Source organism: Mustelus asterias, chromosome 4 (genome assembly GCF_964213995.1).
Source record: "Mustelus asterias chromosome 4, sMusAst1.hap1.1, whole genome shotgun sequence".
Lineage (NCBI taxonomy): Eukaryota > Metazoa > Chordata > Chondrichthyes > Carcharhiniformes > Triakidae > Mustelus > Mustelus asterias.
Window position 1 is genome coordinate 22,432,925 of NC_135804.1, and position 527,371 is coordinate 22,960,295.

The window sequence follows — 527,371 nt, forward strand, 5'->3', positions numbered from 1 at the left end:
TAGGCCATCACCTCCCCTTTACTCTGAAGGGCCTAGTTCAATTCTCTTCCCGCATATCTCAGCCAAACTGGTGAAAGGAAAGATTTCTCTCTCTGAATATTGCCCAGTTGATCAGAGGAACAAGTTGGAGGGGATCATTCTACTCTACACCAGCCTCTTGAGCTAGCTCCATGATTCAGTAAGATCACTGCTGATCTTTGATCCCAACTTCTCTTTTCCACTGTATCCTCATAATTTCTGGAATTTCTTTGGGGGGAAATTTTCTGGTCCCGCCCGCCATGGGACCCGAAATTCCCACCAAAGTCAACAAAGCTTTAGCTGGTCTGTCAAATTCTCCATACCGCCCGCAACAATTCCAACAGCAGGTGGGACCAGAAAAATCCCTGGAGAGATTAACTTAAAATATTCATGAGATGTGCGCATCACTTCCGAGGTCGGACTTTATTGCCCATCCCTAATTGCCCTTGAGAAGGTGGCAGTGAGCCAGCTTCTTGAGCCGCTGCAGTCCACGTGGTGAAGATACTCCCACAGTATCTTTGGTGAGGGAATTCAAGGATTTTGACCCTGCAACTATGAAGGATCAGCAATATACTTCCATGAGTGGACAGTGACTGACTTGAAGGGGAACTTCAAGGCAGTGGTGGCTCCCATGTGCCTGCTGTACTTGTCCTTCTGGATGGTTGAGGTCACAAGCTTGGGAGGTGTTGTCAAAGAAAACTGGATGAAATGCTGCAGTGCATCTTGTAACTAGTACCAGTAGTAATCACAGTGCTCCCATGATGGAGGGACAAAATATTTAAGATGTTGATTGTGTGCCAATCAACTGGGATGCTTTGTTCTGTGTGGCATTAAACTTCTTGAGTGTTGTTGAAGCTGCACTCAACCAAAAGAATGGAGCCATGATGTGGAGATGCCAACATTGGACAGGGGTGGGCCCAGTAAGAAGCCTCACCAGGTTAAAGTCCAACAGGTTTATTTGGAATCACGAGTTTTCGGAGCGCTGCTCCTCCACTCACCTGATGAAGGAGCAGTGGTCGGAAAGCATGTGATTCCAAATAAACCTGTTGAACTTTAACCTGGTGTTGTGAGACTTCTTACTGAAACGAATGGAGAGTATTCTATCACACTCCTGACTTACACCTTGGTGAAAAGGCTTAGGTGACGCAGAAGGTGAGTCACTTCCCTCAGAATACTGAGCCTCAAACCCACTATTGCAGCCAATCATATTTATGTCAATGATCCCTTTTTCTGAGGTTATGACCCCTAGTTCTAGACTCTCCAGCAATGAGAAAAGGCCTCATAGTATCCTCTTATTTTATTCATTCCCTAATGGGCAGCACGATGGCACAGTGGTTAGCACTGCTGCCTCATAGCGCCAGGGACCTGGGTTCAATTCCTGGCTTGGGTCACTGTCTTTGCGGGGTCTGCACATTCTCCCCGTGACTGCGTGGGTTTCCTCCAGGTGCTCCGGTTTCCTCCCACAGTCCAAAAGACGTGTGGTTAGGTGCATTGCCCATGCTAAATTCTCCCTCAGTGTACCCAAACAGGCGACAGTATGTGGCGACTGGGGGATTTTCACAGTAACTTCATTATGGTGTTAATGTAAGCCTACTTGTGACAATAATAAATAAACTTAAACTTTAATAACCCTTTCGCAGGTGGTGGTGAGCCACCTTCTTGAAAGCTGTCAAGAACTTAAGAATTTAATATGTTAGTGAGGTCACCTTTCATTCTTCTAAAGTCCAGAGAATATCGGTTCATTATATTCAATAAAGAAACATCCATTATAAACTGACAGCTCCAACAGTGTAGCACTCCCTCTCTATTACACTTCAAATCAGCTGTGGACATTGAGCACTAAAAGCTGTCTTCAGATTAGTGGAGTGAATGCATGGGGTTACAGGGATAGGGTGGAGGGGGTGCTGAGTAAAGACGATCTTTCGGAGAATCAGTGTAGACTCTATAGGCCGAATGGCCTCATTCTGCACTGTAGGGATTATATGATTCAATGGCTGGTAGCTGAAGAGGCCAATCCCTAAGAGGCAGGATCTGCCATAAGTGCCCTACATAAGGTTATCAAGTGTCATTGTGGGTTGTCTTTTTCAGCATTAGTATCTGTTGCCAAGCTGCTGTAGCCACTGGTATTCACGGTGGTGCGTGCCAGCCCACAGAAAGTGTTGCAATTTTTCTCTCTCATCAGTTAGTGACTCCTCAGAATGACAGTGGAATTCATGTCAGGATTGTAAGCATCCTTGAGCAGATCTTTGAACGTCCTCCTTGTTCGCCAGCTCCAGCTACCTCGCCATAAAGTACTTGGGTACCCTACGATCACCCATCCTACGGGTATACCTGAGCCAACGAAGCCACCTCTGTCTGATGAGCTGCTAATTGATTTGTGTATATTTTGTGAAAGTCTCTTTTGAATTTGGCACCCAGACATGTTATTGGAGCTGTGGGGGGAGGAGCTTTACATTTCACCTGGCTCCTGGCTCACTTAAATTATGGCCCTTTGATGCTGCAGTTAGTTACAAAGTGATTGTGGTCTCCCTAACTGCAATGAGCATAACAAGAGCAAGCATTAAAAAGAAGCACTTAACTCTGAAGTGATAGAAGGTGAACCCTTGAAAGCTGAAGTATGCTGAGTACATGAGCTTGAAGCAACCTACTTTTGAAAGACACAGGAATTCTATGGGATAATATTGTCGGGGTGAACTTGATTGAAACATGTCTTGGTTCTTTCTGTACACGGGGGCTTATCACTCAGTTCAAAACAGCTTACTCAAAATTTACCTCTATAGCAAGTGGTTTCAAATATTGGAGAGCAAATCTAATTATGAATCACAAGGCTGCAATAACATCTAGTCAGACAGGACTAGCAATTCATTAACTGCATATATATTATTTAACAATTTGATGTTTGCTATTACTGTGTTAGGGATTCAGTTAAGCATTCAAGAATGAAAAAAAATGATGATTTTATCTCTTCAGGGTTGCTTCTGCACCTTGCTACACCAAGTGACAAAAAGGCTGTTGAAGAACTAATATTGTAGATACCTGAACACCTTCATGTTTATTGTTGGAGTTAGTTTGCACCAAACCAACTGATAAATTCAAAACCCTTTGGTGTGCTGCCTGGGCCATGTATTTGCTATTTAACTGAGAGTAAGCATCAACCAGACAGATGGAAAATCCTTGCGTTTGTGTGCACAATTAAATGATGAACAACTTAAAGATAAAGTGAATGTGGGGAAGACGTTTCCGTTAGTAGGGGAGACTAGGATCAGAGGGCACAGCCTCAGAGTAATGAACAGTTTCCTTTAGAACTGAGATGAGGAGGAATTTCTTCAGCCAGAGGGTGGTGAATCTGTGGAATTCATTGCCACAGAAGGTTGTGGAGGCCAGGCCATTGATTGGTAAAGGAATCAAAGGTTTCGGGGAAGAGGAAGGAGAATAGGGTTGAGAAACCTACCATCCATGATCGAATGGCGGAGCAGACTCGAAGGGCTGAATGGCCTAATTCTGCTCCTCTCTCGTATGGTCTTATGGTCTAACGTTTGCCACGATCATTGTGACAAGTTGCCTATCATCGATACTTTAATATATTTTTAGTTTGTATCATGGACAGGAAACAGTGGAGCTTGATTTTAACACTGGGCCTGTTTCCAATGAACCAGAATTCTAATTGCAGACACTGCAGCCAAAAACAGACCCAGAATATTTTAGATCTCGAGCCTCACTACATGGGTTTCCCACCGAGCTTTCGAGCCATCGGCATACCTGCCTGCTTCTGGAGCAATTTCTGGTGGGTCAGCCAGGGGCCTATCTAAAATGGGAATACATCTCTTGAAGCCAAGTTGTTTTCTTGTCTGTGATAATACACTGTGGTGGTAGTGCAACAAGGCAACAGGATGCTCAGGCAAGCTTCCAGCTTCTCTGAGAACCCCCTCGAGGTTCTGCTGGAAATGGTCAGGAAGAGGAGGGAAGCTCTCTTTCAGACAGTGCCAGTAGATTCTCAAAAATCAAGTCCACCAGGCATTAACTGCATATATTTTTTTATTAATTTGCTGCTTGTTATTACATTGCTTAAATTACCAATTCAAGGTTCATTTCCCCCAGGACTTGGATTCACTGCAGGAAGGGTTTCAATAACCCCACAAGAGTAGCAATGGTGAGTGTTACCCTTGATTTCATCAATTCCCTCTACAACACATGGAAACAGTTATTTTCCCATATCTCTCAACACTTAACTTCACACATTCTTGACCTCCTACCACAAGGCTATAAGGCTTCTCAATCTCATTACAAAAAAATACTTCCCCCTTCTCCTTGCTCCTCTCGCAGCCCCCGCCAGTCTCTTCAAGCTTCCTAGGCTTTGCACAGTCACCAACTTCTTTCATGGTTCCTTCTTCGCTCCACACTCCACCCACCTGCTCTCAATTTCACACCTTGTCAACTCAATGGTTTCTCTTCTCTTTCAGCATCCGCACTCCTAGCAACAGCCCCACAAAGATGCATTCTTCTTTGTACAACACCCTCAAACATTCTCACATTTTCTCTCTGCGGGACAAGCACATCATGTGGAGATGCCAACGTTGGACTAGGGTAAACACAGTAAGACGTCTCACAACACCAGATTAAAGTCCAACAGGTTTATTTGGTAGCAAAAGCCACTAGCTTTCGAAGCGCTACTCTTTCATCAGGTGAACAAGCACATCAACAGGGGAAAAGAGTAAGCAGGGCCCTCAGAACAAATGTTTACAGAAACACCTGACATTATCAGGCTTTTTGAGCCAAGCCATAGGATGGGATATATTGAAGCCAGAAGCTTCTGTATAAGGGAGTCTTTTTGTGTAGCTTTGAGAAATGCATTGATCACGTCAAGCTGCACAGTGATGCTTGGTAGGGGTAGCATGGTGGCACAGTGGTTAGCACTGCTGCCTCACAGCACCAGGGACCCGGGTTCGATTCCTGGCATGGGTGACTCTCTGGCCGAAATTTAACCAGCCTGCCCGCCCCAATTCTGGGGTCGGGCAAGGCTCGGAAAACAACATTCTCCCTTGGCCTTGGGCGGGATCGTACGAACCTCGGATGGACGTGCCAGTAAAATCCCGCCCTATGTGCAGAGTCTGCACATTCTCCCCATGTCTGCGTGTGTTTCCTCCGGGTGCTCCGGTTTCCTCCTACAGTCCGAAAGATATGCTGGTTAGGTGAATTGGCCATGCTAAATTCTCCCTCAGTGTACCCGAACAGGCGCCAGAGTGTGGCGACTTGGGGATCTCCACATTAACTTCATTGCCGTGTTAATGTAAGCCTATTTGTGACATTAATAAATATAATAAAAATAAACAAAGTATCTGCTGCTGTCCAGTCCCTCGGTGCCATTATGCCAGGTCCCTCATACCAGGAATCGATGCGTTATCTCTTTCTTGTAGTTATTTCTCAACCCCTGAAGAAAAAGCCTCAGGGAAGAATCTTTCTGAGAGGCAACACCACCCAGTCCATGACTCCCAAGCACCAGCATAGAGATTGACACCCAGATAATAGGGTAGAGGAGCAGCCATTACTAATGAGCAGCAGAAGGTACTGGTGGCAGAGGCAGCTCATTGTACACTCATTTTCTGTTTGAGGCCTGCTGAGCAGGATAAAGACATGGACTTCCTTTAGGATGTGGACTTCACACAAGCCATTCAATCAGATATTGGAAGACCTGCCAAGGAATGTAATCACCATGGTTGAAAGCTATATTCGCAGTTGGTGTCCTTGGAGAGGGAGCATGCAGTGTCCGAGGGCCCCATCGAGGCCTTCCGTGCTCATTGGGCACTGCAGGGTGTATTCGCGATCCCCTTAATCACATTTTGATTTAATGTTTTAAATTTCCTTTCCCCTTTGCTATTTGTTAAGGGTGGTTCCCTTTCTTTTGGGAGGCTGCCCTTCTTGCTTTGTCCCTGAGTTTGTTTAATTTAGTTCATTTGATTCACCAATAAGAAGATTGAAAGTATGGATGAATCCAGCCTGTTATTGTTGTCCTGCTTGGCATCAGTATTCTGCTGTTTACCTCGGAAAGTGTGGTCACCTCCAGGATGCTGCAGTTGGGCCCACAGAACAAGAGTCAATGGTTTTTTTTAAATTTTAAAGCTTATTTATTAGTGTCACAAGTCGGCTTGTATCAACATTGCAATGAAGTTACTGTGAAAATCCCCTAGTCGCCACACTCCGGAGCCTGTTCGAGTACACTGAGGGAGAATTTAGCATGGCCAATGTGCCTAACCAGCACAACTTTCAGACTGTGGGAGGAAACCGGAGCACCCGGAGGAAACCCACACAGACACGGGGAGAACGTGCAAACTCCACACAGACAGTCACCCAAGCCATGAATCGAACCCGGGTCCCTGGTGCTGTGAGGCAGTATTAACATGTTTTGTGGAGGTTCAAATGGTTGCCATGGAGACTCTGGGCATTCAGATTCCCCACCTTAGAAAGGCTGACATTCACCTGAGACAGACTGATAGAGCAAATACATCGATATTTTCAAGACTCACTTATCTTGTTCGGTCTACTCTCCCACATATCGGTGCTGAGTCCCAGACCTGTGGGTGCGACAGTAGCAGGAGTGCAGCAAGTGTTGGCCCCTATCCGATTGTCAGTATGACTGATCCCTCAACCAATATCATCCATAGTGCCAGGACACTAGCTGGGTCAGGCCTTTCCAGAAGCTGCTGAAGACTTGGCGCTTGCAGTCTCCAGTGGTGGTGATCACACTGCAATTCAATAATAATGGAGTGAAAACCTTTCCTGTCACTACAAGCGGTTGACTCATCTTCTGGCACCTTGATGGCTATTCGAGTGCAGCCCTGACCACAAGACAAGGCAATCCACTGCTGTAAATCTCAAATTCTCTCATTCTGGCCACTGACATCCATCAAGAGAGTATTGTACGGGCTCACTCCAGCAAGGAAAGCATTAATGACCTGTTTGACGCAACTGTGCACTGCAGACTGCAAGTTGTGGGTAATGCTCCCTATTGCAGGAGCCTGTGGCAAGAAAATTAAGAATGCTGATGACTTTGACAGCCATTGGAGAAGCCTGCCACCCCCACGCTCAACCCAGCCAGCAACATGTCCTGCTACAACGGGATTGCATAGATCAGAAACGGCCTATCTGGCAAAGTGCAGCCTCCTCATATATTGCTCCTCAGAATTAAGTAAAGTCAGTTGTGATCTATAGATGCTCTGGGCAGCATGAGGTGTGTAAGGAACAGTTTCCTCACCGGCTGTGTACCAAGGGGCTGAGCTGCTCTTCAGCCTGCTGTAGCTCACCTTTCTTCAATTGTTCCAAGGCAGTGAAGCAAAAACAGCTCCCATGATAATCATAGAATCCCTACAGTGCAGAAAGGAGGCCATTCGGCCCATCGAGCCTGCACTGACAACAATCCCACCGAAGCCTTATCCCTGTAACCCCATGTATTAACTAATCTCCCTGACACTCATGAAAGCGGGTAAGAGGAGGGAGCAAAATCAGAAAGAAGCAAACTCGAAGCTCAGAACTATTGTTTCACTCTTGACCATACCTGATATCCATTGCCCCACCATTGGCAGTGGTGCTTTCAGCTGCCTATGCCCTGAGCTCCTGAATTCCCTCCCTAAACCTCTCTGCCTCTCTTCCATCCTTTAGGATGGACTTCTTAAGACCTACCTCTTTGACCAAGCTTTTTGGTCATTGACCCAAGTATCTCCATATGTGACTCAGAGTTAAAATGTTATTTGCTAACACTCCTGTGAAGTGCATTGGGACGTTTTCCTGCGTTAATGGTGATAAATAAAGGCACACCGGCGGCACGGTGGCACAGTGGTTAGCACTGCTGCCTCACAGCGCCAGGGACCCGGGTTCAATTCCAAGCTTGGGTCACTGTCTGTGTGGAGTCTGCACGTTCTCCCCGTGTCTGCGTGGGTTTCCTTCTGGTTTCCTCCCACAGTCCAAAAGAGGTGCTGGTTACGTGCATTGGCCATGCTAAATTCTCCCTCAGTTTACCCGAACAGAATGTGGCAACTAGGGGATTTTCACAGTAACTTCATTGCAATGTTAATGTAAGCATACTTGTGACACTAATGAATAAATTTTAAACTGTTGCCGTTTTGTTGTGGAATGCAACTGGGCAGCGCAGTATGTTAGAGCATTGCCCTCCAATCCTTGGAAACTAGATTTGGGTCCAACCTAGACCGATGGGATAGATCTCATCAAAGAATGTGATAGACTGATATGGATCATGATTGGGTAGCCTCAATTCACTTCCTCATGAGAATGGAAACACAGCAATCTTTTACGCTGGTTAGCATTAAATTGACAGTCCTACTCAATGAGGCCACAGTGACAGTCGCTGAAGGGAATTTGAAATGTTGGATTGGTAATTGTCCCAGTGCTCTTGGGTGTGTTGAAAAAAAAAACAAGTCATGTTATGAGATGTCACCAGTCTTTATTTTTTCATGGAATCTGGGTGTCACTGGCAAGTTACCCATCCCTAATTGCCCTTGAACTGAAAGGCTTGCTAGGCCAATTCAGAGGACAGTTAAGAGTCAGCCACATTGCTGTTGCTCTGGAGTCACACGTAGTCCAGACCAGGTAAAGACGGCAGATTTCCTTCCCTAAAGTGAACCAGATGGGTTTTTGCAACAATCCATGATAGTTGTCACGGTCACCATCACTGAGACTAGCTCTATCATTCCAGATTTATTGATTGAATTTAAATTCCACCAGCTGCCAAGGTGGGATGTGAACGCATGTCCCCAGAGCATTAGCCTGGCCCTCTGGATTACTAGTCCAGTGACATTACCACTATGACAGCATCTCCCCATAGTCTAGCACTTACATATGGTAAAGCCTGCTGCATGGCACTTTCTATCAAAGAATCAAAGGAGCAAGTGGGGAGGGGAGTGCTGAGTTGAGGCCAGAAGGAGAATCTGAAGCAAGGGTTTTTGCCAAACGCCGAGGAGATATTTTGAACCGATGAAAGGTGGGAGGAAACAATAATTCGACCACCAGTGGGATTGATCATAAGATGATGAAAATTGTCAGCCACTAATACAGTTGCTGATGTTTTAAGTCACATATTCAATATAAGATATTGAATATTCAAGAAGGTGGTGATGTGTGACAGAGATTGCTAAGTATCAGTAATCTTCTCCAGGGAAGAACAGTTCTTATGTTCTCATTTGTAACAAAATCATTAGCATGTTTGTTATAATTCCTGAATACAGTCGCACTCCAAATAGCAGAGGAAACATTCCCCACTGTAATTTGACCCTATTTTCTTCCAATCTTCAAACTTCCAAGCTTCTATAGTGGAAGCATCCGAACATTATGAAGGAAAAGCTACATAATGGAAATAAAATATAGTCCAAAGAGAAAAAGTAAAACACAAAGAATGAAAGGGAAAAATCTTAATGTTAAATGTAAATGATTTAAGAATGACCAGAAATCTAGTTCTTCAATTTAGCCACCTGGGTTTAGTCTCAATTTCAACTAATATTTCTACGGAGGCTTTACTTTGACTGTGGCACTGGGTGGGGGGGGGGGGGGCATCACCTGCTACTGCCACACAGCTGCCACAGAAGTTAGCAGGACACCATTCAATCCATCAGGCTTGAATTGGTCAGATGAAAAATCTATCCTCTTGCTCACTCCTATCCAGGTACATCTCATCCAACAATCATCCATCACAACAATGACTACACCTCAAAGTACTTCATTGACTGGAAAATGCTTTGGGACATATTGGGCGGGATTTTCTGGCCGTGCTCGCCCCGAAACCGGAAAATCCCGTCTGAGGTCAATGGATCCTTCCATGGTCCACTCCTTGCCCGCTACAATTCCCGTGGCGGGCGGAACAAGAAAATTAACCTCCCTGAGTTTGTGACAGGTGCTATAAAAATGCAAGTCTTCTTTTTAACCTTTGTAATTGCCACTTAAGTGCCTCATCCTGTTCCTGCCACCATTTTACCTGCAGCAGGGGAGGACGATGCCATGTCGGAAGCCCAGCAGCTCTGGCTACACGGACTTTGTCAGGCAAAGGAGGGGATCTCCCACCCAGCCCCCCCCCCCAACCTTCTCACTCCCCTCATTACTGATACACCGAGTTTACCTTCAGTTGAGCCTCTTTAACCTCCTCTTCTTTGGGGACTGGCTGCAGTCCCAGCAATGGCCAGTCCGCAAACCTGGAACTGTTGGCACTATAGAGCTGCCAGCCCTCCGAATGACCAGAACATCCTCCCCGGATAATGGCAGAGATCTCACCCTTAGCTAATTAAAATAATAGCGGGACTGCTCGTATGAGCAGGGATTCACCCTAACCTGTGGTTGTGCATTTTGTATTGGAGTGCGATTGATATAATTAATCTGGGAGCAGATCATTTTCCTCTTCTATCATCCAAAATATGTGCTTGGCGCAGGCGACCTATAAAAATGGGAGAAGAACCAAGAGCTTGAAAATCAGGACAAATATTTTTATGTAACTAAAATATGGAGTGGTCAAAAGTTGGTGCTTTTGTTAAATCATCTGGACACAAGATGAATATGTGGTATAACACTGGCGCTCAGAGGTGCCAAGAATCTCAAGGTTCGTCAGACAGAGTTCCTAACCTCAGCACGAATATCTGGAGAAAAGGTTGAACATGAGGTACTTTCCTCTGGAAAAAAACCATAGAATCCCTGCAGTACAAAAGGAGGCCATTCAGGGCATCAAATCTATGCCAATTCTCCAAAAGAGTATCCTACCCAGGCCCACTCCTGCATCCTATCTCCATAATCCTGCAGGTTTACCATGGCTAATCCACTCAACCTACACATCACTGGACACTAAGGGGTAATTTAGCATGGTCAATCCACCTAACCTGCATATCGTTGGACTGTGGGAGGAAACTGGAGCATCGGAGGAAACCCACGGGGAGAACATGCAGACTCCACACAGTCACCCAAGGCTGGAATTGAACCCGAGTTCTTGGTACTGTGAGGCAGCAGTGCTAACCACTGTGCCACCATGTCACCCATGAGACACTGCTGGGGTAATTAAACTCACACAGGAAGCTGCTTCAATGTGGGAAGATGCTGAAATCAAAGCCACTGTCAGTGAGGCAATGGTGTGAACAATAAAAAGAGTAAAATATTTCTAAAAGATATCAATAAACTAACTATTCTGATTTATAATGTTACCTCATTTGTTTATTTCAATGGCTTTAATGCCCACTTCTTCCACCATCAGTGTTCCATGGTTACATACATTTTATCAACAGCAACTCATCAAAGTTTCGTTGACAGCGCCTTCCACCCCCATGGTCTCCACTATCTTAGAAGGACATGGGCAACAGGTGCATGGAAATGCCATCACAACCAAGTATTTCCCTCCAAGTTATACAATCCTGGTTTGTGCATAAATGTACCTCATCTTGTCGCTGGGTCAAAATCCTGAAACCCCTACCTTACAGCATTGTGGGAGCGCCTTTACCACATAGACTGCAGCGGCTTAAGAAGAAGGTTCACCACCCACTTTCCTAAGGGCAGCAAGGGATGACCAATAATTGCTTGCCTTGCCAGCAGCCAAGAATTATTTCTTTGAAGTCATGTTGCAACCATCCTTTGCTAGTCATATGGGTGTTTTTTTTTAATTATTGGGGGAAAAACAAATGAAAGAATTTATATTTTAATAGTACCGTGTTACATCTCAAGCCACCCCAAAGTGCTTTGCAAATACTGGAATATTACTGAAGTTCAATCATTGTTATTTGGACACTTTGGGGCACTTTGCATACTACACGGTTCAAACTACAAACTACAATAGTATTTGTGAGGGAGATATGGTGGTGAGTAAATTAAATAAATTCTCGCTCCGCTTGTAATATAATGCCATGGAAAGTTTATGTCCAGTAAGAAGTTTAACAACACCAGGTTAAGTTTATGTCCCTCAGTGCAGATATTTGAGGCATCAGGTTAATGTCTCATGCAAAAGATAACACATCTGACAATGATACACATCATCAAAACTGCACTAAGTTATTAGGCTAGATTATATGGTATTGTCACTGACTGGTAATCCAGAGACCCAAGGTAATGCGCATGCTGGTTATGTGCATTGGCCATGCTAAATTCTCCCTCAGTGAACCTGAATAGGTGCCAAAGTGTGGTGATTCGGGGATTTTCACAGTAACTTCATTGCAGTGTTAATGTAAGCCGACTTGTGATACTAATAAATAAACTTAAATTTAGGGACCAAGATTTGAATTCCACTATAGCAGATAGTAAAATTTAAATTCAATGACGATCTGGAATTAAATGTCTAATGATGACCATGAAACCACTGTCGATTGTCGTAAAAGCCCATCTGGTTCACTAATGTCCTTTAGGAAACAAAATCTGCCGTCCTTACCTGGCCTGGCCTACATGTTACTCCAGACACACAGCAATGTCGTTGACTCTTAAATGCCTTCAAGGATGGGCAATAAATGCTGGCCCAGCCAATGACACCCACATTCCACGAACAATTTTTTTTTAGAAATCTGTAGTTATGAGGTTTGAACCCATCAACTTCTCATCCAGAGGTGAGAGAGTTACCTAGTCAGTCAAGCTGATATCTGAAAATGAGGGAAGACTTAAAATTATTTAAAAATGAGAAATCTGTTCAGCCTATTCAACTTATTTTATCATCTGAACTTCACACAACCCAGGCAAAATATTTCTGACTCCTTATATTGTAGTCCATTTAAAATCAAGAGCCTGCCTCTTTCAATGCACAGTACCATGCCCAGTACCGTGGAGAACCAATGAACAATATTGTGGTCTTATGAACCACGTTTCCACCCTGTTCCCTTCGGTTTCTCTCCACACCTGCCCCCACCACTCAATTCTTCATCTCAGTCTCATCTCAATGCCAGAGGCTCCATAATAATGAGGAAAGGAACATGCGTAACTAGGGGAGGGAACACAGTGCCAGAGTTCATAAAGAATGTGACTACCACTATTGCTGGTCTAGTCGAAACGAAACAGAGCCTTGTGTTGGAGATCCCGAGATGCTGCATGGGGAGTAGGGTCAATGGTTGGGCGGAGATGCAGGTCATCTCAACTGGACAAATGAAAGGGAACACCAGCAGGCACTACTGAGAGTGCTAGGTATTTGGGACATGAGACTTTGATGGATGAACTCAGCATGGATGGGAGAATGTGGCACATAGCCTTGACTCCCTGCAGAATCACTTGGAGGGATCGGGTGTCTGTGTGAGAGGTGGAGGGGGGCATCCAGGAAGCCTTTAGGGCCACGCTAAAGCAAGATGATAGACATTATTGAAGTGAAAGTCGTTCCAATTACCTAGGTTCCCTAATTGTGACAATTAATTGTTCACCGTGCAACCAGTTGTGATCAATATTTCTTGATATTTCTCGGCCTACAACTACTATGAGGTGTTACTCTGACATCTGTAGCAGGGTGGAGAAAGCCGAATGACTAGTTGGCCCTGTTGCCTTGGGTGACTTTGGCAGCGGGAGAGACAAAGGGTCCCGGCTTCATTTGGTTGACCTCCTATGGGCCACCTGCTCCCTCTACAGTGATAAGAGGATGAGAATGAAGTGGTCATAGGCAGAAGGAATTCAAAGTGTGTAGAACCTCTGAAATTTCTGACTGGGTGACCCAGGTATGTCTAGTTGCTGCTACTACCCTCAGAGAGTGCCTGAACGCCCAGGCCTGTCACCTTGAGGGGAAGGGACACCTGGAAAGGGGTTAAAGTAACACCTCCCCCTTCTTGCGTGCCAACTGCAGCTGCTCCCCCGTGATTGCTGCGGTGGAGTTCAGTTCTGCGCGCATCCCCAGCTGAATCTGCTAAACTAGGATCTCAATGGAGCCCACCAACGTCCCCAAGGAGAGCTTAAGGCACACACAGCTCAACACCATTTCATCAGCCGGCAGGTGGACAGATCACATGCCACCTCGCGAGGACCTCCTGAAGTTCCCCTGCCTCTTGCTGACTCCCCACCACAGTTGAAAGGCCGATTTCTGAGGCCCGTCATGAGGCTCAGACCTCAGAGGTGCCTCTTCCCCAGCTCTCTAAGAGCCGGAGTGCTCGGCTGACCTTGTCTCCTCCTGCTGGGGCACGTGTCCGTGCAGTGACCACCAGAGTGTGCGACCCTTCCTACGCCAGAGCTCATGCCCACCGAGGGGTGTGTCTCTGGGATAACAGAGGGTACAGGTATCTGCTGTGATGCCTGTACAGGTGAACATCTCTCCTCTTCCTGATGGCATCTGTAAGTGAGAGAGGAGAGAGTGAATGACAGCATGAACTGCCTCCAACATGGAGGCACATTTGGCCTCAGTTTTCTCTGCATGGATCCTTACTGGATGGAAGTCCAAATCCAAGCACCCCTTTACTCGGTCCTACTCCACACCTACCAGTGGTCTGCCCTCTCCTTGAACTTTGTGAGAACGTTCAGCGGGGCATATCTTTTGCTGGTGCCCTCTGCACCTCAGCCCGTTCACCCTTTCTGTACAGCATTGATATCTATATAGAAAGGTGCAGAAGGCACAGTGGTACTCCACTGCAGAGTGGATGCACTGTACTGGGGCCTTGAGACACAAACATCTTGCTACGGAGACCCATGTACCCTGACATTCGTAGGTTTCATTGTGTTTGGTGTAAGCAGCCGAAGCTTCACTTCCTCTGACAGAGCAGATGAGGTTGTCCATCCTTTTCCAACATTGTATGTCTGACCTGCGCTGGACAGCTTAGGCACTTACAGCACCGGTAACCTACACCTATGCAGGATTGCTTTCCCTGCTAGGCCTCCTCCTCCCATCGGTTAGGTAGAGAACAGTCCTCCTAGCCTCACTGTGGTTGAGGACGCACAGAGAGGCATCACTGAACTTGGGCACTAGACCTTCCCTTCCCTTTCCTGACATCTCAGCAGGACATGACAGTAAGTTGGATGCCCGGGTGCTTTAAGAATGTTGCCCGGATATGGTGGCACAATGCATGCCACCTAGCCTGCCCCCACCACACTAGATGTCAGGAAACCCCCGTCTGGATAATAAATGATGCCAGGACACAAGCTTCCGCAAGATTTCCCATCAGCCTCTGCAGCGGGAAACACTCCCCATCCATACTACGGGACTTAGTCCTGGATGAGAGAATTCTGCCCAAAATTCAGTGCAGAGAAATGTAAAGTGTTTGATTTTGATGGAAGAACAAGGAAAATAAAGGCTACAATTCAGAAGTGGGCACAGGAACAGAGCCACCTGGGGGTATACCACTTTTATTGAACCCTTAACCAGTTAAGAACTCCATTTGAATGGGGCACTACTACTCCACTTTAACAGAAAGAAACCAAAAAACTGATTTTTTAAAATTTGATTTATTATTGTCACATGTATTAGTACACAATGAAAAGTATTGTTTCTTGCACGCTATACAGACAAAGCATACCATTCATAGAGTAGAAAAGGAGAAAGTGCAGAATATAGTGTTACAGTCATAGTTAGGGTGTAGAGAAAGATCAACTTAATACGGGGTAGATCCATTCAAAAGTCTGATGGCAGCAGGGAAGAAGCTGTTCTTGAGTCGGTTGCTACGTGACCTCAGACTTTTGCATCTTTTTCCCAACAGGAGAATGTGGAAGAATGTCTGGGGTGCAGACATACTCTCTTCCACCTTCAAAGATAAACTTAGATCAAAATGTCATTTGAAAGGCAAACGGAATCCTGAGCATTATAAATGGAGACAAGGCAAACGAAAGCAAAGCCGTTATGATGAATCTTTCTTTATAAAACATTGGTTCAGTCCCAACTGGAGTGTTTTGTCCAATTCTGGAAACCACACCTTTGGAAGAATCTGAAGGCTTTAGAGGGACTGTGGAAAATATTTCTGAAAATGGTTCAAAGGATGGAGTGGCACAGTGGTTAGCACTGCTGCCTCACAGTGCCAGGCACCCGGGTTTGAATCTAGCCTTGGGTGATTGTCTGTTCCCCCCATGTCTGTGTGGGTTTCCTCCAGGTGCTCCGGTTTCCTCCCACAGTCCAAAGATGTGAGGTTTAGATGGATTGGCTAAATTGCCTTTTAGTGTCCAAAAATGTGTAGGCTAGGGGGATTAAAAGGGTAAATGTGTGGGGTTACTCGAATAAGACATGGGGTGATCCTGAGTAAAATGCTTGTTCAGAGAGTTGCTGCAAACTCGATGGGCCGAATAGCCTCCTTCTGCACTATAGGGATTCTATGAATCTATGATGAAGAGGTTTACTTATGTGCGTAGACTGGAGAAGCTCAGGTTTTCCTAAAAGGAATGAAGGTTGGGAGGAGATATGCAGAGGTTTTCAAAAACATGAGGTAGATATAGACACAATAAATAAAGAGAACTTTTTCCTATTGGCTGGAGGGTCAAGGACCAGAGGACACTGATTTAAGGTGATTGGCAAAAGAACCAAAAGCAACATGAAGTAAAACATTTTTATATAGCGAGTGTTTAGGATCTGGAATGCACTATCTGAAAGTGTGGTGGAGGTGAATTCAATCATCACTTACAAAGGGAATTAGATAAGCACCCAAAGAGAATATATTTGCAGAACTAGAGAGGAAAGGGTAGGGCAGAGAAGCTAGCATAGAACCAGCATGAACATACTGACCCAAATGGTCTCTAGCTGCACTGTGACCATTCTGCGATTCTAAACCATCTAACCTGTTGCATCTTCGCTGGCCTTTTGGTAATCCAGAATTAATCACACTGCCCTGTTCTCTTCGCAAAGCACTATTATTTTCATCTGCTTCAACTGTTATCTATTCTCCCCTTAAAAAGTGCAATGATCTCCACTCCAGCCATTCTGATTTTCTTCAAATCTCTCTTTTCACTTCATTAGTACCAACTTTGAATTGAGTTATGTCGAGCTTTCAGATTCCTCACTTTGTAATCACGTCCCTAGGGCCAAGTCTCGCAGTTCTGAATGAAGAAAATTTCCCCATATCCATCACACCAATTCCTTTCCTGATTCTAGACACAGTCATACAACACCTTGCTCATGTTCCCTTTCTCCAACCCGAGTTTCCCTCTACCAGTGAGAATCAAAAGGAAACACTATTATTTCCAAAGCACCTTTCAAAACCTCAAGACATCACCCAAGGCTCGATTTCAAAATACTTTGCAACCAATGAAATAATTCTGAATTGTCGTCACTGTTTTAATCATAGAATCCTACAGTGCAGAAGGAGGCCATTCAGCCCATCGAGTCTGCACCAACAACAATCCCACCCAGGCCCTATCCCCATAACCCCATGCATTTACACTGGCTAGCCCCCCAGAGTCTAAGGGGCAATTTAGCATGGCCAATTCACCTAACCTGCATATCTTTGGACTATGGGAGGAAACCGGAGCACCCGGAGGAAACACACGCAGACACGGGGAGAACATGCAGACTCCACACAGACAGTAACCAAAGCTGGTATTCGAACCCGGGACCCTGGCGCTGTGAGTCAGTAGTGCTAACCACTGTGCCACCGTGCCGCCCCAATGTAGGAAGTGGAACAATGAATTCATGCAAAGTGATACCCCACAAATAACAGTAAGATATATATGTTTTAGGGGTATTGGTTTTGAGAATAATGTTGGCACTGCCACCAGAGCTACTTCCCTGGTGTTCTCTGACTCGTTCCACATCTCCTTTTGCACCCACCTAAAAGGTTCAGGTTAGGCCTCAGTTGAGTATCTTTTCTGAAGGAAAACAACTGTGCAGTATTCTATCAGTGCCATTCTGAAATGGCAGCCTAGGTTATGTGCGCAGGTCTCTGGAGTCCGACTTGAACCCTCAGCCAATCCACACCTGATGGAGAGGTGGGGGTGCTCCCTCTGAACTAAAGCTGACACAGAATTACTGAGTCTGAAATAAAAACAAACATAGAACATAGAACATAGAACAGTACAGCACAGAACAGGCCCTTCAGCCCACAATGTTGTGCCGAGCTTTAAATGAGCTTTAATGAGCTTTAAACACAATGAAAGATTTTTTTCTTTATGTGTACTATAAGGAAAGAGCAAAGTGAAAAGAGGAAAACATTGTAGATAAGTTGCCAAACATGTAAAATTGATAAACTCTGAACTCTAGGTTGTTAAGTGCCCCTGTATTCACATTTCTGCTCGGTATTCATCTCGGAATTATTGACAGCTCAATGAGCTATGGTTTGCAGGTTATCTTCCCCTGAAATTTGACTTGGGATGTTTTCCAATGTTAGAGGTGCTATAAAAAATGCAAGTTATTGTTGGTTTAGTGGGCTTCCATTGGCGAACTGTGTTGACGCACTGTGCAATGGGGCCAGAGAGCTAGCCGAAAATCCAGATTCTAGTCCCAGATGTCATTGCGGTCTATTCCAAATGGCAAGTTTTGGTCGATTCATTGTGCAGATGTAAGATAGAGAGGGTCTTTTCAAACCACCATAGTGTCGCTCAAAACCAGAAGCATGCTTGCTGTGGCAAATCAAACTGTGTGGCCGTTTAACTTGGAAGATTAGCAAAATGTGAAAGACCTAGTTTAGTTTTTATTAAAAGTTTATTTATTAGTGTCACAAGTAGGCTTACATTAATACTGCAATGAGGTTACTGTGAAACTCCCCTTGTCGCCACACACTGGCGGCTGTTCGGGTACACTGAGGGAGAATTTAGCATGGTCAATGCATCTAACCAGCACATCTTTCAGACTGTGGGAGGAAACCAGAGCACCCGGAGGGCATTTGGAGAATGTGCAGTCTCCCCATAGACAGTGACCCAAGCTGTGAATCGACCCAGGTCCCTGGTGAGGTGAGGCAGCAATACTAACCAATGTGCCACCGTATCACACATATTTTTGGGAGGAAGAATTGAAAATGGAAAACAGCACCATATAAAAGTTTCAAAGTGAGTGAGCAGTGGGGCTTCACCTGTTGATAACAAGTGGCACAAAATTGAACGGTTCGAAGCATAAAGTGGGATAAACTGTGACCAAATTATTGGGGGTGTTTGGCCTTTGTTTTGAATCAGATGATTATGATGCAAGGGTGCAAATTAAATGTGTTTTGCTGTGTTACTTTGCCAATGTGATTTTGATGCTATTGTAACCCTAGCCAGGCAGGGAAAGTATGAAAGATCTCCTGGAGTGAGACCCTATTTAAGTGCTGCCCTGGATTGGAATATAACCGACTTTGCATGCCAAATAAGGCTGTGGAAAGCTGGCAGCCTTGTCCTCCGCTGTATTGAAGAGTACAGACTGAAACCTCAAACATTATTCGGAATGATGAAAACAGAAGGATTTAAACAAACATTCAGTAATCATCACGGAATCTGTGCCAAGCTATTCCAGATTCTTGTTTACTCTTTCCAGAGACCAATTCAGTGGGAGTGTATCCATGCTGCTTTCACCTAAAAAAGGAATCTCTGGAGAATTGTACTGTTGGGTGGCCTACAACTGATATTGGTCTACCTAAAAGGTTCTTCCCCCCCTCAGTGAACCACACTGGCAAAAATGAAAGGCAGCTCACTGCTTCTGAGGATCCTGCAGAGTCTTGAGTGAAATGCTTCTAATACTATAATAGCCTGTGCTTTTGCATGCTAAAAATCTTATTTCTGTATCATGGTGGAAAAAGAATACCATTTCAAAACTAGTCAGCAAATGTACTATCACTGAAATTGTTTTTCATCTTGGTGTGTAGATCCAATTGTTAACACGTAGAAGAACTGCATACCATTATATTAATAGACCCTTTCCAGTCCAGACTCTGTATACAGCCAGCAGCAGCTGCTTTCCTGTGGGAAAATGCACACCACTGGCTAAAAGCTACTAAGGATGCCTAGAAACTGGAGACTGGTTGTCTTGTTGGAAAGGCTAACATTTATGGTATTCACTGTAGTTTAGAATTAAAAAAAGGCCAAGGCTTAATATTAAGCTGGAAGTTGTTTTATGTAAAAGTACATTTTAAAGCATGCTATTGTTATTTAACGCTCTCTATATATAGGTGCGAAAATTAAGAATTTCTAAAGCAATTAAATTATAGCTACAGAGAAATGTGCTTAACTGAAAGCATTTGATTTTTAGCATAAATTTAATCTATAGCAGGTAATTTAATCTTTGATTTAAAACAGATCATAGTAATAGGTGGACATACAATGCAATGCATTTAACAGATACCTTGACTTTTAAGTAATAAATTGACTTTTGAGTAATACGTTTGCTAAAAGCACACCTGTTCATTTATGGCAGGTGTAATTTTAATCAACATTTTAAATGGGCAGGGCAGCAACTTCAGGAAAACCTGGCTCTTGTGTTTAGATAGTGGGATTTTTAAAAAAAAATCACAATCGCATCTTCACAAGTGGCAGGGTGGTGCACTTTGATCTAATGCACTTTGATCTACTTTGCGTTGTCGTGCTAAGAAGTGAACGATTTGCCTATCAGTTTTTGATGAAGTTAAGACCGATTTTAACTCATATTTAATAACGTAAATACCTATTCAAATAGATGTACGTCTTTCAGAGATTTTTTTTAAAAAAGAGGTACAGTCGAGTTCCTTAAATGGATTCTTTTCCACAGAGTAATTTCTGCAGGGAGATATCCAATCTCCCATTGTAACTTCGGTGTAAGGTTGGTGGAAACTCCAGCGAAACAGCGAGGAGCGGAAATTGCCAGCCTTCTTCCGACGTTACCTTTTGAGATCGGAATAAAGCCCTCGGAAGTTCAGCCGCTGCATCACACACACACTTCAAACTGTACTGCCTTCCACTTTTCCCTGGTCCTTGCTCCTTTTTTTAAAAACCTGCTCCTCCAGTCCTGATCCACGTCCCTGAAACATTAAATTGCCTGTTCTCTCCACAGACACGGTCTGAGAGTTTCCAGCATTTTCCTGGTTTTGTTTATAGAGCACGCCACTGGCTGTGAAGGGTGCTTTGAGGTCATGGGGTCTCCATGAATGCAATTCTTTCTTTCAAAATTGCGACAATGAATGAAATTCGAGGAAGAACTTGTGCTTATGTCCTTAAAACGTCCCAAAGTTATTCCAAGGCAGTGGATTACCTTTGAAGTGTTGTTTATCAGACAGATGTTAACGTCCAGTTTGCCCTCCCAGCAAGGTCCCCCGTAATGAGATAAGCGGACATTTTTCATTAGGTTGGCTAAATGTTGACCAGGAGAACACCTTTGTCCTCCTTCATTTGGTACCCTGGGGCTTTCGACATCCACCCAAGCTGGTGGATGGGGGCTTCATCTTAACAATTCGTCCGAAATGTGTCAACCTGCCACCAGTTAAATTCTCCTTTCCCGCCGCATCGGAGTCAATTTAGATTATATATGCAAATCCTGGCCCCCATGACTTTTTGACTCGGGGCCAAGCTGTCATATTATGATGTAAATTTTTAGGAGAGTATGACATATATAGCGCAAAATGGGTTGTATTATATGATAAGTCACTCTAAAAAAAAACAACCCGCCGTCATGTGAATGTAGCGTATTCCCCAATATGGACAGGTCAGCTCTGGTTGAGTTTAATTCCACGTAGGAATAATTCTAATCCCATCAACTGGGGGGGGGGGGGGGAATTCTTCGAACGTTCGCCCTCCTGGTTTGATTTAATAAATTCTAACAAATCTTAATCAGAAATACCCCGATCATTTAGATTGGAAATAATTGAATTATTCAAATTAGACAATAGCAGAGGCTGAATTCGGTGCCTAAAATATTTTTGAATGATCAAATAAGTGACTTTGAATTAAGAGGAAAGAGGGAAGCAAGACCCTTCCCCCTCTTCAGCGGGATGCGTTTTTTTTTATTGTTACACAAATGCAGCTCCAGTCCAGATTAAGAGTAGTCAAGATCAAACTGAGAGCAGAGATACTTCTGTAACCTGAGGAATTAAAGGCGTGAAAATAAGCAATCTTTGTTTAATTACACCTATGGATTACAATTGTCACATCCCCATAAATTGTAAGTATTCACTTGTTTATTTTTAACTGTACAAATATATATATATGTTTCTCAAGAATGAATCGCATTATAACTGAACATATTTCAAAGCGGGAATCAGGTGCTTTGTCCTTTGTGAAATCAGTCTGCAACATTCTTTGTTTTCAAAGCCTTTAGATGTCAGTCACTGGTGGCTGTTGCACGTTGGTGTCAATTAGCAAGTCACAGTGAAAACTGCTAACATGTTGACTGTTCCATGAATCAGGCTAAGAAGCATTTCAGTTGAAGGGTCAGGGGCATAGTATGTTTCGTAACGTGACGTGGTGGGGCACAATCAGGAGGGATACTATGGATAGTTAATCAACTGGAACTGGAAGAATTACTCGTACTTAAGTTTCAAAAAAAAATCTTCCAGGGCGATGAGATATGCAGCTAGGTGCAATTAAACAACGGGCGCACCAAACTCCGCTCCAAGCTATTTTCCAAACCGCAGAAATGGCAATAATTTGCTTATTTTAGATTTTTTAAAAAATGCCTTTTCAGAGTTGCACGCGCTGAATTGCCCCGTTACTTCCTGACATTAAGATCTGTATTTTTGATGAGCTTTATCAATAATTTATCCGCGGGTGTTAAATATTCAGCGCTTCTTAACCAGTCGTGTTTTCATCGATAAGAACGCCTTGAATGTGTCCATCGAAGTAAGTTTAATTAAACTTGACTGTGGTTCGGCGGCGAAGTGGGAACCCCCTTCCCCCCCCAGTGCCGCAAACGACTATATATATATGTGTGCAGGTGATAAAAAAATGAGAACTGTAAAGAAAAGTAATGAATGAACAGCGTACAGTGTAGTGCCAAGTCACCGAAACAAAAGTGCAAATGAGATATGGTCCCAGATGGAGATGAGATACTGATGGGAACGTGCAAGCTCTCTCCGGCCAAGCGTTAGGTGCCCTTGTCCTCTGCGCGTTGTAGTTTGCTTAGGGGCCAAGTGCTAGCAAGTCAGATAGGACTCAAGGGCCGCGCTGAACTACAATCCCCACAAATCTTTGCAAACTGCACCTTTTGACAACCTTTTGCAGTCAAAAAAGCACGTCACCTGTCAGTGGAAGACGTCAAGAAGGCCTCCAAGCCCTGGGAAATCATGTGATGTGTTCAGGTGAGCTGGTGGTTGGCTGGAAGGTCGATGCGAAAGGGAAATTCCCTGTTCTGAGCCTCTCAGTTGCTGCAGTGAATCCACCGACGCCATAGACCTTTAGGGCAACAGGTCAGCAAACTCCAGTCAGTGCTTTGCAAACTGCAATATGTAAAACCGTTGCCAATTAATCTTTAGCCAAATTATTTTTTTTCTTTTTTGCATTCAGAAACTGAAGTTGCACTCGCTTAGTTCGGAATGATCTTGTAGTTCCACATATTGTACTGCGGGTTGGGGAGAGAGAGCAGGTTGGATGTATACATATGATTTGAATAAATAAGACTAATCTATAGGATGACAGCTCAGTGTAGCCTGATATTGCTTAGAAATGCAAAAAGGCAAACGAATATATTTGTTATATTAAAATGCACTGCCGATTTATGAATTTTGCATAGAATCACTGTTTGGTACTAAATGTATGCAAATATGTCTCCTTATATTTGATCAATAAATGTGGCGAATGGTGTATTATTATCTGAGTTTAAGATTATATATATATATAATGAGAGAATTGGTTTGGCTGATTCAAAAACATAATACATCGAAATTAAACGTTTAGAAAAGTAAGCGCGAACTGCGTCAAATAGAATGACGACTACACAATGCTAAACTGTGAATTGTAGGAAATTCCTATTTATTGACAAGTTATTCTAGCATTCCAACCCGACAACCAAACAGCGAAGCTTCCAAAATTGGAAACACTGCAAGTGTCCCAAACTAATTTGATAACGTTATATATAGAAATAACGTCGCAACATTGTTAGCAACTGATGGAGACGGTATTGAAATTAGCAGCGTAAACAATTTGTATTTTAAAACCTTACATCACTAAGTTGTCAAGCCTGAAGGGGATACCCAAATAAAAGTTTTACGCTGTCCCTCTATTGGGAACTTGTGGGCTGATAACCTGCCCACAATGTCATGAATACTGTGTTGTAAGGAACAGTTTCTAGCAAGGCACCGCCGAAGGATCTCCTCATTGCATCCCACTGACAGCCAGAAAAATAGGAAAAAGGGGTTTTTTTTGGTATTGCTGTAGGGAACATCAGCTGTATAAAAAAATAAGATTACCAATAAAGGTTGTTGGGGATATATATTGCCTTCATTAAAAATAAATTATGGAGCTCTGTGGTAACTTGTATGCACTGGACACACGTGTATGCATGATACAGTATCCTGTATACGTACGTGTATATACGATGCATATAGATAAATCAATCAATGAACTGGGTGCAGGGATTTTTGGATATGTATCACATGGCTCTGTTAAGGTCTCAGTGTGTGTCTATGTGTGTATCTGTCTGCGCCCGTGTGCGCGGCTGGCTGTCTCTTGTGTAGAAAGCGTTGCCTCTCTCTGTGGCCATGGGAGTGCAGTCTGAGCCAAATACCTATCTTTTTTTTCAAAAATGCCTAATCCTTTCGACTGGACAGCTATCAGTTAGTTTTGCTTTCCAACATTCGCCCACTCCAAACACACGCACATCAAAATGTAACATGTAAGCACTGTGTTATACCGAAGGTATCAAGCAGGACATCAAACTGCAATGCATTTGCATCACTAAGGAAACTCCGAGCAACCTTCGGGACCTGTAGCGAAACCAATCTCCGTTATATCTGTCGGAGTTCCACTGTCCACTATTAATAAAAAAAAGCGTTACATCGCAGGTCAAACCCTTTGAAAGAGTTCAGTCGATTCATATTAAAAAAGACATACAAACCTGGAATACACACGCGTTTTGCTGGCTAGCAAGTGAACGAGTATCATTATAAACTGAATGGGATGATATAGGTAGCATGTATTCGTACATTAGTCTGTGTTGAAGTAATTTAAGATGTTTACTTGTAATTAGACCCCGGTATGGAGTTGTTTCTTAAAGTTTAAAATGTGCATATTGGGGAATGGAAGTATAAACGTTGTGCCTTGCAATGGAGACGATTTCTGTGCCTTAGTTGCTTAGTTAAAGTGCATTCCCCGTGTTAAAAGTGAGAAATAAATATAGCACTTTGTCATCCATCAAAGTTTGATTTTCGCCCAGTGCCCTTTTTTTGGCAAAAGCCAGCAGATGCGCGTGCCTTTTCCATGATAAAATTGCTAAATTTGATTTGCATAAATTATTTCGAGGTAAACGTTTTGTAAGATGTATCCTTTCTCATTCGAGGAATGAGGAGTCGTTTTTGACAGAAATGCTAAAATGTGCTTCATACATCATGTTGTTAATGGGAATCAGCGCTCCACACTGCCGATTTATTTCCATTGTAATCTTATTGCCAAAATTGTTTAGCAGATATCAAAGCCTAAAACAATCACTTTGAAAAAAGACCTCAGTCGACTTTTTTTGGAGATTATTTCACCAATATTTATTACTGTACTCAGCTCCACACACACACACACACTCACCGAGCATTTGCAATTTACAGATACCCTTTAGGGGTAAACACTGGGCTCCCACACCTCACTGTGTAAAATGTAAACGGTAATTTTCAGCGTTAGCATTCGATGCAACCAATTCAGAACATCAAAGTCCCAATACCTGAAACTGTTAGAGGGCATTTAAACTTGAGCAAAAACTGTTTTAATCCCTGGCGCGACGATAACGCAATTGCTTCGTTTGCGCTGAAATATTCGTTGGTTTGACCACAAACACGCACTTTCACGATAAACCTGAGTTTGTACTAATTATAATACAATCATGGTCCATTGTTAATTAAGCATTGCTGCCCTGGGACACGCAAAACTGCATTGGGTCGAATGCGTATTGCGGTAAAGGTGAGAAGTGTCCGCACAGGGCAAGAATTTCAACTTAGTTTCGCAAAGTAGAACACATTTTTAGAATCGCAGCGTGAATTGCATTGAGTACGAATTAAATTGCATTCCTTTATTTAAAACATTTTTTTGGGGGAAAAAAGAAAGTTAGGGTAACATTTGTCGATCAGCAGGTAAAAAGGTAAACACATAGATGCCACGATGAAACAAGGAAGGGAAGACTTTAACTATTATTTTAACGGAAACTATATTGCAAATAATTTCGACACAGATTTGCTTTGCTATTTTGATGTTTCCTTTCGGTAATCAAATGTATCTTCTTTCTCTCTCTAACACCCCCCCCCCCCCCGTTCCAATCTAAGCCCGTGTAATAGCTCAGCTAGTCAGGCGTATTTATGAGAGGATGTTAGATTTGTTGTTTGCTGCATGTACGTATTTACAGCTAGGGGTGTGGAGGAGGTTGGGAGGGAGATGAAAAATGCTTAGGGCGGTCAGTGTTGAACATCAGAGGGCGCTGCCATTGCACCTGCAAAAATAAAACCCCAGCCAGACACAACTACCGTCAACCCCATCCTTCATTCATTCAACTATCATTTCATCCAGTAAGAGAACACAGAGAGAGAGAGAGAGAGAGAGACCCCAGGCCCCGCTGATCTACCCCAAACAAGCACCGCGGTATCCTGAAATCCCTACACTGGACTGCCCAGAAACCATGTCGCTTTCAGAGCAACTACAATTCCCCAAATATCTAATGTTTTTTTTCTTCCCCCCTTGCCTGTACACAACCTCTGCCTTAGCAATTCATGTTTTATTCATCAAGGCATTTTGTACATACATTGAAATATATTAAATATATAGATAGAAAGAAACAGGAGCAGGAAGCTTGCGGGAAGATAACAATTGGTCATTTTGACATGCATTTAGGGGTTGATTTTCCTACTCTCTCCATTGCTTGATTAGAACAAGCTCAGAATATTTCCGCGGACAATAATGCACTATAAATTGAGCACATCAGAAAATATTCCTCCTCAACGCGTATTTCTCTCAAATGGTGAAGCAGAACATGTACAGCATTACATGCTGTTTTTTAAAAAAATACATCGGTATAAGCGCTGAAAAAAAAGACTTATCAGTAACTTAGCAGGACTGGTTTGGGAGAAATACGTACATAAATAGCAAAATAAAATGAAATGCAAGTATATTCACCAGGGTTTGAGCCGCAGTAGCTTGTTTTTATTTGAGAACACGGAGAAAACTATATACTTAATATAAATATAGTTGCTATTGATCCAGCGGTTATATAATTATAGAACAGTGTTGATAATTGTTGATATTGGCTATTCCTGTGGCATTCGACACTGTGTTCAAACTCTTGGCTTTTATTTGTGTAGTTGGTTTATTTCATTTTATTAACTCCCAAACAAGCCTGAAAACTGTTCGAAAGATCGCCGATCGATCGCAGCAAATTCCGTTACATCCGCTCGATACAGTGACTAAAACACTTTCAATTCCAATTCGAGCGAGTGTAGCAGTGGGAAAAGTCTGAGACCCCGCACAAGCAAGTGTGTGTTTTCCCAGATTTTCCCTGTCCTGTGCTTCCAGTAAATTTGTCTGTTGTGTTTATTTCTGAAATGTGGTCCTGGCACTGGGGCTTTCCTTTCTTCTTTTTCCACCCCCCACCCCCCCCCCCCCCCTCCCAACCTTTCAAATCATCAACTCTCTCAAGACAATGCGGACAGCGGGAAAGTTGGAAGAAAGCTACATGCAATCCAAAATATTCTACCATTTCAGTTCAAATTGCACTGGAACCGATTTCACAACCTCATTTATTTTGACAATGTAGATGTTGCCTTCAATTACTTGGGAAAGGTGAATAAGCGAAAAGGAAAGGAACGATACCTAAAGAAATGTGGATTCTCGGTGACAGCGTCAAAAAACAGTGAAATTAGCATTTTTAAACCTGATAAGAAATTAGTATTAACGCCTTTAGAAAAAAGGTGAAAATACTGCATTAGTCTCTCCATGAAATCCTTTGAGAAATGTGTATTAGGAATCGCGAAACAGGGAAAGGAATTTACCTTCCCGAGCGCAAGTTTCACAAGTGTGTTTCCCAGCACTGAGCATTCAAAGGTAAAGTTTTGAGAATTTTGAGAGAATTGAGTTTATCCATCAATTGCAAAGTAATGTAACGTGCGCGTTTTATTTTAAAAATTAAAAAAAAAAATTAGAAAGCTCGATCCTGGGAAACCTGCCCATTGTCAAAAAATTTTTTGAAAAAAAGAATTCATTCTACAACATTGGTCAGGAAAATCTTTCTGCTTTTTGAAAGAAAAAAATGCTAAGAAGAGAACGACCTTAGAAAAATCAGCATTTGGCGTGTGTAACATTATAGCAAAAAAGACCCCCCCCCCTTAAAAATCGTAGAGCTGGCATGATATTATTTTGCAGCTAATGCAACTAAAACTATATATATATATATATATATATATAGATAGAAAGGGAGAGAGAGAGAGGATTAAAAGAAATTAAAAATTATCAGTGCACACAAAACGATGGCTTAATAGTTTGGGGGGGGGGGGTAAAAGGGAAAAAAACCCACGACGTCTTGGGAAGAGCTCGCAGGGACCCCTGTTAATCAGGACTGGAATTAATGAGAATCTATGCAGAGGGGTTGGGAGTTTTTTTTAAGCAGATCGCCTTATTATTATACATATACAGTAGATTCTTTATTTCCATCTGGTTTCCCCCCTCTCCCTCTCCCTCCCTCCTCCTGCTTGCATTTGTGTAGCAGTCGGTGGTTTTTTTTCCCCCCATAAATATATATATATATATATACACACACATCTCTATATTCCTGACTTTGTGGCTCACTCCGAAAAGCGTCACTTGAATATTGATCCGAGGTCGCTAATTAGCCCTTCCCGTCGTGCCTTCGTAATGAAGCACATGCGCACTGAATTAATCACAGCCATTTTTGCACGGAAACTAATTAGCAGAATAAAGATCCATCGACTTTTTTTCATTGCGAGTTTCGCCCTCTTTTCCGCCGCCACCGCTGAAATTGCTCGCTCCTGGAATGTCCTGGCCGTCCTAACACGAAGCGGTGCCGCCGGGGCCCCCCGAAGGATTCTTTGTATGGGATCTTTACGAGCTGATCTGGATTACACCATTTCTCCTTTTGCAAACAGCACACGGTGGAAAAATCGTAAGTTGCAACTTTTTTTTTCTTCTTCTCTTTCTCTCCCCCCCCCCCCCCTCTCTCCCTCTCCTCCCCTTCTCCTTTCTCCCCCTCTCCTGCCACTTTGCTTCTTTTGTGGATGTGTTAATTATAGACCATCGCCTCTCTCCTCTCTCTCCCTTTCGCCAGCCTGAAACCTTTCCCCTCCCTCCCACTTGTACTTTTCTCCTTATTATTATTTGCAAATGGTCATAATAAACACAGCCCGCATCCCAGCACAACTTTGAACACTCAAGTTTATTATTATTGTTATTTATTTTTTGTTACCTTGTAATGTTTACATCCGCACCAACCTGATCTTGAGCAGCCGGCAACATAAGTCTCTCCCCCCCTTCTTTTTTTTAGTGCAATGTTTTTTGTTGTTGTTGGGGAGGGAGGGGAGGTTAGATCTGTTTGAAGTCAATAGCTATCTTATTTAGTGGTGGTCACCCCCACCTCCCTACCCCCCCTCCCCCGGGGGGGGGGGGCAGGCTAGTCGGAGAAGCCGCGGGGATTGAGGGCTCCGAGTGCCGGCTGCTGCCCGGGGTCCGCACGCCGGCAGATGAAGCTTGGGAGCTCGGCTGTGAGGGTCCGTCTTTCTTCCGGAGGGAGGGGATAGGGGGAGGGATGGATCTGGCTTTCTGTGGCCGGGCTGGGGGCTTTCTTTCTCCGTCCCGTTGCCTCTCTCTCTCTGTGTCCCTGGATGTATTAGTTGGGATGCGGTTCAGTTAAAAAAAAGAGGTTGGATTTCTTCATTTTGTTTTTTTCTCTCTCTTTTCTCTCTCCTCCTCCTTTTGAGTCCCAGGATCGGAAGGCGGTTGTCTTAAAGAGTTTTCTCTCTCTGTAATTTTTTTACCATTTCTTTTTTTTTCCCCGAGGTTTTGTTTTCTCAATTCCTGGGATGTTGGAAGGGAGGGGAGGGCAGGAAAGGGGGGGGGGGGAGCTGAATGTAGGAGCCTTGATCCCGTGTTGACTTTATTTTCGGATTCTCAGAGTCACATGTGATCGATCGGTTTTGGAGAATGTGTTTAAAAAGAGTCGGAGAGTCAGCGAGCGGCAGTCAGAGCGGAGGAGAAATCCTGGAGGTGGACAGGGAGGGAGAAAAGGAAAGGGGGGGGGGGGGGGGGATCCAGCGAATGGAAGAAGGAAGTAAAAGGGGGGGAAATGGGTCGGAGCGAGAGTTGACAGAAAAGGGCAAGGGGGAAGAGATGAGCCGATCGGAGCCAAGGGGGGAAGAGAGAAAGAGATGGAAAGAGATGGGGATCAGAGGAGAGGAAGATTAATAAAAAGGGGGAGAGGAATGCACAGATAAAGGGGGAGAGAAAGAAGAGAAAAGGGGCAAAGCGATGGAGAGATGGGGATCAGAGGAGAGGAAGATAAAAAGGGGGAGAGGAATGACGAGAAAGAGGGAAAGGAGAAAAGGGAAAGCGATGGAGAGAGAGAGAGAGATGGGGATCAGAGGAGTGGAAGATAAAGAGGGAGAGAAAGGACGGGAGCAGAGAGTGAAAACGGCAAGATGAAACGCAGGGAGGGTGGAAAAAAGGGCAAAGGGCGACAGGCGAAATGGAGAAGATGAAAACAAGGGCGGGTGAATGGGGGGGGGGGGGGGTGGAAACAGAGGATCAGGAGACGCTGGATTGTTGGCAGATCCAGCAGGAAGAAGGGGACAGGAGAGGGAGAGGAGCGAGCCCCGATTGGGACCAGAGAAATATCTATATATAATAGAAAAAAGAGAGAGGGATGGGATCGACTCCCATCTGGGAGAATGGGACATTGGGGCAGATTTCAGCAGACAGTCCAGACAGGGGGGGGGGGGGGGGGAGAGAGAGAGAGCAACAATAACAAAAAAAAAGCCCAGGAGGAGGTGGACTCGCCGAAGAGACGGGAGAAAGGTAGAGAGACAAAAAAAACCCGAGTGTTGGAAGTAATAGGAGAGCAGAAGTGAAGTGGAGGGGGAGATGCGAGATGAGATGAGCAGATAATCGAGACTCAATAGGGAGCTGGGACACATCAGTCAGTCATTGAGATCATTTGTGCTCCAAACACACCGTTTCAGGGCATCTGATACCAGATCGAAGGCGATTTTTATGACTACTTTTGTGCGCACACACACACACATCAATGGAGAAAGCAAAGTTTATGTGGACAGATTCCCTCACTTATTTTTTAAAATATATACATTTCAAATTGTGGACTCGACTGTAGCTGGATAGAATTGGGGAATCTGGTGGAAAATGTTATATTTAGATGATGAGATCGGGATAGGATCGCCCCCCCCCCCCCCAGCGACCGGGTCAGCCCGAGTTCGTACGCGGACGAGGGGTGCGTGCATGTCGGCGGCCGGGGAGGGAGGGGATGCGCCGAGCAGGGTGAGGAGCTGAGCACGCCGCTACCACCGCCGCCTCCTCCAGCCCAGCCAGGTGCTCGCCCGCAGAGAGAGAGAGAGACACACACACACACGAAACACACATCGCTCGGAAGTTCCGGCAGAAATATGGGCACCGCCGAGGATCCGATTTCACCGCATTTCCACTGTGCAGAGGCACCGCACACCGGACCAGTTATTCCAGTTAACGACAGGGGAGGGGAACTTGCAGGAGCAAGAGGAGGAGGAGGAGGGGGACACAAAGGGGGAGGTGTCAGGGTAGTGATCAGTAATTATTTATTTATATATGTTTTTCAAGCTGTAATAATGCTGTACTTTAATTGTGGGGCATCATTTAGTGTCGGTGTGTGTGTGCATGGCTCCTTCATCACACACGTCCGCATTCAGTCTGTTGCAGATGCCTAGCCAGACCTATTTTTAAATCAGCACAGTTGCTGCCTCTAACCCTGTAAAAGTGAAGGTCCCAGATTGACAGTCGCCGGCCCAGCCTGTACAGCACGGTAGACAATTTGGTTTTGGTGCGCTTTTAATTGGAGCTACCACATTTAGAAATTGGACTCAAATGCTTCCCAAGTGCAGTTTGTTCCCAAGCATCTCCAAGCCAATGTAAGTGATCCGCACAGTGTATCCATTTACACGCTAAGAAACGGGATAGGAATGTGTACAGGTAATATTCTTCAGAAGCAAGACAAGGAAAGGACCGCAAAAATTAAATTATGCATTCCCATCCAAACGAAATATCCAGCCCATTTGCAGCTTTTCTTTCATTGTGTAACCTGAAAGTAAATGACATTAAAAATTAAAGACTACAAGTTGCTGTTAATGCTGCTTCATTAGGGGCACGGTGTTTTGCAGTTGTGTTGACACTTGCTGTTAAAATAAATTATATTCATTTTAATACACACAAATGATTGACGAATTGTAACTGAACAGGATTTTTTTTTCCTCTGTAAGCTTGATAGTTTCCATTTATCATTTAGGTGTCTCCCAAAACTGTGATTTAGTGTTAGGGTATGCATTGGCCGATTAGATCAGTGGCCATTCAGTGTATGCATTGTTGTATGTTAATTCATCTTCAGGATTCCTTTTTTAATGCACCAGAACTGGTGCCTTTAAACCCCTTAAACTCACCCACAGTAGGATAGTTCACTTGCCAATATGTGGACAACCTCGGTGGAGCAGCCACTGCGAAAAGAAGGGAAACATTGCCTTTTTTTTTACATTAATTGACCTGTGGTGTCGATAGCAAGATGTAACCATTTTATTCCTCTAATACATGCCTTTAAACGATAATTGGAGCCCCTCAAATTAAAAGCTAATGTAAGCGAGGCTTTCATCTATTCCGAACACAATAGTGAAGGAACAGATTGTCTACAGACATTTGAGAACAATAGTGTTTACCAATAAATTGCTTGTAATTCTAAATTGGCAAGGCTTGTGTATGTGTGTGGGGAGGGGCTCCTTACTGTTTGGTATTTGAAAGCACAGGGGTGTCACAAACCTGTGCAAACCCTTAATGCCTTCAGAGGCTATTTGTCTTTTGACAGAGCTCAGGCACTCACTCTTTGCTCCATGCCTTTTCCAACCAAAAAAGAGAGAAGGACACCAAGTGAAAACAGTCCTAAGTGGCCCATTGATGGAATGTTTTGTATTGTGTGGATCTGTGCGGCAACAGTCAATATTAAATCTTTGCGGAAACAGCTTGGTTTAATTTTCTTTGGCAAAACCTAGCCTATATTTAGATGTGCTATTGGAACTTATACGCACATTGTTTATAGTAAATGTTCAGTATTGCAATAAAATCATTTAAAATGTGCCCCGAGGCATTTGTGGGACTGCAAATGTGATTTTCTTTTTGCATTTGCTGTTTATAAGTATTTTAAATTGGCTGCGCCTTTAATATTTCTGTCAAAAATGCAGCCAGTAAGAGTTTTTAATTTGCTTAGAGATTATAGGAACAAAAAGCCTGTTCCTATTAATTTTTTCATCGCTGTTGCACAGTGCTACAAAAAATGTATTTTGATTTCACCCTGCCAAAGAAATTTAATACATAAATTTCCTGTTATCCAAACTTGCAGTAAATGGAAGTCAAACTCTTGCGTTTTATGTATCGAGCATTGATATTATAGTAAATATATGGGGCGCTTCCATTGATCAGAATTCCTGATTATTTGTAGTCTCTTGGCCGTCTGCTGTTGTTCAGTTTGGACAAATGGAGTTTCATCTTAATGTTGATGAGTCAAAGAAGCAAGTTGTCCTGTGTTGGTGGTAGATTGATGGAGTCAGGGGCTAAAATGAATTGCCGAGGCCAGGAATAAAGGGCCGTGAGTGTGTTCAGGTACCTGTGCTGCAAAGCGAAAGCTTGCTCAATGGCTGTGTGGGAAATGATGCAGCCCTTGACGATGCCAGACAGAACTGTAGATGTCAGGCTTTGCACGGCAAGCTGAATTGAGCAGCAAGGCAGAATGATTCAGATTAACCTTCGCTTGAACATTGTTTAACACAAGGCTTTGAATGAAATGCTTGCTGGCACATTATGTATGTTTGTGTAAATTTGCATAAGCTTCGAAGCTGGGTACAATAATTGCATTTGGTGTTGTAGCTATGGTCGTTGCTGTAGGGGACATGGAATTATGTTCTCGATTTAGTCTTCCCTTCCATTTATCAAATCTAAATCCTCCACAACACAATGTACTCATTATTGTAAATAGAAAAAGTATTTTTTCATTCTCTTATCTGTGTAAGGAGGTATGAGTATGTGAAAATTCATGAATATATTGCCAAACGGAGTCAATAGGAATGGTTTAATTTAATGATACATAGTATGCAACTGGGAAGAAGGTAAAGTAGTGTAGTACTAATCCTTTGTTGATGAGTGAAGTCACTCATTGCCTCCTTTCTGTGTCAGTTCCTAAAGAGCTAAACAGAAACTAAACAGTAGAAGATAAAGAACTGAAATTACTGAGGCCTTGTCCGCAGTCCATTTTTGTTTGAAATGTGCTGGGAAAGAATGAGTAATGTAGGCCAAGAATGGGTGGGAACCAGCATAGGCTTAAGCGGCCCTTAGTTTACGTAAAGCTTACAACTGCTCGGATTCACAGCAGGCATTTTGCCGGAATATCGATCATCAGTGTAACTGAGCTAGTATGAGGGGGGCGGGGGGAGGAAGCTAAGCTGAACAGGTTTTTAACTGTACGTGTACACCTAAAACAAACCAGGTACTGGCTGAGAACAGAGGCTAGTTCAAACAAGGTTTGTTTTCAGCTCGATTTGCATTTCAATATGCAACTGCCATAGAGAGAAAAGGGAAGTAACTTGACCAACACTTTGGGAGTGTGTATGCCATATGTGTATCAGATATAACAATGCTTCTGTAAAGTTAATTGGAGCTGGGCTAATTGTTTGGTAGGATTGCGACGTTAAAAAAATACTGAGTTATAAGATCCTGCTTTAACTCTTTACGTACCAAATTTACATTGTAGTGTTCAAAATCGGTATACGCTACTATTTGTTTAACAGCTGCACAAATGACTCTTGTACCAGTTTAATTCTGGATGCTGTGAAGCACTTAGGGATAATGGAGCAACCAACTTTCTCGAGATTCAGTGTTTTTTGAACAAACACTCAAATCCGTTCTTGCTTTTTGACCTTGGTACAGGAGTATTTATCATCACCTCGAAGGACCCATGTGATTTCTGACTGGTCTCTGACAACACTTGGACATTTTTTTTTTCAGCATTTAAAGTGACTTTAATGTTCACGTGGCCAGTTTGCAGCATTGCCATAGGTTCCAGTTCTTTTTTTTCTCTCGCTCTGGCCTTGATTATGCTTGCTTAGCCCTATTCGCACTTCTTCTGTTTTCATACGCAGACATTGAACTGTGGTGCATTGATACATTCAAAGTGCTCAAATGAAAGCTAATATAGACAAGTTTTTCTCCCTTTATATAAAACAAATGACCCAAAATAGGAATGACACATATAATGATGATGCAACACATTGCGGAAAATGCTTTGAACAGCTTTGTTTCTCTGCTTGCTGAATTCCATACCTCAGCTGTGCTATTTGGAGAGGTATGGCGGCAGAGGTGGCCGCTCCCAAAAGGGACGGAAAGATAAATGATTGTCTCAGGCCGCTCCTTTTCATTTTCTTACGTCTGGCACTGGTGGCACCTTTTAATATTCTACCCCTCATATTTGAAGATCTGGGCTACGGAGGGGATTCAGAGGTGAAAAAGTAGAGGAGCACATAATATAGCTTCAGTTAAATGAGGGTGAAGAAACAGAAATGAAACATGCAGCATAGAGGTTATGATCTTTTGTCATTCTCCTGTTTATAAAAGAAATAATAAAATGCTAATACATAAAATATGATGAGTGCTTGAAGTGGACTGGCATGTGTCACTGTGTTATTCCCAGCACTCTTACAAATTAACACTGACATATTGAGAATTGAAATCCATTGTTACATACCACTGGTGTTGTTTTAACAGTGACACTTTCAATTTGTATTCTTAATCCCTGGATACGATGTTATGAGTTATTAATATTGAATTTCAGCTCTTCTGCAAAGTTGCTTTTATATTGGCACTTTTAATTGAGATTCCAAGAATTCTGCTCACCTATTCTGGCCAGAAGGTATATAGACCCTTTACAAACTGGATTCAGAGTCTCCTAATCAGGATAAAGGAGTTGGATTTAGCATTATGAATAGCAGGATGCAACTTATGATGCCAGTCTCCTGAAATCCCAGTTAATGAAGCATCAATATTAAACCGCTTTAATGCACCTGCAATCATAGAATCCCTATAGTGTAGAAGGATGCCATTGGGTCCATTGAGTCTGCACTGACTCTCTGACAGAGTATCTTAGCCAGGCCCTTTTCTCCACCCTATCCCAATATACCATATTAAAATAAGCCATTATCAGGGCCTGTCCATCTTGGTATTGACCATATGCAACATTTTGGATCTTTAGTTTATGTACTATCTGGCTTTGAGATGGAATTGATATATAGATAATTAGGAAAGTATTATCCTGTTTTGGTCAATCAAGGTACAGTCTTTTGCTCTGCATTTCTAAGTGTATTAAGGTGTAATGGAAGTTAGACGTGATGAGTTACCCCTTGAAAACTATTCGCTCTTTTTATCTCCCCACTTTTTGTTTCCCCTGCCTTTTCATTGCATCCCTGCAATGCAGAAGGAGTAAGAAGTTTAACAACACCAGGTTAAAGTCCAACAGGTTTATTTGGTAGCAAAAGCCACACAAGCTTTCGAGGCTCTGAGCCCCTTCTTCAGGTGAGTGGGAATTCTGTTCACAAACAGAACTTATAAGACACAGACTCAATTTACATGAATAATGGTTGCAACTCTTGCAACTCTTGCAACTCTTGCAACTCTTGCAACTCTTGCAACTCTTGCAACTCGGCCAACGTTGTCTACCTGATACGCTGCAAGAAAGGATGTCCCGAGGCATGGTACATTGGGGAAACTATGCAGACGCTGCGACAACGGATGAATGAACACCGCTCGACAATCACCAGGCAAGACTGTTCTCTTCCTGTTGGGGAGCACTTCAGCGGTCACGGGCATTCGGCCTCTGATATTCGGGTAAGCGTTCTCCAAGGCGGCCTTCGCGACACACGACAGCGCAGAGTCGCGGAGCAGAAACTGATAGCCAGGTTCCGCACACACAAGGACGGCCTCAACCGGGATATTGGGTTTATGTCACACTATTTCACATAAATATTTCTGCTTTTTTCCTCCTGAGTCTTTATCATGCGATCCTAGAATCAGAATTTATGTCACACTATTTGTAACTCCCACAGTTGCGTGGACCTGCAGAGTTTCACTGGCTGTCTTGTCTGGAGACAATACACATCTTTTTAGCCTGTCTTGATGCTCTCCCCACTCCCATTGTTTTGTTTCTTAAAGACTGGATTAGTTGTAAGTATTCGCATTCCAACCATTATTCATGTAAATTGAGTCTGTGTCTTATAAGTTCTGTTTGTGAACAGAATTCCCACTCACCTGAAGAAGGGGCTCAGAGCCTCGAAAGCTTGTGTGGCTTTTGCTACCAAATAAACCTGTTGGACTTTAACCTGGTGTTGTTAAACTTCTTACTGTGTTTACCCCAGTCCAACGCCGGCATCTCCACATCATGCAGAAGGAGGCCATTTGGTCCATCAAGCCTGCACTGACAACAATCCCACCTTGGCCCTATCCCCATAACCCTACGTATTTACCCTGTTGATCCCCCTGACGCTAAGGGGCAATTTAGCATGGCCAATCAACCTACCTGCACATCTTGGGACTGTGGGAGGAAACCGGAGCATGTGGAAGAATCCCACTCAGGCATGGGGAGAACTTGCAAACTTCACACAGACAGTCACCGAAGCCAGAATTGAAGCTGGGTCCCTGGTGCTGTGAAGCAACAGTGCTAACCACTGTGCCACCTGTTCTCCTGCCCCACCCCCTTTCTTTTATATTCTCCTGTCTCCTTGCCTTTTGTTCTCCCCTTGTTTCTTGCTCCCCAATCTCCCCTCCTTGACTTTTGTTCCCCTGCTGCCTCTCCTTGATTTTTGCTCCCCTACCCCCTCTTTGACTTTAGCTCCACTTCCCCACCTTTTAGTCAATTGGAAACAGCCACCGTGACCATTTTCTCATTAAAAAAAAAACAAATGTACAACATTTTGGATCAATTGGAAACTCCGAGATGGGTGCAGAGCTGACAACAGCAGTTTTATATTTGAAAAATTTAATTGTACTTGATCAGTAACTTGGCTCTCTCACAGTTAAGGTAAAATGGTGTGTAGCTCTAAGATTAATCTTCAGTGACTGGATCAATTGTGACATGGGGAAGATGCAACTCAGCATGGTATAGAATTGTATTGTGTGCCTGTGCATTTTATGACACTAGGTGACCAGTGGATAAAAACATTTTTAAAAATGGGTTTCCATTGTTGCTGTTATCTTGGAATCTGTAGGCCCAGAGTCATAGAGTCAGAGTCATTGAGGTTTACAGCATGGAAACAGGCTCTTCGGCCCAACTTGTCCATGCCACTCAGTTTTTATCATTAAGCTAGTAGTCCCAATTGCCCGCGTTTGTCTCATATCCCTCTTTACCAATCTTACCCATATAACTGTCTAAATGCTTTTTAAAAGACAACATTGTCTTTTAACCTTTGCAGGAACTATTTCTCTTGCTTCCTGCAGAGTCTGTGATTTTCTATCATTCCCGCAGGAGTAGAATTTATTCCCACTCTCTTCCTTCCCCCCTCCAGATACTCAACAGACTTATTCTTTTCTGCATGCATTATAGCTCTAGCGATGCAGTGGTTCCTGGAAGTTTGCATCATTTGCATCAGCAATGGACTCTTCTGCATGTGTGTTTTCCTGATTTATATCAGGCTTTCATGTGCGTGGAGACTGTTGACTGGGCGAGAATGGAAAACTGTGTGGGAGAGTGAAAGGAGTAAACTCAGTGCCAGGATAATCAGAGGTCCAGTGTTTTCTTTTCCATATAGCTAGGTCATGAAGGATAAAGCTGGAATCTAATCCTTTCACACTTCCTTAAGCCTTTATTTACCATGACACACATTTGCACCTCCAAATCTAACAGCCACAGTGAGAGTCAGCTCATATTTATAGGAAAGGTCTGTGTATATTTTATATATGCATATAACATATATCAAGCACTGGTGAACCCCAGTTAATGCCCACCACCTGACTACAGTTAAACATCCAAATCATGTACAATTAACACAATGGGGTCATATGGTTTTGTAAGTAAATTGAACCATGGGCCAGATTTTTGTGAGGTCAAGATTTGTATTCTTTAAGAATGGTGGACGGGACATGGATACAAAAATCCCATTTCTGACATCCAATTTTTGGTAGTGGGGAAAGGGAACAGAGAGTGATTCACCAGGATGGACACCCAAAATCAGGACCATTTGAACTTGGTTTAAACAGATTCCATTTTGACTGCTGCAACTCAACCCACAGTATGGGAGTTCCGAATGGACAGAGTAGATGCAAACACTCTTCAAGGATAGATACATTCTGCGTAAGGGTCATGAGCTGAAGACTTTTAAATGTCCCACTCTCTATAAACTTAAAAAAAAGCCCCCACTGTCTGAGCATGTACATAAAAACAATTTGCTGGACTATTTTGAGACTGGCTTAGGTTAGGAAACAAATAGCATCTGGTCATGCAATTTCAATAGAGCCCAGAGTGTAGGTGGCCACAGGGTGGGCGAGTACCAAGGTGGGCTGTGTTGAACATACACTTCCGTTCTCCAGTACTTCAAACCAGTTGTTTTTGAAGTTGTTAGGCCCTCTAGCCCTCACCCATGGCTCCTCATACCCGCCTGACAGTCCTTGGGTAAATATCAGGAATCGAAAGGATAGAGTAAACTCCCTGTACTCTGTGAAGCTACATCACTTTCTCTTCCTGGCTTCCAGGCAAGACTTGAAACTTTAAGGAGAAAAGCGTACTGTATTCAACTGCTGCTTCTTTATTCCTCTTTTCCATAGCTTCTCATAGAAGAATGTACTTTGCCGAATCTGTTTGGAACCCTGGTTCACCACTACACATCATGCATTGCCAATTTTGTTGCAGTATTTTGAGGGCTGTTTTTCAACATTCTGTTTTATAATTCCCTGAAGATTAATTCCAACCCTCTGCTGAGTGGGGGCATCTGCAAAGCAGCTAATTTTTGAACAAAGTCCAATATTGTCTGAGACCGATGATAAAGGGTGAAAATTCTCAAGAGTCACCTGCATTCCCTTTCAAAGCCATTGTCTTATTGGGTGGCGGTGCAAATCTGCGTCTCTTTTTAAGTTACAGCACCAATAACGTTTGCAGACACCCAGTGGGAGGAAGAGTGGGTGTCACAGTTTAGCATATCTGCCTTAAGATTCTCTTTTCTTAAAATTTCAAGCGTGATGCCACTTGATAAGAGAAAGAAAAGTCTTTTTTTAATTCCCTGTAAGGAGCCAGTCGTGGCCTGCATCAGTTTCCAGGTAGAACATTAATATTTGTATTTCAAGTTCTTGACAGATGGAGCTTTGACCCTGCACGAAGCTTGTCGGTTCACTCAGTCAAACTGAGCGATGCTGTGACCTACCTACAGGGCTGTGCGGGGTGCATTTGCGTATGCTAATAGACTGACTTGCTGTGGCTTGTTTTACAGTGATTTGTGCATGCATTTATATGCAAATGTTAACAACTGATAGCTGGTTTAATTACATTGGGCTATTGTTATGCTGCCAAGCTAGTGAGCTGAGCATATTTGTACCTCAGATACGAGAAAGGGCTAGTTCCTCCCACACTCCTGGATACATTTTGTTCATATTTTAAAATGTTAACCTCTGCACTGGGTGATTCCAATATGGAGTTTTAAGTTGTGTTTTGATAGGCTGGGAACTTAGATGTTTTACTGACAGTTTTTTCCCCCAATCACCCCATGTTTTAAATGTTGCCATTTTATCTGATCGACCTCAAGGCTCAAGACATTTTGGAAAATATATTTTTTTTAGCAGTGCTTAACCTTTGTGGGTGTGAGACGACTTAAAAAAAAAGAGTGGGGTGGGGGATGGGATTCTGAAACGATCAGAAGTTGGGTAATTTTGCACACATGGATGAAGAAAGTGGTGCATTGCCAGGATTCTTGTTTAAAAATAAAAGTGTATGGGGTTTACATTTTCCTTCTTGAAGAAAGCAGCCCCTGGCGTTCTTCAGGGTTTCAACAGACCTGTCTCTAAAATAGTTCTGAGCCACAGAGTAGCCAGTTCTGTTCAGCAGTGGGCATCTTCTTGGTTCCACTGTGCCGAGGTTTCTGCTCAGAGGCCGATGCACTTTCTTTCCCTTTTTTTGTTTTTGAGAAGTGGTTTGTAATCTGAGTAAAGAGTCCAGTTTATAAAAGTTTGCGCTGCTCTGAAGTGCAATTGCGTGCAGCTTTTCCTTTTTTCTTTTGAGTTGGCACAGTGGTCAGATGGAGGATTCCTCCAGCCGGTATCTGGTTACTTGTCCATTGTGAAAGCGTATTACAGGCTTGAGCAACAAATGTTCCCAGTGTAGGTTTTTTAAAAAGAAGTAAACAAGTAGTTTATTTGTCATTAATTATGTCAGTGGCGGTGCCAGATATATAGCTGGGCTATGGGAAACCTTGTAGAGTTCCTGACCAGTTAAGGGGCAAACCTGTGTTTTGCTTCATTGGCATTGGCTATACATTTGAGCATAATGCAATATATACTACTGAAACTTAAATGCTTTATAGTTTAATGCCTGGAAGCAATTCAGACTTGTTCTGCTCGCTCTGAAGAAGTCTCTGCAACATGTATGTGTCATTTGTATTGGGTGCTTTTATACATTTTCCTATCTATATCCAAAGATCTTCCTTCATTGTGCTTTGACCTTTCAGTTTGTGCCATCCTATGTTTTAAATTGAGAGGCATAATGTGTTAGATGTATTTGGAGAGTGCTGCTGGTTTGGAGCAAATTCTGAATAAATTAACATTTAAAAAATATTATATATATTCTATATATATATATAAAATATCCCCAGAGCTTAAAAGCTGAACCATTGTGAACTTTCCAAGTGTCCATGACTTGACTTCCTGGAAACAGTTTTCTGTGGTTTGTTGTTACAAAGTGCAATTAGTAAAATACACTCGTGTGTGACAAATGACATGCTTTTAGACTGGACTTCAGCATCTCTACAAATGTTGAATGCACCACGCCCACCCACCCACCCACCGCATGTAGACTATTGCCCTCCGGTTCCTGCACCATCATCCAGCCATCATTCAAGGACCAACATCACCTCCCATCCATTGCTGCTGTAACAGACAGACCTGTAGGCAGTACATCCACCTCAAGTGACATCAGCCATTTCACATGTTGGGAAAGAAAGGGAGCCAGTAGCTTGCATATATACAGTATATTGGGTGGGGAGGGGGTGAAATCCACAAGTGTGAATCCTTCATTGCTTTGCACATACATACCTGGCCCCTAACCAGTTTAGATTCCTCACACACCTGTATGTGCAAGTGTTCATTTGTATATACTTAACTATATAGCATCTTTCATGGTGTTCAGTAATTTAGTAATATGTGATTATATTAAAATCATATCCATTACCTGATTTACTTATTTTTTGGATAAATGCTGCAGAGTCCTCTGACTTCTGACATGCAGCCTTCAAAAGAGGATTAAGCATTTACTATTTGCTTGGCATAATATTTATTTTCTCTCCATCTTCAAATTGTCAGTGGAAAAAAAGTGAAGATTGTAGGTGTAATGCCATTTGCTATACCTTGAGGCAACTTCTATTTCTCCCCTCTGGTAGATCAGTCAACTAACAGTCTCATCAAGGTAAACCAAAGTTCTACCCTGTTTCCCACGTGCTAGTCCTTAACCTCAGTGTTCTTTTGTTCCAGTTCTACATAATATAATACTGTTTACCTGCATCAAAGCTGCAAGTGATGCAGGTGATGGAAAAGTGATTCCGTGTTTAAGGAAAACTTGACCTTCTCTGGCATGTTTTCTGAATTGAGCCAGCCAATTGCAGAGCAGCACTCACGGGTGACAGTGGATCTCACAGGCCAGTAAATCTTTGCCCTTCAGACGAGAGCGAGATCAATGGTGGGGAACAGCTTGCGAATGAGGAAGAAAAGCCCTTTTGTTTTTACCTATTGTGCTCCACCTAGGAGGGGGTGGGAGCTTCGTGGAGTTAACAAAATGTAAGATTTCATTACTTTGCTGGATCTTCTCTTCATCTGCATTTTGTGCACAGTGCATGTGAAATGTTTTGAATCTATGAAGTGATTTGAATTTTAAAATTATCGTCTGATACAAACATGCTAGCACAGCCTTAGCCCTTCGGGTGGCCTATCACTGTAGCTCTCATTTACACATATTCTCCTGCTTTTGGTGCACAAATGAAGCTCTCTCTTACTCTGTCTCCACGTGACTGTGGTTCTACGCTCTCTCATTCTTGCACACGCCACTTTGGTTGTGCGCCGGCACCATTTTCCCATGCTGAGATGTCAAACAGCCCATTTTATACCCAGTCAGGTTGTCTGCTTACACTTTATGTCTGTTAACTCATTCACTACCCATTCTGTCATTGTGCAGTGACTGCTGTTCCCATCCGTGTTGCAAGGCTATATTTTTCATAGAAATAAAGCATGAACTGTGTTCGAAACAACTGAGAAGTGCCAAAGTGAGACCTTTATGTTTGTACTACTAGTCCTGAGACACGTTTTCAAGCTGATACTTTGTCACGTGAATGTTACTCGATAGATTGCATGGAAGCAGTGCATCAATAGGTGGAACAGGGCATCTTCCTGCCAAGTATTTTCAGTCCTTGGTAATAAATTGGAAATTTAAAGAAAGCCTTTTGTGATTTGTACATCTTTTTAGTGCACACCTTATTTTTTATTTGCATCCAACTGACAGCAATTGTTCCTATAAGAGTTAAGAGTCACACATCAGTATCACCATCTCATTGGTGTTTTACCCTCGTGAGTTGTGTTCATTTGTCTGTAACTATGTTTACAGTATTAGTGTTAACCAATCTTACTTGAAAGATGTTGCCTCAAACAAGCACTGAACCCTATGCTGAAGCCATGTATTGTTTACAGAGGTTTACTGATAATAATGTATTCAGCTAAGACCTGCTGAGAATTTAGAATAATTATGGCCGAGAAACCGTCACATACATTGTCCAGCAAAAGAGAGGTCTTGACAGAGGAGTTGTTGCCGCCATCCTTTCTATGAACAATAGGTTGGAGCATTGGTTCTAATGTAGTTTTGAGGATCAGAAAGTTGTCCATTTTAATAGAGCTGTTGTAACAGAGTCAAAATATGTGTATCAGCTCTGACTTTTTTAGTTTAAAAATTTTGCTCAGTGCACCTTTTGATTTTTTTAAAAGAGTTGAATTATTGTATTGCAAAATATAAGTGCAAGCATGATTAAAGGTGGCTTAGTCGCCGAGCACACAGTAACCATTTCTCTTTGAGCCAACTCCTTTATCCCTAATAAAGCAAGCAAACATGTATCGAGAAGTGTAGAAGGTCAAGTTAATATCATGGACCAAAGAAGGTCTGTATAGAATTTTAGATTAACACCGGGCTAATATTTAGGCTAATACTGCTGAAGGTTCCTTGTCCAAAGGAAAACCTACCCATATGAATAGCACAAGCGATTTTGGACATTTTGCAACATGTCAGTAGATCTTAGCTCAAAGTGATGCTGGTAACGGGCAGGATTTCCTAAGTTAGGACCTTTACCCCTTGTGTGTCTCCCGAGGGTCAGATTAAAGGTTGTCTGGGCTTATTGAATCAAAGACTGGAACCCCATTACCACCCCAACCCCCACTACTGTCTCCGATGTGGGAGGTTTTCGTAGGACGTTGCCTGGTCTCGAGGGTGTTGACTACGAGGAGAGGTTGAATAAACTAGGATTGTTTTCACTGGAAAGACAGAGGCTGAGTGGGGACCTGATAGAGGTCTACAAAATTGTGAGAGACATAGACAGGGTGGAAGTATCAATTACAAGGGTACACAGGTTCAAAGTGAGAGGGGGAAAGGTTAAGGGAGATGTGCGGGGGAGGTTTTTCACGCAGAGAGTGGCGGGTGCCTGGAACACACTGCCAGAGGAGGTGGTGGAAGCAGACACATTAGCAACATTTAAGAGGCATCTAGATGGGTACGTGAATAGGGAGGGAATAGACGGATATGCTCCAAGTAAGGGCAGAAGGTTTTTTTTAGTTCAATTAGGGCATCATGATTAGCACGGGCTTGGAGGGCCAAAAGGCCTATTCCTCTGCTGTACTTTTCTTTGTTCTTTATTTGTTCTTTGTTTGTGCTCAGGTATACAATAATGAATAAACGAGTGCTACAATTATTTTATATTTTGTCACTAAGTATATGCAGTGCACCATATATAATTTGGGCAAAATATAATCGGAAGACTTGGAGCTCATAGAATTCCTCCAACACCAAAAGTTCTTTTTTTCCTTTTCTATTTTATATTTTCAGTGTGTGTGTTGTGTGGTGATGTGTGAGTGTGTAAATACACAGATATATATATAAACCTAATTTACTTCTACTCAGGGAGGCTCTTCCAATGCAACAATCGTAAGGTTCTGACTACATTGAACTATCAGAACCAGCTGAGTTATCAGAAATAGACATGAGTTTAGTAGGAGTTTGACTTAATGATATTCAAATGTGGCCTTTAGATTGAAGGCCATGCAAGAAAGCACTGTTTAAATAGAGATGCATAATTGTTCAGTCCTGCTCCTTTGTTTCTAGATATATGTTTGGACAGCCAGATGGTTAAATGAAAAGTATGTTTTCAATTCCAGCAGACAATATTTGTTTCATTTTTGTTCTTTTTTTCTCCCATACTTTTTTTTTCAAAATCTGTGAAGACAAAAGGAGTCCAAGACTCCAACCTGTCTTGCCGCATTCCTAAATAATTTGGTTTTGATTAACTAAAAAAAGGAGCGCAGTCTGTTTCTGTAGCAACAGAGAGGATCAAAGCAACAGGAGTCGCTCCTTTGGTAATGCACCATGATCCTGACGTCCACTTAGCTTTTTAGAAATGTTTTGCCCTTTTAACTTTGATAAGTATTTAGTACACTGGAAAATTGTTTCCAATAGGCAATTGTTTCATGAAAGTGTAGCGTCTTAGATTTAGGAATAAAGTAGAGAAAGAAAATCTCTTTCACCCCCCCCACCCCTTCTTTTTTTTCACCCGCACAGAGTTGGAAAAGGCATTCCACCACTAATCCAGCTTCAACTGGAATGCAAATTGATGTAATTGTTCTACTGAGGATGGGCTGAGAGGGCTTTAAACATCTGCAGCGGCCTTTTTTTTCCCCTCTCTGGAGGACAGGGTTAGCATCTATTTAACATAATGAGAAGTAGTTTTTCATTGGAAGTCAAAGCAGTTTTCTGAAAGGAAGGGTTAGGGGAAGGAGTTCACAAAGTGCAAATGTCAGTCTCACGAGTGTCTACTCGCCGCCTTCAGCAGATACTATCGACTCAAGCTGCAGAGTCAAACGGGGCCTAGTTTTATGTTTAGCAGCTGCCGGCAACCGAGGATTTCAAGAGAGAAAATCCAGATTCAAAATCTAAAACACATCTAACTTCAGTGAAGTGTTTGGTTTGACCTGTGTTTAGTCTTTGATATTCCAGGACAGTTGAGGGCATTATTTGTGCTGCATTTCCACATCTGATTTAGCTGCCTGGTCAGCAACTTCTGTTATTTGTTGAAAGCAAATTCTGTTGGACGCTTACCAATTTTTAAAAATAAGAACACATATGTAGCTTTCTATTTGAGTGTGTCTGAAATGCTTTTGCTTCAGTCACAAACTGGGAAAGTGGAGCGTAATGCTGACATTTTCATTTAAATTAGGGGGTTCTTCTTTCTAAAACATGAGCGGCTTCTCAGTTTTCCTTAGCATTCAGAGTCAACATTGCACTGCTCCCTGTCTCCGACCACTATTCTGGTGTGGTGTATCGGAAATTAAGACAACTGTCATGGTCAGATTGAACCAAACTGAACTGAAAGTCAGATGGTTTCTACCATGTTACTGTTTAACTTCAGCTTTTTTTTGCGGGGGTGAGGAGGTGGGGTAGTGGTGGGAGGAGTGGTGCGGAGTTGGAAGTAGTATTCAGTCAAGGGTTACTGCCCTGTTGCCAAGATTTTTAGCATGCAGCCAGAGAGTAGTGCAGCACAATCAGTGGAGGCCGCAGATTCAATTTCCTCTGCGCTTTCACAGCTACAGATGCCTCACTGTGCGAGGGCGTAGAGAATAGGTCAGGTTTACCCCCCCAAAAATGGAATGGAAAAACACAGCAGAAATCTTCCTGAAGATGCTCTAGGGCATGGATTAACATTTACGCAGGTAGAAAGTTCAGAAGAGTTTGAGTGGTTTGGGGTGGGGGGGGGGGGGGGGTGGAGGTGGGGAGTGCTGGTGGAAGACCAATAGGAGACAAGAAAAACAGGAAAATGAAGGCATGTGGCCTTTTTCAAAAATACATACGACACTGATATATAGCTAGATTTATATGTCTGTGATTCTTCTACAGATTAGCCATAACATCCATTGTGTGATGTAACCGATTTGCTGTTTTCTCAAATGTGGCATTTCCACAGAAATTTCAATCCTTATCAGAGTCATATAGGATTGACTTAATTCACTGTGGTGATAGGGATTGCAAATGGTTTCCAAGAAACATTAGGGAAACCTCTAAGAAATTATATCTGCACCAGTATAAAGTCGAATGGTATATGACCAAATGATGAGAGGAAGGAAATGAACTTGAAGATGGAGGAAGTCTAGGCCTGTAAATAATGAAAATCAAGAAGAAGGAGTCAACTATTTGCCCTATTAAAGCCCTTTACAGTATATCCACAGACTTATTATCGTATCCAGATGAACTTTGCCCATTCCTTAAATGTTCTTGCCTCCATTACTTTTGCCGGGCAAATTATTCAAAGCACTTCTAAGTTTTCAACTTGCCGTACTTCTCACTGCTTTGGCTTCATACTCTTTGGTCCTACTTCCCTACTTTGCTTAAACTAATATTTTGTTTTCTCCTAATCAGTGCTAGTTACTATTTCATATGACCTTAGTTATGTCCCTCGCCCTTCTAATTACCAGTACCTTCTTTATAAACAATATTGCTCGAGTCCCTCTAATCTTTCCTTGTAGCTCATCCCCTTTACCCTTGGAATTAGTCTTTGTAATGCAGATACATCTTTACTGTGACAAAGTGAGTGGAATTGAACACAGTGCTCTAAGTGGAGCCTGACCAATGCATTGTACAGCTTGGGTATAATCCCCGGAGACCTGTACTATATTTCCCTGATAGTATCACCCAGCATTCACTTGCTAAATAATGAAATACATATTTCACATACATTGCCAATCTGGATATGTTTTGTAGCAGAAATGATGAGCATGAAGTATATAATGGGATTAGCCACTCGAACATCACAATTCTGGAGGAAGGAACATGTGAATATTAAAGAGGACACTTCTGAAGGGGACGTTAGTTTTGAATAGCATAAACTGAATTGCACCAACTGTAGGATTGCCTGTTTCTGTCTGTGGGCAGCAAGTGCCATGTATACTACCAGGCTGGTGCTTTAAAGGCACCATCACTAGTTATTGTAAGACTCACAAAAGGAAGGTACCAGGAAAGTGGTGTTTTGTTCTCCAGGCTTGGCTCCTGGCACCCCAGCTGGTGTATTTTTTCCAATAAAGACAATGATATTCAACTCTCGATTGACATCCCTTGTAGTCACAAATGTCCGACAAAAAAAACATTTGGAACAAACGGTGGTCCAAAATTCTGTGGAGTTTTAAAATCAAGCAGCACTGGCTCTCGTTCTTGCCTTTGTGTTGCTGGAAGTCCTCACCTTATTTAGGGCTTCACCACAGCAGAGTTCACCGCTGTTGCAAGCATTCTGTTTGCCAAATATTGACTGTGCTTGCTGGGAAGGCCTTGTATTGCATTGTTTATTTATTGAAATTGAGAGAGGCAAACTTTAACCATCTCATTGTCCAGTGACTGGCAGTTCAGTGGCCTGTGGAATCTGCAGCTGGGTGACACGGTGGAAATGGAAACCCTCAAGATGGATTGTTGTAGCCTGTTATTATTTTTTAACACTTTCTAGCTCAAGTTTATTCTTTTGCCAGGATGAAACTTCTTGATCTCGCACACTGCTCACCACATAAAATGGTCACATCTACTTTGTGAGTGTTTTAATTGCTGTACCTCTATCTCTGGAGCATCTGTTGCATGATGGTGGCCAATGGAATCTTAGTTTGCAAAGTAAAGTTGGCAAAGCAGCTAATATGTTTATTCACATTTTATTTCCTTTACATGGAAAAATTGCCCTTGGAGGTGGTGGTGAGCTGCATTCTTGAACTGCTGCAGTCCACCTGGTGTACGCACACCCACAGTGTTGTTAGAGAGGGAGTTTATGAGAATCATAGAATCCCTACAGTGCAAAAGGAGGCCATTCGGCCCATCGGGTCTGCACCGGCCACAATCCCACCAAAGCCCTATTCCCATAACCCCACACATTTACCCTGCTAATCCCTCAACACTACGGTCAATTTAGCAAAGCCAATCCACCCAACTTACACATCTTTGGACCATGGGAGGAAACCAGAGCACCCGGAGGAAACCCATGCAGTCGCAGGGAGAACGTGCAAACTCCACACAGGCAGTGACCCGAGGCCGGAATTGAAGCCGGGTCCCTGGCGCTGTGAGGCAGCAGTGCTAAGCACTGTGCCACCATGCCGCCCGGAGTTCTAGGTTTTTGATCCAGTGACAGTGGAGGGACGGTGATATATTTCCAAGTCAGGTTGATGAGTGACTTGGTGGGGAACTTGTAGAAACTTGTGCTGCCCTTGTCTTCGTGGGTGACAGAGGTCATGGGTTTGAAAGTGTTGTGGGAGGAGGCTTTGTGAATTTCAATGTAGCACTTGGTGTCCCCACCACCACTTCTTGCTGCTGCTTTTTAATGACATAGTTATAATTTGGAACAGTCATTATTTAATTGTGCAGACATTTTGGCGTATGTAAGTCAATTAGGTTTGTTGAGAGGTGGTGGTATTGACACGATGGCTGGGCTAATGGAAAGGGCACAGTGATGGTTTAATATACCTTCTTCCATTGCAGTTACAAACAGAAAGACCTAGAAACTGGTGAACCAATGGACTGTTCTAGTATTTTTACATTTAGAAATTTTCTTTGTATCTGTGTCAACCTTGAGATGTCTCGGCAAATCTGGATGGCATGATATTTGCCCATGTAACTTCAATGGGAATTGGAGCTCCAGAATCTGAAGAGAGGTTGGCTGAATGCGTTTTCATTAGAGATAAAGCGAATAGAGATTGCTGAGAAAAATGAATGATGTGGATGCCCATGGACTGTGTGTAAGTTGAACTATCGGCACAGCGCTGGAGAGCATGCATTTAGCATTTACGAAACTCAAACAGGGCCAGCAATCTTAAAGAATTTTTTTTCTCCCCAATGTCGCAGATATGTGGAACAGATTCACAGCTAAACAGTTACTATGCCAATTGACAGATTTAAGACAACATTGGGTGAGTGTCTGTTTAGGGAAGAAATGGAGGGCTATATGGGTAAGTACATATAGTCTAAACACTTTGGGAAACGATGATTTCTGAGCTACTCCGATCATGAAGTTTCAAATCAAGGAAGGCAACTGGCCTGCAATGTAGGATCAAATGAAAGTTTTACTGATTTACTGTTTGTGATCTGTGGACAGAACGGACTGACAGGTCCAAGGGGTCTTCTCTCTTTCTGTACTTGTGTTCTTTATGACTGAGATTATTTGAGGTTTGAAACCTGCATCAGACAAACACAATATATGCTATTTTGAATTTGATTTTTGAAAGTTGAAAGAATCTTTTAAATTCACATCCTGCTCCACAGATGTTTTCTACTGCATTTACCCAGCTTTGCTAACAACAGCGAGGAAGATTGTTATCATTAATAGCCTCCAAAAAGAAAGCTGGACTTGCTGCATTACCCTGAAATTAAATAACCTTTGGGAGATGCTAAATTTAATGTCTATAAAAAATATGCATCCTCCTATCATTTACATTGACTGTTGCCATGAACTTTAAACAGGATTTTCTGGAGCTTTGCAGGGCTAGAACAAATGCCTTAATTCATTCAAAGGCAACACCTATCAATTGAATAACTCCTAAAGTACATTCTCCACTCTTTCAGACGAACAAGATTATATCATTGCTGCACCTATAGGATTGTTTATAAATACACAGAATTTGTACAATCTGTGTCAGTCCTCCTTGGTACTGAAGCATAGCAGTTTCTGCTGTTCATTCCAGGTGATATTATTTTATATCATAAAACCATGAAATGGTTGTTAATCAATGGTTGTATTAAACTGTAATCACCACTGCATTTAAGGGTGGTGCCATTTGCTTATTATTGCTACCCTATAAATTTTACCATCTACACAATTGAGTTAAAAGATTCCATTTAATTATATTAGCAAGCTGTTGATTATTAAGAAAAGGATGATTGCATACGACACTGGGTAATCAGTCAAGGTGACCAGAGGGACAGGTTTTGCTGGGGAAGAAAACTCCAACCGACAGAATATGTTGTTTTGCTTTAGCCAGCCATTTTGCGAAGTTGGTCAAATTAAACCAGTTAAGGTTGCACTAATCCTACCCAATTCGAACTGCCAGCACCATCCGACTGAAATTCCCTTTTCGTCGTGCTAAAATGCAGCCCACGTCACCAACTGAAAATAAACATCTTGCAAGTTATGAACTGAACAGTATACATTTCTCAACTTGTCCTTAGCTTTATGGATTTGAGAACTTGTGCAGTGTGTTTGTTAAATGTGTGCTGCATTTCTGGATAACAGAGCCCACGATGAGTGCATCCTTTTTTTTGACTGTTGTGGTCATTGGTTCACACCATTGTAATCAACGCAGTGATTAATCATTATATTTTGCTTAAGTAGGCTATTGTATCTATGGAGATTAAAATCATCCGTGTTGCTTAAAATGGCCAGAATAAGCTAACACTGTTATGTGCATTTGTCACACGCTGGTTGGATTTTGGCCTTTATATTTACTGGCTTCATTTATTCCATTTTTTTTCCCTGTGTTGCTGTTAATTTTCTCTCTGTTTTTCTTCTCATCAGCTAGAACTAGATGCGTTGCCCACCTCACTGCACCCATGTGTGTGCTTTTATGACAACATTAAATTATTTAAAAATAAAAATGATTTAATCTGAGCAGTTAGAATAGCACTATTTTTCAAAGCCTCCTTTGAAAGTCCAAAATGTTTCATTCAGAAGTTCCAGTTTAGTTCTGATATTTGAAAAACAATGGCAAATAATCACTGTCCAGCTCTTCGGTTTACTGCTAGCGTTATGCAGACGCTAAAGTGTATAAAATGGAAATGACTGAACTATATTTGGGTTGCTAATGGAAATAGTATTTTAGAATATCGAGGATGGGATTACATATTCTGGTTATACTGTAACTGTATGCGCTTACTGCAGTAGACCCCTCCCCCATCACTAGGTCGCTGTTCAAAAATGTACATTATTACTCGAGATCCTATAAAAATCTGCATGGGGCACTTTTAACTTTTTTGTAAATAGCTTCAGGGGAGTGATCAGATTGATCAGAACAAAAGCATAATTTAAAAGGATCTCACCATCCACACTGTCTACTCTAGTCCACTAGTCTACAAGGTTACAAATATTACAGCCGAATAGAAATTTCAGAAGCAGTTAACTGGACTGGCTATGGGCAGAGCCCGCTGTAATTGCAAAGATATAATATGAATGCAGCACAATTTATTTCGTGGGAAAACACACATACTCTTGTGTAGCTATAGAATTTCATCAAACCCTCCAGTGATCAGTAACAGGTGCAATTTATCTCACTTTATAACGGTGTTTTATACTGTGCAGCAGGTCATCTAAAATCTATACTCAACAATTTGCATTCGGTTTACCACAGAGAGAGAAAAACTATCTGCACAATACAACTAAATAGATACTTACAAATTCTGCCATTAACAGCCATGTTGAAAAGGTAAGCACGCAAGTGGCGCAAAGTCACTCAGAATTCTTATGAATTCAGCACCTAATGAATATGATCAGGAAAAAAAAGGTTGTCCTCAGGGCTTGCCGTACGCCAGCTGAAAATGCAGTGTTGCCAGTTTCATTTGTCAAGAAACAGCATTGGCTTATCCACGATTACTCATAGGTAAAGGTCTTTGGATTTGGAGGAGTGGCCTTTGTGGAATGAATTTGACGCTTTTTTCCTTTTGAAGGAGAGCCAACCGAATCTCTATGGAAATCCCAGTATTCCTGTCGCACTGTTGACCAACACGCATAATTGGCCAGATCTATTGGCATATTTAATAAGGGACGGCTGCCCTAGATGGGGGTTCTCCTTTGTTTACGTCTGTGGCTTTGTTCAAAAATTAATTCAACAGCAAAGGGTTCAGTGGCTGGAGCATCTTAAGTGGCAAGTTAATATATGCAGACTGACAGACTGTGAAGCAGACAAATTCAGATTCTCCGATTACTGGACTATTTAAAGGAGATGTTTTCAGGAAGATGATTGGACCTGGGCGTTAAGACACCACTTCACAAACAGTGAGATGATTTTTGAAAGTCTGTTTGTGACATGCAAATATTCCCTGAAATAAATCGCCATGCACTTGGCTTGTATTTTTAGTTTCACCTGGAGAGCTGATGAGTCAACTAGGAATTGCACTGGAGACAGAGAACATGACAATGTTTAGATCTGCGAATGGATGTTTCATCTAAACATTTTGATTGTCAAGTTGCGACATGCTCTCCAATTTTCAGCATATATAACAGCACAGCTTTCAGTTCATGGAAAACTCAGTCCAGCTATAGAAATGGCCTGTTTGATACCATCACAGGGCCTGCTCTGTAATAACCCTGTTCTTGATTGCCGTTCCGTACTGCAAAGAAGCAGATAGAATCATAGAATCTACAGTGCAGAAGGAGGCCCTTTGGCCCATCGAGTCTGCACCGACAACAATCGCACCGAGGTCCTATCCCCGTAATCCCATGTATTTACCCCTGCTAATCCCCCTGACACTAAGAGGCAATTTAGCATGGCCAATCAACCTGACCCACATATTTTTGGAGTGTGGGAGGAAACCGGAGCACCAGGAGGAAACCCAAGCAGACACGGGGAGAATGTGCAAACTCCACACAGACAGTCACCCGAGGCCGGAATTGAACCTGGATCCCTGGTGCTGTGAGGCAGCAGTGCTAACCATTGTGCCACCGTGCCACCCTTTTGAAATAATTTAAATAATTTTAGACAATTGAAATAATTAACCTCATTTTTAAAAAAGGCCTGCATTTATATAGCGCTTTTCATGACTGCCGGACAGTTGAAAGCACTTCACAGCCAATAAATACTTCTTGAAATGTCGCCACTGCTGTAGGAAGTGTGGCGGCAGCTCATTTCTGCTCAGCAAACTCTCAAGAACAGCAATATGATAATGACCAGATCATCTGCTTATTGTCATGTTGATTAAGGGATAATTATGGGCCAGGACACCGGGAATAACTCCCCTGCTCTTCTTTGACATACTGCCATGGGATCTTTACTTCCACCTGAGCAGGCAGGTGGGGCCTTGGTTTAGTGCCTTGCCTGCCAGATCAGAATGTACAATACTCCTTCAGTACTGGATTGGAGTGTCAGCTGTTTATTTGTGCTGAAGCCCTGAAGTGGGAGTTGAATCTGAAACCTTGTGATTCAGAGGTGAACGCGCTATTGATATGTGTATTATATATTTCTTTTTTATATATTGTGCAGCAATCGCTATTATTTCTCCACACCTTACAGATTATGCTGGGAAGGTTGATAATTTTGTCTCTGTAGCACAACTGTTTAACTGGGTAGGCAACTTGCAGATTTGTTAATGAACAATCATTACCAACCCTTCCACAGCCATCCATGCCATGAATCCTTTCTCATGATGGTTGGCAATGGACCTAATTGATTCTTCATTAAGTTCTCGGAAATGCCACGAGGAAGCAAGAAAGTATATTCGTATGTCTTTTAGTTAGACGGTGAACGTTTGAGCTCTCCAGGAATGTGTTCAGTTGCACCAACCAAACTGAGTTTATGGCATCTACTATCAACATTTGAATGCCGAGAGTCGATTAGTTAGACCAATCCTATTTATTTAGTCTGGCAGCTTTATGTTTTAGAGCCTGAAGTTTGTGGAGCAGCCTACAGTAAATGCTTCTTCATCCTGACATGTATTGGTGAATAAAAACAGATTGTTGAGATATTGGAAGAAGCCAGATAACATTGCCAAAGATGTAATTAGTTCATGCAATACCTTCAGTTTGTTGTAATGTGAGGTACGTAGAAGAGAGATGGATAGAGACTTTTTTCTCAATGTTGACAAATGAAGGTCTTCCGGTACAAAACAGAAAATGCTGGAAAAACTCAGCGGGTCTGACAGCATCTGTGAAAAGAGAATAGATCCACCGTTTCGAGTCAGGATGACCCTTTGCCAGGATGACAAACAGTCATCCTGACTCAAAATGTTGGCTCTATTCTTTGTCCACAGATGTTGTCAGACCTGCTAAGCTTTTCCAGTATTTTCTGTTTTTGACTCCAGCATCCGCAGTATTTTGCTTTTATCTTAAGGTCTTTAGGTATAATCTCTTGTCCCTGCTCCCTGGATTGTTCAGAGTTTGAGCACATGACAGAGTGCAATGTGGGAAGACCTGAACCATCTGGACTAAGAAACTTCCAATATTGATCCTTGGTCAATGCTGAGTTAGCTTTGGTTGGGATGGCATTCTTGTGTCGTTAAGCTAAAGAGAGGGATAAGATCAACCAGGATCCTTACTCCTCAAAGCTATTCAGTGATCATTATGGGAAAGTTTGGCTGTCACATGAAGGCATGATTGAAATTTCTCTCTGGGCTATATGTGAGTATTTCCAGCATTTGCTGTTCTTTTCCTATACTTATTTGGAACAACTAAATATTAGGAAGACGGAAGTCAATGTCTTCAATCCCTGCCACTACATCTATTCCTTAACTACCATCTTCATCCTTCCCCCGGCAACCTTCTGAGGATGAAATAGAATTGTGAAACCTTGGTGCTACAGTTGACCCCGAGATGAGCTTCTGACCACTGATCTGTGCCACCACGAAGCTTGTCTACTTCCACTTTTGTAACACCACCTGTTTCTGCTTCTGCGAAAGCTCACCAGCTGCTGAAATCCTCATCTGTGCCTTTGTTGTCTCTGGACTTGACTATTCCAGCACACTTCTATCTGGCCTCCCACATTCTACGCTCTGTAAACTTGAGGTCTTTCAAAACTCTGCTGATCCCTTAACATGCACCAAGTTCCAATCACCCATTCAATCCCGTGCTCGCTGATGTCCATTGGCTCCTATTTAAGTGAAGTCTCAACTTTTTAAATTCTCATTCATATTTTCAAATCTTTCCATGGCCTCACCCCTCCATATTGCTGTATTTTCCTCCGGTCCTACAACTCCAAAGATGTGCAGGTTAGGTGGATTGGCCATGTCAAATTTCCCCTTAGTGTCCAAAGAAATATAGGTTAGCTAGATTAACGCTGGTAAATGCATGGCGTTAAGGAGGTAGGGCAGGGGTGGGTCTGGGTAAGATGCTCTTTTGGAGAATTGGTGCAGACTTGATGGGCTGAATAGCCTCCTTATGCATTGTAAGGATTCTGTGGATTCTGTTGAGATTCTGTGATTTCTCCAAATATCATAGAATCCCTACAATACAGAAGGAGGCCATTCAGCCCATCAAGTCTACACTGATGCTCCAATAGAGCGTTATACCCAGACCCTAATTCCGTAACCCTACGTATTTACCCCGCTAATCCCCCTAACCTACACATATTGGGACACTAAAGGGCAATTTAGCATGGCCAATCCATCACCTAACCTGCACATCTTTGGAATGTGGGAGGAAACAGGAGCACCTGGAGGAAACCCATGCAGACACGGGAAGAACGTGCAGACTCCACACAGACAGTCACCCAAGGCTGGAATTGAACCTGGGTCCCTGGCGCTGTGAGGTGGCAGTGCTAACCACTGTGCCACCCGTTCCACAAAAATGTTTGTAGTTTTACAATTCTGGCCTCTTGAGCATTCATAATTCCACCATTGGCAGCTCTGGAATTTCTTCCCCAATCTTCTGTCCCTCTTCCTCACTCTCCTCCTTCTTAAGATCTACCTCTTCGACTAAGCTTTGGGGCATCTGCCTTGATAAAGCTCAGTGCCAACCCTTTTGTTTGCTAATGCTCCTGTGAAGCACCGTGGAACATTTTACTACCTTAAGTGTGCTTTATAAATGTACTTTGTTTTTGCCGCAGCAGGGGGAAAACCTGTAACCTGATAACTTTAAAAAGAAAAGATAAGTGGAGGATCTGCTGATGAATTCCTGCTTTGGAAATGCAGAAATGTGATTTGCTGGAATTAGTGGATTGTAAACACCTGCTGATTTGGGTAGCAAATGCACTGTACATTCGTACTAGCTGACACTTGACACTTCGTTTACTCACGTGACCTAAGTATGCCCTTTGTTGACAAGTTTAGAAGTCTGTATTTTGTTGCTGAAACACCGTTTGCTTTAAAGGAATGAATTCTGATGTGCTGTCCTCTTCCATTTAGCCTCCTATAAATACTCTTTCTATCTACCTCTTCCTATATACATTCATTTAGCTGGAAAAAATGGCTTAGTGTTTTTCATTGAAATTTGGTGCTGACCAATTCTTTTCTTTTTCAAGATCTTATCTGTGATGCCAGGGAGGAAACAAACTAAAATTTTAAAGTTTATTTATTAGTGTCACAAGTAGGCTTGCAATTGAAGTTACTGTGAAAATCCCTGAGTCACCACACTCTGGCGTCTGTTCGGGTACACTGAGGGAGAATTTAGCATGGTCAGTGCACCTAACCAGCGCTGGACTGAGGGAGGAAACCAGAGCACTTGGAGGAAACCCATGCAGACACAGGGAGAACGTGCAGACTCCGCACAGACAGTGACCCAAGCCGGGAATCGAACCCAGATCCCTGGCGCTGTGAGGCAGCAGTGCTAACCACTGTGTCACCGTGCTGTCAATAACTAGGTTATTGTACAAGGTCTGGATTATAGAGGTGTTGTAAATCAGACACTGCTTTATTAGCTTATAGTTATGAGGGACAATTTGCATTGAAATAACTGTTAAAATATTAAGCTTATATTTGTCTAAGTGCACTTTTCATTAGTGTACATAATTTAGGCAATTGGTTGTGTGCTTAATTGAGCAATTCATTTGATTTAATGTTTGCCTACATAACAACATTCATTGAACTTCAAAGTAATTCATTGTATATGAACTACTTTGTCACTTCCAGACATGATGGGCCAAATCTTCCTCTGGGCCGGGGAAAACCCAACCTTCACACTTGACCCATCTGTGACTTCAGCTGCCGTTTTGTCTTTTCACACTGGGATTGCATTTGCAGTACAGTTTGCAAGCTGTGCTGGACTGCATAAGGAGACAGGCCAGTTAGAAGACCTGCTTCAGTTCTCCACCACAGTATCCCAGCTCCCAACAGTGTTTATTAATCCCCCCAACCTCACCTCCACCCTCATAACCCCCCACCCTCACATGGCATTTCCATGACCCCCATGTATCCTTCATGCCCTTTCAGATTCCCCATTGCACCGCTATATCCCATGTTTATTTATTAGTGTCACAAGTAGGCTTACATCAATGAAATCACTGTAAAAATCCCCCAGTCACCACACTCCGGCGCTTGTTCGGGTACACTGAGGGAGAATTTAGCATAGCCAATACACCAAACCAGCAACTCTTTCAGACTGTGGAAGGAAACCGGAGCACCCGGAGGAAATCCAAGCAGACACGGAGAAAGTGCAGACTCCACACGGACAGTGACCCAAGCCGGGATTCGAACCCTGGTCCCTGGCACTGAGGCAGCAGTGCGAGCCACTGTGCCGCCCTCCATTGTCTTGTATCCATTATGTGGAATCCTCCGATTCCATGCAATATCAATGGAAAATATTTTGCATTCCTTGGGGGGAAAAGAATTGAACCTCTAAACATCTAATGAAAGCCTTCATGTCATTGGTACTGAGAAAAATGAATTCTGTCATGTGGAAAACATCTTGTAATACTTGTAATCCTATTAGCTTGTCAACAAACTGGAAAGGCCAACTTGTTATTATAATTTCTTGAAACTGTCATTCACTGTCAGATGAGTGGAACACCTACTACGCCAAAATCCATTAATACTTGAAACGCAGCCAAGCATTCAGAATGGCCACTGCTATCCAGACAATAGACTGCTCTCTCGGAAGGAAAGAACAGCAGGTGTTCATTTCAATTTCAAAGCAGTGTGCCTGTCAATTTGTGGGAACAGGTGGTTCAGTTTCCTTTGGGTGGTGTTTATTTTCAAGTAAAGATTGTTCACAAACTGTCACACCTAGTGTGTTTTTTATATGAACTTCCAAAATCCCACACCGCGAGCGGAAATGATGTGCGGGAGGAAATCTGAATTATGTCCCCCTACCTAAAGTTAGGGGGGGGGTGCAGATTTGTGTTTTGCAAATCAGGCATTCCCAAGCCATATAGAGGTCAGAGGAAAATGGCATGGGGTCGGGAATGCAGAGGAAAATCTGATTTCCTTCCCAAAAAAAACCATAGTGTTTCTGTTCGTGCACTGAAATGCACCTCTTAACCAAGGTGAAAATTCAGCCCGATATACCTGTCCTACCTCGCTATTTCTTTGTTTTCTGTTAGGCATTTTTAACATAATAAATGCTTTCTGTTTCCAGTAACATTTCTCTGCGAGACATTTTCTGAGTATTTTATACTCTTGTCAGATTTGATTTCTTTTCCTGCCCCATTCTCTCCCACATCAAGGTGTTTGGAGCCTTGCCTACTTACAGTACAAATTGCTGATGTGAGGAGCAAGTTGAAACAGTATTCTCTACATTGTACTCTGTGCCTGCAGCTACAGAATCATTATTTTTTATTGTAAATCTTTCCCTTGCTTTTCTTTTACACCAGTAAGTTCAAAACTGAAGTTTTGACTTAGATGTGGATCCAAGAAAATGTAACTTCAAATCAGGACTTCAATATTGAAGCAATCATGTTTAAAGTTAGGCAATCAGCACTCATCCTTTTAATTCAAAATGAATCATTATGAATAGGTTTAAAGAGCATAGATAGATTTAGAATAAAAACAAATATAATTTTAATTACATTTGACATTGAGACATCGACAGAACTACAAACTCTGGCACCTTCCCTTTAGGTAATTTTGATGATGTTCTTAATTCTCCAATACAGAAACATATCTAATTAGTGTTTTGAAACCTATTCTGCAGTACAGTTCTAATATGTATGGTGTTAATCATAGCTCAGTGGTAGCACACACACCTCTGAGTCAAAAGATTTTTGGTTCCAGCTCCACCCTTAAGTCCTGAACAGGTTTTTGATTTGATTTATTATTGTCACATGTATTAGTATGCAATGAAAAGTATTGTTTCTTACGCGCTATATGAACAAAGCATACTCTAAGCATAGAGAAGGAAAGGAGAGAGTGCAGAATGTGGTGTTACAGTCATAGCTAGGGTGTAGAGAAAGATCAACTTAATATGTGATAGGTCCATTCAAAAGTCTGATGGCAGCAGGGAAGAAGCTGTTCTTGAGTCGGCTGGTACGTGACCTCAGACTTTTGGATCTTTTTCCCGATGGAAGAAGGTGGAAGAGGGTATGGCCGGGGCATGGGGTCCTTGATTATGCTGGCTGCTTTTCCAAGGCAGCAGAAAGTGTAGACAGAGTCAACGGATGGGAGGCTGGTTTGAGTGATGGGCTAGGCTTCGTTCATCATAGAATCCCTACAGTGCAGGAGGCCATTCGGCCCATCGAGTCTGCACCATCCAGAATCCCATCCAGGCCTTATTCCCGTAACCCCACATATTTACCCTACTAATCCCCTGACTCTAGGGGATTTTAGCATGGTCAATCCACCTAACCCACACATCTTTCGAGTGTGGGAGGAAACCCACACAGACACGGGGAGAACGTGCAGACTCCACAAAGACAGTGACCCAAGGCCGGAATTGAACCCGGGTTCCTGGCGCTGTGAGGCAACAGTGCTAATTATGATATTGAAAATTTGTGAAATTTTTCATCTGGAGGAATCTTTGCAGTAAAACCACCGCTTGGTGCGTATTAAAGAAGAGAAGGGAAGTTCTGGTGTCCTGGACAATTTTATCCCCTGACAAACCTCTGAAACAGATGACCTGGCCATTTACTCAGTTGCTGCTTTTGGGAGATTGCTATGGACAAATTGACTGTTGCATCTCCTGCATTACAAATAGTAATTCATTAACTGTAAAGTTAATGACTAATACATGTGACAATAATAAATCAAATCAAAAACCTGTTCAAGACTCGAAGGTGGAGCTGGAACCAACAATCTTTTGACTCAGAGGTGTGTGTGCTACCACTGAGCTATGATTAACACCATACATCATTTGTGATGAACAAAGCATCGTAGCTGTGAGGGACAGCTTGGTGGATAGGATATTGGTATGTAGATAGGCTGGAAAATTGGGCGGGGATCCTGGATTCAGGATTCAATCCTGGACCGGGGAGCGGCGCGGGCTTGGAGGGCCGAAGGGCCTGTTCCTGTGCTGTATTGTTCTTTGTTCTTTGAACTGTACTGCAGAATAGGTTTCAAAACACTAATTAGCTATGTTTCTGTATCGAGAATTAAGATCATCAAAATTACCTAAAGGGAAGGTGCCAGAGTTTGTAGTTCTGTCGATATCTCAATGTTAAAAGCTGAAAAATCCCAAGGTTTTGAAAGGCATGATATAAATGCGAGCATTTCTTCCTTCCAAATGCAATTATATTAATTTTTGTTTTGATGATCTTCTTTCCCCTTGCCTGGGACGATCAGTAGCGAAGCCCATCGTTCATTCATGAAACCAAAGTTTCAGAACTAGTGGGCATACTGCTTTCCCAGGTTGTGTGCAATAATACTCTACAATATACATCGCCATCTCGGAAAGCGTGTGTGACACATCCATGGCTCTGTTGCAACCAGGTTATGATATTGTAAATGTCAAGCAGTGCAACAGAGTTGCTGAGATGAAACAGGGGAATAAAAGGAAATTTTTAGGAGCTTGTTGCAAAGCTGCAACCAACCAGGAAGTCAGGGTTCAGATGACGAGCAAAGAATAAAGAATGTACAGATACCGAAAATGCTGGGAAAATGCAACAGGTCAGTCAGAGAGAACAGGCAAGTTTGCATTTCAGATACAGACCCTTGCCTCAGAAATAAGATGCAGACAGACATAATATGCAATTATTACAGACACAACCTGCATTTGTATAGCACCTATATTGTAACAAAACATTATTATACCAACATTGATACCTAACCACTTAAGGTCATATTGAAGCTGATGGTCAAAGGGTTAGATTTTAAAGGTTGTCTTTCAGGAGGAAATGATCAATACAGTTAGAGAAAAAAAGTGTAATTTTAAAAAAAAAGTGTGGGAATTATAAGTGAAATGATCTTAGTCAAGTCAAAGCATTAAGATATTAAAAACAACAAAGAGTATGTAAACTGTGAAGGAAATGGCAACCTGAAGGAATGGAGATACAGGAGAGGTGGTAACCTGGAGGCGGGTATGAAATTTGATCAGTTTTACAATGATGATCTATCAATAGTCTGATCACACAAGAGGTTGTAGGACATTGAGAAGAAAAAGTGAGATAAGGTTCTTGAGGCTTATGCATGATGCCAATGACATGGAAGCTAAAGTGGGATGAGAGGCAGGACAGAGTGACAAACTGCATGTAGCTCAGGATTGCACTTGCAGACAGCTCAAGAGGTACTCCATCTGTGTTTGGTTTCCCCAGTTTAGAGAAGACTTACATTAATTTTGCACCTTCTTGTTCCTGTGGCACCTCAAAGAGTGCACACAAAAAAGAAATCACCTTTAAAATATAGTCGCTGTTGTTTTTGTCGTCAATTTGCATTGGAGTAATGGTCACAGGTAGCAAATGATACATAAGGTTTTGGCACAAATGCTGAATTTTTGCAAATTTTTTGTTTTGTGTAGTGCGCATTAAACTGAATTGTTATGCAGTTTTTTTGCAGGTTGTGATTGCAAAAATGTAGTATGGGCAGATGATAAACAGGAAATTTAAGGAAACTCAGAACTTCGGGTGGCACAGTGGTTAGCACTGCTACCTCATAGCACCCAGGGACCCAGGTTTGAATCCCGGCTTGGGTCACTGTTTGTGTGGAGTTTGCACATTCTCCCTGTGTCTGCGTGGGTTTCTTCCGGGTGCTCCGGTTTCCTCCCACAGTCCAAATGACGTGCTGGTTAAGTGCATTGGCTATGCTAAATTCTCCCTCAGTGTACCCGAACAGGCACCGGAGTGTGGCGACTAAGAGATTTTCACAGTAATTTCATTACAGTGTTAATGTAGGTCTACTTGTGACACTAATAATAAATAAACTTTTCAACTAATACAGACCAACAATCAATAAGGTCAATAGAACAGCGGACCAGTTAACCAAAAAAGTCAAACATTAGTCAAGAGAAAGTCACGATTAAACTGTACAGTGTGTTGGTCAGTCCATATCTTGCATACTGTACCCATTTCTGAGACACATCTGAGACATTCAAGCATGAGAGAGAGTCCATTAGACTGATCTTTCTATTTGAGCTCAAGGTTATGAGGAAAAACTGGAGAAACTTTGGTGTTGGAAACAAGTGTTTTAGAGATGTTGGATGATTTTGAACTGGTTAAAATTGGTGTTAATGAATTGGCCTTAAGACTGCCTGTCTTTGGGTGACAGGTCTCTGAATTGTGAAAATCTATGGCCTGTAAATTAGTTCGGTTCTCAAATACAGTTTTAGGAGAGATAATGGTGGATGTGCGCCGCCCATACTCTGCCCACGTGTCCTGATATTGGACTGCCAGGACAACACACCAGAAACAGCCCCAGAACTGTTTTAGCATGTTTCTGTAGAGCCATAAAGAGCAGGAATGTTCCTCCTAGCTTCATAAAAAATAATATTTCGCACAGTTGGTCCAGATCCCTTGCACACTCTGGCACTTGTAGACTTGCCAGTGTGCTGTTTTGGTGTAAAATACATCAGCTCTCTCAGATCCAAAATGGTTGAGTTGTATCATGGCAATCATTTGCTCTCCGCCATTTTGCAGGCGTGAGCCTCTTTACTTCTGAAACAAGTGACAAACAGCTGCTCTTCATTGCTTGGATTCCCATGCAGAAGTTTAAAATCTACTTCGTTGTCTTAAAACGGTATCTAAAAAAGGTAAATGCAAACAGCCCATTTAAGTTAAATCCCACGGGAAGAACACGCGGCACGGTGGCACAGTGATTAACACTGCTGCCTCACAGCATCTGGGACCCAGGTTCAATTCTGACCTTGCGTGACTGTGTGGGGTTTGCACGCTCTCCCCGTGTCTGCGCGGGTTTCCTCCAGGTGCTCTGGTTTCCTCCCACAGTCCAAAGATATGCGGGTTAGGTGGATTGGCCATGCTAAGAAAATTGCCCCTTAGTGTTGGGTGGATTAGCAGGGTAAATACATGGGGTTACGGGGATAGGGCCTGGGTGGGATTGTTGATGGTGCAGGCTCAATGGGCCGAATGGCCTCCTGTACAGTAGGTATTCTATAAACAGGGGTCACAAGTTCTTATGACAAAATACAAATTTATGGCAGCAATCAGGATGTTATTTTTCACACAAGCACACTCCTGGATACAGTGCAGGTGGAAACCCATAAAGAATCAGTTGGATGCTGTGGCAAGGGAAGTTAGCGTTATTCTGGATGCATGGGTTATGGGTTAAATGGCCTTCCTCAGGCACAGATACAATCTTGTTGATTCTATATTCTAGGAATGGAGCGTTACATTGTATTAGAGGTGTCATGGAAATGGATAGACTACAGTGTATCACAGGATAACAGAGGAGAAGATAAGCTACATTATATTGCTACATGTAGAGTGGTTGAGGAGCACTGTAATATAGCAACATAAAGCATGTTGAATGGAGGAAACCGCCTTGGGGCACTTCACACACTGTTCAGACAGAACCTAACACTGATCCCAAGAAGTACATCTTACAATGAGTGATTAAAAGCTTGCTCAAATTAGTAGGTTTTAAGGATGTCTTTGAGGCGGAGAGGTGAAAACACTTGCTAAAATGTTATTATTGAAATAGCATCCTTTTGCTCACTCCTTGTTTATGTCGAAAACACTTCTACAAGTTATTCAGAGTCTTGGGTGGACTCTGTATCACAAACAGAACATTAACAACCTGGGCGCAATTTTCCCAGAAAATGGCAAAATGCCAGATTCTGTCTCAAAACCAGTGTGTTTCGCCCCAGAGAAACAGCCAGATTTTCTCTTCAGATCTCCTGACACTTTGTCAAAGAAAAGTATGTTTTGTGCCATCATACCTGAGGGGCGGGGTTAAAAGACATGGCAATCACATGGCAAGGTCGGTTCCACTGGGATCGGGGCCCAATCCCAACTTTAATAGATAGGTTTCCCCCCAAAATATCTGCAGCCAAACTCTTCCCCCCCCCCCCACCCCCCCACCACCACCATCAATGATAGGTAGCATTCTCATAATCCCCATCAATGTTCACCTGAAATCTCCCCCCTGCCACTACCAGGTTGGCACTGCCATGGTTTCAAGAGCAGTGCCAGGGCACCACTGGCCTGTTATATTCCTGACCATGCGAGAACTGCACTGCCCCCCCCCCCCCACCTCCCCTCCCTCCATGTTGTCATCTCGACTGTTGGAAAGCAGTAATGATTCCCACCAGGAGGGATATATGATGAACCCAGAAGCTGTGGCGCTAATGCCATTTGGGCAGATTTAAATTGGTAGTAATCAGGAATTAGGTTCACGCCCTCACTGGGTGTGAACCTGGTGACGTCGGGGGCAGGAAAGTTCTAATTTTGAGATATCCTCGGCACAAATCCCGTTATGGCCCTCTCGTGAGAGTTTCTGGCCACGGCGGGAGTTGCACTGGTGGCAAACGGGCCCTGAAAATCCAGCCCATGCCTGGAGCATTTCACAAATAGCTACGGTTTCCAGTTGTTCCTGGGTATAAATGCGGATTATTTTGTCAATGTTACAGGCAATGTTATCATTCCTGGACTAGAATTATTGAAAGGGTATGGGAACAAAAAGCACAAGTGTGCTGAACATTTATCATGATAATCATAGAATCCTACAGTGCAGAAGGAGGCCATTCGGCCCATCGAGTCTGCACTGACCACGATCCCACCCAGGCCCTATCCCTGTAACCCCACATATTAACCCTAGCTAGTCCCCCTGACACTAAGGGGCAATTTTAGCATGGCCAATCCACCTAACCCGCACATCTTTGGACTGTGGGAGGAACTCGGAGCACCTGGAGGAAACCCACGCAGACATGGGAAGATTGTGCAAACTCCACACAGACAGTGACCCAAGCCAGGAATCAAACCCCAGGGTCCCTGGCGCTGTGAAGCAGCGCTGTGCCACCATGCTCTGTTCACTTGTTAGCCTCTGAGGTAACTAACTGCATAAGAGGCAGCATATTAACTGATCATATCTCTGTCACTGATAACTATTTGATAAGGGTAACTTTACTGCAGCTGGATGACTGGTACTCAGTGTATGTGTTATACTGTGCTTCATAGTGTGACCGCTATTGATCAGGTCTAAAGTTTAACTTTTCAAACCAGACTTGACTATTTATGACTTCCAGGTTTCTGATAAATTGGTAGGTAGACATCAACAAATAGTGGAGCTCCTGGCACCAGATCAGAATATTACGTATTGATTTCCTGCAATCGGTGTGATTTTAATCCAATATCACCATAAAGCTTATCTCCATATTTACAGTGTGTAAATACCTGAGTGGAGGTAAATTAGATTTGAAAGAATTGCAAGGGATTACACCAGTCACAAAAAAAATGAATAAGACCTTCAGTTCGTGATGCTGACTTTGAAATAAAAAGTAATGCCAATCATCGAACACTTGAGTGTATGTCTTAGAGAGTCTGCTAATCTGGATCTGGTAACTTCAGTTGTATTTTAAGATTCTGGTGCTAAATTCAACCTTTACTAATGAAATGGTATAGAAATACTGAACTGAAATATCCAACCACCTTCAATAATGGAAACTAATCAACTTGCTGGCAAGATCGATGGTTAGATTCAAATGTCTGTGCTGGGCTTTTTGCTCCCACACGTACCTTAGTTAGTGTAATGCCTTCAGTCAGGCCATTTGAGGTTGGCCTATTGGAATATGAACTCCCTGATTAAGGAGTCAATTGATGGGTCAATCAGGGAGTCTTTTCCTTGTATTTAACTGGGAGTGTCAGTTCCTCTGGCACTCCCGAAGGAAGACTGCTGATTGATAGCACTCTGTGTACTGCTGTTGGAATTGTAAATAAAGGGATTCTGGTAATGGGACTTCTGCCTCCGAAGACTTATTACAATTAGGTGGCAAACTGCTTAGATCACTGGAGTCCATAGACTATAAGGAACGCAGTCAGTCAGAGCAGACAAGCCAGCCCATCCAGGTACAGTGCTGCAGTGGCCGGAAGAGGCATTGCATTGATGTACCTGGAACTAAGTGCTGGGACTTGGAGGCCAGTTAAGTGGCAGGTGTCCCAGGGTAGAGGACTCCTAGGGGCAGAAACAGGCGGGGTGATTGGGTTATCAGAGGATAGGCTGGTGAGGGTTGGGGGAGAACCAAAGGTGTCAAATACTTGAGGGGAGGGTGCCCCCAGTCAGAAGGGGGGCTTCTGATGGAGGTGCTGACCGCCCCAACTTCCTGCCCAAGAACAAGTATTTAAAACGTTTCTGTTTCGCACCCTGAGCTCGCCATCACGCATCAGCCTAAAAATTGATGCTGCGTGGAAAAATGCCATCCCCACCCCCTCACCCCCCCCGCCCCCTCACCCCCCCCCCCCCCCCCCACCCCCGCCCCCCCACACACACACACACACATACACACCGCAAAACCCACTGGGAGGAGGATGAAATTCAGGTCAGAATAGAACCATGCAGAATTAACACACTTTGCCAGGGGAAAAAAAGGCAAAATCCCACCTAAACTGCACAAACGTACATATGAATTTGGAGCAGGAATAGGCCATTTGACCCATCAAGCCTATTCTATCATTTGATAAGGTCATGGCCGATCTGATAGTGGCCTCAACTTTCCTGTCTGCCTTCTATGACGTTTGACTCATTTGTCTATTTAACTCTGCCTTAAGAATGTTCAATGACCCTACCTCCACTGGGGAGAGAATTCCACAGACTAACTATCCTCTGAAAGCAAAGGAGTCTCCTCATCTCTGTCTTAAATGGGGGACCCTTATTTTCAAACTGTGTTCACTCGTTCTAGCTCTCTCACGAGGGGAAATGTCCTCATGGCATCCATCCTGTCAAATCACCTCATGATCTTGTATGTTTCAGTATGATCACCTCTCATTCTTCTCAACTCCTATTGATACAGGCACAAGCTGTCCAACCTTTTCTCATAAGTTAACCCCTTCAGTTAAGGAATCAGTTGAGTGAACATTCTCAAAACTGCATTTAATGCAATTTTTTCTTGTACATTCGGGGACCAAAGCTGTACACATTACTCAAGATGTAGTTTCACAACTATGGCAAAACATGGACAATTTCACATTTTCTTATACTCCATTTGCCGAATTTTTGGCCACTCGCTTAACTAACCTATATCCTTTTGTAGACTCTTTATGTTCTTTTCACAACTTAGTCTCCTAACTATCTTTGTGTCATCAGCAAACTTAGCAACCAAGGTCTCGTGATCCAAGTCTTTAATATAGATTGTAAATAGTCGAGGCCCCAGCACTGATCCTTGTGACACTCAACTCATTGCATCTTGTCAACCTGAAAATGGCCCATTTAGGCCTACTCTCTGTTTCCTGATAGCTGATCAATCCTCTATCCCTGTTCAAATGTTACCTCTACACCATCTGCTTTTATTTTGTGTAGTCACATTTGATATTGCACCTTATCAAATGCTTTTCAGAAATCCAAGTGCTCCACGCCTACACGTTCCTCATTATCCACGTTGCTTATTACATCCTCAAAGACCACTAATAAACTGGCTAAACACAATTTCCCTTTCACAAAATAGTGCCGACTCTGTGTCGTTGCATTAGATTCTCTATGTCCCTTGCCATAACCCCCTAAATAATAGATCCTAGCACTTTCCCTGTGACAGATGTTAGGTTAACTGGCCTACTTTCTGTCACCCTCCTTTCCTGAATAGATGAGATGCTATTTTCCAACATGATGGGATCTTTGCATAATCGATGGAATTTTAGAAAATTAAAACCAATGTGCCTACTTTTTCAGCAACCACTTCTTTTAGGGATCTTGGATAAAATCCATCAAGTCCTGAGGACTTGTCAGCCTTAAGTATCCTTGCCCTGGTGATTGTGATTGTTTAAAGTTCCTCTTTCCCTTTCACTTCTTGATATACAAGTATTTCTGAAATGTTATTTGTGCCTTCCACAGTGATGACAGATACAAAATATCTGTCCAATGCTTCTGTCATTTTGTTATTTCCCATTATTCATTTTCAGACTTATTCTCAAGAGAGCCAACATTCACTTTAAATTTAATTTCCCTTTTAAGTACTTGTACAAACTCTATGTTTGCTTTTATTTTTCTATCTAGCTTTCTCTTGTACTCTTAATTTCTCCCTTTTTTAGTCATTCTTTTTGAATTCTGTCCAATCTTCTTTGCAGAATTGTAACATTCAAGGCCATTGATGTCCACAGTCAGGCCCCCCACTGCTTCCTTAAGTTTATTTATTAGTCACAAGTAGGCTTACGTTAACACTGCAATGAAGTTACTCTGAAAATCCCCTAGTCACCACACTCCGGTCGGTGCCTGTTCGGGTACACTGAGGGAGAATTTAGCATGGCCAACGCACCTAACCAACACGTCTTTCAGACTGTGGGAGGAAACCGGAGCACCCGGAGGAAACCCACGTCGGGGATGTGCAGAATATGCAGTCAGTGACCCAAGCCGGGTATTGAACCCGGGTCCCTGGCGCTGTGAGGCAGCAGTGCTAACCACCGTGCCACCCTTGTCTCTTCAATTAGAGTAAAGAATGTGTGGCCCAAGATGCAAAGATGAAAACTTCACAAATCACTTATTTCAACAGCATTTTGCCTAATAAGCAATGTAATTTGGCCAATGCTGAATTCTACAAGAGTCTGATTAAGACATTTTTAAAACTGGTTTCAGCATTCATTTGACTATTCATCCATCCTGTTACTTGTCCATCAATGGTACCTTCCTTGCCTTTCAGTAGCATATAGTCTGTAGCAAATAACCCAGCACCTATTGCAAACTGTTAATCCTGGTGTAACACTCCAGTGGGTCATATGACAATAATCTTTAGTTTTATTGTTACAAAAGATGACAACGCTCTTTTGTAAGCCATGGGTCTTGCAAACAGACCGCGATTCACATTTTAGAGTGGTGTGTTTTGAAACTTAACCTGAAAAATTCTGCAAAACTAATAAATATGTTACAAATACCAGATAGCTTAAGGATGTACTAATCTTGAGGGTCTGTGGTACAGGTGATTGTGAGTACATTTCAATTCAATTTGTGACATTCTCAGAACCTCCCTTGGTTATTGAAACATCTGCTGAAATTGCAGCAGGGTTCCCTATTTAGAACAATCTCAATTTTCTGCTCTGAAACTGTTTTTCCATCAGGCTTTTTGAATTAGAACAGGCCACCCTAAGTCAAACTTCTGACATCAATGGGCCTTTCGATGCTTTCGGGGTAGAATTATGGCAACATCAGGCCTTTAAATCAGCAGCTGACCTTCCACTTTTCAAAGTAATACCCACAGGCCTTTTAAATCACCCACTGGACCTTCTGTGTGGGTGCAAAGAAATCTTGTAAATCCAGAAAATCTTCAAAATCTACTTATTCCTCCAAGATTTCTGTCATTAGAAAAGCAGCAAGAAGAACAAGGTCTCTGCACAGAACAAGGCAGTGTTGCAATGCAAGATGGATCATTTGCGTTTAGTTTATTCCTGACACTTCACCGTCATTTTAATAAATGTGTAAGCATGTTGGTTGTAATTGTGTTTCTAATGCCCAGAGCAATATATTGAGGGGTGCATTCTGTGCTTCAATTTTCAAGAACCTTTTTATTTTGAGTCACCTGACTTTGTGTAATCATTTTGTTACCCATTGAAGTGACTTTTTCAAATGTTGAGAAGGAGAATAATCAAGGACCCCACACACCCCAGACATACTCTCTTCCAGCTTCTTCCGTCGGGATAAAGATAAAATGTCTGAGGTTACGCATCAACCGACTCAAGAACAGCTTCTTCTCTGCTGCCATCAGACCTTTGAATGGACCTATCTTATATTAAGTTACTCTTTCTCTACACCCTAGCTATGACTGTAACACTACATTCTGTACACCCTCCTATCCTTCTCCCCTATGTACTCTATGGACAGTATGCTTTGTCTGTATCGCGCCCAAGAAACAATACTTTTCACTGTATCCCAATACATGTGACAATAATAAATCAAATCAAAAAACAAGCATTAAGATAAAAGCAAAATACTGCAGATGCTGGAATTGGAAACAAAAACAGAAAATGCTGGAAAATCTCAGCAGGTCTGACAGCATCTGTGGAGAGAAAATAGAGCAAATGCTTCCGAGTCTGGATGATCCTTCATCAGCTCGAACAAAGGGTCATTCAGACTCCGGAAGTTGGCTCTATTCTCTCTCTATAGATGCTGTCAGACCTGCTGAGATTTTCCAGCATTTTCTGTTTTTGTCAAAGAACAAGCATTCCTTGAGATATATTAAAATTGAAAATCTGATGCTGTAAAGTGTCATCTTTCTAAGATAGCAGGTTTCTGCCCTGTGCGCAATTAGCAAAGTCACTTGTGTTTCTGATGTGGTGAGTTGAGATGAATCAGGAATAGGGCCTGGGTGGGATTGTTGTCGATGCAGGCTCAATGGGCTGAATGGCCTTCTTCTGCATTATAGTGATTCTACGATTCTAGAAAAGGTTTGCTAATTCTATAGCAATTAGGTTAAAAGGCAAATGTTAGCAGGATAGCCTTGATAATTTTTGAGCTTGATATGTTTGGCTGAACTTAACCATAGGACCTCAAACACTTTACAGCTCTGGAGAAGGGAGAGATCGTGCTGTTGTAAGGGGTGGGGGCAGAGAGCCTGTGCTGCGGAAGGATTGAGGCACTCCGGCAGCCTCTGCCAAGCTAGAAGAGTTAGAGGTGAAATGGGGGCACATTCCCTTCACACTCAAGTGTGCTTTTTGGCTGGATTGACTGAGAATTGGCAGGATAATATGGAAATATTTGAAACTAACCAATTTGACCAATGGTATCTTTCTAATATAAAAGCTTGTGGAATAATTGTCCATGGTATTTCTTTTATTTGACAAAATAGCGCATTCATGTATATGTTTCGTAAGAAAATGTCCCAAAGTGCCTCTCAGAAGGCTAAATGGACAACAATTATCAGTGCGCTAAAGGAGATTATATTGGAAGTGTTGACTAGAAATTTGGTCAGAATTTTAAATTTGAGGAATTGAGAAAGTGGAAGGTTGAGCTGAGGTTTATCAGGGATGGAGAATGGGAGGCCAACCAGGAAAAAATTTGAATTGCAGAGTCTGGATATGATAAATGCATGGATGAGTTTCTACTCTGGTTGGACTGAGACAAGGATGATTTAATTTGATTTATTATTGTCATATGTACTGTGAAAAGTATTGTTTCTTGCATGCCAAACAGACAAAACATACCGTTCATAGAGTACTTAGGGGAGAAGGAAAGGAGAGATTGCAGAATATAGTGTTACAGTCACAGGGTGTAGAGAAAGATCAGCTTAATATATGGTAGGTCCATTCAAAAGTCTGATGGCAGCAGGGAAGAAACTTTTTTGAGTCAGTTGGTACGTAATCTCAAACTTCGGTATCTCTTTCCTGTTGGAAGAAGGTGGAAGAGAGAATGTCTGGAATGCGTGGCTGCTTTTCCGAGGCAGCAGGAAATGTAGATGGAGTCAATGGATGGAAAGCTGGTTAGCATGATGGACTGGGGTACGTTCACAACCCTTTGTAGTTTCTTGCGGTCTTGGTGAGAGCGAGAGCCATACCAAGCTATGATATATCTGGAAAGGATACTTTCTATGATGCATCTGTAAAAATCGGTGAGAGTCGTAGTGGACGAGCTGAATTTCCTTAGCCTCCTGAGAAAGTAAAGGCGTTGGTGGGCTTTCTTAACTATAGCATTGAACGAGAATAAAAGATAGAATTAGAGGATATGCTGGGGACAGCTTGCAAGAAGTTGCGGCATTGTTATAGAGATGGAAATCAGCAGTCTTTGTGATGGACAGCTTCCTGGGATGGGTGCTTGGCTGAGGGTCAAATGGAATGCCAGCTTTTCAAGCAGTTGGCTTCATCCTGAGAGAATGGTGAGACAGGCCGATGGAATCGGAGGAGAGGGCATGGAGCTTGTGGTGGGATGGATGGGGAGGTACACTAAAAGATAGGAATGTTGGCCAGGATGGGGTCAAAAATGTTAAGTTGCGTAGTTATTAGTTGAAAACCAAGATACTTGCTTTTTATTGATCTGAAAGCAATGTAGAATCCATATTCTAAGCATCAGAATGTCATCATTGGGTACTTTGAAAAACATAGAAAAATACTTTTTCAAATAGATACGCATTTTTAAAACTATGTACATATGCACAACCAAAAGCAACATGAGTAATAAAGCAAAGTTAAAGTTTATTTATTAGTCACAAGTAGGCTTACATTAATACTGCAATGAAATTACTGTGAAAATCCCCTAAGCACCACACTCCGGCAGCTGTTCGGGTACACTGAGGGAGAATTTAGTGTGGCCAATACACCTAACCAGCATGTCTTTCGGACTGTGGGATGAAACCGGAACACCTGGAGGAAACCCGCGCAGACACTTGGAGCACAGACAGTGACCCAAGCTGGGAATCGAACCCGGGTCATTGGCGCTGTCAGGCAGCAGTGCTAACCAATGTGCCACTGTGCTGCCCCCCGCATGACTATTTGAAGTTCTGTTTGAATGCCAACCATTACCAGTCCAATTCTGTATGTGGATGATTGTCTCTCAATACCTGTGCTTAATTTACTCCAATCTCATTTTAGATATCAACAGGATCTTGCGAATGAAAGTGATGAGGTCGAGAAGAGAAACTATTTGTGTTGACTGTTGTTTTCTGTAATGAACATTTCGTAGTGTTAAGTGAAATTCAGGTCAAAAATATTACCAGTAAATACTGGCAATCCTTCCAGTTTATAATGAGTTCTAAGGTTACTATCTTTTACTGCCTTGCAGAGATAAGATTGCAGTAGTGAAGGGACAGATTTGATCTACAGCACTGATGAGTTTTTATTCTGCATGGAAGTGGCATTGGCACACTTGTGTCCATTTAGCAGACACAGCCTGCTGCAAACAATATCTTTCTGGTGGCAAACTGTGCAATTAATGGAATGAGAGAATGGGGTAAGTTTGATTTTCGTATGTGTATGTATGCAGTTGTTCTGCCCAGTGAAAGTGGGAGTAGTAATGTTAATGTGCTGTTAGATCACAAAGGGAAGATGGTATCTTTCAGTGCTCACACTAAAGGTTCAAATGTTGCTGTATTTAATAGATTCTTCTGTGGATAAGCCTTTAAAGTCTCGTTTAGGTTTAAAAGTCGGGAATAAGCTTTGGAAAAATCTCTAGATAAATCAAGTGCGCTCTGTAATACCCCAGAGCTAAAATCAATGAACAGGATAATTCTGCTGCTTGTAATGCCTGTCCTTTCATGTATTTATACCCCTATCACTAGCCAAAAAGGAAAGATATTCTATTTACAATGCAGCAGATTTGGGAATGAAGCAGTATTTGCTGCTTTTACATTGCTGTGTTGAGAAATATTTGCTGGAGAAAATGGTTGCACACTTGTATCAGCAAGAGGCCTTATCAAAATTTCTTAACTAATGATTGCCTAGCAACAGGTTTGAAATTATATAACTATGTTGAAGCTATGCATTGATGAGTAGTAGTTTTTAACTATACCAAAAGCATATTACTGAAGCAGCGCGTGGTGAAATGACCCTGAAAGCCTGCTTTATGTACTGTCCTGTGGGATGGTTTTGATGGGCATATGTTATATTAATCCCTTGTATTTTATTATATGAATATGCCCCTGTTATACGGCCATTATGAAAAGTTGTTTACGTCAGGACAGTATTGTGTTGAAGTAACATTACAGGATTTGTTTACATAGCAGAGGTATAGGCCTCAGTTAAAGTCTTCATTAATGTCAGGAATGCAGAGCAGGCAGTTTGGCTACAGCTCCGAGGCCAGCAGCCATTAGTATCTGTCAGGGAGCACAGAGAAGGCCCTGTGCTGGCTTTATACAGGGTGTGAATGATAGCTGGCCTTGGAATAATGTGAAAACAAATACATGCATCTAGTATGCAAAAATCTGACCGAGATGACCTTTTTTGCACAACCACAAAGAGTTTGTAAAGTCAGACCTATGTGCCGCACTCTTTGGTCTTGTTAATTTATCACAGTATTTGGAGAATAAATGTATAGCTTTCTCCACATTCAGTAAAAGGTGAACATGAGACACTCAAAAGTATTAATCCCAGTTATTTTGCCTTTGGAGGTCCTTAGGGTAAAAGGAACGACTGTCTTTTGCAGAAAATGTCTTGTTCCCCAGCTTACAGGACTAGTCACTGACCAGATTTGGTGTGGGAAACAAGAGTTTTTTTTTCTGTCCTGCAACACTCTCTGATCTTTTCACAGAATTGTGTCAGGACTTGAACTAAAGACATTTCTTCCCAAATACAGCGCACTTTCCCCTTACCATTATGGCGCTCATGTGTCAGTCGCCAAGCTCTGCTCACTTGATAACATGTAAAGGATGGCCATTCTCTGCAGCCTTTCTTTCTTAGCTCGTTGCAAATTCTCAATCTGTCTGAGCATGTTTAATTAAGATATTAAAAGTACTGAATTCTTGAGCTATATTTTACATTATTGATTTTTTTAACCAATAAAAAATGAAGATAAATTAACAATTAAAGCTGCCAGTTGACCATGGGAGAGGGGAAATAACCTTCAGTCTTTTAACAGTAAATTGTCATGGAAAAAATGGCCTACTCAGGAAGAGATGTAAGTGCTCCAGAAGAAAAAGGAGTTAGCATTAGTTGTGTTGGATTACAGCATTATTGTGATGTCAATAATGTTCTATTGAGTAGACAAAAAACCAGTGCAGCACCAGTAAACACTTTGTACATTGTAGATTCTTATTGAGAAGCCAATAGTAATTTGGATACTGACAGTTTGGATCAAATGAACTCCAGTGATTTAGGCCCATTTGATGCAGAATGACACTAATGGCATTTAGGGAAGGGCATTTTTTCACTCCAGCTGTCTTTCCTGTATAAGGCTCATGTAAAAGTAGCCTTAATATTAACCCAGTTGATATGGTCTTATTTACATGAAAAAGCAAATTGAAATGCACCACAATTTGTCAACATCTGCGAAAGCAGATGGGCTCATATTTCAAGTAGCGCCCCTTCAACAGGATAATCTTCACCTGAAACAATAGCCCGTCTCTCTGTTTAACCTCGGACAGAGTTGTTGTGTATTTTTTATTTCTTAATTTTTAATACCTGCAGTGCTGCTATTTATTTCTTGTTTGGTAATTAATTTAGCAAAGTAACTCCTTTTAATTACCCACACAGACACACACACACACACACACGCACACACACACTCTTTATCTTACAGAAGAGGAGCAGCTGGACGATACTTCCATGTCTCAATGGATACCGTAAGAGTCAAATGCCAATAGACGGGTGGGAAAGATCTGAGCTTGTGCTCTTCCTCGGATTGTGTTTCTTGTCACTCTCCCTGTCATATCTCCCAAGGTCATTAGGGTATTAAATCTGCAGGGAAATAATGCAAGTTACCATTTAATTCGGGTCGATTGAATTTGCTGCCGCTGATTAATTTACTTATTTTTTTCCACAGCTTCATGTACCTGTTCTGAGACATGAAATTCGCAAGGAAAAAAAAAATGAAGCATGTGTGGAATCTGCTGTACTGGATTATGTGCTGTGTGTGATGATTTTGCAGCGGATCAGTGGATATGGAGTTTAGCTATCCAGTAGCTGTGTCTGCTATTCACCATTAACTCGCTGGCTGGAGGGAGGCTGAGTGTGAACTTCCCCCTCCCCTAGGGAAGCTGATAATATCACTGATGATTTTGAAAAGATTAGATAGGAACCACATAGCAGATAGCAGCATCCTCTGAATTAATGAAGTGCTACTTGTCACACCAGGTCTATTGTCTCCTAACCCCTTTCTGAGCCATTCTTTCTGTGCAGCCAAATAGTCCCCTTGAAATTAATTTTAATATTTAGCAAAAAAAATTGCATAAAGCCAGGCTGTGCTTTCCAGCACTGCACCAATCTAATTTTTATCAAAAATCATCATGACTGTTTGCCGACCTGCATTTTGTATGCAAGCTAAGTGTTGTAGTCCAATTACTTCCTGACATCTGGTAACATCTGCAGTTGGTAAAAATTCGGCCCTTTTAGCTCACCAACTATTCTTTTGTGCAGTGCTGACCTGTAAACACACAACTGCTGTACAGGGAAACTCTGAATTATTTGTTTATCAACTAGCTTTTGCCATTTCTTCTGACCGTAAAAAGCTGAACAGCATTTAAATAATATGTGCCTCTGGCTTGCAAGAGTCAAAAGCTGGTTGGTAAATGATAGACATATAAACAACAGCAAATTTCTAGTTTAAAAAATTAAAATACCCTGTGCCCGGCATAGCAAGGCCTCTTTAATTTCATAAGTAACAGATTTTTAAAGGAAGCTTTGCAGTACTTACTGCTGACGATCTGTTCATGTATGTGATGTGAAAAAGCTTAAAGTTAGGTATCAACTATAGGTGAACTGTGTGATCATTCAAAGCCACCGCATGCCCCACTGTTTCTGGTTCATTCCGCCAAATATGCTTTTGTATCAGTTATATTAATTGCAGATTCAGAAAATTATCTAAATAAAAAATGAATATGCATTTGCCTACTTCAGTCCCTGTAATGTGGAACTTTGATTTTCTCTCCAAATCTCCCTACTCCAGTCCTACTGACCTGAGAGATCACAATTAAATAACCTGGGCCTGGAACAATGAACGTTTTGGAGTACAACACAGCTCGGTTCTATAGTCTAGACAACTATTTGGATTGTTAAAAAAAAAATTCTACTGTAAATACTCGTTTATTTGTATGCGGACTGCTGAACTAGTAGACTGAAGATTGACTGACTATTCTCATTGGAAATGCAAGCTAACAACCCTGAGTTGTGATGCCTCTAAGAATATCATCTTAATCCACCAGGGCCACTTTTAATCGCTCTTGACGTTAAATGTCACGAAAGTGAGGTAAAACCCAGTCTCATTCTTATGGCAGTAAGACCCATGAAGGGTTGTCTTATCATTTTGTGGAGGTCTTTGATCTTTCTGACCTGGGCCAGACAGGAAATTCATGGGTGAAATCCGTTCCCAGAACGGATTCCCCACTGTTTCTCTATCTTCCAGATCAGCTCGCTTGCTGTGATGTTGTCTCAGAGTGAGGGGACAGAGGCAGATTTACTTTGTTTGATTAGACGGTGCAAGTGTGTGACAGTTTCTGTGCCATATGCATCACATAATTGTTTTTGCCAAGTGTTCCATCTCAGGATGTTTTACATTTACAGAATCTCTTGCAGTAAGTAAGAAAACGATAGCTAGTTCGCAAAAACAAAATTTCCTCGGCACTGACAAGAACTATTTGGGTGATTATTGAATTCTGACAGAGCATATATAGAAAAAGTTACACATTAACAAACCAGTTGTAGTGTAACACCCCTTCTGAAACTTTATTAGTAGAAAAACTTGTTTCAGTTTAGTGTTTCATTATTGCTCACTATATGGAGTAAACCTCACATTATCCAGCACTCGAACAACTGGAATTCGCTACGAATCAGAATTTCTGATGTCCGCCTGATATGAATCATCACTTTACCAATGAGGTTATCCAGAACCCATATCTTGTATTGTATTATTTAATCATTTAATTTGTGTTTTAATGTGCTGTTAAAGATGTAGAAGTAAAAAGAATGCTGGTCTTTACTTCCTGAGTACTTGCACATGAGTTCACGTTGCAAGTATTATGTTGTTTTCCACTGGTAAAAAGAATTCCCCATTGACTGGCATTTTTGATTATCTGGCACCACCCATTCCCTGCGCATGCCAGGTCATAAAGATTTGAAAGTACATGTATATCATATAATCATAATAATCACCATAATCCCAGATGACCAACGGCTGCTCTCCACTCTGAGGGTGAGAGCTGGCTGTAGTGATTTAACCTAAGGATCAACACATCTCAGATGAGGGACAAGGTTGAGAAAGCCAGGCCTTCATGAATAACGTCAGCCAGTACGGGAATTGAACCCAGGCTGTTGGCATCGCTCTGTATCACTAACTAGTTGTCCAACCAACTGAGCTAAACTGCGTAGACGCAATGCATGCTATAGTGACAGTAGGATGTGTGTAAAAAAAAAAGTTTTTAAAAAACGTCGCTCTTTGATAATTTCATACTTGAAAAAAAACTCCTTTTTACTACAGGCTAATAAAACTGTCCATCATCTCAACCCTTTAAAGTATCAATAGCTGAATCTGCCAGCACTTGAAACCTCTTTATCTTGTGTAAGTAAACATTGTGAAATTGATAGCATAGATCAGAGAGCCAGAACTGTCAATTAAGCAGTGTTTTCCCTGGGGCTCAAGTGTATCAACAGGCTAATGGATTTCTGGGCTGTCAGCCAAGCCTCATTATGTATTCTTGGCAGAGAGCGCAGAAGGGTTTGAAAGATTGCACATGCATGGATGTTTTGTGTGAAGCATGGTCTGAAAGTTAATTGGTAAGACTGGCCATAGAAAATGGCCATAAAAAATGGTTGACTGCCAAGTGTGCCAATGGAGGAATCTTTTTCAATGAGGGATTTAAATCAGATTATCCTTCAGACTTCTGAAACCAGCATTCCACCTGTATGCTTCAGTGGCATCCACTGAACATCAGCTAAAGAAGAATCAAATCTAGGGTTCAACTGCATTATTTTACTGTACTTTTCTTCTAGATTACATCAAAACTTTGGCAAGGTCAACTTTTTTTTGGCCTAGGGGAGTTGGTTGTATCAGGTTCTAATTTTTACAGTAGAATCTGTTACAAAGATCGACTGGGGGAGACCACCAAGTATTTACCACAACAGTAAAGACAATAATTAGAGCATATAGCAAGGCCCTTTGATAGAGTCTGCATGAAGTCCATTCCAAAGGTGGAATACAGATTGTTCATTCTGTATTTTGACCAGCTACTGCAAAAAATGCTCTTTTAGACACATAGGGTACAATGAGCAACCCTGAGTTTTATTGGAGATGAGGTCATAATTAATGGTTAAACCAATTGAAGAATTCTTTTAGGGAAACCAGTTTTTATAGAAAAGTGATTTTAGCAGAGATAATACTGCACTCGTATGTTGGAGAATGGGAACATCTGCAAAGCATGGTCCTGGTAAAGGAAGAATTCCAGCTGGAGCAGACAAATATTTGGCGTAGGTGCCAGTGATGAAGTACCTCACTCCCTGCCATTATGTAATAGATAATTGCAGATGTGTGGCTACTAATATATTGGTGACAGGCAAGATTCTTCATTGCCTGTATGATTGTAAAAGCTGAGGCTAAAATATCATCTGTATATCTTGCTTTATTTCTGGGAATACTGTTTGATGTGCCAATAGAGAAATTCCAAGTGTCGGACACGGAGGCCTGAAGTATAATGAGTACCTCTTCCATGTGTGGTCAATGGGAGAAACTTGGAGATGTTGTTTGTTTGAGAGGAGGAAAGATGATATTTCAAATGGTTAGAGAAGGTTGGTAAACAAAATACACATGTTAGCATTGCATATTGATTGTGTGGATAAGTTCACGTCTGGGAGTATTGAGTTGATGGTACTACGAAGAGGTTCAAAAGGTGCCCTTTAACTCTTACAGTTCTGAACTTCAGTAGCTCAAGGAACTGTTATGTCCCATTAAATACCTTCACATGCTGCATGGTATATTGTAAAAAGAAATTAGTTTATCCAGACTCTTTCATTCACAGGCGGGTTGTGCCTGCTTCTCATCTTGTCTTTGCACATTTGTCCTTATTTTCCCCTTCTCGCTTCTTTGCTAGGATGTGGTAATGCAATTTTCAACCGAGGGAAAATACATTTTCAAATCACTGCAGCTTTGCTGCGAATGATAACATTTTCAGACCTATATTTCTGGTTTGTGGCAAATAGCACAACAGAAGAGGAAAGCAAAGAAATAAGGAAGTGAAATTGGGGCCCCAGTGAACATGACTTCACTGGTCCACAGAGCAACCATTGCTCATGCGGTCAGCCCTCAGAAAAAACTTTCAGTTCAGCCTGGTACAACCCAAGCGGCCCTAAAAGTTCTTCTTTTCATTCACCATGTGGGATTTCAAATTCTTTTAATTAGGAATTGCAGGGAGGTTGGCCACAGTTTCCCTCATATGATTTCCCTAAACCGACCTCTATATTTACACAGGAAGTTTGTTTTTCAGTGGAGAAAGATGGTCTGTTTTATAACCTGTGAAAGACCATTTATCTCCCACATTCATAACAAACAGATATGTAAAAATCCATCAAAGAATCAAATGATATCATCATTATCCCGTAAATTATCACAGTATTGAAGCAGGAATTCAACTTCTTGTAGGCCGCAGCCTTTACTGAAGTTGGAAAATTAAATGTTCATAAATCACTACACTTAATTTCTCTACCACACAGAAGTGTATTCACATATTTTGACTCGCTGCCAAATTGTGCTGATTCAGTAGCCAGTTTGTGCTTGTTGTTGTCTCTCTTGCAGTGTGGTGCCAAGGATACGCATATGTCTTACTTTTTCCCCAGCTGGAAGGGGTGGTGACTGCAGGTTATATAAACAAATTCCCTAGTTAGTAACCATTATTTTGTCATCCCAAGAAGAATGGCAGCCCTGTTCTGTTTGAATGGCACTGCAAGTATCTGTCCAATCTGCCTGCAATGCCAGCCTGTGGACTGATGTTCACTCACGGGTGCAGCAGCGCCCGGGAAATACTCACTTTCAACCTTCAAACCTTTGCCTGAAGAGTGATGATCAGCTATGTGTCTTGTAAAGTGGAGAGTGTGCGTGTGTGTGTGGAGTAACAGTTTTACATTACACCACCAAACAATCAAGGCCTGTAATGTTTATGAGGAATCACTGCGGTTTCACTGAGCCATGGAATGCATTTTTAATACTTCTAAAGGGTTTCTGACATTCCTGATAGTTATTTCTGTACGAAGGTACAAGAAAAGACTTCCTGAGCCGTGCACTGCACTGAAGTAGGCCCCATGCCAAATCCTATTTTAGTCTGTGGTACAGGTTACAAGTACTCAGGTGCAGCAAACATTGGCAAAGAGAAGTGGGCCTAGGGCAAACAAAGGATAGGCAAAGCGCCACTTCCATTCAGGTGATTGTTCAGCTCTCACTAGCGTATGCAGTAAGCCTGGGGCCCATCTCATTCTGACAGCTTGATAGGCAGCTCAGGGAAGCCAGCCTATAACCGACTTACAAGTGGAGCATATAACTGAAACCTTAAGGTGGGCTTGCTGTGTTCGCAGTCACTTATTTATTTAACTTTTACATTTCATTCTGATGTTGCCTTGTTACTCTAGTTTCTTGTAAAACCGAACAGGCCAACCGTGATTTTGTAATCGGAACCCAGAGGATATGGTGTAACTTCTGGAGTAGTCTGAAGAAGTTGCTTTATAGGTGTGGGATAACTGTAATTCATTAATATTCATTGCTCATTAAAATGTAAGTACTATGATTTACAATCTGACCACATTTATTGAAGTAAATTGAACAAGTATGTGGGCTAAATAAGTCCCATATACTGTAGAAATGATACAGGAATCAGTTTAAACATTGTGTGGCTTAATGAGAGATTCTGAATTAATAGAGGCCATTTTAACAAGCAGTCTGTGTAGGTGATTAACCCATTAGGTAACATACAGCATAGAAGCAAAACCCTTTCTTCCTCAAGAGTTCTTTCTTCAAAAGCAGGAGTGTTTTGTTCAATTATAATTAGCAACAATTTAAAGAAAAGTCAGTTCCTGAATTGAATTGATGGAATTTTTTAAAAATACAGACATCCGAACATTTTGTTAATTTCCAACACTCAAGAAACTAGATACCATCCAGGACAAAGCAGTTCGCTTGATTGGCACCCCATCCACCACAATAAACATTCACTTCCTCCACCACCAACACACAGGGGCAGCAGTGTGTAGCACCTACAAGATGCACTGCAGCAACTCACCAAGGTTCTTTAGACAGCACCCTCCTAACCTGTGACCTCTACCATCTGGAAGGACAAGAATAGCAGATGTATGGGAACACTGCCACCTGCATGTTCCCCTCCAAGTCACACCACCCTGACTTGGAATTATAATGCTGTTCCTTCACTTACATGGATAAGATGGGTATAGAGGGATATGGGCCAAACATGGGCAACTGGGATTAGCTTAGGGGTTAATAAAAGGGGCGGCATGGACAAGTTGGGCCAAAGGGCCTGTTTCCATGCTGTAAACCTCTATGACACTGTAATTGGATTAAAATCATGGAACACCCTAATAGCACTGTGGGTGTTCCTACAACACTTGGAGTGTAGTGGTTGAAGAAGGCGGTTCACCAGCACCTTCTCAAGGGCAGTTAGGGATAGGCAATAAATGTTGGCCAGCCAGCGACGCCACACCCCATGAAGGGAAAGTTTAAAAATAGCTTTAGGTGCACAACATAATTCCCAGGTAACATTGATCAGACTCTTCCATTTGTTTTCTTCATTATTTTCTTAACTTCAAGGTATGGTTTATGCAAATTGTACTTTGGTTGCTTTGACACATCCAAAGTCCAGCATTATTTATTATTTTCTGTTTAGCTCTTGCCTGTTTAGTGATTTGTCTTCTTTGAAATGTTTTTTTCTAGTTCTCAGAAGGAACAGTTCAGGACATATGCCAGCAGAAAGTAAATCTGAACTTGTAAAACAAGAACATATCATGTGGTATAAGAGCACTGTGCTGGCAATAGCCAACTTGTGATGTAACATTAAATACTAAGGACTAGCAAATAGTCATTGTCCATGGCCTCTGCTTCTGAACTTGAGTGAAAGGCATTTTTCAACCATTCTGAGCAGGACGGCACGGTAGCACAGTGGTTAGCACTGCTGCCTTACAGCGCCAGGGACCTGGGTTCAATTCCTGTTCGGGTCACAGTCTGCATGTAGTTTGCACGTTCTCCCCGTGTCTGTGTGGGTCGCCTCTGGGAGCTCCATTCTCCAAAGATGTGCGAGTTAGGTTGATTGGCCATGTTAAATTGCCCTTGGTGTCAGGGGGACGAGCTAGGGTAAATACGTGGGATAGTATCTGTGTGGGATTGTGGTCGGTGCAGACTTGATAGGGCAAATGGCCTCCTTCTGCACTGTAGGGATTCAATGATATTATTTTATGGTACCCTGGATAAACCAGTATCCCCCTGGAGTGGTGTACTTATCCATCACAAGAATGTTAATTTTATTGCCCTTCCTATGTTTTATAAGGGTAATCAATCATTTTGATTTGGTTATGGGGGAATGACTCAGATATGAACACCAGAAAAAGAGGATGAGATTTTTTAAAATTATCCGAATTGCCTTTTTATTGCCTATCCCTAACTGCCCTTGAGAAGGTGCTGGTGAACCGCCTTCTTCAACCACTACACTCCAAATTATAGTGCATCCTGAGGTGGAATCCTTTGCTCTTGCTGGTGGTGAGCTTGGAGGCAGGAAGGGCATTTCCTGAGGTGGGGTGGTGGCCTACCTGAACTCACCATCTAACTGCCTCCCACAGAATTAAGTTCTGTCCACCCTGCTGCCAGTTGGGACTCTTAAATGGTCAATTAGTGACCACTTAAAGGCCTTATCCTATGCCTACTGGTATTACCTCAGCTGCAAGTGGACCTGTCACCATGCAGCATGCATGGCAGGTGAACCTATGCGAGGCACTTGTCAATATTTGGGGGGAGGGTGGAGTGGGATTGATGTGCCCGATTGAGTCACTGAACATCAGGGAGGAGAGGGGGATTACTGAGAGTCACTCCCCGGCTCTTTCCGACTCCCCTCTCCCCGCAGTCCCTACCTCACAAAACCCTACCCACCCCCATTACATCACTTACCTCTAGCCTGGGTCCTTTGCAATCCTGGGACTCCAGGGGATGGCCTTGCGACAGCAGCCACTGTCTCCTCAGTGGCACTGCTGAGAATTGACACCCAGCCTGGCAGCTCTCGCTAGATGGAACGTCCGCCTGGGGTCTTGGTTCCGGGGGAAGACTTGTCCTTGACATTTCCACTGATTGCTTGAGCTTCCCTGAAAAGAGGCACCACGTGTCTCTCACCAGCTCCCCAGCCGCAGGTGAGATCCCAACGCCTCAACAAGATTCTTCCCCAGACTCTCACCATGCTCTCTCTCTCTCTCTCTCTGAAATACACTTGCACAAAACGCATCGGAAAAGTTAGGAAAAAATCTGAGGAAATCCCTCCCTGAACTCTGCGGGTGATCAAACATACTCCAGGAGATCTCAGCGACAAATAGCACTATCCCCGTCAACCCAACTAGGTTTTGCATTCAAGACCAGCATCATTTTATACTGACATGCTACAAACCGTGGGCACCTCGTGAAGAAACTTGACTGTCTTTGTTATGTCCCCACATTATTAAAAATAACATTATCTTGGATCCTATTTAAGCTTACACCGTTGATATATATTGAGTGCCCAGTGTGGTACTAAATTTGTACAGATTGTAAATAAAAGTCTTTTTCTAAACCATTTTCTGATGATTGTTACTTGTTGATTAGGGCATCTTACTCGTTCAAGTAATAAAACATTCAAGGCTATGGGCCATGTGCTGGTAAATGGGATTAGGTGGAGGTCAGGGGCGGGATTCTTCGGCCGTGCTCACCTGATAAACGAAGATTCCTGACCGACTTCAATGGACCTTTACATGGTCCGCCTCCCCCCGCCCGCTAGAATTCCAATGGTGGGCGGGATGGGAGAATTCCGGTCCAGGTGTTTAATGCATGTCGGTACAGACTCAATGGGCCGAAGTGCCTCTTCCGTACTGTATGATTCTATGAAAACATTTCCCTTCCTATAATGTGGAAACTTTAAATACTTATAATAACACCATTTCCATAAAGTGTGACCAAAGTAAAGCCTTTGACCTCTGCATTAACATATGACATACATGCACAGGTTATACCACCTTCAACCTCTTCCTCTTCACTTATTCACTGCAAATTTCAAGATTTGAAATAATTCTTGTCAATAAAAGTCTTTTTGTAAACCATTTCTGATGATTGTTACTTATTGATTAGGACATCTTACTCGTTGGAACTCGGGAACTTAGAGTTCATTTGCAGTGTGGTTACTTTGCAGTTTCTGCATGCCCCACCCACCACAATTCATTTTAGAAACATTTTATGGATTCATCTCTGTTTATATTATAATACATAACTGTTTCTAATGGTCCATTTCTGTGTTTGGTACCATCCCCTTTAACCTTTGTAACTTTGCAACATCCGTGGCCATTGTACATTAATATAGTGCATGTTGCATATTTTAAATGGTGTGCGTTTTAATTAGGGAAAGGGTACTTCTTTAAATAGTATCAAATCATCTTTTCACGCAGAGAGGGTGAATGTTGACCATTATTCATGAACCTCATTTTGCGACTGAACGGTTTATCGAAGGAAAATATGGAAGCTCCATGAACATTGCCATCCTCAGTGAAGGCGATGTTAGTATTTCATAGTTTCTGCTAGTGGTTCTTAAATACCGAGTAGTTTAAGGTAACAAAGTTAAAGTTCTTTTATTAGTCACAAGTAGGCTTACATTAACACTGCAATGAAGTTATTGTGAAAGTCCCCTAGTCGACACATTCCGGCACCTGTTTGGGTCAATCCACCTAACCAGCACATCTTTCAGACTGTGGGAGGAATCCAGAGCAGCCGGAGTAAACCCATGCAGACACGGGGAGAACGTGCAGACTCCGCACAGACAGTGACCCAAGCCAGGAATCGAACCCAGGTCTCTGGTGCTGTGAGGCAGCAGTGCTAACCATTATGCCACTATGCCACCCACAAGGTGAACAAGTGTTCGGTGTTGATTGTTAATTGTACTCCAGTATGTATATAAAGAGTCAGCCAGCACTGGGCATGGGTGTTAGAGGGGAGAAGTAAGCTCTGAGGTGAGCAATAAACAGCCTCTACCGGAGCATCCTACTCTCAGTGTCTTCTTCCCAACCAAGGTTGAAAATTCCTCAACAAATGGAATCCAGAACGAGTGCAAAGCACAAGTATTTGTAGTCATTTCAGCCAGAAGTGCCAAGTTGATAATCCATCACAGTTTCCTCTTGAGGTCCCACTATCACAGAAGCAATCTGATTCATTCCTTGTAACCTAGAAACCAGTTTAGTGCACTGCAGGCAGCAGAAGCTTTGGCGTGTGATAACCGCAAGACTTGTGCTCCAGAGCTAGCCACCTCACTCGTCAGGCTGTTAAGACAGCTGCAATACTGGCATCTACCCGGCAATGTGGAAAATTGCCCAGCTTTGTTCATCCACAAAAAGCAGGAAAAATCCAACCTGGCCACTGACTGTCCTGTCTGCCCATCTCAATAATCAGCTAATTGAAAGAAATGGCCATTGATAGTGCTATCAAGTGGACATTCCTCACCAGCTCCAGACCCATTACAGCCCTGTCCAAACATGGACAAAGGAGCCAAATTCAAGAGTTGAGATGAGCACAGCTGCCCCTAACATCAGGACAGGCTTTGACTGTGTGTAACATTAAGGAGCCCTAGTAAAGTTGAAATTAACAAGACTAGAGGGAAAAAGCTCCACTGCTGGAAGCATTTCTAGCACAAAAGGTTGTGGTTGTTGGAGGTCAATCATCTCCAATCCAGAACATCACTGCAGGAGTCCCTAGGCCCAACCACCTTCAGCTGCCTCATCAATTACCTTCTCTCCATCATAAGTTACTTCCATTGATTACATGCTCTTCAGTTCAATTTGCAATGCTTCAGATACTGAAGCGGTCTGTGCCCACATGTAGTAAGACCTGGGCAAGACTCAGGTTTGGGCTGAAAAGTGACAAGTAGCAGTAATTCCACAGAAATGTTAGGTAATGACCATCTCCAATAAGAGAGAATCTAACCACCTCCCCGTGACATTCCATAGCATTACCATTAATAAAAAACCCCCACATAAACTCGGGGGTCACGATTCACCAGAAATATCATTGGATCAGCCACTTAAATACTGTGGCAATAAGAACAAGTCAGAGGCTAGTTATTCTGTGACGGGTGATTCATTTGTTAACTGCCCAAATCCTACAGACACAAGTGAGAAGTGCGATAGAGTACTCTCCACTTTCCTGGGGGAGTGCAGCTGAAGCTTAATGCTATCCTTTTTATTTGTTCATGGGATGTGGGCATTGCTGGCAAGGCCAGCAACTGCTACTCAGTCACAATGGCTACAACTGAGTGGTTAGCTAGGTCATTTCGGAGGGCAGTTAAGAATCAACAACATTGCTGTGGGTCTGGACAACATGTACAGACCAGGTAAGGACCACAGATTTCCTTTCTTAAACGGCATCAATGAACCAGATCAGTTTTTACAACCATTACTGATAGTTGCCATGGCCACCATTAGTGAGACTGGCTTTCAATTGCACATTTAGTAATTGAATTTAAATACCACCAGCTGCCATGGTGGGATTTGAATGCGTGTCCCAAGAGGATAAGGCTGGTCCTTGGGATTACTCGCCCAATGACATTACCACTGCGCTACCATCTCCTACTGAAGTAACATCAGATCCGCCACCAGTTATTCTCACCACCATCGGCGCAGCATGTCAGAAGTGTATTCAAGCCAAATGATCCAATTCACTTAGGCTTATTTGACAGCGTTTCAAACCCACTACTTCTACCACCTGGAAGGACAAGGTTAGCAAAATGCATTGGAACATGCCACCAACTCTTACAGGTTCAACATCATCCTCACTTGGAACTGTATTAACTGTTACTTAATCATTACCAGGTCAAAATCCTTGAACTTGCTACTTAACTGTACTGTGGGTGTACCTGCACCACATGGATTGTAGTGGTTCATGAAGGTGGCTCACTGCCACCTCCTTGAGGTCAGTTAGGGATGGGCAATAAATTCATTCAATGAATGAATTAAAAACTGCACAGGTAAAAGAGATTCTCATGCTTAATGGAACTGTTGCAATTGTGCATGTGAAAAAAGACCCTTTATTGAGAAATACTGTATTTGGGAGCTGACCTCATTGACTAATGACACTTCATTGGTGCCTATCTGCCTCTGCTGAGTCTATCTGCAACCAAATTCTTGAGCAAAAAGTGTTAAATTATAAGTAATAAATATGAATTCACTTTAGAAATTATTTCTTGGAGGTGTGAACATGGTCAGTTTAAGAACTTGTGCTGGGGCTTTGACTGGCAAACACATTTTTGCAGCATTATTATGGTCTGAAATGTGGAGGCTGGCAACTGATATATGCTTCCCATCTTCTGCTGGGGGTTCAAGGAGTTTGATGGTCCCATTAGCTTCCTTTCTGAGAATGGTCAGTTCCTAATACGTAATGGTAGCTGGGGTTGGCGGAAGATCACAAGTTCAACTTTTGTGCCTCTGTGGCAGATGGGACAAAACTAAAACAGTTTGTGAAATTTATTAAGTGGCACCACTTGGGATATGGCAGCAATGCATCAACGTACTGTGTCAAACAATGAAAGGACTGGTTTTAATGTACTTACATTCAAAGGTGGATGTGCATAATGGTAATGAGAACTTAATTAAATTACTGGTAAGTTCCTAGTTAACAATATAACAGTACAATCTTGTACTTCTCTGTTAAGTATCTTTGGAAATTAAGTATGCAAAAGGCTATATAAATATATATTCAAGTTGCTGTTTTATAGTATATTTAGTGAAGCAAACATGTCGGGTGGGATTTTCCAGCTGCACTGGAAAATCCTGCCCAAGATCAACGGACCTGGGCATGGCCTGGTGTCCCGCTGTTCCCGTGGCGGGTGGGAGAGTAAAATTCCGTCCCAAGTTTGTGTTTCAAATGTATTAAATCATTTTCAAGTCCTAATGTCCATGGAGATTTTACGAGTAGCTCCTCCTTAGATTGTGAGTCTAGCTAACGAAATCCCTCTGGAGTGGATCAGCTTTGGTTGTTTTCTTCCCCAGATTTTAATATTGGGTTCACTTCTTTGGGTTCATTTGACTTTCACTTGAAGGTCTTGTATTAGGCATAAATGTTCAACTTAACATCGGGTACATCTTTTGTGCCCAGTTTGCCGGTAACATTGTTCTCATCCAGGTGAACTTGGATCATTTTAATTCACTTCAACATCATTTGTAGTTGAATTCTATCCAATTTGTGTTGGCCAACATGCAAATATGTTCAATCTCACTGGAGTTCCAGGTCAAACAGAACCAGGAGAATGAGATTTTTAATTCTCTTTAACCCACACCTTAACCTGCCCGACAGAGATGCCAAGTACCTCACCTCAATCAGGATCAAAGCACTAACCACAACTTCACATTTAGTCACCTTTACCGCTGTTAGTCATGTTTCTATTCCTATCCCGGCCTTCATCTGAAACTTCATTCTGCTTTGCAACTAAAAATATTCTCCTAGTACATTCAGACTGCACTTCTCAAGTCAATGTCGGGATTTTATTGCAAACTGGATATTTTAGTCTGAACTGGCTGCTGTATTGTATCGCTTAGCCTGTATTCATTGGGCCATTTAAGATACAAAGTGATCAAATTTTAGACAACATACGGTCCGATCAGTAACCTCAAATGTAGAAGTGAGTACAGTCACTGCTCAATAGTCTGCTTTCTTTCCAGTTGGCTGTTGGAACTTCTGAAATTCTATTAATGCAAGAAGCAATGAAAATGCTAATGGGTTTTAGAAGCAGTCTGAAGTAAAACTGTGCCAGGCAGAGATGCCACAGAACAAAGAGCCAGAAGTGTGGACGGAACAATCTATGTGGAAGTATACTCCTAACTTGGACTTGACTGAGGCCAACTATTCTTTGCTTCTTCAACTGCGAACAGTCTTGCACTAACCAGCAATTGCAACCTTGGTATTAGTGTAAATACATTGGTTAGAGAAATATTTGGATTAAAACGTTGGGCGCTATGAGGCCCTGTCGTGCACATTTACAAAGGGACAGGTGATAAAGCCAGCATTAAGTGAAGGTGTTAACCACAAAATTCAGTCCTAAGTCCTTGACTTCCGGTTTCCCATTCTGTTTATTTCTGTCGGGGAAGGGCCTTTGTATGTAACTGAAGCCAATGCAACACCCGAACAATACAGTATAACAATAAGCATAAAGAAAGAAGGTGACTTTTAATCCTTGCATGTAACCAAATGCTGCTATCTATTATATTGGGAAAAATGGGCTGATAATTATGGGTCTCTTTGTTCCTTGCCCTATGTGTGTTTTTTTTTCTCTTGCCTCTGGTGTACCCTATTGTGAATATGTACCTTATAATTATTCCCCATTAAGATGATACAAGACAATATTTTCTTCAGTGTGCGTGGAATAGGATCCCTTTAATGAATGCCTTTTAGAGACAGGGCCGGAAAAAAAATGTAGGAAACCTAGTCACCTGAGATGTGTATGTCAGGGCAGGCAGCTCGCAGATCAGAATTAGGCCCCCCGGGACAAACTGGTTACAGGCCACAAAGCTGACTCAGTGGGCTTCAAAGGACTTAGACATACTTTATTCAGGCGATCTCACACAGATGAACTATAGCCCTTCAACTTGATTCTCCAATCATTCACATTGGTCTCAGGAAATGTTGCTGCCGGCTTTTGTCTCTGCAGAGTTCTGTATCTTGCTGGATAAAAAGACAACATTCACAATTTTAAAAGAATTAATGTTCCTTGTCTATTTTTTTATTTTTAGATAGGCTTCATTTGGAGCCAGTTCAAATAAGAATTGTGATATACATGGGCGGCACGGTGGCACAGTGGTTAGCACTGTCACAGCGACAGAGACTCAAGTTCGATTCCCGGCTTGGGTCACTGTCTCTCCTTGTCTGCGTGTGTTTCCTCCGGGTGCTCCAGTTACATCCCACAGTCAGAAAGACGTGCTGGTTGGGTGCGTTGGCCATGCTAAATTCTCCCTACCTGAACAGGTGCCGGAGTGTGGCGACTAGGGGATTTTCAGACTAACTTCATTGCAGTGTTAATGTGAGCCTACTTGTGACTCTAATAAATAAACTTTAAAAAAATTATCCTAAGAAACTATGATTGTGTGTAAATGTTGCTAGCTCTAATATTTCTTTAAGAAAATGCGGTGCCGTGGTGCAGTGTGATGCTTCCATGTGCCGCTCTGCAAGAATAGTAATTGAACTGAAGTCCCTCACAGGACAAGTTCCTGATCTCAACCACATCAATAGCAGCATGCAGCAGGGATTGCTCAACAGAATGGGGTACTTCATCTACAGAGAAGGTGGGAAAGGGAATTAAATGATGTGCAAACCTCAATTCGTAACAGTTGTTTCCTTAACTGGTAGTGTCTGAAGCCCAGGATCAGGTTGTCTGCTCACCATCTCAACCCGGGCTATTTGGTAGCCTCAGTTGGTTAGAGTGAATTAAAATAAAAGAATAACAGTGGTGATAAATAGCATTAAGAATCATAGACTCCTTACAGTGCAGAAGGAGGCCATTCAGTCCATCAAGCCTGCACCAATAACAATCCCACCCTATCCCCATAACCCCACATGTTTACCCTGCTAATCCCCCCGAAACTAGGGTCAATTTAGTGTGGCCAATCCACCTAACCCGCACATCTTTGGACTGTGGGAGTTAACCGGAGGAAACCCTCGCAGATACAGGGAGAACGTGCAAACTCCACTCAGACAGTGACCCAAGCCGGGAATCGAACCCAGGTCTCTGGCATTGTGAGGCAGCAGTGCTAACCACTGTGCCACCGTGTCACCCTGATGAGCCTTCAAATTGTCATGAAAACAAGTTTGATTAAATTATGTATGGTTTTAATATGAATCCCAGTGAGTTTGCTTACTAGAATAGTTGGACAGTGATAGTACCTGACAGTTTATATCAAATGATGAGGACAGATGGAAGGATTTTGCTCATTTTCACACCGTTTTAGATAATTGCAAAATCACTCTCTCCAAAATACATAACTGTTTTGATGAGCAGTTACTATGTACTCATCCTCAGAAATGTTTGTCATTTTGTGAAAATGTTGAAATGTTGTCACTTTGATGTTCAGATCCATTCCAGGGAGCAGAGAACAGCAGTAAAACCTGTTGAGTCACTTGTGATAAACAACTTGTAACTGGTGTTCCCCTGTAGCACAAAGAAGTGTTTTGTACAGTTGAATTCCAGCTGGATTAAGTTGCTGATTGAGTTTTTAACAGTTTGCCATCCCCATGCCCCAAGTATAAAGGCACGGGGAAATAGGTAAAGTGCTGCTTAACTTTTACATTGTCTACTAAAAGGCAATTAAGAAAAGTCACATTTGCTCATGTTTAGATTTGCCTGTATTTAGAGCCCATGATTGAATGGATCATTGTTCCTTGTCCTACCTGCTTCAAACAGCTATAGCAAAATATGTGCAGCATCCTCATTCACCTATATTAGCCAAGTCATGGAGACTCTTGAGTACTCTGAAGACCTTTCGATCCTTGTCCTCCCAAATAAATTAGACTTAGCTGGGGTTAGCATGACAAATTTTGTGGCTGTCACTGTAAGGGTTAAGAAGATTGCTTCACATCTCAAGATTCAGCTTTTTGGATGGTTCTAAATCTGCATGTCGTTCCCGCCCCGGTGTTATCTCTGATATAATAGGCTTCCATGCAATACGACCCAAGTGACATTTGTTGATGGTTTGTACAAGTGATGGCACAGAATGGTGACATTGCCTCGATATGTCAAAGGTTGGATTCATTGTGTGCTCCTGTAAAGCTTCACCCACGGAATCAGATTTTGCTGTTTTCTTAATGCATTGCTTTTCTGCCTTGGCTCTTCCATGAACATACAAACCTTTGTAACCTTCAGACCCACTTTGGCTTGGTTTGCTTCTGGTGTAAATTGAATCAGATTAGAGCAGGACCTTTTTTTAACCTGTCCACATGAGTTGTGGTGGCGTCTCCACCTGTTGGATCACAGCCTATGCTTACCTTGGGTTGTTAAAACAAGGAGTATCCTAAGGCTGTTGGAAGGATTCCCAGGCTGGAAATGAAGTCTTGTATCCAGCATAGAAAGTTTTATATACTGTAACGATTCTTTTAAGCGGCGACAGCTGAGCCAAAAATTAACTGCAAATTCATTCTTGCACTGTTTGTTTAGTGTCCAAAAATGAGTCTCCAACAGAATGTTCTCATAGTTTATCTTCCTATGTTGACAAACCTTGAATCTAATGTGATGAATTCCATTAAAAATCAAAGCAGATCACATAATTCTCCTTTAGTTTTCAGTCATCTAATCCAAGGGATAATGCCGCTGGCCTTTAAGAGGCCGTTTTCTGACGTTGTGCGTTTTGGTAGAGAGCCTCATCTTATCAGTTGTGTGTGTTAAAAGTTTGAACACAAGCTTTGCTTTATTTTCCAGTCGTTTGAAGTAATGGTTGGGAAATGATGCACCTTGTGCCTGAACTATTGGTGTGCACAAGTGATGGATGAAACCTGCCATTTGCAGAGGAAAAGTCAAAGAAGTATTCTTAAAACATCCACTTCGAGTTGGGGGACACGACAGTGAAGAAAGGTGCTTTTTTAAAAAAATGTTGTGCTCAGTCGGTTAGAGAATGGAACTTGCACTCCATTGTCAACATCAAACATTCCCTGGTCAGGTAGCTCAATCAAATGCAGAAGTAAGTTTCCTGCTTCTCTCTTCCAACATAATTCAAGCTCCATCACAAAATAGTGTAACCCCTGATTGCGCAAAGTGACATTTTACCAATTCCTGCACCCTGTCGTCCTTTTGACTTTTGATTGAGGTCATCATTAAGCACTTCTTTTGAGAACATTTTTTATTGTAAATCTAAGTTATAAAACTCATTCCATGAAGGACCTTCTTACAAGTAGGCCTTTCCATCGGCGGCAGCCGGATTTGAATCAATATACCGGAGGAAATGTCAGCATCAAAGCTACTGCATGAACATCGTCCATTCTCCCCTTCCCCGGCCCCGAATCCCCTGCTCTTACTGTCTCCATCTTGAAGGCATTGACTTGTTTATATGCTGCACTGCTAGAACATTGATGTGGAGCATCATTACCAGGTCTCATCTCAGCCAATTGGTCATTCGCCATATATGAGCCCAACAATTTGAGCCTTGGCAGTCAACCTTGGAGAGTTGTTGTAACAGAAGGGCAACACGGTGGCACACTGTTGCCTCATAGCGCCAGGGACTCAGGTTCGATTCCTGGCTTAGGTTATTATCTGTGGAGCCTGCACATTCTCTCCATGTCTGCATGCTCCAATTTCCTCCCACAGTCCGAAAGACGTGCTGGTTAGGTGCATTGGCCATGCTAAATTCTCCTTCAATGTACCAGCACAGGCTCTGGGAATTTTCACAGTAACTTCATTGCATTGTTAATGTAAGACTACTTGTGACACTAATAAATAAACTTTAACATTGTGCCTTTCCCTGTGCTTTCTATCGGGATCACTAGATAGCAGTTGCATACAGGGCCTGGGGCAGGGCGGAGGTGGGTGTTATTTTTGCCAAGAGTTAAAATTAGTCTGCTGGAGTCCTGGGGCCAAATGTAATATCCCTACAGGTGCCTCCAAAATTTTTTTTTATTCATTCGTGGAGCATGGGCATCACTGGCTGGCCAGCATTTATTGCCCATCCCTAATTGCCCTTGAGAAGGTGGTGGTGAGCTACCTTCTTGAATCGCTGCAGTCTGTGTTCTGTTGGTTGACCCACAATGCCATTAGAGAGGGAATTCCAGAATTTTGACCCAGCGACTGTGAAGGAACGGCGACATATTCCCAAGCCAGGATGGTGAGTGGCTTGGAGGGGAGCTTGCAGGTGGTGGTGTTCCCATGTTCCTGCTGCCCTTGTCCTTCTAGATGGAAGTGGTCGTGGGTTTGGAAGGTGCTGTCTAAGGATCTTTGGTGAATTGCTGCAGTGCAAGTAGATGAATTGAATCTAGGATTCTCTGGTCTGTATGAACTAAGTCCGCATCAGGTGATGTGTTTGCCTTGTAACTATTGGAAGCTTTTAAGTTTCCATTTAGGCATTCTGTTCTGTTTAATTTCTCATGCAACGTGGACTTTCTAACTGTGAAACAGCCAAGGTATGTGTCTTTACTGTCGATATTTATACAAGGTACAGTAGCCCATTTAGGAAATGGTTTACAGGAAGGTTATACCAATTCAAACACAGCAGCAGGAACAGATGTGGGTTATAGATACCACCCAGAGAAGAACAGATACTGTCTATTTATATTGTATCAATTGTTTAATATCACTGCCATGATGGGTAGGCCTTTATTAACTGTTTGCATGTCTTTGACCACTGAGATCGGCATATTGTGGGAATGCCACACCAGTTGTCCATGTACTGTTTGCTTTAGCAGGAAAGAAATGTGTTTGCTGATTTAATCCCATGTGAGATAAGGTAGATTGGAACTTTTGGGTTCTCTGCTTTATTTGTTCCTATAGAGACGGAAGTTTTCGACTATGTAATAGGCCCTGTGGCAGCTGCTTGTGGTCAGCTCCGCTCAATTGGTAGTACACTGTGGCTGCAAGAGTAGATCAGATGCTGGGAATTCTGCAGGGAATAACTCACCTCCTGACTCCCCAAAGCCTGTCCATCATCTGTAAGGTACAAGTCAGGAGGTGATGGAATACTCTCCACTGACGTGGCTGAGTGTTGATCCAAAAATATTCAAGAAGTTTGACTCCATCCAGGACAAAGCAGCACGCCTGATTGGCACCCCATTCACAAACATTCACTCCTTACACCACTACCGCACACTGGCAGCAGTGTGTACCATCTCATTATGCCTGTACTCATTGGAGTTTAGAGGAATGAGAGACAACCTTATTGGGAAATATTGGATTCTCAGGGGGCTTAACAAGGTAGATGCTGAGAGGTTGTTTCCTCCTTGTGGGAGAATCTATGACCAGAGGGCATCATCTCGGAGTAAGGGGTTACTCATTTAAAACAGAGATGAGGAGGAATTTCTTCTGAGGGTCGTGAATCTGTGAGGATTGTGGAGGTTGAGTCGTTAAGTATGTTCAAGACTGAGACAGACATTTTTAATGAACAAGGGAATCAAGGGTTATGGGAATAAAGCAGGAAAGTGGTGTTGAGGATTATCATATCAGATCATTCATGATCTCATTGAATGGTGGAGCAGGCTCTACAGGTCGAATGACCCACTTCTGCTGCTTTGTCTTATGGTCTTATCCACAAGATACACTGCAGAAACTCACCAAAGGACAGCACCTTCCAAACCCACGACCACTTCCATCTAAAAAAAAGAGTAAGGCCAGCAGATACACAGGAACACTGCCACCCATAAGGCCTCCTCCAAGCCACTCACCATCCTGACTTGTAAATATATCGCCGTTCCTTCACTGTCACTGGATTGGAATCCTGGAACTCTGCAACACCCCCTCCCCTTCCCACCAGCACTCTGGGTGTACCTACACTTCAGGGACTGCAGGGGTTTAAGAAGTTGGCTCACCTACACCTATGCCAGGGCAATTAGAAATGGGCAATAAATGTTGGCCTGGACAGCAACGCTCATATCCCTTGAGTGAATAAAAAGCACCTCTTGTTTATGCAATGGATTGTCTTGCGTTCGGGCACCTTGTCCTTATCTTCATATGGACTGAAAAGATCCCATGGCTGTATTTGAAGAAGTTATCTCTTTGTGTCCCAGACACAGTTTCTTCATCGGTCAAGTCCATGGAAACAGATATATTGCTCAAATTTGACATTTGCTCTTTGCGTGGCTTTTAGGTGGACGGTTGGCAAAATCTTCATTATGTTTCCCTACATAATGAAGGTTGTGTATGAAATAGAATTAATTATGAAGTGTTTTGGATTTGGGTATTGGGTAATAGGGACACTACCAAAGATTTGCAGACAACACAAACATAACATTGGGCCAGAACTTTCCAGGGGTGGCAATCACAGTCGGAGTGCCACTATGGTCCTTTTCACTTACTTTAGTTGGGAGCTGCACATTTTTCAGCTGACTTTCCAAGTTAAGTTCAAGATTCCTGTGTTTAAACCCATTTTAAGAAACCTGGGAGAAAGGAAGTGTGCAAGCTCAGTGGGTAGGATGCGTTGGATTGGGGGTGTGGATAGGATGGGTTGAGGGGGTGGATTGAGGGAGTAAGCGGGGTAGTTTGGTGGACAAGAGGGTTGTCAGGAGGGCAGTCTGGAAGATGGGAGTGATTTGGGTGGTCAGGAGAGGGATCAGGGAGTGGTCAGGAGGTAGTTGGGGCGGTGGGAGGGTAGTTGAGGGGATTGAGAAGTGGGTAGGTTAGTAGGATGATCTAGCAGGTAGCAGTCATCACGTGATTGGGAGGGCAATTGAAAAGTCTTGGGGGGAGCAGTTGGGTTGTTGGGAGTGTAGATTGGGGTTGGGGGTGGTTGGGAGGGTGGATTAGGGGTGACCAGGGGGATTCAATGGATGGTTGATGGGGTTCAGTACCGTAATTACCTGGAACTTGAAGTAGTTTTAACCTTTCTAATTTTTCCTGGGTAAGTATTCTGCTAAGGAAGTCAAAACCATCCAAAGTCTCCAATTTAAATTGGAGTATCGGATGGTCCCCAGGTCAAGGTAATTGACCATCTGAAGTGTAAAGTTCTCGGACAATTCCTGTGTAGTTCTTGCGTGGGGACTTCTAGAGAGTTCCGACACATCTGGGAAGTTCTGGGCCATAGTAATAAAAATAGAAAATGTGGGAAATACTCAATAGGCCCGGCAGCATCTGTGATAAGAGAACATTCTAATGAAAGGTCACAGACCTGAAACACTAACCCTGTTTCTCTTTCCAAAGATTCTGTCGGACATGTTGTGTATTTCCGGCACTTTCAGTTTTTCTTTCAAGTTTTCAGCATGTGCACCATTTTGCTTTTCTAAATCATAATGTATTTGGTTAACTGCGGGGAGGACTTCAGGAGGATAAATTGGTTCCTATTTTAGCAGTTACAAGCCAGATTAAATGTAACAGGGAGAAATGTGAGGTGTTACATTTTCAGAGGAAACATAAGGAAAAGACAGATGCATTAAAAGGTGTAACTTTAGAAGGCATAGAGAGAGACTCAGAATTATCTTTTTAGAATTGAAAGGTTTTGATAAGTACTGTACCAGTAATTGGTGAGTTAATGACTGGAGTGCAGAAACATTAGATCATCACCTACAGAATAAAGGAGGGCATTGGGATTTTTTAAAAAAGAAACATGTTTTGGATTATTCCAAGACAGTGTAGACATTATGGAGTAACGTTAATTAACATTTCGGTCACAGTGGCACAGTGGTTAGCACTGCTGCCTCACAGCACCAGGGATCCGGGTTCGATCCTGGCTTGGGTCACTGTCTGTGCGGCGTCTGCACGATCTCCCCGTATCTGTGTGGGTTTCCTCCGGGTGCTCCGGTTTCCTCCCACAAACTGAATGACAGGTCTGGTTAGGTGCATTGGCCACGCTAAATTCTCCCGCAGTGTACCCGAATAGGTGGCAGAGTGTGGCGACTAGGGGATTTTCACAGTAACTTCATTGCAGTGTTAATGTAAACCTATTTGTGACACTAATAAATAAACTTTAAAACAAATGAAGGAGGTTTTTCAAGTTATCTACTCTGCATAGAAGAAACTCTGTGAATCTCGTGCATTTAAGGAGTATTTATGATCCAAAACTTTCTCCATGGTTCAAATTGCATCAGGGAATTGGTAAACACTTTGGACAGGGATATTGGACTTCAGGGCACAAGCTGAGGATTGGGACAAATTGGTATCTCTTATGGAGAGTCAGTACAGACATGATGGGTTGAATGGCCACTTTCTATGTTGTATGATTCTGTGAACTGGGAAAAGATCACCTCCTTGTCCTGTCAATTCTGGATGGTGTGAGGAACCTGAACCAAGTAGTGTGGAATGGTCTAAAGTAGGATAAAAAATAACAATTTAAAAGAAAACTGTAGGTGATGGGTGGCTTTGGTCAGTGCAGACGTGGCTGAGAATACTCGTTAGGACTCCACCCTTGCATCCACTGAGATTTGTTGAATATTTGGGACATCAGTTACAGGGTGAGGCAAAGCGGAGGTACTTAGCCAGAAAGAACTGTTAATTGGCAAAAGGTTCGATTGACTGCCTTATGGAGTGGAATCATGGCCAGAGGCATTGGCGAAATCTGGGAGTTATTTTCACACATCAGCTCTGTTGAAGTGCAGGCTGTACAACCTGGGAGCCAGTTTGTGGAGAAAATTCCTGTGAATATGCCGGCGTGTTGTACTTGAAATGTTGTTGGAGGATGTGTACCAGTGGACCTGCTCTATAGATTTCTAACTGTGTTACATTTCTCATCAGTTAGCACAAATCATAAAGCAAGCCCCTTTAAGCTGTTTCTCTGTCTCTCACCCCCACCCACCACCCCCAAACACACACACACACGCACACACACTCACTCATTCACTCACTCTCTCACGCACTCTCACTCACACACACTCACTCACTCTCTCACACTCGCGCACACACTCGCGCACACACACACACTCATTCTCTCACTCACTCGCACACACACACGCACACACTCACTCACTCGCACACACTCACACACACACACTCACTCATTCTCTCGCTCACTCTCACACACTCACTCACACACTCGCGCGCACACAAACTCACTCACTCATTCTCTCACTCTCTCTCACACACACACACACTCATTCTCTCGCTCACTTTCACACACTCACACTCGCACTTGCACACACACACTCGCTCACTCACTCTCACGCACTCACACACTCTTTCTCACTCACTCTCACACACACACTCACACACTCGCACTCACACACTCGCACTCACACACACTCGCACTCACACACGCGGATGTGAACTGACTGAGCAAAATAAACGGAGCACCAGCTTTCCCTGATTGAAGCCTGGAGTATTTTTGCAATGACAACGTGGGAACGCTGGGATGTAAGCTAGGTTGGCACAGAGCCAGGTTTTGACATTGGCATTGAGCTGAAAGAGAGAAAAGCACTTTTATATTTGACTGGAGATTGAAGCAGATTGGACTAAGGCTGGAGGCTGTGTGGCTGCCTCTGCTTCGTGATCTAGAATCAATTTCTAGACGTCGCCCTAGAACATGTTGCACAAATTCTCTATTTAATTTGGTACAAGATGTTTGTAATTTAGCTCATTTACCCTGTTAACTTAAAGCTGTTTGACTGCAGTAATAAATGTTGCCAGTTAAACTCTGCCTACTTGTGCAGGAGGCCCTGCTGTGTTTGTTTTCTTTCTGCACTCTTGAAGAAAACAAATCTTTAGTTCTACAGGCACCAGTTATCAGCAATTTGCCCATAGACTTTGATATGTGAATCTAGATACTGAGAGTTGGCAGTATAGATTTTCATAGGGGTATCAGAAACAAGCACATTCATATATCCATATATGTGCAATTATAGCACAATTAAGAACGGGGACCGGATGTATTGAAGTTAATATTTTGTGTTCATTATTATTCCGATGGTCATAATATTGAAAGAAAGAACTTTGGTTCATTTAGCATATTTCACATTCTCTGGATGTAAAAGTTTGCAGTTTATTTATTAGTGTCACAAGTAGACTTACATTAACACCGCAATGAAGTTACTGTGAAAATCCCCGAGTCGCCACACTCCGGCGCTTGTTCGGGTACACTGGGGGAGAATTTAGTATGGCCAATCCACCTAACCAGCATGTCTTTCAGACTGTGGAAGGAAACCGGAGCACCCGGAGGAAACCCATGCAGGCACGGGGAGAACATGCAGACTCCACACAGACAGTGATCCAAGCCAGGAATCGAACCTGGGTCCCTGGCGCTGTGAGGCAGCAGTGCTAACCACTGTGCCACCCCTACCAAAGCACTTTACAGCCAGTGAAGTACCTTTGAAGTGTAGCTGCTATCGTAAGGAAATATGGAATCAATTTGTACACAGCAAGCTCCTCAAACAGCAAAGAGGCAAATAGCTAATTAATCTGTTTGAGTGATGCTGGTTGAGGGATAATTATTATATAAACATTCAATTTACTGCTTCTATAATAAGATCTACTTCCGCAGTTGGGCAGGTGTGTTTGTTGCTCCTTTCAGTTTAATCAGCATTGTAATTAAATGGAGGAAATCTTGCATGTTTACTGTGACAAGAACATCTGTGAATTCTGTTGATTAATCTGAAGTGAATTGGCACTCAAAGTTATGAATTTTCTGATTGATCATGCCCAATAAGTCTATGTCACTAGAGCATAGTAGTTGCTGAATATCATGTGCATTGCTTGCTGTGGAGAGGGTGCTAACGTGTCTCAATTGTGATGTGTTGATAAGGTGGATATAATGAAGGTTGCCAAACTCCCAGAAGCTGCTCTCCCCCTCTTTGAGAGAGAGAGAGCTGACTGGTGGTGATTTAACCTGAGGCTTGCCTCAACTCAGGAGGGGGGCAAGTTTGAGAAGTTTAAAGTTTATTTGTTAATGTCACAGGTAGGCTTACATTAACACTGCAATGAAGTTACTACAAAAATCTGAGAAGGTGGGGCCTTCATGAATTATCCGAGTTCCTGTGGGAATTGAACTTGCGCTGTTGCTCCATATCACAAACCAGCTGTCCAGCCAACCGAGCTAACTGATTCCCTCAGTGTGATATAACATCATTAGGCAGCCATGTAGTTTCCCACTGTTTGCATGAGAATTACAGCGTAGTCACTGTTCTTGGGCAATGCAGGAGTCAATTCACACACAGCTAAGCCCTACGGGTGCTCCGGTTTCCTTCCACAGTCCAAAAATGTGCGGGTTAGGCTGATTGGCCATGCTAAATTGCCCCTTAGTGTCCTGGGATGCGTAGGTTAGAGGGATTAGTGGGGTAAATATGTGGGGTTACGGGGATAGGGCCTGGGTGGGATTGCTTGTTGGGGCAGACTTGATGGGCCGAATGGCCTCCTTCTGCACTGTAGGGATTCTATGCTTCTATGAAGCAGCAGTGCGATAAATGGCTAGCCAATATGTTTCAGCCATATTGATTAGCCATGAGATGAGGCACAAGTCCAGAATTTCTACATGCTGTGCTTGATGTGGAAGTACTTCACCAAGCACAATTATTGGAAACCAGTGACTCTTCACAAAGTTTGAGATAGTCTCTGGCAAGGAATCTTACCAGAGTGCTTGACATTTTGTTCTTCCTGCTTCCTTCTATAGTAAGAGTTTTAACAACACCAGGTTAAAGTCCAACAGGTTTATTTGGTAGCAAATACCATTAGCTTTCGGAGCGCTGCTCCTTCGTCAGATGGAGTGGAAATTTCCACTCCATCTGACGATGTTGTTAAAACTCTTACTGTGTTCACCCCAGTCCAACGCCGGCATCTTCACATCATGACTTCCTTCTATAGTAACATGGGCATCACGTGTACAACAGACAAATTAGTTGCCAAGGAATGGATGAAACAACTATTGGGTGGAAAATAGCATGGCTAGCAATTTCATCTTTCCAAGTGGAAAGTAAAAGAAATGTGATGGGGCCACTCACCCAAAGTCACCACACAACCGGATTGCGCCAAAGTGTAGATCAATCCTGATAGTGTTAGAGCACAAGCAGTAACACAGTTATCTTCTCCTCCGTGATCTGTGACTCAATTAAGTCAACCTCACTAACTACACAGAATTACATAAAAATTGCAATACAAAAACCAACTGACTCGACCAGTCTATGGATTTATCTTCCACACAAGCAGTCATCCCAAACCCATGTTTCTGCCCTCTGGCCATGTCCCTTTATTTTTCACTGACTGTAGCAGTTGAAGAATGCAGCTCCTCACCACCTTAGGGGATTGATAGCAAATGCTGGCCTTGCCAGTGATGCTCACATCCCATGAAAGAATAAAAAGAGACTCAAAACAGCCTTAATTTTCCTTATCTTCCTTCATTTTTGTATTTCTTCTTGTCAGGCAGCATGCTAGCGAGAGGGGCGGCACAGTGGCACGATAGTTAGCACTGTTGCCTCACAGCACCAGGGATCGGGATTCGATTCCAGCCTTGGGTAGTCCAGAGTCTGCATGTTCTCCCCGTGTCTGCGTGGGTTTTATCCGGGTACTCCGGTTCCCTCCCACAGTCCAAAGATGTGTAGGTTAGGTGGATTGGCCATGCAGAATTGCCCCTTAGTGTCCCAGGATGTGTAGGTTAGGGGGATTGATGGGGTAAATTTGTGGGATTATGGGGATAGGGTGGGTTTGGGACTGGATGTGATAGGAATGTTGGTTCAGACTCAATGGACCTGCACTGTAGGGACTCCATGATAAATCTATGTTGTGCTCTCTCCGTTACTTCAACATCATCTCGATATTGCAGAGCCTCAAACTGGTTCATCTGTGATCTCACTGAAGTTTTGTATAGAAGACCACTTTATCTCAACCACATATCTTAAAAAGAAGAAAGGAAGATTTGCTTATATTTATATAGTGAGTTTTACAGCAATAGGACATCCCAAAGCACTTAGCAGCCAATTAAGTGCTTTTGAACTTTAGTTACTGATGTCACTTGGGAAACACAGCAGCCAATTTGTGTACAGGTAGCTCCAATAAATAATAATTCACCAGATAATCTCTTAATGTTGATTGAAGGATAAGTATTGGCCAGGATACTGGGGATAATGCCTCTGTCTACCTTGGATCTTTTACTGCCTGAGAAAGCTGAAGGGGCCTCAGTTTCATGTCTCATCTGAAAGACAGTGTCATTGACCATGCAGTAATCCCTCAGTATTCTCTCAATTCTTGTGCTCAAGTGTTTGGAGTAGGACTTGATTTCACAGCCACCTGATTCAGAGGCAAGAGTGCTATCAACAGAGCCATGATATAAAACCCAGTCTTCTATTAGCTTTATTGATGGTTAGATGCATTTGAGGCTCTATTTTTAATGTCTTTTCAACCTGACCCCTCCCCTTCTGTTTCCATCATAACCTCCAGATATCCCTCTGCCCTTCCACATTATGTAATCTTTGTCCATCCAGCATACAGTATCGTGTTTAAGCACCAACGCATTTACTTTGCCTCTGTCACTTTATTTTTTCCATTCTATCATCTTTGCAATATTCCCCCATAGGAAGATGTCTTTTCATGCCCTTTTTAGAAAAAAATATATTCTCGCAATATATGCGTCATGGGCAAGGCCAGTATTTATTACCCATCTGTAGCTGTCATGAGAAGATAGAGATGCAACTTAGTGGGTTGCTGGAAGGCTTGTCCTCCGAGTCTACAATGACAGAAAAGTGACTAGAGTTATAATGCTGTCCTTCATTCATCTTACAACCAAGCTTACATTTTAGAACCGTAATGTAGTATGCTGTTTGGGTTTGTGTTTTAAAATTCAAGCTTGGCTGGAAGGTGCAAAATGTTGTGGTTGTAAGTAATACGGCATTGTGGCAGTGAGTAAAGGGGAAGGAAAAGCATAAAGCTTGGATAGTACAAGTCTATAGCTTTGACATCAACTTCTCTTATTGCTTGACTATGTTTTTATAAACAAGACTTTCCAGAGCGTTCACCTCCAAGGAAGATATGCACTGATCATTTCTGAACCCTATTCTAGCTCAAGTCTGTTCTCTTCATAGAAATCATAGAAACCCTACAGTGCAGAAGGAGGCCATTCGGCCCATCGAGTCTGCACCGACCACAATCCCACCCAGGCCCTACCCCCACATATTTTACCCGCTAATCTACACATCCCAGGACTCTAAGGGGCAATTTTTAACCTGGCCAATCAACCTAACCCGCACATCTTTGGACCAAATTTCTTGCTTCATGTGCCTTCTTGGACAGCAAACAGATAAATAATTTTATCATATAGTGGGGTTGGTGTAATAGGTCTTCAGAGGCAGAAGTCTCTTCACCAAAATCCCTTCATTTATAAACTCTAACAGCAGTACGCAGAGTGCTAGTAATTAGCAGTCAATCTCCAGGGGTGCCAGAGGAACTGCCATTCCCGGTTAAGTACAAGGCAAAGACCCCTGATTGGCCCATCAATTGGATCCTTAATCATGGAGTTCATACTCCAATAGGCCAACTCAATGGCCTGATGGAAGTCATTATAGTTGGAATGTGTAGTTTTTATTTTCTTATGTTGCCAACTACAAAGGCGAAGTGATCCTACCTACCAACTTCTTTGAAGTTCCATATTTGTATTCTAATTTCAAGGGCCAGATTTTCATGGTCCCAATTGGAACAAATGGAGGTGGGACTGGAAAAAATGGTCTCTGAGCGTGGTAGCTGGAGGCCCCACCTCCTTTTCTGCCCTCAACCATTTTGGCGAGGATTGGAGGAGAAGTCAGATCAAGGACCTGTCTGTCCCCATTAAGGAGGCAAGTGACAGCACTGCGGGCTCATTGATTTTTCAGGGAGGTGACCAGACATTAACAGCTATTGAGTTTTACACCAATTGCATGGAGGCATAAACCATGGGGCGGAGGCAGGAAGAGTTTGAAAGATAAATAAAATAATTTTGACACCTTTACAGTTCTATGTGAAATACTGCAGCATGTGTAGTATTTGTGTTCTATAAGGTGAGCCATGACAGAGCTGTGATTGGATGATGTGACTCTCCTTAAACATTGTGTTTGCCAGATTGCTTTAGGCAACTGGCAAGCTGTCAAATGAAGTATCAACTTTGTAAGTGTGGAAAAGTCTTTGAATGAGTTCAAGTTCATTTAATGGATCAAAAGGTAAAATACATTTCACCCTGTTAAAAGGGTAATCTAGTAGGTAACAATGTGTAAATGTTAAATTTTTTCACACTGCTTTTATGTGATCAGTCTGAACATCTGTTGAGACAGCAATTCTGAAGTCATTTTGTTTTCTTTCAGGATTTTATGGCCACTTGCCTGAAATCCAACCCCTTCCTCATTTTATAAATGCTTGGTTTTGCACAAACAGATGCTTTGAAGAGTTTTGTGGGCAATTCAACAGCTTCCGACTCCCACAGTAGGGTTTGTGAGTTTTGCTCACAAAGTGAGGGGTGTGAGGTGGTAAGGAGATAGAGTGGGAGATGTTTAAATGTTTATATGGGTGAGCTGTTAATTGCATGGGAAGCAGAGAGGCGAGGATTTTTTGGAAACAGCCTTTTGACATGCCTGCTCTGGGTTCTGCCCATTTTCAGGCTATTTAGGACCTGGGCTCCCAGATATCCCATTTCTGGAGACCGGAATGAGAAGTCCCATCTCCCAATTCTTACACCTGAAATGAAAAGTTGAAGAGCTATCTCCTAAGTTCAAAAGTAATGACAGTCATAACAGAACTCAATAAATTATAATGTTTGTGCTTGAATTATATGGCTTGGCCTTGTTAGCTGTTTGGAGTCTGAAATGAACACCAGTTACAGAGTACTGTCAAATTAGGTCAGAGATGTGATTCTGAAAGCAGCCAGTGTGTAACTTGTTGCTCTTCGTCACTGGTTTGAATTAGGAACTACCAAGTTAAAACTAGATAAAAATGCTCAACTTCTGTCACGTCCGAACATCTAACATTTGTCATTGCAGGACCAGGAGATGAGGTAGTAGATCAGGTAAAAAAAGATTACTGTGGTGACATGATTAACATGTTTAGGTATATTTTCCTCCCTTTTTTTGCAGCGGAGTGGATGGGTTGAAGGTGTTTTGTGTGCAAGAGGATGAAGTGGAATAATGCAATGAGTGCACTAACAGATCTTGGGCGGGATTTTCCAAGGCTGGAAAAATCCCGCCTGATGTCAACGGACCTTTGCATGGTCTGTGTCCCACCCACTACAATTCCCGTGGCGGACAGGATGGGAAAATTCCGCCCCTTGGCTTTTTAAAATTTCTTCCTTAAAAACATTTGCCTTTTAAGCCAAGGTAAAGCTCCACACAGTCGGGCTGCCTTGCATTATTCAGCTCATGGACATTTGTCACAGTGAGCCTTGGCACTGAGCATTGGCAGATTATTTGACTATAAGGATATCACAACTGAGCGTCATATCTATAGATAACCACTTCAGCAAGGATAAGGAACAGGACACTTGTTAAGATGTATTTTTCTCACTCCTTATATGGGGCAATGTGTTATTCTAACACCCAAATACAATGAATCACAAAAGGTTAACATGCGGGCAGCACGGTGACACAGTGTTAGCACTGCTGCCTCACAATGCCGGGGACCCGGGTTCAATTCCGGCCTCGGGGTGACTGTCTGTGTGGGGTTTGCATGTTCTCCCTGTGCCTGCATGGGTTTCCTCCAGGTGCTCTGGTTTCTTTCCACAGTCCAAAGATGTGTAGGTTAGTTGGATTGCCTATACTAAAATTGCCCCTTAGAGTCAGGTGGATAAGCAGAATAGGTGGGGTTACAGGGAGAACATAGAACATTACAGCGCAGTACAGGCCCTTCGGCCCTCGATGTTGCGCCGACCTGTGAAACCAATCTAAAGCCCATCTAACCTACACTATTCCAATATCATCCATATGTTTATCCAATTACCATTTAAATGCCCTTAATGTTGGTGAGTCCACTACTGTTGCAGGCAGGGCATTCCACGCCCTCACTACTCTCTGAATAAAGAACCTACCTCTGACATCTGTCCTATATCTATCACCCCTCAATTTAAAGCTATGTCCCCTCGTGCTGGCCATCACCATCCGAGGAAAAAGGCTCTCACTGCCAACCCTATCTAATCCTCTGATCATCTTGTATGCCTCTATTAAGTCACCTCTTAACCTTCTTCTCTCTAACGAAAACAGCCTCAAGTCCCTCAGCCTTTCCTCATAAGACCTTCCCACCATACCAGGCAACATCCTAGTAAATCTCCTGTGCACCCTTTCCAATGCTTCCACATCCTTCCTATAATGCGGCGACCAGAACTGTACGCAATACTCCAAGTGTGGCCGCACCAGAGTTTTGTACAGCTGCAACATGACCTCATGGCTCCGAAACTCAATCCCTCTATCAATAAAAGCTAACACACCGTATGCCTTCTTAACAACCCTATCAACCTGGGTGCCAACTTTCAGGGATCTATGCACATGGATACTGAGATCTCTCTGCTCATCCACACTACCAAGTATCTTACCATTAGCCCAGTTCTCTGTATTCCTGTTACTCCTTCCAAAGTGAATCACCTCACACTTTTCTGCATTAAACTCTATCTGCCACCTCTCAGCCCAGCTCTGCAGCTTATCTATGTCCCTCTGTAACCTGCAACATCCTTCCGCAGTGTCCACAACTCCACTGACTTTAGTGTCATCTGCAAATTTACTAACCCATCCTTCTACGCCCTCATCCAGGTCATTTATAAAAATGACAAACAGCAGTGGCCCCAAAACAGATCCTTGCGATACACCACTAGTAACTGAACTCCAGGATGAACATTTCCCATCAACCACCACCCTCTGTCTTCTTACAGCTAGCCAATTTCTGATCCAAACCGCTAAATCACCCTCAATCCCATGCATCTGTATTTTCTGCAATAGCTTACCGTGGGGAACCTTATCAAACGCTTTACTGAAATCCATATACACCACATCAACTGCTTTACCCTCATCCACCTCTTTGGTCACTTTCTCAAAGAACTCAATAAGGTTTGTGAGGCACGACCTACCCTTCACAAAACCGTGTTGACTATCCCTAATCAAATTATTCCTTTTCTAGACGCTTATAAATCCTATCTCTTATAATCCTTTCCAAAACTTTGCCCACAACAGAAGTAAGGCTCACTGGTCTATAATTACCAGGGTTGTCTCTACTCCCCTTCTTGAACAAGGGGACAACATTTGCTATCCTCCAGTCTTCTGGCACTATTCCTGTAGACAATGACGACATAAAGATCAGAGCCAAAGGCTCTGCAATCTCCTCCCTAGCCTCCCAGAGAATCCTCGGATAAATCCCATCCGGCCCAGGGGACTTATCTATTTTCACATTTTCTCGAATTGCTAACACCTCCTCCTTATGAACCTCAATCCCGTCTAGTCCAATAGCCTGTATCTCAGTATTCTCCTCGACAACATTGCCTTTTTCCTGTGTGAATACTGACGAAAAATATTCATTTAGTGCCTCTCCTATCTCTTCGAACTCCACGCACAACTTCCTACTACTGTCCTAGACTGGCCCTAATCTTACCCTAGTTATTCTTTTATCCCTGACATACCTATAGAAAGCTTTAGGGTTTTCCTTGATCCTATCTGCCAAAGACTTCTCATGTCCCCTCCTGGCTCTTCTTAGCTCTCTCTTTAGGTCCTTCCTGGCTAACTTGTAATTCTCAAGCGCGCTAACTGAGCCTACATGTCTCATCTTTACATAAGTCTCCTTCTTTCTCTTCACCAGAGATTCAACTTCTTTAGTAAACCACGGTTCCCTCACTCGACCATTCCTCCCTGCCTGACAGGTACAGACTTATCAAGGAAACGCAGTAGCTGTTCCTTGAACAAGCTCCACATTTCAATTGTGCCCATCCCCTGCCGTTTCCTTCCCCATCCTATGCACCCTAAATCTCGCCTGGTCGCATCATAATTTCCTTTCCCCCAGCTATAACTCTTGCATAAGGCCTGGGTGTTGTTGTCGGTGTAGGCTTGATGGGCCCAAATGGCCACCTTCTGCACTGTTGGGATTCTGTGACATAGCTAGCGGTTAGGAAAGCAAATGTGGTATGTTAACGTTATTACAAAGGGACTGGATTATGAGAATAAGGACATTTTACCATGATTATATTGGCCTTGATATACAGTTTTGGTTCCCCTATGTTCGTCTCAGACAGAATGCAACATAGGTTCAGAGGACAGATTTCTGGGATGAGGGACAGTCCTACGAGGATAAATCAAGGAGATAATGCCTATATATTTGGGAGTTTAGAAGAATGAGAGGTGATTACATCTAAACATACAATTCTTCAGGAACTTTGACATGCTAGATGCTGAGATGATGTTTCCCCGGCTGTAAATTCTTGAACTGCAGGGGGCTGAGGGGGTGGTGGGGGTGGGGGGAGGGGGGGAGGGGGGTGGAATGCGGCGACAGTGGGTGAGCTCACCATCTTCAAAACATGGGATGGCCATTTGGAACTGAGATGAGGAGAAATTATTTCACCCAAAAAAGTGGTGTATCTTTGGAATTCTCTCCCAGAGAGCTGTGGATGCTCTGTTGATCAGTGTATTTCAGACAGAGATCAATATATTTTGGGATACTAAGGGAATCAAGATATGCGGGGTAGTGCTGAAAGGTGGAGTTGAATCGAAGATCAGCTATGATGTTACTGAAGGGCAGAGTGGGCTTGACGGGTTGTGTGGCCTAATCCTGCTCCGACGTTTTCAGTTTTCACGTAATCCTGGCTGAAAAGCCAACCTCATCATAGCCCAGAGGATCAGAATTTCCTGGTGTGTTTGGCTCGAGCTACTTACTGAATTTACCCAGTTAGTCATTGGCAGAGTGGAACTATTTTTCTTTTAAAAGTTCGGAGCGATTTTCCACATAGTTAGAGGTATTGCTCAGTTGTTAGGTGTCACTGAGAGAAACACTGCACACACAAAAAAATGTTGAGTTGCTGGAAGCTACTAATTAAAAGTAATAATAGTCACACTGAAGCAAACAGGTGTTGCCTCTGGGACCACAAGACATATTATAGTCTCCCTAGATACAGATGTGTACAGTACAAAAACTTGAATGTTGGGTTGTGATTTTTATCTGCCAGGAGTACAAACTTCTTGATTTACACATAGCAAGTTGATGAAATAAAACTAGCTGAGTGGTTTCTTTTTCTTGAGAGTTTTGTTTTGGTCAGCATATACCTTGTACCGAGAGTTAAAACCCTTTAAGGTCCCAGTGGTAATCCTCACATTATTTGTCCAGTGCAATTTGGAGCTGCAATTATTGGCCTGCAGCTAATTACACTCCTTATTGCCCTATCTCAGTTTACATGGGAATGGTTCGCTGTGTCAGCAAAGGTCAAGACAGATTCCCTTCCTAAGTAACCTCTTGCGGTGGCAACTCGCGTTCAAGCTGCCAAAGCAAAAGGTGGCGGCTGATGTGAAGTCTTGAGAGCACAAGATGATTGAAAGATACTTTAAAAGAGATCAGCCAGTGTGCCGATGAACTCAGTAACATAACGTCATTTCTGGAGTTCGGCTGTTGTTTTTGTAAAGCTGCTTTCAATACAAGCTTTAATAAACTCTGAAGCATTATGAGTTTGCGAGACTTTGTAATTGCATAGAAGCAGTTGTGCTGCCCTCAGGCAGTTGTGAAAAACACTAAGTGCTGAGATTGTACTTTTCGACTCTTCTGGAAACGTTAATTAGGCCATATGTATATATATATTTATATATATTAACCATTTTTGATTTATACACGGCTGTTATTTGTTTCCCGGTGAGTGAATTGGTGTTTCAGTGAATTGGTGTTTCAGTGAATTGGCGTCGGGGAGAATTGGCGTCGGGGTGCATTGGTGCTGGAGGTTAACATTTTTGTAAGGATAGATGATCATGGAATCCCTCCAGTGCAGAAGGAGGCTATTCAGCCCATCAAGTCTGCATTGACCACAATCCCACCCAGGCCCTCTTCCCGTATACCCAAATATTTACCCTGCTAATTCCCCTGACACAATTTAGCATCGCCAATCAACCTAACCCGCACATCTTTGGACTGTGGGTGGAAACCAGAGCACCTGGAGGAAACCCTCGCAGACATGGGGAGAACGTTCAAACTCCACACAAACAGTGATCTGAGGCCAGAATTGAACCCGGATCCCCTAACCCTCTCTCACACTCCTCAACCACCAGACTACGCCGTGAAGCAGCAGTGTTAACCACTGTGCCGCCGTGCCGTCCCAGAGAATTGGGGCATTTTAAAGTTGGTAAACTGTAACCAGTGATGTGCAGCAGAAATCAGTGCTGGGGCTTCATATATTTGTGATTTATATTAATGTCTTAGAATCATAGAATCCTACAGTGCAGAAGGAGGCCATTCAGCCCATTGAGTCTGCACCAACCCCAATCCCATCCAGGCCCTATCCCCATAACCCCATGCATTTACCCTAGCTAGTCCCCCTGACACTAAGGGGCAATTTAGCACGGCCAATCCACTTAACCCGCACATCTTTGGACTGTGGGAGGAAACTGGAGCACCCGGAGGAAACCCACGCCGACGCGGGGAGAATATGCACACCGACAGTGACCCAAGCCGGGAATCGAACCCGTGTCCTTGGCCCTGAGAGGCAGCAGTGCTAACCACTGTGCCATCTTGGATGAAGGGACAGACTATTGTAGCTAAATTTGCTGGTGATACAAAGAAAGGTAGGAAAGCAAGTTGTGAGGAGTATTCCACGAGTCTGCAAAGGGATGTAGATAGATTAAGTGAGTGGGCAAAAAATTGACAGATGGAGTATAATGTGGAAAAATGTGAAATTTTCTATCTAGCTGAGAAGAATAAAAAAGCAGAATATTGCGTAAATGGAGAGAGAGTGCAGAATGCTGCAGTACGGAGGATCTGGGTGTCCTTGTACATATATTACAAAAATGTTAGCATGCAGGTAAAGTAAGTAATTAGGAAGGCAAATGGAATTTTGGCATTTATTTCAAGGGGGATGGGGATAAAAGTTGTGACAGCTGTACAGGGCATTGGTGAGACCACATCTGGAGTATTGTGTGCAGTTTTGGTCTCCTTGCTTAAGGAGGAATGTACTTACATTGGAAGCAGTTCAGAGAAGATTCACTAGAGTGCTTCCTGGAATGAAGGAATTGTCTTATGAGGACAGGTTGCAGGTTTGGCAAGAATCATTGGAGTTCAGAAGAATCAGCGGTGATCTTATTGAAACATGTAAGTATTGCTGAAAAAAGAGACATGCTGTCAAAGCTTCTTGTGTTATACTCATCAAGACAGATTCACAAGAATACCCATTGTAAAAGAAACAGTGCACTGATTAGTTGGCAAGTGGGCTCTGATTTGTAGAGGCATTGCCATGGAGAATGCACCAGGGAACAGTTAACCGCCAAACTTTTGTTCAAATTCAATCTTGACAGGTTGATCCTGATTGGTCATGGCAGCGCCATGGGGTATGAACCAAGGAATGGCTTTCTCCTAAGCTTTTTGTTTAGTTGAAAAAAGTGCAATGCATGGACGTACTCCTTCTGTCTGCAAAGGACAGGGCCTTGTGTGGGAATATATGTTGCTTCTAGCATGTGTAATAATCAACATCCCAAACCCGACTTATAGTCTTAAAGTGATTGTCAGTGTCATTCTTGTACAATCAAGATTGTTTCACAAGTTCTGCCCAATCGCCGAATTGTTGGACACTGTGTTTTGGGTTTTGCAAGCATGGGTACATAGAACAGTACAGCACAGTACACGCCCTTCGGCCCTCGATGTTGTGCCGAGCTTTGTCCGAAACCAAGATCAAGCTATCCTACTCCCTATCATTCTGACTGTCTAGATCGCCAGTGGCGGTGAAAATGTCCAGGGTGTCCTTGCGTGGTGCATTGGTGACTAGGCTAGCAATGTTGAATTACTATGCACGTCCTGTATCCTGTTTACAACGGTGAGGGAATCCTTCACCGTGTGTGTGAAAATCTTGCTTAGAACTGGTTGCGGCCATCAGCTAGGTGTGCTTTCGTGGATTCAGCATCTTCAGTGGATGCTGGTTTGTCAGAGGTAAGATGGGGTGTAAAGGGACATCACTTGTATGTCTTGGGCAGCCCATACATATGCAAATACAGTGAGCTGGGAGGACAAATCCTATCATATAGAGAACCTAACAGCCCACTGTTCTTGCGCAAGTCCTTTTTGTAGCTTGCTTTTGAGCAGGGCATCCCCAGCGGCAGGTTCAAGAGATATGAATGAGGATCTGTCATTAGAAATGACTTGCATTTTGTTGATATGGTCACACTAGTTAAGGATGGCTATTCCAGTCCCTTTGCCAGATTTACAGGTATGTATGCCTGGCTTGACCTTGAGGTCTCGCAATGCTACCAGACATTCACACTACATGTGAAAATCAGTAAAGTTGATTGCAATCCCACAATATGTGTGCATTAGATCAGCCAGGCTTGCTTTCAAGGATTCAACACCTTCAGGCATGCTTGTTTGTGGCAGGATAGTTGTGAGTAGAGGGGTTTGAACTCAGCAAATACCCCCTCCTGTTTTGATGTGGGATGGAGGCACACCAAAATTGAAACCATGCGCAAGAACAAACTCCTTGTTTTCAGACAGCATATGGTCAAAGAGATTTACTGCATGTTTGGCGGCATTATTAAATGCATTACCAAATTTGTTCCACTTAAGAAGCATGGAAGAATTTGAGGAAAAGCACAAACAGAAAATGCTGGAAAATCACAGCAGATCTGACAGCATCTGTGGAGAGAGAATAGAGCCAGTGTTTCGAGTTAGGATGACCCTTCGTCATCGGGGGTTTGACAGAATAGATGCTGAAAGATGTTTCCTGATATTGGGGAATCCAGAATCAGGGGACACAGTTTAAAAATAAGGGGTCTCCTACATAATATGGAGATGAGGAGGAATTTCTTGTCTCGGTGGGATGTTGACATTTGGAATTCCCCTCCATGAAGAACCGTGGACAGTGGGTCATTGAATATATTCAAGGTTGTGTTAGACAGATTTTCAATCGATAAGGGAATTGAGGGCTTTGGGGAACAGATAGGAAAGCAGAGTTAAAGCCACGATTAGATCAGCCATGATCTTATCGAATGTTGAAGCAGGTTCAATGGGCTGAATGTCCTACTCCTGCTACTGTTTCTTATGATCTTAAGTACAGAGTAGTGAAGGGATTAGATTTTGAAGGTTGTTACTTGGGGGAAGGGAAGCAGTACATAAGCAGCCCATTACAAGTATACTCAAAGTTGCCTTGTTGTGCAACAATCACTAATAGAAGGATATAAGGCATCAGTGGCTTAGAATGTTCTGGCAGGATGCCCACTAATTAGCAAATTGAGGCTGAGAAGAAAAATTGGAAATTAAAAATAAAGCTTTTTAAAGTAAAGTTCTAATGTGACAAAAATGGAACAGAATTATTGCTGAATAAAGGGAAAAGCATTTATTGGGCCTTATTTCACAGATTTAAGGCTCCTGATTCAGTTTGAGGGGGGGTGAAGAAAGATCACAGATGAATCATTTGATTTGATTTATTATTGTCACATGTATTGGTATACAGTGAAAAGTATTGTTTTTTGCTCGCTATGCAGGTAAAAATAGACCGTTCATAGAGTACATAAGGGAGAAGGAAAGGAGAGAGTGCAGAATATAGTGTTACAGTCATTGTTATGGTGCAGAGAAAGATCAGCTTAATATATGATAAGTCCATTCAAAAGTCTGATGGCAGCAGGGAAGAAGTTGCTTCTCTGAGGTCAGTTGGTACATGATCTCAGACTTTTGTATCTTTTTTCTGATGGAAGAAGGTGGAAGAGAGAATGTCTGGGGTGCGTGGAGTCCTTAATTATGCTGGCTGCTTTTCTGAGGCAGCAGGAAATGTAGACCGGGTCAATGGGTGGGAGGCTGGTTTGTGTGATGAACTGGGCGACATTCACAAGCCTTTGTAGTTTCTTGCGATTTTGATCAGAGCAGGGGCCATACCAAGCTGTGATACATCCAGAGGGTTTGCTTTCTGTGGTGCATCTGTAAAAATTGGTGAGCGTTGTGGCAGACGTACTGAATTTCCTTAGCCTCTTGAGAAAGTAGAGTCATCCCAAGCTCCTCATGTTGTACCTCCCAGCAGTGGGTGTAACTGGTTGGACCTTGATAACTGATCACCAGCTCACCGCTCAGAGATAGGTATATAACATTGTAGGGGGGCATTGTTAAGTTCGAGACAAAAGGAGAGAAAAGACAAAATAGGAATTGTTGCCCAGGGAATTAGGTAAGTGGGATGCGAGTCAGTAAGCAAAATAAAATGGCTCTGTGCTGTCTTAATTTTGCTCAGTCTCACCTCTGAGCTGCTTGGTTGTAATCCTATTTACTCCAAATTATTGTTTAGCATAATGCTGAGGCAGTCTGTTTCAATGATAGAAGTTCGTGAGTCTCAGCGATTGATATGAAACAAAGTTTGTGTTTCTTGCCTGGTTGTGGGTCGAGAAGCTTTGCGAAGGCAATATAGTTTTGAAATAAATATTCAGCGAATAGACGGAATTTGTGGCATCTTGTGGACCACCTCAGCTTTTAAGAGTTTATCTTTTCCCCGCTTGACAAAGAGAGAGCATTTATGTGTGAGCATTGTATGGCTCGGGTGAGCACACAGTGGCTGCTAGTGGAATTGTACAATATTTCATCCTCAGATTATTTTTTTATTCATTCGTGGAACATGGGCGTCGCTGGCTGTCCGGCATTTATTGCCCATCCCTAGTTGCCCTTGGAGGACAGTTTAGAGTCAATCACATTGCTGTGGCTTTGGAATCACATATCAGCCAGGCCAAGTAATGAAGGCAGATTTCTTTTCCTAAAGGACATTAGTGAACCAGATGGGTTTTTCCAATTATCGACAATGGTTTCATGGTCATCAGTAGATTCTCAATTCCAGATTTTTTTTATCGAATCCAAATTCTGCCATCTGCCGTGGAGGGATTCGAACCCGGGTTCCCAGAACATTAGCTGAGTTTCTGGATTAATGGTCTGGCGATAATACCACTAGGCCATCACCTCCCCAATTAATGTGCAAGCTGCCAGTGTGAAGCCTATTCCCCACAGGTAGCTCGCCAGCTAGGCAATGGATAATCAAGCAGTATGACAGCTTCTCTGGGGCCTGTGGCAGCCACTTGAAGAGTTGGTGCATGTTTTGTGTGGCATAAAGTGAAGCAGCATTCTGGGACACGGGCAACATGAGGTCAGAAGCAAGCGACTAGTACAAGCATTTCGAAATTCTTTAGGACTAAAACTTCCACAAGCAGTTGACTGAAAAGTGACTGCAAAATGTTTTAAAGTGCTTTATCAGGTTGAGGAATCCTTTAAATGCCACTCCAAGTTGCCACCGCTGACTTGAAATGCTGGTGATTGATGGGCGGCTGAAGGTGGGACTCTCAGTAATCGGGCAGTGAGGGTGGAATATGGTGCAACGGGCCGATATGACATCATTTGAACCCCTTTGGCATTATATTCATGAGACCCTCAACAGTTTCAGATTGGAACTCTGGCCACCAGCACTTGGATCCATTCAAAACTCAAACTGTAAATTAACTCAAAGCGATAAATTAAACAAACCAACAGTTCCCCAATTTTGTATCAACACCTCCTGTTTTTCAGTGCACACCAGGAGGTGCATATTGAGATGAAACATGTTTCCATTATTTGGAAGTCCCTAAATTTCTCCCTTTCCCCCATGTAATCGCTATGTGATGGTTGTTTATTTTTAATGAGCCCCAACCATTATCACAGTTCCCATGTAATCTCCCGATAGTCATCCACTTTATGATCTTATCACACCCGTTCGGTGAGAGCATTCGCAGCTCACACTAAGAAGCGGATGTAATTGAAACCCAAGTAATCTGCAGTGATAGTTGCTGCAGAAGTGACTGGCTTATTGAATTGTGGCTCATTATGCAATGAGGTAAAGGCTTCTGTATGGGCGGCACGGTGGCACAGTGGTTAGCACTGCTGCCTCACAGCGCCAGAGACCTAGGTTCAATTCCCGGCTTGGGTCTGTGTGGAGTTTGCACATTCTCCCCGTGTTTGTGTGGGTTTCCTCTGGGTTTTCCGGTTTCCTCCCACAGTCCAAAGATGTGCGGGTTAGGTGGATTGGCCATGCTAAATTGCCCCTTAGTGTCAGGGGATCAGCAGGGTAAATATGTGGTGTTATGGCAATAGGGCCTGGGTGGGATTGTGTTCGGTACGGATTTGTTGTGCTGAATGGCCTCCTTCTGCACTGTAGGGACTAGCTATAGGATAAATGCATGAGTTATGGGGATAAGGCCTGGGTGGGACTGTGATCTGTGCAGACTCGATGGGCCGAATGGCCTCCTTCCGCACTGTAGGATTATACATACGTGTACCGAAAATCTTAATACCTGGAAGATTGTGTGTTGCGATTGCGGTTCTCATGCTGGGCAGAGTCTGACCATTACAACTGGTCTCAATGATCCTGAACTAGGGATGGGTAAAAGTTAACCAAAATTTTCACCTTAAATCACCAGTGGTGCCTGCTGGAAAGTGCACATGTTGGATGTTGGGTGAAATTGGGCCTGGCTGTGATGCCCTTCAACACACAGTGTTCACACTCACTGGTGTGTGATGCAGGGATTGGCAGAGTTGTGGTGATTGTGAAATTGTACTCCAGCATTGTGAGTTCAGGAGATAAGAAAGTGGGTGGTGCACTGAGTAGAAGTGGCAAGGAATAAAGAAATGGAGAGGAAGATTCCTGTAAATTAGAACCCATATTATTCTCACCTTTCTTTTCGTGGGGCGGCACGGTGGCACAGTGGTCAGCACTGCTGCCTCACAGTGCCAGGGACCTGGGTTCGATTCCAGCCTCGAGGCACTGTTTGTGTGGAGTTTGCACATTCTCCCCATATCTGCGTGGTTTTTCCTCCGGGTGCTCCAGTTTCCTCCCACAGTCCGAAGATGTTTCGGTTAGGTTGACTGGCCATGCTAAAATTGCCCCTTAGTGTCAGGGGATTAGCAGGGGAAATATGTGACGTTATGGGAATAGGGCCTGGGTGGGATTGTGTTCGGTACGGATTTGTTGGGCCGAGTGGCCTCCTTCTCCACTGTAGTGATTCTATGATGATGATGTCATTAATTAGTCTGACTAAATGCGATGAAAATCCACTTCAGTGTGACATATCTTGACTGCATCATCCTGAGCATGTTTTTTTATGAACTTGCATTGGCAACATTGATTATTTTATTGAAAAGATGTTTTCATTGTAATGGGAGAACTGTGGAGACCTCACAGATAGTTTTTCAGGGATCTCGTTGCCGGAGAGCGATCCTCATACTTCATTGGAAATTTGTATTTGGGTTCTACTGTGTCACGCAGAGAGCCAGGGTTGATTCTGTTACCTCTGCTGTTTGGAATGAGGTGGCAATGCAGTTTAAAATAAATGCCGCTATTACCTGTCCCATTCCTGCTGTCGACATTTTGGCAAGGGACATTGAAATGGATGGCTTAGGTGCCACTGAATACAAGTCTCAAAATCCCCGTGATGTTGCTAGCAACTTGGTGTAATTACGAAGTATTTAAAGCAAAAAAGGGTTTCTGGCCTCACAAAAATCAACTCTTCCCATGATTACCACTCCACTTCCCACTGCCTTTCACTTTCTGCAGCTAGCTGATTCCTCAGGAGAAATTCTGAATTTCCTCCTCCCTCCAATCGTTGAATTGTTTTTCAGCATTCACTTAGCTCCAGGAGTTCACTGTTTATATATAAGTCTGGCCTGAGCGTCAAAATGGTTTGTAACCCAGTTACTTGCACAGAGCAGCAGTGGGTTTCATAGAAACCCTATAGTGTAGAAGGAGGCCATTCATCCCATCGAGTCTACACCGACAACAATCCCACCCCAGGCTCTGTCCCCACAACCCCACATGTTTACCCCACTAATCCCTCTAACCTACACATCCCAGGACACTAAGGGGCAATTTAGCATGGCTAATCAACCTAACATGCACATCTATGGAGTGTGGGAGGAAACCGGAGCACCCAGAGGAAAGCCACGCAGACACGGGGAGAATGTGCAAACTCCACACAGACAGTGACCCAAGCCAGGAATCGAACCACAGTGCTGCCCATTAATTTTACCCCGCAGAGCACAGGGACATGGGTCCAAATCATAGAATGGTTACAGCGCAGTAGGTCATTCAGCCCGTTGCATCTGTGCCAGCTCTCTCCAAGAACAACTGCTTAGGTTTTATTTCACTGGAACCCAGTAGTTAACCTGTGAGCTTTGTAGAACCACGATGCTGAGAGTCTACAAACCTCAACTTACTGACTCACAGGAGTGCAACCAACGGAAGGAGAACCTTGTCCTGCTTCTGGCTGCGTTGGGGCAGCAACCCAATGTAAACTTGCTGTGTTCGTTGAGGTGGGGTGATTTTTTTTTTGACATTCAGCAGGTTCACTTTGGGTAGCTGGCTGACGCAACATGATAGAATCCAATATTAAAGGAGGTTGTGTTGCTCATCTTCGTGGCTGAGCCATTGCTATGGAGCAGGCATAGGAGAGAAAAATCCTTGAAATGAATATGCTGCAGGTAAACAAAACCACCCAGATTAAAAGGTTCCTATTATAAGGCTCTCTAAACAAAGCAGGGGGCCATCACATTTGATATTCCAGCATTGCCTGCTGTGTTGTGGTTTACAAATAGAGAAAGCCTTGAGGCTGTGTGTATTCTCAGAAATTTTCTGCAGTTGCAACAGTGTTGAACCCCCTTCTATTATTCAGTTTGAAGAACTCACAGGACTAAGAAGATCTTCTCCCATTTTCCTCCCCTTTCACTTTATCTGCGGTCAGAGCAACTAATGTAAATGTTGAGTGTAACTGAATAAGATTTTCTTTTTTTGAAAAAAAATGATGAGGAAATAAGGCAATAAGTGAAGTGACCATTGGGTTTATTATTTACACAGTATAAAGAAGCAATTTGAAAAGTTCTTTTATACTGTCAGGGGATATTACACAAAATTAGTTTGCTTAAGGGTTGAAAAAATATTTTGCTTTTCCAGCTTCTGATGTTTTATTTTTATTTGAAACAACCTAAAAACTGAATTGACTCTTTGTTTTTCTGGGGCTGCATTTAGTTTTAAAAGAAAAAATATATATCTATAATCTAAAAACAGCGAGGTATTTAAGAACAGCTGCTTGGGTGTTGAAGTCAGGAGTTTTAACTGCGTTGGATTTTTACTGCGGTTTATAATTAGACTTATATTTTGTTCTCTTATTAGAAACAATAGAAGAGCCAGAAGGCAGGAAAACTACATCTTTCCTTGTGTTTATTGCCCTTGTCAGCTCCCAGTATTTCAGATGAAAGAGTAACTCCACAGGTCCTTATGCAACCAATTGGTGTTACAAGGAAAAAATGATTGGTACACATTTTGGGGGAAAAAAAATAGTTTGAAATAAGTATTAGAATTCTTGATGAATTGCAAGCAGAAACAAGCTTTGTTCTTTTAAAAAAACACAGTTACTGCTCATTGGCCCATTAACAGCAAAACTGGATTGTTGGACTCCTGATCCAAGATGAATACTGCAAAAGTTAGCTAGCTGGGCAGGATACTCGTGATTAAATGAAAATCCTGGTAGGTCAGTCAATGAAGAACAATAATGATGTTTGTGGAGATATTTCATGGCTTAGCTTGTCCAAAAAGGGCTCCGTAGGTGTGGTGAGCTGATGGGAACCGGTTGAGGGGGGGTTATTATTGCCCCGTTTGTATCTCAAGCTGTCCCAAAGCTTTTCCTTGTTCCCACCCCACCGTACAAGGCAACCCTTTCATTATCAAATTTGTTGCCATTATTATTTTCTGCCTTCTGCATGCTAAGCTGTAAACCTTTAATCATGTTTGTGGGTAAGCTAAATGAGTGTGTGTTTGTCAGCGTACACACAAACTGTTGCATTTGTGTGTCTTTGTGGGTTTGTCTGTACATAATTGTGCTGCGTGCTTTGCTTCTCAATAACTCCTCCAGGAGTTGGGCTGATGTATTAACAGCAACATCTGCAGGACACATTGCGGGAAGTCTGAAGAGAGGAGATAGAAAGGAAAAATCCTTGGGTCGGGCCTGGTATGCTGCGGTTTAGTAAAATGCTGTACTTCATGTGTACTGAATTTTCTCGAGTGATGCTTCACTCAATCCCTGACTCGCCCGCCACAACACTCTGATGATTTATATTTTGCAGGTGTTGTAACAAATTTCTAAAACTCATCCACTGCCAATTTAGGAGGAAGGTAGTTATCTTCTGCCAGATGAGCAGACACAAGGCATTAGTTTATATAAGAATATCTTTTTACAACTGCACTCTTAAATTTACTTAATGACAGCTTTTAACTTTTTTTTGATATAGAATGCATGCCAGTTGGTGGGTGTAATCGTTGTGGAATGTGAAGATCAGCTCATAAGGTGGATGCGAAGCATGAAGAGTTATTGTAAAAATTGTCTTCCAGGGGTTGACTTTATTTAGAATTGCTGGAAAAGCACTATTTTCCCAATTGGCCAGTAACTTTGAGGCTATTTCTGAAGCGGCTGTAGACAAAGTGAATTGTTTCGTAGTAACTGTTAGATTGAAAATTCTGAATAAATTTTCCATGTGAGCTTACTGTATTAACGCATTGTGTATGTGCTATTTCTATGCAGGTGCTGACCCATTTATGTTAATGCTTGCATGAATAGAGTACAGACAGGAATATGGCCTGAGTATGTTAAATGCTGTTGTGTGATATTTGCTGATGGGAATTTTTATTCTATCCTGTTTTAATTGTTACGCAAGATCTCGATAGATCGAAACATTACAGACTTTGACATTTCTCTGCCAAGTCCTCATGTGCTTTCTCAAATGTTCTCAGAGACTTCTGTCCTTAAATGAGTATAAGCATTAACGTGAGCTTGCACCAAATGAACATGCATATGAACAACACTTGGGTCCATGGTGTGTTTTCCATTAGGATAATTGTGAGTCGAAATGGTCTTTTTTTTGTTTGATTAGAAGCATTTTTGATTTCCTAATTCTTACTTCAGTGAGAGGGATGGGGAGCACGAGGAGAGTTGTCTTGGAAGCTGCAACACTCTGATGCAAGAGTGGAGTTTATGAAATTCGGGGATTTTTAAGCTTCCTGAAATTGACAGTTTATCACTCTCCAAAAAGTATTCAGCACCTTCTGCTGTCAGAAAACAATGCCGGAATGTTTTTAAAGTTTATTTATCAGTGTCACAAGTAGGCTTACATTCATAGAATCATAGAATCCTACAGTTCAGAAGGAGGTCATTTGGCCCATCGAGTCTGCACCGACCACAATCCCACCCAGGCCCTATCCCTGTAACCCCATGCATTTACCCTAGCTCGTCCCCCTGACACTAAGGGGCAATTTAGCATGGCCAATCCACCTAATCTGCACATCTTTAGATTGTGGGAGGAAACCGCAGCACCCGGAGGAAACCCATGCAGACACGGGGAGAACGTGCAAACTCCACACAGACAGTGACCCGAGGCCGGGATTCGAACCCAGGTCCCTGGTGCTGTGAGGCAGCAGTGCAATGAAGATACTGTGAAAATCTGTGAATAGTAAGCAGAAGGAAGCTTTCCTTTGGTTTCTCACTTTGGTTTGGAAGTGACTCCTTGGAATCCGGAAAGCTGGAAACTTTGTACAAATCGGAGCATCTTGCAAGTTTTAAAGTTCATTTGTTGGTGTCACAAGTAGGCTTGCATTAACACTGCGAAGAAGTTACTGTGAAAATCCCTTAGTCGCCACACTCCAGCGCCTGTTCGGGTACACTGAGGGAGAATTTAGCAATGCACCCTAACCAGCAGGTCTTTTGGACTGTGGGAGGAAACTGGAGCGCCCGGAGGAAACCTACGCAGACACGGGGAGAACGTGCAGACTCCGCGCAGACAGTGACCCAAGCCGGAACCAATGCTTGATTTCTATCTCGGAGAACCAGAAATTTGCACCATTGAGATTCCATCCTGTTTTTGTTGATCCATTGAAATTAGATGAAGGAATGAAATGAGAACTTAATCTACTTGTGACACCATTGTCAAGGAGCATAGGAGGAATAGAGGAGAAATAGTTATTTGGCTACCCTGGAGGTTCTGCACTTAAAACCCTTAAAATACCTCTGTCGTTCTCAAGCAGAGAAGAGCTGGTGCAAGTCCTTTTAATGTCTAAAGCATAACTGTGATCTTGGATTCTTACCTTGCCTTGAGGCAAAATTACTTTTCTTCTGGAGCCAAAGGCTCCAAAAAGTTCACATTTGTTTCTTCAGCCCTAAGGCTGTGGAGCAGCTCTGGGACACTGTCATCTACATGAAGAAACAGCGTACATTTACGTCACACCTCTCCCCTCTTCAGAATGCTGTTCCACAGCGGATGGATTATCTTTGAAGGAGTCACTGTTTTCATAGAATCCATAGAATCCCTACAGGGCAGAAGGAGGCCATTCGGCCCATCGAGTCTGCACCGACCACAATCCCACCCAGGCCCTATTCCCGCAATCCCATATATTTACCCTGCTAATCCCCCCTGACACTAGGGTCAATTTAGTTTGACCAATCAACCTAACCCGCATATCTTTGGACTGTGGGAGGAAACCGGAGCACCCGGAGGAAACCCACGCAGACAATTGTACACAGCTAGGTCCTATGGACAGATCTGATCAATTATTCCATTTTTGGAGGTGCTGATCAAGACACCAGGATAATCCCCTGCTCTTTTTCAAATAGCAACATTGGATCTTTTACACCTAACTAAGCTGACAGCCTTGGTGCTATGTCTCACCTGAAGGATGGCGCCTGTTCTGTGCCAGCCAGCCTGACAAACTCCCTCGGCAGGCAGCACACTGAAGTGCTTGCTAGATTACATGCTTAAGTTCTACAGCAATGCTTCAACTCAAAGCCAGGATGGACTGAGGTACCTGCCTATTGCAGACACCAATTCTCTCTCCCTGGGTTTTGGCGTGGGTATCTGGCCGTGGAAGTATATCAGTTTTAGGTTCTATCCTTGCACTGCTAGAGCTGATGAAGTACCAGGAACTTTGGGACTTCTATTCTTACTATGGAGTTAGACGAATCAATAACATTTACCATTTAAACTCGCTCTGGTATGTAGGACCCTGAGTAACGAAGGATGTTAATTCAGAAGGAGATGAATGGGCCTTGCTGTCCCTGTCTGCACACAGTGCTTTTCATACACAGTTTATTTCTTGAAACTTCTGCCTGATTTTGGACATTTCCACGGTTATCATAGAATCCCTACAGTGCAGAAGGAGGTCATTCGGCTCATCGAGCCTGCACCCACAACAATCCCACCCAGGCCCTATTCCCGCAACACCATGTATTTACCTTGCTGGTCCCCCTGACATTAAGGGGTAATTTAGCATGGCCAATGCACCTAACCCACACATCTTTGCAGATGTGGGAGGAAACCGGAGCACCCAGAGGAAACCCACGCAGACACGGGGAGAACGTGTAAACTCCACACAGACAGTGACCCGAGGCTGGAATTGAACCCAGATCCCTGGCGCTGTGAGGCAGCAATGCCACCGTGCCGCCCATTTGATGCAGAATAAATGCATCTCTTGTGTGCTCAAACCAAAACAGCGATGGCGAGTGATATTGTCTCAGTTTGAAATTGTTGGAATTTACTGGGTGATGTGAGCACAGATAATATGTTAGTGGGACCACAATGTTAGTTTTGGTTCGGAAGGATGACAAATGCAACCAAAGAAGGTCAGACAAAAGGAAATCTGTTTTCTTTAGTAGGTTTCTAGTTAGAGTATTTTTAACTTGATTGAGATCATGTAACAGCTAGTATTTTAGATGCTCTTGTTCGTGAAGCGCACAACGTTTAAGAGCCCGACAAGAAACTAAACCCTGTTTGAATTTTTAAGTGCAAAGGTCACAGTGGAATCTGAAGATGCCATGCCAGCAGAACCCTTCACTGTCATAGCTTTGCATCTATGATCAAGAAGATTAAGTAACCACTCTCTTCAAAAGGTTGTGTAAAATTAGTTTTCAGGAGCTCATTGTGGTAAAACAAAGCCTGCGAGAACCTGCAGCTCAAGAAACAAAAGCGTGGTTTTAGCCTCTTTCTCTCCCATTCACCACCCTTTCTTTCTAGTGACTTAACACAGCAGTAAACACGGTATTCATCTTCACATTATCTTCCAAACTTGATGAGATCATGCCTCTCCCTTAGCACTTCTGCAGGAGTTTTTCAATGAAGCGTGGAGTCAGCGTGGCTTTTATGTTGGAAGTTGAGGGGGGGAGGAGGGGGGGTTTGGTGAAGAGGGAGGAGGGGAGATCTTGTGCAGTGACCAAACTATCTGATTTTGAAGAGAGATTCAGTCAGTTGCAAGTGTTCCTTTTTGCATAGCAAGGGTATTTGCTTCAAGCCTTCGTCCCATTATGAATGGAAAATAACTTTTTTTCCCCCAAAAAATATACTTTTATTGATAAAGTTTATAGAAGTACATTCATTCCATGCCAGTTTCAGGTTGGCATTACATAAAGTGATTTATTTGACGTGTTACATTTACAATTACAGTCAATATTTACAATGCTCATTGCATGTCAAAAACAAAGTCCCGGGGTGTTCTCCCCCGGAGCTTCTAGCCCCTCAGTGTACAATGGCTGAAGGGCCTTAAACAGTGGCCTTTCTCCATTGCACCTTTGCAGCAGCTGCCCAAGCTTTAGTGCATCCCTTGATGTTTAGTTGTAGACCTTGGAATGTGTCAATAGTATCCAACATGTGCAGCAAGGATCTGACAGAGAGGCCACCAAACAAGCTACATCTTGGTACTTGTTTGAACATTCTGGTGATGCGGTATTGTGCCAAATAACTTTGACAGTCTGTTCAGGGAACTGTCTGATGGGCTCCACCATCTATCTCCTTTTCCCACAGGGCATCAAGGACTTTGCATATATGTCCCACTGTCTGACGGACTTGTGGCCAAAGGTATTTTTCTGCGTAGATTTCTCCAAGAGGGATAAGAGTCCATGTTTACCCTGAAAGTCAGGATCAATAAGCTTGGGTACTGGAGCTAATGCTTTTTGATATTGACCACACCAGTCCACTCTGTATTGCTTTTCTCATACTTCAGCTGTCTGAGCAGTTTGCATAATTTTTTGGAATGGTTTCAGATTGTCACATGAGCAGTTTTGTTTTACAGAAGGAAAGGTATCTTTTTGCTGCAGTTCTGTGAGCAGATTTGATTACAATACAAAAGGGTTATATGATAATAAATATGCAGATGTGTTGGGATGCTGTTTTGGATGTCTCAAATTCTGTATTATGCAAGGGCTTTCTCACTATAAACGCAGGGTCGCTGAATACTTCTAATCTGGTCTTGCCAGAATTATAGGATATCATTTGTCAGCGTTTGGCTTTTTGCTGCATGTAGCCAAGGAATTTAAGTTTTTAAAGGGCCACTCTTCTACAAATTAAAGTCATTGGTCAATTGTTTTTGTAGAACACAACACAGTGGGATAACAATAGCATCTATGCCTGTAGCATTTACCATGTACAAGAACTGTATTTAACCACTTTACACCATTGTAAATGAGTTGCAATTTGTGAAGGAGCTTTAAGGAAGTCCAAGTGATACTGGAAGGAATTTGGGTTTTGGCAGCCAATGGTGAGATTTCGGGCAACAGAAGGTTTTAGGATCAAAGTCTGGGCTAACATTCCAGTGTAGTGCTAAGAGAATGCTGCACTGTTGAAGGTGCCGTTGTTTGGATGAAATATTAAACAGAAAACCCGACTGCACTTGGGTAGAATGAAAAGATCCCACGATGTTATTTTGAAGAAGAGGAGGAGAGTTTCCCCTCCGTGTTCTAGCCAATGTTTATCCCCCAGACATCACTAAAGTAACATGATACATTGATGCCAGTGTTGGACTCGGGTGGACAAGATGAGAGATCATACGAAACCAGGCTATAGTCCAACAGGTTTAGTTGAAATCACAAGCTTTCAGAGCGCTGTCATATCTGATGAAGGAACCTCAGCTGACATACAGGTCAATAACTTCAATAGTCAGAATGATGTGCATTTACAACCAGGACGTTCCAAATAAAAACAGGAAATACTGCAAATACTCAGCAGGTCTGGTAGCCTCTGTGGAGAGAAAAAGCACTTCAGGTCGTGACCTATCAATAAAACCGGGAAAGATTTTCCAGCATTTTCTATCTTTATTTCAGATTTCCAGCATACATAGCATTTGGCTACAAGACATCCCAAAATATTTTACAGGGGTTAATTATTTTGTGGAGTGTAGTCATTGTTGTAGGAAATGTGGTAACCAGTTTGAACACAGCACAATTCCAAAGTCACGTGATAATGATCAGACTATCGATTATTTTTAGTTGAGAAGTCACACAACACCAGGTTAGAGTCCAACAGGTTTAGTTGAAATCACAAGCTTTTGGAGCGCTGCTCCTTCATCAGGTCCAAAAGCGTTCTGAAATCTACTGTGGGGGAATGTCTCACCATTACACTCTTCAAATGTAGTCAAGAAGCTCTGTCTGTCGCTATAAATATAAAGCAATAGACACACCAGACAGTGATACATCTTGGGGTTCAAGTGATATTCCTTCAACAGCTTACAAACAGCCTGAGACTTGCAATGTCTTAGCCTTGCAATGTGTTGCACTCTGCCCTCTTCACCACAAGGTTCTGGGTTCAAGTCCTGCTTCAGGATTTGACAGAGTCAAAACTTGATACCCCAATGCGGTACTGAGGGAGTGCTGCACTGTCACAGGTGCTGTCTTTGGGTGAGTTGTTAAGCCGAGGTTCCTTTGCCTTTGAGCCAGATCTGTTGGGGTGGATGCAAAAGATCCCATGGCATTATCCTGATGAAGAGCAGGTGAGTTATTCGTGGTAAAATATTTTATCCCTCAATCAGCATCATAAAAATTGATGATGTGGTCATTATCACATTGCTGTTTATGGGAGTTTGCTGAGTGCAAATTGGCTGCCACATTTCCAACATGGCAGGATTGAGTGTGTTTCAAAAGTACTTTATCAACTAGAAAGAGCTTTGTGTGATGGTTTAAAAAAACATTGTATAAATGCTGATCTTTATTTGGGATCCTGAACATTCACCTGAACAGAGGGTTTCAGTCTAGAACCGTATCCCAAGCACAGTAGGTTTGACAAAATAGAGTTCATTCAGTTCTGAGGGGAAATGTTCCCAATTGAGCCAAGCTGGCATGTTATGACTCTGGGCCCAAATTCCCAGTAGCGCGTTGGAGTATCAAGTTTTGACTCTCTCAAATCCTGAAGCAGGACTTGAACCCCAAACCTTGTGATTCAGAGGGGCGAGTGCAACCAATTGAGCCACAGCTGACATACAGGTCAATTGTTTCAATAGTCAGAATGATGTACATGTACAACCAGGGCATTCCAAATAAAAACAAAATGCTGGAAATACTCTGCAGGTCCGGTAGCCTCTGTGGAGAGAAAAAACCTTTCAGGCCTGACCTATCAACAAAACCCTCAGGCAGCACAGATTCAGATAACGCTATGGAGTTTTATTCTATGTCTGACCTTCTAAATCATGGACTGAGAGTGCTCAATGCCTATACTGGGTGTGTTTTCTGTATTGTAGGACTGACACTTATCATTTTGAAATAAACCAGAAATGTTGGGAATATAAATATTTTCGTGTATGAGTTCAGTCTTGTGCTGTTATGGAGTTACTAACCAACTCCTCATATAACTGCAGTTGGTTCTTCCGATCTGTTCCTATACATTGATTTGATTTATTATTGTCACATGTATTAGTATACAGTGAAAAGTATTGTTTCTTGCGCGCTATACAGACAAAGCATACCCTTCATAGAGAAGGTAACCAGAGACTGCAGAATGTAGTGTTACAAGAAGATAACGAGAGAGTGCAGAATACAGTGTTTGAGGCTCCTTTTCAGTCACACTCTCCTCCAGTATAAGATTATGTTTTTTTTCACGCAGCTTTCAAGTGTCATGGTGTGTAAGTGCAAAACCGTATTTCTCAAGGCTAACACATCGCAAGGCTCAGACTGTTTGTAAGCATTTGAAGGATTGCTCTTGTAGTGTGCAATATCACCTGAATCCCAAGATGTATCACTGTCTGGTGTGTCTATTGCTTTATATTTATAGTGACAGCCAGAGGTACTTGACTACATTTGAAGAATGTAATGTTGAGACACTCCCCCACAGTAGATTTGTGAAGCATTAGATGAGTAGCTTTTGTGCAGGAGAAGATGTCCAGCTGACACTTTAAACAAAGATAAGCACTTACAACTGTTAGAACAACTTTTTACTGCACACACAATAATGAAAAAAACCCAAAAAACTCAGGAATAAGAAGGTTGCCCTTTATTGTAAAAATATGAATAATTTTGTGCATTACAGCTTACTGACAGGAAAGCTGACTGCAAAGGATGCAATGACGCCTTAACTCAGTTATCACCCAGAGATGGAATGGTGGCGAGAAGCCAGTCACGTGATTCCTCGTGGCTGTCTGTGACAGACGCCATATTGCAACCCAACGCGTCTTCCAACCATCAGAGAAAGGCCTCTCATGCTGATTGGTCAGATATTATGTGAATGAATTAGAATATTAAATGATAAACACATCTTTTTTATAAAGAATTTTACAGCAGATGGAGCCAGTCTTTAGCATGATCTGAATAAAACGGAAAGAACCCCTCGAATGTGGGAAGTTGGTTGGAGTTGTGGGCGTGGGGGAGGGGGGGTTCAATGTGTGGAAACAACTTGTATTTTAAATCACTTTGATTTAATTTCTTTCATTATCCATAAATAATGTTGATTTTTCATTAAAAAGCCCACCACTTTGAAACTTCTTTCACACGTTTCACAGCAGCATTAAGAATTCAAAATGCTCCATACAAGAAGTGTATGTGGCTTTTTAATGGAATTTCCCATCATTACAAGCCAGTGATCTACATTTCTGATCAATGAAAATTAAATTGCTTTAGTTCATCAGCTGCTCTCATTGTGACTAGACAGAGTCTGAGTGTTTCCCGAGTGGAGGTTCCAGTAAGTTTGCAATGTGACTTAACCATTTCATTGCTGGTGGTAACACACATTTTCTTCTGCCTCTTTTGACTACATTTTGCTAATCTGTGTAATGCTGTGTAACTAGTTTTGTTTTACATGACAATGCACTTAATTCAAGTTATGCAATTTTAGCACTGTTGTGACGCCGCATGTTGTTGGGGAGAAAGCATCTCCCATCACCCCTCACCCATTTTACCTCCATCCGATTTAGAGGTTGGAGAAGTAGCGATCTTGGAGGATTGTAGATCTGGAGGAGGTTAAATAGATTGGGTGCGGGGAGACGGTGGAGGAAGTTGAACTTAAGTGTCAGAATTTTAAACTAGACGTGGAACCGATGTAAATTGGCAAGCATAGGGGTTGATGGGTGAATAGTATGTGACACAAGTTAGGATATGGGTGGCAGAGTGCAAGAAAGTCTCCACTCAAAAAGCAAAAGTGTTAGCTAATTTAGAAGCAACAAATGTACTGATGTGGATTAATTAGCACCTACTAATGTCACAATAATGTGCTTCACTCAGTAATTTTTCTAATGTGTTTCATGCAGGATAACGCAAAGGCTAGATTGCTTTACAGGATAGTAACACATCAAGGAGCTCATTTAATGCTTTAAATGACAAACGCAAAGCTAGTGTTACCATCAAATATTCAGATGTAACATCCCTGACTACCATTTAAGTCTGTTATTCTTTCATTCAGGGTGAGATTTAGGTTGTTTTAATGGGGGGCTGTGATTGAAATCGTAGCACACAAAACAAAAGTGGTTTGAGGTTGTGACACACACATATATAATATATGTATACATACAACAAAGTTAAAATTAGGTATTTTATGCCAAACATTAATTTTACTGTGAGCTGCTTCAGTTCAATTAACAGGCACTAAGGTGTTTAAAATATTAACATTGTAGTGAGGTGCCAACACATGAATATTCCAGTAAAATGCACATATTTATAAAAGAGCGATGGCATTTGCATTTGTAAATGATGCTATAAATTTCTCTGAAGTATATTACTTTTGCATGATGTAAGACTGATCTCTCTCTCTCTCCCCTCCCATCAAAAGACATTTTGCCAAATGTTTCTTTCATGAACGTAGATCCCATTAACTTAGTAACATCTACTGGGAGGGACCTTAGCAGTGTTACAGTGGGTTTGGGCATAGTGAAAGTACAGTAACTCACAATGACTGCTAAAGCACACCTTACAGTAACTGGAAAACGGTCACATTTCTTCAACATGTTGTTCCTCCTTACTGGTACAGAAATCATCTCAAACCTTCAGTCCCACTTGTCCAAGAACTTGCTGGTTCCCCAAATGGTGGCTCTCTCTACCAGGTTGCTTCAGAAGTGGTGCAATTACTAGAGCAAAGCCAAATCACTCCCAAATTATACTATGAATAATGACATGAAAACTAATGTTTGACACTCATTCTTCACATTACCCACTGGGGAAAACAGAGACGTTTGTAACTTAAGGAAATTCTGTGGTCTTTGAATATTTGAAAAATGCTTGTTTTTTTTAAGGGAACATTGACGTGACTCACGGAACTGTTGGGAAGTGGAAAGAAAATTGATGAACATTGATGATAAATTTGAAATAAAAACAAAATTCTGGTACTGCAGAATGTGGTCAGTGAGTATTTGAAAGAGGAAATAATGTCTTGGCTGAGAGCACTGAGAATTTGAGGAAAAGAAGATGATTGAAACATAAATGGAATTTAGTCATTAATTTGCACTGTGCATTGTAACAGAAGAATATTGTCTAGGGCGAAGGGATATGCCCCCAGCAACCTTTCAAATAAAGAGATTTTTCAAACTTCACTCCCTGCAATTTACAGTTGAGTGTAGCTGCACAGACTCAGTGGATGGGATCTAATGCCTCCCTTTGTGGTGTGTTTGATGGTGAGGGACTGTTAAGCAGGCAAGAGGATGGTGTACATGTGTGTGTGTGTTTTGTGTTGTGTGTTTTGTGTGTTGTGTGTGTGCTGTGTTGTGTGTTTTGCATTGAACAGTGTAAGATATGATTTACACATCACAATGGAACCTTGGGACAGATCTGAATAAAGGGGAGTTGGGAGGGCGAGCGATGGTTGGACTTTGCTTTCGCTGCTCTGTCCTTGCCCTTCTCCCATGACTGCTATTATGATTTAAAAGAATATGCAGCCTATTTTGCAGAAGCACTGTGGCAGTCAGAGCTTTATACTACTGACAGTATTTCTGAGCTGCCTTCTCTTTTTGACAGAAAATGATTCACTTAGACCCTATAACAAGGCCATTATATATATTTGGGTGACCAGGGAAACTTGTGCTGAGCCACTGAAAAGACAGTAATGTCAGCTATTCATCTGACCAATTTGAGCACAGAAATAGCTTTTTAAAATGCACTTCAATTACTTCTTTAATTCTAGCATCTGAAGTGCGCATTAGTTGAGTCCCACTTCACCAAAAAAATGGCAGTGATCTCAAACAAGCTTAATTGAGTGCATTCAATTCACTGTCATGCTCCACAGTGTTCATCCCTGTTTTTTTTCAAGTGAACTTTTTAATCTCGCCAGCTTTCATATTTTTTCACGTTTAAAGTACGCGAAGCTTTGAGTTTGATTTCCATTCTCTCCGCTACAGCACTGATTTCCAACAGACCCCGCCCCCCCGCCACCCCCCACACTCCCCCAACTCAACCCATTCTCATCTTCCATTTCTAAAATATACCATATGTCCTCTCGACACATTTATGCTCTCCCTTTCCATACCCTTCCCTGTACAGTGCAGTTAAGTTTGGGAATGTTTCATTGGCAAATTACAGTGAAAATTCCACTTGGCATTTTTTCAACCCATCAGTAAAAGAACCATGCCTTTTAATTGTTGAACTGGGAGAAGGTACAGCGTGAATGGAAGCCTTTGTGTTTAGCAACATTAATCAATCTCTTGACACTGGGCCCCCTTGTAGTCACCTACTGTTTGTATATATTATAAGGCCTAATTACATATCAGCATTGACTGATGGGTGAGCCCTAAACAGCACTAGGCCTAAGCGTCAACGTATTGTCAGATTAGTTGAACAATGTCACTTTTCCAGATTAAAAATAGTGATTACTGAATGCCAGACGCAGCAACAACAGACTTCAGTCTCTATTTCTGTGCATTCTCCTGTGCTGGAGGAGTGAAAAGCGTGTCTGTGGAGAAAGTTGAGTTGTGATGAGCTGCTTTTCTCACTGTACGTACGAGTGGCTTCAATTGTCACTCCTACTTTGTTTAGACTAGAAGTTTGCTGGCTTCCTGCTGCTCGTGAAGCTGTTTATGCTAATAAACTCATTAGTGTCGAAAGCGCCTGGTCGTTTTAATCAGTATGTGCAAAGCAAAGCTTGTTTGTGTTGACATGCTGCCAACACTGGCACCCTTTTGCCAAGTGAGCAGGACAACTGATGATCATCTATAATATAGAGGCATTTAGGTTTTCGAATGAGAGGCGCAGGCTTAAAGTAGTGTGTTTTCACCAGATAGCTAAATATGACAAACCTAGCATATTTCACTTCCACTTTAGTCTGAGGAAGTTTATATTTTTTTTTAAAAATGTGGCTGTGGTTAAAGTGAGCGTTGCCTGCAGTCTCTCATCAAGTTTCCATGAAAAACCTTGCAATCCAGTGGGTTTAGGTCAGATCTGACTCCACTTTCACAGTGTAGCTGCTAACACTGGCATTTTTTTGTTTTGTTTAATGTATTATTTCCTCTTCTTCCTTGTATAATTCCCTGCTGAACACAGAGTTGCTGTGCTGGGAGATCAGAGAAAGGTGCCCATCTCTCGGGTTCCTCCAGTTAATAGTTGATGCCTGAGATTGGTCACCCACATTCTCCCTCGTCTCTTGTCTGCATGTTTCCATTGTATCGATGTTAAAATTATAAATGCGACAATTGAAAAATCACAATTGCAGACCAGTGTTAGACTATCAAGCAGATCATACAATCAGAGCATCCCCGCATTGTGCTGCTTTGAGGCTATTACTTTTCCCTCGGTATTGCTAGCCTTCCCTTCACCTTCATAAAATCTTTGTCATTTCTCCTGTTAAGTGTTCACAAAGGGAAAATGGATGCTGTACACTAATGTGCACCGACTACATTAAAAGCACAATATGAATACAGACTGTTTAATCAGAACAGTGTGTGATTGAACTGGGTCAAGTATTCATGCATTAAGCTGAAGTGAATTTCATAGGTTGGACCAATTTCAGGCCCACAGGAACCCTCGAAAATCTGGGAGGGCGGGGAGGGTGTGGCTGGAATGGGACTACGAATGTTATATTTGGGCGGCACGGTGGCAGAGTGGTTAGCACTGCTGCCTCACAGCACCTGGGACCTGGGTTCAATTCCAGCCTTGGGCGATTTCCCGGCTTGGGTCACTGTCTGTGTGGAGTTTGCACATTCTCCTCGTGTCTGCGTGGGTTTCCTCCAGTTTCCTCCCACAGTCCAAAGATGTGTGGGTTAGGTTGATTGGCCATGCTAAATAAATGCCCCTTAATGGCCTGAGATGCGTAGGTTAGAGGGATTAGCGGGTAAATATGCAGGGATACGGGGTAGGGCCTAGGTGGGATCGTGGTCGGTGCAGACTCGATGGGCCAAATGGCCTCTTTCTGCACTGTAGGGTTTCTATGATTTCTATGACTGTGTAGAGTTTGCACATTCTCCCCGTGCCTGCATGGGTTTCCTCCAAATGCTCCGGATTCCTCCCGCAGTCCAAAGATGTGCGGGTTAGGTTGATTGGCCATGCTAAATTGCCCCTCGTGTCAGGGGGATTGGCAGGGTAAATAAGTGGGGTTACGGGAATAGGGCCTGGATGGAATTGTGATCGGTGCAGACTCGATGGGCCGAATGGCCTCCTTCTGACTGTGGGGATTCTATGATTCTATTCTATTCGATGATATCGAAGGTGTAACAGTTATCAAGCTAATGTACTTGCCTTCAGTAGCCAAGTTCCCAATCACAATGATTGATTTCGAAGAAATCGAATCAGTTTAGGCACCTCAGATTTGGGCTTGCACACCATTTCTGAATCCAATGTCAGTGCAAATGGAAGTTGTTCCAAAGACCTGAACATTATTGGAGTTGCTGTTCCACAACCGTTCACATTTAGTTGCTGCATTGATGACTTTTTAAGATTTATTTTTTAATCGCCAATCTTCCAGAGTTTTCTGAAAGAAACTGGGCCTGAGCATTAGAATGAAGGATCGGAAAATGGTGCCTGGAATTAGTGTTTCTGATTGACCACTCTGATTTCTTTTTACTGAAACTGACTGTCCAACAACCTCTGATGCATTGTGAACACCCCACGGCCCAAAATTTGGACCAGTTCATCTAACACCGGCATCTGACTTATTTAGGGACTCAGAGGAAGAGAATAAACAGCAAAGCTGTGATTGTCCTTGGAAATGGAATAAAAAAAATATTTTAAAGGCATTTCAGGGGAACTACACTCCATTTTACTGATGTAATTTCCCAATGACTGCCCTCAAACTTTGACCATTTTGTCACCTGAGAAAGCGATGAAGCTTGCTGCCAAATAAAATCAGGGAGATTCGTTCCGAGGATTGAGATTTCTAACGTGGTGAAATATGTTACAGAAAAATCATAATCCGAAAACACTTGAATGAAAGTAATAAATGTCAGGAGATCTCTCCTTAGAACTACTGCTTTCACAGGCAAAGGACATCTGCCATTCGGTGCATTGCGATGTTAAAAATATGTATATTGTCCACTCTCAAATTTTTAAGAAGTTTAGAGCCACACCCTTAGGGGCAGAACACTGTTTGCTTGCACGAGGCCAGAGACCACGGCAGCCGAAGGTAGCTGAGCCTGAATCTCTGGTTCCCTCGTGCTTCTTCACTTGCTTCATCCTTTAACCCATCCTCCATTGAATTGGCCACAGTTCCACATTGAACAGGGGGGCGCAGCGGGGGGCGGGGGGGGGGGGGGGGGGGGGTGGGGGGAGGGTATGCGGAGGGCATGAAAGGGCCTTTCTATTAGTCTACTCATAAACTGCACAGGGGTTGTTTTCATCTCCCATCTAAGCGGAGCGCAGTTGCAATTTCATGCTTTCTTCAGTGTTGGTTTATCACCAGCAACATTTACTTCGTCCATGTGAGTCACATACGTAATTAGCCCGGTGCTAATTAATGATTAAAATTACACACTGAAGCTGTTAATATTTAATTTGCAGCAAACGGAGGCACCTCCTCCTCTGGGTTGTGTGCTCCGAGTCAGTTTGACACGCCGCTGGCTGAAGGACACGGTTCTGGCCATAACACGGGGAGCTACCTCCTCTCTCAAAATTAGATGCATCTGAGAGATTGTTTTGCAATAGTCTATTAGCATTTGAATTAGCTGGGGGCAACGGAGGAAGATATTCTGCTGAAGAGAAAGGTTTAGAAGTCATAACCTATGCATGTTTTTACTCAGGAGGAGCTGTCTAGGCCTACATGACACCGCCATGTTATGCCAGTGGGACACACAATCCCACAGAGCTTGCTTTGTCTGCTTGGAGCCCAAACCTTTAAATTATGTGACAAGAACAGATCATTAATATGGGCACTAGTGGCAGTGTCTATTTTACAAGGGTGTTTTTGTTGCACTGTATTATATTTTTCACTGTCTTTAAAGCAGTACAGTTAACCTCAGTGTCCAAACCATGCAGTAGACTTGTTCCTACATGTCCTAATATGTGAGCTGTTTGGGAATGCAAATTTAAAACCATCGAAGCACATTGTGACTGCAAGAAAGGATATTTCAGTTGCTTTATTAGTCTGTCAAGATTAAAGGTACATTATTTTTAAAAGTTGACATTTTACTCCGCATTCACTCTGTTCAATGCCTCTGTAACCCTGTGTATCTCTTATTTGTCCATATACTATATTTGCGATCATTGCTTCCTCTTCTATTTTAGAATCTTTTTATCTTGTGATCAGAATCATTTAAAACAAAAGCCTGTTTTTCTACTGAATGTGAAACTGCGAAAGGTGTTCCCAGCACATTCCTGTGGCTGGTCTGCGAGGAGGTGTCTGAGCTCCTTATGTTTGTAGTACCAGATGAGTGAAGCACTCAATTTTTTCTTTGAGTGTTCGGGTAAAATTGCTACAGCAGTTCAAAAAAGGCAAAGCAGTGTTCACCCCGACAAAATTGATCACTTTTCTTTCAGATAGCAGGTGCATACAGATTTGAATCTATTTCCCCTCCCCCCTCCCCCCTCCCCCTCCCCCCCACCGAGAGTGCTTGATCTAATTTTATGAAAATGTTCAGGCCTGTTTGAATCATATTTGGCATATTTGGTTGTTCAGCTTTCCGTACTTGCCTCACATAACTCTCAGTGAGGCTGGGAGGGGTAGGCTCAGTGAGACTGTCGCACGGGGCCAACAGACATGGAAGGATGTGGAGGCTTTGGAGAGGGTTACAGAAAAGATTTACCTGGATGAGAGGGTATAAGCTTTAAGGAGAGGCTGGACAAACTAGGGTTGTTTTCTCTGGAGCGCCGGAGGCTGGGGGGAGACCTGATGGAAGTTGTATAAAATTATGGGAGGCATAGATATGTTTGATAGTCAAAATCTTTTTGAAATGTCAAATACTAGGGAGCATGCACTTAAGGTGAGAGGGAGAATGTTCAAAGGAAGTGTGAGGGGCAAGTTTTTTTTGCACAGAGAGTGGAGGTGTCTGGAACGTGCTGCCAGGGTTGGTGGTGGAGGCAGATATGACAGGAGTGTTTAAGGCGCTTTTAGAAAAGCAAAAGAATATGCAAGGAATAGTGGGATATGGACCAAGGGCAGGCAGAAGGGATTAGTTTAATTTGGCGTCATGTTCAGCACAACATCGTGGGGCCGAAGGGCCTGTTCTTGTGCTGTACTGTTCTATGTTCTGTGATGTTCAAAGTGTGACCTGTGACTGTTCTTCAAAATCAGATACTGTCGCAAATCAAATTGGCCATGATCCCGCCAAGTAAATTTAGTATAATCTTAAAATTATGGATTCGTGCCCTGTCTGAGTAAGAGCTTGCAGACTGTAATAGCTGGAGGAATGGATGGATGGAAGATAAGTGAGTGATGTTGCCCTGGGCTCACTGACTGCATGTATGAACTTAAACAGTTTCCAGTCTATTTTAAAAACAGACTGATAGCAATAACTGAAGATCATTGATTTTACGGGAATCCATGTTCACAGACGTACAAATGATCGACCAGCAGGTTGACTTTTGCCTCCTTAAGTAAGAATTGACTCTGCTTTCCTGTATTGACTGAAAGGCAAGAGAGGGTTTTCAAGCAAATGCCTGAGTGCGAAGCAGCTTAGGAAATTCTTCTATAAAGTTACCCCGGGGGAAAATAATACACACTGAGAATGGAGAATTTTAATGGGCTGCTGTTAATTTCTTAAAATAAACCATTGTGCCATCACTGCATGAGTAGGATAGAGTATAGTTACAAGCGATTCATCCTTTCTATTTCTGCATAGTCCTGGAAATCTTAGCAGGGTTATTGCATGCGGGGATGTAAATGTTTCATGTTTTTGTTTAAAAAGTGCTCTCAGGGGCATCAAACCAGCTTTCATTCTCAGCAGGGGAAGAATCTTGATATACACTGAAAGATTCACTGAGATGCAAAAGATTTAGACTAGTGCTAACAGTGTGAAAGATTCCACTTTTCAAAAAGGGGACAGCACGTGATCGGAGACAACCCTTCCTTAAATGCAAAATATGGGCGGCACGGTGACACAATGGTTAGCACTGCTGTCTCAGAGCGCCAGGGACCCGGGTTCGATTCCCGGCTTGGGTCACTGTCTGTGAGGGATTTGCACGTTCTCCCCGTGTCTGCGTGGGATTCCTCCGGGTGCTCCAGTTCCCTCCCACAAGTCCACAAGACATGCTGGCCATGCTTAATTCTCCCTCAGTGTACCCAAATAGGCGCCAGAGTGTGGTGACTAGGGGATTTTCACAGTAACTTGATTGTAGTGTTAATGTAAGCCTACTTGTGACACTAATAAAAAAAAATTAATCAAGTGCTGTGTCCAAACAAAAAGACATGAAGTGACTAGTTGGAAAGGCTGGAGCATCATTTGAGGAAAGGAGAAATTTATAATTCTGATGCAGGCTTTAATGAGCTTTCAATGATGAATGTGGACTTGGTTTTCTATGTATAATCGGTGATCATACTCTCCTAACACTGAGCGTTTGCATCTGAGTACAGATGCTATATAATATATAGTGAGCCATTGATCAATGTTAACCTTTTAATCTATAAGCTGCGAATGGCATTAGCTGCAGAGATGTTGCTGCCATTTTGAGAGCACTGTACCAATGAGCAATGGGTGTGCCTGGAGCTAAGAGTCTCTTAATGAACTTGAAAAGCTTTTCAGTGACATCTGGTGTAATGCCTTTTTACTGTACAACCAGACGTACGTCTTCTGTGAGTGCACTGGGAAGCATTTGCTTTGACACAATGCACTTAATTTAAATATTCTAATACTTCCAAACTAGCCGAATGTAGATCTTGTACTTGGTGTCGAAGCAAAAGTGTTAAGCACTTGCGTTGGGTATCATAGTGTGAAATGTTTTAAAATCTTAGATAAAAATATTAATTTGAGATTATTGGATGGCGAGATTCCTGATATCCTCACCTCCTGACTTCATTATTGCAATTAGATCACACAAGGTTATGTATCTTTCATTTTGCATCGACAGTTGTGATTTAGAACAATGAATTGTCCCAAAACTGAATTTATTCAGCTGAGTCCAGAGACATGGACACTGGCTCTGATTCAATCAGAGCCTCTCTTACTGTTTCTTGCCCTCTTTATAGTAAGGCCAAGATTGGATGATTCATAGTTTTATAACCAACAGCCCCAAGCAGATTTTGCAATCACAAACTCAGTACAAGGTCTCGCATCGTGCACAATTCTTGTTGGTGGGGCTGCAGTGGCATAATGTCTTTGTAAAGGCATAATTGGGTAACAGCATTGATAATTCAAATGATCAGAAATCCACATTGATGCAAGTATCCAGCAGTTTGATGGTGAGCAACTCCTCTGCAAACAAAAAGCAGACCAACAGTCAAGACTTGTCCATTAGACTCTGGACCAATTCATTGCAGTTTATGTCTGTATTGATGTGAGCAATTGACCCTCTGGCTACAGCTTTTAAACTACTAAGATGTAGCATAAAACGGGGAGGCAGTGGTGCAGTGGTATTGTCACTGGACTAGTAATCCAGAGACCCAGAACAAGATCTGGGGACCCGGGTTCAAATCCCGCCATGGCAGATGGTGAAATTTGAATTCGATGAAAATCTTAGAAACATAGAAACATAGAAAAACTACAGCACAATACAGGCCCTTCAGCCCACAAAGTTGTGCCGAACATATCCCTACCTTAGCGATTACTAGGCTCACCTATAACCCTCTATCTTACTAAGTTCCATGTACTTATGTAAAAGTCTCTTAAAAGACCCTATCGAATCCACCTCCACCACTGTTGCTGGCAGCCCATTCCACGCACCCACCACCCTCTGAGTGAAAAACTTACCCCTGACATCTCCTCTGTACCTACTCCCCAGCACCTTAAACCTGTGTCCTCTTGTGGCAACCATTTCAGCCCTGGGAAAAAGCCTCTGACTATCCACTCGATCAATACCTCTCAACATCTTATACACCTCTATCAGCTCACCTCTCATCCTTCGCCTCTCCATGGAGAAAAGACCGAGCTCACTCAACCTATCTTCATAAGGCATGCTCCCCAACCCAGGCAATATCCTTGTAAATCTCCTCTGCACCCTTTCTATGGCTTCCATATCCTTCCTGTAATGAGACGACCAGAACTGAGCACAGTACTCCAAGTGTGGTCTGACCAGGGTCTTATATAGCTGCAACATTATCTCATGACTCCTAAACTCAATTCCTCGATTGATGAAGGCCAGTACACCATACGCCTTCTCAACCTGCACAGCTGCTTTGAGCGTCCTATGAACTCGCACTTCTGATCTTCCACTCTGCCAAGAGTCCTACCATTAATATTATATTCCGCCATCCTATTTGACCTGCCAAAATACTCCACCCAACACTTATCTGGGTTGAACTCCATCTGCCACTTCTCCGCCCAGTCTTGCATCCTATCAATGTTTTGCTGCAACTTCTGACATCCCTCCACACTATCCACAACACCTCCAACCTTTGTGTCATCAGCAAACTTACCAACCCATCCCGCCACTTCCTCATCCAGGTTATTTATAAAAATCACAAAGAGTAAGGGTCCCAGAACAGATCCCTGGGGCACTCCACTGGTGACTGACCTCCATGCAGAATATAGAACATAGAACATAGAAAGCCACAGCACAAACAGGCCCTTCGGCCCACAAGTTGCGCTGATCATATCCCTACCTCTAGGCCTATCTATAGCCCTCAATCCCATTAAATCCCATGTACTCATCCAGAAGTCTCTTAAAAGACCCCAACGAGTTTGCCTCCACCACCACCGACGTCAGCCGATTCCACTCACCCACCACCCTCTGAGTGAAAAACTTACCCCTGACATCTCCTCTGTACCTACCCCCCAGCACCTTAAACCTGTGTCCTCTCGTAGCAACCATTTCAGCCCTTGGAAATAGCCTCTGAGAGTCTACCCTATCCAGACCTCTCAACATCTTGTAAACCTCTATCAGGTCACCTCTCATCCTTCGTCTCTCCAGGGAGAAGAAACCAAGCTCCCTCAACCTATCCTCATAAGGCATGCCCCCCAATCCAGGCAACATCCTTGTAAATCTCCTCTGCACCCTTTCAATGGCTTCAACATCTTTCCTGTAATGAGGTGACCAGAACTGCGCGCAGTACTCCAAGTGGGGTCTAACCAGGGTCCTATAAAGCTGCAGCATTATCTCCCGACTCCTAAACTCAATCCCTCGATTAATGAAGGCTAGTACGCCGTACGCCTTCTTGACCGCATCCTCCACCTGCGAGGCCGATTTCAGGGTCCTATGGACCCGGACCCCAAGGTCCTTCTGATCCTCTACACTGCTAAGAATGGTACCCTTCATATTATACTGCTGCTTCATCCCATTGGATCTGCCAAAATGGATCACTACACACTTATCCGGGTTGAAGTCCATCTGCCACTTCTCCGCCCAGTCTTGCATTCTATCTATGTCTCGCTGCAACTTCTGACATCCCTCCAAACTATCCACAACACCACCTACCTTGGTGTCGTCAGCAAACTTACCAACCCATCCCTCCACTTCCTCATCCAGGTCATTTATGAAAATGACAAACAGCAAGGGTCCCAGAACAGATCCCTGGGGCACTCCACTGGTCACTGACCTCCATGCAGAGAAAGACCCCTCCACAGCCATCTATAACCACTCTGCCTTCTGTGGGCAAGCCAGTTCTGGATCCACAAAGCAATGTCCCCTTGGATCCCATGCCCCCTCACTTTCTCAATAAGCCTTGCATGGGGCACCTTATCAAATGCCTTGCTGAAGTCCATATATACATTTACTGCTCTTCCTCCATCAATGTGTTTAGTCACATCCTCAAAAAATTCAATCAGGCTCGTAAGGCATGATCTGCCTTTGACAAAGCCATGCTGACTATTCTTAATCATATTATACCTCTCCAAATGTTCATAAATCCTGCCTCTCAGGATCTTCTCCATCAACTTATCAACCACTGAGGTTAGACTCACTGGTCTATAATTTCCAGGGCTATCTCTACTCCCTTTCTTGAATAAAGACACAACATCTTGAATTGAAATCTTGAATTAAAAGTCTAATGATGACCATGAAACCATTGTCGATTGTTGTAAAAACCCATCAGGTTCACTCATGCCCCTTTAGGAGAAGGAAATTTACCGTGCTTCCTTGGTCTGGCCTACATGTGACTCCAGGCCCACAGCAATATGGTTGACTCCCAAATGTTTTCTGAAATGGGGAACAGTCAGGGACGAGCAATAAATGCTGGCCCAGCCTGTGACGCTGGCATCCAATCAAATGAATTTAAAGAAATGTGGTGATTCAATATGGATGCCTACTATGGTTGCTCTTTCAATTCTATTGTGTTTCTCTGGCTAACAACAGTTGGAAGTGGGACATCACCATGCTGGCCTACATTTACATCTGCTACAGTAACAACTTATCTTTATATAGCACCTATAAGGGGCAGCACAGTGGCACAATGGTTAGCACTGCTGCCTCACAGCACCAGTGACCCGTGTTCGATTCCAGCCTTGGATGACTGTGTGGAATTTGCACGTTCTCCTTATGTCTACATGTGATTCCTTCGGGTGCTCCGCTTTCCTCCCACACTCCAAGGATGTGCATGTTAGGTTGATTGGCCATGCTCAATTGCCCCTTCGTGTCAGAGGGATTATGTAAGGTTACAGAGACAGGGCCTGGATGGGATTGTTGTCCATGCGGACTTGATGGGTTGAATGGCCTCCTTCTGCACGTAGGGATTCTGATTCTGTGATTCTTAACGTAATGAAATATCCCAAGGCTTTTCACAGGATCATTATGGAACTGAGCTATGTGGGGATGCTAGGTCAAATGATCAAAAGCTTGGTCAAAGAGGAACATTGTAAGTAGTGTCTTAAAGGAGGAAAACAAGAGAGTGAGCCAGAGAGTTTTGGCGGGAGAATTCCAGAGCTTAGGGCCCAGGCATTTCAAGGTGCAGGCCCCAATGGGAGAGCAATTAAAATTGAGGACATACAGAAATTAGAGGGATGCAGATATCTAGGGGGTTGTAGAACTGGAGGAGATTACTTAGATCAGGATGGGACATGGGCATGGAGGGATTTGGGAGCAAGAGTGAAAATTTTAACAACAAGTGGTTACCTGACTGGATGTGAATGTAGATGAGTGAGCATGGGTGTGATAGTTGAATGGGACATGGTGCTAGTTAAGACACAGACTGCAGGGTTTTGGATGGCTTCAAGGTTACTGAGGGTAGAATGTGGCAGGCCAGCCAGAAATGTATTGGAATAGTCAAATCTAGAGTCTGTGGCGGGCAGAATGGGAAATTTGCCGCATGGAGTCAGTAGCTAGGGAAAGGAGTTTGGAGCAAGGACCAAGAACAGTGACTTCTGCACAAAAACATAAAATGCTGTAAGTACTCAGCAGGTCAGGCAGCATCTGTGGGGAGAAGCAGAGTTACCGTTTCAGGATGACAATCTTCCAATAGCACTTGTACCATTTTGCTTCAGTGTTGTGTCTGTGTAGTTGGATTTGTTTTTGGGTCACAAGTATGGAAATGAAGCGGCCTTGGTTGCGTACCCAGAATGAATACAGTAGCTCTCGGTGGTAATGTGATATTAAGAGTGAAGGAGTGTGTCTTTAAGAGCTTCCTGGATAATTTCCTTCCTCATGAGCAACTCCCGTTATTAGATAAATGCTTAATTAAAGATGACGCATCTGTTCTGACTGATTGTGCAGAAGATGTGAAGTTACTTAAGCAACTAACCATGGCTAGTTCTACAATCTGTTTTTTTCCACTTTGGAGTCAGAATATGTGATGTTCTGATTACCAAAGCAACAGAAAGAAAGGTTATGGTATTTAACTTCTGAGAAACAGTTGGTGATGAAAAGATCTTTGTAGAAGATTTTTGGCATGTGGAAATAAGTATTCAGGTGGGCTCAGAGTTTTTATTCGCCAACTTTTCCAAATTGGATGTTTCCAATTTGAATGGAACCACAAATATTAGTGCACATGAACTGAGAGTATTCCTGAGCATGCCTGGGAGTATGAATACACTCTCCCCGCTTTCTCCCCATCCCACATATGCCAGAGAGTAAAATGATTTCAAAGCTTGGCTTTGTACTATGTTTACACACACATTTACAGTTTTGAGTTCACTTTTTCCTTTTTCCTTGGCGTATAGTGGAGTTGTGGTAAGAATAACAGGCTCTCTCCATTCACGTGAGCTACAGACTCTAGGTTGTCAAACTTGGATGAGTAAGAATCCCTGTGGTCATCTTGTGTCTGTGAAATTATCAACACATTCTTTCAGAATATGACCGCGTATCTGCTGGAGATCCCAAATAGGGGACTTATTCACAAACACATTGACAATGTCACTACACATACCGACCAGAGGAATTTCTACTCTGGATTTCCCTTTTGGCATAACATCAAACACTCTGGGAAAGTTCTGTCTGTGGAGTGCAGATGCTCAACTGCACATGCATTTCGAACACCCCTTTAAGTACTAACTACTAGGAAACTCCTTTGCTGTCTTTTGTGTCCTCATCTTTTTATGAATCATTTGTCTTTGAATGCCTTTCATATCTTCCTGTCGAAACGCACATCAATTCGTAGCAATGGAAATGTCATGAAAAGTAAAATTCTGATGCGGAATATGGTACAGTGGGACTGGAACAATTGAACAAACTATAGAAAATGCCTCAATTCACTGTGTTCTCATGAAATTCCTTTTTAAAATCTCAAATTAATATTTTTCCTTTGTGGAAATTGTATTGTCAGTTCCTCTTTTTTTTAAACATAGTGGGTCATTCATTGTGAAGGAAAACGAGCAAGCTCCAACTTTTAATTAAAAGAAGAATTTCACACCACTCACTTTTTAAAATGCAGAAGATTTAGTGATGTATTGACTTGGAAATGCCTTTGAGACTACTTGTTGTATTGTGAGCTTGAACAAAGCAAACACTTGACTACAGTTGAACTGAAGTTTGGACCCAGATTGAAATCAGCACAAAAATGTACTTTTTCTGTGTACAGGCACCTGTCCCAATCCTCTGTACAGAAATATTTAAAATTAACCTTGGTAAATTGTCAAGATAACCTCTGATTATTTGGACACATCGTTTGGGTCCAAATCTTTTCTCTTAAGTGGAGAAGTTGGACTATGCAGAAGCATTGCAGCTAAAGTGAGACAAAATTTTGAGCTGTCAGTGCAACTTACTGGAGTATTACATCATTAAGATACAGTGGTTAGCATATAGGTCAGCTGCTGAATCAGCATTACATCAGCGCATTGTAAACAACCCACAGGACACAGTTTGAATAGCAGAATGGAGGGGGTGGGGGGGAGCATAATTACTGAGGCTGTTAGCATGAGTCCTGAGAATTGTCAGTTGGTCTTTCCATTGGCCTGTTGTGCTAATGTCGATGAATCTCACTAAGGGACCGAGATTTGGTTGCAAATTATGTTTTTGTTTTAAGTGGTTAGCACTGCTGCCTCACAAATGGGTTGCCGCGCAACATTCTGAACCATGTGACTTCATACTCTCATACTGCACGTGGGCTTTGTCAGTGGGCAAGTAGAATGATTTTTGATCAGATAAACTCTAACTTCTAATGGTTCAGGCAACTTTTTCTTTCAGCAGCATCAACAGTTTACATGGGTAGGATTTTTCTGAGGGAACTGGAAAGGGTCACTTCCCACAGTGAACAAACTTACAGCATTTATCTGTATGGGCCAGGGACCCAGGTTCGATTCCAGCCTTGGGTGACTGTCTGCATGGAGTTTGCACGAGTTTGCGTGTTCTCCCTGTGTCTGCATGGGTTTCCTCTGGGTGCTCCGGTTTCCTCCCACACTCCAAAGATGTGCGGGTTGTGTGAATTGTCCATGCTAAATTTGTCCCAAAATATGTAGGTTGGGGGGATTAGCAGGATAAATGTGTGGCATGTCTGAGAATCGGTGCAGACTCGATGGGCTGAATGGCCTCCTTCTGCACTGTAGAGATTCTATGATTCTATGAAAGTGAGAGGGGAAATGCTGTAAGTTTGTTCACTGTGGGAAGTGACCCTTTCCAGTTCCCTCAGAAAAATCCTACCCATGTAAACTGTTGATGCTGATGAAAGTAAAAAGTTGCCCGAACCGTTAGAAGTTAGAGTTTATCCGATCAAAAATCATTCTACTTGAACCTTCTAATCTCTCCTATTGAGAGTGTTGAATAACTGGAATGTACTTGGAGTATCAAATGACCAAATGGCTTGAACTAAGTGAATGGCTGGTGGTGTTCTCCTCATGCTGCCACACAGTAATCCTCATCTGCTTACATATGCAGTCAGCTGCAATAGTTGGTGAATGGAGATTACGGTAGCAATAACTCATCGTGTCCTTGAGTAGCCATTTACAGAACGGCGCACTCTCACTGGGGACATGGTGTTATAGAGGAAGACGATTAGAATAAACTGTACTTGATGAAGCTGGACATTGCACTGGGACATTGGAATGGTTTTATCCAATGTAATCATTTTGATTTACATTCCTGATCAGTCTCCATGCATTACTGTCATCTGCTCTGGACCTGGAGTCAGTTGGGTAGCAATGATATCCTTGCAAAACTGAAAAGCATGGATTCAGTTTACAACTTCATTTTGAATTTTGTGAATCCTGCTGTTAAAACCCTCCAATGCAAACATAAGCAGATGTTTGAACAACATGCCTCCCGGATGGGGCAAGTGTATATTAATAGATAATTAGCTGGTGCTCTGCTCTGGGACATGGAGATTACTGCCTTACTGTGCTAAGGCAGGTGTGATCTATCTGAGAGCACTGTTAACCTGGAACAAGCAGTAATCTTTTGTGCGTTCTTTAATTTAAAAAATTTAGATTGTGCCTTTTTAAATTTCATTGTTGAAGTTTTTTGAAACAGTCCCTCCACTTAATGCCGTTTGTGTCTGCCGTCATTCGTTTCCCACTGACAAAGCCCACGTGCAGTATGAGAGTATGAAGTCACATGGTTGAGAATGTTGCGCGGCAACCCATTTGTATTCTCATTGACCTTCAGTACAAGACTTGTGTAGATGTGTTTCCTGATGGGGTTTAAACTGAAGTCCCTTCATTTTTCACTGCTCTGTAGCCTCCCAACTCATACTGGAGTTGAGACTCATTCAAACAAGACATAGCAATAGTTTGCATGCAGAATGTCAGCACACTGATGCACACTGCTATAAAGTAATAGAAGCTCCGTCATTCCTGATTTTCTCTTGTACTGAGTTCTGGTATTCTGAAAATGATACAGCACTCATCCTGAGGGCAGGTGAGTTGATTGATAGAAAGTTAGCCTAACTTTTGTTCATCCCTTCTCACACTCTGACTCTTTGCACGGTGGCACAGTGGTTAACACTGCTGCCTCACAGAGCCAGGGACCCGGTTTCAATTCCGGCCTTGGGTGACTGCGTGGAGTTTGCACGTTCCCCCCGGACCTGCTTGGGCTTCCTATGGGTGCTCCGGTTTCCTCCCACAGTCCAAAGATGTGCGGGTAGGTGGATTGGCCATGATAAATTGACCCTTGGTGTCCCAAGATGTGTAGGTTTGATAGATTAGCCATGGTACGTGTGTGGGATTACGGGGGAGAGGGCCTGGGTAAATTACTCTGTCAGAGAGCTGGTGCAGACTCAAAGGGCTGAATAGCCTCTTCTACATAGTAGGGATTCTATGATTCTCTCCATCTCTCTCTCTCTCTCTCTCTTCCCCATCCCACCCCAAAACTGCAGAGAGCCAGTAATATCGGGGCATATTGAGGGAGTTTAGTGAGAGAAAGATTGGAAAACCTTTGGAGGAAGGTGTACATGATTTATGTTTGGAAAAGGATCATGGAATTCAGTGAAGAAATAAAGGTCACAATGAAACCAAAATTGAAAAATCTATCAGGCAAGTCAGAGTTTGAATAAGGGCCTTTTTAGTGATGTTTATTGAAAAAGTGCTTTGGGCTTTCTGCTGTCGTATGAACTTTATCCCCGAGTGTTATGGTACACTACCTTTCTTAGCCAGTCAATGCGATATAGGGCTCTGTGACAATGTTTTCAGAATATAGCAATTAGAACAGCTGAGAGGGTGGACGATATGTTGAAAGTTCCATTCCCTAATGTTTCACACAACAACTGGAGCAGTTTAAGCAAAAGAAATTGAAGTTTAAAAAAAAATCTAAATTAAGAGTTACGTCCATCCAGTTTGCTATATGGCAATAAATGTTTTGCACACGGGGCTAAGGCCTTTACACCACATTTTATTCTTCGAGATAAGACTTGGGCACTTTGAAAATTTCTGGTGAAGTCCTCCTTTCTCAGACATGTTTCTGTCATAATCATGAAGGTTTACAGCATGGAAACAGGCCCTTCGGCTCAACTTGTCCATGCTGCCCTTTTTTTTGTACCCCTAAGCTAATCCCAATTGCCCACGTTTGGCCCACATTCCTCTATACCCATCTTACCCATGTAACTGTCTAAATGCTTTTTAAAAGACAAAATTGTACCCACCTCTACTATTACCTAAGGCAGCTTGTTCCAGACACTCACCACCCTCTGTGTGAAAGAATTGCTTCTCTGGACCCATTTGTATATCTCTCCTCTCACATTAAACCTATGTCGTCTAGTTTTAGACTCCCTTACCTTTGGGAAAAGATGTTGACTATCTAGCAGGTCTATTATTTTATAGACCTCTATAAGATCACCCCTAAGTCTCCTACGCTTCAGGGAAAAAAGTCCTAGTCTATCCAGCCTCTCCGTGTAACTCAAACCATCAAGTCCCGGTAGCATCCTAGTAAATCTTTTCTGCACTCTTTCTAGCTTAATAATATCCTTTCTATAATAGGGTGACCAGAACTTTACACAGTATTCCAATTACTGGTGGGAATACTTCCACTGCCTGCAGTGATGTTTGAAAAGTGCACCTCCACAGTATTGTTTGTAATTAAACCTGCTTCAAAACTCCCCCAATAGTTCGGTTAGTTAAACCAGTGAGTAGATGAGCTGTACAGCGCGGGATGCTGATGTAGATGATTTTAGGTGAACTGACATAAAAAGCCAATGAATTTCAATTCAAATGCTGTGGATTATGGAGGGGAATCCTCCAGGTTCTCAGCTTTCGCTCGCTGTCCTGAGATCTGGAAGTGTGGATGTCGGACAGAGCACAGACCCTGTCTTGATCGTGATGCTTCCCACGTTCAATAGTTTGAGTGCTCATCATCAGCATTGGGTACTCAGGTGAGCTACTGAAAGAAGACCTTGAAGATATAGAGCCGCCTCCCAACTGGAGCTCAAGCCTTCAGGAGGGAAGAGCTAAGGAAGAATGCTTTTTTTAAAACAACATTGAAAAGGGCATTCCCTTTCTTGGGGGATCGGTCAGTGTAAGTGATAAATTGAAGCAGTAACCGTGAAAAGGGAGGGGGTGATGAGAATGAGTTGTAAATCCTTGCAAAATTCTCTGCTCCCTTTGCCTCAGAAGTGCCATACTCAGTTTCAGTAAACTGGCTCCCAGTGCAAGATCAAAGACATGCCAGTTTATCAATAGCTGTCCTAGCAGACCACGTTTTCCTGTAAATTGAGAGGCATTTATGGCATTGATTATTCAATAAGGTTATTAACTCTCATATGACCGGAGTGGTAGCAAGAAAAAGCTTTAAAGCCTTTCGGGTCACTGTTGGTGAACATCAGGGGCACATTAAAATGTAGTTAGCATGTAGTGTATTAGGAAGAGAAATATTTAATGTAGCAGTTTCACACTTCATGAGAAGGATGTGCTTTAATAATTCAGAATGTTAATACATGATTGTACCAGCTCCATTATGTTGGTGAGACTTTAGTTTGGAAAAGAATTTGAGTCTCTTGCAAGTGGACTGTACAGTATTTTTCTTTAGACGGGGGAATGAACGTTGCAAAAATATATGCGTTTATATTGATTTTACAACCAAGTCATGAATGTTGATAAGTTGAAGCTTTGGAGTAACGTCACTTCTGCTTATAACAATTTGTGTGGGATTCCACCTCCTTAACGATTGCAATGCCTCGAACTATGAGTGTAAACGTCAGACGTGAGAAACAAAGCTTCTAACCTTGAGCTTTGATTTCAGTTTCTCCCGGCATTTTGCTATCTTTGGGGAAGATTTAAGAAAATGTCTATGTCTTGGGGCCTTCGATTCAACGATGTGAAATCTTTTGCTGTGATACCTTTGCACTTACCTCACTTGTAAACCCCATCAATTGAATCTGGTCAGATGATGACCACTTATTGACCTTATTGAACTTAACAGATGAGAATAGTGCCAACCTTTCTACTGAACTCATGAAAAATTGGGTCCAGAATCAGAATCGTGTACTAATTTGCACCAAGATATATCACTGATTGTGTCACTTATAAAAGGAACCACTTTCCCCACATTGCTTGCTCCCTGCAGTTGATTCACAGTCAATGATCATTCAGCTCTTCTGTGCGGGTATCCAGGCTTTAGAATCTACATTATTTGCAAGTGTTAGCTTGGCACAGCAGTAGCTTTTTATGGAATGTCAATGGCACGACCAGCTTTTATTGTCCACTCCTAATTGGTCTTGGAATGGTGGTGGTGAGCAGCCTTTTTGAATTGCTGCAGTCCATGTGGTATAGGTACACCAGTAATACTGTTAGGAAGGGAGTTCCAGGATTTTGACCCACCAACAGTGAAGGAACTCCATGTTTGGACCAAAGCTGCAATGAAGTTTGAAGCCAAGTGGTCCTGGCGGAACCCAAACTGAGCTTCAGTGATCAGGGTTATCACTGAATAAATGGCATGTAACAACACTGTGGATGATACTTTCCATTACTTTGTTGGTGATTGCTAGTAGGCTGATGGCAGCAGGAATTTATTGGACTGGATTTGTCCTGCCTTTTGTGGACAGGACATACCTGGACAACCTTCCACATAGTTGGGTAGATGCTTGTGTTGTAGCTGTACAGTAACAGCTTAGCTAGGGGCATAGCTAACAAGTCTTCAGTACTACAGCTGTTGTCAGAGCCCTTAGCCTTAGCTGTATAAGACCATAGATATAAGAGCAGAATTAGGCCATTTGGCCCATCGAGTCTGCTCCACCATTCAAACATGGCTGATCTGTTTTTCAACCCCAGTCTCCCACCTTTTCCAGTAACCTGTGGGGTCAACTGTTTTTTTTAAAGTTTATTTATTAGTCACAAGTAAGGCTTACATTAACACTGCAATTAAGTTACTGTGAAATTCCCCTAGTCGCCACATTCCGGCACCTGTTCGGTTCAATGCACCTAACCAATGCACCCAACTTTCTTGGTATCCCATTGAGGATATCGGATTGGCTGAAGATTTTGTAAGAAGTCTCACAACACCAGGTTAAAGTCCAACAGTGTAACCTGGTGTTGTGAGACTTCTTACTGTGTTTACCCCAGTCCAACGCCAGCACCTCCACATCATGAAGATTTTGTGACAGGGGCCCTCTGAATTGTCTCTGAATTGCAAGAGTGCTACTTTGCACTGGTGTCTGCCAAGGAAGAGAGAACTTTGCCAAAGCGACAGTAAATGAGGAGTCTGCTAAGATATCAGATACAATAAACAAGAAGTACTAGAAAGGCTAGCATCACTTAAAACGTAAAAGTCATCTGGAATGGGTGTGATGTTAGGCTAGAAATAGCAGAGGTGTTGCAAGGGAGGTGCCAAAAGATAGAAAGGTTGCAAATATACACCTTTGTTCAAAAAGAGAGGAGAGAGGAAAACCTGATAATTACAGGCCAGTTCGTGCAATGGTGGGAAAGCTTTAAGAAACAATAATCCACAACAAGATGAACAGCTCCTTGGACAAGCATGAGCTGAATAAGGAGAACTTTTTGATTTGATTTGATTTGATCTATTATTGCCACATGTATTAGTATACAGTGAAAAGTAATGTTTCTTGCGCGCTTTAGACAAAGCATACCATACGTAGACAAGGAAAAGGGAGAGTGCAGAATGTATTGTTACAGTCATAGCCAAGGTGTAGAGAAAGCTCAACTTAATACAAGGTAGGTCCATTCAAAAGTGCGATGGCAGCAGGGAAAAGGCTGTTCTTGAGTTGGGCATGGAATCAAAGAATCACAGAATTGTTATTGAAGAAACGGAGGCCATTTGGCCCACCGTGTCTGCACCGGCCTGCCAAATGAATATCATGGCTTAGTGCCATTTCCCTGCCTTTTCCCTGTACCCTTGTACATTGTTTCTATTCAAATAATTATCTTATGCCCTCTTAAATGCCTTGATTGAATTTGCCTCCACTACATTTCCAGGCAGTGCATTCCAGACCCGCACCACTTGTTGTGTGAAGAAGTTTTTTCTCATGTGAGGGCAAATCATGTTTGACAAACTTAATTGAGTTTTTTGACAGTATGGTTGAGGGCAATGCTGTTGATGCTGTCTATACGGATGTTCAAAAGGCTTTTGAAAAAGTGCTAAGTCTTAGACTTATTAGCAAAATTAAAGCCCGTAAGATAAAAGATCAGGAGCAGCATTGATATAAAATTGGCCAAGGGATAGAAAATGGTGTGTTTGGGCTAGAGAGATGTATATGATGGAGGTCTGCAAGGATCAGCGTTGGATTACTGCTTTATTTGATATACATCAACGACTAGAACTTGAGGGTACAGGACACAATTCTGAAACTTTCAGATGACACAAAACCTGGAAGTGTAGTAAACAGTGAGGCAAATAATAGGTTTCGGAGAACATGGATGAGCTGGGGGCTTACATATGGCAGATGAAATTTGATGCATAGAGTGTGGGGTAAATGTATTTTGACAGGAAAGATAAGAGATAATGTGCTATAACTGGTACCATTTTAAAGGAAATGTAAGAAAAGGACCTGGGATTGTTTGTTAACAAATCTTTGAAAATGGCAGGACAGGTTAAGAAAGCAGATGGATTCCTGGGCTTTATGAATAGAGACGACATAAGAGGGCAAAAGTCAGTCAGTTATGTTAAACTTAAAACACTAATTTGGCCCTAGCTGGAATGTGGTGTTCAACTACAGGGATGACGTGAAGGCTTTGGAGATGTTGGAGACGAGATCGAATGGAACGGTTCCAGGGCTGAGGGGTTACAGTTACTTGGATGGACAAGAGAATCATAGAATCGTAGAAACCCTACAGTGCAGAAAGAGGTCATTCGGCCCATCGAGTCTGCACCGACCACAATCCCACCCAGGCCCTACCCCCATATTCCTACAAATTTACCCGCTAACCCCTCTAACCTACGCATCTCAGGACTCTAAGGAGCAATTTTTAGCATGGACAATCAACCTAACCTGCACATCTTTGGACTGTGGGAGGAAACCGGAGCACCCGGAGGAAACCCACGCAGACACGAGGAGAATGTGCAAACTCCACACAGACAGTGACCCAAGTCAGGAATCGAACCCAGGTCCCTGGAGCTGTGAAGCAGCAATGCTAACCACTGTGTTACCGTGCCAAGAAGCTGGAGTTGTTGTCTTAAGTGCAGAGAAAGGCAAGGAGAGCTTTGAAAGAGGTGCTTAAACTTATAGAGTAAATAAAGAGAATTCTTTCTTAATGGCTGAAGGATCGATAACCAGAAGGCATCGATTTGAGGTGATTGCAAAAGAACCAAAGGTAATCTGAGGAAAAGCATTTTTACTTGTGGTTAGGATTTGAGGGGCGGCACAGTGGCTAGCACTGCTGCCTCGCAGTGCCAGGAACCCAAGTTTGATTCACGGCTTGGATCACTGTCTGTGTGGAGTTTGCCCGTTCTCCCTGGGTGGGTTTCCTCCCACAATCCAAAGAAGTACGGGATAGGTGGATTGGCCATGCTAAATTATCCCTTAGTGTCAGGGGGACTAGCTAGGGTAAATGCATGGGGTTATGGGGATAGGGTCTGGGTGGGATTGAGTTCAGAGCAGTATTTTGACAGGATGATGGGCCGAATGGCCTCCTTCTGCACTAGAGGGTTCTATGATTCTATGACATGCACTGCCAAATATGGTGGTAGATTTGGAATTTGATGGTACATTCCAAAAGGAAAGCAGGTAAATAACAGCAAGCACAAAAGGTATGGGAAAAGAGCAAAGGAAAGCAGGGATAACAATCAGTCCTTGAATGGCCTCCTGTGTTGCGCTACTTCATGAGGACTGGAGCACAATGGTGAAGAGGGCATCTTTTGATTGAGACATCAAGCCAACTGTGCCTGCCAGTTTGGATGAACATAACAGATCCCATGGTACCATTTGAAGAAGAGGAGGGATAGTCCAGTGTACTTGCCAACATTTATCTCACAACCAGCACCACCAAAAACTGATGACCTTGTCGCTTACCTCATTGCCATCTGTGGGATCTCACTGCATATATTTCGGCTGACATGCTTGTCTACAAAACAGGAGTTACTACACTTCACATGTAATTCATTTCCTGTCAACTGCTTTGGGATACTTTGAAGACATAAAAGGTGCTATATGGATGCACATGTGTTCATTTTCCCTTTAGAGTTAAAAAGGGTTAATGTTACTCTCCTCCATCAGTAACGAAATTGCTGATGCTTCTGAAATCTTCTGCAACCCTTATTTAAATGATGGTGGTAGAATATTCACCTTCTTTTGTGAAGCTGCAAAGTCATACATGGCATTGAGTGTGTGCACTATAAATCTCATTTATAATTAGTGACAGTTTAGGCACTTGTAACTGAGCAGATGTCAGTCAACGTGAAGCTCTGTGGGCAAACAGTATTACTGTTCCAATCCTCCTGCAAGGTAGAACTACAGACAATCCACTTTAGACTGTAAAAAAAACATCGGTAATTGCATTACAGATACTTGCTTTTTGTTGTTTTTAAAAAAAAAATAATCTCATTTTGATGAGCGATGTGCACAGAATGCCACAGATTTATCTAGCCTTCAGTCAGCTTGCTGCTGGATTGGTTTTCAAAGTGGAAATTTTGTGAATAAAGTATATTGATTGAACTTGGGTTAAGTAAATGTTTGCTTCACTAGTTCATCACACTGTCATTTCAGTCGGTGGAGAGGGTCCAACAGTACCAACTCATTGTCATTCAGTAATGTTCGTAACATAGACAATTATACTGATGCAAAATTGCGTGATTTATATCCAGTTAGGATACAACCGCTTCTGTCGCAATGACGTATTCTGGGATTAGTAAGAAAACGGTTAATAGTTGGAACCTTACAATTTTTAACATCAATTTCCTCTGGTCTTGCTGTTGTGATTCACCACTCTGGTGTTGCCCTGGTGTAAATGCACTTATATTCCATTTTGTTGATTCATTTTTTCCTTTTGGACCAGCCCTGTATGTGTTGTTCCGTGTGTGTTGCATGCAGGTTACTGAAAATTCTTCAGCGCTCAAAGGTGTCTCATGCCTGATGAAATTGCAACAGAAATGACTCTTGTCAAGGGTTCTGAGTAAGATTGTTTGAACCTATCGTACACCATCAGGTGCACAAATTCAGATGTAAGACAGACACTGATTGCAATCTATGAGATGTCATTCTCTTACCCTTCCCCAGTAGCAAGACCTGCTGCCACAATAAATCCTTCTTCGAGATTAACCTTTATACTCTATGTGGACAGTGTTGACCAAGTTCAGTGGGTTGCGTTCCGCTTGATCACTGGGTGTACTTTGAAGAGCTGGTGAAATGGATATTTACCTTTCTCTTTCACAATCGTTTCAGTGCTATTTGCTTAGAAATCACGGGCAACGTGTGGGTGAGCATCTCATGTATGTGTAGGATATTCCTCTGTCTGCTGTTTTAACTCCAGCATGAACCCATTCTGTTTGGAGAAAGCTAACACCTCCTGCTAAAATAGTAGGCAGAGAAATTTCAAACCAATGAATTCTACCTTTGTCTGCTTACATTGCCAACAGTGGGCTTTGGAATTTGATGGAATGTTAATCTTGAGAATTCTCAGTTCTCTGTAAAATATAGAAGAAATATATTACTCTCAGGATCAATCTATCTTAAAGTGTTTGGTATCAGTGTGCCAGATGTAAGACTTTATTTATACACTTATTTATTTACTATTTTCTTTCAATTTTTAGGCCCCTGCCGGACTGGATGCAATGAAACGCTCATGTAGCCATCAATATGGAAACCTGTGACTCCCCTACCATCACTGGGCAAGAGGATGGGTGCAGCACCTCCCAGCATCAGGAATGGACTGAATCCAACCCCCAGGTCTCTGATAAAGCTGCTTCAATGGAGTCTGCACGAGAGAACTGCGTCCCGTGTGAGAACCTAAGGACATCCTTCGACGAGTGCAGCTCAGAGACTGCTGCAGCGGCTGTTGTTTCACACGGCTCACTGTCCACCAAGGAAGTCAGCTGCAACGAGTGCTCATCCTCATTCTCAAGTTTACAAAAGTACATGGAACACCATTGCCCGAACTCCCACCCTCAGCTGCTCCAGGAGGAAAGTGACAGTGAAATGAGCGAGGCGGAGGAAAGCGACGTGGAGAATCTGACTGGGGAGATTGTCTATCAGGCAGATGGCTCTGCCTACATCGTGGAGAATGTGAACCAGCTAATGCAAAGTATCCAGTCTGGAGGGCCCAGTGGCAGTAGTGTTCTTCCAGCATTGTTCATGAACTCTATGTCCAATGCCGGGAACAAGCAAGGGGAGTCCACCTCCGCAGCATCCGTCTCTGTCTATCCACAGATCATCAACACTTTTCACATAGCCTCATCTTTTGGGAAGTGGTTTGGTACTGACCAGACATTCCCAAATACCTCAGCACTGACAGGCATCAGTCCTGTCTTGCACACTTTCCGTGTTTTTGATGTGCGACACAAAAGCAACAAGGATTACCTGAACAGTGATGGCTCTGCCAAAAACTCTTGTGTATCCAAAGATGTCCCTAACAATGTGGACTTGTCTAAGTTTGACAGTTTCGTGCTCTATGGCAAACGAAAGCCGATTTTAATGTGTTTTTTGTGCAAGTTGTCTTTTGGATATGTGAGGTCATTTGTAACGCATGCTGTGCATGACCACCGAATGACCCTTAGTGAAGAGGAGCACAAGCTCTTAAGTAATAAGAACGTGTCTGCTATCATCCAAGGGATAGGCAAAGACAAGGAACCTCTTATAAGCTTTCTGGAACCAAAAATCAAAAACTTTCAACACCCTTTAGTTTCCACAGCTAACCTCATTGGCCCTGGTCAGAACTTCTATGGTACTTTTAGTGGAATCCATGTTGATGGTGATGAGGCTGTCCAGGCCGGTTTGGCTTTATTAAAAGACTCTGAAGGTAACACGAGTGCAGCTCAGCAGCCTCATTCAATCCCTCTGGCACAAAGTGCTCTGTTGAACCTTGGAGGGCTGACGAGCTCAGCCCTAAAGACCCCAATTACCTCAGTCCCTCTGGGCCACCTTGCTTCCGGGCCTACCAAAATGTCAGAGAGCAAGGATTTGGGGATGGAAATTGAGAAGAAAAAAGCCAGTGGAGAGTTTAGTGCTGACAGTAGCCTCATAGAAAAGGCGGACTCTGCTGAACAAGCGGAGGAAGATGAGGAGTGCAAAGAACTGTTCCCAAACGAGTCGGATGAGGATGATGATGAGCCCCAGGAAGACCCTGAGGGTGACGCATGTAGCAGCAAGGAACTCGCTCTCTCAAACCAAAGCATTTCTAAATCTCCTTTAATGCCTAATGTGCTAAACCCTTCTCCAAGGGGCACTTCTTCTTCTTCTACTTCTTCCTTTGTTGTTTTCGATGGTGCAAACGGGAGGAATGCAGTGAGCTTGTCAAACGACAGTGCAAGCGGCGATAGCAGTGTCGGTAATACTGAGAGTAATAGGACGGACTTTGTAGATGAAAGTGCCAATAAAGACAGTGCCACAGCTCCTGAACCAAATGAACCTGTCGATGGCGAGGAAGGAAACTGTACCTCCCATCATCAGCATGCCAGCACTCCCTGCGACCTGGGGGGTGGGGAATGCTCATCCGGAAGCAGCGTTGAGTGTCCGAAATGCGACACGGTCCTGGGCTCCTCCCGCTCCCTTGGTGGGCACATGACCATGATGCATTCTCGGAACTCATGCAAGACCTTGAAGTGTCCAAAGTGTAACTGGCACTACAAGTACCAGCAGACGCTGGAGGCCCACATGAAGGAAAAGCACCCAGAATCCGGTGGCTCATGTGTGTATTGCAAATCTGGGCAACCTCACCCTCGGTTGGCCCGGGGCGAGAGCTATACATGTGGTTACAAGCCTTTCCGATGTGAGGTGTGTAACTATTCCACTACAACCAAAGGCAATCTCAGTATTCATATGCAGTCCGACAAGCATCTCAATAACATGCAGAACCTACAGAATGGCGGGGGCGACCAAGTTTTTAGCCACACTGCTGGAACAGCTGTGGCGGCCGCAGCTGCTGCCGCCGCCGCGGCCGCCAGTATGAGCACCTGCGGGGCCTCCTCGCCCACCAAACCAAAAACCAAACCCACTTGGCGGTGCGAGGTGTGCGACTACGAGACGAATGTAGCCAGGAACCTGCGCATTCATATGACCAGTGAGAAGCACATGCACAACATGATGCTGCTCCAGCAGAACATGAACCAGATTCAGCACAACAGACACTTAGGCCTCAGTAACCTGGCACCTGCAGAGGCTGAGCTTTACCAGTACTACCTGGCCCAGAACATGAACCTCCCTGGCCTGAAGCTGGAAAATGCAACTGACGCACAGTTTATGCTGGGTGGATTTCAACTGGACCCATCAAATCCAGTATCAGCACTTGCGCCTGCACTAGGTAATAAATAATAACTTTATTACTTCAAATATTTTCCATGTATTGTTTAGCTATTGTGCGATACGTACATAAATGCACATATATTTCAAGTTACAAAATGCCATATGATCTAATATATGGGGAAGGTAGCATCAAAGTAATGATATTGAGCCAGTGGCTCCAGAGACCCGGACTAGTGCACCAGAGACCCAGATCATTGCTCCACAGACCCAGACTAGTGCTCCAGAGACCCAGACTAGTGCTCCAGAGACCCAGACTAGTGCTCCAGAGACCTAGATTATTGCTCCAGAGTCCCAGACTAGGGCTCCAGAGACTCAGACTAGTGCTCCAGAGACCCAGACTAGTGCTCCAGAGACCTAGATTATTGCTCCAGAGTCCCAGACTAGGGCTCCAGAGACCCAGACTGGGGCTCCAGAGACCCAGACTGGGGCTCCAGAGACCCAGACTGGGGCTCCAGAGACCCGGACAAGTGCTCCAGAGACCCGGACAAGTGCTCCAGAGACCCGGACAAGTGCTCCAGAGACCCGGACAAGTGCTCCAGAGACCCGGACAAGTGCTCCAGAGACCCGGACAAGTGCTCCAGAGACCCGGACAAGTGCTCCAGAGACCCGGACAAGTGCTCCAGAGACCCGGACAAGTGCTCCAGAGACCCGGACAAGTGCTCCAGAGACCCGGACAAGTGCTCCAGAGACCCGGACAAGTGCTCCGGAGATCTGGACTAGTGCTGCAGAGACCCGGACTAGTGCTCCAGAGACCAGGACCAGTGCTCCAGAGACCAGGACCAGTGCTCCAGAGACCAGGACTAGTGCTCCATAGACCCGGACTAGTGCTCCAGAGACCAGGACCAGTGCTCCAGAGACCCAGATTATTGCTCCATAGACCCGGACTAGCGCTCCTTACACCTGCACTAGCGCTCCATAGACCGGACCGGTGCTCCAGAGACCCGGACCGGTGCTCCATAGACCCGGACTAGTGCTCCAGAGACCCGGACCGGTGCTCCATAGACCCGGACCGGTGCTCCAGGGACCCGGACTAGTGCTCCATAGACCCGGGCTGGTGCCCCAGGGACCTGGGCTGGTGCTCCAGGGACCCGGACCAGTGCTCCAGGAACCCGGACTAGTGCACCATAGACCCGGACTAGTGCTCCAGAGACCCGGACTAGTGCTCCAGAGACCCGGACTAGTGCACCATAGACCCGGACTAGCCCTCCATAGACCCGGACTAGTGCTCCAGAGACCCGGACTAGTGCTCCAGAGACCCGGACTAGTGCTCCATAGACCCGGACTAGTGCTCCAGAGACCCGGACTAGTGCACCATAGACCCGGACTAGCCCTCCATAGACCCGGACTAGTGCTCCAGAGACCCGGACTAGTGCCCCAGAGACCCGGACAAGTGCTCCAGAGACCCGGACGAGTGCTCCAGAGACCCGGACGAGTGCCCCAGAGACCCGGACGAGTGCCCCAGAGACCCGGACGAGTGCCCCAGAGACCCGGACGAGTGCCCCAGAGACCAGGACGAGTGCCTCAGAGACCCGGACGAGTGCCTCAGAGACGCGGACGAGTGCCCCAGAGACCCGGACGAGTGCCCCAGAGACCCGGACGAGTGCCCCAGAGACCCGGACGAGTGCCCCAGAGACCCGGACGAGTGCCCCAGAGACCCGGACGAGTGCCCCAGAGACCCGGACGAGTGCCTCAGAGACGCGGACGAGTGCCCCAGAGACGCGGACGAGTGCCCCAGAGACGCGGACGAGTGCCCCAGAGACGCGGACGAGTGCCCCAGAGACGCGGACTAGTGCCCCAGAGACGCGGACTAGTGCTCCAGAGACCCAGACTAGTGCTCGAGGGACCCGGAGTTGTGCTCCAGAGACATGAGTTCAGATCCCAACACAGCAGTAGGGGGAATTTAAATTCAATTAATTAATAAATCTGGATTGAAATACTCGTCTCATTTATAATCATGAAAATACTGGATTGTTATAAAAACCCACCTCATTCATGAGTGTCCTTCGGAGAGGAAATCTGCCACCCTTAACCAGTCTGGCCTACATGTTACTCGAGATCTATAACTCTTAACTGTTGTGTGAAAGCCATCACACTGTGCAGAAAGCATCATAGGTGTACGTGACTGCAGTTGTTGACTTCTCAAGGGCAATTAGGGTTGGGCAATAAATTTTGGCTTTGTCAGCGATGCTCACATTTTAAAAAAAAATCACAAATTATAGGCAACATCAGCCTATCAAAGAGTTGATTCCAGTGGGGCTGTACACTGGGAAATGATCACTCTGTTTGTTATACAGCCTGATAATCATTTGTCCTTGAATTGGGTGGGTTTCAAAAACCTTTTTGCGATAACTGCCCTGGAGCATGTCCATGATAGCACTTATATGTAAAAAATATTAAAACTGAATGTGAAATGTTAAACTTCCCATAAAAAGACTAGATTTTATGGTCTTTGAATAAAAAGCAGTGATGTAAATTGTGGTCTGCATTATAAAGGGATATGATGACCTCTATTTGCAGTTTAACAGTTAACTGTAAATCAGCCTGGCATACTTGTCCCCAGATAGATAGATGACAATACATAATGTGAACAGTAAAGAGGGTATTAAAAAAAATGTTTACTATGTTTTTAAGTAAGATCAAACACAATTGAGTTAAAAAGAATGTGGGACCATTTTTTATGGTTTAACGGAGATTTTCATCCACAATGTCTGGAGTGTTTGGCTGTTTTGCCATTACCAAGAAGTTGCCCATTAATTTTAATGTGAAATTTGATTTTGTTATGAGACTGAATGACGCTGCAGTTTCTTTATTATTTTTTTTAAAAAGCAATGTTCAAGCTTCACTTGACAAGTTCTGAGAACTCCCTAGTAACCAGTGAAGGAAGATGGGAGGTTGCTACCTCGTCGTTAAATGTATCAGTGTTAAAATATACAGAAAAGTTAGTAATGGAAGATTATTGATTCATCACAAAAAGTCATAATACTTCTATTAAGGATCTTTGTGTAACATTGTCCTGTTTAGATTCCGGCCTTGAGCAAACAATCCAAACCCTAACGGTCTGAAATGAAGCTAATCTACAAGACCTAATCCCGTTTTACAATGCTAGATAATTTGAATTTGAATAATTTATGTCATAAGACAATGTAATTGGTGTCGAACGATTGAATTGAGTTAGCAGGCCTTAGTCCAAAGCAAGTCCCATGCCCATAGCAGAGTGGCTGATAGTAGTTCCATTTGGATATTTTGCTCAAAAGTCTGATTTGGAAGAGTCTACAAAATCTTTCAGCATTTTTGAAAGAGAGAGAAGATGCATCACTTCCTTTTAGTATTCCCCAAAATTTCTGTATCGGGGCGAAGGGTCAATATTAAGCTGTGACTCAGTAAAACTCTCACATGGAAGCTAAGTCAGGCTATCAAAACAAAAGACATGAAAAGACGTCTGCATTCATTGGTACCTGTTCCATTCACAGCATAATCCCAACTCACCGGCTTCCTTACATTTTTATTAGCTCCGTGGGTAGGCCAAAAAAGGGAAAAAATCTGCAGTTATTTTCAAGAGAATTCCTGGATAATTCCCCTCTAACTCTAAGTTCCATTAGACCATAGCTTGCCATACTCATCTTACCTAAACATACCTCTGGCCTCCTTGTAATGTTGGTGTCCTTATTTTTCAGCAAGGTTACAAATCTCTTCTGAAAGAATTACAAAGTATCTTCATCTGCCCTGTCCAGTAGTCACCTGTTCCAGAGAGGCAATTTGAGAGGAGAAATATATTCTTGCGTTTAATGTATTTGCCCAATTATTTTATCAATGAGTTCTATTATTATAATCATTTCGAATGTTTTCTCCCAAAACCATTGCATCCAGCAATTTTATTCACCTTTAAAAATACAACTGAACTCAATCTCCTGATGTTCCTCCAGAATAAATAGCTCTAACTCTGAGTCTATCCTGATGACTTAAAATATCAAAGTTTAGGAATTATCCTTGCCTTGTTCTGAACACTACACAAGCCTTAATATTCTAAATATTATGGCAATAAGAAGCTAAATAATGTATAATATCCAAATCTGTGTATCTTGTATAACTCCATTTAGTGGAATGTCGAAGAAGAAATTTTCCACACATGATCCCTTTAAAAATTGGAGCATTTTTTTCCCTTTGCAGAGTTTAGAAGGATTTTATCCAGAATTCAGCAAGTCATGGGTATCTGGGGTGAACTCATTGGGGATCTGTTTGTTATTTTCATTACAGTGTTTGGGAAAGCTCTTTATTACTGTTTTTAGGATGTTTCAAATAAATCTCGGGGAAGGGAACCTGCCGTTCTACCAAGGCAGGCCTGGATGTGACATTACATAGTTGACTTTTTATTATCCTTTGAATTGGCCAAGCCAACAATGCAGTTGTACAAACAGTTCCTTTTAGGGCTCACCATCACCACCAGGGCAAATAGGAATTGACAATAAATGTAGCCGTGCCAATATTGTCCAAATCTTTGAGATTTTTCTTAGGTACTGACTTCCCCCATCTTCAAGAAAATTTAGCATTTGTTATAGAATCCCTACAGTGCAGAAAGAGGCCATTTGGCCCATCGAGTCTGCACCGACCACAATCCCATCGAAGTCCTATTCCTGTAACCCCTCATACTTACCCTGCTAATCCCCAGCACTAGGGTCAATTTACCATGGCCAGTCAACCTAACACGCACATCTTTGGATTGTGGGAGGAAACCGGAGCACCCGGAGAAACCCACACAGACATGGGGAGAATGTGCAAACTCCACACAGACAGTGACCCGAGGCCGGAATTGAACCCAGGTCCCTGGTGCTGTGAGACAGCAGTGCTAACCACTGTGCCACCCATTGTTGTTGATGTAAATATCACTTAAATGATTAATATTTAGTGAATATTTTACAATGACAAGAATACAATATGAAGATTCTTTACAATATAAACTTCAACAAGCATTCACATACTAAATACCTCCACAATGATATGCAAATATATGTTTTATCTCGTTGTTTCTGCATAGCTACACAGTTTCACAATCCTTTATGTAGAAACAATCTGATTTTCTTTATTGCAACTAGTACAGCATTTGCACCTGTTTCAGTGTTGACTATTATTTACTGAAACGACCATGCATTAAAAGATTAAACTTGCCTATATAATATCTTTCATCCAAAACACTCTACCACCAGTTAAGTACTTTTGAAACGTAGTCACAGTTGTAATGCAAGAAAAATGGCAGCCAATTTACACACGGGGAGGTCCCACACATTACAATGAAATAGTTACCAGAAAATCTCTTTTTAACTGTTAGTTGAGAGATAAATGTTGGCCTTGACACGAATAGGACTCCCCTGCTCCTTTTTAAATAGTGTCCACCTGTGTGAACAACTCTTTGTTTGCCATACCACCTGAAGGACTGCACTGCTTAGCAGCACAGGACCTCCTCAGAGTTGGACTGGTGTCAACCTAAATTATCTGTTCAGGGTCTCTGTACTTTGGGCTTGAATCCATCACCTTCTGACTCATAGGTAATGAGACAAGATTGACAATTTGGGCTGTCTGGAGGATTTTCAACACTGTGGGCCATTGGTCGCTGGAGTTCAGTTATGCACCCTTGGAGTCATTGTACTGATGTTTCTTACTGGATTGGAGTACTTGGAGTAAGTGACAGCAAGGAGGGCAGAAGCATTGGGCCTGCCAAGTGCCATGGCTAATTGGAGGCTGAAGTATTAACCTGACAAATAGTTCCCATCATTTCCCCCAGGATGGAGCACTATGTTCTACAAGATAGTGCTGTGTACCATCAACGGGTTTGGCTGAGCACCAATAAAGTGCATCGAGGCTAGGCTTTAAACTCAAGGTCTCTAATTGAATGTCTGGCACTGCAATGCTGGAGCTGCGAAGCCACAATCATTATATAATGTGGAGCCCTAACATATGGCACAAAGAACAAGTCACTGCAGTTTAATTGTGGGTTGGAGATCAGTTGGAGGAAGTTTACTGAGTGTTCAGTATGAAAAAAAAGTGATGTGGAGTGCTTGAATATTTTCAAGTTTGAAGTATTAGTTGCGTTTGCCTGAGCCTTAACTTGGGCAACTCCCTTCAAACTAATCAAATTAGGTTGGAATGCTGGCATTTTGAATAAGACACCCAACAATTTATTGCCACTATCCCAACAATCAGTCATTTTGTTTGCCAAAGGATAAATTCCAGGCGAAACTTGACTGACAGTCTGACCCTATGCTGCTCTCTTGTCATTTCAAGTTCCTTGTTTGTTGTTTCATTTTTAAAAAATATTAACCAAGACCCAGTTAACGTTTGTCCATTGTTGGTGACAACACCGTTAATGTTGTATTTAATAGAGAACAGAAAATGAATGCACCAATAGACTACACACCTTTCACAGTAGGATAATGCAATTATGAACTATTGGTAGATGGTGATGGTCTGATAATAGAGTTTGGACAGAGTTTCAAACAAAAACTTAAATTAAATAACACATAATTGAATCCAAAAACTTCTGAATTACTGGCCATCCCCTCCTCCATCTCAACCCCCTGCTCCTTCCCTATCAGGCCACATGGAGAATAATGCATCTCTCCAGTTTTCACAACAGTGTTTTAAATAAAAAATTTTCCCTTTGATTCTGGCTGAATTTTGTCTATTGGTACAGTAGCTCTCAGCGGCGAGAAAAAAAAATCATCCATATTCTTGTATTATTAACAGTAACATGTTCTTGTAAGAATATTGGACTTGGATTTCTGCCAGCGCACATTATAATATATTAAATGTAATCTCCTGCAAAGTGATTAAAAAAGATCAGAGTGCCTTAGCATATTTTAACACATTGTGCTGAATCCTATGACATCTGTCACTGAACTCATGTAGTGGGAGCTGGAGTCCGTGTTTTTTTTCAATAATATTGTTAGAAAGAACCTCTTCGTAATGGGACCTCTTGGTAATAGGACCAACAGTGCTTGTTGAGTTTGCTGGGTCCCCTGTGGCAATGGTGGCAGGTTGCCAATGTAGGGGGGGGAAAGAAGGCGAGAAGAGGTTGCAAAATTGGGCTCAGGTGGCCCTTGGCTTAATTAGGAATAATGTAAAAATTATACAGTAATATAGATGTTCATAAGATAAGAAATACACAAAATTATAATTGGGCTAATAGTCAAAAGGTTCCGACTTTACAATTACTCGTATTTATATTGCTTCCATGTAGAGCTTATCCTTTCGTTTAAACAGTTTAATGCCTGTGTGGCATTTAAATCCTAACTGCACTGTTTTATTGTCCCGTAGGTGTTTTGTCAAAAATAATTTTTTGAAATTGTTGGGAGCTTTTTCAGTAATATTCCGCAATTAGTGGTGCTATTGGCTAGAAAGTAAAGAGTTAACTATATAGCATTGTAAACGCCTGCAGTAGGTTACTCGATAAGTGCCAATGTGTTTTTTGCACAGACTTGTTTAAGCAGCACAACTTCACAATTAAAAATTGATCGCACGCAACTAATTTTTACCATCTGTTTAATTCTCCTATGAGTTAGAATGCTTACATTCTAAGATGTGTAATACTAGTAAGTCCTTTATATAATGTCATTCCCAGTTCATTGGAACTTATCCTGAAGCAGTCTCCAAGGCTGTGTTGTGCCGACAGTTGTCAAACCCTTTCAGAAACAACAGGTTTTACTGTCATCTCTTGCACTTCTGTGGTTAGTGCGTAAAACCGTGGTAGATTTAGACTTCATTCATATATTCAATACTTAATCAGCTGGGTCACTGGGGTCACCAATGTTAAAACTTACTGTATAGTATGCAGTAATTGGAATGGTTAGAAGATGATACTGCTTGTTTCAGATACCTGTAAATTCATGGACACCACTTTGTGCTTGCTGATTTTTTGGGGGGAATTTACTACTCAGAAAGGCGAATGCCAAAACAGAGAGATGGAGCAGCTCAGGCTGTGTAGAAGCATAGTTAGATGAAAAGTTAAACTTTGAGCCAACTGTGTGTCTTAATCTCAATCTTAATTCAAAGAACAAAGAAAATTACAGCGCAGGAACAGGCCCTTCGGCCCTCCAAGCCTGCACCGACCATGCTGCCCGACTTAATTAAAACCCCCTACCCTTCCGGGGACCATATCCCTCTATTCCCATCCCATTCATGTACTTGTCAAGACGCCCCTTAAAAGTCACTACCGCATCCACTTCCACTACCTCGCCCAGCAACAAGTTCCAGGCACCCACCACTGTGTAAAAAATCTGTGGTGGGTGACCATTACAGAGAGATGGCACCTCAGGCTGTGTAGAAGCATAGTTAGATGAAAAATTAAACTTTGAGCCAACTGTGTGTCTTAATCTCAATCTTAATTCAAAGAACAAAGAAAATTACAGTACAGGAACAGGCCCTTCGGCCCTCCAAGCCTGCACCTTACCATTTCTCTTACCATTCCCTTACTATTCCTCGGGTGAATGGAGCGGTAACTAGGGGGCATAACTATAGGGTTCATGGTGGGAGATATAGGAAGGATGTCCGAGGTAGGTTTTTTACTCAGAGAGTGGTTGGGGTGTGGAATGGACTGCCTGCAGGGATAGTGGAGTCAGAAACTTTAGGAACATTTAAGAAGCTATTGGATAGGCACATGGAGTACTTGGGGAGGAAATAGCTTGATCTGGGTTTCAGACAAAGGTCGGCACAACATCGTGGGCCGAAGGGCCTGTTCTGTGCTGTACTCTTCTATGTTGTATGTTTCTATGTATTTCTCACAGAAGCCATCTTGTAGTTAACCTGAGTGAAATTGGCAATTATTGCCAGATTAGGTTCCCCTTCTTTTTGCTAGGAACTACACTGAAACTGTCCCAATTCATTCCATGTATGTAGTCCCCTCACAGCTAGAAGACATGGGAGACTTCCATCTCACCAGCCTTGAGCTGGAGTTGAAACCAGCTCCCGAAGCTAAAATGCCAGTGACTAACCCTCTGTACTTTACATGCTCCCATGTTGCTTCATCATTGATACCCTAATGAGTTGGCAGGTTATCTTTCATTGAAAACATTTTTCTCCTTCTTACTGATGCATGGCAGCCTCTGAAAGCGCATTGCACATCCTTTACAATGTGCTGTATGTGATCCACTTAGACATTTATGGACTGTTTTCAACTTGGTTGACGCACTTACCCAGAGAGCCACTGCAGTTCAGAAGCTCACATTGTCGCTACCCTATGTGGTCTTATTGGCTAGAAACCCACTGCAAATATAATAAAGGAATCTCTACTAATCTCAGCAAAAAATGAGGTGCCATGTCAGCAATGTTGGGAGGGGAGGAATAAACTGCAAGATTCAAACAAATTAGATTTCAATGCCTCTTCGACACCTGGCCAGATGGTAACATTTGTAGTCTCCATGAAGTTATTTCCCTTCACACTCAATCAGAATCCCAGGTGTATGGCTTAGAAGGCTCCAAAGGGAAGAATATAAAGAGTGGGTACACGTGGCAGAGCTTCATTTTTGACATATGATCATAGAATCCCTACAGTGCAGAAGGAGGCCATTCGGCCCATCAAGTCTGTACTGACCACAATCCCACCCAGGCCCTATTCCCGTAACCCCATGTATTTACCCTGCTAATTCTCCTGACACTTGGATCAATTTTGCATGGTCAATCCACCTAACCTTTGGAGTGTTGGAGGAAACCGGAGCACCCGGAGGAAACCCACACAGACATGGGGAGAATGTGCAAACTCCACAGAAGTTACCCGGGGCTGGAATTGAACCCGGGTCCCTGGTGCTGTGAGGAGGCAACAATGCTAACCACTGTGCCACCATTCCGCATGATCATTACCTTATGGCCAAACTTGCTCAAATAATCCAAGTCACAAAGTCAATTCACCAAAAATAATCAGATTTTTGAGTGTAACTTTGGAGTAAGTTAGAAAAGAAGAAGAAACGTGAGTATTTGATGAGTCATGATGGTTCATAAAATAACCAAAGGGATTTGTTCTTTTGTCATCTCAGTGACTGCAAGGTTGATTTGGTTCTCCTGTTCATTGGTGACAAGTTAGTTGCTAAGGGAACATTATTTACCGATTGTCCCATTGAGTGGGTGGAAGAAAAATGGCTATTGAGATTTTAAATGGAAAACCTATCCAGTTCTGTTCATATGTGGAATGAAGGTGGCACAATGGTTAGCACTGCTGCCTCACAGCGTCGGGGACCCAGGTTCGATTCCCAGCCTTGGGTCACTATCTGTGCGGAGTCTGCACGTTCTCCCCGTGTTTGCATGGGTTTCCTCCAGGTACTCCGGTTTCCTCCCACAGTCTGAAAGATGTGCTGGTTAGGTGCATTGGCCATGCTAAATTCTCCCTCAGTGTATCCGAACAGGCGCTGGAGTGTGGCGACTAGGGAATTTTTACAGTAATTTCATTGCAGTGTTAATGTAAGCCTACTTGCGACACTAATAAATAGAAAATATTTCTCTGAAAATTGAGTTCCATGTTATAAAAATCCTTAAGTAAAAGCTTTGATCACACTCGATCTACAGAGAAAATACCTGGATCAGAGCTGAGACTGTTGACCAGAGAGCACTTAGCAAGAAACCCACACAACATACCATCATGTACCCTTAGATTAGGGAAGGTGATGGCCTAGTGGTGTTATCGCTAGATGATTAATCTAATGTTCTGGGGACGTGGGTTTGAATCCTGCCACGGCAGATGGTGGAATTTGAATTCAATTTTTTAAAATCCTGGAATTAAGAATCTACAGATGACCATGAAATCATTGTCAATTGTTGGAAAAACCCATTTGGTTCACTAATGTCCTTTAGGGAAGGAAATCTGCCAGCCTTACCCGGTCTAGCCTAAATGTGACTCCAGAACCACACCAATGTGGTTGACTCTCAACTGCCCTTGGGCAATTAGGGATGAGTAAGAAATGCTGGCCAGCCAGCGTCGCCCATCTTCCTCTGAATGAATTTTTTAAAAAATGGCTCAGAGAGCTTTCTTTATGTCTCTTAATAGCCATTGGGCAAAACAGTCGTTCTGATGGTTGCATATAGCCAAATTATAATCTGATCTTTTTCACATTCCTTTTTTTTTTGATGCCATTATAAATAATGGCTGCAAGAATTCATCCCTGTTCTCCCTTCTCATATCTGTAATCATAAAAATCAAAGCCTACTTTTAATCACTTTCTGGCTTGTGAATCACTGAAGGTACCAAAACACGAACAAATGTTTCAAACCTTAGGCTCCATGTATGCCATCTCTCATATGTTGACAATTATTGATCCGAAATGGGGGAGAAAGTTGGAAAGTTAAGATCCACAGTATGTTGATAGTTGCAGCATGTGCCCCTAGCTGCCTCTTCCCCTTGCATACAAATCATTCATTGTTACTTTAATGGTGGTTAAACCATGCAAACTAAAACAAATTTTGAGACTTTTATATAAACGAAGTGAATCATACCAATACAGATAGAAATTGTATACCTTTCACTAACATATAATATTAGCGTCGAATGTTTGGAAATACTACAAATTTTTTGGATTTCTAGACAAACTGTCATTTTATAAATACTTCTGAAGTAAAATGTGCCAGCAAATGAATCTCTGCCTGTGTTTAGTCTCTCCTCTGCTTCCTTTTCAGTGTGTTTTTTTTTCTTATTCTACCATGGAAAGTTGTAGCATCCCATCTTTGGTTTATTCATGTGTACCTTTCAAAAAATGCTGTATCGTTTTATTTATCATTTGCATATTGTTGCTTTTCATTTTCACAATTCCTTTGTTTCGAGTTTAATGTAAATACAGCAGGGTTCACATTTTGGTGCCAGATTCATATTGGAGGTGTTTGCAGACTTCGAAATTCTGAACTTTTACAGAAACTCATTGTTCATTGAACACTTCATTTGATTAGCTGCAGTAAACTCTTTTCTGCCGCATCATGTGTTCCGCTGATTTGACTATGTTGAGGGAAGAAAACAAATTCAAGTCTAAATTGCAGTAAATTTAGTGAATGTTGATACAGTTCCACCCTGTTGTAACTATTGTTGCCTTTGTGCTCACAGTTATACTTCATTCTTGGGTCATGCGCCAATTATGGCCACGGAATGTAAGGTTGTGCAATTTGGTGGGAAGAATAAGGAGGCCACATATTGCTTGAATAATAAGAAAGTAAATGTTAGGCGGTGGTGTAGTGGCATTGTCACTTGACGAGTAATCCACATGCTTTGGGGACCCAGGTTCAAAACTCACCATGGCAAATGGTGAAATGTGAATTCAATAAAAACCTGGAATTAAAAGTCTAATTTGCGATTGTCGTATAAACCCATCTGGTTCACTGATGTCCTTTAGGGAAGGAAATCTGCCATCCTTACCTGGCCTGGCCTACATGGGGTTCTAGAACCACAGCAATTGTGATTGATTCTCAAATGCCCTCTGAAATGGCCTCGCAAGCCATCCAGTTCAAGGGATGGACAATAAATGCTGGCTCAGCCAGCTACGCCCACATCCCATGAATGAATTTTTAAAAAAAGACCAGATGGATCCAGAGTTTAGGTATGTTAATCAATAAAAGTACAGATGAAGGTCACTGAGGCCATTTAACAAACAAAAGTAAACCAAGCACTCGTGTTCATTTCTAAATGGATAGAATTTAAAAGCAGAGAAGTTGTATTAAACTTGTATGGGACCTTGGGGTTCGACCATATGTTGTATACTGTGCACAGTTCTGTCCCCATATAAAAGGCATTGAAGAAGGTGCAAAAGAGATTTGCAAGGATGGAACTAGAACTGAGAGGATATATCTATTAGGAAAGGCTGAAAAAAAACACAAGGATAAAACTGAGGGTGGTCTGATTGAGGTCTTTAAGAACATTTGATAGGGTAGACATGAAGAGCATGTTTCCACTTGCAGGAGAGACCAGAATGGGAAATCATCAACGTAAGATAGTCATGAGTAAATCAAATAGGGAATTCAGGGAGAATCCTCATTATTCCAAGAGTGGTAAGAATGTGGAACTTTTGCTACCACAGGAGTAGCATAAATACATTTAAGGGAAGCTGGACAACAGAATAGAAAAATATAATGATATGTTTAGGTAGGGGGGAAGTGGAGGCTTAATGGGTGTATAAAAATTGTCATTGTGGTCATTGACCACTTGGACTGAATGCCCTGCTTCTGTGCTGTAGCCTCAGTGTAATGATGAGATATCTGAGGAATCTGTTCTGAAGCCTTTGGCAGTGCTGATTTGAGTTAGCTGTTCTACTATGACTCCCATCAATTCTCTTCCATATGCTTTCCCCAAGATCGTGAAATGAGAAGGGTTGGCAAAAGAGTTTAATGCAGGTCCACTGAGTTACCTGCTATCAACTATATTTTATTGAAATATGTCCCATGTCTGTCACATATACAAATGCATGGTTGAAAGCTCAAGGAAATAATGACCAAATTAGCACATGTATGCACATTTTAATCAGCAGATAAATACAGAGCTAGCAACACATGAAATTAGACTTTTTTTTTGAATTTTTCAACATGAATAGACATGGCCAAAATCAAGATTCAGTTTGTGATGACAGGACCTTCACAATACTCATAGAATATACTGAGAGAACTGGAACCAAAATCTTCTCTTGGGTTAGGTGTGAGGCTACGTTTGGGTTTAAAGAATTTTGATGTGCATTGATTAATATGCAGAAAGCTAGCATGATGATTCAATTTGAAAGGCAATAGGCACTGAAACCCAGTGTTGTGAAGAAAGTTTATGGGACCAGTTTGGAGAAGTCATAACATTGAGTTGGAACAGCCATAGGTTATGGTGACAGAGTACCCTTTCCTTTTCATAGCAGTACTCATGCAATAGTTTAAAGTTTCTTATTACTGTCACAAGATAAGCTTACATTAACACTGCAATGAGATCACTGTGAAAATCCCCTAATTGCCACACTCTGGTGCCTGTTCGAGTACACTGAGGGAGAATTTAGCATGGCCAATGCACCTAACCAGCACATCTTTCATGTTTGAGCCTCGAGATTGTAGTTCAGTAAAGGAGACACAAGTTCTGCTACTTCACAAACTACATTTTTTTTTCTTAGATCCAACTCCACATACAATTCTCCACCAACACCCAGTGCCACCTGTAGCCCCTTTGTATAACAGTAACTTCTATTGAATAATTGACATCAAATTAAGACTTAATTGGAAGGTCTGTTAATCCATTCGTAACATTTCAGACTGTGGGAGGAAACCGGAACACCCAGAGGAAACCCACGCAGACACGGGAGAACGTGTAGACTCTGCACAGACAGTAGCCCAAGTTGGGAATCGAACCCTGGTTCCTGGTGCTGTGAGGCAGCAGTGCTAACCAATGTGCCACCCTGCCGCCCCTAATATTTGGTAGAGGCATGATGGCACTGTCAGACAGAACTAGGAAAGCACTTTCTCTCTCTGATAGTTGCAGTCCCTGAATTTGTTCAAGCTGTCTTGAGACCAGTTGCTTCCCAAAGGAGACAGTTGAGGGAGCATCACCCCTTCCTTGTCTTTTCACCCCCCTCTTACACTTTCTACCAATCAGGTGAAGAGCAAAATTGATGAAGACTTAGTGAAAGGTCACCAGCTACTTGGACGAGGGAATAATACTCTATCATCAAACAAAGTAACAAAGCCACATTTTACTTCTGCCTTTGTTTCAAACAGACTGCTCTCTTCAGCTGCATTACGTTTTTGACCTTATTGCCTTGCTGCCTGAGGTTTTTTTAAACACCCTCGGAAGAAGATCATTTCAAAAGGCTGTTTCCAAGAATAAATTTGAGTTCATATTGCAAGGGTTTGACAGGAATTGGTTAGTCCAAGTGGTCCAGTGGTGACATTAGGAGTCTGAATTCAAACTGCGTGGGCGGCACAGTGGTTAGCACTGCTTCTTCACAGTGCCAGGGACCCAGTTCAATTTCCGTCTTGGGCGATTGTCTGTGTGGAGTTTGCACATTCTCCCCATGTCTGCGTGGGTTTCCTCCAGGTACTCCAGTTTCCTCCCGCAGTCCAAAGATGTGCGGATTTGGTTGATTGGCCATGCTTAATTGACCCTTAGTGTCAAGGGGAATTAGCAGGGCAAATGCGTGTGGTTATGGGGATGGGGCCTGGGTCGGATTGTTGTGGGTGCAGACTTGATTGGCCGCAAGGTCTCCTTTTGCACTGTAGGGATTCTATTATATGAAAACTGTTATTCAAATTTATACTAGCTCTGATTGGATGGGTTCACCCAGTTCACAGCCAGACCACTAGATGGAGCATTGCAAGGTAGTAGAACTTCATTTCTGGGGGAATGGAGACCTGGACAATGGGGTGGGGGAACCGAGGGAGCACATAACACCACTCTCTTTTATTTAAATGAGTAGAAATTCTACACTGGATTCAAAGCTAACTCTGCCTAAGAACTGAGTTTCTTGAACTTAGGAAGTGCCATTCACAGCGGGAGAGCTTTTATGCTATAAATAAAGAGCTTGTTGTTATTAATTTACTGTAAGTTGGACAAGGTCAGCTCTTGGTTTTGTCTGGTCAATGATGTATTAAAGATTGTGTAGTAAGAGGCATTAGACGGATCTGTACAGCACAGAGGTTTTCACCTTCCACTGATGAGATCACCCATCGCACTAGCACTGACACAACTCTGTTAAATGGATGTATTGACGCAGTAATGGGATAATTAGCTCTACCTCTCTGCTGTTGCTGAAACAAAGCACAAGTTTCGCTACAGCTATTTAAAACTGCTTCGCACGCTGAATATATATTTTAAAATTTGCCCTTTTTCTTCCAAGCTACTTATTTCTTCACCCTGTAGCTGAAAGCATTCAGCATGTTATGCCTTCTCCTATGTATGCCAAGCAACAGACAAGGAACAGTTTTGCGTTGCCATTCTATAAGTTGTGTCGCCCCAAAAAGCCTTCATTTTGCACTTTACGGATAAAATCTTACATTGCAACTGACGAGCGTCTGAAATAGACACAAAGTTCTCGAATCACCAAGTAGCTGTGTAGCTCAGTCAGTAACTGAGTTAAAAAAAATAGACTGTTGAATGTTTTGGTATGACACAGTCAGTTAGAAACTCATTAAAAGAGCCTTAACTAAAAGAGTGGATCCCTCCTTTTACTTCCAGATTCTAATTGATCTAGAGTGCCCTTTAAAATTTAATTTGGGCCTAAAAAGTGAGAAATCTTGCAGCACTCAACAAAATGGGGAGCATGGAGAGAAATCCTTGGAATTAAAAAACATCTGCAGTGATGTGTTTAAAAAAAATCTCAGTTTGAATTGCTTCTGACTTGAGCTGTTTTATGGAGTCCAGATAAATGGAAAAGTGTTAGATTCCAGGATAGGTTCATTGCTGTCAGCAGCCCCTTTCTAAGCTGACACCAGAATGGTCACCGTCATCGCCATACCTGGGTGCTGACAGTAATTAAAATGAATAATGGATCTATTTTTTTAAAGCTGCATTCTAAAGTGATGTTACTCCTAAAATTGCTGACACACGGGACACAAAAGCAAGTAATTTTGAGCTTGATCAGCCCACGTTTTGACCGTGTTTCCTATTGCTACGTGCACGCTGAGTGTTTAGCTTTGAAACCTGTAGAGGCTAAAGTTTAAATCTAATCTGGCATTAGCTGATAGGAATCACTGTCCCTGAAGGCTAATAACTGATCACAAGTAAAATGAGTTTTGACCATCTAGTCTTGTATTCAGGGACGTGAGCCTTGAGCAGACTCTTATGCACAGCTCACCATCAACAAATCAAATGAATATACATCTGTCACTATCGTCTATCACAGTTGAACATGGCAGCAGATTTGCCATCTTATTTACATGAAGCCCTTCCATGCTGCAGATATTATCCCTCGATATTTGTGGGTAGATTTGACCTCATTAACAGAGGTAGTATTGTCAATGTTAGCTTTAGAAGAGGAACTCAGACTATCAGATCAGTGGGTTTGTTATCAAGTCAATATCTTACGGTGTATGAACAATGCTCTTCATCCTTACTGGGGCTGTTACTAATCTAATTTATGCTTTCTGTTTTTGGTCTTGTGCAGTTGGTGGTGAGATTCCTCTTGACATGCGACTAGGAGGTGGGCAACTGGTGTCAGAAGAACTCATGAACCTTGGCGAAACATTCACGACCACAAATGACCCTTCCTTGAAGCTTTTTCAGTGCGCGGTCTGCAACCGGTTCACGACAGACAACCTGGAGACACTCAGCCTGCACATGAACATTGAGCGCCACCTGCCCGAGGAGGAGTGGAAAGCAGTCATTGGCGACTCCTACCAGTGTAAGCTCTGCCGCTACAACACCCAGCTCAAGGCCAACTTCCAGTTGCACTGTAAGACAGACAAGCATGTGCAGAAATACCAGCTTGTAGCACACATCAAGGAGGGCGGCAAGGCCAATGAGTGGCGACTGAAATGCGTGGCGATTGGGAACCCGGTGCACTTGAAATGCAACGCATGCGACTACTATACCAACAGCATTGAGAAGCTGCGACTGCACACTGTCAATTCAAGACATGAGGCCAGCTTGAAACTATATAAGGTAAGAAAAGCAATATCTTCCCAATGCAGACTTCCCCTAATGGTATTGGACAACAGTCATCAAAATCCTCTTCATGTTGAAACTCCATAAGGAATATCTTGGGTTGTTCTGTGATGGTCATGTTTACCTCTGAAATAAGCCTTCCCTGCAAAGTTTCAGTGACAACTGGAACGTTTGTAAATGGTTTCACTCATCCAAAAATATGAAAGTTAAAATCTGTGCCTTTGAATGAATATTTGTTGTACAACCGGCTAACGCAATAGTCCTCGAAGAGATGGGTTTAGGTGAGAAAAAAAATGTTCAAGTTTGATGTATTTTGATTTAGGGAAGGGAACACTGTTGTCAATTCTAATGGTGAATTGAGACTATGAAGTGACTTGAGGATCCTGCATTTAGTGCAAGTGTTGTTGGCGAGTTGGGGGAGCCAAGGGCAGGGGCGGGGTGCGTTGTCATGAGACAAATTGTTTTGCTTTTTTGAAAATAAAAGAAAGCCGGCCTATTTAATCAGGGTTTAACATCAAGCTTTCTGACGACTGGCCCTTCAGGCAATTGCTCAACAGGTTTCAGATGACTAATTGCCCAACTTATCTGCTCGACTCAATAATCAATACCATCATCCATTTTGCCAATTCATTAAAACGTGGGGTACAGATGTTGCCTCCCATTGCAGCACCACCTAGGGTCTGTAAAAAATAATTGCATAAATGTTCAGACTGAATTTGTTAGGTAAAAGTAAGTCATTATTATGACCTTATCACTTCTGTCATTCACTTTATGTTTCTGCTCCTCCTCTTTCACCCCTTTTACATTGGTTCATAGCAACAGCAGTGTGTACCATCCACAAGATGCACTGCAGGAGCTCACCAAGGCTCCTTAGGCAGCACCTTCCAAACCCACAACCAATACCATCTAGAAGGAAAAGGGCAGCAGATACTTCAGAAAGCCACCACCTGGAAGTTTCCCTCCAAGCAAATCACCATCCTGATTTGGAAATATGTCGTCATTTCTTCACTGTCGCTGGATCAAAATCCTGGAACTCCCACCCTAACAGCACTGTGGGTGTACCTACACCTCACAGAGTGCAATAGTTCAAGAAGGCAGCTCACCACCACCATCTCAAGGGCAATTAGGGATGGGCAATAAATGCTGGCTCAGTCAGCAGCTTCCACATCCAGAAAATGAATTTTAAGAAAAGGATGTGGGCATCACTGTCAAGTCCAGCATTGATTACTTATCCTTTGTTGTTCTGAAGTTGATGGTGGTGAACCACTCATCATTTTCTTTCCTACGGTTACCCCATATCAGTTCAATCCAAATGCTTCAAGCCTTGCTCAACTCAAGTTCAAAAAGAGATGTATAGATCACAGAGGCCCTTTGGCCCATCTAACTCATTCTTTCAGAAAAAATACAGTAATGTTAAACTGCCTCTTCATTGACTTCAGAATTCATTTCCAGTATTGCTGGTACCAACCATTCTTTCGAAGAGGAAATGTTTCTTGAGGTTATCTGGGAACGTTCTTGTCTCCCATGTATCTCCTGTATTCACAGTTCAGCTTGAGATAATGCTCAAAAATTAGCTTTTTGATTTTTCACTTCCATAAAGTGCCCTGCTATATGTCTCTTTCCTAATTGAAGAATCTACAATTTCTAGTTTTTCTTCAACTCAACCACTTGACGTCAGAGATCTGTCCTGAACCCTTCTCCTCACCACTTTGAGGGCTTGGATGGTTTCCTTGGTGACCAGGACTGAATGCAAAAGGTGCAGCCTGATCACATTTTTAGCTTGATAGCTTCTAGCTCCCAATATACTGACTTGCAAAGCTCTAAATTCCATTTGTTTGGTTGATCGAAGTTCTGCGCTGACTGGGCATGATCGTTGCTGAGTCTATCAATCCATGACCTGTTTCACTCTCTTCCCAAGCTCACTCAACATTATTTATTAATATGTCCTACATTTATTTCTGCAATAATGCCTAAGGCCTTGTATTTATCTTTATTGAATTTTAACTGCCTTAGTCCTGCCCACTTGTAACTATTATCTAGGTTCCTCTATGCAATTCCTTGGCTGCTGTATCGGACAGGACTTCCCTGTCCTCTATCCAACCCAGCAGTTTGTCAGCATTTGCAAGCTCAATCAGTATATGCTGTTGTATTCCTGATTTCAGGTTTTATTGTGGACCAGTACCACCGGTGCCTATCTGCCCAGCCCAAAATCACAGCCCTAAATAGTCATTGAGTCATAGAAGTTTACAGCACGGAAACAGGCTCTTTAGCCCACTTGTCCATGCTGCCTCCTTTCTTTTAACCACTAAGCTAGTCCCAATTGCCCACTTTTGGCCCATATCACTCTATACCCATCTTACCCAGGTAACTGTCTAAACGCTTTTTAAAAGACAAAATTGTACCCGCCTCTACTACTACCTCTGGCAGCTTGTTCCAGACACTCACCACCCTCAGTGTGAAAAAATTGCCCCTCTGGACCCTTTTGTATCTCTCCTCATTCACCTTAAACCTGTGCCGTCTAGTTTTAGATTCCCCTACCTTTGGGAAAAGATATTGACTATCTAGCTGATCTATGTCCCTCATTATTTTATAGACCTCTATAAGATCACCCCTAAGCCTCCTACATTCCAGAGAAAAAAGTCCTAGTCTATCCAGCCTCTCCTTATAGTTCAAACCATCAAATCCCGATAGCATCCTAGTAAATTTTTTCTGCACTCTTTCTAGTTTAATAATATCCTTTCTATATTGGGTGACCAGAACTGAACAGTGTATTCCAAGTGTGGCCTTACCAGTGTCTTGTACAACTTCAACAAGATGTCCCAACTCCTGTATTTAATGTTCTGACCGATGAAACCAAGCATGCCGAATGCCTTCTTCACCACTCTGCCCACCTGTGACTCCACTTTCAAGGAACTATGAACTTGTACCCCTTGAACAGTTCGGGCTGCTTCTTTCACTGTCAACCAATCATTCCATGAGCTATATATTTCTGAATCTCTACCGTTTGCTATATCCTCTGCGTCCTCCCTGCCCTCTACTTCTATGTTTCTTGGGTCCAAGTCAGAGTGTTCCACAGCACTTAGTGTACTGCATATCTCAGAAATGTATTGTTCATTGTCACCATCTACTTGCTCTTTACTGTTGACCATCTTCTCCATTCTGTATATTCCTTTCCTACTTCCTGGACTGATGCTGATCTTCCCACATTCATTTCACGACTGTTTCTTCTCACCTTTCTGCGCATTTCAAACAATCCCGTTCAAAATAAAATCTGGGAAAAAGAAGTTGGCTTCAGATGTGAAAACCCAACTGGCTCGCCAAAGGCCTTTAGGAAATGAAACCTGCCAAACCTACTCACTCTGGCCTATACATGACTCTAGTGTGGCTGATTCTTAACTTCCCTCTGAAATGGCCTGACAAGCCACTTGGATTGTATCAAACTGCTGCAAAGACTTCAGGGCAACAGGGGATGGGCAAAATGCCTGCTTCGCTAAGATTCAATCATATGATACATACATTTAGATGACCTGCATTAATGCCCACTCTTTCTCAAGCTCCAATTTGCCTCATAAAGCAAGATGTTCCATCTTGCTGTTCTCATCATAGAATCCCTACAGTGCAGGAAAGGCCATTCAGCCCATCAAGCCTGCACCGACTCTCTGACAGAGTATCTCACCCAGGCCCCCTCCCCCTCCCTATCCCTGCAATCCTACACATTTACCATGGCTAATTCATCGAACCTTCAGATCTTGGGACACTACGGGGCAATTTAGCATAGCCAATCCACCTAACCTGCAAATCTTTGTGCTGTGGGAGGAAACTGGAGCACCCGGAGGAAACCCACACAGCTACAGGGAGAATGTGCAAACTCCGGCACAGTCACCCGAGACCGGAAATGAACCCGGGTCTCTGGAGCTGTGAGACACCACTGCCACCGTGCTGCCTCACATTGTTAAATTTGTGGAAACACCGTGGAAGCTGCGCTGTCAAACTCCCCATTGTGCTGTAATTTCTTCTTGTTACCAATGCCCTGCTCAGACTGTGCTCTTAATCTCACTTGTCTATTCTCCTTTTCTGTCCCCATCCCCTCTCTCTTTGCTCCTTGCTCCCTTTCTCCCTTCTCCCCTCTCCTCTGCATTTTCTCCCTCTCTCTTCCGTACTCACTCTCTCACTTCCTTGTCCCTTTCTCTCTCGTTATTTGCCACTTTGAGAAAGAAATGCGTAGCGCAAAGCAAAACAATGCTAAGCAGCAGGCAAGTGTATATGATATGGAAGACTAGGACAATGTATTGGGAAATGTAAGAATGGTCTGGCCATCAACACCATCATCTAGTTGGCCTTTTATTATTGAAGCTGGTAAAAGCCTCACCACTATTAATGTGTCTCAGCCACAAGCACTGTACATTCTATGTTGAAAATCAACATAATTTGAAAAGAATGAGTCCCATCCACTTGACTGGTGAGCAAAGAGTAAGTTTTTAAACTGGCATAAAATTCGATGTGTTGTGCTCTCAATAATGTTAATGCCCTTTATGTGGTGGGTGAATGGGTCTGACGTAGATAGTACGGACAAGTGAAGTATAAAATTATAGGGGAGGGCTTTCTGGTAGATATCCCATGGCAAGTTCTGTCCTAATGTTGTTTGTGCCTTGATATCAGAGTCCCACAGTTGCAGTTTTTAGCAGTTGAGAAATAACGGTTTTAATTGTTGGAACTTTCAGCTAAGATAACAAATGTTCAATTTATTTTTGTTGCTGGCTAGATAAATATGCAGTACGACATATTTAGAGAATATCCTCCTGGCAAATGTAAGGTCAAACTTACTCAGAAATGACTCCGTCTTTTGAGGTCTGGGACAGCTTTCTGACCTGAAGGAGCAGAGTCCGACTCAAAATCCCAGAGGTTCAAATTGTTTGTTTTCAGCTTCTTTCAAGATCACACATGGTATGAATTAAGAAATGGTTTCCATCCGCTTGCAGAAGCGGTTGCTCTTGTTCTACTTTGCTGCACACGTTACTCAAAAATGGACCAACAAACATCCTTGACCATGCTGCGTGGAAGGCTGTGTATTTGTACAAAACTTCAAAGAGTTAAGGAATATGAATGGGTGGATGTTAACTCGCTGCCTGTTTGGCTTTGGTGCCAGTGTTGATCTGTTATTTATTCAGCATGCTAATTATTTCTCTGAAGAAGGAAGGAGTTGGGGAATGTGAGAATGGGTGCAGAAAGGTTTCGGTGGAACTGGTCCAGAGACCAGCTGCCTCCAAACCTCCCTTCAGTCTTGAACAGTAACTTACCTCTGAAACGAGAATTATCCCTGCGTAAAAGTACAAATGAAGCAAAATTGTGTTTCAAACAGAGAGAAGACCAAAAATGTGATTTGATTTGATTTATTATTGCCACATCTATTAGCATACAGTGAGAAGTATTGTTTTTTGCGCGCTATACAGACAAAACATACCGTTCATAGAGAAGGAAACGAGAGAATGCAGAATGTAGTGTTACAGGGGATGGTGCTAAATAAAATGTCTCGTTGAGATTTGAAACGCAGCATAAAACCAAAAGAACTGCTTTGCTAAATGTATATTTATGATTACAATTTGAGGGTATTTAGTGTTACTTTCAGTTCCCTTTCAGTATTGGTATCAGAGAATGTCAATATTACGATATTGTCCTATGGTAAAGGCTCTGCTGTAGACGTATGGTGATACACCGAGGGGGAGAAAGCAGAATGGGAATTGCTGGCAAACATTAAGATGTCGTTTTCAACAGCTTTCATGCAATTTTCATAACACTGGGTGTAATTTATAATCTGGGGCAACATTTAGGCCCCAAAATCATTGTTTATAAAAGTGGAGAAAAATGGCTTAACCTCCTGATTTCAGAGAACTGTTCAGGTAGGCACGCAGCAAGCCTCTACCCAGCTCCCTGTAACCTAAGACGGGATAAAGATCCAGTTAATGGTACTCGACTCAGGCAACTGAATTGCTGTAGACAGTTGTATTGATTTTCACTGGACTTAAAGCTTCACCTTTTTCTCTAATCATTCCATAATGGCTTTAGTATGAACAATCAGGTACAAATGGCCATAAATCTACCAGCCTTATTCCACTTACCTTCCACTCAATGTCAGGCACAGACTTGTAGTTAACCCAACTTGGCAGTAGCTTTGGGACAATTTTTTTTAGTGCAGCTTTCCTGCCAGTAAAGCTGTTTCATTTAAAAAAAAGATAGAATCACAGAACAGCTGTGTTTTTTGGGAACAGTTTCTGTGCACAGTCTGACTGCATAGTGCGTCAAAGCACACAACAACATAGCTCTATCATTTAACATGTTTGAAATGTCATTTTATAGGCCTGCTTGTGAGAATCCATGAACTACACACTGACTCGAGAATCACATTTAACAATGCAAATCTAACGTTTTAGAAATTATAGATAGAATAGGGAAAGAATGGTTCCATACAGTAAATTCTTTTCATAAAAGGAGCATTAAATATGAAATATTTCAGGCAAGTTGTGAGGAAATTTCTATTTAGCTAATTCTTTTCTTGACCCTTCAGTCATGGCCAGAAGCCAGAGGGACATATTGGCCGGAAAGCACAGACGTCATTCAGTCCCCATTTTCAAGTCAAACATTTTGCCCTAATTTTCATATAAATGACTGTGTCCACATTTGTAATGAAAATTGCCTGTGTAAACTTGTCACGCTGTAGTTGCACCCTCCCACTGATGGTGGAGCTGCAGCAAATGTTGGCAAGAAGAATATGAAGACTATGGGCGAGATTTTATGGCCTCGCTTGACCCGAGACCGGAAAATCAGGCCCGATGTCAGGCAGACATTTCCATAGTCCGCCCCTTGCCCGCTCCAATTCTGTGGCGGGCGGGGCGGTAGAATTCTGGCGTATAAGATTTTAAATAGAGCAGAATACTGCAGATGCTGGAAAATACTGGAAATACTCAGCAGTTCTAGCAGCTTCTACGGATAGATCATTCCTTAACATTTCAAGTCGATGACCTTTTGGCAGAACTCAGAAAAATAAATGCCTACATTTCCTATAACCATTGCTAGATTTGGTCAGATTTAATACTTTATTGGTTACTTTGCTTTGGAAATACGGGCATTTTAAAATAATCAAAAATGAGTTAGAGCAAATGCTTCTCTTGTGGAAACAGTAGTCCCCTTGCATAAATCATCAGTACCTTAACTGTCAAATGGAATGGATTTAGTTAAGTTGAATGAATTATTCATTCAGCTGTCACACTTACATTTGTAGCGGTGCTCAATTTTAGTTGCACGTAGGCAAGTAGCTACATGGGGCCGAATGGCCTACTCCTGCTTCTAGTTTCTCTGCAAGTAGTTAATCTCGGAATATCACCTTGTTCCAGAATTCATGAGTACCGCTGTATATGTGAATTCTGGGGTCGGAGTGTTAAAATGGTGGATGTGAACCTTTAGTTGTTCATCCAGATGAGAATATCTCCGTCCACTGATTAATTTTCATGCACTTTGTGTAAATTATGACTCTTGAAAGCTAAAGTGAGCATTCACAATGCGATTTCCATTGGTACAAATTTACACTGACAAACCTCGAGTGCGTTTGGAACATCGTGGATGTAATTTGGGTCATGTTGCATTTTTTTCCCCCGTGGACGATGAGCAGTCAGGACCCTGCCTCAGCACATGCTATTCCTGTCAGCCAGCACTCAGGATATTGTTTGGGATCACTTAATAGGTTGTTAACTCATTAGCGAAAAACATGCGAAGGAATGTGTGCATTCATGTTACATAATTGGTAATTGTGATATCAAATCTGAAAAATTAAGGTGAGAGAGCAAATGCAATGATTAGTTGGTCATTTCTGATTTTATGCGAGTCGGCCCCATTTGCTTTTTTTTTGGTGTAATGTCAGAAACCAGACTAGAGGCTCAGAAACAAAACTACACATCCGAGCTAGGGTCTGCTGTAAAACTGCATGGAGCTGTAATTCAGGTGCGAATATGACTTGTGCAGCTTTGGTGAAACATGTGATGCATTACTGTAGAGTCCTATTCTCAGAATCCCTGGAAACCTGGGTTTGAGTCCAGTCAGATTTGTGGCATCAGCATAGCTGGCTCTGCAAATGTCGAAAAAAAGTTTAGGCAGTCTAATCTAAATTCACAGTGATAATGGGCCCACAGCACAAAACGACACACTCAACATCTATCAGCATTCCCATTCATGTGATCGGAAAGGTAGTTGTAGAAAATAGTATAACAAGAAAACTCTCATTAATATAACCTCTTTCATATCTTCAGGACATCTGAAAGCACTTCACTTTTAAGTGTAGCCATTGTTGTTTTGTAGGCAAGCGCAGTGGCACAGTAAGGCTCCTGAAATGGCAAGTAGATTTGTGACCAGTTAGGTTGTTTTTAGTGGTAGGAGCATAGGACAAAAGAGCAGGAATAGGCCATTCAGTCTATCGAGCCTACTCCTCCATTCAGTTAGATCATGGCTGATCATCTACCTCAATGCCACTTGCCCATAATACCTCCATATCCCTTGATGTCATTAATATCTAGAAATCTATCTTTTTGTCTTGAATGTGTTCAATGATTGAGCTTCCACAGCCCTCTAGGGTGGTGAACTCCAAAGATTCACCTCCCACAGTGAAGAAATTCCTCCTCATCCCAGTCTTAAATGGCCTATCCTCTATTCTGAGACTGTCTCTCCTGGCTCTAGAGGGGAAATTCATATGGTGGTAGCTGAGGGATAACTATTGGCCAGGACAACTTCCCTGCTCCTTGAATAGGGCCATGGGCTCTTTTACTTTCAACTGAGTCAGCAGACAGGGCCTTGCTTCATTCAAAAGATAAATATGCAGTCATACAATTGCATAGAGGGGCAAGAATGTGGATCACATAATAAGTAGTCCGCGCGGTAGCAGACAGAAAAGAAATGGGAGTATTGGTGGGTTGGTCATCTAAAACTGTTGCCGCATGTTTTCAGATGATAAAGAATGCAAATAAATTGTTGGTACATCCAGTTCAGGTTGTGAGTTGTAAATACAAAAAGGTGATTTTAAAATTGCGACTGGCATCGCTTGCAGCTTTTATTTATTGTTGAAATATATCTATTTGTTGCATCTCATTTATTTATAAGATGCATTTATAAAGATTTAAACTGTCTTATTTGGCCATATTTGGAGACGGTGTTCAATTATGGTCACTTTGAATACAAGAGTTATTATGTAGAATCATTGGATGAAGCCCAGAGGAGTGTGATGAGACTGATTCCTTCGGGGCTGAGTAATGAGAAAAAATTGCCGACCTAAAGCCCGACACTGGAGAAGGGGAGGATGTGTCATTTCTTCATGGAGGACTTTCCTTTTCTTTGCAACTGTGGAAGTCATAGATTTTTCTGTTGAAGACGGGATTTGAGAATTAGCAAAGAAAGTGTAAAGTTTGGGGTGTCACAAGAAAAGGGCATTGAGGGATTTGTAAGAGATGTAAAATCGTCCTTCCAGTACATATTGTAGTACATCGATGAATTACTTCAGCATTGATGCTCAAAGCTTGCGGATGGGTGGATTGGCCGTATTAAATTGCCCCTTCGTGTCAGGGTGATTAGCAGGGTTGGGTTATGGGGATAGGGCCTGGGTGGGATTGTTGTCAGTGCAGGCTCGATGGGCCAAATGGCCTCCTTCTGCACTATAGAGATTTTATAATAACAGCTGTTCATCTCGACCCTGGTTTGCCCAAATTTTCATACTGTGCCCTTTTTCTGGTGCAGGAGAGAAAACACAATAGTGCTCTTGCCCCCACTCCCAAATTGAGGCCAATAGATCATCCCTTTCCTTCCCTCGTGTATGTTTCTATGATTTAAATTGAAGATTACAAAGCTTCTTCTCGCAGTGTGTCTCCAAATATAGTTCACTTCAGTAGACACTGTATTGATGCATAAATAAGCAATGTTGCTGAATGTATCAACACTTTTGATGCTCAACTGTTTAAAATTGATACTTTCCCACTTAGGTCTTTGCTCCTTCCTTCTTTGAGCTTACCACCTCCACTGGTGAGACAGTCTGCAATATGGCCATTCCTCTCCTTGACCTTCCGACTGGGGGACAGAATAATCTGCAAGCACAGAGTGCTCCTCCTGGTGGCTTGCTGGGACTTGCTACTCTCCTCCACTATTGAGAGAAAAGCAAGTTTCTATAAAAGTCAAAGCCAACAGTTGAACACAATCCTATTTTAATTTTAAAAATAATCAATTTTTGGACACATTTAGGTTCCATTAAGCCAACATTTTAGCCAACCTTGTATAAACAGGCTCCTCTATAAAGACACAAAATAAATTTGACAATTGCAATATTAAAACGTCTTGCCTCTGAATGCATTTCCTGTCAATTTTCCCTGCTATTGACTTCCTCTGCAAATTTGTAACGGTGTATTTACATCCTCCTACCAGTAAAGGCATTGATGCACCATGATTGCCTGATGTAGGGAACTCTAGTCTGACAAGCTTCCATAGTTTAAAGTTTATTTATTAGTGTCACAAGTAGGCTTACATTAACACTGTAATGAAGTTACTGTGAAAATCCCCAAGTTGCTACACTCTGGCACCTGTTCGGGTACACTGAGGGAGAATTTAGCATGGCCAATGCACCTAACCAGCACGTCTTTCGGACTGTGGGAGGAAACCGGAGCACCCGGAAGAAACCCACGCAGACACGGAGAATGTGCAGACGCCGCACAGACAGTCACCCAAGAATCAAACCCAGGTCCCGGCGCTGTGAGGCTGCAGTGCTAACCACTGTGCCACCATGCTGCCCAGGTAGTTCCCATTATAAATGTGAACAGAAGGAATTTATAATGGAATATAAATGTATGGCTAGAATGTATAACTTTAAAATGGGGACTGAATTATATCTGTCTGGCCTTGTCCATTTATGCATCGCTCTTGAATCCCACTTGACCTGATAACTGCACTTAATGCTGACTCATCAGGGGTGAAATTCAGCTGGGTGTCTCAACCAAATTTCACCCCAGCCCACCCCTCCCAGCACTATATCACAGCCATATCAAAGATGGTATTTAACATATTAAAATGAAAGAGGCAAATCACAAAACGTGTTGAGGGCAGTGTTTTTATTGGGAGAAACTGTCCACAGAAAGGGTTACAGACTTGCTGTTTGTTACAACACAGTGATGGTATTTCTCCATCAGCTACTTTTGTTTCTGGCTTAATATCCCAAGCCCTATATGTAGAAGATTGGTGGGGAGGGGAGGTGCAGTTGCGGGTAGTTGCTGGATACTTTCAAGTTTATCTGGGCTGGTGTGGTCTGCAGTAATTGAGATTGATTGGATGTTATTTTTCCTCTTGCAAATGTAATCCATTAGTTTGGCACATGCATAATCAGTTTAGAGCTCAGTTAACTGGATGTAATCTAGTTCTTCAATGTCTGTTGTAGCAAATCCGCTCCAGATGCCAGTTACAGAGTGAGTGCGAGCACAGGTCCTATCGGAGATGAAATCTCTAATGTACTCCCTCTCTCTTTTCCTGCTGTCTGCATTTGCTAAAGTTGCCTTATTTTGTTTATTTGTAGTCATAACCAATTCAGTTTGAGCTGTTGAGCAGTAGAGTTCCAGTCGCATCAATTGTATCATTTAGAACAAACTATCTTTTTTTTAAAAGTTGACTTTTAGAATGCTGTAAGTGGTTATACATACACCAGGAATGGATAGACAGTTTCAAGGAGGGTTGCTTCTAATTAATTTATGCATTCTTTGGCACAGTGAATCAAAATGGTATAAATCTTATAATTCCATTAGGTTTTTAACCCATGGAGACTTCTTTCAAAGTGGAATTCATTTAGGTTGAAGCCAATGTTGCTGAATTCTCTGAGACAAGGAAAAGTTTTAATGTATTATAACCCAATAATACCTCCCTGCCCCCCTCCCCCCACTGCCCCCCTCCATTTCTCTATGAATCCTGGCTGAAGATTTTCTAATAGCTGGTCCAGTGCTTTGTATGCACCCAATTTTACACAAATTACACAGAGGATGTAATGTTCCATTGCTGAAACTGTTTGAATATATAACATTTGAATTGGATTATGGTTGTGAATTTATCTATAACTTTATCATTCTCTCATGATTAAAGGGAGTTGCTATGAGAGTTTACATTTATAAAAGAATGGACAGGCCATCCAAATTGAAGAATTAATAAACTATAGAAAGAGATTGAGATCTTGTTGGACCAAAGGGTCTTTTCTGCACTGTATGACTCTATAACTAATATATATACAATATACATACAATATGCCAAGGACAGGAAGGAAGTTAGATCAGAGAGGCCTTGGAGGGTTAAAGGAGGGGCGGGTGAGGGGTCTGATCATTTTGTAGAGGGATGGTGGGGAGAGTGTCTTCCATGTGGCACCTGGAAGGAATTCCTCCCCGCCCCCCCCCCATTGCTCATTATATACATTATATGTATATAATACATATATATTTCAAAATCCTGCCGTCTTATGCTGCGCAAGTGACTATGAGCTCTATTTTATACTCCTCCCATAGGGTTTGAAGGCATGGGGAAAGGGGCGGCATGGTGACAAGGTGGCTAGCACTGCTGCCTCACAGCGCCAGGGAACCGGGTTCAATTCCTGACTTGGGTCACTGTCTGTGCAGAGTCTTCACGTTCTCCCCGTATCTGCGTGGTTTTCCTCCGGGTGCTCCGGTTTCCTTCCACAGTCTGAAAGATGTACTGGTTAGGATCATTGGCCATGTTAAATTTTCCCTCAGTGTACCCGAACAGGTGCCAGATTGTGGCGACTAGGGGATTTTCACAATAACTTAATTGCAGTGTTAATGTAAGCCTACTTGTGACACTAATACTTAAACTTTAAAAGGGGGGAGGGTTGCGCCGGTCACATGTAGTGAGTGGCCTTTCTGCTGCTAAATCTACCCACCCATTATCGATCTGAAATTTTACCAGGGACACGAAGGCATCAGGCATCCTGCCCACCTTTGGCCCCATTGAGGACTTTAAGTGGGTAATGCCTGGGGGATGTCCACCATGAGGAAAGCCCGACAATTTTAACTACGTGGGCTGCTGTTGGCGGGGGCCTCTTTTGGGGCTGCCCCCATCCTCCCCGCCCCCTCAGATCAGCAGAGACTGTGGGCCTGCGCTAAGGTCTGCTTGGAAGTGGCAGCCTGCCCCAAGGAGAGGATCTATTTCAGTTTGAGTTGAAATCTCACGGCCGGGATTCTCCGATTTCGCTCACCCCGCCACCGCTCCTAGCAAGAACGGAGAATTTGGCGCTCAGCCAAGATTCCATTCACTGCAGCGGGACCGGAGAACCCCAGCCATGGGCGAGGTCAGAGAATCCCGGGCCCACCTGTCTTTTATTCCAGATGGGGTTGCGCAAAGTACAAAAAGGTGGCGGTATAGACAGCATTCTGTTGTGCAACACTCAGGTACAGCTCATCACCAGGACTGTAATAATTGCTTTTGTTACATCAAAGGCCTGAATGTGACCTGACAAGCTTGCACGAGGCCCCAGGTCTACATTAAGCCCATTGATTAAATGAATAACAAAATCAGATCAGGGATTTTTCACAACCGGGAATTTTCACCTGAACTAAGTACAGTATATTGATATCAATGTTACACCTGTTCTCATTCAAAATGCTAAACCCAACTGCTGGCCAGAATCAAATTATAATGGCATGGCTAGAGAACAGAAAAGCACTGGTTACTTACACGTCCATCATGCATTCATCAGAGCCTATTGTCCACAATGTTGTGAATCCTGCAATCACACTCTAACCCTTATGGACTACAAAGGATACATTGAAGACTATCAAAAAGAAAAACTTCATGCAGGAGCAGTCATTATAATAGCTCTCACACATGTGAAAGAGCATCAGTAAGTCTCCATCAGTGCTGTGTTATTCTGTTCCTTAGGGGGTTCAATGTAAACTTTCAACCACATTCTGCCTTAACACCTTGCAGATTAGGGCCATTAGGCCAATGCTTCTCACTCTTTTGTGTACAAGACTCACTCTGACTGACCTGACCCTGGTCCAGGCCTCACCATCAGTACATGGGATGAATGCAGATTTTAAAATGTCAATTCCATCCGCCCCCACTAACATCTCAGCATCCCGCTGGCCATGAGTTTCGTGGATGAGCCTGAGGTTGCTTTATTTTTTTTTTAAATTCTGAATTTCAGCTATATTTCTGGCATGGCTAAATTATAATTCATGTCCTTGGAATAAAATATAAGGCAAGTAAAAAAAAAAGTCCAAGGCACTGCAAGTTTTGTCCGACTTTGATTATATGAAGCCAGTCCACAGTGACGCTGGCAGTATTGTCTTGGTTCGAAGCTGTTAATATGAATTGAAAAGCAGGATTACTTTGGGTTGGATCCTGCCAACAAAGCTGTTGGAAAGGATGGGGTGGATTTTATAGGGAGACATATATTCCCCACCTCCTGTAATAAGTCTTCGGAGGCAGAAGTCCCTTCACCAAAATCCCTTTATTTATAAGTCTGACAACAGCATACAGAGTGCCTTTAGTTAGCAGTCTACGCTAGGAGTCCCAGAGGAACTGACACGCCTGGTTAAGTACAAAGCAAGAAGCTCCCTGATTGGCCCATCAATTTGGCCCGTAATCGGGGAGTTCATATTCAAACAAGTCATTACACCTCCCCTAACAGGAAAGCTGATAGTGAGCCCACCGACTTAGAAGCTGGCTTTGGCCCCAGCAGCACCAGGATTGAGCAGTGGCCACCAGTGCCCCTGGGGAAGAAGAGTCATGGAATCCAGACACTGACGCAATGGATGGATCTGGCTGGGGAGGCCCTGCCAAGGACAGGAAGGAAGTTAGATCAGAGAGGGCTTGGAGGGTTAAAGGAGGGGCGGGTGAGGGGGTCTGATCATTTTGTAGAGGGATGGTGGGGAGAGTGGCTTCCATGTGGCACTTGAAAGGAATTCCCCCCCGCCCCCCCATTGCTCGACAGCAACATGCGCAGTGAAAGCTGCTGGACTCCCTGCCCTGCCCCTACTTTCTGCTGTAAATAAAATGGTGGCGGAGGTTGAATGAGGTCCTCCAGTGGCCATTAATGTCTATTTACAGGCCACAATAAGCCACAGGGTGGGTGGGGTGTCTGATACCTTCCCTGCATGCGCACCCCCCCCCCCCCCACATAATATGGGAGATAGGGTGGGAGGGCCACCGCTTTATTTTACGAGCCCCCGCCATCTTCAGATACATTGGCAGAGGCCTGAAAAATCCAGCCGAACGGTTTTCACAATTTCACACAGTTTGTGAATGCAAGTGCTAACTGATATCCTTCTTCATCAGAAAGCTTGTGATGAGACATCTGGTTATTGGTTTCTCTGAAGGTTCAATGTTTTGAAATGCTCAGGGTATTGGGACATTGGTGGGGTTGTTGGTGTAACAAATGTTGATGAAGTTGAAATAGATGGAAATGATGGAGCTTCCTGGATAAGCAACACAATACAACATTAATTACCAGCGGAACACTCAATGACCTCACGAAGAACGGTAGCACAGTGGTTGGGCGGCACGGTAGCACAGTGGTTAGCACTGCTGCTTCACAGCTCCAAGGACCTGGGTTCGATTCCTGGCTTGGGTCACTGTCTGTGTGGAGTTTGCACATTCTCCTTGTGTCTGCGTGGGTTTCCTCCGGGTGCTCTGGTTTCCTCCCACAGTCCAAAGATATGCAGGTTAGGTTGATTGGCCAGGTTAAAAAAAAAAATTGCCCCTTAGTGTCCTGAGATGCGTAGGTGAGAGGGATTAGCGGGTAAATATGTAGGGGTAGGCGATTGTGGTTGGTGCAGACTCGATGGGCCGAATGGCCTCCTTCTGCACTGTAGGGTTTCTATGATTGATCTGGATTCCATTCGAAACCCAATTATTGGGAATTCACAAATTGCACCTTCACTCCATAGCTTTTTATCCCCAGTGTTCAAGATGGGAATGAGTTACTCTTCATTGTAGTGGCACCAGAAGGTGTAGAGACACTTGAGAGGCTTTTTACTTCCTGAAGAGAAGGAAAAGGGCAGTTGAATTTATTGTACAGTTTGAAATTAAATACGTCAGTCCTTTTAAACACTCTTGTCATACAAGGTAATCAATTCGGGATGAATGCTGCTGATACTTGGGGAAAGTTGGGAGTAAGCCGGCTGATGGAATTCTCTTTCCTTTCTTTCCTTACTGGCACTCTGTACAATGTATAGAATAGAATCATAGAATCTCTACAGTCCAGAAGGAGGCCATTCAGCTCATTGAGCCTGCAACGACAACAATCCCACCCAGTCCCTATCCCCATAACCCTATGTATTTACCCTGCTAATCCACCTGATGCTAAGGGGCAATTTACTATGACCAATCAAACTAACCCGCACATCTTTGGACTGTGGGAGGAAACCAGAGCACCCGGAGGAAAACCACGCAGAAAAGGGGAGAGAATGTGTAAACTTCACACAGACAGTGACCTGAGGCCGGATTGAACCCAGGTCCCTGGCGCGCCGTGAGGCAGCAGTACTAACCGCTGTGGAAGTTTCAGAAATCCTCCACAAAGTGACCATTGTTCACATATGGATCTCGACTGCATCAGTGGGCTATTCACATGTGGAGGTTATTACGGTCAGGTGCGATCTTGCCGTCAACATTTTTGATGAATACAGTTTTCTGCAGGGGTTCCTGAGTAGTAATGAGGAGTGTAGCAAACTTACCACGGATCAGGAATCCAACCAGCAGTTTTCAGATTTCAACAGCTTTACCCACTATCCCATTGGGATAGCTTAATCTAGCTCTTCATAAAGCTTAACTACTTTTCTACTTGAATAATGATCAGATACATTTCATGTAAAGTCAGGGGGCATTGTTTATAATAAAAGGATATAAATTTTAGCTTGGATATTTTGGATTTTTAATTATTGTAATTTTAGTAATCAAATTTTTGTGGACAAATGAAATCCACTTAGTTATCAGCAATAACAGCCAGGGTAGGTTAATACAGCAATGCAGAACTGTGCACATTGAAGTGCCAGCTGTGGTGATGTTGGTCTTGTCTTCTTCCAATGGTCCTCAGTCATGGTGCTAGATAACATTCAGTGCATATTTGGCCAGTGGAACAAGGGCAAGAGTATAATATAAAGTCCACTTACCAAGGAAGGTGCACATTTCCCCACTCCTGAAGTTACTCAGGGCTAAACCCACACCAGGTTGCACCCCAACCAATTTCAGACTATGGAGTCCAACTGGCAGGAGATTTGGATAAACCATAGAATCCTTACGGTGCAGAAGGAAGCCATTTGGCCCATTGAGTCTGCACCAACTCTCTGAAAGAGCATCTTACCCAGGTCCACACCCCCACCTTATCCCTGTAACCCCATGCATTTAGCTTGACTAATTCACGTAACCTATATACTTTTGAACACTAAGGGGCAATTTAACATGACCAGGCCACCTAACCCGCACATCTTTGGACTGTGGGAGGAAACCAGAACACCCAGAGGAAATCCACGCAGATGTGGGGAGAATGTACAAATTCCACACAGTCACCCAAGGCTGGAATCGAACCTGGGTCCCTGGCGCTGTGAGGCAGCAATGCTAACCACTGTGCCACCATGCCTTGAGACCAAAACGGAATTCCAATTTTTCTTCCTGACTTTGTTAACTTAACGATGTTGGAGGAGTCAGCTGGCAATCATTTTCAAAATCAGAATTTAAGACTCTAGCCATGATTCCATCCCTGTATGCCAGTCTCACTTTTGCTTTTGGATTTAGCTAAAGATGGCAGTACTCACTATTGCCAATAGCAACACAAGGCTGTCTGTGAGAGCCGAATAGTCAGTGTCAGATCAGTAGTGGCAGTACCACATTGAAGATGGCTGATTCTTCCTCTGGTCTGGAACTTGACGATGGACTGTAGAGGTGATGATACAGCATACTTAATACCAGAAAGATAATGCAACAGCATAAATATTGAAGGTAGATTAGAAAACTTTTAGGCAATGTTGCAGCAGCAGTGTTAAATTGGACAATGGAGGAATTAGTGCTTTATTGAAACAGGTTGTCAAATTGTACCTTTCTTAACAAATTATTACTTGCAACATACTGCAACTTGGCTACAAATGGTTGGTTCTGCCTAATATCTTGTCATAAGCTGGGGCGGCACGGTGGCACAATAGTTAGCAACTCAATTCCAGCCTCGGGTCACTGTCTGTGTGGTGTTTGCACATTCTCCCCATGTCTGCGTGAGTTTCCTCCAGGTGCTCCAGTTTCCTCCCACAGTCCAAGGATGTGCAGGTTAGGTTGGTTGGCCGTGCTAAATTGCCCCTTCGTGTGTCAGGGGGATTGGGAGGGTTATGGCGATAGGACCTGGATGGGACTGTTGTCACTGGAGGCTTGATGGGCCAAATAGCCTCCTTCTGCACTGTAGATTCTATGATTCCAAATACCTTGTGATCCTAACATTTTATAGAACAGTACAGCACAGAACAGGCCCTTCGGCCCACGATGTTGTGCCGAGCTTTATCTGAAACCAAGATCAAGCTATCCCCTCCCTATCATCCTGGTGTGCTCCATGTGCCTATCCAATAACCGCTTAAATGTTCCTAAAGTGTCTGACTCCACTGTCACTGCAGGCAGTCCATTCCACACCCCAACCACTCTCTGCGTAAAGAACCTACCTCTGATATCCTTCCTGTATCTCCCACCACGAACCCTATAGTTATGCCAATTTGATTGGGGGAAAATCCTCTGTTATGGCCCCTTCATCTAAAGGCTTTAACACCATGCTAGATTTTGAAAGTGGAAGTAGATCTATTGGCAAATAGTAGATGCATCTGGGTCAGGAAAGTTGAAACTTTTCCACAAGTTCAAATTCCTGATTGTCAAATTCCAAAAAAAAATATTTATTCAAAGGAATGAACGATTTCATGAGAAAAAGTCTCAGCTTTATAATATTACCAGCAAAAGTAACTGTTACTGTTTTGTCTCTTTTTTTTATAATAAATAAACTGTAATGCATTGATTGACCTACATCAAAGATTAAAAATGCACGTTGTTCCTTCTCGGTACTAGTTCTGATTAAGTTGCAGTTCTTCTTTGTATTTTGTTTAAACTGCTGAAATATAACAAGAAGCAAATTTTATGAGAACTTTTTCTACTTAGTTCCAACAACTCATAACATGCCTTTCTTTAGTTGACAAACTACCCATGTCCCACTAAATCTAGCCACAACTTGACTTGAAAGCGTTGGCTTTTAAAAAAAATAAAATTGTTGCTGAAAGAAGGACAGTAATTAATTGGGCAACTGCTCTGTTAAGTTGTGTCACTATATAAAAAAGGTAATTAAAATCTGAAAAACAGCAACCAACAGTTTTAATATAAGTGCTGTGTCGTAATCTTAATAGGAAAATACTATGTTGAAGCAGATATGAGCTCCTGCATGTTTCCTTAATGCAGCGAAAGCGTTTGAAGCATCTTTGCTAGTGACACCTTCGCATCAAACAATGGTAGCCTGAGGATGGGGTCATTAACTAATAATTGGAACATTTTTGAGAATATACTTTAATTAGCGAGCCAACCCATTCCCCTCAAATTAATGATTTCTCTGTCTATTTCTTTTTGTCGGCACTGTTTAGTCTCTTTGGAACCTGAGCTGTGAAAGAGAGAGAGAGCAGCTTAGTGGTCTGTCAGTATCATTACACATCAACACAGATCCAGAGGTGAATGTCTAGACATTATTCTGTGGCATGTATATGGTGCTTTAAAGATAATTTAAGGGCATCTTGTTTTTATATTTTTTTTTCATGGGGTATGGGCATCTTCTGGTAATGCCAGTACATATTACCAACTGCCCAATTATGCTTGAGAAGGTGATAGTGAGGCATGGTGCTGATTACTCCTGAAGTGCCATTAGGTAGGATTTCAGTCCCTTTAGCATCCCCCATTTAATTGGAATACCATTTGGAGTAGGAGCAGTGGGTGGTGGTGGGGAGACATATCCTTTGTTTATTCTTTGTTCCAGTGTCACCAGATTTTTCCTGATTCCACCAGGTAAGATGCCTCTCCACATAAGCATCGAGCTGACATAATGATACGGGGCTGGATTCTCCGACCTCGCCAGCAGCGAGGATTCTCCGGTCCCGCTGCAGTGGGTGGCAATTTGGCAGAGCATCAAATTTTCCGTTTTCACTGGCAGCAGTGGCGGGGCGAATGAGATTGGAGGCGGGCAAGAGTTATCACTGGTGGGAAAAGCAGTGAGAATTCCACCTGGTGGGTCAGCGCGTTCCAGATCGCAACTCACCCACACTTAGTTTTTTTTTTGGAGCATGGGGAGTTACCAGCCAACAAACAGGTGCGCGGAACTGAAAGACCGGCTCCTCAGAGATTGAGACGCCCTGTTACCGTAACCCCTCCCACCTCCCTACTGACGTGGAGAACATCGCCAACCATTTATCCCGGAAGAACAACCACACCCCCATCACTCAATGTCAAGATCAACACCACCCCCCAACGCCACGCAGGCATGAAGGTGACCCCACCCCCCCACTTGCCCCAAGTGAGCAATATCCTGTCATGAAGTCACCGAAGACACGAGCCCCTCAGGGACCCTTTTTTGGCCTCGCCTCCTTCAGGGAGACCCTTTGGGCCCCACCCCTTCAGACATGCCCTTGCATTGCCACCCTGGCAGTGCCAACTGCCAGGGGGCACTGCCCAGCTCTGTCTCTGACCACCCAGGGACTGCAATGGGCTCCAAGATCCCCGATGTGACCATCACGCCTGCTTATACCATTCATGGAGACCAGTAGTAATTTCTGCCACCTTCCCGTTCCTGGTGAATACCGGCAGCCTGGTGAATCTGGTTAAAACCTGGGGTTGCATATTTAAATACAGATTTAAATATGCTAATTTGGTTCACGCCTAGCGAGGGCATCTCTGTGAGGGCGGAGGGGGTGGGAGAATCCCAAAAGAGGTTCTTCTCAATGCAAATTGCATTTGGCCCGTGTGGTGCGATTCTCCGACCATAACGCGACTCGTGCCGGGATGCGCAGGGCCAGAGAATGGCTCCAATAATCTTTGTTGAGGGTGACTTTGAATTGCTGACAGCTGACCATTTGTTTGCACCACCTCAATGACTCCAGTGTATTGTGTGCTTCTTGACTGAAGAAAATGTAAAATGTGGGCACAGAATTGGCGTATGCTTGTCACAGCGTTGCAGGATGCCTTTTTACAGAAGCAAGTTGACTGGTTTAAATTTTAATGTACACCAGCCCAGTCCTGTGTTATAGAATCGGAAGAAACCAAAATATGTGATGCAGCACAGAGGAGTCAAAACATTTGGCAGAATGCAGCGAGAATTTGAACTGACTTTCTTCTGTAAAATATTATTATGCCTTCCCACTAACTAATAATTAAGAGCTATAATCCTGGTTAATTTCTGTCAGAGATCCTAATAAAACAATTGTATCAGTCATATGACTTGTGCCTTCACATCCCATGTCACGAGCACTTTTGTTGCTGTATTATTTTGTAATGTGCATTGTCTAGTGTGTTTTGAATGGCCATGACATTACTATAAGAAAAATAAAGTTTATTTTTTTATAGGAAAATTATTTTATATCATAAAGAACAAAATTTAAGTCAATAATGTAAATAGGAGTTTGTTTATTGGTGTTTTATGACACCATCAGCATTGTTGAATTAGAAGTTCCACTGCTTTAAAGTTTATTTATTAGTGTCACAAGTAGGCTTACATTAACACCACAATGAAATTACTGTGAAAATCTCCTAGTCACCACACTCTGGTGCCTGTTTGGGTACATTGAGGGAGAATTTAGCATGGCCAATGCATCTATCCTGCACATTTTTCCTCAGAAGCGCCCGGAGGAAACCCATGCGGACACGGGGAGAATGTGCAAACTCCACACAGACAGTGACCCCTGCCGGGATTCAAACCCAGGTCCCTGGCACTTTGAGGCAGCAGTGCTAACCACTGTGCCACCCGGTCCATAAGCCCATGTCAGTTCAGTTCTTTATTGTGTTATTTTCTTATTGAACATATTAATTTTATTTCCGATATCTTTGGTAATTGGAAAACACAATTCTAGCCACCAAAGTACACACTTAGTGCAGCACATGTACCTGAATCATAAGGTGTAACAGTAACGGATTTGTTCTGATTTAGGAGAAACTCTTTGCTAAAGGGTGCTCTGAAATTGAATTCACGTTTAAAAGACAGATGCAGGCCCTTCATAGAAACATAGAAAAACTACAGCACAAACAGGCCCTTCGGTCCACAAGTTGTGCCGAACACATCCCTACCTTCTAGACCTACCTATAAATAGAAACATAGAAAAACTACAAGAAACATAGAAAAACTACAAGAAACATAGAAACATTGCTTCCTGCGATAGAAGCAATCATTGGGTCTGAACAGCAATAGTCTCCACATGATATTCTGGATGCTTTGTTCACCTTATCTGTGGAAGATTTTAATGTACCAGGTGGAAGGTCGCTACTGTTTGCTATTAATATCAAATCCTAAGCATGAGGATGCAGAATTCAGTCACAAATTCACTAGATGTGCATTTATTAAAAAAAAATCACTTCCAACCATCAATTGCCACTGCAATTTGTGGAAAAAAATAAACTTTCAAAATATAGCCTGGAGCAGAAGGTAAAATGTAATGACTGCTCCCATTTTAACAGAACCTTTAAGATTTAAAACCTCTTCAGAAGAATACATTGAAAGAATCATTTTACTAAATTTGATGTCCCAAAGAACTTTTTTTTAAAAATCACTCTGATCTTTTTATAAATGTAACATCATACAAAGACACAACTTTTTGAAGCATCATGTTCGTTTACAATATGAGGAGAATTTAATTTTATAATCTCCTAATTTGTTCACAACTAGTTTACTTGGGTCTTGAGCCTGAAGGTAAAGGGCCGACCATTAGTGTTTGAAGTTAAAAAAAAAACAAGAAGTCGTCTAAGAATTTGAGATCCCGCTGGTTTGATTTAATGCCAGCCCATTTGATGTCATTTGTTGGCTTTTTAAAAATTTTACTTCTGGTGTGCTGTTTTGTGTGGTTAGCATGTAAATGGGTGTTAACTATTGAAGGCACTGCTGTGATGAAGGTGATTATTGAACCTTCAGCCCTCACTTCCCCGAGCTTTCAAATTCTGTCATTAACTTAGTGTCTTTTAGCAGGACTTCACAGCACATGTAGTGTTACTTCACCACAGTGGAAATAAACAAAGCACCTCAGTGACGCCTGACAGGGCATGGCATTAAACTGCTGCTATTTGTCAGCCTCTGTGTCTTATGGAGCGACCTATATCTTAAGTAAGGAGTTTATTTGAAAAATTGATTTAAAAAAAAATTTTGATTTGATTTATTATTGTCACATATTGGTATACAGTGAAAAGTATTGTTTCTTGCATGCTATACAGACAAAGCATACCGTTCATAGAGAAGGAAAGGAGAGGCTGCAGAATGTAGTGTTACAGTCATAGCTAGGGTGTAGAAAAAGATCAGCTTAATATATGGCAGGTCTGATGGCAGCACGGAAGAAGCTTTTCTCGAGTAGGTTGGTACGTGACCTCAGACTTTTGAATCTTTTTCCTGAAGGAAGAAGGTGGAAGAGAGAATGTCCGGGGTGCATGGTGTAGCTCATTCGGGTTTGACTATTGTGTCTTTACGTGGTTGAATGATATGTACGTGGTCTCTTATTGTCCAGAATACCCACTGGTATGAGATAAAACAGGACTGCCTGTAAAAAACAAAAGTGTAGAGGAAGAAATGGAGGATAAAAGAAATATTCCACAATATAAATACAGCTAAATAAACAGTTTGGCTGTTTCTGTGTTTCCTACTGCACCCCCCTCTCCCCCCCCCCCCCGCATCCCTTCTTACACCCACCATGTTTTAAAAAGCAAAGTAGATCTAAAATGGCTCTGAAGAGTGAAAGCAATAATAGTCAGTAAAATTACAGTGCACGGATGGCAGTGATTGATTTGTATATTGTCCCTGATTACTGTCCGCTGACCTCTCCTGGAAAGCCTGTCTGTAGACATGGATGAACATAGGATTAGACTCCACTGTAGTGTCTTCTGTATACATTAACCTGTCTACACAAACACAGTCTGAGCATCAAGAATAAGGCAAAGTAGCAATGGCTCCTAGCACCTTTAGAACAGAACCTCAGCACAAGCCAGTGCCATCTGAAGATGGAAGAAAATTGGGGAAGTGATGAAAGAAGATAGTGACAAGGAAAGAAGGAAAAGGTTCTGATTGCAACCCCTCAGAATGAGAGAGAGAGAGAACGGGAAAGAGTAATCCTACAGAATTAGTCAGAGTAATGTTTTGTAAATCAAGACCATTTTGCAGGACAGAATCATAAATTAAGAACTTTAGTTCTTTTTCAGAATGCACCCTTGCTTTTCCTCCCAAGTTGAATAAAGTGCCTTGACTTAAAAGAAAAACAATGATCGTTCTTCCAGCTGGCAGGATAGGAATGGGGGAATGAAGCTTTGTGTGTTCTTCCTTTGAAATCAATTTCACCATGTGAGAAGTAGCCATTGTATCCTGCAAATGATGCACTCTCACCCTCTCACTATTGGTCAATAGTAGCACTTGGAGGATAGTGTTAAACACTGGTTGCTTGCTGCACTTCGTATGCATAACAGCTGTATGGAATGTGATCTGCCCATTAATCTCTCAATGTGTCCCCCAATTTCTTTAGCAACAGGATAACAGTGAAAAGTCACAGATGTAAAAGAAATAGAATATCACACATGTAGCTGAGGATTGGAATGATATTTCACTGCTGGAATGGGCTTCTTGTCTCCCCTTTAACCTTCCGACAGAACCATGCCTTTTGTTCGTTTATTACCGATTCCCATCATGTTACTTAGCAAAGACTGGGGAGGGAAGATGAAAGGGGTGTTACAGCACCTTAAAAGAGAGGGAAATAGGGAAAGATATATGTTAAAAACCTGAAAGGAAAAGCAGTAAAATACTTCTGTACTGCGTATTTCCATCTTCATCCAACAAGTCTTGCACAACTCCAAATATTTCCACTTTGATTAGTTTCTTTCCTTTTTGCCTTGGTCTGGGCTTTGTGTCCTCGCAATGCTTTAGACTGTTCTCATGTATTAATAACAATATTTTGCCTAATTGTTGGCTGCTTTTTCTCTGCATGCCTGCAGTCTATAAATCACCTACCATTGTGGGCTCATGTTTTCTCCATTTTCGTTCCTAAGCAGCTGAAAAGTGTTTGAAGATTACATCCTTTTGTAATAAAGCTCTCCTGTGGTAGAAAGATTGTCATCTGGTTTTCATTGTTGCTCTGGAAAATATCCTTCACACCTTGTTTTCTCATCAAGAAATATTCTTTAAAACTTTTTTTTAAAAACGAATACAGTACCTTTATAGGAACCGTGTGATTTGATTTAAGAGAGGAGGTCATTAAAGTTGCAGGTAAACAGAAGGGGGTTTGTGAATTCCACTCTTTTTTTTTACTGACACAGATGCTTGAAAGAGGTCAGACAACTCTCACTTCAGTGGTTTCGCACATATGCATTTTATAGAAGCAGCAGGTTACTGTACAGCGAGTGCTGCAGTCAGATGTATAAATAATGTTTACACTTCTGTTGGATTAAAGGGATACATCCAAATTGTTAGACTACTTTGGCCACATTTAAAGGTTACAGTTTAAAAAAAGATATAGTTTGTTGTTCCCAAGCCAAAGGTGGTGAGTTATCAATTACTGTACTCCTATTGCCATTCTGCTGTAACTGGACTGACTGTCTTGCTGTCTGTAAGCTCAGCTACTTGCTCTATTAACTCGTAGAGATATCAACAAAGTAGGCAACATGGTGGCACAGTGGTTAGCACTGCTATTTCACAGTGCCGGGGACCCGGATTCCATTCCCTGCTTGGATCACTGTCTGTGCGGAGTCTGCACGTTTTCCCCGTGTCTGCGTGAGTTTCCTTCGGGTGCTCCGGTTTCCTCCCACATTCCAAAGACATGCTGGTTAGGTGCATTGGACCATGCTGAATTCTCCCTCAGTGTATCTCAACAGGCGCCGGAGTGTGGCGACTGGAGGATTTTCACAGTTACTTCATTGCAGAGTTAATGTAAGCCTACTTGTGACACTAATAAATAAACTTTTTATTAAACTAAATCTCTTTGTGTCAATTATGATGGTTTTTAAAGTGCACTAGACTATCTGGCTGAAACTTGTTTTATTTAATTAAAACTCTAGAGCAGAATATGAAACTTTACACCAGTGAACAGAACAGAGAGAGAGAGAGAGGTGTGACCAGTTAATCCAAATTGACAGTGTGTCTGTGAGGTTTTAAAAATATTTTTTGCCTTTAAATAACTGGTGACTGACATAGTATTTCCTGATGTGCAACTGATTGTGCCATATTCCTGTTTCTGAATATTCCGACCAGAGATCGCTGTGAGGAGAGAGCAGGGAAAAATCGGCACCACTTTTCCATGCTGGCCATTCTGAGGGAATTTTTTGCTGTGCAAAGCCCTGTACATTGATGTAGCTCTTTGCATGCTGGGGACAGAAGATGGTTCTCTGAGGGACTATACATATTAGCACAAGTTCCTGGATACCGGTAATGCTATTTGTTAATGGGGCCGTTAATAACAGACTGGGGTGGTGGACAGCTCCTTGGGGGCTGATGGGTAGGTAGACAGAGGTGGAATATCATTAGAATTGGAAGGTGAAAAGGGTTCACCATCCAAAGGTATATCGATAAGGCATGGGTTAAATTTTATACTTTTGGGCACCGTGTTAAAAGTGTGCTTGGTGGATTTTTCTGACATTTAAATGTCCTTAATTTTGTTGTACTTTGATTTTCATTATTCTTTAATGAGATGTTACTGCTCCACATTGTATTACATTTTAGCTGATACCTCTATCGTGGACAGAAGTATTCCACCTCCCAGTCCAAGACGCATGCAAAACAAACAGTTGCTTTTTCTCTTGTGCCTCTCTCTTTCTAAGTGAGTTGGGCAAGCGAAAGAGAAGGGCATTTCGTGATACAGAGCTGTTGCCCTATATACAGTTGCTGTTAGTCCCAGTTTTTTTGATCCCATCAGCAAGTGCTGAGTCGGTGCAGACTCGATGGGCTGAAGGGCCTCTTTCTTCACTGTAGAGATTCTGTGGGAACCCCTATGCTCTTCCTTCCCAGGATATAGATGGTCTCCAACAGCAGGTTAGTCAAATGATATAATGTGCAAAAACTGCATGCGTGGAAGCTGGGAAGATGGTGGACTGAACTAACGTCAGCGGTGACCAGTGATTTAAAACAAATACTGTTGTTATCTTTTTAAATCTGTGACGTCTCTGCTCTGGTGACCAAGGCATCCTGTGCCCAGAATCTGTGCACTTCAGGCAAGATAATGCCCAGGTTTTTGAAACATAATTTAAATAGCAATTTTCACTGTAGATTATTTAGCATTTTTTTTATTGCAATCTTGAAACTATTTATAATATGAAGCAGTCTTTATTTCTCAAAACCTTGGACTAATTGCCGGGTGAGACCAAATTGCCCCTTTAAATCAGATCAGAGCAGAAAATAGAGAAATATTTTCGAATCCTAAAAATGTCGCTCCCTTCCTGACCCCGTGCTTAAGGAAAGGTAAGAGTGGACCTTTGAGGGTTCAATCGGATGCTTGTTAAAAGACCATTTAAAAGAAAACCATGCACCGTACCAGCTTCGAGTGTGGAGTCTGCCCAACTCTGTGAGCGATGTGTTCACAAGCCAAGCGCTTTAAGGGACTTAGGGCAGGAGAAGATTGGTCCCAGTGGACAGAGGAAGTGCAGTCAAATATGAAATCCTGAAATGCTTCGGCCACTCCACCTTTGTACACAATGTATTCTCAAGTGTTTGTTTGCTGCATTTAAATGCCTTTTGTAAAAAAAACACTCAGGATCTGGTCTGAGTGATTAATTAATTGCCTTTCTGTATAGTTTGATGTCCACTGATGCAAAATGTTCTTGAGAATGGAATTAGTGAGTGAGCCCCCATATTTGTAACTGAGAGCTTCATAGGTGGAAAAAATGGTACTTAGCAACAAACCTTGCAGCTGATCCACTTCCACTGGAGCTGTCGGCATTTGAAAAAGTGATTTGAGGTTGAACTTGTTAAGAATATTTTCAAAAGCAAACCAGTTCTCTATGATCCACTTTGCCACAATACTTTGTAAAAAAATGAGTCCAGCAATATTTAGAATATGGTAATGTCAAAAATCAAATGATTAGTTAACTTTTAAAGGGGAAAGTTAGACTGTTTATTTTTTTATTAATCACGAGTAAGCTTACATTAACACTGCAATGAAATTACTGTGAAAATCCCCTAGTCGCCACACTCCGGTGCCTGTTCAGGTACACTGAAGGAGAATTCAGAATGGCCAATCCACCTAACCCTAACCTGCACATCTTTGGACTGTGGGAGGAAACCGGAGCACCCGGTGGAAACCCATGCAGACACATGCGAGAATGTGCAAACTTCACACAGACAGTGACCCAAGCCAGGAATTGAACCCAGGACCCCGGCGCTTTGAGGCAGCAGCGCTAACCACTGTGCTACAATGCCCTTTATGGAGAGCTTCTTCGAGAGCTTTTGTGCCACAATGCCCTTTTACTGCAGCCTTTATGCAGTTAAAGCAACCACCTTCAAATGTGCCTGTGCATGATCTGTGGACTGATTTCAGAGATCAGAGTAAATGAATGGTTTTGAAAGAGAATTTCTAGCCCACAAAATATCCTGCAGGTTTAATGTGGCTGCTTCCTGCCTTTCACTCACTCATCAGGAACTTGCAATCAATATTAGTAAGTTTTTTCTGTGTAATTTCCAAAATAATAGTGTTTAGAGTGGTAATGTTTCTGTTTGCTAAGCACAAATGTTCGCTGATCATTAAATGGAGTAGCGCAAGCATAGGATGCTAACAGAAAGTTGTCACAGATGTGTGCTTTGTTAGACAACGATACTAATATTAATGACTGGGACTGCTTATGTTTGAAAGCAATGTTCACCTTTTGTTGCCACTTCTAGCACTGAAATCTGAGGTTGTTTAGGCGTAACCATGTTACTGTCAGCACCTAGAATGAGAAAACTTATCATTAAAGAAGTGACTAATGTCAGAGTCATTCATTATCCCTGCCCCCACTTGTGATTAAATACATAGTGACTATTCTGACTGTTCAGTGAAAAATATGAATTGCAGTCCGTCAGATAATTTGCAAAATCAATCGTGCAGATATGTTTTTTATCACATTGTTAAAAGTTTAATCTATATTTTAAATTGGAGTTATGGCAATAGTGAGCTCCAACAAATGACAAGATGGTAATTTTGGAAAATGATCTTTATCAATGCGAGGGATGTCAGTGCGGGAAATGAGATACCTCTGCATTTTTGGCATCTGGTGTCAACTCAACATTCCCAGGTCGGATACCGCATAGTTTACTGTGGTGTAAAACTCTGTCACAACAACGAGATTTAGCCTCATCATTAAAGGAGTCCCTCATGTTGCACCAGTGTGATTATTCCATTTCCTCTGCCTTCATCAGCAACATTAACATTTCATAGAAACATAGAGTGCAGAAGGAGGCCATTTGGCCCATCAAGTCTGCACTGATCCTCCCAACAGAATATCTTACCCAGACCCATCCTCCTACCCTATTCCCATAACCTCACATATTTACCATGCTAATCCATCTAACCTGCATATCTTTGGACATTAAGGGGCAACTTAGCATGGCCAAGCCACCTAATCTGCACATCTTTGGACTGTGGGAAGAAACTGGAGTACCCGGAGGAAACCCACACAGACATGGGGAGAACGTGGGAACTCCACACAGTCACCTGAGGCTGGAATTGAACCCGGGTCCCTGGCGCTGTGAGGCAGCGATGCTAACCACTGTGCTACCGTGCATTTCAGTGATGGTTTGTACCAGATGATAGGGAGTTATAAGCAGTCAGCTCACAGAATTCAGAATATTATAAATTTATTTAAGGTGACCTTGAAGCAGGCGGTGAAAACTTGCATAGTACCAATTTTGGGCTCGGTGGGAACGCAAGCCTGGAGGTGAAAGGAGAATGTACCCACACATCCACCTCCCCACTGCGTGTGATAATACGCTACTACCCGATGTTAGATATTCTTTGTCACCATGCTGGATTTAAAATTGAAGGTGACATCATGGGACATCGTTTGATTCTCTTTCTAATCCTTTGTAGGAGGCTGACTAGAATAACTAACCCACAGCCTCATTGCTCATACGCCCGCCTTTCATATAACTAATTGATGTCAAGCAGATTCCTGTGGAGTAACCCTTTTTGCAAATGGAAAAGATCAGGTGGGACACAATGTTGCCCTGTAACAGAATGCAAAAATTGAATTGGGACCTGGTCCCAGTTTGTGCCCAGAACAGAAACAGTTGAATTTGATTGCATCAGGATTCTATCAAAGTTGGGAGCAGGTAGAAAGGTTTCTAAGGCCTTGTTTGGCAGCAATGTTAAATTTAGGGCAATGCAACCAAGGTTTAAAAATCTCATCTGCTTAGCCCTGTCATTTAAGTCGTTAAACACAATTAAGACATCTCTTCAGCACGTTTACAGCTTTTTATATACAAGATCAAACAACCTTTGCCATTTTTGATCAGTAAGAACAGCTGTCAGACTGAATTTACTAAGACATAACAGGGAAAAAACATTAGCTGCCAATCACTGCATCGATCTCTGAACTACACTGTTCACTGAAGCACTCTTAAAAGGAAATGAGGAAATTTTTGTCATGCCCTGAAGTATATTTAAAGGGAGAGATATTTAAAGAGACAGTATTCTTTTTCCCAGGCCTTAATAGGTTGCACGTCGACACTGTCATTAGTCAGATCTTTCTCTTTTATTTGTCAATTCTTGTCATAATAAAGGAATTTCAAATAAATTGTGTCAGAAATGACTGCTTAGAGGAAATGACCAGTAATCTATGTATTTGCCTCTGAAGAAAAAAATTCAATCCATTAAAGATTAAGGCCACAAAGTTTGTATGAGTAGAACCCCTATTTCTGGTATTATTTTGGCACCTTTTCGGGTCCAAAATGGCGTCTGTGCTGTGTGCACACTTCCGGTGCTGGCCATGTCAGCCACCATTTTGGATGGGTCATTAGCATGGGCGTTGGGAGTGTGCATTGGAAGTATGCAGAGTAGGCAGATCCTGATATCAAGTCAGTGGATAATGCTGATTTTACTTTAGCAGTGTACCCCACTCTCCAGCTGTAACCTTCTCTTAACCGCACACAGCTGGACATGCATTCAGGAAGCAGGAAGAACACCCTCACCTGCTCATCCCCGCCCGCCGGCAACACCCCCAACCCTGTAGCCCCATCAGTGAAACTGAAGGTATCATCAATTATTGCTGAGTTAGTGAAAGTGTTTAGAATTTATTTTTATTTATTAGTGTCATAAGTAGGCTTACATTAGCACTGCAATAAAGTCACTGTGAAAATCCCCTAGTCGCCACACTCTGGCGCCTGTTCAAGTACCTTGAGGGAGAATTTAGCATGGCCAATGCACCTAACCAGCACGTCTTTCGGACTGTGGGAGGAAACCAGAGCACCCAGAGGAAACCCACACAGACATGGGGGGAACGTTCAGACTCTGCGCAGACAGTGACCCAAGTCGGAAATCGAACCAGATCCCTGGCGCTGGTGAGGCAGCAGTGCTAACCACTGTGCCACCGTGTCTGGACCTGTTCCAGTCAAAATGATTCAAGTGGTTTAAGTGGAGCGGGGTGGTTTTAAGTTGTGCAGCCTAGCTTGAACACTTGCTAATCTATCACGGTGTTGCACCCACTGTTTAGCCATTCAGTGCCGAGTTTAGCACTGGCTGTGGGTTGCAGTCGGGTAACTGAGCAGGTCGCTGACTGCATCAGAAACAACGTACGCAGGTTAATTGCACGTCTCGATCCTTGGCCCCTTTTATGGGCCTTAGCAAAATTCACAGCATAAGATTTTTATAAAAATGATGCATTCTGCTACCCACCCCCCACCCCCATAAATTTAACTTAAACATTGTCCAGAAGATTCGAGAAAATGAATAAATATTCTGTTGAGTTGAATCTGACGGTTGATGAGAACAGCAGTGGTAAGCCTCAGTGTAGACGCACTGTCCTCCTTTTCAATAAAACAAATAAAATGAGGCTCAGATTTCATTACCTATGAAAGGATTTGATAGCTGCCTGAGTGCAAAGGGTTGAACTAGCGTTTTTTTTATTGATGGAGCATTGACCAGCTAATTAGAAAAAATAATATTTACCGTTGCGTTCCCTCATCCAGTCGCAGTGGTTTGGAATTTTACCTTTTATTTTTGAACCCCTTTCACCGCTTCGCACCTCAGACGAACAGATGAAGTTATTTTCAAAAATCCATAAGATTAAAATGTAAATGTCTTGTTTGGAGGAACTAAAACAGCAAGGCTGTTATTTTCCAGCAGTTTAATACCAAGAAAATATTGATCAGTGCAATGACAAATTAGATTGTGACATTAAAACAAACATCAGGATTTGAAATGAAACGCAACCCTGCCTCATGAGGAATGGTTCTGCTGTGTATAAGTCTGGGCTTTTGCCCTTTGCATATCTAAAGTACCCAGGGCTTGTTTCCAGTGAACTAGCCGATCTGTTGTGATTAAAATGCAGCAATGTATTGTTGAGAACTTGCAGTAAAAAGGTTAAAGGACACATTTGGAGTAATTATTTCTCACTGACAAGCCTTTTAGTCCATGGCTACTCAATCCTTCCTCTAATTTAATGAAAGATGCACATTTAGCACCCTCCCCACATGTGCTTGGTTTGTGTGCATGTGTGTCTGTCCATTTGTGCATGTGTGTACACATGTATGTGTGTTAAAGAATTGGGTGGGAAGGGGGGTGGTGAATATCACTTCTGATTCTCCTCCTCAAAGCTCTTTGGCATTTGTATGGAGTAAGGTGATGAAATAGGCCAGGGATTAGCAGGAGTGTTGAGTGGTCCTCCCAGACTTAATACTCACTTTTAATATTGGGACAGGAGGTTAATGATGAATTGCAGATCAGCTGAGCTTTGTTGGTGCAATTAGATGTGCTAACTAACAGCTCATCAAAGGGAAGTGGGCAAACCTGACATTTGACAGGTAGCATAGTTTTACTCAGGGGGATGGTGCACAGGCTTTTGTTTCAACAAATATAGCACAACAAGGCACGCGGAATTTTTTTAAATCTCTCAACTCTCGATAAAACAATGCTTCTTATTTGTGCCTTAATATTTGAATGTGTGAAAAGTGGCCAGAGATCAAAAGCTGAAGTCGACATATCCATGCTCTCAGTATTAAGGTGGGAAGGTGTTTAAATGTTACTTAACACAAAATGTCTGCACACGTTCTGTCGGTGCAAAGCAAGTGATTGAACAGCATTCAAAGTATCACCGGAATCCATTACCAGCTTTCTTTTTGTCGGAAGATATTTATCAGACTTCCCTCACCAAATTCTTGATTTCTGCAGTGACATTATGCATTGTTAATGAAATCGCATTCGTTAGCAAAGATTTGGTGTTATTTATGAGTAAAAATATAAACCAGGCTTCTCTCGCGGAGATGGGTGCCATCAATTTATCTGCATCATAATCCAGCCACATTTTGCCTGCTTAATTGGGAATGTTCACTGTAAACCATTTTCTGATTATTAAAAGAATTGTATTGTCAAAGCGTAGGAGCAGTCGGTGCCCTTCTCCTCCCCCCACCCCGCCACAGATCTGTGCAATAGTTCCTACGCTTGATAGCTTGTGTAGTTAAGACAGTTTGTATAATTGGGAGAGGCTACTGGTATCCAACGATGAACTGAAGACCTCATTAGCAGAAACATGGCGTAATTTATCAAGTGTACCTAATGATCCCAGAACACAGGTCGCTTGGAAAGTTTTATTTTAAGAACACAGTGGTTGCAGTAGCATCCTGCCACCTTCCTGCTTTGACTCCCTGCGACCAAAACCCTGGTGCCCTAGCGGAACTGGCAAAAGGAATCCGTTTATGCCGTCTTTCTACTTTTAAAAGGCTTGCGACTTAACAATGTTGGTGTGACTAATGATTTTTTTTTTAGTTAGCTTGACAAAGGATTTTTCTTTCCTTCCTCCTCTTTCCCCACTACACTGCCCCCCCTGCCACCCCCCCCCCCCCCAACCAAAGTTAATCATGAAATACTCGGTTTTGTGATTAAAGCGTTCATACCCACATTAATTCTGCCAAGTGCAGAGGTGCTTTTGTAAGACTGATGAGATCCCGCGGTCCAGTTGCCTGATAGGTGCAGTAGACTGATGACCCTGCTCTGCTGTTAATGAGGATGCTCCCTCGGCCCCTCGCCTGTTTAATTGCTGCACCAAACTGTATTTCAATACAGGCTGAAGATTACATTTTTCATGCACGTTATTAATAAAAAAGGGAGGCTACTGCTCACAGGAAGAGGTCAGCGGTATGGCTGCGCTGATCGTTAAAAGGTCACAATAAGCGAGGGATTTCAGCCTTGGCTAGAAAAAGGTTAGGGAGGGCAAAATGATGTTTACTTACATAAATAAGTCATTTTCTATGTGATGGTACAGCATTGGGGACAGATTTATGAGATACATGGACCATTCCCCACTAATAGTGTCATTCCCTAGAATATTTGGTACAGTTGTTCACTATAACGTACCTTGATATCCTACTGTCTATGATGGAAATGCATTATTTATCACTGATTTAATATTCCACATTAACACTTATTGTATTTTTAATTGTAAAATGAACAGATTAATGTCACCATTAAAAGATTCACGAAAGATTTATCATAAATATGTTAAGAGTTTGTACGTTGGTGTCGTACAGCTTACTGGTGTATTAAGACCGTAGATGACATCGCCTTTTTAGTTGACTCTTATTGTTATGTGCACCTTAAGTTGCATTTTGGGGAATTCCCGCTGGTGAATTTTTATCCATTGAGCTGTGATTTCAGCCAGGGTGCTGACAGAGGGAGGGGAATCAGAAGTAGAGCAAGGCTGGGCTACTCTGCAGGTCTCAACATAAGTGGAGCATTGGCAACAATATGAAAATTGAGTGCTCACCTGCCCAACACTGTAAATGGTGTGGAAGACAGGACCAAAATGTAATAAAATTATATTTAAAAATGCACTTTGTGTGCATCAGGCTTTCGCCAACAACTAATTGTGTCAACAGCTCCATTGTGTGTGGTGTGCTGTGGATGGAATGCAATTCTAAACTTTGATTTGTTTTATTATTGTCACATGTATTGATATACAGTGACAAGTACAGACAAAGCACACCGTTCATCGAGTACATGGGGAGAAGGAAATGAGAGAGTGCAGAATATAGTGTTACAGTCATAGCGAGTGTGTAGAGAAAGGTCAACTTAATATGAGGTAGGTCCATTCAAAAGTCTAATGGCAGCAGGGAAGAAGATGATCTTTAGTCGGTTGGTATGTGATCTCAGACTTTTGTATCTTTTTCCCGACGGAAGAAGGTGGAAGAAAGTATGTCCGGGATGCATGGGGTTCTTGATTATGCTGACTGCTTTTCTGAGGCAGTGGGAAGTGTAGACAGAGTCAATGGACAGGAGGCTGGTTTGATGATGGACTGGTCTACGTTCATACCCTCTGTAGTTTCTTGCGGACTTGGTCAGAGGAGGAGTTGTTGACTAAAGTCGCTGAAGTAAGAATTTTAGTTTGTTCATCAATTAGGGCGGCACGGTAGCACAGTGGATAGCACTGCTGCTTCACAGCTCCAAGGACCTGGGTTCGATTCCCGGCTTGGGTCACTGTCTGTGTGGAGTTTGCATGTTCTCCTCGTGTCTGCGTGGGTTTCCTCCTGGTGCTCCGGTTTCCTCCCACAGTCCAAAGATGTGCGGGTTAGGTTGATTGGCCATGCTAAAATTGTCCCTTAGTGTCCTGAGATGCGTAGATTTAGAGAGATTAGCGGGTAAAATATGTAGGGATATGGGGGTAGGGCCTGGGTGGGATTGTGGTCGGTGCAGACTCGATGGGCCAAATGGCCTCTTTCTGCACTGTAGGGTTTCTATGATTCTAATTAGCAAACAAAACGTATGTGATATACTGACTTATATTCCTGGCTTGTCTTCCTGACTTGTTTTCCAAATTCCAGACGTGTTTTGCATCGGTGTGTTTTCTCGCTCACGCCGCGAGAATCAGGCGTGGGTGGTCAGGCCTTCTCCTGCAACCCATTAACGGGATGCAAATCAGTTTTATGGCAATCTCCAGAAGGTTTCCTGATCTGCCATGATGGGCACCAACAGCAGATCCCGTGGGAAGTTCATGCTGGCGTAAAACCGATTTTTGGATCTCCTGCCAAATTCTCCCCTGCCCACCGTCAAACCCGTCATCAGGGGGCAGTGGCAAATTTTGAAATTCAGTTCAATAAATTTGTCGATTGGCACCAATAAATAAGGATAGAAACAGCCAGGGTTGTCATAAAACCCAATGGGCAGGATTTTCTGGCTGCCCTCACCCCAAAACTGGAAAATCCCACCCGAGGTCAATGGGCATGGTCTGCCCACCCCCACCTGCTACGATTCCCATGGTGGGTGGGATGGGAAAATTCCCCCCGATGGGTGCAGTTAATTATCAACCCAACCTGTGTGTTCTAGATGCGACCCCAGTTGCAGATAACTGAGATTGAGATTTAATGCCCACAGGGATATTAGAAATAGCCAGTATAAACAGCCTTGTCAATGTTCACCTGCATCCCAAAAATGCATTTTTAAAAGTTAACTTTATTTTGCCTGAGAAAATAAGATTCCAATTTCCGACTCAGATATTTACAAAAAGGATTCTACGTCCACCAAATTATTAAAAGCAGGACAACGTACACACTTGAGAAAAGCTCAGAGAGCTCTTCCAGTTGCTTGGTGCTCTTATGTGGAATTTTACCACACATGCCTGAAAGGTCCTATATCTAAACTCACTCTGTTCTATTTTGCTTGGTATCTTCCAAGGCTGCAGAAAGGGCACAACAAATTGCTTCACTGTCTCTAGGTTAGGAAGAGGAAGAGAAATCAACCAAAGTTCCTGCTTCTGATTGTTGATGTAATGAGCTAATTCATGTCGGCTTCCACATGAGAATCGATTTGGATTTCACCGTGATCCATCCCCACCCCCGCCGGTTGCACACACAAGGTTTAGGCCTGCGTTTTTTAGTCCAACACATGGAGTTTGACTGCTTGCCCAAGAGTAGCAATTATTTATCAAACCATACCCCCAGGATAACAAGGATTGCCTTCTTTGGGGGCGGGGCTTCCTCTCTCGCTCCATTCTCATTCCCTAGATTAGGCCTCATTAATGATGAATTGTGGGCCTCAAGGGACCAGCTGAACTCATGTCACCAAAAGTGAGCCACCATTGTATCGAAGAATACACTGTGAAAACATGGCAACGCGACAACTGGTGAAGGATCCTGAAGGAGAAGAAACATTCCAATGCTCAGACTATCTGCCCCTCTGAAGGCCTCGCAATGAAGATTGCCCTGAACGAATAGCTGTGGAGGGTCTGAATGCAAGGGGAAGTAGCTCCTACAAGGCCCTCTCCCTCCATGGAATGACTTAGTGGTTACAACCATTGCTTCTTGGAACCTCTGCTTACCTTCTGCACAGTGGCTCTGGAAAACAATGTTAAGTAGAACAGCAGGAAGGAAATCTGCTGTGGACACTGTGCCCTCCCCCCCCACCCCCAACCCACCCCCTCCCTGCAGTCCACCACACACATTGTTACAGGCAGTAAAGGAGTGGTCAGAAACGGCCTCGCTGAGGGATGGACATTGCTGTAAAGTTGGCGATGCGCCTCATAATATACATTTTCCTTCTGTGGTCTGACTAGATTTCAGACAGTATTCTGAAAGATAATTCCATCCATTGTCTTCAGGAGAGGTGGGAGAAGAGTGGGAAGCAAAAAAAAAGGCACTTGTATAAACAAATCAAAAGCTGGGTGCAGTGTCATCAATAATGACATCCCTATGAATTTCTTCGTAATATCTCTAAATATAGAGACTGGTGGGATTAACACTAAGCATCCTGCATTCTACAAATCATAGAACCATAGAATCATAGAAACCCTACAGCGCAGAAGGAGGCCATTCGGCCCATCGAGTCTGCACCGACCACAATCCCACCCAGGCCCTACCCCCACATATTTTACCCGCTAATCCCACTAACCTACGCATCTCAGGACTCTAAGGGGCAATTTTTAACCTGGCCAATCAACCTAACCCGCACATCTTTGGACTGTGGGAGGAAACCGGAGCACCCGGAGGAAACCCATGCAGACACGAGGAGAATGTGCAAACTCCACACAGACAGTGACCCGAGCCGGGAATCGAACCCAGGACCCTGGAGCTGTGAAGCAGCAGTGCTAACCACTGTGCTACCGTGCCGCCCCCTTGAAATGTAATAAAAGGCAATCAGAACAGTGCCATTATTTATATAATGGAGTCAGTATTTTTGGACAAGGTTCTTCAAAGCTATCAACTTACCTTTTTTTTAATTTAGATGTGGTATGAAACTGTGCCTCAAATATAGGCTGTGTATTAAGTTCCAGGCTTACAAAGTTACAAATGTGCTCCCTCAGTGTTAGAATTAGATAAGGGCTAAATCTGGGCAGGAGAGATTGCGACTGACAATGGGAATGAGAGAATTGATTTGTTCAATAGCATCATTAAGCACTTGGGTCATTAGGAGTATATTTACTTATTTTACAACCTAATAGAGATGTTATATCGGAAACTGATAGCATTCAGAGGTTAGGTCAGAGCGCATTAGTTAAGAATGAGTATGCTGGGTAATATGTGTTCTTTCCTCCCTTAATAAAAACAGGACAAAAATAAATAAGATAGCCCTTTATTGTATTTTTTGGAAATAATAATTCTGAATTATTGGTTTGGAACCTTGTTGTGGTAACTTGTTTTGTCGTTGTTGCTTTCATTCACCAGCAAGGAGGCTGCTGACTTTACACTTGGGGGAAGAAATGTTTTTACTCATTTGACCTGAGATATCAGATTATGCAGTCTACATTTTTTTCATGCAGTTTAGTACATGAGGTAATGTTTCCCAGAACTGGGAAGCTGTAAATAGGAAATGAAAATAATGGTTTCTCAGTTACTGTAGAAAGTCTGATAATTGTGTCCAATGTTGCCAAAACTAAAATTGTCCTTTGATCACTGGGGGTGGCTGAAGATCCAATGCTCTTAACCGGGTGTCTGTGCAGTTTTTCCCCCTTCTTCCCCAGGACGAATAGATGAAAAAAAATAAAGGCTGGATTTCATTACGATTTTGATTCTTTTATTTTCCGCTCAGCAGCTGGGCAAATCGGTTGCCCTCGGGGTGGGCAAACCTACAGCAGGGGGCCAGCCGAAGATTGGTGGTCTCTGGCAATCAAGAAAGCAGGAGAGGCCAAGACTGGGGTTGGTGGCCAGGGAGGTTGGCCATCGTGACATAATGGAGAGAGGCTGTGATTGACTGAGAGGAGCCCCAATGTTTCTTTTAGGGGCCAGGAGTGTTGGGTGAGGAAGGGGAGGGAGTACAGAGTGCCACTCCTGCTACTTCTCTTCCTGGCCCACAAGGAGTGCTGCAAAAAAAAAAGCTTGAGCCAGCAGCTGCCATCCTTCTTTTGCTGCTGGGTTTTCTAAGCCTGAACCCTGGGAAGCCTGCATGGCAAATATTTTTATTAGGGATGGCAATTGCTGTGAATGTTGACATTGTGGTGCAATTGAATAGATGCTTTAAATTAGTAATTAAGCACAGGTTTCTCCAAGTGGGTAAAGATTAGGGGATCATTGCAAGCATATATAATCCAGTTCACTCTGGGTGTTTGTGAGGAACTAGGAGAATCTGTGAATTTTAGTTAGTCTTGGAATTGAACCTGTTGTAAGGTGCAGGCCAGCTTCAGACACATTCTTCCCCAACATAAAATTATTGGAATTAACAATTGTGGCATTTAAATTAGGCTCCCAATTGCACTGTAGGGGCCTGATTTAAATATATTACGGATGGGCACTCTCACAGCACAAAACAGTAAAAATGGCAATGAGTGGCTGGGTGCCAGGTTGGGGAGACATTCCGCATCTTAACACTTTTAACTGAACCTTTCCTGGTCATCATGGCAGGGTTAATATTGAGCCAATAATATTGACTTTGCGGTTTTAACACCACAGAAGATATTACAGAAGGTGTTTTACCAGATATCGCATTTTGGTTCTTGTCGTGTCAGATTCACTATGGACACCCGAGGACAAATTTTACCATCCCGCCCACCACAGGAATTGGAAGGGGCGAGGGGCGCACCATGGAAAGGTCTGTTGACCTCAGGCAGGATTTTCTGGTTTTGGGGCGAGCGAGGCTGGAAAATCCCACCCCCGGTAACTACAATGCCTTGCCCCCAAGTAATCATTGTGTAACTTTGAGCCTTGGAAGTGAATGTTAACCGCTTTATTTATAATGGGGACACTGAGGCCAAACCCCTCTTTAACAGGACTGTTGCAACTAAAGCAGAGGCTTTCGAAATACAGAGCAGGATTCAGCACTGTAATTTCCAAACCTGTATGATTCAAGTACTCAAATGACCAAATCTGCTGGACCATTGAGGGAACCTAAATAATTGATTGTAGTTTAAAAAGCATTAAAACATCTAGTTTACTTTGTGTCGCTTGCATTGCAATGGTTACAGGGTTTGAGAGGTAAGTCAATATCAGGGCTTTGCTAAAAACAGCAACCATGGTGATGTCCACTTAAGTTTAAGTTTATTTATTTGTGTCATGAGTAGACTTACATTAACACTTCAATGAAATTACTGTGAAAACCCCTAGTCGCCACACTCCGGCACCTGTTCGGGTACACTGAGGGAGAATTTAGCATGGCCAATGCACCTAACCAGCATGTCTTTCGGACTTTGGGAAGAAACTGGAGCACCCGGAGGAAACACACACACGACACAGGGAGAACATTCAGACTCCGCACAGACAGTGACCCAAGCCAGGAATTGAACGCGGGTTCCTGGCACTGTAAGGCAGCAGTGCTAACCACTGTGCCACCATGCCATCCATATTGCCTAAGTATCTCTTGGAAGATACTACTTAAAAGATGGCAGGTGAAATGTCAGCACACCTGTTGTTTTTTGAAGTTGCGAGGGGGCTGAGAAGAACTGAGCGGAGAAACGACCAACAGCCCCCTCACTTCTAAGGACACTTCAAGTTATGAAATGAATGTAAGGACAGTACTGCTGACTACTTGCATATGTCTGCTTCATAGCTAAAGTTCTAATGTCATCACTGGTCTCTGAAACATCTTGTGGAATTCCCCCTCAGATCAGAAGCTATTGAGAAAGCATGGTTAGAGCGGAAATTGTAATCATAGAATCGTAGAATCCCTGCAGTGCAGAAAGAGGCCATTTGGCCCATCGAGTCTTCACCTACAGCAACCCTACCGGGCCCTATCCATGTAACCACATGTATTTACTCTGCTAGTCCCCCTGACACTAAGGGGCAATTTAGCATGGCCAATCAACCTAACCCGCACATCTTTGGAGTGTGGGAGGAAACCTGGAGCACCCGGAAGAAACCCACGCAAACGCGGGGAGAAAGTGCAAACTCCACACAGACAGTAACCTGAGGCTGGAATCGAACCCGGGTCCACTTGCAAGTGAATAATCACCAAGTTGCCTACGGACTGACATGAATACACCTTCTGGCTTTCACTGTCCTCAGTGCCTTGATAGAAAACACCTTCTACTTTTGACCGCAAGAAGCGTGTTTTCCTGTTTACACCAGATTCAACCCAATCTTGTTTTGGTTCCAAGCAGCCGGATCACAAGGTCTCAAAAGTGGTCGAACCTCAAATGTCCATCCATTTCAGGAGTGAAATTTGTTTGAATGGCTGCGTTCCCGGAATTAGAAAACCACTGTAACTCCTGTTACTTGATTTATATCCAGCCAAGCAATTCTCAGCAATATCAGACATTCAGAGTTAATCTTGAGGCCTGAACTAGTGGGAGGGTAATGGAGGTTCTGTTCGTGACTCTTGATGTTCGTTGGAAGCAACGCACTAGTCACAAATATCTGAAACAATGGTTTTGGTGTGGATGGATTGTTTTACATCTCGAGCATTTTGAAAGAATGTTTCCAATTCACCAGTTCTTTTTTCTGTTTTTATCTATTCCATGTTACATGGATAACACACAGTACTCGGAAATGAGTCTACCAGGTATCTCCCCCTCCACCCCCCCCCACCCCCCCCCCCCCCCCCCGCCCCCCATTCCGTCAGGAACGTCGCGGACATCACTGTTTTGTTAAGTTGTTGTGCTCCTCATTCAAATAAGTAGCACCTTGAAAGATGGGGGATTTAAACATTGTTTTATGATGATGAATGGGCCCAGTGCTTTCCGTTGAATGAAGTTTGTAGTTTAATTTACAGGTTTGAACAGCGTGGAGGGTCCTGCAATCCTCAGCTGGATTTCTGACATTTTCTTTCAGAGAGATTAATCACCCTCGATGACGATGCTGAAAGTTGCCCAACCCCGAGTGACATCTAGAATTCTGGACTGGGTCACAATATAACAGTTCAAGCATGGACCCCTCCAGTCACACTAGGCCCAGTGATTTATCATGCAGTGCTTTGTGATTGATAACGCGCTATCCAAAGAAATATTTTGAAGATGTTATTTTGTTATTCGATTGATAAATTGAGTTCTTCTTAGGATCATCTTTACTAAGGCAACCCTCTTCTTTCTTGGAATCCAAATGTGTTACCTTGATGTGAACATTTTATCATCTAGACATCTTCATTGGTGTAATGGAGCTCATTTGATGTAGAGTTTATACAAACAAAGAATTCCCCGAAGAGAAATATTCTTATTGGGGTATTACTTTGGGCCATTCTGAAAGCCTTTCACTTGTACCTCTGAACCTTTTTAAGTGTTGGAGCTTCACATTAGGATTTCTTTCAAAAACTAAGAGGTCGGCTCAATTCTAGTTCAGAATTCTGATTAAGCGAATGAACCAAGATGGGCAAGCTAGGCTAGTGAGTGGGCTGCATAAGTGGCCCTCCTTTCATCTCAGTGGGCCGCAAGATAGATATCAGGCTCGTTCACTAACCATGACACCATGAATAAGATGGAATGCATTGAATACAAGCCCACTATTTCATCATGATTTATAGAAAATGCTCAATCATTTATATATTAATAGAACTATCATCAACTTCAAATGGAAAAAAGACAAAAGAAATATTTACGCTTTGGACATGTGGCTCTCACAGTCAATGTTCTGTGGCGGAAGCATGGAGTTCACTTCACTTGCCCTCGTTTTACGTGCATATCTGTCACTCATGACGGTAGGAAAAACACATACTGGATGGAAATCAGTAGAATGTGGCAACACTGCACCAGGGCAGTGATCAACGAGATGTCTCGTGGGCCGCACTCAGAACCCTGATAGGTCGGATGTGGCCCCCAGGCCACAGGTTGCCCGCCACTGAACTAAATTCTCTGTCAAACACAACATAAAAGAATAAGCATGAAGAAGTATGAACGGAATTTCATTTACCCGCACAGTGCCAGAATCAGATTCAAGCCTTAAGTGTGTATTTTTGAATAATGTGGATATCTTCAGCGGTCTGCCTTACAGAAAGATGAAGCCATAAAGGTCACGATTTTCCCAAAACATGGCATAACGGTGAGAAACCCGGAGTGATCAGTGCGATCTGGTCCACAATTGTCTGACACTTAGTCATTTTTTGCGAGAGTGGTGAGTTGCGCGCCGGTTCTGTGAGGGGCGGGGCCTAAACATGCAATGCAAATAGGCACCGTTTCGCAAGGCCCCCACGGACATCGGGATACCCCCCTCATCGGCGGCATGTTTCCTCACCCCATCCCTGACACGGATCGCCGGCAACAGGGCAATGGGACCATCCCAATGGGTCCCCTTCATCAACCTGATATCCAGCGCCCCCGTCCATGACTTCCCGATATGACCCTCCCTTTTCATGAGCCCCGTTTCACGATCCTCCCTGCATGGCCGCCAACTCTGGCCCCACCCCCACCCCCACCCAGGCCCCACCCCCTTGGCACTGCCCTGGCACTGCCAGGATGCCAGGTGGGCACTGCCAGGTGGGCACTGCCCAGCCATGTCCCCGAAAACCCAGGGGCCTCAATGACTTCAGAGCTACTCTAAATATGCTAATTGGCTTCATGCCCTTCCTGAATGTGACCTGGTTTACACCCGTAGAAAGGGACCGGAGCGATTGCAAACCATTTGGCACCAGGCGCAAAACCCAATTTTAGGCCTGCACGCAACTTTCCGGAATCGGTGCCAAGCAAGGTGAGGATGGAAAATCACCACAACAGTTTAGAAATCTGTCCATTAATCTCACCACCCCTTTTAAGGGGGCCCTAAATGAGAATTTTTTTCCAATTTGTGGAAGTTAAAAGGAAGTGTGATCACGGAACACCACAAAAACCAAATGAGTTTATCCGGTAAGTAGGTGAGTCACACAAACATGGAGGGTCTCTGCTTTGCGCTGAATTAGCTTATCTCAGCTGGGGTGGTACTAGGACCAGTGCTATTAGCTTCAGTGCTCCAGGACTAGCGAGGGGGAAATCAAACAGGTCTCCTCACCTGAAAGTTGCTCAGTGACGTTTGCAGCAAGTACATAGCTTCAGTAATCATGGTTACAGGTGAGGATTGAGATTCTCTGGGATGCAGACGCCAGCCCCTTTGTAAAACCATAACCCAACAAGGGGTCCTTGAGATAGACTTGCAACTTGCTGTCTGACTGTGAAGCTGGCTGCGTCAGTCGGGTGATGGAACCGGAAACCAGTCGATTTCTATAACGGGCGGCTGATCTGTAAACACATTTTTACACCTGGGCAGCAAGGTGAAAATCTACTGGAACACCTTCAGAAGGAATGTTGGGATGGGGTGGGGGGTGGGAACCTAGTAAGAAAAGAAAAACTAAAGGCGGCCCGGCGGCACAGTGGTTAGCACTGCTGCCTCACAGCGCCAGGGACCTGTGTTCAATTCCCGGCTTGGGTCACTGTCTGTGCGGAATCCGCACATTTTCCCCGTGTCCACTTGGGTTTTTTCCGGGTGCTCCGGTTTGCTCCCACAGTCCAAAGATGTGCATTGGCCATGCTAAATTCTCACTCAGTGTACCTGAACAGGTGCTGGAGTGTGGCGCCTTGGGGATTTTCACAGTAACTTCATTGCAGTTGCTAATGTAAGCCTACTTGTGACACCAATAAATAAACTTAAAAGAAAATTTCTCTGCTCAGAGTATTAAAAAATATTTTCTTTTCAGAGAGGAGACCTGAGCTATCTGCAGAAATTGTGCAGGGATCAGGGGGTGTTGTGGGGGTGTTGTAAAGGAAACAGGTCATGCAGACTAATGTGCCTGTGCTACATTGCAGAGGAGTCCATGCACAGAAGCTCAGAAGACAGTTCACATTCCTGCAGGCACGGTGCTGTTTGAAAAACACACTTGCTATATTTATATTTATGGGTGTTATGAGCAACTGCTCTATAATTACGCAGAAGAAAATTACAGCAGAAACATTTTCTTCTAACCCGGAAGAATTGCTGGTGAACTGCAGAGACTACAGGGAGCTATTGTTATGATGAACACGGGGCTAATGTTTTATTGAAGGTATTTACTCAAGAGGTCCACACACAGGAAATCAGCATTTCTGCTGTGAAATATTTCCAGATGTGTCCCTGATACACTCACTTTACTTTCAGGAGTGCATTATTATATACTGTGAGTAGCATTTTATTGAACACATTTACTCAAGGTGATCTATTAGTCATTTGATTAACTGCCTGTTCACATAGACTGTACAGCAGTACATTCTGTGCCCAGGCACTGGCTTACTTTTATTAATTGGAAAATCTCAAGGTGAGCTGTTGCAATTTGTGTAGCAATGGTGTGTATAATATTGACTGAATTTAGTTAATACAGCAAGAGTATGTATAGCCAATATGGATATTGTGGAAACCACTATTTCTTTTACAACACCATCCTTGTTTTCTGATCTCATATTCACTTGGCTTCACAGTAAAGGCTGTCAGAAGTCCTTCATCTTGGGCCTTGAAGCCATCAAAGAGATCCATTTTTCCAAATCTTCTCTTCCTCCATCCCCCTGCTCTCCCCCACCCCGCGCTACCACCCCATACACACCCGCCCCCGCCTTCTACCACTTACACACACACACAGATGTTTGGCTTGCATTTAAAGCTCGTTCCCCTGGACTTGCAGTCCAAGAATGTCTTCCACAGTCAATTCCTTTAAGTCTCACAGCCTCAGCTATGCTTCATTGCTGCACCATGGAGGCTTAATTGATCCGTGCTCTTTTCCTTTGTTGATGAGAATTATATCAGCTTGGTTTAACAGTCTCATTTTCTACTCCCAATGCACAGTTGTTTAATGTGTTCCAAGTAATGAAGCAGCAGTTAGGAAGTTTGGGACATACACACAGCCTGCTGTGCTACAAGCTCAGCCTCCACTGGCACCTTTGGCAGCAGTTGCTGTATTTAACATTAACTGGGGTACTGTAAACACTGCATAAAACCAGTAAGTAATAATAAATAAGGTCTGGCCTGATTCTGTCCATTTGGAGCGCTGAATGGGCGAGAGAGGGAGATAAGGTGGAAGGAAATTTTGTTTTGACAAATCCCCGTCTTTGTTTCTTGCTTTTGTTTCCTCTCCTCTCTCCTAGGGGTACAGTTCCGCGAGAGCTGGCCATTCTCCGAGAACTTGCAATGTTCTTCCATTTGGAAGGCAGTGACACACTGGGGGTTGCATCACGACAATGGGACCTGATCTGCCATCGGCTGACATTCACAAACCATGCATTTTCCAGCATCAGTCGCTGGATAGACATATTGTGCCCCCATCCCCCACATGCACATCATCTTCATTATTCTCATGGTGCTAAGGGCAACTTTACTATTGCATTGTTACATTAGCCTCGAGATCAACTAATTCAGCCTGTAGTTCAAGGAAGTTTGATATCGAGTAGTTAGTAGATTTCTATATTCTTGCGTAGGATCCAGTGGTCTAATAGCACAAATTAACCTGAATTTTCTGTCGCAGGGCAGCTAATTGCATCCATCATTAGTTAGAAATCTCCTTACACATCTAAGTTTTAAAACATTTTGCATAAGTTTGTGAACGTGTGAACTAGTGATTGCACAGCAAGGAAAACAGGGTATCTAGGTTCTTAAAGTTTAAGTTTATTTATTAATGTCACAAGTAGGCTTACATTAACACTGCAATGAAGTTATTGTGAAAATCCCCTAGTCGCCACACTCCGATGCCTGTTCGGGTACGCTGAGGGGGAATTTAGCATGGTCAATGCACCTAACCAGCATGTCTTTCAGACTGTGGGAGGAAACCGGAGCGCCCGGAGGAAACCCACGCGGACACGGGGAGAACGTGCAAACTCTACACAGACAGTGACCCAAACTGGGAATTGAATCTGGGTCCCTGGCACTGTGAGGCAGCAGTACTAACCACTGTGCCACTGGTTCTGAATGAACAGGGTCAGTGATTGTGTGTCTCCTTAGCAAATCAAATTGAAGGATTGGGGAAAAACATCAGGGCCAGAATTCTCTGGCCATTCGGGCTGGCAGGATTGTCCGGTCCCACTGGCAGTGCATCCCCAGCCGCGGGTTTCCCGCCGGCATGGGATAAGGTCAGTGGGAATTCCCATTGACATCGCTGGGACCAGAGAATCCTGTTGCTGGAAGCATGGGAAGCACGCAGCTGGGAGGCTGGAGAATCAGGCACCAGATCATAACTGAGAAGGAAATATGAATTAGAGTGGGTGAATTCAGTGTTGAATCAGGAAAGAGGCATCAAAAGAGGCAGAAAGAAGAAGTAATTTTGTTTAGGAAAAGAATGAAAATTTGACATTTATGAAATCTCCATCAATTAGAACTCGAAGGAATGAGAGTTCACGTTTTCCAACACTGAGCTTAATTAGCAGTAATTAGCAAGTCATTAAAATGGGACTCGTACTTGAAGTGACAAGACTTCACTTTCTGTGGCAAGTTTTGTTTGTATCGTTTGCACTTCTACCACTTCAGCTTGCTCAGTGGAACCATGAGGCCGTCCACCAGATGCTGCTTTTGTGAAGCTAACTCGGAGAACAACTATTGGATATTTGTGTTGAACCTTGCGTCTGCTCCTCGCCGGAATTTGCTGCAACATTTGCGCTGTCCACTCATTGCCCACTTTGGCAAGAAATTCAGGGCTAAACGTGGGCATTTCCCTATTCTTGTGGCCAAACTGACAGCAATGACATTGGGCAAACAGGCTGGGCAACCCACGTTTGTGTGTTTGTCTATCTGTCCTAACAGAGTGCGATGTAAACTTACAAATAGGGCAACTGAGAGACTGATAATACCATAACCCTACAGCAAAAGTCTGATCCAGCAGCGCATTTTGTAGATGCGATATTAGAAATTAACAAAGGCGCTGGCAGCATAGGTATCTAATTCACTGGAAAATTTGGCTGCAATAATTGCCCTATTAGGATGAAGTTATTGAAATGATTGTTTTCTGTTTAAGTTGCCGCAAGTTCCTTCCAATAAATGTCTGGTTTAAGATTTTCCATGTGATTTTTACAGTATCCACTCTTGGCTCCCTGCTGTAGTCTGTAATTCTGGCTGAAAATTTGCAGTTCTATAGTACAGTTGGGAGTCTCGGTGATGTTGCAAAACTCAGCAAACAGCACCTCTGGCTTACAGCTGCTGGCATCCTGCAGTCCCAGGGCTGTGATCCCAGAATTGCTCGTATTAATCTAGTACCAGTTTACATCTAGCAAAGTGTTTTGTGTCCATGGCTACGTTATATCGGCAAGCTAATTTGTTTTCTGACAGTCTGTTGCGAAACTAACTGCAATGCTGAAAATTTGGATCGTTTGACTTCAATACACTTCAGACCAACATCATATGATGGTAATTCCTCTGTCCAAAGCACCAATTTCAACCACAGAAAGAACGTGTCATACCAACACATCAAATCTGTGACAGCGATCAGAAATAAACTGCTCTGTGGCCAAACAAAAGACAGCTGACAGCCAAAAAGAATTTTAAACATTCAGGTACATTGTAAATTGGAAACCTCCCTCTTTCAAAGATATTCTTTAAAACTTAGTGTGTTGGCCGGTCGCACAGTGGCACAGTGGTTAGCACTGCCGCCTCACAGCACCAGGGACCTGGGTTCGATTCTCAGATTGGGTCACTGTCTGTGTGGAGTCTGCACATTCTCCCCGTGTCTGCATGGGTTTACTCCGGGTGCTCCGGTTTCCTCCCACAGTCCAAAGATGTGTGGGTTAGGTGAATTGGCCATGCTAAAGTTGCCCCTTAGTGTCAGGGGGACTAGCTAGAGTAAATGCATGGGGTTATGGGGATAGGGCCCGAATGGGATTGTGATTGGTGCAGACTCGATGGGCTGAATGGCCTCCTTCTGCACTGTCGGATTCTATGACCGAATTTTTGGGCACCTGCAGCAACCTTTCCTTTCCAGTTCACTGTCAGTTTTTGCTTCATCACGCTCCCTGAAGTGCCTGGGGATGATTGGCTACTGTTGGTGGGCTCTATAAATGCAAGCTGGTGTTGCTGAAGCTACTATGTCAACTCCCTTGATTGGTCATTGCCCCAGGTTAACTGGCAATGTGCGAACAGCTCACAACAGATCCAGCCCATCAATTCTTCTGATACCCGCCACTGTTGTTGTAATATTTTTGATGACACACATACTTGCAAATACGGATTAACCAGCAGAAGGGTGAAACCATCAGTTATTGCACTGGGAAACCAATGGAAATACATACTTTTCAGTTGCTTCCTTAAAGTGTGAAATGTATCGTCCCTCGAGGGTGGAATGCGGGGAGAAGATTTTAAAAGTTGATGAAGCATTTCCGCGGCCGCTCGCTATGCTGGGAGTGCACCTTTGCTCCTGTGCTTTTCTGTTTGTTTCCTAACGAGTAAAAAACTAATTGAAGCATCTCTGCTCCATCAATGAGCTCTCATAACGGGCTACCCTTTAATTATTTCACAATAACGGAAGCGGTTCAAAGTGATCTAACTGTTGCAGCGTTGCAGTGCGCAAGTTGGAAAGATGCATGGCTCCACCTGTTGTGGCCTGGCTCCTAATTGTAATGGCTCGAACATGTTGATGCAAATTATGTTGTGTGGTATTTCCTTTGATTTCAACATGTCTTGGTTTGTAAATACATGAGTCACTCAAAAGGTTTGTGGTTATTGTACATGCAGTGAAGCCCTGGGGCTCTTGGTCGAGTTCCTATGTCATTATGTGTTCATCCAAATAACCATGCCTGGCAACAATTGTTGGGTTGAGGATAAGTAACTTTATTTGTTTTTGGGTTATTTTAATGCATGCCTACAGGTGTTCTCTGCATATATTTCTTTTCCTTTTAGCATATTTTGATCTATTAATCACATCCAGCTCTAGGGCAAATATGTTTCAGACGACACGCAGCAGTCGGTAGCATGCTATCCTTTTTAAACATTGTACTTCGGAGTGCTGCTGCTTAGTCCAATTAACTTTCTAGTTTTAAGTAAAGAAAATGTTTATTTTCTGCCATAACAGACCTTTGTTTTTATTTTTGTTTCTTTTCAACACGACATTTCAGAAAGGAGTTGAACTGTGTATTGATAGGAAATTCCTTTCGCTACTATTTTAATGTGGTATTAACTTGTTACATTTTAAACACATTCGTGCTTCCCCTAAAATAGTAGCAAGGTTTCCATGTCATTATTGCACAGCCGCTATTATTGAAAGGTTTAAAAATTCTCCAAGGGTTTTGAAACTTTAATATTCTTCTAAAATGTGACCAAACACTCATGGGGAGAATCTCTATTGAGGCACCGGAGATCATCATGGAGCCATATTGGGTCTTGGAGCTCTCCCAAGGGTACAGTTGTTTAACACAAGTGAACAGCAGAATTTTTTAATTAATTTGTGGGACACGGGCAGCATTTATTGCCCATCCCTAGTTGCCCTTGAGAAGGTGGTGGTGAACTGCCTTTTGAATCGCTGCAGTCCATGTGCTGTGGGTTGACCCACAATGCCGTTAGGGAGGGAATTCCAGGATTTTGACCCAGCGACTGCGAAGGAACAGCTGACGTATTTCCAAATCAGGACAGTGAGTGGCTTGGAGGGGAACTTGCAGGTGGTGGTGTTCCCATATATCTGCTGCCCTTGTCCTTCTAGATGAAAATGGTCGTGGGTTTGGAAGGTGCTGTCTAAGGATCTTTGGTGAATTGCTGCAGTGCATCTTGTAGATAGTACACAGTGCTGCTACTAAGTGTCAGTGGTGGAGGGAATGGGTGTTTGTGGGTGTGGTGCCAATCAAGCGGGCTACTTTGTCCTGCTTTGTATAGACCAGGAAGATGCCAGGTTCTATCCTTGGTCTTCATTGGTTTTGCTGATTTCAGCTGGGACAGCTGTAGATTGGTCTCAATGATCTGAGGGTGGGGGAACACAAACCTAATAATTGTATGAGTTTAACTCTGGGGGGCATTAAAGGGGGATTCATTTGTGATCCTATACACAGGAACAGACAAACTGCGGAGGTGCACATTTGTAATGGGTATCTCTGTCAATAATAGCTTCTGAAAATGTGTAAAAGATTGGCTCCAGTTCTATCCTACACTGGCCGGCTTTCGTCCTTGCTAATAGCTGTTATCTGGTGACTTCTGCTGGAAATACATGTGCAAGAGTATCAGGTCTGGACAGGATTGATTGCATTTTTGGTGGCCCTCCTTTTTTATTTTGCAACTACTGTACATACGCACAGTACCACAACAGATCAACGTACAAGATCTTTTCATGACCAGCATCCCAGGTGCCTTTAAATCAATGGTCTTAGGAAAAGATGTATAAACAGAAGCGTCAGAGTCCATTTGCCATGCAAGATTTAACAAAGCCTGATCAGTGCTGCATCTGCAGCAGTAGTTCACCCCGGACCTCTGCCTCATCTGTCACCTTTTACGCTTCAGCCTGTGCACATGCTTCTTCCGCCACTTTGCTCTCATGTCGACAAGAATCTCAAAACCCCAGAACGGAAAGCTCGACGGGCCTCCTGGTCGACTAGTCTGCTGCCATTTGTTGTTGAAGCTTCATGCGCGCACATGAAAGATGATCAGTGGAGAAATAACGACAGGTGCCTGGCACTGGAGAAATGACGCCACCTTTGAGGAGGAGAGAAAGTGAGCTGGGGAAAGGAATCCTAAAATTAGGATCAACTAGACAGTGTTGTTCTCAGTAGGGGTGAGTCTCAAACTCTTAGTCATGGTATAAAAACATCTCAAATATCCTTTAACTGACTAGGGCATTGTCATAGTCGTGAAAACGTCAAGCCCACCTCTTTTTCCTTGCCATCGAATCATTGGTTCTAGAAGTGGGTTAAGTCACAGTTCACGGGACTGTAGCTTCCATGAGGTTTAAGAACATGCAGCTCGTGCACTGGTTTTCCCATTCTATTTTTGAGCATGTTATTTTAAAGAGAACAATTTTTATTTGAATACTAAGGTGGGACTGGAAGCAGGAAGGCCCGCAAATTCCGGGTACTAGCCGACATGCTGGCCTCCCACTCTGATCCTGTCTTTGGAGAACTTTTTGTGGAGGCAGTAGCATGGGGTTGGAATGGTGCTGATGGCCTCCTGTCGCCTTGGCACACAGGCTCTTTGCTGAGGCCAGAACATGGCTGAGGGATGGGGGCAGCCTCCCGGCAACAGACCAGAGGCAGCTGGTACTCCATCCAACTAGGGATATCACCCACCTCCACCCCATCCTCAAACATGCACATAGCAACCGTGGAGTCCAATGGCGAGGTTGGCCCCCACAATGACGGCCTGGCAACAATGGCCTTCTTCATATTTAAACATTTGTAAAAGGTCTTCAGAGAGCGCCTCCACCTTGAAGCGCTCTCTCCTTTCCCTTCCTGCATTGGCAGCTCCCACCTCTGGAAGTATGGCTGCCAGTCTTTCACCTCCGAGTCCTGGTGTTGGCATGTGTGGATCCCCAACCTGACAGCAGGATTGGGCAGGAGGCCGTCAGCACCATTCCAACCCCACGCTACTGCTTCCACATAGGCTAATGCCTCCAAAGGATCAAAGTGGGAGGCCGGCATGTCGGCTAGTACCCGGAATTTGTGGGTCTTTCCCACAGGAAAATCCAGCCCCAGGCGAAAACAATCTCCTTAAACATCAGAAAGAATGTCAGTTTTATAAATGTTGAACCATTGGCCATTGCACCAAGGAAAATCCTCACCGCCCCAGATGACTGCAAGTAAGCTGGAAAACCTGGTGAATACTTTGACTGCACCATCTTTAAAAGTAAAAGATAAGAATGATCTTATTGGTATAATTAGTAGAATTTGTACTGAATCATTGTCTGATAACACTGGACATGAATTAGTGATTTTTTTTTTCCACCTTTTGTATCCAGTATCTGTACCAGGCCTTCCCAGATCGAGTGTAACCTACTGTTACTGTCTCACCAACCCCCCAGAAATGCCCGAAACCCAATTTCAGAAGAGCAGCCCTGACTGCAGTCACTGTATCTTTCTGTTCTCCACACCAACAAGCTCATGTTGTGCAGTTGGTGAGGAGGGGTAGATATTTGCTGTCATGAAGGCATTTGTTTAGTTTTATTTTTAATCTTACTAGTTTTAATTATCATCAAGATTAATTTTAGCCCTGTTGACAAAGATGCAATCATTTTAATTTCCTCCTCATCTTAATTGCGGACTAGCAACACTGACTGACTGACTGGTTCGCACAATGCTGTTGGAATCACTTCACAAATGATCCTCCCCCAGTCAGCAAATAGAGGGACCATAAGTCCCAAAGGTGAAGGAACAGCTGCTCAGCCCATTCAGTAAATTTGCCGACAAGATGCTGCTACTAAAAGGGAAAACTGTGGGAATTCAAGGTTAAGTGTTGAACTTGGTAAGGAATTACCTGAAGGTCTGCAGACACTAGGGCCTTGTTCGAATGGACTGTGCCTGCTGCTGCTCATCTATATTGGATTTGGAAACCCAATGCAAATTGGTCAAATGTGTATGTGTTACTAAGCTGGAGGGCAGTCATGTTTGTGGAGCCGAGAGGAAACTACAATGATCATTCGATAAAATCTGCAAATGGGCAAATCAGTGGCAGATGAAATTCATTAACGACAAGTGCAAGACATTGGAAAGAAAGTGGGTGTTTAAATACATTGTGGATGGTGTACAAATAGCAAATGAGGAAGTGGAAAGGTATCTGTTAGTAGGTATGCCACTTAATATGTTGCATCGCTGTGGAGCAGTAATAAATAGTGATTTGTATTGCTAGATCAGTCGGGTGTAAGTCAGAAGTGGTTACACCAAGTTAGTCGCCTGGTTTGCCTGTATCTTAAGAATTGGTGGCCAAAGCTGAACGCACAGTACAAAAGGAACCAAATATGCCATGGGGCCAGTGTAGAATAAGGGCCACAGGGTTCATTGACCAATTGGGATAGAAAGGAGAAACTGAGGCTCTCTAGTTTAAATTATTATTTCATTGTTTGCAGGCTCAATATATAATTTCAGCCATGGTAGAGCAGCGTAGTCACCAGCCCATGCACCACCAGGCAGTTTAGTTTGCAGGCAAGATTCAAGACATGGGCTTTGGCTTTTAATTGTCCACAAGAACACGTGTCATCATAACATAGGCTGCATATGTGAAAATATGAGGCACAGGCCAATTTGAAAGTGAGAAGTTCCTAAATATTGTGGAATCTTCGCTATTTGGCATACATGATGAAAGGTGCCAGCTCATCAAAAATGGCCGTTAACGGGAGAGTTCCATTTACCATTGGAACACAGCGCTATGCCTGCAGCGTGAACTAATATGCAAGTAACCAGGAAGTAAAGACCAATTTTTTTTGCTTCTAATCTTCAAGAGCGAATTAAGACATAAAGTATAAGATAATGCAGCATAAAGGTACAGGTTCCTGATAACTTTGTGATTGATTCTGGTCAGTAACGTAATGATTCATATCAGGGAAAATCAGAAATTCCAGTTAATAGAGAATTCATTGATGGAGTGCCAAATAACACGCAGTTTATTGCACAGTGTACCCAGGTGATGATTTATAGCCCTCAACATGCACCCCCCCACCCCCTCCATCATGATCCCCTTCATGATCCACCCCTACACAACTCCCCTGCACTTGGCACTGCCCCTGTCTGGTGGGCACTGCCTGGCCATCATGCCCTTGACCACCCGGGATCTTCACAAACCCTCCTGCACTTGGCACTGTCCCTGCCTAAACCCCCCTGCACTTGGCACTGCCCCTGTCTAAACCCCCCTGCACTTGGCACTGCCCCTGCCTGGTGGGCACTGCCTGATGGGCACTGCCCGGCCATGCCCTCGACCACCAGGGACTTTAATGGCTTCCGATCCCCCCACACCCACCAGCATAAGCATCGCATAGGCTTCTGCTAGTAGAGACCAGGACTGATTTGCATCAGCATGACCTTCCGCAGGAGAGGTGGGAACACTCTGGAAGGGAGGAACGATGGCATGCCAAACTCGCTAATGCGATTGAAATCCAGTCAATCTCATGACAATTGGCCTCGCCCCCAATCCGGTTCACGCTGTTTGAAAGGGACCAGGACAATTGTAAACTGTATCGTGACAGGCGTTTTTTAAATTTTTTAGCCCCACGCACTATTTTCCCAGATTGGCACGATCTGCACCAGATACGGCGAGGTGGGAAAATCGCCCCCATTAACTCAGTTTCTCTCTGCACTGATTCTGCCCAACCTGCTGAGTTTATCCAGCATTTTCTGTTTCAATTTCTGATTTCCAACAACCGCTGTATTTTACGTTCATGTTGTTGCGAAATTCTTCAGTTGGGCACCCCGTTCGTTATGTGTTAATTCTGAATTAGTTCAGATAATCCAGTACCTGAGAAATGCAGTACAATGCACTGATTTAACGCACACTCTTTGTCTAAATGTATCAAAATAATCTGACAGGGCTGATAATTGTTAGCAGAAATTGGGAACAGTTACGTTTAATTCCCTATTTTTAAACTGTCTCCCTGCCAGCGCGGTGTAACTCCTCTTCAATATTGGGAAAGTCAACTCAATTGAATGATTTCCGTCTGGGCTGTGGAACTGGCTGAAAAGCACTTGTTAACTATGTTTGCACAAAGCTAATGAGGCCTTGTAGAACTGATCTGCGATTGATCGTTCTGATCAATTTCAGACCTAGTAGGATACAAATACCCATTTGATTACTGTCGTAGTAATCCTTGGGGCAATTCTCCTCAGTACTCAGGAACATTTGTACAATACAGAGAAGCTTGCTGACAGTGGTAAATGTGTTTACAAATATGTGGCTTTTTGAAGGCAAGGTTGTGCTATCAGCTTTTCCGAGAACACCACAATATATGGTCAATCACACACTCGCGAAGGTTTACACAGAATTCCGCCAGGTTTATCACACTTTCGATAAGATGTGCCCCAATGCATACAAAAGTATCCACATGGCATTTCCCAGTAGCCAGTTTTTTCCTCTGAATATATGAATAAGCAAGTATTCCACATCGCGATACTGGTGCTGGCATGTTCTCGGAATGAGCCGCAGTGTCGTTTTGCTTTATCACAATCTCGGCCACAGGAAGAATTAAATCTTCTTTTCAGAAAAATAATGTCCTCCAGAGTGGTGGTTGGTTACATTTCCTCAATCTGCTTTGAGCTATTTGAAAAGGAGAAGATGTTTGCTTTTTCCCAGCGAGTCGGAAAAGAATTTACAGCCAAGTCAGCCTGGAGGTGAAATTCTTTTAACAAAAAACAGGATGCCGCTTTTTATTCTCTTTAATTAACGACCACAAACAGAAATGCATCCTCAAAAATATTAAGTATCAAAGCTGCACTTCCCTGTTATTTAGGTATCAGCTTGTTAATTACAGGGGCAACTTCTCTCTCTGTTAATTGTGATTCCCTCCTCCCCACCGCTCCAACCTAGGCACTATCACTCACTTTGTCAGTGACCTGTTACAGATTGTCCTTAGCAGAGACTTGGACCCACATTTTCTGGCCCTTCCTGCTGGTGGCATCTTCCAGTCCCCCCACCCCCATCCCCCACCACAGTGTGTTCCCTGGCAGCAGAGGGTTCGGAGCAAGCAAATCCCCACAGACATTGGCGGGATCGGATGATCCCGCCACCAGCCTCTGCCACTGGAAAATAAACCTACCAAATAAACCTGTTGGACTTCAACCTGGTGTTGTTAAAACTCTTACTGGAAAATACGCCATGGAGTGGGGAGGGTGTGTCAGGAAAATCCCGCCCACGGGGAGAAATTTTACGCCAGTGGGATTTTACCGTCCCGCCAAGGTCGATGGACTTTTGACTGGCTCATTTTACGCTCCTGTCCCTCACTGCGACAGGGCCGCAAATTCCACCCATAGAAGTCAGCGAAACGGACTCGTTTCCCTACCTTGTTTAACTGCAGCATAAAATAAATCCAGCAATGCTTCACTGACTCCGTGACGGGAGAGGAGCAAGAACTGTGGCTTGGCTCCACCCCAACTCTTCACCTCCACCTCATTGCCCCACCCCTCCCCTTGCTTTCCATTCCCGTAAATAGAGAGGCAAATTATGGTATCTGCCAAGGTTGATGTGGAGAGCATTAGCCATCTCATCCTGATTATAGTCTTTTTCTTAGTATCACACTGGTATTAGTCATGGGGCCATTTTACACAGCGCCATCAAGATACTGGTCCCTTCTTTCTTCTGCTGCATTTTTAATACCTTGCCATGCCATCCAAAGAACAAAGAACAGTACAGCACAGGAAACAGGCCCTTCGGCCCTCCAAGCCTGTGCCGCTCATTGGTCCAACTAGACCATTCGTTTGTATCCCTCCATTCCCAGACTGCTCATGTGACTATCCAGGTAAGTCTTAAACGATGCCAGCGTGTCTGCCTCCACCACCCTACTTGGCAGTGCATTCCAGGCCCCCACCACTCTCTGTGTAAAAAACGTCCCTCTGATATCTGAGTTATACCTCGCCCCTCTCACCTTGAGCCCGTGACCCCTCGTGATCGTCACCTCCGACCTGGGAAAAAGCTTCCCACTGTTCACCCTATCTATACCCTTCATAATTTTGTACACCTCCATTAGGTCTCCCCTCATTCTCCGTCTTTCCAGGGAGAACAAGGATCCGCTTCCACCTCAATAATTGATTGGCTTGATACATTGGTAAAGTGATGAGCATAACTGTATTAATATGACTGTTACATTGATGAATTTAGTTGTCTATAAATGAGCAAAATTGGTGTGTTTTCCTTTTCCACCAATATTAAACAGCATAACCAGGAAAGCAAATTAAAAATGACAAACTTAGTTTCAAAGGTATATATTTTCATGATTTTGTGCCATTTTTGTGGATAAATATGACCCACCATTAACGTGAAACTAATTATAAGACAATAACAAGCCAATTAAACATTAAGAATTACAAACTTCAAGATTTGTTTCCAGATAGTGTGCCTAAGAGTTGAAAATATGGTAGGATTAATCCCTGCAAACATACCCCGACAGTACAATTAATGCAATATGCAAATTGTCTTTATTTATTTGATATTAACTGTGTTTTAATCTCTCATATTTGCATTTTGAGAATGGGATCTCTGCGAGGGCTTTACACTTCACTGTTGGCATAGTGATAAAATTAAAGCTCTCAATTTGAGATCTTGGTAAATATTTGCTTTGGCAAGGGAATCTGATCAGGCTCCTAAATGAGATGGCCATTAAAGGAGTTGTGTTAAGATTTTGTGACGGGTAGTTCACTTAAAATTCTTACACCCCATGCTAAGTACACAACAATTTGTTTCAGAATGAATTAATAGCCTGATGACATTATTTTTCCTCAGTAGTTCTTTTTTCACCAAAGTAAAGTTTGATTTAAGACCGTATTTTTTACATGTAGGATTTCTGACCAGGTTTAAAACAAACCTTCCACATTACCAATGTAAGGACATTTTATCCAGCATCATATTTTGGATATGGACACAATGTCAATTTTATTTTCAGATCATTTCTTAAATACAGTATTTTATAAACCTAAAGTTAAGCAATACTTCACGTCTAAGGAGCTTATTTACAGACACACACACACGCACATACACTCAAATCATAGAATCTCTGCAGGGCAGAAGGAGGCCATTTGGCCCATCGAGTCTACACCAACCACAATCCCACCCAGGCCCTATTTCCATAACCCACATACTTACCTTGCTAATCCCCTAACACTAAGGTTAATTTATCATGGCCAATCAACCTAACACGCACATCTTTGTTCTGTGGGAGGAAACCGGAGCACCTGTAGGAAACCCACGCAGACACGGGGAGAATGTGCAAACTCCACACAGACAGTGACCCGAGGCTGGAATTGAACCCGGGTCCCTGGCGCTCTGAGGCATCAGTGCCACCATGCCATCCACTTTCTTCTCCATATCTTCTCCAGACACAGCTAGGGTAATACCAGCTGTCAGCCAGTGTCAATGCGTACCTATTTTCAAATGATAAGGCCATTGCCCTGCTCTCTGGGGGGGCTGAGACAGCACGGATCAAACCTGACAAAAAGGAGACTTTAAGGAACAATCACAAACAGTCGCAGTGTTCCTCTTTGAACTCTCGCAAGAGCGTTTGAGATGCCTGAATAGCAGGGCTCCAGAAAAATTAATCCTTTACTATAGGTATAATGGGGACAGTTCATTTTTATGTGGGTGCTCTGAAAACTCGCAAGGTCCACAGCTTATTGCCTTTTCAGTTGCTGTACAAGTTTAAGCGTAGGTACTGGATTGGATCAATCTGCTCGCTGTACCTCAACACCCAAAAGGTGCCATTGATGTGACATTAGAAATTTCATTTCACAAAAGGCTTAGAAACATTTATATAACTTGCAGGAGCCTTTCTTCAAACTTGCTTGTTCAAGTAGGAGCTGTTGAATGAATGCTGAAAGAGGTTATTTGACCTTGCTGATGACCATTTTTATTTCTAAAACTCTGAATGCTGGTCTCAAATCCTAAATTTCCAGCAGCACGTTACTGGCATTTTAAATAAACTTTTGGTTCATGGTCCCCATTGTACATCCTGTTTGGATTGACTTCAGAGTCCATGTTTAATACAATGCAATGTTGAATTGTTTTTCTAACGCTTTCTTTCTGTTGGAATCTTTTCCACGTGCACCAGTTTTTGACAATGTGTGTTATTAGATTCTTCTTCTTGGGTTCTCTGTCCAAGGGCAAATCCAACCCATAGCGTCGCGACCTCCAGCACAAGTAGGTCAAGGAGCTAGCTCCCAAATCCACCCTAGCCCAAATGGGGATCGAACCCCATGCTGTTGGCACCGATCTGATCCACACTTTCCATCCAGCCAACCAACATGCATGTTGTAACCTGGAACTATGGATAGTGTTGGTAGAGACTCAAGTTTCTTTTCCTCACACGACTGACCAGGAATCTGTCCCATTCTTACAACCTGCCATTGGTGTTTGTTGGGAAAGATTTACGAGTTGATACTCTCTACCTGTTTGGTCCTTTCATTTCCAGTAGGCAGCACGATTCAGTCAGTCCACTTCTCTCCCAACGTACTTTATATTTGCGGTACCAAATAATGAGTATTAGCAGATATTCATTCCAAATTGAATCTGGTATTTTCAGATGAATCATTTATGGTGGTGACTTTATTCTCTTGCGGTCAGTTTTTTGCTAATACATTATCTGTGTAGAAAAGGTCAGAGAGCAGTCGAGACCCTTCTTTGTGCGAGAAGTCATTTCAGGGACCTGCAGCTACATCAGTGCAGGGACATGTGTGAGTTCTTTGAGTGGCTGTTACTCTGTGAATGTGTAAATAGCCACTTCAAAAATTATAATTTACCACCACTTGAGTGACAGATAGCCACTTTGAAATATGTGTAACATATATGCATATATGTATGTGATTAATACGAAGTGTGTGTGTGTGTGATTAAGAGAGAGTCTGTGTTCAGTTGGAGATCACTATTCCTTGTTTTCATTGGATCTTGCAACCATGAACAATTAAATTTCCACCAATTTGCTAGCTTTGTTAATTGGGTTGCGGGTTTGATTTCTTTGTGGTGGCCATAAGTAAATTATTGTCCTGTGATGTTGGAGAGCAGTGTAATCGCAAATGGCATATGTTGGCAGAAATGAAGCCTTCTAAGTGACTATCATGTTAACTTCAGTATTTGTGAAGCAGTGCTCCATATCCACAGAAAGATTCTGAATTTATAAACCACTCATTTACATTTTTATGAAAATGATTTTGGAATTGACTGGAACTGTTCAGGACTTGACAAGTGGGTGACTAGTTATATTTCCAATTGAAATATTTTCACAATAAGTGAAAATGGAGCAGATGCATCTTTTGCGTGTGCGTGTGTGTGTGCGTGTATAGATAGTAATTTGGAACAGATTTTATATATAATACTGGTCAGGATTTATTTTTACCCAAATTGAGACTCCATGGAGATGAGGAGCAGCCTTGCATCGCACTGACTGGCTTTCTCCTCACCCACTCTCCCCTTTATTTTGATTATTTTAACAAGTTATACTGTATGGTTTGTCGGAGCCAAGCAATCATTTTTTTCTGGACCAAAATTTAAAATTTATTGTCATTGACAAATGACATTCTTCTAATGTTGCTTGTGCTGACTTTAATTTCAATGCACCTTATTAATCATTAGAAGTGTGCAGTTGTAATAGCCAGTTCAGTTTTGACAGTGTAACCCACATCTGTCATTAATGCCAATCCCAGCAGTCAGTGCAAACAATTGTCCCAGTGACTCATTTGTATGACAAATGGCAGACATGACAGGCTGTCGGGCTGGTTGTCACTTACCTTTTTTTTAAGAAAAGGGCAATGCAGTTTTCCTATATCTTAATGGCACATTAAAAGCATGGTCAAGGAACTTGAAGGCCTTATTTTGATCACAATACAGAAAAGTTGAACTTCCTTTCAAAGCATTTACAGCAACAGAGCCTAAATGTATATTCTCTGCTAAATAATAGATTTCCCCGTACCATGGGGAGATGACCCTGCCTGGTCACAGATAGAGCCAAGAGACTACTTTCCTCTTTGGTCATTGCAGTATATGATCGTGACCCGGTTTGGCTGCTTGCAGGGGGTTGATTGTGCTCCTGTTTGGTGGCTTTGGTGGGAAGGGTGGAAAATGCATCCCGTCTTTTTCTCTGGAAGAGAACCGCATTTATTTCATTGAACTGGCTGGCATCTGCCACAAATTACTGCTCCTGTTAAGTTTGTCATTGTAAATGTCGAGAGTCTGCAAAAATTTTGTTTCAAAAGCGATCGATTTAGTTGATTTATTCCACTGCTCTAGAAAATGAGATCTTGTTGAGAAACATCTTTGATATCCGCCCTGCCATGTGGTGATTGACAGGAAGTAGTTACACAGAATGGCGGGCGGGTCAACACATTTCTAAACCGAATCCAGAGCTCTGCATTTCATTAAAATAAAAGCAAATTACTGCGGATGCTGAAATCTGAAACTAAAAGAGAAAATGCTGGAAAATCTCAGGAGGTCTGGCAGCATCTGTAAGGAGAGAAAAGAGCTGACGTTTCGAGTCCAGACGACCCTTTGTCAAACCAGCTTTGACAAAGGGTTGTCCGGACTCGAAACGTCACCTCCTTTCTCTCCTGAAGTGGAGTTGCCAGCGTTGGACTGGGGGGTAGGCACAGTAAGTAGTCTCACAACACCAGGTTAAAGTCCAACAGGTTTATTTGGTAGCACGAGCTTTCGGAGCGGCGCTGCCCTTTCATCTGGTTAGGGAGCCCCTTCATCACTCACCTGATGAAGGGGCAAAGCTCCGAAAGCTCGGGCTACCAAATAAACCTGTTGGGCTTTAACCTGGTGTTGTGAGACTACTTACTTTTCTCTCCTTACAGATGCTGCCAGACCTGCTGCGATTTTCCAGCATTTTCTCTTTTGGTGTCTGCATTTCATCCTATGATGCAGTATTTTTCTCTCTCTCTCTCTCACACACACACACACACACACACACACACACACACACACACACACACACACACACACACACACACACACACACACACACACACACACACACACCTAATTAATTAGATTATAAGATGAAATTGGTCGACAACAATAATGCAAAAACAGGTTGACCGTAACTCAACAGCCCACCTTACACCATTGACCCATATTCTTTTCCATTGAAGTCTGTAGTGCAGACAATGGAATCCCTTATAAAAGCAGTCTGCCAATTCCCTACCAACTGCTCAGGTTCACCACTTTTGAACGCCACGTTTCACGCATAACCTCTGTAAGCAGGTACGACCCATTTCAAATATTTATTTGTACTTTTAAAATCTGAACAAGGCTTCCCAATCTGAAAATTCAGGGCATTTTCAATTTTACTGTCAGATTTTCCAGCTGCTTGTTTTCATAGAAATCATAGAAACCCTACAGTGCAGAAGGAGGCCATTCAGCCCATCGAGTCTGCACCGACCACAATCCCACCCAGGCCCTACCCCCACATATTTACCCGCTATTCCCACTAACCTACACATCACAGGACTCTAAGGGGCAATTTTTAACCTGGCCAATCAACCTAACCCGCCCATCTTTGGACTGTGGGAGGAAACCGGAGCACCCGGAGGAAACCCACGCAGACACGAGGAGAATGTGCAAACTCCACACAGATAGTGATCCGAGCCGGGAATCGAACCCGGGACCCTGGAGCTGTGAAGCAGCAGTGCTAACCACTGTGCTACCGTGCCGCTTACCTGGCAAATTAAACAGTGGCCACAATCTTAATACTTTTCCAACATTCTTTTATGCAGATTGACAACAAAGATGCTCTATGTAGTAGTGTGTGCACAGGAACTTAGAATCGTAGAATCTACAATCCAGAAGGAGACCATTCGGCCCTTTGTGCCTGCAACGACAACGATCCCACCCAGACCTTATTCCCGTAACCCCACATATTTACCCTCCTAATCTCCCTGACACTAAGGGGAAATTTATCATGGCCAATCAACCTGCATATCTTTGGAGTGTGGGAGGAAACCGGTGCACCTGGAAGAAACCCACGCAGACACACGGGAAGAGTGTGCAAACTCCACACAGACAGTGACCCGAAGCCGGAATTGAACCCGGCTCCCTGGTGCAGTGAGGCAGCTGCTCTAATCACTGTGCCACCGTGCTGTCCGTAGTTATCTCCTTTCTTATCCTCTCCATAAATAATATCACAGTGAACCACAGACACAGATTGGACTGTCATTGTGGGTTGGCTATGTTTCACATCTCTGAACTTGACCTAAGATTGGCCAAATTGGTCCTCTGTAATGATACTGTCTGGCTATCTATCCAATTGCTGGGAATTAAAGGGAAAGTGTGAGAAAATCGCAGGCCTTTGAGCACAGCTTCACCCTTCATGAATTTTACTAACAGCCCCCTACCCAACCCCCCACAATCTCTCAGCAGGATTGGCCCCAGCTGGACAGCATCACAGCCCTGTCTTTGTAAATGTCTGTTACACATCACTGTGTCTGTAACTGAATAATGGTTGTGATTGCCCCAGGTCTTGAGACCACAATTGTCTTTATCTAAATAGGTCCAGTTTTTTTTTCTCTTTCATTTGCATTTTTGTTCTCATTAGAGGATAATGGATAAAAAATCCAGTAGCCAGGTGGCAAATGGTTACCTTGAAATGACAAGTGGCAGTTAAAACTGAACACAACATGGTGACTGTGTGGACATTGTTTTGCGAGTGCAGTCACTGTCACAGGACTGTTTTGGTTCCACGAGCTACCTTAAAGGGAAAAGCCAGATTCCGAACAACCCCCATTTAACAAGTAAAACATTCCTTCAACATCTAGTTCATGAAATTAAATTTATCAATTTCATTTACACAGTGAAAAAGGCAAGTGGTTTGAGATTGTATTGATCTACCGATATGGGGAGATTGATAGGAGTTTTAGCCACCAGATTGTGATGTCATGGTATATTCTGCTGACAGAAGTTAGGTGGAAAACCTCAGTGCTCATTAATATGCAGGGGAAAAGTTCCTCTTTGTCGAATCTTCGGCAAAATCATCAGTTTTATGAAATCTTTTACTTTAACCAAATTGATCCGGTCGTTTCCTTATTTACTTTAACCAGCCTTATCAAGCATTGTGACCTGGTAGCAGGAGATCTCTATTATAAGGAAAGCTAGATTAAAAACTCCTCGTGCAAGGCACCACTATGGCTGTACAGAGTCAGATGAGAAAGGTCAGATGACAACATGTGTGGATTTTAAAAGCCTACCAATCGCAAAGGAATAGAATGTTTGAGAGAGTGTTTTTTTACAGCACTCTGTCCAAAGCAAAAAGAAATCAGTGGAAAACATCACTTATAAGCACTTCTTAACTTGACCATCAATTCTTTCCAATTGTGACCCCACCCCGATCCCAGAGAATCTGCTCATCTCTGCATTTGTTGACTTGTTAGCACGTTACTTTGTTTTCTCTCTCTTTTTAATAAAACTCCTTTTGGCAGCAATCTCAGGTTTTCATAGAGTAAGTAGCTCTGTTTTAACTCAGTTTAGGAGGGTGTGAGGGTCCCAGTAGGCATTTCAACACAAGGTTTCCCCAGAATACAAAAAGATTTCAGGGGTTGCCCCCCACCCCCCCCCCCCCCCTCCCCCAAACATAGACAAATATACAGGACCACCGATGAAATATGGCCAAGGATCGAGGGACACGTCCACCTCTTTGCTCCTCCTGACGTGATATGTTGATGATTGCTTTGCGTTTAGAGGTTGTTTCTCTTTTGCTTTATTTTAAGCTTTAAGTGCCTTGCACCTGTAGAACTGCTGACCCACTCAAGATGTTTACAGCGCTAATATACCTTTGCTCTCCCGGGAGGCTGAAAAACCTGAGGAACGTGCATATGTTGTGTACTCATTAAAAGTGATCTGTTTATCAGCCCATGATAAAATATAATCGCAAACAGTGCAGCGTATGGTTTCCTCTGGGCTTTGGACACCACTCATTATGTTGTCCCCTCCATTGATTTTAAAGTTGCATTTTGAAAGAGTCTTACTTACTCCATGCATTATCTCGACACATTGATCAGGTCTGATTGAGAACCTATAAAGTTCTGAGCACATAATGGGAACCTGGCATGGTCGTCTGTTAGGATGATGCTGAGAGAAAGGAAATGAGGTTGACATGTTATAGCAATTTTATTTACAATTAACATGGTCAAAATGATTGCAGCTATTGATCCTTCTACAATTATGTATTGTTTACATTACAGGGTTGTATTGCTAAGAAAGATATTCGATAATTGTTACATTATCTAATATAAAGTTTGCTCAGCTCAGGTTTGTGCTCCAGTACAAGCCGCGGTTGCGATACTTCCTCCCTTTTTAACAGCAATATCAACAAAGCACTTCCTATCCCTGTAACAGCAGTATTAGTGCCACTTAGTTCAGATAGTCCAACCATGCCAAAACGACTGGCATTCTTGGTTACGTTCCCAGCACAGGTGGGTGACTGTTCCTCAGAGGTCAGATATCTCAAGTGGAACGACACAGCCTTGACTGCAGCCTGGGTCTGTTCTATTTACATTGTTCCCCTGCGTGTGTAGCAAAGCGATGGAATTGTTCACCTGATCTAGGAAAGTAAGGAGAGAAACTAAAAGAAGCATCTCCGTCCAGAGGTTTGTTAGAATGCTGATAGCTTTGTAACAGGAAGCCACTGAGGTAGAGACCCTTGCTTGTTAAACAAAAAACACATAAGATATTTGAAGATGGGGGAAGGTGGAGGGCTTTTGGGAGAGCACAAGGGAGCAGGATTTGTTTTGGATTGCTTTAAGCTAAAAATCAGCCGAGACTTCATGGGCCGAACGGTCTCTTCCTGTTTCTGAAACTGCTTTGGTTCTATAAGTTGTGCACAAGAACTGAAGAAGTCTGCCCATTTCAAAGATACGGTGCATTTATACATTTGTCAGTACTTTTCTTCCGACCTTTTCCACAGATTTTATCTCATGTTGTGGACTGGTTCCATTGGCACCAGCTGATTCTGCTTGAGAGTGGTCACTCTTCACATATAGATCAAGGTAGTAAATAAAAACAAGCTCTTCAACTGCAGAAGGCTCAGCAGTTAGGCCAGAGCATAAGAACCATAACAAATTGGAGCATTAATAGACTTTTGGGCCCCTTGACCCTACTCTGCCATTCAATATGATCAGGCCGATACTCTGTCTCCACTTTCCTGCCTACTCCTCATATCCATTGATGCCTGGTTACCAAAAATAAATCCAGCGAACCCTATTACCAATTAACATTTGCACATGTACACTTCACAAAAATCAGAATCTTGGTTATCTTTCTCTTTTCCAAATTAAGGGGTCTGGAGGCGAAAGATAGTGTCCCCATTGAGGAGAAGTAACTCCGTATAGGCGAGGACCAAATCAGATCGGTTGTGCTCTGTATGGCTCACACACACAATGCTGCAGCTACATTTATAAACTGAGCTGTCAGAACAGGTCCCATGTGAATACTAGGGTCAGGATCCAGCAGAGACGGCAGAGAGACTTCACCGAGGAGTATTCTGGGAGAAGTCATCACAGTCACCCTGACTCTATAGTGGGTAGAGGAAGAACTGGTATCGAGGAATGATTCATGCTTCAGCATAAGACCATAAAACATAGGAGCAGAATTAGGCCACTCGGCCCATCGAGTCTGTTCCGCCATTCAATCATGGCTAAAAATTTTCTCATCCCCATTCTCCTGCCTTTTCCCCATAACCCCTGATCCCCTTATTAATCAAGAACCTATCTATTTCTGTCTTAAAGACACTCAATGACCTGGCCTCCACAGCCTTCTGCGGCAAAGAGTTCCACAGATTCACCACTCTCGGGCTGAAGAAATTCCTCCTCATCTCTGTTTTAAAGGATCGTCCCTTTAGCCTGAGGTTGTGCCCTTTGGTTCTAGTTTTTCCTACGAGTGGAAACATCCTCTTCACGTCCACTCTATCCAGGCCTCGCAGTATCCTTTAAGTTTCAATAAGATCCCCCCTCATCCTTCTAAACTCCAACGAGTACAGACCCTGAGTCCTCAACCGTTCCTCATACGACAAGCTCTTCATTTCAGGGATCATTCTTGTGAACCTCCTCTGGGCCCTTTCCAAGGCCAGCACACCCTTCCTTAGATATGGAGCCCAAAACTGCTCACAATACTCCAAATGGGGTCTGACCAGAGCCATATACAGCCTCAGAAGTACATCCCTGCTCTTGTATTCTAGCCCTCTCGACATGAATGTTAACATTGCATTTGCCTTCCTAACTGCCAACTGAACCTGCACATTAACCTTAAGAGAATCTTGAACAATGACTCCCAAATCCCTGGGATGGCTCCCAATGACTCCTAAGCATGATTTGGATAGGCTGAGTGTGTGGGCATCTGCATGGCAGATGTAGTATAATGTGAATAAATGTGAGGTTATTCACTTTGGTAACAATAAAAGGAAGACAGATTATTACTTGAATGGGTGTAAATTGGGAGAGGTGGATACTCAACGAGATCTTGGAGCCCTCGTATGTACTGAGAGTAAGTGCACAGGTACAGCAGGCAGTAAAGAAGGCAAATGGCATATTGGCCTTCACAGCAAGAGGATTTGAGTATAGGAATAGGAATGTTTTGTTGCAATTGTATAGGCATTGGTGAGGCCACACCTGGAATACTGTGTACAGTTTGGTGTCCTTATCTGAGGACACACCTGGGGTATTGTGTGCAGTTTTGGTGTCGTTATCCAAGGAAGGATGTCCTTGCTATAGAGGGAGTACAGTGAAGGTTTACCAGGCTGATTCCCGGGATGGCAGGTTTGTCATAATTGGCTAGGATTATATTCACTGGAGTTTAGAAGAGAGAGGAAGGATCTCATAGCAACTTATAAAATTCGAACATGGTTAAACAGGGTAGATTCAGAAGAATGTTCCCAATGGTGGGGGAGTCCAGAACTGGGGGTCATAGTTTCAGGATAAGAGGGAAACATTTTGGAACTGAGGTGAGCAGAAATTTCTTCATCCAGAGGATGGTGAATATGTGGAATTCACTACCACAGAATGTAGTTGAGGCCAAAACATTGTCTGATTTATCAAAAAGAAATTAGATCAAGGGATATGGGAGGAATGGGGGATCAGGATATTGAATTCGATGATCAGCCATGATCAAGGTGAATGGCGGAGCAGGCTCGAAGGGCCGACTGCTTCTAGTTTCTATGTTTCGATGATTCTCTGGTCTTATCCATGGCGAGACCCGTTGCAAGTGAGAACAAAGAATTTGGCATTCCAGCCAAAACACCATTCGCTTTCAGCGGCACCGGAAAATCCCAGCCACGAACGAGGACACAAGGTTTTGGCTATTTAGCTTCATGGCGAAAAGGATTCCTGTAACTTGCAGCATCTGGAAGATGTCCATGTATTTTTTAGTAAATAACAACCGTGGATGTTGGAGATATGAAATAAAGTGTTGGAAAACTCAGCAGATCAGGTAGCATCCATGGAGGGAGAAACAAAATTGACATCTTGAGTCTAACGTGACTCTTCGGTCCGATGAAGAGTCATATTAGACTCAAAAAGTTAACTCTGTTTCTCCACAGAGGCAATGGCATAATGGTATTTGTCACTGGACTAATAATCCAAAGACCCAGGGCACTACTCAGACCCAGGTTTGAATCCCACCATGGCAGATGGTGGAACATGCATTCAATAAAAATCTGGAATTAATAGACAATGAAACCATTGTCAATTGTTGTAAAAACCCATCTAATGTTCTTTCAGGAAGAAAATTTTCCCTCCTTCCCTGGTCTGGCCTACATGTGACTCCAGATCCACAGCAATGTAGTTGACTCTCAAATGCCCTCTGAAATGGAGGGCAATTAGGGATAGGCAATAAATGCTGGGCCCAACCAGCGATGCCCACATCCCGTGAATAAATTAGAAAACGCATGCTGCCTGACCTGCTACGTTTTCCAGCACTTCCAGTTTTAATTCCATGTATTTTTTCATGCAAGTAAGTTTAGATGTTAACAGTTCTGTTATCACGCAAAACATTCCGGTTTCTCGAATTATGTCTAAATGTGGGCAATCTCAAGTGGGCTGTCAGGAATGAGAGCTAAGTCGGAGGAAGGGTTATTCCCTTTCAGGAGGTGTTTCCTCAGGAAGAGGGGGTACTGGAGGAAATGTTAGCCAGGTCAATTGTCAGGCAAAACCTTCCCCCTTTCAGAGCAACATGAAGCCCGGGGAGGATCCCATTAGCCCAATTCCATGTTGGGAATTGATAATACAGTCCAGATGATGCCTTGAGAAGTAGAAGAGAAAAAGTAAGCTGCAGATGTGTTTAATTTTGCAGAATGTATAGGAACAATTTACACCTTTAAGATCAATTTTTCAAATATAATTGCAGTTGAACGCATTTATTAATATTTTTAAGTATAAAATATGCATATGCTAAACTACAAATTTTGTAATATTTCTACCTAATTATGATCTAAATTCAAAGCAGTGCTGAAAAAGTCCTCATTAATTTGAGATATTAAAAAAGATTTTTGTTCTGTGACACAGCTTGGAATCCTTCTGAACTAAAGACAATGGCGGAGTAACGTAATATATGTATAAAAATAAATGAAAAGACACTAGAAAGGAAAGTGGTTTTTTATATTTCTGGCTGAGAAAACCCCCATTGAAGGGTTTCAGCAGCTCCGATCTTTGAAGTAGTTGAGTGAAGAAAATGATCAAGACTTTGGACTTTTGATTGTGGCTTACATTAATCTCAGGCTCCGTCCAAATACCTGAAAAAGATAAAATATGGTTAGAAACCCATTTATATTCTTGATGAGGTCCACTAGCTTCAGACCAAGTATCATTTTTAAAAAAACAAAAGAAAGAAGTCGATTTGTAAAATAATGCAGACAGTACACTGACACGTTCATAACAGATGGTGCAAGTTACCTTAAAAAGGTAATTTAAACAAAAAATCTCACGGCCAGTCTGTCAAAATGTGGCTTTGATTACCTTCAGATCAGTACATTCAGCATATAAAACTTTGGGACTTGTAAAAGAAAACCTTTTGCTTCAGGTTATTTTCAGTTGGCAGATGCATTTTATGATGCTCCGATTTCCCACCTAAGAACACAATGCGTGTTTGCTTTCGCCAAAGTTTGTTATTTTCATTGAGTAGCAATTTTCTCACCTTTCCTCCTTGCGCAACTTGGGACAGTCAAGGTTTGTATGGTTCAGCTACATTTTCCCTTTCATCAATTTAGGGATGAGGGCATCTTGTGGCACGGTGGTTAGCATCCCTGCCTCTGAGCCAGCAGCTCCCGGCTTGGGTCCCACCCCAGGACTTGATGGTCAACGCGGCCTAACAGGTTAAGTGTCAACCTGCAAATCCTTCCAACACACACCGATGGCTGGCAGTAAGAATGGGAGAGACTCCTGGTCAGCCATGCTTGATGTGGAGTGACGTCCCTCAAGCTATAAGCCTCTGGCAACAGACTAGCGGCCTGTTCCAGGAATTACTAACTATGGAATCAGACAAAAGTTTGCCTTAGTGCACCAATAGGTATGGGAAGATAATTGGAACTGGGATTTAGGGATGGGTAAATTAGGGATGGGCAATACATGCTGGCCTAGCCAGTGACGCTCACATCCCATGAAAGAATGAAAAAAGCTTTGCACTGTTTGAATGTAGTTGCGAGATGAGTTTGTTCTACATCTCTGCAGCCTGTTTTATGAATCTTATGTGAAATGTCCTCATGTTTATGTGACTGCCATTTCAGTTAAAAATCAAGAAGGAAAAGCAAATATTGCTCAGCTTGACTCAGGGGTGGCGTCCATATATGAACATAGAAATTGGCGCAAAAGTGGAATTTGTGCCCTGGAGATTAAAGATTGATTTGAAGTCTACATTGGACCGTGGACGGAATTTTAAATCCCAAAAACAGCTGTGTTTGGGTTGTATGGGATGTTAAGAACTTGAATCCACTGCCAACCTACCTACTTCTGGTTTAAGAGACTGAACAGGAAATGAGATCAACCTGCTCATAGGAGGCGGGTTTACAATTTAACTATTATTCATGGGGCTGTGTGCCTTATGGTTATTCATCATTTTAAATTTCAAGCTGGCCGGCTGTGTTTCCTGGGTTTCAGGAAACCCAACAGCTTAAAGGAAGGCTCGGACTGTTGGACCAAGGAGTTAAGTACCTTTCCACTTAACCTGTTGGATCTGTTATACCTCTTCAACCTCTGTGATCAGATAAAAGTTACCTCCCCAGCCAACTCCCAACCCTTTCAATCTCAATGAAGCCCCTTTTCTCTCCTTACGAACGATTCCAATATTCCAACCCTTCTGATCTTGTGCCCCAACCAACCCTTCTCAACTCCCAGGGAACCTTTCCACATCCCAACCCTTTTAATCTCCTCTCACGAGTCTGCTGAACTACCCCCTGACGCTTTAGATGCCTTCAACTCCAATACTCCTCCATTCCCCCCCCCCCCGAGTGTATCTATTCTTCCTCAGCTCTGCACTCTAATCTTCCTTCCCATTAGTTAGTGGAAAGTCTATTAAGAAAATGCCTTATCATAGAATAGTGCAACACTGAAGGAGGTCATTCCATCATCGGCCGTGATTTTAAGGCCTTTCCCACAAAGTCAGTCCCAACAAAGTTAACTTCCCTACTGCAAAACCTAATTATTCATTCCATGGAAGTTTTTCCTCTTGTTGCTTCTGGGATAGTGAACTGATCACCCCAGATCTGCCTTCTGCTTGTTGGTGCTCCAGTCATTGGAAGCAGTTTCTCCTTATTTACTCTATCTATACCTTTCATGAATCCCCTTCCATGCTCTAAAGACAATGCCCCAGCTTCTCCAGTTTATCCTCATCACTGTAATTCCTCAGAATCTTAGTCATAGAGTCATTATGATACAGAGAGGAGCTATTCAGCTCATCAAATCTATGCCAGTTCTCTGTAGAGCAGTCCATTCATTCCAATTCCCCAGCTCTATCCCTGTAGCCCTGTAAGTTTATTTCCCTCAAGTACCCATCCAATTTCCTTTTGAAGTCATTGATCATGGGCAGTGATGCACTATCAATTACGATACGAGGACTCCAGCGAGTGAGTGAAATAACAGGCTTTTAATCGCAAAGAACTGGAGCACACCCTTGTAGCTAACCTGGCCCAGACTGAGGCAAGGAGGAGGAACCATCACCTTTATACCTCGCTCAGGTGGAAAGGGAGGAGTCTCAGGTGGAAAGGGAGGAGTCTCGGGCCAGGTGCAGCAGGGGTGTGTCCAGGCATACAATATGTAATTACAGTGGGTCACCACAGGCAGCATGTTCCAAAGCAATTACCACTCATTGTGTATAAAATGTTCTTAAAACCCCATGCATCATGCTTACCTTCATCGGTCGGGGCATTGAGTATAAAGATTGGCAGGTCATGCTGCAGCTGTACGGAACCTTAGTTAGGCCTCATTTAGGATATTGTGTACAATTCTGGTCGCCACACTACCAGAAGGAGGGAAGATGTTAAACTGACCTTTCGTTTCTTAGATGTTACAATGCCTTCCTGCTTCTGAGGGTGCTGACATTTATACTCTGGTTCCTCTTTGATTCTCTCTTCTGTGTATTTGGCCTATCTGCATCTCTCACATTCCATGATTATTAAATTAGCATCTGTATACCTCCACTGATCTCTCGGTTGTCCAGGTAAACTGTTTCCTGATGATAGGGCTATTTACACATGATTCTGTCTGGATGCTGACTAATCTTATCACTGGGAAAGGTCACACCTCATCATGAATGCTGGCTACTGCTGTCAGTAGGCAGGTTTTTACCTGTTCCTGGGAGGATCATATCCTATCATTCTTTGTTAAATTCTTGTTCCTGCTGTTCTGAAGGCAGATCCATGACACTATATATCACCACACGTTCAACATCAGCGCCTCTACTGTCTCAGAAGACTAAGGAAATTTGGTGTGTCTGCTACGACTCTCACCAACTTTAACAGATGCCCCATAGAAAGCATTCTTTCAGGTTGTATCACAGCTTCGTATGGCTCCTGCTCTGCCCAAGACCGCAAGAAACTACAAAAGGTCGTTAACGAAGCCCAGCCCATCACTCAAACCAACCTCCCATCCATTGACTCTGTTTACACTTCCTGCTGTCTCGGAAAAGCAGCCAGCATAATTAAGGACCCCACATACCCCAGACATATTCTCTTCCACCTTCTTCGGTCGGGGAAAAGGTACAAAAGCCTGAGGACACATACCAAACGACTCTTCCCTGCTGCCGTCAGACTTTTGAATGGACCTACCTTGCATTAAGTTGATCTTTCTCTATACCCTAGCTATGGCTGTAACACTATATTCTGCGTTCTCTCCTTTCCTTCTCTATGTGGTATGCTTTGTCTGTAGAGTGCACAAGAAACAATGCTTTTCACTGTATACTAGTACATGTGATAATAAATCAAATCAAATTTTTCTGCATTAAATTTCATCTTCCATTTATCCACCTATTTATTACCTGTTTATCTCCTTTTGATGTCTCTTACTATCTTTCTCACTGTTTACCACACTTCCAGGTTTTATCGTCTGCAAATTTCAGATTTGTGCCCTGTACCTCTAAGTCATCAATATACGTCAAAGCAGCAGCGGCCCTAGTACTGAATTTTGATTTGCCTTGTTCTGTATCCACCCTGTTAATGTCCTTTTATCCCAGGGCTTCAATTTTGCAAATTATGTTTGTATATGTTACTTTATCAGGTGGCTTTTGGAAGTCCAGGTAGACAACATCAACTGCACTGCCCTCAACCGCCCTCTATTTGTTACTCAAAACTCAATCAAATTAGTCAAATGCGATTTGCCTTGATCAAATCCACACTGGCTCTCCATTTTTAGTCCATGCTTGTCCAAGTATAAGGATTATTGTTTCTAAAAGCTTCCCACCACCGATAAACAGAATATTTGTTTAACTGAATGCTAATTAAAGCAAAGCTAAGTCATTGTTCAACAGCTACCTTTTTGGTTTAGTTCTTTACCATATGAATGCGTCCAGCACTATGTTAAGTAAATATCAGAGTTTTTTGATTCCAGTTTTGTTAAATTGATTGACCGTAATTACCAAGTTCATCCTCCTCCGCCTTCTTGAACCAGTCTGTAAAATATGTGATCCTTCAGCCTTTTGGCACTATCCCAGTTTAAAGTTTTAAAATATCACAAGTAAGCTTATGTTAACACTGCAATGAGATAACTGTGAAAATCCCCTCGTCGCCACACTCCGGTGCCTGTCCGGGTACACTGAGGGAGAATTTAGCATGGCCAATGCACCTAACCAGCATGTCTTTGGACTGTTGCCTACAACTTCACTTGGATCCATCTGTCCTCAACATTTCCCACCTGATCAACCCTTCTAAGGTTCTGAAGAACATGTGTATTTTTAGACGTTTATTTGTCAGCAAGGCAAATGAGCTACTTTTCCCCTCCTTGCTTTTTGTTGGACGAGCTGAGACTTGTTTCAAATACCATTTCTTTAAATCAGGAACCAAAGGCTGTGGTTTGTAATGGTTTATTGTATGAGAATATTTGATTACTCATTTCAATAATCAACAGACTCTTCATTTACAGAATGAATTGATTGTTGCAGAGCTGGTGCTGGAAGTTGTATTGAAATGATGGTTTATACGATCCAAGCAAATCCCCTCCTGCACTTGTGATTATGTTTGAGAAGGTGTACATCATCATAGTTGGAAGTCTAAGGGATGCATGATGGAGCCTTGATGTAATTTCACCACTCTCAGAATCAAAACTGGAATCAAAAGACTCCGATATTTACCTAACGTAACGCTGGACGCATTCACATGGTAAAGAACGAAACTAAAAAGGTAGCTGTTGAGCAATGGCTTAGCTTTGCTTTAATTAGCATTCACTTAAACAAATATTCTGTTTATCAAAGGTGTTCACTTAGCTGTGTTGGCAATACTGGTAATTTATTCATAGTGGAGACTAATATGTTTTTTTTGTACTGGTAATATCATCGGTATTAATTTGACTGTTTGCAGGAGTACTCTGTTTGAAGTGGGTTGCCACATCAGGCCTTGCCAACCAGCAGAGGTATGCAGAAAAACTAATCTCATTAAATGATGTAGAGGCACAAGGCAGCAAAACAATAGAGCATGATGGAGAGTTTCAGAATGGAACTGGCTATCCATCAGTAAACACTGTTTCAGCCTAGCAACAGGAAATGGAGTAGAATGGAATTAACCCCTCGAGGACTGTAACATCAGGCTACAAATGCCAGACCTGTATCAGTGGCCATGCTTTGAAAGAGCTTGGTCAGCAGAAATTTCAGTTGTGCGTAGTGGAAACTCTTGATGTGAACAAATGGCCCATTCATCCTGACCGTTTTCTGCATTGACCATCTTTGTTGAATTAAATCAATGCCTCCTTCAAAAAGGAAACTTCTGTCATCAACTTGGGCACTTCTATGAATTGCTACTGTTTGCGCTTTCTCCAACTTTCCCGTGTTGGGAAAGTGCCTCTTAGTCAAACATGGCACCCACTCAGCCCAATGATTTTATATCAAGTAGATGTTCGACAGCACGTCTATAGGATAGCAACACTGACAAATGGCACTCCCTCGGTATTGCTCTCCAGTGCTCCCGTCTGGGTTGCAATTTGAACCCACAGTTTCTTGACTCCAAAGCAAGAGTGCCAGCAATCTGAGCTCTGCTGCTGTTGACAAATAGCTGTGGTGTGGATGTAAGGTTCCAATTGAGGATAATCTCTATCCTCTAACAGGAAGCCAGACGTAAACTTCAAGAACTTGTGACGTGAGTCATATTCTTTTTCTTTGTTCATTCATGGGATGAGGACATCACTGGCTGGGCCAGCGTTTATTGCCCATCCCTAATTGTCCTTCAACTGGGGGTGTTTCAGAGTCAGCCACATTACAGTTAGTGGATTACTGTCCAAAGCAATGTTTGGGTCAAAAGGCAGACTGTAAACACCTTGGTTTAAAAAAGAAAATTAGAGAAGCTGAATCAACATCTAATTTTTTGATTTATATCAGCCCTATTTGTTGGCACTTGCGAGGCCTTCATTACGAAATGATGTAAAAGAGAACTGCAGTTACTGTTCAAAAGGATAAAATGTTCGTTTGAAAAGTGTTCCTTTTCTGAATTCTTCAATCTCTTCACCCGAGTTACTGCATTCTGAATATACTCTGGAAGTAACAGAGTTAATTTTGTCTGACAGTGTATCTGTGCTTTTTAAAAGCTACCTGGCAAATCCCGAGATGAATAGGCCTTGGACGTACTTGTGTACTGTTGGTGAGTTTCTATCTTCATGAATACTTGCAGTGTATCGGAACAGAATCAGCAGGCTGCATTGCCACAGCTTTGAATCGGTGGGTTGACAGCTGCTTATTTGGCAGACATTGTGAAGCACAGTGAGTTGACAGGAAGGACGCTAATGTTTCAGCAGGGCTCTGACTAAGCTAGCTGCGTCGCAGCATCTGAATGTGTTGTTCTACAGTGATAGTAATTTGAAACAGAAGTAGTTCTTGGCAGAGATCGCAGTCTGTGCTCTCAGATGCAGTGAAGCTGACGGATTGCGCTGGAGCTCATTGTCCGAATCGCAGTCAGCCAGTGCTTACCCACTTCTTCAGGAAAAATGCTTTTAATCTCGTTTTATTTTAAAGAAAAACAGAAGAAAGAATGTGATCAATACACTATTGTAATGCTGAAAAGTTACAATATCATGATGGCTTTAGAACTGCACGGAGGTGGAGATGCAGTAAGGATAGGCTGACACAAATAATGAAGCTAATTTGCCTTTATATCTGGGCTTCACTTTTTCCCCGTGCGTGCACAGAGAGGGACTTGAGGGAATACAGGTGTCCTTTGCACCTAAGTAAACTATCTTGAATAAAGGGCCAATTCCATGCTAGCTCCCATTACAATTTTGTTCTTCCTACTTAGATTCTGGATATAACAGCAGCGTGAAGCAAAGAGCAATCCGTCTCATGGGTGTGACCAGTACACAGGTATAAAAAGGTCAGGGTAAAGCCAGGTCTCACAAGGCAGAGTACAAGATTACGCTTTTCATTTGCCATCTGTTTCAGTCGTGTTCCTAACACAGTCTAGACACTCTTCATCTTGTCATTTTGACATTAGCTAAAAAAATGTTTTGTTTAATAAGGCTGCTTACTAAAGTGACTGCTCTGGGGTATTCTTGTTCCTGTGGTCATGTTCCTGTCCCATTATTTAAATATCACCTTCCGCTGGTCGGAATGGTGCTTGCAAATTGACTGGAGATCCTCAGCCTGTGCCATGGCACTGTCTATTGTGTCCTTTTAACGTAGTCGTGAAGGAAGGAATGGCCCTATTCAGGTTGGCGTGTCTCAGGTCCCAGGGAAACGTGCCCCTTTTTGCAGAACATATTGACAGAATTCACAGCACTCAATTGATTCTACATGCCTGTAACTCACATGAACACCTGACCACATTGCAGAAGCTTGTATGATTGTGTGAGCCAGATTCGAGAATATGCCGTATGGTACTCAACATGTAGCAACGTTAAAAATTTATTTATTAGTCACAAGTAAGGCTTACATTAACACTGCAATGAGGTTATTGTGAAATTCCCCTAGTCGCCACACTCCAGCGCCTGTTTGGGTCAATGCACCTAACGAGCACCTCTTTCAGAATGTGGGAGGAAACCGGAGCATTCGGAGGAAACCCACGCAGACACGGGGAGAACATGCAGACTCCACCTAGACGGTGACCCAAGCCGGGAATCGAACCCAGGTCCCTGGCGCTGTGAAGCAGCAATGCTAACCACTGTGTCACCGTGCCGCCCCGATATTTACACCACCTTAGTAAATATGTCTGTAAGTCTGGCATTAAACTGACACGATTTTTAAATACGAAACAAAAGCAAATGAACATGCTTTAAAATAAAGTCTCCATATGTTCTTCTGGAGCATGTCACACAAATAAGAAATATGATTAGACATGGAAAAGGGAACTACCCCAAATACACTATGCTACTTGTCGAACTGATCCTCTTCCATCCAGTATCCGAAGCTGAACTATACTTCAACACACTAAAGACCGTCAGTTATATTTTGCAACAGTCGTGTATGAATCCTTAAGGTTCGCTCTTCCTGTAATTTCAATAGAGGTATTATCCCATTTAGGACAAGAACTGTCTCAGTTAAAATAGAGGATAGAATATTTGATCTCAAACATTGCAAAGAGTAATTCTTAGTTGATGAATGTTGAAGCCACTACTCTAGTTCTTTTTCCACCCTTCCTATTTGGTTCTCACATCCCATTCTTTGTCTGGGTGTGTGGGCAAAGTACTGCTGTCAGGCCCCTGCCTGTGCAACTCTTCAGTAGGCTAGAAGGTCGTGCATGATACTGGCCTATGTTACTCTCCCTCAATCTGTTTCTCTTTCTGTGTTTTGCCCCCCTCCCCCACATTCTTTCTCATCCTTTTGAGAAGTTCTTTTTCTCTAACTGTGTGTCACAGTAGAGCACTTGGTTACTACATTACCCCACATCATCCTACTTAGAAGGTGCCTATAGCATACCAATAGGATCATTTAGAATAACCAGAAATATCTAAAATCCAGCATTAGTAAAGGTGCACATTTCTTTGGACGAGCTGCAGTGTCACTCCCCTGTTTGAATTAGTTAAGATTACTTTGTAGGGTTGAGCCATGTCTGGTACTTGGGAGGATTTTTAAGCATGTGCACCAGGTTAAGCAGTTTATGAGGGGACAAATAAGCATTAGTTTTGATCGTGTCCTCAGGATTGTTTTGTCGAACAGTGATAAATCTCACAAGCACCGAGATAATATTTGAATTTAGTACCAAGTTTTATTTGGTTAAGAGCCTACTGGTGTGAAAGCATTTATCTAATCATGGGGATCCTAATATGATTGCGATGAGACAAAGACTGTCCACAGTAAACTGGGCAAAATCTGCTCAGAGGTAACAGAACACCAGTGGGAGGCATTCAAAAAATAAGTTAATGTGATACAGACACTTAAGAAACAAGAGCTCTGCCAAAAAAGACCCATGGGCAACGGAGGAGGTAAGAAACGGCATAAAGCTAACAGAAAAGCATACAAGGGAGCTAAAATAGCACATATGCTGGCAACTGGGGAAGATCTAAAGAAACATGAAAGGTGACAAAACAGAAAGAGCTATAAAAATGGAATATGAAAAGACATTTGTAAGGGGCCACCAAAGTTCTTTACATTCGGGAACCATCCCTTTAGATTGGAAAATTGTTCATATTATTAAAGAAAAGTGAGAGGAGGGAATCGGGGAATTAATTATATGCCAGTTCGCCTAACATGTAGGGTGGGATTTTCTGGCCGCGCTCGCCTCAAGGCCAGAAAATCCCACCTGAGGTCAATGGACCTTTGCCTGGTCTATGTTCCGCCCGCGACAATTCCCATGGTGGGTGGGATGGGAAACTTCTGCCCATATTGTCAGACAATTAGCAGAAGCTTTAGTTACGAATAGAGTATCTGAGCATCTTGAATACCTTCAGCTGATCAGAGAGAGGCAGCATGCCTGATGAACCAGATTGCATGTTTTCAAGAGGGCAGTAAAGTAGTGAACCAGGAGATCTCTATGCATGTGATCTGTATGGATTTCCAGACAACATTTGATAAAGTCCCTTGTAAGAGAATGTTCCCTGAAGTTGAAGCTTATGGAATCAAAGGCAACTGTTGACCTGGTTAGAAAATTGGCTGAGTGGCATGAGACACAAAGGCCGGAATTTTACCTGCCCGCCCACCACGGGAATAGGAGTGGGTGAGGGGCAGAGCATGGGAAGGTCCGTTGACCTCAGGTGGGAATTTACAATTTGAGGACGACCGAGGCCGTAAAGTCCCGTCCAGAGTAGAGACAATTGACACTCTAGTTGGAAGGATGTGACTAGTGGTGTCCTGCAAGGATCTGTGGTGGGGTAGAGAGGCACATATTCAAGTTTGTTCATGACACAAAGATAATTGTGACCGGAAACAATATAGATGGAAGCATAAAATTAATTAATAGGTTAAGTGAATGAGCAAACCCGTGGCAAATGAATATCAGTGTAGTGAAATGTGAGACATCCACTTTGGACCTCAAAAGGACAGAACAGATTATTGTCTAAATAGTGAAAACCTAGAAACAGTGAGGTCCAAAGAGACATGGTGGTCCATGAACGTCGATCATTAACATGTCATGGAGAAAGGAATCAAAAAATCTTCAGACTAGAATACAAGAGAGTTGAAGTTATACCACTGCTATACAGATCCCTAGTTAAACCATGCCTAGAGAACTGGAAGCAGTTCTGGGCACCTCATCTTAGGAAAAGGTATGCCAACCATGGAGGGACTTCCAACGTAGATTGACCAGATTGATGCCTGAACTCCACTAATTAAATTACAAGACACGATTACACAAATTAGGATTGTATTTCCTGGAATTTAGGAAGTTAAAGGGGGTGATTTGATCAAAGTTTTCAGGATCGTAAGGGGAACTGATTGGTTAGGTGAAGAGAAGCTATTTCCATTGGTATGGTCAGAATGAGAGCTGGCCTTTCAGAAGTGGGAGTAGGGAACAGTTCTGCAAGAAAATGGTGGCCAAAATTTGGAACTCTCTTCCACGAGCAACAATATATATTGGGGTCAACTATTAATTTAAAATCTGAGATTGGTAGATTTTTGTGAACAAAGTTGGGTCGGGATACCAGCTCCCTGCAAGTGGGGAGCTACTGTAAACCCCGCTGGGGTCACAGATGCTAAACGATCTACTTCTGTTCCTCTGTTTCGAAATTCAATTTACAACTTTCATTATAAAGCAATGATTTTTTGTTTGGTGTTGTTTTGATAATAGTCCTATTTTGACATCTTTCTTGTAAATCCCTTCCTTTTTTTTCCCTCTCTGTTGTGACCCGGTGAGAAATGATCCCAGTCAGGATGCATTGTCCAGCTACAGTTGTGATCAAGCACTCCTAATAATGTGCCCCCACCAGGGATTGCTTTTATTGGGAAAGCCATCCGCGATGAAGTCAGCCTGCCAGTGGAAGCAAAACAATGTGTCGTTGCTCATATGGCAAGAGAAAGTAAAGCGAGCAGCTGGACATCTGCACAGCACAGCTGCACAGGGTTCAGAAGACAGCACAGAGGGATCTGTTGAGGAAACCACTGAAATTTGTCGGGCTGTATACTAGGCTGAGCTCATCAGTAAATGCATAAGTTTCTGCAGTTCTCTCCGTGGCTGCTGTGTTTAGCCACTGTACATGTGTGCGTACCCGCGAAAGGCTAAGTGCACTCATTTCTTCTGTCATCTCTCCCTTAAGAATGGACAGAAATGCAAATATTTCATTGAATCCGATGCTCAAAAGATAAAAGGAGCTGTTATCCCCTTTATGACATTTTGACTTTTCACTAGCAGGCAGGCAACCTTGTGAGTGACTTTTTTGACGTGCAGTAATGCTGCATATCCCACAGTTCTTTCATATTTCAGAAGCCCTCATTAAAATAACTATTGGAGAGAAGAATTTCTGTCTCAGATTAAGTGGCTTTCACTTGTAAGGTACTGGGCCACTTTTCTCTTTGTAAAAGTGAGTGAGCAGCAGTGCTGGAAAATGCCTATGAAACATAGGGGAAAATTTAACACTAGGACAGGGGATCTGCATAGTACTCTGGCCCCCGCCTATCATATGGGTAGGGGGGACAATGCCATTTTGAACTGGGGCCTCATTTTAAATTTCACTGACAAGCAGACTCAAAACCAACAATTAATTGCAACAGCAGTTCTGGACTTGTGCAGTGTAAAGCAGTAAAGCCCTCTTGGTCCTTGGAGCATTAGGGCAGCACAGTGGCACAGCGGTTAGCACTGCTGCCTCACAGCGCCAGTGACCCAGGTTCAATTCCAGCCTCGTGACACTGTCTGTGTGGAGTTTGCACTTTCTCCCCATGTCTGTGTGGGTTTCCTCCAGGTGCTCTGGTTTCCTCCTACAGTCCAAAGATGTGCGGGTTAGGTTGATTGGCCATGCTAAATTGACCCTAGTGTTAGCGGGATTAGCAGGGTAAATGTGTGGGGTCATGGGAATAGGGTCTGAGAGGGATTGTGGTCGGTGTAGACTCGATAGGCCGAATGGCCTCCTTCTGTACTGTAGGGATTCTATGATAAGCACTCTTGGCTGAGCCTGGAATAGCAGCAACAATCTGTTTATGGGCTGCTGGTTAGGTTACAAATGATGAAATGTCAAGTGGCATGAGGCCACCACTGAGGACCCCAGCACGCTTGAGGAACTTGCGCGCTATACAGACAAAACATACCATTCATAGACAAGGTAGGGGAGAAGGAAAAGAAAGGGTGCAGAGTATAGTGTTGCAGTTACAGATAGGGTGAAGAGAAAGATCAGCTTAATATATGATAGGACCATTCAAAAGTCTGATGACAGCAGGGAAGAAGCTGTTCTTGAGTCGGTTGGTACGTGTCCTCAGACTTCTGTATCATTTTCCCGAAGGAAGAAGATGGAAGAGAGTATTTACCGGGTTCTTGATTATGCTGGCTGCTGTCCTGAGGCAGCGGGAAGTGCAGATGGAGTCAATGGATGGAGACTATAGTTTCCTTTTGGGGTCCCTTCTCCTTTTGCCCCACAAGGAAAGTTTTTGCTTAAATCAAATGTATCTGGACCTCGGCGACACCAGACTCTTTCGCACCAGTTTGCCGTGACAAAAAGAGCGCACACACATTCCTGCTTAGGCCCCGAATTCAATTGGTCGTCAGGGTCTAATGACATCATTGGAGCCTGATCTGCATATTTAAAGTGAGGCCTGCAACAGAAATGTAAGATAGAACGTCACACAAAAATTTGGCTCAACAAACCTGTTCACTCGACAAGCCTTATTTGTACATCACCTGACCTGCCATGGATTTCACTACACTTATTTCATTTCTGGAAGGAAGTTTTCCATTTTTTATCTCAATGCCCTCCAAAGCTCCAATCCATTGTGCAAACCAGCCTCCCATTCATTGACTCTGTCTACACTTCCTGCTGCCTCAGCAAAGCAGCCAGCAAATTAATCAAGGACCCCACACACTCCAGACATTCTCTCTTCCACCTTCTTCTGTCGGGAAAAAGATACAAAAGTCTGAGGTCACTCAAGAACAGCTTCTTCCCTGCTGCTGTCAGACTTTTGAATGGACTTAGCTTGCATTAAGTTGATCTTTCTCGATACCCTAGTTATGACTGTAACACTACATTCTGCACTCTCATTTCCTTCTCTATGAACAGTATGCTTTTTAAATATAGCGCGCAAGAAACAATACTTTTCACTGGATGCTAATACGTGTGACAATAATAAATCAGATCAAATCAAATCAAAAAGCTGCCCCTGGAATACTTCAGAATATGAGTCTAAATGTACCCCCATTATTCAATCCTGGCCAGTTACTTTTCACTGGTAACATTTTTGTGGTCCAAGTAACAAACAAAATGTCACTGTAGAGGATTTGAGCACCTTGGCCATAGATAGCCTGTAGATAGATAGCCTGTAGCCTTCATCCCTGATGTTCATCCAGCATGTTTCTTTTTAAGGAGCTGAATGACATGAACAGCTCTTGATGGAAGTTCATTTCACTTGTTATGTGGGACGCAAATACTTTTCACCTCTAATATAGCTTGAAGTTTGTAAATTTGTACTCTAGTTCTATAATCATGATCCAAATAAATAATTGGTTCACGTTTACATGATCTATGCCTTGCAGCGTTTCCAAGGTTCAAATTTTGTGCGCTTCATTCAGTTTTATGGGTTTTTCGTGATAACTTAACCACCGTGTTCTGAAATAACATGGCATGGTGGCACAGTGGTTAGCACTAATGCCTCACAGCACCAGAGACCCGGGTTCGATTCCCTGCTTGGGTCACTGCCTTTGCGGAGTCTGCACATTCTCCCTGTGTCTATGTGGGTTTCTTCCGGGTGCTCCGGTTTCCTCTCACAGTCTGAAAGATATGCTGGTTAGGTGCATCAGCCATGCTAAATTCTCCCTCTGTGTACCTGAATAGGCGCTGGAGTGTGGCCACTGAGAGATTTTCACAGTAACTTCATTGCAGCGTTAACATAAGCCTACTTGTGACACTAATAAATAAACTAAACTTTAATTTCTGTCACCTGTCCCCTGTCCCCAAATAACGATTAGTACAGTGATGCTCTTTGAAGACAAGGTACTAAATATTTCACACAGTATTGCAAATCTAAACTGCACCAAGTTAAAATAACTTGTTTGGGCTTGTAATCAAATGCCCTTGAGATGTATCCCAATACTTGATTACCTTGTTGGTAACAGCTTTCTATTGACTGGAAACTTTCAGTGAATCATCAATAATCACACCCAAGTGCTTTTCTTTTTTCCACCTTTGTTAATGGACATCCTTTCACTTGGGCATACTTGGTATATGTTTCCTGTTGCAGTGTACATTATCTTACATTTATACATCCATGTTAAAATCCATTCGCCCGCCATTCCTCAGACAATTTCTTCAGTTGTTTAGAACCTTTTGAATGCCTTTATATTCATCATCTGACCAAATTAGCTTCTGTGTTCAGCCAATCTTCTAATTTTAGTGAAAGCATCTTTCTCCCTATTATTTATGAATACTGAGAGCAGTGGAACTGCTCAGTGAGAAAATTTCAAAAAACAACTTCCTCCTGTTCCATTTATCATCACATCCTGTTTTCTCTTGCCAAACCAATTTTTAATGCAGCTAGTGCTTTTGCCATTAATTCTGTGACATGAATTTTAAAACGCCGCACCCCTGAAGGTTATCCGATTTCTTCTATGAAACCAAACGTGTATGAATTTACTTGCTTCCCCAAATGTGGCCCACAGACTTTTGGTTCTTTATTTCCTTCCCCAATGGAAAATAATTGCATAATGTTCTTTTAAGATAGGAACCTGGGGAAGAAAGTAATTGAACTAAATGCTTTATGTAATTGAGGACATGATAATTGGAAATATATGAGGACAGTATGTCTTACAATGCCCACTTCTATTTGTTGGCATTGCTTTTTTTTGAGATAGCAATTCACAGCATGGGGGCGAATTCGCGTGAAAACTGGAGAATTCACACTGGTTTTTTCAGTGGGAGTTCAGAGAAGAATCTCCCACATTCTGTGCACTGCTGAGTGCACCAGCGCAAATCACGTTGGAAACCAGTGGGTGGAGTCTATTCCCGCCAGAGAGGCCGGCAGTATAGTGCTGAGCGGGCCACTGCGTATGTGCCGATCTGTCAGCACTGAGTCCCCTGTCTGCCGGCCTCCCGATTGCTGGCCAGCCCCACGATCCTCGCAACGCCTGCTCTCCCCCCCCCCCCCCCCCCAATGGCCTGATTGCTGGCTCCCCAAGCGTGCCCAGGCCCAGCCTCGGACACCTGCATCCCCGATCTCCACCCCCTCCCCGCTCCCAATAGCTGGCTTCTCTCTCTCTGCTTGCGATCTGTATTCAGAGTGGCAGCAGGCCTCCCCACCACCACCGATCACCCCCAGAGGCCTCCAATCAGGTCACACCTACCCCCTTGTCACTGCCCCATGCCCGATGGGCAGTGCCAAGATACCCCATGGGCATTGGCACTTTTCCCCTTGGGCAGTGCCAGGAAGATCTAGGCTGGCACTACCAATGCCCAGGGGGCACCCCCCCCCCCCCCCCCCTGTCGCCCAATTCTCTGGGGAGCCCCGATTACCCCCCCCTTCACTCCAGTGGGGTCGGGACGCCAGCTCCCTGCAAGTGGGGAGCTACTGTAAACCCGGCTGGGGTGAAATACTGGTTTTGGGGGGGGGGGGGGGGGGGGGGGAGGGGGGGGGGAGGGGAGACACTAGCGGGCCTGGAGATTTCAGTCCTGGGCCTGCTAATGATATTTAAAATAGATCTAAATGAAATCTTGAATACCGAATGCAGCTCCGTGCTGGTGTTGGGAAACGTACTCGGGGCCGGACGCCCAGCGCAGCGGGACGGGAGAATTGGCCCCCCTCCCTCTCCATGTTCTGAAAAAAAATGTTATTCATAAAAATCCAAACTCTTTGATGCAGGAAGGTTATATATGGAATATTTCTTTACAGAACACTGAGCAATTGCAGCTTTGTGAAGTGACCAGATTCTCGGTGGAATGGTTTGTGTGTGGGAATAGCAGATGGCAGTGTGGAAGTGGAATTTAACACAGGGTGTAAATCGGCACAGTGCAGCCACACCAAGTGACATCAAACAGAAGGGTTATAAACACAGGTGGTAACTTGGGATTTTTCATTTTAAACACAAGTGAATTTGAAAGTGGAGATCAAAGCAGTTTTTGCGAATTGTGACATTGAAAAACATTCCTTTCCTCTCCAGTTTTCAAAAAGTACACATTGCACTCATATAACCCATGAATTTGGAGCACCCTCATATTTATTAAATAGCTGTACCTTGACATGACAATTTGAAGTGATTACAGTTCAAGAATTGCAACCAAGCACTTTCAGTGCTGCATCTTTGAAACCTAATTGCATCCAGTTCAGGACCCCAGTGCGGCAACGTCAAAGCGCCGTCCAATCACCCATTCCTTCCTGAGGAGACTTAAAAGGAGGGTTAAGTCACTACCTGATGTCAGAAGAGGCCTTCTTTGGCTGTCAGAAGGCTGTGTCTCAAAGGATGAGTCACTTCACTTCAGATTAGAATAATTACTAAATTAACTGTCGTACCACCTTGCTAGAGCAAGAGTAACTGTCAGCCTACTTCTATTTGGCCCGCTTGCTTCAAATCTTTGGGTACGGCCCTTTAGAGATAGAACTTCTGTTGGTCTCCACAGGAGAAAGTCCAACGTAACTGAGCAGCTGGGCAATTAGAAGCCAGCAGCTCTGCGCCACATCAGATTGATGGCTATTGCGGGTATTGCAGGAGGCCCAGGAGGGAAAGGAAGCCCAGATAAGAATGGAGTCTTGCTGGGGCGACACGGTAGCACAGTGGTTAGCACTGCTGCTTCACAGCTCCAGGGACCCGGGTTCGATTCCCAGCTTGGGTCACTGTCTGTGTGGAGTTTGCACATTCTCCTCGTGTCAGCATGGGTTTCCTCCGGGTGCTCCGGTTTCCTCCCACAGTCCAAAGATGTGCGGGTTAGGTTGATTGGCCATGTTAAAATTGCCCTTAGTCTCCTGAGATGCGTAGGTTAGAGGGATTAGTGGGTAAATATGTAGGGATATGGAGGTAGGGTCTGGGTGGGATTGTGGTCGGTGCAGACTCGATGGGCCGAATGGCCTCTTTCTGTACTGTAGGGTTTCTATAATTCTATGAAATATGTTGAACAGTCGGGGGAGGTTGATGAGAGGAGACAAAACTGCGTGAAAGGCCTCTAATTGGCACAGGGCACCCAGAAGGATGCACCCCTCTCTATACCTGGTCAGCAGTCCACATGGTTAAACCTGCTTGGGCTACATTTTGGGTGCAGGCCTCTCCAGCAGCCCATTAAATCGGAATGGCAGCAGCATGAGACCCTTAACTGGACATTGATTTTCATAATTAGGGACCTCAATTGGTCAGGGTGGAGAGGGGATGGGTTGGCCAGTGGCAGGCACACTGCTGATGGCACGGCATCCTAATTTACAGGTCCACCTAACTGCCTGTTTCCCCACCCAATGTGTTAAACCAATTCCTCCTTTAAACAAGTTTTTTGAGTCAACAAAATAGCAGCTCATATCAAAGACTTCATTTTATGTGACGAAATCTCTTTAAAATGAAGAATGCATTAGGGAGCATCAAGAGTTATATGAATGTTTGCCTGATAATTATGGTTCAACACAGAGAAAGCAAGTTGGTTTATTTTTAGTTCCAACATTTTGGCTAATATAATATTGGTATATATGGAGTAAGGTTGTCGATCAGCCAAGATCTCACTGAATGTTGCAATAGGCTCCAGGGGCTCAATGGCCTCCTCCTGTTCCTGCATTCCTGGATTAGCAAGTTAATTCCTGGCCATCGATGCATTCAAAAACAATAAAAGTGTTAGGAGAATTTTCTTGAGTATGTGTATACATGACGCTACTGCAACTCACTAAGTGCGGCCCAATTCCCACAATCCGTAACTGGCCAGACATTGGCACTCAAAACAAATTGAGAATCCTCACCTAAACAGTAACTGAGCACGGTCTAACGGAATGCCCCAAAACATGACCCAAGATTTACCCCGGTTTGCGGAATTTAAAACAATAGCCCTTTAAGTTGTGAGCTCTGACGTTTGGTTCTACTTTCTTCCCTTGACATTTTTACTGCCTTTTGAACATTCTCCAGAACCTTCCGTATCATCACATTTTTAAAGGGAAGGGATGTGAAGGGAGATTTTAGTGAGTGGCTGAAGTTTTTAACTTCTCACCGCTGAATGGCCCACAACTGTATCATATTGGTCTTTCTGCACATGGGATCATCTTTGCAGATGAAGAAATGAGCTTATTTAAAGATTTTGTTTGTCTGTTGTGAGTGCAAATTGAGCGATAAAATTGCATACCCATTTCTAATAGGTAATCCCAAGGATTCAATATGTAATGGCAGTGAGACAGCAGGAAAGAAGCATAATTGTATACTGCACGATTTGGAATGCATTTAATTGCTTCAAACAGAAAAACATTGAAAGATCTCTATTGTTACCCTTTCTTTGTATTGAACAGGGGCGTTTGACGCCATTGCCTTTACATGAATAGCATTTGCTGATTTCAGTTTTGCCCTCACAGTGTTTAAAACAAAAGGATTGCACAAAAAAAAACTTTCTCATAATAGAGCACACGGTCTGCTATTGGCGTTTTTGAGCGGAAGCTGTCATTAATCACTCGTCGTTTTAAAATCATAGATTTTTAAAAAATATAATGTGGTCATCCTTGCAGCAGGCTGGCAAGAGATTTGAGAAGATGGTTGATAGCACCTTATTAAAGAATCAAGCTGTGCGTCCTGTTGCCAGTACTTTCCGTACCGTTAAAAATTGCTGTTCGGAACACAGGAGGAGGCCATTCAGTCCATTTGAGCCTGTTCCATCATTTGAACAGATCATGGCTGATCATCTACTTTTGAGCCATTTTTCCCCATATCCATTGATCATAGAATCCTACAGTGCAGAAGAAGTCCATTTGGCCCATCGATTCTGCACAATCCCACCCAAGCCCTATCCCCATAACCACATGCATTTACCCTAGCTCGTCCCCCTGACGCTAAGGGGCAATTTAGCATGGCCAATCCACCTAACTCACATGGGGATCCCCTATGGAGATCTTTGGACTGTTACCCTTGATGTCCTTAGTATCCAGAAATCTATAAATTTCTGTCTTGATGTAAGGTACTGGTCACATAGATTTCAGTTGCTTTAATTCGGAGTTCTCAGCATTTCACTGGTTTTGTACCAGAACGGTCCCATGCAGACTTAAACATTTTTCCTTGTGTTTTTGCTGTGTGCTGTCAAAATATAAATGCAACTCTAAGAATGTAAAGAAGCATTGCAAATGTCCAGCTAGAGAAATAAAGAGTAAATACTACTTTTTTACTTTATTTATGTTTACTTCATTGCATGTTATGGCCCCAATCACTCTCTTAGTTGCCCGATTACAAATGCATGCTTCCTGCATTCCAGTATAAATAAACAAATGGCCATCTCCATAGCCTTTGCGATAAACCTCTCATACAGAGTCGCAATCCACATTTAATCGGAGCATTGGGAATATTCAGCAGGCTAGCCAGCGTCTTTGGAGCGAGGATCAGAGTTAATGAACTGGGATTTACTCAGGGCTTGCGGTCCTGAGTCGGCCCTTGCTGGCAGTGACAGCAACTCAGCAGTCTTCTGGGAGGTGGCCTTCTGATTGGCCACCTCCACATTCGCCATCCTCCTCCAAGCTGCGGGCGAGCTAGCCCAACCAAAGGGTTGGCAGTTCTGGAACCTCGACACCCCGTCAGGTCGGGAACAGCGAGGTGCCCCAACATGGAGAGGGGACGGGGGCGGGGGGGGGGAGGGGGGGCGTTCACTGGCCTGGACAAGGGTGAAAAAATAAATAAGATCTTAAACAATGAAGAAAGAAACTTCTCCACCTGTCGCCTTGCCTCTCTTTTATGAACCTCCTGAAATTTAATTTCTTTGACTTAAGTTTCCGGTCATCTCTTTTTGCCCGCACAATTAGACTCCTTTCGCATCACTGATGGCAACTCCACAGAAAACCAAAATTGCAAAATAGTTGGTCGGGACTCTTCCAGCCCTTTCTGGTGCAGCAGAGAGGCTGTCTGATAGCCCAGACATGCTGTTCATATGCCGGAAGAACACAGAGCGAACTTCCAATACAATTGGAGTGCCACTCAGGGCATTGTGTCTGCATTTCTCCTGGCATACTGGTCCCTGAGCTTTTGTTGAACTACGTTCTTCTCTTCCTACATTCTTATTTGTCTTAAGGGACCTCCCAGTATTATAAAAATTGGTCTGTCATTGTTTCTTCTTCCAGACGTTATTGCAGAATACTGTTTGTATCTTACATCTATTGATGCAGGCATTGTTTAGTACGATGCTGTTCCTATGAACTGCCTAATTCAAAGGCAGCAAACTATTAGCCTGTTTGACAACTGCTGAAATAATTTGTTTGGCTCCCTCCTGAATCACAAGCAACTGTTTCCTAGAAGTATGATCCCCCCTTCTCCCACCCTCCATCCCTGCCAACCCGCTTTGATCGTGCACCTGCTCCCTATTATCAAGAATAAAATTATAAATGGCACGTTGTCAAGCTAGCACCATCCGCCAATTCTGCCACCACCATCCTTCAAGCCCCTGTTCCTGCACCCACTGCTTGGCATAGAAGGCATAGTGCCTTCAAAGCAGCTTCCTGAAAAGACAGACTGCAAGGACGACTGGACTGTTGCCATCCCATCCATGGCACAGCCATACCAAATCTTTCCCAGGGAACATACAGCGCCAATGTGTACTCCACAACTTCTGGCACACATGTTACATTGCAAACCTACCACAAATCATCAGAAACCCGTCACTAAAAATACTCCCCGTTAGCCGCAAAGCAAAATACTTAAAATACATAAAATGGGCGGCACGGTGGCATAGTGGTTAGCACAGCTGCCTCATAGCACCAGGAACCCGGGTTCGATTCCCAGCTTGGGTCACTGTCTGCGTGGAGTTTGCACATTCTCCTCGTGTCTGCATGGGCTTCCTCTGGGTGCTCCGGTTTCCTCCCACAATCCAAAAATGTATGGGTTAGGTGGATTGGCCGTGCTAAATTGCCCCTTAGTGTCAGGGGGACTAGCTGGGTCAATGCATGGGGTTATGGGGATAAGGTCTGGGTGAGATTGTGGTCGGTGTAGACTCGATGGGCCAAATGCCTGCCTTCTTCACTGGAAGATTCTATGATCAGCTGGGTGTCCATGAGGCTTCCATTTTACCCTTTTATTTCTGCATCAAGCAGTCCCCACCATACCATGAATAGACTGGAGAATCTCCTTGACTGGGCAACTCCCAAGTTTGATCCTCTCGCATTAAACACTTCCAGCCAGAGCTGGAGTGTTCATCCCTGTGACACTAGCTAAGGAAAGGGATGTGGGGAAACCAATGGCTTCCACTTGATCCCTGATAGGAGTGTGTGAATGTTAGTTCAGGACAGAGCTGGACACAGTAGTGTACTGAGTCAAGTAACCTGGCAAAAATCCTGAGGTGCAGACTCGTGTGGGGGAAAAATAACCAGTTGGATAAGGTGGCATGACGCTAGTGCTGCTGCTAACTGCCACCAACTCTTTTTTTTAAAGTAAAGTTTATTTATTCGTCACAAGTAGGCTTACATTAACACTGCAATGAAGTTACATTGAAAGGCAAAATATAATGGGGGAATACCAGATGGAAACTTGGAGAAAATTCCAAAATTGAAGTGAAGAAAACACTGGCACCACAAAGCAATCTGTCTAAGTTGAGAAAGGGTATTTTATCCTATTAGAGTGGGCAGGATATTGACCCAGAAGTGTGGCAGGTCTGCCATCATGGTGTGTGATCTTTTGTACCGAGCCAAAGTAAGCGTGCAGTGTCATGGTGCGACAATATCTCAGTGACAGACATGCAGAGCCTTCTTTGGCCTGATTTGGGAGCAGTATATAACCACACAGCCCCTTGGTTGCACCCCATCAAAAGGGGTTCAACTATTTGGAGCAGTTCGGTGCGGCATAAGTCAGGTCTGAGGAAGAAGAAGAAAAGTGCTATGCGTTGTGCACCGCAGCTTCTGCACTGCTGTGTGGAACTGGCTGTGCCATTAACCATTGGAGGCGCTACATGAGTCTGGCAACAGATCACTGCTTCCACTTTTTTATTTCTGACTTGAAGAAGTCTGTAAAGATAAATCAGTTTAACTTCGCAAAAAAAAAAAGAATTCGGGCCCTTAATGAAAAACTCATGTTGAAGTGGGCAGCCAGCAATGCTTCATTTGGAATAGTCCGTAAAAGTCCAGCGTGTCTTGGCTCGGCCTGCTGCATTGTTCTTTCACACCTGCAACCTCTGTGGAATTTCCTGAGGCCCCGTGATGAACAGCGGGGACCTGTTGAAGCATTCGCCAAACCGGTGGATGTTACACGTTTGACCCCTGTCCATATGGAAATAAAACTGATTGCACGTTGTGCCCCTGCTGCGCAGTGCTGAGTTGTGAGTGAGCAAAGGTGATGCATGGAATTTATAGCTGAGGCCGGCTGGGAGAGAAGGTCTGCTTTGTTTTGGAGGAGGCAGCGGGGATGGGGGTGGGTGGAGGGAGGTGTGGAGTGTGGGAGGGCGGGGGGTGGTGGTACAATTATTCCTGCAATTATCTTCACAGTTTGAGATTCCTCGATCCAAACACAATTCCAATTAAAAAAAAACATTTTTTATTACCAAGGCATTTTTCGCCACTTATAAGAACTGTCACCTCTTCATAGTCATTCCACTTTCTGTTGTACCTTTATAGAATCCCTAAAGTACAGAAGGAGGCCATCCGGCCTATTGAGTCTGTACCGACCACAATCCCACCCTAGCCCTATTCCCGTAACCCTCATTTACGCTGCTAATCCCCCTGACACTAAGGTCAATTTAACATGGCTAATCAACCTAACCCGCACAACTTTGGAATGTGGGAGGAAACCGGAGCACCCGCAGGAAACCCACGCAGACACGGGGAGAAACTCCACACAGACAGTGACTCGAGGCTGGAATTGAACCCGGGTCCCTGGCGCTGTGAGGCAACAGTGCTCACCATTGCGCCACTGTGCTGCCCATCTTTTTATGTATGATATGTTGTTCCTATTATTGGGAATTGTCATACGGGCTAAATTCCTATATTAGCCTGCTTTATAAACCATGCTGAACACATGAGGGTTTGTCCATGAATCTGATTTGCAGTGCAGGTCAAACTTTTCAGTGTTACACTTTTTAAAGTTTGTTTCAGATTAACCCAGAAAACGTGGTCATCGAGGCAATGGGATTATCCGGTTACGGATCACGGTGCTACATTGCGGCTCTGTATACGCCTACAGAGGTGTCTTGTGAAACACCTCATTAAATGGCATTACAACTTGACTTTCAGAGAGGTCAAGCAACTCCGCCGCATAGGATGGAAGTTGAGGCTCCTGCCCACCTCACTCATGGTTACAATCTCCCACCAAGAATTGCAGCACTTCTCATACTCTCTCTTGCTTTATTCAGCGGATCAGTAATGATGTTACTCAGTGATATTCAGTGATCAGTAATCACCACTTGGACTGCAGCAGTTCAAGAGGGTGGCTCATCCCCACCTTCTCAAAGGCAATAAGCAGTGGGCAATAAATGATGGCCTGGCCGGCAATGTCTACACCCCTGTGAAAAGAAAATGAGCCAACAACTTAGGTTTCGTATTAGAAGCAGAAAGGGGGAGGTTACTTATTTTTATACAAAGGCTATTCCAGTTGGGTCCATTCAAGATGAAAGCAGATAAACACTTGGAAGAAAGATATTAAAAGTGATGGCTGAGAAGTGGGGATTGGATTTGTCACCTCTGATGTGGAGTTCACTAAGGGCACAATGGGCAAATGGCTCCCTACCAGGATTCATAAGGTTAAGAGTCAATGTAGTTGACTCTCAAAGGCTAGTGGAAATAAACAGCTGGTAGTAAGTCCCCACGTAAACTATTGGACAGGTATACAGTTTGCAACTAAAGTTCCACACCCCAGATTTCTCCAGCGTTAACTCAGCTACTTTGGAGGGATGGTAGCAGTTTCTGAGATTCTATCTGGCTCATAATCCTGTGTCCTATCCGACCTCTCTCTCTCTGCTGTGTCTACCCAAGCCAATTTCTGCAGTAAAAACGGAGTTCCCTTCCCTCCTGCTCCACCTGAGAAATGCATATATACCACAGTTAATCAAACAGTAAATAACATATGATAGTTAGCATGTTCCAGTGCTTACAGTAGAGCACATGACACCTGATGTCTTATAAACAAAGCGTTTTTATTTATAATCTCCTTTCATGATCTCAGGATGTCCCAGAGCGCTTTCTAACAAAAGCAGTACTTTTGAAATTTAGCCGCTGTTATAAAACACAGCAACCAATTGATGCACACGAGATCCCAAAAAAACATCAATGAAACAAATAAGTAGGCCCTTATTTAAAGTGTTAATCGAGGGCTAGATATTGGCCAGAATATCAGGAATAACTTCCCTGCCCTTCTTCAGAGAGTGCAATGGGATCTTTCTATGTCCATCTGTGAAGGCAGGTAAGGGATTGGTTTAATATCTCTTCTCAAAGATGGTGGCTGGAATTCGCATGCCGCGCTACCGCTATCAGCGAGAGCAGAAAATTTGGCGCTCAGCCAAATCTCCGTTCATGGCAGCGGGACCAGAGAATCCCAGCCCCGGACAAGAGCAGAGAATTCCGGCTGGTATCTCCAACAGTGGAGCACCTCATGAGTATTGCACGGACGCGTCATCAAGGAGTTCATGCTCAAATCCCTTGGGTTGGACTTGAACTCAAGACATTCTGCATCAGAGCAAGGGTGTTAGCAACTGACACCAAAAAGAAAGCAGTGATGGAAAAATGGAATCCTACAATTAAATGGGCTTTCATATCACAAATGCTTGGATAAACCTTTATATTTGACAATGGAGAGGGCATCATGGTGGCTTTCAACATGTGGGAAAAGTGAACTTAATTAAAATAGCAGACATATGATAGGAATACAGTAGTCATTAAAAAATGATGCATGCTGTCAGTGTGACTGCATCCCTGTATACATAATATAGTTGGATCTTATAAATACAAACCCATTATCGTAACGGATGCCAGTATGGAACTCTTGTAATTACTTGTAATTACGAAAGGATACTGGGCATAATAAGATGCACCCTGATGAGAAATAGGGCTTTGATCTTGCAGCATATTAATTTAGTGGATTGCATTATATGTGTAAATTTTATCAAGATTGGTTGCTATAGTTTTAGACGCAAGTTGTACAAGTTCTTCAATTATAAACTGGTTTAGAAGACATGCATTTTAATGGCGTATTTTAGTGACTTGTACAAATACAGGGTGCTGGCCACCTAGTGAAGGAAATTAAACTGATATCGCAGAGTCATTTTTGTACGCTGTTCCATAGTTACACTGCTGCCTCTCTTCAAAATTAAGTCTTAAAATTTAACCCTATTAATTCATCTGGTGTCCTTGCTAAATCCATATCGTCCTTTTTTTTCATTATTTCTGCCTAAACCCGGCTTCGTTTGGCGGCAACCAAGCTGTTCCTTTGGAACTGGCCTTCGACGAATGTGGTCAAATCATTGAGTGTGTTGTCAGTGTGGATGCACCAATCTATCACCATAAAAAACCATTGACAGTATTTAGCCCTAGAGAAAACACTCGAGTTTTATTTCACATTTTCTCAAAGACCGGCATGTGATTCAGTGGTACCTATTGACACGGTTCAGACTCCAGCTTTGCATGGCACTGACAGTACAATAGGGAATAAAATATTAGATCTGTCAGATAACCGTGCACTACAGCACTCTGTGGTTTAACAATGCAGCCACTTGACCTATAGACAGAAGTTTTAATGGTTCATTTCTAATGGATTAGTCTTATTAGCATTTGGCTCTGTTTCAAACGTCAGACGATCAGTCTAAATATCTTGCCTGAATAAACGGTCGGTTGAACATGTACAGTTGGGGACAATCTAAGGTGAAAGCTGAGCAATTCTTTACATCCCCATGCAAGGGGTGTGAGATTTACAGATTGCGGGTTATCACTGGAACCTCACAACACCATTCTGGAATAAATATGAGAGAGTGGCCAACAGAAAAGGGACATTGCAGACACCCCAGTCTGCAGGAGCACACACTGCAGCACGGCACTGAATATTCTAATGAAAGCATCAGCACATACATATACCCTTGAGGGTTAATTCTAGGGCGGATCTGCATTTTATGAATTTATATATGCCATCTTTTTGTGTTCCCTGGACAAATAACAGCAAAATGAAAGTAGCAGTGTAGCACTTGTCTGCATAAAGAAATTTGCAAAGCAAATTACCCAGATAATTTTTATTTGATTTCATTTTCTCTTCCCCTCAAGTCGTCAATTCTGTATGATGTTCCCCCGTTAAAAAAAATTGTCTTTTTTGATCTGACATCGATATGGGTTATTTGGCCAGGCCTCCATCACAAGAAAGTAAATCCGCATGGTGAATTTTATAACTATTGTCCAGTCTAGGTAAGAAGCATTGAACACATCTTGATCGTGAGACCACGTTGAATAGTTTTTTAAATGAGTCTTTGTAAGACTTTTGCTCCCTTCATCTGAAAGGTAAATATAATGATTGTACTGATCTACTTCTGGATGCCCAATACAGTTACAAAGTATGATTAACCTGCTTGCCAGAAGCAGAAAGCTAATTTTAGCAGAGTATTAAACAAGTCAGCTTTAAGTATGAATATGCACTAGAGGCTGCTTAATATCTTTTGTACGAAGTTGTGTTTTCTGCTGTTTTACTGGTGGCGTTTGTGCCATTTTTGGCTTATTTTAACAAAGCCAATAGCCCATTTCAGACAAGATAATGCACCCATTAAATTAACGGCTAAAGAAGTTTCACACAAATGTGTTAAGGATTCATACAGTCATGTTTACACTGTATAAGTTCAAAGCCTAAGATTCCAGATATAATGACAAATATACCACAATCCCATATAAGCAACTCTCCTAGTTCTCCACCAGCAATCTCTGGACGTACTAACTTATTACTAGTAAGCTATCCTGCAGTGCCAACCCATAGGTATCCATAGGGGGCACAGTGGTTAGCACTGCTGTCTCATAGCGCCAGGAACCCGGGTTCGATTCCCGGCTTGGGTCACTGTTTGTGCGAGTCTGCACGTTCTCCCTGTGTCTGCGTGGGTTTCCTCCGGGTGCTCCGGTTTCCTCCCACAGTCCGAAAGACGTGCTGGTTAGGTGCATTGGCCATGCTAAATTCTCTCTCAGTGTACCTGAACAGGCGCCGGAGTGTGGCGACTGGAGGATTTTCAGAGTAACTTCATTGCAGTGTTAATGTAAGCCTACTTGTGACACTAATAAAATAAAAAATGAATAAAGAAAAACCATAAAGGATTAAAGAAAAGAAAATAGAGGTAAGTTGTTGTTGCGGAGCACATATTGCAGTTACTCATTAACTCAAAAATGATATGTGCCTTTTGCCATTTGGAAAGAAAATGTTAGTAACAGCCCAATACCATTTAGTGTCACTAATATCATTGTGTATTTATCATTAGACAAAGAGCATGCGAATTATCAGGCTCAACATAGTTTCCTCTTTCCTACAGTAAATCAACTGGCCTCCACTTTTTCAGATTAGCATGATTGAGGTAGGAAAAAGCAGCAAAATCGCCAACAAAAAGAAAACATGCACTCATATTAAGGATATGTGAAAGATAATAGAGAATACAGACTGCTTTTATTTTTCTCCCTTTCATCATATATTTTCTCGATTTTTGCCAAAGCATAATAGCAAAAGCAGATGAAAATGTGTGGAATTACATTACTAATGTCCAATTTTCACTCTTCCTGTAACACTTAGCCCTCAAAATAAGGTGATAAAATTACATTGATAGAATTTTGGAAGATCTTTTATGACAAAATAATCACTTTACGTCAATACCTGAAAAGAACGTGTAATTTAGTTAAATATATAGAATTGCAAAACAAATCTTTTATTTGTTAAATGTGTAATTTTGTTTTGTGAGCAAAAATTGGTAAATTATTAAAGCTGCTAGCACTATAGAACTTTACAATTTGTGAAATTTCCTATAATGTGGGGCATTAATATTTCAGAAATATAAAATAGGACTTGATTTATATCTGTAAATCCTAATCCCCACATTAATAAATCTATTACTGTAGTTGAATGGAGTATACTCAATGGTTTAGCTATTGAGATTGGAGCAGGGAAGTGTGCCAAATACCAAGGTGCTGGCACATTGCTGTATCACAACATCAACATTGCCCCAGAATGAGGGTAGGGCTACTGTTTATTTGTCAAGTCTGTTCGAGTCACCCGGAAAAGTGATGACTGGGGGCAGGTCGAACTTTAGACACCCACGGTTTACGGGGGCAGCTGCACATGTTAAAGTGCAGCTGTCTACGTGTGATTTGTTTTTCACCAAGAAGGAGTGGGAAATATGACTTTTGTGTGAATTAGACCTGCGAGGAGAAGGTCTAAAGGTTGTGGTGGTTCTTTGGAAAGGTAGGGTACCCTTTTGGAGAAGTAAAACACCCTTTTGGATATCAGCCCAGGACACCAGGAGAGATCACATGCCTTTTGGGAGAGATAAGGCGCTCTTTGGGAATGGTTAGATGGCCTTTGGGAGAGATCAAGTGGCCTTTGGGATACCTGAAAGTAGAATAGCATGCGTTAAAAGTAGATAAATTCATTGGAATTATCAAGGTCATAGGAAATGTCAAGAGGAGCTATCAAGGCATTTAAGTCTCCTGCCCTTTAAATATTAGAGAAAAAACCGTTTGCAATGTTGAAAAAAATCAGTGGCTGTTATTAATATTGAAGAAATCCTGAGGGCTACCAATGCAGGGTTATTGCTGCCCAACTGACTTCATAACCTATCATTATGACAATGGGGTGCTTGTCATTTCACAGCTCGTTTGACAGCTCCAATTGCTAATAAAGTGTTAGAATGTGGGTCTATTAATACAAACGTTTGTTATTATAAGGGATTGAAGGATGTCAAATGTAGTGAATTGTGTTTTTTTTAAAATAGGCAATTTATCAGTAGACACAAGAACTTTATTTAATCTCAGCATGGGTTCTGAGGTCTGCCCATAGTGGATACTGCATGAGTTGGCATGTTGGGTGCAAGGCAAACTATGGTGAGTGGAGGCCTGGGTTGGCATGATTTGACATTAAGTAAGTAGAGGGACTATAAAAGACCATGAGGTGGGCGTAGGGACGTAGGTTCTCATGGAGAGTATGAGGGGCCATGGGATTGGGTGGGAACATGAGTTGGCATGGGTGGAACATAGGCTGGAGTGATGTTCATGGAGCTGGGAAGTTTCCCAACACAGCACACCTCCCCTCCCCTCCTTCTCCCCCAGGGTCTAAATCTAATCATCTTTGGGCTTCCTTCATCCTAGGAAATCCTCCCGCCAATCTAAAAATGAAGGCTGGGTGGGAAATGGCCCTTAAGTGGCCAGCTATTGGGCCTTAATTGGGGCAAGATGGTCTGTCCGAGGACTTGCCCACCCCACTGTAAAATTGAGGAAGGTTGGGGCAGGTGGAAACCCAGAATGAAGCCCGTTCCTTTCATTTTACAAACTTTCAGACTTTTCACAGCAGACCATTTCTCCAACTCCAATATAAATGAGATTTGGATCACTATTGATATCAATATTGACCACAACATAGTGAGCCTGAAATTTCATTTTTGGGCCAAGTCCATTGTAGAGTGCTGGAATCCTGCCCCATGGAACGGAAAATTCCAGTCAGGTGGGAATGGATCGACCATGTCCTCCTTTTTCGTAAGTGGTTTGACTGAGGATAATCTCAGATATTTCTGGGAAATTTCACCCGTTACACCTTCTAATAGATCCATTGGAACTATGGTTTGTTAGAACTTAGTCAGAAATGCCACATCTCCTGGTGGAGAGTGATTGCATTGTGGCTATACACCAGTAATTTTGTTTGGGAGCTGCTTGGCTGGGGGCCTTTTGTTCCTGTGGGACCACTCCCAGTTGCAGCTGCCATGTCAGAGTGCTATGGAGACACTCCCGATATTTGGGGCATCAGTCATATAGGTCGTGATGCCGCCATGATATCCGAATGGTCCTGCACCTGCAATTTGAGACTGTGTCAGTAGTTTTTGCTTTGAGTATCCATGGCTTCTGAACTGCAACAAGCACACCAGCGGAGTAAGCCTATTAGAATGAATACTAACCTCTGAAGACCAATTCTAGAAACACTGGAGTGCACAGAGTGTACTTTTCATTCATCACTCTCTCTGTAATGGTGGTCCTCCAAAGTAAAATAGCTTAGTATTTACTAACTAATGTCATCTAGTGAATATTGTATGTGGGGCTGATATTCAAAGATTGACACTGACTGTACTTACTTCATCTGTAACATTAAAGACCTTGGGAGAGAAGAAAACTCATCCAGTTTTGTTTTTTTCTGGATTCAAAACAGTTCAGCCACGGTTCCAAAGTTATTTTAACACACTGCGCCTCCAAGACCATATGACTGTGATGGTATTTAACAGGCAAATTATTTTGAGCGTCAGTTGCTAGCACTAAGACCTCAGAATCCAAAGGTTGTGGGTTCACATCCCACCCTAAGGAGTTAAACACGGTATCTTGGCCGACACACCAGTGCAATACTGAAGGAGTGTTGCACTGTCAACAGTGTCCCCTTCCAGATGAATCATTAAACCGTGGTCTCTCTTAGGCGGACACAGAAGATTCCACATCATTGTTGTTGAGAAAAGCAGGTGAGCTGCAGCCAAATAGTTAATGTTTTAAAAGTTTATTTATTTCTGTCACAAGTCGACTGCAATGAAGTTACTGTGAAAATCCCCTAGTCGCCACACTCCGGCGCCTGTTCGGACACACGGAGGGAGAATTTTAGCATGGCCTAAAATGCACCTAATCAGCACATTTTTCAGACTGTGGGAGGAAACCGGAGCACCCGGAGGAAACCCACGCAGACACAGGGAGAACATGCAAACGCTGCACAGACAGTGATCCGAGCCAGGAATCAAACCTGAGTCCCTGGTGCTGTGAGGCAGCAGTGCTAACCACTATGTCGCCTTGCCACCCCTTACCTCAGCCAACACCTAAAAGCCCCCAGATTACCACATTGCTGCTTGTGGGATCTTCCTCTGTGCAAATTGGCTGCCACGTGTCCTGCACTGCAACAGTGATTATCCGACAATAATATACCATTGCCTGTAAAGTGCTCTGGGATATCCTGAGGCCATAAAAGGCAAGATATAAATGTAAGTCTTTGATCTTTCATTCTTTGTACAAAAACTCCCCGTCTTTAACTGCCAATTTTAGCCGCACTCCCTGTGAAGATTGTGCTTATATTCCAACAAACCCATTACTGACGGAAAGTACTTTTAATAATGTAAAAATATTAAAGCAGGAATGAGAAGAAAAGTAATCAGATCAGAAATTAAAGTTAATTGAAGGTTGGCCTTCTGTGAATACATTCAAAAATGGATGCCTTATTGCAGTGAATGCTTTCGCGTAAAAATGAGGTGCCAGTACTCAGAGGGTTAAGGAAAGCACTTGCACTGAGTTTAATTTAATACATTTTGATCCCTGATGATTACATTATAATTAGTGAAGGGGGGGCACGTACAAACAAATTACATTTGCTATCTTCAAATTAAAATTTTACTTGAATAGAATGGAGAAGTAACCTTTGCTGGGATCTGAGTCCCAGTAGATGTCTGCAAAGCCCCAAGGTCTTCTGTGTTTTATGTATATTCTGGTATGAATATGGTAAGGAAGGCTATAGATCAGAATAATGCGCTTTTGTTATATTGGTACAAAAGTACACTATTTAGATTTATTTTAAATTGAGAAAATGTGTTATTAAAAATGTTCATTTTGCTGTCATCTTGCAGCAATACTCAAGAGTCAAAGCCATACCCAAATTTGCATTCTTGGCATGACAAGAACGACTGGCCAACACTGAACTTTGGTTCCATAGTTCATGAGAGCTTCTTGCCAGTGCTATTAACGTATCAAACACAGCAAGAAAAGAAAGCTCAAGAATCCATTGGCTTGAAATCCAGGTTAGGTAGTGTCTGTGTCTGTAAAATGAGAAAATGAATTGATCAGGCCATGTCCTCCTCCAAGAGAACTGTGACTGCAGATTTAAACCCAGCCATGTGAGAGCATTTGATGTTGGAGGAAGAAAGCAACATCAGTTAAGGAAATCATAAAGAAAGAATGTATTACTATTGCATTAGGGATTTAGTGGGAACTGCTATAATAATTATGTCTGTTTGAACAGAGGAAGCACCATGACCTCAAGTTTGTTAATGATATTTTAATCTTTCTTGTGTTTTAGATATTTCTTTTGTGTTTATGTGCACAGAAGAAGTGAATTAGTTGTAAAAAAAAAAGGCCTGTGGTAAATATCTTCATGCAGTATGATTTGACTTGTAGATTAATAGAAAAAAACTATGCATTAGTAAGACTAGACAGTAGGAAAATACCTATTCAGTAGTACAATGAGGCAATCTCGAAGTTTTGCATAGCTGTCCATATTTTTGTGTCTTCATGTACACAATGGTCCTAACATTCTGGCTGCCCGGTGTTGGATTTGGGGGTTGCCCCCAAAGATGCACTGAGGCATCCCTTTTGGATTTTCCACATAAAGGTTTATCCAGCAATTGTCCAGAAGTGCTAATTTCCCCTGGACAATTGTGATGGGCTGGGAACCATCCAACAAAGTGATTTAAATCTTCAGATGGTTCTGCCAGTTTTATCCTCATAGTCACTCGGAATGAGTTAGCAGGAAAAATGGCACTTGTAACTTCAGAGTTACTCCCAAAACCCTACCCCACCATGCCCCCATGTCTGAACCCTCACTCCCACATCCCATCCACTCAACTTGGAAACTTAGCTTCCCGCTTTCAATGAGACCTTTAAACGCACATGCTTTACGGCATCTAGTATCATAAAAAGGGGCATGTCCTCCACTCAGTTCCTTTTACACTTCACCGGTGGACACGCTTTGCTGATTGAGTCACCCTTGCTGTGGTTTGTTTTCTTTCAGACTGAGAATCCTACAATGGCATACCTTGGGGACAGCACAGTGGTTAGCACTGCTGCCTCACAGCGCCAGGGATCCGGGGTCGATTCCCGGCTTGGGTCATTGTCTGTGCAAAGTCTGCACGTTCTCCCCTTGTCTGCGTGGGTTTCCTCCGGGTGCTCCAGTTTCCTCCCACAGTCCGAAAAGATGTACTGGTTAGGTGCATTGGCCATGCTAAATTGTCCCTCAGTGTACCCGAACAGACGCCAGAGTCTGGCGACTAGCGGATTTTCACAGTAACTTCATTGTGGTGTTAATGTAAGCCTACTTGTGACACTAATGAGTAAACTTTAAAGTTGTGCAGGACAGATAACTTAACAGTTACACATAAGACCAGTCAGACTGGATAGAAAGAATTGCTTTGAACAATCCTTTTATGGCAATTTCTGAACGCAAATCTTAGACATTCGGCCCCAGCTAAAAAACACTTGACGAAATTCCACCCCACCACCCCGTCCAGTCCCCAACTCAACCTGCACAAAAATAGATCAAACAAATTTAGTTTGTTTTTTCTCAACGCTGTTATGATTTTGTTCGCAGCTCATTGTACACAGCTCGAGGGATACTATGCCTTAAGCTTGCCTTGGGTTTGAACAAGCTATAACCACCATGTTTATGAGATGCTGCACTAAGAGCTAACTGAACATGCGTATGGATGTGTAAGATCAAAGGAAACATTTTTAAACTAATTCTTTAAAGAGAATTGTAATAAAATTAAGTGCCGCCCTTGAAATGCTTAATTCCTTAAAGCTTGCTGTACCATGAGTAGCTTATTACAAAATATTCAGGCTTGTTAGCCAACTGTGAGTAATTCTGAAAATTAACAAAAAGAACACAAGTTGTGTATGGTGTTTACATCCAATGACAGCATCCTGTGATCCATGGAATGTAATTTCTAATGTGCATGTCTAATTTTGGAGAATGAATGAACACTGCGCCTGGTTCCCAAATAGTTTCCTTCAAAATAAATAAAAGTTAGCACACAAATTTCCTCCTGTTTCTTTGCAATCTCTATCTGTCCTCCGCCATGAACCACAGGCATGTTGTTCAACCCCAATAACATGTTTCCTCACCTCCTCAAGGCAGCCTGATAGCCTTGCGTATTATTTAGACTTTTCCCTCCAAAACCTTGGCTGAAAATTTCCCACCTTGCCCACCACAGGAATCAAAATGGGTGAGACAGACAATTCGGTGGACCATGTAGAGTTCCGTGGAGATCGGACAGGATTTTCTGGTCTTGGGGAGCATGTGACTAGAAAATCTCACCCTTTGTTCCTGCAAATAACTGGTCTTTGTCAGAACAGCAACCTCCACTACTTTTCAACAACTACCATCTTGCCAGTTACCAATAAATCATTCCAACCAGAGAAATTGATTTTTTTTTACTCCCTCAAGGGATGTGGGCTTCGCTGGCTTGACCAGCATTTATTACCCATCTCTAATTGGCCTTGAGAAGGTGGTGGTGATCTGTCTTCTTGAACTGCTGTAGTCCCTATGATGTAGGTACACCCACAGTGCTGTTAGGGATGGAATTCCAAGATTTTGACCCAGCGGCAGTGAAGGAATGGGCATGTATTTCCAAGTCAGGATGGTGAGTGGCTTGGAGGGAACTGCGTGGGTTCCCATGTGTCTAGATGGTAATGGTCGTGGGTTTGGAAGATGCTGTCTACGGAGCCTTGGTTAGTTGCTACAGCGAATCTTGTAGATTGTACACGCTGCTGCTACTGTGCATCTGTCGTGGAGGGAGTGAATGTTTGTGGAAGGGCTTGTAACTGTGTAAAGGACTAAATAAGAGGCAGTAAAATTACCTTGAAAAGTTCTTACTCAATATATTTTCCATCTTCGTCCCTGTACTGTATTAAATGTTAATCATAGAATCCCTCCTGTGTAGGAGGAAGCCATTCGGCCCATCGAGCCTACACAAACATCAATCCCAGCCAGCCCTATTGACCGTAACGCCAAGTATTTACCCCGCTAGTCCCTCTGACATTAAGGGGCAATTTAGCATGGCCAATGCACCTAACCTGCACATCTTTGGACTGTGGGAGGAAACTGGAGCACCCGGAGGAAACCCACGCAGACACGGAGAGAACATGCAAACACCACACAGACAATGCCCCGAGGCTAGAATTGACTGGCACTGTGAGGCAGCAGTACAAACCACTGCACCACTCTGGTTTACATAACAATGATACCTGTATTTCAGAGACATCCTTTAAGGCCTAATAAAGTACCAAATAAATGCTTTATAATTTTTGAATGTAATTGCAGTGTGAAATATATACGTCGCTCCACCAAATTTTGGTAAATATCTGAATTAAGTCTAGCTAGAGAATGAACTATTGCAGAATAGTGTTCTGTTTCATTTTAAATATTTACTACAGCTCTTGGACATTGCGATATAAGATGTTGAGTCTTGGAGTAGTAATATGCAGAAACTTCCATGTACTTACAGTGTACACTAATATAGAGTTTATTTTCAGTTAATCCAAATTAAATTTCTTGCTTATTTGTGTAGCATGCTGTCTGGTGCACACTGTTCCAAGGGTTGTTAATGGCTAAACTGCATTTTCAAAGGACTGACTTGCGTCAAATCTGTCATGTGTCCTAGATCGGAATTTACATCTTGTAAATTGCATGACTGGAAAATCTTTGAATTAAGGTTGTACTGAGAAAGTTGTGGTTTGTGGTAAATAACTCGTGGGTTTTTGTTAGGTGGTAATTAGCAGATGATGGTGGAACTGTCTTCTACTTCTTCTGGTTTTAATGCAGCTTTCAAAACCGGTTCCTTCCTTGATCCTTGTACTTGCACATCACTGCCAGTGCCTTCTTTGTCCAAAGTTGTTACGTCTGGCTGGCGCGGCCTTTCCTAACCTTCTTGTCCCACCCAAAGTTCCACTCCCACCTTCCAATACGATGGCTTCTGTCCTGGTTTTCCCTGTATATTGTGTCTCAGATCAAGGAAGAATCAAAGATAGGAATTCAGCAGCCCTTCAAGATAATTTCAGGGAGGAATCTTAAAGCTATCGAAGCCACATGCAACAAACAGCAAGGCAAGCTAGAATCGGGTGCATCAATTTGTGGCTAAGCTCTAGTAAGCCACTCAGTTGTATCTGGAAATGGGCAGTAAAAGCCAAGTTTTCCAGGAGAGCTTGCGTCCCTTGAATGAGATTCAAAAATAACAAGTGGCGAAAGAATGAGTGAATGAAAGGAGTTATACATAAATGGCAGAAATCTAATGGCAGCAGGAAAAGCACAAGCTAGTGACATGACACTAGTAGGGTGTAAACATTGTCGAAGCAATAAATATCCGTGCAGGCTTGGAGGATAAATAAAGGACAACATGAAGGTCCAGGAAAGACATGACATCAGAGAGGCCCCAGAGGAGACTGAGTCACTTGGGATGTAGTTAAATAAAGGAAACCAGGGAAAGCTACTGGTGGGAATTTGTTGCAGACTTCCACCAGACATTGATTAGAGATTTCACAGGGAATTGAGGAAAGCATCCAGCAGTGGCAATATTTAGAGAATGGGGATTTTGACCACCTCAACGTTGAATGGAATATGGACATGCTGGAACCTGGGAATTTCTGGATATGTAAAATATTGCCACACAAATTAAAATCCTATGGGGAAGGCTTGAACTGAAGCTGTATTTGACATATTGCTGCTAAACAATAGGCACAGTATGTCATGAGGTGAGGTGAGGAAGAGGCAGCTATTTTTAATTCATGGGACATGGGTGTTGCTGGCTGGCTGGCCAGCATGTATTGCCCAGCCCTTGTTCAGGGGGCAGTTGAGAGTCAACCACGTTGCTCTGGCTCTGGATCACATGGAGGCCAGACCAAATAAAGATGGCCGATTTCCTTCCCTAAAGGACATTAGATGGGTTTTTCCGACAATCGAGAATGGTTTCATGGTCATCATGATCCCAAATATATTTTATTGAATTCAAATTCCACCATCTGCCGTGGTGGGATTTGAAGCCAGGTCCTCAGAACATTAACTGAGTTTCTGGATTAATAGTCTAGCGACAATACCAGTAGGCCATCGCCATCGCCTTCCCAGCTAGTAGATAGGGTCATAGCATTCAAGGTAAGTAAATGGAAAGTCAAAAGTAAGAATAACATCCAACCATTAAGCTTCGCAGCACATGTTATAGAAGGATGCTCACACAGGTAAAGGAGAATGGGTCCAGACTAAATAAAACAGGCTTTCAAAAATTTTATTTTATGGGAAGTGGATGTCAGTGGCTGGGCCAGCATTTGTTGCCCATCCCTAATTGCCCTTGAACTGAGTGGCTTGCTAGACCACTTCAGAGGGCAGTTAAGAGTCAACCACATTTCTGTGGGTCTGGAGTCAAAATTAGGCCAGAACAGGTAAATGCAGCAAACTTCCCCTAAAGAACATTAGAGAGCCAGATGGGTTTTTACAACAATCAAAATAGTTTCATGGCCACCATTACTGAGACTAGCTTTATATTCCAGATTTAATACTTGAATTTAAATTTCACCAGCTGCTATGATGGGATTTGAACCTATATCCCCAGAGCATTAGCCTGGGCCTCTGGGTTGCTAGGGTCCAGTGACATTACCATTCATCAAAGACAGAATGCATTTGTTAAGACTTGTGGGGGTGCAAGGCCAATCTGGTCAGCAGGTACAGTCATCAGTGATGGAAGCTTTTTGGGATAAAGCAAGAACATTCAATACAGTGACAGAAGATGGTCAAGGGCAACAAAAGGAAAGCTCTTAAAGCATAAAAGAACTGCTGAAATAACATAGCAACTATACAATTTTAGATTTGTTTAAGAAATAAAGACAACAAATTTCAAAGGAAATGAGGGAGAAATATTGTTCTTGAGCTTAGTAAAGAGGACAGAGCTGAAAAGACAAGTGCGTTCTTCAGTTCAATGTTTACAAGGACTATCTCAGGGCTACAGCAATGTGGGTGTTGCAAAAGAATGAAACTGTGGGATGTGAAAATAAGAAATTGAGTTGGTGGCTGGGTGCTTGAGTACAATCAAAGTAAATTGAGGCCTTCCTTGCACATTGGGCACCTGGGAAGCTTCAAAGGATTCTTTGGAACATGGAAGAAAAGTGGATCATTCAGCTGCTTTAGCCTTCTCTGCCCTTCAGTTAGATCATGAATATTGCATACCTAAATTCCTTTTTTCCATCTTTTCTGCAATGCCTCAAACATGCTTACCTCAGATAAATAGATTAATCTCAGTCTTGACGATTTAAATTGGCTCAGAGTTTGCACATCTTGAGGAAGCAGCATCGAGATCTTCCATCCACGTTGGGCACCTTATTGCCCCTCTTAATCACATTTTGGTTTGATGGTTTAAGTTTTATTTGTGATTTGTTTTTGTTTTGGGCGGTTCCCCTTTTAGGGCGGCCCTTCTTGCTTTGTCCCTCAGTTTATTTAATTTAGTTTAAACTCAGAAGGGTTGAGGGATATAGCATCCAGATTAACACTACCCTTTGTGTGAGAAAATATTACCGGATTTCACTCCGAACTGGCCTAGCTGTAACTCATCCTCACACTCTTGGTCAACTCAAGGACCCATAGCAGATTCACTAGCTTAAAGTGTCAGGGGCTTGTCAGAACAGAGGGTGGTATTGAAGAATTGCAAGTAGTTAAACATTGACACTTACTTGAAAATTGGCCTTTTATCATAATTGGGGTTTTCTGAGTAAAATAACTAATTAAAAATCACAGGCAGTGTACTTCTGAATTCCTGAGTTATGTTGGTGGCTGGATGAAGTTTATTCATTAGTGTCACAAGTAGGCTTACATTGTCAAGGAAGGCGATGGCCTAGTGGTCTATCGCTAGACTATTAATTCAGAAATTCAGCTAATGTTCTGAGGACCCAAATTCAAATCCCGTCATGGCGGATGGTGGAATTTGAATTCAATTAAACATATCTGGAATTCAAAATCTACTGATAACCATGAAACCATTGTCGATTTTCAGAAAAACCCATCTGGTTCACGTTTCTCCCTGGAAAGACGGAGAATGAGGGGAGATCTAATAGAGATGTACAAGATTATGAAGGGGATAGATAGGGTGAGCAGTGGGAAGCTTTTTCCCAGGTCGGAGGTGACGATCACGAGGGGTCACGGGCTCAAGGTGAGAGGGGCGAAGTATAACTCAGATATCAGAGGGATGTTTTTTACACAGAGGGTGGTGGGGGCCTGGAATGCGCTGCCAAGTAGGGTGGTGGAGGCAGGCATGCTGACATCATTTAAGACTTACCTGGATGGTCACATGAGCAGTCTGGGAATGGAGGGATACAAACGATTGGTCTAGTTGGACCAAGGAGCGGCACAGGCTTGGAGGGCCGAAGGGCCTGTTTCCTGTGCTGTACTGTTCTTTGTTCTTTGTTCTTTGAATGTCCTTTAGGAAAGGAAATCTGCCGTCCTTACCTGGTCTGGCCTACATGTGACTCCAAATCCACAGCAATGTGGTTGAATCTCAACTGCCCTCTGAAATGGCCCAGCAAGCCACTCAATTCAAGAGCAACTAGGGATGGGCAATAAATGCTGGCCAACCAGTGACGCCCATGTCCCATGAATTAATTAATAAAAACACTGCAATGCAGTTACTGTGAAAATCCCCAAGTCGCCACATACCCATGCCTGTTCAGGTACACTGAGGAAAAATTTGGCATGGCCAATGCACCTAACCAGGACGTCTGTCGGACTATGAGAGGAAATCGAAGCACCCGGAGGAAACCCACGCAGACACGGGGAGAATGTGCAGACTCTGCACAGGCAGTGACCCAAGCCAGGAATTGAACCCTGGTCCCTGGTGCTGTGAGGCAGCAGTGCTAACCACTGTGCCACCCAGGTTTTTGAAATTGCCCCCTTGCTCACTTCTAGACGTATGGTTTTCCAATGTTTCTGACTTCTTCTATTATTACCTCCTCTCCCTACCACTGTCCAGCCAGTTCACATTATCTTCATGTATTGGGGAAACTCAAAAGTTCTAGCCTTTGGCGATCTCAGTGGCTGTTAGTTAACATATTGTTTCAGGAAGGACACTGGAGTCAAGAACAAATGCTTTGGCATCAGAACCGGGGAATGACATGCGCCATCATTGGAAGAGAAAGTAAACTGATGCATGTGGATGGTTATTTTATTTACTATCCAGTTGGTTGAGTGAGATGGTTGTTTGTCAGACTGGAGTTCCCCACAGGTCATTGCTAAGACAGGACCACCGCTTTTCATGAATTTTGTGGGAGGGTGGCGTACTCTGTCGTGTGTGTGTGTGTGTGTGTGTGTGTGTGTGTCCCGCCAACTAACCCCCTCCATCAGAAGAAAAATTGGTCCTGAATTGACTGACTTTAAACGAAGCTGCCTCACAGCTATAACATGCTCCAGGCAGCCTTAACAAGGTGGGGACCAGACATACTGACTTTCCACAATGGGATGAATTCCCACCTTTGAGAACTGCCAGTCATTCTGGTTGTCTGGCAGCTCCAGTCCCAGCAAATGTCGGGGGGGGGGGGGGAGTGTATTTTGAAGATCATGCGGGAAGGTATAGGGGGTGGGGGGGTGGTAAGAGCATATGGGGTTTGCCCCTAAATTAGGTAATCCCACTCTTCCTACTCTTTCACCAAAGCTGCTGAAAAGACAGCCTATCTACTCTTGCCCCCTTTGCCGCCAGCCAATGTATTAAGGTGGTGGAGGCAAATTGAGGGCCTTGCATGGACTGTAGCTGGCCACTCCATATTATGCTGACCTGGTCGGGGGGTGGGCGGGAAAGTGGCAGGTTGGCCACCTGACTTGCTTTACATACCCCCCACCACCTGACAAAACCGCGCCCAGCAAGGGGCAGTAAATTCCAGCCCATGATTGACATTCATGATTTGGGCTTTGGTGTGGAGGGCACAATTTCAAAATTTACTGCAAAAGTTGGAAGCCTGGTGAATTGTGAGGGTGGAATTGAGAGGAAATAGATAAGCTGGAGAAACGGACTGACATGTGATAGGTGAAATTTAATGCAGAGGAGCGTAAAGCGACATATTTTGTTCGGAAGAACATAAACTGTTCTGTGTAAACTGTGATGTGCAATTCTAAAGATGGTGCAGGAAACACAGAGAAACACAATCATTCTAAGTAGGAGGAGAAGTTAAGAGAATGATTAGAGGCCGAGAGTACAAAGGTGTGATGTACTGGTTCATCCTCAGGTGGAAGGGTGTTGGGGGCAGATTGAATCTTGGCTTTTAAAGGGCGTTGGATAGCATCTGTAGGGAAAATAAAATGCAGGGCCAGAGGAAAGGTCCAGGGAGTGGGACTAACTAAATTGCTCTTGCCAAGAAGTGACATGGATAGATAAGCCGAGTGGTCTCTTCCTGTGCTGTGACCATTGTACGATTCTATGAATTGGCAGCTTCCGCTTATACATCAAAAACATGAAATGAGGCAGCATTACTTCAGTACGGTGTAGCTCGAGTAAAGCTCTTTGTGGGCTAAGGGTCAGATGAATAATTTGTGTTGTCTATACCACCTCAGTACCTCTCTTACGAGAGTAAACTGAGGAAAGAAATAGCCAGATTTGGTAAATATTTTTGTATAAAAAGAAGGAAAATACATTTGTGAAAAACATATAATTAAATAGTGGTATTTTAGTCAGTAGTGTTAAACATTGATTCTTTTTCTCCTTTGTTTTTAGCACTTGCAGCAACATGACAGCACGGTGGAGGCTGAGGCATGTTACTACCATTGTTCACTGTGTAACTACTCTACGAAGGCAAAACTTAACCTTATTCAGCACGTACGCTCCATGAAACACCAACGCAGTGAGAGCCTGCGCAAATTACAGCGGCTACAGAAGGGTTTGCCAGAAGATGATGATGACCTTGGGCAGATCTTCACCATACGCAAGTGTCCAGCTGCTGAGACTGGTAAGTACCCCTTGGTTTCTAACATGGGGCTCTCGCAAAGCGAGTCCAATACATTCTCCTTGACCTGCCAGAGCCTGCAGGTTAATAAACTCATTTAAGAAAATTGTTCCTTGACACAAGTTAATTCATCAAAATACTTCAGATAGCGGAATATGTTTGATGTGGATTCTGAAGGGAATAAATCGATTTAAACACTGCAGTAGATTTTATTTCTTTTATGAAGAACGCATTAAAAATAGGAACTAATGTTGATCTAATCGTCTCATCTTTTTGAAACAAATCCACTTGCAAAGCGATGAATGTTGCACTATTTGATCTTTCCCGCTTAACTGAACCAAACATAAAAGGACCCTGAGTGTCATTCTATTACTCCTGTCTTACCTTTAATTGTTGCTGGCATCAATGGTAGTAATAATGGCAGTGGCGCATTGTGGCTTACCTGAACTAAATGTTTACTCTATGCAAATGGATAGTCTTAGCAAAGTTGTTGTAAAGCCATCACTGATCCCAGTTCAATATTGCCATGCCCTTTATGTGTAATGAATTCCTTTGGTTGGGGTGGGATCCCAAATAGTTAGAAGCAAAACATAGTGCTAGCAACCTTTTATAAAAAACTCATACAATATGCGTAACTGCAAAGGTGCTTTTTAAACGTTAAAATAGATTGCAAGCAAGAATTCTACCAATTGTTACAAGACTGTAACCTTGGGGTGTAATCTTCTCTCACCCGCACTCTTCAACACCCAGAGAAGAAATGAGCCTGTAGAGCTGGAGCAAAGACTGGGTCTCATGGCATAGTTGCTGACTTGCCTGTTTCAAGTGACTGCATTTGGGCAGTATTTAATTCAGGTGGGTTTAGTCAAAGAGAAAACAGGAAAAAAAGCGCAAAGACAAGATTGGCATAATTGTAAAGAGAAGTTGGACAGGCTTGGGTTATTTTCTCTGGAGCAGAGAAGACTGAGGGGCAACCTGATTGAGGTGTTCAAGATTATGAGGGGCATGGACAGGGTGGATAGAGGGCAGCTGCTCCTCTTAGTTGAAGGGTCAGTTATGAGGAGACACAAGTTAAAAATGAGGGATGGAGGTTGGGTGGGGGGGGGTGGTTTGAGGAAAAACGCTTTTACTCAGAGGGTGGTGATGGTCTGGAATGCGCTGCCTGGGAGGGTGGTGGAGGCGGGATGCCTCACATCCTTTAAAAAGTACCAGGATGAATACTTGGTATGCCACAACATTCAAGGCCAAGGGCCATTTGCTGGCAAGTGGGATTAGGTGGACAGGTCAGGGCCTTTCATGCGTTGGTGCAGACTCAATGGGCCAAAGGGCCTCTTCTGCACTGTAGGATTCTGTGATTCTGTGATAATTGAGTGGAGCCTGGACAAGTAGGCAGTACAATATTTATTTAAGTGCAGGTAATCTCCTGCTGGTTATAGTTCAGGCAAATTCTGAAACGGAACACAATAAAGTTGGTCATTTGAGGGCTGGTAGCATTCATGGAACTCAAAATGCCAACTTGTGACCCTGCTGGAGCTGGCACCAGAAAATAATGGCGCATGCAATCTGCCAGAATGTTCCAAAATCCAACTGGGTGACTCTTGTCCCTATGGGAACACAATCTGCCTGCCCTGTCCATTCTGGCCTACTTGTGACTCCAGTCCCACACACGGTGCTCACTCTCGGATTTTTTGTCACTTGACCTTTGTGCACACTTCTTTCAGTTAAGGGGAATTGGTCAGAAAAACAAAATAGCTCCAATGGACAACAGACTCATCGTCCTGGTTGTTCAGCAACGACACAAACTTGTCTCCTGAAACAATGCCTTCAATCTTCCAGCAAAAACTGTTCCTTTATGGAGCCAGTACCAGAAGTATTGGCTCTTGAGTAGAATTTGGTCAGTGCTAAATGGGCTGATAGCGAACTTGAAAGCCCTCTCTGCACCATACTCAATTTTATTTCCCATTGAAGTCTGTATGTTGGTCTTGGCACTTCATTTGACTTGCTAAGAGTGCTGCAGTACAGATAATGTGATCTTTGGGCAGAAATTCAGTCACCTTTTTAAAATTTATTACCCTCTTGTGGAAAGCTACAACATGACAGTTTTGGTTCCAAGTGCACTACTTAGCCATCCAACCCGATAAGTTAGTTGGATTTAGCAGATGACCTCACCACAATTCAGAAAGGGCACGGCTATTACTCATTAGGAAATAGATATATTTTAAAACAATATGAATAATAGATCTGAAAAGTAACTAGACTGCCTTCATGATGTTAGCCTTCTGAGCCTCATGAAGATTACAAAGCCGGGCAGAGTGTTGATTGTCCTGCATATCTCCATGAGAGAGGAAGAAAGCCCTGTTTAGAGTCTTTCATGTTCTAGGACTGCCCCAAAGCGCTTTTTCAAGTATGGTTGCTGTTGTAATGCAGACAAATGCGGAAGCCAGTTTGCACACAAGGAGGGGCCACAACTAGCAGTGAGATAAATGACCAGCTATTCTCTCTTTTTCTGTGGTGTTGTTTGAGAGATAAATGTGGGCCAGGGTACTGGAAAATTCCCCTTCTGCTCTTCAGCGAGTGGCATGGGATCTTTTACACACACCAGAAATTGTTTATTTGATTGTATTTTGTATCGGCACATTCACAATGCAATATTAGTCGTGGAATTCAAGCGGACGATGACAGTTAATGCAAGCTGCTTTGGTATTTGTGTTGGAATCAGCTGTTGGAAGAATTTGCGGAGATTCTGGAAAAGTTGACATTTCAGCAGAATTGCAGGCATATGAAATCTATATAACAAGCCCCTGCACTTCAAGAATGAGTCATTGTGTGAACTACTCAGAGCTTGAATGTAAAGGCATTATATAAACACTGATATCATTTTATCTTATTACGAAACAATAGACAACATTGAAGTATCAGATTTTTCAAACGTGTTGACATTTACTTCAGCATCTGATAGGATACTACATATAGTCTGATATCCATGGCTAACGTAATATCACGTGATATTAATATTATTTCCTGTTTCGAATCCAGCCTTGGAGCTGAGATGAGAAATTTCCTTACAAGATAATTAATTTGCTCCTCTGCTCTTGCTAATGCTGAGCTCCTCCAATCAGAACAATTCAACCTGCTTTATCTTTGTCTACATTACTCATCCCATTTGTTAGTTCACATTCCAGACGGCATTGTGTCACGCTTTCCCATCGTCTCCGCGATAGGGGAATTTCACAGTAACTTCATTCCAGTGTTAATGTCAGCTTTTCTTGTGACTAATAAATAAACTTCAAAAAAAAACTTTACTTTATAATTTGTTGGCTTTTTGTGCTCATCAAGATGAGGAAAGTTATAGCGAGAGATTCATGTGCCTTCAGTTAGTCACTCTGTGCCAACATCAGGCCCTCCAGTTAAGCTGGATGTAGGGTAAAGCTCACCTGACTCTGTCCCAGCAACTAAGTTCAGATCAGGCATGGATTTTGGCTACTGAGGTAGGTAGCTCAAGACAGGAAATTTCCCAGCTCACCTTGCAAATTACCCAGAAATGCACATTTTCTGCCTGGGGTAGGGGGGGACAAGTGCAGATAGAGTCGGGCCTGCCATATGCAGTCTGGGGGTAGGCAAATGTTGAAGTGATCTGGTTGGAAGGTCCGCCTTGGTTTTCTGGAACTCTTATGCCAATTGTTTTAATAGTTATTAGGCCTTTCCCCAATACCAATGCTCATGTGACCAAACTCCCTTTCGTAAAACCCTTCAAAACTTTAAAATCTCTTCAAGTGGTTAATCTCATACGAAAACAGACAAGTATCTACTCATTCTCTACATCCTTTAATAGACTCTTTAATCTGTCAAACCATGAATTTATCCCTGCTGAAATGAATGTAGCTTTGAAGCTCAGCCAAGCTTTCATAATACAATTTTTGTTGATGCTTCCCAATGTTATGGAAATTACACAACCAATGGTGATGCTTCCTCTTGCTATACCAGATTGCCTGTCAATCAAAGCAGTCATCAGATAGGACTTTTTAAAACTTTCATTAACAACTTCAACTGCTTTCTTTCATCTTTAAAGAGTGGAGGAATTAAAAAACCACAGACCACAACAGTTATACAGACCTTATCTGTCCTTCAAAGGAATTTACCTCGACTCCATCAATTCATGCCTTCATACTGTGGGTTAAAGCCCTTGGAACAGCAAACCTTGGGTCCATTTGAACTTAACTCTAATGGCCTTGCTGAGTCTGGGGTTCCCTCCTGTTTGATCACGTCATGCCCTCTTCCACCTCTGGCAAAAATTGGATCTGTCAGAACTGGAGGTGTGACTTCCACATCTGGGTATGCCTGCAATTTTTAAATATCTGTAGAGTTAGAAAGACTGTGAAAATCTGGCCCTTCATCTCATAAGAATATCCTCTACTTGCACCTTTGATATATTTCTCCCATTTTCCACATCAACTTTCTTAGACCTAACTAATTGATATTGTCAATTGGTGTTCAATCAGAGGTAATTTGGTGCTGTCAGCCCATTTTACACTGTGCTGTGGTTCTGTAACCTGATTCGCAAAGGATTCTTATTGGAATCAAATAGAACCTTTAAAAAGCCGAGGTTGAATTTACAGCAGGCCCATGATGGCTATTGGCTAACCCACTGTCATCCAAGACCGGTCTGTAGATGTGGCACCTTAATATAAAAGACAGTCTTAATTGGATTTTTCTGCTTTTACTTAAGTCAAAGAACGTCAGGACCTTTTGTCCCAGACCATTAATGTGTCTCAGAAGCTTCTCTATTTACCTTTACCTCTGCAGGTGGCATCTGTTGTAGCATACAGGCTCAGACTTTCCCTGGGCTAGAAGATATATATTTATGGGCGGCACGGTAGCACAGTGGTTAGCACTGCTGCTTCACAGCTCCAGGGACCCGGGTTCGATTCCCGGCTTGGGTCACTGTCTGTGTGGAGTTTGCACATTTTCCTCGTGTCTGCGTGGATTTCCTCCAGGTGCTCCGGTTTCCTCCCACATTCCAAAGATGTGTAGGTTAGGTTGATTGGCCATGCTAAAAAAAAATTGCCCTTAGTGTCCTGAGATGCGTAGGTTAGAGGGATTAGTGGGTAAATATGTAGGGATATGGGGGTAGGGCCTGGGTGGGATTGTGGTCGGTGCAGACTCGATGGGCCGAATGGCCTCTTTCTGTACTGTAGGGTTTCTATGATTTCTATGATAGTGAACGACAATATTACAAAACTGGCAAATTACTGTAAAACATGGTGCCTAAAACTGAGCATAAGGAAGTGAGTCTCTAATACATTCCAGCATCACAATGCTAGCGTTAAGAGGGAACAGAACATTACCCCAGATGGCCACAGGCCATGATCTCTACCCTGTTTATCTACTTTTGATAAAGCCCTCACATGCAGGCAGCACCTCATCCAGACTGCAGACGCACGATGGCTTCCACAGCAAATTGACCAGTACCTCATGGGGATCACAAGCCAAGACTCCAAAGATCTCTGTTCTTGCCATCACTGACTCAACTGCAGCACACCATGCATCAGTATGATCACGCAAAACCTCAACGCAGTAATGTGCACCATCACAGATGCAGCTCAACCAACTTACCTCCCGTGGCTCTCAGTCCTGAGTGAGGATCTATGGAGAAACCGCACTCTCATGGTAGACCCCACTGCTTGTCCACAAGCAGCTTCGATCTCCCACGTTGATGGTCAAGGTCTCTGTGCAGCCACCCACCGTCAGTGGAGTCACCAAGACCATCCAGGCAGCAGCTGTGGTGCAGTCCAAACAATGGCCGGAATCTTATGGCCATTCACGCTGGTGGGGTTTTCTGCTCCCGCTGCAGTGAACAGAGATTTGGCTGCGCGCCAAATTCTCAATTCTCACTGCAAGGCATGAACGTCCGGTAAGATCACGCCTAATGCCTCAGATTGTTGAGGAGTGTTCTTGACTAAACTTGAAGGCAGGCTTAAGGAACTACATCTCGCCACTGACGAGGTATTGCTTGGCTCTGCAACTATGCAAACAAGAAATAAATAAATAGGAGCATCTCTATCAGGACATATTAAAGGCAGCCCATCAATAGGATGTTTAGAGCCTCAGCAATCAGGACTTGTTGGCATCAATGTAGATTGACACTCCGAGGGCTCCAGTAACACTGTTACTTAATGGAACACTTAAAAGCTTATAAGAAATGCTTGCCTCCACACTTTGGTCTTCCACCAGGATTCCCACAGGTCTCCCAATTGCTGAAAGTCTGGGGGCAGTGTCATATTTGCACGGCACTTCTACACCAAGCCAGTTGATAAGTCTTCAGGAAACCAGTCATAAGACTGGGGTTTGGCACGAGTCTACAGACATCTAACTGACCATTACCTGCTGCAAATGCTAACCAAACTCAGCTTCTCATTTCACGCAACCCACCTCCCTCCCCATTCCCATTTCACCAACCCAAAAATCTTGGGGCAACATTAAAGTGCTTGGAGGCTTAGTTCAGTCGGACTTTGGTCAAACCCCCTCATGTTTGTGCTTGGGGAACTGGTATACCCTATCAGCAAAGATCAGCAAAATCAATCTTTCAACGCAAGTCTGATGCAAAACTCCAATTATTTAATCATTACAAATTTGGAAATCTGATAGCTTTTGACCAGTCTTCAAATTAGATTGATTTCCTGAGATTAGTTGCAGATGACTTGAATCAGTAACTACTGATGTGTTATCATGTGACATTAAGGTGCATTCTTCAGAAAAAATCTCTGATTAGCAAGAGATCAGATCTCTAACTTTTGGGTTTCGGAATTTTAAAAAGTAGATATGTAATGTTCTGTTGGCAATAAAACCATTAACTGGATAATTGATAACTGATTTGCAACAGAGCTGAGGCAGTGTATCTCAGTGAGACTTTTTATGCTAAAGAAGACACATTTAGAGGGTAATATCTACCTCTGAAAATGAGTTTTAAAGCTTGATATTTCTAAAGGTACAAACAAAAAGCGTTGATATGTTTTAGTTGATCTGTCTTTTTCATTAGTTTTTCTTCTTGTTTATAACTTTCCCCACAATGGACTTGTGTCTCTGGGAATCCTGGCCCCAAAGTAGTTTCATACGGGCGATAATTGAAATGGTAAAATTGAAAGACGGTTTTTAGTGTGAGTGCATGTGTTCTATATATTAAATTATTTTTGGTGTTTCCCTGAAACACTGGAATGTTTTATCCAGATTGCTGCTTTCGGGTGTTAGAAGTAATTTTACCACGGAGGTAACTTATAATCTTTTCTAATAACTGTGCAAGTGAGGGCTGTGTCTGTGTGCAAGAACTTCAGCCTAACATACAGGGAGTACTGACTCACAGTCCCTGGGCATCTTGATTTGATTAATTTGATAATGAACCAAACCCCATCAGAGGGCAAAACATTAGTAAGCACTGCTAGCCGAGCGGGCCTGGAATGGGCCTCAGAAGGTTTCAGCTATGAAAATATTCTCCACTGATATTATATTTAATTTCCTCCTTCATAATGATTATGATTTCAGTTAGAACTCGAGACTCCTTGTGGTTGGGGCTCTGCCATAAAGCAGCCAAAGGTCTCCTGCTTGTTAAAACAAAGATGGCCTGGATTTATGGGTCAGCACCAAAGTAATTTCTTTGGACAGGCTGAGGCTTCAGCAGAAGTGTTTTGAGTGAGCACAGTTTGAATGTGCACACGTTCTTGCGCACCCTTCAGGATTTTAACTCTTTCTGAGACTCAGTAAGTTAAATATGTCAAGGTGTGTTTGAATTAATTATTTGCCGTCGGAAGGATATAAAATATAGAAACAACAGTGGCCAATATTAAGATTAATCTTAACAGTGTCAAGAAAATATTCTTGAGGTTGTCAGAGTTTTTTTTTGGTCTAATCTTCTTTTCAATTATCCTCCTTTAAGGCACTAACTCCTTCCTGGAGCACAGTTTCATAAAGCTGTGTACTTTCTGCTATCTTTCTGAAGTAGCCTTCCTCTCCGTATTAATCTTTATTTGACTTCAGACACACAGGGTTAAAGTGTTTTAAAAAATAACCTGAGTTCAAATGGAAGTTGATGTTATTTGCTCTTTAAAAAAATTCTTTGACAGGATATGGGCGCCACAGGTAAGGCCAGCATTTGTTGTCCCTCCCTAATTACCCTTGAACTAATTGGCATGCTAGGCCATTTCAGAGGGCAGTAGTCAACATAAAGTCAACCACATTGCTGTGGACCTGGAGTCACATGTAGGCCAGGCCAGGTATGGATGGCAGATTTCCTTCCCTAAAGGACATTAAAGAAGCAGGTGGGCTTTTATGACAATCGACGATAGTTTTGTGTGTGGGGGTGGGGCGGATGTAGGTATTAGTTCAGGCATCCAAGGAAGTGGGGAGTCTTGTGGGGTGGAGGGAGTCTGGGTAAGATGCTCTGTTGGAGGGTCAGTGCAGACTCAATAGGTTGAATGGCCTGCTTCTGCACTGTAAGGATTCTATGAATGCCTGGCTGAGTTCAAAATCTACAGTTGTCTCTGCAGCAGGTTCTCAGTACACAGTTTGATTGACAGTTTAAAATCTATTGAAGGATTAATTGTATTTGTGGTGACAGATTATAAATTCATTTGTATTTATTAGAGATTAACCACTTGAGGAAATGTAAAAGCTTTGAATGGGTTTCATGAATGGGAGTTTTTCTTCACGATGAACTGTGTATGAGTGAGAGTTTCATTCGACTGTTAGAAGTTAATAGTTTTTTCATCTTCGTGGAACACAGTGTCTGCCATGATAGATACTGGGTGAGTGGTTCTGGAGATGGCCTTAGGGTATGAGGGGCCACGGGGTTGGTTTGGTGGGGGCATGAGAGTGGCTGCAGAGGTAAGTTGGCATGGAAGGGTCAAGGTGGGTTTGAGGGGGTGGAGTTTGTAGGGGGCATAGATTGGCACGGACGGACCATGGGGAATTGGATTGCAAGGTGAAGGGATATATGGGGTGAAGTTTAGAGTGCCAACTGGCTTCTAAAATAAAAGCCCAGAAAACCGAAGTGGGTCTTCTAACCTATCCTCTCGGTACTCACCTGCTTTTGTGGCCTCCTGCGATCTGTTTCTGGGGGCGGTGGACTCGACTCTATCTCATCCCTGCCTCCCTAGAGCAAAATTGGGTCTAACAGGACCCTTTAAATTGAGGAGTGTCTGTTGGGGTCAGGAAATTTCCCGACTCCAACTACCCACCTCAGTGGCGATCATCTACAGATCCAATACAGGCAAAGTCACTCAAAGTGGCAAATTAAGCAAATGAAGATCCCAGTATTGGACACTTGTGCTTCTTTCCAGCCCAGAAGAACATTACAGCAGCTTTCAAACTGGGGGGTTGGGATATTAAAAATCAGTATTTCATACAGTTGCTGAGTAGGGTCATCATCATGAGACATCCAAAATTTAGAGTTTGCAAAGTTTGACCTCAAAGTGTGCAATTGTTCAGAGAGCCACTTGTATGTAACTAATCGGATGCAGAACATTTGGACAGCCTAAAAATTGAGTAGATGTCATGATTGTCCAGTAGTTGTCCAGTAGTTGTGGCTGTAGTGGCTCTTGGACTTTCTACATATATTAGCAGCTGAAGTGATTCCTACCAGATAGATCTCCCACTGATATCGGAATAGAAATGGATATTGAACAGATTTCTTTCCAGGAGTTGGAGCATGTTGTTTTGGACAGTGCAGGTTCATGAGAGAGGCTTTATTTAGCCGTGTAGGGCCAGCATTGCATGTCAACTGAACAGGCGGCAACAAAGAGGTTTGAAACGCAATATGGAGCCCCATGGTGCTTAGGGCATTCTCACATTATCCTTGTGTCAGTTTGAAGAAGAAAATGTAGCATAAAAACAATGGGTGGGATTTTCTGGCCCGTCTCACCAGCAAAGTCCAGTCCCAGCGGTGGGGCAGGTGATCCGTGCAACTTGCCGTTGGCGTTGATGGGACTGGAAGATCCCGTCGGTGGCAATGGCTCACCACCTCTGCCATGGAAAAACTGCCGTGGGTGTTGGGGGGGCTGAGTGGGGGGTGGTGCGGGCAGAATATCTTGGCAAATGCCTTGTGCCATTTATGCTGTTTGTCGGTCCGTGATGGGATGTTGATGTCTAATAAATGTCTAATGTTGGGTTTCCTCCAGATGCTCCGGTTTCCTCCCACAGTCCAAAGATGTGCGGGTTAGGTTGATTGGCCATGCTAAAATTGCCCCTTAGTGTCCTGAGATGCATCGGTTAGAGGGATTAGCGGGTATATATGTGGGGATATGGGGGTAGGGCCTGGGTGGGATTGTGGTCGGTGCAGACTCGATGGGCCGAATGGCCTCTTTCTGCACTGTAGGGTTTCTATGATTCTATAATAATTCAAGCCTCTCTTGATTACAAGCTGCTGCTTGGTAAAATGTAGTGATTAACTCCAGCACAGCAGCACACACCTTCATGTATCTATTCAGTCCACACACAGTTATCATTTGCATGATATTGTGCTTCCGTACCTACCCCAGCTCACTTTACCACATTTAACAAATCATGAGCATCAGATCACTAAAGAAGAACATGCAGAAGGGACGGGATACACCTTTCAATGGAAAACAAGAGCAGACGAGTGTTTTCTGCAGAATGAATAGCCTGGTAAAAAATCATATCATCATGGATATTGCTTGGTGGACGTGCATCACTGCTAATTTGTGAGGGTGGTATTAAATTGGTAAATGGCGAATTATGCCCCCCCATGACCAACCTCTCCCCCTCCACCCAACAAATTCCCGTTGGGATGAATTCATATCTGATAGTCTAACAGCTTATATGCTGCATTTTAGATTGTAAATGCTCTTTGCTGAGAGCCGTAAGGAATCAATTTCTTGTAAGTAGGCCCATAAAGGAAGATGTTTTGTGCACAAGGTATAGTGATATCATGAACCAATTTAGAAAGATATCGGGGATATTTTTCACCCATGTGAGAATTGGAAATAACAGTAGACCTGACAAGACGACCATTAATTCGAACGTAAATTACAAATAGATGTTGGAGATTATTAAGTTGGTTTTGAGTTTGTTAGAGTGAAGATGCATAATCTGAACAATATCGCGAGTGAGTGCGAAGGTGCTGAATGTTTAAAATGGAGGTAAGTGCCTTTTACAAATCACTGAGCTCTCAAAGTACAGAGCGCATGAAAATGATTATTGTTGCAATACTTCTCCCCACCCCCACAACGCCATGCAGTAAGTACAACGTTCAAACGGTGAACAAGCCTGAGAACCAGTTACCCTTGCTACAGCAGCTCCTGTAAGTGGTCTGTTGGCAAAACTAAATTTAACTCCTACTCGAACCAGGCCTTAAAAGTAGTGTTTTTGTTTTGCCTGTGTGATATAAATTAAAAGCCATTTCTAGCACTCCTCCTCGTCTCGGCTCCTGCCAGGAGTTCCCAGCTGACAATTCCTGGAATTAGTGTTTGGTTCCCATAGAAAAATTCTAAATTCGAAGCCTGGAACAGATTTGTGTTCACTTGCCCCCCACTCCCCAGGGTTTTGTAATGACCATTTAGAATAGCTGCTACTTGGCCAGACACGTAACCCAGCATCTATCAAGCATTTGCTAATGTTGCCATGCACAGGTAAAGCTTTGGGCAAGAGACACTCGTGACTTCAAACAACTGAACTGTGTATGAATTGCTTCTGTTTGTGCTATTCTTTTAATGATACAGAGGTCGACATTGTCACTTTTTAATTGAGCTGATTTGATTGCTAAGTTTTGACTATTATAGCCAAAGATGGTGTTCATTCTGAATTATAAAGTAACAGACACAGCATTGTTCAAAAGAGTCTTTATTATCCTAAAGGGATTTTTTCTTATTGGTACGTTCAGCCCTCTTGGCAATGGAAATAGCATCTTTGGCTTTTTTCCAAGAAGTGAAAGGAATTTGGTGAAAATGTTGGCACTCATTTCAACTCTCTCCCGTCTTTGACCTGGTTTTGGATCTTCAAACTCTGTTTTCCCTTTTCTCATGAAAGTGTTGTTCATGTGGAATATCTTTGCCTAGGTACCAGGAATCTTTCATTCGATTTGATTTGATTTATTACTGTCACATGTATTAATATACAGTGAAAAGTATTGTTTCTTGCACGCTATGCAGACAAAACATATCGTTCACAGAGTACATGCGGAGAAGGAAAGGAGAGGGTGCAGAATGTAGTGTTACAGTTATAGCTAGGGTGTAGAGGAGGTTCGGCTTAATATATGGTAGGTCCATTCAAAAGTCTGGTGGCAACAGGAAAGAAACTGTTCTTGACTCAGTTGGTACGTGATCTCAGACTTTTGTATCCCTTTCCTGATGAAAGAAGATGGAAGAGAGTATGTCTGGGGTGTGTGGAGTCCTTGATTATGCTGTCTGCTTTTCTGAGGCAATGGGAAGTGCAGACAGAGTCAATGGATGGGAGGCTGGGGTGTGTGATGGATTGGACTACGTTCATGACCCTTTGTAGTTTCTTTCAGTCTTGGTCAAAGCCGGAGCCATACCAAGCTGTGATACATCCGGAAAGTATGGTGCATCTGTAAAAATTGGTGAGAGTCGTAGTGGACATGCCAAATTTCCTTAGTTTCCTGAGAAAGGAGAGGCGTGGGTGGGATTCCTTAACTATGGTGTCAGAGCGGAGGGACCAGGACAGGCTATTGGTGATCTGGACACCAAAAAACTTGAAACTCTCAACCATTTCCACTTCGTCACCGTTGATGTCAGCAGGGGCATGTCCTCCACTACACTTCCTGAAGTCGATGAATATCTCCTTCGTTTTACTGACATTGAGAGAGAGATTGTTGTATCTCATTTGACTTGTCATCCTTTGTACATGAGACCTAAACAACAAACGTCAGCACTTGTGCATTGCAGCTCTGCATTTTCCAATAAGCATCATCGGATGGTGAATTAGAGTGGGAACCGTGAATGATTTATTCCCCTTCTCCCACCCAGGCTGCTGAGGTCAATTGTAAATTGTAATCCATCTCACCACCCCCTGCCCCCACCACCAACTCACCAATTCAGCCTGAGATTAGACATTCAGATCACAGATTGAACATGGAACTTCATTATCTCTATGGCTGCATATCACAGCACAAGGTGTTTTTATCCGCTGAGTCATCTAAAGAGTTTTAGTCATTGTTCTGCCGTTCAATTGTTCCTGCTTACTGGTGCGTAAAGTCTGGTGAATAACACCTTTTCCAAACAGTTGAGTACTGACACAATTTCACTGCCGGTACACATTATCCCTCGTTTCTGACTGAAGGGGGAATTAAACCATTGAACATCAGGTGCAAAAATGAACCTTGGTGTTGAAATCTGCCACACTTCATTACGATTACATTACGAATGGTTCTATTCTCTTTCCACAGATGCTGTCAGATCTGTTGAGATTTTCCAGCATTTTCCATTTTTGTTTTAGATTCCAAAATCCGCAGTATTTTGCTTTTATCAAGGTATAGTCCTATCTAGGTCCTATTTCTGTGTTGACTCCTGATAGACTAGTACACAAATCTGTACTGTGGGCAGTCCTACATTAACCCTTGTAATGCTCTTAAACTACACACACTACCTAGGGTCACACATAAAAGTTTGCTAATTGAGGGCTGTTGGCAACTGTGAAATCATTTATGCCAGCAGAAGTCAGCGCCTTCAGACCCGAATCCAAATTCTTTAGTAATCTAGAGCTCTGACAAAGGGTCATCCAAACTCGAAACACTGACTCTATTCTCTCTCCACAGATACTGTCAGACCTGCTGAGAGTTTCCAGCATTTTTCTGTTTTTGTTTCGGATTCCAGCATCTGCAGTATTTTGCGTTTATCTTTAGCAATCTTAATTGAATTTTTCAGACTAAACGGTGAAGCAATAATAGCAACAGTTTTTTTAAAGTTTATTTATTAGTGACACAAGTAGTCTTACATTAACACTGCAGTGAAGTTACTGTGAAAATCCGTTAGTCGCCACACTCTGGGGCCTGTTCGGTTGCACTGAGAGAGAATTTAGCATGGTCAATGCACCTAACCGGCACGTCTTTTTGGACTGTGGGAGGAAACTGGAGCACCCGGAGGAAACCCATGCAGACACGGGGAGAACGTGCAGACTCCGCAAAGACAGTGACCCAAGCTGGGAATTGAACTCAGGTCCCTGGCGCTCTGAGGCAGCAGTGCTAACCACTGTGCCACCCATGCTGCCAACAGATCTTAATGCATAGAAGCAGTTCGGAGCAATAACATTGATACTTAAAAAATAAAATTTTAACTTTTAGATACACTGGTTCCAGATATGTTGACAAGGATATTTCCACACTACCATTCTTGATAAGGAATCTCCAAACCCTAAATGGTCAATATTGAATCAATCAGATTTCAGTCTCTTGTCCCACTTCACTTCAAACATTTGGGAGCACTTCTGATGGTTTAAAAATATAAATGTACAGAAGTTTGAAGTGCTTTTCTTCTTTGAGCTCTGAATGGAATGCCAATCATCATTTAATTTTCTCCATGTTTTGTCAGTTTAGGAAACTCAAAGATCACTTTGTGCACAGGTTGGATAGGGGCAAAGGAAAAGGTGAAAGATGAAAAAAAAAGTTGTTCCATGTAATATTTCCATTTACCTCACCTGGCATCCAACTTCATCTTGAACCTGACAAATGTTTTTGATTCCCACTCCCATTTGGATGATTTGCTGAGATGGGATCTTATCTGTTCACTCGTAGCGAAAAAAAAATCTGCATCTATATAGCGCCTTTCACAACCACCAGATGCCTTTTTCTAAATTCCTTCATGGGATTTGGGTGTCGTTGGCTGAGCCAACACTTTTATTGCCCATCCATAATTGCCCTTGAACTGAGTGGCTTGTTAGTCCATTTCAGAGGGCCTTTTAAGAGTCAACCACATTGCCATAGAGTCACATGTTGGCCAGACTGGGTAAGGATGGCAGATTTCCTTCCCTGAAGTACATTAGTGAGCCGGATGGGTTTTTAACGATGATCGCCAATGGGTTTCACGGTCATTAGACATCTGCCATGGTGGGATTCGAACCTGACCCCACAGCATTACCCCAGGTCCATGGATTCATAGTCCAGTGACAATGCCACTGTGCCACCGCCTCCCCCTTTACGACAGTAGCATACTTTTTAAGTTGAGTCAATGTTGTGATATATGAAACAATGTAAAAGATCCCATGGCACTATCAAAGCAAAGTTCTCCACATGTTACGGCAAGCGCTTTTCCCTCAACCAATATCATTAAAATAGATTATTGGGTCACTTATCTAATTTGCTGTTTACAAATTGGCTGCCAGGTTTGCATGTTGCAACAGTGACTACACTGAGAAAGTACAATGACTGTGAAAGACTTTGGGAAGTTCAGCTGTCAATCTCAATCCAAGTTCCTTGTTTCTCCTTTACCAGAAGTGGCAATTAATCCATAAACAATTTAAAAAAATATTTGTAATAAGTTTATTTCTCACTAATTTAAATCGAGTTTCCATCTCAGGGTAATATTCTAGTTCACCTCATCTGCATCATTCAGGAAATTATAAACCTCAGTCAGATCTCCATTAATTTAACCACAGTGTAAAGATTAAGGCCGGAATGTTAAGGCCATTCATGCCAGCGGGATTTTCCCAGACCACCGCAGCGAATGGAGATTTGGCTGGGGGGCCAAATTCTCTGACCTTGCTGCAGTGGGAGTGTGGCGTGAATGGTAGGTAAAATCGCACCCTTAGATTCTTGAATCTTTTCACAAAGCTCATTCTCATTGCCTTGGGATGCTTCTTGTTCTACTTCTGATGCCCGTTCTGATGCGCATTTGCTCTTTTTGAAATGCGGCAACTGGAGTAACAAGTGATTCTAAGGAATGCTTTAAAAATCCTCACCATAACCTTTGGGCTTGTATTCCATTCTGTGTGACCCAACTTTCTGTTTCAAACAATGATAGGATCCACCAGGAGATCTAAACACTTCTTTGCTTCACAATTTTAGTGTCAAATGCAAAATTTAACAAGTTTACACATGCTTTTGGCATCCAGGTAGTTTATCTCTCCGAAAAAAAATTCAAACACTGACATCTCTGTTACTCCAGCTCAACACTTCTCTCAGTCTGATGTCACAAGTAGAAAATTGTACCACCAGCAAGGAGGTTCACCTTCTGGGCACATATATTCGCGGAAACTATCCAGAAAGTGCCAAAAAAACATAGGAAGTAACCATGCTATTTCCTTGTGGGTGTTACCAGTGAGCAAGGCTCCCTGTTGGGGAAGGCATGATGTTGTAAAATTGGACTATATTAAGCCTACCGCAAGTTCTCCATTTCTGTTGCAAATTGTCTCGTCTAATGACACATTCTTCAGTAGATTGTACTTTGTTTTGTAGCCTTTCATGTGGGATCTTCTCAAAAGGCCTTCAAATGAATTGTGAAGATTTTTAAAAATTCTTTGATGGGATGTGGGTTTCGTTGGCAGGGCCAGCATTTTTTGTCCATCCCAAATCGGGCTTGCAGAGCCATCTCAGATGACAGTTAAGAGTGAACCACATTGCTGTGGGTCTGAAATCACATTACCCAGACTGGGTCTGGAATCACATTACCCAGACTGGGTAAGGACAGCAGATTTTGAAAGGACAGTAGTGAACCAGATGAGTTCTTGCGACTATCACGGTCACCATTACTAAGGGGTGTGATCTTACCGGCCATTCACGTCATGCTCCCACTGTAGCGAAGTCAGAGAATTTCCAAATCTCCGTTCACTGCGGCGGGATGGGAGAATCCGATTGGCATGAACGGTGATAAGATTCCGTCCTAGCTTTATTTTCCAGAATTTGTTTAATTGAATTCAGATTCCCTGGTGGGGTTTGAACCCCTGTACCAGCCAGAGCCTCAGGACTCATTTTCCCAAAGACATTGCCACCAAGCCACTATCGCCCCTGAATTCACCAAGCATTTTATTTGTAAAATCCTCAAGAAAGTGAGGAGAAGTCAGATCACCTCCTTTAAATTTGATGTTAACTGTCAGTAAGCTATTTCAGCCATAAGTACCCCTGTAACTTGCTCACTTTGTTTGGATCTTTGCTCCTGTGTCTGCTTTCCGCACTTGTTTCCAATCTTGTGGAACCTCACCAAATGTCGTGAATCTTCCAGTGCACTGCATATTCCTCCATTGTCTCCTTCAGCACCCTCGGATATGTTCCATCTCACTCGAAATTTATTGTTGTTCAATCCTCTGTAACTTTTCAAGCGTCTCATCAAGATAATATCTATAGCATTCATAGTACCATAGTAATCTAATAATTAAAAAGCAGTTTTAGTCCTCGCAAATACTTTCAGGAATGAATCATTAAGCAATTCAACCAGCTTCACGTCGTTATCAATTACTCCCTGTTATTAAATAAAAAGTCGGTAATGTGATTATCTTTTCAAAAATGGGGTCGATTTTAGTTTCTGGATGGGGACTTAGTCGAGCCTGTCCGAGGGCAGCAGTTGAATGACCCAGCCGATGCTTGAAATTATTCATTGACTTGGTGCGGGTAATGAAGGATAGGCCAGCATTTACTGCTCATCCCTAATTACCCTCGAGAAGGTTGTGGTAAGTTGCCTCCTTAAATTGCTGTAGTCCATGTGGTGTAGGTACACCCACAGTACTGTTACGAAGGGAGTTTCAGGACTTTGACCCAGCAACAATGAAGGAATGGTAGTATATTTCCAACTCAGGTTGGTATGTGGCTTGGAAGGGAACTTGCCGGTGGTAATGTTTACATGTATCTGATACCCTTGTCCTTCTGGGTAGTAGTGGTTGTCAGTTTGGAAGGTGCTGTCTAAGGAGCTCTGGTGAGTTCCTGCAGTGCATCTTGTAGATGGTACACACTGCTGCAACTATGCAATAGTGATGAAGGGATATTGGAGGTGGCATCAGTCAAGAGAGCTGCATTCTTCTGGATGACGTTGAACTTCTTGAGTATTGTTGGAGCTTCGCTCATTCCGTCAATTAACGAGTATTGTATCACATGCCTGTCTTGTGCCTTGTAGATGGTGACCAGGTTCTGGGAAGTCAGGAGGTGAGTTACTCACCACAGAATTCCCAGCTTCTGACCTGTTCTTGTCGCCACAGTATTTATGTGGCTGGTCCAATTCAGTTTTTGATCAATGGTAACCTTCCCAGGATACTGATAATAGGGGATTCAACGATGGTAATGCCATTGAATGTCAAGGGGAGATGGTTACCCTCTCTTGTTGGAGATGGTCATTGCCTGGCACTTGTTGTCATTAGTATTGCCCCAGCCAAATTACCAATTTTAAAATGGCTGCAAGTCATCCAGCTGTTTGGACTTTAAGACTGGCAGCCACCATCAAAGAATAGAGGCCAGTAACATAAGTGGTCAGGAATGAGGTCTGCTGGGAATTGTAGTCAGGGAATGCCCAAAGTTTCCTTGTGGGACTGAGAGGAGCACTCCTACTTCACTGGGTCAACAAACAAGCTTATCATTCTGGATCTTGAGCCCTGGATCCACTTCTCTACAGCTGCAGCTTGGCAGGGAAACCACCACAGCTCCTTCTCGAGCCTTTGGCCAAAAGTGCAATGAGGTCCCATTGGTGTCTTTGGAGGTCACCCGCATACTTAAAGAAGAACCACATTGGCATGTTCTTCAGCAGCAGAGATGACTCATCAGTGGCCACTGGCAGCATATTCTGGCCCCGCTGCTGACTACGATGCTTTGCGTGGTTCGTGCCCTCCGCCGCTGAGGAGCTTGCCATGGGGATGGGGATGGGGAGGGAGGGGGGGGGGGGGTGGTGGGGGGGGGGGGGCAGTGGGTCATTGCCACATGCATTTTAACATTTCAGTCGACACAAATTGGGTGGTAACTAGTTTATGCCAGGCAGGCAATATTTCATAGATCATTTCATGGAATCTTACAGTGCAGAAGGAGGCCATTCGGCCCATCAAGTCTGCACCGACCACAATCCCACCCAGCCCTATCCCTATAACCTATATTTACCCTAGCTAGTCCTCCTGACACTGAGGGGCAATTTAGCATGGCCAATCCACCTAACCTGCACATCTTTGGACTGTGGGAGGAAACTGGAGCACCCGGAGGAAACCCATACAGATACGGGGAGAACGTGCAGACTCCGCACAGATAGTGACCCAAACCGGGAATTGAACCTGGGTCCCTGGCGCTGTGAGGCAGCAGTGCTAACCACTGTCCCACTGTGAATATCACCTCCACCGCCAGCACTTTTTGTTTTGTATTTAATAAACCGATCTGAAAGACAGACGATTACCTTTTTTTGCCAAACATTGTTAAATGTAAAAGAAACCTTTCCATCTCTCATGTATTTGAATATTGATTTGAAAAGCAAAGAAGAATTAAGAGTGCGGTAGGTTTCACATCAGTTTGAACAATAAAGGGATTTTGTTTTAATATGTTTCTATTTCTATGTTAAATATTGAGGGAATAGTTCTTTATTGTAGTTAGCTGTTACCTCTTCGTTGTCTGCTATCCCGTCAGTTAGAATGATGAATGCAGTAATGCATCAGATGTTGCCTAAAAAATGTTGGTGGGTAGAGTTTGAGGGAAGCTTGGGCCACGTCTCTGTAAAGCGGTGCATGTGATTGGTAGCAGGGAGGAGCATACAAGCTGAAATTTAGATTGTACATTTTTAATTCTTATTCTACCCTTATTTTTATATTAATTATGCACCAGTGGCCTAAACTAAAGTTGGAAATGTAACAAACAGCATTCTTTTATCTTTCTCCTCAGTCTAAAAAGCTACTATTGCAGATCTTAAGCTCACCAGAATCAGGTACCAGGGTTTTTATCCTGTTAGAAAATAACTCTGTTGTCCGCTGTGTCTCATTTTATATAATGCAGTTTATATAAAGAAGATCCTCTGGCTTTGCACATGCGTGAGTGAAAAGCCTACTCGGGGACCAAATGGATATTGGAAAAGTTAAATGGAATGAATCCCATTAACCCTTCCTTTAAGAGCCCCTTTTATCTGACGTTCGGTCCTTTATTTTTATATTAGAACTTCAAAGATACAACATCAACTTCAGTAATGATTTTACTTAAGCCTTTAAGACTGAGTATTTTAGCATAGAATTAGATAAACGTTTTACATCTCAGGGTGTCAAATGCCTTAATACTCTGGTTTAATCCTCAAAAAGTGATCTGGAGTTTAGCACAATATTTTGTGACTATTTGGAAATGTTGCGACAGTCCTCTCCCTGAAAGTTTGATTAAGGTTTTATTTGCTTTCCAAAGATGTCAAATTGCTCTTTTTCTCATGTACCAAGATCCTTCAGTTTTTTTTCCCCTTTCTTCAGATCATTTTTCGGTAAGGTATAATTTTCTTTGCCTTTTGAGTTTTTGCTTAAAAAAAACAGAACATTTTTAGTGGATGTATCAGTTCAACACTTTATGCTAATCTTTGCAAAAACCTTGGCAGCCATCTTTGTCTAACACATAAAGTCATTGTTGCAGCTCTGAATGTCAGGAATGAGATGCCTTTGAATAGTTTAAAAAACAAAGCCAAGTTTCCTCAAAGAGTTCTTTGTTGGGACAGGAAGAAGGTCGGAAAATGGTGTCAGCTGAGAATTCTTATCCATATGTCTTTCCATGTTCATCCTCGCTATTCTGAATAACCATTCTGAGGCCTTCAACTGTAATACCAAGGGAGCTATGATAGCAGATGAATGAATTTCCCAAAGAAATATTAACCTTTTAAAAGCACACTTTTGATTTAATTACTTTAAAATGTGTTTCTTTACTATGAGGCTGCAAGTGCTGAATTGTCTTGGCATGGTGGCACAGTGGTTAGCACTGCTGCCTCACATTGCCAGGGACCTGGGATCGAGTCCCGGCTTGGCTTACTGTCTGTGCGGAGTCTGCACGTTCTCCCAGTGTCTGCGTGGGTTTCCTCCGGGTGCTCCAGTTTCCTCCCACAGTTCGAAAGATGTGCTGCTTAAGCGCATTGGCCATGCTAAATTCTCCCTCAGTGTACCCGACCAGGTGCTAAAGTGTGGCAAATAGGGGATTTTCACAGCAACTTCATTGTAGTGTTAATGTAAGCCTACTTGTGACTAATAATAAAATAAACTTTATAAATAATAAAATAAATTACACGATACACAATTTTTGACTTGTACCTTAAATTACTTCATAAAAATAGATGTCATCTTCCACTGATGTTGAGTAATCATTCTTTTCCAATTGGCCTAAAAAAAACTTTTCTTAAAAGGAAATGCCACAGAAAAAAATGCTCTTTCTAATGTTTTCAGCTCGAAACTTTTGGTGCCATTTAATTTCAACTTGTGTTCAAATAATTAAGACTGAGCATAGAACTCATGAGATAAGTATGTGACAGAGCAGGTAGACTGTAATAACAAAAAATGAATCAAATTACAGTGGTTGAATGTTTGCTATTGAGGAAAGGTTGTTGGGTGGTGAGTGGTTGAGTGAAATTGGTGATTAGTCATTACCAAACTTCATGACTTGTCGCAAGGATAAATATTGCACATTGGGCATTACCTTTTGCTGGGAAGCCATTCCAATTTCCTCATTATATATATTAAGTAGTTGGGAATGGGGGACTGTTTGTGGATAGCAGGTAGAATTTCATGTGGGCATGTATAAAGCAGTAATTTATTATCAGGATATTTGTACTGAGTACCGATCTGTGTCAAGCTGCACAGGATCTTCTGCAGAACGGCAGTCATCATTGGATTGCCACTCTGCTCTGTGTTGCCCCACCTTTCTTGCCGGGTCTTATGAGCCTGACCTCTCTAGAAATGTGGAGTGCAGCGTTCCTCAAAAAGCCCCATCCCAGGGCTATAGAATCTGGGAGAAGATTCCCCAGTGTGAGCACATAACCGTTCAGTGTCTACCCTGTCAAGCCCCTTCACAAGCTTATGGGGTGAATTTTACAGTCCCCTGTTGGCATATTTGAAGGAAGGGGGGTGCTCGTAAAGTAAAACCTGCCCACCACTTTTCTGCCCATCTCCAACCTGTCTCCCGTAGTGCGATGGGCGGGCAGTGTGTTAGACATGCACTTGGGCCTATCACTGGCCAATCAGCGGCCACATAAGGACTTCACTCTTCCTCAGCCACAATTTTATGTGCAACAGCCTAAGACAGAAGCAAGAATGACAGCCCAGGAAGAAAGAGCAGCACACATCCTTTTCAGATTCCTCTGCGCCCATTGGGGCACCCTCTCCCCTGCCCATTGCGGGCACCCCCCCCCCCCCACCTCCCATAAGATTGTACCATCCTATATCTTTCCTGCCACGTTCCCCCAGTCTAATTGGCCAGCAGCTCTCTCAGGTGGGGCAGCTCTCCTCCAAGATGGGGCAGAAGTCCCACTCTGATGCAGGTGAGGCTGCCCCGCCAACCCCAGCGTCTTATCGGTGTGGGCAGCCTGGTTTCTGGTCAGCACAGTGGCTGAAGGTCTTTATAGATGGGGTGGGGTTGGGGGGGGGGGGGGGGTGGATACTCTGTGTCCCGTAAAATCCACCCCAATATGTTTCAATGAGACTTCAAGTACTGCACATTGTGCCAGCTGAGATTAAGTGTTATGAAGTGTGGGTTTGAATCCGCTTCTGAGATGTGTTTAAACCCCAGTGCTCTGTGTATAGGCACTGCCTTGTGCTCTCTTTCACACATGCTAACTTGGCAATTGAACTGAGCAACATGAAAAATGCATGACATGGAATTTGCTCAAATGCTGTACATTATACCCTGCATTGGGTCTTTAAGAAGTTGAGAGGCCTTGTGCTAAGATTTTTGGACAAATATAGTGCAGCATTGTACTTTCTAATGCATCCTTGTTATATTGAGAATATTTTAGCGAGTACCCAGCTTTTTTTTAAAATTCAAACTCTTTTAGGAACTTGGCCATCCTTTTGTTCTGGTGTGTGTTTCCATTGTTTAAATAGAAATGGCATTGGAAAAACTGTGTGAGAGAACATTTTAGCATGATTAACACAAACTGAGAATTCTGGCAACATTCAGTCGAAATACCCGAAATACCCGAAATATTAATATGTTTTCCCCAAACCACCAAGTTAGTTGCTGCCGGGCCACTGTTTCCAGTGATTGTAGTTTTGGTTTCAGATTTCCAGCGCTGTTTATATTTCCACTGCTAAATCATTCTAGGTTCTGATGACGTGACAGAGGCCTGACTGCAATCCTAACCTGAGACTTGAGCAGGAGAGCAAATGTAGCTTTCCTGCCAAGGCAAAGCTGTCAGGAAGTGGGCCCAGGACCAGATGGAATCATAGAATGGTTACAGTACAGAAGGAGGCCATTTGGCCCATTGTGCCCGTGCCAGATCACTGCAACTCAGTGAGTCCTTCTCCCTACTCTTTTCCCACAGCCCTGCCAATACTTCTTCACCTTCAGTTGCTTTTCCAGTTCCCCTTTGAAAAATCACAGTTTAACCCTCCATCTAAGGCAGGGCATTCTAGATCCTAACTGCATGCTGTGTAAAAAGGTTTTTTTGCCTCATGTTGCCATTGGTTCTTTTGCCAATCGCCTTAAATTGGAACCACTTTTAGTCCTTAACAATACAATTCACACATACTTTGTCTTGTGCCCTAAACATCTTTGTCCAATCTCTCCTGATTCCCACCTATTCCTGACCATCTGCATGACTCAACCCGCCTCACCCCATCTTCAAGAGTATAAAATCCATTACATTTCTCCTTCTCTGTAGCTCTGAAGAAGTCATACAGACTCAAAACATTAAGTCTGTTTCTCTCTCCACAGATGCTGCCAGCCCTGCTGAATTTATCCGACATTTTCTGTTTTTATTTCAGATTTCCAGCATCCGCAGTACTTTACTTTCACCTTAAATTGGCATCCTCTGGGAACAGTCTCTCTCTATCTCCTCTGTCTAGACTCCCTTACGATTTTGAACACCTCGATCAAATCTTCCCTCAGCCTCCTATTCTGTAAGGAAAATGACCCCAACTTTTCCAATCTAAGTAACTGAAGTCCTTCATGCTTTGAAGCATTCTCATAAGTCTTTCCTGCACCATCTCTAAAGCCTTCATATCCTTCCAAAAGTGCGGCGCCCATAAATTGAAACAATACTTCACCTGAGGCCAAATGTGGTTTTACTATGATTCATCATCATTTCCTTGCCTTTGTATCCAGTGACTCTATTTATAAAGCATTTTCTCACCTACCACCTTGAGTGATTGTGTTCCTCTCTGTCTACATTCCCACTTAAAATTTTATTTTGTTTCCGCTCCTCGTTCCTCGGAACAAAATGTACCGTTTCACACTTCCCTGCATTAAATTTCATCTGCAACATGCCTGACTATCCCACCAGCCTGCCTGCATCCTCTTGAAGTCTGTCACTATTCTCCCCAACAGTTCACAATAGTTCCAAGTTGTGTGTCATCTGCAGATTTTGAAATTGTGCCCTTGAGTCTGGGTAGTTAATATTAAGAAAAGCAGTGGTCCTGGAGAAACTCGCTGTATATCTTCTTCCAGTCTGAAAAGTCACCGTTTACCACTACTCACTGTTTCCTGTCACTTTGCCAACTTTGTATCCATGCTGCCATTGTCCCTTTTATTCCACAGGCCTCAGCTTTGCTGGCAAGTCTATTATGCGACGCTTTATCGAACATCTTTTGGAAGTCCATATACAGCAAATCAAACACATTACCATTCGCAATCCCTTCATCAAAAAGTTAATCAAGTTAGTTAAGCGCAATTTGCCTTGAAAAGATATATGTGCAGGCTTCCCTTAATTAATCCAAAGCTTGTCTAAGTGGCTGTTAATTTTGTCCTGTCTTATTGTTTTCTAAAAGTGTTCCCTTCACCTAGGTCAAACTGACTAGCCTGTAGTTTCTGGATTTATCTTTAAACACTTCTTTGACCCAGAAAAGATAAGTTTAAAAAAAACAAAACTGATCCAGGCCACATGAGTAAACCTTGGGTCTCCTCACACTGGACTTCTGTGCCCTCCCTATAATATGAAGTTGTCTGTGGCCATGGTGCACTATCCATCTAAAAGCCTTCTGCAGCCTTTTTCAAACACCTCTCCTCCGCTGTCTTGAGTGAGACTACTCTTGCCTGGTTGCAGTCTCCGCAAAAGAATAACCTGGAATGGCTTCTCTTTCCTCATTCCGCACATTACCTCTAGAGGCCCAAGGTCTATCCTTATCTACTTCCTGTTTTTCATCTAAGTGCTGCCATTCGGTCACATCATCCAAAGTCAGAGAGTGATATTTAATGGAATCCGGAAAGTTGGTGAGGTCTCTGCATTGGCTCTGTTAGGGAAGGCCCACAGCCTTAAATGCCAATCAGGCATTTAACTGTACAGCAGTGGAATCAAGGGCACAGGAGGTGAAAGTCCTGTCCACCATTGTTGCCAGCCAATCAGAGGCCAGCAGCTCAATTGAATGACAATTGCCACCAGGGGAGGCAGTTACTGCCACTGGTACGATACCCACCTGAGGCCTAATATCGTTGCTGGATCCCAGTCCACAGGTGAGTTATGGCAATTGGCAGAGGGAGGGGGGTCGCAGGAAAGGGGGTTGGCAAGAAAGGCAGGGGGTTGGCTCTTAGAAGGTGCCCATCCTTCCCAGTGTCAGGTGCCTTGATCAGGCAGTTGCCATAAGTTGGTGTTCCCTTTACATTTGGCATTCCTTCAGATTGTCCTGATGAGTGCAAGACGAAAAGCTTTAACAATGTGTCTTTTTTTCAGCAATACTGAATATTTGAAGTGTGGTCACTGTTGTAATGTGGGAATGATAATGATCAGATAACTTGTTTTAGTGAGGTTGGTTAAGAGTGAATCATTGTCCAGGGAGAACGCCACTGCTCCTCTTGTAATTAGCCTATCTGAATGGGCAGATCAGTCCTTGAATTAACATCTCACGTAAAAGACAGTTCCACCCCCTCCCTTTCCAATGCCTTGGGCTGAACGAGATTCTTTTCAATTTGTGAGTTGTCCTATATGACCCTGAGCGGTTTTTATCCCCATATGCTCCTCAACACAAAGGCTGCCTACTTCCATCTCCGTAATATCACCTGTCTAACCTCAGCCCATGCTTTTGTTACTAGCTTCCAGGGACACAAGTCCAAGGAAAGGGCCAGGCTACTCAATTTGAATGCAAACATCCTTTGGGATTTGTTCAAGTACATCTTGGGTGGTTTATTTAAACTTTACAGCCACAGAAATGTTCTTGTCTCCATCCCTTTTATGAAGGCACTTGCAACCTTTGTTTTTAGGAGCAGAATTCTTCTGCATCCCTTGAAGGTTGGTATTCAAAGCAGATAGCTTCTGTAGAGAATGAGATAAGAAGAAAACACGGCATAGAAGTATTACTTCCATCACAGTTTGGCATTGCGATGATGAATTTTGTATAAACTATACAGACTTATAAACAAGCCTATGGATGAGATTTTCTGGCCCTTCCTGCCAGCGGGATTTTCCGATCCTGTCTAAAGTGACCTCCCCTTGGCGTGTGGAACAACGCAAATGGCCAGTGACCCCGGCAGGCCTGGAATATTGTGTTGGCAGCCAACAGTGAGTCACCTCTACCGCCGGAAAATACACCACAGAGTTTGGTGGGTGGGTGGGAACGGGCTGCGGAGAATCCAGGCCTGGAAATGAAACATAAAAAATAAAATATAGCACAGTGGGACAACAGAGTTCAGCAACTCACATTGCAAACATATAGATATATAACCACTGTTTTCTTGCACTTTTGCTGTTTAATAAGTTTGCTTGACAGTTAAATCTACGTCAAATTCTAGTGTAGTATTATTCTGCCACCTTCTGAAGTTAAATGATAAAACCAGCAGCTGAAACAATGCACAGCCTTTGCTGTTTATTCCTTGGACATGGTACACATTTGCCTAGATATCATGGTGAGTTTAAATTGTCTCTTGGAGACATTATGAACTAGGGCCCACCTACAAGAGTATTCTGAAAGATAGAAGTCAGAAAATCGAAAATAAATGTAGCAGTGACGTCCTGTGTACAAGTCCTGACTGATCACAGAGCTTACTCAATTCAAAGAAATGACATTTGCAAAGAGCTCATATGGGTGACACTCTCTAATAACCTTTGCAGATGTGTTCAGGTATGATCATGAATAATGTTATTTAGCCTGGAAACTTGTAGTAAATAGGCTTCACCGAATGAGAAATTCCCCTAAATTGAGCATGTGATCCTTGCCATGCTGCTGTTCCAAGGTGAGACATCCATCTCAGACTTTACTTTCTCAATGAAGATCTTTAATCAGCAGTTTACTCCCTTTCCATTGGGCATGAAGCAGTCCAAGTGAGCTACTTGGTTGACCGATTCATGTTTGTAGGTAATGCCACACTTCCCCAGCTGGTCTGAAAATGACATTGTGGATATATCCTATACCCTTTGGTTCACTCTCTCCTCAGTTGAGGATATCTGTGCATAGCCTAAGATGTTGCAAACGGGAGGTTGGAAATGATGAATAAGATGAACATATAAATACTTCGAAAAGTTTGGTGAAATACATTTTGCTGTCAGTTTGCGAGAGAAATGATTTGGAACAGTAGACAATGATGTTGTTGCTACTAGTATTACAGCAGTAACTGTGCTGCTGCAGGCCCAGAGTAGTGTTGAATGCATTTGTGTTTTGTCTCTTTATTTAATTTACTGTTCAATTTGCAGTTTGATGTTTACCCCCCTCTCTGCTAAATAACATGTTGGCTTTTTGTTGGTGTTTTTGTTGAAAGCTAGCTGTGTACTACCCAATCCATTTTAACTATTGCTTCAGTTGCTACCTCTAGTTACTGACCCAAGTGCTAAGCAATGAGATTGCTGCTAGTTTTAAAGGGCTTATAATGATGAGTATTTTGGATTACTGGAAGTTTTGAATTGCAGTCCACCCCTCCCTGACAGCTGCTGTGCTTGATCAGTGAAACGTAACGTCTTTGGTATCTGTTTAGGAAATCCCAGTCTGCCTGGAAGACATTGAGCTGGCAGGAGAGAAGGCGGCATTGTCTACTTTTCATAATACATAGACTTTCGTGCACAAAAAAAGCAGACAGACATCTCCTAAGAATTAGAAACAGCTACTTCTATAACTGAGATGCCAGTGAAACCGTGATAGTGTCTAGTTTTGATGCTATTGGGGTGAAGCTGAATGCTTTTTTTTTGTAGCTATATTAAAACTTTGTATTACTGTACATATGTGCAGATTTTCAGGAAATTAATTTCTGAGTCACTGACTTTTTTGCGGAATTAAAACACGATTCCTGTGATTATCGTTAGCCCTTTGTTCAGGGTTGTATGGAAATAGCCATTCCCTTTAAATTCCACAAAAGCATTCATTTTGATTTGTCTTGCTTGCCGTGGTGTGTATTTCTTCCTAGTTCACTCAGTACTTTCACTTCCCTTTTTAATCTATTTTGTTTAAATTGGAAAATCACTAAGTTTTTGCATGCATGAATCCATGGTGTTAAGAGTCTTTTGTTGTGTGTGTGTTATGCAGTGCATTATTGTTGGGAGTCTCCTTGGCCAAATCAGGCTACAGACTCGGCGATCACGGCTAGATTTGCTGAATGCTGTCCAGTGTTTTCTGCTGACAACTTCGCACATGATGAATAATGATCATCTCTGATATTTCCTCTTCATACTTTGCTCACCCTGATTTCAAATCATTGGGCACGATCTTACCGCCCGCTCACGCCACGCTCCCACTGCAGCGAAGATGGGAGATTTTGGTGACAAGCCAAATCTCCGTTCACTGCAGCGGGGTGGAAAAATTCCATCCATTGTACCCCTGACTCAGTGACTATCCACAAAGGTCTGCCAGTGTTCATGGAACATTGTAATCCTGCTTTTCTGTGCTAGTACATTAGAAGTCATGGAATTTAATAACAAATTATATCCGTTAACCAATTGTTTTGTTTCCCCCCCCACTCTCAATTTTTCATTGTGCAAACAACAAAACCTTGCTGGTGTCTTCATCCTGCCCACAGCTAAACCAATCACCGCAATAGCAGCTTCTGTACCAACTTTAACAAGATGTTAACCTTGGAGCTAACCAAGTCAGGAGGCGATGGTCTAGTGGTATTATCATTGGACAATTAATCCAGAAACTCAGCTAATGTTCTGGGGATCTGGGTTCGAAACCCACCATGGCAGATGGTGGAATTTGAATTCAATAAAAAATATCTAGAATTAAGAATCTTCTGATGAGCATGAAACCATTTTCGATGGTCAGAAAAACCCATCTGGTTCACTAATGTTCTTTATGGAAGGGAATCTGCCATCCTTACCTGGCCTGGCCTAAGGTAACTCCTGAGTTACAGCAATTTGATTATTCTCAACTGTCCTCGGGCAACTAGAGATGGGCAATAAATGCTGGCCAGCCAGTGACACCCATGTCCCATGAATGAATAACTAAAGAGGTGGGAATCTTATGGAACTGCTGGCAAGCACTGTATTCAGCAACTTTGATCTTTTTAATAGCTAGACTTAGCAAATCCAGCATTGTGTACATTGTTTACCATTGACTGAGAAACCCCATGTGTGTCAGCAACCATTGGCACCTCTCAGTTGCTATGAGAAAAGTAGAGTATGCCATTATACTGAACTATAATGTGTGCACATTTGGATTTTATTTATTCTTGTGATGTGGCTGCCGCCGGCAAGGCAATATTTATTGCCCATTTCTCATTGCCTTGAGGGTACTGTCAAGCACATACTGTGGTACTGGAACAATGTGGAGGCAGATTGGGTAGGGGTGGTAAATCTCTTCTCTGAAGGGCATTAATGAACCATAGCATGATCATTTACACAGTCACTGGTTTGTCTCCTCCACCTCACACATGCAGGTTAGAGGTTGATCAGTGTGTCTCACATTTACAGATACACTGTGATCAATTTCTACACACAGAAACACGCAAGAGTTACAAGCTTAACTTGCACAAAATTAAGGAGTTTCTTAAAAGCACCAGATTGGAAACGTGTTGTTGTTTCTTGACCTTCTAGTTGACTATAAACTGCTTCAAGGTTATATCTAAAATATTGATTTAATTTTAATAATACACTTCCTAATTAAAGCGAGAGGGCTTATTATTGATGGAAACAAGATACTATATAAATGTAAAGGTGGGGTAAATTTTCTTAGGTTTCTGATTATTTTTGGTTATGTACATTCACGGACAGCTGAAGAATCTTATTTTGAAATTATGTAAGAACCACAATACTGTACTTTGGGACTGCTTTTAAATCTTTGCCTGGAGGACTTTAAAAGAAAAGAAATTAACTTTTTAATATCTTTTAAATTTTGTCATCCTGCTTTTCTCTCAAAATTAAAAACAACTGTGGTCGAGATAAATCCTTTTTAATCTAACACGTCTGTTCAAAAGGAAATTGTTTGATTTTTTTTTTGCAGCAGTGGTTCAGACTGACCTTGTGTCTGTGTATCCCAGAACGTGGCAAGAATCTGAGGAATAGATAGCCGTGTGTTGTTAGGCATTTGTCATCAAGCACAAATGTTGTTAATTAAAATCGTAAAAAAAAACTTCAATTTGGCAATTTTAAAGCTTTATTTTTCTTGTTGAACCAGTTGACTTAAAACAGAAATATCTCCCAAGTATGCAAAGGGTTCAATGAATAGATATTTTTATAGGAGCAGACGTCTTTTTGTCAAAGGTGAATGTATTTAATTGAAAGCATAAACCATTACTTTAGACACTTTAAAAGTTGTTTTTTGGATTCTTTTGTTGTTTAGTCTTCAATGTAATTTTCACAAAAGTCTCTCTAAATAGCTAATGGAGGCCGGGGGCTCTTGTTTAAAAAAAAAGACTAAATTTGTCTTGCCTTGTGCCTGTGTGAGAAGTGAGGTTCGTCTTGCCCAGACAATGGATAACCAATGCAGGGAAGATGCTAATGTGGCGTATGGTGGCCACATTGTTTTTGCCCCCACCCAGTCACCCTCGGAAGTTACCAAACTGCAGGCAGACGCCCTCACTGTGCTGAAATGTAACATTTGTTTGCCTTTTGCTTTGAGTTGGCAAATGAATTACAGCTAGTGAATGGTCAAAGAAAAGTACAGCACAGGAACAGGCCCTTCGGCTCTCCAAGCCTGTGCCGATCATGATGCCCTAACTAAACTAAAAAAAACCTTCTGCCCTTATCCGTATTCTTTCATGATGTTCAAAGGAAAGTATAACATTCCGTCCAAAGCTGTGTGGTTGGCAACTAAAATATTAAACTTTAATTAATATATTGCCAATTTGGTGGGTGCCTGGAACGCGCTGCCAGAGGAGGTGGTGGAAGCAGGCACATTAGCAACATTTAAGAGGCATCTGGATGGGTACATGAATCGGGAAGGAATAGAGGGATACGGACCGAGTAAGGGTAGAAGGTTTTTTTTGTTTAGTTAGGGCATCATGATTGGCACGGGCTTGGAGGGCCGAAGGGCCTTTTCCTGTGCTGTACTTTTCTTTGTTCTTTTCTCGATAAAATTGTGGTAGATGGTTATGGGTGGTATGGTGGCACAGTGGTTAGCACTGCTGTCTCACAGCGCTAGGGACCTGGGTTCAATTCGGCCTTGGATGACTGTGTGGAGTTTGCATGTTTTCCCCCCGTCTGTGTGGGTTTCCTCTGGATGCTCCAGTTTCCTCCCACACTCTAAAGATGTGCAGGTTAGGGGGATTAGTGGGGCAAATGTGTGGGGTTACAGGGATAGGGCAGGGGGTGGGCCTAGGTAAGATGCTGTGTCAGCGAGTCAGTGCAGACTCGATGGATTGAGTGGCCTCTTTCTGCACGATAGGGATTCTTTTAAAAAATGTCAATTGTCATGAACCTTTGATGTGTTAAGAGTAAAGATCATTGTACTCATTATAGGAATGTAGGAACAGGTAAAAGACATCTAGCCTCAAGCCACTTCCTGCACGCCAACATATGCCTTATCTGTACCATAACACTATTCACCCACTCTTCCTTCATGCTAAAGATTTGAAAAGAAATCTATTTCTGATTGTGTTTAATAGCTGAAATAGCTGTATTGAAGTTACTCTGAAAAACCCCTGGTCAACACACTCCGGCGCCTGTTCAGGTATACTGAGGAAGAATTTAGCATGGCCAGTGGACCTAACCAGCACGTCTTTCGAACTGCGGGAGACTCCACACAGACAGTGACCCAAGCCGGGAATTGAATCCGGGTTCCAGCACTGTGGGGCAGCAGTGCTAACTACTGTGCCACCGTGTCGAATTCTGGATTGACATCCAGTTGGATGCTTGTGTCTGGTGGGTGGGAGTACACGATCTCAGTTTAATCACAGTTTTATGAATGATTTTCGGCACCTTGTTATAGAATGAATGCAGCAGCATTCAAGGAAGTTCTGCCTGTTCATATTTGAATACTTTTTTCTTGAGAAACTGTAGGTTGGTAGTATAGTAACAAACATCTCCTGTCTAGCTTACTGGTTATTTCTCCATTCTTGGCAAAATAAGGATCATGAGCAATATGGTAATGTTACTTAAAATGACCAGTATATTGAAATTAAGTGCAAATCATGCAATTGTGGATTAGAGTGCATTCTCCATCATTTGTCCTGTAGTAATGCAAATTCCAAGTACACCTTGCATTGCTGGCACACAGGGTTTTCTCTGTGTGTGGCAAGGTAGATTTAAATGTTAAATACTCTGAAGGTAGTATAAGGGATGTCAGGGAAATATAGTCATTTGCTGCTATGTTTGAGCACAAAAAAACACCTCTTTGCCTACATGTTTCACTGCTGGAGGCTCCCGGAGCATACAGCACACGACTTTGATATAGGACAAACAGCTCAAAAACACATCTTGAAAAAAAGACACACAGTTGGAATGTAATATTACGATGAACGGCAGGGCTTGTAATCTAATTGCAGTTAAACCCAACATGCACTCTTAAGTACAGAATGTTTGCAATTGGACACAATTGCAAAGGTCAAGGATTTATATTCTGGGAATGTGGTGGGGGGAATGTTGTAGTGTTTTAAATTTATTTATTAGTGTCACAAGGAGGCTTATATTAACACTGCAATGAAGTTACTGTGAAAATCCCCTAGTCACCACACTCGGCGCCTGTTCGGGTACACTGAGGGAGAATTTAGCATGGCCACTGCATCTAACCAGCACATCTTTCGGACTGTGGGAGGAAACTGGAGCACCCAGAGGAAACCCACACAGACACGAGGAGAATGTGCAGACTCCGCACAGACAGTGACCCAAACCGGGAATCAAACCCAGGTCCCAGGCACTGTGAGACAGCAGTGTTAACCACTGTGCCACTGAGCTGCCCTGTGGTTGTGGAAGCATGTCACATGGAATATTTTGATTTCTGATAGTTAAGTACATTTTCCAGTAATTCATAATGAGCACCATCTTTAAAAGGAGCCTTCTGCTCAATTTTGTCGAATGATGTGGTTAGCACTGCTGCCTCACAGTGCCAGGGACCCGGGTTCGATTCCTGGCTTGGGTCACTGTCTGTGCGGAGTCTGCACGTTCTCCCCGTGTCTGCGTGGATTTCCTCCGGTTTCCTCCCACAGTCCGAAAGATGTGCTGGTTTGACGCGTTGGCCATGCTAAATTCTCCCTCAGTGTACCTGAACCTCATTGCAGTGTTTAATGTAAGCCTACTTGTGACACTAGTAAATAAACTTTACACTTTCAAACCAATGCAATGCCACCACCAATGCAGGTGCTGCCTTTGGGTTTCTCCTCCTCCTCTCTCACCCAGCCACGTTACTTGGCTTCCCTATTTTCCTGCCCCCCACCACAGCTTTTTCCTCCTTGTTCCTCTCTGGTTTCCAGGGACTGCTTTATTCTTTATTCCTGAAACTGGACTGAAAAGCTCCCATCCGCCAGTGTTCCTGCTGTGATGACAGTGCTCTGCCCTTTGGATGAGGGTTTCCTGATCTCAGTCATAGCCAGAGCTTCAGCAGCAGGAACCAGGCAGCGCTGTGTGAAGGAAGAGCCTGATCTGAAGTAGATTTTCTTCCACGTATATACACACACTGTAAGTGTCCCCAGACTCACACAGTGTGCAGAAAGGTCATTTGACGATGGTGCTGGCCCTTTGAAAAAACTATCCATTTATTACCACACCCCTGCTCTTTCCCTATATTCCGGTAGATCTTTACTTTTTATGTTTCTATCCACTTTTATTTTGAAAGTTACTGTTGAGTGATGACAGACCCAACATGATTTTGTGAAAGGGAAACCATGTTTTACCAACTTTACAGAATCATAGAATCCCTACAGTGCAGAAAGAGGCCATTTGGCCCATCGAGCCTGCACTGACAAAAATCCCACTCAGGCCCTATCCTCATAACCCCACATATTTACCCTGGTAATCTTCCTGATACTAAGGGGCAATTGAGCTTGCCTCGTCAACCTAACCAGCATATCTTATGACTGTGGGAGGAAACCGGAGCACCCAGAGGAAGCCCAAACAGACAGCGACCCAAGACCAGAATTGGATCCAGGTCTCTGGTGCTGTGAGGCAGCAGTGCTAACTCTGTCGCCCTAAAACTTGTTTGAGTTCTTTGAAGAAGTAACCTGTACTATGGATAAAGGTAGATGTACTATACTTAGATTTCCAGAAGATATTTGATAAGGTGTCACATCAAAGGTTGTGGTGGAAAATGAAAGCTCATGATGTAGGGGGTAATATATATTGGCATGGATAAAAACTGGCTGGCTAACAGGAAACAGAGTAGGCATAAATGGGTCATTTTCTGGTTGGCAAGATGTGATGAGTGGTGTGCCACAGGAACCATTGTTGGGACCTCAACTATTTACAATTTATATAAATAATTTGGATGAAGGAATAGTTGCCAAATTTGCTGAAGACACAAAGATAGGTAGGAAAGTAAGTGAAGAGGACATAGGAAGTTAGAGAAAAAGATATAGATAGGTTAACTGAGTGGGCAAAGATCTGAGTGCAATGTGAGAAAATGTGAAATTGTCCATTTTGGCAGGGGGAATCAAAATGCATATTACCTAAATGAGAGATTGCAGAGCTTTGAGGTTCAAAGAGATCTGGGAGTCCTAGTGCATGAATTGCAAAAGTTTAGTATGCAGGTACAGCAGGTAATTAGGAATTTTAACATAATGTTAGCATTTATTGCGAGGGGAATTGTTCACAAAAGTAAGGAGGTAATGCTTCAGTTGTACAGGGCCACATTTAAAGTATTGTGTAAGTATTGATCACTTTATTTCAGGAAGAATGTGAATGCATTGGAAGCAGTACAGAGAAGGTTTACTCGTCAGATACCTGGACTGGGTGGGTCATCATATGAGGAAAGGTGGGGCAGGCTGAGCTTGTATCCGCTGGAGTTTAAAAGAGCAAGAGGCGACTTAAATTGAAACGTAGAGGGAGGTGATGGCCTAGTGGTATTATCGCTAGACTCAGAAACTCAGCTAATGTTCTGGGGACCCAGGTTCGAATCCCACCATGGCAGATAGTGGAATTTGAGTTCAATAAAAAAATCTGGAATTAAGAATCTATTGATGACCATGAAACCATTGTTGATTGTCGGAAAAACCCATCTGGTTCGCTAATGTCCTTTAGGGAAGGAAATCTGCCGTCCTTACCCGGTCTGGCCTACATGTGACTCCAGCAATGTGGTTAACTCTCAGCTGCCCTCCAAGGACAACTAGGGATGGGCAACAAATGCTGGCCAGCCAGAAACATCCATGTCCCACGAATGAATTTTTAAAAATTATAAGATCCTGAGGTGTCTCGGCATGGTGGATGTGATGAGGATGGGGGGGAGTTCTCTGGCCGTTCAAGCCAGTGGGATTCTCCGGTCCGGGTACCTCCTCCTGCAGGTTTCGTGGCAGCATGGGGTGACATCAATGAGAAACCCCATTGACACCGGTGGGCCCAGAGAATCCAGCTGCCAGTGAACAGAGCGCCACCTCCGAGAAACACGCAGCTAGGAGGCCAGAGAAATTCCCCCTGATGTTTCCTCTTGAATGAGAATCTAAAACCAGGGAGTCACTGTTTAAAAATGAGGGGTTGCCCTTAAAATGGAGATGAGGCAGTTTTTTTTCTGCGGGGGTCATGAGTCTTTAGAACTCTGTTCCTGAAAAGGTGGCGGAAGCAGAGGGAATATCTTTCAGGCTGAGATGGATAGATTGCTGGTAAGCAAGGTGGTGAGGGGTTTTCAGGGGAAGGCAGGATACGGATTTGAGGTTACTGTCAGATCACCATGATCTTATGAAATGGCAGAGCAAGATCAAGTGGCCAAATGGCCTACTCCTGCTCCTTCTTCTTATGAATCTCCTTCCACCATCCATTCAAGCGACACATTCCCGATCATGATCACGTGCCAATGAATGTCCGCATTGGGCCATTTCTTATTACCAGATCTCTTCATGAGTCTGTTATCCACAACTATATTAAATGCATGTTCTACTATTTATCACATCAGTACGTTCACTGGCCACTGCACTCACCAGCCACTGCCTTCTCTGGCCGCTGCGTTCACTGGTCACTGCATTCACTGGTCACTGTGCTTTCTGGCCATTGCATTTATTGGCCTCTGCCCTCACCAGCCATTGCCTTCTCTGGCCACTGCATACACTGGTCACGGCACTCTCTGGCCACTGCCTTCACTGGGCACTATGCTCTCTGGCCATTGCATTCATTGGCCTCTGCACACAGTAGCCACTGTGTTCTCTGGCCGCTGCGCTCACTGGCTGTTGCATTCAGTGGCGTCTGTACACGGTGGCCAATGCCTTCACTGGCCATTGCCTTCTCTGGCTGCTGCACTCTTTGGCCACTGCATTCTCTGGCCACTGCACCCTCTGGCCGCTGCTGTCACTGGCCATTGTATTCTTTTCCTGCTGCGCTCTCTGGCCTCAATGTTCTCTGGCCGCTATGATCTCTCTGTTGAATTCATTGGCCTCTGTACGCAGTGACTCTGGCTTCTCTGGCTGCCGCGCTCTCCAGCCTCTTGACATTTTAGCTTAAGACAAAACAGACAAGACATTTCTAGCTTTTTAAGAGCTGAATCATCCAGGTTGTAGCTGATCCATTCAACAGCCGCAATAGGCCCGGGAACTAAACAAAGGAGAGAGCTACAATAACAGGATCACCAGGAATGTCAGAAAACATAGCCAGAAAGAAAGATGCTTTTAACTCCGGAAGAGAAGTTAAAAGGAGAACAGAGAGTTCTGAAGCACAGACGCATGATGAGAGCTGTGCCACCAATTTTGTTGGGGAGCGAGGAAGATATGTGGGAGACGGAATCATAGAAGGGCATGTATGATAATTGTAATAGATTAGTTGCAGTATATTATGTCTTTAGCGGATACATCCCAAGATTCGGATCTTTATTTTTGAGGAAAATATGGTGAAAGAGGGCAAAAATCGAGTTCATTGACGGAAAACATATTTGAACATTTTTGTGTTCTCATGAACAGATCATTGCACTCGACTGTTCGTGCAGCTATTGTGTTTTCATTCCTGTTGTCTGGGCTCCCAGATGGAGTCAATGATACTTGACTTGATATTAGTCGAATGATGGAGGTCACAAGGTTGAGAACAAGCTATATCTCAGTTTATTTAGCACAAATTACTCTAATACAGTCTTATGTGCACAATCATTTCAGCACAGTGCTTTGCATACACATTTACCAATATTATGAAGTATTCTATTAAAATAAACTCCAGTTGGATTCAGTGTCAAAGTGAATTGCACTATATACAGATATCACTACGGGTTTCAAAACCCGTGATCATTTGTTTTCACTCTTCATACTGTGATTGTTCACTGTGGGACACAACAGCCCGACAATGAGAAATATCGTGAAAAATATCTGAAGAAAATATAATTTTAACACTTTTAACTATGATTGATCTCACAAGTGCCTGCTTCGTGTCTTTGTCTGAATAGTAAGTGGCTCACTTAAAGGTAATTATTTTCTAGTTTGTCAGCGTATCTATTTATTTATTTGGCCTCTCCATTTCCCCTCTGTCCTTCCTGCTTCATTGAGTCTTGCTGGCATGTACAGTTCCTGAGCCACTGCTGGTATTTATGCTCAACTCACTGGCTGTTTTTTCTATGACCACCAGCAAGCCAGTTGACCACTGCAGGCCGTCTTAGTCAAGCCTGCTTGTGTCTGACCTAAATGTTTACTACGGCACAGTTTCCGATATGAACATTGGCTGATTGATTCCTCTGCTCCTTGGCTTGGGACACTGAAACCAATTCTATTGACCCTACTGTCACGTCAGCTAAACTCAGCACAGTCTGGAAGGTTCATTTTCAGATTGCTCAATGCACTCGCCCACTGAACCATTGGAGTAGCGGACGGTCTGTCAAAAAGTTACCCTGTAAAACAGCATTGTGTGTTAATGCTACAAAACACTGGCACCTGACTTTGAGCACACAAGCAGATTCACTATATTGCCAGCTGGTACAAAAATCTACAAATACGAAACCAGAGGAGCAGTTAGGTGTTTTTATTAGCATAATGCAGATTGGAGGGTTGCATAATAGAAGTGGTTAACATTCGGAGAGGATAGGAGGATAGGTAGATGGAAGCAAGCTGTTGCCAGCAATTGAACAGTTGAGAACATGGGGACTAAAAAGAAGATTAAATGTAAGAGATTTCGACAGCAAGAGAAGCTTCTTTACACAACTGTGCGACTGTGGGATTCACTCCCAGAATGAGTATTTGAGGCAGAAATTATGTCAGATTAGATTGGAAATCTTATCTTAGATCGGGCGGCATGGTGGCACAGTCGTTAGCACTGCTGCTTCACAGGGCCAGGGACCCGGGTTCGATTCCCGGCTTGGGTCACTGTCTGTGCGGCATTTGCACATTCTCCCCGTGTCTACGTGGGTTTCCTCCAGGTGCTCCGGTTTCCTCCCACAGTCCAAAAGTGTGCAGGTTAGGTTGATTGGCCATGCTAAATTGCCCTTAGTGTTAGGGGCAATAGGAGGATAAATATGTGCGGTTACGGGGATAAGGTGGGATTGTGGGCGGTGCAGATTCGATGTGTCACATAGCCTCCTTCTGCACGGTAGGAATTCTCTGATTCTATGGAAAGGTGGATGGATGAAAAAGGGTAAATGTGATGATTGTATGGAGGGTAAACACTAGCATGGATTGGTTGGGCCGAATTGTGTGTGTCAGTAGAAGCTTGTCTTTCCTTCAGTAACTCGGATGCTAACACGATGATTAGCTTCAAAAAAACTAAAGAGCCAATGTAGGAATTTACTGGTCATTTCTGCCACAATGTTCAGTTTTCAACACCGAGTGCTGCTTTGCCCCCAATATGGCATTCACGGTGTGCAAGCTACACCGGATTTCACTTTTGGTGAGGATGCTAGAGCATGCAATGGGGGGAATCTGTTCGGAAGAAGCGGAGTAAGCAGGTTGTGGTGCCAATCGGTGTATAACACCTTGGAGTTCAACACTCCAGCCAGCACTTTGACTTAACCTCACACAGCTGAAGGTGCATTCAGTATATCACTGATATATAAAGGCATCATTCAGGCCAGCACCTGATTAATTTCTATGAGCTGTTGCTGTGATTACAGAAGTGTTTGCTGTGGATTTGTGTTCTTTTAAGTTGCTTACATCTGCAGGGAATGATGTGGCAAATGCCAAAGAACTGTGTCCAGACTTCACAGATTCTTCACAAGTTGCTCCCTGACTTGGTGCCATTGGACTACAGCAAGACAGGGAAAATAAGAACATAAGAAGTGGGAGTGAGGCATTCAGCCCCTCGAGCCTGTTCGGCAATTCAGCATGATCACAACCGATCTTCTACCTCAACTCCACTTTTCTGACCACTCTTTATATCCCTCAATCCCCTGAGAGAACCTCAGTCTAGAATATCTTCAATGATGGAACATCCAAAACCCCCCAGTGTACATGATTCCAAAGATTCACAACCCCTGGGAGTGAAGAATTTTTTCCCTCACCTTAGTCCTAAATCGTCAACCACTTATCCTGAGAATGAGCAGAGGCAGCACGGAACATGGCAACAGGAATCTTGCTAATTGAGTTACAATCCCAATGTTAGTCTCAATTCCAGGTGAGCAACCTGGAACTGGCTATGGCACAAAGTCATTCGCCATCAACCCGGACATAACCAATGCAGAAAAAGTGTCCGGGAAATCCATCCGGTTAATGACAGTGGGTGAACCAGTGAAGTGGGAGGGTTAGTAGGAGGACTATCAGTTATGTCCAGCTAGTGCTCCCTCAGGACAGGTGGCACTCTGCTGAGACAGGTAGTTGACCAAGAGGACACCTCAAAATGGAGGCACTCTCTGCAGGATTGTAGAAACTTAAAAGTCTTCAGGGCCACAACTGCCAGAGCATCAGTATGGAGGGGGAACCCAACCAGATGACATCCTGCAGCCACGGCTCTGGCTGTCAAATCCCAGCAGCTCTTTGTTGGAGTGATGGAGATGGATCCATATCGATGGTTCAGATATGAGGGTGCTGCCGACTATGGCCTCCATTAAGGGTAGGACATGCGGCAATTCCTGTCCCCTGATGGTTAGCACCGGCTGGCTCCAACTGTGTTTCACCTTGCCCTACAGGAGTGCACGAGGTTTGTCAGTGAGTGGGGCACAATGTGTTTGGAGGATGTGGTTGTCATGGTCAAATAGCTGACTGTGTGCATGCTGAGAGATGGGGAGGGGTGAAGATATGAAAGTGAGGTGTGAGTCATGATTGACAGAGATTTTTGGTAGGTGAATAGTAAGGGTACCGTGCACTGAACAGTGTGTGGTAGTCGTGGTACAGTTCATAAGATACACAGTGTGAAAGTGCATTCACTGATTTTGACCAGTCATGTGAGGTCATTGAACTTATTGCAGCACTGCATTCAGGTGCTTGGGACTCTCCTGGCATTGATCACCTTGTCCTATGGCCTTCATAAAGTCTGGCCTTAACTGGAGTATTATGTCCAGTTCTGGGCATCATACTTTAGGAGAGATGTTCAGGCGTTAGAGAGAATGCAGAATATATTCACGAGTATGGGGAAGTTTAAAGAGATATTCAAAATCACAAGGAGTCTGAAGAGACTAGATAGGGAGAAACTGTCCCCATTGGTGGAAGGATTGAAGATGAGAGGGCACAAATTCAAGGTAATTAGCAAAAGAAGCAATGGAGACATGAGCGGAAATATTTTCATGCAGCGAGTGGTTAAGGTCTGGAATGCGCTGCCTGAGAGTGTGGTGGAGGTAGCTTCAGTTGAGGCTTCAAGAGGGAATTTGATTCTTATCTGCAGTATTAGGGGGAGAGGCAGGAGATTGGCACTAGGTTGCTCACTCATTCTGCCAGTGCAGACACAATGGGGCAAATGGGCTTCTGCGCTGTTACACTTCTGTCAGATTTATCATCTGATAAATTGGTTTTTCTGAACTTGCCTGATTCTTCTGATGCCGAAAGGTCCATTCTTCACCTCTTCCCACTTTGTCCATCAGGGCTAAAAGCTAAGCTCCAGAATCAACAATTAAGCTTTCATTTCTCGCCCGGAACCTCTGATCTCACCCGTGGCTGGGATTCTCCGGTGCCGCTGCAGTGAATGGAGTTTTGGCTGCGCGCCAAATTCTCCGTTCTCGCTGGCAGCGGGGGTGGGTGAGACGGGATCGGAGGAGAATCCCGCCCTCCATCTCCCAGCTCCTTCAGTCTGATTTTTATACCTGCAGTGTGGAGAGCGCATGAGATCAGCTAGTTTTATACGCTCATGGGCACATCCTTTTCCACTCCTGCACTTGGTCCATGCACACGACACAATGCATTCTTTGTTAATAAGAAAAAAAGCAATTACACCAGTTCTATCCATTCCACTGTCAGTCGCTTGTCCACAATCTACAGCAGATGTTTTATGCTTCCTTTAAACAAAACATAAGCTGTTATGTTTAACTTTGAACGTCACTTTGATGATGGATGAACTTGCCTTTTCTAGGACCATTACATTTTTCAACATGAGCAGGGTGTAAAAATGTCAAAAAAAATATTGGGAAGATCAGTCAAAGAGTTTGGATGACTGTCTGATTTTGTTTTCAATACAGGAAGATAATTGAGGACAAACACACTTTGCTTTTCTCTTTCAAGTGACTGGGATTCCATTGTGTTAACCAGATGCTTGGAATCTGCCGAGGGAAGGCCAAGCTGCTGTTTGTTTCTGACAAATCGGGACATTCCAAAGTTTGAAGTGCTTAGATTTATATTGCTTATGCTGCTCACAGAATGTAACTTTTGGATAAAAGGGAACACGGTTGAGCTTAAAGAATTCTGTCTTCGCTTGTTCACTTTCAGCATCTTTGAGGCCTAGAGTTCTATATAGACCAGGTTATGTACTCCAGCAGTGCAGATTTCATATTTCCTAACACTCCCGTTCCAAAACAATGCTGCAGTTTTGTTTTTTTATTGTCAGCTAAATGGTAGACGTCAGTATTTTCATGTGGATCACATTGCCAAAACCTGATGGTGAACATTGTTGGGGTGAGATCTGTTCATACAGTAATATGGGCAGCACAACTGGTTAGCACTGCTGTCTCACAGCGCCAGGAACTTGGGTTTGATTCCTGGCTTGGGTTACTGTCTGTGTGGAGTTTGCATGTTCTCCCCGTGTCTGCGTGGTTTCCTCCGGGTGCTCCAGTTTCCTCCCGCAGTCTGAAAGACGTGCTGGTTAGGTGCATTGGCTGTGCTAAATTCTCCCTCAGTATATCCGAACAGGTGCCGGAGTGTGGCGACTAGGGGAATTTCCCAGTAACTTCATTGCAGTGTTAATGTAAGCCTTTACTTGTGACTAATAAATAAACTTTAATTTTACTTTTTTCGAATCCCTACAGTGTAGAAGGAAGCCATTCGGCCCATCGAGTCTGCACTGACTCTCTGACAGAGCATCTTACCTAGGCCTACCTCCCCGCCCCATTCCCGTAACACCACACATTTACCCCACTAATCCTCCCGAACCTACACATCTTGGGACACTCTTGGAAATAGCCTCGGATATTCCAGGCTTTTGCTAATATTGAAGATCTTCCCTGATCTGAGATGTGAGGAGATGGGGCCTTTCTCTTTTGAAGCAATATTGAGGTTATCCCTGGCATTTCAGTCTGTTAGTCCCAGGGTGCGTGAGTTCAGAAATATGAGTTTGGCTTCTGAGAGAGAACCATGAGACCTGAAGTACATTTGAACATTATTTTAACACATTTTGATATAAACTGAGTAACCAAAGTAGGAATGCTCACTGATTGTGTCTGTTCCTTTAGAGAATTTGACAGCGAACGAGGAAAAATACAGATAATATTTGCCAACCTATGTGATCTTAAATTTGGTGGTACCCTACATATGGCACATGCACATAATCACATAATTCCACAGTTTACAATTGACATATGTAAATGAGGCGTATGAAAGCTAGGACCTGACCATCAGAGGTGGAGAAAGCTACACTAGGGGCAGGGGTTTCCAGCTGTACTCACCCCAAAACCGGAAAATCCCACCCGAGGTCAACATCATTTCCATGGTCCGCCCCTCGCCCACTACGATTTCCATGGCAGCTGGAACAAACAATATTTACAATGTGCATCAGTGGACAACACAGCATCATAACGATGTACATTGGGTACAAACAGTAACTGTGGCAGAGTTCGGATCACAGGGGACATGTTTTTTGTGATAAATTCCAATAGCTCTGGGTCAATACCTCCCCCACCCTACCTGCCAAAATCTACTTCCTCAAAAGCTCAAATAAACTTTTGCAAACCATTACAATCTGACAGACATGTACTTAAAGTGGGAGAATGAGGTTTTGAGGTGGAGAAGTTCATTACATTATAACCAGGAGGCATGGAATGCAGTATAGCAGTTCAGATACATAAGATAGAACCATGGTGCCAATTGGATCCCAATCTTCTAGAGGGTAAGACCTGATAGACAGCACAGGGCATGCATAAAGAAGGTGAGACAAAAAATGATGGAGAACGGAACCGAAGAACAAAGATGCTTTAAACCAGTAGTAGATACTAACATAGCAAAATAGTTTATTGAACCGTGGACACCGGTGCGGGGTTGGGGAGGAGAAAAGATGCATCCTGTGATGCATGAGATTGAGATCCTGGAGAAATGATCTAAAAAAACTGTAAGGAATCATCGAATCCCTGCACTGCAGAAGGAGACCATTCAGCCCATTGAACCTGCACCGACAACAATCTCACCCTATCCCCCTAACCCCACGTATTTACCCTGCTATTCACCCTGACACTAAGGGGCAATTTACCATGACCAATCAACCTAACCTGCACATCTTTGGACGTGGGAGGGAACTGGAACACCTGGAGGCAACCCACACAGACCCGAGCAGAACATGCAAAGTCCAAACAGACAATGACCCGAGGCCGGAATTGAACAGGGGTACCTGGCACTGTGAGGAAGAGCAATATGAAGTCCCATGTACTGATACAAAATATTGATATCCTGATTTGGCAAATGTAAATCCCCAGTAACTTGCCAGCCATGGTCAGTTAGACCAGATGTTGGTCTGTCTGGCAATGACCGATTGGAGAGGAGTCTCTTTCTCAGACACACCGGGGCCAATTCTCCTGATTTTTTAGCGCAGTGGGCCGGGAGACTCTAGTGCCAACCAATTCGTGCAATTTGCACTGGATATCCAGGCCTGAGTGTGTCTCCCAGCACCAGACTTCCGGTGCCGTCAGCTCCGCGCTAGAAATTGGCGCAGAGCTGCATGATATATTCAGACCCTGATGTCAATATGATTTAAGTACAATTAGCAGGCATGGGACTGAAGTTTCCGGGTGCTCTGCTTCCCCCCCCCCCCCCCCCCCCCCCCCACTTCCCAGGAGCATTTCACTCCAGCGGGGATTACAGGAGCTGTCCACTAACGGGAGCTGGCGGCCCGACTCCGCTGGATGCCCCCTGGGCATTGAAACCTTGGCAGTGCCAGCCTGGCCCCCTGGCACTGCCCAAGTGGCAATGCCCATGGGGCATCTTGGCACTGCGCACGGGGCATAGGGTAATGCCAAAGGGTGGGGCCTAATGGGGGCAGGGTTTGATGGGGGGGCGGGCGGATCCTCTGAGGAACTATCAGTGGAGATGGTGGATCCCATTGTCACTTTGCGTCGGGATAGGTGGGGGAGGGAGGGAGGCCAGCGATTGGGGCTGGCCACTGGGGTGGGCGGTGTAGCCTGCTAGGGGTAGTTGGAGCTGCAGGGGGGCGGGTCAGAACTTTGGTGGGGAGTTTAGAGCTGCTGCTGTGAACAGAGGGGAGATCAAGGCACACTGTGGGGTGGGGGGAGGGGGGGGGGTGGCGGCGGTGGTGGAATAGGGGGGAGCGGAGGCTGGCCTAGACATGCCCGGGGGACCAGCAATCAGGCTGTGCAGAAGTGAGAGGGCTGGCATTGTAGGAGTCGCGGAGCTGGCCAGTGATCGAGCTGGCCAGCAATCGGGAGGCTGGCAGACAGGGGCCTCTGCGCGTGACGCATGCACAGTGACCTGCTCAGCGCTATGCTGCTGGCCTCTCCAGCAGGAATTCTGGAGTGAATCACACTTGTGCACTCTACAGTGCACAGAGAGTGGGAGATTCATTCTGAAACACCCGCTGAAAAAACGAAAGCGATTTACTCCAGTTTTCACACAAATTCGACACTTAGAATTTTTGGGGAGAACCGCCCCCACCATTTCAGTTGCCTCAGTGTCTGAGCTATCTAAATTGATCCCAATACTTGCCTCCTCGACTGTGTCTTAAGTCACTTTTAGACTAACCAGCAAACATGAAGTGCACCCAGAGTTGGACAAGGAGCTGGAGGCTTCAGGCTTTGTCATCAACTCCAAAATCAGACGGTCAAAACTGAGACTGTCAATGAAGATGCCTGGGTAAATGGCACCATCAGGGTTTTACAAACTACAGATTCACTGAAATATTCCTCACATTTACTTCTGATTGGCAACTGGTACATCAAGTGACTGCTGTGCACATCTCCTGCATGATAATCCTTGACTGTAGGATAGCATATAAATAGCAGTTTACCAATGCATTGTCAGAGAAATTATGGGGCTAATAAAAAGTAGTCCCTTTCAGAGCAATGTGATACTTAGTAGCCATTAGGGATTTTAAACCTCTTTACTAGGAAGGGTAAGTGATGCAGATAATATTTTGTAAATGTATGTTCTAATATTCTGTAAAGCGGCTTCTCGATATTTTTCAATCCTGTTTATGTAGTCTAAGGTCGGAGGGGGGATGGCGGAAGAAGCACCTAAATTTCATTCTCTGCGTCTACTTAATTTTCAGTCACTGAACATTTTTTGAAAATAAATTCTCTCCAAAAAAAAAATCACGCAGGTGCACGCGACATATATACTGGTCCGTATTTCTTCTGTGATTCGAATTAGCTCCCTTTCTTCGCTACCCTTGCAGCTGGAAGGTTCCTGACAGTTGGGATAATACCGAGGACACCGCGAAGATAATATTTGGGTCCCTGCAGTTATTGATTAAAGTCAGGAGGTGGCATGATTTTTTTTTTTGTCCGCGTAATCATATTTCACTATTTGAATATGCACGCCTACCCGGAATCTTGACAAAAACCATCCTGAAGGAGCGCAGGATATCTGACTGAATCTACAGCCCTGGCTTCTCTCAGCTCGCCGTCTTGATGAAACCTCAGAATAAAAAATAAGGTTATATCGGGCCATTTTTCATTTCTCTGCATCTGACCCCAGAGATTGGCACACTCCACTGAGTCACTAATCAGACAAAGGTGCAAATTCAAGGTCGCTGCTGTCTGCCAGTGACCTTTCAGTGATGATGAGAGTAAGCTGCGCTGGGTCGCTTTTATATTTCCTTCATTTTACACGACAATAAAGGTTGCCTGTGGGTATTCGAGACATGGGTTTATATGTTTGCCTTTTGTTTTGAATGGTATCTTTGTTTTGTCGCCCCCCCCCCCCCCCCCCCCCCCCCAACCCACCACCCTTTCTCCAGTTTTATAAATAGAGTACATTAAAAGATTATATAAAAACATAATTCCACTGCTCGGAAATCGGCTGCAGCTGGACAAACCCGTTATTTGTGCACATTGTTCTGTGTGTGTGTGTGTGTGTGTGTGAGGCGGGGGGGGGAGGGAAGATGGATTTGGTGGGGGGGGGGGGGGGAGCGGGGGGATGGATTTGGTTCCTAATTTTTTTTTTGATTTCTAATAGCAGAGAGCAGTTAATGCACCTCCAGCTATAACTTACGGGACCAATGGGGTCAGATGATGCACAAATTTCCTTTTTCTTTCTCTCATCAGCCGCCACTGACCCTGATTTCGCAATAAATAAATAAGTAGCTGGCTGATAAGACAGCCTAGCAACAACGAAAAATATGATTCCATGAATCTTTAATCGAGTAATCTCACACCCACTACACAATAAAAAAAAAACTGATGCAATGTAACTGATAATTCCAGAATAATAAAGGAAGCTGAGCTCAATGATACTTTTATTTCAAGGCGTCTTGCTAAATTCCACCAGTGCAGCATTAACCTTTTGAGGACGATGGTATCTTTTCCGCACTAATGCTGGGAGAAAAAGACAGCCAGATTTATTGAGGGGAAAAAAAATGCATAGGTGCATTTTATTAATTAAACAGTGGTCCATGTATTTATCTAATACAGATGTGTGTTGTTTCCCAATCAGATCTCGCAGCTCTGTGTTTTTACAGCTTTCCTGCAATGGAAGGATGTTCGCTTCCAAAGCCGGAAGGGCCCTTTCATATTCAAAGGGGTCTCGATGACATATTCGACCATAATATTGCCAGTTTAGTTACATTTTTATTAAAGCTTGCTTACGAAACACCACACCTGTTGTCTGTATTTGTGGATGCTCTATGGAGCTGGAATACGACATTCGGCAGGTGGATAGCAAATATTTTAATCTTACAATATCGCGGCACAGCCACCTTATGTGTTTTAGTGGTGGTTTAAACTCTGCAGTGTGTTTGTGGACGTGCAGCGCCTGTTTGAATGGTATGGCATGGCATGGCGTCATCAGTGTTCAATTTTCTGATGAGCAACACTGCACGTGATCATGGTTTATAGCTGTAACTCTGCATTTTTTACTAATGGGTGTGACAGCAATGGTCCACAACTGTTTTTCTAAAATTTTAGTCCAGGAGCTAATGTGACAATGCGCAGAAACAAAAAAGCTCTTTTTTTTTCACAGTGCTCTGGGTGGTGCGGAGTTTATTTTTGTTTGTTTTGTTTTTCTCTGGACTCTTGACCTCAATGGGATTGTACACCAGCTGCAGTGGTGAGGATACAAGGAATCAGTTCATGATTAGCCGTGTGACTAGCTTGCACGGTGGGGTCAAATGCCTCCTTTCCCCCAGTGTATCAGCGTTACTGTTCTGCTCAGGTATTAAAATGGCTGAACACCGCCAGTAAACTATTCAAATCAGCTCCTTGTTGCTGGAACTGGCAAATGATTTCAACAAGAGACCTTAGTTCCTCGTTACTAGAGATGCTCTTCCAAGGGGACAACCTGATCCTTCACCCCATTCCAGAAAATAGTGTTTTGATGCCGTGGCAACAATAAGACAAACCTCTGAAAACCCTATTTTATAAAGTTGTTCTTCAGTAATCGCTGGTAGAAGTTGGATTAGCAATCGATCAAATTGTGGTCTTTTTTTGCTAAAGAAAAATAAGACATTCTGAAAGAGTTTATTTTCGCAGTTGCAATCACAGCATGTTACAAGATCATCTCACTAAAAATATCCTCTTTTGTGTAAATACTCGTTCAGTGGATCTGAGACACACTGCAGATATCCATAGTTTTGGGGCATGGTCCCAAAACAGAGAATTCGGATTCTCTTCCAGCCAAACCACAAAAATTCTTCTTCTGCCATTAGCATGTTGGTAGTTGCATTTGTTTTTTTAAACACACACACAGTCCGACACTGTTCTAAATGGACAAGAAATGCCATCTTGTTTTCTTTTTCTTTCTCTTGGTCACAGTCATTTGGCAGCTTCCATTGTGAGCAAATAATAGCATTAATTTCTGCTCTTAACCTGATTCTTCCCTTTCAGTTATCACAGTGCAGGGCCTGTCCGTTCCACTCAGTCTTCACACTTCACTTCCTAAGTCAGCCAGGAGGAAAATGCTGTCTATCTGAACTCGCTTCACCAATCTCTGCCCCTTTCCATTGTCTCAAGCCCTGATTTGTCGAAAGCCCTTTCCTATATATATATATATATATATATTTTAAATAAATCCTATTAAGTCATAACAGTTGTGCAAAGTTGTGATACTGCAGTGGCTGCATTGTTACGGGACAGCAGGGGTGCAGAAATAACTAGCAGAGGGCTGCATAACTGAAAGCTAAGAGATAGAAATATCCTGGCGTATTGTATATTTAGTGGTTGCTTAGATTTGAAGAAAACCATTGCTTGCCAGGTACGTTGTTGCGGAAATTAAGATTTAACATGCAAAGTGTTCTTAGTGTTGTGCAATCTTACTCTTTTCCTCTCCCTCTCTCTCTGTTTGGGGGTTTGCTGAATGATATCACTATTATATCGGTTACATAAACAGGCACATTTTGGTTACCTGGATACAAGCAAATAGTAATGTAATACAAATACAATCTGATTTTAAAAAATATTTCTTTGAAAGTTTAGATTTTCAAACCACATGATTTGATTTATTATTGTCACATGTACTAACATGCACTGAAAAGTATTGTTTCTTGAGCACTATACAGACAAAACATACCGTTCATAGAGAAGGATATGAGAGAGTGCAGAATGTAGTGTTACAGTCATAGCTGGGGTGTAGAGAAAAAACAACTTAATGCAAGGTAAGTCCATTCAAAAGTCTAGAGTCTTAAATTAAAGATTTACCGATAATGGGACAATGGTCACCCATTCTGCAATGTGGATTTACAACAACAAGAAGAAGCTGTGCACAATTAAAGATTGGTTCCAACCTCCCATATCCCTTTTAATGAAAAAAACCCCTTTTGACCCTCTGCCACTAACCCCCTTCCCCTTCCCTCACCCCCCATTCCCCTTCCCACACCCCCTCACCCCCCCTTCCCCTTCCCTCACCACCCCACCCCCACCAATCCAATCCCACTCATGCCGTGCATCATTCCTCAGGTGACAATCGAGGCTTTTCCAGCAGCCACAAAAACAAATTCTTTGTTTCCTCCCTGCGGGGAAGTGCATCCACCTTTGCTTTAATACAAGACCATGTTACACCAGGTGAGGCATTAGTGCAGTGGTGTTGTCACTGGACTAGGGGACCTGGGTTCGAATCCCACCATGACAGATGGTGAAATTTGAATTCAATAAAATAATGACCATGAAACCATTGTTGATTGTCGTAAAAACCCAACTGGTTCACTAATGTCCTTTAGGGAAGGAAGTCTGCGATCCTTACCTGGTCTGGCCTACATTTGACTCCAGATCCACAACAATGTGGTTGACTCTCACATGCCCTCAGGGATGGGCCCAGCCAGTGGCACGCACGTCCCATGAATGAATAAAGAAAACTATTCCATGGCATTTTGCCAGGATACACCAATACACTGATCTTTCACGCTATGATTTCACTATTGTTTCTTCCCCTACCCTCAGTATTATTTTTGGATGCTCTTAAGATTCTGTATGACAACGATGCTGGGCCATCTTAATTTCTTTGGAAACTTACTTCAACCTCCAGTACATTCCCACTGCCTGGACCAGCAAAACTGATTCAAATCACTTTCAACTGGGACAAATGACCTTGTGTTGGAAACTCATGTCTACCACTGAGACCAATCCAGTGCATAACCCATGTTAAGAATTTGTTTTCATGGATTTATTTTTAAATTTCTGACAACAAACATGTAGTTACAAATCACTGAAGCAAAACATGTTATAAAACAAGCCATACCTGTGATCATATATGGAGAATGCTGGATAACATCAAGAAACAGTTCTTTTGCAGTTAGAACGTGTGGTTAAACAGTATGTAATGATTGAAGAGTTCCTGTTTACATTTATGTTCTCTCCTTTTTCTGAGTCTGATGTTCATAGTTGTGCAGTGAGATAGAAATTAAGAGCAGAAGAAGGTCTTTGTGCTCTTGAATGCATAAAATTTAAATCCATCTCAGAGGCTTCACTTTATGTCATCCCATTTTCTTCTGCTTTTCCTCTAAATTCCATTTTCCTCATTACTTTTCGATAGCACATATTTGGCTCTAAATTTTGCGATTACCTATGTATTTTCCCTTGCTGCATCCTCCTGCAACTCTTCTTCTCGAACCCATTTTATCCACTAATCCCTTACCATTGGGGCGGCATGGTGGTACAGTGGTTAGCACTGCTGCCTCACAGTGCCAGGGACCCAGGTTCGATTCCTGGCTTGGGTCATTATCTGTGCAGAATCTGCATGTGCTCCCCGTGTCTATGTGGGTTTCCTCCGGGTGCTCCGGTTTCCTCCCACAGTCCAAAGATGTGCGGGTTATGTTAATTGGCCAGGCTAAATTACCCTTTAGTGTAAGGGAAATTAGCAGGGTAAATATGTGGGGTTATGGGGATAGCGCCTGGGTCAGTGCAGGCCGATGGGCCTCTTTCTGCACTCTCAGGATTCTATGATTCTATGAAATTACCTCATGTTGGAAACTCATGTCTACCACTGAGACAAATCCAATGTAGAACCCATGTTAAGAATCTCTTTTCATGGATGTATTTTTAAATTTGTAACATCAAACATGCAGCCACAAATACTGAAGTCAAGCATGTTAGTCATGCCAATGAAAGGCTGAACACTTTCATTGCATCTGGGTTTGAGCCTATATCCCAAATTCTCCCAGTATACAAGTCAATAATTTTTGAACGTTCAAATGGGTTGCTCTTTAGCTGGTTGTGTTTTCCAATAAAGACTTACAGGTCCATAAAGAAACAACTCTGAGATGGAGCTGTGCTAGAATGAAACAGAAATTGGAGCATTAAACATTGGTATTGCAATCTTATCTCCAGTCTGGTGATCCTGTCTCGGAAGGCTCTATGGCAAAAGAGGAGACTGGCTGAATTTACCCTTGCATCTCCTGACAATTTCCTTCAGTTTTTACAATGCTCATTTTTCCCTGGTAAACCTGACATGAAAGACACTGAATGTCATGACTTCGTGAAAGTCCACCAGTTGTCTCGAGAAAGGAGATGTTTTTGAATATTCCTCTACACATATTTTGTCTGCCGTTGTAGGAATAACAGGAGAGGCTTTGAATCTCATTACTGTGGCCCACTTTCATTAGCTTTCATGTGACTGAGGACAGTGATTTGCATCAATCTCCCAGGGTCATGTATTTGTACCATTTCCAATCTCTTTGCTTAAGGGCTTTTAAGAAAATTCAGATCTATTAAAAGGCTTTTTGCACTATATTCTATACTATTTTAATTATGTTATTCACTTAGCTGATGACATCTCTGCAGTTAAATGATTTTTTTACACTATATTCTATATTAGTCTCTAATATTATTGATTTGATTTCCTCTCGTTTACCCTTATGCTGTGCAGCATAACATCCCTGCATAAACAATGCAACATCTTCATGCAAATTAGCAAAGGGCACTAAAATGGAAATTTTGAGACCAATGCCCATAAACTGCCAGATGTTGATGTGACTTTTCGTAGTGCAAATTGCCTGCAAAGTTTGGGAAGTACCTGTCATCCAGGGTTGTTAATAGTCCCGTGAGTGATACGTTTTACCAGTCTCGGCCGAGGGTAGAGTCGAGATTGTTATGTTCCCCAAATTGATTATGAATTAGACATCAACTCAGATGAGAGCTTAGGACAGTCATCACAGTCAGGACAGTGGCGTTGCCCAGGAATGAAGTGAACTACATCAGGATGAAAACGCAGTAAATCTGGCTGACCTGTGTTTAATGGAGTGTAAGGTCGGTGCACAGTCTTTATCCTGATTTACTTATCTCACCACAGAGGGGATTGGGGTTAAATGTCAGTGGCCATGTCAGAGGGTCAGTGAATTGCTGGGAAGAAGGTTTGAGTGTTGCAACAGGGTTATGCTTCACTCACGTGGTTCCCAAAATGAGCATATTGTACAAGTTCTATCCTTAACTGTCAGAATACCTGCAATAGTACCTTAACTTAAAAAATGTAATCAGAAAATGAACAATCCAGTGAAATGCTATTTATTGATAGTTTTCAAGTAGCACTGCTATGGTTGCCGTTTTACTTACTAAAGCAACCAGGTTTGTATGCCACCAAGGGTTAATCATGTGAATAAAAGCCAGAAAGTTGCCAAGCTATGAGCTGTCTTATGAGCATTAGAGCGTCCTTTTGTTTAAAAGGTCATTCATAACTTTGCCTTGTTCCTGATGCACTGTCCATGTTATTGATTGATTAATGTATAAAGTGCACAGATTCCATTTGCTCTATGAAAGAGAATAAACTGGAATTTGGTCTCTGTTCATTTTCACCTCTCACTAATGTTTGAAGGGCATCATTTTCACTGGCTGGGTTTGGGGACAAAATTCTGTTTCTGCCAAGTAATGCATTCGAAGGAACATTGATTCTCATCAGTGTCAGTTGAATTAGACTCAGCTGCTTGACGGGGACTTGTTCTCTTATTAACCTCCTGTTTTTGAAAACTGTTTTTGAGTCTTGTCAAAAACTGAAATATTGAGTGAAGCACCTGAGTACACAAGGCCACACATCGGCATAACATAGCCGAGCTAAACAAAAAAATGACTTTCCAAATCAAAAGGTCTCTCTTTCTATCAGTGAGCCCTTACATCATTAACTTCCATGGATGGTGCTTCCTGTAAAGGTAACAAAAATGACCAGCAATCTTTCCAGAAATATTGTTTCCACCTTTTTTTTGACACTAAACCCAAATGCAGATTAGGGCAGGTGTCTTGTTGATTGCTTTATTGGAGTGAAGTTAATTGATAACTTTCATAACTAATGCTTTGACATTATGGGATAAATAAAGGCAAAAACCGATTTCTATTTTTAAAACTTAAGTCCTGTTTCACATTTTAGAAACATTTGGACAATCCACTTGTAAAAACGCATGCGAAATGCTCTTTCCTCCCAAGGTAATTTCCATATCAGAAAGAAAGAAAGACTTGCATTTAAGTAGCGCTTCTCACAATGTCCCAGAGCACTTTGTAGCCAATGAAGTGTACTTTCAAAGTGTAGTCATTGTTATATTATAGAAAACAACAGCCAGTTTGGACCTAGCAAGCTTCCACAAACAGCACTGTGTAAAGGATCAGATCTGTTTTTGTGATGTTGTTTAAGGGATAAATATTGGCCTGGACCCGAGGAATAATCCGGTGCTCGTCCTTAAGTGGTGCCATGTTTTCTTTTACACCTCAGTTTAATATCTCATCTAAAAGATGGTGGCACGATGGTTAGCACTGCTGCCTCACAGCGCAAGAGACCCGGATTTGATTCCTGGCTTGGATCACTGTCTGTGCGATGTTCTCCCCATGTCTGCGTGGGTTTCCTCCGGGTGCTCCAGTTTCCTCCCACAGTCCAAAAGACGTGTTGGTTAGGTGCATCGGCCATGCTAAATTCTTCCTCAGTGTACCTGAAGCGTGGCGACTAGAGGATTTTCATTGCAGTGCTAATGTAAGTCTACTTGTGACAGTAATAAATAAACTTAAAACTTAAACTTAAAAGATAGCACCTCCAACAGTGCAACACTCCCTCAGCATTGCACTAGAGTAGCCTGGATTTCTGTGCTCAAGGAATAAGTTATCATTCCGGGGAGGAAGGGAGGGACAAGAGTCTGACATTGAGATCACGCTACCCAGTCTGAAATCTGACATATTGTGACTGTGTGCAGATGTCAAGTAGATTTAATTGCTAATAGGTGTTGTTAACTGTGTTTAATCACAACTTCGAAGGGGATCACGGAAAGGTATTTTTAAATACTTCGTAAAGTCAGTTTGCTTACTGCAATTGCACTGTAGTTGGAGAAACTGTGTCACTACAAATTATCCAACAAGACTAGACACGCTGAACTTAGCTACTAGAACATAGAACATAGAACATTACAGCGCAGAACAGGCCCTTCGGCCCACGATGTTGCACCGACCAGTTAAAAAAAAACTGTGACCCTCCAACCTAAACCAATTTCTTTTCGTCCATGAACCTATCTACGGATCTCTTAAACGCCCCCAAACTAGGCGCATTTACTACTGATGCTGGCAGGGCATTCCAATCCCTCACCACCCTCTGGGTAAAGAACCTACCCCTGACATCGGTTCTATAACTACCCCCCCTCAATTTAAAGCCATGCCCCCTCGTGCTGGATTTCTCCATCAGAGGAAAAAGGCTATCACTATCCACCCTATCTAAACCTCTAATCATCTTATATGTTTCAATAAGATCCCCTCTTAGCCGCCGCCTTTCCAGCGAAAACAATCCCAAATCCCTCAGCCTCTCCTCATAGGATCTCCCCTCCATACCAGGCAACATCCTGGTAAACCTCCTCTGCACCCTCTCCAAAGCCTCCACATCCTTCCTGTAATGTGGGGACCAGAACTGCACACAGTACTCCAAGTGCGGCCGCACCAGAGTTGTGTACAGTTGCAACATAACGCTACGACTCCTAAATTCAATCCCCCTACCAATAAACGCCAAGACACCATATGCCTTCTTAACAACCTTATCTACTTGATTCCCAACTTTCAGGGATCTATGCACACATACACCTACACATACACTGTTTCTTACTCACTGATCATTCTGTAAAAATGTTTTGCTAATACTCGATCAGAATGCAAGCAGAACCAACTGACTCTTCTCTGAAGGTTTGACTTTTTGGGGAATAATAATTCTGAAGTTTATCATTGTGTTTCACCATGTAACATTACAGCCAACAATATCCAACAATGGGAAGAGGTGGGGGCTGAAAGAAATTGATTTTCTGTGTTCAGTGAGTGCCTCCGAGTCGAGAAGCTGGAGTAATTTTTCAAACTGTATACTCTCAAAGAAGGAAGGAGGTGTGAGGGCGTAGGACAAAAGGAAACCTGGCTCACCTGGAATTAAGGAATTGGGCAGAACGTTGCTAGGCAATTTTGGAAAGGAATCTTGGTCACAGTTGATGTCATGTTTGATATTGCTGGGTAATGGGGAGAGCAGACAGTAAAATGCAAAAATTCTAATGGACAAAGTGAAGTCTTGCATAGGATAAACGATTATCTATTCAAATATGGCATTTTCTGTTATAGATATTTAATGACATAATTTGAGCATTGCAGAATGTTACTTATCTTTACAGCCTCATTGTAACAGAGTATCCTGGCAGCAAGTTTTGCTGAAAATGATCAGATACTTTATATTAAAGATACATGTTTACTAGTTTGAGTCAGGCGCATTTAGCACCAGTTAAAAAGAAAGTCCCAAAGCTTGAGAAGTGGCACATTGAGCTCCTCATATAGAGTTGCAAGTAATCCATTTTCATTGCCATTAACTTTCATTTGTTGCAGTCATCATACTTCAGAAATATCTAATTTTAACAGCAACAAAGCCAACTTACCCACCTGCATGCTGCTAATCCCTAGTTTGACAAGCAACAGTTTTAGAGTAAATGAGAGAAGGACATTGGGTTCCACTCAAGTAACGCCTCGATTTAAAAATTCTCATCCTTGTTTTCAATCCCACCATGACTTCACCTTTCCCTATTTCTGTATTCTCCTCTACACCCTCAACTCCGAGATGGTGGCCATGCTTTCAGTTGCTTAGGCCATCTGCACAACGGCCTCACAGCAACAGAAACCCGGGTTCAACTCCGACCGTGGGCAGCTGTCTGTGTGGAGTTTGTACATTCTCCGTGTCTACGTGGGTTTTCTCCAGGTGCTCCGGTTTCCTCCCACAGTCCGAAAGGTGTGTAGGTTAGGTTGATTAGCCAGGGTAAATGTGCGGGGGTAAATTACAGGGGTTGGGCGGGGGAGGGTGTGGGCCGGGTTAAGATGATCTGTCAGGGCGTTGGTGCAGACATGATGGGCTGAATGGTCTCCTTCTGCACTGGAGGGAATCTGTGGTTCGACATGCCACACCGCCTCTCCACCTCACTTTTCACCTTTAAGCCACTCTGTAAAATCTACCACTTTGACAAGCTTATAGGTCACCTAACCTAATGTGTGTCCTTCTCTAACTTGGGGTCTTCTTTTATAATTTATAATAAAGTGCTCTGGGATCTCCCATTATGTTAAAGATGCTATATAAATATGTTGTTGTTGTAATTGGGTTAAAGAGAACTGTGGCAGGTGTACAAGTTACCAGGAACTAGCCTGGCATAGAACTAGGATAGGAACAGGAGTAGGCCATATGATCCATTGAGCCGACTCAGCCAATTAACTAGATCATGGCTGATCATCTTGCTCAATGCCATTTTCCTTCACTATCCCCATATCCTTTGAAGTGATTGGTATCTAAAAATCTGTTGCTCTTTGCTTTGAACACACTCAATGACTGGGCCTCCACAGCTCCCTGGGCTAAAGAATTCCAAAGATTCACCATCCTTGACTGAAGAAATTTCTCCTTATCTCAGTCATAGAGTCATACAGTACAGAAGAGGCCCTTCGGCCATCGAATCTGCACTGACAAAACTACACTAAATCTACACTATTCCCACTTCCCAATGCTTGGCCCATAGCCTTGAGTATTATGACATTTCAATTGCTCATCCATTTAAAGGTTGTGAAGTTTCCCATCTCTACTAACCTCCCAGTTTGTGCATTCCAGACTCCCACCACCCTTTGGGTGAAAGATTTTTTCTTCAAATTCCTTCTAAACTCCTTGCCCCTCACCTTAAAATTTATGTCCCCTGGTATTGACCATTTGACTAAGGGGAACAGCTGCTTCATATCCACCCTGTCCATACCCTTCATAATCTTCTACACCTCAGGTCCCTGCTCAGCCTTCCCTGCTGTGAAGAAAACAACCTGAGCCTATCCAGCCTCTTTTCATAGCTCAAATGCTCCATCCCAGGCAACATCCTGGTGAATATCCTCTGCACCCCCTCCAGTCCAATCACATCCTTCCTATAGTCAGGTGACCAGAACTGCACACAGTACTCCTGCTGTGGCCTAACCAAACTTTTGTCCAGTACTAACATAACCTCCCTTCTCTTATGCCATGACTGACAAAGTGTCTCGTATGCCTTCTTAACTACCCTATTAACCTGTTCTGCCGCATTCAAGGATCTGTGAGGAAGTACCTCAAGATTCCTTGGTTCCTCTGAGCTTCATAGTGTTCCGCCATTCATCGAGTACTCCATTGTCTTGTTACTCCTTCCAAAGTGCATCATCTCGCACTTCTCAGGGTTCATTTCCATCTGCCACTGATCTGCCCATATAACCAACCCATCTATAGATTCCTGCAACCTAAGACCTGCTTCTTCACTATTAACTACACTGCTAATCTGTGTCATCCGTAAATGTACTCATCACCCTCCCCAACCCCCCACATTCTCATCTATTTCATTTGCATATATCACAAACAATAAGGGACCTATCATTGATCCCTGTGGGACACCACTGGACACCAGCCTCCAGTCACACACACAGTCTTCTATCACCACTCTCTGTCACCTACCACTAAGCCAGTTTTGAATCCAACTTACCAAGTTATCCTGCATCCCATGTGCTTTTACCTTCTTTATCAGTCTCCCATGTTTGGGCCTTGTTAAAGGCTTTGCTGAAATCAATATAAATGAAATAAATGGTCAAAAATGGCTTGCCGTATTATGAGACTGTGTTCCCTGGGTCTAGACATCACCCCCTCCTACCATGTTGAACCCTGTAAGAATTTCGTTCATTTCAATCGGGTCACCTCTCATCTAAACTCTAGAGAATACAGGCCCAGGTTCCCCAATCTGTCTTCATAGGACAATCCCAGGGATTAGTCTGGTTTAACTGCCATCTGCCGTGTTCTTGTCCATTCACTGAGCTGCCAGCAGTCAAGAGGCTGGCAGATAGGGCCCACTGCGCATGAGCTAATCTCAGTGCTGACAGACCGGCACCTGCTCAGTGCTATGCTGCCGTCTTCTCCAGTGGGAATAGCCCTCAGCTTTTTAGAGTGATTTACGCTCATGCACTCTGCAGTGTACAGGATGTGGGAGATTCATTTTGAAACTCCCGCTGAAAAAACCAGCATGATTTACTCCAGTTTTCACGCGAATTCAAAGAACAAAGAAAATTACAGTACAGGAACAGGCCCTTCGGCCCTCCAAGCCTGCACCGACCATGCTGCCCAACTGAACTAAAACCCCTTACCCTTCCCGGGACCATATCCCTCCATTCCCATCCTATTCACGTCTTTGTCAAGACGCCCCTTAAAAGTCACTATGGTATCTGCTTCCACTACGTCCCCCAGCAGCGAGTTCCAGCCACCCACCACCCTCTGTGTAAAAAAACTTGCCTCGTACATCTTGGAATTTTTTGGGAGAATCGCCCCCATTACATTTGGTCCCCACATCCAAATCATAGATATAGATTGTGAATGGTTGGTGCCCAAGCACTGATCCTTGTGGTGCCCCACTAGTGACAGCCAATTTTAACCCTTCTCTTTTTTTTCCTTTTAACCAATATTCAATCCATGCCAGTGTATTACCCGCAATCCAGTTTTGCTGTAATTTTGCTTACTAACCTCTTGTGTGTGACCTTATCGAAAGCCTTCTGAACATCCAAATACGCCACATCCAGTGGTTTTTCCTTACCTATCTTGCTCGCGATATCCTCAAAAAATTCTTAATAGGCATGACTTCCCTTTCATAATTCCATCTTGGCTCTGCCCAATCTCACCATTATTTCCGAAGCATAGAGGTCAGGAGCTTTTCTTTCCTCTTTGCAGAGGTTCAGCAGCCTCCATAGTTCATGTAGTGAGCATGTTTGCTGCAAATGGTCAAAAAGAAGCTGGATAAATTCTGGGTTTGGATGATGTTGCTGAGTACAAATGACAGGTGAGATATTGGGTTGGTTAATGCCTCATGATCTCCTAGAACTCTTTTTAGTCAACTGTGAGGCCTGGAGGGGTGGACGTGGAGAGGATGTTTCCACTAGTTGGAAAAACTAGAACCAGAGGGCACAACCTCAAGCTAAAGGGACAATCCTTTAAAACAGAGATGAGGAGGAATTTCTTCAGCCAGAGAATGGTGAATCTGTGGAACTCTGTAACCCCATGTATTTACCCTGCTAATCCCTCTGACACTAAGGGGCAATTTAGCATGGCCAATCAAACTAACTCACACACCGTTGGACTGTGGGAAGAAACTGGAGCACCTGGAGGAAACCTACACAGACACAGGGAGTATGTGCAAACTCCACACATACAAGGCCGGAATTGAACCCGGGACCCTGGTGCTGTGAGGCAGCAGTGCTAACCAGTGTGTCACCGTGCCTCTTATATGCTTTTTCAAATAACCCAGCAGAACTGGACACAGTGATGACTCAGTTCTGTGTCTCTGTGCTTTGTGACATTGCGTTCTCTTGAGTGGCTGTCCTACCTCTGCAGAAAGTCTGGTAAACTGTCCATGCAGAAGATGATGTGGAGATTCCAGCATTGGACTGGGGTAAACACAGTAAGAAGTCTAACAACACCAAGTTAATGCAGAAGATGTCAGAGGCAGCTTGGTAAACATTTACTTCCTGACATTGACTTTGGGGGCATTGCCTATAAACTGTGCCCTTCACAGTTGAATGGGCTTTTCAAAATTTACATCTGCTAAATGTCTCATTAGCTGTTTGGGGAGGATCATCATGCTGGCCCAGTGGTTAGTGCTGCTGCCTCACAGCGCAAGGGACCCAGGTTCAATTCCAGCCTCGTGTCACTGTCTGTGTGAAGTTTGCACATTCTCCCCGTGTCTACATGGGTTTCCTCCGGGTGCTCCGGTTTCCTCCCACACTCCAAAGCCGTGCAGGTTAGGTGGATTGGCCATGGTAAATTGTCACTTAATGTCAGGGGGATTAGCAGGGTAAATTACGGGGATAGGGGCTGGGTGGGATTGTGGTCGGTGCAGACCCGATGGACCGAATGACCTCCTTCTGCACTGTAGGGATTCTAGGTGTATCAAGATTGGCTAAATGTTTAACACTTGGCTGTTTGCATTGGATGCAATGAAATTTGGTGTATCCGCTACTTTGTTCACAGGTCATAAAAGACTTCAAAAAAGAAGCGCCACACCTTTCTCAAAGAAAGCGAAAAGTAGGCCTTTGACCAATCATTGCAGAGAATCTTAAAGCTGCAACATGAGGGGTAATTAGCAACTCTTCTGCTTGCATTTCTGAGATGCCCTGCCAGTGGCAACAATTGACAAAATTACCTCTTGAAGAGAATTTACAAGGCTGAAATTAAAGCTGGAACTACGCGCAAGGTTGATCAGCATCTGAACAAAAGAGGACACTTCAATCTTTCAAGTGAAAAAGTCATGAAGACACTGAATGCTGTGGAAGGGCTGTACCTGACACAATTTGTGCTTCCACGCACCCTCCTCCCGCCCATCGAGATATTGACAGCCCTGTGTGCTTCTGATGTGTACTTTTAATCTCAAGGTTTTTAATCAAAACACATCAATGTTAACAATATGAATAGTGGCTGAGTGGCCTAAAAATATTATATTTTGAAAGCATCAATGTTTACTCTAATTTAAGTGACACCTAAGGAGTCCATGAGAGTAGGTCTTGTGTGGTTTCCCTGCTCCAGAGGGAGCAACAAGCAAGGCACTGCATACTAGAAGTCATGGCGTATCAGAGAATGTCACATTGATGGACTGGTATACAATGTCTAATATGTGCAAGCAAGCATTGTGAAATACCCTTTTCACTTTCTTAAGCAGTCCCTTTAATTGAGCGCTGCGGTTATTCTTGGGTTCTTTTGCATCCTGAAATGGTGACAACTCCGTGCAAAGATAATCATGCGCAGCACACCCCTGTCAGGCATCATCTCATCTACGTTTTCGCCATCATTCCCGATGTAAAATGTGTACGAGTAAAAGCATGCAGAGTGGAGCTCCTTTCTTTCACTGGCATGTTTATGTTGAGCAGAGGGTTCATTCACTGCATTTACACGCCCTAACGGATTACCTCTGGAGGTTAAAATCTTAAATCTTAGATGCTCTCTGTAAATTTCAGAAAATGAGAGCTGACTAGCTGACAGTGATTGTTATTTTTCCACTCTCCTGACCCATTTCTTTTTGTCCCTGCTGGCAAGTGAATTTTTTTTTTCTCCATTCTGATGGCATTGTGTTTTGACCTTCTGGTTTAGATTAGAAATATTACCATTAACACTCAAATTAAACAGGGAATAGAAGGTATCTGGGAGTGATTATGAGGCCGTAATCTAAACGAGGGGTTCAGATGACATCACAAACCACAAGAGCGAAGTTCGAACAATTTACAGCAAATCTCCAAACGCTGTCTAGATTGTGTTCTTGTAATCGCTCATTGGTATCTGTCGTTGTTTACGCACTGTTTTCACTTCCAGTCCCTCTGCAACTGGATCCTGAACTTCCTCACCCACAGACCACAAACACTAAGGATAGGCAACAACTCCTCCTCCACGATCATCCTCAACACCAGTCCCCCAGAAGGCTGTGTCCTCAGCCCCCTATTCTACTCCTTATACACCTATGACTTTGTGGCCAAATTCCCCTCCATCTCGATTTTCAAGTTTGCGGATGACACCACCGCAGTGGGTCGGATCTCAAACAATGATGAGACAGAGTACAGGAATCAGATAGAGAATCTGGTGAACTAATGCGATGACAATAATCTGTGTCTCAATGCCAATAATATGAAGGAGACAGTCATCGACTTCAGGAAGCGTAGTGGAGGACATGCCCCTGTCTACATCAATGGAGAGAAGTAGAAATGGTCAAGAGCTTCAAGTTTTGAGATGTCCAGATCACCAACTGTCCTGGTCCCCCCCATGCCGACACTATATTTAAGAAAGCCGACCAATGCCTCTACTTTCTCAGAAGACTAAGGAAATTTGGCATGTCCGCTATGACACGTCCGCATGTCCGCTACAGATGTGCCATAGAAAGCATTCTTTCTGGTTGTATCACAGCTTTGCATGGCTCTTGCTCTGCCCAAGACCGCAAGAAACTGCAAAGGCCCATGAACGAAGCCCAGTCCATCACTCAAACCTCCCATCCATTGACACTGTCTACACTTCCCGCTGCCTCGGCAAAGCAGCTAGCATAATTAAGACCCCACGCACCCCGGACATTCTCTCTTCCACCTTCTTCTGTCGGGAAAAGATACAAAAGTCTGAGGACACGTACCAACCGACTCAAGAACAGCTTCTTCCCTGCTGCCATCAGACTTTTGAATGGACCTATCTTGCATTAACTTGATCTTGCTCTACATCCTAACTATTACTGTAACACTACATTCTGCACTCTCTCCTTTCCTTCTCTATGTACGGTATGCTTTGTCTGTATAGCGCACAAGAAACAATACTTCTCACTGTACGCTAATACATGTGACAATAATAAATCAAATCAATGAGTGACGGAGAGTCCTTTGTGTTTCTAGCCAATCCTTAAGCAGTTAGCAAGAGGCATAAAGCTCCAGTGGCCCAGGTCTTCACTGAGCAGTAGGCTCGTGCTGACTGACTGACAAGTATCACATAGCTCTGGCTACTGTACCATTACATTTGGTAACTTAAGATGTGCTACATCGAATGCAAATTTTCTGTTTTTTAATAACAACGTTTAGTGCATCACTGGAAGAGGGTTTCTATTACTGGAAACTGTTTGACTTCTTACTGCACTTAAATATTGCAAAATAAAATGTCTAAAAGTGTACATGCTAGTCATAACATTGAAGGTAAAGAATTTAAAATTACCACAAAACTTGGGGAGATTTTTTAAATCACCAAGCCAAATGAATGGAGTCCAGTTTTAAAAAGATCAATATAAATTATTGTATTTTATTTTTAAGAGTTTGCAATCCAGCCCATGAAAGCTAATACAAAGGGAACAGTGATTTTAAAAAAAAGAAATGTCATCTTGAATTTTCTTTGACGGCTCAGTACTGACCTGTGCATTGCTGATCTTCACGCTATCCACATGCGGGTGTCAAGCACCAATGTCAGCGGTGTTCAGTCAACACAACCATCAGCTGACTTAGCCATCAAATCACAGCTACAAGTTTAAAGCAGTGCCCTCTATTTCCACCCCCCCCCCCCCACCCCCTCCCCCCGCCCCCGCCTCTCTGCTGCTTCCTGATTTAAGCTTTTTGGAAAATGAATTTTAATCGAGGCTCTGACCTGTGCGACTTGCGCAGCAGCACTTGCTAAAAATAGGGAAAACAAATAAGCAACTCGTGCTTGAAGCAGCAGCAACGTGATTCACATCACCGCTGTCAGCAGACCTGCGGAAGTCTACACCTGACCGTTGCACTTGACTCTGTGTTCCGGCTCTGCTTCCTTCACGATGACACTAATCTCATTCGTTGGAAACATAGAAACTAGAAGCAGGAGAAGGCCATTCGGCCCTTTGAGCCTGCTCCGCCCTTCATTATGATCATGGCTGATTATCAAATTCAATACCCTCATCCCACCTTCCCCCCATATCCCATGATCCCTTTAGCCCCAAGAGCTAAGTCTAATTTCTTCATGAAATCAGACAATGTTTTGGCCTCAACTACATTCTGTGGGAGTGAATTCCACAGATTCACCACCCTCTGTGCAATAAGTCCTCGAAAGCAGAAGTCAGTTCACCAAAATCCCTTTATTTACAAGTCTGACTACAGCATACAGCCTTCAGTTAGCAGCCTACAATAGGAGTCCCAGAGACACTAACATTCCTGGTTAAATACAGAGCAAGAGGCTCCCTGATTAGCCCATCAACTTGGCCTTTAATCAGGGACATCTTTTGTTGGACCTTTAATCAGAGAGTTCATATTCTAACAGGCCCACCTCAATTGCCTGATTAAAGTCATTACACTCTGGGTGAAGAAATTTCTCCTCACCTCAGTTCTAAAAGGTTTACTCCTTATTCTCAAACTATGTTCCCCTGGTTCTGGACTCCCCCACCATCGGGAACATTCTTTCTGAATCTACCCTGTCTAACCCTGTTAGAGTTTTATAAGTTTCTATGAGATCTAAACGCCAGTGAATATAATCCTAACAATTTAGTCTGTCCTCATATGCCATCCCAGGGATCAGCCTGGTAAAGCTCGTTCAATTCCATGACCTGGGGTTTCTCCAACATGTGGAGACACAGGGTAGAATTTTTCCCCTCTTTTAATATTTGAATAGTCCAAAACAGTATGTTTTCATGAAGCAGTTCCCATAAAGTGACATTTAATTTGGTGCCAGTTTTTATTAGGAACATGCAGTCTACTGTTAAATAAAGATTGCTTGTTTTCAAATTTACTCTCATCCAAATCATTCCATTTCCTTAATGTGGACCTCCAGCTCTTAGCCCCAATGCAAACTAATGGATTTTTGTTTTTGAGAACCTGCCAATGACTTTCTAATCTACCACCTCCGCTGGTAATCTGTTACACAGTTCCAACACCTTATTACCAAAGGTGTTGCCTATATTTCCCATTTTCGTTTCGGCATCATTATTAAACTCTCTCTCACAGGCCTCCATTCTTGTGCCTGGCAGATATTTTCTACTGGATTCAAATTCTTTGCGCCTATGATTTCCGTAAAGTCTCAAATCAACGTCCGCTTCTCCTGAGATTGAACATCTTTTCTTCATAATCTGCCTCTAAATTCAGGAATCTGCTTCCAAATGCTCCTTTAGTTTCTTTTTCCCCAATAACTCTGCGTCTTTCCCGTAATACAGTTCCCTAAACTCATCTTGATGCAGCCTCACCATGGCCACATACTTCAACGTCTCATCCTTAAACTTATAAATCACCATCCATAACTCTCTACCCCAATATTTTCTTTTATATCAACACCTGCTAACATTACACCAAGGGTCTTACTGATTGTTACGAGCTCAAAGACTACAGTGTTTCTCATGAAATGTCTTTATTGAACTGAATGTAAGATGGCTGCCATGCAGGGAGTCCTGCGTGGCAGAGGTCACATGATTATAGCAAGGCAGAATAGGCATGTTTTATTATTTCATTTTAAAATTCAAACACCTTCCTTTTCATAACAGACAAAAGACACAAATATCCCCTTTTTCCAAACAAACAAAAGACAGATTTGCATGTACTATCATGTATAACTAGGAGGTCTCGATGCCCTGTGGGTGGCATCCCTACCTCTGAGCCGGAACACCAGGTTCAAGTCCCACTCGAGGAATTGCTGGCCAAGGAAGGTGAGTTCTTAGCATGGCCAACAGGTTGAGTACCTAAAATCCTTCCAGCACACGTCAACGGCAGGCAGTAAGGGTGGGAGAGACTCCTGGTCAGCCACGTTTGGTGGTGCCCCTCAATTTATAAGCGTCTGGCAACAATCTAGCAACCTGCTCCAGGAGAAACGAGCTATGGGCACAAATTAAAGTCTGCCTTGTGCACGACATGGTGCAGGAAGAGGAACCACAATAATAATGTGTAACTCTAAGTTACCCAACTTAGCCACGACACGACAACTGTTCTCATGCATTAATAAACTGTTTGTTATGCTCGTCAGTCACTGCACATGCATTGCATACAACAAGTTGGTTCTGTCGAGGCTATAGGTGATAAATAGTTTGTGACTATTAGAATGATGTCTGCAAAAGAGGAGAAGGAGAAGGAAGGAGAGCCCAACGTGAACAAGAAGTGTCAGGTAGGCATTGGTACGTGATGCAACATCACAACCTTCACAGAGCTGTGTGAAGTGGCTCAACTTGGCGATCTGAAAATGAAGCCCTCGAGAACTATGTTGAGGTTAGATGATGGCACAATACTGATACTGAGAGGACAAATTAGTCTGAGAGCCCAATGCAATGGCGAGAATGAAGATGTGGAGTTCCAGATCATACACAGTACACAACCGCAGCTCATCTTAACTGGAGCAAGTCTTAACGTTTGGACTGGTAACCCTAAATGTGACAACAGAGATTTGCAATGTATCGCAGCACACAAAACCATTAACCACTGAGCAGATGTGAGAGGAGTATAAAGATGCGTTTGGATGTCTACCTGGAGAATATAATCTTGAAGCAGATGAGAGGGTAAGACCAATGCAGAATCTGCCGAGAAGAGTTCCAGCTGCCCTGAAGTCAGCCTGAAAAGAAGATAAAAGAGCTGGAGAAGAAGGGAGCAATCTAGAGAGTGACAACTCCCGACAAACTGGATTAGCAGCCTGGCAAACTGAGAGAATGCTTAGACCTAAAGTATCTAAATAAAGCACTGAAAAGATCTCACTACCCATAACAACCATCAGCTGATCTCTCTCCGATGGCCAACTAGAATCCCTACAGTGCAGAAGGAGGCAATTCGGCCTATCGAATCTGCACTGACCACAATCCCACCCAGGCCCTGTTCCTGCAACCGCACACATTTACCCTTCTAATCTCCCTGATACCAGGGTCAATTTAGCATGGCCAATCAACCTAACCCTTTGGGCTGTGGGTGGAAACCGGAGCATCTGGAGGAAACCCACGCAGACACGGGGAGAACACGCAAACTTCACACAGTCACCCCAGTCCAGAATCAAACCCAGGTTGCTGGCACTGTGAGGCAGCAATGCTAACCACTGTGCCATCCCAAACTAAATAGGCTTGTTTTGCTTCTTTGTAGCCAAACACTTGTGTGCGAAATGATTTCCCTTCTTGCAGTTAAAACACTGCCTTCCCCATGCTGGATGAATCTTCTTTTCCTTTGTATGATGTCCGATGCAGTACTTGCATCCTGCCTTTTGTTCTCAATTGTTCTGCTCTTTCAACCTGGAATGTCTGTCAGTGTAATGAATCTCCTGGTCTGTTCTGCCATACATGTGCTCGAGCTGGGAGCAAGTTTCTCCTATCAGTCAACTTGCTCTCACTGTCAGATCTCTTAAAACAATTCTATTTCTAATGAGATCATCTTTTAGTTGCCCAAATTCACATGATTCTGCAAGCTGTGTTATTGTAGTCAAATAGTGATCAATGGACTTTATTTCACCTTGCGCTCTAGTGTTGAACACGTACCATTCATGAATTATGTTCACTTGGGGTTCAAAGCGTGCCTTCAAGGTTTTCCAGATTTCTGCAAGCAGTTTTTTGGATAGATTTAAGGTGGAATACAATTAATAGCAGTGTATTCCCGGTAATGTTAAGAATGTTGCTACTCGTATTGGTTCCAATTTGTTAAATAAATCTGTTGCAGTCTCATAGTTTCGCCATTGCATGTGGAAAAAATGCTAGTTCTGCCACATAACTCCTTTAATTTTGACAGGAGCTGGGAGTGGAGAATTTACAGCCATCTATACCTCACCCAGTATTATATTTGCAGCCTTTGGCTTGTATGAGATTTTCCTTGTTTTTTTCTTCTATGGTTTTTAGCAGCTTGGAACATTCCAGTGTTCCTCTTTCAGTCAGGATTCTTCCAGGATTTCAAAACTCAATCTCAGCTCCACTCCTGACAAGGTTTTCCAACATCTTTATTGAACTGATTGTAAGATGGCTGCCTGCAGGGCGTCCCTCATGGCAGAGGTCACTTGACTACGGCAAGCCAGATAGGACATTTTCAAAACCCAAGCACTGATTTGCATGTACCAAAATCCTTGAATTTCTTTCTTTTGTTCATACATTGCCATTTAATACATAATCTTCATTCATGATAAATATGTAATCCACATTTATGCCACAAGAAAGTCTGTTGGCAGAATTGCAGCAGAGTAGACCATAAGTGCGCCCATGCTCAAAGCCATAGACAGTGTCACAAATTTCGAGGGCAATCAGGATAGGTCACAGGTGCCTGCAGTTTCCCATCAGAAACTCTCATCCTGATCTGCCAATTGAATTTTTAAAAATCGTTCATGGGATGCGAGTGTCTCTGGCTGGGCCAGCATTTCTTGCCCATCCCTGAGGGCATTTAAGAGTCAACCACATTGTGAATCCGGAGTCACATATAGTCCAAACCAGGAAAGGGCGGCATATTTCCTTCCCTAAAGAACATTAGTGAACCAGATGGGTTTTTACGACAATCGACAATGGTTTCATGGTGATCTTTTAATTTGAGAAGTTTTAAAAAAATATTCAAATTCAAATTTCACCACCTGCCAGAGTGGGATTCGAACCCGGTCCCAAGAGCATTACTCTGTGTCTCTGGATTGTGGGCGGGATTCTATGATCTTGTTTCTCCCGTCCTCGCTGCCAATGTGAATGGAGAATTTGGTGTTCAGCTCCATTCACTGCAGCGGCACTGGAGAATCCCAGCCATGGACGAAGTCTGAAGTTTCCAGTGTACTAGCCCAGTGATTATACCACCACGCCACTGTCTCCCCAGTAGTTTGTATGGCCTCGACCACAAATATCCAACTTAAGGGCAAGTTATCCTGCTGATTCTGAACCTGTACAAAGCCATTGATGCAGAGAGCTTGAAATGAAAGACAGCTCCACAGCCATCCACATGCTCCTCTTGTATCCAGCCTTTCACTGATCTCTGTGACACCACCTGCAGCATTATAAAGTTAAAAAGTTTATTTATAGGTGTCACCAGTAGGCTTACATTAACACTGCAATTAAGTTACTGTGAAAATCCCCTCGTCGCCACATTCTGGCGCCTGTTCGGATACTCTGAGGGAGAATTTAGCATGGCCAATCCACCTAACCAGCACGTCTTTCGGACTGTGGGAGGAAACCGGAGTACCCGGAGGAAACCCACGCAGACACGGGGAGAACGTGCAAACTCCACACAGACGGTGACTCAAGCCGGGAATCGAACCCAGTAAAGGAGGAAATCACTCTGCTCATATAGAGGGAGAAGACTGACCAATTACCCAGTCAAGCATCCAGGCAACTAAACCCTTTCAATTCATTGGTCATGAATGTAGCTTCAATTAAAATGAATCTGTCCACATAAAAAACCTGAATAAAAAGCAATCTCCCTTTAATATGTGGAGCTGCATTAGAATTGAAACCAGTGGTCAATATATATATATTTTATTCCTTTTATGAAGCAATGTATTTGGTAGGGTAGACTGGAAGTTAATAAACCAGGTTGTTGAACCAAAGTCTGAATTGAATTCTTGCCTGTTAATTGCATTGAGGCTTCCCCAGGGGTAAAATGGGAGTTGTGAAAGGAATTACCAGCCAAGGAAGATCCTGTACTATAGCGCTCATTACAGGCAAACCAGTTGTTGTGGTGTCCATAGCCTCGAATGCCAACATCATGGGGGGGAGGAATATGAAGAGGGAGGCATTGGTGAGAGTGGGTTACTTGGTGGGTGGTGGGGTGGGGGGGAGGGTGTTGTAGGAGGCCAGTGCAGGAAAGTATTTTTTTTAACGTAAGTCATTTATGTTCAACAATGCACAGATTCCTGGAGTTTTGGACCTAATTTCATTTCTGTAGTCCTGATATGCTTCTCTTCTTTTTATCTATTGGTTTTTCTTCTAATTTCCACATTCAATTCAATTTTTAAATGGAGGGAATTTTCCCATCCCCCCCAGCACAGGAATCATAGCGGGTGGGGAGAAGGGGGTGGACCATGCAAAGGTCCGTTGAGCTCGGGAGGGATTTTCAGGTTTTGGAGGAGCGCGGCTGGAAAATTCCACCCTGGGTCTTTTACCATAAGCTTTACGCTCATGGCGGTTTTATTGATGTAGCCCTAATAAGCTCCTCCCAGATTTTCTCTCTACACCACGCTAGCATTTTGTGGTTGTTTCTCTTTCTTCGTAACCCTGGCTAGTCTTTGCTCACTGCTTAATTGTAGCTATTTACGCACCACACTTAAAATAGTATTCATTCTTAACATTCATTCCTTTGCCTGCTCCAGAAAAGAACAATGAATCTGTGCACACCCATCACAATGGAGTTGAAATTGTCTTATTTATTGCGAGTGATAAATAAGTTAACATATGGATATCAAAGTTTCTCCTTCAACTTAATGGAAGGATACAGGTGAGATTCTCCAGCCTCCCAGATCATGTTTCCCACCGACTGGAGGTGGCCCATTGTTTGCTAGTGGCAGGATTCTCTGGTCTCACCGCTGCCGATGGGAATTCCCATTAACATCACCCCACGCTGATGGGAAGTCCACGGGCGGGGGTGCGCTGCCAGTGGGACCAGAGAGTCCCGCTGGTGTGAACTGCTGGAGAATTGCAGCCAATATGTTCATTACAAATAAAGGGGAGGCGATGGCCTCGTGGTATTATCGCTAGACTATTAATCCAGAAACTCAACTAATGTTCTGGGGTTCCAGGTTTGAATCGCATCACGGCAGGTGGTGGAATTTGAATTCAATAAAGAAAGTCTGGAATTAAGAATCTACTGATGACCATGAAACCGTTGTCGATTGTCGGAAAAACCTATCTGGTTCACTAATGTCCTTCAGGGAAGGAAATCTGCCGTCCTTACCTGGTCTGGCCTACATGCGACTCTAGAGCCACAGCAATGTGGTTGACTTTCAGCTGCCCTCGGGCAACCATGGATGGGCAATAAATGCTGGCCAACCAGTGACGCCCATGTCCCACAAATGAATAAAAACAAATATGGCATCATTCAGTGCTACTGTAACCAAAATAAAACGTTAGCGAAATTCAATAGCAATTTAAAATAGGCGTGGGGATTGATGTGCAATTAACTCATAATAGCGCGCAAGAAACAATACTTTTCACTGTACCCCGATACATGTGACAATAATAAATCAAATCAAATCAAAAATCAGGATGTAGGTGGCATATGGGAGGATTCCACCTTTATATAGTTAAAATTATTTTTGTTTTAAATTGTTGAATCCAGTGGCTTCATTCTTTCAGTAAGTAACTGGGATTTTGGATTTATTCCTTACTAAAAAGAAACTTAAAAAAGGTTACTGGTGTCGACTGCGATCGTGACGCACCCATGTCCACAGCATTTCACACACTGACCAGAACAGTCACATCACCTTACAAGATACTTAATGATATACATTGTGCTCTCTTACAAGACAAGGTGGCACACAACTGAAGCTAACCAAGGAGGGAACGGCATCTGCATAGCTCATGGGATTTGGGGTAATAACATTCATAGCATGAATAGATGATTGCTTAAAGGACAGAAAGCAGAGGATAGGAATTAAAGGGTAATTTTAAAGTTGGCATGCTGTTACTATTGCTTTGCGCAACAATTAGTGCTGGAGCCTCAGCTATTTACAATCTATATTAATGACTCAGATGAAGGGATTAAGTGTAATGGACCCACATTTGCTGGCAATTCAAAGCGAGGTGGGAAGTAAGCTGAGAGGACAGCAGAGACTGCAGATGGACATAGGTTAATTGAGGAGTCAGATGGACTATCGTGTGGGAAAGGTGAAGTTCTTCACTCTGGTAGGAAGAATAGGAAAAATGAATATTTTTGAGATGATGGTAAATGATTAAATGTTGGTGTCCAGAGGGATTTTGTGTCCTTGTACAAGAAACACGCAAGTTAGCAAGCAGATATAACAAGCAAATGGGAAGGCAAATGACATGTTGGCCTTTATTGGAAGTGAGTTGAAGCATGAGTAAGGAATTTTGCCTCAATTGTAGAGCACTTTGATGAGAACATACATGGACAGTTTTGATCTCCATGCCAATAGAAGAATATATTTGCCTGGGAAGGGCTGTAATAAAGGTTCACTAAGTTGATTGTTGGGTGAGAGACTTATCCAAAGAGGAGGAATTGAGTCAAATGGATCTATATTCTGGAGTTTACAAGAATGAGAAGCACTGTGGATCCTATTATCACAGATGTTTAAAATGTTAAAGTTTATTTATTAGTGTCACGAGTAGGCTTACTTTAACACTGCCAATGAAGTTGCTGTGAAAATCCCCTAGTCGCCACACTCCGGTGCCTGTTCAGGTACACTGAGGAAGAATTTAGCATGGCTAATGCACCTAACCAGCACGTCTTTCGGACTGTGGGAGGAAACCAGAGCATCCGGAGGAAACCCACGCAGACACGAGGAGAACATTCAGACTCCGCACAGAGTGACCGAAACCAGGAATCGAAGCCAGGTCCCTGGTGCTATGAGGCAGCAGTGCTAACCGCTGTGCCACCCTAATGTGGCAGGCCATCCAAACTTCCTTTTACTTTGGTGGGACCGGAACATTCTACCACCGGAGGAGGAGGCCAGAAAATCCTGGCCATAATATTCTGCGATGACTTAACAGGGGAGATGCTGAGAGGATGATTCCTCTGGCGAGAGTCTGAGATTAGGGGCACATCATCTTAGAATAAGGAATTGGTCACTTAGGACTGAGACAAGGATAAATTTCTTCGCTCAAAAATTGTGAACCCCAGCGTGCTGTAGATGCTAACTCCTTGAGTATTTGTAAAGCTGAGTTCGAAAGGGTTTTGAAATTGGGGATTGGGAGGGAAAGTCAAAGTGAGGTCAAAGATTAGCCGTAAATGTGCTGAATGGTGGAACATGCTCAAGGGGATATATGGCCTACTCCTATTTCTTATGTTCTTCTGAGTGTGTTTTCAGCTGTCAGAGGTTATAGGAGGATGTTGGCTGGTGTGTTGTGGTACCATTATAGCTGGTGTGGTGAGCTCCCAAGTGGCACTGTTGGCATTAAGCCAGCTGATTGATATCATGATCTGCAGGTTGTCCATATGTCTGGCAGGCATTCACGGCATCTCATCGCTACCCGCCTTATCAATATGTTGTCTTACATAACTCGCCCCAGAAGTGCACGCACATGCTGCAAACACCTTTTTGAAGCTCTAATGCGTACCTCGCAACCAAAAAAATAGGCTCCGATGATCCTCATTTTTCATCCGCGTTTCTTGAATTTTCCGCACAGACAACTGCTCGCCATCCAGATCATGACTTCTTTGTTCTTTTTTTTGTCATTGTCTCACTTCCTTTTCTTATTCGGTATTTGGAAAAACTGGAACCGACATAATAGTTACACAAAACACGCTTTACAAACTATTCACTAAGCGACCAAATGTAATCCAATCTGCTCGTACTTGTACACAGGTATGGTAGCTCTTGTTGATTGAATGTAGAAGCGGATGGGAAGGGGTCCAGTCCTCGGGTTCCTAAAACTGGCTGCAGTACCAAATCTGGCGCTCAGAAAACTCACTCCTACTCCACCATTCTTATTAAAAATGAATATTCCACCCAAGTACGTACCTCAACATAGAGGCTTTCACATTGCTGAGATTGTTATGAAGGGTATTCATTAAAACGGGGAGCAGCCACCAGGAATATATTGGTAGAACAACAGACCTGAATACAAAAGTTCAAAAGTACTCAGCAGGTCCAGCAACATCTGTAGAAGAGAGATGCATAGCTCTGATGAAAGGTCTTCGCCCTAAAACACGAGACGGGACTTTCCGGCCACGCTCGCCCCAAAACCGAAATCTCCCGCCCGTGATCAATGGAATCTTGCATGGTCCACCCTCCTTTCATCCCCTCCTCCCCTCCCCACCGCTAAAATTCCCATGTCAGGTGGGATGGGAAATTCCCGCCATAATCTCTCTCTTAAGATGCTGAGTATTTCCAGCATTTTTTTGTTTTCACTTCACATTTCCAGCCCTTGCAGTATTTTGCTTTTGTAACAGATCTCCTGGACAGCATTTGTCACCTGAGCAGTTTTGAGGGAATTTTTATTTTATTAGTGTCACAAGTAAGGCTTACATTAACACTGCAATGAAGTTACTGTGAAAATCCCCTAATCGCCACACTCCGGTGTCTGTTCGGGTACACTGAGGGAGAATTTAGCATGGCCAATGCACCTAACCAGCACATCTTTTTAGACTGTGGGAGGAAACTGGAGCACCCAGAGGAAACCCATGCAGACATGGGGAGAACATGCAGACTCCACACAGACAATGGCCCAAGCCGGGAATTGAACCTGTGTCCCTGGCGCTGTGAGGCAACAGTGCTGACCACTGTGCCACCATGCCGCCCTTTTCCAAGGTACAGTTCTTTCACTGTGCCCGAAATGTTGCCCCTCTCGGAAATTTGCATGGTTTTTGGAGGGAAAGTGTTTAATCGTGGTGCTGCAGTCATCATGAGGGTGTGGAACAGACTTGATAGTCATTCTGGTCTTTCCTTTCTCATCAATTTTGTATGCACATATGTTTCTAATAAAGGAGTTCTGACTGAGTTGGCTGTTCATCAAATGGCATTTATATTAAGTTTAATTTCTGTCAGTGTTGGATTTGGCTTTTGCAAAATGTTCCTTCAGATTATAATTTTGTGTGCTTTTATTTTTGAAAAAAAAAGCAACTCAACGCTTCCATTCCTCAGAACCCAACCCCCCACACCCCCCACCCCAATTTTAATCCCAGCTCCTTGGGTATTATTCGCAGTGTTTAAAAAAATATATTCAAAATGCTTCCAATTTCATCAATGCTGTGCCTGAAAATAAATTACAATTTTTCCTCGAGTTTAATTAAATGACTGTCGTCGTGTTGCTTTCTTCATCTCGCCCCCTGTACCTTCCTATTACCTCTCACCGATAAAGAATTGCTATCTGTGGAATGTTAAGAAAGCTTCTGGGTAGCAAGCCTCATGAAATTTGTCACAAGATCTCATTTTCTTCATTGCGAGACGTGATGGTTATAATTGATGTGGAGGCTGTTGTAATTTACTGGCCAGCCACAATTATCACTCACTCTCTGAGGTGATGTGACTGCAATTTAAATGCAGTGAAATAGAGAAGCGTTGCTGATTTTTGTGTGTGTGAGTGTGTATATATATTATATATATGTATGTATGTGTGTGTAAATTGATCATGAGAAGAATTCTGGACAAACGCAGCACTGAAACCATTCCTATTTAATTCCCCCCCCCCCCACCCCATCACCATATAGAACGCCTCACTTGCTGGTTAATACTGGGGACTATTAGGTATTCACGCTATTTCATACGACAATTGTTTTTTTCTCCCAGTTTTCATTTTGGCTATACGTACGACAGCTCCGAGGGTGTTGGCAAAGGAAATCACCGAAGCACGTTTTTTGAGGTGACAGGGGTGACACTGCAGGAGCAGCAAATTTCATTATACGTTTAAAATTGAGTGCGACTTTAATAAAGCACAAACAGGCTGTAGATATCCAGCACAGCACTAATAGGAATACAGGAAAAAAAAAGAGGGCTCAGTCGTCCATGCTATTATCTTTATAGCATAGGAAAACATGCTGCAGGCAATCAGCATGAAATTCTTAATTGCTTAGCCTACTTATGCTGTGCTCTGGGGACAAATCCTGCAAATAAAATTGCCAGTAGGACCCTCATGTTAGTGCTAGGTCCCTGCTGTATACAAATGATTATTTTTAACTACTGCTTTGTTTTATAAGAATGCCCGAATGCTTTTCACCAATGCTAATAAACCATGATAATGTTAAACAGTCAAAGGCATCAATGCAAGAGGTATTTAGATGGTCGGTCGGATTATGCATCAAATTAATAATAAAAAAAATCCACGGAATGACTATATGCTAATGAAACGTCTTAAAAACCTGGAATTGTTTGCTACTTTTAAAAATGTCACGCCTGCGATGTAAATGCAAATCAGCCAGTCTTAAAATGCAACATTGATCTATGATAAAAGTTTAAGACGGAAGGCCATTTGTGCACAGTGGTGGAATTCACTGAAATAGCCAGTTTCCCCTGTGACAAGTCCTGCCAGGTCTAACTGTCCTCGACTCAAGAATTATTGGCTCGAGTTGATTATATGGGCAGTAGTCAGTTGCATATTTTTTTGTGAAGAATTTTAAAAAGAGTGGTTAGCACCACTGCCTCACAGCGCCAGGGACCCAGGTTCGATTCCCGGCTTGGGCCACTGTATATGCGGAGTCTGCATGTTCTCCCAGTGTCTGCATGGGTTTCCTCCTGGTCCTCTGGTCTCCTCCCACAATCCGAAAGACGTGCTGGTTAGGTACATTGGCCATGCTAAATTCTCCCTCAGTGTACCCGAACAGGTGCCGGTGTGTGGTGACCAGGGGATTTTCACAGTAACTTCATTGCAGTGTTAATGTAAGTCTACCTGAGACACTAATAAATAAACTTTAACCGAAAAAATGGTGTGTCAGAAATAGTGAGTTCTTTTTGTTTTCTGTTCCCCACTAGACCAGGTCTGCCAGTTGATAGTATTTAGATAATATTCACAGTTACACAGTAGCCATTAGCAAGTGCAATGAATTCAACGTTTCATGTGTTATGATATCAATAGGAAGCAGTAACTTTTTCTTTCAAAAGGGAAATACAAAGTCCTGTTTTTTCAGAAACAAAATTCCAGTCAATAATCAACAAAACAAACACACAATACGATCTGAAATAAAAGCAAAATACTGCAGACGTGGGAAATCTGAAATAAAAACAGAAGGTGGTGGAAAAATTCAGCAGGTTTGCCAGCAGTTGTGGAGAGAGTTAGGGAGGGATTTTTCTGCCTCATTTGCCCCACCCCCACTACCAGTGAGAATGGAGAATTTGATGCTCAGTCAAGTTCTACACTGCAGCGGCACCAGAGAATCCCAGCCACGGGTAAGGTGGGAGGTTTACGGTGATATGTATGGCAGTGTGGGTGGCGGGGGGGAGGCGGGGGGGTGGTGTCAGGTAGCCTGACATGCTCCCCCCACCTGCCTTTTTTCAACAACATAAAACCCATCCCATTTCTACCTCTCTTCAATTCTGAAGAAGAATCATATTGGACTCAAGACATTGGGATGAATTTTCACATTCTGCCTGCCACGGGAATCATAGCGGGCGAAGGGCGGACCATGGAAAGGCCCATTGACCTCGGGTGGGAATTTCTCGTTTCCTGCCCATCAACTCTTTCTTTCTTCACTAGATACGATCTCTTCTCCATTCTAACATCCAGAATCAACACGAGTTAAACATGAATTAACAGGCAAACTGTGATTGATATAAACTAAGTTGCACATCATAGGGCAGGCACAACGGAGGTAGATCGACCATATTGGTTCAGCAGTGCACTCAGATTTTAGTGATCACATTCAGTCACAAATTGCTTCAAACTCTGTCTTCCTCAGGAAGAATTTCAGCTCCTTTCCTTCTCGGAGCTAATCTGATCCCCAGCTGATAGCAGTGCACAAACAGCCCGAGTTCCAGGGACACACTCTTCACCATAATGCCTTCACAACCTTCTCAACACAGTCTGGGTGCTGTAGATCCACCATTGTTATCTTCATGCAACATAAAACAGCTGCAGCAACTGTATCTTTGCACATACTTAGCTTCTGGATCTGTCTTCTTCAGCTTGCTCGTACTGCACCAGGGGACTCATCAACTGCTACCGCGCAGCTTGGACTGACTTGCATCCTTTAAACAGGTTCAGTTTGCCAGAGGTTTGGGTTTCCAAACCTCAGTTTGTTTTAGTTTCTATCCCTATTTATGTTTTGTTTCCCTTTCTCTTATCTTCAGTTTCTGTTTTAATTAGTCACAAGAACCACAAATTTAATTTAAAGATACAGATTCCCTCACAGATGCAAAAGAGCATCACAAGAGCAGTTTAAGAAAAATACCCTTCTAATTCAATGCTATCATGTATCCCTCTTGTCCCTCAACACCTACCACTCAGAACAAAATGTAAACCCAATGTGAAATTGTGGCATAAATTAGCAATCAGTGTACAGAGTTACTATAGTGTGATAGTAGGACAAATGTTAATACCAGTCTCAATGTCATCTCTATTTTTACCTTGTATCCTTTTGACTGAAACTAATGGCTTTCATTTGCAAATGTGAATGGGTAGGAATTCGTGTCAGCAAAAACATTATCACTAGCCGGAATTGGCAAGTGGAGAGTGGAAAATCACAAGTAACAGCGCTCAATTCCTGTTCATTTCATGTTGTGTGTAATTTTCCTAAACTGATAGTTCACATGCCGTGTTCTTGCACACAGAATGACAGAGAATGGGATAGAAATATTTCGGAAAGATTTTTGTTTTAGAGGTCTGCTGTGTACCTATCACCTTTCCTCATCATCTTCCAAGTCCTGTGAGCTTAGCAGGAATCAAGCCACCTGCCAACTATCCCCTCCCCCTTGCCTATTTCCACTCCTGTAACGCTGTCCTACACCACCCTTGCCTCAGCTCCTGGCTGCTGAAACCCTCTTCTGGCCAGCCTCCCTTTCTACTCTCTGTAAATTTGAACTCATCCAAAGCTCTGCAGCCCATGGCATCAAATTCAATTCACTCATCACCCCTGTTTTTGCTGGCTTACATTGGCTCCCAGTCTGGCAAGACTTTAATTTTAATATTAATGTCCTTGTTTGTGTATCTCCTGCCTGTCCCTACTTCTGTAACCACTTAGAACCACCTGGGTCTCAGTGCTGGTCCAATTCTGCTCCATTGCGTATTCCTGCTTTTACTCACTTCATTATTGTCAACCTTGCCTTCAGCGCATGCATGATTTGGTTTTGATTTGATTTATTATTGTCACATGTATTAGTATACAGTGAAAAGTATTGTTTCTTGCGCATTATACAGATAGCATACTGTACATAGAGAAGGAAAGGAGAGAGTGCGGAATGTAATGTTACAGTCATAGCTAGGGTGTAGAGAAAGATCAACCAATGAGGTAGGTCCATTCAAAAGTCTGATAGCAGCAGGGAAGAAACTGTTCTTGAGTCGGTTGGTACGTGTTCTCAGACTTTTGTATCTTTTTCCTGACAAAGAAGGTGAAAGAGAGAATGTCTGGGGTGCGTGGGGTCCTTAATTATGCTGGCAGTTTTTCCGAGGCAGCGGGAAGAGTAGACAGTCAACGGATGGGAGATTGGTTTTTGTGATGGACTGGGCTTTGTTCACAACCCTTTGTAGTTCTTATGGTCTTGGACAGAGCAGGAGCCATACCAAGCTGTGATACAACCAGAAAGAATGCTTTCTATGGTGCATCTGGAAAAGTTGGTGAAAGTTGTAGTGGACATGTCAAATTTCCTTAACCGCCTGAGAAAGTAGGGGCATTGGTGGGCTTTCTTAACTATAGTATGGGCATGGGGGACCAGGACAGGTTGTTGGTGATCTGGATGCCTAGAAACTTGATGCTCTCAACCATTTCCACTTCATCCCCTTTGATGTAGACAGGGGTATGTCCTCCACACATGGTCCCGAGACTCAGGAACTCCTTCCCTAAGCCTTTCTGAATCAGTGTCTCCTCTTTTGAGATGAGTCTTCAGAGCTATCTCTTTGATCAGGCTTTACTCCTTACCTGGCTTAATGTTGCAGTCTGCTCAGTAATGCTTCATGGGAAGCACCATATTAAGTTTTATGCATTAGTTCTTATCTGGGGGGAATGCCTCCAAGTGCCAGTTGAGGCAGTCTGGAACACCTGAAAGACAACATCCACAAATTTGACCTGCACATCTGGAAGTCACCATAGAGCAGTAATAGTTTACATTTTCAATCCCCTACCCTTCTTCCATTTCACAGGAGAGCCCTTTAAATGGGTGGTAGAGTCCTTTGAGTGGGTGCAGGTTTCTGCAGTAAACGGGCAAACTGCCTGGAACAGGAAATTTCTTCAAATCATGACTTTATGACAGGAGCAGCCGTGTATTAAAAGGAGACATCAGAATCATAGAAGAGTTCGTACTTGTTCCCTTTAAAAGTGTTTCATAGAATCATAGTTTCATACGATGCAGGAGAGGCCCTTTGGCCCATCGAGGCTGCACCGACACATGTGACACACCTGAACTCCCACCTAATCCCATCTGACAGCACTTAACCCATAGCCCTGAATGTTATGATGTGCCAAGTGCACATCCAGGTACTTTTTAAAGGATGTGAGGCAACCTGCCTCCACCGCCCTCCCAGGCAGCACATTTCATTCAGACTGTCACCACTCTGGGTAAAAAGGTTTTTCCTCACATCTTTCCTAAACCTCCTGCCCCTCACCTTGAATCTATGTCCCCTTGTGACTGACCCTTCAACTAAGGGAAACAGCTCTTCCTTTTCCACTCTGTCCATGCCCCTCATAATCTTGCACACCTCGGTCAGGTCGGTCCTCAGTCTTCTCTGCTCCAATGAAAACAACCCAGGTCTATCCAAACTCTTTTCATAACTCAAATGTTTCCTCCCAGGCAGCATCATGGTCAATCTCCTCTGCAGCCTTTCCTCTTCCTTCGGTGGAACGTGCTACTAACTCTGTTACATCTGCCATGAAAAGAAAATTGTTAACTTCATTCTTGCTTTGCTGAACCTCACTTCCCAGTATTTGTGATGGACCATGAAATTTGGTAACTGGGTAATTTACCAGTCTATTAAAGAAATAGAGTTCTTCACTCCATTTATAATATTGAGCTTTTTCTGCATTCAGGAGTTAACTGCTAACTGCCAATAAGGAAGCAAGCGTACATCAGGGTTATAAGTACCCAGTGATAACTTTACAACAAAGTGCTGGTAGTTGCGAAAGTAATTACTGTGCTAGTGATATTCCAGGTAAAATGATGCGTTCTGACCATTTGTCCTCATTCAGCCAGGTTTGTCTGTTATGACCCAGGTGGCTAACCAGTGAGGTACGTTTGAAGTGTAGTCACTGTCGCAATGCAGGGAACACGGCAGCCAATTTGTGCACAGCAAGATCCCACAGATACCAGATAGATAAATGACCAGACCATCTGTATTGGTTGAGGGATAAATGTTGGTGAAAATACCAGTAGAACTCATCTGCTCTTCTTTCATCTTAGAAGGAAGATGGGGCTCCGATTAAATGTCTCCGCCAAAACTTGGCACCTGCAACAATACAGCACTCCCTTAGTAATGCGCTGCAATGTCAGACTTGGATATGTCGACAGAGTGTGACTTGAACCCACAACCCACTGACTCAGAGTGCTAAGTCCAATCAGTGATTCACCATTGATCTATGACTCACAAGGTTTCTATAACTAAAAGAGTGTCTTTAAGAGTTTTGCCGCTTGCATATACGCTGAAAACCTCCAACCTCGTCTGCTGCTGAGATCCTCCGGTGTCACTGCAGTGAATAGAGTTTTGCCTGAGCACCAAATTCTCCATTCTCTCTGGCAGCGGGGCAGTAACAGACAAGGTCGGAGAATCCTCCCCACAGACACTGCATTAGAGAATTTATGAGTGCTCCTAGCTCTGACGAAAGGTCATCCAGGCTTGGATCTTTGGCTCTACTCTCTCCACAGATGCTGTCAGACCTGCTGAGATTTTCCAGCATTTTCTGCTTTTGTTTCAGATTCCAGCATCCACAGTATTTTGCTTTTATCTTCGAGATTTGATGAGTGGCAAATGCACAAGGTGTTTCCAAGTTCAGTCACTGGTTTAGCTGACACAGCTTTATTTCAATCCAGACGGGAATAGGGAAAGTACGTTTGGACTAAGTGCCTCTCGGTTAGAGAGGGGAAACTAATCCAGGGTTTCCATTTCTGATCACTGTCCAATAAAAAGTAGATGGGTGGCTGCCAGGTGAATGTCAGACTGCATTGTGATGCACAGTTCAGCAGTCTGCTAGCACTCACTGTAGACTTACACATGAAGAATGGTTACTTGGGTGAGATAATGCAAGCCTGCAATGAGTTTCCAAATTTGGAAAAGGAAGAAATAGAGCCCAGCAAGTAGCTTCAGTGTTTTCGCTGAGTTCAATAAGCACAAAATAGAACCTTAAATCGCACTAAGTATGCGCATGAAGTCAGTTTTTCTGCATTCCTGAAGCCAAAGCTGTTTGAATATCTGAAAATGAAAGCAGACAAATTTTGTCAAAACTTTCTCCACGTGCAAAACAATGAGGTCATGTTGAGATCAGTGTCTCGCCAAGAAACTTGTCTCCTACCTACTGACCCCAGTTAAGAAGCAGGAACATTCTGACATCAGTTCAATCGGTTGACCCATTCCACATGACTGCTACGTCATTGTGAACTATGAAACAAGACAGCAGCTTCTATATGATATTGTTGTTCAGCCCAGCGTATTTTCTTTGCTTATGCATCCATTATAGTGATCACTGGTGGATGAAGAACGATCTAATAAAGCAACATCTTTTTTTTAAATTCATTTTTTATGGGACATGGGCATCTCCAGCTGGATCAGCATTTATTGCCCATTCCTTGTTGTTCTTGAGAAGGCGGTGATGAGCTGCCTTCTTCAACCGCTGCAGTCCCCGGGCTGTAGATACACACACAGTGCTGCTAGGGAGGGAATTCAGGATTTTGATCCAGTGACAAGTGAAGGAACGGTGATATATTTCCAAGTCAGGATGATTAATGACTTGGATGGGAATCTCCAGGTTGTGGTGTTCCCAGGTATCTGTTGCTCTTTTCCTCCAGGTGGTAGTGGCCGTGGGTTTGGAAGGTGCTGTCTAAGGAATCTCGGTGAGTCCCTGCGGTGCATCTTGTAGATGGTACACGCTGCTGCCACTGCACATCAGTTGGAGAGGACGTGAATGTTTGTGGAAAGGATAGCAATCAAGTGAGCTGCTTTGTCCTGGATAGTGTTGAGTTTCCTGAATGTTGCTGGAACTGCACTCATCCAGGCAAGTGGAGAGTATTCCATTACACTCCTGACTTGTGCCTTGTAAGATGATGGGGAGGCTTTGAGAAGTCAGGAGGTGAGTTACCCACCACAGGATTCCTAGCATTTGATCTTGTAGCCACAGTATTTATATGACTAGTCCATATCAGTTTCTGGTCAATGGTGACCCCCAGGATGTTGATAGTGGGGGTTGGGGTTTCAGTGATGGTAACATCGTTGTATATCAGGAGGTGAGGGTTAGATCCTCTCTTGTTGGAGATGGCCATTGCCTGGCACAAATGTTACTTGTCACAAGTCATCCCAAGCTTGGATATTGTCCAGAGCTTTCTGCATTTGGACATAGATTGCTTCAGCATTTGAAGAGTCAACGAATGGTGCTGAACATTGTGCAGTCATCCGCAAACATTCCCACTTCTGACTCTATGACGGAGGGAAGCTCATTGATGAAGCAGCTGAAGGTGGTTCAGCCTAGGAGTCATCAGGCTATATGAGCAAAAGATTATATGTCACGGAGGAATAATGGGGACTCGGGCTGAGTTTCTATTCTGAGTTCTAGCATTGCAAAAGGTGCAGGTCAAAGATTAGATGATTCAGTGCAGAAAGAGGAGAAAAATTGAAGTAAAATCAGGGCACATGCTGAATACATCTGCTAGCATCCAGTGTCAGATCTGCTACAGGTAGTGCCATGATACATTATGAAAGCATTAAGTATAAAGGTAGACGGCAAAGATAAAATGTGATACTTTGCTTTTACAATTGGAGAAAAGCACTGAGAGTCCTTGATTGAAGAGAGGCCCACTGGGAACCAGCACAGTCCCATTGATACTCACCTTGTCTTCAGTTATCATGAGCTTCCATTGACTGTTGCTGTGTCCAAGTCTTTTCGTCCTTCCAACTGATGGAGGAACAATCCCTGGCAAGTGGCAGCCGTATAAGAATGTGGAAAGCAAATCGAAATTCGTTACAGGTATTAAAGTGGAGAAATAATTTCCCTTTGAGGTATCAGTGCATGGTGATCTATTCTCAGTCCAAGAAAGACGGAATGCTCAAGTGGTCTGCAAAAGAGTACAATTTGGAGATGAGAAGTAAACAACTCAAACCTGAGATCAGTACTAAATAATGGTGTCGATTTGGTTTAGCTAACTATAAACATTGACCCTTTTAGGAATCAGAAATCCAGGAAAGCGTTCCTTTAAAATAAACATGCGCACTTTTTGGTTCCCAAAACAGGTTACTGAAGATTTTGCTGGTCTGGTGACCTAAAGGAAGGCACTTGTCATTGGTGTTGAAATATAAAAATGAGTTCACACAGTTCAGTCAACTCAATGTGTAATATCTCTGGCTCTTTAAATTCATTAACCTCACATCCATTTTGGTATTGACAGGCGAAGTGGTCTGGATTAATGTTTCAGGAATCTGGTCCTCTGTGTTCAGCCCCTTTCAGTAGGCTAGTAAATCTATGATAAACTGTACTTGGAGCATGAAGGTCAACACTTCTGGTTTGGTAGTCCCTGGCTGATGATTTGATCTGACTTGAATCAAACTAACAGCTAGTTCATAAAACAGAGTTAAATTGCAACCCATGCTGATAACAGGGCCTCAATGGAGACTACACCACTTAGTTATATTTAAAGGGACGAATCTCTTTTCACTTGATGCACGTAGGTAACTTAAAGCTATTTAAAAAACAATTTGAAAAGCTATAACTCTGAACAGCAACACACAAAGCTTTCAAGCATTTCCATATCTTTCTTGTAATAAATGTGCCTTATTTAACCAGTTGCTCACTATGACCGAACGGTGTTCCTTGTTTAAAGTTTATTTATTAGTATCACAAGTCAGCTTACATTAACACTGCAATTAAGTTACTGTGAAAATCCCCTAGTCGTCACACTCCGGCACCTGTTCGGGTACACTGAGGGATAATTTAGCATGGCCAATGCACCTAACCAGAACGTTTTTTGGACCGTGGCAGGAAACCGGAGCACCCGGAGGAAACCCATGCAGACAACTTGCAGATCTCACACAGACAGTGACCCAAACCGGATATCGAACCTGAGTCCCTGGTGCTGTGAAACAGCAGTGCTAACCACTGTGCCATCACAACTGAACAGTAAACTCTTATATAGTATAACAAAATTGGTAACATCACATACTCCAGTTGTGCCAGGCAGTTGCCTGCAATTATGATGGGCCATATTTACCGTGTAGTCATATGGTGGTGTAACATAATACAAAATGAACTTCTCAAGCATTTCACTATGTGGATTTCTGTTCTGTTAAACTTCTGTTTGATGCATGCCAATGCCAGCAGGTAATTCCAAATAAAAAGTATCACACAGCATCGGATTATGCTAATCTTTACCTTGGTGCTTCTGAAACCAGAGGCCCTACACCGCACTCAGATTGGGCATCAGCTTTTTTTACGAAACAGGCAACTCATCTTTATTTTCCAGCTGGTTTGGTTCGTAACCTACATTCAGAAAAGAAGCCAGCATAAATAAGGACCCCACGCACCCCGGACATTCTCTCTTCCACTTTCTTCCATCAGGAAAATAATACAAAAGTCTGAGGTTACGTACCAACCGACTCAAGAACAGCTTCTTCCCTGTTGCCATCAGACTTTTGAATGGACCTACCTCACACTTAGTTGATCTTTCTCTACACCCCAGCTATGACTGTAACACTACATTCTGCACTCTCCTTTCCTTCTCTCTGCTTTGGTATATCTTTCGGTATGCTTTGTCTGTATAGTGCGCAAGAAACAATACTTTTCACTGTATACTAATACATGTGACAAGAATAAATCAAATCAAATCAAAGTACAGAGTCTACTTTTCCCCTTTGATTTTCATAAGCTACGGAAAAGGCAACAGGTCAAATTAATGATGTGTCCCAAATGTATAAACAGAAATCTGTTGTGACAGAACCCTATGACATGTGGTTTGGATAAAATGCCACGTTTCCGATCACTTGGGACAAAAATTAGAAGATATTTTAGACAGCACTTTTTTTTTGCCAGTGGCTGTAACTGCTGCATTTTTTTCCATTGGGGATGGCTGGAGGAGGGGCGGCGGGGGGGTGGGGGGGGAAGAGAAAGAGAATGAATTCCTGGATTCTGACCTCAGCCTCTCCAGAAAACGACAATTTCTTTTTAAACTTTGAAATTGGAAACCGTTCTCAATCCTGGAAGATGACAAATTTAAGAATGGAATGGGAAGAGCAAAGAGTGGGAGGAATGACCAAAAAAGGGAAAGAAACAGACACAACATCCTCTGTAATTTGCGATGGATTCCGTCAAAAATGTTTGTACTCCTCTGGCAATCTCTGCTGTGGGAAACACAGAACTCTCCAACCATAGGGCATTCTTCAAATCAATGCTTCTATGTTTTAAGTTTCTATTAATAACTGATTAACAAATCTGAAAAATTCATCTGGTCTGCTTGCAATAAGTATGAGCCCAGCTATCATTAAAATCCAAGCAATCAATATTTGACCACAGCTCGGACCTCTTGATTCTTTTGTTTTTTAATCTATGCTGACTTGATTTACTGCAGTGGTCACTGACACTGTGGAAAATGATGACATTGCACCATTCAGAACTGTAATCTTCCCTACGCAAGCAAACCTTATGTAAGTCCTACAGAATGTCCTGATTTTGTTGCTCAGTTTGTGCTGGGTTAGCTTGTTGCAACCATGGTAAGGGTCCCCAAGACCATGACTTTTGTGCCTGTGTCTAATTAGAGAAGAGTCCATCAGGATTCTCGCGCACAATCACTGAGTTATGTCCCTCGCTGGAAAGAACACGTGAGTGAGCTCGACTAACCTGCTCCTGGGCCTGGCAAAACTTGCCATTAACAGGTCCAGGCAGCGGGCAACCGAGGGCGTCATCGGGCCCGACTGTCTGCCCTCTACTTCAACTACATTTGCAGCCGGGTGTCCCTGGAGAGAGGGCATGCGGTGTCCGAGGGCACTATCGTTGCCTTCTGTGCCTGCTGGGCACTGCAGGGGCTGGGGTGCGTTATCGACCCCTTGAATCGCATTTTAATTTGGTGTTATAAGTTTCCTTTCTACTTTGCTTTTTGTTTCGGGTGCTTCCCTTTTTGGGGACTGCCCCATTTTGATTTATCCCTCAGAGGGCGGCACGGTAGCACAGTGGTTAGTGCTGCTGCTTCACAGCTCCAGGGTCCCGGGTTCGATTCCCGGCTTGGGTCACTGTCTGTGTGGAGTTTGCACATTCTCCTCGTGTCTGCGTGGGTTTCCTCCGGGTGCTCCCGTTTCCTCCCACAGTCCAAAGATGTGCAGGTTAGGTTGATTGGCCATGCTAAAATTGCCCCTTAGTGTCCTGGGATGCGTAGGTTAGAGGGATTAGTGGGTAAATATGTAGGGATATGGGGGTAGGGCCTGGGTGGGTTTGTGGTTGGTGCAGACTCAATGGGCCGAATGGCCTCTTTCTGTACTGTAGGGTTTCTATGATTTCTATGATTTCTTAATTTGACTTAGTTTAATCGTTTTGCCAAAAAGATTGACTATGAAGCCCTCCACACTGTCAAATAGCCTGTTGACGCTCATTGCCCATACTCACATGGGGAGCTCAATTTTATGGTTCCCTGTGGTGTGTTTGAAGGGCGGGGGGGCACATACAATGCAGCATCTGGCCTTCCCGCCCACCCCCAACTTGTCGTCCATTTTACTGTGGAGGGCAGGGGGCTTGGTGGGAGGGAGGAGTGGATAGGCATCAGCAGCCCACCCAACCTGGGGCCTACTGAGACCTTTAAGTGGCTGATTAAGGCTACTTGAAATGCCCCAATCTGCTTCTGCCCCAATTTTACCCATGGCATGGGGGGGGAGGGGGGGGCAATACAGGTGCATGCCCAGCAGCTTTTGCTGCACAGGCTGGTGTCAGGGAAGGGGGGAAGACCTTGTTCGAGGGTCTCCTGTGCCCATCAGAAGCAACCACCCCCACATCCCCACCCAAGATTATACCCGCCTTGAATCCTCCCTTCTCTCCTCACTGGCCTCGCATACCCTGCCGTCATCTCTCCCAGCCCTCTTGCCGGGGTCTGCCGGCACGATGCTGGAATCATAGAATCATAGAATGCTACAGTGCAGAAGAAGGCCATTCGGCCCATTGAGTCTGCACCGACCACAATCCCCACCCAGGTCCTATCCCCATAACCCCATGCATTTACCCTAGCTAATCCCCCGACACTAAGGGACAATTTAGCATGGCCAATCCACCTAACCAGGATTTAGTTTGAAATCCTCCGTAACCTCCTCTTGTTCGGGCACTGCCTCTGGTCCCAGCGGTTATCACCACTCAAACCCGGTGTTGCTAGAACTGCAGAACTGTCGGCCAGTCGGGTGGGGTTTTCTTTCCAGATTAGGACGGAAAGTCTCATCCTGAGCCAATCAACTCCATTTGCGGCATAAAATGGCTACGGTGCAACCAGCTTCTTGGCGGACAGGCCCCCGATCAACTTTTCAGTTGGTGCAGAGAGGGTGGTGAGGAATACGACACGCTGTAAAATCTAGGCTGTGAAAATTAGCCACTTGGGTACCATAACAGAGCATGTAAGATAGTTTGCATTATTAAATTCAGCATCATACTGAGCTGTCATAACCAATTTTGGTAACAATGTTGTTGATCAGTTTTAGCTTTTGAATTATGTAGTTGTTTTTAATAAGTTATTTGTTAGGTAACCTTGCATTGTTCCTCGAGGTGAGTGAAAACGGCAAAAGTGGTTCACAAGCATTATTTGTGCAGTAAATTTAAATCTGTCAAGCTATTTCTCTGTACAAAACATAGATTTTTACTGCTTTTCTGGAAAGGTGGCTCCTGGACTGCAGGCAGTCGTTAACCTTACCAAACGAATCTGGGGCGAATGGGATCAAAGGTTATGGGGAGAAATCAGGATTTGGCTATTGAGTTGGACAATCAGCCATGATCGTAATGAATGGAGCAGGCTCGAAGGGCCAAATCCATCATGCAAACCAGCCTCCCATCCATTGACTCTGTCTACACTTCCCACTGCCTCGGCAAAGCAGCCAGCATAATTAAGGACCCCACACACCCCAGACCTTCTCTCTTCCACCTTCTTCCTTCGGGAAAAAGATGCAAAAGTCTGAGGTCACGTACCAACCGACTCAAGAACAGCTTCTTCCCTGCTGCTGTCAGACTTTTGAATGGACTTACCTTGCATTAAGTTGATCGTTCTCCACACTCTCTCCTTTCCTTCTCTATGAACGGTATGCTTTGTCTGTACAGCGTGCAAGAAACAATACTTTTCACTGCATGTTAATACATGTAACAAGAATAAATCAAATCAAAAATGGCCTCCTCCAGCTCCTATCTTCTATGTTTTTATGCAAACACGAGCCTTTGAATTCTGAGTTTATTTCGCAAAGTGTTGAGTTTCGAAAATCCCAACATTCTGGGGCCAATTTTCCCATCCTGCTCGGCACAGGAATTGGAGCGGGGCTAGGGGCACGGACCATGGAAAGGTCCGTTGACCTCGGGCAGGATTGTCCAGTTTCGGGGTGAGCGAGGCTGGAAAATCCCGCCCTCTGTTCTTGGTGAGCCTGTTACGCAGGTCCTGTTCAGAATGAGTTGCGCACAACATCAGATGTGTATGAGATGATCATTGTGAATGCTTTGCTCCTGTTTTGTATGCAATTATAACATACCTTCAGCACAATATTAAATATTTTAGAAGTTTGCTGTAGCTATTCAAAAGTGGCACTCAGATAAATGTAATTGCATCCTTGTCTCCATTAACGTCTTTCAGCATTTTAATTCCTGGGAGTTTTTTTCCTAATTTAATTTACTATTACCTCTGGAAATGAGTGCGGCTTACCACATGTGTGTAATGCTTGAAATTGCTTGAAGTAGCTTATGGTCTGGTTCAGCATCTGCCAAAAGGCGGTGGCTCTATTCCCATTGCAGGTATTGTCTTTTGATATTACACTTCAACAAATACTGGAATATCAGAATGAACAATAATTCATTCAGTATTAATACACTAAACCTATTATCCCAATATTTCAATGCGAGCAGTTTGGTTTTAAACCTTAGGAACGCATCACAGACTGACACCACTTGAGGCATGGATCATCATAAAGTTAAATAAAGTACAGTGTAGTGCTGTTTAAGTGCATTTAAGTACGTTTCAAGTTCTAATACTGAAATTACAGAGGCCTGAGTATCTTATCCATGTAACCCATGGGTGGCACAGTGGTTATCACTGCTGCCTCGCAGTACCAGGGACCCAGGTTCGATTCCTGGCTTGGGTCACTGTCTATGCGGAGTCTGCGTGGGTTTCCTCCGGGTGCTCCGGTTTCCTCCCACAGTCCGAAAGATGTGCTGGTTAGGTGCCATGCTAAATTCCCCCTCGGTGTACCCAAACAGGCCTCAGAGTGTGGCGAGTAAGGGATTTTCACAGTAACTTCATCGCAGTGTAATGCAAGCCTACTTGTGAGGAATAAATGGACTCTAACTTTAACCCCTGACTCAGATTCTACAAGAATACTGAGCAAAATAAAACTGCTACCATTCAGTAAGTATGCACATCAGCAGGAGAGGTTTGACAGTGTCTGCATCAGTAATCCTAGTGTAACATGCAACTTATGTCAGATAACCATTTCGAGATATGTGGGAGCTGGTCCATAATTTAGAGGTTTTGGGGATGGGATGGCAGAAAGGAAATGGAATATAATCGCTGAACATGTTTGCCTGTGCTTTGTGTCTAATAGGCACACAGGGCAGAGGAGTTGAGGAGGATGCCGTTGATTCCATCACAGTCACTTCATCTTCCTTGGTCTTGTGCCACTTGTCAGGCACGTGTGGGGTCATGTTTCGGCATTTGGTTGTCCTTAGCTACTTGTGATTTGCCTGCGTGTCGTTGAAGCTTAAGGAAGTGAATGTTATACATGAGAAGTGACAGCTTTTTGAAATGTTCACTCTTCCAAACAAATGCCATTGCTTTGAAGCTTGCTTTTCAGTCACTCTTGTTCTGCCCTTCTGTTTGGCAGCAGTTTATAAATTTATAGATTAAGTTGATATCAATTCTGTAATTTCTAAAGGTCTAGTGTCCCATTTGCTGTCATGTAATGTAACAGTGAGAAGTTGTTCCAAAATAAAACTGCCATATTCAGTCAGGGTTGGTCCTTCAGTAATGCCACTGACTTGGCAGATTATAAAATCCTTTGAGCTAATTCTGAACTTTAGTAGGTTGGCAAAAACCTGCTACTTGCTTAGATACCTTTTAAAGATATTTTGAGAAAAATAAAAGTATGCTGGAAAAAATCTTTAAAATTGATTGTTAAAAAAATACTTCTGAGGGATAAGTGTAATTAGGAAGCAGAGGTTAAGATTGGTTTAGGTTTCAGAAAGGGGTAAATGTAATTAGAAAGTGGAGGGCAGGATTGGTTTAGATTTCATTTTAAAAAATTATTTCAATATGCATGCAACCAATGATGCAAATAAAGTATCGACCTTCTGCCACTTTATTCTGAATTCCAGGAATTGTTATTGTTACCCCATGTGTTTAAAGAGGCTAACAATAAGGCTTTGGTCTTTGGGTCCTCGCTGTCCACGGGGATGGTGCCAGAGGACTGGAGAATGGCGAATGTTGTTCCTCTGTTTAAGAAAGGGAATAGAAATGACCATGGTAATTATAGACCGGTTAGTCTTACTTCGGTGGTTGGTAATTGATGGAAAAGGTCCTTAGGGATGGGATTTACAACCATTTAGAAAGATGCGGATTAATCCGGGATAGTCAGCACAGATTCGTGAGGGGCAAGTCGTGCCTCACAAATTTGATTGAATTTTTTGAGAAGGTAACTAAGTGTGTTGATGAAGGTAGGGCAGTTGATGTCATATACATGGATTTTAGTAAGGCGTTTGATAAGGTCCCCCATGGTCGGCTTATGATGAAAGTGAGGAGGTGTGGGATAGAGGGAAAGTTGGCCGATAGGACAGGTAACTGGCTGTCTGATCGAAGACAGAGAGTGGTGGTGGATGGAAAATTTTTGGACTGGAGGCAGGTTGCTAGCGGAGTGCCACAGGGTTCAGTGCTTGGTCCTCTGCTCTTTGTGATTTTTATTAATGACTTAGAGGAGGGGGCTGAAGTGTGGTTCAGTAAATTTGCTGATGACACCAAGATTGGTGGAGTAGTGGATGAGGTGGAGGGCTGTTGTAGGCTGCAAAGAGACATAGATAGGATGCAAAGCTGGGCTGAAAAATGGCAAATGGAGTTTAACCCTGATAAATGTGAGGTGATTCATTTTGGTAGGACTAATTTAAATATGGATTACAGGGTCAAAGGTAGGGTTCTGAAGACTGTGGAGGAACAGAGAGATCTTGGGGTCCATATCCACAGATCTCTAAAGGTTGCCACTCAAGTGGATAGAGCTGTGAAGAAGGCCTATAGTGTGTTAGCTTTTATTAACAGGGGGTTGGAGTTTAAGAGCCGTGGGGTTATGCTGCAACCGTACAGGACCTTGGTGAGACCACATTTGGAATATTGTGTGCAGTTCTGGTCACCTCACTATAGGAAGGATGTGGAAGCGCTGGAAAGAGTGCAGAGGAGATTTACCAGGATGCTGCCTGGTTTGGAGTGTCGGTCTTATGAGGAAAGGTTGAGGGAGCTGGGGCTGTTCTCTCTGGAGCGGAGGAGGCTGAGGGGAGACTTAATAGAGGTTTATAAAATGATGAAGGGGATAGATAGAGTGAACGTTCAAAGACTATTTCCTCGGGTGGATGGAGCTATTACAAGGGGGTATAACTACAGGGTTCATGGTGGGAGATATAGGAAGGATATCAGAGGTAGATTCTTCACGCAGAGAGTGGTTGGGGTGTGGAATGGACTGCCTGCAGTGATAGTAGAGTCAGACACTTTAGGAACATTTAAGCGGTTATTGGATAGGCACATGGAGCACACCAGGATGATAGGGAGTGGGATAGCTTGATCTTGGTTTCAGATAAAGCTCGGCACAACATCGTGGGCCGAAGGGCCTGTTCAGTGCTGTACTGTTCTATGTTCTATGTTCTAATGAAGTATTGAAAGTTCCCTTCTTGTCAGCCACTCAGGCCTGATGGCATCACAGACTGTACATAGAAACTTAGTTCTGGAAAGGTAAACTTGTGTGCCCGACTTGACCAGGCAAAATTCATATTTTGCACAGTAGCATTGTAGAGGGAAATGTTTCCTGATCTTTATCCATTCACCTCTGCTGTTAGCTTAGTGTGTGGACACCTGTGCCCATATTTTACAACCTCGCCTGCCCGAGGCTCGTAAGATCCCGCTCTCAGGCTAACGGAGAATGCCATTCTGCGAGCCTCGTCCGCCCTGATTCTGGGGTGGGCAAGGCGGTAAAATCCTGGCCCTAGGCTCATCTTGACAAAATGGCATTTTAATAGCTTCTGCAGAACTATCACCACCTGTGCCCCAGCATGAATGGGTAGTTTCAAAAGAAATGTGAGAGAAAATGCCATTCACTCCTCCTCTAGGCACATCTTTTGTTGCTTTACTGCTCCCATTATCACTCCCTTTGGCCTTGCACCATGAATCCTTTTGGCATTCAATCCTACCTGCCTTCCAGCATTTCATAGACCTCCCCTTTTGTTCTTTTCCCCACCCTTTCCCCAAATACTGGAATATCAGAATGAACAATAATTCATTCAGTATTATTACGCTAAGCCTGAATATCCCAATCCTTAATGCCAGCAATTCAGTTTTAAACTTCAGGAACACATCACAAACTGGCACCCCTTGAGGCACCCTTTCCCCTTGTACCTGCCTAAAACATCTCCAACCTTTCCCACTTCTGATGAAAAGTCATCAACCTGGAATGTTGGGGGTGATTCTCCGGGGCCACTAGCCCCAGCCGGGAATCCCGCTGGCCCGTTGAATCAGGTGAGAGAGCCAAATTGGGATTATTGGGGGGGGCGTCCAATCTGTTGTGGGTCTCCTGGCATGCTGCGTCTGCCCCGATCAGGTTCTTGTCCAGACTCGGCCTGGAAGTGGGGGAGGAGTCCGGGTCACCCTCATGTCAGTATGTTGGGGAAGGGGAGCTTACCCTTATTGTGGTAAACTGTCGGGCACACTCCCTTTGTGAGGGGGAGCGGGGGGTTGCAATGTCCATGGGGAGTGCGGGTTGGGGGCTGGTACTCTGAGGTCATGCCCCGATCTCCGTGAAGCCGGGCTTGCCGGTGTGTTTCACATTGGAGACTTTTTTTGCAGTCAAAGAATGCCACCTGGTTAGTGCTGCCAATTCCAACAGGAACATTCTGGTTTTGCCACTGGCAACAGCATTTAGATTATTTTGGGGAGGAACATGGCTATTAACTCTGTTCCTCTTCCCACAGATGTTGCCTCCCTGCTACGTATTTCCAGCACTTTCTGTTTTCATTTCAGATTTCCAGCATCTGCAATATTTTGCATCTGTAATAAATGTTTGGACAGATCATTTTGTGTTAATCCTTTCATTTTTAAACAGGCAGATAGTGCAACCGGGATAGATGTTATTAAACATGCAAGCTGATAGCTGGGCTATACTTAATTTTTTTTAAATGTGGAAACAAGGATGATACTATAGTAATTCCCTAACCTTACTGGACTGAGATCAGTGGCCTGTGACTATCCTTCTTGTGCATTAGCTTTCACGATTAGCCATTCATGATGTGGGGCAGGCAATGGTTGGCGGTAAAAGTCATTGACAAAACAATCAAACAGAGATTGGCGCCTACTGATGTCACAGTGTGCAAGGGTGTGCTTAACAGCTGGAAAGGTTTTTAATACAGTTTAAATAAACTTCCACCAATAATTAAACTAACATTGACTGTAAGACTAACTTGCTATCCCCCAGGTTATAGATGTGATCTTGGGGCCAACAACTTACTGCTATTACCGCTCTGATGCAGTCGATATTTGTAATATGTAGAATAATGCATATATTTGAAATTTTTAAAACACGTCCATCCTTTTGGTTGACCTATGCAATATCTGCTCTCCATTTCTTCTCATATACACTGGCACGTTTTAAGTTTAAAGTTTATTTATTAGTGTCATCAATAGGCTTACATTAACTCTGCAATGAAGTTACTGTGAAAATCCCCGAGTCGCCACACTCCGGCGCCTGTTCGGGTACACTGAGGGAGAATTTAGCATGGCCAATGCATCTAACCAGCACGTCTTTCAGACTGTGGGAGGAAACCGGAGCACCCGGAGGAAACCCACGCAGACACGGGGAGAACATGCAAACTCCGCACAGATAGTGACCCAAGCTGGGAATCGAGCTCGGGTCCCTGGCGCTGTGAGGCAGCAGTGCTAACCACTGTGCCACCGTGCCGCGCATAGTGGCTGCGTCCCAATTCTTGAAATATTCCTGCAACACCCTGCTTTGTAAATAAAGATGACCATCATGCCTGCCTTAAAATACACTTTTCACACAAAACGCCATGAAATTTATTTTGAATGACTTGTAACATTTAGTCAGATACAAAGTCTCATGAAAAGAGCCAAAATCCGAAACAGCAGACTGGAGTTGCAATGTGTACATGTGTGTGGACACAATGTAATTTAAAACCAGTATTCCTCCACCTTTGTCTTGTATGTTTAAACAAGCCTTGCAGCAAATGGCATCTGCTGGCTAGAAATTGATTACATTAATTGATATGCCAATAAATGATCTTGTTATATCCGCCATTGGTTAGGAAGATGGGTAACAAGTCACACTGATCAATGGAACCAATAAAGATTTCATCCATTAATGAGCAACACAGTAATTAATGTTATCCATAAACCAATTAGGCCTGGTGGAAAATGTACTAGTTCATGCTGAAAGTTGCTTAGATATCTGAGTATCATGGTAGACATTTAATACCAGAGCTTAACAAGCAGATTGTTGTTTAATTTTGATTGTGCTGTTGTTTGTTCATCAATAGTTCCTGAATACCGACGAGAGGGAGTGACAGTTCTACACAGCGCTGCTGTATATTCCGCCGGTATTAATGGTGTGTGTGCGAGGAGAGGGGGGGGCGGGGGGGGGCAAAGCCCCCTATGCGTGAAGTGTACATGACAGAATAAAAAGGAAATGAGCGGATAAATGTGAAATAAGTAAGCTGTTCAGTGGTGGGGAATGTCGATGCCTACACCTGCTCAAGATTTTTCTTTGAATTGTTAGATATTGACCCTCAGGACCCCTGTGGATTTCCTAATTGAAAATTAATATTGGATCAATGCAGCGAGTCATTTGCATATTGATCATAAACAACTTTGAAGGCACAAACTATGTGGAAAAGACCAGCTGGATCAATAGGGCCCTTCAGTAGACTTCAGTGTAGTACATCACATTACACCACACTGCACTAAAGGTTAATGACTCAGAGCAGTTAAGTACCATTGTTGCACAGAATCTGCAGAGGGAGGTTTTCTTTGTAGCGCAGTGGAAAATTGACGTGTCAACTTTAAACCTGGAGTGAAATGTGAAAATGTGTGAACATAGTAGCCATAACGATTCTGACTTGTGGAATTTAAACAAATGAAGGAAACCCGCTCTAAATCAGACACAACGTTTAGTTTGTTGCGGGTATTTCAAACATATAATACAGGCAGGACTTTATCATCTCTACAATGTCCATTTATGAAATGGATATTCTATTTAGCTCAGCAGCACCATATAGAACAAAGAGCAAAGGAAATTACAGCACAGGAACAGGCCCTTCGGCCCTCCAAGCCTGCACCGACCATGCTGCTTGACTGAACTAAAACTCCCTTCTCTTCCAGGGACCATTTCCCTCTATTCCCATCCTATTCATGTATTTGTCAAGACGCCCCTTAAAAGTTACTATCGTATCTGCTTCCACTACCTCTCCTGGCAGCGAGTTCCAGACATCCACCACCCTCTGTGTGAAAATCTTGCCTCGTGCATCTCCTTTAAACCTTGTCCTTGGCACCTTAAACCTATGTCCCCTGGTAATTGACTCTCCCACCCTGGGAAAAAGCTGTGTGATGCTGAAGTCTAAATACATATTATTAGCAAGCTGTTCAATCATGGCAGGAAAGGAGATCGTTTTCAAGGCCAACTCAGCTTCACACTCAGGCCGGGATAACTGGATGGCAATCAGAAGCAGAAAGTCTGACTAATTTTTGCCAACTCCTTCGATTTGGGATACTCTTTCCACTGGCCTAGTTGAAATATGTGTTCATTTCAATCAAGCCTTTTCCAGAATATCCATTCATGAGTGCTGATGAGGGTGGCACGGTGGTTAGCACTGCTGCCTCACAGCGCCAGGGACCCGGGTTCGATTCTCAGCTTGGGCCACTGTCTGTGCGGAGTCTGCACATTCTCCCCGTATCTGTGTGGGTTTCCTCCGGGTGCTCTAATTTCCTCCCACAGTCTGAAAGACGTGCTGGTTAGGTGTATTGTACCCAAACAGGCACCGGAGTGTGGCGACTAGGGGATTTTCACTGTAACCTCATTGCAGTGTTAATGTCAGCCTACTTGTGACACAAATAAATAAACTTGAAGCTGATAAAATATTTGTTGATGAAAATGTACTTTGGAAGCCAATGTGCACGAGTTTTGCTTTGGTTTCACTTATTCCATCACATCTGATCCTGACTGGGTTTTTGACTGAATGTTGTGTTTTTTTCAGTGAAAATAATGTTTCCTCAATGGACAGCTCCAGGGATTAACAACCTTTACTGTGAGAATTTGTTGATGAGAGCACCCTGCAAAATGAGAAACCAGCACCCTGAATCGCAGCGGGATTCCTCACATTCTCCCACCCTGTGATCTGGGAAACCCACAGAAAAATAAGACAGCTGGCTAATTAAGTTAATTTTTATTAGTGTCACAAGTAGGCTTACATTAACACTGCAATGAAGTTACTGTGGAAATCTCCTAGTTGCCACACTCCGGCAACTGTTCGGGTTACACTGAGGGAGAATTTAGCATGGCCAATGCACCTAACCAGCACGTCTTTTGGACTGTGGGAGGAAACTCCGCGGAGCACCCAGAGGAAACCCACGCAGACACGAGGAGAACGTGTAAACTCCACACAGTGACCCAAGCCTGGAATCGAACCCGGGTCCCGGGCGCTGTGAGGCAGCAGTGCTAACCACTGTGCCATTCATATCGATTCTCCCAAGTGCTCTGCCGATCTCCAACCAAGGTTATGACAGGAAATTGGGAACATTGGCCCAATATCAAGTGTTAATTTTAAAAAATAAGTTGGTGGAGGCATGATAGTGATAATTCATCCATTTATGTGAAGTCTAAATATGTGAGTTATTGCAGAAAGTTAATGTGATAACATTAAGTCCTAACATTTAAATTGCATCCTTTGAATCACAATGACTTCAATGTAGGCCAACGAACAAGCAAGTTTGAGCTCAGCAAGGTCACACAATTAGCAACATGATGTCTGGTGCAAATGAATTTGAACTATTTTTGGTGGTTTTAGATGACAGAAGAATGATAGTCAGGACACTCAGAACTCTCTGCTCAGCTTTGAATGGTTCCATTTGATTTTTGGTTGTGTCAGCCTGAGCAGCCAGGCACGTATAGAGGTAAAGTCTTGTCCAAAGGATAGTGCTTTCGATGCTGCAGCAGTGCTTAACAATCAGTCTCAATCATGGATTCAAGTCCACCTCATGGAATTGAACCCACAACCTTTTAGGTAAGAGTGCTACTTGACTGATCAAGACAAAAACCATGTTCGTTTGTTGCATTTTTGTTATTTTCGACTTGGAATATTTTTGAATGGCCGGCTGAAATGCCAGCTTCTGTTTTATAACCAGATGTTTGGTGGTTTGTTGCATCTGGCAGCAGTCTGAAGATTGTCCAAAATTTGATTTGTTACCATCCTTACACTCTTACTCTTAAATTTAAAGATTATCGGTCCAATTCCATGAGCTGGACTTGAATCCATGATTGAGACTGATTGTTAAGCAGTGCATAGAGGGGATCTTAAGTTGAGAGTTGTTCATGTCTATCAGAAAAATAGAGCCAAATAAAACAAGCTAGAAGCAGAGATATTAATCAGGTTTGAAAGGCAGACTTTTGTCCAAGGCCTTCATGGGCTTACAAAGAATAGTGCAAGTAGCTGACACTTCAGGTCACTAACCAGTCTGAAAGGCAACACTTTTTTATTCCTGAGTACAGCTGACTGAGGAACTCTTTGCAGCCAAACTGCAGAATCATGGAATCATTGCATTGTCAAATCCCTACAGTGCACAAGGAGGCCATTCAGCCCATCGAGTCATAGAACATAGAACATAGAAAAGCTACAGCACACACAGGCCCTTCGGCCTACAAGTTGCGCCGAACAATTTCCTTACCTTCTAGGCTCATCTATAACCCTCTATCTTACTAACCTCCAGGAACCTATCCAAAAGTCTCTTAAAAGACTCAATCGAATCCGCTTCCACCACCACTACCGGCAGCCGATTCCATGCACCCACCACCGTCTGAATGAAAAACTTACCCCCTAACATCTCCTCTGTACCTACTCTCCAGCACCCTAAACCTGTGGCCTCTCGTGACAACCATTTCAGCCCTGGGTAAAAGCCTCTGAGAATCCACTCTAACAATATCTCTCAACATCTTATACACCTCTATCAGGTCACCTCTCATCCTTCGCCTCTCCAAGGAGAATAGACCTAGCTCTCTCAACCTATCCTCATAAGGCATACCACTTAATCCCGGCAACATCCTTGTAAATCTCCTCTGCACCCGTTCTATGGCTTCCACATCCTTTCTGTAATGAGGCGACCAGAACTGGGCACAGTACTCCAGGTGGTGTCTGACCAGGGTCCTATACAGCTGCAGCATTATCTCCCGATTTCTAAACTCAATTCCTCTATTGATGAAGGCCAGTATTTCATACGCCTTCTTTACCACAGCCTCTACCTGCGACGCCGCTTTGAGCGTCCTATGAACCCGGACCCCAAGATCCCTCTGTTCTTCCACACTGCCAAGTGTCTTACCCTTAATATTATATTCTTCCATCCTATTCGACCTGCCAAAATGAACCACCACACACTTATCTGGGTTGAAGTCCATCTGCCACTTCTCCGCCCAGTCTTGCATCTTATCTATGTCTCGTTGCAACTGCTGACATCCCTCTACACTATCCACAACACCTCCAATCTTTGTGTCATCAGCAAACTTGCCAACCCATCCTTCCACTTCCTCATCCAGGTCATTTATTAAAAAATCACAAAGAGCAAAGGTCCCAGAACAGATCCCTGGGGCACCCCACTGGTGACCAACCTCCACTCTGAAAAAGACCCATCTACAACCACTCTTTGCCTTCTGTGGGCAAGCCAGTTCTGAATCCACAAAGCAACGTCCCCTTGTATCCCATGCCCCTTCACTTTCTCCATAAGCCTTGCATGGGGCACCTTATCAAACGCCTATATCAAACGAGTCTGCACCCCCTGTAACCCCATGCATTTATCCTGCTAATCCCCCTGGACACTAAGTCGAAATTCAATCTAACTTGTGCATCTTTGAAGTGTGGGAGGAAACCGGAGCACTCGGAAGAAACCCACACAGACAGAGGAAGAACATGTGAACACCACACAGTCACTGAAGGCCGGAATTGAACCCGCATCCCTGGCGCTGTGAGGCAGCAGTGCTAACCACTTGCCACCGTTGAAATTAAGAAGTTGAAACTAGCAACAAAACATTCAACTTTATGCCATGAATAAGTAAAAGAGGACTAGTAACTGGCACAGTTGCCAAATAATGTTTTACTCCAGGAACATTATACTGTACACAGTTTTTTTTAAACTGAGAGTCATGCAAATTGACTTCATAATGCTTTCAGATATGGAGAAAGCTGAATTCTGGCATCTGTCCATAAACATGCACAGGGCTCAGTTTACTTGTGTTCCAGTGATGGTGGTATTTCTTGTAAGGCGACAACACCCTTGTTTCTTGACTTGAGCTAAAACTTTCATGTTTGGCTGAAACCTGGATATTTTCTACATCTTTCAAATATATAAATTTGTAACGATGAAATGAGGTAGGACTTTGTCAAACCCCAAAGTGTCAACAGTTCAGTTGTGGTTCTAATGTATGTACATTTTACTTTGTAGTGTTGTTGAAATTGTTTTACAATGCTATAGAATGGCTACCACAACTGTTCTGGAAGAGATAGACAATATTTCACCATTGACTCTGAATAGATAAGTACAGGTTTTGGCCACACCTTGGCTGGATTCAATGGGCAGTAATCTGACTGTTAAATAATCGCACATGAATAAATGGCCCAGGAGATAGTGCTTATCAGCAGGTAGTTACAGTTCTGGAATTGGGATTGATTCTGAAAGTGTCACTGCATTTTTGTATACTGAGCGTGTCACCAATAATTAACATAGGAGTGGCGAACAATGGCACTAGAATCCAGTCTCCAAATGACATTTGCATCCTTTTTTTTAATTTTAAAAGATGGAGAAATGAAATGTGATTTTTCTTTTGGAACAACTATTGCTCCACATCATTTCACTGTGCACATTGCAATCTGAGATGATGCTTAAAACCTACGGCAGGTTTTGGGTCAAGACAGTGCCATCAGGGTTTAAATGAGGGTCCCAACCCAACAGTGATTTTCCTTGACTCTCTCAATTATTGGCTAACAAACATAAATAACTTGACAAGCTAAAGAGGGTGGCACAGTGGGTAGCACTGCTACCTCACAGCTCCAGGGACCCAGGTTCAATTCTGGCCTCAGGTGATTGGCTTTATGGAGTTTGCCCATTCTCCCCATTTGCTCCCACATCTGAAAGATGTGCTGGTTTGGTCATACTAAATTACCCCTTAGTGTCCCAAGACGTGTGGGTTAGGTGGATTAGCCATGGTAAATGTATGGGGTTACAGGCATAGACACAGTAAGAGTTTTAACAACACCAGGTTAAAGTCCAAATAAACCTGTTGGACTTTAACCTGGTGTTGTTAAAACTCTTACTGTGTTTACCCCAGTCCAACGCTGGCATCTCCACATCATGGTTACAGGTATAGGGCAGGGGGAGAGGGTCTGGGTAAGTGAGAGAGCTGATGCAAACTCGATGGGCCGAATGTCCTCTTCTGCACAAAGAACAAACAAAGAACAGTACAGCACAGGAAACAGGCCCTTCGGCCCTCCAAGCCTCTGCCGCTCCTTGGTCCAACTAGACCAATCGTTTGTATCCCTCCATTCCCAGGCTGCTCATGTGACTATCCAGGTAAGTCTTAAACAATGTCAGCGTGCCTGCCTCCACCACCCTACTTGGCAGCGCATTCCAGGCCCCCACCACCCTCTGTGTAAAAAACGTCCCTCTGATGTCTGAGTTATACTTCGCCCCTCTCAGCTTGAGCCCATGACCCCTCGTGATCGTCACCTCCGACCTGGGAAAAAGCTTCCCACTGTTCACCCTATCTATACCCTTCATAATCTTGTATACCTCTATTAGATCTCCCCTCATTCTCCGTCTTTCCAAGGAGAACAACCCCAGTCTACCCAATCTCTCCTCATAGCTAAGACCCTCCATACCAGGCAACATCCTGGTAAACCTTCTCTGCACTCTCTCCAATGCCTCCACGTCCTTCTGGTAGTGCGGCGACCAGAACTGGACGCAGTACTCCAAATGTGGCCTAACCAGCGTTCTATACAGCTGCATCATCAGACTCCAGCTTTTATACTCTATACCCCGTCCTATAAAGGCAAGCATACCATATGCCTTCTTCACCACCTTCTCCACCTGTGTTGCCACCTTCAAGGATTTGTGGACTTGCACACCTAGGTCCCTCTGTGTTTCTATACTCCTGAATGTAGGGATACTCCTGAACTGTAGGGATTCTATAATTCAATGCTTCTATAAGCTTGTGAAGTTGGAGGGCTAATCGGAGGCCCTCCACCACAACAGGAGCTACAGGTAAAGGAGAAAAGGTGCCTGATAATTGGCCTTAATAGGTTTTTAATTTAGCTTAATTGGCTACCCAGCACTTCCAGTAATCCTCTGCCCCCAATCGCACCTCTGGGAAAATGGCTTGGGGGAGGGATGATGCCAGCATGCCACATATGGCGTGAAATTACTTACCCACCACAACCATATCAAGGTGAAAAGTCTGCCCCTAATGTCCCACACAGAAACATTTTTGCCATTGCAGTCACTCTTCCGATTGCTCACACTCGACTTTTAATGCTGCCCCTTTCTCAATGAGGTTTTTATTTATTGATCTTGCCTTGATTTCTTCCTGGCTTACCTGTAACCTCGACACTGCTCCGCGAGTTGCCTGCCGCACAGCAGGCCTGGCGCAGTGAGCGGTGTCGTTCTTTCAGTTACGTTCAAAGTGTTATTACCGTGGTGGCCAGAGTAAGCTAGGAAGCCAGGCTGCATTTGATTACTTCATTACAGACATTTTCATTGACTTTGCTCTGCTGAGCTGATGAACTGGGACTGGGGACAAGTGCACCTAATTGAAAGAAATAAATTCTTATCACAGGTGGCACAAAACGCTTGGCTCTGTTTAAAAAGGGACACAGAGGATTGGGTTATTGAAGCAACAGTTCAACTTGTTTCACCGGCATCCTGTAATCTCACTTCATTGTATCCAAACAAAATTCCAATTTTATTTCCGAGAACAATCAGAAATCGAACATCCTGATTCATGCATGTTTGAGTTTCTTTGTTACAACAGTCAAATAATGTGATATCTCATTTATTTTACCATTGCAAAAAGGGCATTTCATGAATTTCCAATTATTTTGTGCTCTAAATAATTATTGTTTTTTTTAAAAGAAGTGATCGTTCGGTATTTTTGTTCATTACACAAACGCAAAAGTAATCCTGATGCAGTTTCGGATGAGCTGCAGGGCCAAAGTGGCATGGCACTTTGATCAAGTGTCCTTTCAAAAGTAGCAGAGGTGATAGAGCCAATTTTTTTTCTCTCTATGTTGCTGTGAGACTGGGGTTTGGCTTCAGAGGGATACCCCGACTGAATTTCACTTTGAAACCGCCCACTTTTCATTGAGGTGATTTGGGACCATTCCTTCCAAAGTCACGGGATGTGGTAGCGTACAGTCCTAATAGCGGAGTTTCCTTGCGATCTTCCTAATGTAATAGAGACCACCAAAGTGAATCGGTAATATGAATCCAATTTTCAATTTCCATTCATTTGTCTCCAATTTACATTTTAGTTCTGGACAGAGTCGGGATAATAGTTCGAGAGTGCAGCATCTTCAGTATACATCTTTACCGAGCAGCTATTTTGGATAAGAGAGAAATTGGGGAAGAAAACAACTTGTTTTCCTGAATAATTGAATCTAACAGCAAACTTTCTATTAGAAAATCTTTGCCTTTGAAACAAGAAATTTCCTCAGTGCTGTTCAATTTGCCGCATTTCTTGTCCCATTCAAAAATCTATTGCGTCATAAATTTCACTCCCGTTAATTTCAAAATTATTTCGCCCAAATTTTGCTACTCCTGAAAGACCCTTTAACAAATTGTTTGGATTTTATTGCAGCCACCCATTTGGTGATGATCCCTCACGTTAGAATTTGCCCAAGTTCTTCAATTCATTTAATTCCAGATGACTCAAACTTGACACTTTGACCATTGGAGAAGGGTTGCTGCAAATGTGCACAGTCATGAGGTTGTCTTTTGTGTTAAAAGTAGCACAACCGTGGCATCCCTTTAAAAAAAAAAGCAAGTGCTACATCTACCACAAATACGGAAGGCAGGTTTTGGTCACTTAGCATTCTAATGAGTTCATATAGAAATCTTAAGGGAAGGGGGTGGGGGGGGGGGGGGGGGGCGGTGGCGGGGGCGGGGGGGGGGGGGGGGTGGGGGGGGAAGCCTTTCAGTTTTTAATGAAAAATTGTGCAGGGTCGGAGCTTTTCTCCTGCGCAACAACAGATAATGCCAGGCACATTTGTGCAGCACACCACAGTTCCCCTTTTCAAAAAAAAAACGACGCAAGTGGTGTATATATTTAATTGTTTCCACAATGGCTACCTCCGATTGTGTGGCCGAGGCAAGCGCACGAGCGAATGTCATGGGCAGGAATATTGTAAGAATTGAAGAGTGTGCACTTGACATCGGCGACCTCGCTGGGATAGATAAATGCAGCAGACTGAGGACTGAAATTGCAGTCAGTTCAGATCATTTTTTTCCAGGGAAGTCTTTGTTGAATAGAGGAAGCTTGAATTCTTCCTCTGCTGAAATGATTATCAGTAGTGGGGTGGGGGTAGGGGGTAGGGGATAGTGGTGGGAGGGGGGGGGCGGGTGGCGTTGGGATGGAGAAGAGAGTGGAAATGCAATTACTCAGATCCTTCCACCCCTCAGAAGCAAGACAGATTTAAACATGTTGGCTCATTACGCCACTCAATTTCCTGTTAGACACTAGGCTGGAGCTATTTTACCTTCACTGAAATGCCCTGTAGATTTTTCACAGGAGAAGAGAAATTTCAAAGAAAATAATATAAATCATTATGAATAGATATGCTTTTTAAAATGTGTGTTGTGTGAAATAACAAGGCTTCAGTAACAAAGGCACATAAAGATAATGCATTCTCCTGTAATTTGCGAAAAAAATAAATAGTCTGCTAATATTTAAAATCCTCTTTCATAAAATTGATATACCTCCAGACTCTTAAATCATAAAAAATCCATGGCATCTTTGTCCTATGTTAATTCCTCGCACAAAAAAGCAAACTGTGGTCCTTCAACTGTAAATAATAAATGAAGGAAAATTCGCACCTTGTATGTTATGAACAACAATGGTTAACGTCAGTGATTTGCAAGATCATTAAGGGGTTCAGATTTGAGCCTCCTTCTGACTATTCATGGCCTGATTTGAATCCTTTGATTGCATTTCTACTTAATTAAGTGAGAGGTGTCCAGTGCCAGCTGTTTTTAAAATTCTCATTTTATTTCTTTTAAAAGAAACCTAATCCTCGCAGATATTTTTAACAATTTTGAGTTTACGCGGATTTTAAAAAAAAAATCACAGCCTGGCTTCAGGGGACGAAAACAGGATGTGGGATTAATTTGCCACATCTGAAGTTTGATCAACTTTCAGCCACTCTTCCATATTGATTCACAAAACAAAGACTTTGACCCATGGAATGATTTTAATTAGATGTCCTGAAGTGTGAAAATATCAGGTGCACATGGTTTGTGTCACGTTTACGTATAAAGAATACGCTTAATTTTTTTTTGCCATGACCGGGGATGCATGTGAATAACTGGGCAGAAAAATGACAGGCATGGTCAAATTGCTGTTCATTCTCATTTTGATTCTGCGATGTTCTGCTAGGCGGCAGTGATAATTTTAAGGAATAGAAACTGGTTTACTTTCCATCCAGACCGCTGACCTAATCCCCTAATCCATGTTATGAATAACCTTTCTCTGTGTTTTAGGAAATCAAATTTTTTTTTTGTGTGTCGATGTGCGATTTTAATATGAAAAGAAGCACCGTGTCACCTACTTGTTTTGCTGTTAGTTGTGGCTGAGGTTTACAAATGACCTTGGGGGTAGTAGTGCTTGGTCTTGCAGAATCATAACAAGGAGGTGTCTGTGTCTTTTCTGCTTGATGAATATTCCTACCACTTCAGGCATGCTGTTATTGTAGGAGATGGAAGCTCGGCAGAAGTAAAGTGCAGAATGCAATTAGCCGGTCTTGTTTTTGCACTGTGACCCGGAATTTATTCAGCCATTCTAGACAGTAAACACATCAGTTAACTTAAATGGAACTGCGAAAAAGAAGAGAAGAGAAATACATGCACGCTATGTAGACTTCACCAGATTAGACTTTTTCTTTAGGACAGGTAATAGCTAATCAATCTAACAATTTTGCTTAAGCAATGGTCATTGTTTGCTCCATGCTACTTGCTGTACATTTTATTGGATCATCAAATAGATATTCAGCAATAACAATAATTGTTTAAGCAATAATGATAATTGCTGTTTAAGCAACAGGTTTAAAAATTAAGAGAAATATGCTTCTGGTTATTTAGTTTGAAAAATGAATTAAAGGCACATAATTATTCTTCATCTTAGAGAAGGTTGTTCTCCCATTTTCAAAATAATAAAGGCTGCACCGGCGGTATTTTAATAGCACATCCATTTTTCATTCTGTGTCCAAGGTTGTTTTTACTGGTTGAAAACATGATGCTTTTATCAAATTAAGGAAAATAAAATTGCATCAAACTTTCATGCTTTGTGATTGGCCACGATGTTTAATATGCTGAGGTCAGATTGCCGCATGAGAATTATAATTAATAAATGAAAAGCCAGCAAAGTGGCTCCATGAACCACTCGTTATAAAATAGTATACAGTACGGGTGTCGCCAAATTGTTTTATTTTAAACAATTCCAACGTTGGCAATGGGATTTGCTTTTGACTACCTGCTGTGCACAGGCAGAAAAATGCATGTGGACCCTGCCAGCTTCTGTGTCAACATATATTCTCATAGTGTAACAAACACAGAGAGCACCAAAAAACCTCAGCCCGTCTGGTGGCGTCGATGGAGGGAGAAACAAGAATTAATGTTTCGAGTCCGATGCAACTCTTCAGCACTCTTCTTTCACAATGTTCAATCCAAATAATGAGATTAGTGCACATGTGAGGGGACTGCTTCAATACACCAGAATGGGATAGTGGAAGACTCAGATTTGACTCAAAGCATTAACTCTGTTTCACCATCCATGGATGGTCCCAGACCCACTGGCCGGAATGTTACCATCCCGCCCATCAGAGTGGGCAAAGGGCGAACCATGGAAAGGTCCGTTGACCTCGGGATGGGATTTTACAGTTTTGGAACGAGTTGCCTTTTTCCACCACTTTGTTTTTATTTCGGATTTCCAACATCCAGTATATGTTGCTTTTATTTTAAAGCTTGGTTTTTTCATACTCTTAATGTGATAGTTGGTGGGCATCAACATAGGAGCGGCTTTTAATTCTTTGCACATTTATATCCTTATTTCATCCCTCTTTACCTATGGCATTTGTTGCTGTTGTCTTCTATTTAGGGTCACTAATGACATATGGTTTGTCCATCCAGTCATTTCCTGACAGTCAAGTGAGGGGGGCAGCATGCAGTGTTTTGGCTCACTCGTGTTGGTCTACTCGGTTTCAATCTTCTTTGGTCTGCTTGGGAGTCACGAAGGCACATTATGTATCATGTACAATCCCTGGTGGTCTTTTTGGTTAGAAAAGGGAATATGCATCCGATCCTTCAGGGGGGGTGGGAAATCCCTCACCATTCCCATTCTGGTCTCTTGAAAGAAGCCTCCTCACTTGTGCACTGACCTCATTATTTAGATTTAGGATTCTGAATGTTGCACCTTCAATATCGAAAGTCTGAATGCATCCAAATGCACAGTCCTATTACAGAGTGCGGGGGGGAGGGGGGGGTGGGGGAAAGAGCAGCTTGTTGAAAGAGTTCCTTGGCGCGCTGAGGATTCCACATAATAAATTGGCTCCCTTTGTTATTTGTGGCCAATTAATATAGAATGTACATTGAACTGAAAACCTTTCATATGCAGTAGGGCAACAGATTTTCAAAATAAATTGCTTATATCCAGAATAGGTTTACATATAACAGGACTGGATATACAGGCTCCCTGGAACAAATTAGGACTTGGTGAAAATGTGCTTATCTCAGGAATTTCCTCAGATAAGATTTGCATATAAATGGCTTGAAGTGTATATCCCTATACACTGTATATGAAAAAACGTACAACATCATGAATAAATAATTATTCAAATGATTAAAATTATAAAGGACCATTTGTAGCACAGTGAAACTTGATTATTATACTCAATTTTTTTTGAAAAAATGAGCTACTTCTTATTAATTCTGACATAAATTAGCCTGTTTATACCACAGTGGAACCCAATTTAATGTCTGGGTTAAAAGTATCTTGAAAATAGCCTGAATTTAACATTCAAGCCTGCTTAAATGTTTCACATTGAATTTTGTTGTGAATGAACCATCCTTAAGCTTGTAAATAACCCTGAACTTTACGTTAATCTTTCTGCTCTCACTCACTCTCTTATCTTTGTTACAGTCCTTCACTGTCGCTTTCAGTTGTTCCCTCCCTTTAGCACATTGTATGGAATCTACTTATTTCCTTCTGTTGGATTACTGTTTAATTTTTCAGCTGTTTTATCCTGGGTTATTCTGTTTAGAAATCAGCTTATGTTCTCATCTAATTGATGTTACGCATTTTGATGTTACATATTTGTCATATCAGGTGTGATTCTTTTTAAATAAAGAGAACCTCACAGTGCCTTAGAATCTGACCACGTTTTGTTTCCCATTCTCTGTATCAGTGCCTTTTCTTATTTGATATAGAAAGGGTTTAATTTAGAATCCCAAATGAATCATTCAGACAAGATCTTTTTTTTCTAAATTCAGAATCCGAAGTAAAGGATCCAAGTTTTGTTTTCGTTGATTGTGGGATGCGGACTTTGCTGGAAGGCCAGCATTGACTGCATATCCCGAATCACTCTTCAGAAAATGGTGGCAAGCCACCGCCCTGAGTCGCTGAGGTCTGCCTGATGTCCGTATACCAACAGTGCTGTTAGCTCGGGAGATTCGTGATTTCGAACCAGCAACAGTGACAGAATGGCAATATATTTCCAAGTCAGGGTGGTGCACCAATTAGAGGTGAACTGGCAGGTGCTGCCCTTGACCTTCTAGGGGTAGAGATCACGGGTTTGAGAGGTGCTATTGAAGAAATCTTGGTGAGCTGCTTGACACTGGTGGTGGAGATGATGAATGCTTGAGGTGATGGAGGGGTGCCAGTCCAATGGACTGCTTTGTCCCAGGTTATGTGGAGCTTCTTGAGTGTTGCTGAAGCTGCAGTCGTCCAGGCAAGTTGAGATTATTTTCATCAGCCTACTCACTTATGCCTTGCAGAGGGAGGAAAGGGTTAGGGGAACCAGGAAGGAAATTACTCACCGACCTGTTGTTGTAGCCAGTTTTTATGTGGCTGGTCTAGTTAAGTTTCTGATCAATGGCGAGCCCCCAGAATGTTTATGGTGCAGGATTCAGTGCTGTTGAACATTGTTTTTTTTAAGTTTAAGTGTCACAAGTAGGGTTACATTAACACTGCAATGAAGTTACTGTGAAAATACCCTAATCGCCAAACTCCGGCGCCTGTTCGGGTACACTGAGGGAGAATTTAGCATGGCCAATGCACCTAACCAGCACGTCTTTCAGACTGTGGGAGGAAACCAGAACACCCGGAAGAAACCCATGCAGACACAGAGAGAACGTGCAAACACCACACAGACAGTGACCCAAGCCGAGAATCGAACCTGGCACTGTGAGGCAGCAATGCTAATCACTGTGCCACCATCGAGCAGAGGTGATTAGACTTTCTCTCATTGGAAGTGGTCATTATTGGGCATTTGTGTGATACGAAGGTCAGTTATCAGCCTGAGCCTCAATGTTCTCCACACCTTGTTGCATGTGGGCATGGACCACTGCAACTCTCTGGATAACCTAGATTTAAAACAGCAACTCGCATTCAACAGACCTTTAATGTAACAAAAATGTCTAAAGACATGGAAGTATGAGTGGGGAAAAGAAATAAACAGAGAAGCCTGAAGGAAGGCACAGATATCCAGAGTCAAGATTGGAGAACCCACAAAGTCATTGTAGACCCAGAAAATCTGCTTCTGCAGAAATGTTGTTGAACTGAGGTAACGGTTCAGTGAAGTACATGTGTAGAGCTGGTCCCATATGTTTTCTGACCTGCTTCTCTACATTACGCTGTGCGACTACAGAGCTTAAAGAGGTGACTAGTACATGGGGATTGTCCTTCTGAAGGAGGACACCAGAACCTGCAGAGCACAAGTGAAAAGTAACCTTTGGTTTTGTGGACTGTGGTTACTGACAGTTTCCATTGTACAGCCCTGGCGCAACCAAGTAAATGTAACCGATTTGGGAAGAAATACAACTTTTCAGCCACTAATCTAGAGTTAATTTAAGACTTTTTTTATCAACTACATGTTACAACATGTGGGGAACCAGTGACACCAGCAAGAAACAAAGCAGCTTTAAACGCTTAGGAAAGAAAGCAGGAGTAGTCATGAGTTTCGTGGTTAGGTGGGAGCCAGATCGAGTCTCAAACCTTTATAGATTGTCGAATGAAGGAAAGTCTGAGGGAGTTAAGAAGCCCCAGAATTTAAAATATTATTTTACTGTGGGGTGGAGTGGGAGGGCAGACAGATAGACAGCATAACATTGATTATAATCTCCTTTATTATGATCCTTAGAGAATAACAATCCTGTGATGAAGTGCAGAGACTGGCAAATTGACACCTTTTCTTCGAGGGTCTTGAAAACTGCTGTCCTAGTTTCTGAGCTTGTTACTGGGAGAAGACCAAAGCACCATTCCCAGCTGAAATCTGTGGCCACTCACTAGAATTTGACTTGAGGGAAAATTGTCCCAGTTGGGAGAGGAATGTGTTAGCCTTTGCATCACTGATGCATGTCTCCTGATTATTGAGGAAGGAGTTGTGTTTTCTGTACCTGTTTCACAAGTTCACAGAATAGACCAGCACATGACTGAAAAGGAAAAATAGAAGAGGGGAAAACTTAACGTATTAAAGATAGTTTAAGTTTATTGCCACAAGTAGGCTTACACTAACACTGCAACAGTCGCAGTGTTAATGTAAGTCACCACACTCCGATACCTGTTTGGGTATGCTGAGGGAGAATTTAACATGGCCAATGCACCTAACCAGCAGGTCTTTCGGACCATGGCAGGAAACCGGAGCAGACATGGGAAGAACGTGCAAACTCCACACAGACAGTCACCCAAGGCCGAATTGAACCTGGGTTCCTGCCGCCATGAGACACCAATGCTAACCACTGTGCCACTGTGCCGCCCATGGTGCTCTGTAGCTTAACTTGATTTCCCATTTTGCTGATTTCTTGGAAAGAATTGATAACCTGATGAAGAGATGATTGAAGCTCTGATACTCCTGTGCAGTTAGTCACAAAAAGAAAACACTGGATAAAAGCAAATTATTGTGGATGCTGGAATCTGAAACCAAAAGAGAACATGCTGGAAAATCTCAGCAGGTCTGGCAGCATCTGTAAGGAGAGAAAAGAGCTGACGTTTCGAGTCCAGGTGACCCTTTGTCAAAACTCTCTTTTGGTTACAAAAAAACCCACATTTTTCTCAGAAGAGAAAAAATTTTCCGATGGTATGCAGTATCTTCATTATTAGAAAATATCATAGAATCATAGAAACCCTACAGTGCAGAAGGAGGCCATTCGGCCCATCGAGTCTGCACCGACCACAATCCCACCCAGGCCCTACCCCCACATATTTATCCGCTAATCCCTCTAACTACGCATCTCAGGGACAATTTTAACCTGGCCAATCAACCTAACCCGCACATCTTTGGACTGTGGGAGGAAACCGGAGCACCCGGAGGAAACCCACGCAGACACGAGGAGAATGTGCAAACTCCACACAGACAGTGACCCGAGCCGGGAATCGAACCCAGGACCCTGGAGCTGTGAAGCAGCAGTGCTAACCACTGCGCTACCGTGCCGCCCTATATCTGATCAAATAAGTCAGTGTTTCTTCTGCAGAAAGAACATACTTGAGAGATAATGCTGCAACTTGGGAGTTATTTTAATTTTCTTAAGCTTTTTTGTTTTGGTCCATTTGGTCATCATATACCACAGTTAGAATGGAGCTTAGATAATTACTGTCAGAACAACTGGAGGAAAGTTTTGCAGAGTGCAAATATCAGAGTTTTAAAGGAAAATGGGTAACATAACCCTTTAGGGACGGAACATCTCTTGAACGGCACACCTTTGACTTACTCTGGATGCACAGGGCATTAAGTGATCTGACCTTTCGCCTACCTCTTTAAAAGGGCAGTTGGTAAGCTTAGAGTGTGCTTTTGGTGGGACCAGAAGATCCCGCTGCAAGGAATGGGAGTCAGAAAACCCCAGCTTTCCTGGTGCCCCAGCTTCCTTTCAATTCAGAATTTAGTGGCAGAATTTTCCCAGAAATTGGCAAAAGCCAAGAGCAGGAGGGAAAAATGGCGTTGAAGCCACTGACAACAATTTTGTCCACCATTTAGTGCACTAAAGTTTTAGAGTAGAAAACTTAAAGGGCTGGGTCCCATGACATAACGCTGGCCCCTTGATTCACCCACCCTGCTAGCAACATTGTCCCGCGATGATCAGGGTGCCATTTAAAGGCCGCTCCAGCACAAAGGAGTTCACCTGGAATTGCCCCACACCGCCCCTTCCTCCCACCATCGCCCCCTGGCACTCCCGTGCTTGACCTTCTTACCCCTGAGCGAAGTGCTCACCTGAGCTCCCCTATGAGGTCTGCTCGCCAGGTGTACACATTGGGAGGCCAATCGTGATTCACGTGGGTCTGCCCTCATGCCGACATGGATGGTCTTTTTGACGGTGGAGGTGGGGCTGCAGAGGGGAATGATAAGTAGATGATAATGCATTCAAGCATGTCCTGTCACTGACAGGGGGTGGGGACTATCACGTCGCATACTTATGACGGTATGAAACATGGGGTTCTCTAGCCGCACGCGCCCCAAAACCAGAAATTCCCACTCAAGCTACTATTCCCATGGCGGGCAGGACAGGAGAATTTTAGCCACGATTTGGGAGTCAGATTTTCCGCTTCTGTCGCCAAGCCCGTCCGATGCAATCAGGAGCAGAAGTTCCCGGCCGAAGCTTTTGAATGGAAAAACTGTTTTTGTTTTGCAATAAAATCTGTCCCATGAATATAATCAGTGGCGTAATGAAAGTATCATGTTGTTGCCCTTATCACTGAACATTCTCCCATATAGAAGAAGTGTCACCATGATGATAATTAGGATTGTTTAGTCCTGCTACCCTTCAAGCTTTCTCAGAAAATGTAGCAGAGCAAGCTACATGAAATTCTGGCCTACTGTTTGTTTTATTCACGCGTGGGACATGGGCGTCACTGGCTGGTCAGCATTTATTGCCCATTCCTAGTTGCCCGAGAGCAATTGAGAGTGAACCACATTGCTGTGGATCTGGAGTCACGTCTAGGCCTGACCAGTTAAGGATGGCTGATTTCCTTCCTTAAAAGAAACATTAGTGAACCAGATGGGTTTTTTCAACAATTGGCAATGGTTTCATGGTCATCAGTAGATTCTTAATTCCAGATTTTTTAAAATTGAATTCAAATTCCACCAGCTGCCGTGGCAGGATTCAAACCCGGGTTCCCCAGAACATTAGCTGAGTTTTTGGAATAATAGTCTAGCGATAATACCACCCGGCCATCGCCTCCCTTTGAGCACTGCGATTTGATGCCATCTTGGTGCTAGGTTCTCACATTGGGACTCAACTACATTGGAGGGGTTTGGGCATTGGCAGCACTGCATTTGACCAAACAACTTCAGATGTACTAAGAAATGCAAGAATCGAGACGCAATTTAAAGCTGCGATGCGGTAACAATAATAGGCTGCCAGCTTCTTTTCCTCACTAATTATTGCAAAGTCAGGATAATGAGTATGTACAATGCATGTAAGGATTTAAAAAGCGCAAACAGAGGAAATGTCTGTTGTGTGTTTCTATCAAAAGTAGACTGTAATATATGAGCTGGCTTGTCACCATTGTCCTTGTGTATCAAATCTGTCTTCACTTTGGCAAGGCTCTGCACACTGCCATCATATGTTGTTTAATTAATACTCCCAGTGTTCTTAATCTTCACCTTCTCGTAACACATTCTCAAGTGCAAACTTCAATGCCTAACATCATTGAATAATCAATACGGTGAAATAGTGAATATTTTAAAGGAGGATCGTTGGTTCTGTGTCAATGGCAATAGAGGACTAAACAGTGCTACCTAATCGGAATCTTGTCTCCATTGCGCTGATGCTGGTTACCTTGCGTGAGGATCAGATGGATGAATGTATCAGAGAATCAGCTGCTAGGGTTAGTATCAAACACTCTCACTTTTGTCATCATTAAAATAAATATGACGAGAAAGTGGAAGATCACAGATCAGTTGCATTCACCTCTACGTTTCATTCTCTGACCTGCAGTGCCATGCACAAAGGCCCCAGATAAACCACATTCATCATAAAGGTTTGGGAGAAAACCTGAGATTTTCTTTCCATTTTCTCTCTTCCGGTTTTCTCCCCTTTTCTCCTGAAGACACTCGTTTTGTGTGTCTATTTGTGACGTGCAAGTGACTGTAATCTTTGATTGTAGAGGAAATCACAGTTGAACAAAGAAGGTCACAAGATAGCCGTCGAGGGTGATAGTGGCTGTTTTATTCCACTTCCTAGTTTGGGGTTTCCGAAGTGAACTGTAACTTACCAAATGCTGCTCAGGTTAATTTCAACTGATTCAACAGATGCCAAAAATTGAACTACCAACCTTCCAATCTAGATATCTGGGGCTGTACGGTGGCACAGTGGTCAGCACTGCTGCCTCATAGCACAGGGACCCCGGTTCGATTCCCAGTTTTGGGTCACTGTCTGTGTGGAGGTTGCATGTTCTCTCCGTGTCTGTGTAGGTTTCTTCCCACAGTCCATAGATGTGCGGGTTAGGTTGGTTGGCCATGCTAAATTGACCCTAGTTTTGGGGAGATTGGCAGGGTAAATATGTGGGGTTACGTGGATAGGGTGAGATTATTGTCAGTGCAGGCTCGATGGGCCAAATGGCCTCCATCTGTACTGCAGGGATTCTTTTCTATGAATAGATCGGACACTAATTCCAGCCCAGGCACAACAATGTCCTCCCCGTTATTCCTAACACTTCACAGAGGATAAACGTGCTTCTTTGTGACAACAGAATAATCAGCTATTACTTTATGGTGAACATACTTAGAATTCCACCATCCTTGGAACCTTGCAGCATTATAGGAATGCTATATAGACCAACAAAAACAATATCATGTTTAAGAATGCAAATTAATGGGCAAGAATATGCTGGGAAAATAAGTACAAGTTCAGTGCGTGTACTGTTATCAATATGTAAATTGTCCAACAATTTACAGTGAAAAAAAGATACGCCATGGTTTGAGAATTGCCACAAATTGCTGGGTGATTTGCACTGCCTGACCATTCTCCTTTCAAATCAAGAGCTCACTGTGAAACTCCCTGTGAGTTTCAAGAAATTGCTGCATTTGCATTATTAAAGCGAATTAAATTTGTCGCAGAAACAAATCTCACGATCCCGTTTTTATTTCCCCTTTGTGTTTCTCTTTTTGTACCTAGTTTGACTCTAATCCACTCATAGAGACATAAGAGATATACAGCGTGGAAACAGCTCTTCGGCCCAACTCATCTATGCCGACCGGGTTTTTAAAGCTGAACTGGTCCCATTTGCCTGCGTTTGGCCCGTATCCCTCTAAACCTTTCCCATCCCTGTGCCTATCTTTTTAAATGTTGTAATTGCACCTGCCTCCACCACCTCCTCTGGCAGCTTATTCCATCTACGCACCACCCTCTGTGCCAAAAGTTGCCCCTCAGATCTCTCTGAAATCTTTCCTCTCTCACCTTAAACCTATGCCCTTTAGTTTCAGACTACCCTACCCTGGGGAAAAGACCTTTGCTATTCACCGTATCTGTGCCCTTCATAATTTTATAAACCTCTATAAGGTCACCCCTCATCCTCCTACACTCCAGGGAAAAAGTCTCAGCTTATCCAGCCTCTCCTTATAATAGAAAACTTCCAGTCCTGGTAACATCCTTGTGAATCTTTCTTGTACCCTTTTCAGTTTAATAACGTCCTTCCTATAACAGGGTGACAAGAATTGTGCCCAGTACTCCAAATGTGGCCTTACCATTATATTTCTATCACTCCTGTTTCCTTCTTATCAGCCAGGGAGATAGACTGTCGGGTTCCTTGGTCCACCAAAGTCACAGCCGCTCTTTGACCTCGCTGCCCTTTGACCTCACTGTGCCATTTTCAGCTTGCACTTCCAGCAATCTGCAGCACAAAAAGTTTTTGGAGCTGGAAGGTGAGAAAGTCAGCCTAAAGCAGGCTACACCGTGAGACCCTCCGCTCGGGCAGATTGTGGGCCATTCTTGCATTAGCGATGAAGGTTGATTGTTTTTTTAGAAAAAAACGATTGGAAAACAGAAGTCTCTAGGACGGCATGTCCTTTTTGTTAGTTGTTTATCGAGTGCCTGCTTTGTAATTAAAATCTGTTTGTGGTGGACTCATATCTATAGGGGATGAGCTATTAACAAAGGGATCTGACAGTTTCAGGTTGGTGATTTTTATTCCAAATGAAAAATCAATATGTTTTCTGGGTTATACATATTCAGAATGGGGCTGATCTTTCCATCATAATGGAAAATAGGTGTCCTGTTACTTCCTCTCTCGCCATATCTGTACCATTGCATTTTCCAATCCACTGGTGAATATTTCAACATGATTTGATTGCAGTTCATGACAGCGTTAATGTCCTCAGCCCCTAACCACACACTTCAAGTAACTGAGCAGTGTCAGCTGTTGGCTAGTGTTTCGCACATTGTGTAGAAAATAGCCTGCAGGAAAAGATGGGAAATAGCCGCCTTTCAGCTCTGCTCGTGTTTAAAAAAAACTACCAACTTTGCATGGTGTATCTGCGGAGCTGTCAGGGGACACACCGGACATTTAAACCAGTGTCACAGTTGCAAGATTTTTTTTGAAAAAGCATTCTGTTGTTTGAATTGCTTGAGTCCATAAGGTTCCAACTCCTCATAATTTTGACACCGAAACGGAAAATGCTGGAAAACACTCAGCAGATCTCGCAACATCTGGGTGGACAGAAGCAGAGTTGATGTTTCTGGTCGATTACCTTTTCGTCAGAACTGGGGCGGGGGAGAATTAAGATGTGATGGGATTCAGGCAAATGAAAAGGGAGGGGGGAGGGGGGGGGGAGACAGGGGGGATGTGGAAGAAAAAACAAAAGAGAGGCCGGAGTGGTGGCACAGTGGTTAGCACTGCTGCCTCACAGCTCCAGAGACCTGGGTTCGATTCACGGCTTGGGTCATTGTCTGTGTGAAGTCTGCACGTTCTCCCCATGTCTGCGTGGGTTTCCTCCGGGTGCTCCGGTTTCTTCCGGTTTCTCCCTCAGTGTGCCCAAACAGGCGCCGGAGTGTGGCGACTAGGGGATTTTCACAGTAACTTCATTGCAGTGTTAATGTAAGCCTACTTGTGACACTTGATAAACTTAAATTCTCCAACCTTGCCGGCGGCTGAGATTCTCCGGCCCCGCTGCTGTGATCTGGCTGAGTGCCAAATTCTCCATTCTCGCTGGCAGCGGTAGCGGGGCCGGAGAATCTCGTCCATAGTCTATGACAGGGTGAAAGGCGGGAGGGATTAAATGTCAAAAGCGGCTGTGGTGCAAGGCCAAAGGGAGTGTTAATGGCACAGATGAAGAAACGAAAGGTGTTCCCAGGTGGAGGTGATGGATGGCGTGATCATGAACAACATCCAGCCAAGAGCAAAGGGGGAGGGAAAAGAGAGGGAAAATGAGAGAGAGTAACCAAAACCTTGTAAGAACCAGAAACAAAGTGGGGGCAGAGGTTACAATGTGGGATCGTTGATCTCATTATTGAGCCCAGAAAGCTGCAAAGTGCTCAACTGAAAGATGAGGTTCTGTTTCACAAGCTTAGGTTGAGCTTTACTGCAACACAGCAGGGAGTGGAGAATAGAAAGATCAAAGCGGGGGCAAGGTGGAGAAATTGAATGTGAAGCAAATTGTGATACTTGCCTTTTATGCAATGCATCTCAATGTGATCTTAAAATGAACCTCCCCAAAATTTCCTCCAAAGTAATCTGAGCATTCATTGCACAACATAAAATTCAGCCTCTACGTCTATCGTCTTTCTTGAAAGTCTCTCACGTGGCACGGAAAAGGGCTGCCATACTGGTGAATATTTTTTATTATTAAGCGGTCCCCTCTTTTGTTGCCACTTTTCTACCCCCATCTTCTGCATCACATGCTCAGAATCTTGTAGTGAAGGCAAGTGATGTTCTCCTCTCGACAACTAGCCAGACAGAGACCTGTGAGAAGAACCAGGGGTGACTCATCTTTTAATTTTATTTTCCTCAATGCTGGACCACCCCATATCTGCTCGTTACATTCATGTGTTTCATAGAATCCTAGAATCCCTCCAGTGCAGAAAGAGGCCATTCGGCCCATCAAGTCTGTACTGACCACAATCTCACCCAGGCCCTATTCCCGTAACCCCACACATTTACCCTGCTAACCCCCTGCCACTAGGGTCAATTTAGCATGGCCAGTCAACCGAACCCGCACACCTTTGGACTGTGTGTTTAAAATTTACTCTCCTCTATTGAGGCTGTTTTATATTTTTCCTTTCAGCCCTGGTTCGAAGTCTCTCAATTCATTGAGATGAGTTTTGTTTATGATCCACTCCAGCTCACATTCCACACGGATGAAAAGATCCTATTGGAAAGAGGGACTTTGAGCTCCAACGTATGCCATTTTCCTTCTTGGTTTTGTGCGTGTTTCATGTCCCGGTGAAAGCCTTCAGGTTGGCTGGATTTGTGAGTGGAGAGATATAAACCAAAGAATGCCGGAAACCTGAAATAGCAACATCTGGAAATGCAGGGGCATCTGCGGCAAGAAAAGACCGCTTCATCTACAAGCTGTGCATTTCCAGCATTTTCTGTTTTTGTTTCCCATTCACAGGGACCTGCTGGAAAATGACTCATTGATCTCACAGTTTCTGAATTGTAGTCAGTTAGCTCATTCCATTATGGAATTTGCTGGCAGACCTATATTATTCAAAGTTAAGTGCCAAAGTTCGTAACATGAATTCAACCTTAGTCGACAGCTTCCCAAATTAATTAAATACCTCAATATTTTTTAAAAAGCCAATTTATGCCATACTCGTGGAAGTTGCCGCTCATCAGGTTATTTGGTTTGGGTGTTTTGACAAAATTGCATTTGGTGTGCTTAAACTTGTTTTTGTTCTTTGAGATTTTCCAACATGTCTGATTAAGTCAGCTGAAAATGATCTGACCCAGAAGCACTGCAGATAATGCAGGTACTCTGTGAATTAATGGTAGGACAATTAGTCAACACAGTGATAAAATTAGATGACTTAGAAACATTGGTGCAAAAGAGGACAACTGCCTTCCTTTGGGCATTCCCATCATATGTTAAGACGCTCGACTTTGACCAAGTACTTCAAAGAAATAATAAGTGTCCAGTCACTTCATTTTTCTGCCTCTGCCCTTTTGCATTTTCTCCTCCCATCCTCACCAACCCACCCCCCCCCCCAACCCCAATAATTTGGCTTGCTGTTTGCAACAACCCTTAAAATCTTACCATCGCCCTCATTTCAATTTTTGATACGGAAAAGGTGGCCAAAGGTCCAAAAAATATCAGACAATGGGTGAGATTCTAACTCATTCAAAATCCACTCATTTGCAAAGAGCTAAAATCAGGCCAAAGTTTTTAAAATAGATTTTTCGTCAAGTTTTGGATTTCTTTCAAGAATTCAGTTTGTAATTTAGCAAAAATATTTTCAGGTTTTTTTTGTGCTGAAGTTTTTTTTGGGCTGGGGAATGATTTCACTCCGACTTCGGGCGCATGCTTAGCAGTATTTAGCATTCCCAGGTCAGGTATAACAGAGTCAGATGAAGATTGAACCTCCTGCTATGAAGCTTCAATACCCTACCTCACCCCAACCATGGAAGTGGACATTATGCCACACCTGTGCAAGATTTATTCCACATCCCACACCACTTAGAAACTCTTTGGGTGGAATTTTCCCGTCCTGCCCACCACGGGAATCATAACGGGTGGGACAGAAAATTTGGCAGACTATGCAAAGATCTGTTAACCTCATAGAAATCATAGAAACCCTACAGTACAGAAAGAGGCCATTCGGCCCATCGAGTCTGCACCGACCACGATCCCAACCAGGCCCTACCCCCATATATTTTACCCACTAATCCCTCTAATCTATGCATCCCAGGACACTAAGGGGCAATTTTAGCATATCCAATCAACCTAACCCGCACATCTTTGGATTGTGAGAGGAAACCGGAGCTCCCGGAAGAAACCCACGCAGACACGAGGAGAATGTGCAAACTCCACACACCTCGGGTGGGAATTTCTAGTCTTGGGGCATTGGGCAGCCGGAAAATCCCTCCCTTTAAGTGAGTTTGCCAATTCATACTGTATCAGGGACAGTTTTGTTTTTGGTCCCATCTGTACTCGGAACTGACTTGAGGCTGACCAAATGGCACAGTGTGTGGCATGGTGGCACAGTGGGTGGCACAGTGGAATAGTGGGTGCAACAGTGGCATAGTGGGTGCAACGGTGGCACTGTGAGGCAGCAGTGCAGGGGGACCCGGATTCAATTCTGGCCTTGGGTGACTGTGCGGAATTTACACGTTCTCCCCCTGTCTGCATGGGTTTCCTCCGAGTGCTCCAGTTTCCTTCCACAGTCCAAAGATGTGCAGGTTAGGTTGATTGTCCATGCTAAATTGCCCCTTAGTGTCAGGAGGATTAGGAGGTTAAATGTGTGGGATTACGGGGCTAGTGCGTGGATGGGATTGCTGTTAGTGCAGGCTTGATGGGCTGAATGGCCTCCTGCACTGCACTGTAGGGATTCGATGATTCTATGAAACCCATTTCATTTGGAGCTTTTGCAGCCAGCAATGACTTTCACTCATCTGAACCGGTTTTGAATCCATGTTGCAGGGGGTGAAATGCTCATGTCTTGCTGCTGCAGCATCAAGATGGCTTTCCAATTAGCTATCTGAAAACTGACCATCTTTCCTATTGCTTTTTTAAGGCATGCTAATTATGGTGAGACATAAGCTGAAAATACACTGAGAGTTTAGGTTCAGTGCAAGGTTGTTTTGGGTTTCAATCAGTTGAAAAGTTGCAGCCACCAAGCATGCAAACGCCATGAGATGAGAGACTCACCAGAAGACTAACTCTTACTCTTTGAGTTTGAAGATAGTATACTATAACTAAGACCAGAGGCATTTGATTATGCTCACCTTTTTTAATTTGAACGTTAATTTATAAACTTTAATAATTCATACTTGCAGGGCTGGATTTTCACCGTATCTGCGTGATTCAAGGGCCCTTTAAAAATCGTGGCCAGGACCGGATTCCTGACCCCATTTCCCTGTTTTCCAATTTCTTGGAGTTGGTTGGGGCCGGGTCAAAGTCCTGTCCCCTGCACTCCTGACCTGGCCGGCTCCATTGCGGGGATAGCCATGTTCAAGTCCCCTGCAATTTTCATGGATTGGGCAAGGATTTCAATGTGTTGTGGTTCACTGCACCTCAGAGACAACTTGAGCCACAACCTGCATGATTGGATCTTTTAAAGGTAAGTTTAAAAGAACCTCCCTATGCCTCTCCATGCCAAGGTGTGCCCCCCCCCAAAAAAAAAACAACCCCTATTGGCCCTCATGCTTCCATACCAAGCAATGTCCCCTAACCAGCCCCTCATGCCCCCTCTACCAAACTATACCCCTCCACACGCCCTCATGTCCCCTCTGCCAAGCTGTGGCATTTCCATATCCATTGACCAACTATACCGTGTAGAATCAATGAATCAAGGACATGTTAAAAACAAGGCTTTTAACAAAACATTCATTTATAACTTTCCACTATGTTTAAAAAAAAGTCATTTTACTATTGGGCAATAAAAGTGTCAATTGTCCAGATGTTTCAAAGTTTCAATAGCTGAAACCACAAGCATTTGAAACCTGTTCATCTTGTGTGAATAAACATTGTGAAACAGAGATTAGAAAGCCAGACCTGTCAATTGAGCAATATTTTCTGAGGCCCAGGTGCTTTAGTATTCTAATGGATATCTGGGCTCTCAGCCAAGCCTCATTGTGGCTGAGAACCCAGAAATACATTAATCTGTGGAAACACCTGAGATGCGAGGGCTGGAGAATCTGTTTTTATATTAACTGGGACAGAGTGCTACTGCACTGAGATAAGCCTTTTAAAAAAGCCCTCTCAGCAGCTGGCAAGCCCTGTAGCTGCATCCGGCCTTTTCCCCAGGTCGGCTGGCCTGGCTCCAGGCCACAGCCACCCCCGACAACAAAATTCCCATTCCTGTGGGAACTTACTCTGAAAGGGGGCTGGCCGAGCTGGGAATTTTCCCCATTCCCACTATAAGCCATGAGGATGAAAATCCAGGACAAGCTGTTATTGATAATTTGAGGTGTGACCATTTGTTGTTTAATCTTGATTTTGTCTTTTTAATCTAATTACATTTTCTTGCTATTCTGCACTCCAGCCGAGGTTGTGGGCAGCTGACCTGTAGCCAGGCATTTCCCAGCACCAACAGAAAGACCTGATTGAGAGTAGGCTTTGGCGACTGTTCGTCCACCTTCCTTCCTTCCCCGTACAGAAACATCCCATTTAGAGAATCATAGAGTGCAGAAGAGGCCCTTCGGTCCATCGAGTCTGCACCGGCATTTGAGAAACACCTGAACTCCATCTAATCCCATTTACCAGCACTTGGCCCATAGCCCTGAATGTTATGATGTGCCAAGTGCTCATCCAGGTACATTTTAAAGGATTTGAAGCAACCCGCCTCCACCACATTCCCAGGCAGTGCGTTTCAGACCATCACCACCCTCTGGTAAAACAGTTTTACCTCACATCCCCTCTTGAACCTCCTGCCCCTCACCTTGAACCTTTGTCCCCTCGGATCTTCAACTAAGGGGAACAGCTGCTCCCTATCCACTCTGTTCATGTCCCTCATGATCTTGTACACCTGAATGCTCAATACCTGCCTCTTGTTGTAGAGCCAAAACGAATAACATCAAGAAGTGGGAGAACATGAACCCTGTATCCTGCCACCGCATGGCACACTGCTTTATCTATGTATGGCACCACTGCTTTTATATCAGTGGATAGTCGAGCAATCTGAGAATTCATTGCCAGTACAAAAGCAACATCTGTTGCAAAATGGCAGGGAGGTTTAACACCACCTTTCCGAACGGCAAGCACAAAATAGATTGCACATGCCTAGTGAGACAGTGTCCCCTGTATTGCCATCTTGTAAATATAGAGGGCCAGGTCATATCATAATAACTTTAAGTTTCAATTCTGGTCCCAAATTCAAACAGTTTTTTAGCATATCCGATTTTCAGAACAAATAGAGTTTCTGCTCGCTCACATTTTATGATTCCTCTCTTTCAACCCAACGACCTTCTGAGAAAAGCAGCTGTGAATTCACACAACTTCCTGATACTCGCAATTTAATTTACCAAGACTGTCTTGTCTGAAGCTTTCGTGAATCCATATGTCAACACTCCACCCCCAAACACCATTAATATATTGCTTCATAAAGTGCCCCCCACCCCCAGTGATCTGCTTCTCTGGCCACTGAGCTCCCCCCCACCCCGCCCCCATGTATAACGCAATGCTCGCTGTATTCGAGTCTCCAGCCAGCCTTGCTCTACAAACCCAATAGCACGTACATAAAACTGATGGAAGAGGCAATCAAAATCTATAGTGTGAAATACCAGCAGAGATATAAAAGTGTTTTAATTGAAACAATGTTGGGTCATCTCCAGTCACTGTATGGCTCCTCTGATGAAACAATCTGATCATGTCTAAACAGGTTAAATCATCTATGCCGGGGCCTGCTGCAGCTGCTGTTAAGTTCTTCGGAACTAATACCGAGAAACCTCAAGAATACCTACTTTCTTTTCTCACTGAACAGCTGGAGAGCTTAATGAGCAAAAATCTCAATCAGCTAACCTGACCTGACCTGACCTGACTTTGCATATTGTCCTTAATAAGGACTTACATTAAAGCATTGAAGAAACTGTTCATTCTTTGGGAAGTGGAGGATTGTCATTGTTCTGGGGCCTCCAGTCACTGCTGTTTGTGATTAAGTTGATGTGTAAAGTTTTGCTGTTTGCTGGATTCGGCCCCTTCACAGCATTGGCACAAAGTGCTCATTCACATTTAGATTAGTCTAACAGCTCCAGGGGTCAGTCTAAGGTCAGACTTAGTAATGATGTAAGGAGAGGCATGTCTGGGATTCTTATTTTGAACTGAAACACATACCAGGAACTATTGAGAAAGATGCGCCCGGCAAAAAAAAATGTGTCCCAGACCTGTGGGGTACATTCCTTCTGCTTGATACCTTGAAAGCTTGTATTGGGTTTTTTTCCCCCCCCCTAAGTCACTTTCCTCTTTCATGCTCAACTTTTCGAGTGCTATTTACTAAGCCCCAATCTTGCAGACCAATGTTTCTGAGTTGTTGTGTTATTAAGGAGAAAGTTGCTAGGGCCGCAGAATACATTGGAAGAGAAAACACAAATGTTTGCGAAAAAATGTGGATGCGCTGCAGCAGTCGGGAGATGTGTGGAGAAGGAGAGGTGCAGGAGATCAAAAAAAAACCGGACTATGCATGAAAGAATCACAGCATGGAAGCCAGCACTCATTGTCTCTGAGCGCACTCCTGCCAGTCGCACATGTCGCTTCACATTTTATTACAATGAAAAGGCGCAAGGAGTCTCACTTCGATAACCGCGAAGCTTATTCTTAAGTTTTTTTTTGAAAGAAGTGGCAGATCGTCCTTACTTCTGGAAGGCACGATTATGAAGCAGTTAAAATCCACAAGCAGAGGAAAGCCCCTTTAATAAGCAGTTAATGTTTTGTTCCTCTTTGCAGAGCGAGCTTAGCTGTAGTGGTCACAGTGTAATGTAATCAGACTGACTGAAGGGGAGTCAGGCCTCAGGAATAATATCTCATTTGGGGTTGATGCACAGATATTTTACAGGCCTGAGCTAAAGATGAAATATGGATGCCAAGCTGACCTTTGACCTTCCTGAGTTACTTCATACAGTATGAGCTTTTGATGATATCGGTATGTGAGGTACCTTAGCTCTCTCTCCAAACCTGATTTATTTTTGCCTGCTTTGATCCTGGCTGGAAGAAAAAGCTGGGTTTTAAAAAAAAAACTGCTTGAAAAAAGAACTGGCTGAAGGTAGAATGTTACATCAGTGAGGAACGTCTTATTAAAAATCAATGTAGCACAGCAGGATAAGAGGTGGTAAAATATCTTTCATATGATGGATCCCATCAAGAGGTAAATGGTCAAGTCGCCACAGGGACTGGCTATTGGAATCCTACACTTAAACTGAGATTTTAATTTGATTAATTGATGTGGTCCAAAACAGTGCATGCAGAAAGGATTATAAGATTCGCTTTTTAAAGTACTTTGTGTTTTTTTTTATCAAGCCTGGTATCCAGACACCATGGTGAGGTATATCATTACCATGTGCTCAGGTTGGGGGTTGGGTTCTGGTGGTGGCGTTCTGGGGAAACAGGTTGACTTTGGAACGTCTGCTTGCTTAGGGTGACACCTATAGGACAGATGTGGAAATGAGTAGACCAGCCAAACAATTGTGTGGTGCACCTCCCATTTCCAAAGAAAGCCTTGTGGTATTCAGCTTAATTTGAGCACATTTCAAGCCATCCCCTTGCCCAACGCTGTTCTGTAAATTTCTACAGTACACTTAAGTGCAACTACTTCACCGCGTCATTCGTATAATGTCAGTGCAATTTGTGCACATTTGAATTCAAGCTGACTGGTTCAGACACCAGCAAGTTGGACACTCTGCAGGGCAGTCCCAAGTACGGTTGCAGCGTTTGAGAATGAGACCCTGCGCAATCTATGTGAGACATTTCCATTCTGGACATCGTCTGGCTTGCTGTTGTCCTCAGATTGCCCACTTGGAAGTGCACTGCGTTAAAAAATATATATTTTTCTTTTCTTCTAGATGAAGCAAACGAAGATGTGGAAGGTCCTAATGAATCCATCCAAGAAGCAGAAGATTCTACCAAAGACAAAGACAGTGGGGGTGAGAAGGAACCCAGCAAAGAAACAGGTAGAGCAACATAAGCTACTTATTATTCAACTTAAATATTTCCCTACTTAATCCAGGGATTGTTGAAAACCTTTGACAGGAAGTGGCTCAATGATCCAAATGATGTCAATACACTCTGACAAATATAGAAGTGTGACCATCTAAAAACACATGATTCAGCTATGTAAGAGTATTTTGTTACTTGCTTTGTTTCCTTTCTGTGTAGCAGCTCTTTACATCTTTTAAAAATTTATTCTTTCATGGGCTGTGGGCGTCACTGGCGGGGCCAGCATTTATCACCCATCCCAATTGTTCTTGAACTGAGTGGCTTGCTCGGCCATTTCAGAGGGCAGGTAAGAGTCAGCCACATTACTGTGGGTCTGGAACCAGATAAGGATGGCACAATTCTTTCCCGAAAGGGCATTAGTGAACCAGATGGGTTTTTAAAAATCTGACAATCAACAGCGGTTTCATGGTCACCATTACCGAGACTGGCTTTTAATTCCAGATTTTATTAATTGAATTTAAATTCCACCAGCTGCCACGTGAGATGTGAACCCATGTCTCCTGAGATTTGCATGAGCACAGAACATGGCAGAGGAGGTTCAAACAGAAGCCAAGATCATAAGTATATATAAAGTGATGTGAAGCTATATGGATTGAACTGTGTCTACGTTTGATCTCCTGGGGTCTTGAAAGTAGGCAGAGGAATAAGTGGGCATGGCTGAAAAAACATAGGCCTGTACTTGCGAGCTTAAGGGGATTTGGATCCAACATTGTTTGTCCAATGTTCTCAGTCTTGTAGCTTAGATCATACTATTCTTTATCATGTGGACGTTAACCTGTTAGGCTGCTGGGTGGCAATATGATGTTGTACTCTTAGAACTATAGAAAAGTTATGTAATAAGTCTTCAGAGGCAGAAGTCGCTTCAACAAAATCCCTTGATTTACAATTCCAACTGCAGTACACAGAGTGTTATCAGTCAGCAGTCTACCTCTGGGAATGCCAGAGGAACTGACACTCCCAGTTAAATACAAGGAAAAGACCTCCTGATTGGCCCATCAATTGACTCCTTAATCAGGGAGTTCATATTCCAATAGGCCAACCTCAATGGCCTGATTGAAGTCATTACAAGTTACGATGCAGAATGAGACCTTCCAGCCCATCATGTCTGCACTGGCCCAAAAAGAGAAAAAGGAACTAGCTGCTGATTTTAATCCCGCTTTCCAATACCTGATCCTTACACTTTAGATGTAGATACGTTGTCTCTTTGAATGAATGGAGTCGTGACCTGTAGGTTTATCCCATGAGCTGAGATGTGTAAAAGCCTCAGACAATGGCACACTGCAACTTCCATTGTGCTGCAGTCAGGGATTGGTATCTCCGAACATTATTCTTAATTATTTCATTTATTAGTGTCACAAGTAGGCTTACATTAATACTACAATGAAGTTACTGTGAAAATTCCCTTGTTGCCACACTCCGGTGCCTGTTCAGGTACACTGAGGGAGAATTTAGCATGGCCAATCCACCTAACTAGCACGTCTTTCAGACTGTGGGAGGAAACAGGAGCACCCAGAGGAAACCCACGCAGGCATGTGGAGAACGTGCAGACTCTGCACAGGCAGTGACCCAAGCCGGGAATCGAACCCGGGTCCCTGGCGCTGTGAGGCAGCAGTGCTAACCATTGTGCCGCCCAAAAGGAGCAAAAACATTAAACTGCTGAAAGAAATTCTCCTCCGCACTTTTCCCCACAAGTAAAACTAGGCAGTGTGACTCATTTAAGCTCCAAGGTTTCCAGTCCGACATGCAAATCCACGTATATTTTATAATTACTTCTATTTTGAAGGTTGCAAATAATCGTCCTTTGGGACTCGGTGCGACATCACATCACCTGCAAGGCCGCCTGGACCAATCATAGCATAATGATGACAGATAGGCTCAGTGACATCAAAAAGTATGGAAAACAACCACATTAATTAAAACGATCAGTTATTCATGAAACATTTAAATATTCATCACATTTGAAAAGGGTGCGGAGAAACTATTACCCTTTTTAAATGCTGTAATTGCATAGTCAGTGCAATCTGGAGTGGTCTCCATTTAAAAAAAAAAAATGTTTTTAAAAAGAATGGCTACAAATCGTAGGAGCATAATGGAAGGAGTTTGGGATTTCATGTAAAGGCAGTTTCCATTAATATCGCCAATCAATTTAAAAATAATTCTTCTGAAATTGGTCTAAAATATTAGCCTGGCATTCTCTGTAATATGGTTGCTTACTTCAGCACCACGCTTCTATTAAATTTCCACTTGTGTCTGGCCTCAATTTGCTGTGCGAAAAATTATTCTCTGATAACACAATTTCCATAATAACTAGTTTTTCACACAAAATGCTTTGTGATTGCACAGTAATTCTTTTAGATGAAAATTGCTTGATCAGACCATAAAAATGAATAAAACCTTATTAAAAACGATGCATTACTTTAATGAAATGATTTATGAAGTTTTGTGGGCATTTAAAGATTAGTAAGAATTATAAGACTAAACAACACCAACCCGTGGATGGTCTTTTCACCCCCATGCTACTTTTTTATAAAATGAGCCACAAAAGGGTTACACTTTAGCTTTTACAACCGACTCAATTGGCTCCAAATAGTCTTCTTGCAAAAATTTGTATATATTATTCAGCATGTTGCACGTTTAAATTTTTTAACCCTCTGAGTGCTGAATTGACTCACGTGCCTTCACATGCCTTCTTCATCTCTCTTCATGAATGGTGCTGCCTCTCTGCAATTCTGTGAGGTAATATTTTGAGTAGCTTTTCAATGTGCAGCTACTCAGTATACCACAATCTGTAATATAAAGCATTTTAGCTCGGATTGTATCCTTAACAATTCTAATGCAGTGGCCAGTATGTAATGACCGTACAATTTAAAGGGGATGGGAGAAAGAATTTACCATGAGTGTAAACGTATTTATGCATGCAGGCATCTGATCCCACAGCCCATGCAGTAATGGCTGGGCTGGACCACCTTATAAGGCTGTAATAAAAACAGAGATTCCAACGACAATCTGAACTGCGATCTGAGGTTGCATTACAGCCTGTAATTCACCACCTTATTTTACTTATACACTAGTTAGTGTACGTATACACTTGGGAGTGGATACAATGCCCTGAAGTCCGCCAAGATTGTTTAGCCCACAAGCTTCCACTATAAGAGCGTTTCAATGTTGTTAGTGCACATGAGAGAATGAAGAGGTGCTTATCAGGGGCTGTAACAGAATCTTCTCCGGTATTTCACATTATGCGACCAGTGATGCATAATTCTTCTACTTTTGCTGTGACTGGAAAAGCGATGTTGTTGTAATTTTGCATTAATTTTTCAATAGCAGTATCACCTCCATTTCTTCTGTATAGGTGGCCAATCTTCAGGCTGTTACCCGTTCATACCTTGCTGTCAGAGATCATCTCCAGCACACTGGCCAGTCGTAAGCGCCAACTCCCTGGAGAATTAGGTTGGACCCAGAATTTCTTCATAGAATTTTGCAAAAAGCAAAATTTACCATGAAATGGAAGTGCGTTAAATCCTCCCTGTGCTAGGATAAGGCTTTGCCTCCTTTGAAAGGAAGCAGTCAAGGAAACACAGGCTGTAAAAGCCCATCAGCCATATGAAGACAAAAGCAAAATGGGTAGAATGGAAACAGAATGGTCCGGGTTTTATTTCAGGTATATCTTAGCATCACTGGGATATGTTCCATACCTGCACATCAATGACTTAAGATTTGTTAGACTATAGAGATTGGGGCAATTGTACCAGCGTTTAAAATACTACAAATTAACATCAAAAGGGTGCCACAGTGGCAGAGTGATTAGCACAGGGACCTGGGTTCGATTCTGCCCTCAGGTAACTGAGTGTGTGGAGTTTGCACGCTCTCCCCATGTCTATGTGGATTTCCTCCGGATGCTCCGGTTTCTTCCCACGGTCCAAAGATCATAGAATCCCTACAGTGCAGCAGGAGGCCATTCGGCCCATCAAGTCTGCACCGACAATAATCCCACTGAGGCCCTATCCCCGTAATCCCCTTAATCCCTCTAACCTATGCATCCCGGGTCATGATGGGGCAATTTAGCACGGCCAATGCACTTAACCTGCACATCTTTGGACTGTGGGAGGAAACCAGAGCACCCCTAGGAAATCCACGCAGACACGGGGAGAACGTGCAAACTCCACACAGACAGAATCCCAAGCCAGGAATCGAACCCAGGTCCCTGGAGCTGTGAGGCAGCAGTGCTGACCACCGTGCCACTGAGCCGCCCAGGTTAGGTGGATTGGCCGTGCTCAATTGCCCCCTGGTGTCAGGGGAATTAGCAGGATAAATACGTGGGGTTATGGGGATAGGGTCTGGGTGGGATTATTGTCGGGTGTAGGTTTGATGGGTTGAATGGCCTCTTTCTGCACTGTAGGGATTCTACGATTCTATGATCCAATATCACTGGCATGAGGATTACATAAAACAATATAAGCCCCAAAAAAGCTAAACTTCAGCAGCAAGTCAAATAAATGTCTTTCTTTGTACAAAACCTAAAACTATGTTGAAACTTAACACTGAATGTGGGCTTACAGCTTGAGTTCTTTATCGTGAGTTGTAGGCCTCTAAAGCGCCAAACAGCTCACCTTTAGCACTGCATCAGAGTCGCTGCACTGACGTGAGGATACAAGGACAGCTTTTTTTTTCTCTGAAGCCACTGGTAAATTTGAATTACATTTTTGTTTTTTTCTTTTGCATTCCCACTAGCTGGGTTGACTCAATAATTAACAAGCGCTTATGTGTTTTTCAAGGCTGAGATAGCTCACGGATTTAATGCTTAATCTCTGCTGTGGAAAGTTTCTATTACGAAACGTGGAAGCAATCTACTTCTCAAAATTAATTTAAGGAATAATAATTTCATATATAATACATGAAAATTTGTCGAGGCAAGCGCAGGAATATTCCCAGTCACTGGCGATATTTAGTGAATCTTGCTCCACTCCTGGAATTTTACATCTCACTGCAGAGAGAAATGCAGAGAGAAGGCCATCATAGCCTTCCTTACAGAGGCCCTCAATGATTCAAATCGAGATCTTGTTCACACTTATCTATTAGCCATTATTTTAAAAATGTACTTGGACCACACTGGTTAGGCCACATTTGGAGTACTGCGTCCAGTTCTGGTCGCCGCACTACCAGAAGGACGTGGAGGCGTTAGAGAGAGTGCAGAGAAGGTTTACCAGGATGTTGCCTGGTATGGAGGGTCTTAGCTATGAGGAGAGATTGGGTAAACTGGGCTGGTTCTCCCTGGAAAGACGGAGAATGAGGGGAGATCTAATAGAGGTGTACAAGATTATGAAGGGGATAGATAAGGTGAACGGTGGGAAGCTTTTTCCCAGATCAGAAGTGACGTTCACGAGGGGTCACGGGTTCAAGGTGAGAGGGGCGAAGTATAACTCAGATATTAGAGGGATGTTTTTTACACAGAGGGTGGTGGGGGCCTGGAATGCGCTGCCAAGTAGTGTGGTGGAGGCAGGCACGCTGACATCGTTTAAGACTTACCTGGATAGTCACATGAGCAGCCTGGGAATGGAGGGATACAAACGATTGGTCTAGTTGGACCAAGGAGCGGCACAGGCTTGGAGGGCCGAAGGGCCTGTTTCCTATGCTGTACTGTTCTTTGTTCTTTGGGTAAATATAGTCCTTCCTGCAATCAGTGTGGAAAATATGAATACCATCAACTGAATGACCTTTGACTGGTGTTCCATTATACAAGATGTCAAAATAAAGGTAGTATCTTTCCTGGCCAGGAGAACTTAGCCCGTAGATAAAGTTAAAGTTTATTTATTTATTAGTCATAAGTAAGGCTTGCATTAACACTGCAATTAAGTTACTGTGAAATGCCCCTAGTCACCACATTCCGGCGCCTGTTTGGGTCAATGCACCTGACCAGCATGTCTTTCAGAATGTGGGAGGAAACCGGAGCACCCGGAGGAAACCCACGCAGACACGGGGAGAACATGCAGTGACCCAAGTCGGGAATCGAACCCAGGAACCTGGCACTGTGAAGCAGCAGTGCTAACCACTGTGCTACCGTGTTGCCCCATAATTGCAGATAATTGCAACTCTCAAATCCCTCTCAAATACTCACAAAGGATGACAAGAATTCCTCCGCCTGGTGAGTTCTGGACACTAGCTTGACACATAGTAATATGCGAGACAAAATAGAGAGGCAACGACCAATGACACTGTCACTGCTCTTAGGAAGCAGGTTGCTTTTACGCCCTCTCACCTAGTGAATAAGAAACGTGTAACGCTGGAGGAGCAAACTTACAAAGAGCCGTATACCGTAGCACATTAAAAACAGGCAGCTATCATTATGGTTGGAAGGAAAGCAGGAGCAGTTTAATGGAAGACTGTGCAAATAAGTGAGTGAACGAAATGAAAAATGAAAGCTAATGCTAACAATAAACACGTAGGAAGTAACATTGTCAAACCAATTAATTGTCTGAATGTTAAGAGGACTTCTTAGAATAAACTGATTCTGAAAGTGTCTAACCATTGCAGTGCCCTATCCTACTCCACACGTTCCTGTACTAAAAATAAAATATTTATGAAACTATGGCCTAAAGGTTGGAGTTGCTCACCTAACGTTGTGCGATTAGTGAAATGGACCGTTTCTGATTTGAGTTGGAGAGAGAGGAAGGGAGCAATAGCTATTAAAGATGGTATTAATGGACTGCAAGCAAAGAAAAGTTGTCATGGAAGTGTGTTTATGGTGTATAGTGCTGGCAGGCATGATTTCAATAGGCTTTGACATGTTTAACATAAATGTATACAGCAGGGCTCCTGCATTCATGAATAATTCCTTCAGGCCCCATGCCTCCCTAATTACTGAAATTGAAAAAATAGGTCATGCGCATCTTTACTTGAGCAGCAGTATTTTTTCCTCCTCTTGAGTGCTGGATGTGCAGAATACGTCTGTGATACAATGAGCTGGCCGGACAAACAGCTTAAAGGGCAAGGAGAATGTAAAGGTGAACAATAAGACGCTAAAAAAAAAAGTTTATTTTAATCTCTTCAGAATTTTAACCATTTAAATCACCTGAGGAAGGAAGGAGTAAAAGATCTTGAAATCACTGTCAGGCGAGCTTTATAAAAAAACATGTTAGAGCCATTAGTCTAATATTTTATACAAATTCTCGAGAATATTTGTACTTATTTTGATCTTTAGTGTGAGGCATATGATATATATATTTGTGGACACTCAAAGAACTGGCTTTCAAAATGGAAAATGCGTTGCATTATTTATTTAAATAATTAGAATAAAATAGGATTTGAATGAGACACCTTCCTTACTATGGCTTTAACTGGGTTTTATTTTAAACTCTTCAATCATCAAATCTGTATAAAATCAATAATTTATTTTCAAAGGACCTAAAGACCTTTTGTCGTCAGCTATGCTGGCACTAAGAATGTACAAGCTAGACCAAGGCCTTACTTGCCAATGGCATAATTAAATTCATGTCAGTGTCTTGGCAAATATTTTCATGTTTCCCACGTAGAGATCCACTGTAGAGCACAAAAGCATAGCAGCAAGCTTTGTAAATTACACAGTAGTGTCTCTAAACTCCCCTTCCTTCTCCCCCTTCCAAGTTATGAATTACGCGATTGGAGCTTCCACATCTCCAAAGGTGCCACAAACCCTCATCGATTGTGCCGTTTAGTCAAGCAGCCAGGAGGCCATGCATGCGCAGTGAATGAGGGGACCACCACGTGCTCTCTCCACCAGTCAACTTTTCCCTTCTGCTCCGTGATGACATGGTTCTGACTGGCAACCATCCCCAGGAAGAAACCTTTAGTGCAAACACCAGCTGGGACTGGAGCCTGAAATTGGGTCCCTTTGTCAGAAATCGGGACCCCCTTGCAGCTCCCCAGCCTCCTGCCCACCTCTTGAAAACATCCTCGCTGTCATCTTTCAGAATAAATATAAATTGACAAGTTAGTGGCAAGGCTGAGGCATATGCAAGAAGATGCAATGTAGGTACGATTTTTTGAATCTTATTCATTGGTGCCTGTTCGATGACCTACCTAGACTGCAAAATCAGAACTAATGAGTATTAAAGCTGTCTAATATACCATAGCCTTCACATCCAATTAAATCACTCAAAGGTAGTTTTTCCACAGAGCCATAAATAAAGATAGAAGTCGATTGCTGCAGCAAAAATTAACCTAATTGATGATACCTAAAATCTTATGAGAAGCTGAGAATCATAAAGGAAAATGTCATCAGGGTTAGATTGTTTGAGTTTTTAACATCAGCGCGATGCACCAATGAAAGGTCTGCTGTCTTTGTAAGTGATGTCGAATGCCTGGAGCATTGTAGGGTGGAATAATGAGCTGTAATATTTCTATTCTGGATAAATAATAAACTTTAGACACTTCAGACAATTTAATCCAAGAATGCATTACACTATAATAAGTGTGCCTGGCTGAGTTGTTTCTGTGAAACCCTGGCTTTTTTTTTACAGTTTCATGCGGTCCCCAGCCCCAATGGGGTTGCTAATGCCTCGGCAAGAGACCTAACCAAAGCCAGCCTTTACCAGTCAGATAGTGGTCAAATCTGGCGTTCTGAGTCAGCCCTGATAGCAGCATTTTCATTTTTGTGTTTCACTGTATAACCTTACAACTAAAGATATTAGGCAGGATTCTCCAGTCTCGTCCATTCCCGCCGCCACTGCCTGTGAGATCGGAGGATTTGGCGCTCAGCCTAATCTCCACTGCAGCGGGACCGGAGAATCCCAGCCGTGGGCGAGGTCAGAGAATTCCGGTGATTGTGGCTGATGAGGATTCAACTTTTATCATATATGTAGAACTTCATTTATTTTGGCTGCAACCCAAATACCTGCAGTTCAAAGGTCATAGAGTCATAGTCATAGAGTCATACTGTGCAGAAAAGGCCCTTCAGTTCATCGAGTCCACCACTAAAGGTGCACTAATCCCATTTTCCTACACTTGTCCCGTATCCTATTATGATATTTCAAGTGCTCATCCAAATATTTCTTGAAGGTTGCAAGGTTTCCGGCCTCCACTACCTTCCCAGGCTGTGCATTCTAGATTCCCACAACCCCCCGAATGACGTTTTTTCTCAAATCCTCTCTGAATCTCCTGTCCCTTACCCTAAATGAAATTCCATTGTTGCCATTTGGTCCCTCTCCTCCCACAGGGCAGACCAGTCGAGAAAATGAAACCACTAACAGCAGAAATACAGACCTTCATAGCTCAGTAACACAGTAATCTGGACCCTGACCTCCCACTACTGGATTACTTGTGGATGCAGAAAGTATCAGTTGAGAAGAAAAATGACCCTATTTCTGGTTTAGATATCCCCTGGTGATGGGTGTGGTGGAATCCGTAGATTCCAAGCTTGTACTTTTTGAGACAGACCCTAATTGAAACTCTGCCAGTTTCTCAAGAAACTAAGAGTGAAACTGAGGGTGGAAACCAAAATTCCTGGGACAACTGAAACTAGTTGAAACCATGTAAAGGGGAAAAGAGCTATCAGAGCTCAAGTGAGGATGATGATGGTGATTCCAGTGGTGCAGTACAGGCATGCTGAGTAAAATAGAGGCGAGATCCAGCAATGGACAGTTGCTGTAGCTGTTTCTGTTACTTGAAGATAACAGTGGCTGTTATCTTTAAGTAACAGTGATTTATGCTGCACACTCTGTCATATCCAGAGTCAAGGAAGTTCTGCGGACATGTGCTATTTCTGGTGAAGACCATGTCTTTGGAACTGAGGGTGGTTGTGTGCTGCTGTCGGCCAGTGTTCAGACAGCAAAGCAGGGAAGCCACAATCGGAGGAAGAGAGAGAAATGTAAAATAACACCTGCAAGTTATTTACGAAAATTAAATTATGTAAGGCTAGCAACCACTCGTGATGCACGGGCGGGGACAGGATGGGCGGCAGGATACCGATATTGTTGGACCTGCACTCCATGCTGTAAAAATAGTCCTTCTGAATATACATTCAGTCCTGTTGTCAGAAATCCCCCTTACCTCAAAGTGTTGCAAGTTAAGTCTCTAATTAAGCCAAGATTCAGGACCTAATGTGGTGCAGTGCTTTCATTTCACCTTGGTTGTATTTAATCAGAAGTTAACAATAAATATACAGGAGATGGGCTCTTTCACATGAAAGTGTCTTTCAAACCATACATCTATTTTCACTCTTGTATTAAGCTTAAAAGAATGTTGAAAACACCCCAGAATGCAACCATTTTCGTGTTCCATCTCATTAAAAAAAACTCTTAACCCTTTCAGTGATCCATTTGCTTCTTACACGATTTCCTCTTGTTACATCAAACAGTAATATTTAATCAATATCTGAATATGATTTCCATTCTTGTGTGTGGGTGATTTTTTTCTCCCTTTTTTATTAACTACTTGCTGTTTCCCTTCAAACAAAAATACATTTGTTACACACACTTCTTCTGTGGGCATAGGTGTGTTGTCACTGGCTGAATAATCCAGAAACCCAGGCAAATTCCCTGGAGACATGGGTTCAAATCCCATCACAGCAGCTGGTGGCATCTAAATTCAATTTGCTCTTGTTGGTTCCCTCAGCACCTGCCGCAGACCCCAACCAGCAGCTGTATCCTCCAGGACTGGGCCAGCTTAGTGTGGAGTAGTTCTACAGAGCCACTCTTGGTGATGGACATTGAAGTTCCCCAGGGTACATTCTGTGCCCTTGCTGCCCTCAGTGCTTCCTCCAATTGGTGTTCAATATGGAGCAGTATTGATTCATCAGCTGAGGGAGTGCGGTAGTTGGTAATCAGTAGGGGGTTTCCTTGCCCATAGTTTGACCTGATGCCATGAGACTTCATGGGGTCTGAGGTCAATGTTGAGGACTCCCAGCACAATTTCCTCCCAGCTATACACCACTGTGCAATCGGCTCTGCTGGGCTGTGTTGCCAGTCCATGACTGTCTGAGTAGGAGTGACCACTGCACAGTCCTTACGAAGACAAAATCCCATCTTCAGACTGAGCATATCCTCCTTCGTGGTGTGTGGCACTGCCACTGTGCTAAATGACAAGGATTCAGAATAGATCTAACAATTCAAAACTTAGTATCCATGAGCTCTGTGGGCCATCAGCAGCAGCTGAATTGTATTTAGCAGCAATCTGTCATCTCATGGTCCCCTCACTCCACCATCACCATCACCATCATGATTAATGAGGAGTGCAGGAGGACATGCCAGGAACAGTACAAGGTATACCCAAAAATGAGGTGTCAACCTGGTGAAGCTACAACACCAGCTATTTGCATGCGACATAGTAGAAGCAACAGCTAAGCAATTCCACAACCAGCAGATCAGATCAACCCTCTGCAGTACTGCCACACCGAGTCGTGAATGGTGGTGGACTATTAAAAGCAGGAGGAAGTCCCACATATCTCCCCATCCTGGGGGAGCCCAGCACGTCAATGAGAGAGATAGGGCTGAATGATTTGCAACCTTATTCAGCTAGAAGTGCTGAGTGGATAATCCATCTTGGCCTCCTCCTCTGGAGGTCCCCAGTATCACAGATGTCAGTCTTCAGCCAGTTTGATCCACTCAGCACGATATTGAGAAACAGTTGAAGGCACTGGATACTCCAAAGGCTAAGGGCCTTGACACCACTCCCTTCCTAACAATCCGCCACATGGATTGCAGCAGTTCAAGAAGGCAGTTCACCACCACCTTCTCAAAGGAAAGTAGGATTGGGCAGCAAATACTGGCCTAGCCATCAAAGGCCACATCCGACAATAGAATTAAAGCAATTACTGCAGATCCCAAGTAATAGACCAGGTTATCCTTGGGTTTCTTTGGTCATTTTATTTCACCCCAGACCTTCAGGATAGTTACACTGTAACTTTCATTTTTTTAAAAGTGTTTAGTCATATCTCTTCGAGCTTACAATCTTCCCATATCCTGAACTAAAATGTTGGAATGGTTTTATCTGCATAACAGCAGTCACCCAAGCAACTGCATCTGATACCATTAGCTAGCTTCATTTATAATACTCTCTACATAAGCACTTAATCCACAAGAGTAACCAATTAAATGGTAGGACATTTAAGTGGTTCAGGCAGGTACACTGTAATAATGAAACAGGTTTTATGCAGGTAACCTTACAGAGCTCTCTTCAGGATTTGTTTGAACAGGAGGAACTAATGATATCAGTGGGGTTTTTTTCGCACTCTTCCCCAAACAGAGATGCCGTCTAGCATGGAGCCGGCAAAAATCATGTCCTATAATCAGTCACTATCCATTGTACGTCAGTAAACTGCTGCTATAGCGGTATGAGGTGAGAACCAATACAAGCCAGACCCACCCAGTTTTAGTTTTGTGGTAATCTTTCTTTGTCATCGCCCAAGCTGTGTTTCTTGGGCAACTGCGTGCATCATTTCTTTTTGCCATTACTGAAAATAACTTGAACTATTATTAGATATTTAAAAAAATTGTTGCTGAGGAGCCATAAACAAACGGATTAAATCTGGCATCTCCACACTGATAACAGCAGCCAGTGATTAAAAGGTTAAAGTGTTGTACGGCTGTGAATTTTTATTATTAATAAGTGGGAGAAAGACAGGCAAATTTATAGCCGCAAAAGTTTATTAGTTTACGGTATTGTATTATAGACACACGATGCTGAAAACACGGGACTTACGGAAAATGGCATGAATTAATAATTACCTAATTGGCTCTTAGATTTTTTTTCACTGGGAGATGGAAGTTTATGTGATGTGCCTGTCAAAAGTACTTTAGCTGACTGATGTAGATGCTAAAGAGAGAAAAATGTCCACCTCCCCCATCATACACACACAATCTCACACACACACACACATACGTTCACACACACTCCTGTGGCATAGTGTTCTGGGTAGGTTTCCTTTGTGGCTTTTGGTGTAAAGTATGGTGCACAGCAGATTGTTGTATGTGTGGGTAATGTCGGGCCTGCAATGTAATCATTTTTGACGCCTGATGTTTGATTGAGACTGACACTTTAATGTCTTGAGCTGTGCAAAAGGTCAGATGTGGTTAACCTGGCTTTCTAACCTCCCTCTACCAGCAAAAGCAGTGTCATTTAATCAGCCTAAATTTAACTCTTTGTGATCTAGGGACTGGCGACATAATGACTTTCTGAAGTGTCAGCTTCAATCCTTGCTGCCCGAGCAATAAAATAGATGAATGAGATCTATTTCAGGCACAATGTGAAGGGTGTGATAGCCAATCCACTGACCCATGGAGTACTTTAAGTAGGAGTACTTGATTTGGTGTGATTGTTGGAAGATGCAGGAATAATGTACATCCCTCACCTCCGCAAGTTTGCAAGCTTTAGTCTCGGACTTAATACAAAGCAGCTGGTAATCCTTTTGGGGGTTAATTACAAAGTGGGCAAACTGAGTAGTCAGGCTCATTCAGATGTCTTAAGAACATACCCTCCTAATGCCACTTGTAGGAGTTAAATTATCTGTCCAGAAGTATATGCATGTACATGTGTAAAATAATATATTTACCAGCGCAACTCATTCAAAATGAATTTACATTTGGTCAGGGCATCTCGCATGCTTACTCCTAATTTTCAAGATTTCTGCTGAGTTCTTCATTTGGTCCAGAGACGTTAACCATCAGATGCACCTATTTGTGCCGCTGTTGTAAAGCTGCACCAGATAGCAATGGCATCGCACTGTTCCACTGGGGAAATTGAAAGCACCGACTAGCAATTGATAAATACTCCTTTGAAAAACAATCCATTAGTTTGATTTAGTAGTTTGAAATATAGATTCAGTAAGCCAATGGAAAGGAAAGTATGGTCTCTTGGCCTTAAAGGTTTTTTTTCCATTTGCTGCCATTAACCTCCAGTTTGGCAGGCGAGTAGGATTGTAAACTCTTCCACAACTCTGGTGGCTGACCTTGCTGTGTCAGGTGGTAAGAGATACACATTAGTTTAAAGGCAGACAGGCATGCCTATAATCCTCTGCAAGAAACCCTTTTTTTGTGTATCCTCGGCCGGGGGTTTGGAAAAGCAGCCTGAATCAGGGCTTGAGAAAGACAGCTGACAAAGGTGTGAAGTGACCACTGTAACTGGCCACACTGGGGTAACTGAAAGTATAAACTTAAATTTAGACACCGTGGCTTTGAGTCTGCTCCTCAGTTAAGGACTGAAAGAATCTGTAGCAGTTTAGTGGAGATGGACAGTTTAACTCCGAACTGCATTCCAGCAGCATATGTTTCTTTAACACCAAATATCTGCAATAACCGTTGTCCTGTCTGACCTATTCCAGCCACATCTGGTACTCAGGCCTCTGCTCTCATTTATTATTTATTCACTCGAATGACAATCACTCAAGGAACCAAAAAAAAAATTGAAAGGATTTGAGTGAAAGATTTGCATTGTGTTTGCGGAATGTGAGTCTGAAGTAGGTCCAGTGTATACAGTCATATTTAGATTACATTTATTTTCCTGGCAGGATGAAATTCGGAGGCTTCTGATGTATGAATGTCTCAACACATGTTTCAATATGGGCTCTCTCGATCATTTGAGATTTCCAGATGTTGCACTTTATTTTTATTAGGTGAAAATGGATCATTATCGTTAAGCAAAGGTGGGTTTTCAGAGAAAGGAAAATGCCATTTTAGTTGTTCTGTCATTTGAGAATAATGGACTTCTTCGTGGCCTACCCCAGGTGTGGGCAGTAGTCAGGTTACCTCTGTGGAGAGGTTACATAAGCCCGTGTCCCCTTCCAGGCTTTATAAATGTGAGGGCTGGATTGGTCTTGCAGAGACTTGAGTCGTTGCTTTCGGTTTGGTAATTTTTAAGGTTTATTTTAATCGTTAACGCGCTGTGGTCAATTAGTTGTTTTCAAAGATGAAGGAGAATGCATTGTTTCAGTTCAAAGCTAGTTCCTTCATCATGCGAGTATTTTCTCTGTAATTGAACTTAAAATCGTAAGTAGTTTTGATTTCTAACCCTATAGATTTCCTGCCTGCCAGCTGTATTCTGATTGGAACAAACAGAAACATGAAATTGGCAACAAAAAAGTTAGTTTTCTCATGTGATCTTTTTCTGAACTCTGGTCATTTACTGCTTCAGCTTTCTGCCCAGTTCTGATTTCATACCGACCAGAGCAACACGCCATATGCAATCAGATCATCTTGAATCTTCACCAGAATTATTCATATGCGGTCTGTAATATTTTGGCTATCCTGGAGGCTTGTAAAAATACATTAATGTTTATTATATTAAGAGTCATATAGTATGCATTTCCTGTCAGTGGCAATTACTTACAGTAACACTCCCCATGTCACGTTTTCCTTGTCACATCCCTACTGTTTAGCAATACCATGTCCTGTGACTCACCATAACCGACACCACGTCACAGCTGTCCATGTAAAACACATTTCGCACATTGCACGCAGGGAGTGAGACCTAATGTAATCCGCAGGTGTAGCAGGGTTGCAGACGAAGGATAATTGAACCAAGGTATGCCACTGTAATTCAGTCACCATTTTCAAGTCATAAATTCAATCCTTATTTTTGTATTTTCCATTATGTTCCAACATTTCCATTATATCTATAATGGAAACTGCCAATGTAAATGCATCATGCTGCAATTAATTCTCCCACCAGTGGTGGCAGTTCACTGGATAGTTGTAATTACACTGACAAGTTTACATAGGCAGCTCCCGTTGTAAATGTGAACAAAGGAATTTATAATGGCAAAGGGTGACAGGAAGTGTATGCAGATGCAAGATATTTTTATGTATGCTTGTCAGTTTATATAGGGTAAGCCAGGCAATGTAGTTTTGTCACATTGTTGCTTGTTCAGCCCTGTTTCTTTCAAATAATTTTGCTTTTCTTTTGTTTCATTTTGGGTGGGAGGTGATGGATGATCTGACGTAATGTGGTGGGCAAAGGAATGGCTAAAGCTTGCAAGCAGTAGTTGTGGTGTGGTTTGTAGGGAAAATATAATGGCGGCAGCACTTTTCCCCATTCGTTCCTCTAATCATTTGAGCTTTCCCCCTACATTCCATTGCGTTCTCTACTCCCTTACCTTCCCTCTCGCCATTCCCCTTCTTGCCACACTAGCGTTCCCATAATTATCCTCATGTCTCCCCTTTTGAACTACCTGCTTATCCAATTTATCCCCACCACCTCTTGTTTTCCTGTCACCTGACTCAGCCCTCTCCACCCTCTCCACCACCAGTTTTCCTTTATGGAAAATTCCACCAGTTTTCTTTGCCCCCTTTGTAACACCTGTTTGCCACAAAATAGCTTTTATATACCAGGAAAATGGAACTTTCAAAGAAATCATATTAGAATAAGGAAAGGAACTCATTTTCTGCTGTATTTGTCTCTATCTGTCCCTATCTCTCACCATCTCATAATCTTTTGAATTATTTTTCACAAGTAAAATGTCAACCAAAGCACAGGTGTGCAATTAGCTGATTTGAAAATTCAGCTGTTCCTTACGTGAATATATGTCTTTCCTTCCTTTCAGTCTTCTATCTCTAACCCCAATATCTTTCCATCTGCCAACCTCTGTCACACTTCTTTCTTCCTGTCATGCAGACAGATAGGCACAACTTCTTTCTAAATAGATCTTTGAGTTTTATTCCAGTAATATCACCTAGCTTTTCTTCAAGTAGTTTTGAAAAACAACTGGGCTGAAACTGCTAGAAACCAAAGAAAAATACTCCTCCGTATGAAGTAACATCCGCGCCACACAAGTGCCAGACAATGACCATCTCCGACAAGAGAGGATCTAACCATTGTCCCTTGACATTGAATGGCATTGCCATTGCTGAACTCACCAGTGTCAACATCCTGAGGATTACCATTCATCAGAAACTGAACTGGACTAGCCATATAAATACTGTGGCTACTAGAGCGGGTCAAAGGCTAGGAATCCTGCAGTGGGTAACTCACCTCCTGACTCCCCAAAGCCTGTCCAACATCTACAAGGCACAAGTCAGGGATGTAATGGAATACTCTCCACTTGCCTGGATCAGTGCAGCTCCAACAACACTCAAGAAGCTCAACACCATCCAGGACAAAGCAGCCCACTTGATTACTACCCCTTCCACAAACATTCAATCCCTCCACCATCAACGAACAATGGCAGCTATGTGTACCATCTCAAAGATGCACTGCAGGAACTCACCAAGGTTCCCTAGGCAGGACTTTCCAAACCCACGACCACTACCACCTAGAGGGACAAGAGCAGCAGACACATTGGAACACCACCACCTGGAGGGAACCTTCAAGTCACTCACCATCCTGACTTGGAATTGTATCACTGTTCCTTCATTGCCACTCGGTCAAAATCCTGGAATTCCCTCCTTCACAGCACTGTGGGTGTACCTACACCTCGGGGACTGCAGCAGCTCAAGAAGGCAGCTCAACACCACCTTTTCAAGGGCAACTAGGGATGGGCAATAAATGCTGGCCACCAGCGACGACCACAACTTGTAAATGATTTTTTTTTAGAAAACTGAACAGATACACTGCATAAACTCAGATTCCAAATTCAAATCTGGGCAAAGTATGATTTTTAAGCGTAGACTTACGGAGGAGATTTAATGGATGCACTAACAGAAATGAAAGACGAATTAAACACTTACTTCAGTTACAGAGGAAAAAGTCAGCAGATGGCAAAAGAAAGACTAAGGGGGTAAATATTTTCTGGTCCCGCCCACCAAGGCAATCGTCACGGGTAGGACGGACAATTTGATGGACAGTTGAAAGATCCGTTGACCTTGGGCGGACATTGTGAGGGTGGGTGAGCCTGGAAAATCCCACCTAAAGTGGGATTTTCCAGGCCCACCCACCGCCTGGATTGTCCAGTCCTGCCAAAGATCGATGGACTTTTGGCTGGGTTGCCGAATCTCCCGCAGCAGGTCCCGCCATGATGGGGCTGGAAAATCCCGGCCTAGGAATGAATTCAGAAAACTGCAAGAACGCAATGGCTCATTTGTGATGTTGTCCATTCTAAGTGTGGACACAGGGGGTGAGAATAGTAAAAGCTGATGCAACCATTCAATATCCAGGCAATTTCAATTCTAAAACCGTTCAAATTGGTGTGGGCCAGATGAGCGAACATCTGAAATACTATTTACCCAGTTTTTAATCAATTAGTCTTTCTTGAAAATTGTCCAAATTCGGGTGTATTTATCAATATGTTTAATGCTTTCAACTTTACAACTTCGTAAAGTTGTAATTACAATTGTTTTCAATTCTTGCTGCTGCGTATATTTTCCTCTTTTTCCCATAAAAGTTAGTCTGTTTTCAATTGAGTTTAAAGCTATCAGTATGAATAGAGGTGATCCCAATCTCTTCCCGAGTTTCATCCAACAAGAATTTCAAAATAGGCACAGCAGAAAACAATGCAGCAATAATAATTCTTATTTTGCTGTCTTCTAATGCTTAAAAGGTAAATTTGTCATAGTCCCTGATGACCATAAGCTGCTTTGCCCTTTGACGGGGAGAGCGGACTGGTGGTGATTTAACCTGAGGATCACCACACCTCAGGCAGGGGCAAGGTTGAGAAGACGGGGCCTTCATGAATAACCTCAGCCGATACGGGAATTGAACCTGTCCAACTATTAAATTAACATGTAAATGGTATAAATGTAAACACCATGGAGTACGAAGAACTTGTGTCATAGAATCGTAAAACACTGCAGAAAGAGGCCATGTGTCCATCCCATGGAGCCTGCGTTGACAACAATCTCACCCAGGCCCTATCCCCGTGACCCCACATATTTACCTTGCTAATCCCCCTGACAGTAAGGAGCAATTTAGCAATTTAACTCCTGACAGATGAACCTAACCCACACATCTTTGGAGTATGGGAGGAAACTGGAGCACCCGGAGGAAACCCACGCAGACACAGGGAGAACGTGCAAACTCCACCCAAGGCTGGAATTGAACTCGGGTCCCTGGCATTGTCCTGATGAATACTTTGTGGAGCCCACTTTACAAATCAGACATATATGAAGGAACTCTTTGGCCCGGATTTTACAGTCCCGCCGCGACGTGTCTCCGCTGGCAATGCGCCAGATCATTTAACTCGCCATTTCCTTCGGTGGGACCGCAAAATCTGGCCTTGGAGAACTTGAACTAAATATTGGGTGGCCAAGCCTACCTGCCACCTTGTAGCCCAGGTGTGGTCTAGCATGGATACTACTCGCTGCTTCGACTTGGTCCACCTCACACTAACAACCCAACCCAATCTAACTCCTGACAGATGAACCATATTCTTTTCAAGTAAGTTATCAACATGCCAAAATTGCTGAGCAGGGAAAGACCAGCTGGTCTATCTAGTCTTGGCCCACACTCCTGATGCCTGGAGCATCATGATAAAGCATTTAGTAACCGCCCAGCTGCATATATTCCCCTGGAAGAGAATGAAAACCAAGGCCAGAAAAGGGGAAAGTGTCTGGGAAATCCTGACACTGTCAGGCAATCAGAAAGCTGTCCAGGAGTTCAAACGGGCCATACTTACATTAACGGTTAAATCACTAACTTTTTAGAAGATGTGATCTCTGTCCTAGCTAAAAACCTGTTCAACTCTCACCTCTTGTAGAAGCTGACAGCATATTTGCACAGTTCATCACACTCTCGAGAAGAGGAACCACCTCACATCTACTCTGTTCCTGCTGTCACATAACTTAAGTACATGACCAATGGTTCTCCCCAACCTGTAGAACTGAAACAAGGGATGGAAGTTTCCCATTCCACTCGCCACGGGAATCATAGTGGCTTGGACATGGACCATGCAAAGGACCGTTGACCTCAGGCGGGATTTCCCGGCTTTGGGGTGAGCGCAGCTGGAAAATCCCACCCAAGGTATTAAAAAGCCCTTCCGTTATTTTATATGATTATCAGGTTCCTGTATTATTGTTGGTAATGACAGAAAATATGAATGTTACCAACATTATTACTATCGGTAATTGGTGCAATTACAATGAGTTGCAATTAGTTACTGGGAGAATCGAAGTTCCACTCACCTCTGATTTCTCCCTTGTGAAACTCTCCCACACCATTTTATTTCATCCCATTCCTATAAGTGGCTTCCCTTCTTCCTCCTTTCTTCCCATCTTTTCCCTTAGACTCCAGTCCTTTACTCGTCCCCATTAGTGTTTCCTCTTTCACTTGTATCTTCCCTGTCACAAAACCTTGAGCAAAGACACTCAACTACCCAATCTTCACAATATAAATGCAGTGACATTTGTCAGTGTTAGATGATCACATGGCACATAATCGATCCTCCAGCATTGCTGCCATCCAGTCTTGCCAATTCCATTATTGCCATCCACTAATAGCACAAATGAAATTGTAAGTTGGACCATGATAGAGGAACGGTGGTGGAAAAAATACCATCAGTAGAACTACTGTGTCATCAATTGTGTATTTTTAGGGGGAAAAATAAAGTTCTCTGGCCAGACAAGAAGTTCAAAGAATCTTTAAGACTTGGTTGGAAAAGACTTGCTCTATTCACTCCTCATCTACGCTTTCTCCTGCAGATTAAAGCAAAAGCGGTGAAGATTACTTTGACATTGGTTTAGAGTGTTAGACTCACTGGAGATAGGAAATAAAACCTCCTGTTGACTTATCAAGCCTTTTTGTCTCATGTTTTAATATATTCTTCAAGATAGCATGGGAACCATATCCAAAAGCCCCAGATCACCTGACTTGGAGCCATCTTCTGGACTGGCTGCCAATTAATGATTTTGAAACTGGCTTTTGGCAAAAAGGCAGAACCGGCAGCAAATAAGTAAATTCAGCCTCTAACTGAATTGATTCAGAAGTGTATGGTTACAAATCCCACAGAGTTTGAATTCAGGAATTCACTTTACGAAATTCAACAAAAAATCTAAAAGAGGTCTTTGCAACTGATTTGCACACAAATTCCTGGGGTGCGGCCATGAATCTCAATCTACATATTGATTGATGTTTGTACATTTTTATCATAAACCTGGACCTTGCAGTCATTGCAATGTTTTACATATTTCCATAGTTAGTATGTCTGTGAGGCCCCCTGATCATATATGATGGATTTCCTACTTTATTGCAGTTTACAGAATTAATTATTGAAATCTAAATGGCACATGTAACCAGCTAAAATAAAACTTATGTTTGAGTGAGAAGCATTGAGTATTCTGACCATGTGCCCTGCAGTTTCTTGACAGTAGTTCAATTATTATGCAAGTTAGGAAGTGCTCTTCTTCAAGATTCACTTACTTTAACTGCTAAATTATCTTTTATATCTCTGTTATATTTTTCATCTCGTGCCACTTGGCTCATTACATCCTCAACAATTGTTTAGGAGCTATTTTGTGTGATCTACACTATGTTTATGAGGCCCTGTCATTGAAAGCATGACTATAATAGATATTTTTCTCCCTTCAATTAATGTTTTTCAGTCTAGGTTTTTTATTCCTGCAGAATATGGCTCCAGGAGACCAGACTGGTAGCTATTTGCAGTACACATCAAACCACTTTACTGACCATTTAACCGATTCTGAAGCCATAGATTCATACAAAACTGATGGACTTGACAGTTCTATATCATTGAAGAGACTTGCGTATTTGTGGTCAATTCAATATTCCGATTCCTAATCCTTCAACTGCCTCTGTCACAGGAATGCAGAGAGCTATTATGAGAGCTGTTAATCTTATTGCTGGTTTTGTTTTGACCAGTCCAGAAGGAGATAAGAAAGGTGTTGTACCATAACCGTTATCTGCTGCTGTTTTTATGTGCGCTGCGCTCCCATTTTAAAGCTAAATTGTCAGACGCACAATGTGTAAGTGTAATGTAAAAATAGACTAAAATTGTTTTCATCATGTAGAATTAATTTTTTTTAGGGGTTTGTTTTTCAGTAGTCCATATACTGCCTGGCCTAGTGTGCCTGTTGCTCAATATAAAGCAGCTGTGTTTGCATTGCACCCTCGCATTATCACATAACAGAGCTTTTTGGACCCATAATTTGTTGATGATGCCTTTGGCACTCTTGGACAACTGCCAGCTTCTTTCCATTTGCATTGTGTGGGCTGTGTTGCTGTAAGACAGGGTGTTAAAGATGCCATTTATAATCTGCTAATTGGGACAAAGGAATATGTTAACATATGCCACAGACATCACCATATAATATATCTCTAATTATTTTATATTTACTTAACATCAGAGTTGCTGAGTCTAAATTATGCCCGTGTGAATGTATGAAACAGCGTAGACCAATTGTGTAGATGACAATTAACAATGATGGAAATTAATATGTGAAAGCTAGTCTAGTGGGGGGTGGAGAAGCAAACTTATTATGTACCAGTCTATGCTTCGTTCATTCAGAACACAACAAATAACAACCTCAACCTGACTCACTGTATTTACCGTAAGTGATTTGTAACCTATTAACTGCACTCAAATGTTTCACAATTTTGATCAGTTCATTTTTTTTCTAAGGCAAAGTTGAGAAGCAGAATATCTGGTTTTAAAGGCCATTTCCTGATGTAAATATTTTTTATGCCGTTATGGGGGCTTCTGGATGCGAAAAGGGCCAATAAAACATTCTATACTAAGGTCAAAGCAATCTGTTAGTTGGCGTGACTTTTACTGTACAGCTAACCTGGCCATATAGCAGCAGGAGTAAGGCTGCCCAATAAATCTCTGCAGTGGTCAAAGAAACAGAAGGGACAGAAGCAGATTAACATGTGACTCGGGCTCTAAATCATTTCCGAGAATCAACATAACTTTGAATCAACTGGAAAAGATTTTAAAACTGATTTGCCATTTTTACCCTCACTTTCCCTGTTGGAAATCTTAGTGTATTCTGCTACTGCAAATGTCAATCTAACTCTTACGTCGTTTGGGATTTTATATAGAATCTACATCAACATTTTGCAAAGGACTTTCTCTTGTCAATGCATGTGGCGAGAATTGTTTCAAGTCTGTTTTGCCCCTACTAGCAGAATTCATGTCGTAAAGGGAGTTTTCCAAAACTTTTCTAAATAATCTGAGTCAGTTCTTGCATTAGATTTCCTTAAAAGAAGTATGCATGCTTTGGATTGCTACATGTGTGACTACAGGAATCACTGAACAGCAAGACTTCAATTTTTCAAATATTTACTAATTATTAACCAAATTTAATCGATGACTTGCTTATTCATCAAGTGTTGAGTTTCTTTTCAAGTTCAACTTGTTGGTTTTGTTGCTGAGATTGGGCAGCACAGTGGCACAGTGGTCAGTACTGCTGCCTCACAGCGCCAGGGACCCGGTTCGATTCCCGGCTTGAGTCATTGTCTGTGTGAACCCTGCACACATTCTCCCTGTGTCTGCGTGGGTTTCCTCTGGGTGCTCCAGTTTCCTCCCACAGACTGAAAGTGCTGGTTAGGTGCATTGGCCATGCTAAATTCTCCCTCAGTATACCCAAACAGGCGTCAGAGTGTGGCGACTAGGGGATTTTTCACAATGACTTCATTGCAGTGTTAATGTAAGCCCACTTTTGACATCACCATATAATATATCTCTAATTATTTTATTTGACACTAATAAATAAACTAATGGTGTTCAGTTTTTGAACAATAAGCACCAAGGAGTTAAAACGCAGGCTTCAAACATTCAATTCTGTGCTCAATTTTTGCCATTTGATTATGGAAGTTTTTATTGGTTTATGCAGCCTAGTGACTAGAATGAGATCACCAGCAATTGAATCTCGGCTTATAGTGTGAGGAATGTTAGTTTAATGGCCCTGTCAAAAGCATTAAAAGTTTTAACAATAAATGTGAAAGACAAGCTTCAGTCCTAAATTATATTAACTAAACTCATCCATATGTTCTACTCAGTGAAACATAAACTTGCATATGATGTAAAAAAAATACACTGCAGATGCTGGAATTTTGCATATGGTCTCTGTACATACAGCATTTCAAAGAATTCTCTCAAACTGCATTTGCCCGTCATAATACTACCATTGGAAAGCATTCAAAAATATGTTTATATAAGGAAGCTTGTTCATGTTTTTCATGGGCTGTATGTTACCGAGAGAGTCATAAATAAATTGTTTTATGTCAACAGTCATGGTAAATCACAGTGTGTCACAGTGAGAGCTACTGTATATCTTTCAGTCTGAAATAACCATATTTTTGGACAAAATTTAATTGATAATTATTAAGTAATATCATCATAATGCATTAGAGGAGCCCCAGTTTCTTTTTGTGACAATATTATCTTTGGAAAATAGTAATTCAACTCGAATTTCAACATATTGTACACACTACACAGGCTTGTTCTTTTTCTTATATGGTATTCCCATGTTGTCTTTAAGGGACTTTCCTCATGTAAGAATTTGATTTACAGTGAGTGTGCCTGAGAAGAAGAATAAAGACTGCAATTACTTGATTAGAATTGGCCGTGTAGTTCAAAGATGTGCGGGTTAGGTGGATTGGCCATGCTAAATTGCCCTTGAATGTCAGGGAGACTAGCTAGGGTAAATACATGGAGTTATGGGGATCGGGCCTGGGTGGGATTGTGGTCGGTGCAGACTTGATGGGCCGAATGGCCTCCTGCACTGAAGGATTCTATCTATGATTTTTCATCTGAACACACTGTTCTTTGAGATTGTCAGATATTGTCACCCACATGGCTCAATAGGTTAACCTAATGAATAGTTGCACAGTAGAAGCTATCCATGTCCCCATTTCTGTCCCCAGTCTTTGCTGAGGTTACCTGATCTTATCCAGCACTTTGGATGTGCTGCCACACCTGGCTTCAGAGCAGAAAATCATTCAGGGCTTTCCCTCTGCATTACTATCCAGAGACCCTTGTGTGAACTTTGTATGGAAGTTTGATCACCATTTGATACCTGCCATTGTTAAGAGTTTACCAGCCCTCATTGTCAAAATCCACATTTGAATAGTACCCATGGCACTGTACCCCAACAAGAAATCAATACCACCTTCAGAGGGGAAGAATATTGGTAAACATGTGTCAAATACAAAACACTTCAATCCATTAATGTAGATTACCTTGAATTCAATGTACTTTTAGTTTTTTACTCCAATAACAGTGAATCTAACCACTTTCCCATGACATTCAATGGCATTACCAGCACTGAATCCCACATTATCAGCGTCCTGGGGGTGACCATTGACCAGAAACTGAACTGGGCCAGCCACATAAATATTGTAGCCACAAGAGGAGGTTAGAGGTTAAAAATTCACTTTCTCCACGACCAGTGCACAGTGACAGGAGTATATCCCCCCAATAAAATGCACTGCAACAACTCACCTAGATCCCTGCAACAACCACTTCCAAATCCGCAAACTCTTCCACAGGACCAGGGCAGATGCATGTGAACATCATCGCCTACCTGTAAGCTCCCCTCCTCGCCACACACTATCCTGACTTAGATATGGATATCGCCTGTTCCTTCACTGTCGAGGGTCAAAATCCTGGAACTCCCTCCCTGGGGCAATTGTACTCTCGAGGGCAATTAGGGATGGGTAAAAAAAATGCTGGCCTTGCCAATGATGCCCACGTCCCGGGAACAAATAAATGAAAAAATGTCATACTTAATTTTGCAAAATTGTAACCATTCAATGGCAACTATTTTAAATATGGTAAGCCAGAATTATTTCTTATTTTGGTGTTAGACTTATGCATACTTCTGAAGCCTAATCAATCATCGGAATAATCCACGGCTGAACAAAAATGATAAATATCAAAAATTAATGAAGGAATTATGTGCTATTTAATTACAAGTAGAATACCACTTATGATCTTTCTCATTTACCCTCCTTTCAGACACAAACTGAAACCCTTGTGCCCAAGCTCTGTAAAAACTAGCTGAGCCCTAGGACATAGCCTTTTCATTATATAATGAACCAATGCTGAAGTTGGCAAATAATCCCATTTTAAGAGTAGCAAACTGGTTTTTATAAAACATTCTTGTAACATTAAAATTTAAATTGCCTTCTCTGAATACCATATCTCGACGGAATTACCTCTCAGTAAAACTTGGGGGCAAATCTATTAGCTGGCTTATATGGCAACAAGCTGATATTCAAAAGAATTAGAGGCTTGGTCACAGGGGATACATTCTGTAATTTTACATATTTAACTAAAAATATAATTTTCCTTCTCAATTATTTAAGTGTTATCAGTTAAAATTGCACATAAAATATTCTTTATATTCCGTAGAAGAAAAGCATAGTAGAGCTCTGGCCAATGAACTTGAGCGATAGACTGAAAAGTAATGGCTAATTTATACATGAAATTTGAACATTGAAAGAACTGTACGGGATTTGGTCAACTGATCTCTACTGGGATTTGGTCAACTGATCTCTACTGCCAAGTTTAGGGGATGGTGCATTAAAGATCAAGCGGTTAGAAATGAATTTCTGAACTCCCTTGGTTTGTAACTTCTTGGGAATGACAATGCCTACTGTTTACAGAGCAAAGTCTCCACATCTGCTGAGTCACCGATCTTGACAAATCTATGGAAACATAATCATAGAATAGAATCATAGGATCACTACAGTGCAGAAGGAGGCCATTCAGCCCATCGAGCCTGCACTGACATCAATCCCACCCAGGCCCTATTCCTATAACCCCACTTATTTACCCTGCTAATCCCCCTGACACTAAGGGGCAATTTAGCCTGGCCAATCCACCTAACCTGCACATCTTTATGGGGTGACACAGTGTTTAGCCCTGCTGCCTCACAGCGCCAGTAACCCGGGTTCAATTCCGGCCTCAGGTCACTGTCTGTGCAAAGTTTGCACGTTCTCCCCGTGTCTGCATAGGTTTCCTCCGGCTGCTCTGAAAGACGTGCTGGTTAGGTAGATTGCCCATGCTAAATTGACCCTAGTGTCAGGGGATTAACAATGTAAATATGTGGGGTTACGGGAATAGGGCCTGGGTGGGATTGTGGTCAGTGCAGATTCGATGGGCCAAAGGCCTCCTTTTGCACTGTAGGGATTCTATGATAAGTTAATTCTTGGACTGTGGGAGGAAACTGGAGCACCTGGAGAAAACCTACACAGACACAGGGAGAATGTGTAATTTCCACACAGACAGTCACCCATGGCCGGAATCGAACCCAGGTCTCTGGCACTGTGAGAAAGCAGTGCTAACCACTGTGCTACCATGCCGCCGGTCTGATCTTTTCTCCCTGTAAAAAAAAGATACTTTCCAATGATAGCCCTCCAGAGCAGGATTCCTTCCTTAGTTTGTGCAGTGCTTCCCTTGACATTTCTTCTGGGAGCGGCTAACATAGTCCCAAAACAGGGGTCAAATATAGGACGGTTGTAATATGTGCACATTAGTATCATTTCAAGTGATGCATTTACCTATAGAGTCAGCAGAGGATGCATTTCACCTGTTTTAAGGGTTTCTTTTAATAATATCCTTCGTTGGGTCTGATATTACAAATTAAATATTTCTAATTAAAAGTCCTTGCATTTTCCATGCTTTGGAATGTGAGCAAATCCAAAAATGAAGGGAAGAACATAAAGCAAGAAACAAGAACTAACCATTCCGCTCACCATGTAATTCTTTCTATTATCCATTAACTCTGTGATCTATCACAGACTCTGGTTAATTTAAATACATGCATAGAAACAAATGTCTATTTGAGAAGAACTGCTTGGAATTGGGAATTGAGCAATACGTTGTTGTGTTTGGTGAATAAGAAAAACAACTTACATAGAGAGAAAGTCTACAAGCAAAAGTCTATAGTATAAATGAAAACCACATTTATGCTGAGACCCCATACTGCCACTACTGCTGGAGCAGTGGAAGCCCCAAATTCAAAAAACGTTGGCCACCACTTCCGATGTGACCCATGCAGCACACACACTGACTGACAAGACATTAGCGCTGGCATGCCATGCACATGTCAGAAGCAGAGTGGATGCCCCTTAATGGGCAGAAGAGCTGTCAAGGTTACAGTCATCCTCAATTTCTAAGCCAATTTCTAGGCCGGAGCAGAGAACAGTAGCAACATCTCACAGTTCACCGTCCATTAATGACAGAGGGCCTGTATAGAAGGAGAGTGGACTTCATTGTCTTCTCACTGACCAGGGAGAAGCAGGGGTTGGGGATTTTCCAGACTGATATGATTCCCAGTAATGAGGGTGCAGTGACTGCATGGGCATGGCTCTGCAGGAGCCACACATTGGCAGGGAGATGTTCCTTAACTGCAAGGACCACTGGGGCTACCATTGCTAGTCCAGTGACAATAACACCATACCTCTGAAAGGTCCTGTGCCAGGTTGGGGCTGGACTCACCCTGACTCCTGGCAAATGCAAGAGGCTCCATAAGGCTTAACAATACATTAAGCATCTAGGTGTGCAAGCCCTTCAGCATTTTCCTGTAGGCCACCATGAAAGTCCTCATTTGAGTCTCCACAAGCTGGACTTGTGCCCATGTCGTGCACTCCTCCAGTCCTTGCAGTGAGCTGGGATAAAATCCTTTCCCGCTGGCCTCATTGTAGCCCACCCTTACCTGATGACTCAACCTGTGCTGATCCTGACTTTATACTGCCCTCAGGTTGGTATACTGCTAGTACCTGAGCTGGTGGCTCCAATTGATGGTGCTCCTTCATCAAAGGTCTGCAGCAATGCTCGCCCTTTATACTGAGGCTGCAGTGACAGGCCAGGCAGCAGTTCTTGGCTATCTGAAAACAAGTGTAGAATGGGAGGGTAAGGGTGCGCAAAGCAAGGATGAGTACAAGTAGAAAGTTCAAGGTCATACCATCTGTAACTTGTATTTCATGTTGATTAGCAGCATGAGAGTGAGGTGGGATTTGAAAAGGGGCATGAGGCAAGAAGATACCTCAGAATTTTCTCAGCAATGCCAGATGTGTCCTGGCCAACTGTAGGAGTCTTACCTCTATTCCATCTCAATTACCAATGCCTCCAAGTGCTGCATCTCTTGCCCGTTGCTCCATTTGTTTCCTTACAACCAAGTCTTTCAGAGACAATTAAAGCAGCTCGTGCTGCAAGTACCTATATAAGACGGCCTTTAAGATGTCTTCTAGGCTATCTGGTGCACATGCTGCTGGGCCCCCTGTTGAGAATGCTGCACACTGAAACCATTTAGAAGAACACAAAGTTTAGTTGCCATGTACTTCCATAGGACTAGGCATGGAATAATGATGTATCACAGTCCCTGCGCCTAGAAACGGGAGCAAACCAATTTCTCCTCCCAGAAAGTCTTTGACAAGGAGACTTATAAAGAAGGTAAATTCACATGGGATACTGGGTAATAGATAAAGTGGATTCAAAATTGTCTCAGTTGTAGGAGACAAAGGGTGTTGACAGAAGGCTGCTTTAGTGACTGGAAGCCAGTGTCCAGTGGTGTACCACAGGGATCTGTGTTGGGCCCCCTATTATTCGTCATTTATATAAATGACATTGATGACTATGTGGGGACGTGGATAGTAAAGTTTGCGGATGACACAAAGTTTGGACGGGTGGTTAACAGTGAGGCGAAGTGTCTTGGGCGACAAGAATATATAGACAGAATGGACAAATGGGCAGATAAGTGGCAGATGGAATTTAACCCTGTAAAGTATAAGGAATAATTTGACAAGAAAGTAGTCAATGAATGGCAGGACACCAGGAAGTTCTGTGGAACAACTGGAACCTAGGCATGTTTGTCCACAGATCTCTGGAAGCGGAAAGGCATGTTCATAGAATGGTGAAAAAGGCATATGGGATACTTGCCTTTATCAATCGAGGTATAGATTACAAAAGGAGGGAAGTCATGTTGGAGTTGTGTAGAACTTTGGTGAAGCCACAGCTAGAGTACTGTGTGCAGGTCGGGTCACCACATTATCGGAACGATGTGATTGCACTGGAGGGGGTGCAGAGGTGATTCACCAGGATGCTGCCTGGGATGGAACATTTAAGTTATGAAGGGAGGTTGCATAGGCTTGGGTTGTTTTCACTGGAGCAGAGAAAACCAAGAGGGGACCTGATCGAGGTGTACAAGATTATGAGAGACATTGACAGAGTGGATAAGGAGCAGCTGTTCCCCTTAGTTGAAGGGTCAGTCACGAAGGGACATAGGTTCAAGGTGAGAGGCAAGAGTTTAGGGGAGGTGTGAGGAAAAACTTCTTTACCCAGAGGATGATCTGGAATGTGCTGCCTAGGAGGGTGGTCGAGGCAGGTTGCCCTGCATTCTTTAAAAGGTATCTGGGTGAGCACTTGGCACATCATAACATTCAGGCCTATGGGCCAAGTGCTGGCAGATGGGATTAGGTGGGAATTCAGGTGTTTGTAATGTGTCGGTGCAGACTCGATGAACCAAAGGGTCTCTTCTGCGTTGTATGATTCTATGATTCTAAGTTGCACACCAAAAACCGTACTAATTACAATTTTACAAATGTAAACTATTTTATTACTGCTCTCTGAATCATCATCAACAAGGTTAAATTTAGGCCTGGCCATCAACTCTTACATTTGAATAATCCAGTGTTCTCTGGAGGGGAAGGGGATACTTCAGAAATATATTTATAATAAGAATTAAATAGTCTTGAATATGTGAAATTACAGGTCTCATAATTCACTTCAATTAATGTGTGCTTTGTTGTTTTTGACAGTGTTGTCGAACTATAAATAGTTCAACATGAAATTCAGTTAATGCTGTGCTTATGGAGTTTAGAAATAGCACACTCCACAGAATGTCCCACTGTTTGCTACCAATTGTACACCATTTCAATGAATTAAACTACATCCACTTTTAATGCAATTGGCCCTAGTTTGAAATAAATGGGCCTAACAATTAAAATTGCTGAGCATTTCAGCACATCTGATGATGAAATGCCTAGTTCTTGTGAGAATACACAAATCTTATGTTCTCAAATGATGCCTCTGTTTTTTACAGCTGGCAGACTTTGATTTATATGCTCTCGTCATGTGTGGGATTTAAAATGACCTTATATAGTGATTAAATTGGGTGGATCAGGCCTCAACTTACAATCTCCCTTTGATTATAGTATCTATAGGAGACAAAGAACAACAGGATTCAGCGACTGCGAAGCGACCGTCACTACCAGGAATTATGGAATCCCCTCTTACTTCCAAAAGGCCACGGACATCGGAAGAAACAAGTACAGAGCAGGTACATACCGAAAATCATTACTTTTCATTTTAGTTTCACAGAATAGATTAACGATATAGAATCATAGAATAGAATCATAGAATCCCTACAGTGCAGAAGGAGGCCATTTGGCCCATCAGGTCTACACCAACTCGCTGACCCAGGCCCACCACCCCTCCCTACCCCCGTAATCCCACACATTTTACCATGGCTAATCCATCCAATTTACACATCTTGGGACACTACGAGGCAACTTTGTATGGCCAATCAACCTAACCTGCACATCTTCGGAGTGTGGGAGGAAACCGGAGCACTCGGAGGAAGCCCACACAGACACGGGGAGAACGTGCAAACTCCACACAGTGACCCGAGGCTGGAATTGAACCCGGGTCCTTGACGCTGTGAGGCAGCAATGCTAATCGCTGTGCTATCATGCCACCCAGTCTGAGTTACTTTTTTGTTTATTTCTCCTGAGAATGTCCATGTATAAGTTTGTTTTAAATCACATATAATTATTAGAAATTGCATTTTTTATGTAGACATCTTTCAACTCAGGAGGAGTTTCAGTGCATGATGCTTCCTTTCTCCTCTGTAGCTGCTGACAGTTATGGAATGTCTGATTTATCTACACTTCACCTTCCCATTTCAGAAAGCGCCAGTTCATTCTTCACTTTTCAGTCTTCTTAGCCAAAGACCAATTTCCTTCAGACTGGGACATCCCATCCACCGTTATTCATGACACCTTTCTGATGCTCATAAATGATCCAGGAGTTACATTCGTGCATTCAATTCAAAAGGGAATTCTGGGAACCTAGATGTGAGGAGGAAGGATGAAGGAAACATGCACTAGCTCCATTAGTGCCAGAGAGGAAAGGGGGATAAATTCCACATGGAGACCATTCATCTCATTCACAGTGGTTTCGATGGCATTAGGAGGGGAGGGTGATGGTCGTCATCCTCGGTCTGCAACGTTGAAGTATTATTTCCCTTTTACATGCTGGCAAACCAGGCCCTCTACCCCACCCTATCCCCATAACCCGATGTATTTATCCCACTAATTCCCCTAACCTACACATCTCTGGACACTAAGGGGTAACTTAGCAGGGCCAATCCACCTAACCTGCACATCTTTGGACTGTGGGACGAAACCGGAGCACCCGGAGGAAACCCACGCAGACACGGGGAGAATGTGCAAACTCCACACAGATAGTTACCTACGGCTGGAATCGAACCCAGGTCCTTACTGCTGGGATTAGCAGTGCTAACCACACTGCAACCGTGCATTGGAATAGTCGGGTGTAGAGGTAATCTTCATTGGACTCGAGTACCCTGCTGAGTAGCCAGAAGCTGTAGCCCTGGTCTTCTGCTCCCCAGAGCAGCTCAGTTAACGGCAGGCCCAAATATAAGCTTTGACCAACGTCTTAGTGAGTGAACTTAGATCAACTGGGGAAGGACAAGAAGGAAGACGAGAGAATTGGAAAGGGTGAGAGATTTATGGGTTGGATATTCTTTCCTGTGGAACTGTAGCATGAGCAAGGACCTTCAGGAACAGAGGAAAGAAATGGCAATTTTGCAAAGGGGAAGGCACAATAGCACTTAATTGAGAAATAATTTTTTAAAACTCCGTGTTGTGGGTGATGCAGTAATTGGTGTGCCAATACATTCTGCCATGAGGCAGAAAAAAACTGGATGTTTCCCAATAGGAAAGGATCTTTGGAAACATTCTGACTGGATTGCTCTCATATTCTTCTTGGAAGCCTGTAAATGAGCACTGTTTATATATGCCGGGGAACAATTTATCCGCCCCCTCTTTCTGTACAAGATTGCTGGATGAAATTGCGCTTGTTGGGTTGGTAAGGGTGGGGGAGGGGGTGTTGGGGTAGGTGGGGGAGGGATTAGAAAAGGGAAGGTATGTAAATTTAGAATTTAAGGAGGGGGATTTAGATAAAGCTCTTTTGAGGAAAAACCAAGATATTAGACATCTCTCGTCACCCGAGCTATTTGCACGTATTTGTAATAATGTTAAAAAGTTTTAAGAGTTGTTTTTTTTCCTCCCTCCAACCAGATGTATCAATGTCCATACTGCAAGTACAGCAACACTGATGTAAACCGCATCAGGATGCATGTGTTATCCCAACATTCTGTGCAGCCCATGCTGCGCTGCCCTCTCTGTCAAGACATGCTGAATAACAAGATCCATCTCCAGTTACACCTGACTCACTTGCACAGTGTGGCACCCGACTGCGTTGAAAAACTCATTGTGGCGGTAAGTGTCCAACCCAATATACACAGCCCCAATTACATATGACTTCAAACTCTCTCTTCCTGTCTCATCCCTCCCGGGAGAGTTGTACTTCTCAACAATCAGCCTGCATTACTATGTTTATTTAGTGTGGTGAGTTGCAATAATAAATCTTTGAAACATAAAGCTTTAATAGCAACAGCGGAAATCTAAACTATAAGATACATTTCACTCTTTGGTGTTGTGGAGTAGAAATGTGCAGATGTTCCCATTATCTGTAATAACTAAAGGGTTTGCCGTAATGCAACACCCACATTATTCAATATCCAATGTTTCAGACATGCATTTTTCCATTAACCTGTATTTCAACTCTAGAATTAGGAAGATTCAGGGCATAAAAGGAGATGAAAGGTGCCCCTGACCAGTGCTATCTTATGTCCGTGCTTAATTGGCTTGGGCAGGAAGTTCCACCTCAACATTAATTTGATTAGCAGAGTACTTCAGTCAGTCATAAATGGCAACAAAAGAGACAATTTCAGATTACTGTGATTGTCCGAACTTATCTGTCAATTTCATCTTAACAACGAGGAGATTTAAGAGTATTAGCAGTAAAGAGAGGAAGTCGGAGCTTCAGTGTGAGTGACTGAAGAGCTTCTAATGTAGTGAGGATTGTTGGCAGTCCCCTATTTTCAGGTCTACATATATCTTTCATTAACTTAATGCAGAACTCATTCTCTTACTAATGCTGTGAGGGAATATGACACAGTCGACATAGAGGTTGAAGAAAAGAGTTACAAAATCTAATCGGATTTTTTGTTTGTCCATTTGAGAAAGCATAAATTTGCTATGAATCACTTTATAGTTTTTGTCACTGAATTTGTTACCTGACTGTAAGATGGGGTTTTTGTACAGTGACATTTTTATGATGCTCCAGCCCCTAAAGGACGCTCAGCACGTGTGGAAACTTGGGTAGTTGGCTCTTCAAGCCTTGAATATGTTGGTGTTAAGTAACTTCCTTTACATAACTAGCTGGTCTTTCAAGAGCGTACAGGGTACTGTAGCGATGATCCGCAAAATTTCTCATCGGGCTTTGTGCAGTTATTGTGGAATAATCAGTGAAGTGCCACTGTAGCAATGACTGGAAGCGCAAGAGCCTTGGACGGAATGAGTGGGCTTTGTAAACAAAAGACTAAGGTACATGATCATATGGTGTCTCTCAGACTAGTTGTGTAGTGAAGTTTAAGAACTAATGCAAAGTGACAAAATAATGAGAAATCTTGTCTATGCTTCTGAAGGCAATTGGATTAGTCGCGAGGCTAGCATTATGGAGTTTAAAAGGTGTTGCATATGTGCAACATGTACTTTGAACCAAAAGGAAAATGCTAAATAAATGCATAAAAGGGATTCTGGGCTCATAAAAGGGAAGCCCTGCTCTTCTGAAGCACAGTAAGTGACCGCTTAATTCAGAAAATACATTTTGCCATTACAGCTTGATGCAGCATTGTATTTGTCAAATGAAGGAAAAAGTAGCTTAGCTGATGATTTGGCAGTCAGTTTTTCAGAGCCTGTAATGTGGTCGTTGTTATGGTTACTGTTTCCTGCTTACGCTGCAGAGCTCCCAGCATTACTAGAGTCTTCAGCAACTCCTTTTAATGAAAGTATGCAGTACACTTAATCCACTGGCCTGCATGCGAGCTCTCAGATGACATCCCTGAACCACACATGACATGGTTAGAATGTTTCGGGTTTTTTTTTTAATGAGAATAATGCAAACCTTCTGGGAGCTTATTTTTCCCCGCTTTGCTGCTCACTTAATAATACTGAAGATTATGCATTGTAGACATTTTCAGTATCAATATTAGGAAAAAATGAACACAATACAAAAATGATGAGAGCGGTCCTTTTATGATAATGCACTTAGTTGAAGAATGCTAATTCATTCCTGATTGTGATTCTGAGACGTGATAGATATTGTGGATTTCCTTTCTTCTGTAAAACATTTTGGCTTTTGATAATATTATTATTCAAAATATTATTACTGCCTTTACCTCCAAAATACAAGTTCAGTGCGTATTAAAACTAAAATATTTCTCCATGAAATACGTACACCTTTTAGCCTGAGGCCACTCATAATGCAGGATACTTGTATGAATGCATCAACTTGTATGAATGGATCAACCAAAACGTAGGCCCTCGAGCTGCATAATGCAACATGCGCCCAAAATTGAAACATAGCTGAAATTTTTACTTGCTAAATGTGAAATGTTGAGTAACTCTCTGCAAGATTCACCACTTTTGTGCGACTGTGTTGGCGACACCAGCTTGCAACATGTGACTCTTGTGTAGCTAGCCGCCACCCCCAAGGAGAGTGTTCCAGCTTCATTGAGACCAGTGGCCGGAAAGACCTCGTAAATAAGAATGGATCCGTCCAGCCATCTTCCTTGTGAATCTGGCAAATCCACTTGGTGTTGCCGCCAGCTGGCATCAACGTGGCAGCGCAAGTGGTGCGACGCATTTCCTACACTGCCGGCAGCCTGATCATCATCGGGACATCGGAAAGTGGTGCTTATCGTATGAAATTGGGTTCTTTGGCTGGTTTGTTTGAAAGCTGTGCAGTTTGGTGTCACGGATTTTCATGAAGTCACTGTGACACAGCAACAATAAGGAATTGTTGGCAACCCTTGAGCAACATGATAGAATAATAGATTGGTCCCGGCTTATGGAGGGAGCAGCTGAAAAACTGGCGATACGCATCACGATCCACAATACCCGTGTTGAGGTTCTGCTGCAACATTTTCAGGAACTTAAAACAGGAATATTGTGATGTCATAACGGGGCCCAATAAATCAGCAACTGAGCAACAGATTAATTTTTGTTAGATTATTAATTTTTAATCACATTGCAAATTAAATATATGTGGCAGTTCAGCAGCAATGATATCTCAGTTCACAGACCTAGACTTCAAATCACACGGGGCTCTCCACAGGAAAATCTATAAACCTGCAGCAAGTCATCTGAGGAGCAGAGGGGAACTTGCCAGTCACTGATCATTTCCCGCACCACTTAAGCATGCTTCGTCTGAGTTTACCTAGGTTGCCCACTGGTAGCAATTGAAGATTCCTCCGTGCCAACCTTTCCAACAGAGGAGCACAGAGTAGATGCTAACATGCGTGAAAAGATACATTGATTAGGTAAAACGTTTAGACGTTTTGTGAATTCCAGCTATGATTGATTAGCCCAAGTAGACTTACGTTTGCCCTACTTCTCCGAACTGATGGGATTCTGAAAGAATTATGAGTTTAACATATGAACATACAAATTAGAGGCCACGGCCCCTCAAACCTGCTGCACCATTCAATAGGATCATGCTTGACCTGACTGCAACCTGAACTTCACCTTCCTGCCTACCCACTATGTCCTTCCACCCTCTTGTTTATCAAACATATCTCTAGCTCTGCCTTAAAAATGTTCAAAGACTCCTTTCACTACATTCTGAGGAAGAGCGTTCCAAAGACTCACCACCCTCTGAGAGAAAAAAAATTCTCCTCATCTCTGCCCTAAATGGGTGACCCTTAATTTCTAAGGAGTGACCGCTAGTTCTGGAACTAACCATCAGCCTGTTTCAAACATCCCTGCTTTGATGCAGCTTTTACAATACAAGTACATGGTTGGAATTCTCCGGTCTCGCATGCCCTGCTACCACTGTCAGCGAGAACGGAGAATTTGACGGTCAGCCAGATTTCCATTCACTGCAGCAGGACTGGAAAATCCCAGCTGCAGGCGAGGTCAGAGAATTCCAGCCTATGTGTGTATTCGTGATCACTTAATCCCTTATTTACATGACTGTTCTTATGAAGCTAATACTTTAGGTTTTTGAAAGCTTTATGAAGAGACGTTGTTTCTTTATGCACTATGCATAAAGGTGTTCTTTTGTCTGCCTAACTCAAATGCAGGTAATGAAGATGATCATGCTTCATTAAGCACGAGCCCTGTGAGATGACAGCCATTTTGAACTATGTTTGCCAATTAAATCATCTAAATTAAAAGTGACCTTGGGATTTCTCTGGTAGTTACTAGCTGATAGCTAAAGACACAGATTCCGCTCCCCCCCCCCCCCCCCCCCCCCCCCCCCCACAAGTAAATCAACTTCAAAATGGAAATGAGTGTGGGAGGAATACTTGGGAAGAAAGAAGTGCTTAACCTCTTCCAGTCCAAACCTCTCTCGAGAATGAGAATATTGTATACTGGATGTTAATTGTGGGATTTGCAGTATGGGTTTGTTTTATTTATCATTTAATTGATCATTAAATCCAGTAATGCACACAAAAACCCCGCCAAGAATTGATTTACAGGAACAGTTTCCTGTGTTAGGTTGGTTCACCTAGATTGTAATTCAAAAGAATTGTCTTTATGAAATGCTGAAGCCTTCCTGTTAAGTTGCAGTATTGTTCTGATAACATTCTTTCAGATATTGGAGCAGTTCTAGTCATTAAAGGCTTGGCAATGTGTGTATCCTCTTCTGTTTCAATATATACATTAATAAATAACTAAAATAAAGTAATCTTCAGTACAAATGAGGGAACTCTAATCTTGCGGAGATTTCATTACTGAATTGAATTCATCCAGGTTAAAAGATATAAATCTCTTCAATAACATAACGAGTCTGTGTTTCTAGTGGGGACCTTTGCTCACTGGGCAGTGACAAATGGAGAGTTTGGGCTCACATAGCAAACTATTGTCTGACCAAACTCTCACCCATGCACGCCAAATTGCCAGATTCAACAGCTGACAAATGAGGTATGCTGCCAGCACTGCACTTTCAATTCTCTCACCTGAATGCCTTTGAATTTTTCCAAACAGACAACATTTTTCTTCAATTTAGGTTTGGGATGTGGGTGTTGTTGGCAGCCTAGCCTTTAGTACCCATACCCCTTTGTCCTTTAAGACAGTGGTGTACGTGCATGCGGTGAAGGTATTTCCACACTGCTTTTAAGTCGGGTGTTCCAGGATTTTGACCCAGTGCTGTACTGTGCTGTACTGCTCTATGTTCTATGCCAAGAAAGAACAGCAGTATATGTTCATATCAAGATGGCGTGTGACTTGGAGGGGAAACTGGCAGATGATAGTGCTCACATGTGCTTGCTGTCTTTGTCCATTTCTCAGTGGTGGAGATTACTGCTTTGGGAGGTATTGTCAACGAGGCCTTGGTGAGTTGCAAGACTGCATCCTGTAGATTACACAAACTGAACATAAGAAATGGGCCATACAATCCACCATTCAATCATATTACGGCTGATCACAAACCGAGTTGTACTTTCCTGTCCAAGCTCCATATCCCTTGATTCCCTGTAGCCTCATTACCACCACAGCTATATTATATCAGTGTTGGAGTGAATGGTTGCTTTGGCCAATCATATAGATGCCAATTGAGCAGGTTATTTTGTGCTGAATGACGTTGAATTTCTTGAGTGCTGTGGCAGTTATACCCAGGCAAGTGGCTAAGGCAAGTGGAAAGTATTCCATCGTACTCTTAATTACTACCTTGTAAATGATGGAAAGGTGTTGGGGAGTCAGGAATTGAACCATTCGCCATAGGTCTCGAACGTCTGATCGACTCTATTAGCTGGTTCCGATAAATGGCCATTCTCCCTAGATTCTGATGGTGCTTGTAATGGGAATGCCATTGAATGTCATGGGGAGGTGGTTAAGGCTTTCTCTCACTAGAGATGGGTATTGTCTGACACTCATGTGGCAGTAAGATTACTTGTGACTTAACTGCCCAAACCTGGACATCATCCTTCTTGCAGGTATTTTCTGCTTTATGATCTGAGAAATTACAAATGGTGTTGAACACTCGATCATCAGTGAATAGCCACACCTCTGACCTGATGATGTAGAGAATACAATTGATAAAGCAGCTGAAGATAGTTGAGCCTAGGATGCTGTCTCGAGGAGCTCCTATAGTGGATTCCTGGGGCTAAGATGGCTGGCCTCTCACAATCACAACCTTTGTTTCTTTTGTAGCAGGAATGACTCCAGTCAGTGGAGCATTTGCCCCTAATCCCCATTGATTGAATACTGTCTTGATGTCAAGACAATCACTCTTATCTCGCCTCAGGAGTTCAACAATTTGATCCAGAGCCTAGTTTTGTGCTATGTTTATTAAAAAAAAGCAATGAATTGCCACATACACTGGTGGTTTAGAGTGGTAATGCTTGGCCACTGTGGAGTTGAGCCATTCTAGCTAGGAATATCCTTGGTTTGAGCTGTGGTTCTCAGTTGGAGTTCTACAATTGATGTCAGCAATTCTGGATGAAAAGATGAAAACGATACCCAGGTTTCTTTTCTTGATCGCTATTCAGTGAGCCCTGCTGGAAAGTGCGTGTGTGGAGATGAGTGACATGTGTGTAGAGATGCTAAATGAGGATAAGATCAGCTGTGATGTCCTGCGCGATTAAGAAGTTTGCTGCAACCCATCACCTGGGCTCACACAGGAGAAATAGTCACGTTTGCAAGGTGCTTGAGAATTGCTGATATTGCTGGATTCAGATTGCATCAAGTTTCACTAGATAAAAGCAAATTACTGCAGAGGCTGGAAGCTTTGACAAAGGGTCACCTGGACTCGAAAGGTCAGCTCTTTTCTCTCCTTACAGATGCTGCCAGACCTGCTGAGATTTTCCAGCATTTTTCTCTTTTGGTTGCATCAAGCCTCAGCTTCTTCATGAAAAGGGGAGAAATGTATTGAACGGATATTTCCCCTGGGAACAGGATCCCTTTAAGCATATCATAGACCATGGGTTTACGAGGGAGATGTGGGTCTCCCTCGTAAATTTACCAGTCTCCTTTCATTGAGTAAATACCATTAAAATAATGTAATTCTGAACTTGAAGCACTTGTTATCATTGTCAGTTGTTGACTTTAATGTAAACAAGGTATGTGGATAATGTAAATCTGCTCAAAATGGTGTTCTGGCAGGTTCATTTTTGTCGGGCAGCATACGTTTTCTCAATTTCATGCCAAAAATACAAGCATGGCCATTCAGATTAAGTTGTAAGTAAGATTAATTTGATTTAAAAAAAATTGATAGCAACGTATAATCACCATGAGAAATAGGAAAAACCCAAGCGCCCAATTTTAACCCAATCAGTCCAGTTAGAATGGATCACGTGAGTGGTTAAAAAGCAAAAATTCACTTACTGTCCCATTTTAAGTCAAGGGTTAATTTGGCGACAAATGTATCTGCTCAGAACCAACAAGTACCTCGTTACTAAATGCACAAAGAGACCATGGGATGGGATTTTCCAGCCGCGCTTGCCTCAAAACTGGAAAACCCCACCCGAGTTCAACAAATCATTGCACGGTGTCTCCCACCCCACCCCTCCCCTGCACGCTACGATTCCCGAGCCGGGCAGGATGGGAAAATTCCACACCATATGTCGTAATTAATGTCCCAATCTAATTTTAACTGTGTAGGTCAGAAATCCTGCCCAGCCATAAATCCACTGAGTGAAAACTTTTGGGATGAGCTTCATCGACTGGCTGAGATGATTGGAAGCAGCATTTAAACGAGCAATCACCTGAGGTGTTAAGGTCCCTGTGCCATTGTGGTCAGTTAGTTTTCGAGGTAGTTCTGACCTTGGCCATTGCTTCTTTCTAATTTTCCCCTTGCTTGCCTTGATTAAGTGCTCACAACTTGGGGCGGCACGGTGCCAAAGTGATTAGCACTGCCGCCTCACAGCGTCAGGGACCCAGGTTCGATTCCGGCCTCGGGTCACTGTCTGTGTAGACTTTGCACATTCTCCCCGTGTTTGCGTGGGTTTCCTCCGGGTGCTCCGGTTTCTTCCCACAGTCCAAGTGCGAGTTAGGTTGATTGGCCATGCTAAATTAACCCTTAGTGTCAGGGGGATTAGCAGGGTAAATATATGGGATTACGGGGTTGGGCCTGGGTGTGACCGTTGTCGGTGTAGTCTCAATGGACCGAATGGCCTTCTTCTGCACTGTAAGGATTCTATGATACTTACCGTGGGTGTTATTATTGATTCATTTCTTTTTGAGTGGGCACAAATTTGAAGGAGGAGGACCTTCAACAACCAGATGGGCCTGTTGGAACATTGCAAGCGAGAGGAGCAACTCCATGAAGGCTTTAGCCAGTTGGTAGTGTCTATCGGATAGTATTTTGTTTCTTGGATATTCTTGATGAGTGCAATGCTGGAGGATGGTGTGTTTCGCAGCATCATACAATGGTCTCAGTATAGAAGACAAATCGACCCATTGAATCTACTCTGGCTTTCTGAAAGAGCATGTGATCCCATGATCTCCCAACCTGCTGCTCACAAATTCATTAATCAGCTCACCAAATGCCCCCTTTGCCAGAGCAAGTCACTTCCTAATGGACACCAACACACAGATTGACAGACTTCCCTTGTGTCCTGGGAATTATAGACTGTCTCCATTCTGCTCTCCTGGAACCCAAGACTGAATCATGAGCCTTTGAGAACTGGAGGGACTTCCACTCCTCAATGTCCAACTGTGTGCAATCATACAAACCTGTGCCCCCTTTCCTGGCAGCTGGCAGGATACCTGAATCCTGTGGCACTCACCTATTCCCTTTGGGGTGCTGCGATCCACCCAGGACGATCAGAAGATGGCTGCAAGGAGACGTGATGCCAGCACATTGTTGAAGAGACCTCCTCCACAACTCTGTCAGACCTGATCGGCTCAGGTACAGTCAGATCAGAAACTTGTCATTTGCCTTGTAAAGCTAAGATTTAGATTGCCCTTAGGGTTCTGTACACTATGGCTCAGTTAAAGTGGATCACCTCTGACAAACCTGGCAACGCAAAGAGTGTTGGAGTCCCAGGAGGCGCAGCAACAGGAAGGATCAACGGACAAGGTAGATTTGGATAAAGGCAAATGAGAACAACAAGGCATAGGGGCAGAACAACATGCTGCAGGCAGGCAGGCCAGAGAGTAGATTTTAGAACACTACTTTCAGACACTTCCCCAATCCCCTTCCCTGAAAAGTGACAACAAACCCCTCAGCGTAGACCGTTCTTGTTCCCTTTTCGCCGCTCTTTTGATTCTGTCACACATGTAGAACCTGTTCAGGTGCTTGTGGCCAGTGACGCTGTGCTGCAGGCAACAGAACCTGGGCTTTTGGCAGGACACTCTTGCTCAGCTGCCTTTCTGGCCCAGTGGTTTACATTGGCAGGTGGTAAAGGAGTAGATGCACTGACATCCTGAGAGTGGGCAGTATCACTGCTCCCATTGGACCACTGCTATTTCCATCGGGCTGCAGTTCAGCACTCCCACTAATCTCACCAGTGATGCAGAGATGCCCAAACTGAAGCATCTCCCCTTATTACAGGCACCCATTGCATGCAATCTCTGTTAGGCGGCACAGTGGTTAGCACCGCTGCCTCAACGCGGCAGAGACCCGGGTTTGATTCCCGGCTTGGGTCACTGTCTGTGCGGAGTCTGTACGTTCTCCCCGTGTCTGCGTGGTTTCCCCGGATGCTCCAGTTTCCTCTCACTGTCCGAAAGATGTGCTGGTTAGGTGCATTGGCTATGCTAAATTCTCCCTTAGTGTACCCAAACAGGCGCCAGAGTGTGGCGACTAGCAGATTTTCACAGTAACTTTGTTGCAGTGTTAATGCAAGCCTACTTGTGACACTAATAAAATAAACCGTAAACTTGATGGGGGGGGGGCGGGGGTGGGGCAATGCTCTCGTGGTATTATCGCTGGGCTATTAATCCTGAAACTCAGCTAATGTTCTGGGGACCCGGGTTCGAATCCTGCCACGGCAAATGATGGAATTTGAATTCAATAAAAATTATCCGGAATTAAAAATCTACTGATGACCACGAAACCATTACTGATTGTCAGAAAAACCCACCTGGTTCACTAATGTCCTTTAGGGAAGGAAATCTGCCATCCTTACCTGGCCTGGCCAGGCAATCTGGTGGACTCTCAACTGCCCTCCAAGAGCAATTAGGGTTGGGCAATAAATGCTGGCCAGCCAGCGATGCCCACGTCCCATGAATGAATGAAAAAAAATGGGAAAAATATGACACAGTGTAATAATTTAATTCCCCAGTCGTATTTCTATAGCTACCTTCTGCCTTCATTATTTTAAACTTCTCCGAATTCAGCATTTCAATCTGTTGACAAATGGCTGATCGGTCTTTAGATATTGCTTTGCAAAAGGGTTAATGACTGTAAAATGTGCCCTCTGATTAAAATGCAGAGTAGCAAGAGAACTTGATTATTATTTTTCAACAGTTAATTGAATGAAAGTGAAGGCAAGCACTGTGCAGCCACACTGCTTTCTCTAAACTTAATCACTGATTATGATTAAATAGGCTCTGTGTAATAACAGAGTTGATGAATTTTTGTCTGTTCTTGCTGTCATTCACACATGATTGACTTTCACCTTTCAAGTACAAAAGTCATTTTTTGCCTCATGGCAGCTAAAGCTTACATTCTAATTTCAATATTGCATTAGAATATCCAAATATTATTTTTCCAACTGGTCTTCACTTGCAGTTTGAGAGACCATTATTATTCAACGAATCTTTAAGTGTTTGCCCCTAGTGAGGTTATCTCACTCATCTGTTTAGGCCAGAAAACTTACCTTTGCTTTGTGTTACCAATTTGTGTAGTTAATGACTTTTGTATTGCAGAAGTTGATGTTTTATTACCATGTAAATAAGTGTTGTAGAGGTTTACTTTTGCACAGATGATGCTTATATATTGGATTGCCATTAGGATAATACTCTCCTATCTTGACACTCAAAATTCCTTAGAACTGTTAAGCTTGCTGTTGCAATAGATCCATCCTTCTTTGGCACAATAACATTGTGTACACTGTTATTACATTTGTTGGCGATATATGACTGAAAGGAATCAACATGCAGCTTTTGCCTGAGAAATTCAAATTTTCTGAGCAGATTGCACCGCCAATAGTCAGAATCCCCTTGCCCCCACTGTGCCATTGTCATGTGCGAATGAAGGATATTGTCTCAGAGAAGTTGTTAAATACCCCGCAATGTGGCGTCTAATCCTAAACCTATCTGCCACATATTTCAGCAGCTGGCAATGAGCGTCTCTAATGTCTTCATTGGATATTTGCAAAGCATACTGGTTGCTGAGCAGAAGGCAGCCCCCAAACTTATTGCTGCCAGTGCGTTGCTGAACATAGTGCACCTTGTTGGTCAGTTTGTAGAGTGGTTGTGCTATGAAAACTATTAGTTCAGTATTCAGTATATTATGCATAAAGAATTAAAAATACTTGCATCTACACAGCAAGGGAGGGGAGGTGATGGTCTAATCTTATCACTAAACTATTAATCCAGAAACCCAGTAAATGTTCTGGGGACCTGGGTTCGAATCCCATCACGGCAAATGGTGGAATTTGAATTCAATAAAAAATATCTGGAATTAAGAATGTAATGATGACCATGAAACCATTGTCGGAAAAACTCATTTGGTTCACTAAATGTCCTTCAGGGAAGGAAATCTGCCATCTTTACCTGGTCTGGCCTACATGTGACTCCAGGGCCACAGCAATGTGAATGACTCTTAACCCCCTCTGAAATGGCCGTGCAAGTCACTCAGTTCAAGGGCAACTAGGGATGGGCAATAAATGCTGGCCAGCCAGTGACGTCCGTGAAGATGAGTGAATAAAGAAAGAACCTTTCCTCACCATGGGAAAGCTCAAGATGCTTTACAGCCAGTGAAGAATTAACTTTAAAGAATGGTCACTGCTGTAATGTAGGAAACAGTTCAAAAATAGGATAGCATAAACTAGATATAGCTGAGTAGTGCTATGATTTTATTTTATTGTAAATAAGACACAAACCTGAAGGAAATCTCAGACACATAATGCCCATTTTTAAATCTATTTCACACTGTCACTTTGTGAGCATGGCCTTCAAAAGATAATAGGCTCTTTTTCAAAAGCATCTCGACTATAGGTGAACCATCAGTTTAAGAAAGACAGAGATACCCTACCAACCACCACCAAATTTTGACAATGCCCACCTATTATAACGATAATTTGATCTATCTCGAATGCACAAGATATGTGCTCCAGAAACGTTTGCATTGATAACAAAGTGGCAAATCCAATTGCCAGATCAAATTCAGCTTTTGCCCATTCATGCAGAGACTATGGAGGAAATGAGATTTGATTTGATTTATTTTGACTTAATATTGTCACATGTATACAGTGAAAAGTATTGTTTCTTGCACGCTATACAGACAAAGCATTCCATTCACAGAAAAGGAAAGGAGAGAGTGCAGAATATAGTCATAGAATTGATAGAATCATAGAATCACTTCAGTGCAAAAGGAGGCCATTCGGCCCTTCGAGTCTGCACCGACCGCAATCCCACCCAGGCCCCCTCCCCATAACCCCACATATTTAATCTGCTAATCTCCTGACACTAGGGTCAATTTAGCATGGCTAATCAACCTAACCCGCACATCTTTGGACTGTGGGAGGAAACCGGAGCACCCGGAGCAGATACAGGGAGAATGCCCAAACTCCACACAGTGATCCAAGGCTGGAATTGAACCCAGGTCCCTGGCTGTGAGGCAGCAGTGCTAACCACTGTGCCACGGTGCCACCCTAAGTGTTACAGTCATAGTTAGGGTGTAGAGAAAGATCAATTTAATGTGAGGTAGGTCCATTCAAAAGCCTGATGGCAGCAGGGAAGAAGCTGTTCTTGAGTTGGTCAGTAAGTGACCTCAGACTCTTGTATCTTTGTCCCGATGGAAGGAGGTGGAGAGAGTATGTTCAGGGTGCGTGGGGTCCTTAATTATGCTGGCTGCTTTGCCGAGGCAGTGGGAAGTGTAGACAGAGTCAATGGATGGGAGGCTGGTTTGCGTGATGGACTGGGCTTCATTCACGGCTCTTTGTAGTTTCTTGCAATCTTGGGCAGAGTAGGAGCCATACCAAGCTGTGATACAACAAGAAAGAATGCTTTCTATGGTGCATCTGTAAATGTTGGTGAGATTCGTAGCTGATTCCTTAGTCTTCTGAGAAAGTAGAAGCATTGGTTGGCTTTCTTAACTGTAGTGTCGGCATGGGGGGAGGTATCTTATCTAAACAACAAAACTTGCTGTGTACAAACAAAACCACAAAATGCTGTAAAATGTCAGCAGGTCCGTTAGCAGCTGGGGAGAATTAATGTTTCGTGTCCAATATGACTTCTTCGGAACTGGAGGGAATAGGCTACCTCTTTGGTCTTGAAACATTAACTCTGTTTCTCTTTCCATAGATGCTGCCAGACCCCCTGAGGTTTTCCAGTTTCAGGTTTCCAGCATCCACAGTATTTTGCTTTCATTGCTGTGTTCAAAGCTGTGTAAATACCTATCCTCCTACATGCCTGTGAGATATGCACTACCTACTACATTAAGCAGTTGGAGGGTCTCCACATGAGATGCATTCGGAGTATCATGGGCATCAAATGGGAGGACAAAGGGGTTGTGGGGATAGGGCCTGGGATGGGATTATTGTTGATGCAGACTCGATGGGCCAAGTGGCCTCCCTCTGCACTGTAGGGCTTCTATGATTCTTAAGTGCCCAACACTGAGGCAGAAATGTCAGGAATTGAAGCACTTATCGTTAGAGTTCAGCTCAGATGGAGTGGACATATAGTAAGCATGACAGATGATAAAATCCCTAATGTGGTCATGTATTCGCAACTTAAACTTGGATGTCCCTGTGAAGTAGACAGATTTTTAAGGTTCAAGGACTCCTTGAAGGCGGACCTCAGGAAATGTGGCATACCTACCACTGGCTTGGAGAAAAAGGTACAAAAAAAATCTACCTGGGAAGCAATCTAAAGTAATGGTGTTTACTTCAAACAGCAGAGGATTCAGGCAGCAGTTACAAAAGGCAAGCTTGAAAGACTGGGCAATCCAAACAAAATCAGTCAATTCATTCTTGCCCGCACAGTAGAAAGCCATGCAGGCCTGCAATCAGGCTCCATTAGAACAACGGATGATTCGACGCATGCAAGAACCAGTCATCTCTGATGATGCTGGTAAACTGACGATGATTATACCCACTTAAACAGGTCCTTTACCAGCACAAGAGAAGAGTTACTGCTCAACCATAACAATTTTATTCTTAAAAGCTTAAGTGGAGGGCCAAAAGCCATAACACAGAAACTGAACTAATCTAGTCATATGAATACTGTGGCTACACGACCAGATCCAAAGCTGAGAATTCTGAAGCTCGGCACGAGCCAAGAGTGTAATGGAATACTCTCCACTTATCTGGATGAACAGCTCCAAAAACACTCAACAATGCCATCCAGGGCAAGGCAGCCCACTTGATAGACACCCCATTCAAGGCTTTAACATTCACTTTCTCCAGCACTGACAGCAGTGACAGCAGTGTACCATCTACAAGATGCGCTGCAGCAACTCACCAAGGCTCCTTTGACAGCACCTTCCAAACCTGAAACCTCTGTCACCTAGAAGAAGATGCATGGGAACATCACCATCTGCAAGTTCGCCTTCAAGTTATGCACCATCCTGACTTGGAACTATACTGCCATACCTTCACTATCACTGGGTCAAAATGTTGGAACTCCCTTTCTAACAACACTGCAGGTGTTCCTACAATACATGGACTGCATTGGTTCTAGAAGGTAGCATCTTCTCGAGGCAAATTAGGGATGTGCAATAAATACTGATGAACCAGCGACACCCATATCCCGTGATATTATGATAATATGCAAAGAGAAAGAGAAGGGGTTCATTAATAATCTTGTTGTGCAGGGTCCTTTAGGGAACAGTGACCATAACATCCCACCCCTGCCATTGATTTTGGGGTGGCACAGTGGTTAGCATTGTTGCCTCACAGCGCCAGCGATCCAGGGTTCAATTCCGGCCTCAGGTGACCGTGTGGAGTCTGCACGTTCTCCCCGTGTCTGTGGGGGTTTCCTCCAGTTGCTGTGGTTTCCTCTCACAGTCCAAAGATCTGCAGGTTAGGTTGATTGGCCATGCTAAATTGCCCTTAGTTAGTGGGACTAACAGGGTAAAGACGGGGATAGGGTCTGGGTGGGACTGTTGTCGGTGCAGGTTCGATGGGCCAAATGTCCTCCTTGTGCATTGTAGGGATTCTATGATTCTGACAGGGCTGGACAGACAAGATGCAGAAAATGGTGTTTCCTCTGGCTGGGATGGTCGAGAACAAGGGGTCACAGCCTCAGGATACAGGGTAGGCAACCTAAGACTGAGATAAGGAGAAATTTCTTTAGTCAGAGGGTGGTGAACCTGGGGAATTCTCTACCAAGGACGCTGTGGAGGCCAAGTCACTGAATACATTTAAGAAGGAAATAGATAGATTTCTAGACTCTAAATGCGTCAAGGGATATGGGGGGAGCGTGGGAGTATGCGCTGACATAGAGGATGACCCAAGATCATACTGAATGGAGGAGCAAACTCGATGGGCTGAATGGCCTGCTCCTCCTATTTCTTTATGTTTCTATGAATGAATTAAAAAATATATAGGATATCACGATAAAATGAGTCATGAAGATGATCAGTCAATATTGCATGAAACAAAACTTGAATTATATAGGTTGGTAAATTTAGAAAAAAAGAAAAGATTGAGAGTTATAAAAAGTTCATCTTGGTCTTGAGAGGAAGGGTGGAGGGGCTCATAGCGGGAGTGCACCTAATTCCGAATTTTCAATATGTGTCTTTAGTAAAGTAACAATGTAGGGAGGTGCTTTGTTAAAGGGCGACCTGGACTCAAAACATCAGCTATTTTCTCTCCTCACAGATGCTGCCAGACCTGCTGAGATTTTCCAGCATTTTCTCTTTTGGTTTCAGATTCCAGCATCTGCTGTAATTTGCTTTCATTTAATGTAGGGAGGAGGATGGGCAAGTGGGACTCATATCCGAAAGTTAGAAGAAACAAAAGAGGAATGTTCAAAGGGACAATAAACAGAGCACTGAAGGAAAAGCTATTTGTGAGAATTAGCAGTCCACTTAAATGAATTAGGGAATTTAATTGAACAGGGAGAAATCTTACTGTAATTTAAAAAGAAATGAAATTTAAAACCATTAAATCTTAACAAAATAATCAAGTCGGGGAAAGTTGTGTCTAATTTGTTCCCCATTAAGTTCTCCAGTTAATGACTGATACTTTATAGCATAATATAGATATTTCAGAAGGATTAATTTATCAAAAATCTTTCTGGAAGTCAGGTGGGTTCTCTTAGCTAGTCTTTTTAATTGGCTACAGCACACATGACTCTGCGTACATGATAACATGTCAGTAATCAAATTATGAAGTTTTGAAAAATAGGAATGATGTGTTTTGCAGGTGTAGGACTTTCCTGCATTGTTCACGTTTTTCTCTTCACAGAAACTTGTATTCTTGGGGCATTATTCCAAAGTGAGTATTATGTACTGAGTGCACAATGTGTTGTTGGAGCCTGATTAAACCAGTTAGGTGCTTCTTCCTAATTATTAAAATTATTTTCTGTAGGTAACCACGCCAGAGATGATGATGCCAAGCACCATGTTTCTCCCTACAACTGTTCCAGAGAGAGAGAGCCATTCGGTGACTGCAACAAGCTCCAATACAGAGGACACCACAAAACTACTAGGTATGTTGGTTATTAGGAGCCAAACGGGAAATGTAAAATGCATTGCCGAGTACCTATCATTCTGCAGCTTGTACTGTCGTTGTTTTTACACAAGTCAGGCTGTAGAATGTAATGACTGTGCATTATCAGAGAAAATGTTGCATATTGATTTAATTGTTTATTGTTAATGTTTTATGGCTCTACATTAACCATTGCTCACTTGCCTAGGGCAAGTAAGCATCATCGCATATTAGCCAAACTTTGTCCATCACTTGCATAAGTAGGCAATATATAAACAAATGACCCAAAATTGATCATGATATTGCACACAAAATTCTAAAAGTCCTGATTCAGATCAGTTTCTGAAACAATTGTAAGTTAACAAAGAGAGTTTCTTCCCTCCACCTCGGGACTCTTTTAGATTCATGTGTATCACACTTACCTTGACAAATGCTCTATTCTTGGATTCCTCACGGGCAACATTGCAAAATGAAAATTTCCAGGCATCGGGTGGAACATTGCTGTGCAGAATCTATGTGTTTAAGCCAATCAAATATTGGTTATGTTTCCCAAAGGCGAGATCGGAGGATAGTAAAATTGTACGGGGTGTATGTCGGGCATCTGCTCCAGTATCTCTCTTTTTACGCTCCAGCCCCAAAAGTTTAAAATTAACTCCACACGGTATTTAGAGTTGAGTGGGCGTTTCACGTGAGCGAGTTAGCTTGTATTGTTTTAGAATTGGTGCATCCAAGAAGAGGGGTTTGTTCGTGCCATTGCCAATTATTTAGCAATTTTGGGGAAATGTGTTAAAAGGTATCTTGTTCCACTGGTCAATATTCTGAAAGTTAATGTAGAGCCTTGTGTCTGTTTATCAGTGTGAACCCCATAATCTGTACTTTCTTTAAGGTCAGATTGTGTCCTGAAAGACTTTCTGTGAGCAAAAGTTGTCAACTTACAAACATTTGATTTTGCATTCTAAGCTTCAGTCTTCCAGCATCTTTGAATTTCAACGTTATCCCCATTTTACAGTTCAGTATCAGTAGTTTTATTCTGACACCTTCATTCTAGTAGGGGCACATTCATTTTACTATGTGCCCTTTTAACTCCTTCACTATTGAATCTGCCTTTCTTTTTTCACTTCCGCAACTCCTGTTCCACGAAGCTGCCATAAGCTAGCTTTTAAAGTAAAAATATTGAAACCAGACTGCAGGAAGTGAATCTCAATGGCAATACAAAGTGAATGAAACAATCAGCTAACAATTCTGAATTTGAACACCAAAGTATTTTGTAGAATTAGTTGTACCTATTGGAATTGTATCCCTTAATGTGGGAAATGAAATAGTTATTACTATAAATTTATTAGAATAAGGGCTGCCTGATTTGTGTGCATCCAGGCTTGTTTTCTCCATCAGAATCTACCTTTGGCAAATGTCAGATTATGGAGTCACCACTGTTTTTGGAAATGTTCTTCCTGTTGGGTGTTGATTCAGAGTGCTAACAAAAACAGCAGTTTCACCTTGGCAGTGAATATTGTTACATGCACCTAGCATTGCCTCATCAAAAACGCCGGTGCCAACTTAAAAAAAACCCAATTTGTGCTTCAAAACTGGTCGTATAGCCATTTCACCGCGTTACAGCACAGTGCCAAAATGAGCTGAATCTCGAGGCACGCTAAATGATCTTATAATGAAATGTATGATATTGAAGACCTCGCGTATTGATAACACGGGTGTGTACAAAGCTGAATGCAAAGTAGCAGAAACATCACTGCCTCCGTAAGTGATATGGCTATTGGCCCCAGTTATTGGTTTCTCGAGGATAAGAAAAATAAACTCCAGTAAATTTTATCAATTTGATCTGTTTCTAAAAAAAAATCATTGAATAAAAATTGCTATAAAACATTTAAGGTATTTTAATAAAGTGGTAACATATTGTATTTTGGTATTGAGCTGTACAATGCACAAATGGTATTATAAATCTAAATTTTTAGTCAATATGGCGATTACGAGTCTCATATTCAGTAAAAGCAAATTAGAAGTGGGACTTATTAGAAATTACACTACCCACTGATAGTTCTCATTAAATTTGTTTTCATTAGAAACATCAGATCCACCAGAAAAGAGCAGTGTACCTTCGGAAAGTACAGAGCGTAGCATGGAACCAAAGTCTTCTGTTGACCAGAATTTAGTGAAGGATGATGCTGGGTTCCTGTGCTGGAAGAAAGGATGTAACCAGTTGTTTAAGACTTCCACTGCACTTCAGGCCCACTTCAATGAGATTCATGCAAAAAGGCCCCAACTACCTGTGTCAGATCGTCATGTCTACAAATACCGGTGTAATCAGTGTAGCCTAGCCTTCAAGACCATTGAAAAACTCCAACTGCACTCTCAGTACCATGTCATTCGAGCTGCCACTATGTGCAGTTTGTGCCAGCGCAGCTTCCGTACCTTTCAAGCCTTGAAAAAGCACCTGGAGACCAGCCACCTGGAATTGAGTGAAAGTGACATCCAGCAGTTGTATAGTGGACTTGCAGTCAACGGTGACGTTGTGGCCCTGGGTGATGCATCTCTTAGTGAAGATCAGGCTCTGGGGGCAGACGAAGATAAAGATGAGGAGAGCGATTCCGACGAGAAACAGAGCCCTGTTGGAAGCGACTCTGGCTCTGTCCAAGAAGATTCCGGATCTGAGCCAAAGCGGGCTCTGCCATTCAGGAAGGGCCCTAATTTCACGATGGAGAAATTTCTGGATCCCTCTCGCCCCTACAAGTGCACTGTTTGTAAGGAGTCTTTCACGCAAAAGAACATCTTGCTGGTCCATTACAATTCTGTGTCCCACCTGCACAAGCTGAAAAGGGCACTTCAGGAATCTGCTACTGGTCAGTCTGAGCCGACGAGCAGCCCAGATAACAAGCCTTTTAAGTGCAACACATGCAATGTGGCCTACAGCCAAAGCTCGACCCTAGAAATCCATATGAGATCAGTGTTACACCAGACCAAAGCACGAGCAGCAAAATTAGAAGCTGCTAGTAGCAGTGGAGGTGCTGGCGGTACCAGTGGTAACAGTAGTGCTACTCTAGGATTGTCAACATCTAGTCCGAGCCCAATTGGCAATAGCAATGGTAATGCTGATATTAGCATAAGTGGCAGTGGATGTGGAGTTACGTATAGTGCTACCTCTAGCTTAGGTTTAATGAGTGGAAGCCAGATCGCTGCCGATTCCATTGGAACATGTACAATTAGCAACTCGATTGCGACCAGCATTGCCACATCTTTGGAACAGAAGGATGCCAGCAAGAGGAAAATAGCTGACATGATCACATCTCGGCAACAGACCCAACAGCAGCAGGTCCAAACCTTGGCCCACGTTCACGCCCAAGCCCAGGCTCAGGCCCAGGTCCAGGCTCAGCTACAGCAAGAGCTTCAGCAAGCTGCTCTCTTCCAGCCCCAGCTCTTCAATCCGGCCTTACTCCCACATTTTCCCATGACCACTGAGGCGCTACTGCAGCTGCAGCAACAGCAGCTCCTGTTTCCGTTTTATATACCGGGCACAGAGTTCCAGCTGAACCCAGAGATCAACATACCAGTGAGTAGTGCCACATTAACAATGCCGGGCACTAACACCTTGCTGGAGGATGTGAAACCCCATGCCCAGAGCCTGCAGCACCAATTGATTCAACAACAAGGGCAACAGTCCTCACTGACACAGCAACATGCAAACTTGCTTCAACAAAGCCAGCAGCTGGACAAGAAACCAAAAGCAGTCATCAAAGACAAAGACGGGCACAAAGACAAGGAAAATTCGGAGAAATCCGACGAAGGGTTGATGTCGAAGGAGATGTCCATGGAGGCGCACAAATCCAAAGATAGGAAAGAGCAAACTGCGCCTGAATCGTCCTTGCTCCCTCCCCGAATTCCCTCTGACGCCCGGGGCAATGCCACCAAAGCCTTGCTGGAAAACTTTGGCTTCGAGCTGGTCATCCAGTACAACGAGAACAAGCAGAAGGTCCAGAAGAAAAGCAAGAACGGCTTGAGCGACAACGTGGACAAGCTGGAGTGCGACAGCTGCGGGAAGATGTTCTCCAACATCCTGATCCTGAAGAGCCACCAGGAACACGTGCACCAGCAGTTCCTGCCCTTCGAGGAGCTTGAGCACTTCGCGAAGCAGTACAGGGACAGCTATGACAAGCTGTACCCCCTGAGGCCACAGACGCCGGACCCCCCTCCCCCTCCCCCACCTCCTCCCCCACCCCCACCCCCTCCACCAGCACCACCCCAGCCAGCCAGCGCTCCCAGTCTCCCGTCCAGTGCTCCGGCCCACACGCCGCCTGCAATCGCAACCTCCCAGCCCTCAGTGTCAATATCTCAGCTCTCCATGCCGATGGACCTGCCCATTTTCTCCCCGCTGCTGATGCAGTCGATGCCTCTGCAGTCTCTCCCGCCGCAGCTGCCCTCGCAGCTCACCCCCGTGGAGCCCAAACCCGCCGACCTGGCCCAACTCTACCAGCAGCAGCTGAACCCCAGCCTCCTGCAGCAGCAGCAGAACAAGCGGCCACGCACACGCATCACAGACGAACAGCTCAAAATCCTCCGGGGCTACTTTGACATCAACAACTCACCCAATGAGGACCAAATCAAAGAAATGTCAGACAAGTCAGGGTTGCCCCAGAAGGTAATTAAGCACTGGTTCCGAAACACACTCTTTAAAGAGCGGCAGCGCAATAAAGATTCGCCCTACAACTTCAACAATCCCCCCGTCACCTCACTAGAAGACCTGAAGGTGGATTCGAAGCCCCCCTCCCCAGAACCTGCCAGGGCAGAGTATTACAGAAGCAACCGATCGACCCGCACCAGGTTCACCGACTACCAGCTGCGGGTCCTGCAGGATTTCTTTGACGCCAATGCCTACCCGAAGGACGACGAGTTTGAGCAACTCTCCAACTTGCTGAACCTGCCAACTCGCGTGATCGTGGTGTGGTTCCAAAACGCACGGCAGAAGGCACGCAAAAACTACGAGAACCAAGGGGACGGCAAGGAGGGCGAACGCCGTGAGCTTTCCAACGACCGTTACATCCGCACCAATAATCTCAACTACCAGTGTAAAAAATGCAGCTTGGTATTCCAACGCATCTTCGACCTCATTAAACACCAAAAAAAACTGTGCTACAAAGATGAAGATGACGACGGTCAGTATGACAGTCAGACCGAGGACTCCATGGACGCATCTGAGATGTCAGGGCCCTCTGCTTCATCCTGCAGCACTCCTATGACCTCAGCTGTCTGTGCTTCAACGGCAACATCAAATGTAACCTCTGGGAGTATGCCCGAGAAGGAGGAAGGTGTCTCCAATCCAGAGTTACCCGATGAGAAACCAAAGCAGCCCGAATCTCCTGATACACAGCAGCAGCATTCACAAGAGAAGCTGTTACAACCAAAACCTGAGGTACAGCAGCAGCAGCAACAAGATCAGAAGACACAGGTAACACAGCAGAAGGCCCCCCAGCTCTCCTCACCCTCACAGTCACAGCAGCAATGCTCTGTACCCCAAGCCATCCCCAGCCCATCTCAGCTCCCCCATGTCTCTCTCAACCCCCTTCACACTTCAACACCACAGCAGCTTGGAAACCTACCTCCGCAGATGATTCATTACCAGTGCGACCAGTGCAAGCTGGCATTTCCCACCTTCGACCTGTGGCAAGAGCATCAGCAACTGCATTTTCTGTCCGCACAAAACCAGTTTGTGCACCCCCAGTTCTTAGACCGGCCCATCGAGATGCCCTTCATGCTTTTTGACCCCACCAACCCTCTGCTAGCCAGCCAGATACTTTCAGGAACTCTACCTCAGATCGCAACAAGCTCCGCGTCCTCACCATCCACACCAAATTCCGCCATGAACACACTCAAAAGAAAACTGGAAGAAAAGGCGAGTGTTAGTCCCGGGGATAACGACAGTGGGAACAACGGCGATGAGCCTCAGAGAGATAAGCGCTTAAGGACCACCATCACCCCAGAACAATTGGAAATTCTCTATCAGAAATACCTGCTTGATTCCAACCCCACACGGAAAATGTTGGACCACATTGCACATGAAGTCGGTCTCAAAAAACGTGTCGTCCAAGTTTGGTTTCAGAACACCCGTGCTCGGGAAAGGAAAGGACAGTTTCGGGCTGTCGGTCCCGCGCAAGCTCACAGGCGATGTCCATTCTGCAGAGCCCTCTTTAAAGCCAAGACAGCACTGGAAGCCCACATCCGATCACGCCACTGGCACGAAGCCAAACGTGCCGGCTACAGCCTGATCATGTCCTCTGTTCTGTCAACCGATGGCGACGGAGGAAGCCTACTGAAGGTAGATCCGACCGATTGCTCCGGTTTTGCCCAGCTATCCTCAATGAATAGTGACAGTCAATCGGCTACCCTCTCACCGGTGAACAAAAGCGGGGAATTTTCGCCCAAAGCTCTCCTGAGCCCATCATCTATCAAAGTGGAGGGGCTTGAGGAATTCGATGGTCCTACAATTTCTTCAGTGAACTTGGGATTTGATCAAGCCAGGCTTGATAATGATGATTGTTCCTCAGTCAACACAGCTATCACTGACACTACAACTGGGGATGAAGCCAATGCAGACAATGACAGCGCAACAGGAATAATGGCTGAATCCAAACCTATCCTTTATCATGCAGAGGGTCTTCAGAGGATAGTGCAATCATCAATACAAGACAATGAAGACAGGATATCATCTGGCTTGGTCAGTCCATCGCCCAGTTACTATGCTAAAGAGTTGGAAAATGAGTGTACAGTTGATTACAGTGAGACCTCCAGCCTTGCTGATCCCTCCTCACCGTGCCCTGGTGGAAGTAGCACAATGCAAAGGCATTTGGACAATGAGCGTCCAGGGCAAAAACGCTTCCGTACTCAAATGACAAATCTCCAACTCAAGCTGCTGAAATCCTGCTTTAATGATTATCGAACGCCAACCATGCTGGAATGTGAGGTCTTGGGAAACGATATAGGGCTGCCAAAAAGAGTTGTTCAAGTGTGGTTCCAAAATGCTCGGGCTAAGGAGAAGAAATCCAAGCTGAATATGGCAAAACACTTTGGTATCAATCAGACGACTTATGAAGGACCCAAAGCAGAGTGCACTTTGTGTGGCATCAAGTATAGTGCCCGATTGTCTGTGCGAGACCATATCTTTTCTCAGCAACATATCTCCAAAGTGAAAGAGACCATTGGAAGTCAGCTGGACAAAGAAGTTGAATACATTGATCCAGCCACTGTCCGCCGGCTAATGGCTCAACAAGAACTGGACCGTATTAAGAAGGCTAATGAGGTTCTTGGTTTGACGGCACAGCAGCAAACACTTCAGCAGCAAGGCTTGTTTGATAATCCACCAGTACAAGCTCTTAATCTCCCTACTGCCTACCCAACATTGCCAGGGATTTCACCTGTATTACTGCCAGGTGTGGGCAGTCCTTCATCTTTACCTGGCTTTACTTCATCTAACTCAGGTGGGTAGCATTAATGGTTTAAGCTTGCATAATGTAGCTTTCTTGGTAGATTTCAATCTGATATTTGCCGACCATACAAATTTAACTTGGATCACCTGGAGTCAAATCCAGCCCAACAGATAGGATGAAGGTGTCCTGTCTTTGAAGGCTGCTACCAAAAATGGTTAATACAAATTGCAGAGGATCTAAATCCATGACAATAAATTGTTACACATTTGACATTAATTTTTTTTTTGCAATCTTGCTCTAGAAGGCACCAAGGATAGAATGTGGGGAATGGGTTGGGAGATGCTCTTCTGAGACTGGGGCTAAAGTACTTTGCCAGGATGAGCCAAACCTGACCTGGCAGTGCTTTATCCACTATATGCAAAATGGGAAGTGTCCCTTTCATGCATGTTACCCTTCCACTTTTACCACACACACACATGCAATAAAACAGAACCACCAAACAAAGCCAATTCACACCTGAAGTAGCAACCATGTTGATGGAATAATATCTCCAGCTTATAAACTGATAGGAGCTGACTTGCTGACAGGTTTTGTGACATTGGCACTAATCTAGCCCATAGATTAATTGTATGATGTAGTGGATCGGATATGAACTTCATATAGCTTCATGTTTGTTAATTTAATAACAGCAGGTTACTTGACATTTCTTTGGAACAGGATCATGTCACCTGCAGGATCTACATTTAAAAATCTTAGCAATGTTATTAAAAGATATCAGCATAATATGGTTAAATTGAACAGATTGTAAAGAAGAAAATCTTTTGATCCAATGTTACTCACCTTTTTGCTGTTACACAGAATCAAATTTTACTGTTGTACTAAATAGCATTCAACAAAATACGACATTAACAATGTGTGTTCAACTCCACATCTAATCTGTCCTTGTACTTTAGGAGGCTGTTGCTGTTTCAGTTACAGCGCTGTATAAATTATACAGATTCTGATTTTCTTTTAAGTGAGAAATAGATCTTGGATATATTTTGCAAAATAATTGCATTATTTTGTTAGTGTCCCTCTGCATTCAGTATTGTGGGAAGTCAACACAAACAGTTAGGACATCTTAGTGCCTCATTCATAGGAGGAGAATAGCTAAAGTCGTGAAGATTCACAACCCTTCTTCCAAATGCAGCGGCAGAAGGGAATAATCACAGCTCTCCAAGAGATGGAGTCAAACCTCTTTTTCGGTGCTGCCAGGGAAATGGTTATTAGTTTGATAATTAATTTTGAGTATACTGTAGGGATTTCATCATGCCATTATGATCATAAGAATAACATAGGACGTCTAGGAGTACGCATTGGAACAATTGAATGCTTAAACCTTTTACTTGCACATAATCAGACGGTGGAACTGAATCTGCAGTTAGTGTTAAGATATTCACATCCATCAGGATGTACCATTCCTGTCAAGGAACCCACTTGAAACCCTTTATTGAGATTCAGTCCACTGGTCTTCGAGAAGACGAAGTCACAGGTTCCCTCCCAACATGAAATGGACACTGCTTACAGATTGCATTTAAGTGGATATTACTGCTCATCAGGTTTGCATAGAAGTCAATTTCAGTACACCATGTTGCTAAATTACATTTCTAATGCCAAGTGAGTTCAGTTGGCACTGAACTATTACAGGCACTGCTTTCCAATAACAATGAGATGCTAATATTTATTCCACATATCTTAACAGGTTTTGCATATTCTGGCCCACATTCTTATCTGCTTGTTACTTGCTTGAAAAACTGATGATCAACCCAACAAAATATTCAAAATTAGAATTTCTTCAGTGATCTCTCGCCATTGTGGCAACTAAAATTAAATACGAATTTATAAATTTTATGGTACTTGTTTAAAATCAGGGCTCAAATTTGTTGTTTTGCTCCCATTTTGACCTCCCAGTGGCATGAAGTTCCATATTGACATTGCTGGTTTTTGAATGCCTCACATCCACGTTTGATGCTACAGAGTAAGTGTTGGCAGAGTATTCTCCATTTTGGGACAGCCATTGTAGCTCAGTTTGGACCGGGTTCTTACCTGTGATCCACACATACCCATACCCAGCTCCGGATTCTGATGAGGAGCAGAACTCTAGCTAAACTTCATTTTCCGAGCCACAAGCCTGTTTGGGGCCCAATTCAGATAAACTAACTGAAACCAGGAGCTGAAACCTATCACCTGACCTGTTTGCTCCAGTGCTAAACTAACTAGATTTACATTTTTTATAATGTGGTTATAACCGCAACTATCAAACTTATGTTCCCAATAGCTATTGCGCAATAATTAAGGTTAATTAGTAACAATAATTTGTGCCCAACTGGCGCCAAAACATTAGCATAGAACCCCTACAGTGCAGAAGGAGGCCATTCAGGCCATCAAGCCAGCACCGACAACAATCCCATCCAGGCCCTATCCCCATCATCCTGGTATTTACCCTTCTAATCCCCCTGACACTAAGGGTCAATTTAGCATGGCCAATCAGCCTAACCCGCACATCTTTGGCATGTGGGAGGAAACCGGAGCACCCGGAGGAAACCCACGCAGACACGGGGAGTATGTGCAGACTTCACACAGACAGTGGCCCGAGGCCGGAATTGAAGCCAGGTTCCCTGGTGCCCTGAGGCAGCAGTGCTAACCACTGTGCCACCGTGCCGCCCTCGGTTGAGAAACTGAACACTGTGCGGCAAAGCGCCCCCCCAACCCCCCCCGGCACCGCATTCTTTACAGTGAATTCTTGATAGCAGTAAGGTATCTCAGAAAGGTGCTGGGGAAGAACTAGGGCAGGGATTGTCTGGCCGTTCATGTTGGCGGGATTCTCTGGTCCAGCCGGCAGTGCACCCCCGCCCGAGTATTTCCCACCAGCAGGGCATGCCCATTGACAGCAGCGGGACCAGAGAACCCCACCGCTAGCAAACAACATGCCACCTCCCACTGGCAGGAAACCCATGGCTGGGAGGCCAGAGAATCTCACCCTAGATTCTTTTGCTGGGCTAGACTTTATGGTGTAGTCTGGAGGGCAAGACGAGGTGTGTTGCACTCATTCCTGGGTTGCTGGATCAAAGCCCTGGAACACTCCCTCCCTTGTAGCACCGTGAGTGCATCTACACCACATGGACAGCAGCAGTTCAAGATGGCAGCTCACCATCATCTCCTCGAGGGCAATTGGGGATGGGCAATAAATGCTGGCCTCGCCAGCAAAGCCCACATGCCACAAATGAATAAAAACAAAATCCACCCCATCATCACTACTTTCAGAGCAGCAAGGGCCAAAGAGTAGCTCACTGGTGTGTGTCTAAGATGGATGATGATGCATTGCAAGTCAGTGGAGGAATGAGAGGAGTTAATTACTCAGAGTTTCAACAAGAGGAAAAATGAAGTAGATTTTCACACTGGATGGTGAAATATGTTCTGTTGGGTGAAGCTTTAAATGCTAAAACCTTGCCATCAGAATTTTGTTGTTCTACAACAACTTTATGGTAGTATTGCATGCTACTTTTGGCCTCACCATTGACTCATGAAAAGTGAAAAGCCCACTTGCATTTGTAAAACTCTAGTCTTAATGAAAGAGACATGCATGAAAAAACAAAATAACTGATTCTAATCTATTCTGCAATGTTGTATAAATTGAAAAACAGACTCTTTTTATTTTCCTCAACGTATTTGGGATCTGTTAGTATTTATGTTTCTTCTGCTTTGTATTTTATTTTTTAGCTTTAACTTCTCCTAAACCTAACCTTTTGGGCATTCCTGGTTCAACTGCACCCTCCCCTGGCCTTCCTACTACTGGACTGCCAAGCAAGCAACCTTCTTCACTGACATCCCAGGCCCCGACACAGACTACCCCAACAACTCCACGTCCGGCTTCAGCTACCCAGCAACCACCACCCGAACCACGTAAAAGCAAAGAAAATGAGAGGGCGAAAGAAAAGGAGAAAGATAAGATGGACCCTATGCCTACAACAAACAAGGAGAAAAACGACAACAGCGCCGGCACATCAGTGCCCCTTCCTGGCATGGAGTACGTGGTCGACCCGGCCCAGCTTCAAGCTCTGCAAAATGCACTGGCTTCTGATCCGACTGCCCTGCTCACCAGCCAGTTTTTGCCCTACTTTGTGCCAGGCTTTTCTCCGTACTATGCCCCACAAATTCCCGGAGCCCTTCAAGGAGGATACCTACAACCGATGTACGGGATGGAAGGTCTCTTCCCCTACAACCCAGCTTTATCCCAAGCTCTGATGGGGCTGTCGCCAGGTTCTTTGCTGCAGCAATATCAGCAATATCAGCAAAGTCTACAAGATGCCCTCCAGCAGCAACACAGGCAATTGCAGCAACAGCAGCAGCAGCAACAACAGCAGCTACAGCAACAGTTACAGCAACAGCTACAACAGCAGCAACAGCAACAGCAGCAGCAACAGCCAAAGCAGCAGCCTAAACCAAGCCAAGTCCCCGCCCCACAACTAACAGCTTCTCCAGATAAAGAATCCACCAAAGAATCTATTAAAACAGAAGAGCAAGCCAGTGCTCCCAGAGAAACATCCCTTTCAAAACCAGAGGAACGGCAACAAACAGAAAGCAAAAGTACGGACTCGCTTGACCTGTTCATTGTTTCAAAGGTGCAGTACAAGTTGGTCTGTCGCAAGTGTCAGATGGTCTTCACTGATGAAGAGACAGCCATGAGCCACCTGCAGTCAATATGTTTCTTCGGTCAGTCTGTGATAAATCTGCAAGAGACGGTGCTTCGTGTACCCACCAGCACCTACCACTGCCTGGCCTGTGATACTACACTGAGCGGGGATGAAGCTCTAAGTCAACATCTCGAGTCAACCTTGCACAAACACAGAACAATCAAACGAGCAGCAAGATACGCCAAAGAGCACGCTAGTTTATTACCTCACTCAGCCTGCTTCCCCGATCCTAACACCGCATCTACCTCGCAGTCTGCCACTCACTCTAACGACAGCCCCTCCTCCAGCCTGTCCCCCCATGCCTCCATAAAATCTTGGCCTAACATTCTTTCCCGAGCCTCAGTCAGGAAGCCCTGTTCTTTACCTTCTCTCTCCTCATCTTCAACAGTTACCTCAAGTTCATGCAGCACCTCAGGGGTTCAGACCTCTATACCAACAGACGGCTATTCAGATGAGTCTGATAGTGAGCTCAGCCAAAAGTCAGATGGCCTGGATTGCCCGCTGGAGGGTCCAAATGACCCCAGCTGCCGCAGAGACAGTAGTCTGACTAGTGTAGGAATGGACACCTTCAGATTGTAAGCTTGAAGATGGACAATATGATTAATAAAAAAAAACAAACCAATTTCAAAAAAGACTAACTGCAATTCCAAAGCTTCTAACCAAAAAAAATAAAATCTTTCAGGATTGTTGTCTCATATTGATATGCTGGCAACATCTAAACCTGTTACACTGGTTGCTAGAAGGTACTATGGTTAGCTGAGCAATGACAGAAACCAGAAAGCAATGAACTGCCTCAATTTAATTACAGTGGTCTTTGAACCTGAAACCCTTTATTTCCCCAGTGCAAACATGCCCTAAGTTGATAGCACAGCAGATGTCAGCATGTACCTTATGGGATGACAATCCACCATTTACAGTTTAGATTTCTTGCTATGTAAGCATTCGGATACCAATGGCTAGCTAAAATGTAATGTCTTGTATTCTCAGGTCAATAGCTCACACCTTGTTCTGTTTTCAGAATCATACTTTGCTTTTGTTTGTTTGTTTTTCCTGTTTTTTATTTTTTTTTGTTCCAGAAGAAGATTTTTTTTTTCAAAACGGGCAGAAAGTATTCAAAAAAAAGAGTTAAAATATTAAACACATCTTACTGGGGATTTACAAAGAATAGCTCTTCTGCTGTATAATCTGAGGGATAATTAAGCACTCCCATTGCCACCAAAACACAAGAGTGTTGAGGACTTGTAGCTGAGATAACAACGAATTTAAAAGAAAAACTAACTTTCTGTATTTATGATAGATATGAACATTTTGGTGTTGAGTAGTTTGTTGCATTGGAAATGACCTAAACAGTATGGTAGATTGAAAACCTTTGTGTACATTAGCTTTTGTATTGTCCAACAGAAAGCTCTTCATTTTGATGTTGTCTTGTTCATTCCTATAGGGTAGATTGAATCAAGTTACTGGTCTATGCTTTTCTGTCGTATTCCTTCCTTTCCCACCTTCCCCTTCTGACCTTGAAACCTTCCTTAATGCTCACCTTCCTCTTTGAAGGTGCTTTGCTCTAGTTTTATAGGAGGAAGAAAAAAAAAGTAAATTTAAAGATTTTTTGTGGATAGGGTCCTTTTCAATTTTTTTGTGAACCTTTAAGGAACATAATGATTATTTACCTGTGTCTGTAACCTTTGTGCACTTACCTCTCTGCTTTTGTAGATGCTGTGGAATTTTTTCCTATGAAGCAGACATTTGTTTTTTGTGTAGTGTGGCGGCAGTCTGGTCTTTTTTTTTGGGGGGGGGGAGGGAGGGAGGAGATTAATTATTATTTTTTTCTTTTGTCATAAGAGAAAAAATTCTCGCGCTTTAACAAAATCCAAAGACATACACTTTCACCATTGGTGCATAAAGATGAAAAGAGGCATCTTTATACTTGAGAATTTGTTCTTCTGATTTAATAAAAATTTAACAAAAAAGGAATGGTAATATCCAGGTCACTGCCATTGCTTCTTCTGCAAGCAAAGGAGTGGCTTAAGACAAAACAAATAAAAATACCAAAAAAAACTTTTTACTTAAAGGTTTGTCCTTGTATTGTGGAATAAGTGCAGTGGTGGTTAGAAGGCACTGCTACTACCAAGAATATCAGATAGTGATCTTTTAAGAAAATGTCTTTGTTATTTGGGCACTTGTGTTATGTACATCTCTGTAGTCACATTAATGTCAAAACTTCATTAGGATTAAAAAGGTCTGAACTCTTTTTTAAAGAAAAAAAAATCTTTTTTTGCTGCAAATGTTGTAGTCACACAATAGATGCTTGCTTATACCTTGCTTTTTGCTAAGCTTTACTGCAAACCAATAAATCAGTTTTAGCCCTTGCTTTTTTGATATTCCTTTTTTCATCTTTCTGTTGCAAATGGAACGTTTTTAGACTGTGAATACACCTTTCCATGGTTCAGTTTGGCTGATGCTTCTATTAATGTCAAAAGCCAATACAAATTGCAGAACTCCAGTTCATTCCAAACTATCAACTTGGAGTTTGTTGCAGGGACTGATGTTTTGTTTAAAATCTTTTTTTTTTTTGTTTTTGTTTTTATTTTTTTGAAGTAGTCGATAAGCTGTTGTACATATTCATAATCAGGCTTGTGCACAGTGCAAAAATGATTTTTTTGTAATAATTACATGCAGATAGTATAACTCTTCGGTTCAGAGGTGACAGAAGTTTAAATTACATTTAAAAGAAGGCCTATTTTACATAAAGATATCTGATAACGTTCAAAAACGGAAAAAAATCAAAATCTTTTCTAAATGAGGTTAAGAAAAAAAAAATAGCTCCCACAAGATGAAAAATTTTATTCCAAGGTTGTACAGTTTTTGTTTTTTGTTTTGTTTTTTGATGTGATTCTATGAAATATATTCGGCATTTAACTGTTAATTTGTATGTTAGTATGTTTCTGTATCATATATAATTTTCCTCATATTAACTGTTAACATTTTAACACTAGCATTATATTTTAAATACTGGTTTGTTTTATGTTTTTTATCTTTATATACTATGACATGGCCTCTTAAGGTGCAATTTTCTGGTTTGTATTTTCTTGGAACTCTGACCTTTGTTTCCAAAGTCTGTTCAGTAGCACTTGTACTCTACCATTTACAAAGACTAATAATTGTGTGGGTCAGGCTACCCCAAGTTTTACAGTTAAACGTAGCAAGACGTACAGGTGAAAAGTGGACAAGACATATTTGCATCTAAAGGCACCACCAGTACTGAAACATGGAGCTGGATAAAAGCACTGAGCAGTTTTTTGAAAAAAAAATTATTTAACTATATATGAATGTGGCCAAAGCTTTAAGCAATGAGAATGATGCCACATTAAAAGTGTCCATTTTTTTGTGGCATGGGGAAAAAGAATAAGACAAGAGAAGCATTAACACAAGTCAGCATACTTGATGTATCTAAGTTCTTGGACAATAAAGAAGATTATTGTCGTTCTTGTGGAGAAACTGCCCACTGTGAACAGCATTGACTTTTACATCTTGGGCAACTTTGGAAACATTACCCTGAGGTGAAAGAGGTATCTCCAGCCTTGCAATGTACAAAAAAAAGAGCAAGTTAAACCAAAAATGATGTTCTTGATGTTTTTTCTATAATGTAGTCTTGTTAGTTTTTTTGTTACTGTAACAATAATGAAAAAAAATTTCAACTGTACCAAAATCATGGAAACTAACAACCACGTGGATTTCGAACTTTAAAAATTTTGTCACAAACCTTGTTGTCATAGTTAAGTTGATTGTAGATGGTAATTGAATATACTCCTTTGAAAATACTTCATCAAGTATGTTTCTTGCTCATTGTGATACATTAAAAAAAACCCAGTATGAGCAAAACCTTGTGTTTGGTAATGTTATTCACTCATTTAAGAAATGACTCTTGATCCTACTCGAAATACAACTTAAGGTAACTAATATCATCATACCTACCGTACTGGTGAGATATTGGTGCTGCCATTCCCAGAGATTGGGAAGTGGCACAGTCCATTCCGTCTGAGTCTGGAGACCACAGGTCGAGGTTTCATACACATGCAAATGTGTTGACCATGTCATGTTAGTGTACATTGCAATTTGGGCTGAAATTCTCTCGGACTGTTTTTAATAGCAGCAGCGTTCCATCTCCATTTCTAGACAGATATGCTGCTCATCCCCTCCCACCTTAAAAGTTTAAAGTTTATTTATTAGTCACAATTAGGCTTACATTAACACTGCAATGAAGTTACTGTGAAAATCCCCCAGTCGCCAAACGCTGCCGCCTACAGTAAGGGAGAATTTAGCATGGCCACTGCACCTAACCAGCACGTCTTTCGGACAGTGGGAGGAAACTGCAGCACCTGGAGGAAGCCCACCCAGACACGGGGAGAACGTGCAAACTGTACATAGGCAACGACCCAAGCCAGGAATTGAACCCAGGTCCCTGGCGCTGTGAGGCAGCAGTGCTAACCACTGTGCCGCCCATCCACTTCACAATAGAAGCAGCAACATTGTGTTGCAAAAGCTCCACAGTAATATCTGGCATCTTCTTCATAAGTGCAGAATTAGATTTGCACAAACCAACTCATCCATTTACATTCACAGTCTGCGAAAATGTGAGGTGAGCGACTAAGCCTCTGACAATACAAGCCTAGTCTCCCACCTGTTTTGACCATATGGTGATCATTAAGGTAGTATAGTGAATGCTCCAATCTTCGCAAGTCAAATATATGCAGAAATATTTTAGTTTTTAACCAGTGGGCACCAAACCTGACCCCTTTTGTCATACTAATAATCCTTTGATCGCCATATGGTAATAATATATTGCAATACAGCATGTGTTTACCATGTGGAGATCATTATTAACTTGAGTATTGCAGCCAGGACAAATGGGATTGAATGAATATCATGACCTAGTGACACAAGTTACTGGCAAGGTTGGTAAACCAGCAACTTTACTGAGTAGATCACCTGAGGAATATTAATTTCTATGCCTACATTGTGGGGAAGATCATAAAATGAAGTTGCATATCAGGAAAGTGCCAGGATCATAGAAGTGTGTTTGTGTACTTTTGCAAACAGATTTTCTAGTTAATGTAATAATTTGATCAGGATGCAAGTTCTATAATTGATGCCTGGCATGGGCCCTGTGTGCTCACTATTAATAGGTGCACATAGCAAAAATTATTTTCAAAATTATTACGAAGCCTGGGTGACTCTTAAAATGATGTGATCAGTACCTGTAAAATGTGATGTGCATCTGGCAGACCAGAATCCCACTGCCGGCTCAGTACACATCTGAAAGACGTGCTGGTTAGGTGCATTGGCCATGCTAAATTCTCCCTCAGTGTACCCGAACAGGCGCCAGAGTGTGGCGGCTGGGGGATTTTCACAGTAACTTCACTGTGGTGTTAACGTAAGCCAACTTGTGACGCTATTAAATAAATAACATTGCATTAAACTTAGCGGCAAGTAGTCCACTCTCCAGTTTATGAAGTTCTCAGACTATCCAATGGAATGCGGCTTCATAATGGCCAGACTGACTCTCCAATTGGTGCAAAGCCCAAGGAGTGAGTAGAGCCAGCAGTGGTTGACTCCATTTGGTTACAGCACGCAGTCGGATTAGCAATCTGAACACTCCTGCTAACATGCTGCACCTTGAAAATAATTTTCCATAAAAGCAGTACTATAACCGCATTGTTAAACGTACCAATGAGGAAATAGTTGCATTTCACAGTTGCTTTTATATTATGCTGACCTGTGGTTCTAATGATTCCTCTGGATTTCGAATTAGCTTTGATGACTTGAGTTGAACATTTTCTTTTTGTTGGCAAAATTACAATGAAATAAAAGTTGACAGAGTGCACATAGTTTTACGAGACACACTGGAGGCGGGGGAGGGCGGGGGGGGGGGGGGGGGGGGGATTCATCTTGTGCCAAAAGCAGGCGGAAAATAGATGTAGTGCCCAATGACATCGATGAGGCAAGCAAATAAAATTGGGGCGGTAGCTCATTTTGATTGGGGATCTGCTGCCGCTACTTGGCATTTTATTGGCAACTCTCCAATCAGGGGTCAGAAAGTCAGATGTTAATACTGGTATTTAAAGACTGCTTGCATCCCGTAAAGGGCAGGTACACTCTGACTTCACTGAAGGGAATCATTGCTGAGCATTGTGAATGGAGGAGAGCAAGTGCAGCAAGACTAGCCCCCAGCCCCATCCCAGATTCTCAAATGCTGCTCTGGAGGTCGCTTTGAAGAGGTGAGGAGGAAGGAACTGTCCCAAAGATGGCAAAAAGGCATCAAGGCAAGTTGCCCAGTATCAGCTGACAGAGGTGCCCTTACAGGTTAATGTGAGAAGAATTGGACCCAGGACTTGTTGCAAAGGCAGAAGAAGTTTAATGAGCTGGACCTTTAAGGTAAGACACCCAACTTGCATCTCTGAAATTATTGCTGCAGTTCCAGAACTCTCGAGCCTTCCTTACCCTGCTTGTATCACTCTTCCAATCGCAGTATGACGCAAAATGAAGGAAAAGTTTTTTATATTATTCATTTGTGGGACATGGGTGCCGCTGGCTGGCCAGCATTTATTGCCCATCCCTAGTTGCTGAGGGCAGTTGAGAATCAACCACATTGCCTTGACTCTGGAGTCACATGTAGGCCAGACCAGGTAAGGACGGCAGATTTCCTTCCCTAAAGGGACATTAGTGAACCAGATGGGGTTTTCTATCAAAAAAACCACCAAAACTGCTGGAAACACTCAGGTGGTCAGGTGAGCCAATGGGTACTGATGAAAGGTTAACTCTGTTTCTCTACACAGATCATGACCTGCTGAGTGTTTCCAGCATTTTTTATTCCAGATTTACAACATCCACAGTATTTTACTTTTGTGCAGTATTACACATGACTGGACCATTCACGAACTGCTGCTTGCACCCTCTCACCTGCTACTCTCAAAGTTACTCCCCCACTTCCTTTTAGACACATGTCAGCTTTATGCCAAAAATACCTTTGTAACCTTTCTCCAAGGAGCACATTCCCTTTCTTCTTGCAGTCTCAGAATAAGGGCCATTATGTGGAGATGCCGGCGTTGGACTGGGGTAAGCACAGTAAGAAGTCTCACAACACCAAGTTAAAGTCCAACAGATTTATTTGGAATCACAAGCTTTCAGAGCACTGCTCCTTCATCAGGTGAGTGATGAAGGAGCAGTGCTTTGAAAGCTCGTGATACCAGATAAACCTGTTGGACTTTAACCTAGTGTTGTGAGACTTCTTACTAAGAATAAGGGTTAGCCATTCAGGACTGAGATGAGTTTTCACTCAGAGAGTTGTGAACTGTGGAATTCTCTACCACAGAAAGCTATTGAGGCCAATTTGTTAGATATGTTCAAGAGGGAGCTGGACGTGGCCCTTGTGGCTAAAGGGGTAGGGAGAGAAAGCAGGAGTGGGATACTGAAACCATGATCATATTGAATGGTAGTGCAGGCTCAAAGGGCCGAATGGCCTACTGCTGCACCTATTTTCTATGTTTCTATGACATTGCAGGCACAGGAAGCAGACATGGACAATAGGCGGGTCACCAAATAGCCACGTCCTGTTCTGATTAAGAAATGTCAATGGAGTGTGTCATCTGGCACTGTGCTGCAGTTGGTCACCATAGATGGTGAAGCATGGCCATTGGACACAAGGCCCCTCAGTTGAATGCAGAGAACATGTTTTGCTCCTGCACACATGGAGCAGAATTTTCCCCTTATTTGTCAGAGGGCCAAGCTTTGACTGAAAGTCGATGTGTATCTCTCCAGATGCACAGCCAGGTTTTCAGACCACTCTGATTTTAAAAAATAACCAGGGGCGCGGTTTATGCCATCAGTCTGGTGGGGCGGGGCCTCAGAGTCAGCAAGGCCAGCTCCACAGAGATTGGGCGCCAGCTTTAAAGGGCATCCAGATCGGCGCCAAAGTTGAACTCCACCCCCTCCCACCTCCACCATGAAGATATCAGGGCTCTTTCTGCCCCACTCACCCCACGGCACGATCATCAGGAGCTCAATTCTCCCCCGTCACGGCCAACAGTCACTGGCAGTATTGCCATCATCCCCCTCCTCAATGCTCACCCCCCCACACACACTCGAAATAACAGGAACCCTCCTCTCCGCCCCTCCTTGGAGGGCTTGCCCCAATGCTGCCTCTTAGTTCAAGTTGGCATTGCCAATTTGGCACTGCCAGGGTCAACCTGGCACTGCTAACCTGTGCCAAGGGGTAGTATAATCAGTATTCTGCAACTTGATTTTGTCTGTTTGCACTGTTTGAGAGCACATTTCCACTCCATAGAACATAGAACATAGAAAGCCACAGCACAAACAGGCCCTTCGGCCCACAAGTTGCGCCGATCACATCCCCACCTCTAGGCCTATCTATAGCCCTCAATCCCATTAAATCCCATGTACTCATCCAGAAGTCTCTTAAAAGACCCCAACGAGTTTGCCTCCACCACCACCGACGTCAGCCGATTCCACTCACCCACCACCCTCTGAGTGAAAAACTTACCCCTGACATCTCCTCTGTACCTACCCCCCAGCACCTTAAACCTGTGTCCTCTCGTAGCAACCATTTCAGCCCTTGGAAATAGCCTCTGAGAGTCTACCCTATCCAGACCTCTCAACATCTTGTAAACCTCTATCAGGTCACCTCTCATCCTTCGTCTCTCCAGGGAGAAGAGACCAAGCTCCCTCAACCTATCCTCATAAGGCATGCCCCCCAATCCAGGCAACATCCTTGTAAATCTCCTCTGCACCCTTTCAATGGCTTCAACATCTTTCCTGTAATGAGGTGACAAAGGAGCAGTGCTCCGAAAGCTTATGGTATTTGCTACCAAATAAACCTGTTGGACTTTAACCTGGTGTTGTGAGACTTCTTACCAAGGGGTAGTGCCAGGGCACTGCCCGGGCATGTCCCTCTCTCCCTGGGGGCTACGCTTGCTTTTGTGCCTCTGGGTGTCCGCTTGGCTGACTCATGTCTTTAAATAGCTATTGTAAACATCAGTGAGGTTTGAATATTCAGTGAGGCAAGGATTATGTAGCGGAGTTGCCGGGGGGGGGGGGGGGGGGGGGGCGGGGGGGGGGGGGGGGGGTAGGTTTGGTAATGAGATTAAATTGTATGTTAAAAAAAACATTAAAATGAGATTCTCACCATTTGTGTGAAGTGAAAATGTGATGTCACCAGTGAGGGGTGTGGAAAATTGGGAAATGCGATCTCGCTGGTGAGAATTGCACCTCCTGGTTCCCACCGTATTTTCCGCCCACCCTTCTCGCTAACACGGTCTGAAAATCACTCCTATGGTGTTCGACCTGTGTCTTTCCTACTTTCCCTTTCTCCCTGACAGTTATAGAGTACTGTAACTTTCTGTAATGCTGCCGTTTCCCTTCCTTCTCCTTCAGCTCCAAGAATGGACTGACTGAGTGACACTCGGATCTCCCACACAGAAATTGTCCTGCTGTTTCCAAAAGTAATTCTCTGAAATATTATAGCTTTGCCTGGACAGCCAACAATAACCATGAACAGTCTGGTAAGATTCGGCAGTCACTTACATGAATCACAGAATCCTACAGTTCAGAAGGAGGCCATCTGTCCCATCGAGTCTGCACCGACCACAATCCCATTCAGGTCTTATCCCCATAACCCCATTCATTTACCCTTGCTAGCCCCCCTGACATAATGAGGCAAGTTACTATTGCCAAATAAACTAACCCGCACATCTTTGGACTGTGGGAGGAAACCAGAGCAACCGGAGGAAACCCACACAGACATGGGGAGAATGTGCAAACTCCACACAGACAGTGACCCAAGCCAGGAATCGAACCCGGGTCCCAGGCGCTCTGTGGCAGCACTGCTAACCAACTGTGCCACCCCAAAATACAGTGACAATCTCTTTAATTGATGCTGCCGAAACTTTCTTCCTTACTATTGACATCAATGGATAGTGGGCCGTTTTAACAATTAAGATTTCCAGCATTGTGTGCTCTCAGTTCATTTTGGCAAAAAGTGGGCCTGAAACAGACATTGGATCCTAATAATATATTCATGAGGCCTTCATTTTGGACGATGAAAGTTGCCCAAGCTAATATTTCAAGTGGCACAATTCTGACATTTGGACTCAAGATCAAGACTGGAAAATTTGGAAGTAATTTTATGGCAGAGAAACAGATTGAATAGATTGAATTCCTGCCCACGATATCCAGGTACGAATGACCATATTTACACGCCACAGAATGAGTTCTCAACCTATTTAGTCTCAACATATATACTGCATACATACGCTGACGATTGTTTTGAAGATAGTCAGTAATTGAACAGAACCACATTCATGAGGAATCGAGAAAAAGTACTGAAAATCCTGTTGCAAAACAGTTAAACACCATGATAATTACATAGTAATGAGGTGCAGTAAAACATATTATGAACCCTGATCATTACACGCGTGTAAACCTTTTGTGCTATTAAGTTGTTTTATTAAAAGCCCCACATTTCTAAGACATTAAGGAGCGTAATTTTCTCTAATAGCAAAATGCTCAATTGCATTTGTGTAAGAATCCTTTATGCAATTATTGGGTTAACAACTATTCAAACAGTGGAGAACACATTTTATGCAAGCGTATTAATATGCTACCAGAGGAAGCAAAGCCATGTAAATATTATAATTTGAAATACTACAAGAGACTCAAAGGCCTTTTAGTCACTCCTGAAGGCCTAGTTTTCAGAATTCATGGCCCAATGCAGTTTAAAATAACAAGCGCGACATGATATTACGCAGTGGAACATGGCCATATTCCCAATTCCTCATGTTCTACTTCCTTCATAAAATTATATAAGAGGTCAACTAAATGTATTCTCATTTGAAAATTAGTTATTTAATCATCAGAATAAAGGGGTGAATTTTCTGGTCCTGCCCACTGCAGGAATTGTCAGGGGTGGGAGAGACAATTTGATAGATCATATAAAGGTCCGTTGACCACAGGTGGAAATTTCCGGTCTCAGGGCAGCTGTGACCGGAAAATACTGCCCATGTGGGCTGCAGTTAAATGCCCCTGACTGAATTAATTGATTGAATCCACTCCCGTTTCTCCTGGCTCCTGGTAAGTATTTTTTTAAACTTATCTTTCAGTGGCAGTCTCCAGCAGTCACACTGATTGCTTCTTTAAAAAAAATCTACTTCATTCTTAAAGTTACAAAGCTAATGCGCAGAGCGGACCAGGCAAGCCCTTAATCCATCGCGTTGCTTGCTCCAAAAACAAATTCAAATTGAATCCAATTCATGGTCCCCACAAGAGAGACAAGCAAGATCCAAACTGATCTGAGGCTTTGGGGGGCAAGGTTGTGCAATAGTTAGCACTGCTGCCTCACAGTCCCAGAGACCCAGGGTTCAATTCCGGCCTCGGGTAATTGTCTGCGTGGAGTTTGCACGTTCTCCCTGTGTCTGTGTGGGTTTCCTCCGGCTGCACTGGTTCCCTCCCACAGTCCAAAGATGTGCAGGTTAGGTTGCTTGGCCATGCTCAATTACCCCTTAATATCAGGGGGATTCCCAGGGCAAATACATGGGGTTACGGAGATAGGGCCTGGGTGGGACTGTTGTTGGTGCAGGCTCAATGGGCTGAATGGCCTCTTGCTGCACTGTAGGGATTCTATGATCTGATGCTTGATCTTATTCAAAAGGCTGAGAAGTGCTGATTCGGTCTCATGCAGACACAAAAATTACCTTGAATGCAACAGCTCCTGGATACTGACATTGGAGCCTTTACCAATATAGTGGGCAGCATAATTTTAACATGAACGCCGGAATTTTACCGGCATGCCTGCCCCAGAAACGGGGCGGGCAAGGCTCGCAGAATGGCATTCTCCATTGGCCTCAGGCGGGATCTTACGAGCCTCGGGCGAGCGAGGTGGTAAAATTCTGGCAGAAATACGTCATATTGGATGCTCGTATTTTAAAACAGCCGCGATATCAAGTAATTTTTTTTGCCATCATGTTTTTAAGCTTTTACATTCCATTGTTCTGAAAGCTTCTAATGCAGATTGTACCGCAATTAAGTTGTGATTGGATTACAAAACAATTCCATGTTGAGTTTTAACTCTTGATATTATAAAACGATGTGTTCAATAAAGTCACATTTTCATGAAATAGATGCATCAGAATGAGAAGGGTATAGGAGGGTGATTTATTGGCAGATCTAGGGGCAAAGTCCAGGTGGGATTGTCAGATTGTTCCAATGCTGCTCACAGTTCTGTTTTTAGAACCTTGATTTTTTTGTGGATGTAAAGATATAAAACAGATCCACGTTCAGCCTCAATGCAACATAGTGAGGGATAGATGAAGGAAAAGTGATCATCAGGACTCTTGATCAGAAAGGGCGGCACGGTAGCACAGTGGTTAGCACAGTGGTTAGCACAGCAGCTTCACAGCTCCAGGGACCTGGGTTCGATTCCCGGCTTGGGTCACTGTTTGTGTGGAGTTTGCACATTCTCCTCGTGTCTGCGTGGGTTTCCTCCGGGTGGTCCGGTTTCCTCCCACAGTCCAAAGATGTGTGGGTTAGGGTGATTGGCCATGCTAAAATTGCCCTTTAGTGTCTGTAGGTTAGAGGGATTAGTGGGTAAATATGTAGGGATATGGGGTAGGGCCTGGGTGGGATTGTGGTCAGTGCAGACTAGACTGTACAAAACTCTGGTGCGGCCGCATTTGGAGTATTGCGTACAGTTCTGGTCGCCGTATTATAGAAAAGATGTGGAAGTGCTGGAAAGGGTGCAGAGGAGATTTACCAGGATGTTGCCTGGTATGGTGGGAAAATCGTATGAGGAAAGGCTGAGGGGCTTGAGGTTGTTTTCGTTAGAGAGAAGAAGGTTAAGAGGTGACAAGAGGTGACAAGATGATCAGAGGATTAGATAGGGTGGATAGTGAGAGCCTTTTTCCTCGGATGGTGTTGGCTAGCATGAGGGGACATAGCTTTAAATTGAGGGGTGAGAGATATAGGACAGATGTTAGAGGTAGGTTCTTTACTCAGAGAGTAGTAAGGGCGTGGAATGCCCTGCCTGCAGCAGTGGTGGACTCGTCAACGTTGAGAGCGTTCAAGTGGTTACTGGATAAACATATGGATGATATTGGAATAGTGTAGATTAGAAGGGCTTTAGATTGGTACCACGGGTCGGCGCAACATCGAGGGCCGAAGGGCCTGTACTGCGCTGTAATGTTCTATGTTCTATAGATGGGCTGAATGGCCTCTTTCTGCACTGTAGGGTTTCTATGATTTCTATGAAAGCAGTCAATCTGGTGAGACCAGGCCACAATTAGCTTTTTGTTTTAGGGTGCGTTTATTCTGTAGTCTGAGACTGGAGTTTAGTTTCCAGCCCATTTACACGATTGACTCCTGCCTGAATGGAATTTTAACCCCTTTGTGCACACACCTGCAGGTGCGAACATGTTCCAAAAGCTAGAAATTGAAAGGTTTGGAGAGTTGGGGGAAGAAGCCTGCTGTTTAAAACATTTCAGTGGAATCCTGAGCACACTGCATACCAGGTTGATGCTGCACTGGATTTTCACTTCATGTGGTGTCCAAAATGACTGTCACTACTCGCCCCATGAGGGAATCGCTCTCCACTTCATATTGGAGTCTTTTTCAGAATCAGCACTTTCAGGACATCGAGAGCGAGAAACAGAACTCTTTGCCTGACTAATAATTTGCAGCGTGAATCATAGAATCCCTACAGTGCAGAAGGAGGCCATTTGGCTTATCAAGTCTGCACCGACCACAATCCCACCCAGGCCCGATCCCTGTAACCCCACATATTTACCCTGCTAATCCCCCTGACACTAAGGGTCAATTTAGCATGGCCAATCTACCGAACCCGCACATCTTTGGACTGTGGGAGGAAACCAGTGCACCCGGAGGAAACCCAGGCAGACACGGGAATGTGCAAACTCCACACAGACATTGACCCAAGGCCAGGATTGAACCCAGGTCCCTGGTGCTGTGAGGCAGTAGTGCTAACCACTGTGCCACCGTGCAGCCCCTATATCTTTTAAATTTCTGTTTGGATGCAGTAAGATGGACTTGGTAAGGTTCCAAAACATTGAAAAATAGCGTAGCCTGGTGATCACCAGTACAGTTTGGGCAACATTTCCACAACATTTATGTGCTGGAATTCCACAAGTAAGTAACATTGGGTCTCAGCAGTATGACAATAGCAAGGTCAGTTGACTGATAGGGGAGCTCAGTTGGTTAGGGATGTTTGTGAAGTGCCATGGTGAGAAAAAAACAAATACCCTGATGCTAGGTAGTGAATTGGTTGCCCCCAAGAGTGAGTATGGTGATGTATAATTTCAGAGATAAAGCTTTTTTCCTGAATGGAAGAAGGAGAAGTCTTTGTTAAGTAAAGCGCATCCAATGAAAATGGATAATAAAGTTATACCCAGATGGAAAAGCTGTCAAGGCAATGAATGGTTATCGGATGCTGTTTGGAAATGCCTAGTCATGAAAGACATTGGTGCAATGCTTGACTGATCTAAATTGAGTCAGGGCTGATTTGCTGATCCCAGCTGCAAACCCCAAAAGATTCAGTCCTTTACTCCAGTGGGATAGTTCAATAGATATTCTAAATGCTTGCATAATTAAGTCTCCAATATTAATCAAAGCAAGACATGATTAAGAATACACTTGCATTGAAATTCTCTCACAAGAATCCAAAAGTGTCATTCTCCATCACCCTATACTTCATAAAGCTGTATCCACCTCATATTCCATGTGGATAATGCAGGTTAGTTTATAATCATTATCAGATACAGAAAGGTAGTTAGTAATCTGAAAATACAAAGTGGTTCGGCCCTTTTGGTTCCATATGTCAAACTATTTCCAGGATAGGTACAAAATCTTTTGCTGTGAAATTCTTCAATAAATGTCTTTTCAATTTTTTTGGGGGGGTGCAGGGAGAAGGGAAAGTGTTTTACCTCACATTGTAGCTCACGTTGTTACCAATTTCTACTGTAAACTCCAAAAGATGTGCAGGTTAGGTTGATTGGCCAGGCTAAATTGTCCCTTTGTGTCAGGGGGACTAGCAGGGTAAATAGGTGAGGTTGAGGGAGTGTGGCTTGGTTGGGATGGTGGTCGATGCAGATTCGATGGGCCAAATGGCCTCCTTCTGAACTGTAGGGATTCTATAAACAGATTTCCCACTTCAAACGACTCGAAATTATATTTTCCTTGGATAATTTTAATAAAAGTCTTGCTGTGAGTAAAATATGGAATATGGTATGATGTCAGTCAAATGTGCTTCCAGACTGTGTGGCACTGAATAGCTGACTACCATCGGCTAAAATTGTATTCGTGGAAATTCGTTTAAAAAACATATCGGAAGTCTGCTGTTTGCTTGCTAAGATTTTAATGGTGAACTCATGTCATGCATTTTGTTACTGCATAGTTAAATTGAGAGCATATTACTCCATATCAGCTAGGTTGTAAAATATAGCTGTATGACAAAAGAGGTCTGACTCCCCACGCACCACTGCCCTGCAAATTTGTTCCAGATTATATTGTGATTCTAATGTGTTGACCAGGTAGTTTCTCTCTCTATTATATATATATATATTTTAGTTTTTTAGTTTCTTTATTAGTGTCACAAGTAGACTTACATTAACACTACAATGAAGTTACTGTGAAAATCCCCTAGTCGCCACACTCCGGCGCCTGTTCGGGTACACTGAGGGAGAATTTAGCATGGCCAATCCACCTAACCAGCATGTCTTTCAGTCTGGGAGGAAACCAGAGCACCCGGAGGAAACCCACACAGACACGGGGAGAACGTGCAAACTCCACACAGACAGTGACCAAAGCCAGGAATCGAACCTAGGTCCCTGGCACTGTGAGGCAGCAGTGCTAACTACTGTGCCACCATGCAGCCCTATATATTATTGACATATGTTTCATTGTTAAATGATGTACCCATCACCACTGTCTACACCCCACAGCAAAATGCCAAGTTTGTTCAAATACTTTCAACAAGGAACTCCAAGATTAAATAAGTGTTTGACTTCATGAAAGCCCGCATAAAAGAATGACGTGGGTGAATACTTCTAGCAGGTTAAAGTTTATGCGAGGATCAATATCACATGGATAGTTGTAGGTTTTGTTTTCTTAATTTGGAAAAAACGGAATGCAAAAAATGGATTTGAGACGCTGATGTCCTCGCGTCCATTCGCTGTGGAGTTGAAATATCCACTGCAAACTGGTTTGAACACATTTCATAAGGTTACATTCCAATGTGGCTCACCTGATCCAGAGACATAAATCGAACAAATTCCATTGGAAAAGTAGGCAAGGATCCATGGTGTACAAGCTCCATCCAATTTGTGGTCCTTGTACGTTCACTGGCAGGAATATAGGAAGTAGAAAATGGCCACTTGGAAATAGTGATAATTTCAATTAAGATGTGGGCAGCATTATCCTGGTGCAATTTCATGGCTTTTTGTTCTCAGGGTTCCTATGGCTAGGTAGTATATCGAACTGCATATAAGCAACACAGTGATTCAACAAGAAAAACAGTAATTTACATTGATATAGTGCCTTTAACTTTGTAAAATGGCACTTCACAGCATCGTGATCTAACAAGATTTGATGCCGAGTCACACAAAGGCTGGTAACAACAGCTTGGTCAAAGAAATAGCTTCTGAGAAGCATCTTAAAGGGGAAAAAGAGGCAGAGAGATTTAGACAGAGCATTCCAAAGTTTAGAGCCTTCGCCACTGAAGACACTGGTGGAACGATTAAAATCAGCAATGCTCAAGGAGCCAGAAGTGGAGGAGGAACAATATGTTGGGAAAGTTGTGAGGGTTAAAGGTGATTACAGAGATAAGTAGGGGTGAGGCCAAGGAGGGATTTGAAAACAAGGATGGAAATTTTAAAATCAATGTGTTGTTTAACTGGGAGACAGCGTAAGTCAGCACTCCTGACCCGGTCTCGGCACAAGTTCGGCCCTTGGCAAGAATATTTTGGATGGCCTCAAGTTTACAATGGTGGAATGTAGGGGACCAGTCAAGAACACACTGGAGTTGTGAAGTCTGGAGGTAACATAGGGGTGCAAGTGCGTTTCAGCTGCAGATGAGTTGAGGTGGGAAAGGGTCAGGTGATGTTCCAGAGGTGGGAATAAATAGTTTTCATGTTGGTGTGGATACGTGGTCAGAAGCTCAGGTCAGGGTCAAATATGACACCGAGGTTGTGAACAGTCTGGATGAGCCTCAGGCAATTGATAATTGAGGGAGGGCTGGAGTCAGGGGCTTGGGAGTTTGCTGCGTGGACCGATGACAATGGATTTGATCTTCCCAATATTTATAAGGGGGAAATTTCTGTGCACCCAGTACTGTATGTTGAGCCAGCAGTCTGACAATTTAGAGACAGTAGGCAAAATGTTACAGGAGCAGCCCCTCTGGAGGCAAAATCAGCGTGATGCCAGCCCACCCCACAGCCAGAATGTGCTGCAGGTGGGGTAAGTAGGGGCAGTGTGGGAGTTCCGCCCCTCACTGGGGAGAAAGTCCTGCCCTCGGGAGCCACCAGCCAATCTGATTAGTTGGCAGCTGAATTAGTCCTGGCAGCGCCAAGAGCACATTAGCAAGCGCTGCTGGGACTGCAATCCAGAAGAGAAGAAAGCTCATGGATCCTGGAGCGAGATATGCCCGGGGATCTTGGGCATGGAGGGTTTGGGCAGGGCCGTGGGGAGGTGATGGAGGTGGTGTGGTTAATGGCACAGGTTAAATTCAATATTGAATTGCGTTCAATTTTGGTCAGCACATTACAGGAAGGATGTGGAGGCATTGGAGAGGGTGCAGAAGAGGTTTACCAGGAGGCTGCCTGGATTAAAGGGTATGAGCTATAAGGGAAGGCTGGGAAAATTGGGGTTGTTTTCTCTGGAGCGGTGGAGGCTGAGGAGAGACCTGAGAGAAGCCTATAAGATTATGAAAGGCATAGATAGGGTTGGCAGTCAGTATCTTTTTCCCAGAGTTGAAATGTCTAATACAAGGGGGGCATACACTTAAGGTGAGGGGTAGAAAGTTCAAAGGAGATGTGAGGGGCAAGTTTTTTACGCAGAGAGTGGTAGGTGTCTGGAACTTGCTGCCAAGGGTGGGGGTGCAGGCAGATACAATAGGGGCTTTGAAGGGGCTTTTAGATAAGCACATGAATATGCAAGGATAGAGGCATATGGACCAAGGCCAGACAGAAGGGATTAGTTTAATTTGGCATCAAGTTCAACACAACATTTTGGGCCGAAGGGCTTCTTCCTGTACTGTACTGCTCTGTGTTCTATGTTCTAGCTGGTTAGGAAGAAAGAAGGTGATCCTGTTTGATGGCAATGCCTCCCCCACAACCCCTCTCCCGATCCACAAAGAGCACCGTCCCACCTTCCCCCTCTTTTAAGAAGGTTTTTCAAAAAGCGGCCTGCCCACCTGCCAACACCAGTCATTTTGTGGTGTGGGTAGCATATTGTCAGGGTCAATTGACTTGTTAAAAAACTGAATTGACCCTTGATTATCTAAATATTGGCAGGCGAGCTTCCAATTTTGGTACCCACCCACCTCCAGCATTATGGGGATGATCTCTGGGCTGGCAGCAAGATGGTGGGGTGGGCATCTGCCCCATTTCACATGCCCCTCTCCCACCCATTGAAAACACCCTGGGGGGGAGAGTTGGGGGGGGGGGGGGCGACAGTTAAAATGCAATCCAGTGAAGGGGCCAAGAGAGGTTGTGAAGAACAGTTGGGTTTTGTCAGCATACATCTGAAAACTGACCCTGATGTCGCTGAGAGACATCATGTGGTTAGGAAATGGGAGGCGACCAAAGGTAGATCCCTGGAGGACACCAGAGTCAAGGTAAGATAAGGTGTCTGACCATCCCTGCTGAGGTTTGTGCTCTCTTCAGCCTCTTGTCCTTTCTAAAATATTTTCTCTCACACTAATGGAAATCCTCGATCTCTATTGTTTGGAGTAAGCAGAGAAGGACCAAAGGCTCCGTCAGGTTCTACCAGAGATGTCCGTGCCAACTCACAATGGCAGTGAGAGATACACCTCACTTTGGAGGCTTCTATTCCCAGTGTAAGCTGGTAAGCTGTGACAATAGGGCTGATTGCACAATTCTTATATGTGAATGACTGATTTACGATTAGGCTGGATACATCTCAGTTACATATTTCATGCTTTCAGAGCGACTGTACACCAGAGTAATTAGCAACCTGTGCAGCCTGTTTGAGAAGGTAGGGCTGCTAATCATTTCTGTTTTTGGTAAGATAACATAAGGAAACTATTTCCAGTCGTCAGTGAGTCAGTCATCGGGAGAAATTAGGAGAGGAAGGTTTTTAGGAGGCTGATGGAAGCAGAGTACATTTAGCCTTCGAGAGAGGAGCAGATAAATGTTTGAAAAATAAATTGTTCTAAGGGTGTAATGAAAAGGCAGGGGACTGGAACTAAGTGGATAACTCTCCCAGAGTGCCAGCGCACAAGCAAAACCAACCCTGCAACTTCATCCTGTGCTGTACAATTCTATGATTGTGTATTGTGCCGACATTGTCATACAACCAGATGTCATCTATGGTAAGCTGTTTCTTGCAGGTTCTGGGTCAGCTGACAGCGCATTGAAGAGCTGTGTCATCCACATAAAAGCCCACTGTAACTAACAAACTCCAAAGGGCTGGCACAGTCAGTGGTAATACAAGCCAACTGTGCATTTCAACCTGCTTTTACCTTCCTGACAGCATGCCGCATGGGGATGGTGCCATGATGTGGCAAATAGGATCAGATTCCTTATAAGCACCGTGGCACAGTGGTTAGCGCTGCTGCCTCACAGCGCCAGGGACCCAGGTTCGATTCCCAGCTTGGGTCACTGACTGTGCAGAATCTGCATATTTTCCCCGTGTCTGTGTGGGTTTCCTCTGGGTGCTCTGTGGTTTCCTCCCGCAGTCCAAGAAGTGTGCTGGTTAGGTATAATGGCTGTGCTAAATTCTCCCTCATTGTACCCCAACAGACGCTGGAATGTGGCGATTAGGAGATTTTCACATTAACTTCATTCCAATGTTAATGCAAGCCTACTTGTGACACTAACAAATAAACTTTTAAAACTTTATCTCCACCTCAGCCATCAAAGTGAGAATTGGGTACCACACTGCATTTGCAGGATTACGTATGGGATAAGGAAACAAAAAGGTCATTCTGTCCAACCAGTCCACTTCCCTATTTATACTAAACTTTCCTCATCTAAATCTATCAGCGTAACTCACTAATTCTCTTCTTCCTCATATCTTTGTCTAGCTTCCTCTTGAATGTATCTATACTATTCACTTCAACCACTCTCTGTCGAGGTGAATTCCGCATTCTTTGAGTTCCCTTTAGATTTGCTGCTGAATTTCTTGGTGACTATCTGATATTGATGTCCCCTAGTTATGCTTTTCCCCGCAAGAGGAAATATTCAGTCTGTAGGCATGCTATCAAAACTGATATTGTAAACCAATGCGTCTCTGCATAGTGTGTCATATGATTATGTGGTGGCATCATCTGAGGCATTTGGGAGATTCTCCCTCTCTTCCATCCTGGACTGCGAACAAGCAACACCTATCGAATGAAGCTCGACCAACTGGTTAAGTAACCCACTGTGTGGCAACCTTTTCATTCTTTGATCCTGACTGTTAAAGTGAGCTGGCCACTTTAATATGCAACGGTGAAAGACAAAATTGGGTGAGGAAGATGGTTTTCCAGTGAAAACAGCCAGAAGGAACACTTCCGACCTGGACCTGGAGTCGATTTTCAGGAGACCCCCAGTCCACCATTGATTGAGGTGAGGTAAATCTAAATGCGTTTTTTGCCTTTTAGGATGTATATTATTTTTAAAATTGATGAAAAGCACTCTGGACCATTCCTTCATTTTTTTTACTCGACCGTGACCTTGGGAACACTCGGAGAGTGGGTGGGAAAGAAACCAAATTTCAGCCAGCGCGTCGACAGTGATACTAGTCGATTAGCACAATTGATGGACTCAAAATCTCCTGGTAAATGAATGGAGTAGGTATGCAAAAGCAAGTTGGCTTTTCAAAGCTGGGGAGTGTTTTCCAGCTGCACGCCTTCACGCGTGGCAAGCTGCAGTGTCGAGCCCTCAAACTCTGTGTTCAAGAAAGAGAGAGAGAGAGAAAATTTGTTTTTGGAGAAGCAACTGTTTAAAAAGACAAAGAAATAACGCAATAGTGACCAAGATGAAGCAGAATTAAAGCTGAAATCTCTTGGGTTTTAAAATAGATTGGCGTTTGCGACAAAAAAAGAGAAAAAAAAATCATTCTTAAAGCTACAGTCCAACCAAGAAAAAAATGTTTTAAAAAAACAACAACAGAAATAATACAAATTGAGCTATAAGAGGAAAGAAATTGAAGGGCAGGTAAGGTTAAAGAAAGTACTACAATTTAAGAACTGATAACTGTAATGACAGGAAAAGTTAGTGCTATGGAATTATTCGATGAAAATGCGAATCATGGAATAGCTATGAAGAGAGATTTCAATATTACCTTGCTGCAAACGGGGTACTGGATGAATTTAAAGCAGCAACTTTCCTGAGTGTAATAGGACAGGAAACCTTCACTCTGTTACAAAATCTTGTCCATCCTGGCAAATCTGGTACAAAACCTTAATGAGGAATTGACTAAGACCCTTGAAGAACACTTCTCGCTCAAATCTTTAATCAAGTGGAGACATTCAGATTTCCTCGACAAAGCCAAGGAGAGGGTGAAAATATTCCACAATTTGTAGACGTGCCACAGAAACTAACAAAGAGTTGCGCGTTTGGCCTGATCCTCAAAGATACTCTGCGAGACAGACTTGTTTGTGGACTCCGAAACGAAGCAATTCAGAGACGATTGTTCACTAACAGCTCTTTAACACTGAAGCTTGCTGTTGAGATTGCAGTGTCCATGTAATTGGCTGCTAAAGAGGCTTCCCAAATCGGAGGTGGTGCAAAAATACACAAGTTGAATACTGAGAAAAGAAAATCACACAACCAAGTGCTGGATCAGACAGAATCTGCAAACTTTAAAGATGGGTAAATGCAAGAAAGCACCCAAATCTACACAAAACATCATTAAGATTTGGAGAAAAGAGCTCACTTCACTTCCAACAAGAATCTAATCTCACAACTCAGACAAATGTATTGTCTATAACAATGGTTAACAAAACACTTTCCACCCACATCTAACATATATATATTCTGCATATATTTGCCATGTCCAGGCTTGACTTTTCTACTGCTGTCCTCATCTCCAAAGTGTGACCATGCCCTCAGCCACAACTTGTCCAATGCGGCATTACGTACACCTCAACCCAGTATCCCTTTTCCCATTAACCTCCATTGGCTCCTTACCCCTAACATGTTGAATTAAAGATACTTGACCTTATTTACCAATTTAGTCTCTTTGCAACCTTGTCCACCCTCATGAACCAGTGTGCGTCCTTCATTTATCCAACCTGATATATTTACATCCGCCCTCTTTCTGTTGCACGTTCAATGACAGCCACCTTGGCCCTCAAACTCTAAAATTCTCCTCCTAACATTACAAAGCCATGCTTCATAAAAAAAACTGGCTTAAAATCACCAAGTGTGCAAAGGACTAAAACAGCAAGCTATTATGATGGCCATTGAGTGTCTTGTAACATTTAGAATTTCTGCACAGACTCCAATTGACCTCAAGTCTTTAGAAGATTCTTAATTTAAATAAATCTGGGTAAGGAGGCTCTTCCTTGGATGGATATGCTGAGCCAAACCATCTGTGGAATTCACATTGCCTATGGTTTGTGCATTTACCCAAACCTCAAAGTCCAGATGCCATTGGTGGGAATGTCTGGCGCTGTGCACTGTGAGGATACCGGGACCTGCTGTAAGTTGATGGAGTTTTGGTTGGGCCGCCATATCTCCAGTGTGGGTCCTGCCACGATGGGGGTGGAAAATCTCCGTCCGTGTCCCCAGGTGACACTTACCAAAGACAGAAGCAGAGGAACCAGTTCATCATAAGTAGGCGTGATCAGCCACTATCCATCCCCCATTGTGTACCAATGGATTATAACTTCAAATCAGTTACGGGCACAATGGAAACATCAATGATGGAAACTGACTTTAGATTTCAAAAATGTATTTACTCCAAGGTCTGAATTTTTCTGGTGGAGAGCAGGACTGATCACTGGATGTAGAAGTCACTGCAGGGTCCGCTTCCACCTATGAGAGCCAGCCAATGTGAGTCGCTGCAGACACAGGTCCCATACCAGGGGTGGGAGCTTGATGGTTGTATCGTCTACAGGTGAATGGGGTTGGGCAGTGTGGTGGGTATTAGAAGGAGGCCAAGCTGCTGGAAGTTGGCTGCTAGGAGTTGGGAGGAAGGATCACAGCGTTGGCCAAGACACCATGAAAAGTGGATCTTATGCCTCTGCACCAGGTGAGCATGGCAGAAGGGCTGCCAGTATCAGTGGGCACTCAGCCCCATGATTCACAAGTGACAGCCCACGGACTCTGGTATAGGCAGTGAATGTCCTAATGCCACAGGATGGAAGGAGGAGGACACTTACCAAGAAGGCCTGGACTGAGGTGGCTGTGCTGTTGAGTGGGCATGATGTGGTGTGCCACACCTGGCTACAGTACTGGAAATGCATCAGTGATCTTCTGCACTCCGCAAAGCTGAGTACAACCTGACATGGCACTTAGTATAGAAGGCTTGGACGGTGAACATCGGGAGGGTTACTCAGGGTGAGAGATGCACAGTGCCAAAGGGCACATATCCCTGTGCATGCATGGATGGGTGATGGGCCATGAACCACCAAGTGTTTTGTTTGAGGACCCTGGGTCTGTACTCGTTGGAGTTTAGAAGGATGAGGGGGGGGGATCTTATTGAAACTTACAGGATACTGTGAGGCCTGGATAGAGTGGACATGGAGAAGATGTTTCCACTAGTAGGAAAAACTAGAACCAGAGGGCACAACCTCAGGCTAAAGGGACGATCTTTTAAAACAGAGATGAGGAGGAATTTCTTCAGCCAGAGAGTGGTGAATCTGTGGAACTCTTTGCCGCAGAAGACTGTGGAGGCCAGGTCATTGAATGTCTTTAAGACAGAGATAGATAGGTTCTTGATTAATAAGGGGATCAGGGGTTATGGGGCAAAGGCAGGAGAATGGGGATGAGAAAAATATCAGCCATGATTGAATGGCAGAGCAGACTCGATGGGTTGAGTGGCCTAATTCTGCTCTTATGTCTTATGGTCTTATGGGACGGTGAGAAGTCCCAGTCTGCTGGGCACTTAGAGATGGGCATTCAGGTGGGAAGTTGAAATGGCATCGTTGGAGTTCTTGTTCTGGAGAAGAGAAGCCATGCATGCAAGATGGTGGTGTGCCCAACTTTCACATTTCAAGATGGGCGCCTTGGTCCTTGAGGGTGAACAAGAAGCAATGTCCTCAGGAGTCGGTGGGGAAGAGGTTTTCAGAGGACGGTAAGAGTTTGGTGGGTGGAGGAGAGAGTGGGGGAATGGAGGAATGTGTGAGAAGGGTTGAGTTGTACCATTGCCAGTGAGAAGGGAACACCCAGAGATCACACAGATTGGTGGCTCTGAAAACCTAATTGAGGCACATGGCCGTTGAGGAAAGATAGCGCCATGCTTGCACAGATACTTAGTGAAGATGTGCTTAATGACTGTTAATAATACTCCCCTGCCACCCCCCCCCCCCCCCCCCCCCCACCCCCAGTCCACCCTGGAAGTCTCAGGGTTTCCCCTGGTTAAGTAATTTATTAGCCATTATAGAAGTGCTGAAGAATCAAAAGGGTGTTCCTGCATTGACTGCTCTTCACTTTCCTGCGAACAAAATCTCACCCTCAGGAAGTACACATCTCAGAATCACATGTTCTCGTGATTTTGTGAATAGACTATAATGGAGGAATGTGAGTATTTCCCTCAATATGGTTTATGGTGAAAATATAAACCTGTGGTACCAGTCAGCAGGAAGGCTACGTAAGCTCCAAAGGTTGCCATTCCCTTTCATTTCCCCTGTTCCTTCCTCATAAGTAACTTGGGTAAGTTTCAGAATTCACTGTGTGGACCATTATCAGTACCAGGCAACAAGCTGCCAATCATATCTTCACTGGAACATGAACGCATATCGGCGGCACATGGGGTGGCACGGTGGCACAGTGGTTAGCACTACTGCCTCACAATGCCAGGGACATGGGTTCGATTCCCAGCTTGGATCACTGTCTGTGTGGCGTTTGTACATTCTCCCCGTGCCTGCGTGGGATTCCTCCGGGTGCTCCAGTTTCCTCCCTCAGTCCAAAAGACCTGATGGTTAGATGCATTGGCCATGCTAAATTGCTCCTCAGTGCACCTGAACAGGTGGCGGAGTGTGGTGACTCGGGGATTTTCACAGTAACTTCATTGCAGTGTGAATGTAAGCCTACTTGAGACACTAATAAATGAATAAGCTTTAAATTGTTTTGGTCTAAAACACCAGGGGTTATAAATTCTGTTTAGGTAAAACCTGTTGTACCCTGGTACCAGTTGTTCATCATGTGTATTGTTTATCCTGAATTTGTTAAACTTGTGATAATCCTTTAAAACCTTTTAAGTTACAAGTCCAGGAGTTTTACCTGTACTTGGCACAAGTGATGAGATCTTGTGCCGTGCTCTGCAAGTTTCATTTGAGATACCTGCAAAGAATACTGCAATGGGGTTGGCTAGTTCTTGAATTTGTAATGAAGAGTAATTAAGAAAATTGAGTATGAGGAAAACCTTGGGTGAGCATTTCCACGGACACGGTGCACAAAACAGAGCAAAATATCTCATCATAATGCAAGTCATTTTATTCATGCCATCGTCTATAGCCTCTGCTATCTCGACATTACATCAAGCTAACGAAAACCTTAACAAATTTTGCAAGTCTTCCTTGTTCTTGTCCTCCATGGTTAGGCCATAACACCATTTGCCTTCCTAATTGTTTGCCATACCTGTTTGTTAACTGGGTACAAAAGGAGGCAGGTTCAGGTGTGCGCAAGGAGTTTATTCCCCTAAAGTCCAAACTTATAGAATCATAGAATCCTACAATGCAGAAGGAGGCCATTTGGCCCATCGCGTCTGCACCAACCACAATCCCACACAGGCCCCATCCCCATAATCCCATGCATTTACCCTAGCTCGCCCCCCTAACACTAAGGGTCAATTTAGCATGGCCAATCCATCTAACTCACACATCTTTGGACTGTGGGAAGAAACTGGAACACCCAGAGAAAACCCATGCAGGCACGGAGAGAATGTACAAACTCCGCACAGACAGTGACCCAAGCGGGAATTGAACCTGGGTCCCTGGCGTTGTGAGGCATTGTGGCATTGTGCCATCCCTATCTGACTGCCTTGCATGTTTTATCCCGGCAGGTTTGATAACAAGTGATGAACCACCATGCAGATTATGCAAATAGGCAGTTAATTCAACATTCTGGCTTTAATAGCCCTCTGATCTATTCCACTTGCTTCAGCAACTCAGCAGGATCACTGGGACGAGTGCACGGTGGCGAGTGTTCCTTCAGTGAAACTGGCAGACTTGGAAGCCTTTGATCAGCGAAACTCAAGAGCTGCAGCCATGGCCAAGTGAGGTGCGGATGCTTGGCAATCCTTCTCAGAGGGTGCTTGCATTGCTTGACAAGTGATTGCCAACTTCTTGGAAGTCACTCCATCTGCCTTCGCACTTCATTCAGCTTTAGCTGCTGTTCCCTCAGAAGGCTCAGATTCTCACAGCAGGTCATTGCTGACAGCTGCAATCTCCTGGAACAATATCCTCTTCCCAGTGAACTAGGTGGGCATGCGTTGCCAGTGGTTGTCAAGGTGGCTATCATTGGAGGTTTGCCCTCAGTCTCTGACTCTCTCCGACATTGTGCGCTCTCTTCCCCTGCAAGAAGAGGAAGCAGAGAGTTAAATGAGTTTGAAACAGGAACGGGCAACATTTGTGGAGTGTGAATGTGAAGTATGGGTGTCAGAGGATATTGGCTGTTCAGATGGGGATGTGAGTATGTTCCTGGAGAGAGAGGAATGAACGGAGCTGGAAGATGTGTCATTCTGAGGAGAGCTGTGCAGGTGAATGCTGGGCAAGTCAGAGTGTGGGGCATGGCACTTAAAATGCGACGTAACTCAACTTTGCTGTCCTCCTGAAGGCTTGGAGGCTTTTGTTGCACTGTCTTCACATTGGAGGTCATGATGTGGAGATGCCGGTGTTGGACTGGGGTAAACACAGTAAGAAGTCTCACAATACCAGGTTAAAGTCCAACAGGTTTATTTGGTAGCAAAAGCCACTACCAAGCTAGTGGCTTTTGCTACCAAATAAACCTGTTGGACTTTAACCTGGTGTTGTGAGATTTCTTACTGTGTTCACATTGGAGGGACAGCAGTTCCACTGCTCATATCCTTGGTCATTTCCATCCATGCCTACTTGGTTGGAGAGGCTGACTTCTTCCTCCCTTTCTTGGGAAAGATCACTTCAGATCCTCAGACCCTGCAGCAGGACCTCCCAGTAAAAGTGGGAGACCCAGGTTCAGGGGGGTGCAGTTTTCCCAGTTCTCCTTTCCACTCCTATGTTTGCTGCAACCTCAAAAATCCACATGGCCTTGAGTTATTCTAACCCATAACGTGGTCCCTTTAATACATAATCTTTTGTTTGACAGATCCGGTGCGCCATCCCACCTACCCTCCCTGACTGGCCAGCGAACACGGAGGCTGGACGCTAATGATTCATGACTAAGAGTCTTGTAAAAGCCGCAGCCGCCAACCGGTTCCCCACCCATCAATGGTCCTCCTGCTCCAACAGGTCTGATCAGTTAAAAATCCCACCAAGGCTGTGGGAAGGCAAATAGTATCTATGGTCGGAATTTAAACAAAATATAATCAAAACATGACGCGATTGATAACCTTCTTTCATGTGTTTTGTAGCCGTGATGTGAAAATTAAATTGAAAAAATCTTGCATAGCTGACCTGGCTTCCTTCATTTTCTCACTGCAATATAGAGACTTGCATTATTTTAAAACTATTTTATCTGTTGTTTATCTAAATTACTTGCATCTTTACGTGGTGCTATTTGCAATAATAACCTTGTGATCTTCCTCATGATTTCTTTATTCGCGCATTAGTTGAAAGAGTCCTTTTAGTAACTAATGATTGGGAAAATGTTTCAGAGCCGTAAACAACACAAGCTGTTTTCTTTTCCTTGTGTTCCCCCCCAACACCCTGACCACAAATTCCTTCATCATGCCCTAAGTACTAATCCTATTTTAACCATTCCTTCCACACACTATTATCCAATTATCGTAAACTTCTCATGTAAGACTTTGATTGAAGCTTCTTCTAATTTACCATCCAACTGGCATGACAACCTATCAGGCAATAAGCAAAATGTGTACAAAGGTGCGACTATTTCTGAGAGCTTTGCTTGGAACTCAACACACGTCAACTTTCAGCAGATAGTTAGACACTTCAGCTTAATTCATTATAAAATTAAGAACCAATTTGTTCAAGGTGAATGTTGTGTTCGCTGGACTTGTATCCCAAGGCCTCTCATGGCAGGGGTGGACACTGAACAGAAATTTGGAGAAGAGTTCAAGAAGATGGCCAAGGACATAATCAAAAAAGTCAGTTTATTGCGGCTTTTGATGAGGGAAGTAACAAGATGGAATGATCATAGAATCCCTCAGTGCAGAAGGAGGCTATTCGGCCCATCGAGCCTGCACCAACAACAATCCCACCCAGGCCCTATTCCTGTAAACCTATGTATTTATCCTGACACTAAAGGGCAATTTACTATGGCCAATCAATCCAACCTGCACATTTTATGGACTGTGGGAGGAAACTGGAGCACCCAGAGGAAGCCCATGCAGATTCAAGGAGAACGTGCAAACTCTACACAGTCACCCGAGGCCGGAATTGAACCTGGGTCCCTGGAGTTGTGAGGTAGCAGTGCTAGCCACTGCGCTGCCCTTAATGATATCCAGCATTCCAGAATTCAGTGTATGAATCTTAAGAGGCTGACAGAGCACCTCAATTCAGAAGATGTGCAAGCTGGGATATTGTGCTGGACGAGATTGTAGACATGAAGCAAACTCATGGGGTTATTTGCAAGTGAGGATGAAATTAGCAGAGACATCTAAGAGAAAGTTTATAGATGAGTGAGATCGGGGTTGGGCTTTGACATGCCAATGAGAAGCACACCGCAAACTGATGTTGTTGATATCATCAGAAGTATTTTGGAAGGAGTATTTTGAAAATTTGGAACCATGGTGACCATCACTGCCACAGGGAGGAAAGCAGCAAAGATCTGCTGTCATACAAGTCCCTGCATTAATATATTTAAATGATGCCTCTGTTTGTTTCAGGCAGCTGCCAAGGGCACCTATCAAAAGCCCAAACTAATATGGTGGAGGGGCACTTCCAACGTGGAACTTGCACCGCAGCTTATGGCTTTCTGATGCCTTTCTTGCTCTTAGAAAATGTGCAACATGCTACTGATTGCAACCTGAAATGTGTGTTTAAATATTGCGTACAAATGATCAGTTTGACTTTAATTGAAGCCTAATGTGATGATCTGCTGCATGCAAAGACTGAAATGAGATCTTATGAAGGCAGAAATACGTAATTGTAGAAAGCAGAAATAAGCAATTGTATTTCCAAATAATTACCTGGATCTCAAGGCAGGAATGGACAATCTGGAAGGTTTCAACAGTTAGGGCTCACCTAAATTTTATTTATTAGTGTCACAAGTGGACTTACATTAACACTGCAATGAAGTTACTGTGAAAATCCCCTTGTCGCCACACTCCGGCATCTGTTCAGGTACACTGAGGGAGAATTTAGCATGGCCAACGCACCTCACCAGCACGTCTTTTGGACCATGGGAGGAAACTGGAGCATCCTGATGAAACCCATGCAGACACGGGGATTACATGCAAACTCCGCACAAACAGTCACCCAAGCTGGGAATTGAACCCAGGTCCCTGACAGCTGTGAGGCAGCAGTGCTAACCACTGTGTCACCGTGCAGGCTTTATAGGAGTGATCTAAGATATCACAGTTGGAATAATCTTGGATTAGAAAGTTGGAAAAGAGCTCAAAATATAATAATGTCAGCAGGGCAGGCCGAGAGAACCACAGAGGCAGTTATTTGAATGGGAATTCTCTTTATCAAACAGTGAGGCAAAGGCTGGTTTAAAAAAAGACAAGAAGTATTGTCAGCAACTTTTGCCAGTTGATCTCCCCGAATTGAAGAGGATTTATCACTGAGTACTAAATAAACATAGACTGTCTTCAAGCAGGTCTTCATTTGTTTACCCCAGTCCAACTCCGGCATCTCCACATCATGACTACCATAGACACCACAAACTGTCGGCTCCAAGTGGAGAGGATCTCCAAGAAGATCGCGCATATCGACACAGACATCAAGTTTCTACATGTTTACCCCAGTCCAACGCCGGCATCTCCACTTCAAGCAGGTGCCCAGCTGTGCCCTTGCACCAGCCTTCATATTTGAAAATGAACTTGATGGAAACTTGATTCTCTCTCCACATGTAAACACTGACACACACGCACACACTACACACACACTACACACACACGCATGTTAGCTTCTCATTTCACCGCTTAATTTCCAGAAAATGTTTAAAAATGCCAGTTGGCACGTATTTTCCATATTGTTCACAATTTTCCGAAAGATGTTTTATACACTGTCATACATTCCACCCCCAACCCACTCCCTCCCCCCTCTCCCACACACACACACACATACACACACTCCAGTTATTTCCTGTTTTAGATTCATATTGGGATAGTGACTGTCATCACCACATCTTTTTTTGTGAGGTTTATAATGCCCAAAGTGGAAGCTGATGTGACTGCACCACTCATGCAGGAATGTGATGTCAAAGGGTAACGTAAAAGACCTTGTACACATATTGCAGAGTTTTGTAAGGATACCAATGAAATACCAGAATTAATGAGTTACAGGATTGTGTCAGGAGAGAGATACTGCTCACCACACATGCAAGACACGACCAGGGATAACTGTCCAACAGGCTGCTGAGCAATGGCTGTGAGAGTCAGTGCCAGTAGCATCACCACTAGGACTTGGGTTCAATATAAAATGAGATTCAGTTATCACACAAGAACAGCAAATGTGAGTACAGCTCTTGATCTTTCTATCACTCAACAACACTTGCCATCACAACTTTTATACCCTCGTCCAGCATTTTCAACTATTATCTACCTTATCTTTCAGCATTTCTTCAAATATTTGTTCACAGGATGTTTGGAGGCCTGGTTGGGAGGATATTAGCTATGAGGAGGGATTGAACAAATTTGGGTTGTTTTCACTTGAATGTCAGAGGCTGAGGGGTGACCTGATAGAAGTTTACAAAATTATGAGAGGCATGGATAGGCAGAGTCTCTCCTATCCAGTTTGTGAATATGCTATTGTTTTACAATTACCACAGCAGTAATGCACATCCCTGCCCAATCACATTCTTGGTATGTAATTATTACAAAGTGGATATTAATACACACTGCCATTTATGTTGAGATAATCGAGACTCTTCAAACTATACCAGTTGGTTGCGGGTTGAAAGATTCAAGTACTTCGAATAATGTATTTTACCAAGGACAGTTTTGTTAGTTGGAAACCTGTCCACAATGAAAGCAACATATGAGAAAGTGAAATCTCACGCCTCGTGCACTGGAAGTATGCAATGTTTCAAACTGGATTACAGAATATGCAGCCAAACATAGTTCAGACCTTGTACTGATTCTCTTAGTTTGCATAACATTTACTTCAGCAGTCTCCACATCCATATAGCTTTTTGATATTTTTGTTGTAATACTTGTTAAAAGATACTTAATAAGAAAACACTTAGGACTACAGCTCCATGGAAAGAGATCTAATGGAAATCTTTGGATCTATTGTGCATTATTCTTCATTGAACTTACAAACTAAATGGAAAAACTGTGAGAAAAACCTTACAAAAAAAAGCTGTTTTAACTATCTCATCTTCAATAACAGTTCACCTATAAAGAGCATGATTTGTTCCTTATGTGAAGCTGGCTTGCATAATTTACTTGTGACTTTGTCTCTCATGACTTTGAATCACTCATGGGATAGATAAAACTTCAAACTGATCCCTATACAGTATTGTCTGTGAAATCCAGATGCCAAACCTGTTATTTCCACTCCCTATGTTTAAAAGCCACTCAAATCATCTTTCGATTGACCCAGAACTGCTTCTCTTTCAACAGTTAGTTCCCTGCTTTCATCTCCGACAACATCTGTTGAATTTGCTGTTTTTTTTGTAGGCTCCTAACTATACCCCAGTGGAACCTATTATTATTACCCGAAAACATCTCAAAATGATAGTAGATTTCCATCGTCCAACCTCCCCCTTAATTGTAAGGATTGGGCGGCATGATTTCTGTGCACTTTAATGGTATATGCAATTCAACAAGCTACTTTTACAAAGGAATTATACATGTAAGTATCTATTTCAAATGAATGTCGGAAAAATTATATTTAGTACAAAGACCTGAAAAGGTGAAAAACCTCCAAGTTCCAGGTCATTTAATTGCTACATCTCCAACTGTAAAATGACAGGTTTTACACCCCTGTCTTGGGCTGTTGTTTAAGTTGGTCAAAACTTGCTGGGTTGAAGTGTCGAGCCTTAAAGTCAAGAAGCATTCTGAGAAGAAGAATCTAATGTACATAGGTGAACAATGCAATGTGAGTTGCATCACCAGAAGATAAGACAGAAGACTACAGATTGCAAGGAAGCAGTTTATGAAACCAAATAGGAATACCATAAGAACAAAAGAACGTAAGAACGAGGAGCGGGCGTAGGCTATCTGGCCCCTCGAGCCTGCTCCGCCATTCAATAAGATCACGGCTGATCTTTTCATGGACTCAGCTCCATTTACCCACCTGCTCACCATAACGCTCGATTCCTTTACTGTTCAAAAAATAATCTATTCTTGCCTTAAAAACATTCAATGAGGCAGCCTCAACTGCTTCACCATGAGTGAAAAAGGCCGGGTTAAGAAAAGTGCTCACATAACTTGTTTTGAATAAAGGGCAGAATTGTTTTGCATGCAGCTGTTGAGATTATTTCAGTGATAACTGTGACATAATTACCTACAATTACAACCCAAGCAGTAATATACAATTTACTTCTTTTCACATCTTAATTTGCCAAATATAGCCAGTTAAGATATCTAATGGAATGCTAGCTGCAATTGTGCAAATTAAAAAGCTTACAGGAATTCCAATAATTGGCCTTTGTTCACGGCTTCTGCTGGCAAATGACTAAAGCAAAATGGTGTCCAAAACCCACTGTGATATAAAAGTAGCAGAATTAGCGATTCACAAAATTAAACCATGAATCAAGGGGTGCAATTGATCGACTGTTCACGCCACCCTCCCGTTGCAGTGAAGACGGAGATTTTGGCGACAAAGCAAATCTCCATTCACTGCAGCAGGATGGGAAAATCCCACTGGCGTGAATGGTCAGAAGATTCCGGCCAAGGTCTCTAATTGCCAAATGCCGTGACAAACTTGGGTGTTGAATTGCCATAAAAACAAATCAAATTTTGTATGTCAGGTAGAATGCAGAAGACCAAGACAAAGTGGTTAGCACTGCTGCCTCACAGTGCCAGGGACCCAAGGTCAATTCTGGCCTCAGGTCACTGTCTGTGTGGAGTTTGTACGTTCTTCCCATGTCTGTGTGGTGTTCCTCCGGGTGCTCCGGTTTCCTCCCATGCTCCAAAGATGTGCAGGTTAGGTTGATTGGCCATATAAAATTGTCCCTTAGTGTCAGGGGGACTAGCAGGGCAAATATCTGGAGTTACGGAGATAGGGCCTGGGTGGGACTGTTGGTGCAGGCTCAATGGGCCAAATCGCCTCTTTCTGCACTGTAGGGATTCTATGGAAAAATCTTCCCCATCTAAAACTGGAAGCCAGATGAAAATGGTTCTAAGACAATGCTAAAAATGGAACTGAGACTCAAAAGGTGGTTGTTATCAATGATCATGATTTTTTCCAATTCTAAACTGTGGAGAGAGAAACAGAGTTGACATTTTGAGTCCGTTGGACTCTTCTTTAGACTTAAAGAGAGGGAGAAATGTGATGGATTTTATGCTATTTAAGGCGGGTGGGTGGAGCAAAATAGAAAGTCAGAGATAAGTGGGAGCTAGGAGACATTTGATAAAGATGTCATGGGCACAAGACAAAGGGAGAGTTCATGGGAGTGTTGAAAACTAAATAATTTGCTGATAGTGACATAAAGGTAAAGTAACAGAACAAGGGTCAATGCTCTTAAAGCAAACTTAAGAACAAATGGCAGATGGCCCTGGGGGTGGGGGTGAGGTTGGGACAAAACAAAAGGATTAAAAATATATGTATATATAGGGACAGACTGAAAGTATGTGAAGATGTGTGACATGCATTGGTTCCAGTTTTGCATCCTAGCAAGCCAATTGGTGTAGGATAGAACTGGAGCCAAACTTTACACACCTTTGCAAGTATTTATTTACAGAGTTACATATTCATGCTACACAAATGCCATGCACTGGTACCTCCAACAAGAGGGAATTTAACCAGCTCTTCCCTTGACATTCAGATGTTATTACCATTATTGAATCCCCCACCATCAACACCCTGGAGGTTACCATTGATCAGAAACTTAACTGGACTAGCCATATAGAACCTGTCACTACAAGAGCAAATCAGAGGTTGAGAATTCCGTGTTGCATAACTCACATGGCTCCTAAGTGACTGTCCACCATCTACAGTGAGCTGATAAATGGAATGAAGCTCCAATAACACTCAAGGCACTTGACACCATCAAAGTCATAATAGCCCACTGATTTGACACCTCATCCACCATCATAAACATTTGCTCTTCCCACAACTGGCGCACAACAGCAGCAGGATGTACTTTCTACATGGTGCAACTCACCAATCTTCTTTTGATTGCACTTTGCAAATGCGTAACCTCTACCACCTAAAGGGACATGGGCAGCAGACACATGGGAGCTCCACTACCTGCACGTCCCCCTTCAAGTCACACACCATCCTGAATTGGAACTATAGCTCTGTTCCTTCGTTGTCATTCGATCCAAATCCAGGAACGTTCTCTCTAACAGCAGTGCGGATATAGCTGTATCACGTGGACAACAGGATGGCTCAACACTACCTTCTCAAGGGAAATTAAAGGTTGGTAATAAATGCTGGCCTTTGCCAGCAATGCTCACATTCCAAGAATGAATAATAAGAAAACCGCATTAATCTCGTAACCCAACAACTGCAGTATCAGTCTGTATCTATTTGTAGGAGCACATGTGAATCCCCAGTTAATGTCCACCACCTGCATACAATTAAGCACAATTAATATACAATTAACAGCAGTGTTCTATCCTCCACCATCTGCTATCTGAGTTCTAACACTGATACAATTAATATTCACTTAGATAGAGACATGGGTCCATAAGGACAGTCAGTACTGATTTGTAAAAGGCAAGTCTTGTATGGCAAAAGTTAATAGGGTATGTTGAGAAAACAGTAGAGTGTATTGAGAAAGAAACATCAATGGATGTTGTGTGTGTGAATTTTTCAAAAGGCATTTGAGAAAACAGATACACGTCATAGAACCACAGAATCCCTACAGTGAAGAAGGAGGCGATTTGGCCCATCGAGTCTGCACCGACTCTCTGAAAGAGCATCCTACCCAGGCCCAACCCCCTGCCCTATCCTCGTAACCCTGCGCATTTACCACCTAACCTACACATCTTTGCACATTAAGGGGGCAATTTAGTTTGGCCAATCCACCTTACCAGTATATAAGCCATATTAATAAAATTAAGGTGATTATTATGAAAGAGAATGTGGTAGCAATTCATGGTTTTTTTTTGGATTATTGAGCTGTAAACAGTAATCGTAGAAATCATAGAAACCCTACAGTACAGAAAGAGGCCATTCGGCCCATCGAGCCTGCGCCGACCACAATCCCACCCAGGCCCTACCCCCATATCCCTATATATTTTACCCGCTAATCCCTCTAATCTACGCATCCCAGGACACTAAGGGGCAATTTTAGCATGGCCAATCAACCTAACCCACACACCTTTGGACTGTGGGAGGAAACCGGAGTACTCGGAGGAAACCCACGCAGACACGAGGAGAATGTGCAAACTCCACACAGACAGTGACCCAAGCCGGGAATCGAACCCAGTTCCCTGGAGTTGTGAAGCAACAGTGCTAATCACTGTGCTACCGTGCCGCCCCCTGGGATTAATATTGTTCTTACAATATAACACAATACTGTAATAATGTTTAGCGACAGTACAGACATGGTTGTGAAGCAAGTTCATATGGAGATAAGCTCGGGTGGGCAAAAGACTTCAGGATAAATTATATGCCGAGAAAGGTGAGGTGCTACATTTGAAAAGTAAGAAAAAGTAGATGAAATATTTATGCTAAACATTAAGATAAAGAGGTTGAACTCCTGCCTTTGCCTTTCCGCAGAACTTCTGCTGAAATTTCAGTGAATTCGCATCTAAGCAAATACTATAAAACTTAAAAGGGAGGAGAGGAACAGGGAGAGATACAGGAATTCTAATGCACACTTCTTTTAAAAATAGCAAGACAAGTTGATGAAGAAGCTGTTTATTGAAAGAAAAATGTCTATTGAGCCTGAACTTTATAAATAAGGGCAAAGAGTACATAATGAATGCTACACCTACACAATTGGCTACTTTGGTTAAAGTTAGAATGTTGTATCCATTTCTGGATGGTCTAATTTGGGAAGGATCGCAAGGCCATGAAAAAAAAAGAAAAACTAGCATTTATATAGCACAGTTCATGATCACAAGACATCCCATTAGGAAGTATAACCAATTTGCCCACTACAAGCTCCTACACACAGCAGTGTGAGAACGATCAGATAATATGTTCTTCTGTTGGTTGAGTGATAAATATTGACCAGCACACTAGGGATAACTCCCTTGTTCTTCTTCAAAATGGCATCATGGGATCTTTTACACCCATTCTATGGTTCTATGGTTCACCCTGAGAGGGTAGGTGGCCATTGTTCTAACATCCTGAAAAATGGCACCTCTAATGGTGCAATACTTTTGCAGTACTGCACTGGAATGTGACTGGAATGGAACGCAACCAACAGTGCCACAGCCGAGGTACAAAATAAATTTACTCGGGCTAAAGCAGGGATGAGCTGATTTGCTTAAAAGGAAAATCTGTAGCTCTTTTCACAAGGATAGAGACCACCAAGGAATAATCTGAGACGCTGACAAAACACAAGGGTTTTGGTGCAGTAAAGAGGAAAATCCTATTTCCACTTGTTGGTGACTGGAAGGGATAAATTTAATATCTTCACCAAAAAAATGATGAGAGGAGTTAGGAGAAATACTTATATGCAAAGGGTCTTTAAGATGAAATCTCTGTTATGTATTGTAAACCAATGTATCATTGTTTGATTAGTCACATGACGTGTGGTGACATCATCAGAGACATTTATGGGTTTTCCCCTCTCTTCTCTCCTGGCTGTAAGCAAGCAGCACTATCTAATAAAGCTCAACTAACTGGTTAAGTAACCCACATATGGCAACCATTTCATCCTTTCTGTCTTGCTGTATAAGTAAGCTGATCACAATATGTAACAGTAAAAGATATGGGGTGGCAATGGCCTAGTGGTATTATCGCTGGACTATTAAGCCAGAAGCTCAGCTAATGTTCTTGGGGACCTGGGTTCGAATCCCGCCATGGCAGATGGTGAAATTTGAATTCAATAAGAAAACTATCTGGAATTAAGAATCTACTGATGACCATGAAACCATTGTCGATTGTTGGAAGAAACCCATCTGGTTCGCTAATGTCCTTGAGGGAAGGAAATCTGCCGTCCTTACCCGGCCTGGCCTACATGTGACTCCAGAGCCACAGCATTGTGGTTGACTCTCAACCGCCCTTGGGCAGTTGGCATGGACAATAAATGCTGGCCAGCCAGCGACGCCCATGTCCCACAAATGAATAAAAAAAACTGGCATTTTCCAGCAAGTTCGTCAACAAAGACCAGTTTTAGACAAAACTGGTGCCACAAAGCATTTTCCAACAAAATCAACTCTGGCCTGGACATGGCATCATGGACTGGTTTCCTGAAAACCACACCACCATCAATTGCGTTACGGTAAAATTTGCTGCAGGAATCGGGTATTAGCAAAGGCTAGAAGCAGCAGTTACTTTTTAAAATGAAAAGAAAATACTTTGGACCGATCCTAACTTTTTTTTTCTCTCGACTGTGACTCCGGAGAGTCGGAGGCGGGAAACCAGGAAAAAAAATATAAGCCAGTGAATCGATTGGAAAATAAATCAAAATGAACCAGTAAGTAGATGCAACAAAAAGAACAAAATAAACCTTCCAGACATTGAGCAAACCATTAAAATTGGTGAGTCGGCTGTTTTAAAAAAAAGGGTTAGTTTACTTACCGGTAAACCTAGGGAGAAGTTTCTGAACTGCCAAGTCCTCGCATGTGATGGGATATAGCTTCAGAAACCTCACACTGGAAAAGAGAGAGAGAGCCTGCATTCTTTTCAAAAAAAAGGGAAAACTACAAACAAAACCAAGCAAGAATTAATGCTTAAATCTTTTTCTTTTGGATTGGATTGGTGATTTAAAAAAAGCCACAGTTCCATAACAAAACAAATTTAAAGAAACAACGGAAGAAAGAATACAAATTGAAAAGGAAATGAAAAGAAATAAGAGGGAAGTTGAAGAAGTACTGGAATGCACTGCCAAATGAGGTGGTTGAGGCAGTTACGTTAGCCACATCTAAGACTTACTTTGATGGGCATATGAACAAACAGGGAATCGAGGGATATAAGTGGTTGGTTTAGATAGGTGTTCGGCACAGGTTCGGCACAGGCTTGGAGTGCCAAAGGGCCGGTTCCGGTGCTGTATTGTTCTTTGTTCTTTGTACTGTGACCTAAGATTTGGTACTGGCAATAGCGGGTAAAGGCGGCATCATGGAAGCTTTCGATGAAAATGTGCAAACGTGGAATACTTACGAAGAAGGATTTCAATATTTTCTTGCAGCAAACAGGGGACTGGAAGAAGTTAGAGTGGTTACTTTCCTTAGCGTAGTAGGTCGTAAAACCTTTACACTACTACAGAGTCTTGTCCATCGCAAGAAGCCTGGTGGAAAAACCTACGAGGAACTGAACAAGATTCACCTAAACCACGAATAATTGCTGAGAGATTTGGATTCCATCAACAAAGACAGAAAGAGGACAAAAATATATTGCAATTCGTAATAACATTAAGAAGGCGAGCGCAGAACTGTGAGTTTGGCCCAACCCTCAAAGACACTGTACTCTATGAAACAGACTTGCTTGTCGACTTTGAAATGAAGCAATTCAAAGATAATTACTGATCAAAAATTCTTTAACACTAACACTTGCTGTTGAGATTGTGGTGCCCATGGAATTGGCCATGAACGAAGCTTCCCAAATTAAAGCTGGAGCCAAAATACGCAAGATGGGAATTCACAGAAAGAAATCTCTTAAAAATGCAAGTATGTCATAGCTGTGCTCAGGTGGGACACTCTCCACATGAACGTTAAAGCTGTGGCAAGAAAGGCCACATAACAAAGGTGTGTTGGACATGACAGACTTCTCAAATCCCAAAGGTGTGCAAACACAAGAACGCAAAATCTACAAAAAGGATCTACAAAATGTCTGATGAAGATGAAAATTTTCCAGACATTACCATACTAGAGAGGATACAAGAACATAAACTAGGCATCCCAGCCAAGCAAGGGGATACGTAAATGTTTCTGGGTTTATCCAAAGTTAAATGAGAAAGAAGTAAAGACGGAAGTAGATTTGGAATAGCTGTATCAGTCATCTCAGAAAATCTGTCACTAAACCATCAAACATAATCCTGCAAACTTATACTGAGGATGTTGTTCCACTGAAGGGATATATCATGGTTTAAGTAGAAGCTAATGGCCAATCAGCAGGATTGCCACTGCACATAGTAAAAGGAAATTTTCCTGCACTCTTTGGAAGAGTGTGGTTAAACAAAATCAAGCTAAACTGGATAGCCGTTAACCAATTGGTTGATGACAAGAACACGCTAGAAAAACTTCTAGACAAGTAAAAAGGTGTTCAAGAACACTTTAGGGCCCATGACTGGAGTCAAAGTAAGACTCAAGATCAAACCTGATAGCACCCGAGATGCTTAAAGACAAGAACTGTGCCATACACAATTAAACCAAAAGTAGAAATGGAACCAGAGAAATTAATAAAGGATGGGGTTATTGAACCTGTAACCAAGAGCAACTGGGCAAATCCAATTGTCCCTATCACTAACCCAAATCATTCCACAAGAATTTGCAGTGACTTCAAGATGACAATAAATCCAGTGCTGTGTGTCAATCTGTATCCCTTATCATTAATTGAGGACCTATTCGCTGGATTGTCTGGGGGTCAGCAGCTCAGTATGGTAGACTTGTCTCAAGCATGCCTCCAAATGAAGGTGGCAACCACTGCGAGTAATTATTACTCATGAAGGGTTGTTCCGGTAAAAATGCCTACCATTCGATTAACATTGGCACTAGCCTTATCCCAAAAATCCATGGATCAAATCCGAAATGGCCTCAATGGTGTCTGATATTATTCTAATTACAGACAAAAAATGAACAGGAACATTTACAAAGCTTAGAAGAAACACTGAAGCATGAAGAGGAGCACAATCTTTGTGTGCAGATGCAAAAATATGAATTTTTCAAATCATCAATCAAATATCTAGGTCACGTAATAGATAAAAATGGTCTCCATAAAGAACCAAAGAAAATAACAGTGATCCTGGAGGCACCAAGACCACAGAACATGTCACAGTTGCAATCATTTTTAGGGCTAAGTAAATTATTATGGAAAATTCATTCCCAACCTGGCAAACACTACCGAAACCATTTCATACCTTATTGTGTGCTAACCAACCATGGAATTGGATAAGAGTATGAAAGTGCGTACAACGGAGTTAAAAGTGTACTAAAGAAATCTGAAGTATTGGTCCATTTTTAACCCAAAGTTGAAAATTCGACTAGCATGCCACGCATTGCCCTATGGAGTTGTCCCATATATCATGCCAACAGGGGACGAACAACCAATAGCATTTACATCTCAAACTTTATCAAACACTGAACATAATTATGCTCAACTTGAGAAAGAAGCCCTGAGCATAACTTTTGGAATCAAATAATTTCACCAGTATCTGTATGGGAGATACTTCACTTTGTTGGCCGACCACAGGCCATGACAATAATTTTTGGTCCATGCAAGGAATTCCATCATTAGCTGCAAGCCATCTACAATGATGGTGTTTAATACTATCAGCGCACAAGTATATGATACCAAGTATAGGAGATCAGAACAACATGCCAACACCGATGCCTTATCAAGATTGTCAGTTCAGGATGAACTGAATCACAGGATAGCTACATCAACTATTATAGTTTTCCCAAGTAGAGAGTGTACCAATAACATCGCCTCAGGTGCTAAGGCACATGAGGAATGATCCAGCAATGGGGAAGGTTATGGACATGGTCTTAAGAGAAGCATCACTGGACAAACAAAGGAAGAATCCTGAATTCAGACCTTATATCATGAGGGAACTTGAATTAACTATCCAAAATGGAGTACTGACAAGGGGGATCAGAGTGATCATTTGTTAGTGAAGCCGAATCCTGGATTAATTACATGAGGGTCATCCAGGAGTAGTAAGAATGAAAGAGCTTGCAAGAAGCAATTTCTGCTGGCAGATGCTTGACTCACACCGAGAAGAAAAAGTGGGGCAATGCCAGTCCTGCACTAGAATCCTCCACCTTTACAACCACTTCATCCGAGCAAATGGCCAGAACAGCCATGGCAGAGAGTACACATACAGGACAATTCAAAATGGCCCAAAGTCATGATGATGAAATCTACCATGACTGGAAGAACCACAGAAAAGTTAGGTGAGTTATTCGCAAGATCTGGAAAGCCTGAACAACTGGTCACTGATTAAGGAACACGATTTGCATGTAAGGAATTTGTGGATTACTTTAAGAGCAATGGTATACAGCACATAAGGACTGCACCATATCATCCATCCACTAATGGATTGACAGAGAGGCTTGTACAGTCACTGACGCATGCCACTAAAGTGTCAAAAAACGAAGGTTTGTTATCCATGAGAGTAAACAACTTTCTCATGTCCTATTGGAACGCTGTTCATGCGACAACATAAAATTCACCGGCAGTGTTGTCCTTGAGAAGGAAACTAAGAATGAAATTCGATTTACCCATATCACCTGATACCACTACAATAGGAGAGTGACAACAAGCGCAAGTTACTCGCAGTGAAAAACAGCGAAACGGGAGTTTTAATCATTAACAAAACATTTTAGCAAGAAACTACTCTTCAATTGAGAAGTGGATACCTGCAACCATTCGAGGTAAGACAGGCCCCACTTCTTATACCATACAACTTGATGATGAGAGAATTTGGAGGAGACACACAGATCATATCCTCACTTCAAAGAATGAATTAGTGGAGTCTGTATCAGAAAGGCTGACGTCAGACACCCAAAGTTGTGAAATTCTTGAACCAAGGATTACTTCAGTACTGAGCTCAGATTCTATGCCAGTAGAACAACCCACATCCTTGGAAGCTGGCAAGGAAGCAACTTCACAAGATGAAGGACCTGATATTAGTGAAGAACAGACTGCCGAGGATATTGAAGATATGACTTCAGAAGGTCGTATCTTACCAAAATGAAATCAACGTCCACCAAAAAGACTCTTGTATCATAGAATCGTTACAGTGGAGAAGGAGGCCATTTGGCTCATCGAGTCTGCACAGACCACAATCCCACCCAGGCCCTATTTCCGTAATCCTCATTTACCCTGCTAATCCTCCTGACACTAGGATCAATTCACTATGGCCAATCCACCTTACCCGCACACCTTTGGACTGTGGGAGGAAACTGGAGCATCTGGAGGAAACCCACGCAGACATGGGCAGAACGTACAAACTCCACGCAGACTGTGACCCGAGGCTGGAATTGAACCCGCTATGAGGCAGCAGTGCTAACCACTGTGCCACCGTACTACCCATAAACTGTATTAACTATGAATATATATATAATAATACTTGGTAATGTAACCTATGTCCATAGTGGATAAGTGTTTATGTTTAAAGTTTGTTGTCGTACTATTGAAGTAAAGGGGGAGGGATGTTATATATTGTAAAGAAATGCATCACTATTTGATTAGTCACATGACGTGTAGGGACATCATCAGAGACATTCGTGGGCTTTTCCCTCTCTTCCATCCTGGGCTGTAAGCAAGCAACATTTATTTAATAAATCCTGACCAATTGGTTAGGTAACCCACCGTGCAGCAACCTTCTCACCCCTTTTATCTTGCTGTACCAGTGAGCTGACCACATTAATATAGAACAATTAGCAACCAGTTACAACAGTGCAAAAAGCTCTGAGGAAAGTTCAGGTATAAATTAAAACAGCTTCATTAACAAGTCATCTTTACGCATGGAGAGATATTATTACAAACAGCACTGCAAAATATTCATATAGATTATTTAAAAAACTGACTTAGTGACTTTGGGGATTTTCCCATTCTTCAGAAGATCTGTGCAAAGGACATTAATTTTTCAAATTTAATCTGTCAAAGTAACTTGTGGGATTAGTTACATGATCCTTTTATAGTGTTGCCACATGTATTTGCTGTGGTTTCTTCAAAAATGGCTGTTTCTGTCAATGCAATTCCAATCATAACTTTTTTGTGCCATTATTCTTCAGACTAAAAACACAAAGTAATTCTTCAAGAAGCTATTTTTACATTTAAGCAAGTGGGTAATCCAAATGTCACTGGATTTTTGCCTTGGCTTTACCTTGACTACATAACTCAGCCACAGGATCCTGCTTCCAGGTCTCCAGTTAGAGTGGGTGATAATGTTTCCCCAAACCTGACTGATGAAGGCTCTCTACTTCAAAGATCCCAGGTAGGGATCAGGTTGGATCCACTGTAAAACCATCTGGAAAGGGAGAGAGAACAGTACAATGATGGATTCTCAACTGAGCTCACCTCACTCAGAGTCCCACATGGTGACTCCTAGATTCATAGAATCATAGAATCCTGACAGTGGAGAAGGAGGCCATTTGGACCATGGAGTCTGCACCGACTCTCCAACAGTGAATATTACCCAGGCCCACCAGCTGTCTCATTCCCTTAACCCTGTTAATCCCCCTAAACTACACATCTTTTTGATTTGGTTTGATTTGATTTATTATTGTCACATGTATTAACATATAGGGAAAAGTATTGTTTCTTGCTATATAGACAAAGCATACCGCTCATAGAGAAGGAAATGAGAGAGTGCAGAATGTAGTGTTACAGTCATAGCTAGGGTGTAGAGAAAGAACATTGGGTTACATTGGATTGGGCTACATTCACGACCTTTTGTAGTTTCTTGTGGTCTTGGGCAGAGCAGGAGACATACCAAGCTGTGATACAACCAGAAAGAATGCTTTCTATAGTACATCTGTAAAAGTTGGTGAGAGTCACAT

The 527,371-nt window shown here is 43.1% G+C and overlaps 1 protein-coding gene and 1 long non-coding RNA gene across 2 annotated transcripts; both read left to right on the forward strand.

Moving 5' to 3' along the window:
- The first annotated feature begins 28,838 nt into the window (after positions 1-28,838).
- Positions 28,839-78,959, forward strand: LOC144492537 (uncharacterized). Its single transcript, XR_013497601.1, has 3 exons — positions 28,839-29,095; positions 74,585-74,752; positions 77,279-78,959. It is a non-coding gene; the product is annotated as an uncharacterized LOC144492537 (long non-coding RNA).
- Positions 78,960-159,209: 80,250 nt separating this feature from the next.
- Positions 159,210-486,495, forward strand: zfhx3b (zinc finger homeobox 3b). The gene is made up of 9 exons (XM_078210650.1): positions 159,210-161,868; positions 178,952-179,448; positions 292,756-292,987; positions 420,319-420,426; positions 451,484-451,608; positions 453,653-453,853; positions 470,344-470,464; positions 472,542-477,944; positions 481,653-486,495. Exons 1-9 carry the CDS (start codon positions 159,210-159,212, stop codon positions 483,203-483,205), a joined length of 10,899 nt encoding a protein of 3,632 aa, XP_078066776.1. The 3' UTR covers positions 483,206-486,495.
- The last annotated feature ends 40,876 nt before the right edge of the window (positions 486,496-527,371 follow it).

Excerpts from the sequence above, each read along its gene's own strand:
- zfhx3b (XM_078210650.1), top strand. The coding sequence starts at position 159,210 with ATGGAAACCTGTGACTCCCCTACCATCACTGGGCAAGAGGATGGGTGC. Across the intron at positions 451,609-453,652 it reads AAGAAACAAGTACAGAGCAG|ATGTATCAATGTCCATACTG; the intron begins GTACATACCGAA and ends CCCTCCAACCAG. Across the intron at positions 477,945-481,652 it reads CTTTACTTCATCTAACTCAG|CTTTAACTTCTCCTAAACCT; the intron begins GTGGGTAGCATT and ends TTTATTTTTTAG.